Source organism: Schistocerca cancellata, chromosome 4 (genome assembly GCF_023864275.1).
Source record: "Schistocerca cancellata isolate TAMUIC-IGC-003103 chromosome 4, iqSchCanc2.1, whole genome shotgun sequence".
Taxonomy (NCBI): Eukaryota; Metazoa; Arthropoda; class Insecta; order Orthoptera; family Acrididae; genus Schistocerca; species Schistocerca cancellata.
This window is the reverse complement of record NC_064629.1, coordinates 422,229,533-422,806,248: the sequence shown is the minus strand read 5'-3', so window position 1 is coordinate 422,806,248 and position 576,716 is coordinate 422,229,533. Positions and strand designations below refer to the sequence as shown.

Sequence of the window (576,716 nt, the reverse complement as noted above, 5' to 3'; positions counted from 1 at the left end):
CAACAGTATTCTAAAAGAGGACAGATAAGCGTAGTTAGGTAGTCTCCTTACTAGGTCTGTTACATTTTCTAAGTGTCCTGCCAATAAAACGCAGTCTTTGGTTAGCCTTCCCCACAACATTTTCTATGTGTTCCTTCCAATTTAAGTTATTCGTAATTGTAATACCTAGGTATTTAGTTGAATTTACGGCTTTTAGATTAGACTGATTTATCGTGTAACCGAAGTTTAACGAGTTCCTTTTAGCACTCATGTGGATGACCTCACCCTTTTCGTTATTTAGGGTCAACTGCCACTTTTCGCACCATTCAGATATCTTTTCTAAATCGTTTTGCATTTTGTTTTGATCTTCTGATGACTTTATTAGTCGATAAACGACAGTGTCATCTGCAAACAACCGAAGACGGCTGCTCATATTGTCTCCAAAATCGTTTATATAGATAAGGAACAGCAAAGGGCTTGGGGAACGACATAAATCACTTCTGTTTTACTTGATGACTTTCCGACAATTAGTACGAACTGTGACCTCTCTGACAGGAAATCACAAATCCAGTCAAGTGAGACGATATTCCATAAGCACGCAATTTCACTACGAGCAGCTTGTGTGGTACAGTGTCAAAAGCCTTCCGGAAATTCATGAATACGGAATCGATCTGAAATCCTTGTCAATAGTACTCAGCACTTCATGTGAATAAAGAGCTAGTTGTGTTTCATAGGAACGATGTTTTCTAAACCCACGTTGACTGTGTGTCAATAGACAGTTTTCTTCGAGGTAATTCATAGTGTTTGAACACAATATATGTTCCAGAATCCTGCTGCATATCGACGTTAACGATATGGGCTTGTAATTTAGTGGATTACTCATACTACCTTTCTTGAATATTGGTGTGACCTGTGCAACTTTCCAGTCTTTGAATACTGATCTTTCGTCGAGCGAACGGTTGTATATGATTGTTAAGTATGGAACTAATGCATCAGCATACTCCGTAAGGAACCTAATTGGTATAGAGTCTGGACCAGAAGACTTGATTTTATTAAGTGATTTAAATTGTTTCACTACTCCGAGGATATTTACTTCTACTTTACTCATGTTGGCAGCTGTTCTAGATGCGAATTCTGGAATATTTACTTCGTCTCCTTTTGTAAAGGCATTTCGGAAGGCTGTGTTTAGTAACTCTGCTTTGGCGGCACTGTCTTCGATAGTATCTCCATTGCTATCGCGCAGAGAAGGCATTGATTGTTTCTTGCCGTTAACATACTTCACATATGACCAGAATCTCTTTGGATTTTCTGCCGGGTTTCGAGACAAAGTTTCGTTGTGGAAACTGATATAGGCATCTCGCATTGAAGTCCGCGCTAAACTTCGAGCTTCTGTAAAAGATCGACAATCTAGGATATTTTGCGTCTGTTTAAATTTGGCATGTTTGTTTCCTTGTTTCTGCAACAGTGTTCTAACCCGTTTGGTGTGCCAAAGAGGATCAGCCCCGTCGTTCGTTAATTAATCTCTCAATTGCTGCCGATACTCTTTCTTTTAATGCAAGCCACATCTGGTCTACACTTACATTATTAATTTGGAATGAGTGGAGATTGTCTCTTAGGAAGGCGTCAAGTGAATTTTTATCTGCTTTTTTGAATAGATATATTTTTCGCTTATTTTTGGAGGATTTGGGGATTACAATATTCAATCTCGCTACGTCAAGTCTGTGTTCACTAATCCCTGAATCGGTTTTCATGCTCGTCATTAACTCAGGATTATTTGTTGCTAAGATTTCAAGTGTGTTTTCACAACCGTTTACTATTCGCGTGGGCTCATGAACTAACTGCTCGAAATAATTTTCAGAGAATGCATTTAGCACAATTTCGGATGATATTTTATGCGTACCTCTGGAATTAAACATGTATTTTCGCCAACATATCGGGGGTACATTAAAGTCACCACCAACTATTATCGTATGAATCGGGTATGTGTTGAAAGCAAACTCAAGTTTTCTTTGAACCTTTCAGCAACTGTATCATCTGAATTGGGAGGTCGGTAAAAGGATCCAATTATTATTTTATTCCGGTTACCAATAATAACCTCTGCCCATACTAACTCACAGGAAGTATCTCCTTCAATTTCTCGACAAGATAAACTACTCCTGACAGCTACAAACACGCCACCGCCAACCGTTATTCGCAAAAATTTCGGCTGACCTCATATCCGGCATTATCCAGCTTTCAGTGCCTATTACGATTTGAGCATCAGTGCTTTCTATTAGCGCTTGGAGCTCTGGTACTTTCCCAACACAGCTACGTCAATTTACAACTGTTATACCAATGGTTCTTGTATCTACGTTCTTCCTGTGTTCAGCCTGCACCCTTTGTGACTGAAGCCCTTCTTGTGTTTTCCCGAGACCCTCTAACCTAAAAAACCGCGCAGTCCACGCCACACAGCCCCTGCTACTCGTGTAGCCGCCTCCTGCGTATAGTGGACACCTGACCTATTTAGCAGAACCCGAAACCCAACCACCCTTTGGCTAAAGTCGAGGAATCTGCAACCTACACGGTCGCAGAACCGTCTGAGCCTCTTATTCAGAGCCTCCGCTCGGCTCTGTATCAGAGGTCCGCAAATGGTCAGCTCTGCTTTCATCTTGCATGCAAAACTTTTTTTGATAGAACTGCAGTCAATTTTTCCAGAGTTAAATTCCTGTTGAAAAAATATGTACGAATTATATTCTCTGTCTCTCGCTCTTTCTCAAGAAGAGATATTCATTGTATATACTCACATTTTCAGCTTTTTCTTCTTTGAGAAGGATATAAGCATATGCTCTCCACATCCTGATTGTATCTTTATATGGTAAGAAAACTCCTCTTAGCTAAAGAAGGCATCCATGTTCCACAGTATAGAGAGAATTTAAAGTGGGCACCACTCACAGGATATATGAGAGCACTGATTTAAAAAAGTTCAAACAAAAACAATACTTATTCTTCCAACAATTTTGACAGAAATTATACATTGCTATATGCATTTGTAAATTGACAATTTACGAATTTCAAACTGCGTAGTGCCATACATTCTCTATCTTGTATGTTACACACTACAGCTCGTTGAAAACAGTCCAGGCCAAACAAGGTTTTACTCTTTCCTTTATGTACATAGTATCATTCGTATGATTGTAGGTTTTGAGCGTTGTTAATCAGCCTCTGTACTGAACACCTTTATCATCCCAATTAGGTCTGTGGAAATTGTCTGTGAGCCAATGAGCTGTGCAGTGTGTATTAGCAAGAAATCCTGCAAGTGCTAGGCATGTCCTGTGAGCCATTTGCTACTCACAGAAGGAATAACACCTGCTAAAATTGTTTGCGAATCAAAATGATTTACAGCGAAGGTATTACCCATAGAACGAGTGTGTTTAAGTGGTGTAGGGAACTTAGAGGAGGAAGAACAAATGTTCATGATGAATAGTGGAGTGGAACACCTTCCATTAGGACTGATGAGTCGGTGAAAAAATCGAGGTACCTGTTTGTGAAGACTGGAGTTAGTCAATGGATGAAATTTCTGAGATTTTTCCTCAACTCACCAGAACTCTCATATACGAGACACTCATCAAAACGCTAGGATACCGGGAACCATGTGCAAGATGGTTCCCAAAACAGCTGTTAGAACAACACAAGAAAAATTGAATTTCTTCAACAACTTCAACTGGAATGTGAGGTCTTTCTGAGCTGTATTGTGACTGAAGATGAAACAAGCAGCCTTATCAGGGGAGACAATGCACAACGATATTATGAGATGCAAGATAACACTCAAAAGGGGCGTTCAAAGCAAAAGAAGGGGAATGCTTATGAGAGTACTGAGCAGTAGAGGGGCAACAGGGGTGTCACCCCAAATCCAAGATGGCGGCGATGACGTCACCCAACCCTAAGGAGAGCATCATCCCAAAGTAGGTCACCCCAGACCAGGACGTCACCCCAAAGTACCATTATCCAAGATGGCGGCCATGATGTCACAGACACACCCCAAGATGGCAGCTATGACATCACAGACACACCACCAAGATGGCGGCGATGACGTCGAGCCAAACTAGGTGACCACAGACCAGGACGTCGCCCCAAAGGTCACCCCAGACCGGACGTCAACCCAAAGTTGGTCACCCTAGATGACGTCCGTGATGTCACTGATGACGCAAGTGCCACACCCCCACCACACCCCCCTAGTGGGAAGTTTGATTTTGGTGGGGAAGTGCCATGCCCCTCTCCCCCCACCCCAGAAAAATGGCAGGAAGTTCAAATTCCAACAGGATAATGCATCACACCATGGTTATCTCTACTAACCTAAAAAAATCGCTGGAAGATAGGTCACTTGGGCTACCTCCACTAACCTAAACCCTTCCCTACCCTCCCCTCCCCTCCACCGGAAAATGGCGGGAAGTTCAAGTTCCATCAGAACAATACAGCAAACCTAAGAAAATGGCGCGAAAGAAAGGACACTTGGACTACCTCCACTAACCTAAGTCACCTCATCCTAGGAGCTTATGGGAAGTTTGAATTTTGGTGTATATCTACTACTACTAAGAAAATGCCGGGAAAGAAAGGGCACTTATACTAACGTAACTCACTTCTTCCTAGGAACTGGAGTGGGAAACAGACTTGGACTGAAGTCTTTATTTCATGTAGTACAGCCCTGCAGCGTGTGTGCTCACCACAAGCTCCAGACTCCAAGTGATTTAGTACACAGTACCGGCACCAGAGGGCACTGTCATCCGTGATGTCATCTGATGACGTGACTACCGTTATTCAAGGAGGCAGCATACATTGTGTTCACCATGAGGCCTAGTACATATTGGCACCACCAGAGAGCACTACCGTGGACTTGGAATTAATTTTCCCGTATGCCACATCCACCTGGACTTGGAAGGAAATGGTTAAAGTCTCCACCATGATCCCCAACCGACCGCCATGTCCCCTTACCAACCTATTTTGTCAGGCTAAAACACACTAACATGCACTAAAGTGTACTAACATATACTAACGTGCTCATTGCATGATGTCATCCAAAATGGTGGAGCGAAATGCCAGGAAAACGACTCTGCCTATGATGGCCATAAGTTTTTATTTTGCAAGCAAACCCCACCTGTCCTAGTACACATTACTGCCACCAGAGGGTGCTGTCATCCCTCCTGTGACCTAATCCCAGATGCTGATCTGTAGGGGGAAATGGCTCAGGCTGCGCTGGGCTGTTGGGGAGACTAAGGAATGAGTGCATTTTATTTATTTTGGAACATTTTATTTAGGGATGGGGAATATTTATACTACTGACACAAACCAAGCTTGGGGTCACAATACACAGTCTGCAGACACGCAAACAACTCCTAATTTACCGATATAGTTTCAGTACAGACCTGCAAACTGTTCCTAAATAACGCAGTACACAGACGTGCAGACACGAAATCAACTTGTAAACTGTTCAAATATTGGGAGCCAGGAACATATTTACAGTCTGACACCGATCCATGTACGGGCAATGTCTCCTCTTGACGGCTGTGCTTTGGAACGAATCGCATGATCTATAGTGCACATAATTTTCCACATAAAAAATCTCTCTCAGTTATAGATGTGCTGAATCTATGTGTACCTCATGATAGGAGACACAGTCATCTGCTCTAGTCATGCCACAACATAAACCACACTAACTTTACAATGCAATATATACACATTTTACACGAAATAATCCACAGTAACTTTACAATGCAATGTATATACATTTTACACAAACAGTGCAGTTATCTTTTGTATCTGTACAGCACCTGAAGAAATTATGGTATACCTACACTCACATCAACTATGTGTCACGATGCTCCTCACCCCTGGGGAAGCACCACCCACCTTTTCTTTCTTTCTACAGACGAGACTTTCAGCGGCAATAAACTATTTTACACTGATCGCCATGTTGCAGCGACAACTAAACATCGCAAAATGCCATACATATCGTCAAATACGGAAAGACTCTTACTCAATTACACTGCTCTCCCACTGATGACAATAGCTCGAATACAAGAACACAAGTATTTTCACATGGTTTAAGATAATATTATATCATTTTCGCGGTACTTCGCGATATCAAGCACACAGCCGTAGCCTCCCGGCCGCTCACGCAACATAACGCCAAAGATATAGACTGGATATTATTTCTCTACAAACACGAAACTTTAGCTAGGTGGAGCGTGCTTTAGACCATTGAGTAACTAGAAACAGCCGGCCGCGGTGGCCGTGCGGTTCTAGACGCTCCAGTCCGGAGCCGCGCTGCTGCTACGGTCGCAGGTTCGAATCCTGTCTCTGGCTTGGGTGTGTGTGATGTCCTTAGGTTAGTTAGGTTTAAGTAGTTCTAAGTTCTAGGGGACTGATGACCACAGCAGTTGAGTCCCATAGTGCTCAGAGCCATTTTTTGAACTAGAAACAAGCAGATGAAAAATGATATTTCCACCTGCGAAACCGATCTCGCTGATGTTACAGATTCCAAATCATCGCTATAATTTACAAGTCAAGTAAGGTCTTTCTCATGTCTAGAGAACAGGCAAACGTGTCTTCCACATGCCAGATGCACACACCACAATCGATCTTCTGTCAACTAAATGAAGGCGCGAAATGTGCAGAAGCAGTCAACCAAACAATTTACATGGGAGGGAATAATAGTCCAGCACCAACTCACCCCCATACCCAGTCTTGTCAAATTTCCACTTGATCACGAAAGCCACCCATCTTACGATTGCGGTCTCAATTGAACATCATTCGACAATGCGCGAAGTATAGTAAATGCACCCTGCTGTCGGCAGTGGCTCGGGAAATATAAATATCATTACCTTTCGTATGACTCGATATACTATCACAGTACTCTAAGTCAAATCCATAACCGCCTTATGACTGGACATAGTCATTTCCTTTACACAAACACATACTTTATAAACCTGATGCTCAAACGCGGGCCTATCACACAAACCCCCTACTACTAATTATAATACTTTGTCAATAGCTCATTGCCTACGATATGAAATAATATTGAGACAAAATTAGCCATGGGTGGACATGTCTCATAAGTTTTTTCCTTGCGAGTCCTACCACCGTGTTCTAGAAAGAGAGACGTAATCGAACAGATGTTAGAAAAACTCGATCGCAACAACTACTGTGTGTTACTGTCACAAGCGGTCTTGGTTCTACAGGTGTACACAAGTATCCATGTTAAAAGCTATACACGCTTTACAAATGGAGGAACGACATTAGATCTGAATGAGGTGGTTTTTTCTGGACAAATGCCGTGACGGTGATCGTAGGAATGTTTATTATCAGCCTACGGTGCAACCTCGTGATAATAGTACCGCATTTTGAAAGTAATTCGGCTAAGGAACATGGTATGTGAGCGGTATTTGCGGTTCCCTCACACCGCCTTAGGTAGATAATTCTATAGCATTTCTAGCACATTCTGTCTCGAGACCATATCAGAGGTTCTGTGATATACCCAGTGAGTTATAGGCGATGACTGATTGAGAAGGAACACAAACAGTAGTAGTAGATGATGCACTGATTAAAGTTGTAAGAAAATATACACTAGCTTCTCAGATCTCTACTGTAGGCTACAGTAAAATTACAACCTAGTTGTAGCCAGTCCCTACACATCCTACAGTTGCGCCTATTTCTGTGCTGAGAGCATTTGTGTATGTTGAGAGCAGGAAGGTTAACACGTGATGGAGTAGGTACCACGTTAGGAGTGCTGGGAAGAGTGCATTCGACGTTATTGAGCGTTGTCTTCGTAAACAGTTCCTGTTAGGGCAAGAATTTTCGTGCATACAAACTGAGACATCAGGAAAGCAAGCGTTAACTATTTATGGGACACTATACAATTTCCGCGAGGTCGACTCAGTTCTTGTTTTTTACATAGTCACATGACGTGAGTATAAGATTGAGAACCTTTTATATGGGATTGCGAAGGTCTGTAGCTACTCTGTCATCAACGGTAAAGGCAAGTGCTGTTCGCAGGTGTCACGCATATCTGGTCTGCGCCTTGGAGTTCTGTGACGGTGGCTGTATACCTGAAAATAGATGCAACTTTCACCTGCATTCGGCGGCGGCTCGCGGTTGCACTCCTGCCTGATCACGTCAGTACCTGTATTGGATAGGAATTTCTCAGAAATCAAGTATGAAAGGGATGTCACCGCCTCATGTCTGAGGGAAGCTGTGTGTAATATGACAGCTGACGGCCGCGTCACTTGGCGGGGGTTGTCGATAACCTACTGTCCGCTCTAGTGGACAGGGGGTGGCGCACGGTGCTTGTGCGTGTCTTTGTTGCATTATTTTGCGAGCAGGCCTGTGTGCTGTGCTATGTGTTATTTTAAAAGTTTACGAGTTGATTTCGTGTCTGCACGTCTGTGTACTGCGTTATTTAGGAACAGTTTGCAGGTCTGTACTGAAACTATTTCGGTAAATTATAAGTTGTTTGCATGTCTACAGACTGTGTATTGTGACCCCAAGCACATCAGGGCAAGTGTTTTGTATCAGTATGATAAATATCCTCCATCCCCAAATAAAATGTTCCAAAATAAATAAAATGCACTCCTTCCTTACTCTGCCCAGTAGCCCAGCGCAGCCTGAGTCATTTTCCCCCTAGAGACCAGCATCTGGGATTAGGTCGCAGGACGGATGACAGCACCCTCTGGTGGCAATAATGTGTACTAGGTCAGGTGGGGTTTGCTTGCAAAATAAAACTTATGGCCATCATAGGCAGAGTCGTTTTCCCGCCATTTCGCCCCACCATTTTGGATGACGTCATGCACTATGCACGTTAGTACACGTTAGTGCACTTTAGCACACATTAGTGCATATTTGTACACTTTAGTGCACGTTAGTAGACTTTAGTGTACGTTAGCTTGACAACATGGGTTAGTAAGGGGATGTGGCGATCGGTCCAGGTGAGCGTGGCATTCGCGAAAATTAATTCGAAGTCCACGGTAGTGTTCTCTGGTGGTGTCAATATGTACAAGGCCTCATGGTGAACTCAATGTATGCTGCCATCTTGAATAACGGTAGTCACGTCATCAGATGACGTCACAGATGACAGCGCCCTCTGGTGCCGGTACTGTGTACTAAGTCCCTTGGAGGCTGGAGCTTGTGTTGAGCATACACACTGGACGGCTGTACTGCATGAAATAAACACTTCAATCTGAGTTCCTTTCCCCCCTCCATTTCCTAGGAAGAAGTGAGTTAGGTTAGTTCAAGTGCCCTTTCTTTCCTGCCATTTTCTCAGTAGTGGTAGAGATACACCAAAATTCAAACTTCCCACCAGCTCCTAGGATGAGGTGACTTAGGTTAGTGGAGGTAGTCCAAGTGTCCTTTCTTTCCCGCCATTTTCTTAGGTTTGCTGTATTGTTTTGATGGAACTTGAACTTCCCACCATTTTCCAGGGTAAGGGAGGGGAGGGTAGGGAAGGGGTTAGGTTAGTGGAGGTAGCTCAAGTGACCTATCGTCCTGCGATTTTCTTAGGTTAGTAGAGATAACAGTGGTGTGATGGATTATCCTGTTGGAATTTGAACTTCCCACCACTTTTCTGGGTGGATGGGGGGCTTGGCAGTTTCCTGCCAAAATTCAAACTTCCTGCCAGGGGTGTGTGGCAGGGGGTGTGGCACTTGCATCATCAGTGACATCACGGACTTCCTCTTGGGTGATCCAGATTTCGGTGACGTCCTTCTGTTGGGTGACCTACTTTGGGGCGACGTCCTGGTCTGGGGTCACCTAATTTGGCTCTACGTCATCGCCGCCATCTTGGTGGTGTGTCTGTGATGTCATAATTGCCATCTTGGGTTGTGTCCATGATGTCATGGCCACCATCCTGGATAGCGGTACTTTGCAGTGATGTCCTGGTCTGGGGTGACTTCCTTTGGGGTGATGCTCTCCTTGAGGTTGGGTGACGTTATCGTCTCCATTTTGGATTTGGGGTGATGCCCCTGTTACTCCCCTACTGTGAGCTTGCAGCATGAAACTGTCTATCGTCACACAGCCTTAGCCACCAAGGCACTCTTGCACCCATTTGGTTGCGATGTTTTGAATCCTCCCTCCCCCCTCTATATTCCTCTGACTTGGCGCCATTAGATTATCATCTTTTCAGTTTCCTGAAGGCGCACACGAGACATAAAATTCCATTTTCGTGAGCAGGTGCAGAAAGAGGTTCTGGCATAGAGGAAGGAACTGATGGGAGAGTTTTTTGAGGACAGCATAAAGAAGCTTGTGCCATAGCTCACCATACACACTAAATGGGATGACGATTATGTGGAAAAATAGTCAACAGGTCTATTAACAATGCGAGAGGGAACAGCTTGTTCCATTTCATTATAGCTAGCTTGTTCAGCCGCATTATATTGAATGCTATAGATGTTTGAGATACTTTCATCATTTTTGCCAACTTTAAGAGATGTTATAACTCGATTGAAGAAATGCACTACCGGTTTATTTAATTCATAATCACATAAATGCACTGACTTTACTTCATCGCTCTATGCTGCCTTGGGTTAACTAGCTTTGAGTTTGCATTAAGAGTTCGTCTGCTAGTAGTGGCAAGGCAGAGATGTGGTCACTCTGTAGGTTGGTTAGTGCCAACATAAATCTGAGGTAAAGGCAGCGATGATGCACCAATTTGCCAGGGGTAGTTTGGGTTGGTAACAGGTTCCCCTCCCCTCCAGTTCAGAGTATAACGGCCAGGAAGGTCCGCCATGACATGGTCACTCTGGTGGACGCTGTTGATCTGAGTGGACGGAATCGAGGGCGATCTTCATCTTTGCTACCAAATTCTTTGTGGGATGACGTATAATTTATTATACTTTTATTAATCCGCTCTTTTTGAGGAGGGAAGTAGTTAGCATGTCATTACGACTGTTCATTTCTTGAGAAATTTTACCTTTAAAAATTAGAATTTTCAGTTAGGGTTTCTTTTCCAGAGGTGAGCATGGGTGGGTGGGTAGGGGGGGGGGGCCTCACGTTATCCATTTGTAGTAATGCAATCAGTCAGTGCCTTCAGCACACGCCAGCAGCAGTAGTATCAAAAATCATGTAGTTTCATTTTTAGCAGTAGCATTTTGCAATTTTAAATTTCTTATTGCTGCTAAAGCAACATGGGGCCTCAGCCCACCTAGAACTTAATACGTGGTCGTAACTGCTGATGATAAATTTAGACGATGATGACATGTGAAACCTGCTAGGATATGCATGCGTTATGTGTGAGTTACTTAAGGCTCTAAGAGTGGGATGTAATTTTTTGGCAAATTCATAAATTTTCTTTCTTCAACATAACTTTCTCTGTCTACCTGGGTTTTGGTATGTAGCCATTTTTGATACGCCTTCTTTTTCCTTTTACAGGCAGAAACAAAGCCAAACAGATAATTGCAGCATCCAAGAAGAAATCGTGGGAAGACTTTGGAAACAGGTTGGAGACTATGGGTCAAGCTGCTGGAAAACCATTCTGGAGTGTAATTAGCAGTCTTCGAAAGGGAGGTAAGAAGGAAATGACAAGTATTTTGGACAGGTCAGGAAAACTACTGGTGAATACTGTGGATGCCTTGGGCAGATGGAGGGAATATTTTGAAGAGGTATCTCTTTAATCAGGGTTGTGGGTAAAATCTTCTCAGGTATTGTTGAAAGGAAAGTGCGAGTATTAGTTGAGGACCAATTGGATGAAAATCAGTGTGGGTTTAGGCCTCTTAGAGGTTGTCAGGACCAGATCTTTAGCTTACGGGAAATAATGGAGAAGTGTTATGAGTGGAACAGGGAATTGTATCTATGCCTTATAGATCTGGAAAAGGCATATGACCGGGTTCCTAGGAGGAAGTTATTGTCTGTTCTACAAGATTATGGTATAGGAGGCAAACTTTTGCAAGCAATTAAAGGTCTTTACATGGATAGTCAGGCAGCAGTTAGAGTTGACGGTAATTTGAGTTCATGGTTCAGAGTAGTTTCAGGGGTAAGACAAGGCTGCAACCTGTCTCCACTGCTGTTCATATTATTTATGGATCATATGTTGAAAACAATAGACTGGCTGGGTGAGATTAAGATATGTAAACACAAAATAAGCAGTCTTGCATATGCGGATGACTTAGTTGTGATGGCAGATTCGATTGAAAGTTTGCAAAGTAATATTTCAGAGCTAGATCAGAAATGTAAGGACTATGGTATGAAGATTAGCATCTCCAAAACGAAAGTAATGTCAGTGGGAAAGAAATATAAACGGATTGAGTGCCAAATAGGAGGAACAAAGTTAGAACATGTGGACGGTTTCAAGTACTTAGGATGCATATTCTCACAGGATGGCAGCATAGTGAAAGAACTGGAAGCGAGGTGTAGCAAAGCTAATGCAGTGAGCGCTCAGCTACGATCTACTCTCTTCTGCAAGAAGGAAGTCAGTACCAAGACTAAGTTATCTGTGCACCGTTCAATCTTTCGACCAACTTTGTTGTATGGGAGCGAAAGCTGGGTGGATTCAGGTTACCTTATCAACAAGGTTGAGGTTACGGATATGAAAGTAGCTAGGATGATTGCAGGTACTAGTAGATGGGAACAATGGCAGGAGGGTGTCCACAACGAGGAAATCAAAGAAAAACTGAGAATGAACTCTATAGATGTAGCAGTCAGGGCGAACAGGCTTAGATGGTGGGGTCATGTTACACGCATGGGAGAAGCAAGGTTACCCAAGAGACTCATGGATTCAGCAGTAGAGGGTAGGAGGAGTGGGGGCAGACCGAGGAGAAGGTACCTGGATTCGGTTAAGAATGATTTTGAAGTAATAGGTTTAACATCAGAAGAGGCACCAATGTTAGTACTGAATAGGGGATCATGGAGGAACTGTATAAGGGGGGCTACGCTCCAGACTGAACGCTGAAAGGCATAATCAGTCTTAAATGATGATGATGATGATTCATAAATTTTGTGCATCGATCTTTTGATTAATGACGAGCCCCATTTGCAAGCAGCAACCTAGACATGGCTCCATGTCCTAACGAACTGGTAAATAATAGATTGTACGTGTGAATAATAGTATAGATTGAAAACAAGAATGAACAGTGGGGTGAGTACAAAAAATTAACTGTTGGTGTCGATCACCCACTTGGTGTTGAATTGCACCGCCAGTGAGCTACTAGTTCATTCTTGAACATAGTTGAAGTGAGGATGCTTGTGTGTGCCATAAATTGTTAATTTGTGTGTACCAAATTTTATAAGACGTTTTATTTTTAAGTAAATTTTTCTGTGTATACTAGATATGTTTGTTCTCCCCGTTTTCCCAAAAAGAATCTTTGGTATACTTTTAACTAATGGAACGGTGCTGAGAAGTAATAGAGAGAGTAACCATTGAGGAACCGATGCGGGGTTCATTAATTCATAACGATTCGGTCCAAATAACAACACAGGGCGTGAATTTCAGTCTCTGTCCAAGCAGATAGACTACCAATGCAGCAACATGGATCCCTCCCCTTTCCCAGTGTACAATGTTAAAAACAAGACCAGAGTTTTGATAGTATAAGCACCTTCAGTGTGAAAGAGTGTTGAATAGATTTCTGATGATATGGGTACCTTCACTGATAAATAAAATAGAAATTATTCGTCTTTGCTTTGTTAATTGCAATTGTGAGATCGCTTAAGTACCGAGTAAAAGTAACGGTTATAATATTTGTAATGTTTCTGGGTAAATAATAAAAATGTCATATGACTTTAATTCATGGATCCCATGACTGATCATAACACCCTCATCCTGTGTAGAGAACAATGTTAGTGCCAAATTGAAGTCATGAAAATCTGGTGGGAATGAAAATTAACAAGGATAGAGAATATAGATCATGTTAGAGTGTGGTAATTAATTACTTGCCCTCTTGGTTGTTTGAGCCCTCCCTCGTGTTATCCATTACGAAATCTTAATGTGATAATCATCTAATCAACCTAATACTAACTTCGGGACGGTCCTCTTTCAATGAATCCTTCTGAGCATTGAACCAAGCAGGTAAGCAGTGTGTAGGTGAGGTGCCTTGGCACACATGCAACTGGCATGCTGTAACATAGATTGAGAGAGAGAGAGAGAGAGAGAGAGAGAGAGAGAAAGAGATAACAATGGAGAAGGTAACTATTCATCTGGCGACCCTGTCAGGATTATTTAGCGAGCACTAGGCATCTTTTAGAGCAGCAGACAGAAACATTGCTTCACTAATTGTTGATCTTTACAGGAATTTATTTGTGCATTTATCTGTGTCCATGTTCTTCAGTGTTGTTGTCTATCCATACTCAGCATTGTGCTGCTGTGAAATTTTGTGAGGTAGTTTTTATTTTTGTATTCAATTTATACTAAGGGATTAATTATTGCGGGAAATAATTTGAGAGCAATAGCTGAGTGCATAGTATTCCACAGAGTGTTTTTGCAAGGGTCTAAAATTGGTTAAGTGGCATTAGTGTAAACACTAGGTCGTGGGCGAAAGTTTGTATAAATATGGTGGAAGAAAATTCGGGTGAGATGCGCGAAATGTCTGAGCAGGCAGAAGCCAGCGCGTGTAACCTTGAACCGGCCTCCGAGGGTCATGTTTGCGAGGCAGTGGGGGCAGGTTTCCCGCCCGCCCCGCCGGACAATGAATGGGCCTCCACAGCCAGAACGGGCGTTCCGTTACGTGAGGCCGCGCAAGGGCAGGCTGAGGCAAATGACCACTACTCGGCTGTAGCCAGCGCTGCTACCACTGGAGAAGAGGGTGGGAATCGCAACAGATTGGCTTAGTTTAGCTCTGAGTAAACTAATTGAAAAGAACGATAAACTTAATAAACGTTTTGACGAGCAAAATAAAAGCTTTATTAGCAAAGTACCGCATTTAATACTCGTTTTGACGAGCAAAATACCGCGTTTAATGCAGTGCACGCCAAAATACTTGAAAGTGCAAGAACAATTGCTTCGCAAGAAGTTCGAGGATCAGGAGAAAGCAATCGATGCACGATCTGAAGAAGTTAGCAGCCGAATCGATGCCGTAATCGCGGAAAATCTTGCGACAACTGATGCTATGCAAAGTGAGGTATGCTAAATTCAGAAAAGCGTATCTGACCTTAGTGAATGGATAGAGGTTCGAGTAGCTGCACTTGAACACAACATTTCTGCTAAGGAGAACAGTCACTGACAGAAATCTAATGAAATACATAATAAATGAAATCTATAGTGAACAGACGGAACTGCTGGAAAAAGTTTATCAGCAGGTGGCGCAACAAGAGAATCAAACTGACAAAGTTGCATGTAGGACAGATGATTTAGCTAGAGTAGTCGAGGAAACCACATTGTGCATAGATGCAGAATCCGATCGGACACAGCCAATAGCGATTAGTGACAGCCAAGAGGTGCAATCACTACTATGATTTAAGCAAGCTCAGGAAGACATTACTCATAGGAATCGGGATGATTTTGCAGAACTAATGAAACAGGATAATGTGCAAAGGAACAGTGTGGCCGTTTCACGGAGCGACAGTGAAGTAGACACTGCCGATGAAAGACGCCGTACTGAATCAGAAGAAGTTAGAGACTGACATAAGTAAGGCCGCGCCTACCGCGGGAATATTCTTAAGGATGACATACTTAAGTAACCGCGCCTAACGCGGCCTCTCAATATTTAAGTAGTGGGCTTAACCCACGAAATAGAATAGCAATACAATACTTAAGTACGGTTAGAACCGTTTTTTCTTAATTTTATCTAAACTTAATAAAATTGTAAAACTCGCATTGTATAGAGTCATGGATATTCTTTCTTAAAATTATACTTCGTAAAACTGTAACTAAGAATTACATCTCCTGAGGCATCTGCCCCAGCAGGACATTCCGAACCGATAGACATAAACGAGGAAGAATGTAGGCGGCATTTCGTGTCTGTCTAAGTTACTCGCTCTTTCCAGACTCCAATAACCAACAGCATCCCTCTGATAGGTTTTGACAATTTGAAAATACATTGCCAGCTTCATGGGGAGACACCATGAAAATAGCCTTTGTGTGTAACCACTAGCGAGATGAGGCGAGTGCATGGATACAGATTGCAATTCGAGACTGTGTAACGTACAAAGATTTCTCTCGGGCCTTTCTGAACGGGTTTTGATCGAGAGGCATACAAGATAAAACTAAATATTCTGATGAAAGAAGACTGTCAAAATAGTCCGGAAAGGAACCTTGTCCATTACTTTCGCGAGATGGTTAAAGATAATCAATATTTAGATGCACCATATTCAGATGGTAAATTGATCAGGATATCTTTCGCGAGATTACCACCGAAACTGCATAGTGAAATTACAACAGCAGGTCGAGGTATGCAGCATGTTGTGACGTTCGAGCTACTTTTGTAAGAATTATGGAAAGCGATTGGTCACAATGGACCTAACGAAGTGAGAAGTGACGACCAAGTGCGTCGTCATAATTATGAACGAGGGCTAAGGAACCAAGGAAAAACTTACGTGATGTACCGACATTTTAATAACGGGCGTAGTAGCGGCTTTGCAACGCGAGGTGATCACGGTCATAATCAGTACCAGAGGAATTACTATGGGAACGGAGCGAGATATAATCATCCCTCACCACCGGCTGAGGCAGAAATACGATCAGATTACCCACGTCATAATGCACGAAGTGACGATGATTCCCGAGAAGCAAGATGACTCACAAGTCAGAGTCCAGAGTGCAGTGATCCTGTAAATAGTAGCGTAGTTTTGTATGTAGATTATGGCGAAATGAGAGAGGTATTATTGGAAGAAAACGAAGAAATAGAAGTGTTTAATTACCCATTGTAGGTGTACTTGTAAAAACGTTATCATACCTTGAGTATTAGACTCAGGCAGTCAAGTGACAGTTTTGAGGGAGAATGTTAGCAGTTGTTGTGGAGGAGAAAGAAGGGCGACTTCGCCACTACAGAGAACCAAATTCCGCGGAGCACTATAAGGAAAGTGTGTAGAGGTTAAGCAGCAGAGCCAGATCAATTTCAGATGTAAAAGGTAGATGATACGCGTGTCAAAATTGACAGTCGAAGTCATTTTAGGCTTGGATTTCTTGAGAAAATACCAAGCTACGCTAAATATACACAATGGTTTCGCTACAGTAGTAATTGATGAGGGGGAAGTACACTTGAGTTTTGACGAATCGGTAAATGTTAATGAAGGCGCGATGGCATCCTTTAAATTAACTGTGGAATCCGACCATCAATGGGAATATGGTTATCAAAGGCTGGCTGACTTACAGTGCGAGTTAGCACGAGTGAAAACAGTCAGTGACGAAATTATCGAATGGAGAATAGAATATATCGAAACAGATAGTGTACGTGAAGGGTTCAAGCAGAGTAACAGGAGAGTGTTCTCAGGGCACACAGACACTATCAAAAATTTCACTTATAAGTCAGGTAAAGCCACATAAGCTGTTTTCGCACAGCCATGGATAGTACCACGTGCCAATAGAGAGAAAGTATCTTGGGAGATTGACTCCATGTTAGAACAAGGGGTAATTGAACGTGGTGTAAATTTTTATGATAACCCCATAACATGTGTTCCCAAGAAAGACAGATCAGTGAGACTTGTCCGCAATTTGAGGCAGCTGAATACTATTATCGACATGGAAACCAACCGGCCTGAAACACTTGATGAACTATTGTAAAAGTTCCATGGGGTGACTGTTCTCAGTTCACTGGATTCGAGGACCAGCTACTGGCAGGTGGAGTTCGATGAATCTTGCCGAAAATATACGCCATTCCTTTGGTGTAGGCGTTGTTACGTCTTTTGCAAATTTCCATTCAGCCTTAATGTGTCTTCAGTCGCTTTTATTCGGGCCTTAATGTGTCTTCAGCCACTTCTATTCGGGCATTGAGCACTGTCATTCCAGAATCATTGAGGAGGAAGATAACACTTTATGTCAGCGACATATTGATTGCTGATTGGATGTGGCAAGATCACAACAAAGTCCTGGATAAGGTAATACAAGCATTAGGTAGGCATGGTGTTACAATCAATCTCCAAAAGTCTGAACTCGACAGGGGAGACATAAAATTTCTAGGACATATAGTGACACCAGAAGGTATACACCCCGATCCTGAGAAATTAAATGCAGTTAGAGAATATCCCATGTCAAAGACGAAGAAACAGCTGTGAACCTATTTGGGGTTAATTAATTTTTACAAGATGTTAGTTAAGGTTAAGGAGATTGCCATCCCATGGTTGTGTGCCCTAACCGGAAAGAAGAGTTTGTGGAAATGGGATGAGGTTGCACAAAGAGAGTCTGAAAGTTTGAAGGAGGCATTGTTGTCTGTGCCTCTACTTGTACGCCCAGATATTAGTAAGCCCTTTTGCATGTTTTCAAAGAGTTCCCAGAGCAGTCTGGGAGTGGCGTTGTTCCAAGAACGGGATGAACATGGCGAAAAAGTACCTAAATCAACCGCTTTCGTAAATAGGATGTTTTACAATGCTGGCATTAGCGATAATATGTGGTTTCAATAAATTCTGGTATTATCTGTTTGGATGAGTTACAAAAATATATACGGACCACAAGGCATTACAGTTCCTTATGACAGCTAATTTAACCCATAAGAGATTAATGAGATCGGTCATGCTCCTTCGGGAATTTAAATTTCAGATTATCCGTGTGCCAGGGCCCAAAATGTAGAGGCAGACGCTGTATCCAGAGGTCCCATTGGAGTAATACAGAATGGTGATGCTGAACCCGATGAGAATATTAATGAACTTCTGTATATGCGAGGTGTCGCCTTTGAAAATTTTGTAGGGAATGTCATGACTAAGATAGGAGGCAAACAGGACAAAGATCCCAATTGGCGAATAATTAAACAAAGGCTAAATGATCAAGTGGAGCGGAGACTCCAAAAAGTCTATAAAATAAAAGATGGAATCCTGTTCTACAGAAAACATGCAGATAAAGTAGACTGGGTGGTATGTTTACCAGAAGAAATGGTAAACAGATTGATTTGGTACTACCATCTAAGCTATGGTCACTTGGGAGCCCAAAAGTGCAGTAGGAAATTGGGGGAATTGGTGTACTTTATCAATATAGAGCGGAGAGTAAAAAAGGTGCGTTGTACATGAGCAGTGTGTCAGAAAACAAAGTCCTCTAGTGTCTCGTGTGAGGTTCCACTCTTTCCAATTGTACTGGCCAGGTTAAGGAAATTTTCGCCCACGGATCTGTTTGGATCTGTGCCGTGCACAATAAACGGATATCAATACGTTTTTGCTGCAGAAGAACTAGTGTCCAAGTACGTGACCTTTGTACCCTTAAGGAAAGCTACAGCGAGGTCTGTAGGGACTGCTTTTGTTAAACACTTCCTGAAAGAAATAAGACACATAGAGAAAGTGATTGCTGATAATGGACCACAACACAGGTCTAAACTGTGGCATTCCACATTGAAAAGAAAACGTATTAGGACGCTATTTAGATCCAAATTTAACCCTGCCTCGAACCCGACTGCAAAGGTTATTAAAGAATTGGGTAAACTCTGTCGGATTTACTGCAATCGACATCAAAGGACCTGGAATGCGATTTTGAGTGACTTCCAGGACATCATTAATGAGTTGCCACATGGAAGTACAGGTCTATATCCCATCATGGTTGCTGCATAATCGAGCACCACCTGACAGAATTAGAGAGTTGGTAGATTTCCCTCCAAGAGCCAAGCAAAGGTGTAGTGAATTTGTCAACTTAGTAATTAAAGCAATTCAGAAAGAGTCTCTAAGTTCGCAGAAGAGCCAAAAGGGAAAGGTACACCGATGAATATTGAAAACTGGAGACGAAGTGTTAATTAAAGGTCATCGTTTATCTAAGAAGCACAGATTTGTTGCTAACAAGTTTTTTTAATATGTGTGTCGGGCCATTCCCCGTGAGAAGATTGGTTCACAAAAACGCTGTCGAAGTCGAAACTATTTTCAATTGAAAGTCACGAGGTCTGCACCATATTTCAAACATAAATGTATTCCGACAACGAAAGGACACTTTCTTGCTTGGCAACTTCTACTCACATGGTTAATGTAAGAATCAACAAAGGATTAATTTTGGGTGTTCAGTGGGTGTAGAAAGATAAGTTGAGAGTTAGTGGTTAAATTTTGAGTACTGTTGACATGGGAGATGGACACACTTTGAGGATATCTGAAGTATGTGAATGAAGGAGCGTCTATTGATGAGGATTTGTACTAGTAGCGCCGTAAGTGCTTGAGTATGTATAGTTTTTTTTGCCCTTAGTTACTGCTCAGAAAGGAGGGAGTTAGAGAGGATGGTGATTGCGCCGATAGGAGCGCGGATTAACGGCTCAAGGATCCCAGAGCAGTTAGTGGAGATGAGATGAGAGGTTTTTGTGAGATTGTTAGGGAGTTCCAGGAATAGAGTATGCTTTGTAATATGTTCCATAGAAAGTAAGAGTGTGTGTCAGATGCTGCAAAAACATGGATAAGAGAAGAACCACAGGAGCAAAGTAGAACCGAACAGATGATAAAACACGGTAAAAGGAAAGGTAAAACCCTAGCATTATTCAAAAGTGATCAGGTAACCTAAACTGGTAACATATAAAATTAATTTCTAATGCCCTATAAGTGAGATTTACGGCAGATGTGCTAAGGTGTCCTTGATTATTTGCATGTGGTGTGTGAATCTGTGTGTGCACTCTTTGTTATCAGGTGCATGTAAACTTGTAATAACAGTTGATGCAGGCGACCTCAAGTTGAAAATGACCTTGATGTAACAGTATGACAATAACTGCTAGTGAAGTGACAATAAAATGAAGATATACAATGGATTTCAATGTTAATCAGTATCCTGAGAAGAATATTCAAAGGAGTAGTCTCAGTGCGCGAGTAAAGGTGGAAAATGATGGTAAAGATATCGTCATAATTCAGCTCTTCAGTGTTAGGTTGTGATTGACAGACTTGCATATTCGTGTGCATTTGGATTTGTCATCAAGGGGAATCCTTAGTGGACATTTCCATGTAAAAGATTTGGGAAATTCGAAAGATGCGTTTGCAAGTGTTTAAATCAGTGTAACTGTAAGTCCTAGGAAGAAGGGAGTAATCAGTCTTTGAAGGGTCTAGTGCTTGGAATTATAATTGTTCTAATATAACCTGGTATGGGGCAATTAGTCCATGTGAAGAGAGAAGGTCTAATGGCCTGTAAAGGAAAGGTGTGGTGACAGTTAGTTAAAGGGGGGTTGCTTCTCGATAAGGAACCAATCCTAAATTTTACCTTTACCTGTACCTAATGCATGATATAATCCATGGGAGGATGTCAACAACATGTTTTTCCCTTTTCCAACGTGTTGTGCGTCATCTCTCTGCAACTGGTAGAATAATGTGTTAATGAAATTAGAGGTAAAATAAGCTCCTAAATTTTGTTTTGTGTATGTCCCATTTCTTCTCAATCGATAGGTAATTAGACAGAAAATACACAAAGAAGGGTTATGTATCTCCTATGTTGTCAGGGTGTGATAATTGGAGGGTGTTTAGATGTTTTAGTAGGTTAATCTGTTAGTTTTAGTGTAACGGTTGTAAATTTGACTACTTAATGTAAAAACAAACATGGAGTCGCTGAATTTATGATTTGTAAATAGTGTTAGCCTTAATTTTAGTAAACGTGTTGAAGGTAGTTGCTTTTAAATGTCCAACTGTCAAGTTGCTAAAGATCAACTGGAGCAAGCTACTTAGTACTGCAGTCATTTAATGTAAAGAATACTATACACTCTTAAGAGAATATCATGTTAGGGATATATGTATGACTCCATGAAAAATGAGCAAAAGTGAAGACCGTCTAAGTCACGTTTCTTCATTCGTAAGTCAACCCGAGGATCTAGTAAGAAAAAAAAGGAACTGTTGCCTAGATGTTATACCAATTCTCTCTGTTTGTAACTGTTGTAAGATGCACATGTGTTGGAGTAAGGAAGAAGGAATCACCTCGGGTGCCAGCAAGGCATTGTTTGTACAAGAATTGGCACTGTGAAAGCGGCTGACAAGGCAGCGCAGCCCGCCCAGCTGCCTTCCACCATGGAACACCTGTGTATGGGAAGAGCAGAGTGGGAGTGCCCCACTGCGCCAACTCTGGGGGTCCCCTCCACTGCGAGCTCTGTCAGCTGGTAGCGGTATTCCGCAGCCAGTGGCACTGAACCAGGACGAATGCCAGGATGCAGCTGGCCACACACTAGCAGTGTGTTGGGGTGGGGGGGAGGATATTTCCACAATTTTTCGACTACTTTGACTGTCCTTCAAGACTTTCCACAAGTTTTTTCGAAATTGTTTGCTAATGACTAATCATTTCCCTATCATTTCGTCAAATTTTCAATCAGTTTCCACAATAAATACTAGAAATTTTATGATTTTCATTTTATTTGAAATTGTATCAAAATATGGACACTACATCTACTGCAAATATAAATTTCAAAACAAAAACTTCAAAGTATTTCAAGAAAATAATTTTCAAGCTACAAACTCAATATCATGGTATTCATTACAATCATGTTTTTCTTCTTCCTTTGTAGCCCAGTTTGATTCTTTCATTTTCAAAAGTTGAAAATCCCTTCCACTTAATAGTTTCAAATATCTGTTTGGAAAAATAATTTTAAATACATTATTGAGCTCCATTCAGATTTTTTCGCTATATTTTGTATTAAGGTAATGACAACAAGTAATGTTATATAAAATGTGTGCTTCTAGCTCATTAGTTCTGTTTAACTATTTTGTATACTTCGCACTGTTCAGCTTTTTAAATAGAGACTCTATTTATCATGAAAAAATTATTAATTAGGAAAAGTTAAATTTATCCATTATGGACATACCTAAAATGTTAAATACAACAATATAAATTAATTTTTTATTGTTATAATTTTTCCATTATATTAGGACAGTCTTTCTAAGATGTCAAATCAAATCAGATATGACTCATTCATGAAATGAATTTTAATTTTATAAAAATACTTTTGTTGAGAGAAATAATAAATGAAAAGGGAAACAAGTTCAATGAAATATTTGCAAACCTTATTTTAAACCATCTTGAAATATAGAATGTTTGAGAAGTATAGAACATAATAATACTATTGTTATGATAAAGGTACTTATGGAGATAATGTATATAAATTTGAATTTTTTTGGTTACAATGAAAATATTATAGACTTTTGAGAAGTAATTGGAAAATCTAATTCTCTCTTTTTTAAGACTAAGAAATATAATATTGTCATTATCATATACCAATAAATAATTTACCAATAAATAATTTTCCAAAATCATATAAAAATTTTATATGCCTTTATCTGTCATTTATAAAAGTTTTTCAGTCAATAACCAAATTGTCTGAAAGATAAAATTTTTCTGTTGGTTTAAAAATTCTTACTAAGTATTCTACGTTGAAGATCATATGATAAATTCTTTTTCCATGTATAATTATGTACATAAGTGTTTCAGATGGTATATTATCATTACAGTAAGTACACAATTTCAATGTGGAGTTTTCCATCAATATTTTTTTTACGTGCATTGTTTACGACATACACAGGGAAATTTGTTATAAAATTATATGGATTTATATCGACATCTCATTTTAATTGTGTAGCTCATTTAAAACCATGAAATAACTCATATGCTTTGAGATAATTATCTGGTGGTTTTAAGTTCCACATTTCTGGCAGAAATATTCCATTTATTCCATTTTTCAGATATAACATATTTGGTTTATCATGATCATATAATTATGAATCAGTCAGGTCATAATTTTTACAATTATTTTGAAACACAAAAAACATGTTTTAATGTTATGTTATACCTATCTCATATACATAAAAAGAAATCGGTATCTTACCCTTTTCCAGTATAATTTCTTGTTGTTCAAGGTCATAATGAGGTCCATGTAAAACAATTGGGAAGCAAATTTGCATATACTCAACTATAATTTTAACTTCTTATGGTACTGTATCTTTTATTTTACTCTAGAGACATAATAACTGGGTCATCGAAAAAACATCATTTGAACTCACACATGTAGTAAAAACTACAGTAACATCTCCTTCCCACATAACATCTATATAATCTTTAAAAAATCTTTCAAAAATTTACAGTGGCTATAGTACTTCACTTTTTTATTCTTATTTTACCATTATTAACTATATGTCCTTCCATGTGTATTTTATCAGCAAGAGATAAAGTTAAATGTAATGAAATGGATGAAAAAGAAACAGATGTTTAATTCCAGATTTAATATCACTTCTTTTGTTAATGGTGAGAGAATCAGTAGCTTTGATACATAGTTATCAATAAATTTTTTATTAGATTTTCCATCAAATGTTTTATAATCTGTTCCAACAGCTGTAATAATTTTTAAAACTCATACACAACTGAGCATGATTTTAATGTAGTCGGCCATCACCAATATGAACATTAGTTTCTACACCTTTACCAGGAACATTTAAATTATTTTCACTTTCCTGATGGGCAGGAAAAGAATAAAACTGGTAGCTCTCAATCTTGATCATTTATGAATGTTAAATTTTAATAATTCAATTCTTAAGTAACTGTTATTGAAGCACCATTGAAGTAAATCAAAATATTCCCAATATTTATTTATAAAACCTGAATTTTATTATGAATTGGAAAAATTAAAGAAAAATTTGTTCATAAATTATTGGTGTCCCAAATTCGACTTTAGGATCAAACGAAGCAGTAATATTAGTATCCCAATGAAAGTAATCATAATTTTTTACAAATTTTCCATCATCTAAAATAAAATTTACATTAACTAATTCAAATGGTGTAGTATTTAGAATGTTCTTAGCAACAGTTTTTCATTAGCTGCAGTGATTTCATTGTTAAATCCTAACACTCTTCCACTACCATCCTTTATGTCCCTATACAATTTAACATCACTTTCAGTAATGACTCTATTTAAATTCTCATATGCTTTAATGTGTGTATTTGGTTTCTCTGCATGAATATATTTTTCTACACGTTCTAAAGTATATTAAACAACAGTAAATTCTGTTGTTTCTCCATTACAGTACGGTTTATTGTTTATTGGCATAATATTTGAAATTAACAATTTTGTATACACACCAACTAGGGAATATTTTTGAATGTATTTCTTATAGGTACAGTAAATAATTTCTTGAGAACTGATTAACTACTGCTAGATGTAAATATTCAACTCATTTATTACTAATAAATTATCACTGATTAAATGAAGACATATGGCATCCAAAAATAAGAATCTGAGAGAAGGAATAAAGAAATGAACATGAAATACCTTTACCTAATTCAATTCTGTGTTTGGTAATTGGATCCAGCAGAAATGGGAAAACAACAGTAACGATCAATTATTATATTTTACCTCTAGGATGGTTTAATTGGGATAAAAACAATTATTTATATTTTTATCATAAACGATTAGAGCAACTAAAATACCAAGAATTTTTTAAAATGTGTAAAAAGGTGAACAAATTTGAACTTTTATGGAAATTATTGAAGAAATTATACCACTGGATGAATATGAAGATAATTATCTTTTTTTATTTATCATTTAATTCTTGGAAATTAGGATATAGTTACAGAATATGTTACTAGAAGTCGTCATAAAGGAATAGATTGGTTTATTTATCTCAGAAATATTTAGGTTACTGAAACAATTTGTTAGAATTGAACACATAATTTTTAAACATATCTGGACAAGGCAACAGAAATTTAAATCTTGTTTTAGATGAGCTTGTTAGTGAAGATGATTTTAAAGAAAAATGTAATAACTGTTGAAATGAGGATCAGTTAGGATTTTTTATAACAGATATGACAAGAAAAATTAATGAAGGGGAATAATGAAATAAGATTAAAAATATTTTAACAATACAAATCATAGCTAAATGGACTTAAAATATATTAAAATCTATGCTTATTGTATTTTCCATGAACATAAATTATTTTGAGGGGTCTTTGATTATTTAGAACAGTATGAAAAATTAGAAAAAGTGTGTCGACATTATATAACTTGTTCATGGCCTAATAACGACGCTAACTCAGTGTAAGATACATGTGGTTGATATTTCATTTAATAAATGTACATGTAAAACTCTTTATCACACAAATTTTTGTAAAAAATATGCAAAATGATTTAAATCAATCATATTCATAAAATATTCATTCATTAAATATAAACATTAACATTAAATATAAATATAAATGCTAAATATAAACATAAATGCTAAACATGTTAAACATAAACAGAAATGTTATAAATATATTACTAATGTTTCTCATCATAATTAAATGTTGGCAAAGTGCGATCTAAATTTATTTCATTTGATCCAAAAGTTATTAAACAAGGTAAAAATGTAAAAAGAGTTGAAATATTAAAGGAAGAATTTAAAAACAGAAGAAACTACTGAGCACAGAATACGAGAAATGTAAAAAAGTTCAATCAGTAAATGCCTATTGATATGTGGTAAATATATTTGTAGCTTTCCATAAAACGTGATAGAGTTAAAATAATTATTGGTTACAGAGAATGTGAAGGTTGAAATGGATTAATGAATATTTTAGCTAGCAAAAATATTACTGTAAATTATTAAAATACCAAATTTCATCTATACATTTATCAAAATGAAGACAATATATTACTTGATTCAGGAACTCTTTATTCTGATACGAATCCAAATAAAATATAGTCAAGTAGAGGTGTTAAATCCAATAAGGTGAAAACAGAAATTGTTGAAGTACATCTTCCAAAATTAAGACAATCAAGTAGAGATTACTCAGAAAGTGAAAAAAACGTGTGAATGATCAAAAAATTTACAGAAGAACCTTTTGAATATCTTTGATGAATGATTTTAGAGATTCAATCAACAGATTAGCTGTAATTCATGGCGAAGAAATAGCTGAAAATAGGAATTATCACAATGAAATGTAGGTTTAGCAAAAATTTTAACTAGCAAATTCAATGATTTTATCGCTAATAATCTGTAAGCTACACCTTATTTGATTAGATTCTTGAACAATTTATCTTCTACAGTTAGGAAAAACGAAAAATGTGGAGAAGTATTAATTAACAAATTGCCATTTGAAATACTTTTCCCCAGCATTAATTGTTGCGGTCCAGGATTAGGGAGACAAAATAAAGGTATAAATAAGTTAGACAAAGTATGAAAGAATATAATATTTGATACAGAGATCATAAAGATTCGGAATCTAGACATGAAGCTGATAAGCTGCTTTAAAAATCGCAAAAGAAACACAGTATATTGATGATGCATCATTTGGAGAAATATTAGCTGCAAGTGTAGTTAGACAAATAATGTATGGAAAAAGAAGATTAGGACTATGATTAGAAACTGATGACAATGGTTGCAGATTATAAATTATTTTATTATTTTTAACGTCCATAAATGAATAATTTCATCATTGATTATTCTACATTACCAAGTGGAAAAGCAAAAGCTAAATCAATTCAAATTAAACTCAGTAATGAGCAGTTGTATGGCACTCGTAATTTCTGAATTAATGCTCAAAATAGAGGGAGAAATAAGTAAAATAACTGGTGGAAATCTGTTTATAACGTTTGGTTCAATTTCTAAGAAAGCTGATTGAATAATTAAGCAAAGAGATAGAAGGAATAGGGTTAACAAAACGTGCTATGAATAACCAGACATCACCTATTGGTATTTTTTGTGATCTCTCAAAGGCCTTTGATTGTGTAAATCATGGACTTCTTTTAGATAAGCTAAATCATTATGGCTTGAGTGGGGCAGTGCACAAATGGTTTAATTTGTACTTAACTGGAAGAATGCAGAAAGTTGAGATAAGTGGTTCATGTAATGTTAAAACAACAGCTGATTCCTCAAACTGGGGGGCTATCAAGTACAAGGTCCCACAGTGTTTGGCCTTGGGTCTTTTACTGTTCTTGATATACATTAATGACTTACCATTCCACATTGATGAAGATGCAAAGCTAGTTCTTTTTGCTGATGATACAAGTATAGTAATAACATCCAAAAACCAAGAACTAAGTGATGTAATTGTAAATGATGTTTTTCACAAAATTATTAAGTGGTTCTCAGCAAGCGTACTCTCTTTAAATTTTGATAAAACACAGTATATACAGTTCCGTACAGTAAATGGCACAGCTCCAGTAATAAATATAGACTTTGAACAGAAGTCTGTAGCTAAGGTAGGGTTTTCAAAATTTTTAGGTGTGTCCATTGATGAGAGGTTAAACTCGAAGCAACATATTGATGGTCTGCTGAAACGTCTGAGTTCAACTATGTATGCTATTAGGGTTATTGCAAATTTTGGTGATAAGAATCTCAGTAAATTAGCTTACTATGCCTACTTTCATTCACTGCTTTCGTATGGGATCATATTCTGGGGTAATTCATCGTTGAGTAGTAAAGTAGTCATTGCTCAAAAACGTGTAATCAGAATAATTGCTGGAGCCCACCCACAGTCATCCTGCAGACACCTATTTAAGGATCTAGGGATCCTCACAGTAACCTCACAGTATATATATTCACTTATGAAATTTGTTGTTAATAGTCCAACCCAGTTCAAAAGTAATAGCAGTGTGCATAGCAATAGGAGAAGGGATGATGTTCACTATGCAGGGTTAAATCTGACTTTGGCACAGAAAGGGGTAAATTATGCTGCCACAAAAGTCTTTGGTCACCCACCAAACAGCATCAAAATCCCGACAGATAGTCAACTCACATTTAAAAATAAATTAAAAGAATTTCTAGATGACAACTCCTTCTACTCATTGGCTGAATTTTTAGATATAAATTAAGGAAAAAAAGCAACTTAAACATTAGTGTCATGCAATATTTTGTGTCATGTAATATCCTGTACAGACATCTTTTATTAACCTGACACGTTCCACATCATTATGAAGTGTCGTATTCATGATCTATGGAACAAGTATTAATCTAATTTAATCTAATCTAATCTGAGGCAGTTTTTTTAGCGATTTTATTAGCAGCATTAAGAACTACTGGTTCATTACCTGGCTGAACAGGAGCTATCACTAAATCATTTTATGAAGAGCAAATATTGATGCTGAATTAGAATGACAAAAAAGACAAGAATTAACAATAGAAACGATAGGTAAAGGAATAAGAAAATTCGAAGAAATTATTATGAAATACGATAGAGCATTATTAAACGTAAAAGTAAAAAATGTATTTAAATAATTTATAATTAAGCATTTCCATGGTGTTTTTATAAGCAGTTAACTACCAAATATTACAAATAATTTTGAACCTGAAATAGTTAATTTATATACTTTAATGCCTATGGGTACAAATTGGAATTGTTACTATCAAACATGTAGTACAATGATGGTCATTTATTAGTCTGGTGGCAATATATGAGAACAGCTTAAAATATTTAAGTTAAAATGAATTATATTACACTATTGAAAGAGCAAAAGATTATGATGTAGTTACATGTGGACATCTGTTTTTCTTTGTGCTAAAGCTACTGCAATATAATGATGAGTTTAATGACATTTACTATGTAAAAGATGGACAGTTTTGGCAATTAAATAAACATGCAAACCACTATAAAGGTAAAACTAGGTGAATTAATAAAAATCAACAATGCATTTACAAAGTATTCGATCCAAAAATAAAAAAAAATTGGTACACAGTTTCATTGTGAACTCAGTAATATTTTTTCGGTAACTGAGAGATATATTGATCTTAATGACAGAAGATTACTAGTTGTTAATGATTTAACTGTTAAAAAGGTATAGATAACGAAAGATATTGAGTATATGAATTAATCAGTCTAGTTATAAAAGCTGAATACACAACTATTTTAACACAATTAAATAATTTCATCACTAAAACACATCTTCATCAAAAACTTAATCACCTTCATAATCATAATTGTATTACTATACATAGTGTAATAAAGCTATTAATAATTTAAACAGAGAATTAGAAGTCTGTGCAAAAGATTTGTTAATGTACAAGAAAGATAGATATACAAAAAAGTAATAACCGAATTTTCATTTCTGAGAGGGAAAGGGGAAACAGATGTATAGTTTTAGTATCATTTTACACTGGCAAAATTATTTTTAAAAGTGAAAATATTTACAGAGATTTAACATTAAATAAATCTGACAATGCATTAACGATATATTATGATATATTTCAAGTAAATAGTAATAATGAATCAACAATAGCTCATAAATCAAATTTTCTAACAGTAAGATTAAAATATACAGTTAAAACTGTAACTATAGAAAAAATAGAATTTATTATGGTGTGTATAAATGGACAAATGGCCTTCATTCTCAGTCCTTAAGGACGATAATATTTAGAACAAAAAGACGAAAGTTGTTAAAAAATTTGTAAATGTTCATCAAAATTTTTTTAGTGAATTAAAGCCAAAGAGACGAATTTTTCAAGGGAGGAATGGTATTTCACTTGATTTAGATATAGAAGATACAGAGAGGTAGATACAGAAGAGATGGATTCTGGAAAATTAAAAGGAATTTCCAAAATTTAATAAGGAATACGAATATTTATTTACTGTAATTGACATATTTTAAATTTTTAGGCTATTCCAGTTAAAGACTAAACAGGTAAGATGTTTCAGCAGCTTTTGACAAAAAGGTTAAAAAAGATAATGGAAAACAATTTTATGACAATGATTTTCGAGAAAATATGAAGAAATTTTTCATTAAGCGTTTCTCATCTTTCTCAGAATTAAATCGATCTTTTGTTAAAAAGATCCATTGTTTTGATGTTTTACTAACATTGAAGAAAAATAATCGGAAAAATTGGTCTTCAATGTAATTACAAGTGGATTGATTTAGTTAAAAATTTGGCTGACGAGTGTAATGATACAAAACATTCAGCAATAAAAATGAAACCTAAAGATATAGATAAATTTAATTTTTATGTTACTACATTTCAATTTGATAATTATTAAACAAAATTGAAGGTAGAAGGTAAAGTGAGAGTAAACATATTGAATGGAATTATTGAAAAAGTTGTACTGCAGATTGGTCAAGAGAAATTTTTTAACTTGAAGATGTTATGTTTTGAGATCCTGTTACACACACATTTTAATACACAGAAGGACATTTAAGGAGAAAGCACTGCAAACAAATAAATTTTTGTATGAATACCTTGTAGAAAAAGTTAAGAAAAGAAGGTCAAAAAGTTAATGTTAAGTTGTTAGGATTTGATAATTCATGTAATAATTGGTTAATTAATTATAAAATTACTTTGTAAATATCTTACATATAAATGGGTAGAGTCACAACAAATAATTTTGCCGTCTCACTTGTGTTGTGTGTTCGTTATCCTAATGGTGATGTAAGTATGTTCATAAATTAAATGACTAATAATTGTGTTAGTTATTTATTTAATATACATGGTGATGATGCTTATAAATATCAGAAGTGAGAGACCAGTATAGTATTTACTTTTATTGCCTCTTATTTTTTATTTTATAACTATTACCATATAAAAGATGTTCAAAATCTTTTCTGATTATTTTGTCTTTGTTAGGATTACTCAGTAACATTCTTTTATTGTTTGTTTTATTTCTCCTTTACTGAGACTATCTAACACAATTTTACCAATTATCTTGGCATTAACTTTACATGTAAGGTCTTGAGTGATCATAATTGGTTGTACATATTTTGCTATGTTGGAATATTATCTATAACTTATTTTTTGTTTCATCTCTATTTTGTTCATAATTCTTTAGCATTTAATAATTTTCGTCAGTGACAAAGCAATCTAAATGATGTTGAATGTCATAAAATTTTATGTTTTACAACTTTTTGTCATATTTTGTGGTAACATTTTAAAAAGATTAAATTTTTCTTCTATGACTTATAATTGATGATTTTCAGGTATACACATAATCAAATTTATTATCTGGATGTCCACCAGCATTACAAATAGATAATCTCGATTTAGCTAATTTTTTGGTTGTTCCACCAACTATACAGAAACCATAGTTTTGAAGTAACAATTAGATTATATCGTTCAGTTCTATTTTGGATTTTTTGCAGTTTATCATTTTTAATTTTTAGACTTCAATTTTTTTTCTTCTGATTCTGTAGCGAGTTGTTGTTTTAGCTCTTCTTTCACTTTCGGTTTATTTTGTGATTCGATTGTAAGTTGTTCTTTTAGCTCTTTGTAATTTATATTTATCATATTTTCTTATAGATGGGAAAATAGCTTCTATTACTCATTTTTAAAATTTTTAAGTTTTGTCTTTTTCAGATGATAATATTACACTCAATCGATCTGATACATTAATAAATATAGAGAGGTTTTCATTTCCATTCAATGTGCGCAAATTAAATTTGTCTAAATCTTCTAACACATTTCAGTCATCTTCACCAATTTTTATACACTTTATGAGTTTGACTATATTATAATTCTTGAGTAAAATATTTAGTTTTAAATCATGGACAATTTTTCATCAATAATCATTAACACTTGATTATCATGATATTTAAGCATGTAGTTATGTCTAATAATGACTCCATTTACATATAATTTTTTATTAGAAAACATTTTTCCTTTAATGTCTTGAATTTTTAAATAATTTTTTAATGATAAAATGAACTATGAAAACAACATTCATTTATAAATATATAGAAGATTTTTTATTTCCTTTAAATACCTCCATATTATATGGGTTCAAATTTTGTAAAATAATTTTCATCTAAATCTCTTGATTTATTATCAATCTTATATTTCTAATGTACCTTAATAAAGATACTTTCACTGTTGTTGGTGGTGAAAATAATGTGTGCAGACGATAAGAGTAAAGTAATAAAATATTTGAATAATTTTTACTTCGATATCTCACATAATTTAAACAGTCAAGTGAGTTATAATGTATTCTGAGAGGTATTAATTTTACTTCAGTGAACACTGAACCTTAAAATAATTGGTGAATTACGTGAAAATACTTTAAATTTTATGTATATGTCTTGATGTATTGTAAAAGATTGATTTGAGAGCTATCACACACATATATATAAATGAAGTAAAACATTTTTAAAATGACATTACAAAGGAGCACATGAAGTAGTATTACAAGTAGCATAGGCAGTATTTAATTTATAGCAAAAGGACATTGATATTCAGTTCAGTCACATCATCAGTAATTCTGACATTTTATTTACAAATAAAAGAAGTGCACATAAACATGAAACTGATAAAAATATTAACTGTCCAAGACAATTAGATGGAAAATATGATGTGTTAGCTCATACATTTTTCCAGATATTAATAATAATCCGATAGAAATATGTTTTTACCAAGATCAAATACGGCACTTGGAGACTAATATTCATATACCAAAAACTCAAATAAATCCATTTAAAGTATTACTACATAAAATTGCTCACTCATATGGTTTTCTAAATACAGATGTATTTGGATCAATAATGCATCCATATTATCAAAGTCACCAGAGGTACAGGGATGCTGGAGTGGGGGCTGTGAAGTGAGGCAAGAGGCAGCTGTAAACATTTTGTTTTCATTTGCCTCAGGCAGTACAGGTATCCATCATACCACCCAAGTCGAATTCCACTCATTTAGCAATTTCGTCACTCTGCTTTGCTGAGGATGCAGCCCTGTTGCCAGTGGCCCAGTTATGGCAGCCAGGAAGAGGCATGCTACGCCAGCAGTGAACTCTTTGCTGATGGCTGCTGGCATCAAATGGCACACACACCACAAAGACTCTCTCCCTCTTAGGATGGAAGGAGGATGCTGGTGGTTGGATGTACGCTGCAGCAGCTAGGATGTGATCCCCTTGCCCCTGGGCAGGTCTGGTCATGCTGCTGGAAGGCATGGTGTGGCCCACAGCTGCCTGGGTCCAAGTCCCTTGCAAACTCAGAGGGTCAAAATGTGGCCCACCACAGGCTGGAACTGTGATCCTTCATTGGAAGCTTCATGTGGCCATCCATGTAGCACAGCACCAGCATCCGTTAGAGGTTTGACACTAAAGACACTGTTATTACTTTACTGCTCCCTATTTATACTTGTCATTTGTCATAATTTTACTTAAATTCTATAATATTCATTGCAAATTTCATTAATTTTTTTTCATTTTCTTGGATTCTGCGCCAGAACATACAAACTACATCTACCAATAACTGAAGATTCAGATTCGCTAATAAAAGACTACGTTGATTCAAAGCTGGTAGAACTTAATCAGAGAATAAAGAAGCTTGAAGATGATAACATTAACATTAACAGCATTACTGTTCGACCATTGCCCACCTAAAAAGATATTTAAGTTGTATGATTGCTGTAGCACAACTGATTTAGATGTAGATTCAACATAGAGATGTGGTAACACTTTCATTCAACACACACAGTCTTCTATCCCAGCAAAGACTCTAATGTTAGGTTTCTCCCTTCAATATAGCTGTAATACATCGATCATACACATCTTTTTCATGGAGTTACCAACATTGCTATGCAAAATAAGTATATGTTCTGTCATCAAGTAATGATTTTATTTTGCTATGTGTGAACAGTGAAGTAATATCACCATCATGGGGTACTAGGCCACACCTAAGGAATCAACATCGTGAAAGTATCATCAACATTCTTGCATATATATATATATATATATATATATATATATATATATATATATATGTAGTATGCTGTGGTTCAGTGATTTAACTCATTTTATTTTCATATTTCCAGATGCTGTGGTGGAGTACCTCCTTAAAGAAATGTCAACACAGCAGTTCACCTGCTTAGTGGGTGGTAATGTGCTTGCCTGGATTCGATTACCAGCTGGGTTTGAGATTTTCTCCACTCGTGGACTGGGTGTTCGTGTTGTCCTCATAATTATTTCATGCTCATCACCAGCAGGCAAGTCGCTCAATGTGGCATCGACTTGCACTCGGCAGACGAACTTCACTGAATGGGGCCTCCCAGTCAACGATGCCATACACTCATTTTATTTCATTTTTGTCTCAATGGGAGTATATATCCGTTTTCAACAAGTCCTTCACCCAAAGTCCAAGTGAATGTAAACGTGTTAATCTCGGCATATTCTCTGATCATGAATTCAAGTCAGCATTAATTTTTGAAAATCCATGTTATTGCGTTATGAAAGTAATAGTAATAGCCACTACAGGCTTGTTTACTCACAATACTCATTCAACAACTATAGTGATACTAGATGATCACAAGATCAGTGCTGGTAACTTCCCACAAACAATAAAATCTTTAAACGAAATGGAATCGACTCACATGCAGGAACAGACGGTCAGTAATTTAATGTACAGCAGTTTTGGCATACAACATTCACTTGGCCAGAGACTGAGCTGGTAACCTTACGTTTGTAATTCCTACCAACCATTGTGGACCAATTTATGTGAATTTTTGCGGCAAACTCAGAATCCCATGGAAGAAGATGGAGGCCAATATTTCAAAGTGTGCTGCATGTCACTATGCAGATCTGTGTATGAGTTTACAATATTTGATGTAGGCATGGAATTGCCCTCTTATTTGTGTGCATACATTTCCCAGCTACCTGTAGAAATAAATTAATCATGTGCATGAGATCTATGTTCCTGAAGGAGTTAAACGTAATACAGAGTTCATATTGGATGACGTCATAGTGGAAAATCAGGATCAAATATGCAAATATTTATGTTTTGGACGTCATAGAGATTTTGATATCTTTTATCTGAGCCAGACATATTAAAGGATCTCAAAACAACTGATAAGAGGTAAAGTAACCACTACTCTAACAGGATAATATAAATTTAAAACACATTTACCAGGCAGGTGTAGGAACTGACATGACATTTGACGAATATACTACTTTATATAGAGATTTTTAGGATTATTCACAGCGTAACTTTGTAGGTATCGATGAAATCAAACAGTTGAATGAAGGCCGATACTGCCAGAAGTTCTGGGATGTTTTTATTTTTGAAAGATGATGGCTGGTGTGTGTGTGTGTGTGTGTGTGTGTGTGTGTGTATGTGTGTGCATGACAATGTAGAGAGGAACGCTTATCAGCTGGAATACACGCCATTGCTGATTGAGTAGACTGCTGGAACCTCAAACACGCATCCCCCATGAAGCTGTGGTTCGAATCCTCATCATATTAGTTTTTTATTTTTTAGACATCGCAGTTCTCGTAGTTTCTAAGCAAGATATCATTTTGTTACACGATAATAGCCTATCACATGACAGTGGGATCTATTAAACTGCATGCATGGCGCTATTAAACATGTTGTTGTTGTGGTCTTCAGTCCTGAGACTGGTTTGATGCAGCTCTCCATGCTACTGTATCCTGTGCAAGCTTCTTCATCTCCCAGTACCTACTGCAGCCTACATCCTTCTAAATCTGCTTAGTGTATTCATCTCTTTGTCTCCCTCTACGATTTTTACCCTCAACGCTGCCCTCCAATACTAAATTGGTGATACCTAGATGTCTCAAAACATGTCCTACCAACCGATCCCTTCTTCTAGTCAAGTTGCGCCACAAACTCCTCTTCTCCCCAATTCGATTCAATACCTCCTCATTAGTTATGTGATCTACGCATCTAATCTTCAGCATTCTTCGGTAGCACCACATTTCGAAAGCTTCTATTCTTTTCTTGTTTAAACTATTTATTGTCCATGTTTCACCTCCATACATGGCTACACTCCATACAAATACTTTCAGAAACGACTTCCTGACACTTAAATCTATACTCGATGTTAACAAATTTCTCTTCTTCAGAAACGCTTTGCTTGCCATTCCCAGTCTACATTTTATATCCTCTCTACTTCGACCATCATCAGTTATTTTGCTCCCTAAATAGCAAAACTCATTTACTACTTTAAGTGTCTCATTTCCTAATCTAATTCCCTCAGCATCACCCGACTTAATTCGACTACATTCCATTATCCTCGTTTTGCTTTTGTTGATGTTCATCTTATACCCTCCTTTCAAGACACTGTCCATTCCATTCAACTGCACTTCCAAGTCCTTTGCTGTCTCTCACAGAATTACAATGTCATTGGCGAACCTCAAAGTTTTTATTTCTTCTGCATGGATTTTAATACCTACTCCGAACTTTTCTTTTGTTTCCTTTATTGCTTGCTCAATATACAGATTGAATAACATCGGGGATAGGCTACAGTCCTGTCTCACTCCCTTCCCAACCACTGCTTCCCTTTCATAACCCTCGACTCGTATGACTGCCGTCTGCTTTCTGTACAAATTGTAAATAGCCTTTCGCTCCCTGTATTTTACCTCTGCAGCCTTCAGAATTTGAAAGAGAGTATTCCAATCAACATTGTCAAAAGCTTTCTCTAAGTCTACAAATGCTAGAAACGCAGGTTTGCCTTTCCTTAATCTTTCTTCTAAGATAAGTGGTAGGGTCAGTATTACATATTAAACATACGGTGCACAATTATAAATGGTCCAGTCAAGTTCATGTGGGATGGCTTCCCAGTGGAGTACACAAACAATGAATACATAAATATGCTTTTGGTGCTGGGTTCATCCGATTACCAAGCTGCTGCTGTTGCTGCTGCTTCTCATACATATGCTGCACGGTATCCTCAAAGGCATCATTGGCATAAGAATGTTTTTCGTCACCTGGAGCAATGCTTTTGGGGAACGGGTTATCTTTGTCCACAAGTAAATGACAGAGCTCGTCGAAGGACTAAGAGTACTCTGCCAACAGAGACGACGAATCTCAGAAATGTTTGGGCCCTAACTTATTGTTGGACAAGATGATACACCTCCATATCGTACGTTCCTTTGTAACACTTTGCTGGCACATTCGAAAAAGTTGCTACTTGATGTTCAGCGACAACTGTGGTTTCACCATGCTTGTTCACCGCCCAACTTTGGAATGAACGTGTGTATCTATTTACATGAAACCTTTTCAGAGAAGTGGATTGGTCGTAGGGGTCCAGTGTTCTGGTATCCACATTCCTCGGACCTTAATTCACTAGATTTTTATTTGTGGTGACACTTAAAGGAATTAGTCTTTCGTGTGTGTGTCAGTTTGGCAATGGTGGATGCAGGTGCTTTTCTCAGTGTCCAGAAAAGTATGGTCTAACGAGTTGCAGTCTGTCTGCAAATGCAAGGTGGTTTCTTTGAACATCTATAAAGTAAACGTTGCTCGTATGTGGTTCCATGAATATAAGCTTGGTTGACAAATGTACAGAATAGAATGATTATCCAGAGGGTAATGTACAATCTAGTGTAGCTTGCTTTTTGTGTCTTTTGTACCTAATTTGAGACAGACAATGTTACTGTATCACTATTAATTTCTATTGGCTATATTTGTGACTAGGACGAAACAAAGTGATGGTTTATGTATGTAACAAGTTTATGTTCTGTCTTAATGTTTCAATAAAGGTAACGGTAACAGAAAGAATTACACAAGATAGCATATTGTGGAGGTGTAATCTGGAAGCAATTTCATGCTTCACCAAAAAAAAAAAAAAAAAAACCGCAACTTGAACATCGGGGAGTCTGCATACTCGTTTCCCACTGTATTGCTTCTTCGCTCTGAGGTAATGGAACGGATCTGGCATAGTGCAGAGTTCATGCTACCTGTTATTGGCCACGATGCACGCAGTGACATCATTGCCAGACCCTCATTTTTTAAGTCATATTCCTATTAAACTTACTGGGGATACTAGTTTTTACTAGATACGCTTTTGTCTTCAATTGGGATGAGGCATCTATGTTGGTCACCGAATATGGCATTTTTCTTTATCCTGTATATATAGTGAAACAACAGGGTATTTACCTCATTATTCTTCACCTTATGGACAAGCTCATTAGGTCATCCGACCATAATCAGTCTCAGAGGGGGAGGCAGAACATTCGTCTGTACGCTGACATGAAAATTCAGACGCTCAGTGATAGTATTAAACATCATATTACTAGACTTAAAGCACTCAATAAAAGTGTCAAGGAATGAAATACTTATTCTCATACCATTCTGAGGTTAATCAGCAAATTAACCGCAAGGGTTGATCTAAATGAAAAGAAGACAAGCGAGTTAGCTGCGCAGCTCTATGTAATTGAAAATAAGGCAAATAAAAGAGGATATGAGTTGTATACCACTCCAAAATCTGCTTAGTATACACATCAACATGTTGACAAAACATAAAGTCGCCGAGGGATGCAAGGCTGTCTGAGAGAAACTGTAAGTTAGAACATTTAGAAACAGACCAATCACCCAGAGACACGTTTACACCTGTCACAAAATCTCTCGAATGACTCTCAAAGGCTAAAGAAGAGGATGAAGCATATGACATTGGTAAGTTCATCAAATATTATAGCAACAGTCAGAGAGATAGATCTTACTAAGTAGTCAAGGATAAACCATGTATGCTGGGTACTCAGTCTATAACTTTAACCAAAAATGCAATGCAGCTCAGAGACAGCGAATTCGAAAGAACACCAAGTTTGCTGAACCTAATATTATTAAAAACTGCGAAACTAGACAGCTATGCACCGAAAGATTTTGAAATTTAAGGTAAGATATAACGTGTGTCAGAGGTATATTAGGAAATCAGTGGAATAGGAGCGACATGTACCAACAGCTCAAAATACAATAACATTTTTAGGCATATGTTGGCAGACGTACTTGGCAGTGGCATTAAGAACAAGAAAATTAACAACGGAACATCCCAATACATGTATTATGACGATCCCAAGGAAATAGTTGAATGATTACAGTTGCTCACAGCACTGTCTGCAGCTGGAATATGGTACATTTTAATGAAATCATGTCTATAATTTCTGAGCTTAGAGAAAGACATATCATCGAATAATAATGGAGACAGTTGTTCAAGAACTCCATAAACCAGCGCACAAGACTCTCCCATGTAGGAGGTTATAACGCAAGGTTTCGATGGCTTATGGCAGGTGGATCTTATATATAATAGACGATATTTATGGGAGAGTTAAGGTTTCAACTACATTTTAGTGATCATTGACACATACTCGAAATTTGAGTGGGCTCTATCTGTGAAAAGAAAGATGGGGAAGGCTTTGCGTGTGTGTTTGAGCAACTGCTACAGACGGAAACCAATCACAGTCCACACAATCTACGAACAGATCATGATGATGAGCTCAATAATAAATAGTTCAAGGTGGTAATGGAATGGTATGGGATACATCACTATTCAACTTTCTCTCGGGTCTAACCAGACAATAAAAGGGAAAATTTGGGTGCATATTAACCTTCATGGTTCTTTTAAATGGACTGATATACTCCCACAAATTATCGACATGTACAACCGCTCTTTACATAGGACTATAAAAATATGTCCAATTGAAATACATGACAGTGACCTTCTAAACACTGGTTACAGTCGAATTAAAGTGGTAGTCCACGTAAACAGAAATTCATTGTAGGTGATTTTGTATGTATTTCAAAACACAAGACAGCATTTGAGAAATCATACTACCCAAACTGGTCTGTGCAGATATTTTCACTTTCCAAAATGAAATGCACAAACCTTACAACCTACACCTTAAAGAATAGCGTCTGTAGCGAAATGGGCGATAGCTTTTACACGGAAGAAATACAGAGGAGCAGTGGACTAGACGTCTTCCCTATAGAAAATGTTATAAGGTGGTGAGGAAAAAGGTTCTTGTCAAATGGCTAGGGTCACCTACATCACATACGGTTGATTGGATGGCAGTGATTTGCCATATAAAAAGGCACACAACTCTCAAAAAGCAAAGTAGCATAACATGCACAGTAGGAAGCACATCAGTAGAGATAGTGAAATTTTTGATAAACTGCCAATAGCAATTCGTGTCCCTACATATAACTTCTATGGACCTGTAATAACTAAAGTTGAGAAACAACTCACGTGTGGTGACAAGAGAATTAATCTTTTAGGTGAAGCCGGTAGGCATCACGAAACCACATACAGAACGAATAAGGATCTCACAGAGATTAGTCGCATGAGCCAAGGAAACACATTCAGGAACGGATATCGGTATTGGTAAGCATATCACCACACTTTTAGGAGATAAAGCAATGCATGCAAAAAATAATTGGATATAGGGTTAGATTTCAGTTGAGTTATGAATGCCACTCGGCGTCTACTTAATAATAACATGAATAGGAAGTAGAACCAGAAAGGCACATCAGGGTGCTTAAAAATGTATTCAGTTTGCGAGGTGCCGGGGCTAGCAGTGTATTTAACACTAAATTCTTCTAGAATCTACATATGTAAATGATGCGCTAAGCCCCCCTATTCTAACTCCGACTTTTGCTGTTGCACATGGATTAAAAAGATACGCGAACTGACTGTAATCAACCCTGCAAGTGGAGTAGAAAAGAGTTCGGCACCTGCAATAATTTAATTTGATAAATAAGTTAAATAAAGGAAGGTTTCATTAACGTAGTGAGAATTGATAGGGTTGCTCTACCGATTAACAGAATGAAAGTTCTGTCCAAAATAACAATATGATTTATTAAGACTAAACACAAAATAATAAACAAAAACACATGAAACATTTACAATACATCAAATTGGCTCAAATTGGATACTCAAATAAACGCTGTGAAGGTGAAGTTGTCCCTAAACTAGATTGTGACGTTTATGGCGAAGTGGTATGTGGAGCCAATTCCTTGCAACTCAAATCTTAAGAGAGACACATAGCTAACCTAACATTAATTGCTGCTACGTTAGTGAGAACTCAGACAATGAACACCCAAGATAGAACAAAGTTAGAAAAGACGAACAGGCGCGCTCTGCTGAGCTCTGATTATCGCCTAGCAAAAATGCCTGCTTTGCCGTTGCTGCGGATGTACATTACCAAGCTGTCTTCTTAGCTGCAAGGACACGATCTGGCGTACTGGAAGCGATGGCTGGTTGCTTCGACGTCCCGTCGTGGTGATGATAATGTCGCGAGTATAGCCCGAAACAAATTGTCCTGGACTGGTTGTTCCAGACTAAAGACTTCCTATCAATACAAATGCGCCTCTGAGGGAGACGAAGAAGGCTCGCCACACAATCTCTGACAGTACAGTGATTGATTTTCACAAGCGAAGTCACACAGTAACTCCGATACAGTCAACTTTAGCCAAAACTGCCCAAGACAGACAACATAGGCCGCTTGTACGCAGAACGCTCAATCGCCAACTGTACTCGGAAAGTTACGTTGAAGTCGAAACATCAGCAACTTCGTTAAACAGTTACAATCAAATAAAAGTATATTAGACAGCCAACGGAAGGCAGGCTGTCCAGAGCAGCGAGAGCTCAGTGCTGTAACCTACTCTAACTGAAAGGCGAGAACCGACTACCACCAGAGCACCCGTACAAACCAAACACAGAACATTCCCGTCCCCACGACAGTGGCCGTGGTTAGCCGTTCCAATCAGTAACTCGAAAACCGGCGGAAAATTCCACTCTATTGCCGGAGCACTACCATTCCACCAATGGAGATTCTTGGCGCCAATTTCTGCGCCGATTTTGCTACGTCACGGAGCTATGCCCTGAACAAGCCAATCACAGTTACGATTTTGCAGAAAGCACGGGAATTTGCCCACCAAAACTGCCTGGGTACACAAGTCATTCGCACGCCTCGCTGGTAGCCCGCCAGAAAGTGTTTTCGCAAAGTTTCTGTGAAGTAACGGATCCTCCGAGCATGTCTCCGCCGCTATTCTACAATGTCGGCGTCTGGAAAGCATTCACTCGACTCCCTCACACCCGTCGGCTTACCCTTTCAAGATCAACAGATCCCGCCTGTCACCAGACCACCCGGGTGACGAGAGACGCTGCGCGGAAAGCCCGCGTGTGAAGGAATAGCAACTTTTCACTGCATGCAATTAGAGAGGAAAATCGTAAGATAGAAATATGAGAGGGGGCTCATGCCACCTCTCAAGTTATCATTGGCTGCAGCTAAAATATCCTCAAAAGGAAAAATGTTTGAAACATATAGATTCCTATCACTCCAAACACATCAGGTGGGCTATTCCCATCCTTAATTTCAGCCTTGGCACCACCATAACAGTAAAAAACGCACAACAGTAACTTGACGAGACCAAAAAGCATAATGGATTCATGGACTCTGTGGCTATTGAGAAAGGGATAGATTTAAAACATCACAGGAAGGGGTTGGATAATTCATTAAAAAAAAGACTATTAACTATACTACCCGACAGACCACTTACAAATATCGACGTGCGTAAGTTCGTCAAAAAGCTCTCTAATCCAAGAGTACGAGGAAGTCTAATGAGCTTGGAATTCTAAATTTAGTCACTACGGGAGGACTTGGAACAAACTGGGTGGTGCATGTTACAAGAAGAACCCAAAACAGTATTTATTACTTTGACTCATTTGCCGATTTGCAGTTTCCTTAAAAAATTACTCCGTTACATCAGTAACCATTTATTTTACAATTTTGAACACTACCAAAAGTTCAGTACATATCTTTGTGGACACCTATGTGTCATGTTCATCCTGGCCACTACAAGCGGAATATAAAAACGACAATCTCACAGTTCGTCAGATAAGCTTGAAGAGTGACGTCGTACAGCTTGACTTTAAATGGCCGATTGTCAGTACTAAGTGTGAATTACTGCCCAAAAACTGAACTGGGCAAAGAGGGTTGGAGCACTGCGCTGATAGGCTTAGGAACGTACAACACAGTTCCAAATATCACTGCATCAAACCATAAGCTGCATCTGGGAAGTGGTGAAGTTTTGCAATTACATCAGGGCACACACGACACTGATCATTTAAACAGATTTTTAAAAGAAGCAGTACCAGGTTTCAAATTATGCGTGAACGTCAACCCAATTAAAACTGAAATAAGAATGTCCAAGCAGATAATAGACTTTACAAAGGAAAATTCAATAGGATCGTTAGCAGGTTTGTCAAAGGATCAAATTTCTTCAAAAAGATCCGAAAGAAATTTATGAGCCAGGTCATTCAGTGGATATACTACTGGTTAGCACAATTACAGTTCAATGCAATATTGCTATGAATTCATTTCTCAACGACACACTGATTCATAACATCTATGGTTCCTTCTCTACAGTAGGTGAAGAATATAAAATTTTGGTGGCAATAGACTGTCTTGAGTTGAGGACTGTGGACAGGAGCGGCCGTCTCGCTGATTTTTGTGTTGAAGAGATCGTGATATGTCTTCGTTTGAAACAGCGTGGGTGTATGATACAAAACCAACATGTACAACCGGCAGCACTTCACTGTACAACTGAAACACAATGTGTTAACACCAAAGAACTGTCAATGCCTTAAATCGCTAGGCTCGGAACCACGCAAGAACAATGTGATCACTCAACATAGCTGCTCCATTCGAGTATGATGAATGAATCATTCGTCAAGAATACTCGTTACACAAACCTTTTGCATCATGAACACTCGAGAACAATCATGAGATTCGCAAGGTGATCCTACACCAGGATGCTTTGACCATTCCAGGCAGGACCTTCTTATACTTGGAAGATATTTCGTGAAAAAGGATCAGACTCCCACAATAGCATCTCATCTTACACGTAATGCATTCGCATTCTTGTTTCAGGGAATAAGTTATGAGCTGAGTGGTACAGAAACTGAGCTAAGTAGAAATGTAGGTATCACATCAACCTTAAAAACATACATTTCAGCGTCAAAATTGGAATTGAACGATTAAGAAAATATGGGATGGTTTAGAGATAAATAATCATCAGCAAAAAAGTACAAGTGACTCAGTGCATATATACCTCCCAAACGCTTATGGGATACTTCAAGGAGATGAGGAGGATTCAAATTCATATGAAACAGGAAGTTATATTAGTAAGAAAAGGAACAGATGCTAATACATGTATCCAAGGAGCCAATGGAAACGAGAACAAGATTGTGCTCGAGAAATTAATTTGGAAGGTGCTTTATTTCTCCATACCGACGGAAAACCCTTGAAGCTTTTAAAAATACTGGGATCTGGGATTAAACTGACTTTAAATTTCCGATCATTGGGCCGCGCGGAGTGGCCGCGCGGTTTGAGGCGCAATGTCATAGTGGACAGTGTCACACTGTTCAAAGACACCAGCAGGATAAACGGGGTTAGTCTTACTGAACTTCCACTGTGGCGCATTTCTTTTGGACACTGCTCTGTGTGACAAGTTAATCCAAACTGGTAAGCGGTTACTACAGTACAAATCGCCGACCACATCCCACTGAGGAGTGTGTGCAAGGACTGGTGAGCACACCGAGATGTGGCTTAATGGCCGAGTGCAAGTCGCTCAATCTGACGCCACTTGGCCTGCTTTCGTGCTCTTAATATATCCCAGTTATCCAACTGGGGAAAGAGGATCTACAGTTTAATGTAGAATCCAACTCACGTGTCGTTCCTGGTGACTCTTCACGTCATTCAGAGAGGTGAAGGCTACATTAAAGAAAGACTGAAGATTTCAGTGGTCCAACTGGGATTCGATCCTGCGACCTCTCGGTTTCCAGGTGCGCGCTTTACCATTAGACCACCAGACTTGACACCTAGAGATGAGTAGCAGTGAGCAACCCTGTTGCAGTACTGGATTACCTGCTTTGCCCCTTGTTCAAAAGACATGTACACTGAGGTGATAAAAGTAATGGGATACCTCCTAATATGGCGTCGGACCTCCTTTTGCCCGGTTTAGTGCAGCAGCTCGACATGGCATGGACTCAACAAGTCATTGGAAGACCCCTGCAGAAATATTAAACCATGCTGACTTTATAGTCGTCAATAATTGCGAAAGTGTTGCCGGCGCAGGATTTTGTGCACAAACTGACCTCTGAATTACGTTCCAAAAATGTTCAACTGGATTCATGTCGGCCAATCTGGGTGGCCAAATAATTTGCTCAAGTTGTCCTGAATGTTCCTCAAACCAGTTGCAAGCAATTGTGGTCCACTGACCCAGTGCACTGTCATGCATAAAAAATCCGTCGTTGTTTGGGAACATGAATTCCATGAACTACTCCAAGTAGCCGAACATAACCATTTCCAGTCAATGATGAATTTAGTTGGACCAGAGGACCCAGTCCATTACATGGAAACACAGCCCACACCATTATAGAGCCACCACCAGCTTGTACAGTGCCTTGTTCACAACTTGAGCTTCGTGGGGTCTACGCCACACTCGAACCATACCATCAGCTCTTACCAACTGAAACCGGGGCTCATCTGACCAGGCCACGGTTTTCCAGTCTCTAGGGTCCAACCGATGTGGTCACGAACCATGGAGAGACATTGCAGGCGATGTCGTGCTCTTAGCAAAGGCACTCGCGTCGCTCGTCTGCTGCCATAACTCATTAACATCAAAATTCACAGCACTGTTCTAACGCATACATTAGTCTTAAGTCCCACATTGATTTCTGGGGTTATTTCACGCATTGTTACTTATCTGCTGGCACTGACAACTCTATGCAAACGCCACTGCTCTCGGTTGTTAAGTGAAGGCCGTCAGCCACTGCGTTGTTCGTAGTGAGAGATAATGCCTTAAATTTGGTATTCTCGGTACACTCTTCACACTGTGGATCTCAGGATACTGAATTCCCTAATGATTTCTGAAATGGAACGTCCCATACGTCTAGCTCCTACTACCACTCCACGTTCAATGTCTGTTAATTCCCTTCGAGCGGCCATAATCATGTCGGAAACCTTTTCACATGAATCACCTGAGTACAAATGACAGCTCCGCCAATGGATTGCTCTTTTATACTTTGTGTGCGGGATATTACCGCTATCTGTATAGTTATGTACATATCGTTATCCAATGACTTTTATCACCTCAGAGTATGTGAGGACATTTGGACGTTCTCTGTGGTTTTACCCCTGAGCCAGGTTGAGACGCGTAGCACATTTAGTGCGTTAAAATCTCCATACAGGATTAATGAATGAGCCATCTGCATATTGAGTTCAATGGGAGTCTGATCCAGAACGTCACCACTGAACGTATTATTAATATTTGACTCACATACACTGATGCAATGACCACTTGTAATGTGGTGGTGAGAGGGTGAGGCAAGGAGTAAAATCCAGTGTTAAAAATTGCCACTCTTCCTTCAGCTCTCTCCTCACTAAGGTTGCCTTTCTGAGAAGATTGTAACCAAATAGTACGCGGACGTCAGAGTATTTAAAATGAGTTTTGAGAAACTTACTTTTTGGTCTTCCCTATGATAGAAGTCCCAGTTGCTACACTTCTCTCACTTTTTGAGGAAACTTTCAGATCTAGTTGTGCTGCATGATTATGACGTTCCACTGTAGTGTGGTAGCCGTCTTGGCGGCGGGGTCTTTTGTCTTTCTTTTCGCCAATCGTCCCTCTGAGATGGAGAATGTGTAGCGGTGGGGAGATTACTTTAGGAACTTGGTGGTTCCCTCAGGTCGACATCGACGTCCATATCACTAAACGAACACTCATCGTCATATCTATCAGGCAGGACTAAGGTACCAGACGATTTTGTAGTAGATCTTTCTCGCCTGTTGGTTTTAGTCCCTTGTTAATATTTTGGGGACATTGCTGAGGCTAATTTACCAGAAACATCTATTTGCTTTTCTTTTCCTGCCTGTTGCGAGGGTGTATTATTCTTCTCGAGAATACTAACTGTTTGTCCTGTACCCATACTCGTTGGTTTAGTTAGTGGTGTAGGTTTGCAGCTACATTTACTGGTGCAGATAATTGTGCACTGACCAGCTGTCAATGTCCAGGTGCCTACGTTTGGCTCCAAATTGGATGATTTTAGGAGCAATTAAGGTACTTGCACGGAGCAGCCCATTGAGTGCATTGTAGGTAAGGTTCCAGTATCACTGCTTAAAACATTTATTGATTATTACAACAGCTGTTTCGGAAGATTACATTTTCAAGTACGTCTACGTTGTCCTGATGTATATATAACTTATGGTATGACTGCATCTGGTGAGTGTTCACGTTATATTTCACGTGAAATTCTAAAATATCGATTACACGTCGACTTTTTGCTGTTTTATACAGTGTGACGTAATATTTCGATATAATATTGTAGATATTTCCTACAATTAGATGTTTTATATTTAGATACTATGGTATGTACGTCAAAAATCACAGGAAATATCTACAATATAATATCAAAATCATAAGCCACACTGTGCAAAGCAGCACAAAATCGAAGTGAAGTTGATATTTTAGAGTCTCCAGATGTTATATACAGTATACGTCAGCAGAACGTAGACGTATTTGAAAATGGAAATCTTCCGAGACAACTATCGTAATAATCAGTACTATGTAAATACAATCAATACTACATAAATATAACCAATACTACATAAATATAATCTATGGTGTCAACTGTCAAGAAATTAATGGAACTATCTTCAATATTATTTCAAAATATTACGACACACTGTATAAAAGAAGCACAAAATCGACGTGAAATCCATATTTCAGAATATCACGTGAAATATAACGAGAACAGTCACCAGATCCAGCCACACCAGATCTTATATATACGTCAGGATAAGTAGACGTACTTGAAAATGGAAATCTTCCGAAATAGCTGTCATTATAATTAATAAATGTTTTAAGCAGTGATACTGGAACCTTACGTACAATGACCTTTCAAGACATATATTTCACTGTAGGCCTAGTCATCAAGGAAAAAAGTGAGTACCTTATTCGTGGGCAGCTGACTTGCATGTTCCACACATAGCCTACCCTTCGGACACCACGGTAGTGTGGCCTGAAGCACTGATACTTAAAGCAGAGAATAGGATGAAATATAGATGGCTTAACTTTATAGTGGATAAAGTCTGCTATAACGTATTCAGACGACTTTGGTAGTGTGGGTATAAGCGCAAATAACGACCTTACCTCAGAGTCACTGTGTAACCTGATTCAAAACTACGCCCCTAGGGCAGTCGTATGTGGTACATTTGAGGTCAGGATGTAACATAATAGTCATGTGTCTGCATACACCTCTTGGCCAACTGTGTGACTAAAAATGACGGGAAAATGAAGGTAACCGATTTATTGCGCTAGTTATGGCGCAGACAGTGATATAAATGCAGTACACCCTCCCCTTTCTCTTCCCTTTCTAGGCCAAAAGGATGACTTAAATCAAGTTACCTCTCCTCCTTTATAGCTATTTCAATTGCACGAGTTTCGTCATTTTAAGGCTGTACGCTGCAGTGAAAGGATCAGCAGCAGCACAGTTATCCTACTTAAATTTGGCAGTAAATATTACCATAATTTATGAGGTACAACCTTCTGACATTGCAGTGGGTGACTGGCGTGTAGCTGAACTACTACAATTTAATGATATCATGGCATACTTTAAAAAATGGTGGGAAATATTAACATAATTTATGATGTAACACATTTTGAAATTACAGTGTGTAGCTGAGGAGCAGCTGAACTATTATGGTTTAATGATGTCGTAGCATATTCTGCAAAATGGTGGGAACATTAACATAATCTATGATGTAAAATGTTTTGACACTGCATTGAATGACTGGCGTGCTGCTGAATTACTAAAAATTAATGACATTGCATTTTTTATATACACTCCAATGTATTGGCACCTTCCATTGGTATTTATTTTTGAGTAATTTGTTGTAATTCTATCGATTTTCTCCAAATACCCACATTTCCATTCTATGATACGTAAATATGTGATTTTACATGTTTACCAATTACTACAGTCCACTGTTTTAAGATATTATACCGATATCCTATGTTAAGCAAGTCCTGCAGTTCTAACATAAATACACTCCTGCTACATACCTTCAGCAAACATACTGACTATGGCAACCTCCCTCCATTAACATTTACAGTTTTGGGGCAACTTGGTCGATTTGTCTCCCCTTATTGCAAAGATACACACATAAATACAAAACCGACCAATCACCACATTGTGATATTTAAACAAACTACTCACATGTTCTGTGTTAAATAACTACACCCCATCAACATAAAAAATGATGTGATAGTGAGTTAAATTTGCACTGTGAACAATTAACCCCGCTAGCAAAGGCTGGGAATTCACTTTCTTTAGAACACCATGAAATATGTCAGATTTTATCAATATTCATACACAATTCTGCAGGTAACTGGCTTAGGGCCCACTTCCGCCCCTATCACTTGCTGTCTGCCAGATACCCCTGTGACTCGCATACATATAACAGCTTCCCGTCAGCGAATATATATATATATATATATATATATATATATATATATATATATATATATATATATATATATAGAGAGAGAGAGAGAGAGAGAGAGAGAGAGTGATATCTGGTCACCCACGTAAGAATATGCAGCTGGCATACCTTAACGTGCAGACATCATATGCGGGAGAGAGAGATGAAGGATAGCCACATTTTACACTTTTTAGCACCACGAAACACATCTGACGCTGTGATCAGCTGAGCGCCTACACGATTGAGGTTAGACTGGCATGCTATCAGAAGCAGCCAGAAACTTATGAACACAGAATACAGCCAGGTTTAAAAAAACTTTGTGATGTATTTTTATTACATGTCTCTCTAATTACTCAGAATACTTCCAATAATGAGTAGTTATTAAAAATCATTACATACGCTATGTGATCAAAAGCATCCGGATACCTGGCTGAAAATGACTTACAAGTTCGTGGCGCCCTCCATCGGTAATGATGGAATTCAATATGGTGTTGGCCTTGATGACAGCTTCCACTCTCTCAAGCATATGTTCAATCAGGTGCTGAAGAGTTGTTGTATGTATGTTGTATGTTAATCGGGGACCTAGAAACGATGGAGAGGCTCCATCCCCGCCGCAGCTGCAGTGGACCACAACCCCACGACGACTACCGCAGTCCACTTCACCCCTCGGCCGCCCTACACCGAACCCAGGATTATTGTGCGGTTCGGCCCCCAGTGGACCCCCCAGGCAACGTCTCACCCCAGACGAGTGTAACCCCTATGTTTGCATGGTAGAGTAATGGTGGTGTACGCGTACGTGGAGAACTTGCTAACGCAGCAATCGCCGACATAGTGTAGCTGAGGCGGAATAAGAGGAACCAGCCTGCATTCGCCGAGGCAGATGGAAAACCCCCTAAAAACCATCCACAGACTGTCCGGCTCACTAGACCTCGACACAAGTCCGCCGAACGGATTCGTGCCGAGGACTAGGCGCTCCTTCCAGCTCCGGAAAGCTCGGCTCACTGGGCGGTCTGCTGAAAGGTTTCTTGGGGAATGGTAGCCCATTCTTCACGGAGTGCTGCACTGAGGAGAGGTATCGATGTCGGTCGGTGAGGCCTGGCACGAAGTCGGCGTTCCAAAACATCCCAAAGGTGTTATGCAGGATTCAGGTCAGGACTCTGTGCAGGCCAGTCGATTACAGGGATGTTATTGTTGTGTAATCACTCCGCCACAAGCCGTGCATTATGAACAGGTGTTCGATCGTGTTGAAAGATGCAATCACCATCGCCGAATTGCTCTTCAACAATGGGAAGCCAGATGCTGCTTAAAATATCAATGTAGGCCTGTACTGTGATAATGCCACACAAAACAACAAGGGGTGCAAGCCTCCTCCATGAAAAACACGACCACAGCATAACACCACCGCCTTCGAATTTTACTGTTGGCACGACACACGCTGGTAGATGACGTTCACTTGACATTCGCCATACCCACACCCTGCCATCGGATCGCCACATTGTGTGCCGTGATTCGTCACTCCACACAACGTTTTTCCACTGTTCAATCGTCCAGTGGTTACGCTCTTTACACCAAGCGAGGCGTCGTTTGGCATTTACCGGCGTAGTGTGTGGCTTATGAGCAGCTGCTCGACCATGAAACCCAAGTTTTCTCACCTCCCGCCTAACTGTCATGGTACTTGCAGTGGATTCTGATGCAATTTGGAATTCCTGTGTGACGGTCTGGAGAGATGTCTGCCTATTACACGTTACGACCCTCTTCAACTGTCGGCCGTCTCAGTCAACAGACGAGGTCGGCCTGTACGCTTTTGTGCTGTACGTGTTCTTCCACGTTTCCACTTCACTGTCACATAGGAAACAGTGGACCTAGGGATGTTTAGGAGTGTGGAAATCTCGATTACAGACATATGACACAAGTAGCACCCAATCACCTGACCACGTTCGAAGTTCGTGTGTTCTGCAGAGCGTCCCATTCTATTCTCTCACGATGTCTAATGACTACTGAGGTCGCTGATATGGAGTACCAGGCAGTAGGTGGCAGCACAATGCACCTAATGTTTTTGGGGGTGTCCGGATACTTTTGATCACATAGTGTAGCAGGTGGACAATTGTCCTATCGGTGTACTGTTTTATCGGTGTACTGTTTCTCTGCTATTTTTCTATAGTGTTGAAGTAATTCCAAAGCTACGAAATTGTTGGGTTATTATGATTGCTACATGTCAGCAAAGAACAGCTACAGATGTTCCTCCGTCATTTGAGGTGTAGTTTGTGAAAGAATGTGTAGAACATGCAAGTGTTCTTGTCGTAGATGCTCGAAATGCTTTGAAGTCCATATACATTATTTTCTTGGTGCTCGTTCCGTAAATACTCTTTGACAACAATCTCACTGATTTAAAAATTATCGATTTCCATAGATCTGTAATTTTGTTGCAACCTATTGTTTGGTGTATGGCTGTGCCAATTATACCACAGTGCTCTCACTATGGATTACTTGTCAGTTTTATTTTGTGGCGAAGCGATGCTGTCGGGGTTAGCTCATTTATAAACATGTGTGCCACTGAGTGTGTCTACGAGCCAATGGATTTGTCAGTGAGATTTGTACATACCATCTTCTAGTTTAAATCCTTGTGTTTATAAGCCATGCTGGAGCATGTGGAGTTTTCTTCTGAATGATTCCAGTTATTGTCTTGGTCGTATAATACCTTTCATTACGACTCTTCTCTAATACGTACGTTGCAGTTCACGCAGTTCTTCGCGATATAGCTGCTGCTATCATTCTGTAACCTATATTTTCTGCCGCTATATCCCATGTGGTTTTTAGTAAATCTGACCGACTTGCAGGCAGTTTCAGTGTATTTATTATATTTTTCACGTTGAAGGTTGAAAAGTTTGTCTTGCAATCTGTTAAACCTAGGCCGTTTTCTGTAGGTGATTCAGTCAACAGATTGTTAGCTACATGAAACAACATGCCTTTCCAAATGAACCAACCTATGCATTTTTTTATTTGTGCTATCTATTTTATGTCAATGGGCATGACTTGTGTAACATATCACATTTTGGACAGCGTCAGAGTGTTGATGCTTTCAGTTCTTTGAATGATATTAAATGATACTAAATTTTCTTGTGTTGTTCCCTATCAGGACACCTCTTACTTTTTTCTACCATTTCTTCGGAATTGACGTTAATTAGGTCGTGTACGTTTTTTCCTTAGTTTCACACTTCCATTTCACACATTCAGTAAAAGGATGCAGTGCGGGATGTGCGCTTTCATTGAGCCACAAGAGCTGTGGTTTATTATTGTTCATTATTACCCCCACTGGATGGATAATTATTGTGGTAGAATCACAGGTATTGACACAGAATCATCGTGCATCTACATGCAGTCCTGGTATGTATTTGCTGCCCATATGGATTAATGGTTCCAAAGAGATGACAAACAGTAATACTGATAAAGGGCAAACTCGTCTGACAGAACGTTGGACTGGGAATGCTGCTGTAAGATGTACGTTTAGTTGCACTTTGGAAACCATTTGGTACTGAATTGGTAGCAGTAAATCAATTGTTGCTAGTGGAAATCTGAAATGCTGTAATGCACTACTTAGGTACTGATGGTGACGTTATCGAGTGCTTCCTCTAAATCGATGTTCAGTGGCCCTAATGTTTGTGCCTGACGCTACCATAAGAGAAATGCTGCTTCTATTAAGGAACAAATTCCATCTACACTCCTGGAAATTGAAATAAGAACACCGTGAATTCATTGTCCCAGGAAGGGGAAACTTTATTGACACATTCCTGGGGTCAGATACATCACATGATCACACTGACAGAACCACAGGCACATAGACACAGGCAACAGAGCATGCACAATGTCGGCACTAGTACAGTGTATATCCACCTTTCGCAGCAATGCAGGCTGCTATTCACCCATGGAGACGATCGTAGAGATGCTGGATGTAGTCCTGTGGAACGGCTTGCCATGCCATTTCCACCTGGCGCCTCAGTTGGACCAGCGTTCGTGCTGGACGTGCAGACCGCGTGAGACGACGCTTCATCCAGTCCCAAACATGCTCAATAGGGGACAGATCCGGAGATCTTGCTGGCCAGGGTAGTTGACTTACACCTTCTAGAGCACGTTGGGTGGCACGGGATACATGCGGACGTGCATTGTCCTGTTGGAACAGCAAGTTCCCTTGCCGGTCTAGGAATGGTAGAACGATGGGTTCGATGACGGTTTGGATGTACCATGCACTATTCAGTGTCCCCTCGACGATCACCAGTGGTGTACGGCCAGTGTAGGAGATCGCTCCCCACACCATGATGCCGGGTGTTGGCCCTGTGTGCCTCGGTCGTATGCAGTCCTGATTGTGGCGCTCACCTGCACGGCGCCAAACACGCATACGACCATCATTGGCACCAAGGCAGAAGCGACTCTCATCGCTGAAGACGACACGTCTCCATTCGTCCCTCCATTCACGCCTGTCGCGACACCACTGGAGGCGGGCTGCACGATGTTGGGGCGTGAGCGGAAGACGGCCTAACGGTGTGCGGGACCGTAGCCCAGCTTCATGGAGACGGTTGCGAATGGTCCTCGCCGATACCCCAGGAGCAACAGTGTCCCTAATTTGCTGGGAAGTGGCGGTGCGGTCCCCTACGGCACTGCGTAGGATCCTACGGTCTTGGCGTGCATCCGTGCGTCGCTGCGGTCCGGTCCCAGGTCGACGGGCACGTGCACCTTCCGCCGACCACTGGCGACAACATCGATGTACTGTGGAGACCTCACGCCCCACGTGTTGAGCAATTCGGCGGTACGTCCACTCGGCCTCCCGCATGCCCACTATACGCCCTCGCTCAAAGTCCGTCAACTGCACATACGGTTCACGTCCACGCTGTCGCGGCATGCTACCAGTGTTAAAGACTGCGATGGAGCTCCGTATGCCACGGCAAACTGGCTGACACTGACGGCGGCGGTGCACAAATGCTGCGCAGCTAGCGCCATTCGACGGCCAACACCGCGGTTCCTGGTGTGTCCGCTGTGCCGTGCGTGTGATCATTGCTTGTACAGCCCTCTCGCAGTGTCCGGAGCAAGTATGGTGGGTCTGACACACCGGTGTCAATGTGTTCTTTTTTCCATTTCCAGGAGTGTATTATGCTTTTGTTGGGTACGCTACAAAACTGTTCTGGCCTGAGAATATTTGTAAGAGTTTGTTTTAATCTTTCCGCTCTTACACGAGATGTGATATTCGAATCTGTGTACAACAGCCTTATCTGTCTGAAATCAATTATTACCTGTTCTTTCTTTTTTATTGGGAATGAATACGATTATTTCCGGTTCTTTTTCCTCGAGTGTAAGCGTCCACAACATTGTTTCTACCTCGTTACTTCCTTGATGACTAGCCAGAAAACTGATAGGGGATATTGTCTACTCCTGAGCTCCTGTAGTATGGCATGGTTTTTATTATGTCTTATATTTCCGCTTCAGATATTGGTTCTATAAACGTAGTAATACTTTTGTGTGATATACCTACGTAGAATTTTGTAATAACTGTGGTGTTCTATACCATCAGAAGGTCACGCTCCATGAAGCTCCATAACTGCGAGAAACCGACACCTGCTCTCTCTCTCTCTCTCTCTCTCTCTCTCTCTCTCTCTCTCTCTCTCACACACACACACACACACACAGCAACAAACCGCAATTTCCCCGTTTTCGGTCTAATTCACGATGTAATCATACAAGCTGCCAACTGTCAACGGATGTCAGTACGATCGTGTTCTACACAGAAGGTGGCACTCCGGTCAATGGACAACCACACCAACGATGACCTCAGGGCACCTATCAAACGAGGTAGTGTTTGCCGGGTAGTCCCTCATCCATAATTATTGTGTACACAGCCACAGACGGGGCAGTATGGCACAGAGAAGACGCCTACCAGACTCTCTGCGGTGAAGGGCCACAGGAAGAATGGAAGCAGGACAGTCGCAAACTGGTATGGCCCGATGACTTAATGTGAATCGTTCTGTTGTTTCTCGGATGTGGCGACAATTTATAGAGACTGAAACTGTATCCTGAAGACCAGTGCATGGCCAATCATTTGTAACATCAGAAAGAAAGGACCGGTATTTGGCTGTACTGTCTTAGTACTGCACGGCAACTGGCATCTCACCCCACAGTATCCACTGGCCGTGTTCAAAAATGGTTCAAATGGCTCTGAGTACTATGGGACTTAACATCTGAGGTCATCAGTCCCCTAGGACTACTTAAACCTAACTAACCTAAGGACATCACACACATCCATGCCCGAGGCAGGATTCGAACCTGCGACCGTAGCAGTCGCGCGGTTCCGGACTGGACGTGATGTATTGAGGCAAACGGTGTACAGAAGGATTCGGCAAAGTGGCTTTTATTGTCGGAGACCTGCTGTTTGTGTATCTCTGAAGCTAATTCACAGAAGGGAACCTCTAGAGTGCAGTCGTGAGCATGTAACTAGGACGGTCGAAGAGTGAGCCAATGTTCTTTTCACAGATGAGTCCATATTTGGTGTGGATAGTGAATCTCGACGTCTTAACATCTGGAGGGAACGTGGAGCTCGATATCAGGACCCAAACACTGTGGAAAGAGACCGATATCTAGGAGGATCCATAATGGAGTGGGCAGGGATTATGTTAACCACACGAACATCACTTCACGAAATTATACGGATGAAGTGGCAAGGATTAACTGCTGTCAGGTATTGTGACGAGATCTTGGGACCTCATGTGCGGTTGCTGCAAAGGTGCTGTGGGCACTGACTTCGTACTGATGGACGATAATGCTAGGCCTCATAGAGCATGGGTGGTTCATGTTCTCCTGGAAATGGAAAATATTGTACCCATGGCGTGACTTGCTCACTCACCCAGTTTGAATCCCATGGAGCATGTCTGGTATGCACAGGGACATGCGTTGCATCTACATCTACATGATTACTCTGCAATTCACATTTAAGTGCTTGGCAAAGGGTTCATCGAACCACAGTCATACTATCTCTCTATCATTCCACTCCCGAACAGCGCGCTGGAAAAACGAACACTTAAACCTTTCTGTTCGAGCTCTCTTATTTTATTTTGATGATCATTCCTACCTATGTAGGTGGGCTCAACAAAATATTTTCGCATTCGGAAGAGAAAGTTGATGACTGAAATTTCGTAAATAGATCTCGCCGCGACGAAAAACGTCTTTGCTTTAATGACTTCCATCCCAACTCGCGTATCATATCTGCCACACTCTCTCCCCTATTACGTGATAATACAAAACGAGCTGCCCTTTTTTGCACCCTTTCGACGTCCTCCGTCAATCCCACCTGGTAAGGATCCCACACTGCGGAGCAATATTCTAACAGAGGACGAACGAGTGTAGTGTAAGCTGTCTCTTTAGTGGACTTGTTGCATCTTCTAAGTATCCTGCCAATGAAACGAAACCTTTGGCTCGCCTTCCCCACAATATTATCTATGTGGTCTTTCCAACTGAAGTTGTTCGTAATTTTAACACCCAGGTACTTAGTTGAATTGACAGCCTTGAGAATTGTACTATTTATCGAGTAATCGAATTCCAACGGATTTCTTTTGGAACTCATGTCGATCACCTCACACTTTTCGTTATTTAGCGTCAACTGCCACCTGCCACACCATACAGCAATCTTTTCTAAATCGCTTTGAAACTGATACTCGTCTTCGGATGACCTTACTAGACGGTAAATTACAGCATCATCTGCGAATAACCTAAGAGAACTGCTCAGATTGTCACCCAGGTCATTTATATAGATCAGGAACAGCAGAGGTCCCAGGACGTTTCCCTGGGCAACACCTGATATAACTTCAGTTTTACTCGATGATTTGCCGTCTATTACTACGAATGGCGGCCTTCCTGACAGGAAATCACGAATCCAGTCGCACAACTGAGACGATACCCCATAAGCCCGCAGCTTGCTTAGAAGTCGCTTGTGAGGAACGGTGTAAAAAGCTTTCCGGAAATCTAGAAATACGGAATCAACTTGAGATCCCCTGTCAATAGCGGCCATTACTTCGTGCGAATAAAGAGCTAGCTGCGTTGCACAAGAACGATGTTTTCTGAAACCGTGCTGATTACGTATCAATAGATCGTTCTCTTCGAGGTGATTCATAATGTTTGAATACAGTATATGCTCCAAAACCCTACTGCAAACCGACGTCAATGATATAGGTCTATAGTTAGATGGATTACTCCTACTACCCTTCTTAAACACTGGTGCGACCTGCGCAATTTTCCAATCTGTAGGTACAGATATATCGGTGAGCGAGGGGTTGTATATGAATATGATTGCTAAGTAGGGAGCTATTGTATCAGCGTAATCTGAAAGGAACCTAATCGGTATACAATCTGGGCCTGAAGACTTGCCCGTATCAAGCGATTTGAGTTGCTTCGCAACCCCTAAGGTATCTACTTCTAAGAAACTCATGCTAGCAGCTGTTCGTGTTTCAAATTCTGGAATATTCCATTCGTCTTCCCTGGTGAAGGAATTTCGGAAAACTGCGTTCAATAACTCTGCTTTAGCGGCACAGTCGTCGGTAACAGTACCATCGACACTGCGCAACGAAGGTATTGACTGCGTCTTGCCGCTTGTGTACTTTACATACGACCAGATTTTCTTCGGATTTTCTACCAAATTTCGAGACAATGTTTCGTTATGGAACCTATTAAAGGCATCTCGCATTGAAGTGCCAAATTTCGCGCGTCTGTAAATTTTAGCCAATCTTCGGGATTTCGCGTTCTTCTGAACTTCGCATGCTTTCTCCGTTGCCTCTGCAACAGCGTTCGGACCTGTTTTGTGTACCATCGGGGATCAGTTCCATCTCTTACCAATTTGAGATATGAATCTCTCAATTGGTGTTGCTACTATATCTTTGAATTTGAGCCACATCTCGTCTTCATTTGCATAGTCAGTTCGGAAGGAATGGAGATTGTCTCTTAGGAAGGCTTCTAGTGACACTTTATCCGCTTTTTTAAATAAAATTATGTTGCGTTTGTTTCTGGTGGATTTGGAAGAAACGGTATTGAGCCTAGCTACAACGACCTTGTTATCACTAATCCCTGTATCAGTCATGATGCTCTCTATTAGCTCTGGATTGTTTGTGGCTAAGAGGTCAAATGTGTTTTCGCAACCATTTACAATTCGCGTGGGTTCGTGGACTAACTGCTCGTAATAATTTTCGGAGAAAGCATTTAGGACAATCTCGGAAGATGTTTTCTGCCTACCACCGGTTTTGAACAAGTATTTTTGCCAACATATCGAGGGAAGGTTGAAGTCCCCACCAACTATAACCGTATGAGTGGGGTGTTTTTTTTTTACGAGACTCAAATTTTCTCTGAACTCTTCAGCAACTATATCATCGGAGTCTGGGGGTCAGTAGAAGGAGCCAATTATTAACTTAGTTCGGCTGTTAAGTATAACCTCCACCCATACCAATTCGCACGGAGTATCTACTTCGACTTCACTACAAGATAAACCGCTACTGACAGACACAAACACTCCACCACCAATTCTGCCTAATCTACCTTTCCTGAACACCGTCTGAGACTTCGTAAAAATTTCTGCAGAACTTATTTCAGGCTTTAGCCAGCTTTCTGTACCTATAACGATTTCAGCGTCTGTGCTTTCTATTGGCGCTTGAAACTCAGGGACTTTCCCAGCACAACTACAACAATTTACAACTACAATTCCGACTGTTCCTTGATCCAAACACGTCCTGTATTTGCCATGCACCCTTTGAGATTGCAGCCCACCCCGTACTTTCCCAAGTCCTTCTAACCTAATAAACCGCCCAGTCCACGCCACACAGCCTCCGCTACCCGTGTAGCCGCCAGCTGAGTGTAGTGAACTCCTGACCTATTCAGCGGAACCCGAAACCCCACCACCCTATGGTGCAAGTCAAGGAATCTGCAGCCAACATGGTCGCAAAACCGTCTGAGCCTCTGATTCAGACCCTCCACATACAGAGGCAACGAGGACAGGGACAGCTGAGTCGGCAGGGACGCAGACCACCGAGTCAACTGCAGCATCCTGATGATGTCGCAACTCTGCTGGCGTACAAGGCCGGCTCGAAACAGCATTGCATTGCAAGGGCCGCTGGGGTGCTTCCTTAGCATTGCAGGGCCCTGTGATGCAGACCGAGGTGTACGAGGGCTCTGTGGTTGGAAACAATAAATCTTTTGGAAAGTTCTCGCCGAGTTTTAATACGGCACATTCTACCTCCTTATACCACCCACTAGAAGATTGAAGACATCATTCACAGTGTGCCCCATCGTTGTCATGCTTTTAGTGCTGTGAGAGATGGTCACACCCTATACTGAGCACATTAACCAGTTGTCAGAATGCATGTGGAAATTCGTTAAGTTGGAAAAAAAACTAAGAACATTTTTGTCTACCGTTATAAATGTAGCAGTTGTTTACGTTCTGTATTCTTTACATTGCTTCTACTTTACTATCACCTGTTTATACTGTTTTGTGTCAAAATAAATGCAACCTTGCAAAATTAACGTTTGTTGCTTTAATGTTGGATACCAGTATATACATGCAGGGTGAGTCTAGGACGTGTAGGGTGAGTAAGTTGAGGATATCTTTGAGGGTGAAGTTTGTAGCTCTCACTGAATTTTGTTGGCATTCTCCGTAAATGAGAATCATATCGACTTGTTCTTCGAAGGAATACATCATTCACATTCGCTTGATTCGAAAATACTTGTCTCACTGTTCCTATTAGTGTTGTATTGCGAAACTGTTGATTGGTGTTTAAATGTCAATGGCACGTTAGATGGATACGCTGTATTCGGCGAATGTTTACTATTTGCACGATATACGAGAGAGAATTGTCATAGCATGTGCTTCGATAAGTGCCGATGTTATAAGGAATACCACTCAGTCCATAACAAGAAGATTGCAGCACCGCATTGATACCAATGCTCATCACTTCGAACACCTTCTGAAAATGGACGTTCATACCGCCTTTGTGACCTTCGTTGACCTTCAAAGCCCTTATTGTTACACATCATTGGATTCGTCTCGATAGCCGCTATCAGAAAATAAGTACCAAACTATAGATCCATTAAAAAAAACGAAGTTCAATTCATATCTCTGACGCGACCCCACCTATCAACAAAAAACCAACGTCATATTATGTCCTCCGTTGTCCCATGCAACATTTGTCCCACAAACTATAATACTTACGGAGTTATTCTAGGTGGCAATAGGTAGTGACTCACCCTATATATATTCGCAGACGTGTTTCCCAATAAAAACCCCCTTCCCGCACCGTGCAAGACCTGAAAGCAGCCTTGAGAAAAGAGTGAGACAATATCCCGCAAGGACTGCTTAATAGTTTGGTAACCAGCATGAATAACATATGCAAACTATGCATTAGTGCCCGAAGATGGCACGATTACTCATCGTCCGGTATACACCTTTGTGTATGAAGTCTGACTTGTGTCAAACATGAACGTTATTTATGTCTGTTATTCTGCTTAGATCCAGGGAGTACGAAGACCACTTCATAATTTCAATATTTCCACTTTCCAGTGTGTCTGATACCCCAGAAGTACTGTGTAGGCGGGCAATTGTCGTCTATAAACAGAAAATGGGGGCTTACCGCGCCCTAGACAGACGGACATGTTCCAGAATAACCTCCCTGCAATACCGCTCTGCTGTAACGGTACCTCGTCCAAAAATATGCAACGTTGTTCGGCCATTGTTCGTAATGCTTGCCCACAGCACTACGCCTAGTCCATAACAATGGCGTTCATTAACATTCTGCGGCGTGTAATGTTTCCCTCTCTTTCCACACTAACTGGTGGTCAGAATGGGGTAGCCGCATGGTCTTGGCGCCTTGTCACGGTCTGCGCGGCTGTGTGTGTTGTCATTAGCCTAAGTTAGGTTTAAGCTAGATTACGTAGTGCGTAGGCTTAGGGACCGATAACCTCAGCAGTTTGGTCCCATAAGGCTTTACCACAAATTTACAAAATTTCAGAATCACATGTCACAATGCAGCGGGATTCGTCGGAGACCATCACTCTGGACCACTGCTGCTGACCTTAACCAACATGCTCTCTACAACAGCGAACTCTTTCTCGACGATGGCGAGGTTGAAGTGGGATGCATGTAACAGGCTTAAGAGCATACAAACCAGCCTGATTTAAAAGAAGTAAAATGGTTCTGACAAAGACACGTGTACTGGTAGCCGGCACAAGGTCTGCAGCGATCTCCCTAGGTGTGAGATGTCTTCTTTTTCGCCACTAGGGTTGCGTGTCGATCCATTTGCGATGTGGTGGCCGCCTATGGGAACCAGCATGCTTTCGCATAGCATTTCCACCTTCAGCGGACGTTTTAAGTGCGAGATGATATTTTTGAAGACACCTATTACTGTGGCCACAGTAATGTCGCTTTGACTGGCTTCGAGCCGTCCAACTGCGCGTACACAATCGTAAACAATCAAATTACGTCTTGCGGATATGTCACCGTACCACACGGAATGTCATACTAATTAGTTCCACAACCACCTTCGTCAAACACCATACTGCACGAACTGTCCAATTCATATAGACCATTCGTGCACAGACTTCGTTGCAGTTTACATGTCCCGCCCCCTACATTTCCTTTTATTGTCATTGGTCGGGTGTTGCGTAACGCTTGTCACTTATTCCTTTCCAAGTGTCTGTTGTTCCTTAGCAATTGTCAAGCAGTGTATACAAGCTTTGATAGCAATAGGTGATCAGTATACCGAACATTATTTCCACTTCTGACATACATACTGTATGGTGAAAATTTGTGGCAGATTAAAACCGGATTCCAGATCGGGACTCGAGCCCGCGACTTTTGCCTTTCACAGGCAAGTGCTCTACAGACTGAGTTAACCAATACGCCTCCTGATCCGTCCTCACAGCTTCCGCCAGTACCTCGTCTCCTGTCTTCCAATCTTCACCGAAGTTCTGAGAAACTTGAGCGGTTAGTGTGGAGACATGGCTTAACCATATAGTGGGGAATGTTTTCAGAACGAATTTTTCACCTTGCAACGGAGTGTGCGCTGGTGTGAAACTTCCTGGCAGATTAAAACTGTGTGCCGGACCGAGACTCAAACTCTGGACCTCTGCCTTCACGGGCAAGTGCTCTGTAGGCTATGCTACTCAAGTACGACTCCCAACCAGTATCTTTTCAGTACATACGAAGCTTTAACAGCTGTAGTTCTATAGTATTGTTTGTTGTCAACATATGGGAAGCAACAAATGGATTTCATAGTTGTTACGTGGTCATGTATGCAGAGTTTTTAAACACCAGTAAACATAAAGCTGTATTTAAGACAGATAATGTTAACACACCACATCCACCGCAATCCATGTGTGTTTTAGTGTGTCTATGTGAAATTAAACGGACACCTTACGGAATAATTCCCAGTCAAACGTTGCCTTTTATCAATGAGCTCTTTACAACTATTAATCCCCACGGTCAGCAACCGCATACCAGAACTACACCACGGTTCTCCGTCAATACTTACAGTGATGCTGTCATCATAATACTTATGGAACCCCAAGAAATCGTGAAAATCTTGGCCATAATGGACGTTTGCAAGGAAGCAGCGAGGTTCAGCTGTGAACAATGATAAAAGGCATCTCTTGTGGCTCAATGAAAGCGCAAATCACACAGTATATCTCTTAGTGTTAAGATACATATGTGTGTGTGGCCGGATGTCTCTCTCTCTCACTCTCTCTCTCTCCAGGAAACTGTGGTTCCCAGACCAGAAGCTGTTATGATATACTTATACAAGGCATAGAGGTCTCTGGAGAACAGCGCTTGGTCGTGGCCATACTTCCTCTGGACGGATGTTGTTAACGATATATGTGAGGCATCGGCAGTGGTAGTATGCCTTAAGCCGGTTATCCGCAGAGTCACGTGTAGCTATGGAGATGATTACATGTGTATCTCCTCTTCATATTATTTAGTTTGTTTCAAATAAAATTTATTCCCATCCTACGCCTGTGGTGTCAACTGTCAGCTGTTTACAGTGTAGGTTTAGCGATGATGTGTGCGCGTGTGTGTGTGTGTGTGAGTGTGTGTGTGTGTGTGTGAGTGTGTGTGTGTGTGTGTGTGTGTGTATTCAGATTTTCTGTCGTTATTTACAAGTCTACTATGGGCAGTCTTATAGTGACGTCATTATTTTTAACATTTAAAATCATGTACTTACATGGATCTTAGAATGGGAGTATTGCTATTTGGAGAAAACCGGTATGTTAGAACAAATTATCACAAAATTGTAAATAGCAGCTGGAGGTGCTCATATGTCGGTGTGCTTACAGAAAATATCATGACGTCATTAACTGGCAATCACACTCTGTAATTTCAAAAGTATTTTACATCACAAATTATGTTAGTATTTCAGGTAATTTTGTAGATTCTGTTATGACATCATTAAATTACAGTAATTCAATCGGACTCCAGTGATACACTGCAATGTCAAAAGTCTTACATCAAAAATTATGTTAATATTTACCGCCATTTTTCAGAATATGACACATGTTATTAAATTACAGTAATTCAACCATACCCCTGTCACACACTGCAATGTTAGAGAGTCTTATCTCATAAACTATGATCACATTTGCCGCTATTTTTAATTTGGATAATTCTGTTGCTGATAATCCTTTTACTACAGTGTGCAGATCTCGAATAACGAAACTCATGCAATTGGAATAGTAATTATGGAGGAGGGGGCACATGATTTAAGTCATCATATTGGCCTGGAGAGAGAAAGAGGGAAGGGGAGAGTAAGCTTCGTTTAGATCATTATCTGTGCCAGAACCTGTACAGTGACTGGGTAACTTTAATTTTCTCGCTATTTGTAGTCACACAATTACCAAGAGAGGTGGATGGATATGTGAGATGTATCAGGCTACTTACTGACCTTGAATGTGTCGCACAGTTTGCGCAAGAGGCGTGGGCGAGATACCAGGTTACACAGTGACATAGAGATAAGATCATTATCTGCGTTCGTACCTGCACTTATATACTACTTTTGGTAAGTAGAGTGTAAGAATCTGCGGAAGAAACACAGCCCTTAGGTGTAGTGCATGGGGACAGTCTACTGGGTCTGTATTTTGAGTACAACTGTTGTGATGTAAATAGTATTTCAGGCAGTGGGTGAATGGAAGAGGGAGTGATCGTGGTGGAAGGGAGTGTCAGTTCGGAGGAACGGTCTACTCACGATCCCACAGTTACAAAGCCGAAACCACAGGTCGTCACCAAGAAAAATCAGACTACATCCGTTCAGCAATCCTAGGACAACAGGCATGGCAGTCCTTGTACCAGTTTTTGATAGAGGGCATATTACAATACATAAAAGCTGCTTGGTACCACTGGTCCACATATTTGTGTAGTACATGGTTGCATTAACTCTGAAGTCACAGAATAGCTTGAGGAGTTCTGTATTTAGAGCAACTGAAGACAATGACCGAATGAATAGCAAAATGAATAAACAGATGAGTAGAAATGAACTGTGCTGGTTTACATGAAGTGTATGCGCAACTGCGAATACGTCCGAAGGAAATTGCATCGTAATTCGGTGTGACACAGACACTGCAATATCGTGTTGCATGTAGTGGTTTAACTCACTTAAACAGAGTTTGCAGGATGAAGCATCCAACCTGTCTGAGAAACAGAAAGCTTACAATAAATGTGTGTTACTAGTTTTATCTTAGGCAGTGAGGCACGGACTTTTAATTCGAAAATCAGTAACTACTGAGATTGGTCAGCGAGGGATGGAGAGACGCATATTGGGAATAAATAGGAGAGATAGAAAAGAAATGGATCAGGGAACAGACTGGAGTGGAAGACATAATTATTAAATAACGGGAATTAAATTCAGATGGACGGGACATGCCCGGTGAATGGATGGCCACTGAGATTTTCTGCTGCATCTCAGCAGATAAGGGAAGACTAACACGACGACACAGCAGATTGTACGTAGATTACTTTAGAAAGCGTGCAGGAGCTGAATGAATCCATGCCGCTGAAACCAATAATACACGAAAAAAATGCAGGAGACATTCAGCCAGCAGTGGATATTAACTGGTTGGTTATGGTGATGATAATATTATGTTGTACATCTGTATAGAGCAAAGTGTCTTAAAGGTCTGAACAATACAACAGCGGAGCGGAATCACAGTATAGAAGATACAAAACGTAAGGGTGGGAAATGAGGAAAACTGTATCAGTGGTAGTCAGTTGGGTCGACAGAGCAGATGTCTGTTGGTTGTCCATTGGAACAAAGGGAAAGGTTCAGCTAGAATAGGACAATGCATTAAATATGAATGTGGGAAACTCTACAAAATATCGAACTGCATGTACGCAAGAAGAAGAGGCCGTGGACGATAATAATGGTGATGTAATGCTTGTTGAAGTTTTTAAGTGACTAATGGTTGTTAAATGTACACATATTGAACATATGATTTGTCACATTGTATTTTCATAAGATTTGTGTACATACAAAATTTAATGACTGCATTAGTAACATCTTAAAGTCATCTATAATTAAAAGAAAACTCTCCTTTTTATGTTTAGTGCATTCCCGAAAGCAATTATGGGTGTAGGAAAATAGACTTCCAGCTGTATACTGGCTCCTGAAATTTCACTGCGAGTTGCTCAAGAGACGATATTTAAACTTTTCCAATTAAAGCCTCGTTTGTGGTTGCTACAGGCAGCATCAGAAGTTCCTAAGCGGCAGTATTCTATGCAGTGAATGGGGGGAGCTGCAGTGTACCGGCTTCGCTATGACCCACGTTATCTCAGAATCACAAGGCCTCTGTTTCAGAGGACCGTAGCTATCTATGGCCAGTGACGCGTCAGAATTTTTAAAGCGTATGCTTTATAACCTACCCAATGTACTATCCTAATCAAATGTGTGCGTTATAATTATTGTCGAATACATTTTGCTCTCATTGGAACACTGCAGTCGCACGAACGATCTACATCTACGTGATCACTCTGCTATTCACAGTAAAGTGCCTGGCAGAGGGTTCAATGAACCACCTTCAAGCTGTCTCTCTACTGTTCCACTCTCTAACGACGTGCAGGAAAAACGAACACTTAAATTTTTCTGTGCGAGCCCTGATTTCTCTTATTTTATAGTGATGATTATTTCTCCCTATGTAGGTGGGTGCCAACAGAATGTTTTTGCAACCGGAGGAGAAAACTGGTGATTGAAATTTCGTGAGAAGATCCCGTCGCAACGAAAAACGCCTTTGTTTTAATAATTTCCACTTCAATTAACGTAACATGCCTGCGGCACTATCTCCCCAATTTTGCGATAATACGAAACGAGGTGCCCTTCTTTGAACTTTTTCGATGTCATCCGGATCCCACAACGCACAGCAATACTCCAGAATAGGGCGGACAAATGTCTCTTTAGTAGACCTGTTGCACCTTCTAGGTGTTCTGCCAATGAATCGCAATCTTTGGTTTGCTCTATCCACAACATTATCTATGTGATCGTTCCAATTTAGGTTATTTGTAATTGTAATCCCTAAATATTTAGTTGAATTTACAGCCTTCAGATTCGTGTGACTTATCGTGTAATCTAAATTTAGCGGATTTCGTTTAGTGCTCATGTGAATAAATGCACGCATTCCTTTACTCAGGGCCAACTGCCACTTTTCGCACCATACAGATATCTTATCTAAATCAATTTGCAATCTGTTTTGGTCGTCTGTAACTTTACAAGACGGTAAAACAATCTAAGAGAGCTACTCAGATTATCTCCTATGTCGTTAATATAGATCAGGAACAATAGAGGGCCTGTAACACTTCCTTGGGGAATGCCGGATATTACATCTGTTTTACTCGATGACTTTCCGTCTGTTACTACGAACTGTGACCTTTCTGGCAGGAAATTACGAATCCAGTAGCACAACTAAGTCGATGTTCCATAGTCACGCAGTTTGGTTAGAAGACGTTTGTGAGGAACGATGTCGAAAGCCTTCTGAAAATCTAAACATATGGAATCAATTTGGCTTCCCCTGTCCATAGCACTTATTACTTCACGAGTAAAAGAGTTAGTTGTGTTTCACAATAACGATATTTTCTGAATCCGTGCTGACTGTGTGCCAATAAATCGTTTTCTTCGAGGTAATTCATAATGTTCGAACACAGTATATGTTCCAAAACCCTACTGCAAATCGGCTTTAGTGATATGGGCGTGTAGCTCAGCGGAATACTCCTATTTCCCTTTTTGGGTATTGGTGTGACCTGACCAATTTTCCAGTCTTTAGATACGGATTTTTCCGTGAGCGAGCGGTTGTATACAATTCCTAAATATGGAGTTGACTGTATCAGCATACTCTGAAAGGAACCTGGCTGGTATACAATCTGGACCGGAGGCCTTACCTTTATTAAGTCATTTAAGCTGCTTTGCTATACTGAGGATATCTGCTTCTATGTTTCTCATTTCGCAGTTGTTCTTGATTGGAATCCAGGAATATTTACTTCGTCTTCTTTGGTGAAGGAGTTTCGGGAAACCGTGTTTAATAACTCCGCTTTAGTGGCACTGTCATCAGTGACTTCATCCTTGTTACCGCGCAGTGAAGGTATTGATTGCGTCTTGCCACTGGTGTTCTTTGTGTATGACCAGAATCTCTTTGGAGTTTCTGCCAGATTCCGAGTCAGAGTTTCGTTGTGGAAATTATTATTAAAAGCATCTCGTATTGAAGCACACACTATACTTCGAACTTCTGCAAAACTCTGCCAATCTTGGTAATTTTGCGTTCTTTTAAATTTGGCATGCTTTTTTCTTTGGTTCTGCAACAGCGATCTGACCTGTTTTGTGTACCATGGGGGATCAGTACCGTCACTTATTAATTTATGTGGTATATATCTCTCAATTGCCACCGATACTATCTCCTTGAAATCGTTCCGCAGGTTTTCTACGCTTACATGATCAGATCGGAAGGAGTGAAGACTGTCTCTTAAAAAGGCGTTAAGAGCATTTTTATCAGCTTTTTTTTAAATAGATGTACTTTGCGTTTCTTTTTGATGGTTGTGGGTGTCACGGTATTCAGCCTAGCAGCAACTGCCTAGTGGTCGCTAATCCCTGTGTTCGTCATGATACTCCCTACTGTCCAGGATTATTTGTTGCTAAGAGGTCAAGCATTCTTTCGCAACCATTTACGCTTCGAGTGGGCCCATGAGCTAAGTGTTCAAAATGATTTTATGAGAAAGCATTCAGTACAATTTGGGATAGCGTTTTATGCCTGCCGCCGGCTTTAAACGTATAATTTTTCCAGCATATCGAGGGAAGATTGAAGTCACCACCGGCTATTATTGTATAAGTGGGGTACCTATTTGAAATGAGACTCAAGGTTTCTTTGAAATGTTCTGCAAATATATCTTCTGAGTCAGGGGGTCGGTAAAACGGTCCAATTAATAGTTTAGTCCAATTGTCAAGTATAACCTCTACCAATACTATTTCGCGGTAACTATCTACTTCTATTTCACTACACGGTAAACTACTTCTGACAGCAATTAATACTCCACCAGCAGCTGTATTTAATCTATCCTGTCTGAACACTGTTAGGTCGTTAGAAAAAATTTCGGCTGAACTTATTTACGGCTTTAGCCAGCTTTCAGTACCTATAACTATTCGAGTTTCAGTGCTTTAGAGCCTGGAGCTCTGGTTCTTTTCCAGCACAGCTATTACAATTTACAACTACAATACCGATAGTTTGTACAACTACCTTACTGTGTTTTACCTGCCCGTTTTTAGGCGGACGCCCTTTCTGTGGTTCCCTGAGAGTCTCTAACCTAAAAAAAACCGCAGACCCTTACACACAGCCCCCACTACCCGTTTAGCCGCTTCCTGTGTATCGTGGATTACTGACCTATTTAGCGGAACCCGGAAACCCATCACCCGATGGCGCAAGTCATGGAATCTACAGCCTACGCGGTCACAGAACCGCTTGAGCGCCTGATTCAGACCCTCCACTCGGCTCTGCACCAAAGGAGCACAGTGCATCGCGCTGCAGATGGTGAGCTCCGTCTTAATCTCGCAAGACAGGCAGTCTTTACCATTTCTGCTAACCGCCCGAAACCAGAGAGAATATCCCCCGATTCGAAGCGACACACGTCATTGGTACCGACCTGCAGTTGACTGCACCCTGTACTCTTCTTGGCATCCGGAAGCACCCTTTCCACATCTGGAATGACTCCTCCCGGTATACACACGGAGTGTACACTGGCTTCCTTTCCCTCCTTGGCAGCCATCTTCCTAAGGGGACCCATTCGCGCCTAACGTTGGAGCTCCCACCTACCAGCACACCCAACCTCTGTGAATGCCCAGACCTTGCGGGCTGAGAAGCTTCCTCTGCAACATGGTGGACGACTGCATCCGGCTTAGAGACTTCGTCAGCCACAGATAACGCCCGAAACCTGTTCGACAAACGAACCGGGGAGGCCCTACGATCGATCCCTTGGAAAGTCTTTCGCTGCCTGCCAGTCATCCGGCACATGTACAACACACTGCACACATGTTTGCCTGATTGCATTCAACGTTCTGGAGTTACATCGGTTATTAATGTGCCACCATTTCATATTTACAAAGGCTGATCTTGCGCTTACATTAACCTGCGATCCTGCAATGTTAATCACTTAAACATGTTACCTAGAGAAATGTATTCCCGAAATTTCATTACATTAATTATTTTTTGGTTATGCGATTTTCTTTCCGTCAGTGTAGCTTAAGACGGTCGAAGTAAAAAGGATATAAAATGTTGATTTGCAATAGCAAGAAATGCATATCTGAAAAAAAGAAATTTGTTAACACTGAATAGTAATTTAAATGTTGGGAATTCTTTTCTAAAGGTGTTTGCGTGGAGTGCGGCCTTCTACGAAAGTGAATGGTTCAAATGGCTCTGAGCACTATGGGACTTAAACATCTGAGGTCATCAGTCCTCTAGAACTTAGAACTACTTATACCTAACTAACCTAAGGACATCACACATATCCATGCTCGAGGCAGGATTCGAACCTTCGACCGTAGCGGTCACGCGGTTCCTGACTGAAGCGCCTGGAACTGCTCGGCCACAGCGGCCGGCTCTACGAATGTGAGACGTGCACGATAAACCATTCAGACAAGCAGAGATGAGATGCTACCGGAGAATGCTGAAGATTAGACAGGCGGATAGGATTACTGAGGAGAAGGTACTAGTCCGAATTGAGGAAAAAAAGAAGTTTATAGCACAGCTTTTTTTATGGGAAAGGATCATTTGAAAGGCACGAAGGAATCTCTAATTTGGTAATCGAGGGAACTGTAGGGGGTAAACGTCGTAGAGGGAGGCTACAGTAAGGAGGTTCAAACAGGTGTAGGTTGCAGAAGTTATGCGAAGATGAAGGGGCTAGAATGGAGATCTGCATCAAATCAGACTTTGGATAGAAGACCTTAAAAGAAACAACAACGGCCAACATTAGTTTTTGTGCTTTGTAGTCAGTTTCATTATTTTAAAATGACTCCATTGCAGTATACGTTTATTTGGAAACCTACATGGTTTCTGTAGTACCGTACGAAAATACATTCGACGGTACAATGCAGCGTTCTTTGGTTTGTTCTGCGAGGAGACCAAGTGGATACTATAGCACATTAAATATTAGTCCTCTTCATTACAACATAGATAAGAAGAATCACTTAACTTCGTACAGTCCATTTCCACAGGAAAGTGATCAGTATTTTCAGCTGTCTCTGAGCATTAACGTATCACATGCTACAGACAAAATACAAATCTCTCTCTCTAATTACAATAACTTTACGTTATATACAATAACTTTACTGGTTTGGAGTAGAGTGGAAGGTCTAAACCAGAGGCTCAGACGACTGCGCGACGGTATCGGACGCGAATTTCTCGACTTCCGCTAGAATTGTAGGGTTCCCCTTAATAGATCAGGCGTGCACTACACGCAGGAAGCGGCTACGGGGGTAGCGTAGTAAGTGTGGGCGTAAGTGAGCGTGCAAATGGGGCCTATTTAAGTTAGAGAACCCCTCCCTTGGGATCAAAGACGATTTGCCTGTTAAATCAGCCACAGTGACCTCAGAGAATCTTGGTCTTCGCAGATCAAAGATAGAATAGATTATTATCATTTAAGTAATCTGCAGGAGCATTCAAGGAAAGGTCCCAGAATTAGTATCGCTTACTGAAGGTTATAATGCACAGATAGTATTAGGAACAGAAAGCTGGTTGAAAACAGACGCCAATGACAACGAAATCCTAGGTTCAGATTGGAATGTTTATCGTAAGGATAGGTTAGTCGCCAATGGTGATGGCGTGTTTATTGCAGTAAAAAATTCGATAAAATCTAGCGAGGCTATCACGGATTCCGAATGTGAATTAATCTGGGTGAAACTGGGTATCAAAGAACGGTCAAAAATGGTAATCGGTTGCTTTTATAGACCACCTGGGTCAGGATCTGTAGTTGTAGAGCACTTCAGACAGAACTTACAGAATATCATTAGTAATTTTCCTGATCATGACGTTGTAATAGGGGGTGACTTCAACTTACGAGGTACAGATTGGATGTCTTATGCCACCAAAACTGGTGCCAGAGACAGGGATTCGTGTGGCATTGTTCTGGATGTCTTGTCCGAAAATTATCTTGAGCAGATAGTTAGAGAACCAACTCGTAAGGGTAACGTCTTAGACCTCCTGGTAACAAACAGACCTGAACTTATCGAATCAATTAACGTAGAGGAAGGTATCAGTGATCATAAGGCTGTGACAGCATCTATGGCGACGGGTCCTACCAGGCAGGAAGATATATTTGCTCAGCAAGGGTCACAGGATACAAATTTCAGAATATCTCAGCAGTTAGCATCAAATATTCAGCTATGAGGACGAAGATGTGGAGCACAAACGGAAAAAATTAAAAGGCATCGTTCAATATGCCCTAGACAAGTATTTTCCGAGCAAGGGTTTAAGGGATGGGAAAGATCCACCATGGTTTAATACCCGTGTTGGAAAAGCACTATGTAAACAAAGAGCACTTCATCTCAGATTCAAGAGAAGTAAAAACCTAGCTGAACGATTCGAAAATGAGCGTAAGGAGACCAATGAGAGAAGCTCAAAAAATGGCTCTGAGCACTATGGGACTTAACACCTATGATCATCAGTCCCCTAGAACTTAGAACTACTTAAACCTAACTAACCTAAGGACACCACACAACACCCAGTCATCACGAGGCAGAGAAAATCCCTGACCCCGCCGGGAATCGAACCCGGGAACCCTGGCACGGGAAGCGAGAACGCTCCCACAAAACCACGAGCTGCGGACAACGAGAGAAGCGTCCAATGATTTTGAAAGTAAGACGTTGTCAACCGATCTGAGTAAAAACTCTTTGAGATTTTGGAGGTATGTAAAATCAGTAAGTGGGTCAAAATCATCTATTCATTCTCTCAGCGATCACACCGGGACCGAAACAGAGATAACATAGAGAAGGCCGAAATACTGAATTGGGTCTTTCGAAGTTGTTTCACCGCGGAAGTTCGTAACACTGCCCCTTCTTTCAATCATCGTACGAACGTCGAAATGACAGATATTGAGATAACCGATCGCGGAACTGAAAAGCAGCTACAGTCGCTTAGTAATGGAAAGGCGTCAGGACCAGATGAGATACCTGTAAGATTCTATAAAGATTATACGAAAGAACTTGATCCCCTTCTAGCAGTTATTTATCGTAAATCGCTTCAGCAACGAAAGGTACATAACATCTGGAAAAAAGCGCAGGTCATTCCCTCTTTTAAGAAAGGCCGTTAAGACAGATTCACACAGTTATAGACCTATATCGTTGACGTCAATCTGTTATAGAATTATGTAACATGTTTTATGCTCAAGAATTATGACGTTTTTGGAAAACGAACGTCTCCTCTATAAAAATCAACATGGATTCCGCAAACAGAGATCCTGCGAAACTCAGATCGCTCTGTTTCTCATCCATGAGACCCACAGCGCAGTGGACAACGGCGTTCAGGTCTATCCCGTGTTCCTTGATTTCACTAAGGCATTTGACACCGTCCCGCATTGCCATTTAATGAAAAAAATACCAGATCACTGAGTATCAGAGCAGACTTGCCATTGGATTCAAGACTTTCTTGCAGACAGAACTCAACACGTCTCTCTTAACGGAACTAAATCGACAGATGTAAAGGTAATATCCGGAGTACTACAGGTAAGTGTGATAGGACCGTTTCTGTTTACAATATATAGCCTATAAATGATCTAATAGAAAGCGTCGGATACTCTTTAAGGCTTTTCGCAGATGACGCAAGTATTGGGACACGGCCGGCACCATTCCAAAACACCGAATGTATCCGGTACGTGTTGCCTCTCTAGTCGTTATTACCGTAGCGGGTTGCGACATAGAGAGAGTCCTTTCCTAAGCATCGTTAGTAGACAGCAACAAGGTCGCACGCAGTGTATCCGGCAAGTGTTGACTCTCTAGTCGTTATTACCGGCGCGGGGTTGTGACATAGACAGAGAAACCCTTTCTGGAACTCGAACCCTGCTCCTCCTGGGTGGAAAGGCCAAGTGCTCCCACCTAACACAATTAAACCACCAGACACACATGGAATTGATGGGAAATTAAAAATGCCGGAGCCCTTTCTGGGACTCGAACCCTGGTGCTCCTGGACGGAATGCTCAAGTGCACCCCCAACACATGAAACCTGTCTAGATGCGGGAGAGGAAGGTTAGGTTAGTGTACTTTATTTATTTTGGTCGAGAAACTGACGCAAAGATCGATCCTAATTGCGTAATTAATCACAAAGATAGGTCCTAATTACACAACTATATGCAAAGCACTACAGAAGGACGGCATAAAATCGCAATACGCCGCGGAAACTGACGATACCATACAACTGGTGTTATCCTGCCAAGAAAAAAATTCGCAGAACCACTCGAAACCGGCGACAGAAACATCGAAACTCTACCTTACACCTACAAGCTGCCAGAGTCGATATTAGCTAACTTTGGGACGGGTGTATTTCCTGCTTTTCATGTATGCGTGTTTCTACTGCATTACAGAGAAGTTATTATCAGAGTTTTTTTTTCTTTGTATACGTCTACGGCATTGCATGTTTCGAATTCTTTAAGTTCAATGGGCCCCACGTACAATTAATCTTAAATAGAGTGATGGTAGAACTGCTGTCTGGACGCTTCCATATGAGGTCTACTTTTTTCGTATTTGGTCTTCGTGGTCCTTATGCGCAATTAATGTTAGCTGCAGTAGAGTCGTTTGGTAGTTACCTTGAAATGAGGGTCTCTAAATTTAGTGTTTACAGTTCCTAGGAAAGAACACCGTCCTCCAAGGACTTCTGTTTGAGTTCTGAAAGCAGCTCCATGGCACTTACAGGTAACAAACCTAGAAGCCATTCGCCGAAATTCTTCAACACGACCTGGAACGGATCAATCCCACCAGTGAAGTAAGCAGGACGATAGTAATACTTCACCTGAAAGTTACTGGTTTATTATTCCTACTCATCAGCATTAACTTGCATTTTTTCCGCATTTAAGGCTAGCGACCATTCATCACACCAAATGGAAATTTTGTCTAAATCGTCTTGTGTCCTCCTACAGTCACTCAGCTTTGATGACTTATCGTAGACCGCTGCATCGTCGGCAGACTATTGACCCGCCAAATCATTTAAGTATAAAGAGAACAGCAGCTATCCAATTGCACTGGGCTGCATATTGGATATAGCCACTCTCTTATCTCTGAGCCTGTTAAATATGCTCGTGCCTTCGTTAACGGGCTGCGATGGGAGATCGTGTCATATACCTTCCTGAAATCTAGAATATGTAATCCACCTGTTACCTTCCTTTATAGTTCTAGATATATCATGTGAAATAAAGGCATGCCGAGTTTTGAACGAATGATGCTTTCTAAAATCAGGCTGATTCATCAACATAAACAGCTTAGCCTCAAGAATGTTTATTATATTCGAACTGAGAATACGTACAAAGATTCGGGAGCAGTCCGAAGTTAGGGATATTGGTCTGCAATTTTGCGGTCTGTTCCTTCATCTTTCTTGTATACTGGAGTGACCCGCGCTTTCTTTCTTTCCTTTATACCATTCGTTTCGATCTTCGTGTTGGACGAGAAAGAAAGAGAGAGGGAGAGAGAGAGAGAGAGGCGGGGTGATGGACCAATTCCCTGGAGTACTCCTTCTAAAATCTAACAGGAATGCCATCCGGACCAGATGATTTGTCTGTTTTTCAAATCTTGACGGTACTTCCTTATGTCAGTTACACATCTTCCATACGGGGGTCCGTCCGAAGGTCAAGAGACTGCATGTTTGTACGGTTTTCATGCTTGAACGATGTCTTAAACGTGAAATTTTAAACTTAGGTTCGGCTTTTGCTATCTTCAACTGCCGCACCAGACTGGTCAACAAGGAACTGATTGGAATCCTTAGACTCGCTTACCGATTTTACACACGGCCTGAAAGTTCTCGGCTCCCTGCCAAATCTTTTGCGAAGTTGTGACGGTGGCAGTTACGTGCTTCACGCATTAATATTTCGGCAGCCGGCTAATGGCTTACGAGGCCTCGATTCAATCTATTAAACGTGCTTGTGTATAAGGTGTTTGAATTATTTTTCATCTCAAGAGTTATTAGCGACACATCTATTAGATTGTGCATGCATGGACCCGGTACGTGTTGTTATGCCCACTGAGGAAAATAACTTCATTAAATTTAAAAATGCTCACCACGAGCAGCGTTGTCCTTTTGTTGTGTACGCCGATTTTGATGCTTGCTGGCTCCTATTACTCGTTGTGAAGGGAACCCCTTAGCCTCACACACAACTTTCACACAAAAACACTTACCTTATGCGACTGCGTTCCAAGTTGTATGCGCATATGATTGTAAACTTAATAGCTATCAGTCTTATGTAGGGGGCGATCCGGCGGTTTGGCTTCTCACTGAGCTTGGAAAACTTTCATGGCAAGTTCACAAGCTCTACAGCATCAATATTCCCATGACCAAATCAAAGGAAAATTATGACTTGTATGAAAAGGCTGTTAATTGTCATATTTGCGGGCTGGCCTTAGATAGAAAAGCTGAGACTCCTCGTAGAGACCATTGTCATCTTACGGTTAAGTTCCGCGGTGCATCCCACAAAGCATGCAACTTGAAGAAACAATCCGAAGTGACGCGGTAATAGAGGACAAACATTATCCGCCACAGGAACGTAGGTGGAATCAGGGTAATAATAACTGGAAACCAACCAATAAAAATGGAAGGGATCAACCAGTGCAGAACTGGAGAGCGAGTGAAGACCGCAATCCAGAACCTACACAAATAATCAAAATACGTCCGGCGAACCCTGGCCGTACGCAAACTGCGCAAAACAGACAAGAATGACTAGGGCGGCACACTCGGCAGCGGAAGAACGCGGCCGGGAACAAAGTAGTGTATAATTAGATTAGATTTTTGTGATTTGTTGGCGATGTTTATTTGTATTAGTATAGGCACTGTTTTATTTGTGTTTTGTGATTATTTGTTTTATGTTGTGTGTATTTATTTTCCTATATTTAGAAGTATTAGATTAATTATAGAAGGGGTTATCTTATGTAGATAACTTCCTATACAAAATTTTATGGCAAGGCTATTGGACAGGAGAGCTTTCAGGATAAAATCTGGCTCTGTGGTGGATGGATTTGGGCTGTGTTGAGCGTGTTGTGATGTGGTAGGTGGATATTGCGTCCCACCGAATGTGTTGCGTTTCTTGAGACGAGTGCAGGGTATGACGTCCGATGCGATAGTGTTCAGGACCCACCCGTTGCGTTATCGGCGTATGGTGATTGTGGGTGTTTCGGGTGATAATTATGAGGTGGTCTGTCCGACGCAGTAGTGTTCGAGACGCACCTGTTATCTCAATTGTGTTGATAGTGTGAGTGCGGTGATCAAAACGACTATCCGGTGGCCAGTCAATCGAAATTAGGCGATAGGGACGCATCAAACATGGATAATTCGTAATCGGTGCGATGAGGATGTTGTGTGAAAAGACGAGTTTTGAGCCGTCATAGAAAGACGTAAATCAGGTAGCTAATCGCACGCAATAGCGTGATCGACAGAGCTTATTGATGATTTGGGCCGTAGGAGTGTTGTAGAGACGTATTAGCGACGCTAGCCGAGTCTACGCTTAACTATTTGAGTAAAGCAGAGACGCTAAAACAACACGCCAGTCAGTTTAAAGGATGATAATGAAGGTCACCACAAAAGATAGATGCTCTCAAGTCCAGCCATGAACCTTGACCACTATCACTGATTTTTACTTGTTGTAGCGTGTAAAACTAACTCTTGTTTTGTTCAACAGATAAGCATGACGTTGAATTGAGCCTGCCGTTACAGACAGAAGCAGACTAGGAGCGGAAGACCAATGCCATAATCAGTCAAACTAGCGTCGTCTTCAGAATTAGACTAACTGTTCTAAAACATATTAATCTTTAACACCATCAGTGGTTGAATTCGTTGTGTGGTGAGCAGATCGAGCGTCTTCATCACACAAGTTGCTGAGTGGGACGGAGAGCACGTAAGAATGGCGTCATCAGCTGAGCTGTATGGGAGCCAAACGAAATCAAATTGAATGATGGATGAGTCTGCGAAACGTAATCCGAGTGGTCCTATACTTTCGGTTCCTCTGAGAAGGTAAATATGCGGTTAATTTCTTCCTTGATTACAACACCGAACAGTTGGTGAAGAGAGTCTTATTGCACTCCAAGTAATAGTATTACAGGGAGGGAGATATTGCTGCTGTCATGGAGATCAGCCAGTGGCATCAAAGTTATAGTGTAAATTGAGGATATATGGATAGGTACGAGGCTGGACATTACTGAAATAGACTGAACAAGGCTGTTGGCAGTTTAAGTACAATACATTCTATCTCTGTATTGACATCTTTGGCCGCAACAGTGACAGTGTATCATTTACTCACTGTGGATGCTATGATGAATTTAGCAACTGTAGAGGCAACACACTGCGTATTTCTAAAGCATCAAACACACATGCACCTCTGTAGTATACTCTGTTGTAAGGGACTCGTCTTGTAGAAGATGGTGGATACTAGGAGAGAGTTTATATACGAGGATTGGAAATTTAACAGTGGAAAAACTATTTACTTACAGCTCGTACAAAATAAATATGTCTTTCAAAGTTTTATTGACCTTCAAAGTAGTCTCCAGCATAGTGTATAACCCTTGCCAGTGATGCTCTTAGCAGTGTCACATGTGTCGACAGTTCGAGTGGCGCGGTCTGTTAATCGATGAGTTGCAGCAGTCGTCAAGCAAATGCCGTGAAGTGTTTCCTTCAGTCAGAAATCGAGTTGAACTCACGAGGACTTACGTCAGGGGACCGCAGTAGGTGGTACAGCACTCAGCAGTCCCATCAGTCAAACAAATCAGTAACAGTTTGCACTCTACGTGCTTGAGCATTGTTCTGCAAAATGATGGTCAGGTCCCGCAGAAAGTGTCATCACTTCTGTCTCTAAGCTGCTCGTAGGTTGTGTTCCAAAATATGTAGTGCTTTTAGTCGATATTTATTATTTCACAGAGAAATATTACATCATCGTCATCGTCATCATTATCATCTTTTCCATACCCCTCCTCCGGAAGTAAGTACCATCTTGGCAGTGATGGTAGTGGTGACGGCGATGCGGAGCTATCGGGGATAGCTTCTGAAACTAAAATCGATAAATAAATAAATAACATCAAAACAAAATGAAATTAATTTTGTGCATCACATAGACAAAGAATCAGTTATGCACCGAATTTTCTGTGTATTAGCATACCCTGTCATAGATACCTGGCTATTTCGAGTCAGACAGTATCGCCTTTGTAATGAATCGCTTTTGTAATGAACCTCGCTTGTAGTTACCGGTACTCATAACTGCGACGAGCACTAAACAATACTACTTGTAAGCCGTATATTTAGGAATGAAGTACCATCGACATTAATGGAAAACGAAGATGACGTATAATTTGACCGATATTTCATGGCTGTAAGCTGTAGGGAATAGAATAATCGAATCAAGCACGTTTAATAGATTGAATCGAGGCCTCGTAAGCCATTAGCCGGCTGCCGAAATATTAATGCGTGAAGCACGTAACTGCCACCGTCACAACTTCGCAAAAGATTTGGCAGGGAGCCGAGAACTTTCAGGCCGTGTGTAAAATCGGTAAGCGAGTCTAAGGATTCCAATCAGTTCCTTGTTGACCAGTCTGGTGCGGCAGTTGAAGATAGCAAAAGCCGAACCTAAGTTTAAAATTTCACGTTTAAGACATCGTTCAAGCATGAAAACCGTACAAACATGCAGTCTCTTGACCTTCGGACGGACCCCCGTATGGAAGATGTGTAACTGACATAAGGAAGTACCGTCAAGATTTGAAAAACAGACAAATCATCTGGTCCGGATGGCATTCCTGTTAGATTTTAGAAGGAGTACTCCAGGGAATTGGTCCATCACCCCGCCTCTCTCTCTCTCTCCCTCTCTCTTTCTTTCTCGTCCAACACGAAGATCGAAACGAATGGTATAAAGGAAGGAAAGAAAGCGCGGGTCACTCCAGTATACAAGAAAGATGAAGGAACAGACCGCAAAATTACAGACCAATATCCCTAACTTCGGACTGCTCCCGAATCTTTGTACGTATTCTCAGTTCGAATATAATAAACATTCTTGAGGCTAAGCTGTTTATGTTGATGAATCAGCCTGATTTTAGAAAGCATCATTCGTTCAAAACTCGGCATGCCTTTATTTCACATGATATATCTAGAACTATAAAGGAAGGTAACAGGTGGATTACATATTCTAGATTTCAGGAAGGTATATGACACGATCTCCCATCGCAGCCCGTTAACGAAGGCACGAGCATATTTAACAGGCTCAGAGATAAGAGAGTGGCTATATCCAATATGCAGCCCAGTGCAATTGGATAGCTGCTGTTCTCTTTATACTTAAATGATTTGGCGGGTCAATAGTCTGCCGACGATGCAGCGGTCTACGATAAGTCATCAAAGCTGAGTGACTGTAGGAGGACACAAGACGATTTAGACAAAATTTCCATTTGGTGTGATGAATGGTCGCTAGCCTTAAATGCGGAAAAAATGCAAGTTAATGCTGATGAGTAGGAATAATAAACCAGTAACTTTCAGGTGAAGTATTACTATCGTCCTGCTTACTTCACTGGTGGGATTGATCCGTTCCAGGTCATGTTGAAGAATTTCGGCGAATGGCTTCTAGATTTGTTACCTGTAAGTGCCATGGAGCTGCTTTCAGAACTCAAACAGAAGTCCTTGGAGGACGGTGTTCTTTCCTAGGAACTGTAAACACTAAATTTAGAGACCCTCATTTCAAGGTAACTACCAAACGACTCTACTGCAGCTAACATTAATTGCGCATAAGGACCACGAAGACCAAATACGAAAACAGTAGATCTCATATGGAAGCGTCCAGACAGCAGTTCTACCATCACTCTATTTAAGATTAATTGTACGTGGGGCCCATTGAACTTAAAGAATTCGAAACATGCAATGCCGTAGACGTATACAAAGAAAAAAAAACTCTGATAATAACTTCTCTGTAATGCAGTAGAAACACGCATACATGAAAAGCAGGAAATACACCCGTCCCAAAGTTAGCTAATATCGACTCTGGCAGCTTGTAGGTGTAGGGTAGAGTTTCGATGTTTCTGTCGCTGGTTTCGAGTGGTTCTGCGAATTTTTTTCTTGGCAGGATAACACCAGTTGTATGGTATCGTCAGTTTCCGCGGCGTATTGCGATTTTATGCCGTCCTTCTGTAGTGCTTTGCATATAGATGTGTAATTAGGACCTATCTTTGTGATTAATTACGCAATTAGGATCGATCTTTGCGTCAGTTTCTCGACCAAAATAAATAAAGTACACTAACCTAACCTTCCTCTCCCGCATCTAGACAGGTTTCATGTGTTGGGGGTGCACTTGAGCATTCCGTCCAGGAGCACCAGGGTTCGAGTCCCAGAAAGGGCTCCGGCATTTTTAATTTCCCATCAATTCCATGTGTGTCTGGTGGTTTAATTGTGTTAGGTGGGAGCACTTGGCCTTTCCACCCAGGAGGAGCAGGGTTCGAGTTCCAGAAAGGGTTTCTCTGTCTATGTCACAACCCCGCGCCGGTAATAACGACTAGAGAGTCAACACTTGCCGGATACACTGCGTGCGACCTTGTTGCTGTCTACTAACGATGCTTAGGAAAGGACTCTCTCTATGTCGCAACCCGCTACGGTAATAACGACTAGAGAGGCAACACGTACCGGATACATTCGGTATTTTGGAATGGTGCCGGCCGTGTCCCAATACTGACGCAGTTGTCTATACCAAAGTAGAACGCCAGAAGATAGTAAGAATTTGCAGAACGACCTGCAGAGAATTGATGATTGGTGAAGACTCTGGCAGTTGATTCTGAACGTAAATAAATGTAACATATTGCGTTTACATAGGAAAAGAAATCCACTACTGTACAGCTACACTATTGATGACAAACAGCTGGAGACAGCGTTTGCCGTAAAATATCTGGGCATAACTATCCAGAGTGACCTGAAGTGAAATGACCACATAAAACAGATAGTGGGAAAAGCAGACACCAGACTCAGATTCATCGGAAGAATCTTAAGGAAATGTAACTCATCCACAAAAGAAGTGGCTTGTTCGCCCGATTCTTGAGTATTGTTTATCTATCTGGGACCTCTATCAGATAGGAGTGACAGAGGAGATAGAGAAGATTCAATGAAGAGTGGCGCGTGTCGTCACGGGATCGTTTAGCTGGCGAGAGAGCGTTATGGAGATGCGTAACAAACTCCACTGGCAGACGTTACAAGAGAGGCGTTGAGCAACACGGAGAGATTTACTATTGAAATCTCGGGACAGTACTTCTCAGAAGGAGTCAGACAACATATTACTTCCCCCTACATACATCTCGCGTATTGACCACGAGGAGAAAATTCGAGAAATTAGAGCCAATACAGAGGCTTTCTGACAATCATTCTTCCCACGTACTATTCGCGAATGGAACAGGTTGGAGGGATCAGATAGTGGTACCGAAAGTACCTTCTGTCACACACCATTAGGTGGCTTGCGGAGTATGACGTAGATGTAGATGTAGCTGTATTTGAGTCAGCCTAATACATTGATCACACAGCTGGCCTACTAGAAGATGATGTTGAGGCTTTAGTCGATGATCGTGGACTGGGGTGAGCGGTACTGCGCGCGTTTGTAAGTATAAGCGCCGATATGGCGGAGTAACGGAACGTTTCTGGGCGTTGATACACCAGTGTCGTTCATTCCTTGATGTGGCTTTCAGCGGCTATCTTTTCTTGTAGTTATGTTGCGAGGTACCAACCTTGCCGTGGCACCTCGCTCTTCGGACGACACCATCGTTTCGATCTACAAAATTGTAGAAATGTTTACACTTACACATCAAGCAGAATTAAATCGCGTAAGACGGGCAAATCAATCAACAGAAAACGGTTTCGAACAAACTAAAACCAAATTACATTTCTCCCCCTCCGATAAATGAATTTTTGGGACCAAATAATCGTTAACGAAGTAAACTCGAGCTCCCTTCGTGGTTTTTAGGGAAGATGCACCTCTGTCGGATGAGAGCATGTAACTAATTAATGCGAGAATTCCAAAATGAACTACATTTTTGGAGGATAGTAAAGAGAATGAAACGATTAATTTATTTGCGGCCATTGTCAAGTGAATTAGAGATAATATTCTCGCAAACAAAGTTGACACTCGGTGTGGTGGCTGATGGGAGCGACTGTAAATGGGAAATACCTTTACGGTAGATCCCATCAGTCACCGCGCTACACACACACACACACACACACACACACAGAGAGAGAGAGAGAGAGAGAGAACTAAGGGGAGGGTGGGAGGGAGAGAGACAGTGTTTGTAGTCACAGCGAACTGAATATTTCTGTGATTCACGGGAATGGGACATATGCAGATTAGTTGCGATTAGTTACATAAAGACTCTGTGTTCATACGATGTCAGGTCGAAGTTAAAATTCGAGACGATCACCATCTTCTTCGTCAGGAGTTGTCCGCTGCGAGGAATCTAACCTAACCCAACCTAACCTAATATAACGTAACCTAACGTAACTGCCCTGCTTTTGGACCCTCGAAGCATGGGAAAAGGTAACATGGACTGACGAGTCTTGGCACACTTTACTACACGTGGAAAATGGGGTACCAGAACGTCGAAAACTACACTGCTGACCGTTTAAGTTGCGACACAATGAAGGTACCATGCTACAAATGTTATATTGGCATGAAACGTACTACATGGCTAGACATGCAATTGAATAGCATTTCAACGCAACTGTACGAAGTAGGTAGGAATAACACTCTATACCTTCTGCATTTTTTTTTTTGTGTCATCAGTATTCTGACTGTTTTGATGTGGCCCTTCACGAATTGCTCACCTTTGTCAACCTCTTCATCTCAAGAGTAGCACTTATGTACAACGACCTCTGATATTTGTTTGATATATTCCAGTCTTCGTCTTCTCCTACAGTTTTGCTCTGTAGATCTTCCTCTAGTACCACTGAAGTTCTTTCACAATGTCTTAACGCACCTCCTATCATCCAGTCTTGTCTTCTTGTTAACGTTTTCCACATGTGTCTCTCTTTGGTGTTTTATTTTATCAGTCCATTTAATACCACATCTCAAGCGCTTTCATTCTCTTCTACCTTCTGTGCATAGAATATTTCATAATTAATATCGAAAACGGACACTGGTGAAAAGACACGATAATACGAGTACAAATAAAAACGTTCCAGTAAACATCGGTCCACAGACGAACGGTTTGTGAGATGATTACAAATGTGTGGTTACGTGCTGCCAGTGACTTCAGTATACTGTCTACATCTGCATCTAAATCTACATACATATCCCACAAGCCACCATACGATGTGTGGTCAAGGGTATCTCGTACCACTACTAGACATGTATGTCCTTTCTTGATCCACTAGCCACTAGAGCGAGGGAAGAACGACTGCCAATGTGTTTCTCTATGAGACCCAATTTCTCTTCTCTTATTTACGTATGATCCTTATGTGAAATGTACATTGGCGGCAGTAGAATCATTCTGCAGTCAACTTCAGATGCCGGTTCTCTAAATGTTATCAACAGGGTTTCGCGGAAATAACGACGTCTTTCCTTCAGGGACCCCAATTTGAGTTAGCAAAGCACGACTGCAATACACACGTGTTGATGGAACCTACCGGTAGCAAATCTAGCAGCCTGCATCTGAACTGCTTTGCTATCTTCGTTTAACCCTTTCGTGAGTCGTGGGAAACATGCTTCCCACTACAATGAACTCGCTCCTAATCCTGTGGGATTCACAGTTCCCACCTCTGTACGGTGTTACCACCTAGTGAACAGTATAGGGTACTACTTTCAATCGGAAGTTCCCGCCGTTTTTGCTGTACCTTAGGTTAGTTTGGTTTAAGTAGTTCTAAGTTCTATGGGACTGATGACCTCAGATGTTAAGTCCCATAGTGCTGAGAGCCATTTGAACCATTTTTGAACTCCCGCCAATATGTGAAGAGATTAACAAACACACACTTGAATTAAAAACAACAGGACATCTGGGGAAAACGGCATCATTGTGGAATTACTAAAGAACCTTTAACCAAAGTCACTACTAGAGCTTACGCAAATAATCTCTACCATCTGGCAAACAGAATTATCTTCCTGACGACTGGAAATGTGCACTTATCCATTCATTGAACAAGGAAGGAGATAGGGCGAATGTGAACAATTACAAAGGAATCTCCCTGCTACAAGTCACTTACAAAATTTTTCAGCATCCTTACTCCAGAGAACACAAGAACAGCTAGAACACAAAATTGCTGAATACCAGGCAGGCTTCTGTCCCAGTCGTTCATGCGCAGAACAAATCCTCAATCTGAAAACAATTCTAAAATACAAGGCCATCAGGAATGCACCAGCACCAATCATTTGCACCTTCATAATTTCTAGAAAACATACTATTCTGTTGACTGACAATACTTGTTCGAAGAGATTTCTAGAAAACATACTATTCTGTTGACTCACAATACTTGTTCGAAGTTTAGAAGAACAGGGAATGGACAAAAACACTACGATTTATAAAACAGACATTAGCTGACACAACATCGAAAGTTACAGTCATGGGTGAAATCTTTGCTCCCTTCATGATCAAAACTGGAGTGCGACAAGGTGACGGACTATCGTCACTATTATCCAACCTAGTCCTGGACAGAGTAATGAGGGAATGGGAAAAAACCTGAAAACTCAAGGACACGGGAGACCAAGTGTCTAGGAAGGGACAAAATGGAAATATCTAACCTAGCATTCACAGACGGCCGGGACATACTATCAGACAACGAAGCAACAGCAACCAAACAAGTAGAGGTACTAAAAGTATGCGCAGAAAAAGTTGGGCTGCAAATCTATTTCGAGGAGTGTGAATTTTCCTGCTCAAAATTAAACATAACAAAAATAGACACAAAATGAGGCAAAATAAACAGAGTTGCACACTTCAAGTATCTAGGTGAAATCCTTGAACCTACAGGAGGAGAAAAGATCGCACAGAAGACTCGACTACAGAAAATGAAGAGAGCGCTCGGCAAGACAAAGCATGTATAAAATAAAAAATGCATGTCCATTCACACTAAAGTCAGACGCTACAACACAGCAATCAAGCCTGAAGTACGGTATGCAAGCGAGACGCTAACACTCCATACGAAAAGTAACATGGAAAGCAGACTGTAGGAAAACAGGAAAATCATGAGGAAAATTCTCGGTCCAAAGCTGACAGAAAAGGGATACAGATCACACTATAGGAAAACTACAGAGAAGATGTCAAACATAGCAACAGATGTCAGAAAAAGGAGGTTGAAGTTCTACGGGCACATCATCAGGCTATCACCAAAATGACTCATCAAGAGAATTGTAATATACATTCAAGGGATCAAATCAACAATACCATGTATCAGACAAGCCAAAGTGGACCTAGAAGCAGCAAAAATCGATCCAATAGAAACTGAAGACAGAAATGTATACGGGGACAAGATACACACGTGGAATGTGAGGTCAGAGATTGAAGTCCCAAAGTAACCAGGGACAAAGTGAACTGAAGATAGGAAGAGTATCCTTAGCGAAAAAATAAGAGAATCGTGGAAGATCAGAAAGAATGCTCAAATGAGACAGAATACTTTACATGATCCTACAGCGTCTTGACACAAATAACAAAAATAATAATATATACAGGGTCGTCCATTGATCGTGACCAGGCCAAATATCTCACGAAATAAGCATGAAACGAAAAAACTACAAAGAACGAAACTTGTCTAGATTGAAGGGGGAAGCCAGATGGCGCTATGGTTGGCCGGCTAGATGGCGCTGCCATAGGTCAAACGGATATAAACTGCATTTTTAGAAATAGGAACCACCATTTTTTATTACATATTCGTGTAGTACGTAAAGAAGTATGAATATTTTAGTTGGGCCACTTTTTTCACTTTGTGACAGATCGCACTGTAATAGTCACAAACATATGGCTCACAATTTTAGACGAACAGTTGGCAACAGGTAAGTTTTTTAAATTAACATACAGAACGTAGGTACGTTTGAACATTTTATTTCGGTTGTTCCAATGCGATACATGTACCTTTGTGAACTTATCATTTCGGAGAACGCATGCTGTTGCAGCGTGTTATCTGTAAATACCACATTAATGCAATAAATGCTGAAAATGATATCCGACAACCTCAATGCATTTGGCAATACGTGTAACGACATTCCTCTCAAAAGCGAGTAGTTCGCCTTCCGTAATGTTCACACATGCATTGACAATGCGCTGACGCATGTTGTCAGGCGTTGTCGGTGGATCAAGATAGCAAATATCCTTCAACTTTCCCCACAGAAAGAAATCCGGAGACGTCAGATTCGGTGAACCTGCAGGCTTCGACGACCAATCCACCTGTCATGAAATATGCTATCCAATACTACTTCAACCGTACGCGAGCTATGTGCTGGACATCCATCATGTTGGAAGTACATCGCCATTCTGTCATGCAGTGAAACATCTTGAAGTAACTTCGGTAGAACATTATGTAGGAAATCGGCATACATTGCACCATTTAGATTGCCATCGATAAAATGGGGGCCAATTATCCTTCCTCTCATAATGCCGCACCATACATTAACCCACCAAGGTCGCTGATGTTCCACTTGTCGCAGCCATCGTGGATTTTCCGTTGCCCAATAGTGCATATTATGCCGGTTTACGTTACCGCTGTTGGTGAATGACGCATCGTCGCTAAATAGAATGCGTGCAAAAAATAGTCATCGTCCCGTAATTTCTCTTGTGCCTAGTGGCAGAACTGCACATGACGTTCAAAGTCGTCGCCATGCAATTCCTGGTGCATAGAAATATGGTATGGGTGCAACACCGACGTTTTTGAGATTCCTGATTCTCGCGTAATTTGTCTGCTACTGATGTGCGGATTAGCCGCGACAGCAGCTAAAACACCTACTTGGGCATCATCATTTGTCGCAGGTCGTGGTTGACGTTTCACATGTGGCTGAACACTTCCTGTTTCCTTAAATAACGTAATTATCCGGCGAACAGTCCGGACACGTGGATGATGTCGTCCACGATACCGAGCAGCATACATAGCACACGCCCGCTGGGCATTTTGATCACAATAGCAATGCATCAACACGATTGCTAAACGGTCCATTTTAACACGTGCAATGTATCACGAAGCAAATACCGTCCGCACTGGTGGAATGTTTCGTGATACCACGTACGTACACGTTTGTGACTATTACAGCGCCATCTATCACAAAGCGATAAAAGTGGTCCAACTAAAACATTCATATTTCTTTACGTACTACACGAATATGTAATAAAAATGGGTGTTCCTATTTTTAAAAAAACGCAGTTGATATCCGTTTGACCTATGGCAGTGCTATTTAGCGGGCCAACCATAGCGTTATTCTGGCTTCCCCCTTCAATCTAGACGAGTTTCGTTCTTTGTAGTTTTTTAGTTTTATGCTTATTTCGTGAGATATTTGGCCTGGTCACTATCAATGGACCATATATATATATATATATATATATATATATATATATATATATATATATAAACTGTTTCTGTTATTGGCATACCAGTCATGAAATACATAGCAATTATTGAAAAGCAAATTGACAGAAGAGCAATAGGACTGCAACAACCCAGTAGTAAAAATGAACTGTAACACGAAATCAAATCAGCATTCTAATTTTTATACATGAGAAAGAAAATCACTAAATTACAGTTCACAGATGTTGAAATGGAACTGCTCAGCACAGGTCTCAAATACACTCCTGGAAATGGAAAAAAGAACACATTGACACCGGTGTATCAGACCCACCATACTTGCTCCGGACACTGCGAGAGGGCTGTACAAGCAATGATCACACGCACGGCACAGCGGACACACCTGGAACCGCGGTGTTGGCCGTCGAATGGCGCTAGCTGCGCAGCATTTGTGCACCGCCGCCGTCAGTGTCAGCCAGTTTGCCGTGGCATACGGAGCTCCATCGCAGTCTTTAACACTGGTAGCATGCCGCGACAGCGTGGACGTGAACCGTATGTGCAGTTGACGGACTTTGAGCGAGGGCGTATAGTGGGCATGCGGGAGGCCGGGTGGACGTACCGCCGAATTGCTCAACACGTGGGGCGTGAGGTCTCCACAGTACATCGATGTTGTCGCCAGTGGTCGGCGGAAGGTGCACGTGCCCGTCGACCTGGGACCGGACCGCAGCGACGCACGGATGCACGCCAAGACCGTAGGATCCTACGCAGTGCCGTAGGGGACCGCACCGCCACTTCCCAGCAAATTAGGGACACTGTTGCTCCTGGGGTATCGGCGAGGACCATTCGCAACCGTCTCCATGAAGCTGGGCTACGGTCCCGCACACCGTTAGGCCGTCTTCCGCTCACGCCCCAACATCGTGCAGCCCGCCTCCAGTGGTGTCGCGACAGGCGTGAATGGAGGGACGAATGGAGACGTGTCGTCTTCAGCGATGAGAGTCGCTTCTGCCTTGGTGCCAATGATGGTCGTATGCGTGTTTGGCGCCGTGCAGGTGAGCGCCACAATCAGGACTGCATACGACTGAGGCACACAGGGCCAACACCCGGCATCATGGTGTGGGGAGCGATCTCCTACACTGGCCGTACACCACTGGTGATCGTCGAGGGGACACTGAATAGTGCACGGTACATCCAAACCGTCATCGAACCCATCGTTCTACCATTCCTAGACCGGTAAGGGAACTTGCTGTTCCAACAGGACAATGCACGTCCGCATGTATCCCGTGCCACCCAACGTGCTCTAGAAGGTGTAAGTCAACTACCCTGGCCAGCAAGATCTCCGGATCTGTCCCCCATTGAGCATGTTTGGGACTGAATGAAGCGTCGTCTCACACGGTCTGCACGTCCAGCACGAACGCTGGTCCAACTGGGGCGCCAGGTGGAAATGGCATGGCAAGCCGTTCCACAGGACTACATCCAGCATCTCTACGATCGTCTCTATGGGAGAATAGCAGCCTGCATTGCTGCGAAAGGTGGATATACACTGTACTAGTGCCGACATTGTGCATGCTCTGTTGCCTGTGTCTATGTGCCTGTGGTTCTGTCAGTGCGATCATGTGATGTATCTGACCCCAGGAATGTGTCAATAAAGTTTCCCCTTCCTGGGACAATGAATTCACGGTGTTCTTATTTCAATTTCCAGGAGTGTATAATATAGAACTTCAATTATATAATAATACCATAAAACAACTAAGATAGCAATTGAGACAACAAAGTTATCAATGTGAGAACAGTTTGAACTCACAGTAAAGATAGCAAAACTTACAGAAACAGAAATAAAAAATTGAAAATACTTCAGTAGAAAAACATGCAATGAACATAATACTCTCAAATAACAGATAATCATCGAATAAGACATAATCCTACAATAGTAAAAACAAATATTGGCAGCAGTCTAGTGAGACTCTACTAAGAGACTTTACCCAATAGTCAAACAAACAAACAGTAAAGAAATATAATTCAGTCCTCAAAGACCAAGAAATAGAATCATGCATTGTTGTGAATTCCTGCATCCCATCCCTAAATCCGAAATCGATTACAGTCCACCCAGTGACGAATTATAGCAGCAGCTCAGCGTATTTTCGAAGTAAGAAGCTGAACAATCTGATAATCAAGTTATATACAGTTACATGTAGTTTGTGTAACCTGGCTCAGTTTCAATGAAAATGAAATAATCAAGAAGTTTCAAGTAAATATCATGAAAATGAATGATACTATGGCAAAAAACACGTTTTCGCATGTTTTTCCCAAAATATTACAAAACCACAATGAAAATTTCATCAGCAGAGGTCATCAAATAAAAATAGATTTTTAAAAAAATTTCATCACATTTTCATCATTTTTCAGAATATTTTCATAGTTATATCCAATATTTTACAATTTTTCAGATTTTTTCATCACTTTTTTGAGAATGTTTTTAATGATTTAATTTCCCCATTATTTCATCAAATTTTATTCCACTTCCTATGATATTTACTTGAAATATCATAATTGCCTTCATTTTCTTGGAAACTGAGACTGAATTTACAAACTATATATACTGGATATAAATATATAGCTCCATACAATAGACACTGTGAACTCGTATTCTACTAATATGACTGACACAAGTGAATGGGTATCTGTTTTCAAGTGCCATTGCTGACAGATGCAGATTCTTCATGAAGCTACCAATTAATCTAACATATCCTGCTATCTACTGAAAGTTTTAGGTACTTCTAGAATAACAGAGACTTTTATTTTTTTCCATGAAGAAGTTTATTCCAGTATTAAAGGGTTAAAATATGGAAAACATCAAAAATATTTCAAGCATAAAATCTAGATATAAAAGTTTTAAACTATGTCCTCATTTTCACCTCCTTTTTTTCTCGAAAATGTGAATAAGAAATAGAAAAAACAGTAAAAGAAATAATAATTCTTTTCCTTTCTCTCTCTCTCGTATATGTCTGTAACAGTTTCATATTAAGATATATTTTTTAACATCAATGGGTTATTTCAAAGTTTTGGAAAAATTAGAAAATTTTAATATTAAATATGTTTTAAAAGGAACATCAAAGATGGTACTTGATAAATCTATGAAAATGTTAATTATCAAACACACACTCTATATGAGAATTAAGATAAGAGATTTTCTCAAATTTTAGTAGTGTTACGAGTTTAAAAGACGATTATGATGGTTGTAAATATAGCATAGGAGGCAAAGTACAAAAAATGATCTATATATTAATGGAAAACATAAATATATCAAATTCAAATTTTATAAAAATGAATATCATATTGAACGTAATTTTTTTAGAAATCCTCTCAGCTAATTCCTGCCCCCATGAACCATGGACCTTGCCATTGGTGGGGAGGCTTGTGTGCCTCAGCGATACAGATGGCTGTACCGTAGGTACAGCCACAATGGAGGGGTATCTGTTGACAGGGGCAACAGTCTGGATGATTGACTGATCTGAACTTGCAACGCTAACCAAAACGGCCTTGCTGTGCTGGTACTGCAAACGGCTGAAAGCAAGGGGAAACTACAGCCGTAATTTTTCCCAAGGGCATGCAGCTTCACTATATGGTTAAATGATGATGGCATCCTCTTGGGTAAAATATTCTGGAGGTAAAATAGTCCCCCATTCAGATTTCCGGGTGGGGACTACTCAAGAGGATGTCGTTGTCAGGAGAAAGAAAACTGGCGTTCTATGGATTGGAGCACGGAATGTCAGATCTCTTAATTGGGCAGGTAGGTTAGAAAATTTAAAAAGGGAAATGGATAGGTTAAAGTTAGATACAGTGGGAATTAGTGGAGTTCGGTGGCAGGAGGAACAAGACTTTTGGTCAGGTGAATACTGGGTTATAAATACAAAATCAAATAGGGGTAATGCAGGAGTAGGTTTAATAATGAATAAAAAAATAGGAGTGCGGGTAAGCTACTACAAACAGCATAGTGAATGCATTATTGTGGCCAAGATAGGCACGAAGCCCATGTCTACTACAGTAGTATAAGTTTATAAGCCAACTAGCTCAGCAGATGACGAAGAAATTGATGAAATGTATGATGAGATAAAAGAAATTATTCAGATAGTGAAGGGAGACGAAAATTTTGTAGTCATGGGTGACTGGAATTCGAGAGTAGGAAAAGGGAGAGAAGGAAACATAGTGGGTGAATATGGATTGGGGGAGAGAAATAAAAGAGGAAGCTATCTGGTAGAATTTTGCACAGAGCATAACTTAATCATAGCTAACACTTGGTTCAAGAATCATAAAGGAAGGTTGTATACATGGAAGAATCCTGGAGATACTAGAAGGTATCAGATAGATTATATAATGGTAAGACAGAGATTTAGAAACCAGATTTTAAATTGTAACACATTTCCAGGGGCAGATGTGGACTCTGACCACAATCTATTGGTTATGAACTGTAGATTAAAACTGAAGAAACTGCAAAAAGGTGGGAATTTAAGGAGATGGGACCTGGATAAACTGACTAAACTAGAGGTTGTACAGAGTTTCAGGGAGAGCATAAGGCAACAATTGACAGGAATAGGGGAAAGAAATACAGTAGAAGAGGAATGGGTAGCTCTGAGGGATGAAGTAGGGAAGGCAGCAGAGAATCAAGTAGGTAAAAAGACGAGGGCTAGTAGAAATCCTTGGGTAACAGAAGAAATATTGAATTTAATTGATGAAAAGAGAAAATATAAAAACGCAGTAAATGATAAGGCAAAAAGGAGTACAAACATCTCAAAAATGAGATCGACAGGAAGTGCAAAATGGCTAAGCAGGCATGGCTAGAGGACATGTAAGTATGTAGAGGCTTATCTCACTAGGGGTAAGATTGATACTGCCTACAGGAAAATTAAAGAGACCTTTGGAGAAAAAAGATCCACTTGTATGAATATCAAGAGTTCATATGGAAACCCAGTTCTAAGCAAAGAAGGGAAAGCAGAACGGTGGAAGGAGTATAAGGAGGGTCTATACAAGGGCGATGTACTTGAGGACAATATTATGGAAATGGACGGGGATGTAGATGAAGATGAAATAGGAGATACGACACTGCGTGAAGAGTTTGACAGAGTACTGAAAGATCTGTGTCGAAACAAGGCCCCAGGAGTAGACAACATTCCATTGGAACTACTGACGGCCTTGGGAGAGCCAGTCCTGACAAAACTCTACCATCTGATGAGCAAGATGTATGAGACAGGCGAAATACCCTCAGACTTCAAGAAAAATATAATAATTCCAATCCCAAAGAAAGCAGGTGTTGACAGATGTGAAAATTACCGAACTATCAGTTTAATAAGTCACGGCTGCAAAATAATAACGCGAATTCTTTACAGACGAATGGAAAAACTGGTAGAAGCCAACCTCAGGAAGACCATTATGGATTCCATAGAAATATAGGAACACGGGAGGCAATACTCACCCTATGACTTATCATAGAAAACAGATGAAGAAAAGGCAAACCTACATCTCTAGCATTTGTAGACTTAGAGAACGCTTTTGACAATGTTGATTGGAATACTCTCTTTCAAATTACGAAGGTGGCAGGGGTAAAATACAGGGAGCGAAAGGCTATTTACAATTTGTACAGAAACCGGATGGCAGTTATAAGAGTCAAGGGGCATGAAAGGGAAGCAGCATTTGGGAAGGGAGTGAGAGAGGGTTGTAGCCTTTCCCCAATGTTATTCAATCTGTATATTGAGCAAGCAGTAAAGGAAACAAAAGAAAAATTCGGAGTAGGTATTAAAGTCCATGGAGAAGAAATATAAACTTTGAGGTTCGCCGATGACATTGTAATTCTGTCAGAGACAGCAAAGGACTTGGAAGAGCAGTTGAACGGAATGGACAGTGTCTTGAAAGGAGGATATAACATGTACATCAACAAAAGCAAAACGAGGATAATGGAATGTAGTCGAATTAAGTCGGGTGATGCTGAGGGAATTAGATTAGGAAATGAGACACTTAAAGTAGTAAAGGTGTTTTGCTGTTTGGGGAGCAATATAAGTGAAGATGGTCGATGTAGAGAGGATATAAAATGTAGACTGGCAATGGCAAGCAAAGCGTTTCTGAAGAAGAGAAATTTGTTAACATCGAGTGTAGATTTAAGTGTCAGGAAGTCGTTTCTGAAAGTATTTGTATGGAGTGTAGCCATGTATGGAAGTGAAACATGGACGATAAATAGTTTGGACAAGAAGAGAATAGAAGCTACCGAAATGTGGTGCTACAGAAGAATGCTGAAGATGAGATGGGTAGATCACGAAACTAATGAAGAGTTATTGAATAGAATTGGGGAGAAGAGGAATTTGTGGCACAACTTGACAAGAAGAAGGGACCGGTTGGTAGGACATGTTCTGAGGCATCAAGGGATCACAAATTTAGCATTGGAGGGCAGCATGGAGGGTAAAAATCGTAGGGGGAGACCAAGAGATGAATACACTAAGCAGATTCAGAAGGATGTAAGTTGCAGTAAGTACTGGGAGATGAAGAAGCTTGCACAGGATACAGTAGTATGGAGAGCTGCATCAAACCAGTCTCAGGACTGAAGACAACAGCAACAACAACTCAACTAATTATTTAATACAAACCATTTGGAACTGTATCTGTTTTATTTTTCAAAAGATAACTTTTATCATCATGAGAACTTAATGTATTCTTATTATCCTCAACAGAATAAGTAATGTGTTGACTGCTGTGTTTTAAATTCATAGTTCTATGTTGTTCAATACTTTTTAGACGAACAATCTTTACAGCCTTCTAAGGTTATTTTATTTTTTAGAACATATTTCTTAACTATTTTAGATTTTTCTGCAGAATATCAGCAAATTCATAAGCTTATTATTTTTTATCTTTTACTTAATTACTTACTTGAGGAATGCTGTAAATATTATATTTTGGCTAATCACTGGTATCAAATTTTTCAAGTATCTTCTTCATATCTTCATAAACATCTTCAGTTGGGTATTGCAAAACCAGCTGTCAGTATCTTGTGACAAAGCTCAATTTTTTCTCCATATTTTACTTTCATAGATCTATAGTGAAAATTGTACATACGTTCTTCAGATAAATCGATTATGCTCACTGCAATATAAGCTGATCTGTCAAATGTGACTTCAGTGTTATTCATGTGAATTGCAGCAAGATCTTGACTTTGATAGTTGTCAGTTTTCACACATATTTGCATCTGAATCTAATTTTATATGCAAACTCTTTTTGTATTTTTCATGGTTTTTCCAAATACTGAGTTATTCATGAGCTTGAAAATACCTTTTCAAAATATCTGCTGCTTAAGTTCACATTTTGTATTCAAATCGATATATTTGTAGCCAATTAGATTATTTAAATTTTAATCTCTATGTATTTTTGTTATCTTCACTACTTGAGATAAACCTATGTAACACTTCTATAGTGAACTAAATAATTATTTTTGTAATTCAGAGAGGGCAATAACTTTTATTAGTACCAGATACAATTTTGTTTCTAGGAGATAATCCTAAAACATTGTTTGTAAGAAATTTTTTGGATATTCTGTATCTACTTCATATATATATATATATGTATAACATCAATTTTCATCACATCAGTATCTAAAATATTTGTCTATTCAGAATTTCTATGTGGTAAATATTGACTCATAGCCCAGCCATATAAATTATTCACATCTAAGTGTGTTAAATAATTTGATTACTTATGTGGATCTTTCAAATATTTATTATGTGCTTTGACATATCTCTTATATCATGGAGGCATACTGCCTATAATAACTTTTTCCTTCATTAATATGGAGTATGTAAAGGAGCATTTGTGATGTGGCCACATGGAATAGAGGCATTTCCTGTAATGCCAATGTGAAGAATCTTATATTGGGCAGACATGCGAAACCATGCAAGAACGTTGCACTGAACACCATCGTCATACACCCCTGGGGAAACCTGAAAAATAAGTGGTAGCAGAAAATTGTCTGGAACAGTGCATCACATTCTTTGTGAAATGACTGAAATTTTATCCCCAGCGACATCTATCTAGGACTGTGTTGTTGATGAGGCCATAATATCTGTATGGTGGATAATCATATCAATAGGGATACAGATTTTCAATTAAGCATTGCAAGGAATTCAGCACTGGTTGCCATGAAATCAAAATAGGATGAAGAAGAACTTCCAGTGCATGTCTCAATGCAACACACTAGTAGATTCATTTTGTGTGTTCTGGACCACTGAGAGAACATTCTGTATTTTATAAGTAAAATAACTGATTTTAAAAAATTCAATATATTTAATTAACTTAACTGATTTTATAACATCAACTATTTTTTACAATAACACAATGAAACACAATAAACAACTGATTTCTACGTTTATTATTTAATAAACAACGTGATTCTAACACAATAACATGTATTAGTTAAAAAAGTAAATTATTTTTAAAAAATTACACTCTGAAGATAAGTAAATTAATTAAAATATATACATTTACAAAGCACATTAATTTAAAAAAACACATTTATTTGTTAAGAAAGTACATTATTTTAAATAATTTCATTGTGAACATAAATAAATAAAATGTATTAGTTAAGAAAAATAAGTTTTTTTAAAAAATCACATTGTGAACATATGTAAATTTCTTAAAATATATTAGTTAAGAAAAGTAAACTATAAAAATTTTACAACCTGATTGTAAGATAATAAAATGTATTAGTTAAAACAAATGTACATTATTTTAAACATTTTACATTGTGAATTCTAACTCATGAAATTTATTATTGTATTTCAATTTCATTTGTCCTTCTTTAATAATTTCAAATCAAAATCATCAATTTATTTAGAAAATCTATTTGGTAAAATAACTTTAAAATCATAATTGAGTTCTAGACAAAGTTGTTCCCCATATCTAATATTTAAATATTCACAGTTTGAAATGTTATATGAAACATTTATCTGTAGCTGATTTCCTTTTTAATTTCTGTAGAAATACTTAAATTGTTGAACTTCTTGATTGAAGTAGTTTCCATTTACATAGAAAATTTTTTTGTTAGTTATACAAATATAAATTTGTAGTTTTTATTCAACATATTTTTAAATAATTGTAATTTTGAACTTATAGCTAAATGAATCATTGAAAATTATTCCTTTTTTATATTTTATAAATCTAATAAATATTATATCTTATAAATGGAGCAACTAAAAGAAATGCAAAGTAAACTAAAAGATTCTTATGAACTAATTTAGCATTCTGAACAAATGCATTGATCGTCTTATTTGTTTAAGTAATGAAAATAATAATCAATTTGTCAAAACAAGCTGCATTCATATTTTTCGTAAAGAATGTATTGATGAATGGTGAAAGGAAAAAATTGTCCACTTTGTATAACTATTGTTAAAAATAAAGCACCAAAATCAGTTAAAATAATTTGTATTTTTTATTTATTTGATGCATTTGATGAAACAGCATATTATGATGAAGCAGCATATTATGCTGCTGATTAAGAATATATTTAAATTGCAAAAATTATAAAAATAAAAAATTCCTTTTTCGATAAATAAGTTTTTTTATATATAAGTGGATCAAGTTCAATAAGATCCTTATGAGAAATGTAATTTTGTAACTATTGTAATACAGAGAAATCAATTGATAATTTTGCTTTACAGAAATAAACGAAACATCGTTAAACAATGTATAAATATCAAGTAAAAATTACAATAAAAAACGTATTCCTTGTGTATGTGTATAAAGAGTTAATAAATATCAATTTACGGAACATTTACGACGAAATCCAACTGAAGAACATTCAAAAATATTAATAACTATGAATAATGAAGAAAAATCTACATCTTCAATGAATAATGAAGAAGTTTTAACGGAAGAAACATTTACATCTACAAAGAATGTAAAAATTGTCAAGAGATTAAAGATTTAAATAATTTTTATATAAATCCTTATGCAAAGGTAAACATAATAATAAAAGTCAGAAGTGTACTTCAGAATGTATTAAGAAATTACAAACCTTTAACTTATTGTTTATTGTTTATTAAACAATAATACTTTTTGGTTAGTTAAACAAATCATTAAAAGTAATTTTTTAAAACTAATTTATTGTTAAACTAAATAGTAAATAGTTCTCTTCTAAAGTAATTGTATAAAAACGAATAGATTGTTAAACTAAATAGTAAACTAAATTATTGTGAAATTAAATAGTAAAGTAATTCTTTTAAAAATTTATTGTTTAAAAACTAATTCATTGTTAAACTAAATTGTAAACTAATTAACTTTTAAAAAGTGATCCTAATGCATCTATTAAATAACTATTATTTTGTTAAAATAATTTTCTTACAAATGTAATGAACTTTTTTGTAATAAATGAAAAAGCAAAATGGAAACATCCATTGCTTATGAACTACATCCATTTAAAATTACTACTGTTCATGAATTTTGTAAAGTAAATAATTTATGAGGATACTCAAATTTACTTGAAGCTGATTTAATTAAATTTATTATTAGAAATCTTCCATTTATTATTAAATATCATACAAATATTGATAGCAATTATTCACATGAAGTAAGTGAAAATCATACAAACAATGTTAGAAATTATACACCTGAAGTAAGTCAAAATCATTTTTAGAATTTATAAATCTGAAGTAAGCGATAAATTTTGGAAACAGTTGCATCTAGATAAATTCTACAGAAATTGTACACCTGAATTAAGTGAAAATTGTACAAATATTGTTAATAATTATGCACCTAAAGTAAGTGAAAATCAGACAAATATTTTTAAAAATTATACACCTGAAGTAAGTGAAAATCATACAAATATTGTTCGAAACTATGTACCTGGACTAAGTAATTATCTTCTGAAAAAGTTAACATATTATAATACTGATGATGTTTTTCTAACTATAGAAGATAAACCAGACAATTGCCATTTTCTAGAAAATATTTGTATGACCAAAAGCACAATATACAAATTCAATTACAGGTTACTTAGTTGAAATGGCAATTGCTACAGATTTCAAACTATAAATTTTGAAAATAGAATGGATATATGTGATCCTAATCATTTCTTAATGGCAGTAAAAAAAACATTTTTTAAATTGTTGAAGACTATTTGAAACTACAAATGGTTTAAATATAAATATTGATTTACATTGTGTATGTTATCTATAAACAAATTAAGTAAATGAGAAAGTACAAGAATGTGGCCAACAAACAAGAAAATATACTATTATGACAAAAAAAATTTTAGTAGAAAATTTAAACTAGGTCAAACAAATATTTAGGTAAAAATATCTAATTTTCAAGCACAAGGAACAGAATGGTCATTAAATAGAATTGTTGGTTTAGAACTAGCATTTAACAAATGTTCCACAGTGAGGATCGTCTTATATTAATTTACCTAAAAAAATAAATAACAAGAAAGCTTGTATAAATGTAAAAAATAAAGATGAAAAATGTTTTTGGTGTTCTATAAAAGCAGCTTTCTTTCCCAAAGATGAACATTCTGAAAGAGTATCAAAATACATAAATGTTGGTCTTGATCTTGATAAAAAACTTAAAAATATTGAGTTTCCCTTATCATCAAATTCCAAAACTTAAAAATATGATTAGTGTATCTATTAATGTTTATTCATTTGAAGATAAAGGAAAATATCAAGTGTATCAATAAAAAAGTAAAAAATTTGAAAAGGAAAAACATATAAATCTACTTCATTTCAAGGAAGTTAATAATTCGCACTATTGTTATATAAAAATTTTATCTAGACTTGTATGAAATCAAATCACCATATATACTGAAGTAAAATTTATTTGTGATTTATGTTTACTACATTTCATTAATACAGAAAAATTAGATAATCATACACGAAATAGCTTAACTAAAAACTATTAAATGTTGAAATGCGAATTACAAGAACATATGTATATGTGAAAAATTATCTATCTACAAAAAAAAATTCCATTTGCTATTTATGCTCATTTTGAAAGTTTACTTTTAAATATGTACAATTGTGAATTAAATCCCAAAACACCAAACACAACGAAATATAAGACATGAAGTAAGTCGATTTTGTTAGTACATAAAATACATATGTGGAAATTATAAGGGTCCTGTTGTTTATAGAGGAACAAATTGTCATAAAAAATTATTGGAAGAATAAAACATGAAGTTGAAGAAATTGGAAAAAATTATTCTGAAATTGAGGAATGAAACCACTTACATTTGATGAAAACAAAAAATATAATAATTCTAAATTTTGTACATTGTGTAAATATGTTTATACAAAAGGTAATATAAAAGTTTGTTATTATGATCATCTAACTGAAAAATATATTTCACGATTGTATTGTAATTTAAAACTTGAATAACATGATTTCGTACCTTATTTATATACATTATTTATTTGGTTATGGATTCTCATTACTTTGTAAATATATTGGTTATGATAATAAAGAAATAGAATTAATACCAAACAATTAAGATAAGTACTTTAGATTTAGTAAATGTACAAAATAAATTAACGAAGATATTTGTTGATACATTTTCATTTATGGCTTCTTCACTTGATAAAATATCAACAAATTTATAGAATATTCAATTAAAAAAAAGTATTTTTCTCGAGAATTATTTAATGTAGTTATTAGAAAATGTGTTTGTCTATATGATTATATGGATTCTTGGAAAAAATTTGGAGAAACACAATTACCAACGAAAGTAAAAATTTACTGTAAATTAAATGCTTGTAACATAACTGATGAAGATGTTGAACATGCAAAATTTGTTTGGGAAAAATTCAGTATAAAAAATCTTGGTGAATATCATAATTTGTATCTTAAAACTAATGTAATATTGTCAGCTGATAAATCAGAAAATTTTAGTGAAATATGTATACAACCTAGTAAACTAAATCCCTCTTGGGATGTAACTTTAAATATTCATGTCTAGGAATGAAAATGACAAAATTACATAGATTTAAAATTTAAAAAATCTCATTAGTTAAAGAAATATATAGATTTAACAAACAATTAAGAACCAAAGCTACAAATCATTTTCAAAAAGATTTCAAAAAATTATCAATTGATATGTATTTTGTAAAACAATGAATAAAAAGAAACATAAAAGATAAAAAATAATTTCAAATAGTCAGGTATGAGATGAAAATGAAGCAAAACCAAATTTGAAATGTGGAACTGTATTTAATGAAAATCCTGCTCCTATTCATGTGTATAATACTAAACTTACTTTTGATAAACCTATTTAAGTTGGATTAAGTACACTTGATTTATCTAGAGATATTAATGTATGATTTTCAGTATTGAATCATGAAACCAAAATATGGAGAAAATAGTGAATTTTGTTATCGAGAATCAGATAAATTACAATGGGAAAACTGAATATTAATTCAATTATTGATTACTTTGATATAAGTGATTATCCAACAGATAATTTATGTGATATTCCACAAATAAACAAGAAAATTATAGGTAAAATGAAAAATGAATGCAATGGAAAATTGATTTAAGAATTTAATTGTTTAAGAAAAAAATGTATGCTTATAAAGTTGGAAACAATATTGAAAAATATCTAAAGAATTTAAGAAATTTGTTGTGAAAAATAAAATAAGCCTAGAAGAATACAAAGGTTGTTTGATTAACAATGTAGAACAAAAAAAATTAATTTTTTAGAAAGTGGGAAACATGAAATAAATACAATTCATGCAAACAAAAAAAGCACTAAGTCCTCGTGAGAATATAAGATATATATTGGAAAATAAAGTAGATACCTTACCATAAGTTCATTATAAGTTATTGAAAATGTATAAATATATATATATATATTTAATAAAATTATTTCTACATAAAACTTCTTCTATATAAAATTAATAAAAGTATCTTATACATAAAGTTTTTCTATAATAATCGAAACCTTATACAATGATCATATAATAAACAAAGATTTATGTATCTACAAACTACAAACATTGTATAAAATTAATTAATGAAATAATAAAATAAATAAGGTAGAATTAAAATAAAAAAGATGACGATATGAAAGTAAAAGATGATTTTGTGAAAAAAATCGGAAAAGTTTTTTGCACTTCGTTTTTGTTAAAATAATTGTTGAACTGTGTTAACATGCTTCTGTGGTCTTGTTTTGTTTCATATTCTTTCTTTAAGTACTGTTTGTCATTTTCTTCCTTTGCATTAATTTGCTCATTTTCATTAGGAAGTCTTCTATTTTTAAAACCAATGTAGCAACAAGTAATATTTAAATAGTATTAATTTCTTTTTGAAATTATTTTATTACATTAGTTAACTTTTTACCTATTGATGGTTGAACTTGTTTAATAATATTTTCAATGTTTTCTTAATTGAATGTATGTTTATCAAGTACATGTTCATTTTGATTTGTTAGAATTATCTTATTTCCAAAAATTTCCATTTATTAAATCTCAAATAACAATAAAATTTTAATTCTCATATAGCAATTTTAAAAACAAATAAACATAAATGATCACATATTACATTATCAAATTTTGCATTCTTTTTGTATTGAGGTATAGTGGTTTTTCCCTAAATAGTTAACTAATTGATTTGGTATATTACCACCAAATGAATCTGAAAGAAATTATTTATCATTATTTTTGTAATAAAAAATCCAATGAGTAACAGGATTATCAGAAGTTTTGCTTTACGTAATTCAATTTTGAATGGTTTATTTACTAATTGAAAAATTATGTATTCACCACAAAAGTGTTTAAGTTTTAATTACTTTGTAAGTTTTTCTATGTCAAAATTACTTAATGCATTAGGATATTTATCAAGTAACTGTTAAAAATTTCTGTGTTCTTTATTCCATTACTAATATTTTTCCATTTCTAAGTAATGTCTGTTTTGTTCTTCTAATTCTTAATTTTATTTTTCTTTTTGTTTAACACTGCATTTGCAATTGCTGCGGATTTTCCAGCTAATGAACCAGTTGTTGCTAAAGATAGAAATGCAGCTAATGACAATGGTAAAAAATCCTCCTTCATATTCGTCAATCCTTTACCCTCTTTCGTATTTGTTAAATATTCAATAATTTTTTACTTACCAGAAATTGCTACTGTGGCAAGTAAATTTCGAACACTTTCTTTTCTCTTTTCCTTTTTTGCACATTTATTAAAATTGGTTCAATTGCTTTTAGTTGTTCATTATTTAACTTTTATTTAATTGATTTTGGTTTAGTTTTACCTTTAGGTAGAGAGTATAAGCAATTGTAAAGTTAGTCATTTACATAGTTAAAAATATAATACAGATTTTTATATATAGTTTAAAATTTATAAAGATTCATCATATACTATTTAAAAGTTTATTAAGATTATTTTAAATAGTGGAAAATTTTATAAAGATTTTTTTATGTAGTTAAAAATTAATAAACATTATGATATGGAATAAAAATTTATTAAAATTTTTATATAGTTTAGAAAAATATAAAGATTTCATTATAGATTAAAAATGTATAAAGATTTTATAATCCTCATCCATTTTTACATCATCATTAATTCCCATACTTAATTTTCGTTTTCAATGTGTTACTCCTCTAACAGCTGTTGCTTCAACTTTTTCACCAAATGAAGCATCATTTGCACACATAGTTCAATTTGCAGATAACTGAAGTTCCTTATCAGCTATATGTTTTTCCTAAATTTTTATTATCTCTGTTAGCAATATCATGTATTGTACAAGCTTCTTGTAATGCCTTTACACCTTTATCACTTTTAGCTAATCTTTCTTCTAATTCTGTACATGGACCACAAAATTTACAACCTGGAAGATGCATTCCAAATTGTAATTTCTTAATTAAAGTGTTTACTAAATATTTTCAATAATTATCACTTTTCGAAAATGTATACGCTAATTATTTAAAAATGTAATTAAATATAGAATATGTTATGGATTATCAATTATAAAATCACTAAATTTATTTGTTAACATTTACGTAATTTATCTTTTTAATTATGATAATTATTTCCAGCTAGTTGTTCACCATGAATTACTGTTACTCTATCAATTAATTGTCTAACATTATTCAACCAAACATATTCAATTGATTTAATTGAATATTTTTTAACTTAATGTTTACCTATTTTTGGTTTCTTGGGAGAACTAATTTCTAAATCATCTATAGTAGTCTTTCTTAAGTTCGGCAAAAATCATCAGCAGTTGGTTTTAATTTATTTATATTTATTACCTCTACTTGACCTTATTTTTTGATTATTATTGGAATATAATGCTCCTGCATTTAATAATTTATATTCATAATTTTAAAAATCTTCACCATTAAACTTTTCATTTAAATGTTCTTTAGTAATTTGTTTTTCAGTTAACAGTCTCATTAATCAATTTGTACCTCTATATGTTCTTTTACCAATTGTCAATTTATCACCATTGAATTCCACAGGTGAATTACAAACACATTTAAACATACCAACTGGTTTATCTTTTCTTTGATTTATATACTTTAACATTCTTTCAGTGACATTTATCTTTCATTTATCTTTTCACTTACATTTTCTTCTTGGTATTTATTTAATACAACCTTTAAAACTTCGTTCTTCTTCTTCAATGCTATCAATAACAGGTTGATCTTCCATTTTATATTACTTATATTCTGTTCTTGGTTACGTTTTTAGAAGATTCAATTGTTCTTTAAGTTCCTCGAAGTTCTCTCTATATTTTTAGCTTGTTTAATAACGTTTCATCATAGTTTGCAAATATTTATTAATGAACAAATAACATGAACTATGTTTATTTTTGTTATATTTAAGTTTAATAGTTATGTTTATGTCTAAGTTTGATGTTAAAGTTCAAGTTAATATTTTTGTTTACTGTTAAGTTTATGTTAATGTTCATTGTTCAATACTTTTGTTAAATGTATATGTTATTAAGAAACGTTTTGTTTTATTTCTAGACTTATCTTCATTTGGTTGTCTAGACATACCTATTGTTAAAAAACTAAAATCATTTCTCCAACATTTACTACACAACTTTTTAAAATTACCAAACTCTAATTCTAAAATATATTGGTGATAGTTGATTGTTGGCTTCATCCAAATCATGCATAATTATACATAAATTTTAGTATTATTGGTTATGATGGCCCAGATTATCCAAACTTATGATGAAAGTCAAAGAAAAAATGAATTGATAACCATGTTACTAAATTGTTTGAGTTTGTAACAATAAAAAACAAACATGAAAATATGTTAAAAAAATCAAATACTTCTATTTGTTTTTATGAATTTGAAACAGAAGACGTTGCAGGATTGTCTGGAAAAAGCTATTTTATACTAGATACAACAAATTACTACTACTCTACAGAATTTGATACGTCATATTTTGATTTTGTTATATTTCAGACAAATCGTAGGTATAATCAATTTAGTGATTCATTATTATTTGATCATATTTAACCAAATATAAATAACATTAAATATGTGGAATTTTTTTCCACTAAATAATTTTCTAAATCATATGATGCATTGCCTGATTTTCAAAGAAATACTTTACTAAAATCAGATATTGATATTTATGCATTTAATTTTATAACTAATTATCCAATTTATATAATCATAATGATATATAGAAAAAAATGTTATAACTACACAAAGAACAAATATCAAACTTTGTGCAACTTTTAATGAGAAAATAAAAATGATACTCTGGCTTGTATAATCATGTATAATAAAAAGAAATTTACATATAATGCACATTATAGATTATTTACTGAAAATCTTCAATTCATATTTGCTCCTATATAAGTGAATGAGAAACTAAATAAATTTATAAAATTGTCAACTTCATTGATATACACATTTCTGAAACGTTTTAAGAAAGATGGACAAAATAAAAACTGAAAATTTTAATATAATTTACTCTCATCAACTAATACATTTTATTTATTTACTTACTTTCACAATATCAAATATTTAACATAATTTACTTTTGTTAACTAAAACATTTTATTTATTTACTTTCCTTCTCAATGTAAAATGTTTAAAGTAGTTTACTTTAGAGTATTTTAAGAATCAGAAAGCTTTAACTTTATTATTTATTAAAAATAATACTTTTTGATTATATAAATAGATCATTAAAAGTAATTCTTTAAAACTAATTCATTACTAAACTAAATAATAAACTTATTCTCTTAAAAATTAATTTTTTGAAAACTAGTTGATCGTTAAACTAAATAGTAAACTAATTCTTTTGGTAAACTAATGTCTAAAAACTAAATGACTGTTAAACTAAATTGTAAACTAATTCTATTAAAAGCTATTTGTTTAAAAGCTAATTGATTGTTAAAGTAAAAAGTAAACCAATTGAGTACTGAATAATAATCCTTATCCATCTATTAAATGACTATCATATGTTGAAAATAAATTTTTTACAAATCTAATGAATTTTTATATAAATAAAAGAGGAAAATGGAAACATACATTGCTTAAGAGATACATTAATTTAAAGTTGCTACTCTTCATGATTTTTGTAAAGTAAATAATTTACAGGGATATTGAATTATCTTGTAGCTACTTTAACTACTTTTATTATTAGAAATCGTCCAATTATCATTAGAAATCATACAAAAATTGTTAGAAATTATACACCAAAAGTATGTGAAAATCTTAAAAATTTTATTTAGAAATAATACTCTCAAAGTAAGTGAAAGTCATAAATAATTTTTAGAAATTATTTACAGGAAGTAAGTGAAAATCATAGAAATATTGTTAGAAATTACACGTCTGAAGTAAGTGATAATTTTTTGAAACATTTGTATCTAGATACATTGTACAGAAATTATACATGTGAAGTAAGTGAACATCTTACAAATATTGTTAAAAATTATACATCTGAATAAAGTGAAAATCATACATATAATGATAAAAACTATACACTTGCAGTAAGTAAAAATCACACAAATATTGTTAGAAAATATATATCTTGAGTAATTAAAAATCCGTGGAAAAAGTTACCATATTATAATATTTATGATGTTTTCTAACTAAAGAAGATAAACCGAAATATTCCATTTTCTGCAAATATATTTGTAAAACCAAAACCACGAGACAGAAATACAATTAAATATTAGTTGAAAAAGCATTTGCTAACAGATAACATATCATAAATTTTGAAAATAATATTGATAGATTTGAGCCTAATTATTTCGTAACTTTATTAAAAACAAAAAATTTTTAAACTGTTAAAGGCTATTTGAAAGTACATCATGGGTTAAAGATAAATATTAATATATATTGAGAATATGACTACAAACAATTGAAATAAGTGAAAAAGGTCAGGAACTTGGACAACAAGCACAATACTATACTATTATGTCAGAAAAAGTATTTAGTAAAAAAGATATATTTTAGAAAAAATTTCTAATTGACAAGCACAAGGAACAGGGTGGATATAAAATAGAATTGTTGGTTTACAACTAGCATTTAACAAATATGTTCCACTAAGGGGATCAGCTTATATTGTTTTCTGTAAAGTAAAAGAAACAAGATAGCTTGTATTAATGTAAAAAATAATGTTGAAAATATTTTCTATGGTCCCTAAAAGCAGCTTTGTTACCTGTAGAAGAAAACATTCCGAAAGAATATCAAAATATAATAACTGACCTTGTTAAAAACTTGAATGTACTGAATTTTCTGTATTAGTTGATTTAATTCAAAAATTGAAAATTTGGTTAATGTGTCTATTAATGTTTATGCATTTGATAATAATGAAAAATATCTAGTGTATCAATAAAAACTTACAAAACGTTAAAAGGAAAAATTATAAAACTACTTTATTTCAAGAAAGTTAATAATTCACAATATTGTTATATAAAAATTTATCTAGACATGTATCAAATCAAATCACCAATCATACTAAAGTAAAATTTATTTGTGATTTATGTTTATAACATTTCAAATGTATAAAAAAATTAGATAATCATACAATAAATTGTTTAACTAAAAAAATTAAAAGTTGAAATGGCAAATAAAAGAACATGTGTATATTTTAAAAATTATCAAGATGCACAAAAAGTTCCATTTCATATTTATGCTGATTCTGAAAGTTTACTATTAATGATAATTACTAACCATATTCAGGAACTCAATATACAATGATATATGAAAAACATGTACTAAGTGGATTTTAGTATTACAGAAAATAGATTTATTGAAATTATGAACACCCTTTTGTTTATAGCGGATCAAATTAACATAAAAATTCATCGACAGTATAATACAAGAAGTTGAAGAAATTGGAAAAATTTCTTCCGAAATTGAAGAAATAAAACCACTTACATTTTATGAAAACAAAATATATGAAAATTCTAAACTTTGTACATAGTGCAAATATTATTAAACACAAACTAATAGAATACTATGTCATCATATTCATCTAACTAGAAAATATATTGGTCCTTTGTATTGTAATTGTACCTATTTATTTACATAATTTATCTGCTTATGATGATCGTCTTTTTGTAAAATAAGTCGTTTATGATAATAAAGTAATAGAAGTAATACCAATCTATGCAGATAAATACATTAGATTTAGTAAATGTAGAAAATCAATTAAAAATGACATCGTTGTTATATTTACATTGATGGCTTTTTCACTTGATTAACTTTCAAGAAATATAAAGAAAAATTAATTAAAATATTTAACAAGAATTTTTTGGCAAAATTATTTAATGTCATTATTAGAAAAGGTATTTATCCATATTATTATATGTATTCTTGGAAAAAATTGTAAGATACACATTTTCTAACAAAAGAAAAATTATAGAGTCAATTAAATGATTGTAATATAAGTAATGAAGATTATGTACCTGCAAAATTACTTTGGGAAAAATTCAATATAAGAAATCTTGGTGAATATAATGATTTGTATCTAAAAACTGATGTATTTGAAAATTTAAGAAAATCATGTATTCAATCATATAATCTAGATCCTTCTTGGTATTTTATAACACCGGGTTTATTTTGGGCTGCAATGTTAAAAATTACTTAACATGAACTTGAAGTATTATATGATAATGCTATGCTTTTAATGTTTGAAAAAGGAATAAGAGAAGGAATTTCACAATGTTTTATAAGATATCTAAAGGCAATGAATAAATTTTTAATCTTGATGCAAATAAATTATATATTTATGTTAGAACCAATGTATACAATATGGTAATTTCAGTGGGATGATCCAGATAATTTATTTGTCCAAATATAAACTGTGTTAAAAACAACTGGGATAATGGTTATATATTTGACATAGATTTCGTATATCCAAAAATTACATAATTTACTTAGGTATTTGCCATAAGCCCCAGAATAAAAACTTGTTCCAGGTACAACTTTATGAAAGTTCTTTAGAAAAATTACATAATTATTTAGCACATTATAGAAATCTTAAACAATATTTATCTCTACTAATGCAGCTTGCTAAATACATCAAGTTTTAAAATTTAAACAAACTAATTAGTTAAAGACAGATATATATCTAAACACACAGTTAGAACTAAAGCTGCAAATGTTTTTGAGAAGGTATTAAATATTATTGAATAATTCTGTATTTGGTAAAAAAAATTGGAGAATATATTAAACAGTTAAGATTTAAAATTATTTTCATATGGTAAAGTATGTGATAAACTGTTGTAAACAAAACTTTAAATGTAAAACTATATTTAATGAAAATTTTGCTGCTATTCACGAGTATTATATTAATATATTATTTGATAAACCTATTTTTGTTGTGTTAAGTATACTTGATTTATTATTATGATGATTTTTAATATCGCGTTATGAAACCAAATATGGAGAAAATATTGAATTATGTTATTAAGATCCAGATTGTCACATTTACATTTTTGAAAATGAAGACTTTCTGGAGATATAAATCAGTTATTGTTTAGTATGATATAAGTGATTATGCAACAGAAAACTAATATAATATTCCACAACATAAACAAGAAAATTGTTGGTAAAATGAAAGTTGAATGTAATTAAAATTAATTTAAGATTTTGTTGGTTTAAGAGAAAAAAATGTATGCTTATAAAGTTATAGACAATATAGAAATATTATTAAAGAAATTTGAAATGTGTTGTTAGAAACAACATATGTTTAGTAGATTACAAAGATTTTTTGTTTCACAATATGGAACAATACAGAAAAATTAATTTAAATATAAGTGAATTAACATGAAATAAATACAAATCAAGTTAACAAAAAAGCGCAAAGTCCTTATGATAATAATAGATATGTATTGGAAAATAAAATAAATAAATAGCTTTATGGTCATTAAAAGTTATTAGAAATGTAACTATCAAATTATTTGTATATAAAATTAATAAAAGTTTTTCATATAAGAAATTTTTCTATTATAATAAAAGCTGTTTACACATTTTATATAATAACCAAAGATTTTGAATACGAAAGCTACAGACATTGAATAAAAAACAATGAAATAATTGAAATAAAAGACGACTGAATTTAAACGAAGGATGAGAGAAATTAAGTAAAAGACGAAGGAATTAAAGTAAAATTGGAAATAATAAAATTTTACGATGTTCAATTTGAAAATCTATGGGTTATATTTTATGCTTATTTAAAATCCAATTGATTGTTAATATTAATAATAAACTTCTTTAAAACTAATTGTTTGAAAATTAATTGATTTGTAAACTAAGTAGAAAAGTAATTCTCTTAAAAAACTAATTGTTTTAAAAACTAATTGACTATTTCTTCATTAAATTTTGTAAGTCTTTGTAATTACCTGTTTGTAAATTATTTGACTTTGTAATTATAATTTTTTTTGAATATGAACATCTATATTTTTAGCTTTTATATCTGTAATAGTAACAGCAATTTCAAATTTTGAAAAAAAACATCAGTTAATGTTTAAAAAATTTATAACCTTTATTTATTTTTGAGGTTCCTTTTAAATTACCAGAATCCGTTTATCTACATTTGTTTATCATATACTATACCTTTAATATTACTTAACATATTTAAGTACAGAGTCAAATCTGTTTTTGAGAAATAATCTATTAAAGTTCCTTCTACTTCTTTTATGGAAAAATAATTTATGAACTGTGTTTAAATGCTTATGTGTTCTAGTTTTGTAACATATTCTTTTTCTAAGTACTGTTTTTAATTACATCTTTTGCATGAATTGGTATAAGTTTTTTAGTAAATCTTGTATTTTTAAAACCAATATAACATTTATTTATTTTTCAAATTGAATTAAATACTTTTGGAAATTGTTTAATGCATTAGTTATACTTAAATCTATTGATGATTGGAGTTGTCTAATAGTATTTTCAATTTTTTCTAAATTAAATGTAGGTGTGTTAGGTACTTGATCATTTCGATTAATTAGACGTATCTTCTACCCAAAAACATCAATTTATTAAATTTAAAATATCATTAAAATTATAATTTTCACATAGCAATTTTAAAATGAATAAACATAAATGACCACATATTACTTCATCAAGATTTTGTATTATCTTTCTGTAATGTAGTATAGTACTTTTTATTTTTACTAAATAGTTAACTAATTGTTGTAGTATATTACCACCAAATGAATAAAAACAAATAGTTTATTAATATTTTTATAATAGCAAACCCAATGAGTAACATTTTTATTGGATGTATCTATATTTACAATACCTCATTCAATTTTCAATGGTTGATTTACTTATTCATGAATCATGTATACACCACGAAAACTTTTAATTTAAAATTGTTGAGTAATTTTTTCTTTATCAAAATTACTTAATGCATTAGGATTATGATCAATAACTTTTTGAAATCTTTTTGTTTTTGTTTTTGCATTACCTACTTTTTTCCTTTTTCTAAGTTGTGTTTTTTTGTTCTTCTTATTCTTTATGATTTTTCTTTTTGTTTAGCAGTGCAATTTCATTTGCTGCAGATGTTCCAACTAATTAACCAATTGTTGCCAAATATGGTAATACAGCTTATAATAATGCTAAAAATTCACCTTCATGTCGTGTATTGCTTTACCATTTAGTTTATGTTAACTTTTCAATATTTTTTTCAATACAGGAAAAGGTAATGTCACAAGTAAATTTATACAAACATTCTTTTCTTTTTTCTTTTTTTGAACATCTATGAAAATGGTTCAGTTGCATTTAGTTGTTCATTATTTAACTTTAATTTAAGTGACTTTGGTTTAGTTTTCTCAGAGGGTAGCGAAATATAATCAATTGTAAAATTATTCATGTATCTAGTTAAAAATATAGTAAAGTTTTTATATAGTTTAAAATTTAAAATAGATTTTTTATATAGGTAAAAATTTACAAAGTTTTTTTATAGCTAAAAAGTTAATAAAATTTATTTGTACAGTTTAAAACTTTATAAACATTGTTTACATATTTTACATTTTATAAAGATTTTTATAATCCCCAACGATTTTCAACATTTATTCCCACACCTAAATTTCATTTTCCCTACATTATTCATCTAACAGCTGTTGCCGCAGCTTTTTCATCAAATGATGCTTAATTTGCATACATTCTTTCTTTTGCAGCTAAATGATGTTCTTTATCAGCTATATGTATTTTTTAAAATCTTTATTATCTATGTAAGGAATATAATGCTTTTTACAAGCTTCATGTAATGGATTTATATCTTGATTACCATTAGCTAAACTTCTTCTAATTTTGTATGTGAGATATTATGGAGATCAGTTTGTACAAAACTTGGAGAAGTTTTAGTTATTAAGTAAAATAATCACATCAAGGACCTAGATAATTCCAGTTAAGTGATCATGAACATATATCACCTTGTTTTGTAGTGAGTAGTGATTTCTATGTAATGAATATATTTTTGACGTAGCACATATTGATTGCTCTTCCGATGATAATGGTTTCATTGCTTCAATTTCTGAATATTTCAACTTACTTTTATGCATTTTTTATACTTTTTGTAAGATTTCATTCCTTGAAGTCTAATTGAATTTTTATAATATCCACTCATGTATCTAATGTAATAAAAAAACCACATGGTCTGTTTTTGATATATCATTGTATATGGTTTATCCAGACCAGGCTGAGAGTTTTCCACCTATAAAAGCAAACTTTCAAAACTAGAACAAATAACAAAAGGACATTTTATTGTATGTTGAGAATTTTTAAACCTTATAAATGAATGTATATCTAGCTATTCCATATTTCATTGTTTTCTTACTGAATATCTTCAAACATGACTATCGAATTTTAATCTATGGTTTAAAAGCATTAAATACATAACACAAAGAAATTTTACTTCTGGATGTCAAGCTAACTGAGTTGAAAATAATTCTTAGACATTTTTATCTAACAATAATGTGAGCTATTTTGATCTTTAAAATATAATATGATTAATCTGTTTGCATGTAGTAATCTTTAAATTATATAATTCATATTTTTCAGGAAAGGAATAAACATTAATAGATACAATATTTTTACTCCCAACTTTAGAAATACCTTCAAGTCTAATGAAAATTTAAATTTGTCAAGTTACTGTCCAATATCCACGATTTATATATTTTTTAACTTCCATCACACTTTTATCAGCAGCATATAATTCAGATTTGATGATAGGAAACATTTTTGGAATTTATTTTGAACATCAACAGAATGATTTTTATTTTTTCTGGTAATACGATGTAAGATGAACCACTAAATGGAGTATGTTTACTAACTGCTAATTGTAATCCAGTAACTCAATTGAGAGTCGAACCAAATCCTTGAGCTGGAAAGTCAGACATTTTTGAAATAATCTTTTTCCATTTTTTAACATTTAACCAAATCTCTCTCATTGAGTATTGTATGATTATGAGTTCGAAATTTAAACTTAATTTCTTCAGAACCTGACTATTTCATTGCATAATCACAGAAGAAAGATAACATTTACTTTCAATCCATTTACTAATATTAAGCTTTCTTTCACCATTTTCATAATTGTTTGTTTTGATGCATTCAAAAAGAAATTTCTATCAACAAAAAACTAAGATTTTTTATTTAAAAGTGTGGTTTGTAATTTATTTTCAAATGCTTTTTAGACAGATAATGATCAAAAGGTTTTTTAAATTTTGTTTCTAGAATCAATTAACTGAAAATGTTAATATTTCTCACTACTGGTTGGTTTATTTATTTTAAAAACTTTCATCATCATTTGGAATTTCAAAATAAGTTAACATTATCTTTCATTAAAAACAAATAATGTACTATCTCTAGTACTTTTTTCTTTTACCACAATTATGAAGATAATATTCTGTACACTGTCTCTATTTTTTCCATTTATAAGAGAAAATTTTATTCGGTAAAAGAGAAAAAAGAGAGATAAGTTTGAATAAAAATTTATTAAAAAATAATTGAATATAAACAGAAATTTAGTTAACTGTGTTAAAGATTAAAATAATATTAGTGTTAAGCTTTTTAAATAACGTCCTAAGTTATTTTTAATAATGTTCAAGATTATTTTTTTTGATCAGAAATCTTAATTGTCTATACAAAAATATAATAATAGATAAATAAAAACTTAGAGTTCAGAAATTATTCAGAATTGTTAATAATTAATTGATTATAAGATAAAAACTAATTAAACTGATATTAAGATAAAGATAAATTGAGAGTTATAACTTTTATCTTTTGGATTTCAGTTATTTTTGATTGGTTTCGAGTTGATTTGCTTATCATCAGAGTCCTTAGTAATTTATAAGAAAGAAATTTATTAGAGAAAACTTAAAATGAAAATTAAGAAATTATTAAGGAATATTTAAAATTAATTAAGTATAAAATAAAAATATACTTTAGTGAGTCGAAGCTAATAATAAATTTAGAACTAACATTCCTGAATATATTATAAATTCAGTTTTAGCTGTGATGACATAGATTTTTATCTCGAGATTTCTTAATTATTTATGAAACAATCATTAAAAAATAAAAAAGAGAATTATTAAAGTATTGAGAATAATGAAACATTAATTGATTGTGAAATACAAATAAATTTATTGGAGCTGAAAGTAAATATTAATTTAGGATAAAGTGTTTTAAATTATTTTTAATATGGTTGAAAACAATTTTTATTAGCAGATTTCATATTTTTGGCATATTCTGGAGGAAAGTTCTTCACTTACCTAAATGATAATTTGCAGGCACATTTTGTTAAAAAGAATTTAAATCTTTAGTTCCTTGAAATTTGATAGATATTTGACACACAGTCTGTTATTCATTATCATCATCATTTTTCATCTATTATCGAGTTTTAGTACGTTCATCACTCATGTTGCAATTTAAACGATTAATGCAATAACATGCAGTGAATATTTTTCACAAAAACATAGAATTTGTTTATTATTCTGTTTTATAATACTAATTAAACTTTTTATGTATTGTCCTATAACCCTCTTTTATGTATTTCTGTAAGTAAAATCGTGAGCTCACTAATCAGTTTCGTACATTTTGCTGTTCTTAGATTTAATCCCATTCATTTAGTAGAAAATTTATAAGATAAAAATTATATAGTAGTAAATGTTGTGGTTTCTGTTTGTATTTTTAATACTTTTATTACCCCTTGACTGAATTGAGGTGACTTAATGCAGTCTACAATGAACACCGATAAATCAGTTATACCAGCTATTACTACCTTTGTAGTAAATTCATTTTACTTATAGAATGTATTTTCTTTAAAAAATAGAACAGAGCATAATTATATTTGAATACAGAGTTAATTCCTGCAAGTAATCCAGAAATTTAGTTGCTTAAAACTGAATGTACTTTCTATTTACAACTACTTTGTTTCGATTTGGCATGGAAAAGTCATTAGAAAACGATACTATTGTACCAGAATGTGAGTTGATTACATCATGAAATACAGAATTCTGGTTTAGTCCTGTATAAGGCAATGGTTTTGGATAACCTGAGATTAACTGTAATGTATGTAAATCCATCATATATATCATGTTATTGACATAAAAAATAACCTTTGCACTTGGTCTCTAATACACAGTATATAAAGTTCAAAAATTTTGTGTTACAAATATTAACCAACAAGTTATAAGGTGTAGTTTAAAGGTTTTTTTCATCATCAAGAATCCACATCTAATATGATTAATTTTATATGAAATTCGGCTAACAAATAATAAGCTGTCCATGTTCTTAACATAATGATTCAAGTGATTGAACTGTTGTAAATGATGCAACTAGTGACGTTTTTGGTATAGATGATACTGTTTGTATTTCTACTGTATACGTAATGAGTGACCACTTCCATGCAGTAATACTTCATATAGATGCATCTGATTTTAGATGTATTATTATCAATGCCCAAGTACAGTATGTCATCTTGATCCATATATGTTTCTGCTGGATATTATTAATATTTGGAAAAATGTGTGATCTAACATATTACGTTTTCCAGCTAATGGCAATACTTTTATGTTTGATAATTATAGTCTTTTATTTGTAATTAAAATGTTTAAGTTATTGCTATCATATTCGAACTGATAAGTTTTATGACAAATTGAATGCTGCTCCTGATACATGTAACATTTTTTTATTTATTCCTTTGTTATTCCATTTTACATTGTTTTCTTCCATTGATGTATTCTTGCATTATAACTACCAAATGAATCTTTACTCTCCACATAGGCATATTCAGAAATTTAAATGCCTTCACATAACTCACCATTTATTTCAATATTAAATGTTATCTGAAATAACTGTAATGCTTCTCTACATACATCATCTTTCAATTGACAATTAAAATGATGTATTATATCCAAGTAATAAGTACTTTCTTCCTGTACTCTTATCATGTGTGCTTAATATTTTGACCACCTCTTTTACATATAATTAAAATTAATATGATGTAGCTCAAATATTAAATAAAAATAAAAATTAATAATATTAATGAAAACAATCATGATCATTGGTTTTGCTTTTAAATGGAGTCATTGATGGATGTAGTCAGTAACAAGATTGCATAAAATGATGAAGAAATGTTAGTGGTAATTGATGAAAAAAATAATCCTTGGTCCAAATCTAAAGATGTTGAGAAATATTGAAATATAAAATATTATAAAATCTGTAAACATACTGATAAAGATGAAAAAATATATTGGAGAATTTAAACCCCTCCAATCTGGATGTCTTAAAAGAAAATGAAAAATTATCGATACCTGTATCAAAGAATCTGGCTTTCATTCTCTTATTTTATCTTCAAAATCATAAGAATCACAAAAATTTTAAAAATGGGTAACAAAGATAATTTGAAAATATGGTGAATCAAATCAGATTTGAAGGTAAACCAAAAACAGAAGAAGAGCAAAAACAGCAGTTTGCTGTAGAGATAGATGAAGAAAGGTCTAAGTTTATACATTTAAGACTGATAAACTCAAAAAAGTTTAAAATATAGTTGAATGACTTGATCTACATGCTTACAAATAACTTACTTCAAAAAGATCATTTCTTTAAAGTATGTGGTATACGTAAAAAATAAATAAATCATGATTATCTAGATACACTACTAGTAAATAGACAAATAATAAAGTTCAGCATGCCTATAAAATATATATCAACTATGAGGTGAGCAAAGAATAATTTACATGTGCTTTTGAAACTCTTAGAACAGAAGGTAAAGAAAGAGCTGTACTATATGAAATATGATGAACTAATATGCTTTTTCGATTTCTTTAATGATGATGAAAATAATTTAATGCTACAGCAATTTGAATCACCAATGATGAAACTGTAAATAAGTCATATGACAACCTTCTAACATGAACTGAATGTATTCAATGTGTTATCACTACTCGGCACATTTTAAACTAATGTTAATAATGTGATAATTCACAAAAATGTTTTAAATAATCTCAGTGAACAAGGGATATAACAACTGATATGAAGCTGTTACTCAATAAATCCTGTTTCAGCTTTACCTGGAATAGCCTAAAAATTTGAAGAAAACATCAATTACAATTAATAAATATTTGTATCCTTTATTTGTTTCTAAAATGCCTGTTAAGTTGCCAGGATGCATTTCTACTAAGCCCACTTGCCAAAAACCATTGTGGATCAGGTGAAACAAGATGTCTTCTTTAAAAAGCCTTTCTCAGTGACATATGTAATCTACTAAAATGTTTCTTCATGTGTAATTATAAATATTTGTGACAAATTTACTTTTTTAGTTTTACAAACTTTACACATTCCACCAATTTTCTTCCTTTCGTTTTTTGTCAGTGGTCTTTGAGGATGATGTGTTCCAGTAAATTTTTTGCATTTAAGATACCAAATATGATTGTCCTTAAAGACTAACATGGAATTCACTCATTAATTCATAAAGATTACACTGAACCGAAATAAAATTATTTCTACTTTTACTACTACAGTTACAATTTAATTTTTTAATATTACTGTTCGTCAGTAATATTTATATGGTGTTATTAATTAATAATTATTACTTATTTCATGTAGTTCATCACATACATATAGTTTTGTATAAAAATCATTAAATATTAAATATTTGTAAACATTTTTACCAATGATTGAATTTTTTTCAGGGTAAAGTCATAATAAAAATTATGAAATTGCTTCTCATTTCCTATCGAAAATTGAAATTCAATTGTTTGTTAATCACATATTGTTATTTCAAGTACATCAACTATATCTTTTGCACAGACTTCTAAGTCTCTGTTGAAATTATTAATCAATTCATTAAGCTATAATATAGTGACATAATAATCGTTGTGCTGCTCATTAATTTTTTCATTACATTTTGTTTTAGTAACATTGATATTAAACAGTATTAAAATACTTATGTACTCAGATTTTTTCATTAGATTATGTAATTCATTTTCAAGATGAATTTTGTTAACTACATTTTTTAATATTCTTGGCCATTTACATATGCTTATTGTATACCACTAAAATAAATATAACTTTTAGTAATTGGTAAAATGTTACTGAGTTTACTGTGAAATGTTGTAACATAATTTATTGTCAAATACTTCCTTAATCCTTTTTGAGTTTTTGTAATACTTTTAATTCAATTTTGCGGTCCTATACATATTTATCTTATTAAATTTAAAATGTAAATCTTTTGACATGTTTCTGCCACATGCATCAAAAACAATTTTTGTATTATTCGTTTTGTAGCAACAATTTCAAATATTGCCAATCTTATTTAAAATGTCTCAATTAATTATGTCAATTTCAAAAATTTTGGGTTTACTAGGTATGTTATCAGGTGTAAAAACACCATGACAGTGTTTAATTTTCAGTTGTTAAACTAAATTCTTAGGTCAAAATTTGATAATAAGCCATCATATTTCTAAATCATTTCTTCGAAATTTTTTATTTCTTTACCTTACTTCTCTATTATTAAATTATCCCCTTTTTGTTTTTCTAATTCTGTACAATGTTTTGTTTATTGTGAACAGATTTACCTCTAGCTGCTGCACTGCTAGCTAATGAAGCAACAGCTCTTAATACTGCTAGCAAAATCAGGAAAAATCACCCTCATATTTTTAAACCTGGTCCATTTTCTTTTTTGATAAATATTGAAAATTTTTTCCACAACAGATATACGAAACGATACTTGCAAATTGCCACCAGTGTTTCTTATCTCCTTTTTTTCACCATCAGTCAAATAATCAGCAATGTTGTTTAACTGTTCATCACTGAGTTTAAATTTAAATGCTTTGCATGAGTTTTACCACTCGGTAGCAAGATATAAGTTATTCATTCACACAGATGAAAAATATAATAAAATTTTATAATCCCCATCAATTGTCATCACTTTCAATACCCTTGCCTAATTTTCTTTTTCCACTATTATTCCTCTAACTGTTGTTGCAGTTAATTTTTCTCCAAATTATGAATATTCTGTATAAACTCTTTCTTTTGCAATTTTCATAATTGTTTATCTGCTTCATGTCTAGGTTCTAAATCTTTATGATCTCAATATGAAATATCATATATTTTATATGCTGCAGCTAACAGATTTATAGCTTGATATCCTGTAACTAACCTTTCTTCTAATTTTGTTCCCACACTGCAAAGATTATAGCCACATTGATGCATTTCAAATGGTAATTCATTAGTTAATGTGTTTACTAAACCTTTACCACATCATTCACCCATAAATATTCAAATGTTTTTGTATCGTTTTTAATTAATTCTTTACCTGTTTTCTCATCGTTTGAAGAATCTATACTTGATTGTGACTTATGTGCTGCTAATTTTGGAAAAGAAGTTTCTATAATTTCTGTCATAAAATTACTGAATTTAATATCTCTGCTTGATTTCATTTTATTTAATTTTTATAAAAATATATCTCTCCTGAATCAACCAATGTATTTGGAAATATTGATAAATCAGTAGAAGAAACTTTTGTTTATGTCATGTATAATAATATGTTTTTAGTTCAAAGGTACATCAGTCCATTTGTACCATTGTGTGTTACTTCACCAAATTTTAAATTAGCTCCATCAAATTTTACCTGTAAATTACCATTACATTTATACATATCAACAGGTCTTAATTCTCAACATTCTTTCGCTTATATTTAATTTTAACTCTATTTTTATTCCTTCTCCATATTCATCCAGTTTATATTGTATATCTCATTAACTCAATGTATAATCAAATTGCTTAATTGATGGTAAATCTTCAAATTTCTCCCCGATGCTGATGAGGAACTATTGATTTTACAAGCTCTCTATTTTATTCAATAACTTTCAGATGATTATCGCAGGAAACTTCAGTTCCTTTTTTAACTTGTTTGATTGAATCAATAACATGCTGGTCTTTCTTTTTGTATTTCTCATACCGTGTTCTCGTTTGTTTCAACCATGTTCAAAAAGCTTCTTTTAACGATGTAACTACTATTTCATTTTGTTTATCCCATTTAACAACTTTTTGATCAAATGTTGCTGGTATGTAATGAAAATAGACAAACATTAGTACTTAATATACTATATATTTATTGTTCCTGTTATTTATGCTAATGCTTAACATTTATGTTCATGCTTAACAATTATGATTAAAATTTATGTTGTTGTTGAATGTTTATGATTAATGTTCGAATAAATTTTAACAATAATCATGTAATTGTTTTTATCTCAACACATCGTCTTAAAAATTGAAATTTAATTGTATTTATGGATTTCTAAAAATTGAAATGATAAAATGTTTTAATTTTACAGTTATCGAAATAATGAAAACCATATATTTCTGACCCACATTTAACTTTGTTATTAGAGTATGGACAAATTGTATAATGTTGATCATTTTTTATGTTTCATACTGTTGTAAATAATAAAATTTCTGTATAGCCTTCTTTATGTTCACATAAAATATAATCAGCGTGGTTGATTAATAGGTTTTAAATATATTTTTTAATGTCATTTAAGTAAGATAAAAACTTTAGTCACATTGTTAGTAAAGCCTTAATCTTATTTCGATATTCTCCATCATTACTTTTTCTTGTCATGTCTGTCATAAAAAATCCAAAATGAACCTTATTCCAGTATTTACTACATTTTGTCTTTAAAATCATCAAACTTTAAATCTCCACTAACAAACGTGTGGAAAATATGATTTAAATTAATATCACCCTGTCTAAGTTTATTTAAAAAGTTTGTATCCTCTCTCACTAATTGTTTAGTCATATTGCAATATGTTTGAGGTAAATATAAACTATCTGTCGCTTTATGTACACTTGTAGTAAAATATCTCTGATTAAGACCGGATTTTCAAGAATGAAACCATAAAACCAAGTGAATTATCTTCCCATTCATCCATTGGTACTGAGAGGCAACATGCCTTTTGCATGCGTTTTTTGACCTGTCCCCTCTCATTTTTGCCACCTTTATCATCATTTTCTCTATGGGAGAATGCCGAATAAGTTCGTTCTGGGTAATGCAATAAGTTCTGAGAATTATTATCATCGTAAGTGTGGGTCTCTGTATGTTTTGTTTGCACTGCTTTTAGCCTCCATTTGGGTGGTCTACAACAGAGCCAGGACACCTCTGGGGCCAATGAAGATAGAGGTGGGCTGACTCTCTGGCAGCCTTCCTTTGAATTCTTTGGGCTCCATGTACAATAACAGACAGCCCATCCCTCTGCACTTGCAGCCAGTGTTGCATTCTGGCCTATTGTACACACTGCGAAGTGACTGGGAGCGCTATGGCCCTGCTCTATTGCCATCAGTTTACGATAGTCTAGTGTCACGGTCTAATGTGGGTGATACTACCTGTGAGTAAAGTATTCTGATCTTCCCAGAAATGGACACTTATCAACCTACTGGGTGTGACTCTCTGGCGACAGCAGTTCGTTGAACTTTTAGTCTTATGTGTGTAGTGGAGGAAGAGACTATTTTCCAGCACCAGCATAGATGTAGGAAATAGATTGAGCAGTTCACAACGGCACCCTGTGACATCAGAGAGCCTCATTCTGAAATTTCTGTGACAAGACCACATAGGATCGGTACGTTTTGCTCGCCAGTTTTCCACTGCACCTTGAATCTTACTATTGGCGCATGTTCTCACGTCCTCCACCCATTGAAAATTTTCAAAAGTGGCGAGGATCACAGATTGCTCATTAGTGAGGTTGTAAGATCCATCTGTGGTACCATAAAGGTGCAAGATTTCGTGTTAAGCGATCTTCTCTGTATCTCCTCCTGGAGATACTTTATAGCCAGATAGTAAGTGCACTGTCCCCGTCACCTAGATGGAAGTAATTTGTGTAGGGTTTTTCCTTGTGAACGAAACATACTAGAGGGGTCAGTGGGGCAGATCTTAAGGACCCCACCACCTGTTTGATGTTTGCCAACTTTGTATTGCTGAAGATGTTTGTGGTAAAGTATCTTGTCTGCTACACCATTGTAGGAACCTTGTATAATTTTTTGCACTGAAACCCTCATCACCATGTTTTCTCAGTGTCACCAATACATACCAAAATTTTATATATTATAATTAAGAGTTCTTGTCACCGATCGCAATACTATCAGACAGTCAGGCTGTAGCACTTAATGTGCAGACTCAAGTTTCTGATCAAATCAGTCTTTTCATTGTTTGGGAGCAGGAGCCCCTTTCAAGTACTGGTATGTGGCCAACTTCTTATTGAATATTCCAATCATTGTGCCCTTACTATGAGGATTTTTTGTACTGTATAGTATATTTTCGTGTCATTAGCTCAATAAATCGCTTTGTTGTACATAAACTATTTGTCATCCATAGTCAGTTAACAGCTGCCATTTCCTCCCATACTGATTAATGACTAGTAAGGAAACTAATTACTTCATAATTAAATTAAATTACTGTGTGTGTGGAACTCTTTTTAACTGTCATTTATACTTAGAAATGGGGTTCGAGTGTGCCATCAAACCACATGCAGATTCTTTAGAATTAAAGTGTCCACAAAACACTTCTTAGCTCTGGCACATTGCAGTAAAAGTAACTATCTTCTCTTTAACTTTTTTACGTATTTTCATCACCTGTTTATATTTTGGTTGATCTAAACTTTCGAATACCTTGTAAATAATTGATTGTATCCATTTTTATCCATCCTGGAGCTAACATATAGCTATTGATAATTAATTTTGTTTCTTTCACATCTACTTGGTCCAATCATTATGCATTGAACTGAATTAGGTAGTAGTTTACCATGTTTATTTTTTTCATTTCTTTTCTGAAATTTTAGGCAGCAAACTGTTTTCATTTAAATAGGAATAATTTATTATTAGTAAATGAAAAGATTAACTCAGTTAAGTGGTAACTGATCATATCTTAAGAAATGGTTAAGTAGTATCTCTAACAGACAGTTATAAAGATGTAGGTTTTTATAGTTGGTAGTTATACAACATTTTTAATCCCAAATGTCATATTAAAAATAATAGATTATGTTGTGATGGAGAAAGAATAGAAATTCCTGTTGGTCAATTTAGTTTAAAAGGTTAAGCAGAATTCATTCATACAAAAAATCTAATATAAACATTAAAGCAGACAAGAGTTTGAACAGAGTAGTTACTGGAAGCGATGTTAAATTATACAATGGTAAAAATATGGTACAAGAAGTGTGTTAGGATTTAATAATAAAATTACTCCACACATGAGAAATTATTGCTAATGGCATTCAACAAATTACACCACTTGAATTAATTAATGTTAAGTTAATTTACCTGATGGAATATTTGCAAAAATGATGATTGTTTTCATTGCAAAAGTAATATTATTGATTTGCTTAAGCCTATGTTGAATTTGGTGCACTGATAATGGGTCTGATGATGGGTTATGGACAAAATCACTAGTACTAGTAAAAGTCAGTTAATGCAGGTCACTGTCAAGTTTTTTGAAACATATATTGACTGCTAACAATTGCCTTAATAAAATCTACAAAAATTTGCTCAGCACTGCACAACAGGCAATTCGAGAATATCAACAGTACAAAATGAAATTCGTCGAATATTTAGCAGCAATCAGTTTCATTGAAAAGTGTGTAACTATTGATGTCATTCCTGTTCTCTATGAAATTAAAGTGAAAGTAAGAAGTGAAGTTCAGAAGGTTTAAAGAATACAGTGTAAAACGTGATTACAAGGAGAATTAAAAACAAAGGAAGTAGGGAAGATAATTTGAAAAGAAAGAGTGTACATTGCCCATTGGCTACTAGGGAAAGTTCTAGGTTACATGATCCTTAACTTAATTTTAGAAGTAGAATTGTTAACCTAGAAAGAGACTATTTCTGTGAGACATATAAAAAAATGGAAGCTCTAAGACTACAACAGTGCCCTAGCATTTTTAGTATATCATCTGATTTTCAATTCTTTGAAGAAGTTCTAAATTTAACGAACATTAGCTTTACTGATGAGGAAAAGAGAGTTTATAAAAATGTCTGAAATACAATTTGCATTAAAACCTAATAGGAAAAAAGGAAAACAGTTAATTGCTAGTGCTAAAGTGGCTGTGGACCAAATGAAGGTGTCTATTATGTAAAAGAATTTTGTATCATGTAAAGAAGCTAAATAATAGAACAGCATGTTAGGGTGGATAAAGTAAGGCATACATGTGGTAAATGTGAACATTCCATCGTCAACAGAATTAATGTTGAACTTCTGCAGAACCAAATCATTGTGTTAAAAGCTGATAAAGGCTCCTCTGTGGTTGTCGCATGTAATAAGGAATACATTTACAAAGCCACACAATTTTTTAAGGGAAATAATATTTTCAAATTAAGGGAATTTCTAAAGGATCTCAAGATGTGCATTAATAACTTCCAGTCTTGCTTAATGATTTTCAAAACAATGACTCAATAGTCATGAAACCAAAAGCTCTAGATTTAGATGTCAACCAAAGTTCATAGAAGTAACATACCATCCAGGCCAATTGTGAATTATATAGATAGCACACATTTCTTATTTTGCCAGAAATTAAATCATATAACTAAAAAGATCGAAGTAGTTTGTGGTTCGTTTATGATAAAAAACTGAGATGAGTTAATCAAATTTACTAATAACAGTCATACCCCAGATAAAGTTATATTGTGTCTTCTTAATGTACTAAACTTTTACACTAATGTCCTTGTAAAAGTGTCCATTGAACTCATTAGGAAAAACGTGATTCAACACAAGAAAATGACAGTCCCTGAGATCATTGAGCTAGTAGAAATGCTCTCATTAGAATTATCCAAAAATTATTTTCCTTTTAATGGAGACTACTATAGACAACCTAATGGATTAGCCATAGGGTGCTTTTCAGCTGGCACTCTTGCAAATATATTCTTGGATGACATAGAACATAAAATTTTAAATAATGGTTCTGATATTGTCAAATAAATAATGTATACAAAAGACATGTACACAACACATGAATTCTACTGAAAGGGAACATAAATGACATATACAATTTACATAGTTTCTTCAACAATTTTCATCCATGCATAAAATTCTAAGTAGAATTAGAGGATAATCGCTGTATTAACTTCCTTGGACTTAAAATTTCTAGAAAAGAAGAGAGAGAATTACAGAAAACCAACTACAGCTGACATTATTATACATAAATATTCTTTTCACTCAGTGAGCCAGTGGCATGCATTTTTTGCTCAATGCTGAATAGAGTTGTGAGATTACCTTTAGCTCATGACAATGTCGAAACTGAACTAAATACTCTGACTCAGATTACACTACAGAATGGATCTGGCCCAGAGATAGTTAACAGATTATATAAAAAGAAAATGAAAGCCAGGGATAAGGCAGTTAAACATGAAATTACTTTATTAAAAGATAATGATAAACAGAAAACTAGATATGTAGTACTCCCAAATTATGGAAAGATATCAGAGAAAATAAAACAAAATTTTTTAGAAAAGTAATGTCATAATTTATTTTCAGACTACAGGTAAGATTGGTATAAAAATGCAACATAAAATAATATAGATTCCATATATGACCAATATGGATTGTACAAAATTAACTGTGGGCAATGTGACAGATTTTACATTGGTCAGACTGGGAGAATACTCAAAACCAGTTTCAGAGAACATTCAAATCCGAGTAAAACTTCAGCTCTAGGAACACAGTTAAAAACTCAGAAACATGTATTACGTAATATAAATGTCCATTATAATTATTTGGGCTGTTATGCCGTGGTCGGTTGATGATTTCTGTGTCAATTCCCAATGTTTCGTCTCTGACTGCGGGAGACATCTTCAAGGGGGTCCGTAGCTCGATGGAACGTCCAACACACCCACTGGATCACTACTGGCTGCCGCTAAATTCGGTGTCCGCGCGTGTTTTGAAAAGGTCAGTGCAATTGGCCACTGTCGGTCGCTGTCGATCGCCGTTGCCATCACCCAGTAGTGGACGGGTGGTACATATCTTCTTTAACACAGGCATCCATATACCGTTTAATTTCACGCCCTCCTCCTTTCGATTGAAATTATTAGGGTCTTTAGCGATTTTGATTGCCTCCCTGTAGAGCCTTTCGTAATATCCGCTTGTGGCCGCTAGTACTTGCGTCTCCTTGAAACGAATATTGTGGCTCCCTGGCTGGAAAGCATGTTCCGCAACAGCTGATCGTTCCGTTTCTCCTCTTCTACAATTTCCCTTGTGCTCTTCCAAACGTTTAGAAACAGTTCTTTAAGTAGTACCAACATAAACATCTCCACAGCTGCATGGGATCCTATACACTCCAGCTTTTTCCAATGGTTTGCGAGCGTCCTTGGCAGGTTTAAGGTATTCCTCTATCTTCCTGGTGGGCTTGACGGTAATATTCCACTTCGTCAAGATCTCCCTATTCTTTCCGTTACATATTTAACAAACGGCAGGAAAACCTTAGATTTGGCAGTAGCCTACGTCACTATGATTTCTGCCTCAACGCACGTTTTATTTCGGCGGACGAATATCCGTTCTTCATTAGTGCATTGTGGAGATGTTCCATCTCAGAGTCGAGCAACTCAGGTTTACAAATATTTCTAGCTCTGTCCGCTAACGTCTTGATAACACCCCACTTCTGTTGTGGGTGGTGGTACGAATCCCAGTGCAAATAACGGTCCGTGTGCGTGTGTTTGCGGTATATTGAGTGGCCCTAACTACCATTTTCGTTTCTAAAAACAAGCACATCGAGGAAATGTAATTTGCCGTCTACCTCCTCATCCTCCATTGTAAACTGAATTCTCGAGTTTATACTTTTCAGATGTTCGTGGAACCGGCTTAGTTCCTCCCTGCCATGTCTCCAGAGCCCAAACGTGTCATCCACGTATCGGAACCACACATTTGGCTTTTTGCTGGCAGTACCTAAGGACTGTTCTTCGAATTTCTCCATAAAGAAGTTTGCAATTACGAGACTTAGGGGGCTTCCCATAGCCACGCCATCCGTTTTCTCACAAAACTGTGCATTCCACTTGAAGTATGTGGTCGTCAAATAACACTTAAACAGTTCTGAAATATCGGCAGGAAAAATTCGATCCAGCTGTTCCAATTTTATGTGGGTACCTCTAAAAGAACTGTTTATAAACGTTTGGAGGAGCACAAAGGAAATTGTAGAAGGGGAGAAACGAACGATCAGCTGTTGCGGAGCATGCTTTCCAGCCAGGGAACCACAATATTCGTTTCGAGGAGATGCAAGTACTAGTGGCCACAAGTGGATATTGCGAAAGGCTCTACAGGGAGGCAATCGAAATCGCTAAAGACCCTAATAATTTCAATCGAAAGGAGGAGGGCATGAGATTAAACGGTATATAGATGCCTGTGTTAAAGAAGATGTGTACCACCCGTCCACTACTGGGTGATGGCAACGGCAATCGACGGCGACGGATGGCGGCCAATTGCACTGACCTTTTCAAAACACGTGCGGACACCGAATTTAGCGGCAGTCAGTAGCGAGCCAGTGGGTGTGTTGGACGTTCCATAGAGCTATGGATCCCATTGAAGATGTCTCCCGCAGTTGGATACGAAACGTTGGGAATTGACACAGAATTCATCAATCAACCACGACATAACACCCCAGATAATTATAATGGACATGATATTCCCAGCCGTGAAAGTCTACATTTTAGTAATATAAATGGTTAGATGGTTTTGTTTCATAAGACCAATAAAGACATTGGAATAAATTTGTTGGAGGAGACAAACATTTTTCAATATGATAACAAACTCTGAAAAAATTTGGAACAGATAAACTGCTTTGAAGAATAAGAGCTTCTTAAGTAATTTTATTGAAGTTATGAAAATATTATGCAGTCATTTTCCTTCTGATAAGTAGTGGATGAGTCTGGTTTTAGGGTTTTGTGATAAGAGTTTTCAACTGTCTGTTCTGTTGGATTCTCTTCCACCTTACTGTGTCACAGTGCATGTATAGTAAAAAATGTTGCTAGATTATAGAATTTTATTCCTGCTATTGTTTGGATATTTGTGTAAATATAGTGATGCCTGTTGTAAGTTGAGGTTCTTACACTAACGTGTCAATCGTAAGACAGGTTAACTTGGCAGTTCTACTGTTACAGTGAATAGAAGTCTTCTACTCTCAATTATACCGAGAGCCTGACCTCAGATGTTTACTTATCATGCATATGTATCTATTAAGATGGTGTTTTTACATGAATTTAGTAACTGTCTGTTAATGCACCAAGAAAAGTTTTTCTGATAATTTCTCTGACTGAAATAAGATGTATGATACATAACACAATCATAGTAATTGTATGGTTTATCATCTATTACACTTTCATTCGTGTGTAGGACCAGTTAAGACATTTGAGTGAATTTGTTGGAAGAGCCAGGGCAATATTTTCATATGATAACAAATTGTGAACGACTGTGAGGTCAGTTTCCATCTAGTAATTTGATAGCTGTGTGATACTTGGATTTGTGGTAAGATTTTTGCACTTTCAGTTCTACTGGAGTTTCTCCCATCTTACCTTTACCTAATGTATTAAATTACTCATATATTAATATTCTGTTCCTGTTTTCTATTTTAATAATATATTACTGGACAGCTAAATCCACCTGATTGATTTTTATTCTTAGAGAGAGTTGAAATAGTCCACTTGTATTAATATGCAGAATATGCATAAAATTGGATTGACATTGGTAAAGTTATGCTTCTTACATGAGTGTGTCAACTGACAATTTTTAATATGGTAGAATTTTAATCTTGAAATTTCTGTATTTGCATGCAGCTTCTTCTGTAGAGAACATACTGATGTGACTCAAATGGTTAGTCATCAAGATAGATTTTTACTATGTCAACAAATTTTGAAGATAATCCACATGGCAGATTTTGGTTTTTACAGTGAGTAGTAATAGTTTACTCATATTAAATTTCTGGGTATGAATAACATTGGTTTAGCAAATGGTAAACTATGCACTTTACATGAATGTATCTGCTGTCAGTTTTTAATATGGGAAGAGCCTTATTCTTGAAATTTCTGTATTTAAGTGCTGATTATTTGATAAATAACCTATTCATGTGAGTCAAATGTTTAGTCATTAAGATAGATTTTTACTATTTCAACATCTTTGTAGTAAGTGTGTTTTGTTGATCTTATTACCATGGGTTGAGTGTTACATTCTCAGTCTTTACATAGTGACCTGATCAACTGAGACCTAGATGTATGTCTTTTATTATGTCTTTTTCTGTGTGTTAGGATTATATGACTTTACTAAAAAAATACTATGCAACATGACTGTAGTGGAGATAAGATTGAGCTGCATTTATGTCATCTGTCAAATTTTTTGATTGAATAATATATATATATATATATATATATATTCAGCATAATGAGATCTTTGGGCTGTAATGTAAAGGCACTTTGTATTTGTTGTAGTTGTCTCATATGAATAGGGCGATTGCTGCAATTGTAAATGTTAAGAATGAGTTTTTTATTACGTGTTTCATGTGGAATATAATGTTAAATACTTTGTGTTTCAATATTCATGACAAATGAAATGTTTTCTGATATTTTGCGAAAAGTATGGGAAAAACATGTTTCTTGTCATAGTTTTGGTTATTATCCACGATATTTATTTGACATGTCACGATTTTTTCATTATCTTGGAAACTGAGCCAGAACATACAAACTGCATTTACTTATATATAGGATAGAAATTCACACTAAAACATTTTGATACTAGCCCACATATAAAATTCATGAAAGTGTCACAGGAAGGAAAGTTTCTATAAATATGATATAATAAACCTCTAAAGGAATGTAGCAGTATTATAAACAAAAGCTTTCTACACAAAAAGTGTCTAACAGTGAGGCATATGAAATAATAGAACTACTGAAGCTTTCCCCATCACAAAACTGTTTTGAATTCGAAAATAAAATTTTCAAACAGTCTAATAGAGTAGCAGTGGACAATTGCTTTACAGGCATGACTGCAGATATATTTATTAATATATTACAAGGGAAATTTTTCACTTATAATTGGCCATACAGGTAGAAATTTCGGAATAAAGTTGAAGAATCACAACTGGGATTGTGGAACGAATCTTTCTGCATTTTACATGCACCTCATCATCACCACCACCATCATCATCATCATCATCATCATCATCATCACCATATCCAGGTCCTACAGACCACAAACTGCTTCCATCAACTGCCTGCTCTCCTTTCTGTTTTGTTTTTGTTTCCTCCACGTGTGTTCAATCTGCAGGTCTCCTTCTAATCCGGACTTCACTTGATGATGTAACTAACTTGACAAAACCAGGTTTATTTTTTCGTCTGCAGCGGTGTTTTTTTACTAAACATAAAGGTTTTTTTAGTTGTGGATGTCCGCTGAATAAACTTTTGTGTCCAAGACTGGCTAGTATAGCTAAAAGGAAATTTTTTACATGTACCTCAATTCGAAAAAAATCTGTCACAAAAGTGATTGCCAACACTGAGTCAATGAAATGTGTTTAAGACAAAGGTTCACCTCTAATTTTATAATACATCAGTTTAGTGGAATGGCTTTTCTATCAAATTCTCTGCTACATAATACTATGTTGCTTAGTTTGAGTAATGAAGCATGTGCTCAGCATAAAAAGAAAAATGATGTTAATAGGTGTGAATATTATTATAATGTGTCTGTTACTGACTGAATATCAAACTTAGCTAACATTTCTTTTCATCAGAAGTAACCGATTTTACATGGGAAACTGTTTTACATAAAATCCCCATAACGATTCTTCACAACAGCGACTTGAGTCATTGGTTTCCTATGCAGTATCTATACTTGATGGTCAGCTGTTGACCACAGTCAAATGTAATGAAGTAGCAGTGAACATCAATAAAGTGATTGGGCATGGGAAAAACTCATTGGTTGAAGGATACGTCTTCTGTTCCTCCTGAAAATAGTATTTATTATTGCTAGTAATAAGGAGACCCTCATAGTACATGTGATAAGTCAAAGTCAGCAGTAATTATCTCTGAGGAAGACTTTGTGAACGATGTTCAGAAGTTGTTTGAGAATAATGATACAGAAAAAAAGCAATTTTGATGTTACATCTAAATACCTCAGTCTTGTTAAGGGTACTGTGAAGTCTTTGAAATTGTTTCCTAATCAGTTTGTAAGATGCACTTTAGTGCCCATGAATGCTTGTACCTCCAAATTAAGGGAACTTGTTAAGAGACATAAGTCCGATTTTCCTGTACACTCACTAATTAATGCCAGGGGTAGGCCAAGTTACCTAAATGAGAAACTCATAGTAGAATATTTAACATTAGGAGAATCAACATTAATGGACTACTTAGGAGGACAGCTACAGTATTGGTCAATTTGACTGGTGAAGTTTTCTCTTTGTTTTGAGTTTTACTTCTTAAGTTACTTCAGTACGGTGTCTTTATGTGTCAGTAGTGCATTATGCTTATGGTACAAATAATGTGTTAAACTACAAAATTTCTATAGAAACCATATTTTATCAAATTAGAAAGATCGAAGTAAAGAATACATTGTAAATACGAAATTAATTTAAACTAAACTTAAAAATGCAAATAAACATGTAATTATACAATATCATTTTTATCTGTATGACGTGTACTCAGTCAAAGCTTCAAACAGGTCATAAACATATATTTAGTACAAAAAATGAAGAAAAATGAACACAAATTGCTGTAGCAATAACGAGAATCAGCTACAGTATCGGTCAATTTGACTGGTGAAGTTTTCTCTTTGTTTTGAGTTTTACTTCTTAAGTTACTTCAGTACGGTGTCTTTATGTGTCAGTAGTGCATTATGCTTATGGTACAAATAATGTGTTAAACTACAAAATTTCTATAGAAACCATATTTTATCAAATTAGAAAGATCGAAGTAAAGAATACATTGTAAATACAAAATTAATTTAAACTAAACTTAAAAATGCAAATAAACATGTAATTATACAATATCATTTTTATCTGTATGACGTGTACTCAGTCAAAGCTTCAAACAGGTCATAAACATATATTTAGTACAAAAAATGAAGAAAAATGAACACAAATTGCTGTAGCAATAACGAGAAAATAACATTTTTTCTCTCTGTCTTTGTCAAAACACTTTGCACACACATACCGAACACTTCTTGCACAAATACGAATTTGTAGCAGCGCATGCACCGATTTTTAGTTTTGTTCGAAATTTTGAATCCTACTATGTGGCAGGTCTTCTGTACCACTGCCTTATGTATTTTAGTCGTCGCAATGAATGTATGAACAGGTCCTTTCCTTGATATTGCATACACAGAAGAGAGTTCTTCTGCTAATTTTAAAAGAAACATTCACCAGTTAACTTTTTCTCCTATTGTCTCTGTGTACAGGATCCAGGCATTGATTCCAGAAAGGTCTAGGACGTTGAAAAACACATGCATATGGCATCTGCAGCAACCAAACTTTACAATATACAGACATGATATCTGGTCCAGAATATTACCTCCAAGTTTAGTCGAATTGTACAAGCTGACGATTTCAGGGTATTTCTTCTGTGTCTGTTCGTCCACTGCAACTGATTGGTGTACGTCCCAGAGATGGCAGCACCATACGGCAGATAGAATTTTACCGCCAGCGGCGAGAATGAGAACTGTTTTAAATACTTAAAATGGCGACGTTTTCCTTACTTGAACAGCGTGCAATCATTCGTTTTCTGAATTTGCGTGGTGTGAAACCAATTGAAATTCATCGACAGTTGAAGCAGACATGTGGCGATGGAGTTATGGATGTGTCGAAAGTGCGTTCGTGGGTGCGACAGTTTAATGAAGGCAGAACATCATGTGACAACAAACCGAAACAACCTCGGGCTCGCACAAGCCGGTCTGACGACATGATCGAGAAAGTGGAGAGAATTGTTTTGGGGGATCGCCGAATGACTGTTGAACAGATCGCCTCCAGAGTTGGCATTTCTGTGGGTTCTGTGCACACAATCCTGCATAACGACCTGAAAATGCGAAAAGTGTCATCCAGGTGGGTGCCACGAATGCTGACGGACGAGCACATGGTTGCCCATGTGGCATGTTGCCAAGCAATGTTGACGCGCAACGACAGCATGAATGGGACTTTCTTTTCGTCGGTTGGGACAATGGATGAGACGTGGATGTCATTTTTCAATCCAGAAACAAAGCGCCAGTCAGCTCAATGGAAGCACACAGATTCACCGCCACCAAAAAAATTTCGGGTAACCGCCAGTGCTGAAAAAATGATGGTGTCCATGTTCTGGGACAGCGAGGGCGTAATCCATACCCATTGCGTTCCAAAGGGCACTACGGTAACAGGTGCATCCTACGAAAATGTTTTGAAGAACAAATTCCTTCCTGCACTGCAACGAAAACGTCCGGGAAGGGTTGCGCGTGTGCTGTTTCACCAAGACAACGCACCCGCACATCGAGCTAACGTTACGCAACAGTTTCTTCGTGATAACAACTTTGAACTGATTCCTCATGCTCCCTACTCACCTGACCTGGCTCCTAGTGACTTTTGGCTTTTTCCAACAATGAAAGACACTCTCCGTGGCCGCACATTCACCAGCCGTGCTGCTATTGCCTCCGCGATTTTCCAGTGGTCAAAACAGACTCCTAAAGAAGCCTTCGGCGCTGCCATGGAATCATGGCGTCAGCGTTGTGAAAAATGTGTACGTCTGCAGGGCGATTACGTCGAGAAGTAACGTCAGTTTCATCGATTTCGGGTGAGTAGTTAATTAGAAAAAAAATCGGAGGCCTTAGAACTTGAATGCCCCTCGTATTGTGCTGAACAGAAGAATATGTTTCTTAGTATTCCCCTGGTAGAAAGTAATGGTTGTGTCACCAGATTTGTATAAAATAATATCATACAAGAACCTGGTAGTAGACTTAGCTGATGGACGAGCTTGTCTTCGGGTTTTCTTCAGTGTACCCACCATGGTTGTGTGTCTCCCACTTCAGATGCCCTGCAAGATGTTTGGCTGTGAAGAAATTATCACATGTTACATTTCTTCCTTTCGGAGTGCAAGGTTGCATGAGAGGCGTGACAACATGCTCTGTGGCATGTACGTTAACGGGTCTTTCACTTCGTTTACCCACGTAAGGATCTGCATTCACCATATACTATTTACTACCGGCATCTGCTGCCAGACAGAACTTCAAACCAAATTTGTCCGGTTTATTACTCATATATTGCATACAGCGGCACCGAGCTTTGCGTGGATAGAGCTGCTCGTCTACAGTTATAAATGCACCTGGCTTATAGTTCTGGATACAGTTAGCTACAAATGAATTCCACAGTGGGGTAGCTGCTGCGAAGCCATCGGCCTTGAGTCTCTAGGCACGAGTGTGTTTGTCATCAAATATTAAAAATCGCATGGCTTCTATGAACTTATTTCTTTCCATAGTGTGAGAAAAAAATGCCAGCCCCCACACTTGAGACCACAGAAGTTCCAGGGGGAAATTCTTTCTTGCGTATACTCACTCCACGTGCATACATCATAGCTATGGCAGCTTCAAATTGGGCAATATCAAGTACCCATGTGTCATCCTGAAAACGTTCTCAGGCTCCAATTTCTGTTACGTTTTATATGTTCTATAGAATATTATTGTCTATCAACACTCACCATGCACTCAGGTAACTACCTGCAACTATAAGATTCTTAAAATTAGACATCGGCCCAAGAGTTCCCACCAACACGTTGTGACGCCCTAAGCTTCCAGGTGCATGGGATAGTGTAGTTGTAGTCCACATTGTTCTGTGGGCTACAGTCTCTGAACTTCCAACTTCCGAATGCTGAGATCGATGCAATTTTTTCGTTATTTTCCTCGCATACGAGTAGAATTTTGTATTGCCACTGGAATCGAACGTGTAAGCACTGGGTTATTCGTATGTTTTACGGGTTCTGAATACTCATCTTTCGACTCTGATGATTCGTCTTGTTCTGTCTCGTGGGGCTGATACTCCGTACATTTTTATAATCCTTCCCATCTCTATCATTCAACTTATCACATTCAAAAACATCTTCTCCTTCAGAGTCTTCTGGTTAACTGTTCACGCAAATCGGTAATTCTCCATCCGAACGAAAACACTGACGCAGCATAATAATGAAGAGGAGTGCTAAACTTCTGCAGAGCACAACAGCGTATTGACAGAGATCAGCTACTAAAATATGCCAACTCTTCCACTAAAAAAAAAAAATGTAAAGAAAGAGAGGTAAGAATGACACAGAATAAGCTAAGGGGATGAAGAAATCTATTGTAGCGCTTTTACAGACATGAAACGTAAAAAATATCTCACCGGTCAGAATGACCGGCTGCGATCCTTTAAGCTAAAAATAATTCGTTCAGTTTTTGTAAAAGATGTTTGTTACTTCCAAAATTATAAACCACCAAGGTGCGATAAAAGTCATAAAAATAAGGCCCATAAACTAAAACGTACTCTATTTATTAAATGTTAAACAACGTTCACCCGTCAGATTGACCGGTACAGTTCTTCTAATGCTAAACAAATATTGTAAACATCCTATTTCACTTAGTATTTTTAGTAGAGAGGAACTAATTAGAGGGTTGATGGGTTTGTCTGCCCATCTGGTATGGTTTCACGTTAAGAATATGACTCGAGTATACCCTTTGATGAGGTCGGTAGTATTGTTATGGACAACTTCAGCCAGTACTGTGGGAGGCCAGCAGATGAAATGGATGATGTTTTAAGGCTCCCTGAGTTAGAACTCGGTTTTAATTATCGTAAGTTTGGGGATGATTTCTATGTTCAGGCAGGTGGGCATGCCATGGGTTCGCCCTTGATGTACACGTTGAGCATTACATTTCTGAGTAGTTAGGAATATCTCATTTTTACTGAGTTGACTAGTTTTTCAAAGAAAGTGATTCTGTGGTCACAGTATGTCGACATTTTCCTTGTATATAATAGGCACATTTTTGTATGTATCATAACTGTTTCCTTCACCATCTCAGTGGCCTCAATGAGCATGTACAGTTCACTGTTGTACATAGTGCGAATAACACATTGCCGTTTTTGGACCTTTCGGTCACATTGCAGGATGATTCTTTTACATTCGATATTTGTTGGAGGACTACCACGGCGGACTTAGTGATACATACACTACTGGCCATTAAAATTGCTACACCAAGAAGAAATGTAGATGATAAACGGGTATTCATTGGACAATTATATTATACTAGAATTGACATGTGATTACATTTTAACGCTATTTGGATACATAGATCCTGAGAAATCAGTACCCAGAACAACCACCTCCGGCCGTAATAACGGCATTGATACGCCTGGGAATTGAGTCAAACAGAGCTTGGATGGCGTGTACAGGTACAGCTGCCCATGGAGCTTCAAGACGATACCACAGTTCAGTGACTGGCATATTGTGACGAGCCAGTTGCTCGGCCACCATTGACCAGAAATTTTCAATTGGTGAGAGATCTGGAGAATGTGCTGGCCAGGGCAGCAGTCGAACATTTTCTGTATCCAGAAAGGCCCGTACAGGAACTGCAACGTGCGGTCGTGCATTATCCTGCTGAAATGTAGGGCTTCGCAGGGATCGAATGAAGGGTAAAGCCACGGGTCGTAACACATTTGAAATGTAACGTCCACTGTTCAAATGCCGTCAATGCGAACAATAGGTGACAGAGACGAGTAACCAATGGCACCCTATACCATCACGCCGGGTGATACGCCAGTATGGCGATGACGAATACACGCTTCCAATGTGCGTTCACCGTGATGTCGCCAATCACGGATGCGACCATCACCATCATGATGCTGTAAACAGAACCTCGATTCATCCGAAAAAATGACGTTTTGCCATTCGTGCACCCAGGTTCGTCGTTGAGTACACCATCGCAGGAGCTCCTGTGATGTAGCGTCAAGGGTGACCCCAGCCATAATCTCCGAGCTGATAGTCCATGCTGCTGCAAACGTCGTCGAACTGTTCGTGCAGATGGTTGTTGTCTTGCAAACGTCCCCATCTGTTGACTCAGTGATCGAGACGTGGCTGCACGATCCGTTACAGCCATGCGGATAAGGTGCCTGTGATCTCGACTGCTAGTGATACGAGGCCATTGGGATCCAGTATGGCGTTCCGTATTACCCTCCTGAACCCACCGATTCCATATTCTGTTAACAGTCGTTGGATGTCGACCAACGCGAGCAGCAATGTCTCGATACGATAAACCGCAATCGCGATAGGCTACAATCCGACCTTTATTAAAGTCGGAAACGTGATGGTACGCATTTCTCCTCCTTACACGAGGCATCACAACAACGTTTCACCAGTCACGTCATCTTCGTGGTGTAGCAATTTTAATGGCCAGTAGTATAGTTCGTCCAGTTATCCTTTCCATTAAAAACAAGCTGCTTTTCGTGCTATGCTCTTGAGGTTGCGTAACACCCCACTGTCGGAGGAAGCACTCAACCTGAAATACAGGTTGATCCAGTTTGTAGCATTTTCTAATATATACCACTGTGATTTAATGCAGAATATTAATAGAAGCATTCTTCAGAATATTAAAGGTTCTTCAAATCCACCCTTAGACTAGTAAAAGGGCGTAATTACTTTGCTTCCGTTAGGTAAATGTACCCATAAGACGGTTTCATATCATCGAGTTCTGTACTTTGATAGGATTTTAAGTTGTTTTGGCAAACAGCTTTCGACTCGCAAGATTGTCCCAGCCTGTTTCATTTCCAGGAATAACGGGCAGAGGTTCAGATATAGTGAAAAAATATAGGTTGATACTTTCAAGTCTCCAGGGATTTACAGGTTACAGACTTAAATGTGACGATGGTCTGTACAAATATATCGGCTAGACGGGCAGAAAAATTGAAGTCAGCTTTAGGGAACATTCATGTGGCTTGGGATCTAACTCAGCTTTGGATACCCATTTTTCTGAGACAACTCACTCTGTTAACCTATATTTCATCCAACCTTCCAGTGTTGTAAGGAGAACGTAAGGGAAATATTGTTAATGTTCTAGAAGAACTGGAAATTAACCATACGTTAAGTCAGTCTGCTAGTCATACTCTCAACACCCAAGTTGAACTGAAACATAAATCGGTCTTAGCTAATCTTGCTATCTGAATGGATAGCTTGGACTGTTTACTTGTTGGTGCGTTGCCTCCTTCTTCGTCTCTCCCCGCATATTTGGACCTTCTTACGGTTTGATACTTTATGGGTCCCTCTTCTTTTAATTTTTCAGAGAGTTTTAACAATTTTAATAGTTTCCCATGCTACGCCATATACCTTTTCCAGTAGTATCCAGTTTATTTTTTCTATTGAAAATAATTGACTTTGTAATATCCTGTGCACCCGATTCCTGGTATTTTTCTTACACTCAGAGTCTTCTGCACATGTGCTACCTGTGTACTGGCTTATCATACGTTTGCCGGCCGCGGTGGCTGAGCCGTTCTAGGCGCTTCAGTCTGGAACTGCGCGACCGCTACGGTCGCAGGTTCGAATCTTGCCTCGGGCATGGATGTGTCTGATGTCCTTAGGTTATTTAGGTTTAAGTAGTTCTAAGTTCTAAGGAACTGATGACCTCAGATGTTAAGTCCCATAGTGCTCAGAGCCATTTTAACCATTTTTGTACTTTTAATCGCACCGAGAAGCCATCAGAAGTGATCAAGTTTCCTTGACAACATCTCAAAGAGAAAATTAAAAGAATCCGTACGGAATATACACTAAAGCGTCAAAAAATTGGTATAGGCATGCTTATTCAAATACGGATACATGTAACCAGGCACAATACGGTGCTGCGGTCGGCAACACCTATATAAGACAAAAAGTGTCTGGCGCAGTTGTTAGATCGGTTACTGATACTACAATGCCAGGTTATCAAACATTTAAGTGAGTTTGAACGTGGTGTTATAGTAGGCGCACGAGCGATGGCACACAGCTTCTCCGAGATAGCAATGAAGTGGGGATTTTCCCCTACGACAATTTCACGAGTGCACCGTGAATATCAGGAATGCGGTAAAACATCAGATCTCCGACATCGCTGCGGCCGGAAAAAGATCCTGCAAGAACGGGACCTACGACGACTGAAAAGAATCTTTCAACGTGACAGAAGTGCAACCCTTCCGCAAATAGCTTTAGATTTCAGTGCTGGGCCATCAACAAATGTTAGCGTGCGAACCATTCAACGAAACATCATCGATATGGGCTTTCGGAGCCGAAGCATCACTTGTGTACCCTTGATGACTGCACGACACAAAGCTTTACACCTCGCTTACGCCCGTCAACAACAAGAGGCTCTGTAATGGTGTGAGGTGTGTGCAGTTGAAGTGATATGGGATACCTGACACGTCTAGATACGACTCTGACAGGTGACACGTATGTAAGCACCATTATAAATCCCTTATGTTTCCATATTCACGATGTTTCATCCTGATGATCACTAAGTCCCTGGAACAGAAATTCGCCACCAGCATGAACGAAATTCTATTCTTAGCAGAAACGAATGTTCCTGGGTTTTTAGGTTTCTAACATGAATTAGCTTACCTCTAGTTCTTCCGAGGTCTGATATGCCCCATTTATGTAAACAGGTTTCCTAGACCAGGGCCACGTCCACCTCCTGTATTCCCAGAAGGCGACTAAAGGCGGCAGTTGCCCCTTTACAGTGGTGCAGGTTCACCCGCAACATTTCCAGCCTCCAGATTGCCGCTATTGCCGCTTCTGACCTCCTCAGTCACCATGACATTAACCTACGAGAACGTAAATACAGTTTTAGGTCCAACTCTCACAATCCCTTCAGAGATTTCTCAGCGACTTTTGCCTAATTTAGTCTTAATACTACCGACATATGAGAGGAACGCCATGGAATTGAAAAGCTCCTTTTCCTCTTGATGTTGTGGGTGGACACGTTTCTTCCTCCTTAAAGGTCCCCAATGACGCAGTGAAAGAAGTAAGGCGTGAAACATGTTGTGCACTTACGAGAGTTCCTCCTCAGTATAGTAATATTTCCTCCGTGGAAAGAGCCGAACTACGCAAGCTGCGAGAAGATCATCAAACGGTGACCTTCCAGCAGATATTGGAATCGGCATGCTACTGGTGCCACTCTACGACCGAAAGTTTTGCAGCCAGTCTATGACCAGAAGACTTACAACCTTTTGAGTGAGCGAACGTTCCAGAAGTTTGATAAAGGCCCTACAGGAAGAACAGAAAGAGAAAGTTAACGTTGTTGAATTCCTTTCTTTCCCAATCAGTTGTGGAAAGGTTGAAACCTCATAGGTCTGATGCATCCAGGTCATTATGGTCTTCCAAAGATTCACAAAGAAGGTCTACCAGCACGCGCTTTTGTGAGCAATATCGGCGCAGTCGAAATTTTTAGTTAAGTTTCGATGTCATCTCACTTCCCATTAGGGTATGTGTTATAGATCTGTTGTCACTCATCGGCAGTAAGTTCAAAACCGCTATAACAGAGCTGTCTCATAGTGCCATTTACTCAACTTACTTTTTATTCCACAGTGAATATTTTGAACAAATTTTCGGTGTTGCCATAGGTAGTCTTCTCTCCCTTCTGCACTGATGCTCATAAATTAAGGATAATTACAGAATGTGGTGCCACACAACGTGGCAATACACAAAACTGGCGCTAATAGCATAGGCACAGATCTGTAAGTCCACGGTATTGGCGATACGTTGAGAAAACCGTCCCGAAACACATGTGCTACAAAATGCCACTGTTTCCTGCGCATATACCCCGACATCAATATGGGATATGATCACAATGCACACGTACACAGGCCGCACAACGGGTTGGCATACTCTGGATCAGGTGGTCGAGCAGCTGCTGGGATATAATCTCCCATTCTGGTACCAGTGTCTGTTGGAGCTCCTGAAGAGTCCTAGGGGTGTGAAGATGTGCAGCGATACGTCGACCAAGAGCATCCCAGACGTGCTCGATGGGGTTTAGGTCTGGAGAACAGGCACTCCATTCGTCTGATATCTTCTGTTTCAAGGTACTCCTCCATGATGGCAGCTTGGTGGGGCCGTGTGTTATCATCCATCAGGAGGAAGGTGGGACCCACTGCACCCCTGAAAAGGTGGACATACTGGTGCAAAATGACGCCCCAATACACATGATCTGCTACAGTTCCTCTGTCATAGACATGCAGGGGTGTATGTGTACCAATCATAGTCCCACCTCACACCATCAAATCACGACCTCCAAACAGGTCCCTTTCAAGGACATTAAGGGGTTGGTATCTGGTTCCTGTTTCATGCCAGATGAAAACCCGGCGAGAATCACTATTCAGACTATACCTGGACTCATCCATGAATATAACCTGGGACAACAGTTCCAATGACCATCTACTGTGTTCTTGACACCAGGCTTTATGGGCTCTCCTGTGACCAAGGGTCAGTGGAATGCACCTTGCAGGTCTCCAGGCGAATAAACCATGTCTGTTCAGTCGTCTGCAGACTGTGTGTCTGGAGACAATTGTTCCAGTGGCTTCGGTAAGGTCCTGAGCAAGGCTACCTGCAGTACTCCATGGCCGTCTGCGGGCACTGATGGTGAGATGTCGGTCTTGTTGTGGTGTTGTACACTGTGGACGTCCCGTACTGTAGCGCCTGCACATGTTTCCTGTCTGCTGGAATCGTTGCCATAATCTTGAGATCACACATTGTGGCACACGGAGGGTCCGTGCTACGACCTGCTGTGTTTGACCAGCCTCCAGTCGCACTAGTATTCTACCCCTCATAGCGTCATCAGTGTGTGTTCTTTGAGCCATTTTAAACACACAGCCACCATTAGTACGTCTGAAAACGTCTGCACACTTACACTGCATAGGAGGCTCTACATAGCGATGAGAACATTTGTGTTTTGGAGATGTTTGTTAAAACCAGGACTTAACGATTTTCAGGAAGGGTAACACGTGATGGATGGGGTGCCACATTAGGTCCATCAGGAGGAATGCATTCGGAATTATTTTGGACTATTTTCGTAAACAGCTTCTGTTAGGACAAGAATTTCCATGCAGACAAACTGAGACATCACGAAAGCTCCTACAAAAGCGACCATTAACTACACTCCTGGAAATGGAAAAAAGAACACGTTGACACCGGTGTGTCAGACCCACCATACTTGCTCCGGACACTGCGAGAGGGCTGTACAAGCAATGATCACACGCACGGCACAGCGGACACACCAGGAACCGCGGTGTTGGCCGTCGAATGGCGCTAGCTGCGCAGCATTTGTGCACCGCCGCCGTCAGTGTCAGCCAGTTTGCCGTGGCATACGGAGCTCCATCGCAGTCTTTAACACTGGTAGCATGCCGCGACAGCATGGACGTGAACCGTATGTGCAGTTGACGGACTTTGAGCGAGGGCGTATAGTGGGCATGCGGGAGGCCGGGTGGGCGTACCGCCGAATTGCTCAACACGTGGGGCGTGAGGTCTCCACAGTACATCGATGTTGTCGCCAGTGGTTGGCGGAAGGTGCACGTACCCGTCGACCTGGGACCGGACCGCAGCGACGCACGGATGCACGCCAAGACCGTGGGATCCTACGCACTGCCGTAGGGGACCGCACCGCCACTTCCCAGTAAATTAGGGACACTGTTGCTCCTGGGGTATCGGCGAGGACCATCCGCAACCGTCTCCATAAAGCTGGGCTACGGTCCCGCACACCGTTAGGCCGTCTTCCGCTCACGCCCCAACATCGTGCAGCCCGCCTCCAGTGGTGTCGCGACAGGCGTGAATGGAGGGACGAATGGAGACGTGTCGTCTTCAGCGATGAGAGTCGCTTCTGCCTTGGTGCCAATGATGGTCGTATGCGTGTTTGGCGCCGTGCAGGTGAGCGCCACAATCAGGACTGCATACGACCGAGGCACACAGGGCCAACACCCGGCATCATGGTGCGGGGAGCGATCTCCTACACTGGCCGTACACCACTGGTGATCGTCGAGGGGACAATGAATAGTGCACGGTACATCCAAACCGTCATCGAACCCATCGTTCTACCATTCCTAGACCGGCAAGGGAACTTGCTGTTCCAACAGGACAATGCACGTCCGCATGTATCCCGTGCCACCCAACGTGCTCTAGAAGGTGTAAGTCAACTGCCCTGGCCAGCAAGATCTCCGGATCTGTCCCCCATTGAGCATGTTTGGGACTGGATGAAGCGTCGTCTCACGCGGTCTGCACGTCCAGCACGAGCGCTGGTCCAACTGAGGCGCCAGGTGGAAATGGCATGGCAAGTCGTTCCACAGGACTACATCCAGCATCTCTACGATCGTCTCCATGGGAGAATAGCAGCTTGCATTGCTGCGAAAGGTGGATATACACTGTACTAGTGCCGACATTGTGCATGCTCTGTTGCCTGTGTCTATGTGCCTGTGGTTCTGTCAGTGTGATCATGTGATGTATCTGACCCCAGGAATGTGTCAATAAAGTTTCCCCTTCCTGGGACAATGAAATCACGGTGTTCTTATTTCAATTTTCAGGCGTGTATTTCTGTGACACTTTACAACTTCCGAGAGGTCGACGCGGCTCTTATTTACATAGCCATGTGATGTCAGTATAACACTGAGAACCTTTTCGATGTGCCTGTGATGGTGAGTTGCTACGCTAACATTTTGCAGCGATGAGTCAGCCATGCTGGGCAGGTAAACACGTGCATGGCTAGACTCAGCTAGCATGTCCCATTAGGATTGCTAGGAACAATGCACCCTGTGCTATTCTGGGAAGCATTGGAACAGATTTCTATAGTGCGACCTGTGATGTCAGTATCCACAGGTAGAGAGGTATCATGACAACAATGGTAAAAATGCATGCGCGGCCCAGAGGTGTCTTGTGTATGAGACCAACGTGAGCACACCACCCAGCGTGTGCACCTTGGAGATCTGTAGGGGGGCAGTTCGCTGTTACATCACAGTTGATGATAGTTCGAAAGTGTTTTTTGACGTGCAATGAGTGTTTGTGCACTGCTTTATTTTCGGCTATTTAAGTGTTGTGAATGTGTTTGCATAGCGTTACACATGCATTTTCTTTTGACAATTGACAAGTTGTTTTTGTGTACGTTGCATTATTTTGTGAATAGGTGTACAGGGTGTGCAGTGCATGATTTCGACAGTTAACGGTTAGCAAGCGCGTTTGCAGAGCCTTTTACATGCATTATTTTGACAATTTACGAGTTGTTTGCGTCTCTGCACATCAGTGTACTGCATTATTTCGGTGGTTTACAAGTAGTTTTCAGGTCTGTAGACTATTTAATGCGAGCTCTAGCACGCTAGGGTGAGTGTTTTGTATCTGTGTAGTAAATAAACTACGTGACATCCGTCCCTAAATAAATTGTATGCATTATTTCGACAGTTTATAATTAGTGAGCGTGTCTGCACATCAGTGGACTGCATTATTTCGGTGATTTACGACTAGTTTGTAGGTCTGTAGGCTGTTCAACGCATTATTTCGACAGTTTAAAATTATTAAGCATGTTAGCAGAGCATTATACATGTATTATTTTTACAATTTACAAGTTTTTTGCGTGTCTGTACATCAGTGTACTGCATTATTTCGGTGATTTGCGAGTAGTTTGCAGGTCTGTGGGGCATGTATTGTGACCCCAAGTACGTCAGAGCGAGTGTTTTGTATCAGTGCAAGAAATAAAATACAAGAAATCCATCGCTAAATAAATTATTCCAAAATAAATAAAGTACACTCCTTTTTCTCTCCAGCAGCCCAGAACAGGCTGAGGCCTTTTCCCACCAATTTCCCCATCCCAGACTGCCATCTTGGATTATATCACAGGAGGGACGACAGTGCCTTCTGGTGGCAGTACTGTGTATTAGGTCAGTTAGACTTCAGACCTCATGGTGAACACACTGGACGGAGCTACAGCGTCAAATTGTTTACATAAACAGTGCATGCAAAATAAATACTTACATCCATCCTATCCAGTAGCTCAGCATAGGATGAGACCTTTCCCCACCAATTCCTATGTGGAGGTGATGGTTGGATGACTTATGTTACTGGAGGTAGCCGAAGAGACCTATTTTCCCTGCCATTTTCTTAGGGTAGTGGAGGTAGCCATTTTGTGTTGCATTGTCCTGCTGGAATTTGAACTTCCTGCCAGTTTCTCGGGGTGGGGAGGGGGCAGGGAGGGGGTTAGGATAGTGGAGGTAGCCCAGTTGACCTATTTTGCCATGACATCATTGCGACATTGCCATATCTATCACCGCCATCTCGAATAAATTTGGCAACAATGCAACATGGGGTGGTAAGAACTTTGTCCTACTATTACTAATCAGTGTTACCAACCCTCAAAAAACAAAAGAACTACAGCACATTACGGTCACAGATCATTTAATTGCCTTGTAGCATTGCATTTAGATCAGCGCCAGCCAAGATTTTGGCTCACAAGTCACACTCTGGCACTATTGCCATAGTGCTCAGTCTCGCTGCACACTTCCACCAAATTCCACGCCATGCTGTCTGAGCACGTTCAGGGGAGAGAGCGGGAAATTACGAAAGCAGTCCCTTTAAATGGCAACTAAGCTGCACTGCAAATATCTTGGTTTTATGTTTCACATTTAGCAACAACACATATCACAAACAAAACAAATTTTCAGTATTATAAATTTATTTTTTGCGCCCCGAAGACACAAGTTTTATATGTTACATACTGTTGGCATACGGATAAACGCAGACAGTTTCACAAATTTTCTCACTTAGGTTGCGATGTAATTGTGACTTATTTAATTTAATAATCTAAAAACGGTTTTTCACACAAATCTGTTGATTGAAATATTGCAGCATTTTTGCAATCTCGTTATGGAGACTTGGAAACTCTGCCTGAAGAAATCAACGTAGATCTCCTGGACAGTTTTAAGGTAAAAGGATTTGTCATTAAAAGGGGAGTTACTTTTCTGGTCAACGAATTACATCTACACATACACATGGGCACATTGATCTGAAACGGCAAACGGTCTCGAAAACAGCTCGAAAACAATGTAAGGCTGACAGTGCTATGAAAACGTTTAGGAAAATATCCCTGTAATTCTTTCAAGGCCACAACGAATTCTTCAAACCTCACTTTTTTTTTTAACGGCAGTGAACTTAGGGTACTGAATTGGAGGTCAGGATGTGTCCCACCTATAAGCGATTTTTTAAAAATGCATCACCGTCAAATGAGAAAGAAGTTATTTCTCAGCTTGAAATGCCTTACTGTGGGCAGTGTGGGGTCACGTCCACTTAAAATGCGACCTCTGCAATCCATTATGGATGTTCTAATTTTCGTTCCTGAGCTCATTTTTCCTTCATAAATTCAACAATAGCGACTTTTAAATAAAAAAAATTTCCAAGCACTTCTCCTGACTTAACCAAGTACTTTGCAGCAATATATAAAGTCACCATACTCTTTGTTCATTTCCAACGAAAGCGGTTGCAAGCGACTGTGGAATAGCACGTACGACTTCAGAAATTTTAATACTCGTACCGCCAATTTCTTCATGTGCCACATGACTTCAAATTTAGCACAAAGTGCATCTTGATGCACTGAACAATGAATCCTCTCTGTCGATCCTTGTAACTTGTTGCTGTATCATCGTCGACTAAATTTTTAAATTCTCTCTACGTGGCACTGTAATATCGTTTCAGAGCAAATTTGCAGTCCTATCGCTTATGAAACTTCATAATATATATTGAGAATTGCCAGCCCTCTCTTCTGTCATTCTCATTCATTGTTAAAGCCTTATGATGATAGATCGTTGGACTGCCTGTTTTTTGAGCAAATAGCCATTTTACTTATGAATGTCCTTCGTACCAGGAACAAATAGTGAAAGGGTAAACAGCGCTTACAAGACGATTTTCTTGCACTGAAGAGAGTTGTGCCGTCCGAAGAATACAACACCGCAATACTGAAGGAAATGTCGCGCTGTACCTAGTACTTCCTCGAAGGACAGAGTAAAGCCGAGACGGGCCGAGCTGCAGTCCACACGCGGCCTACATGAATTTTGGCTCCTTTGTGACCGGCCCTGATTTAGATAATGCGTATTAGATTTCAGTAAAATCAGAAAAATGCTGAAATTGGTACAGTTTAAAAGACTTTATCTGACACTAGGTATAAGAAATCATCTTTATCCAAAAGCATAAGCTGGATATCTATAAAATACTGTTTCCTTTTCATCACTGAATGTTCTCGGGCAAAAGCTTATTATCTTCTAAAACAAGCTCTTAGATTTCCCATGAAGCTTTAAGTCAATCGCCTAAGATACTTCTTGCAACTGAGTATTTCCCACTGGCATCCCTGGTTGTGACTTCAAGAAGTCCGACTTTTTGTAGGGTTTCCTTCATGATATTTTCATTCTATTAATGTTCTTATCTCTCCGTCTTTGACTGTTAAAGAAAGAAGTTTGAAAATTTTAAGTTTTGTCTGGTACAGATTGAAATGACTTTGGCCAATACCAACCCAAATGTAGCGCTGTGTGAACGTTACACCGTTGTTATGTGGCCTGGGGTTTGTCACAGCCTACAGTGTAGAGAATAATATGAGTTGTATCTCTAGATATAATAAAAACTTAATGTTGATTACTAGCAAACAAAATACTATATTTCAAAATTCAGTTCGTGCTCAGAAAAATTCGCTAACGAGGAGAACACCGTTAGTACCATAACCCGATTTCCCAGATAGCTTAGCGGGAGTGGAATGAATATAAGCGAACATGTGTCTCGGATTATCCGTAGAAATTAGACCGTCTCTGAGAAAACAACGGTCAAAATGTTCGACGTAATTTAAATACCTTTTAGCGCACGATAATTTCGGCCAAGACCAGCGTAGCGTCCTTTCAATTTTGTGTCCTGCGTTCGAAACCCGATTATTGTTTCTACTTATTCTATTTTTTTTCACTTATCTGCCCGTGTCAGTAGAGGGTCGCTACACGAATGTTGCTTGTCAAGTTAGTGGTCACAAATGCGTTATATTAATTTTAAAATTACAACTGTGTTTCAGGATAAGTGTCTCACATTTATTATATAATATGTGTGCGTATGGTATCTTAGAGGTAACAATCTTTTTAAATTCTCGTATTCTCATATTACATACATATACACTATGTGATCGAAAGTATACGGACACCTGGCAGAAATGACTTACAAGTTCGTGGCGCCCTTCATCGGTAATACTGTAATTCAATATGGTGATGGGCCACCCTTAGCCTTGATGACAGCTTCCACTCTCGCAGCCATACGTTTAATCAGGTGCTGGAAAGTTTCTTGGGGAATGGCAGGCCATTCTTCACGGAGTGCTGCACTCAGAAGAGGTATCGATGTCGGTCGGTGAGGCATGGCACGAAGTCGGTGCTCCAAATCAAATGGTTTAAATGGCTCTGAGCACTATGGGACTTAACATCTGAGGTCATCAGTCCCCTAGAACTTAGAACTACTTAAACCTAACTAACGTAAGGACATCACACACATCCATGCTCGAGGCAGGGTTCGAACCTGCGACCGTAGCGGTCGCGCGGTTCCAGACTGAAGCGGCTAGAACCGTTCGGCTACACTGGCCGGCGCTCCAAATCGTCCCAGAGGTGTTCTATAGGATTCAGGTCACGACTCTGTGTAGCCCAGTCCATTACAGGGATGTTATTATCGTGTAACCGCTCCGTCACAGGCCGTGCATTGCGAACAAGTGCTCGATCGTGTTGAAATATGCAATCGCCATCCCCGAATTGCTCTTCAACAGTGGGAAGCAAGAAGGTGCTTAAAACACCAATGTAGGCCTGTGCTGTGATAGTGCCACACAAAACAACAACGGGTGCAAGCCCTTCCATGAAAAACACGACCACTCCATAACACTATCGCCTCCGAATTTTAATGTTGGTACTACAAACGCTGGCAGATGATGTTTTCCGGGCGTTCGCCATACCCACACCATGCCATCGGATCACCACACTGTATACCGTGATTCGTCACTCCATACAACGTTTTTCCACTGTTCAATCGTCTAATGTTTACACTCCTTACACCAAGCGAGGCGGCGTTTGGAGTTTACTGGCGAGATGTGTGGATTATGAGCAGCCGCTCGACCATGAAATTCAAGTTTTCTTACCTCCCGCCTAACTGTCATAGTACTTGCAGTTGATCCTGATGCAGTCTGGGGTTCCAGTATGTTGGCCTGCATAGATGTCTGCCTGTTACACGTTACGACCCTCTTCAACTGTCGGCAGTCTCTGTCAGTCAACAGACCAGGTCGGCCTGTACGCTTTCGTGCTGTACGAGTCCCAACACGTTTCCACTTCACCATCACATCGGAAACAGTGGACCTAGGGATGTTAACGAGTGTGGAAATCTCCTGTACAGACATATGACACAAGTGACACCCAATGACCTGACCACGTTCTAAGTTCGTGAGTTACGCGGAGCGCCCAATTCTGCTCTCTCAGGATGTATAATGACTACTCAGGTTGCTGTTATGGAGTACCTGGCAATAGGTGGCAGCACAATACACCTAATACGAAAAAGTATGGTTTCGAGGGTGTCCGGATACTTTAGATCACGTAGTGTATCAGTTCTTACATTAATTCAGATATTTTATTGTTATGTTTATTCTACCGGAAGATTTGGTGCATTCCCTTGGGTGATACCGATCGTAGAAACGTTCAAAACATGGAAACTCAGAATACCACGAACATCACGCGAAGGCAGTGGCATTTTTTCGTGTGTATCTCATTCGCGAAAGAAACGTCGTTAACATAGCTGAAGATTTTTACGCATTGGCAATAATTTCGCAGCAGACCACGCATAACGGATCACTTTACCGAAAACTGGCGCTTGCAACAGACTACGAATCAATATAGACTACAGGAATTTGACCGATAACAATTTCAAACAATTTTCTCATTCTTTTATTGTTAATCTTTCTTTCTAAATGCATTCGCCAGACATACAATTAGTAGATGAAGAAGGACGTTGATTCAATTTACATTGGAAAACATTCGTGTGGTAACCTTCTACCGACATGTCTAGATAAATGAAAAACAAAAGCAAAAACAATAATTGGATTTCGAATAAGGCTCGTAAGAGTGTGAAGCCGCGACGCTAGCCACTGCGCCAGAGCTTCAGTAGAACTTCTCTCTTGCTAAAAGGCACATAAAGTGCCTCGAAAACTTTCACCCGCGAGTATCTATGTTATATTAATGAGGAACCCGGAGCTGTGCTAAATATTAAGTAAATTGAAGGTGGATCGAGAAAAAGGAAAGGAAAGGACCTGATGATGATATTAGCTGCATCGGGACTTTATGTGGAATCGGCGGCGACTAGTGAAAATGTGTGCTGGACCGGGACTCGAACGCGGGATCGCCTACTTACTTGACAGTTGCCTTAATCACTGAGTCACCTGGACACAGTGCCTGTCGAAAACATGCAGAATATCTCGGCACGCTCCCTGGCCGACCCACATTTCCACCAAGCGCCACCTATCTGCAGTCCCTGTCCATGCCCTCCATGCTAGCTAGTTTTAGATTCCCATTGGAGGTCGAACGATATTCAGCATCCGCACTGAAGGCTATGGTGCGGATGCACAATATCTTTCGAACTCCAGCGGGAATCTAAAATTAACGAGCATGGTGGGCATGGACAGGGACTGCAGATAGGTGGCGCTTGGTGGGAATGGGGGGCGGTCGGGGAGCTTGCTGAGACAGTCCGTGCATTTATGATGAACGCTGTGTCCAGATAGCGCAGTTGGTAACGCAAACTGCCTAGTAAGCGAGGGATCCTGGATTCGAGTCCTTGTCCACCACACGTTTCCACTCGTCGCTGCTGAAGAAGCCTAACAATAGCGTCCTGTCACAAAGTCCCGATGCACTGCTATCATCAGTTCCTTTCCTTTCTGCCCCTCCACCTTCAATTTGCGAGTATCTATGGATAAGCGGAGACATGTGTTCGTTTATTTTGGCTCCTCTTCCACAGAGTGAAGTTTCTGGGAAAACAGGTTAGACATTTGCCCTGTTCGTCTAACAGGAACATAGAACTCGTTGCCTCTCCGAAATGCAGTGTTTTTTTTTTTTTACCATTCAGGAACGTGTGACTGGTCTTGCTCCATAGCAATTCACACTTCAGTGGCACCACAGGTGCTGTTACTAGTGCCCGACTTTAGCAACAGTTCTTGTCCGTTACAGTCTGCTACCTGACACTGCCCGACCTTACCGTAACGGACGTTGCCTCTCAGGCCAGTGGTCTCGTTTTCTCAATGCGCCTTCGAGTCTGCGGTTGCTAAGACAGTAGGCTGTCAGCCCTTCATCCCCCTCCAGGAGGAGGAGTAGGGGTGGCCCCGGCGCTACTCATGCGCCTGCGAAACTGCCGACGCCGCTGCTGCCAGTCCCTGTTGCCAGTCGCTCGGCAGCGCTGGGCGCGTGCGTTGCAGGGTCTGGCTGCCGGCGGGCCGCAGGTCTACAGACGTTCGCGGGCGGCTGCGCGCTGTCACTCCTCGCCTTAAATGTCCTGTTGCTGCTCACACTTCAGGTACAGTCCGCGGAATTCTACCGTCTCTGCCTCTGGCGACAGTTTTTCACTTTTGGAATGCCTTTTGAACAGTTCTTAAATCATTCACTCACTTCGTTAGCTTGATTCAGAAAGTTAATGTAGATCCTGACGCTAGGTTACATATCAGCACCAACTTCTTTACAGCTGCGAGTAAAATATAATATATGAGATGGATGGGCTACGGGCAAGAGTCAGTCATACTTTCGGGCAAATGAGATGAGACGGAAAAGTGTTAATTTCTGAAAACATTTTAATTTGATGAACTAATGGTTTTGGCATATTGGAAGAACGATGTTTGGAAATATTCTGCATAAGGCCAGAAACGAGCACTGTTTCTTTCGATTAGAATTAAGGTGATGGGCTCGTCGCGTACTGTTCCTACCCATTTCCAGTAAGCAGAAAATTGTGGAACCATTATGGATTAAAGGTGTGACTTACGGCCTTGATAGTTTAGTGTTCGCATATGCTGTCTACTCTACCGGCTTTACTTATTTGTATTTGCCATGTGCTAAATGTAAGTCATGTAAACAGTCACTTGTTGCGTTCTACGCTGTGCGAAACAACTGCAGTGAAATATGCTATGTAAGATGAAAACTTGTTAATTTTTTAATCAAACTAACATGTCTGTAGAAGCCTAACAATAGGGTCTTGTCACTATTTAGTCGGTATTCTACCCTTTTATTTCCTTTATATCTGCTTTGTATTTTTCTTATATTATTCAGCAGTTACATTTCTCATTATCGCTTTCAGTGGCGCTAACGTTCCTAAGAAAATTAGCGAAAAGCATCACATAATAAATGAATAGCGGAAATTGTTAGCAAAACCCGTAACTATCATTTCTCTCGCAACAGCTGACTGTCTTTGTTACAGTAAATGACTGTGAGTGTGTTCTTCGTCAGTTCAGAATTTTGGACAAACAAGGGATGCTGTTTGTGAAACGAGAAAAGAATGAAGGTATACATTTGTTTCTGTTAATGTTTCTACGTTTACAGCAGAACATGCTGCAGAATTGGTTGACAACTTTAAAGACAGGAACGCGTTATCTCTTCGGAGGCCGTTTCTACCGGAGTACCTAATCTGCAACTTTTCTGATGAATGTTACTTTTCTGTATAGCAACAGGCTCAAAATTTATGCTCTACAGAATAGCCGCAATTCACTAATATAGGAACTATTTACATTACAAAATTAAAAATTACAGAAAATACGCTGTGGGTTTCTGGACTGCATAAATCCTTGTCGAACGCGACGGGATGGCTTAGAACTTACGAGACAATCCAAATGCCTTTGGATCACTATTTGCACCGGAGAAAAAACAGACGCGTGTTAAATCTTCAGAGCTACAATATTGTAAAAGCAATTTCAGTACAGTTTTGAAGTATATTCAGCCCGTTGTAGCATCTTTTCAGCTCTGTTAGAGATTCGAAATGCTGAGACTAATAAGAGCTTTGGTGTTACCTGTAATGGAATTCTTATCTCAGTACACTTCCTTTCCTTGGGTTTCTACAATATATTGTATAATTTATTAATTAAAAATGTGTAGCAAAAGTTGCAGGTTTACATGTTACTGTGAATTCCTCTCAAGCTGAGCATGTGAGATCCGTGGGGGCAATAATATGTTGCAAGAGGAGAAGACAGAATTACACTCACGGCAAGGAAAATCATACCGAGTGAGAAGTCGTAACAATGGAAAGCTATCGATGCGAACGAACTGCGTACGCCAGTTAATGTTCGCTTTGGCTCCCGTAAGATGCTCCAGTCAAAAACATCTACCAACATAACGCGTCAGATTATCGCAGGCATTTTGTTAGTAATTGTGTGACTACAACATAAAAAAAATTGTATACGATTCCGGAACAGCATTTACCGACTGCTTTAGACGTTTATAACAAAAAAAAGAATAGAAAAAAGTATTACCTGTAATTAACACGCATCGTAACGTGTAGTTGGTATTAATACTCGTAGTTATTTGTACACAAGAAGAGTATCGTGAATGTAGCATTTATTCCAAGAGAGCTCAGTGCACGCTTTAATTTTTATTTCCCTAGACTCATAGTAAGCTTATAAATTTGGAACACCTCACGTCTCTTGGAAAGTTTGTGGTACCGTACCCATAGTTACAGCATATGTTAGCAGTGGGCGACATTCGACTTAGTGAGACATTTCTTTCCAGTTTCAACAGCAGCTGTTTTTATATTAGCTGCCATACCAGGAACAGCAAATAGTTTTAGATAACCTTCAGAAGGGACTGTTTCTCTCTCGCTATGTATAATAACCTTTCATCTGTTATCAACAGAACCGATAGCAACTAATTTGTTTATAAACTTTGTAACACTGGATAATTTGCTTATTTTCGGAATTATTTCAAGCTTCCTGCGCCTATAAGCACGGTGATTCCGATTTTTTGGTCTTGGTGGTCCAGATTGGAGGTACTTTTTGTTTTTTTCGAGCGTGCTGTCAACGTTTATGGTATTCATATTCTGGTATTTGATAAAGATGCTGTAGAACGACGCTCTCTCCATCTATCGTAGAATCACGCATCCTGTTTACACTGTAAGTGGTTAGCAACACAATTAATATAAATAATTTTGAAACTGCAATTGTAAGTTCAAATAAATACGTTTCCTGAAGTACATGAAATCTCTCTATTAGAAGGCCTGATGAAAATGAATTCCTAAAATTACTAACTAGGAGAAATTAAATCTGTATAATTAAAAACATGATTTTCCCTCGTTTTAGAAAGTCCATATTAATCACATAACTGAATTAGCATGTTACTTGTAGGATCATATGAATTAATCAGTGGCAGATAATTGTTTTTAGTCGCGCTTGACTCTATTATAACGTTGCAAAATCGTGCTGAGTAATATATATAAATGACTGGAATTACGGAGATGGAAACGATCAAATTCCTTTAAGTATCATAAACACCTCGTTGCAAGAAACGTAACTCTACTATAATGAGCTTAATAATTACATGTGAGTACATGTATAATTACATGTGGGTACATGTGTGATGTAAGAATATTATAGGTTTCTTTGGTAATAGTAAGATCTCATTCGTTCATAAGAGAACATTTATAACACGGAACTCAAGTAACAGAAGCAATATATATTCGACACTTATCTTAAACCTTTATTTTCTACTCAATAAATGTTATATCAAAGAACGAAAAAGTCTTGAATAAGTATGATCACCAACTAGATTTTTCAAGACATTATTGATTATTATCAGTGTTAGTCACATCAGCTGCATGTCACTCTATTCATTTTTGATAATGATAGTGAAAACCTTCAGCTACGGAGGCATATAAGCAGTAATTTTCCTCTCGCTTCATTTGCGAGTGGAACAAGACAGTGAATAACTATTAAAAACAGTAATAGTATAAGGTACCCTACGCCATGCGTTGCATGGTGGCTCGCTAAGTATGCTTGCAGACAGATAGCAAAAATAAAGCTCAGTAATACGTATAAATGGGTAGAATTACTGAGATGGAAACGATCAAATTCCTTTATGTAGCATAATTAATAATAATTAATGATTTTTCATAGAAGCAGCGCTAGAGTTGTGTCTTTTTCGTTTATTTATAATTGTTAACGCACGAAAAATTATTCTGCATAACAGCTGTGATTAGTTAGTGGGCAATGCTTTAAAACACGTCAGATCTTGTTATGCACTGCTTTCTTGAATTCTGTGAGAGAACAAAAACGTTTTGACATTGTGCATTGGCAATAAACAATTCTGATGGACTGTAATACATTTTAGAGAATAGGAACTCGGATTAACTCTCTGGATATCGGCTATGATGCCCGCCTGCTTAGCTGGGTGGTAACTAACGTTTAATTTACTTTCAATTCGGATACAGATATACACTCAGAAACTCTAGTGGTATACTAATTTATGTGCGACGTTAAGTCTTTGGACTGATGAAAAGGGAACAAGAGAAAAACGTGGCTGATATCGTAACATAACGGAAAAAACAGCGAGTTAATATAACCATTTGCTTTCATTTTAATGTTTAACATGTCATCACTGCCAAAGTGAACTACGTACGAAACCTATTGCGCTTCATTTAACACCACATGCCATGAGTTTGTGTCTAAGAATCAACTTTCTCTGCAATTCCTTTAAAAGGCAGAAAGTGAGATGGAGAGGCTGCGTTTGAAAAATTCGGGAAAACTGCCGACGAAGCGTAACTTAGCTGAAGTACGAATCATTTAGTCTTTATTAAAGTGACTTGATCAAAGCTAAATAAAGAGCTCAAAATAAAGAGGCCAATACCAACTATAAACAATGTCACTCCTTCTAGTTTTAAAGGAATCGTATAGAAAGTTGTTTATTGGACACAAACTCATGTAAATAATGTGGCAAAAATACTGCACATGAAGTAAAAGCTGTAGACTCCTCTATGAAACAAACTAAGTCAATACACACTAGCATTATGGTTTTTGCTAACATCTATGCATTCTTCAGAGACAACTGTTGAGTAAAAGAAGGACTGTAATACATTTTAGAGAGTAGGAACTCGGATTAACTCTCTGGATATCAACTATGATGTCCGCCTGCTTAGCTGGGTAATAACGTGCTTGCCTCCCATGCACTGGGCCGGGGTTCGATCCCCGGCCGAGTTGGAGATTTTATCCGCTCGTGGACTGGGTGCTGTGTTGTCCTCATCATCATTTCATCCTCATCATCGGCCGAAGGTCGCCCAGTGTGGCGCCGATTGAAATAAGACTTGTACTTGGCGGCCTAACCCGAATGGGATCTCCCGGCCAACAATGCCATACGATCATTTCATTTTATTGGCTATGTTACAAACCTGTATAAAAGGAATCTTGACTTCAAGGTGAGCTACTCGTCCAGCAGATGAATTCTTCTTGTATCGAAGACTGATTGTCAAGTAATCTTGTTTTCTGCTCACGGTTCTAATGTCTCAGGAAGTTTCAATCTCTGATACAGTTTTTAATCTTAGTTATATTAGCCTACTTTTGGTGCCCAGGGCCCTGCCTCTGTTGTTGTCTGTTCCTTTTGATTTTTGTGAGAGGGGAATTGAAACTTTGGAAAGGAGGAGAGATTAAAGATCAACGTCCCATAGATGAAGAGATCATGGTAGGAGGATAAAAAGTTCACCTTCTGTGAAGTAATGAAACTTGAAACTTCATTCAACACACTCTTTCGTCAGCATTGTGAGTCAGCGTACAATGTTTTTCCGCTATGCTTGTAATCAATATAAATCTTCCACAGGTTGCCTCTTGAAACACCAAGCACTTCGGCTACCTTGTTTATGGAAGCACCCACCACACCAGCACCAACAGTAATGCATCCATTATTCATATCCTTCATATTTTTATATATTGTGAATTACAATTTTCAATCCAAATTTTTGAAGTTTCTTTATAAAATGCAACGTTAGACTATATTTTTTATTTTCAGTTAACTTACTTTCGAAATATTGCATCTGTGATCTGAAAATTTGAATCATTATATTTTTATTCAAATTCAGACACTTCATTGTCCAAGAAAAAGGTTATTTGGATTTGTCGAAAGTTGGCTGATCTACACTGTACGTAGGAATTCTTGTCTTTATAGCGCTTCTTCATAATGGTATGTAATCATAAGAGAGGCTGCTAAAATTAACACTATGCCGCCCGGCGACACCACAGTGGTGTCGTGCGCGAAATAGCGGTCAACAACCGGCGACACCACAGTGTGGTCGTGAGCATAGTATCGCGCAGTGGCCGGTCACAGCACTTCAGTATCTTTTGCATTCTGTTGGTGTTTTGTTTAGGTAACAATAAGTTACATACGTCAACAAGTTTTTTGTTTTTATAAGTACTTGTGCCCTTTCATCATGGCGGACGAAAGAGAGAATAGGATTATTTACGATGAATGCGCGGACATCTTGTCCGACGTTCCGGACGACTTGGCCGATTGGGAAGAAGACATTGAATATCAAAAAAATGAAAGTGAAGCAGAATCATAGGAAGATAGTGAAATACGACCAAGAAGAATTCGGCGAACGCTACAGTTGCCAACTGATTTGGCTGAATCAGGCGAAGAACAGTGCACAGTGGTCAGACTTTGATTTACCGAGGACCAATAATAAATTTGAAGGATCCCCGGGTCCAAACATATTTCCCAAAGATACTCAGAGCGTCGAGGATATCGTAAAATTATATACTGGCAATGATGTAATTGAATATATTAGCAACGAAACCAACAAGTACTACAGTCAAAATTGCAATAGAAGGAAACTGGATTAAAAAATGTCAAATTTTTCGACGTTACGGGACCCGAACTTAGAAAATGCTTTGGGCTTGCTATCCTTATGGGAATTGTAAAAAAGTATGGATAGATGGTTTTGGTCAACGAATCCGTTGATAGACACACCGATATTTCGCAAAACGATGTCCTTCAACCGATTCAGACAAATATTATCATTTTTACATGTTCCCGACAGCAATAATAAACCGGATAATGCCGACCGGCTTGTCAAAGTGCAATTCGTAATTGATTATTAATTCAAAAGCTTAAAGAAACCTTTAATCTAAGTCAAAACATCTCAAATTGAAGGAATGATACCGTGGCGTGAACGGTTAAATTTTAAAGTTTACAATCCGTCGAAAATTACGAAATACGGCATACTCATTGGGATACTGTGTGATTCGAGTACGGGATACATTTCCTCATTCAAGATATATTCCGGCGCTGGACAGCCTTTAGCAAAAACAGTGATGGAACTATTGACACCTTCTGATGGAATGTGGCATCAGCTCTGTATGGATGATTATTATAACAGTGTAGAACTTGCAGAGAAGTTACTTGAAAAGAAAATTCGAGTTTGTGGAACGATACGGCAAAATAGAGGATTTCAGGAAAATTAAAGCGCGCAAAAGTCAATGTGTTTGAAGCTTGTCATCAACGGAAAGGTAACAAGCGGCCGGCGACAAGCCAAGTAATCTGAACTAGCGCTGCCGGCGCCAAGCGAATAAATTTGTACGAGACGTGCGGACGGCAAAATGTTAAGTTAGCTATGGACAATGGATTACCCAAATATTCGTCATATTCCTTCTGTTCCTAAGGAACTTCTAAAAGAATTATATCTAAAAATAATTTCCACGCTTTTTTTATCCTCTAGGAATACTGAGATGAATAGTTTACTAATGTACAATTTTTTATAATTAATATCTATGTAGAAATGAGTTAACCTTGTAACTGCTTTTAGAAACTGAAAATGTTTTCTTAAAATTTGACATGATCATAGGAAAAGTTCAGTAACTTTTCTAAATGAACATGAACATACAGGCTTTGGACAATAATATGGAAACACTGCTGGAAATGCATGTTTCAATATAAATGCAGGTGCTAGCCAAGCCTATAGGTTGCGCTGTTGGATTTGAACACAAACAGCACCTTTGCAATGTCCTCAGTGCGTTGCAAGTGTCAGAAGTGTAATCCGTGTTTAGAACACTGTTCTGTGTAGTCGTGCGTACATTACGTCGGAGTTAAGTGAATTCTCAAGTGGGAAAACTATTGGAGCTCGTATCGTGGGCGCTTCTGTAGCAGAAGTGTTTGATGTTTCAAGAGGCGCCGTATGGACGGCTTGTATTGTATACAAGGAAAGTGAGGGAACATCATACCTCAACCTATAGCGCGGACGAAGCTGTTTGTGTTTAATGATCACGACAGGCGGTCATTGAAGAGGATTGTGACGAAAAATAAGAGCAGGGTAATCGCAAAAGTCACTTCCGAACTCAGTGTCGCGCTCACGAACTCTGTCAGCACCAAAACAACACGGAGGGAGTTCCATAAGCAGGGAATTGCAAGACGCCATGGAACTGCAAAACCACACTTTAATGAAGCAAATGTCCGTAACAGGTAAACGTGGCCCCGAACCCATAGCACTTGGACTTCGAAGTAATGCTAGAAAGTCAACTGGTTAGATGAGTCTTGTTTCACACTGTTTCCAACTTTTGCCTGAGTTTATGTTCCAAGAGTTTAACACTGATTGGGCAGCCATATGAAGTTATTCCATGGGCCCCATAGATACACTGCAAGGTCGAATTACTGCCAAGTATTATGTGACCATTTTAGCTGATCGGGTTTGTCCCTCAATGATGATAGTGTGTTCCAAGACGACAGGGCCCTGTTCACACAGCTCGCATCGTCCAGGACTGGTTTTGTGAGCACGAGGATAAATTGTCGCATCTCCTAAAGCCACCACATTCACCAGATCCCAATATTATTAAGCATGTGTGGTCTACTTCGGAGAGAATGGTGTATGATCGCTATCCACCTCCAGCAGCGTTATCTGAACTTGCCATTATTTTGCAGGAAAAATGATAAAATTACCTTGAAAACCATACAGGACCTGTATTTATTCATTCAGAGACGATTGGAAGCTGTTTGTAATGACAACTGTTTGCCTACATTGTATTGCGTATGGTAATGTGTTATGTTTTTGGTACTTCCATATTTTTGTCCAACCCCAATATTTCATATTGCTTTCCTTATAACTGTATTTACTCCTATTCTTATCATTAGAACGGTTATATTGATAATTTATATTAATAAAACACGTAAATTTTTCATACTGTTCTAATTGATTATCCGAGTATTGGGGAAACTTTATTTTGTTCCATATTTATAAATTTAGAAAACCGGCATTTTAAATGTTCCTAGTTTGTTAAATTTCTTTACTCCCTCGGTTTATATAAATTTCCAAAATGTATGTGTTTACATTGTTGTGAGAAGATGATAATTTTCCTCATTTTGAACAAACTCATCTTTATGTATCTGTCTTAAATTACTATAGTACCTCATTCCATCTGAAGATGAATCGGTGTCCTCTAGGCTAGCTTTCAGATCCTGTGAAATGCAGAATTGTGAGAGTGGAGGATAACCGATTAAGCCGTTCGGCAGACCGTAAAATTTAATTTTCAGTGCAGTATAAATATGTTAATCTAAGTCCGCCCCAAGCTTCATTTGGTCCAGCAGTGCAGCATCGCCGGAAAAGCAGCACTAATATCCAATTATGGTTTCGCAGCAAAAATACTCCCAGTCGCTGGAAATTGAAAATTGATCTCATAACATGAGTGAAAGCGAATCCTCTAATTAAGGGATTATGAGAGAACGTACTAACAGTATTCTAATTACTCTGAGGAGAAACAATTCTTTGAAACCAAATGCAAGCTTTGGCTTAAGTTGACATTACTTCATACAGTATGGAGAGAAAAGAGAACAGAGTGACTGTACTGTTAGTCACTCTTTAAATAAGATTATTCTTTCAAAATTGTTATCAATCTCTAAGCATTATTCGTCGGTTGTTTAAAGAGACAATGTCGTGCTATAGAAATAATATTAAAACTACCCAAGAGGAAGAGTTATTAGAGTAAATGGAGTGTGCTCTTGTATTTGCCCGGTTGTTTTAGATACAGGGAAGTGGTACCTACCACTTGTGCATGCCGCTCAATGATTTCGTTTTCCACTGTTAAACCACATGCACTGTTAAAACACTCTTAATGATTAACTTTACCCACCGGCACGCAAGAGAGCGTCTGTGAAACATGGAATGGAAGGAGAGATGTTGACAGCTGGCTTGTGTGATGCTGTCCAGAAGGTGCACCCGTATTCCTCGAGTGAGAGAGAGCACTCACGTTAAGTCAGGAGTCTTATTTCAGTATAAACCTGACATACAACTAAATAAGCTAGACTAATTAGGAATAAAAGGCATAGCTAATGACTGCTTCTGTTAATATCTAGCAGATAGGGTACAAAGAGTAGAAATGACATAAATCTCAAATAACGCTAAATTTTTAGTGGAACACTTATGAGAACCAATCTACACTAATATAGGATTTCCTCAGGCTAGCATATTAGGACCAATATTGTTCCTGACATACATGAATGACTTTCGTAATAGTGTTAGTGCAGGGAAAAATCTTCTTTATTGATGACAGCAATATTATAGTCACTGAGAAAACAACTGAACTCCTTGCAGAGGAATCAAATTAAACCCTCGAAGATGTTTACCATTGGTCAATATGGATTAAAATTACACTGAAAGTAAAGAAAACTAATGTCACGAATTTCAGCTTGAATATGGAAAATACACAGTTAAATTAAATATAGATGATCCCTACGCTGAGTCTACAATAAACTTTAAATTCCGGAGAATCAATACTGATTATCAGCTGAAATGGTGTGAGCACACAAGGCATTTGTAGACAGGTTGTCGTCTGCACTTTATGACCTTGGAGTCCTGCAATCAATGTATAAGAGCCAGTGTCTTTTAGTTACCCACTATGCCTACGTAAACTCAAGTAGAATCATTTTATGGGGATAAATCCACGAAATAACAACGCAGCTTCAAACTACGGATAAGGACAATAGCAATGAAAATCATAAACAGAAAATGGGCTCATTGTAAACATCTATTCGAAATATTGGTGATTTTAACCACACCATGTAAGTACATTTACTAATCACTTATGCACATCAAAAATAACCTCGAGAACCACTCCACAAACTGCCCTATCCATGACCATTGAACAAGACAGAGACTGAAATTACATTTACCAGGAAGGAATAAACACAAAACCCCAAACAGCATTTTCAGTCAAAAAAGAAAACTGTACAATATTTTGCCGAATGAGATTAAAGAGATTAGCAAAACAAATGAATTTAAAAAGAAAGTTAGATAGTACCTGTTAAGGAATACAGTCTTTGGAGTGAAGGGCTGCTTAGATGATATTCAGTAGTTGTTTGGTAAAAAAAACCACAAGTAAATAATTATAATAATAATAATCATAATAAAACATCTGGCATATCTCTAAACAAATTTTCACTATAATGTCCTTCTTTCTCGTTTTTTCTTGAGAGAAATGAAGAAAACAGAACTGCAATTGGAAACAAAATGTGTAGTGGTGCCTTATGAGTATACATTCTAGGTATTCACAAATTTTTAGATTCAGATAAATTTGAGAGTGTGAAACTAATAGTATGTGCTATATAACAGTTGTGCTTATCAAAAATACAACTACAGCCACTGCCAATAATAATAATAATAAAAATTATAATAATAATAATAGTAATAGCAATAGTAAGAACAGTAATAAGATTCATAAATTATCTGATGAAAGAATTGTTTTTGTGGAATTTTGCTGTTTTGTAGATCATAAAGTACAGTTTAGGGTGATAACGAAATAATGTGTAAGCTCTCTCAACTATCCATTTCGGGTTTTTGTGTAAATGAGAGTTTTTGTACTTTTTCCATTTTTTTGAAGAAATGTACAAGATCCCTAACAGATATATTAGTTCGTGAATTTACTTTAGTGCTGGAAATCAGATATTCTTACTCCGCACCCACAAAAAAACTTGTGCTAACTGTACACATCCTCGTTAAATGTTCGCTTGTAGCCACGCTTATTTTATTTCGTCACTCTCTCAGTCAAAGGATTTGTTCTCGGAGACCCTAGTTCCTTTATGGCTAACTTTTCCTCGTAATTTACTTTTCTGTTCCCAGAATGAGATTTTCACTCTGCAGGGAGTGTGAGCTGATGTGAAATTTCCTGACAGATTCAAGTTGTGTGTGGGACCGAGACTCGAACTCGGGACCGTTACCTTTGCAGACAAGTGCTCTACCGACTGAGATACCCAAGCACGATTCAGAATCCGATCTCACAGGTTTACTTTTCTGTTAGCATTTAAAACAGATTCAATATAGTTCAAGTATCCACAGCACACGAAAGCCAATTCCCGCATAGTAAACCACCAACTCCAAAAACTAAATGCCGTTCGTGGAAATGATTAAATTCAAGTAGTAATGTTATCTAACATGGTCACTTGATTAGAATACGACTGAGGCCCTGAGATCCGTAAGGGCCTTAAGCATACCGCTGTCGATCCCACATTTAAATGAAAAACATAAAATCAACAGATTTCAGAAGCATGAATAAATGCTACAAACTTTCAATCGATGGTGACGTGCTTTAGGCCCTTATCATTCTCAGCGCCTCAAATGAATTACTGCATGATAAAATTCAGGAATTAATATAACTCACTCAGAAACCCACAAAATAGATTTACTGTCTGTACAACTTTAACATATATTGACGTCCGATTTAATTTTACGGCAGTATATAGTGAGTGAATTAGCATATCTGAGAAGTGGGCTATCATCTGGCAAGATTTATGCCGAGCAAATGGGGATAAAAGTCTGCCTCAGTGTGCTACCACCCAGTGGAACTAACGTTAACTTCTAGTTGAGGGGCACATCGTGAACCGTGCACGTTGTTTATCAAATCCGTATGTATTTGGCCCATAAGGAAATTACGTCAAGCAAGTTGCACATGCGCAATAGCTCCTTAAAACGTGCACAACTGAAGGTGTGCTCTCAACCCTTATGCAAAGTTTCACAGGGTCTAGAGAAGCACTAGCGCGGTAGATTTAAGCGCCATATCTTTCAAATTGCAGCATCTATGTTACGTTTTAACAGCATTCAAAGAAAAATAACCAACAACTCCACAAGTTGTCGAAAGTTACCGTGCTCACGTGCTCTTGTGCTCTTACACAGCAGCCGCAACTGAAAATGTGTAATACGAGTACATGTACAGTAAGGAAAATACTGACAAAATATGGTTGCAAAATGTGTCAAAAGCCAATTTGTTTGATGTACATTAAAATGTGATGCTCAGACAGCAGTAAAATTCCTCATTTGTTCCTACAGCCTAACAGCGATGAGAGACTTAAAGTATTAATCTTTCTATAGTTGTTGTGCTCTTATGTAATCCTAAGCTTTCTATAAATATATTTGCCATTTATAAGGTGTTTAATTAGCGAAATTTAATAAAAAGCAAGTGAGTAAGTGATGTGATCAGTCAGGTACACTGCGACTGATCTTATTACAAAACACCCCACTGGATTTTGTTTTAAAGAACACTGTTAAATAAACAGCTCCAACATTATAGTGTTTGTCATATCTGACCATGAGATTTAGTGTTCCCATGTCATAGGTGGCTGCTACCACTCCAGATGCTCGCTGCATCCTTTATCTTGGCATCCTTCCAAAACGAATCCTGTCCAGGACCACACTGAGGTTCGAAAAACATGTTTCAACCACCAATAGATGCTTATAAATACTTCTTTATTTGCTGGCAGTTTCGATCTTCAAATCATCTTAACATTCAATTGTCAGTGCAGCGCTGTGTGGTGTTACAGTCATCCAAACAGCCATAACACAATGTCATGTAAGTAGGAGAGCAGCGAGAATACGGGTCCCCCCATTCTACCGCCCGTGCCTGTAGGGCAACTGCATGAGTTGAAGATTGCAGGAAAACGAAAGTCATCAATCCACTATGCCGGTGCTGGAGTAAAAATCAAGGTCACCCTTCCTCACCTCCTCTCCTCTCTTTAAACCAAAAGAAGACATTAAAATGGCGGGAAATCCCTTCCCCATTCTCTCACTAGAGCTCCTTATTGTTGCTGGTTTGTTGTAGTGAAAGGATCATCAGCAGTAGAATAATCCTGCTTAAAAATTACGATAAATATTAATGTAATTTATCACATAAGATACACTCACATTAATGTGACCACCTGTCAAAACCCTGAATAACCACCTTTTATAGTGCAGACCAGTGTGAGCTGTGCAAGAGGTGAGTCAACAAGGTTCTGGTAAGTTCTAACAGGAATGTGGAGCCATTCCAACTGCAGTGTTATGGACAGTTGCACTAGGTTTATCGGTTGAAGATCTGACGGGAGCAGTCTGGTCGAGGTGATCACTCGGATTCTTGCTAGGTTTAAATCTGGGGGATTTGGTGGCCAGGGGAGAATGGCAAGCTTATTTTGGTGCTCATCAAACCGCACAAGTACGCTGCGAGCTGTGTGACATACTGTTTTGTCATGCTCATAGATGCCATCGTGCTGAGGAAAAACAAACTGTGTGTAGGGGTGGACATGGTTCCCAAGGATAGATGCACAAACTTATCCTGGTGCTCTTCGAATCGCACATGAACACTGCAAGCTCTGTAACACACTGTATTGCCATGCTCGTAGATGCCATCGTGCAGAGGAAAACCAAACTGCTTGTAGGGGTGGACACGGTCCACGAGGATAGATGCATATGTGTGTTGATCCATTATGCCTTCCAGAATGATGAGAACACCCAGAGAATACCAAAAACATATTCCCCAAACCGTAACAGTCCTTCCACCAACCTGGACCCTTCCAGCGATTATCGCAGGGTGTTTGATTTCAGTTCAGTGGAGCATTCATCTGGAAAGGCCACCTGTCACCACTCAGTGGAAGTCCAGTTGCGGTATTGGCGTGCAAATTCCAGCCTTCGTCAGTGACGAACAGCAGTCAGGATGGGTGCATGAACCAGGTACCTGCTGCAGAGGCCCATACACAGTGACATTCACTGAACGATTGTTGAGGAGACACTGTTGGTAGCCCGTTGCTTCATCTGGCTGGTCACCTGCAAAACAGTTGAATGTCTGTTTGAGCATATACATCTCCACAACCACCGTTCACCTCTGCCATCTACACTGAAGTACCAAAGAAACTGGTATAGGCATGCGTATTAAAGTACAGAGATATGTAAACAGGCAGAATACGGCACAGCGGTCGGCAACGCCTATATAAGACAACACGTGTCTGGCGCAGTTGTTGGATCGGTTACTGCTCATACAATGCCAGATTATCAAGATTTAAGTGAGTTTGAAAGTGGTGTTATAGTTGGTGCACGGGAGATGGGACACAGAATCTCCGAGGTAGCGGTGAAGTGGGGATTTTCTCGTACGACCGTTTTATCAGGAATCCGGTAAAAAATCTCCAACATCGCTGCGGCCGGAAAAAGATCCTGCAAAAACAGGACCAACGACGACTGAAGAGAATTACTTAACGTGACAGAAGTGCAACCCTTCCTCAAATTGCTACAGATTTCAATGCTGGGGCTTCAACAAGTGTCAGCGTGCGAACCATTCAACGAAACATCATCGATATGGGCTTTCGGAGCCGAAGGTCCACTCGTGTACCCTTGATGACTGCATGACACAAAACTTTACGCCTCGCCTGGGCCCCTAAAAACCGACGTTGGCCAGTTGATCACTGCAAACATGTTGCCTGGTCGGACGAGTCTCGTTTTCAAATTATATCGAGCGCATGGACGTGTACCTCATGAATCCATGGACCGTGTATGTCAGTATGGGACTTTTCAAGGTGGTTGAGGCTCTGCAATGGTGTGCAGCGTGTGCAATTGGAATGATATGGGACCCTGATACGTCTACATACGACTCTGACAGGAGACACGTACTTAAGCATCATGTTTAATCACCTGCATCCATTCATGTCCACGGACTTGGACAATTCCAGCGCGACAATGCGACACTCCACACGTCTAGAATTGTTACAAAGTGGCTCCAGGAAGGCTCTTCTGAGTTTAAGCACTTCCACTGGCCACCAAGTACCCTAGACATGAGCATTATTGAGCATATCTGGGATGTCTTACAACGTGCTGTTCAGGAGATATCTCCACCCCCTCGTACTGTTACGGATTTATGGATAGCCCTGAAGGATTCGTGATGTCAGTTTCCTCCAGCAGTACTTCAGACATTAGTCGAGCCCATGCCACGTCGTGTTGCGGCACTTCTGCGTCCTCGCGAGAGCCCTACATGGTATTAGGCAGGTGTACCAGTTTCTTTGGCTCTTCAGTGTAAAATTCACAAGGGAGACCATTACTCCGTGTTACCTGTGTTTTGGCTTTATTTTTATGCTGTATTTTTATTATGTATTATATTCCTTCTTCGGATCATGGTTCTTAAAACGTAGTAATACTTTCGTGTGATAGATACAGGTACAATTTTGTAACAACTATGCTGTTTTTGTGTCATCAGATGGTTGCGCTACATACGGCCTCTGGAGATGATGTTTTATCCCCTAGCGGCTAACAGAGTCGTACCTGTCTGCAGACAGGATACTTCTTAAATATCTGTGCTTTCATCTTTTTCGTGCCCTTTTTAAGTTTGTAAATGCTTCACTTAGCTGGTAGGTGCCCGTAATCCTTGCATGTGATGAATGTCTCCTCTAGTTTGCTTTCCTACAACTGTAAAATTTTCTTTTTGAAATTTTTAAAAATCGCTTGCTGTGTTATTAACAGACAAGAAAGTACAAATGGATGTCATAGTTGTTAGGGTACACGGAAGTATATTTTGTAAGAATCAGTAAACATAAAGCTATATTTAAGATACCTAAAGTTAGCGCTCCATCTCCATCGCAGTCTGTGTCAGTTTTAGTGTTGTAATGCTTATAAGGGTTGGTTTTGGTAGTTAGCATGTTTACTGGTTGGAGCTTTTTTTTGGGTTGGCGTTTGGAAAAAGAAGAGGAAAAAGTGATCTTGCAGACACTTCAATAGATTCTCTCTAGCTTGGCGGGGGAATCCGAATAACTGTTGGTTGCTAAAGAAACCTGGTGGCATGAGCAATAAGAGCACACATTTTCTTGTACATTCACCCAGAGAATATGGGAAAAAACAGAAAACGGAAAAAATATGTAAAATGTGGAAAAAAGATTGAAAAATCAGGAGAAGAAATGGCAATACAATGTATCTGTATTTATACAGAATGAGTAATCCATATTTTCGGCATAAGCCTTAGGACTGTAATGTAAGTACTGGATATATAGGAGAGGAATGACAGCATACATATGCTTAGGGAAATAAAGTGAATAATCGGAATCTGAGGTAGAAGCTGCAGCACTTTAATGTAACCACTAGATATAGGAGATGGAGGACACTAAATGACTGTGCTAAAGTAGTGGAAAGATGGGACATTCTGGAAACATGATGTCAGGACAAAACTGTTATATTTTCCTACACGAGGGCTATACTGCATCAGCAATAGGCATATAGGAAAAAAACTGACAGGGATGCGTTGGAAGCCATTTGGAGGAAATATAAAACACATATGGCTATGTTATAAAATGTGGAGTTGGGTCGTGTTAAAATGAGTATTTTATTGGATATAGTGTCTGGAACATTGCGTCAGTTTCATGTAGGCAATAATCACCTAATGGGTGTGGATATAAAGCAAGATTTTGCTAGGACTTTTCTTTTAACGAAGTGGAAATGTGTGGCTACCTAACATTAAACCACGGCCTCTATGCACAACAGTAACACTACCAGGGAAGCAGCTATGCTATTCACAATCCACATATGTATTTTAGAGTATATAATGGTTGGCTTTGGCAGTTAGCGTTGTGTGTTGCCGGAAGGTTTTTTTTCCAGGTGGTCATTTGGAAGAGGAACAACAGATCTTGCAGATACTTAGTAGATTCTCTCTGACTTGGTGGGGATTCCGAACACTGTTGGATGCTAAAAAAGCCTTGTAAGGAAAGCAATAAGGGCACTAATATTCTTGAGAAGTTGCGCATAGAAAACGGAAAAATATGAAAAAATATTTAAAAATACGGAAAATAAGTAGATGAGATGATATTTGCCATTTGTAGACTACCTTTTCCCACTACCAGCAAAATCGTAAATTCAACCGATACCTCCCATAAACGTCATTTTTTAGGTGAATGGATGTCAAAATTTTAGTCATGTGCACATCATTTTTTGAGTGTAATTCACCTAAAATATTAGGTGCATGAACGTCATTTTTAGGTGAACGAACATTATAGCCCATATGTTCCTAATAACCAGCAAAAATCGTAAATTCAACTGATACATCGCGTGAACGTCATTTTTGAGGTGAGCGGACGCCGGAATCATAGTCGCGTGAGCATAACTTTTTAGGTCAACGGACTTCAGAATCATAGTCACGTGAGCGTAATTTTTTGGTCAACGGGAGTCAGAAGCATAGTTGAGCGAGCACCATTTTTTAGGTGAACGAATGGAAAAATTTACAGTGAAAATTCTAGATCATGAAATTCGAGGTATGTATTCGCAAGCTTCTTCATCCTGTTGTACTTCATTTTCATCTATTCCCCGCCAACTAGTTTAAGGTCCAAGTCACCGATCATCTTGCAGTATCTGTTCGGTAAAATGATCTTAAACTCGCGATTAAGCTCCATACAATCCTTTTCACCGTATCTAGTATACGCGGTGGGCGTATACAGGACATTCGTCTCCAACTCAGCAAGTGTTTTAATCTCCTTCGAGACACTCGCGTTGTTGAGCTTCTTGAGTACAGCCTCCATTTATGTATAGAAAACTTTGAAGTGTACATATGGACGTCGCAAATTGGCATCACATGCAACTTGTAGTGTTCATATGGCAGCGTATGGACGCAACAAAATTTTTAAAATTTTCAGCAAGGATTCTGTGCTGTGAGTCATAAGTCAGATTCTTATTACCATACATAATCACGTATGTGACTGTATCGCTTGGAACATTTTCGTTCAAGTATGCATATAATTTCATCGATGTTTTTTGAGTGGTTACGACATTCATTTTCTTGGACATGTTGATCACATAGATCAGGTAATTTTGAATAAAGTTGAATGGACTCACGTTCGCATCGTTGTTTAAGTGCGTTAGTCCCTTAAAATCTCTGAACGCATCGTAAGTTTTCAAGAAGCTATTTGGTGGCTCAAGATTCCACAATTCTTGAGGAAAAACTCCATTTCTCCCATTTTTGACATTGATATTCTGCTACTTGACGTGATCGAACAACGAAGAATCAAGTAGCTGATTATTCATTCGGTTGGTTTGGAAAACAACGAAGACAAAGTAGGGCATGTCAAACTCAGAAGAATTGTAGTAGTTAGTGATGTCCAGCTCAAAATTTCGTTTTTCCTGCATCCCGGCAAATTCAGTTGTTTGGAGTTCAAAGAAGGAGATTGGAATTTTTGGGTTTTTGAGTCTTTCGTGTTCCAGTTGAAGCGAAAAGTCAGCCTCATATTTAACGACAGGGACGCGAATTTCCATACTTTTTAAAACAATTTTGCCTTCTTTTGGACGTTAGCCAGGAACATCGGTACCATCGTTATTTTTACTGAACCATCGAAGAAATGTATCTTCAGAATTAGAGTTCCACGTGAAAACTACGGTTATGTCATCTTCAAACAGAATTTCTTTGAAGTCCTTGAACAATCCGCCAAACAGCTGTAGAGGATAAAGAACTTCATTCCGTTTATTCTCGGTTTTTCTGTTGTTGAGGATATGTCCTTCCATGACCAATTCATTCGACAGAGAAGAAGTCAGACGAATAAATGTCGAAGAAGAAATGAAGGGATGCTCGATTCTAGATAGAATATTGTTCCCCTTCTTGATCTTGATCACATCAAACAACTTTAGGACGTAATTGTCGATTAGCTTAATATTCGATTTTCCATCATATGCAGAAAAATCGGTTCCATCTGTATGAATGACGTCAAAAGTCACGTAAAGTTGTGAGCAGTTAGGATGAACCCAACCATCACCAATATTGATGTTAATCTCCGTCTCCTTGTTGGGGAGATTCAAATTATTTTTTGTCTTCTCATTCGCGGGGAATGAGCAGAATTGATAGCTCTCGATGTGAATCACGACACAGTCTACGAACACTTTAACTGACGATGATTTATTTGCGAAACATTTCATTGATCCATTTTTAAAATTATGGAGACACAAGCACCATTGAAGTCGATCAAATGATCATTTTCGTCATTTACGGTAATTTCTATATCCTGAAAGGAGTCAAAAATCGGAACATTTACGGGATGAGGCAGCCCGTGGATAATTGACCCTCCAAAATCTTCATTTGGCTTGAATGAGCCGATGATGTTGGTTTCCCTATGAAAATGATCTGTATGTTTGACAAATATTCCATCAGCAAGATTGAAATTTATGTTGATCAGTTCAAATGGAATAATTCTGGGGACGTCCTTAGCCACAGTTTTTTGATTAGGCTAAATAATTTGGTCGCTAAAGCTGAAGATGTTGCTTATACAGCCGTCTCCGTCCAAAAATAATTTGACGTCACTTTCGATGACGACTCTATTTAAAACTTCATCTGCCTTCATGTGAATATTTGGGTTCTTTGAGCAAATTAATTTCTATAAATTTTTCAATCTGTACCGACCAACAGGAATCTATTTTGTTTCTCCGTCACAGTAGAGTTTATTGTGTTTCAACGTAATGTTTGGCGTAAAAAAAGACGAGTAGAATCCGACCAATGAGGCAGTTTTTAAATTTCTTATTGGGACAGTCAATCGTCTCTTCAGAACAGACGATGTGTCGCTCAGTAGAACCAGACGACTGCAAACACTGTCTTTAGACTGCGACAAGATACACATTTAAGTCGGTAAAAAATCTAAATAAATGAGTCGTAGACAAGACGGCGTTGACGCTCACACAGATTGGGAGCCAAAAGTGGGGATTCCCGAAAAGAAGCTAAAAAACAAGCATGGCGAGCTTTTACCAAATCTATCCGATGTGCCATAATTGGACCGAGCGGATGTGGAAAACCAGCGCTAATGATCGACAACTAAATTTCGGCCCCTGGTTGGCTGAATTGGTAGAAAATCAAACACTTGCATGTATACTCCAAAAGTTTCGACCAGTCGAAATACCGTGAGTTTATAGAAAGATGCAGAAAAATAGAAGACAAGCACACCGGGAAGATTGGCACTTTTATCGAAAACAGTGATGAAATTATTCCATTGAATGCATGCCAAGATGATTCAGTTGTGGTATTCGACGAATTCATTCTCGAAAATCAAGACATAGTCAGAGAATATTTTACGAGAGGAAGGCATAAGGGGATAGATTGTTTTTATTTGACCCAAACACCCCCAAAAATGCCGAAACAGCTCGTGCGGGATAACCTAAATTTTTTGAACATCTTCAGGCAGGACGAGACGAATTTGAGTCACATCTATCATGCATTTGTTGATGGTGATTTGAAGTTCAACGACTTTAAGGAGCTATGCAGTAGATGCTGGAATAGAGACAAATTCGGCTTTGTCACGATCGACATGTCAAGAAAGCCTAATGAAGGCAAATATAAAGAAAGAATTATGGGTTTTTTGAACGTTAAACGTAACTGATGATCGATCAACGCAAGCGTTGAACGATGAACATAAGCGTTAAAGGATGAACGATGAACGTAAGCGTTGAATGATGAGCGTAAGCGTTGAAGGATGAACGTAAGCGTTGAACGGTGAACGATGAACGTTGAACGATGAATGACGAACGTTGAAGGATGAACGATGAAAGTGAGCGCTGAACAATGAAGACACAAAAAGATGTTTAACATTTTTCCCTTAATAAATTTTCGCAATGTACGACCGCTCTAAAAGGAAGAGCATGCTGAAAGTGTACGACCCCGAAATCGTCAAAAAAGCCAGGAAGAATAGGAGACTGAAGGTACAACTAAAGGAAGAGTTAAAAATGTGGAAAAAGCAGCCAAGGACACAGTTCGAAAAATTTGAAAAGGAGAATCAACCAGTCATCGACACGATTGAAAAAGTCAAGGAAGGAATCGAAGGTTTGGGCGATAAAGTATTGAAGGCCATCGAAGAGACTAGATAATTTGCAAAACAGGTGGTCCCCTACAATCGACACTATTCTGAATAATTTAATGATATTCCAACAATCAAGCATTCTGAGGGCGAAGAGAGAGATTACACACTAAGCGAGTCGGAAATAACGAATTTGCTAGAGAAATACGATGATGAACGAAGCAAAATGAAGGGTAAAGACGTCAAAAAATCAGCATAAGTGAAAGAATGCTAGAATTTTGCAACTACAGTGAAGACCACGTATTCGGCTTAAGGCCAGTTGCACCTTCAAGTATGTCGGAAAATTGCCGATAAAGTTCGACGGCGATAAAGTAAAAATCGCTGATAAAGAGTATGATGGGACTGATGGCCTACTGAATCTCTTGACTAAAAAACAGATAACTATGGATTATTTGGGCGACAAGTTTGATTGTATCGATTTTCAGAATTATGCAAGAATTCTATTCGATCCAAACGCAGAATACAGCAAAAGCAACCCCAATAAAATAAAGTCGAGCAAGAGCAACAACTACAATAACTTGATCAAAACGGTCGTTGAGGAATATTTCCTCAGTTTTTCAGAGTCAACTCTCAAAGAGTCATTTGAAACAGTTTGTCGTATTCCGGAGGCAGGCAAAAGTCAAAACATTCCGAAGACTGTCGTTCTTGAAGTTTTAGTTAAAAAATGTAGAGCAAGACCGCTCGAGTATGTCTGGATGAACGATGTTCGACAATTAATCGACAGATTATCAGTCATTCATGGAGAAGAACTAGCAGGGAATAAAAATTTTCACAACGAAAAAGTTGACATAACGCAGATGCTGACGGTCAAATTTAGCGACTTCATTATCAACGATCCTAAGGGGATTCAGTACTTAATCAGATTTTTGAACAATCTTCCACACACATTCTGGACAAGCGAAAAACATGGAAAAGTCCTAGTAAACAGACTAATCAACAAATAACCGTTCGAAATCCATCTTCCAGGCTACTCGTACTGTGGCCCAGGAACTAAATTGGATCAACGACTAGCACTCGGTGATCCATTGGATGAGACGTGCAAACGTCACGACATAGCATACACAGACCACAAAGACTTAGAAAAAAGACACGAGGTAGACAAAGAGCTTCAAGTAGGTGCAAAAGAAAGAATGCGTGCAAGTGATGCTTCATTGGTCGAAAAAATCGCAGCGACAGCAGTTCGAGGGATAATGTATGGTAAACGAAAATTAGGCATGGGGCTGGAAGTTGACAAAAATGGGTGGGGCTTATAAAATTTTTTTCATCGTTTTTTAGTCTTCATAAATGGGCAGCTTTTCGGTTGATTATACTTTGCTTCCGAGGCAAAAGGCAATTAAATTGAGGCTGAAAAATGAACAATTAGCCGCGATCGAACCATTTTTGAGTGATACCCAAAAGAGGAAGAAAGAGAGAAAAAGAGGAGGAAATTTGTTCGTCACGCTATCCATCCCTGTCGTGAAAAAAATCATCGAGTAGCTAACAAAACAGGAGCATGAGGGTGGCTTTCTTCCATTACTTTTAGCAGCTTAACCGATCTTGCAACAATCGGCTCACTTGCTGGTGGATCTGCATCAATCGCAAACGCGGTCATAAACAAGAAAAAAGGCGATAAACAGGTGGAAGAACAAAAAAGACATAATTTGGAAACGGAGAAGAAAGCTGGACGTAGTCCTGCGTTTACTTCCGCAGTGGTGCTGGACTGAAGCAAAAAAAAAAAAAAAAAAAAAAAAAAAAAAAAAAAAAAAAAAAAAAAAAAAATTTAGAAGAGATGATCGAAAAATTTGACAATCCGCTGTCTAATTTTGACATAGACACACTGGTTGAACAGCTAAAAATCATTTTCGAGGTGTTTTTATGATTGATGAACTGCTCGATGAGGTGAAAAATTTTGAATGGCGCATAGTGAACTTAGACCGTTCTGACTATGTCGGCACTCACTGGATTTGCTACTATAAAAACAACGACATAAAATACGTTTTTGACTCATTTGGAGGAATTATCCCTGAGCAACTCGTTAGCTACTTGGGGGAAAATGATCTGTACTACAATAGCGAGAGAATACAAAATTTTGACGAATTTATTTGCGGCCATCTGTGCCTGTTTGTCTTACAACTTTTGTGTGAGGATTAAGAGTTCAATGACACTTTAAACCTGCTACATGGACATTTTGGAGACAGGCTCGTTAAGGACTTTGAGCCGAACATCGATGGAGACTCAATTGAAGAGCTTCAATCAAAAATCAAAGATATTCAGGCGTCAATAGACCCAAAGATAGTCAATCTAACCAGAAAGTGTCGGAAGGAGATGAACAACATTTTTAAGGTGACTAGAGGGTATATCGACTTTAAGGGCAGACGCCTAGCGAATGTAAATGGACCAATAGATGCGAAAGATGTGGTGAATAAGCATTATTTGCAGGATGCGTTGTCTAGTCTTGTTAGAAAGCCCAAATACACGAGTATTCTAACACAGTTGAACAAGTATCCCACGAAAGAAGAGCTAGGAGCTCGTAAGACAGAATTTAACAAGCGAAACGCAATTTTTACGGTACCATTGAAGACCAACTTTAAAAAATTGCACAGCATAAGCACATCCGTTAACTATGTCGTAAAAAAAGTGGCGTGTTAGGGGTGCATGTCGAAAATTTAGCTAAACACCTAGAGTCCAAAATCAATAGCGAGGCGCTAAGTAGGTACTATACGAAGAAGGAACTGAAGAAGGCATTTGCAGAATATTTCTCAAAGGGGGACTTGACTCCATGTTTGAACAACTTGGCCGATCTTGATGAATCGGTGAACATTCTTAAAGAAGTGCAGGATGTTTACGACGGGTTCTTGGCACATCATAACAACGAGCTGGATAAGATGAAGACGCAGGTCAACTCATCAGAAAATACACTCAAAATTTTAGTCTCTGATTTGGATGAAAAAGTTGGTAAAGACCTAGAAACGCTGAAGACGATAGATTCGAGCAATTAATTTTTTCTTCTACGTAAATGGAGAATCACCATCGAACGAATCTCGTTCTTGAGGACGACCACATTTACTGCTTGAAGTGCAAAATTTACACTGACACACTTCATCCACATAGATTGACGACCAAAAATAGACGTCAGACAATCGAAGGTCTTTGGTTAGTCTGCAAAATGAAGAAGAGCAAGTTAAAAAAATTTTGTTGGCGAGGACATCGAAGATGTGCTAAGTCCTGAAGAACGTGTGACAGCTAAAGCAGTCTCCGGACCGCGTTCTATCCGTGAAGAAGTCATTGATGAGCTACATAAGCCAATGAGAAAAATTTTTTGGAAGAAGACGCGTAGTCTCTTTTGGGGATGATGCTCTATGGCAGGCTGACTTAGTCGAAATGGACTCTGGAAGGTTGATGGGAATTTCGAAGATAAACAGAGGATACAAGTATTTATTGATTATCATCGACGTCTTTTCTAAATTTGCCTGGGCCGCCCCAATTAAGGATAAAACAGGCAAGACTGCGGCTGATGCCCTGGAAGAAATTTTCGTCGCTAGGAGGCCAAAAATTTGCAGACAGACAACGGGAAAGAATTCCATAATAAAGATTCTTAAGGGTCTGATTAGGAAATACGGCACCAACCACTATTCAAGCTCACATAATTAAAGGCATCCGTTATTGAGAGATTCAACAGAACACTGAAGGAGAAGATGTGGAAGAACTTTGCTCTTCAAGGAAACTACAGATGGGTTGGGTCAGCCAGAAAGGATGCTTCAGCTGATGTTGACTTGGTCTCCAAATTAGTTGATTAATACAACAACACGAGACATTCAACTATAAAAATGGCTCCAAGAGACGTAGATGAAGAGGCTGAAAAACTCTTGCTGAAGACCGTGTACACGACAAATTTCCAGGATGCTGAGCCCAAATTTAAAATAGGTGATAAAGTGAGAATAAGCAGATTGAAGGGAATTTTTGAGAAGGGCTCCACAGCCAACCGGTCAACGGGAATTTTTGGAATTGCGTCGGTCATCCATTCCAGTCCAATCACATACAAATTGATGGCTCTAGATGGTGAAGAAGTGAGAGGAAATTTTTATGAGATTGAACTGCAGAAGACAAAATTTCCTGAAATTTCCTGACGTGTACCTCGTTGAAAAAATGTTGAGAACGAAGGGGGATAGGGCATACGTTAAGTGGCTAGGCTTCGATAATTCACGCAACAGTTGGGTAGATAGAGACGCAGTCTTCGAACACGTCTGAAGACAACTTTTGCTGCAACAATAAAATATTTTTTTGAATGTATTTTTCTTTAAATAAATGGAGCAGACGCCAACTGAAGTGAGCTTAGGACCGCGTCCAGCGCAGGTCAAGTAAAAAATTTGCAAATATTACAATACTGAGATATCGATTGAAAATTTTTATTCACAAAAGTACGCAAAAGACGGCTATACACCAATGTGCAAGCAATGCTTAAATATGCGTAATGCGCAAAGATACAACGAAAGTAGAATTTCTTGTGCCTGCGGAAAAAACGTCGCTAAATACTACTATAAAGTGCATTTGCGTCGAATTCCGAGCGAAGAACATCCAAAAATACTGCTATCGATGGCTGAAGCTGAAGCAGCTGCAGGGCCCCGTCCATCAACAAAAAAATGTAGAATTTGCCAAGAAATAAACGATTTAAGCTGTTTTTATATTCAACCGGTATATAGAGGCAGACACGAGAGCAAATGTAAAACATGTACTCTTGTATACATGAAGAATAGGAGGGTGGCGCTAGCTGTTGCAGAGCTGCGTCCATCTACAAAAAATGTAGAATTTGTTAAGAAATTAAAGATTTAAGCTGTTTTTATGTTCAACCATCATACAGAGACGGACACGACAGCAGATGTGAAACATGTACTGTTGCATACACGAAGAATGGGAGGGTGGCGTCAGCTGAAGTAGATTGAGGTCGTGCATGTGCAGGATTGAAGTGAGTTCTTCTTCAACGAAGTCCTCGAGGTAGTGTTAATGTCATCGAAGTTCATGTTGTACAACTCTTGCTCTTCTTCAATGCCAATTTTTGCACTGAATTTGCCGAGGTCATATAACTGATCTTTACATTTTCAACCAAGTTGCTCTTTTCTGGTGATCATACAATGTAAGCTTTCATGGCCGGTATTGGCTTCACTTAAAACTTCCGGGCTGATAGGCCGTGGTCGAAGTATAAAACTCTCCCCTGACGTTTCGTCTCCGACTGCGGGAGACATCCTCGGAGGTACAGCGGCGAACTGCGAAGAGAACTTGAGGAAGCGCTGATTATATAGGCAGTACAGAGGGCGCCACTGTCGATCACGGGGCGTCGGCTATGAGATTGTCTCTGGTAATGCCAACATTCTCGACTGAAAGTAATCGATCATCACGCTTGCGGTGCAACGCTGACATCCAAATTTTATCCAGTTTAACACCTTCGGCTTTCCTGTTAAAATTATTACGGTGTGTATCAATCTCGATAGCCTCTCTATACATTCGTGCATAATAATGCGAGGTTTTTGATATGAGGCTCGTCTCGCTGAATTTTATTTCGTGATCACTTTCCTGGTAAACATGTTCCGCTAGTGCCGATTTATCCGTGTGACCGAGGCGGCAATTCCTCTCATGTTCAACAAGACGTGTGATCACACTTCTTTTTGTGGTACCGATATAAACCTGTCCACAACTACAAGGAATTTGATATACCTCCTGTGTAGCCAAAGGGACTCGTGCATCTTTTGGCGATCTTAAATATTCTTTTATTTTCCTGGTGGGCAAATGAGGAGGAATATCACAATGTTGCAAGACATACGCCAAGGCGAACAACAAATATATGAAGGACTATGACGTCAACCAGGTGCCGAATTATCTGATGTACTTGGACGCGAACAACTTATATGGCTACGCCATGAGCCAATATATGCCATATGGCGGATTCAAGTGGGATGATCCAAAAAGCTTTCATTCCGCAAAAATAGGCGGGGTGTCAAACACTTCTCGAGAGGGATACATATTCGAGGTAGATCTTGATTATCCGAAGGAACTGCACGGTTTACACAAAGATTTGCCGCTTACGCCCGAAAATAAGACTGTACCTGGCACTAATGAGAGCAAATTGTTGACTACGTTGAGCGACAAGCAGAAGTATGTGGTACACTACAGAAGTCTCAAGTAGTATCTGACCCTTGAGATGAAGATCACAAAAACACACGAAGTTTTAAAATTTAAGCAGTCTGCATGGCTGAAGAAATATATAGACATGAACACATATGAGGACCAAGGCCACGAACGACTTCGAGAAAGACTTCTGCAAACTGATGAAAAACTCAGTCTTCGGTAAGACAATGGAAAACATACGGAATCGGGTGGACATAAAATTGGTCTCGGACGGAAAAAAGTGTAATAAATTAGTAGTTCAACCAAACTTCAAGGGAAAAACAATATTTCATTAGAATCGTGCAGCCATCCACATGCATAGGACAAAACTCGAGTTTCACAAGCCCATATACAGGGTGTTTCAAAAATGACCGGTATATTTGAAACGGCAATAAAAACTAAACGAGCAGCGATAGAAATACACCGTTTGTTGCAATATTCTTGGGACAACAGTACATTTTCAGGCGGACAAACTTTCGAAATTACAGTAGTTAGAATTTTCAACAACAGATGGCGCTGCAAGTGATGTGAAAGATATAGAAGACAACGCAGTCTGTGGGTGCGCCATTCTGTACGTCGTCTTTCTGCTGTAAGCGTGTGCTGTTCACAACGTGCAAGTGTGCTGTAGACAACATGGTTTATTCCTTAGAACAGAGGATTTTTCTGGTGTTGGAATTCCACCGCCTAGAACACAGTGTTGTTGCAACAAGACGAAGTTTTCAACGGAGGTTTAATGTAACCAAAGGACCGAAAAGCGATACAATAAAGGATCTGTTTGAAAAATTTCAATGGACTGGGAACGTGACGGATGAACGTGGTGGAAAGGTAGGGCGACCGCGTACGGCAACCACAGAGGGCAACACGCAGCTAGTGCAGCAGGTGATCCAACAGCGGCCTCGGGTTTCCGTTCGCCGTGTTGCAGCTGCGGTCCAAATGACGCCAACGTCCACGTATCGTCTCATGCGCCAGAGTTTACACCTCTATCCATACAAAATTCAAACGCGACAACCCCTCAGCGCCGCTACCATTGCTGCACGAGAGACATTCGCTAACGATATAGTGCACAGGATTGATGACGGTGATATGCATGTGGGCAGCATTTGGTTCACTGACGAAGCTTATTTTTACCTGGACGGCTTCGTCAATAAACAGAACTGGCGCATATGGGGAACCGAAAAGCCCCATGTTGCAGTCCCATCGTCCCTGCATCCTCAAAAAGTACTGGTCTGGGCCGCCATTTCTTCCAAAGGAATCATTGGCCCATTTTTCAGATCCGAAACGATTACTGCATCACGCTATCTGGACATTCTTCGTGAATTTGTGGCGGTACAAACTGCCTTAGACGACACGGCGAACACCTCGTGGTTTATGCAAGATGGTGCCCGGCCACATCGCACGGCCGACGTCTTTAATTTCCTGAATGAATATTTCGATGATCGTGTGATTGCTTTGGGCTATCCGAAACATACAGGAGGCGGCGTGGATTGGCCTCCCTATTCGCCAGACATGAACCCTTGTGACTTCTTTCTGTGGGGACACTTGAAAGACCAGGTGTACCGCCAGAATCCAGAAACAATTGAACAGCTGAAGCAGTACATCTCATCTGGATGTGAAGCCATTCCGCCAGACACGTTGTCAAAGGTTTCGGGTAATTTCATTCAGAGACTACGCCATATTATTGCTACGCATGGTGGATATGTGGAAAATATCGTACTATAGAGTTTCCCAGACCGCAGCGCCATCTATTGTTGAAAATTGTAACTACTGTAATTTCGAAAGTTTGTCTGCCTGAAAATGTACTGTTGTCCCAAGCATATTGCAACAAACGGTGTATTTCTATCGCTGCTCGTTTAGTTTTTATTGCCGTTTCAAATATACCGGTCATTTTTGAAACATCCTGTATGTCGGGATGAGCATACTTGATTCATCTAAAGAATTGATGTACGACTTTCACTACAGCACAATGAAACCAAAATACGGACAACATACTGAGCTGTGCTACCAAGACACGGACAGCTACATATACAACATTCAAACTGAAGACTTCTACGAGGACATGAAATCGATGCTTGATTGCTTTGATACGAGCGACTATCCAAAGGACAACATGTACGACATTCCTCAAGTAAACAATAAAGTTGTAGGAAAAATGAAAGATGAGTGCAACGGAAGAATTATGGAAGAATTCTGTGGCCTAATGACGAAGATGTATGCACACAAGGTTGGTGACAAGACGGAGAAGAAGTCGAAGGGAATCAAGAAGTATGCTGTAAAAAATACGGTTAAGTTGGAAGACTATAAAGACTGTCTGTTCAACGGTCGGGAGCAGTACAGAAGAATCAACCTGATTCGAAACGAAAGACACAAAATATACACGGTTGAAATCAACAAGAAGGCGCTGAGCCCGCATGAAAACAAAAGACATATCCTAGAAAATCATGTAGATACGTTGCGATATGGACACTACAGGTTACAAAAGAGAGCTTCTACGAGCCACGAGCTGACGTCATTCTGAGCAAGCCAAATCATCACGTTACGAGTGTGAAGTTCGCGTTGCGATAAACTCAGTCATGACGTGACGCTGTTGGCAGATTACCTAAGAGGCCCACTACAGCGGTTTCCTCGACGCAAGCGAAAGAGGAAATGTGATAAAGATGGCTGGCCGCATGCTGAAAAAATCGATGTTTTGAGTGACAAATTTAAGGTGAATGAGGTGCAAAAACATGGTGAACGAGGGCTGTTTGAACAGTAGAGTAGGGGCTAAATTTTGCATCCATTTACATAAAAAATGGCAAAATTTCGAGGAATCAGTTGGGTTAGTGATCTTGACGGATGGGGGTGGAGGTGGTCGAGAACCGGCAAAATATACCTACTAAAATATGGTTGATGAGCGATTAAAAAAACTTGATGTTAATAACCACATTATAGTCACTTTCCTCTTAGATCACTACCCAGCAGTGGAGACATAAGGCACATACATATGAGCCATAAAGAGGTGTCGAAATTATAGCTCAGCTGGTAAGGTGCTAGATTGTAAAACAAAAAATACTTTACTTTCATTACAATATCACAACAGATGGTAATAGATTCAAATTAATCCATACAGAAATGAGTTACCATTCCTCTAGCAGGCTGGGTTTTAAGGAACGCACACATTTTGTCTACAGTCATCGCCATGAGTCAGATTACCATCTAATACTAATGTTAAGTATTTACGCAATTTTAAGTCATTTGTAATAATTTTAGTTATTTCAGTTTTACTATTTGCATATTAATTTACATGATACTTTGGATACGAGGGACATAGACTATAAGTTGGTGTTTTGGATGTTCTGTGTAGTTTCTCATTACATTAAAGATACTTATTCGCAGAGTATAAAGTCACATCCTCGAAGGCAGCCAAAGATGCAGTCTGAGTGAAAACCGTCCCCTATATCATATCAGTGTGCGGTAGCTAGGACTGCCACTGCCTCTGACTCGTCAGAGCCGCAACACTATCTAACAGCCAGCATATTCCTATCCTCATTCCTTTGCTTAGAAGTTACTTCACTGCATTAATTAATCAAACAAATACACTCTTCCTACAAAATGGAACTTCCTGACATTTGAAATAAGTATTCTAATGGTTCGGCTGCTGCGGGCAGTACCATGAAAAATCTAAGTGTTACTAAATTTGGATTGTCTGTTTTCGAGTAAAAAACATTACTATCGCTCTGAAATTTGTCTACTGAGATAATAATAACACACAAAAGTTGGTTGATGGTAAAGTACACCTTGCAGACAATCAGGACAAAGAAAATGTTATAATGATATAAACTACGCTTTGTTCTCTTATAGTTTTAATTATTTGTCTGTAAACTGTGTGAAAGCCTATGTTACACTTCCAATTTCATTGATGTACTGGAATGCTAGGTATTCTTCATAAGCAAATTGCATTTAAGAATCAGTAGGGGACGTAAATGTCATTGAGATTGTAGTTTGTTAATGGGATATTTGTTAATGGTGGGATGCAATACCAAACAGCGATACGCTACTAAACAAAAAGACTGACAGCTGTAAATAACGTAGTTTGTCAGATACCCACTAAAAAGAGGACTGTACTCGCCACATGTATGTTTCGGTAGTATCAACATAAAGGCTTGATATAATCTACACCACAATTGGAATTGATGTGCAAGGTTGTCATGCCATCCCTTATCAGCTTCTCTGACCACCATTCTGTAATCATTTAAGTAAAATGTATACCCCATCCGAAATAATTAGCAGAGTGTACTAGAAATTGAATAAGCAAAATACTCCAAATAGCATAGGTAAAGTTAGAGTTCAGTGCTCGGTACCAGTCATGGATCAGCTGGGAACATTTGTTTCATGAAACGTTTGATTGATGAGAAAACCTCATCAAAGCTGGTATCCAAAAATTGCATGAAAAATGTAACCTTCAGCCTAAACGACGACAGGAGGAAGATCGTTGAGTATTACAGCAAGTGGAAGTAGATAACAGAGAAGATCGAGTAAGTGATTAAAACAAAGAAAAAAGTTAAAAAAACTGTAGAGCTACTGGAAAGTGAACTGGAAGATGAAATCATCACATGCAAGGATTATGGACATGTAACAGAACATACCACCTTACATGTGAACGAAGAAGATGTAAACAGAGTTACTTGGGAAATAACGCGTCTGCACATGGCAACGATTATATTAGCCGAGTGGGTATAAAACGGCCATTTCGAATGGCTCTATGGAGAACAACCGCATGATTATACAAAAAAATTATTACAAGACTGAATGTGTATTAATCAGATGAACTTATCACTACTTTGTCAGAACCAATATCTGAAGAAGAAATATGTTGTTGTTGTGGTCTTCAGTCCAGAGACTGGTTTGATGCAGCTCTCCATGCTGCTCTATCCTGTGCAAGCTTCTTCATCTCCCAGTACCTACTGCAACGTACATCCTTCAGAATCTGTTTAGTATACTCATCCCTTGACCTCTCTCTACGATTTTTACTCTCCGCGCTGCCCTCCAATACTAAATTGGTGATCCCTTTATGCCTCAGAATATGTCCTACCAACCGATCCCTTCTTCTAGTCAAGTCGTGCCACAAATTTCTCTTCTCTCCAATTCTATTCAATACCTCCTCATTAGTTATGTGATCTACCCATCTAATCTTCAGCATTCTTCTGTAGAACAACATTTCGAAAGCTTCTATTCTCTTCTCGTCTAAACTATTTATCGTCCACGTTTCACTTCCATACATGGCTACACTCCATACAAATACTTTCAGAAACAACTTGCTGACACTTAAATCTAAACTCGATGTAACAAATTTCTCTTCTTCAGAAACGCTTTCCTTACCTCTCTACTTCGACCATCATCAGTTGTTTTGCTCTCCAAATAGCAAAACTCATTTACTACTTTAAGTGTCTCATTTCCTTATCTAATTCCGGCAGCATCACCGGATTTAATTCGATTGCATTCCGTTATCCTCGTTTTACTTTTGTCGAAGTTCATCTTATATCCTCCTTTCAAGACATTGTCCATTTCGTTCAACTGCTCTTCCAGGCCCTTTGCTGTCTCTGACAGAATTACAATGTCATCGGCGAACCTCAAAGTTTATATTTCTTCTCCATGGATTTGAATACCTACTCCGTATTTTTCTTTTGTTTCCTTTACTGCTTGCTCAATATACAGATTGAATAACATCGGGGATAGGCTACAACCCTGTCTCACTCCCTTCCCAACCACTTCTTCCCTTTCATGCCCCTCGACACTTATAACTGCTATCTGGTTTCTGTACAAATTGTAAATAGCCTTTCGCTCCCAGTATTTTACCTCTGCCACCTTCAGAATTTGAAAGAGGGTATTCTACTCAACATTGTCAAAAGCTTTCTCTAAGTCTACAAATGCTAGAAACGTAGGTTTGCCTTTCCTTAATCTATTTTCTAAGATAAGTCGTAGGGGCAGTATTGCCTCACGTGTTCCAACATTTCTGCGGAATCCAAACTGATCTTTCCCGAGGTCGGCTTCTACCAGTTTTTCCATTCGTCTGTAAAGAATTCGTGTTAGTATTTTGCAGCCGTGGCTTATTAAACTGATAGGTCGGTAATTTTCACTTTTGTCGACACCTGATTTCTTTGGGATTGGAATTATTACATTCTTCTTGAAGTGTGAGGGTATTTCGCCTGTCTCATACATGTTGCTCACTAAATGGTAGAGTTTTGTTAGGCCTGGCTCTTCCAAGGCTATCATTAGTTCTAATGGGATGTTGTCTACTCCCGGGGCCTTGTTTCGACTAAGATCTTTCAGTGCTCTGTCAAACTCTTCACGCAGTATCATATTTACCATTTCATCTTCATCTACATTCTCTTCCATTTCTATAATATTGTCCTCGAGAACATCGCCCTTGTATAGACCCTCTATATACTCCTTCCACCTTTCTGGTTTCCCTTCTTTGCTTAGAACTGGGTTTCCATCTGAGCTCTTGATACTCATACATGTGGTTCTCTTTTCTCCAAAGGTCTCTTTAATTTTCCTGTAGGCAGTATCTATATTACCCTTAGTGATATGTGCCTCTACATCCTTACATTTGTCCTCTAGCCATCCCTGCTTAGCCAAGTTGCACTTCCTGTCGATCTCATTTTTGAGACGTTGATATTCCTTTTTGCCTTCTTCATTTACTGCATTTTTGTATTTTTTCCTTTCATCAATTAAATTCAATATCTCTTCTGTTACCTAAGGATTTCTATTAGCCCTCGTCTTTTTACCTACTTGATCCTCTGCTACCTTCACTATTTCCTCTCTCAAAGCTACCAATTCTTCTTCTACTGTATTTCTTTTCCACATTATTGTCAATCGTCCCCTAATGCCCTCCCTGATTGTGGTCGGAGTCCAAATCTGCCCCTGGAAATGTCTTACAATCTAAAACCTGGTTCCTGAATCTCTGTCTTACCATTATATAATCTATCCGATATCTTGCAGTATCTCCGTGCTTTTTCCATGTATACAGCCTTCTTTTATGATTCTTGAACCAAGTGTTTGCTATGATTAAGTTATGCTCGGTGCAAAATTCTACCAAGCGGCTTCCTCTTTCATTCCTTACTCCCATTCCATATTCACCTACTACGTTTCCTACTATTCCTTTTCCTACTGTCGAGTTCCAGTCACCCATGACTATTAAATTTTTGTCTCCCTTCACTATCTGAATAATTTCTTTTATCTCATCATACATTTCATCAATCTCTTTGTCATCTGCAGAGCTAGTTGGCATATAAACTTTTACTATTGTGGTAGGTGTGGGCTTCGTATCTATCTTGGCCAGAATAATGCGTTCACTGTGAAGAAATATAACAATAAAGAAATCATCTCAACACACAGGAGCCCCGGAGTAGACGGCATCCGCTATTAACTTTATAAAACTTTCTCACTTTCTCACATGCTCAGTGCCATGTAAACTGTATGTTTATAAACGATCTAATTCTCACAGTATCGTGTCACCTAAAAATAAAGCTGACGAGTCATCCATACCGCTAGCACTGTTGTAAGATTGACACACACACACATACACTGTAAACAGTAGGTTACTGCAAAATTACCGACCTGTGGAAATGGATAATGTTTAAATCAATGAGTGTTAATGAAATGAGCATCAAGAAATTAATGTATATAGACGTCAAATTGTTTCCAGCATCTAAGACAAGAATACTTGCATAGTTGATGTATTTGCCTTCAACGAGAGAGGAGAATCTATAGTGCTTCTCCGCTGTCATGCAAAAATCGTAGGAACCCACAAATTTCGTAGTTGTGGAATGAGTTTTAGGAAAATAACGAAGGAGTAGTGCACTGGCGGACGACTGCCCTCTTGTGGTGTGATGATTTTAATAATGGCCAATTACTGGCATTATTCTCGGAATTTGGAGAGAAATGTAATAAAAAATCTATCAGAGCGGTTAACATGACATGCATTCTCCTCTGCTGCTGGCCACTCCGACAGTATAAGGCGTGCTGGCCCCTTCGCAGTTGTAGGCAGGCCTGTTATCATGGCAGTTAGCCATCTCAGCTAACAAAGAGAACGAGTATTCTCCATCTCGCTTCATCTCATCTATCAGTTGTGTGTGCGATGGCAGACTGTTGCTGGCAGCCAAGGCGCGTGATTTCCATGAGTTAAGGCATGCCGGCTACGGACAATTGGATTTCTCTCTCTTTGTCTCTTTCTATCTCTCCAGCAAACTGCGATCCCCTGACCGATGTACAGGGGTGCCCGGCAGAGAATAAGCAGCCACACTAGTACATACCCCAGTGCAGCGGCGATGGCACTAGGCTCTCAAACGCCAATCTGCAGTGTCACACATGACCACGGGAGACCATAACACAGTCAGCTGTGTGTACTGTCGGCTAGCTGGATGGTGGTAAGTCGGACCTTATGTCACCAGTGACTAACCCAGGACCTCTGCAGACGACGAAATGCTAGGAGCTGGCAGGTGCGAAGTGGCTCTACCAGAGTGGACCCTATTCGAGCATTAGGCTAGCTGGTGCTAGCAGGCCCATGACTACATCTCGTAAGTGATGTGGTCAGAGAAGGCAGTCAGCAGGTGCTGATGCAGTATCAGTGCTGTGGCTAGAGTCAAAATCAGGACCGCAGTGAAGACACTCCCCGACGCCTTCGGATATCACGTCAGAAGACCAGACTGACGTCAGCACAGGAAAGTTCCCATTCAGGCGGACGAGAGACGCGTCCCCAGTGGAAATACCGGTGCAAGTGATCTTCGGCTGAGCTGCCCTCACTTGATGTCATGTTCACCTGCCCCAAGCATTGCATGTGTAGCAGGCCTGTCTGTCACAAGGTGGCTAGCGGCCTGCAGGACACTGAAGTAGCAGTACTCCAGCGCCTGACAATGGATATTCGTAACTGACACTCCACATGATGCCTGCTCGAGCCAATGCTGCAACAATACCTATAAACGAAATATTTGAATAAAATACATTTTACTGTGTTACCTACCATCCGTAGTAAAATAAATGAAACAGTCAATAATAAAATGTGCTAACAATGCGAATCCTCACGTACTCTTATAATTTGTTCCCACCTTCTCAGGTGGAGACACTTGGGATACTAGAACAGCTGATTTGTTTTTACAGGTAGATGCAAAGCTTATACAATATAGTATGCAGAAGCCCTCCATACATCGATATTCACACTAAGATTCTGGCAACTAGTATCTTTAAGATTTTCCTCATAGATAAAAACTGTACAATCATATGTGATCTGTAGCGAGTTGGAGTCCAATACCACTACAGAGGGGTGGAAGAGCCGTTCTACTAGTTGTCAGGAGGCGGTTGGCTCTCCCGTCTGGACATTGTGGGTTCAGTTGGTTGGCGAGGACTACGGGAGCCATTTGGAGGAGTAAGGTGGCTGTAGCAACATAGATGGCGAACACGTACACTTTTTATTGTTATAGCAAGCTTGAATTACTACAGGTATGCACCCCTATTATGTGAACAGCCAGGAATCGATCCAGGTCGTCCATCTTTCACGGCATGGTGGGGCATCGATCTCACCGCTCTTGGTGAAGAAGTGTTCTGAAGACGGTAGTAGTAGCTCCTTAACTCACCACAGCCTCAGCGCGGAGCGACTTTGCACTGTAAAGCATTCCACAGCGCCTGTGGGTCAGACGCTGATGCAGCCGACTGGTGTTGTTACGCTGCTAGTACGTCGGCCAATTACAGGATGCCTGGGCGGTGGTGGCTGGCAACCAGATGCAGTGGCACATCCGATCTTGGATGGCGATGCTGTGGCTCAATGCTGGATCTATGTATTGCCACATACGACCCGTTTTTCGGCTATGAGCCCATCTAACTAGACCTGCGTCTTTACGCTCTTCTCCTCTTCGAAGAATTTGGTGTAATAAACTCTCCTTTTTGTAGCACATCGGTTTAGTTAATTCTTCACATTTAATTGCAGGTAGTTCTGTTTAGTCTTTGGCTCACTACATCTATAAAAGTCTATCTGCAATCCTTAAACAGCCAAAACAGATACAATTAAAATCTTTCCACAGTTCACGAGATTTCAGTCACTCGCTGCCCCTGAAAACAAGCACTCTCCGAGCTAAAGTGTGTTAGACATACGTTACCATCCTTACACCACGCACGATTAAATTATATTTACTGGTTCACTCGCTTCTTCTCGCAGCACACTCCAAACTGTCTTAGTGAGGAGTCCATCGCTCAATTACAGCCTGTATCTTTGACTTGTCCATTTTGATGTGTTGTCCTCAGCGACTCTATTCCTAGCCTAAGAAATGTACCACTCATCTTCATTAACATAGCCATCACATCCTTCACGTGACACATAATCCCAGTAGCCTATCACGAAATATCACTGCACAGTGAAAAATAAGCACACAAGTTCAGAATGAAGAGCTTAATCGGAACAATTTACAAAAAGGAAGAAATCCATGATAGAGACACTACAGTTGCATTCCTGATCATAATGTTTGAACTGTCGCTTGGACTATAAACTTTACCGCTCGTCCCTAGCAACCCAAGGAGCATATCATGCTTCCTGATACTTGCAATACCACCGATGTATTTACGTAACCACAGGCAGTTTACCAGCTACACCCTGTACCCCTTAATACAATCCTATAACACTCCGTAATACTTTCTTACTCATAATCCCTGATACGATCTGCTATTATGCCATACACTGGTTTAGACAATTATCTTAGGTGGATTTTCTACTATGATGCCCACTGAAATCGAGGTACTTGGAGGGGTATCATGATGACGTCACTTCCAATAACTCATCTTGCATCCATGGTATCTTAGCGCCTTGCTACGCTGCTTAGAGCCAGCTTCACATGATTTTAAGACAAAAAGCCCAAAGCGTAAGATACTCTTACAACACCGATCTACTTTTTATTTCGTTAGCGCTACTACCTCAATAAAAAGTAGGACATGAAGAAGGAGTGCGGTGCAGAAACAACAAGGGAGAGGTAATCTCCACACATGATTCAGGCAGACTGTAGACGACATATCTACTGGCGTAGACCTTTCGAGAAATCTTACATGATTCCCGCATGAACTCTATTAACAACAAACTATGCCTTCAATCGCTTACATTGACATAAACACCCCTGGCATACACGGCCTTCCTTGTCTCAGCCGTCATACTCAGCAATAGACACTGTATGATTCAGTGCATGGGGCTACATGATCCAGCGGGTTGCACAGTGTACACACAACTTGTGTCATTGGTTCATCCCTTCGGACCTTCCCTGGTACCCATAACAGAGTCCGCTGACGTAATGAAAAATAGGACAATTGTAAGAGGAAACCTTCAATCAACAATAGATATGAGGCCGGCAGGGGTTCTAGGCGCTACAGTCTGGAACCGCGCGATCGCTACGTTCGCAGGTTCGAATCCTGCCTCAGGCATGGATGTGTGTGATGTCCTTAGGTTAGTTAGGTATTTCTAAGTTCTAGGGGACTGATGACCTCAGAAGTTGAGTCCCATAGTGCTCAGAGCCATTTGAACCATTTTAATAGATATGAGGACCCCATGAGTGGTTATAAATTGCACATGCTGCTACATACATGTGTCGCTCTATGTTGCACTAATGCTGAACGGTTAATACAGTCTCCATCTCACTTCTGACACCAGAACGTAGTGGTGGGGATGCAATGGTCGCGACGGAGGTGTCGAAGAGCCAATCGTCTAGTTTTCAGGATGCCGTTTGGCCCTCTTACTGGGAGTTGTGAGTTTGGTGGGTTGGTGAGTGCTATGGAAGTTTGTCAGAGAAGTAAGGTGGCTACAGCAAGATGACAGCATTCATGTAAACTCTTTATTGCTCCAACAAAACTGAACTACTACAGGTATGCGACCCTGGTATACTGAGCAACTTGTCGTTGATCAATGGCGTCCATGTTCCACCATGTTGTCACACATTCGCCTCACAGCCTTTGGTGGCGAGCAGTGTCATGAAAACGGCAGAAGCTGCTTCACTCAGCACAGCCTGAGAATGGGACGACCATGCATAGTAAAGCATTTAACAACGGCGGCGTGTAAGATGCTGACAGCACCGACTGATGTCGTTTCACTGCTAACGAGGCAGCCAAGTACAGGACCCATTAGCCAGTGGTGGCTGGAGCTGGCGGGCACCCAGTGACATGGCTGAGCTTGGCCACAGGAAAAGCTTGCTGGTGCTTGCACAAGAGTGAGACGACAGAGACTACGGGACATGTATCCTGGACCTGCGTCTTGCTGACAGTGGCAAAACGTGAGACAGTGGAGTAGCCTGACAGTGGAAACCAACATGATGTTACGCTGAAAAATGATGTTAACGGCAAATGCAAATGCAAAATTTTCTTGAAGTTTTCTCCAGCCAGTGCCAACCAAGTTAAACCAGGCCATTGCACCATGTAACAGTGAGAATGAGAGACAGGAAGCTGATATTCGAAATGATATGGCGCAACCTGAAAGCTACTGCTTCACTTCACTCGAGTGAGAAGTCTGAATCGTTAGAGCAGCAACATGACATCACTGAGGAAGGATCATAACGTCGTTCGAACAGCGCACCACGATGCCTCAAGAACAAGTAGGTGTTCTGTAAAAACGCCTATCAGCCTGCTGACATGGCGGAAAAGCATCAAGCTGAAATCCTGAAAGCAACTTTCGTGACACTGAAGTGTGGCAAAGAGCGCTGATAATCTGGGAAAACTAGGACAAATGCAGGCATCCTCAGTCAGACATAATGTCATTGCCTCAGGCAGACAGTAATAAATACTCACGCTTCCATGGTCATATCCTATTCAGTTACAGTAAGCAAAAGAAACACTGAACTTGACGGAAGATACACTGACCATTAAATGCAGAGCACTATACATTTTCACTAAAACTGGAAAAGGACGTTCCACGGGACATTAGATTGTATGGGAAAGGAAGGGTGAGTATGGGGGGGGGGGGGGATGGAGAGTGGCAGTGATGAGGAATGAGTACTGGTAAGAGGTGGTGATGAGACAAGGGTAGCTGTGGGGGACAGGGATAGAGGGATAGCTGGTACTGGAATCTATAGATTTGAGAGTAAAAGGGGGGTGAGGGGCGAAAGGGAAGGGGAAGAGATGAGGTGTGGTATGAGGAGAGGAGGAGGAGGGAATCCTTGGGGGATTGGAGAGGGTAGGGTGGATGGGTATATGTCGTGGTGGAGCTCATGGTCCAGGATAGGGAGATGGTGAAAATTTATTTGGGAGAGGATGTGGAGGATATGCAGGCATAGGTTTGGTGGGACGTCTAGGTAGAGGTGCGGCAGCTCACTAGGATCAGAAAGGAGAGAGGACACATAGGCTTGTAGGAGTCAAGTTTACAGATTGTGTAGGTTATTGTGAGGTGTTCAATGTGAGTGAGGAGAGATGGGAAGTTAATGAGTTGGTAAAGGATTCTTGTGGGTGAGGGTAAGTGGCTGTGGAAATCGAGGTGGAGAGCATGGCGTTTGAGGATATGGAGGGATTTAAAGAACTTTGGAGGGGCAGAGATCCATACAACACATTTGCATAGTAAAGGACGGGGTGGATCAGGTATTTGTAAGTGTGAAGGATAGTGGAAGGGTGTAGTCCCCATGTTCTGTTGGACAGTACTGTTTAGTGTATTGTGGGCTTTCTTTTGGCTGGTTAGTAGGTGAGGTTACCACATTAGTTGTCAATCAAAGGTTTGTCCAAGGTATTTTAGTATGTTAGTTAGCTGGATGGGATGGTCGCAAATGAAGATGTAGAAGTCATGGAGACAGAAGGTGTCAGTGATGCACCTATAATTATTGCCTGGGTTTTGGAGGGGTTAATCTTAAGGAGCCATTGGTTACACCAAGAGTTATAGTGATTGAGGTGGATTTCGAGGGATCGTTGGGATCTCTTAAGCATACGATAGACGGCGGGAAATGCGGTGTCAGGTGAATTGGAGGAACTGGTTTGGGCATATTAGGAGTGTAGAAGACAGGGGGTAGAGAAGAGAACCTAGGGCACTCCGGCAGTGGGGTGGAAGGTATGGGAATTAGTGTTGTTAACAACATAGAATGGGTAGCTGGAGAGGAAGGATGAAATAAGGTGGGCACAGTTGATGGGGAGTGCATAAGTCTGTAGTTTGAAAAGGAGCCTGGAATGCCATATGCAGCTGTATGATTTCTCTGGATCAAGTGAGGCCAAGACAGTTGATTTACAGTTGTTGAGCTGATAGGATAGGATGTGGATGAGGTTCAGGGACAGAGGCCACACTGTGTAATAGGAAGCAGATGATGATGGTGCATGCATATGGCGGTGGATGCAACAGGAGAGGATGGAATCAAATACATTGCTAAACACCGAGATGAGACAAGTGGAGCAGTATGAGGAGGTATTGGGGGTAGGAGGGAGGGGGGCTATTTGGTTTCAGGAAAAGCAGGATTCTGGAGGTTTTCCACAGGTCAGGATTGTAGCCGGTGCTATATAGTGTTGCAAGGGTGATGAGAAGGGAGATAGGGCATTCTCTGAGGTGGCGATAGGTAATATGGCTGTGATCAGGGGATGTGTTACATTTTATGTGAAGCACTTGTTTTTGTCCTGTGCTTTGATTGGGGTGTTTAATTCTGTTTCTGGTATGTTGTTCAAGTAACAGAAGCTGTGGGACAGGGGTGAGACTGTAATATCCATATGTTCATAGACAGTAGAGAACTGGAAGTAGTCAAAGTGAGGGTCGTCAGGGATAGAGAAGATGTCAGAGAGATAGGATGCAAAGTGACTGGCGTTGCTCATATCATCAGTTAAGGGAAGGTTGTTGTGAAGGATTGGGTAGTGAGGGAGGGGATGAGTGCCACTGGAATGCTTTCCATTATCTGGAAGAGTTAATTGGGAGCGTAACATAAGGCTACAGCATGGGGCATATCATTGGGTTACTGGGAGGTTAGGGGGCGGTTTCCCATCTGGCTACCTATGGATTCCCAGTAGGCATTTCAGTTGGTATGGGAGAAGTCATGGACCACTTTTGGACAGAGACTGGGCTGGTGTGCATGTGGACAGGGTAGTGCATAGGATAAGGCGAGCAGGGCAGGTAGATGGTCACTTCCAGATGGATCAAGGACTTCTGCATTGAGACGTCCGAGGAGGTTCAGAGATACTAGGATGACATCTGGGGTGGTGTTGCTTTCAGGACAGGTGTGCAGTGGGATGGGGACAATGTCACCCTGGAGGGAGTTGGTAAACTGACGCCACTGCTGGAGTTGTGTGGTGGATCCTATATGGATGTTGAGGTCAGCAGCAATAATATAGGTGGAAAAAGTAGGGTGGATGTGGGTGAGGAAATCATTGGGGGGAAACAGATAGAGTTTTGAAGAGGAGGCTAAGGATATGGTGTTCAGAGAAATTACTGAATATGTGTTGTGGCTGAACAGGTATGTTCCTGTGATGGCCAATTGCTAGTCCACAACTGGCCCAGGGAGGGGGTTATCTGTGTGGTGTAGGATATAGGGAGAGGTATGTTGGTGTGTTGTGGTGGGAGGAATGTTTCATTGAGTATGAGGGTATCCATGTTGTGTTGGGACAGGCTGTGCATAAAATGTGGCTTGTTGGTGAGTAGGGAGTGGATATTGGTATATAGGATGCTGTAGTCTGTTGCGCCATTATGTGATTCTAGGAAGTGGGTTGGGGGAAGGGGGTAAGGGTGGAGAGGTTTATACGAGGTTGTCGAGCTGGGTGAAGATGAAATGACTTGGTTTCCTGAGTATATGGCTTGGGTGTTAAGGTGTAATAGTGATCGGGCAGGGAGGGAAATTTGCTGAAGGGTGTGTGCTCATTAGAAGGGGTAGATATTTTGGAGCATGATGATAAAGAAATGGGTGATGTTTTCAATAGTGGGAGGCAGGCAGAGAGAGTTGTTGGGGTAGATCTGACAGTCAATAGGACGGACAGGCACAGTTAATTCTGGTTTGATGGGTGGGCGTTGACGTTGCACTTGGCAGAGAGAGACATTAGAGGTGCTGCATGTGTGGAGGGAGCCTCTGCTGGGACATTGCTTAAGGAAGCAGGATCGCTTACAGTCAGGGCAAGTGGGAGGAGTCTTACTATCAGCAGTAATGTGGTCTTTTTACAGGGTATGGCGCTTAAACCTAGACAAATAAAACTCTTATTTAAATCAAATTTATTAAAACAAAATACAAATGAAAATAAAAATCCTTTTACATATAAGTAGTGGTATCTTTTAAGAGTACCATTACTCGATCTAACCCCCTGCAGCCGCAATGACCGCCTCCAATCTTGTCCTGAAGCGATCGCACGCACTCTTTAACATGTACTGTCAATATTCACGAATGCTGCTGCGATAGCGGTCCATAGAGATGCGACATTAGGGTGCCACATCTTACTGGTAACTCTTTTGACTCCAAATCTATTAGTTGAGGAGGCTGAAATCCAGGCTATTTGAGAGCCAGAACTCCTTTGACCACAATGTGTCAACGTTATCCAAGACCCAGCTTTGGATTAAATAGCTCCTACGAGCTGGTGCACTGTCCTATTGAAAGATATATTGTCTCACTGAAGTAGATATATTTTGTAGATTCTGGCTCAGTAACTCAATTTACTCTAAATACTGTATTTTATAAATAACACAACTGATTTTAAAAAATCAGAAAAAACAGTATATTTAATTAACTAAACCGATTGTCTATTGTTAGCTAAATACCTACTTTTTAACAATAATACAACTAATTTCTAATTTCATTTACTTCATTTACAACACGATTTGTAAAATAATAACATGTATTATTTAACAGAAATATGTTAGTGTTAAAAATTTTAAACTGTGAAGGTAAGTAAATTAATTAAAATGAATTAGTTAACAAAAAGTACATTAATTTAAAAAATCACATTGTGAAAGTAAGTAAATTATTTAAAATGTATTAGTTAACAAAGTATATTATTACAAAAATCACATGGTGAATGTAAGTAAATTAATTAAAATGAATTAGTTAACGAAGTATATTAATTTTTAACAAAATGTGAATATAAGTAAATAATTAAAATGAGTTAGTTACCATAAAGTACATTAATTTAAAAATTTTATATTGTGGACTCTATATCATGAGATTCATTATTTCTATTTTTAAGTTTCTTCATTCCTTTATATTTTAATTTCCTTTGTACTTTTTTAATTATTCCAAAATCAAAATCATTAATTAATTTAGAATATCTATTTGGCAAAACAACTTTAAAGTCATTATTGATTATTAAACTTGAAAATATTGATTTTCCTGTAATAGTTCCACAAATAGGAAATATAATTAATGTATCTATTAACTTCTGATGATGATGAAAAAATCAAGTGTATCCATTAAAATTACAAAATCTAAAAAGCAAAAACATATAAATCTACTTTATTTCAATGAGATAATAATTCACAACATTGTTACATAAAAATATATCTAGGCTTGTATCAAGTCAAATCACCAAACTTGAAACAGTAAAATTTATTTGTGATTTATGTTTACTATATTTTAATAATAGAGAAAAATTACATACTCATACACCAAATTGTTTAACTAAAAAAAGCATTAAAAGTTGAAATGCCAAGTGAAGGAGAATATCTTTGCTTTAAAAATTATGAATATACACAAACGTTCCATTTGTTATTTACACTCATTTTTAAAGTTTACTTTTAAAAATGGACAATTGTAGACCACATCCAGAAAAAATCATATACAATGAAATTTCAAAAACATTAATCAAGTGGATTTTGTTATTATATAAAACGTATATACATATGGAAATTATAAAAGTCCTGTTGTTCATAGAGGACCAAATTGTCATAAAAATTTATTTAATATAAAAACAAGAAATGGAAGAAATTGGAAAAATTTATTTTGAAGTTAAAGAAATGAAACCACTTACAATTGAAGAAAAAAAATAGATAATAATTAACAATTTTGTGCATTGTACATCATCTAACTGGAAAATTTATTGCTCCATTATGCAATATTTGTAATTTAAAACTAAAACAATTTGATTTTGTACCTATTTATTTACATAATTGACGTGGATATGATTTTCATCTTTTTGTAAAACAACTTGGTTATGGCAATAAAGATATAGAACTAATACCAAATAATGAGAATAAATATATTAGTTTTGGTAAATATACAAAAAATTAAAAAATGAGATTTGTTGACCCATTTAGATTTATGGCTTCATTACTTGATAAACTTTCATCATATGCAAAGATAAATCTACTAGAAATATGAAAAAGTATTTTTCATCAGAATTATTTAATTTAGGAATTAGAAAAGGTGTTTAACCATATGATTTGATGGATTGTTGGAAAAAATTTGATGAAACACACTTACCAACAAAAGAAAAATTTAAAATAAATTAAATAATTGTGATCTAACTGATGAATATTATATTCATGCAAAATTAGTTTGGGAAAAATTCTATAAAAAATCTTGGTGAATATCATGATTTGTATCTTAAGACTGATGTACTATTATTAAGTGATGTTTTTGAAAATATAGAAAACCTTGTATAAAAACATGTAATATAGATCCTTCATTGGTACTGTACAGTACCAGGTTTACCTTGGGATGCAATGTTAAAAATTACTGATCAAAAACTTAAATTATAAAATGATTATGATATGCTTTTAATGGCTGAAATAGGAATAAGAGGAGGAATATCACAATGGTGTGAAAGATATGTAAAAGCAAATAATAAATATATAAAAGATTTTAGTAATAAAGAAATATCAAATTACATAACATATCTAGATACAAATAATTAATATGGTTTGCTATGAACCAATATTTACCATATGGTGGGTTTAAAAGGGATGAGCCAAAAAATTTTAATTGTACAAAAATAAATGAATTTCCACACAATTGTGAAAATGGTTATATAATTGAAGTAGATTTAGAATATTCAAATAATTTAAATGATTTGATTAACCTTTTGTTCCAGGTAGAAATGAAAGTAAATTAATAACTACTTTAGATAAAAAATATAATTATATAATACATTATAAAAATCTTAAACTATTTTTATCTTTAGGAATGCAACTTACAAAAATACATAAAATTTAAAAATTTAAACAATATAATTGGTTAAAGAAATATATAGATTTAAACACACAGTTAAGATCTAAAACTCCAAATGATATTGAAAAAGATTTCTATAAATTAATGAACAATTCTGTATTAGGAAAAACAATGGAGAATATAAGAAATAGACATGATATAAAATTTGTTTCAAATAAGAAAGTATGCGATAAACTTGTATCTACACAAAACATTATATGTAGAACAATATTTAATGAAAATCTTTCTGCTATTCATATGTATAAATCTAAATTCACATTTGATAAACCTATTTTTGTTGGATTAAGTATACTTGATTTATAGAAAGAATTAATGTATGGTTTTCACTACAGAGTTATGAAACCCAATTATACAGAAAATATTGAACTATGTTATCACCATACAGATAGTTGTATTTATAATATTAAAATTGAAGATTTCTATGAAGGTATAAAATCAATAATTGATTATTTTGATTAAAGTGATTATCCAACAGATAAAGTATATAATATTCCAAAAAAAGAATTATTGGAAAAATGAAAGATGAATGTAGTGAAAAAGTAATTGAAGAATTATGTGGTTTAAGAGCAAAAATGTATGCTTATAAAGTTGGTGTCAAAATAGAGAAAAAATCTAAGGGAATTAACAAATGTGTTGTTCAAAACAAAATAACTTTAGAAGATTAAAAAGATTGTTTGTTTAACTATATAGAACAATATAAAAAATTGTTTTAATTAAAAGTGGAAGCATGAAATATATGCAATTCAAGTAAACAAAAAAGCACTGTCATCATGATAATAAAAGCTTTGTATTGGAAAATAAAACAGATACATTGCCATATGGTCAGTACAAGGTATGAAAAATGTAATATAATTATTTCTATATAAAATTAATAAATTATATATATATATATATATATATATATATATATATATATATATATTCTTTTCCTATATAAATGGAAACTTTTTACAAAAATGAAATAAATTCTTATTAAGATCAAATAAAACTCAAAGATTTTTGTATATAGAAAAACTACAAACATTGAATAAAATAAAGACTGAAATAAATAAATTAAAAGATGATAGAATTAAAATAAAAGGTGAAAGTATTAAAGTAAAACATGAAAGAATTAAATTAAAAGAAGAAACAACTAAATCAAAATATGTTCATATTCAAAATTTGATTAAAATAGTCTATACTTATTTAAAAACTAATTGATTGTCAAACAAAATAGTAAAATAATTCTTTTAAAAACTAATTGATTGTTAAACTAATTCTTTTAAAAACTAATGGTTTAAAAAGTAATTGTTTATTAAATAAATGGTAAATTAATTTTTTTAAACTAACTGTTTAAAAAACTAATTTATTGTTAAACCTAATAGTAAACTAATTCATTATAATATAAATATCAGCTGAAGCAGACTTTAGTCTGTGACTACTTTACTGTTATTTATCCAACTGGTATGGGAATTATCAAAACCTATCCATTTAACATAAACTTTATTACCTATCCTTCTTAAAACATTTTGAACTAAGAATATATCTGGATATTTTGTTTTCTGTATTTCTTGTTCATAAAAATGTCCTTTTATATATCTTTTAATTTACATGTAATTGAATTAGAATAAATAAAATCTTCAATTTGAAATTTTTCTGTTGACCAATTAGCTGTATAGCCTTTTTCAAAAAGAACTAATTCTAACTTTCTCACATTTTTTAAATTATGGTTAGTTAAAATGTTACTTATTTTTAAATTTTTTTCTCTTCTATTGTTTCATTTTAATTGTAGAATGTTTTGTATTATTGTATTCATCAATTGCATTTTTAATTAAATGTAACCACTTATAATTTCTTTGCTAAGAAATTTTTTTCCACATTTTTCTTTAAATGTTATGATAAATTTTTCAACAACAGATGCTTTTAATTTAGAAAAAGTTGAATAATGATTAATGTTATATTTCTTCATTAAATGTTTCATTCTTTGATTAAATTTCTGTAACATTTTCTGTGTGTAAATTATTTGGCTTTCTAACTATTAAAAGTTTTTGGAGGGCATCAACTATATTTTTAGGTATTTTATCTTTAATAGGAGCAGTAAATGCATATATTAAAGAAACATCAATTATTGTTAATAAATATTTATAGTCTTTTTTTATTTTTGAAGTTCCTTTGAAATTACCTGAATTCATTTCAACTAGATCAGCTGGCCATTAATCATCTATATTTAAAGAAACAACATTTCCTGTTTTAAATTTCTTTCTAATTGGATTATGTAGTTCATTAATTAAATTTTCACAGATATTTTTAAATAAATGTTCACCATCTGTAAAATTTTTTAAATGAATTTGCTTTTATAACTTTTGAAAATTGTACAAATACCGTCAATTCTTTGTCTTCTATTTTTAGTTATTATTCTATGTCAGTTATGTGTTTCAGTAAATGGTTTACACTTTAAACAAAAATTTGATCATCTGTAAGAACCAAATGTGAACTATGATTTTCCATTTATATGTAAAAAATTTATATAGTTAAAAATGTGTAAAGATAAAAAATTTAAGGGTATACGGAATGAGTTTTTCGATGAAAAAATCGATTTTTGGGTAAATTCATTTTCGAAAAATTTAGACTCTCCCGTTTAATACCATGTATAAAATATTTGGATGACGTGAATAGAACTATTTTAAATAATGTTTTAAAATAATTTCGACACACGTTGTTCCGCACCTTGTATATGAGACGTGAAATATACCTGGTATAGACAGCCTTGCCAGAGATATAATTGAGCACAAGAGAGTTAGCTTTTCTGTTGCCTACACTGCTAGACAGTTGACAATAGATTCTACACTATTTAAATTGTTTTCTTTGTGAGTACATCCATGTCATTACTGTGAAAGTCGTATGTGGAGAAGTCATTGAGTTTTCTTTCCTTCAACATGCCAAGACCTAGTCTGAAGGTATTTAGAAAGCGTGTACATTGGCGCAAGAAAGTAAAGCGTACTAAAAATTCGTCTGATTCATCTTCATCAGTATCTGATGTGCCAGTAGCGACTAACCTCATCACTGGTAGTGATACATTGAGTGATGCTGCTGCCGCTACACCGGAAAGTGCTTCAAGATGAAACCTAGCTGGAACTGAAGAAGAATACAAGAAACTAAATGCTGGGACTACAAAATATGAGGTAATTAACGTCTCTTTATTATCAGAAGTTTTGGAGAACAATGTGTGCTGCAAACAATGTGGAAAATGTGGCGTTTCATTGAAAACAAAATTACATGTAGGACTTGCTTGTGAATTAGAGTTGATGTGCAGTTATTGCAAACACAGTGTTACTTTCTTCAATTCCTCACATGTTACTGCAGATACAGGTAAACCATACGATATAAACATTAGACTAGTTTATGGATTATCGTGTATAGGAAAGGGCAGGGCTGCAGGTGCCATGTTGTGTGGTGTGATGAACCTCTCTCCTCCACCTTCAAAATTTAACAAACACATAATTGCAATAGGCTCTGCTGTAGAAGATGTGGCACAGGAAAACATGAAAGATGCTGTTGAGGAAGCAGTTGTTGAAAATAATTATAGCAGAGACTTGTCCATAGCTTTTGATGGAAGCTGGCAGAAGAGAGGCCACACATCTCTTAATGGTGTAGTAACAGCTACAAGTGTGGGCACTGGTAAAGTAGTTGATGTGGCAATACTTTCCAGGCATTGCAGATGCAAGGAGAAAATGAAAACTAAACGTGAAGAGGAGTGCATGGCAAATTACTATAGGTCAAGTGGTGGTATGGGAGTTGCTGGTGTAAGAAGTATTTATCAACGCTCAGTAAAATGGTACAACGTTAGCTACATAAATTATCTTGGAGATGGTGACTCAAAGGCTTTCAAAGAAATTGAGGAACTGAGACCCTATGGTAACGATGTGAAAATTTCCAAACTGGAGTGTGTTGTCCATGTTCAGAAAAGGATGGGATCAAGACTTCGACAGCTCAAGGCTAGCATGAAAGGCAAGACATTGAGCAATGGAAAAACTTTAGATGGGAAAAATAGACTGACAGATGCTACAATAGATCATATTCAGAAGTGCTATGGTCTAGCAATAAGACAGAATACAGCAGATGGAGAATTAATGAGAAGAGCAGTCTGGGCTCTGTTTTTTCATACAGCTTCAAACAATGAGAATCCCCAACATGGGCTATGTCCAAAAGGAGACAATAAATGGTGCAAGTACAACAGAGGCAAGGTAACTAAGAAACAATACAATCACCCTCATCACCTGCCACCTGCCATAATGGATGAAATAAAACCAATATTCCGAGACCTCTTAGATATTAGTCTACTAAAGAAATGTCTTCATGGCCGGACTCAAAATCCAAATGAGTGTGTGAACCATGTGATATGGAATAGACTACCTAAAACTGTGTTTGTGGGTATAAACACACTTCACTTTGGTGTTTATGATGCTGTTTCATCATTCAATCAGGGCAATATAACAAAGTGCAATGTTCTGCAGAAATTGGGGCTCTGTGTAGGACTACGAACTGTCGCAGCTATGCTTTGTTTGGACAAGGAACGGCTCAGGCCTTCAGATAATGCCATAAAAGTATATTCAAAGATGGCTAGACAGCATAGCAGAGCCATCAAGAGGAAGCTATTGGACGATTCTGATGATACAAGCTATGAAGCAGGCTTGTACTGAAGTAAAAACTTTGAAGCTAATTTCCCATAACTTTAGTTTTTTTGTGTATAAGGTACATTTTCTCAGGGCTTATTTATAGTAGAAAGATGAAATTTTCTGTAGTTGTTCCTTAAGACCTTCTAATATATATAAATTAAAAGAGATGTGGAATTATTTTGTATTAATGGATGTAAATTTTAAAAAACTATATATTATTTTTTCAAATTTAATAACTCAGCATAAAAGCAGAACTTATCTCTGTGTTCTGTGAAAAAATCAAGAGTATCGTCTAAATAACAAAAGAGAAAATGTTCCTAACTTTTAGCTCAATTTAACATTGTAAGCATAGGTCGTTCCGTATACCCTTAATAAAATTAAAATTCATCTAATGATTTCGATAATTCTAGAAACTCACCTACGTATTTGTCTAAGCTTTTATTAATTTGTGATTCTAATGATTTAACGTAACTTTCTACTGAATCAATTTTAATGCAATAAGGAGACTATTTTCAATATTTTGTTTATTTCTTTATTATAATGTGCCATAATACTATCCATAACACCATTTCTTTGCTTTAAATATGAAAGATTCTTGTTATAAACTTCTTTATTAACATAGGTATTAAATTTTGTTAAAATACTTGTGTATTCTAGTTGTGTAACATATTCTTTTTCTAAGTATTGTTTGTTAACTACATATTTTGCATCAATTTGATCATTTATATTAGCAAGTCTTCTGTTTTTAAAACCAATATAAGCTTTAGTTATTTTAAAAATAGCATTAAAATCTTTTTAAACTGTTTAATTGCATTAGTTATCTTTGGATCTATTGATGATTTTAGTTGCTTAATAATATTTTCAAATTTTTCCATTTTTTGAATTTTTTCTAAATTGAATGTAGGTGTATTGAGTACTTGTTCAGTTTGTTTAGTTACATGTATCTTATTTCCAAAAATGTCCATTTATTAAATCTAAAATATTATTAAAATTATAATTCTCACATAGCAACTTTAAAGCAAATTAATGTAGGTGACCACATATTACTTCATCAAAATTTGTATTCTTTCTGTATTGTATTATAGTTTATTATTTCATAGATATTTAACTAATTATTTTGGAATATTACCGAGGGATTATACTTGGCCTCAATATGGTAAACATATGATCTTGGGCACCTAAATAATTGAACTGTTTCAGTTGGCGAAAACCCAGCGTGAAGACATTCGATAATCGTGGCTCTAGACACTGAACTCGCATTCGGGAGGACGACGGTTCAATCCCGCGTCCGGCCATCTGTGATTTCCCTAAATCGCCCCAGGCAAATGCCGTGATGGTTCCTTTCAAAGGGCACGGCCGACTTCCTTCCCTGTCCTTCCCTAATCCGATGAGACTGATGACCTCGCTGCCTGGTCTCCTTCCCCGAAACAACCAACCAACCAATCGTGGCTCTTCGTTTGTACTCTGCATTTGTCAGTAACATCTCTTCCATTTTGAGGTTCTGGCTGTTTACGAGATGCCCATGGCTCTCAAGAATGCCAATCGTAAGCTTCAGCAGAACTGCGAAGAAGCGGGAAAGTCGCATTGAAATTTGTCCGGATTAAATCCCTTCACCCTATATAAGAAGCATTTTTGACATATTTAGGATTAGGAGGGGGAATTCGTGGGATTCGACTTTGTGATGGTGGTTGTATGTGAGAAATTCGTTTTTTCTAGCAGGCAACATCAATGAAACCTATTGAAAGAAGCAAAACAATGTCATTAAGTTTTTAATATGCAAAGCAAAATCAATAAATCTGTATGTTTTAGCCAAGCACATTCAAGGTTAGTTTGTGTTTGTTAATATAAGATTGAGGCGCTTAATTCTAATCACTGACGTAAAGTTCCGAAAATACATCTACCACTGAGTTGAAAAAGTTAACGGCGCAATCTATTGGCTCTTTGGTTTACTGCAAAATTAAAAGTGCCATCTATTTGTTCTTCAGTGTACTACGTGTATCGATTAAAAATACGAACTACTTAGCTGAGCAGACGATTTTATATAAGACCTGAAATCTTGGTATCTTTTTTTTCCTGTAATCCGATTTTGATGAATAAAGTTTAAACGTTAGTCCAAGCTACGCTCAAGTTACTTGTGAAAATGCTATGAAGATTCGTCTAGCAGTTTTGGAGACTAGCGTATTCAAACAGGACAGGCAAATAGACACGCACAAAGTTTTTAAGTTTTATTTTTAGTGTAGATATAGATACATAGATAGATATACGAGGGGAATTCAATAAGTAATATAACACATTTTTATTATCGGCCAGTTTCGATTGAAAAACTTTGGCATTATTGTGGGTCATCTTGGAATATTCCCAGTTCAGCCCCTACAGTTTCATGAAGTTCCGATAGGTGGCGGCGCTATACATAGCCTTCAAAACGGCATCTGTTAATATAGGTGCATTCCAAGCGAAGAGCTGTCATTGAGCTTCTTTTGGCGGAAAACCAGAGCATCACAGATATTCACAGGCGCATGCAGACTGCCGACAGAAACCTGGAAGTGAACAAAAGCACGAAGAGTCGTTGGCCAAAGCATCTGTCATAATCGCAAAAACGCCAGGTACACCTGTCCGATCTCCCGCGCTCCGGTCGGCAGCACACTGCTGTGTCACCTCCAGTGTTGGAACGTGGGGAGACTCTCATTCGAGTTGATCGACGGATTACAATCAAACTCCTCGCTATACAACTAGACGTAGCTGTTGGTAATCCTGACACACTTGTCCACCAGTTGGGGAACACAAATGAGTGTGCCAACTGAATTCCTCGCCACATAACAGAAGACCAAAGGAGCAACGAAGGACCAACTGTGCGGAATTGCTTGGGCGTTACGAGGCAGATCGTGACAACTTTTTGTCGAACAGCGTCTCAGGGATGAAACATGGGTTTGTAATTCGATCCAGAACAAAACGGCCATCCTCCCAAAGCCAGCCTGTGTGGCCGAGCGGTTCTAGGCGCTTCAGTCATGAACCGCACTACCGCTACTGTCGCAGGTTCGAATCCTGCCTCGGGCATGGATGTGTGTGATGTCCTTAGGTTAGTTAGGTTTAAGTAGTTCTAAGTTCTAGGGGACTGCTGACCTCATATGTTGAGTCCCATAGTGCTCAGAGCCATTTGAACCATTTAGAACCATCTCCTCCAAAGAAATTGTTGAAAGCCGTAACATCAGCTGTCACAGTCATATCGGCGGTCTTATGGGACTCTGAACGGCTGAAACGTCCCCTTAAAACAAATTATACATATGAAACGTCCACTTAGAACAATTTATACAAGCCTGTGCTTAACCTGACACACAATATTATTTAGCGCAACGCAATCTGACTATCAAAAATCCCTGCAAAAGAATGGCCCTGACAAACATTAAACTATACCTTTCACAAATCACTTACCTCACAAAAATCTTCGCTGCTCGAACTACTGCAATACAGCGAGTGCCACTACTGCCAGCTAAATAAAAGATTCAAACTACTGAAGGCACTAACTACTGATAGGGATAGTTAGCAAATGAAAGATATTAATAGAGAACAAACAATGTATTTACCTTAATATTCATAATTGACATTCAGTCTTACAGATTATCAAAACTCCGCCATCTCTCTCCCCACGTCCACCACTGCTGGCGGCTCACCTCCAACTGCCCAACGCTATCTGCTGTTCACATCCAGCTATAGCAGTTCATGACAACAATGGCAGGCAACAATGCAAACTAGCCACATACTGCACACAGCACAGCCAGTGATTTTCATACAGAGAGCGCTACGTAACGTTGCCAATAAGAAAACGTAAACATCAAACTTACATAAAGAAAACATAAACAGCCTACTTACACGGCTTATTGTGGTTGATGTGTTCCCTTGTGATGCAACGATCAACTCTGAAGTGTCTTCTACTACCCCCAGGAAACTGAAGAAACGTCTTCAGCGCGTTCGTCGCCACAATAAATGCAAACGGACTTCTTCTCAGTGACAACTGTAACGTGATAATACCCTGTAGCATTACTTCTCCTCAACAGTAGCTGTCGATACCTGTATTATTTTTCGAATTTTGGACAGGTCAGTATTATCGCAACTGCTTTTCTGAAAACTTCCATTAAATTTTTGCACAGTATGATATATTTCAAGCTAAAATTTATGAAAAGGAATTACTTTATTTTTGATGTTGTAATCGATAAGTACTAGTTTTGAATGTACAGCTAAAATTATTTTTGTAGAAACATTTGAAATTACTAATTATTTGGCACACATAAAATTTCTATTATTAATTACGGAATCTAGTACTGTTTACGATGTTTATTTCTGGATTCATTTATGAAATAATAATCGAAACTAATAGAAATTCATTTGTCAAGAAAAACTGTATAGCCGGCGTTTGTGGCCGAGGGGTTCTAGGCGCTTCAGTCCGGAACCGCGCTGCTCCTACGGCCGCAGGTTCGAATCCTGCCTCGGGCACGGATGTGTGTGCTGTCCTTAGGTTAGTTAGGTTTCAGTAGTTCTAAGTCTAGGGGTCTGATGACCTCAGATGTTAGGTCCCATAGTGCTCAGAGCCATTTGAACCATTTTTGAAAAACTGTATACAGTTTGGAATATTGTTATTTCCGCTAAGTGAGTCACTTGTAAGCATGCCTGTGATGAGTCGGACGTATTTTTCTACTTTGTGCAAACATTGTAATTTCGGCTTTATTAATGTGAAAAATCAAAAGACTGTATGTCGTACTAAAATGTGACAAAATATATTAGTGTAACAACAAAAATTCTGCAACGACAATCTTGAAATTCATTTAGATCAGTTCAACCATGAGGACCTAAAATGTGAGAAATTCAGCTTCAAGAATCAGACCCCTAGACAAGAACTGGAGTCAACTCTACGTTAAAAGATAAGTAAATTAGAAAGTTTATTGTAATCTTCTCTCCTCTCAAATCATCATAAAGAACTAATGTGGACAATAGCTGCAAGTAGAAAGGAGCTAGATTACACAACGCAATGTGTCACACAAGTCTGTGCACCCGAGAGGTGCTCACAAACGTTCACTGGACTGTTCTTCCTCATCCAGCCTACAGCCCGGATCCCGCACCTTCCGACTTCCATCTGTTTGGCCCAACGAAGGATGCACTCTGCAGGAAGCAGTACGTGGACGATGGGGAGGTTATTGATGCAACAAGACGTTGGCTCCGACGTCAACAAGTAGTGGTACCATGTGGGCATATAGCTCCTCCCAGTAAGGTGGCGTAAGACCGCCGCGCTAAACGAAGATTCTGTTGAAAAATAGGGTTTTGTAACCAAAAGTGTGGGGAATAATATGATGTATTGGAATCCTGAATAAAACCAACCTGCTTTCATAAAACAAAATGTATTTTATTACTTACAGAATAAGGTACAACTAACTGTGTGTATTTTATAAAAAGTACCCAAATGAAAAAGAGGCAGATGGGAGGAAAACAAGTAAACTGTTTATTGTTTCAAAAGTAATCGCCAGAACTGTTAATATATTTACTCCACAGTGAGAGAAGACGGTCGGTGCCTTCATGCTTGCGGTTTCCTACGGAATCATGATTCTACCTAGGCATGCACCTTTTCGTCCGAAGCAAATCAATGGCCTTGTATGTCTATCTTCAGGGCTCAAAAGATAGGAAATCCCATAGGGTAGAGATTGGGACGTATGAAGGATGTGTAAGGGCTTCGCAACGAAATTTTTGCAGCTTGATAGAAGCAACTGTAGCAACATGTGTGTGGGCATTATCTTGCAACAGAACGATGCCGTCCGTCAACATTCCCTGGCGTTTGGACTTAATGGCGCTCTTCAGTTTTTGAAAAGTGTCCACGTACGTTAACTGTGGCGCCATCTTCCAGAAAGTCAACGATGAGCGAGCCCTTGCGATTAAAGGATACGGTTATCATCACTTTCCCGGAGCTGGCGTGAACGGATTTGGACGGTTTTCAGTGAGGGTGAATCCATATGATTCCATTGTTAGCTCTGACGCATACTCTCCGGCCAAAAAATAAAATAACACTGTGTTTCATCTCCCGTGACAATATGGGATAGGAGACGATATGCTTCATCATGATACCGTTCTGGATGCTGCAGTGAATTCGACATTCTGTTCAACTTCCGCTTCTCCGTTATGCTCAGGGAAACCCACTGCTCACAGAATTTCGGTAAGTTTAAATGCTTTGTGATGATGACGTGAGCGGTACCATGACTGATGACCAACATGAGCCGAATGTCTTCCACGGTCTGCTGTTGGTCATTTCTGACGACAGCATCCACCGCAGTAATGACAGGAACGTTCACACTGTTTCCCCCGCAGTCTCGACAGAGAGCACTTCAGTAAACACACCTACATGCGTTACCAATGTCCTCACTATGCTTGTTATATGTTGATTAAGCGCATATCTACGGGAAGTCTCTTGCAAAAGCAATACACTTGCTCTACTCTGAAATCAAAAAGAACAGAAGGACCGTTGTGACAAGAAAAGTAATAACTTAAATCATTTGTTTAGAACATAGGTTAGCAAGTTACATGTGTCATAATTCATCTAAACGAGGTTTTGTCTAAGTGATATGGAACGAGTCAGTTTACAGGATATGTATACACGTTGAATTTTATCATTCACGAACATATTAGTTTTTAGCTCTGCTCATGGAACTCCACATAGAATTTTTTTATACGCTATCATTTAATAAAGTATATATATATATATATATATATATATATATATATATATATATATATATATATATATATATATATATATATATATATATATATATATATATATAATTTAGTAAATGATAGCGTATAAAAAAATTCTATGTCTAGTTCCATGAGCAGTGTAGTCCACTTCACGGCTTGTTATGATCGAACAGAAAACATAAGGTATTTAATTATGTGATGTGTTTGTGGAAAGACTGTTAGATGCAGAGAAAAAACAATTAACACACTGAGGTGGGTACATATTAAGATACCAATTACCACAATACCTGTACCAATAACTATAACACTATATATATATATATATATATATATATATATATATATATATATATATAAAATGAACATATTTTTGAAAAACCGTTTTTTTAACTTTTGACGTCCTACGAGGGGGATGGGAGACACCACTCTCAAATTTTTCCCCTGTTCAGAAATATCGTACATCCGGGGCTGTTGATTTCCCTCTGTTTCTTTAGGAAGCAAATGTACACCAACAATTTGCATCAATTTTATTTTATTCTCTTGATTTATTTCTATAAAATCGATTGTTATTTACATTTTAACACTTTCTCAAAGAACTGGGTGAAAGGGCATATGTCATCTGATCTGTTTTTTTCTGAACTGTGAGTCTTAATTTCGAAAGAAACACTGAATATTAATTTGATGACATAACACTGGTAGTTTTCGGTGTTTATGCATACACAGTAAAGTCATCTGAATCCACTGTTGCCATTTAATATTTGGTTGGTCCTCCATGTACCTTAATCACCGCTTTGCATCGCGTAGGCGTTCAGAGAAGTAACTTTTCAATGTATTCCTCACTCAGTTCATGAACACAAACACACACACACACACACACACACACACACACACAAGTGTCTCCAATACTTCCTGTCCATCTCGTTTTTCGACAGCATTTCCCATAACCATATAACAGTTCTCAGTAAGACTGAGATAGGGGAGATTTCCAAGCCATTCTAACGTTTGCACTCCTTTTTGTCTAAGAAATTCTATTTACTTCAAATTTTCATAGGAATTACCTTCAAATCTCTGTGGCAAGGAGCAGTATCATACTGGAAAAAGGCAATTGGAAACATCTCCACGTTGGTCTCTTATTGTGGTCATAAGCTTCCTTTCAATAATGCTGACGTCTACATTTGCATTGACTGTGCCATTTAGGAAGTCCAGATAACCTACTCCGTGGGGAGAAATGGACCCCCAGACCATCTCTCTTGCTGTACGTTTCACTGTTTGTGCAATACATGAAGGCAAAATTCACTTACTCTGCGACGAACGAACACTTTGTCATTGCAGCGAAGCAGATTAAATTTAAACTCACCGGAAAAGATTACTGCGTTCCACATCTCCGGCGTCCATGTCACATGTGCTTTTCTCATTTTAGCCTCTGTTGTCGCATTGGTTTTTTTCAATATAAGCTTCTTTCTAGGTCGATGGGCAGCGAGTCCAGCTTCCATCAGTTTAACAGGTCTGCTGGTTACTGAGACATCACAAATTTCTTCCCAGCCTCGCTGCAGTTCAGTTGATGACAGACGGCGATCCATGGGACTAGGTCCTTTCAATATCCTATCGTGTTTGATAGTAGACGCCCTTTATTTATCTCTTCCTTTCTCACGATCAACGTTCCCTTTCTTCCTGTATTTTTCAGTGACCTCGAAGTTGCAGACTGATTAAGACCTATCTTGGAGGATATCTCTCTTGTGCTGAGACCAACTGACGTCTGAGCAAGTATAGCAGCTTTCTTCTTTGGCGTTAATTTTACTAACTCGCCCATCTTTCTACTTCAATGTCTCAACACAAAATGTCTGTATGAACTGTTTCCTTGTAGATGACAACAATAGCAACAAGGACTTGCAAATTGTTGGAAAAATGAGATAGGGCGCGAAACAATAAAGGCAAGAATATGTAACCGACGGTTTAACAACAAAGGACTGGTATAAACTGAAGCAAATAGCCGCCAAAGACAAAAAGATGAAGTAATAATTGGTGATGCAATAAACAATGCCACGACTGTATATGTACAGCAAGAACAGTACTTAACTATTGGACAGAGATTGCAGCTACTTATACAAACTTAGCATATTCCAGAATATAGAAACATAAGATGTTTCAAGAACATTCGAGAAATTTATAGATACAAAATAACAAAAAAAATGGTGGTGGTTCGGTTCGTACAGGAGACTCGCAGCACGCCAACCAGTGACTGTAATCACTATGACACACTACATCCAGGAGAGCTTACGGCATTGCTCCGTCTCCTGAAAAAACAGCAGTTCGATGTTTCAGAAGTCCTCGTTGGAGCCGGCTACAGTACCCTGGATATAAATCTTGTCAATGGCCCTCTGTATGGCGGCGATGGAGGATCCTCCCTTTCGTGTTGTTATATCCTCTTCACTATGATGATCATCGAATGTAGCACTTTCCATTGACGCTTCGCGATCTTCGAGTGGGTCTTCAGCTTCCTTGAAGCTGCCGTCCTCGATCTGCGCCTCTTGACTGTAGTAGAGCTTCATAAGACGACATGGACGACATCTATGCGCTTTTGTTTTCTTGATGAACGGTCAAAACCCTCGACTTCATATGTGACGTCCGAATTGTGGCTGCAATAAAATTTACTTTCAAACTGGTATACTAGAGAGGCAAGGTCATGGTGATTTTCCAAAGTGGCGATAGAGACCACATTCGGGAGTCGTTTTCACCTCTCTCGTCCGACTCTTTTTCTGCTGCGTTTCCTCGTTGCGCTGGCACCATTTGTTATGACCTCCTTTACCAGAAGAGCTTGGTGCATGTCTTCTGCGACTCCTTTCATCAAGCGTGAGATTTTGTCGGATTCTGTCATATTAGGATTCACAGCGTGGCATACAGCCAAAACATTTTGAAAATAGGGCTGTATCGTTGCCCCACGACGTTGGGTCCTGTTATTCAGTTGTTCTTCCACTAACCGGACTTGCTGCTAACTGTCGCCAAACGTTTTCTTGAGTTAGACGTGGAGTTTCTCCAAGCTATCGAGCTTTTCTTCATTGAAATTTTATTACTAATACCTGCTTCAGAACAGCATACTCATTGATATACTTCCTCTGCAGTATTTTTGTAATCTGAGTCCGCCCCCGGTAGCTGAGTGGTCAGTACGACAGACTGTCAATCCTAAGGGCGCGGGTTCGATTCCCGGCTGGGTCGGAGATTTTCTCCGCTCAGGGACTGGGTGCTGTGTTGTCCTAATCATCATCATTTTATCCCCATCGACACGCAAGTCGCCTAAGTGGCATCAAATCGAAAGACTTGCACCAGACGAACGGGCTACCCGACGGGAGGCCCTAGCCACACGCCATTATTATTATTATTATATAATCTGAGACATTCTCGCAATTAAATTATTCTCAATAAAATTACCGTGTATTCTATTTATAATCCCAGGTAGCTTTTCCTAAATGTTCGGTCTTTAAATTTTTGAAGCAAACATAGGCACGCTTTTGTCTACTTGAGTGTGGTAGTGCATTTTATTGCGGGAATTCACGTGGCGGCATGGGACACAAGATTTCCGCACAGCAGACACAGAGAGTCGGTATCAGCACTGGTTGACGTCGAGCTGGTGCAGTCGGAACCTCGTTCAACAGCCTACATCTATGTCTTAGGCCTCTCATCAACACTTATGACCAAAATCTTGAACTAAGTGTGAAGCAGAAATGTTCAGCCACAAGTGTCAAACAGTCCTGTCACCACATGAGTGTTAAGCAGAAGTTGTATCCATCGCTGTGTTGGGCCGCACGTTGTGAAGATAATTAATTCAATAATATTTATTAATCACAAAACTCATAGCTCTTCTCTGTGGCAAGTAAAACGATTAGGTATATATGTTGCAGGAACGTAAATAATGCACTGTACATTATGTTGTGGTATTCAGTTCGAAGACTCCGAGTGCTGTTGGCTAATCAGAGTGCACTTAGCCCTTGGGAGGCTAATTGAGGAACTACTTGATGAGAAGTAGCGGCACCGGTCACGAAAATTGACAACTGCCGGGAGGGAGATGTACTGACCATATGCCCCTCCGTATCCACATCCGGTGAGGCCTAAGGTCTGAGGTTCACACGGCGGCCGGTCGATACCGTTGGGCCTTCGAGGCCTGTTCAGACGATGTCCGTTTGTTTGTTCTGTGCTACAAATGTGCGAAAGGGACGAAAACGCCAGGTCGCCACTAAAATTGCGATACCCACTGCGACAATGCGTATATCCGGCTAATAAGTGGCACAAGCTTTGTAGAGCACAGCTCTAGACATTTCTTGAACAACCGAAATTTTCAAAATAAACTGTTATGAGTGATAACAGCACAATGCCGAGCTTTAATGACTATTTCACCCATCACAATATAGTTAGATGTGTGGTGAAATATTAGAACATTGACTGAAAGATTGAACTATTGTATTGAAATGAAATGTTAACTTTGAGTAGAGATATTTAAGTTCATTGATGCTACATGATATTAAAATTCAGTTTCAAAGTATCATATTTTCGCTTTACGAACTAGTTTGGTAGTGTTCCGTATTAGAAAGTCATCAGTCACTTCACACCTCTGTATTAGCTGCACAAGAATTTACATTGTTTTCAAAACTTGTAATGTTACTGTTGTGCATGCTTAATAGCAACTTAGTGTGCATGAATGTGTGTGTGTGTGTGTGTGTGTGTGTGTGTGTGTGTGTGTGTGTGTGTGTGTGAATGATTTTCTGTAGATATATCAAGTTATTCGTTACTAAATGCTCCTGTGTTACGTGTGCTTGAATTTTTTTCTTGTAACTCGACAGTGTCTGTCCGAATAGTCTACGATCAATGTTATTTACGAGGAAGGGCGCTACATAGTAAAAATCGGCGGCCGCGTTACTGTAGGTCTGTTGGGGGTGCTGTTGTCCAGTATAAAAGAATGTCTCTGCCACGGGGCAACTGGAGTGCGCTCCGAGAAGCACTAAATAACTTATCCCAGAACTGTTTCTCTGTCTTCTCTCACAGTTCTCATAAATTCCTCATTTGATTGCACATTAGCCAGAGCTATTTAAATGTTGATAATGTGTATTTCTACCATAGTGTTGTGCGAAATTGTACAGATTGAGGGTATTTATGAGGTGATATTGTATAGTATTCAATTTGAGGGTGACTATTTTTTTCAAGACGCAAGCTGCAACAATTTTACAGCACTTAAAGTAGAGTAGAAACTGATAAATGTCTCGGAGGTTTTCAAATCTTACATTTCGGTTGGCGTGGTAAGACTGCAGCTTACCCAGGTTCTCTGAAAAAGTGTGATTTAAGGATTGATGGTGACAACATAAAATGTATCTTGTATTCGACTGACCAATTTTTTGTGGTAAACAGCAGTCAAGGTTGGCGATTCACCTTTCATTTCTCACTCGTATTTGCTTAAAAAATAATTCGCCTCTAAATGTGCCTCTAGCGACAATCAATTACTCCCTAGGCTCTGCTTATTTGTGTAAATAACTTACTCTGTAGAATCATCAAGTTTACAAAATTTGCCGTTTCATAATAGTCAGTCCCGGTCAACCTCTTTTTCGAAATTTCTTTAGTACAGAGTCTTCACACATTCAAAACTGTAGATATGTCAATTCTGAACATTTGCTTGATACTTTGCTTTCGCTTCTATCCTTTGCTCGAAGTGTAATAGTGGCTGCTGCTGCTGTTGTTGGTATCCCCCATTATGTTTAAACTAACCTTACTGCTTGTTGATAATGACGTCAGTATGTTGTGGACAAGACAGGATCGCTATAAGGGGCATGCACAAAGTGGCAGTGCAGGGAAACAGGTCAATGAGGCGGTGCTTCAGGACTTGCGTAGAAAAGCAACGGAATGTATGTGGTACAGGGAAATTCACATTAATGAACTAACGGTGTGTGATGCGCGATGGGCCCGTACGGAAGGAGGCCATAGGTACAGGAGGTGAAGCATCTCATTGGACAGAGATGCCGCAGGCGAGCATTCATTGTACTTGTAGGGGGGGGGGGGGCTGGACCTGTAGTTTATTGACCTGCAGGGCAGCGATAGTGAACAATTTACCCGCATGAGGAAAATAAGTTCTATTTCTGAACAGAGCCCACTGCGTTTGCACCTTCTGGGAGAGATACTGGCAACCATGGAACACTTTCAGAAGGAACATTTTTTCTCAGGTGTATGCTTTTGAGGTGTGAGAATCGAGTGAATTACATAAGAGGAACGGAAGTGGCTGTTAAATAATTCTATTGGCGAGACAAATAATCTGAACTTGCAAATCGACTGTGAGGGCATGCTCAGGGCATAATTTGCAAACCCCAGAGGAATGGAGAGATCCTCCTAGTGTGGGACACTTTAGCTTCGCCGTTGTCGGAAGGTAACGCGAGACTTGTAGTGAGTGTAATCGAGGACCAACAGCTGAGGCATTTGCTACTAATGTCTGAACTAGTCCTACTAGGCCAGAAACATGCAACAGTTGCTTCCTCCTTTCTCACGAATCACGAACTCCAGCACACTGTCAATGAAGCGCGCTAATGCGTCTGAGTAAAAGTGTGCCTACTGTGTTTCATTTCATTCAAAGTAACAACACCCAGGAGAGGATTATCATTAACAGAATTGGTATATTATTAAAGTACCCGTATTTTCAATCAGTTTACCCCAGTCAAACATAGCGATACTCTGTGAAAATAAAAACAATTATATTATACTTTAACTGCACGTGTACTTTAGTTGCGCGCAATTTTTGACACTATATACAATCTATCTCTATCTTGTTAACTCAGTGTTATAACTTGCGGCGATGTGTCATTGTGGTAAATGTAAATGTATGACTAGGGCCTCCCGTCGCGTAGACCGTTCGCCGGGTGCAAGTCTTTCTATTTGACGCTACTTCGGCGACTCGCCCGTCGATGGGAATGAAATGATGATGATTAGGACAACACAACACCCAGTCCCTGAGCGGAGAAACTCTCCAACCCAGCCGAGAGTCGAACCCAGGCCCTTAGGATTGACATTCTGTCGCGCTGACCACTCAGCTACCGGGGGCGGACGTCATTGTGGCGAAGAGTACCTGTTCTTGAAGGGCAATAAATGGCTCGTGGCTTCTACCTCCAGCTAGAGGACTTTCTGGTGCATATTGATTACAGCAAACTACACTCTAAAGGGTAGTATTTTATAGTCTGAGGATAGTAATCAGACTACCTAATAGCCTGCCTTCAATTTTAGACGACAGGAAGACAAGTGTTGTACAATGGTTAAATATTAATAAAGATATTAAGTCATGCTCACATATACTATTCATTGGCTAGACTGGTTTCGACAATGATGTCATTCACAATGGCCCATATTACTTAACCGATGGCTGTATCAGTATGTTGTAGGAGAATGCATCTCTTCTGTGATATTTTTCCTGTTTTGTTAGAAAAAAGCTTTTACTGTGTATGTAGAGTGGCTGATTTCTATTCCCTTCATACTTTGTGTGGTTGCTTTTTGTAAGTGATTAATCTGCCCCAGTTTTTGATTTTCTGATTTAATCTTTGTGGTTTAACTTTAATACCTTTTAATTAAACTATAGACTATTAATAATTTTTAATTTTGTGTTAATCTTTGTAGTTTATCTTTAATACCTTTTAATTAAACTATAGACTATTAATAATTTTTAATTTTGTGTGGTAGTGTATGAGTGTGACAGAAAGTGAAGCAGTTTTGCTCCTGTTCAGTTTATGAAATTTGAACCAAATTCATGCAGATGTGGTAAACGTCGTTGATTAATCGTGCTGATAAGAACAAAACTACGATATTCTTTCACTACCATAGTCATAAACAGATCAGCTTCAATCTTCAACAGCAGTTTCCGTGATGAAGAAACATTGAAGTCCTCATAAACTGTCTGAATTTGTGTATGTCAGAGGCCACCAGAGTAAAATTCATCCGATGGTTACCTGAAGGATAACTTGACAATGATTATTGGTTGTATGCTGCTATAATGAGAACGAGAATGTATTTCATGTGTGGAAAGGCATAAAACCATTTATTGGCATTTTGACGTTCCGGAGTGTCGCAACGTAACCTAGTGTTCTAGACAATTATTTCGACTTGTATCATTCTCATCGTTCTATTATAATAACCAGGAGTAGAGTAATGACAACGAAATATAGTTCATTAATCCTTCTGTGGGCACACCCACGGCTATTAGCTGCAAGATTTGATTACCGTTATGTCACGTATCGTATATAGAGACATTAGTAGATGTCTTCACTTACAATATTTGACCATGAGAGATGCAGCAGTGGTAAGATACAGGGCTCGTACACGGAGGTCGGCAGTTAAGATTTAGATTTTCCGTGATTTCCATAAATCACTTAATGCCAGTGCATCGATGATTCCTTTTGAACGGCACGGGTGGTTTTTTTCCCCATCATTCTCCTATCTGAGCTTATGCTCCCTTTCTAATACCTCGACGTTATTCCCAATCGCTCTTCCTTTCTTTTACTTACAACACTTAGTAGATGTTAACAACAGCTTAGCCACTGCTGAGGTTTTTAATATGAGTATCGTTTTTGCCATATCTTGGCTGCTTCGCGGTTTACGAGTGTCCTTGTAATTCTTTTCTCATTTTTGGTTTTCGTGTTTACTATATTTTCTAATAAAATCGTGATATTTCTTTACAGTCAGTACCGACATTAGACTGTTGTTTATTTACAGTGTAACATTTACCCTTACGCAATCATTATTTCGGCTTCGAAGTGCCATTACCAAGTGTTTTAAGTGTTACAAATTGCCTAAGATGGCATATTTTCGTATTTTAATACTACAGCATGCCATCTTAGGCAATTTATAACAATTAAAACACTTGATAATGGCACACTGAAGCCGAAATTATGATTGTGTAAGCGTAAATGTAACATTGTAAATAAACTACAGTCTAATGGTGGCACTAACTTTAAAGAAATATATTATGACTGTGGGCCCGCATTATGAAAAAAGTTATAAAAAATCGAGATAACTTCACATTTTCCTTATTTTTGTAACGATGTTTCTTAATACTAATCTCGAAAAAATATCTCTCTTTCAATGCATTTGTTTCATGACATTCGATTAAAATGTGCATCAGAAGAAAAAGAAGCTGTTGGATAGATCCCATGAAATAGTTCGTTCTCACTAAGTTGAAGAACTACTAAGAGAATTATCAGAAGAAAAAAATAAAGGAAGAGTACATACGATATACCAGGTTTTCTCATTCTGCACTAATCCCAACATCACGCGACGACACCCACTGACGCTTTTCTTCATACTTGTCGATATTACTGGAGCAAAGCAAAAAACAATTTTCAAATTAAGCACCCCTGATAACGATGACGGAAGATTTACTTATATAAATGTCTTGCGCTTTGATGGAAAAATATTTCAAACATTGATAACTACTTCAAATACTTTCCAAGAAAGGAAGAAGGAAGGAAGAGTAGAGATCATCGTCCCGATGACGATAAGGTTGTTAGAGATGGATTACAAGCTCGAACTGGGAAATTAAGGGAAGGAAATAGGTCGTTCCATTCTCAGAGGAACTATCCCGGCGTTTGCCTTATGTGACTGTTTTTCTTTAAATCTTTATTCAAATCATTATAATTATACAAGTTAACCTACTACCTAAGTACATTAGTAGGTCCTATTTCTAACTGTTAACAATTGACAATCTGCAGCTCTTACTTTCTGACACTACAGGTTAATACTACAATGCCTTCATCACTATGGGGAGTGTTCTACTGTTATTTATTATGCATGTATACTACTTTTAATATGTTACTTTGACTACTCTACCTGCAGCGTTACAGGTGTGCCAGTAGAAACAAACTTAATTTTGCTGGCCTTTCCCACTGAGCTAATCCCAGTGGGAGTGCCTCTGGCACTGGGCTAGCCGATGACTTTTTCGCTGCAGTTCTATACTACTCTAACTATCCTATTTTTGATCCTATAACTAATCTATATCTATATCTACTGTTATGATCGGTGCGTTGTCAAGTCCGGTGATAATGTACTGCCCCCCCCTACCTAGTCCTAAACATGGCGGATTCCAGCCGTGAGGCGGCTGGCCAAGTCCGTGTCCCGGCGGAACAGGGAAGGTGTGCGGAGTCTAAGTCTGGTGTTTATTCTTTAATTGTTTCTTAGGTATTCTTTGAGGACTTTACTTGAGATCGCATCTGCTAGTTTATTCAGGACATTAAATGTGTCCTTTTGCCTGAGCAGGTGGTGCGTGTCGTTGTTGGGTAGTTTTTCCCTAAGTTGTTGTGCAACATCGTCGAAGAGGGGGCACTCGTACACCAAATGGTCTGGAGTGCCCTGCACTGCTCCACAGTCACTCGCTGGTGTAGCACGCTTCCCAAACCGACACAGATATGTCGGGTAGGGTCCATGTCCAGTAAGGAAATGCAGCAAGCCTCTAGTTGGTTTGCTGTATGAGAGCTTTAAGCGTTCCTCTATGTTTGGAAGCAGCTCATGTGTTCTACGCCCTGTCTCATCGTTATCCCAAAGATCCAGCCATAATTCAATCCCCCTTCTTTTAATGGTTGGTTTATCTCCTACGTATACCCCCATAATTTATTCCATTTTTTCTCTCCTGTCCTTCTTTATCCAGTACCAGGTGGCCTGTTCCCTTATTTTTATGTCAAGTGGACATAGCCCCATTAGCACTAAAAGTGCCCCTCCCAGAGTTGTTCTGTATGCTCCTACTGAACGTAGGAGCATATTCCGCTGCACTTTTCTTACGGCCATGGTAGACAAGACCCTCGTGAGCCTGTGTGCCCAGACCGCTGACCCGTATCCTACAATAGATGTCAGAACTCTATTATGGTACAATCTGATTAAGTCAGGTGGGAGATGGGATCTTTTATGCCCAATGCCGATTAAATTGTTTAGCACTGTTAGTGATCTATGTGTTACTGTGTCAATATGTAATGCATAGTTCCACCTCTCGTCGACGATTACACATAGGTATAGGGCAAGCCGTTAATTCTGACTGTAGGGTTTCTTAGTAGCTGACCTTTGAGTAATAGGTAAGTGGACTTGTTAGGTGCGATAGTCATTTTTGTTTTGTGACACCATATGGTCAACATAGCTATCGCTCTCTCTACCTTTGGCTCATAAGTCTCCGCGGCTACGGCCGCCGACCAGCAGGAGGACGTCGTCTGCGTAGGCTATGACCTCTAGCGCATCTTCACTGCTCTTTAGATCGTCTAAGAGTGGCTCCATGCTTATGTTCCAAAAGGGAGGCCCCAGGACTGAACCCTGAGGACACCCTTTGGTTACTTTCTTGTTGACTTTGCCGCTAGGGGCCGATAGCCAAACCTCCCTTTCTGCACAATAGCTCCTGAGACATCCATACAGCGGCCCCGGGCACTCCTTCTCCAGCAGGCAGGAGAAGAGTGAAGGCCACCACAGGTTGTCAAAGGCGCCACTGATGTCCACCATGATGCCGACAATGTACTTGTGCGGGGCAGAGTCAAAGACATCCGCAGCCAGGGCGATTGCGTCAGACGCCGACCGCCCCGACCGAAAACCGAATTGTCTGTCACTCATCCTGCACAGGACTCGGTGTGCTGTCAGTGTCTGCTAGCAACCTCTCAAAAAGCTTGCCCAACGGGTCCAATAAACAGATGGGTCTGTAAGATTTGGCTTCCTTGGGGTCTTTATCTGGTCGTTTTTTAATTTAATTATGACCACATTCACCTTTTTCCATATTGAGGGGAATTTCCCGAGCCGTTAACACTCGTTGTATAGCTCAGTGAGAGGTTCCACCAGCTGGGGGCGAGGAACTGTATTACTCCCGCTGTGATGCCGTCAGGGCCAGGAGCTTTGCCTTTTTTAAGAGCCTTGATTTGAGCGCCTACCTCTTCTTCAGAGAAGGGGTAAACCATCCTATTATTTTCATAGACCCGTTGGCTCTCTCTCCTGATTCTCTGTTGTTCGTCAGTCATCTTCCTCTCTATCGCCAGGCAACAGGGCCCGGAGGAGGACCTACGCAGTTTCCTGCCAGGTCTCCGTCATCCGGTCCCCGTCCCTGACGGTAAATAGCACCATGGGTGATTTGATTTTCTCATGTACTAACTTGTATGGGATCCCCAAGGGTCGGTAGCCAATTGGCTATGTACATACTTCTCCCAGCTCCTCATCCTTACAGCCTTGAGCTCCTGTTAAAACTGTTCTCTGGCTTCTCTGTACACTTGCAGCCATAGCTGCTTTTCATGTCAGACGACGTACCGCTGGTAATACCTCCTCGCCCTCCTTACTGCCTGGCGCATTTGCCCCAGTTCGGCCCACCATGGTGAGGGGGAGGCCGCGACGGCCCTCCTCCTGGTTGGCACAGCTCCTTCACCGCCCTGGTTACTGCTTGCGTTAGTTCTTTGGCATATTCTTCCACGTTATCATCACCCTCCAGCAATGCTGGAATGTCGCACTCACTCGCCAAGCGGTCCCAATAGGTTTTGTTACAATTGAGCTGTGTTCCCACCCCATGTTCCAGTGACACTCGCTGTCTCCAATGGCGAATGTTATTACATTATGGTCACTTGTGGTAATTTGGTCCCATACTGTCCAGTGCGATATCTTTGTTACAAGGTTCGGCGTTACAAGAGAAACGTCGATGTTTGTGCCCTGCCCTGCGCCACCAGTGTAGGTAGGAGGGTTCCCCTGTTTGTTAGCGACCATTAATTGTAGTGTCATGATTGTGTCGGCAGCTTTTTCACCTCGGTCGTCCTGATTACCACTGAACCACAGGGTGAGGGGATTTTGCGTTGATATCTACTGTTACAAGAATTCTACGTCCCCGCAACGCCGTGGCTATTTGAACAAGCTTGTCCAAAAATTCATCTATTTGTTTTCCCTACTGAAAGTACATGTTGACAACGTAGAGTACTCCTACTGGAAAATGTAGCTCCACGACGTTGCAGTGGTCATCAGAAAATTGCGCTAGAACTGTGGCTCTCAATGCTTTATTTATGATTACGTGATTTACGGAAATCACGCAAAACTTAATTCTGGGTGCCCAGACAGGCACCTGAAACGCCGCCGTCCAGTTTCTGAGCAATGCACCACCTCGCTCTGTCTTTCCCAAGATACTCCTGCTGACCAGGTGCACGTACGAAGTAGCGAAAAAGCCATAAAAGCATACCATTTGTTGTTTATGTGGCAGACAAAAAACCAACGAAACAAAAAACTACGTACATTTTTTTTTGAATTTTGTGGTGAGTTCCTATGGGATCGGCTGGCTATGAGCACTATGGGACTTAACAACTATGGTCATCTGTCCCCTAAAACTTAGAACTACTTAAACCTAACTAACCTAAGGACAGCACACAACACCCAGCCATCACGAGGCAGAGAATATCCCTGACCCCGCCGGGAATCGAACCCGGGAACCCGGGAGTGGGAAGCGAGAACGCTACCGCACGACCACGAGATGCGGGCATCCTATGGGATCAAACCGCTGAGGTCATCGGTGCCTAGGCTTACACACTACTTAATCTAACTTACACTAACTTACGCTAAGGACCTCCGACGGGTGAGGCCGCGGGAACAGTGGCAAGGCGCCTCAAACCGTGCGGCTACCTATCGCGGCTAAATCTACACTCCTGGAAATGGAAAAAAGAACACATTGACACCGGTGTGCCAGACCCACCATACTTGCTCCGGACACTGCGAGAGGGCTGTACAAGCAATGATCACACGCACGGCACAGCGGACACACCAGGAACCGCGGTGTTGGCCGTCGAATGGCGCAAGCTGCGCAGCATTTGTGCACCGCCGCCGTCCGTGTCAGCCAGTTTGCCGTGGCATACGGAGCTCCATCGCAGTCTTTAACACTGGTAGCATGCCGCGACAGCGTGGACGTGAACCGTATGTGCAGTTGACGGACTTTGAGCGAGGGCGTATAGTGGGCAGGCGGGAGGCCGGGTGGACGTACCGCCGAATTGCTCAACACGTGGGGCGTGAGGTCTCCACAGTACATCGATGTTGTCGCCAGTGGTCGGCGGAAGGTGCACGTGCCCGTCGACCTGGGACCGGACCGCAGCGACGCACGGATGCACGCCAAGACCGTAGGATCCTACGCAGTGCCGTAGGGGACCGCACCGCCATTTCCCAGCAAATTAGGGACACTGTTGCTCCTGGGGTATCGGCGAGGACCATTCGCAACCGTCTCTATGAAGCTGGGCTACGGTCCCGCACACCGTTAGGCCGTCTTCCGCTCACGCCCCAACATCGTGCAGCCCGCCTCCAGTGGTGTCGCGACAGGCGTGAATGGAGGGACGAATGGAGACGTGTCGTCTTCAGCGATGAGAGTCGCTTCTGCCTTGGTGCCAATGATGGTCGTATGCGTGTTTGGCGCCGTGCAGGTGAGCGCCACAATCAGGACTGCATACGACCGAGGCACACAGGGCCAACACCCGGCATCATGGTGTGGGGAGCGATCTCCTACACTGGCCGTACACCACTGGTGATCGTCGAGGGGACACTGAATAGTGCACGGTACATCCAAATCGTCATCGAACCCATCGTTCTACCATTCCTAGACCGGCAAGGGAACTTGCTGTTCCAACAGGACAATGCACGTCCGCATGTATCCCGTGCCACCCAACGTGCTCTAGAAGGTGTAAGTCAACTACCCTGGCCAGCAAGATCTCCGGATCTGTCCCCCATTGAGCATGTTTGGGACTGGATGAAGCGTCGTCTCACGCGGTCTGCACGTCCAGCACGAACGCTGGTCCAACTGAGGCGCCAGGTGGAAATGGCATGGCAAGCCGTTCCACAGGACTACATCCAGCATCTCTACGATCGTCTCCATGGGAGAATAGCAGCCTGCATTGCTGCGAAAGGTGGATATACACTGTACTAGTGCCGACATTGTGCATGCTCTGTTGCCTGTGTCTATGTGCCTGTGGTTCTGTCAGTGTGATCATGTGATGTATCTGACCCCAGGAATGTGTCAATAAAGTTTCCCCTTCCTGGGACAATGAATTCACGGTGTTCTTATTTCAATTTCCAGGATTGTATATGTAATGCAGTAGAGACATATGTCGCCGGCACATGTTTTCAATGTGTAAGCGAGCAGTAGATGGAAAGTAACTGTCTATTATTCATTATCTGCCTCACGTGACACATAAGCGTTATGTTCTCTTCGTTAAATTATGCTTCAGTTTTTATACAAACGTTTTTTTAAGTTAATGCTATGGAAAATCTGGACTGAAAAAAAAAACACTATGGATTAGGAGAGATTGCTCCTCACGACACAGAGAAGCCGTTGAGCGGCGGACAGGCACATTTGAAAGTATAAACTATAGAGTATTATCCAGCATGTCTGTTTGAGTTGCCTCTATGAATGAGTGTGTGTGTGTGTGTGTGTGTGTTTCTTCATCTGATGGACTTCGTCCGAGCTGGAACAATACCCTATAGTCTACTTTTTAATGTTGCGGCGGCGCGGTTCCTTCCGTCCCTTTACGACGAACCTGCACCCACCTGTGTACATTGTCTCAGCAGATCATCAGTAGGGAAGCCGAGCGAAACCTACTGTACTTCGACGTGAACCAGGCTGCAATTAAAGTCACTAATCTACGTTTCGGGAGAAAGTTTTCACACGAAATGAAATGTTGGAAATTTTGTCCTTAATTAATATATTCTGAAACTTAGGTGAACAAGTATCACTGCCAAGCCCGTGCTAGTCTTAACACAGTCACTCACAATCCCTTTCACTCACGTTAGCAAATTTATGGTGTTGCATTTCCCGAAAACGTAATAGCTACAAACATACGGATTGTTTTTGATTGAGAATGCTCACCAAATATTAAGTCTGTCGGTACCTAATGCAGTCACAGCTTTTAGCCACCGAACTGCTCAATACGCCACGCGGAATTTATGTCTTTTCTCGTCTAAAAATCCTTTTAAAAATCCCGAAATTTCTACACACCCATCGGAATAATTATGCCGTCACTTTACAACACTTTTGATGTCTGGGACACTGCTAGATCCGGCAACTTATCATTTCCATCGGAACTACTACTACACACGTCCGAACTGTTTCGTGGATGGCTAGGCTCCGACTCCTCTCTAGAATACTCTAAGTCTTCTCTATCAGCAGAGAAAGGCGCTCGAAGAATATTGCTTTACCATTGGTCAGTTTACTCAACAGCCAATAGCAAAACAGCATTCTCCCGCGTCAGTCCGCGCTTTTCATCAATAACCAATCGCAAAATAATAAACCTAACGACTGCACTTTTTACCGACGTAATTATCTAATATGCTCAAGTTTTGTTTATGCACAAAGTTATTTACTATTGTTATTTATACCTGAATTATCTTTCCCTTTACCATAAACCTACTTTACAAATCTATTCTACAAAAATCCCCTTTGTCCACATCCATACTTCTTCGAAATGCTCCCACACTAAGTCCCACTACATAACTCGTTAAACAATTATCTTCATATTAACCTTAAACCACACTCACGCATCATTCATACTGCTAAAACACATTTATAACATTTTACATACACAAAGAGACATAATAACTCTTTATGAAAATACTAGAACAGTTTATGAAAAACATTCTATTACTTTAGTGCACTCTAGTAGACACAATAGAAACTAAATCACAGACACCTATCCAATACTGTCCTCTATCGGCTGATACATAAACTATGTCCGCGTCCAGTCTCGCGTCACCATCTGTCACTATCCAGCTCTGAGACACATCTCCCACTTAACCGTCTCCAAGGCAGGATCGGTATATGGCGCTACGCCTCAATGTGCCACTTGTCTCTCGGCACCTCCAGCACGTGGTGAGGAGCAACCATACTAATTCGTGTTGTTATTGTTGTTGTAAGATAATAAATTTCTTAATGAAAATGGCGAAACACAGTGCTCAACTTTTTATCCCACAACTTACATATCTGCGAACGAGTGTGGGTTTAATTTCAAGGGGAACAAGGACTGAAACAGTAAGTTTTGTGAAACTAAAAGATAAATCTATTTTAAAATAAAATTATTAAAACCAAAAAGGAAAACGTGCTTGAAAATGCACTTCTTTGTAAATCTGTGAAACAATAATTCAATGATATGTTACGTTCAATACCATGTTGCTTGTATTCACTCTGTTATTCCCATGGAACATGCGGTGCTAAGATTCTTAGCGATTAGCAAAGATATGGAGCAATATTATACTATATATACAGGATGGTCCATTGATCGTGACCGGGCCAAATATCTCACGAAATAAGCGTCAAACGAAAAAACTACAAAGAACGAAACTTGTCTAGCTTGAAGGGGGAAACCAGATAGCGTTATGGTTGGCCCGCTAGATGACGCTGCCATAGGTCAAACGGATATCAACTGCGTTTTTTTAAATAGGAATCCCCCTTTTTTATTACATATTCGTGTAGTACGTAAAGAAATATGAATGTTTTAGTTGGACCACTTTTTTCGCTTTGTGATAGATGGCGCTCTAATAGTCACAAACATATGGCTCACAATTTTACACGAACAGTTGGTAACAGGCAGGTTTTTTAAATTAAAATACAGAACGTAGATACATTTGAACGTTTTATTTCGGTTGTTCCAACGTGATACATGTACCTTCGTGAACTTATCATTTCTGAGAGCGCATGCTGTTACAGCGTGATTACCTGTAAATACCACATTAATGCAATAAATCCTCAAAATGACGCCGTCATCCTCAATGCATTTGGCAACACGTGTAACGACATTCCTCTCAACAGAGAGTCGTTCGCCTTCCGTAATGTTCGCACATGCATTGACAATGCGCTGACGCATGTTGTCAGGCGTTGTCGGTGGATCACGATAGCAAATATCCTTCAACTTTCCCCACAGAAAGAAATCCGGGGACGTCAGATCCGGTGAACGTGCGGGCCAACCACCTGTCGAAATATGCTATTCAATACCGCTTCAACCGCACGCGAGCTATGAGCCGGACATCCATCATGTTGGAAGTACATCGCCATTCTGTCATGCAGTGAAACATCTTGTAGTAACATCGGTAGAACATTATGTAGGAAATCAGCATACTTTGCACCATTTAGATTGCCATCGATAAAATGGGGGCCAATTTTCCTTCCTTCCATAATGCCGCACCAAACATTAACTAGCCAAGGTCGCTGATGTTCCATTTGTCGCAGCCATCGTAGATTTTCCATTGCCCAATAGTGCATATTCTGCCGGTTTACGTTACCGCTGTTGGTGAATGACGCTTCGTCGCTAAATAGAATGCGTGCAAAAAATCTGTCATCATCCCGTAATTTCTCATGTGCCCAGTGGCAGAACTGTACACGACGTTCAAAGTCGTCGCCATGCAATTCCTGGTGCAAAGAAATATGGTACGGGTGCAATCGATGTTGTTGTAGTATTCTCAACACCGACGTTTTTGAGATTCCCGATTCTCGTACAATTTGTCTGCTACTGAAATGCGGATTAGCCGCTACAGCAGCTACTTGGGCATCATCATTTGTTGCAGGTAGTGGTTGGCGTTTCACATGTGGCTGAACACTTCCTGTTTCCTTAAATAACGTAACTATCCGGCGAACGGTCCGGACACTTCGATGATGTCGTCCAGGATACCGAGCAGCATACATAGCACACGCCCGTTGGGCATTTTGATTACAATAGCCATATATCAACACGGTATCGACCTTTTCCGCAATTGGTAAACGGTCCATTTTAAGACGGGTAATGTATCACGCAGCAAATACCGTCCCCATTGGCGAAATGTTACGTGATACCACGTACTTATACGTTTGTGGCTATTACAGTGCCATCTATCACAAAGCGAAAAAAGTGGTCCAGCTAAAACATTCATATTTCTTTACGTACTACACGAATATGTAATAAAAAATGGGGTTTCCCATTTTAAAAAACGCATTTGATATCCGTTTGACCTATGGCAGCGCCATCTAGCGGGCCAGCCATAGCGCCATCTGGTTTCCCCCTTCACGATAGACGAGTTTCGTTCTGTAGTTTTTTCGTTTGATGCTTATTTCGTGAGATATTTGGCCCAGTCACTGTCAATGGACCACCCTGTATACGAGGGTAGTTCAATAAGTAATGCCTCAGATTTTTTTCTCGGAACATATTTATTGTTAAGAGTCAGAATTTGGTGACAATATACATCAACATGTCTTGTCCATGTCCTAGTTTTCCACTTAGTCTCCATCACGTCCTATAGCTGTACGCCAACTTTATGGAGGAGCATGTATTCCTGCTGGTAAAAGCTCTTGTCCTGTAGGCGTAGCCATTGAAACTCTCGTCATCTTCAAAGTGTGTTCCCCGTAGAGAATCTTTAAGTAGCCCAAAGAGATGAAGTCCGAGTGTGCCAGGTGTGGACTGTAGGGTGGATGAGGCAGTGATGTCCAACCCAATTTAGCGATGTGTTCCCGAGTTCTCAGACTTGTGTATGGGCGTGCATTATCGTGTTGGAGCAAGATTTCTTCCGGATTCTTCTCCTATCGAACACGTCAGAAACGGTTCTTGAGTTTATTTGGAGTCTTTAAGTATACCTCTGAATTGATGGCTGACCCTGTTGGCACCACATCCAGCATAACGACGCCATCACAATCCCAGGAGACTGTCACCATGACCTTTCTGGCAGAGGGGGTTGCCTTGAATGTCTTCTTTTGTGGTGAATGAGGATGAGGCCACTCCTTAGACTGCCTTTTTATTTCTTTTTGTGCACGCAAGAATTCAATAACAGGCCGCTCCTTGTAACGTGAGTCGTATGTAGACGGCATTTTGACGCTGTACTACGACTCAGCCATCTGCCAGAACGGCTCGAAACTTCACCAGCGCACAGAACAAACATCGAATGTGAAGCACCAACAAGGCAACAAGGACGTTCATCTATATATATTAATGGCTTTTTATAAAATGTGTGGCATTACTTACTGAACGTCCCTCGTATATTTTCTCTGGGCCTTTGTCCCGCTCCAACGCGGGGTCGGCCGTGTTATTACAGATTTGACAGTGTTAGTTGCAGAGGGTGGCCCGATGCCTTTCCTGCCGCCACCTCAAACCGCCTGGGACGTAAGTAGTGTACCCCAGCTGTCTGTGTCGAGGGTAAGCCATTAAATAGTGTGAACGTTTTCAAATGTCTTTGAGTCGTGTAACTGAGGCGGAACGTGGGGACCAGTCCGGTATTCACCTAGCGGGATGTGGAAAACCGCCTGAGAATCATAGCCGGCCCTCGGTCCGCCAGGCGGATTCGATCTGGGGCCTGCGCGCCTACCTGAGTCCAGGAAGCAGCGCATTAGCGCTCTCGGCTACCCTGGTGGGTGGATGACCCTCGTATACAGTATATACACTTACTCTAGCAGTAGCAGACAGCACGTGCCCAACACGACAGGACGTATCCCTGGTTGGCAGCATCTCGTAAACAGGTAACATGGCACAATGCGATCATAATTTGTGATACATAACGCATTGTTTCGATCTCTGCTGTTCAGTTCTTCGACTGTTAAGCTTCGGCTCTCTTTCTGCTACGGTTGTGTATTGTCATAAGAGAAAAATATAACTGTTTTAAAGGAAAAGTTAATTTTTACTCTGATTTATAAAAAATAAAAGTATTGGGAAAATAGTTACAGATAAAGGAGTTTGGTATATGAACAAAGTTAACTGCTTCTGCGAGTAACTATTTATATCTCTGGTTGAAATTATAAATAGAAATACTGGTTTTTACGGAAATCACGTTTAGCTTGTGGGGAACTAATGGTTCAAAAATTGCTCTAAGCACTATGGGACTTAAACATTTGAGGTCATCAGTCCCCTAGGCTTAGAACTACTTAAACCTAAGTAACCTAAGGACATCGCACATATCCATGCTCGAGGCAGGATTCGTACTTGCGACCGTAGCAGCAGCGCGGTTCTGGACTGAAGCGCCTAGAACCGTTCGGCCACATCGGCCGGCCGTTTTGGGAACTAATGCATTTACAGTTACGAAAGTGTATTTTTATTTGAAAGAATCAAATCTATAAACAAAATATTTTGAAAACTTATATTGATTTCGGCACAGTTTCTTCCGTAGAACTGTTTACGGATGTTTCATAGTTAATATTCACCGATTACGGAACTTTACCTTACAGTGAAAAATTGATTTAAAGAGCTAAATAATAGAAGACTGTACCGTTCTTGTGCTGTTTTTCTTATTGGATACCAGAGATATGCTCGCTTAAGAAATAACCAGTTGATTAATTCTCACGCACGTACGTCAATGAAGGGGGCGGCATATGCTCCACCCGTGCATTGTAACATGCTTATATCCTCATCTGCATTATCCGTAATGTGGTGGAGACTCTGCTACTGAAACCTCTCCCATTTCCCGACGGCGTCCGTCCTGAGATCGTCCAGTGTGAGGAGGAAGGTCCGTGCAATAACAGACTGCAAGTTTCAAACGACCTCAAAAATAATGTGTCTCCTGGTACGGCTTGCCATTCGATTCGATTGATGCCTGCCGCCAGGAGGAGGTTGTTCGCCAGGTTCTTGACGTGTGTTGAAGAATTATCGTCTTGAAAGACGAACCCTTCTCCCAAATATTGTCTGAAAGGCTGAAAAGTAGGTTGCAAGATACTATCTGAGTACTGCCTAGCCCTCAAGTCATCCTCAACAGCGATGAGAGGCTTCCGACATCCGTACGTGATACCGGTCCAAAATGAGATCAACCTACCTCACTGCTAAACCATGATACTGCATCCTGAGACGTGTATTGGCACCTGGCTGCCACCACGCTCTCCAATGACTATGAGTAAGTTTCAGACAAATTTTGCACTTGTCACTGAAGAGAACCTGATGCTACTGATCCATGCTATGTTCCAGTAGTTATCATACCCGATTTTCTATACCATTGCACTGGGAGATTTGTACTGTTCTTCGCAATAGGGGCCAAAATAATCGTGTGGAGATGGTTGCGTAGCGTCTGGGTCAACACACCTCTCCTTGTTGCTTCCTAGAAGGCAGTGCACAGTTTTCTTTTATTATATTAGAGGTTTCTGTGAACCACAATTAGTTGGTAGCTGCCATCAGTTGCTGTTGTTGAACGCGGACGACCACTAGGAGGCAGATCTTCAGTGTTTTGTGTCTCACGATAGCAGCCGATTCTTCGAATGGCGTCCCTGATGTTTCCGCCAATTAGACAAGCAACTTCTGTGATGACAACCGTTCTTGCCGTAAAGTGACGCTGTCCAAGCGGTGAGCACTGTATACGTCTTCGAGATATGTCGACAGACTGATCGCTCACGAGTAGTTGTACAGAACGCTCAATTGAACTGCACTCACAAGGAAACGATCCAATCTGACATATGGAAACCTACCCTGAAATTTTTTATGTAGCAAGAATGGACTGAAAGGTACACAATGTCAAAATTTTAGCTGCTAAGACGCAATGCAAGTATTTAAAAATGTTTAATATTGCCAAATTCATAGCTCGCCAGGCTCTTGGAGAAATGTACACCTCCACCCTAGCTGTAGAAGACAGCGCATGCACCACATGGTAGGCACATATGCTTGGCTGACGGCATATCGGTAATGCCGGCCGCGGTGGTCTAGCGGTTCTGGCGCTGCAGTCCGGAACCGCGGGACTGCTACGGTCGCAGGTTCGAATCCTGCCTCGGGCATGGGTGTGTGTGATGTCCTTAGGTTAGTTAGGTTTAAGTAGTTCTAAGTTCTAGGGGACTTATGACCTAAGGTGTTGAGTCCCATAGTGCTCAGAGCCATTTGGACGGCATATCGGTAAACAGATATCCGGACACAATGTGATCATCGTTTATAAAGCTAATTTCAGTTTCCGTTGATACTTTGTCTGACGCAGTTGTTCCTGTCTAAATTCGTTCGAATTTTGCAACTCATTTAACATCGATAATAATTAGCAGTAGTCTTTGCGGTGTTGCTAAATGTTAACAATAGAGATATAGTTGATATTTTATTTTTATTTATTTGTTTTGTTTGTTTCTTCGTATGTGCTTGCTAATAGCATCTGTCTTTGTGCAGGCAGTAGAGTTTCATAATAATGTGGAATCCAATCCCAACTTTGCAAAGATGAAATATGAAGAACATGATATGCAGTCGAAATTACATACTTCTCTTGAAGACCTACATATGCCTTATTTAGTAGTTAATTTCTTGGACATTCGTTAGAATGATGTCGATGTTTCCATTAGAAAATGCGGTGACATTAGAAGAAGCAGGAAATAGCTCTGACGGTTCCATGATTTGTTGTTCGAACTACTATTGTTCTGCTAATTAAAGTACAGAACAAAAACACAGCACCTTCGTAGCCCAAACATATTCAGTAATTACTTTAAGTGGCAAAGAAAAGGATGCAAATTTTCTGGTTAAACGAAGGAGGGAGATATCATTAAAAGACTATACTATAGAGGAATTAGTAGCTGATGTGAAGATAAAGCTTCTTGCTATGTATCTAGCCAGTCACTCATGTTTTCTGCGAAAACGGAGTGCAAACTGCACTTTATGATTTCGAACAAAAGAAGCTAGAGTCGCTTGTGCAGTTAATGAATGCTACGACACATTCGCAGACAACAATGCCAGTGGTAAGTATCAGTGGTTTACTGTCTTCGCAGCTTTATATCTCTCTACAGGAACGTGAAGGCAAATTAGGACCAAAAATTGTTTAGTGGCAAAAATCTTGTATTCGATGTAGTAAAATCTGGAAAGTGGGAAAGAATAATTTTCATTATTACATCCGAAACGTCTTCTGACCAGTCGCAGAAAAAAATTCACTGCTTTTATTGGACTCTTGGCCTGGACATAATGACACCCCTGTTTTTTGCAGAGTGATGAAAAGATTCAGATTCCTCCTGGAACTAATAGTGTGAATCAGCCGTTCTATAGAGAAGTTTTTTCGACAGTGTAAAGAACTTTTTAAAAAGCTCTTTGTCATTTCAAGTTCATCAGTGGAACAGTATTCTTAAACTTCAGTCGTTTGTGCATTGTCAGTTTGCAGCACTATGTTTTATGAAATAGGCCAAGTATGCCTGGTACGCAGCACCCTATGCAGAACAAGGCCACGACCATTTCTTACTCCATCACATCTCTGTCTAAATAAAACTGATAATTACTGTCACGTGCCAGAATGCTCTCATTTTTCTTTTTTTAGGTGTGCCTGGTGTATGGGAAGTGTTGGTTTTCGTCATCCAATAGAGACTTCGCATTTCTGTAGCGACTGTAGGATTAAACAAAGAACTATTTCACTGGTAGTAAAATACACATTATTAAAATTATCATAAGAACTGTGCTATCGCAATTATTATAACGTATTTAAGGGCAACAGATTAAAGTCCCGATTTATGGAAGTCGTCTGTAATGTCACACACATTGGCCTTGCTTTTCTCTCCCGTGATAGTCATTTTTGTAACAATTACATCTGAAACAGTTTGATTGACGATATGAACTGCAGGTTATTCAAAACTTCATGATTTGAGACATATTTTTGTGTGGTTTAACTGCTTAAAATTCACGTGTGTGCACTTTAGACTTCACGCTACGCAGCGCTACGTTCGCTTGTCACGCCTCCGACTGCTTATTTGCCGATTTGCTCGCTTATCAGGAAGATCTGTAGAAACCGTTACTATAAGCGGTTCGTCGTGCGGCAACAATAAGTAACATGTACACTTAAAAAATAATTGCAGTGCGCCTTAGAAGATAACATATTGATAGTGCATTCCTTTCGGTATATTCTTCCTGTGTGAAAAATTTCAAGTTAGGTATCGACATGTCAGATTGGACCATGCAGCTGTACTTTTAGTACCATTGCACGCAACAACCTGACGGTCATACAGCCGAACGTCTCCTCTCGACCATGCCCTCGATGCAGCTACTAATCGTCTGCTAGACATCATGTGGCCTCTCTCATCTGCTTGAGGCTGGGACACTGTATTAAACCGCCCACCTATACAGGTTGAAAATCACCGCATCTGGCCACTGTGATCAGGACCCATTGGCGGTGGCGGATCTGAACCACGTCATATTGGCATCTACCAAGTACTTGGCCGCACAAGCGATCCTATACAAGAAATTGTTTGCAAGAGGCTATCCCTTCCCCACAAGTGTAACTGCTTTGATTCAGCGGTTCGATATAATGTATTTGCTGACGAACTATTTAAAAGACGGCGGTATCCAGCTTTGACCTCTAAGTTGCTGTAAATCGTATCCTCTCATGGAACCAGCCCAGTTCAAAAACTGGAACATCTGTTTGTAGTGGTAAGTTCCTATGGGACCAAACTGCTGAAGTCATCGGTCCCTAGGCTTACACACTACTTAATCTAACTTAAACTAACTTACGCTATGGACAACACGCACACCCATGCCCGAGGAAGGACTTGAACCTCCGACGGAGGGAGCCGCGCGAACCGTGGGAAGGCGCCCGAGATCACATGGCTGCCCCGTGGGGCGACATCTGTTTGTGTTGTTATTTTGCATTAAGAACTTATCTTAGTAAATGACGCTCTTTCCCAGCTTTCAGTTATAAGTTGCTGTGGATGTATTCTCTGGAACCGCCTCATTTACATACCTAGGACGTAATTTTGTGTTTTTAATTTGTATTACAACTCATCTCTGAACTTTACGACGCTCTTATTGTTGTTGTACTGTGAGAATTGACTAATGTTAACTGGACACTGTTGTAACTGCTGCTGACCGTATGGTGCTCAACCCCTTGCGTTTTTATTTTACATTTAGGACTCACGTTTTCACTCGACTTCTTTTTATTGTGCTACTATGAAAATTGCAATTATGTTAACATGTCACTTTCGTAACTACCGTTAGCTGTATAGTCTTTGCTACCCAAAGCTAAAAACAAACAAATAAATAGAAATGCATGGATGAGTCTACGTAGCGATTTTTTGTGGTCAAAAGAGTTTTGAGAAAGAGTTTTCCAATCAAAAACACACGAACTATGCACATCATCAGGGTGGCGCAGTTACAAAAACCTGAGTATTCATATCACATTTTTATTGATTTAAAACCTCACCACTTCTTTGGAATGTAACATATTTACAATTTTGGTTTGCTTTATCTAAAACAGGTCGTTGCAAAAGATATTGACGACTGATGTTTACTTACAGCATTTTTTTTTACGATTTCCGTTTATATCTGGAACTGCCATCTGCTTGCGCATTTACAGTTTCTTTCTGTCTTGGTGAGTGATGGACTTCGCCTAATGTTATGTTGGTTTGTGGCACATCTCATTTCTTGACGTGAAATATGGCGAAATATAACACCGCTGGTGTTTACTTGCGTTCACCTGGAAAGACTCGTCTCTATGTTTCGTGTATGTTGTATTGCAACGTTTTAGTTTTTGTTTTCGCCATATCTTGGCAACACTACACACACAAAACACAGAGATATGTGTTATTCCAGGTGAAAGTGGACAAACACTAATGCTGCTATATTGTTGTATTCTACATCAAGTAATGTGTTGTGCCGCAAAACGACATATTAGACAGAAAACATCAGTGCGTATTGCAGGAATACTTGGGAAATGTGCAAACAGATGACACTTCCAGATGTAAGCTGAAATGAAGAAGAAAGAGGGAAAGAGCTTTAAGTAAAAATCACTTGTCAAGAGCATTTGTAACGAACTGTTTTAGATCTAGAAATCAAACCAAAATTGTAAATATGTTTCACTCCAGACCAGTGATCACTTTAAATGAATAAAACTAAACGAGTATGGTGGTAGTTACAAAGACAAAACAAGTATAGAGCAACGGCGGTCTCTACGGTCAAACAGGTGAAGAATTAGATGAGAAATTTTCTTAAGGTACTAACTGTGGCATGAAAACCTCAACACATCTACTAGTGAAAACATGAAAGACCCGCCCAGCGAGACGCTAAAATCAGAAATCATTGACAACAACTTTTAATCAGTGCTGCAAATGAGAGTTTAAATTCGTTAAATGATTCTGCTATCCCTTCTTGCTAGAGAAACTTCATAATTACAAATGAGAAACACAAAACTGTCGGTATTCTAGAGTACTAATTCAATTCGTTAGTTGGTTTTTGGCTTACGAGGTCATCATCAAATCTTAACAGACTATCATCATTTAATGTTTATGTTTTTCTCATTTGTTCCCTTTATATTTAATTACTGTTAAACACTTTCTATTATGTTACTACTGCACTGTCAAATATGAGGTTTACAGACTGATCATAATTAAACTTTCGCTATTTGAGTCAGTGTAGACGGAAAACTATTTACCATATCGGTACCCCACTTTATAGGAATGTCATTTAGACTGTCCGCTGCAGCCTTTGCGTTGCCAGTTGGTGTCATGATTTGCCGTTAGGAGCCGGTTCAGGTACGGGGGCGTAGCTTTGAAACACAAGCATCAGCGTGCATTACAGTTGCAGACAGTCAACACGGTGAGTAGAACATCACTCGTAGAGCTGTTTTATCAAAACAACAATAATAGTGCTGATTCTCTTGGCGATTATCGACGCATACGTAGAGGACCTCTTTCCGCACCAGGGATGAAGAACGTGATTCGGAGGTTCTCATTAACTGGTGATTTGGGAATTGCTCCTGGAAGAAGGCGACGGCCAATGGCGAAACCAATTTCTGAAGAAGTTACTGTTGCCATGGCTGAAAATGTTGGACGCAATGTGCGATTTTCAAGCACTGCACGTGCTGCGTCACGACAGTTGAACATTCCAGGATCCACCGTTTGAAAAGTGCTGGGAAAATTGTGAAATGGTATCTCCAATGTAGTTTCAAGCTGTCGTCACACGGAGCAACGTTTGTAACACGGAATGTAAACACTGTACGCAGTTAGCAAATGTAATCCTCTTATAGGGAAATTAAAATGTTTCCTTAAATGCGTTATTCGTTATTTCTCTTCCGCATGTCCTTATAAATATTTCCACAAAGTTTCATTGTCGTACGGTCACTCGGTTGTCATGGAGGACCTCTCAAGTATCGAAAGTTTAATTTTAACCGCCCTGTGCTTTCTGTTTCCACTTCACTCTCGTTTGTGTAATACCTTTTTCACTGTTGTTCACCAGTATTATATACCTTTTGACGACGACAGTCAGCTAGTCTGATGATGACCTTGTAAGATGAAAACCGGTGAACGAAATACTGCGAACATACACAATCGTGTGATTTTTTACGATAATGCAGACGAAATGAATTAAAATTTGTGCTGCAGCTGGGAGTCGAACCCTGGTCTTCTTGCTTGCTACATGGAAATGCTAACCATTACACCACAGCAATACGGTGGTTATTACTGCTGCACATCATTTTTCCCTTATGCATTGTCACTACTGCCAGGGCTCTCCGATATTGGCAAACACTCTAGCATTGGACGTAAGCAGAGGTCCTTGTACCATTGCTGGTGTAATGGCGCCGGCACGGTAGCTAAGCGTGCTCGGTCAGCGGGTTAGCTGGCCTCTCCAACAAAAAAACTGATCGAATGGATCAACGAAGAACGTAAACGGACGTCATAGGACGTCCGCCCCCACCAAATGGAACAAAATATAACGCACAAAATGAGATCAACAAAAAAAAGTGTTAGTATTTCTGTCTAATAAGCAAGACGACCCGGGTTCGAGTCTCGGCTGCAACACAAATTTTAATTCATTTCGCCTGCTTAGACTATTATCGTAGATAATAAAAACAGACTTAAATGTCTCAGGGAAACATTTAATTATAAAATCATGTGCTTTTCATTTTAATAGGTTCTTACGACCATTTTGTTTCCAGGTGGTCCGTGTGATGTTAGTGACCCGTTGACAAGGCATCAGATGTGAGGCGCTAGCTACAATGGATGAATACGACGAGTGGCTGAACTGCTCGTGGAAGGCGGGCTACAAGTCGAACTCGAGCGCGCCGGTCTGCCCGTGGCTGACGCAGTCGCGGCCGTACCAGCTGCACTGGGCGCTCAAACTCGCCTGGAGCCTGCTGTACGGCACTATGCTACTCGTCGCTGCCGCCGGCAATGCCACCGTCATCTGGATCGTGCTCGGTGAGTTGAGTAGCTGAAGTGTTCACTCTAGTTTTCTGGCAATCGTACGACTGAAATGTGTTTGTTACATCTTATACGCAGGTGACTATTAAACTGAACTGTGTGTCGAAATTTACCTGTGCACTGCGTCCTGTGTGCGGTGGAAACTATATTTAATAATTTTTCTGAAATTATATATCGCTCAAGTCACACAGTTAATGCTTTCACTTGTAGCCAGATTGTGGTCTCCCATCGATTTCTTTGGTCCGCCAGTGTGTCTGACTACTATGCGCAGGACCTGGGCTCGATTTCCTGTAATGCCAGGGATTTTCGCTGTCGAGAAAACTGGTACAGGGTCCACTCAGATTTGTGATATCATTTGAGGAGTTACTTGAGTGAGAAGTGGTGTCTCCAAGATCAAGAATGCTGATAAGGATCAGGAGAGAGGTACACTGACTCCACACTCCTCTCTCCCACATCCATTGACACCACCGGCAGAGGCTGACACGGCAGTCGGCCGTCTCAGACTGTCCATCAGGCCAGAACGCGAAGCTTTGCTATTGCATCAATTTCTCTCAATTCAGTATCATTCATCTCACTTAGTTTCTTTTAACTATTTCACGGTGCGAATATTTCAGTTATTTGTTTATATCATCTGACATTGTTCAAGACTTCTTCCAACACTCAAAAACTTCGTTCTCTATGTGCTACTAATTAATGGATGTACTACTCATATGACTCTGAAATCTTCGAACTGCTCAAAATACACATTGTTGACAATTTTTCTTCACAAAATCACGTCCTCGAATATGGAATCACGAAAACGGCTCAAATACTTCTCAGATGTAATTTAAAACCCACTATACCTCAAAATTAAACTTTTTTCCGCGCTTCTGGGCCACTGCCCGACAGTCAGCCTTCACCACTGGCCACCGACTGACTCACTCCGATGTCTCGAAAGCACTCTCAGTCTTCCTAGGATTCTCAGACTAAATTCCAGAACCTTCTACAATATCAGTGATACCACAGCCACTGTAAATTGACCGAAATTTAGATCTTTCTACATCTACATGATTACTCTGCAATTCACAATGAAGTGCCTGGGATAGAGTTCATCGAAACACCTTCAAGCTATTTCTCTACAGTTCCAATCTCGAAAGGTGTGCGCGAAAAACGAGCACTTAAATCAATTGTACGAGCTCTGATTCTTTTTAAAAATTTTGTCATGATGATCATTATTCCCTAAGTAGATGTGCGACAAGGGAATATTTTCGCAGTCGGAGGAGAAAGTTGGTGATCGAAATTTCACGAGAAGATCCTGCCGTAACGGAAAACGGCTTCGTTTTAATGACTGTCATCCCAGTTCACTTATAATGTCCACGGGACTCTCTCCCCTATAGCTAACCTCAGTCCGAGCAGGCCACGGAAGGCCAAACGGTACCGTCCGACCGCCGAACCGCCCGCATCTCGTGGTCGTGCGGTAGCGTTCTCGCTTCCCACGCCCGGGTTCCCGGGTTCGATTCCCGGCGGGGTCAGGGATTTTCTCTGCCTCGTGATGGCTGGGTGTTGTGTGCTGTCCTTAGGTTAGTTAGGTTTAAGTAGTTCTAAGTTCTAGGGGACTGATGACGATAGATGTTAAGTCCCATAGTGCTCAGGGCCATTTGAACCATTTTTTCGACCGCCGAACCATCCTCAGCCGATAGGCATCGCTGGATTGGATATGGAGGGGTATGTGGTCAGTTTACATCTCTTTCGGGAATTGTCAGTTTTCGTGACCTGAGACTTGTTAAGCAAGTAGGTTCTCCATTGGCCTAACAAGGGCTGGGCGCAGCCCACTTGCAAACAACACTCGGCGGACTCGGACGGTCATCCAGTACAAGACTCGGACAGTCACCCAGCCAAGTGCTACCCAAGCACAACATTGCTTAACTTCGGTGATCTGGCGGGAACCGGTGGTCCTACTACGGCAAGGCCGTTGACTCTTTCTCCCCTATTTCTCGATAATACTAAACGAGCTGAACCTTCTTTCACTTTTTTCGATGTCCTCCGTCAGTTCCATCTGATGCGGATCCCGCACCACACAGCATTACTCTAGAAGATTGCGTACAAGCTGGGTGTAGTGTGTCGCTTTAGTACACCTGTTGCACTTTATAAGTGTTCTCCTAATAAATCGCAGTCTTTGGTTTGCTTTACTCACAACATTATCTATGTGATCGTTATTATTTTCGTTATTCGTAATTGTAATCACTAAGTACTTAGTTGAATTTGCAGTCTTTGGATTTGTGTGATTTATCATGTAACCGAAAATTAGCGGATTTCATTTAGTACACATGTGGATGCCTTCACTCTTTTCATTATTTAGAGCCACCTACCACTTTTCTCACCATACTGATATCTTACCTAAATCGTTTTACAAGAGTTTTTGGTCATCTGATGACTTTACAAGACGGCAAATGACATCATCATCTGCAAACAATGTGAGAGGGCTGATCAGATTGTCGGTTATGTATTTCAGGAAGAGCAGAGGGCCTACAACACTTCCTTGGGGAGCACCAGATATTACTTCTGTTTTACTCGATAAATTTCCGTCAGTTACTACGGAATGTGACCTTTCTGACAGGAACTCACGAATCCAGTCGGACAACTAAGGTTATACCCCATAATTACGCAATTTGATCAGAAGACGCTTGTGAGGAACTGTGTCAAAAGCCGTCTGCAAATCTAAAACTACGGAATCAGTTTAATATCCCCTGTCGATACCAATCATTACTTCGTGGGACGGGTTCGATTCCCGGCGGGGTCAGGGATTTTCTCTGCCTCGTGATGATTGGGTGTTGTGTGATGTCCTTAGGTTAGATAGGTTTAAGTAGTTCTAAGTTCTAGGGGACTGATGACCATAGATGTTAAGTCCCATAGTGCTCAGAGCCATTTTTGAACCATTTTTGAACTTTGTGGGAATAAAGAGCTAGGTGTATCTAACAAGAACGATATTTTATGAATCTGTGCTGACCATTTGTCAATAAATCATTTTCTTGAAGTGATTCATAAAGTTCGAACACAGTATATGTTCTAAAACTCTACTGCAAATCGACTTTAGTGATATGCGTCTGTAATTCAGGGGATTATTCCCATTTCCTTTCTTGGGTGTTGGTGTGACTTTGACAAGGGTATCGATACCGACACCCTTAAAAGGACAGGGTGGCCAAAATAATACTGGCCCCAAGTATTTTGCACGTTTAGAGATAAATGAATCTTAACAGAAAATAAAAACGAGCCTGAACACCAAAAATATCGCTCAGGTGGATGACAGTCTGCAGAAAGCTCTGATAAAATCGAAGTTACCTAGTACTGATTCTGACTAGGACTGAATTGAGCTTTGAGTTGTGAGTCGAGCCAAGTGTTCCTGCTGGCGCCGAAACAATGGTGGAGTTATCACATTTAACAGACGTCATGGCAAAACGAGTGGACAGTAGGTAATTACATCGGTTTTGTGTCAAGTGATACGTCGAAACAAGATTGAAAGTGTTATTCGTGTTTGTGCATTCGGGGTGCAACGTAACTAATATACTGTGCCAATCCAAAAGGTTTCGAGACCAGATTAATAACAAAGAGAGAACAGCCGAGGTGGTCGTTTTAATACTTCACATATTCTACATAGTCTTCCACCACTTGAGTACAATGCACAGGACGTTCATAGAATCGTGTGAAACTGAGATAAAAGTTCTTCTTTGGGATTTTATTAAACTCTCGCATTACATTGAATGTCAGTTCGCCGTCAAGGCCTTGACCTTTCCTGTGAATTTCTTCAATTTTGCCGTTTTGTTGGTAGTTCGTATTGGTAACACCAAATCTCGTTACCCTTAATGATTTTTTTCCAGGGTTTTGCATTTCAACCAAGTCGCGGTAGGCGTTCACGTGTTGTTCTTTTTGTTCGGAAATCAAGGTGTGTTGGACAAGCTCTGCACTGTTTTCTCTTCTTCAAAACACTCTGAAGAATGTCTTGAACCCTTAATTTAGAGATGTTGCTCCATTACGATTTGCGACACAACAACGTTGACACACTATGGTTGCACGTCCACTACTTAGCTCTGCCTGCACACAACTGACTAATCGAGTGCACATCTGTTGCTCACAGATGTTAGTTCAAGCTGCCAACGTAGCTACTCCGCTGTAGTCGTTTATGCACCAAGAAGAAAATCAGTCTCGGAAATTTGTGGATGGTCGGTGTATACCGGGTGAAATTTAATGTAGAGAGAAACAGTATGTACCTGACGACCCGTAACAACCGATTGCACCGTGGATATGAATTGAAACGACGAGATTAATGCCAGACTGTGTATTTGTTCTAAAGGGACTTCAATATTGTTCAGTGACTGCTTATAAGAGTCTTTTGCTCTGGAGCACTACGCAGTGTCGACACTGCGGCAGAGAGTTGTTCACAGAATGATACATAATCGCTTTTAATAACTATAACCTTCTACTAAAGCATGGACAGACAGAAACATTAACTATGCTTATTACAACAGTATACCAGTCTGCCTTTATATTGTGGCTCATAACTTTACTTCAGACGTGTGCCCAATTCTAGAGAATATTCGGCAGTGTCACTGCACCATATAACCACAGTGACTGGGAAGAACAGTACGAACGATATTTGTGGGTGAATAGACGTCACATGCCCGAGCTAAGTGAAATTAGCAACTGGTAGTATCATTTTCATCGTGATGATTACCAGATAGACAGGGCAGTATGTCTGAAGGAACTGTGACTACGACGATCTGCAGCTGTATAAAATGAAAAAGAAGTTTATTCGCAGTTGTGAATATGATAGACTTCAGATGCCCAAGTTATTCAGACATGCATGCATGTCATTGCTGTACAACGTGAAACACAGGACACTGCAAAATAGTATTTCATGCCCAGACAGGCCGCGACAATAATAAGTAATTCGCGCGGCTAACCCCCCCCCCCCTCCCCGTCGGAGGTTCGAGTCCCTCTCGGGAAAGTGTGTATGTGTGTTGTCCTTAGCTTAAGTTAATTTAAGTTATATTAAGTAGTGTGTAAGCCTAGGGACCGATGACATCAGCAGTTTGGTCCCATAGGACCTTACCACAAATTTCCAAAATAATAAGTAAGTGCCTCACTGTGCGAGAGTGGCAGCAACTGTGCGAGTGCAGGACGTGGACATAAAGTAACTTACGAGGGTTTGGGTCGGTCCGAGATGCTGCATGGATAGACGAAGTGATTAAAGCGACCGCTCACGTAAAGCACGAAATCCTTGTTCGAGTCCTGGTCCGGCACGAACTTTCATATGTCATCAACAAATTGTGCAGCTGAAGTGTAATCGTATTTGTAACTGTGAATACATTTCTTCTATGATAGTCCGCTTACAGCAGTGTCGATCATAGCGTGCCAAACTGCACGCCAGCATGATGTGCAGGCCATGTGTGGGTACTATTGTCGAATTTATGAAGGAAAAAGAAGTGCAGAACGAAAATTAGAACATACGAAATGAATTGCAGACCTCGCATTTTAATTGGAGTTGACTGCCCAGTGCCCACAATAAGACATTTCAAGGTGAGAAACAAATTGTTTATGATTTGATGCGGCTGCATTTAAAAAGAAAATCACATTTTGGAAGGGACAAATTCTAAGAAAAACGCCATACATTTCCCAAAACCCCTGGCACTAAAGGAACGTGATATATGACGAATTCGTTGTGGCCTTGAAAGAATTACAAAGATATTTTTCCAAACTTTTGAGAACACTGCCCACCTTACATCTGTTTTCGAACTGTTTCCGACAGTGTTTGCCTTTCCAGTTCAAAGCGCCCCTGCACACTTGCAGATGTAACTGACTGATCTGCAACGTAATTCCCGTTTAACAGACATTTTCTTTTACATTAAAACTGTATAAAAGGTCTACGTTGTTTTTCTTGGGAAGAGTGACCACATCTCCTTAATGAGGTTGCAAACATGACAAAATATTTCGGTCAACGTACGTGTGTGAAAGTCCTTTTTCCGATTATGAAATTAAATGAGTCAGGGTTACATAGCAATCTGAGTGTGAAAATCTGTGAAATTGTCTGCATCTGTCCGTATGCCGACTGTTTGCGCCAGATAAGAATTATATCCACCCCTCATGAACCATGGACCTTGCCGTTGGTGGGGAGGCTTGCGTGCCTCAGCGATACAGATGGCCGTACCGTAGGTGCAACCACAACGGAGGGGTATCTGTTGAGAGGCCAGACAAACATGTGGTTCCTGAAGAGGGGCAGCAGCCTTTTCAGTAGTTGCAGGGGCAACAGTCTGGATGATTGACTGATCTGGCCTTGTAACATTAACCAAAATGGCCTTGCTGTGCTGGTACTGCGAACGGCTGAAAGCAAGGGGAAACTACAGCCATAATTTTTCCCGAGGACATGCAGCTCTACTGTATGATTAAATGATGATGGCGTCCTCTTGGGTAAAATATTCCGGAGGTAAAATAGTCCCCCATTCGGATCTCCGGGCGGGGACTACTCAAGAGGACGTCGTTATCAGGAGAAAGAAAACTGGCGCTCTACGGATCGGAGCGTGGAATGTCAGATCACTTAATCGAGCAGGTAGGTTAGAAAATTTAAAAAGGGAGATGGATAGGTTAAAGTTAGATATAGTGAGAATTAGTGAAGTTCGGTGGCAGGAGGAACAAGACTTTTGGTCAGGAGATTACAGGGTTATAAATACAAAATCAAATAGGGGTAATGCAGGAGTAGGTTTTATAATGAATAAAAAAATAGGAGTGCGGGTTAGCTACTACAAACAGCATAGTGAACGCATTATTGTGGCCAAGATAGACACAAAGCCCATGCCTACTACAGTAGTACAAGTTTATATGCCAACTAGCTCTGCAGATGATGAAGAAATAGATGAAATGTATGACGAGATAAAAGAAATTATTCAGGTAGTGAAGGGAGACGAAAATTTAATAGTGATGGGTGACTGGAATTCGTCAGTAGGAAAAGGGAGAGAAGGAAACATAGTAGGTGAATATGGATTGGGGGGAAGGAATGAAAGAGGAAGCCGCCTTGTAGAATTTTGCACAGAGCATAACTTAATCATAGCTAACACTTGGTTCAAGAATCATGAAAGGAGGCTGTATACATGGAAGAAGCCTGGAGATACTGACAGGTTTCAGATAGATTATATAATGGTAAGACAGAGATTTAGGAACCAGGTTTTAAATTGTAAGACATTTCCTGGGGCAGATGTAGATTCTGACCACAATCTATTGGTTATGAACTGCAGACTTAAACTGAAGAAACTGCAAAAAGGTGGGAATTTAAGGAGATGGGACCTGGATAAACTGAAAGAACCAGAGGTTGTAGAGTGTTTCAGGGAGAGCATTAGGGAACAATTGACAGGAATGGGGGAAAAAAATACGGTAGAAGAAGAATGGGTAGCTCTGAGGGATGAAGTGGTGAAGGCAGCAGACGATCAAGTAGGTAAAAAGACGCGGGCTAATAGAAATCCTTGGGTAACAGAAGAAATATTGAATTTAATTGATGAAAGGAGAAAATATAAAAATGCAGTAAATGAAGCAGGCAAAAAGGAATACAAACGTCTCAAAAATGAAATCGACAGAAAGTGCAAAATGGCTAAGCAGGGATGGCTAGAGGACAAATGTAAGGATGTAGAGGCTTGTCTCACTAGGGGTAAGATAGATACTGCCTACAGGAAAATTAAAGAGACCTTTGGAGAGAAGAGAACCACTTGTATGAATATCAAGAGCTCAGATGGCAACCCAGTTCTAAGCAAAGAAGGGAAAGCAGAAAGGTGGAAGAAGTATATAGAGGGTTTATACAAGGGCGATGTACTTGAGGACAATATTATGGAAATGGAAGAGGATGTAGATGAAGATGAAATGGGAGATAAGATACTGCGTGAAGAGTTTGAAAGAGCACTGAAAGACCTGAGTCAAAACAAGGCCCCGGGAGTAGACAACATTCCATTAGAACTACTGATGGCCTCAGGAGAGCCAGTCATGACAAAACTCTACCATCTGGTGAGCACGATGTATGAGACAGGCGAAATACCCTCAGACTTTAAGAAGAATATAATAATTCCAATCCCAAAGAAAGCAGGTGTTGACAGATGTGAAAATTACCGAACTATCAGTTTAATAAGTCACAGCTGCAAAATACTAACGCGAATTCTTTACAGACGAATGGAAAAACTGGTAGAAGCCGACCTCGGGGAAGATCAGTTTGGATTCCGTAGAAATGTTGGAACACGTGAGGCAATACTGACCTTACGACTTATCTTGGAAGAAAGATTAAGAAAAGGCAAACCTACGTTTCTAGCATTTGTAGACTTAGAGAAAGCTTTTGACAATGTTGACTGGAATACTCTCTTTCAAATTCTGAAGGTGGCAGGGGTAAAATACAGGGAGCGAAAGGCTATTTACAATTTGTACAGAAACCAGATGGCAGTTATAAGAGTCGAGGGGCATGAAAGGGAAGCAGTGGTTGGGAAAGGAGTGAGACAGGGTTGTAGCCTCTCCCCGATGTTATTCAATCTGTATATTGAGCAAGCAGTAAAGGAAACAAAAGAAAAATTCGGAGTAGGTATTAAAATTCATGGAGAAGAAGTAAAAACTTTGAGGTTCGCCGATGACATTGTAATTCTGTCAGAGACAGCAAAGGACTTGGAAGAGCAGTTGAACGGAATGAACAGTGTCTTGAAAGGAGGATATAAGATGAACATCAACAAAAGCAAAACGAGGATAATGGAATGTAGTCAAATTAAGTTGGGTGATGCTGAGGGAATTAGATTAGGAAATGAGACACTTAAAGTAGTAAAGGAGTTTTGCTATTTAGGGAGTAAAATAACAGATGGTGGTCGAAGTAGAGAGGATATAAAATGTAGACTGGCAATGGCAAGGAAAGCGTTTCTCAAGAAGAGAAATTTGTTAACATCGAATATAGATTTAGGTGTCAGGAAGTCGTTTCTGAAAGTATTTGTATGGAGTGTAGCCATGTATGGAAGTGAGACATGGACGATAACTAGTTTGGACAAGAAGAGAATAGAAGCTTTCGAAATGTGGTGCTACAGAAGAATGCTGAAGATAAGGTGGGTAGATCACGTAACTAATGAGGAGGTATTGAATAGGATTGGGGAGAAGAGAAGTTTGTGGCACAACTTGACTAGAAGAAGGGATCGGTTGGTAGGACATGTTCTGAGGCATCGAGGGATCACAAATTTAGCATTGGAGGGCAGCGTGGAGGGTAAAAATCGCAGAGGGAGACCAAGAGATCAATACACTAAGCAGATTCAGAAGGATGTAGGTTGCAGTAGGTACTGGGAGATGAAGAAGCTTGCACAGGATAGAGTAGCATGGAGAGCTGCATCAAACCAGTCTCAGGACTGAAGACCACAACAACAACAACAAGAATTATATGATGTCCTCAGTGAAAGTGATGAAGAATTGCAGGACCTATAGAGTGAAATGAGCAATCTAATCAGAACAGCTGTGGATTGGGAGAAAACTGAAGAAAGACTGGAGTAATAAGGAGTAGAGTTTGTGAGCCGGTGTGTGTGCGTGTTGGAGGGGGGGTGACAGGCGAGAGAGGGGGAGGGGGTTATATTTATGAACGTCATCTTCGTTCTAGTCCAATTCAAAATTTAGATTTTCTTTGTTTCATAAGAAATTATGTTTGTTTTGTCTGTAAAATGGCCCAGTTCACAATAAGGTCTCCGTTCCAAATTGATTTAATGTTACTGTTTTCGGGTAGATATCACTTCAGTGACTGTTACACCACATCACTCTAGCCGACGTAGCTAAGGTAGAGCCATCGATGATTGTTCAGATCTTCGCTCAGTTAGTTTAGGGACCCATTGATCCACCGAGCCACACTCCTAACCTAACACGCACCGATATCATCTTACCTTCACGATCTACTGCTGCTTCAAATCCTATTTTTTCATTTGATCAGTCGATCTTTCCTCATTAAAAGTAACACTTTCAGTGTAGGTCTTTCACTACATTACGCAGAATGATTCTTCTGCGCCATCATCTTTATCGATAGCTGGTGTCATAGCGAAACACAATCTGCTACGGATAACCTCCAGATCGGTGCTATTTATTTATGGCTAGCGTTGGTTTGGTCATATCGTGGATTTTTGGGGTTAATTCCTAGTAAGTTTCTAAACTTAATCAGCCTCGTTACCTGTCTCCATTTGCGTAAAATTTGGTACCAGTAAGAACCCATAACCACCCAGGAGAGGCGAGGTGATGAAATAACATTAAGTAACACTTTTCCGATTTCAGTTTTTCATAAACATACATGTGAAAATTTAAATGAACGCCTTCATTACAGTGTTTCGTTCTGACAGATCCGATTAACTTGTCAGCCCCAACACACAGTTAACGCTAACGAGATGCGGAGCCTACAGCTTATGGAACACGATCCATGAAATTTGTATCTGCTTTATAAACTAGACACTTCCGTTCTTCCCGTGGTGTTTCCGCCGGCGTGACATCACGCCTCAAAATAATTTTCGCTTCTCACTGCTAACAATAATCAGCTGTCAGATGAGGAACTGTGTTCCTCAATATCATCCGCGAACAAAGAGATATTATTCCACTGTACAGCTGATGACCTCTGGTTCGTTAGCAGACATTTGCAGCGAAACGAAAGGTGCTATTTGTGGTAGCTGATACATTTTAAATACGGTTTTCTCAGTATGCCGGCGACAGGACAGCCCTAAATGAAACTAATCTCCCATTTACAAAAATAAAATTATCAGAAAAATGAAGATTTTATTTTGTTTTCCGCTCCCTGTACAAAAAGAAGACAGAAGGAAAATTAGCGTAGAACGTCCCGTCAACAACGAAGACACTAGAGATGGGGAACAAGCGGGGATTGAGGAAGACAGAAAGGAAATCAGCTGTGCTCTTTCAAAGGAACCTTCCTGGTATTTGCCTAAAGTGATTTAGAGAAACCATGGAAAACCTAAATCTGGATGGCCAAACCATTATTTTTTTAACAGATTTATCTCGGTTGCAAGATTTTCGGCAGACAGTGGTGTGGAAACAGCTTTATAGATGGCTGAGTGAAAAAAGGCTTTTTTATTGGATTCAGGATGCATTGAAGAGGCTGGTGCAATCTGGTCCGTGTATGTTTCTTTGCGAAAAATATTAAAGGATATTTTATCATCAATTATCGTTAATGTTAAATGCAAGTAGTTTAACTGACGATGATTATTTTCGCGCTCACATGTGAATGTAATTTTTTCGTGCAGTTCATTGAAGATTTTTATCAGATGGTCAGTACCAGTTTCAGGGCCTTTGTAAATAAACAAAATGTCATCAACATATTGGCAATAAAATAAAATACCTAATGTTCAAGCAGTTATACATTTAAACATTTTTTTAATTCTTCTACCAAAATTCAATATGATAATTTCATTAAAGTTGTACAAAAATTTTATAAAATTTTAATCTATATAAATGAATAATTTCAACATCAATAAGTTTGTGCTACCAACATGGAAAACTAAAGCTTAATCAATTACAACTAAAGATAATAATGAACAGTTACATGCTACTGTTAAGAGAAGTAAACAAAAAACGATGGAAATTTGCTCATAACATAAGGTATACCTGTTATGAAAAAATATTGAATATTTAACTGAAAACAAAGAAGGAACAAGTTTAACAAAGCATGAGGGAGGTTTTTTTCACCAATGGCAGGCCAGAAGCTGTAGCTAAATCACTTTATGCTAACTAGAAAAATCCGGCTTATTTTGAAGAACTAGAAGACAGAATTTAGTTATAGAAAATAAAAGTGTAAGAAAAATTCGAAGAAATGATTAAGAAATTGATTGAGAATTAAGTAGTTTTTATATAGGAAATATCGTTACACAAGTGAAAATGAAACACTGTCATGGTGTATTTACAATGACGAATTACCTAATAAAATAAAATTAGAATCTGAAATATTAATTTAGATATTTCAAATAATGTTGGTACACAATGGCTCTATCATTATGAAAATTATGCAGATAAACATGTATTTGATTCATTTCGCAGGAACACACCAAAAAACTAGTTAATTATTTTGGGAAAAATAAGCTATACTACAATTTTGAGAGAATACAAGATTATGAGGAATAAATAAGTGGTCATTTAGGTTATTTGTGTTAAAACTGTCAGATTTTTTATAAATTTCATTATATTTTGAACCTAATTAATGAACATCTTTGGAAATAAGCTAACTATGCAAAATACTGGAAAAATAAAATAGGAAGAATTCGAAAAAATTAAATATGAGATTAAAAAAGGATTGAATCCAAAAATAAAAAAAATAGGTAGATAATTTCACAATGAATTGAGTAACATTTAAAGTATGTCAAAGTTATATTGACTTAAATGACAGAAAATTAATAGATGTAAATGATCCTACCGCAATATTAGATTTAGATCACAAAAGATAAAAAGAAAATGAATTTAATAATCTAGTTACGAAAGCTGAGTATACAAGTATCTTAACACAATTAAATAACTATGTCACTAGAACAGTTCTTAATGACAGATTCGTAATCTTAACAGAGATTTATGGTGATATAATTAAAAATAAGATATATGATAAGTAAATTATTGAGTTATCATTTAAGGAAGGCAGTGAGCAAAAAATGTATAATTTTGAATACGGTTGTACATGGAAAAGATTAGTGTCATCAGTAAAAATATAAAAAAAGGTTTAATAGTTCAAGATTTTGAAATTACATTTTGGTTATATGATAATCTATATGAAATAAGGAATAATAATCAATCAATAATAGTGCATAAGTGAAATCTTCTAACTGCAAGATTGAAAAATGTACTTGAAACTGTACCAGTAGATGTAAAAATAGTTTTAGCTGGTGAAATTTAATCTGTATAAATGGATGATCGAAATTCATTGCCAGTTATTAAGAATGATTGTATCTGGTGTCTTAAATGCAAAAATTACCTGAAACTATCTTCATCAAATAAGAATAATGAAAAATGCCATACAGAGAATTGAAGGAATTTGTACAGTCTGTAAAACAAAAAAGTAAATTTGTTAAACAATTTATAAATGTTCATGAGAAATTATTAATGAATCATTATATAAGCCAGTGAGAAATATTTTTAAAAGGCAGTAAGTTGTTTTATCTAATTTAGACAGTACACAGCAAGCAGATTTAGTAGAATATGTGTTGGACAATCGAAAGAAATATAAAAAGCTAATAAAGAATATAAAGATTTATTAACTGTAACTGATGTATTTTTCAAAATGTGTTTGGACTATACCAGTTACAGATAAAACAGGTAAAAATGTTTCAAAACTTTTGAAGGAAATTTGATTTTAAAAACTCTGATAAATCTTCAAACAGTTATAGAAAAAGAACAGATATTTTTGGGAACTCATAAGGTATATAAAGTTAACCATTACTCAACTTTTTCAGAATTAAAAGCAGCTCTTGTTAAAAGATGTAATAGAACATCAAATGAAAACATATGAAATAAGTTGCTCTTCAATATAATTACAATGGGTTGATTTGACTAAAAGACTGTTTGATGAATATAATAATACAAAAATTTGACAATAGAAGTGAAGCCAAAATATGAGGATACTATTCATTTAAATCTGAATAAAAATCTATTTGATGATTATAAACCAAAGTTATAAAATAGAAGATAAAGTGAGAATAAGATAGTAGAAAGTATATTTGGAGAAAGTTATACTGAAAAGTGTTCAACTGAAATTTTTGAAATTGAAGATATTATACTTTCGTACCCATTTACATACAATATGAAAGATATAAAATTAAATTATTATGAGCAAAAACTACAATAAACAAATTTCCAGATATGTGTCTTGTAGAAATAATTATATTACATTACATTACAGTAAAATGTGTTCCTTAGATCATGAATATGACATTTCGTAATGATGTGGAACATGTCAATTTAACAAAGTCTTCATTACACAGTATAATTTTTTTACAGTTACTACTTCATATCTAGAAAGTCATCTATTGAGTAGAAGGCTTTGTCATTCAGAAATTCCTTTAATTTGTTTTTAAATGCTGTTTGGCTATGTGTCAGACTTTTAATGCTATTTGGCAATTTTTTTTGGCAGCATTATCACCCCTTTCTGCATCAAAGTGACAGCAGTGTATGGAAATAGGTATAGTAGGTTAATTTTCTGATGTTGTTGTTGTCTTTAGTCCTGAGACTGGTTTGATGCAACTCTCCATGCTACTCTATCCTGTGCAAGCTTCTTCATCTCCCAGTACCTACTGAAACTTACATCCTTCTGAATCTACCTAGTGTATTCATCTCTTGGTCTCCCTATCTCATCAGATCACACACCCAGAAATTATTAATGTTCTGCCTTCGAAACAGACTTCTGTTCAAAGCCTATATTTATTAACTGAGTTATGCCACTTACTATACAGAACTGTATACACTGTGTTTTCTCAAAATTTAGTGATTTATTTGCAAAGAACCACTTAATAATTTTCTGAAAGACATCATTTACAAATTCCTCAGGTAGTTCATGTTTGCTGGGTGTGATTAGTACAGTTGTATCGTTATCAAAAAGAAGTAGCTTTACATCTTCATGAATACAGAATGGCAAGTCATTAACATACAGAGTATAGAAAAATTGTGTCAAGAAATTTTAACCCTGGATAGCTAATTCCAGTAGGAACCAAACTTACTAATATTGTGTAGGTCGGCAACACACAATTTTTAAACTATGGGAACTTGGCACCACACGCCTTGATTAGCTGCTGGATTGCCATGTTGCCAGATGCTCTGCACAACACATGTCTGTGAATGCTTTGCCTACCGGAGATCGCGATGTATGCAAGGCGGCCTGCACATTCGGTGGTAGCGCGCCAGCCTTCCACTCTGGGGGCGAATCCGCTGGGGTCCGACACATCCATTGTAGTTTCATGATAAGATGTATGGGGAACAAACCTGTCTACAGCTGACAGTTCGTGTACAGAAAGTCTTTAACAAATTGTGTTGGCGCTGGAAAGGGCCTTTTTTGTAGCTAGGATATTATTTAGTTAAAGCAGGTTCTCGAACTGGCAACCCTCTGACTCGACACAAGCTTGGTAACGTCAAACGGTGTTTTGCCGAACTCTTTCAGATTCCTGGCATTACCCTGATGTGATTGGCGGCATGTTGAACACGATCCCTTTTCCTCTTCGTTTCTAGGTGGTTTGCGTCCAATGGGGGAACTAGAACCTAGAAGAATCCCAACAGGAAATCGTTGGTGGCGTGAGGCCTGGTGATCGCGGATGCCATGTCTTACGATCACCCCTGCCTGTTACCCAGCCGTTGAAGAGCCGTTACCCAGCCCCATCATGCTGCAACCACATATGTAGCCCTAAGGTTAGGGGAACATCTTCCAGCAGGCTGGGCAGTGTTTCTTGCTAAAAGTGAAGATAATTTGCCCTGGTAAGTCAAGGAGGTAGATGGACCAGACCAATCAGATGGTCACACAAAATGCTTGCCAAAATGTTGAGCGAAAATTATTCCTGGTGTCCGTGGACGTATGTGACATGAGGATTTCCCCTTGTCCAGTAATGAACGTTTCGAGTGATGTAATGGCCATCCCAAGGGAGGTGCACTCTTCGGTAAACAACACAATGGTGGAGAAGTCAGGATTTTCTCTAACACGTCGCAGAAATCACTGGCAAAAGTGTAGCCTGTGTTCATAGTCCGCCACAGGATTGTGGTCTTGGACAGGATGGAAACTAATGAATGCTGGTCATCATCTCTCAAAACATCCCAGACTAACCGATGTGTGACCCCCTTGTCATGTCCAACCACTCAAGTACTTGGCATAAGTACTTCCTCGAAGTGCTTGAGAACAATCTCTTCAAGTGAAGCATGCCGTTGTGTTCGAAGTCTTTCAGAATCACCATTATATCCCGCTAAAGATCCTGTTTCACCAAGTCGCGAGTGAACTGCTGTAAACCTTTGCAGGTGTGCGTGGCGCCTTGCTGGGTACCACTCCTCACACAAACGTCGAGCTTAATGCGCATTACCGTCGGCTAGTCCATAAAGAAAAACCATGTCTTGTTGTTCTTCAAACGAATACTGTGCCACCATGCTTCCTGTATGACTAAATCACAGGTGAAGTGTGTGTGCATGTGTGTGTGTGTGTGTGTGTGTGTGTGTGTGTGTGTGTGTGTGTGTTCAGAAGTGAAACTTACACGTGAATGCCTCTGATGTGAGGTGGAGACAAACAGCAAGACCTATTCAATATGTGTGTGTGTATCTTGTTGGGGCAGTTCTGGGGCGAGGAACATTTGTATGTGCGTACAGACAACCACAGATCTGCCCATCAACCGATGAACACCAACAGAGTAATCCCATAGACAATCGAAGCGCGTAAACCTTTGCGGGTGTGGGTGGCACCTTGCTGGGTACCATTCCTCACACAAACGTCGACCTTAATGCGCATTACCGTCGGCTAGTCCATAAACAAAAACCATGTCTTGTTGTTCTTCACACGTATACTGTGCCACCATGCTTCCTGTATGACTAAATCACAGGTGAAGTGTGTGTGTGTTCAGAAGTGAAACTTACACGTGAATGCCTCTGATGTGAGGTGAAGACAAACAACAAGACCTATTCAATATGTGTGTGTATCTTGTTGGGGCAGTTCTGGGGCGAGGAACATTTGTATGTGCGTACAGACAACCACAGATCTGCCCATCAACCGACGAACACCAACAGCGCAATCCCATGGACAATCGGAGCACGTGGCGCCAAGTGTCCGTAGTTTACAAATGGTGCATTGTCGACCTATGGAACATTAGTGATTTTGGTTCCTACTGGCATCAGCTACCCAGGGTTAAAATTTCGTGATGCAATTTTTCTCCACCTTGTATATTAAGAACAGTAAGGGACAAAGAACTGAATCCTGTGGGGCACCAATCTTGATACCTCCCCTATTCGAGGAATCTGCTGATTTCTGCAGAGTGTGTGTGCTGTTAATTTCAACCTTCTGCATCCTTTCAGTTAAATATGAATTAAATCATTTGTGCACTGCTCATACCATAGTACCTAAGCTTACATAGAAAAATTTCATGCTTCATGCAGTCAAAAGCCTTTGGGAGAACACAAAAGATCCCAATTGGTGATGCTCAGTTATTCAGATCATTTAATATTTGATTAGCCAAAGCGTATATAGCACTTTACGTCGAAAAGCCTTTCTGAAAACCAAACTGCAATTTGATTAGCTTTTCATTTTCACAAATATGTGAAGCTACTCTGAAATACATAATTTTTCAACAATTTTGGATAAAGCTATCTGAAGTGGGATTGGGCAGTAGTTGTTGGCATTAGACCTATCCTCTTTCTCATGCAATGGTTCAACAATAGCATATTTCAGGCTATCTTGAAAAATGCCCTGTTTCAGTGAGCTACTACATATGTGGCTTAGAAAACTACTATTCTCCAGGGAACAAGCTTTTAGTACTCTGCTGGAAATGCCATTAATTCCCTGTGAGCTTTTATTATTGACTGAATTTATTATATTGCTGACTTCAGTAGGAGAGGTGGGTTGAATTTCAGTTTTATCAAATCGCATAGGTATTGCCTCTTCCACATACAGCTTTGCATTTTCTAATTGATAGCTGGATTCTAACTTCTCTACAACACTTACAAAATGATTATGAAAAACATTCCCCACTTCTCACTTTTTGTTAACAAACTATCATTCTTCCTGTTCTCTCAGATGAAAAACAGGCTAAATTTTAAAATGGCATCAGGTTTCCTGTTCACCTCATCCAAGTCTAACTGTAGCAAGCTTTCCCTAAAATTTGCCATTGTTAAATCATTAATTGAATACATTATTTTAGAGGACTGTTTTGCATTATTGTATGGGGCTATGTCATCTACCTTAACTAGCTGTGCATCATGATCAGACAGACCATTCTTAACAAGAAAAGTTTTTATTTTATTAAATTTAGCTTGGTTTATGAAAACATGACCTATCAGTATGCTACTTTCCTGTACTTCACGAGTAAGAAAATCCATAACTGACATCATATCGAAAGAACCAAGTAATACTTCTAGTTCAAGTTTTCTATCAGACTCTTTCAGAAAATCTACACTGAAAACCCCACAAACAATATTTCGCTTCCACCTGGCTGACAGATATCACAACAAAGAATCCAAGTTTTTCAAAAGCAGCTGTCAATTTCGCAATGGGGACCTACACACAGCTACAATTATAAAAGTACCATTATTTACTTTAAGCTCACATGCACCAACTTCTATATGTTGCTCTACATACTATATTTTAGTTTGTAAAATTTTCATAATATGAAGAATTTTAACATGTACGGCAACTTCCCTTCTCTCCATAGTGTCTGTACTTACATGTTCTGAAAGGAAGGCATTAAAGCATATGTTAAATGTTTAGAATTTGATAATCCACATAATATTAGGGTAAATAAAGATAAAATTATTTTAGAAAATTTTTGATGGTTAAATGGATAGTCTTTCATAAAAGAAATTTGTACTCTCATTTTTATCTGTTTTTTTTCTTTTGAAGACAATGATGAAGCTGAAGGCAATGTCTATATGTCTACATTTATAAATTATTTAATTGATAATTGCATCAATTACTTATTTAATCTGAATTGTGATAACATATATACTGTTTTTGATTGTTTCCAGTCGCAAATAAAGCAGTCTTCACTGCATCAAAGAAGTCTAATATACAAAATTATTTTTATCCCTATGTACCTTTAGTTAAATTAAATATTTGCTACTTCTTGTTTATTTACAACCATTATCAGATAAGTGTTCAAAATAATTTCTGATTATTTTATTTTAGTTAGGGTAAAATATTTTAATTTGTTTCATTTCTTCTTCATTGAGATTATCTAATACCATTTTAGTAATTATCTTGTTGTTGACTTTAGTTGAAATATTTTGAGATACTTTCAGTGGCTTTATTTTCTGAGGAAATATCAGTTTGCTGTTAATTATTTAATTCTAATTTCATCATGGTTAATTTTAGTGCATTGAACAACAAGTCAATTTCTCTCTCAATAAAAATATCTAAATTTTTTTATCATAAAAATTCATATTATCTAATTCTTAATCATCTTCTATTCTTTGTGATTTAAGAGCTGTTTTAAAAAATTCTTCAATAATACGATAATTAATGAGACATTTTATGTAAAAATATTCAAATTTAGTAGCGTATTTTTTCTAATCAGAATTTTCGCCAGGACTATATGTAGATAATCTTCATTTAATTTATTTTTCCATTGTTCTTCCAACTTCATAAAAATGAATTTTTGTAATAACTGTGTCATAACATATATGATGTTATAGTTCCTCTTATAGATATTTTTGGTTAATCTCACTTAACTTTACATTTTTTCTTCTAGTACTTTTTGGTCTTCAGTTCATATTTCATTTTCTTTGATTTTTAGTTTAAAATAAATTGCTTGTTATTTAATATTTTTTTAAGGCAGCTTTTCAACACTTGCAGATAATCAACTTATTATTTTCTTACTTATTTAAATTGTTTTTTATTAAATCTCATTACTGAACCTTTCAAGTTAATGGTTGTTAAGATGAAAAATTTATCTCAGTTAAATTTATTTGGTTCATACTCTATTCTATATATCTCTATCCGGATCCCACTGCAGCTACTGCTGGGTCTGGGTGCTGACGAGTCCTCTCCATTTGGCTCTGTCCTCCCACCACTCTTCTTCCTCCACTTGCTGCCAGGTCACACCTCTCGTTTTCACAGATATTCTCACTCCTGTTTTCCACTGTGTTCTTGGGCGTCCTCTAGGTCTTTCTCCATCCATCTTTAGTTCTTCCATAATTTTGGGGAGTCTCTCCCCATGCATCTTCTTAACATGCCCATACCATCTTAACTTCTTTTTTTCAATTTCTTCTCACATACTTTCTTGTTTAAGGCCCTATCTAATACCCACTTTCATTACTCTGTCCATTCTTGTTTTTCCGTTAACTGCTCTGAGAAATTTCATTTCCCCTGCTTGCAGTCTACTCTAGTCCCTTTCTGTCATTGTAAATGTTGCTCCTCCATAGGTGACAATAGGGAAGTAATAACTCTTATACGTAAGGAGTTTTCAAAAAATGGTTCAAATGGCTCTGAGCACTATGGGACTGAACTGCTGTGGTCATAAGTCCCCTAGAACTTAGAACTACTTAAACCTAACTAACCTAAGGACAGCACACAACACCCAGCCATCATGAGGCAGAGAAAATCCCTGACCCCGCCGGGAATCGAACCCAGGAACCCGGGCATGGGAAGCGAGAACGCTACCGCACGACCATGAGATGCGGGAGTAAGGAGTTTTGCTATTTCTGAAACTTCCTTTTTCCAAATCAGGTGTTTTATTGTTTGGTAGAAATTGCCTCCCTTCTGTAACTTCCTATTAATTTCGTTGGTTATTCTTCCATCACTAGATACTTCACTCCCTAAATAAGTGAAACTGACTACCACTTTAAGGGGGTCTCCATTCTAAGTAATGTTTCCGTTGATCCCTTTGTCTCTTCTAAATACCATTACTTCACAATAATTTTTACTTGTTTTTAATCCATACCTTTTCATTGTTTCCTTCCACACAAGTTGTAACTGTATTTCTACCTTTTTATCGCCCCATATTACCATATCATCTGCAAAAATCATCTCTTTATCTTTTTCTTTTACTATATCTTTAACTTCCCTACTCATTCCCTCCATCACAACATTAAAAAGTGCAGGAGATAGAATACTTCCTTATTTTAAAGTATTCAGAGTTCCCTAATCGTGTTCTAATTCTACAATTGTGGCCTCTGTACATTGCCTTTATTACATTAATGTGTCCATCTTCTGTATCTATCATCTTCATTTCTTCCCAGAGTCTTTCCCTGTTAACTGAGTCGTATGCCTTTTCTATGTCTATAAAAACCATTATCACCCTTTTGTTATACTCCCAACCTTTTTCCATCAGTTGACAGGTAGAAAATATGAGGTGGATCGTGATTCTTCTGTTCCTATACCCACGCTGTTCGTCACTCAGCTCTTTTCACTTATTCGATTTAGTAAAATTCTTTCAAAAATCGTGGCTGTGTGACTCATAGGGGTTATTACTCTGTAGTATTTACAAAGTCTTCTATTGCCTTTTTTTAAAGACGGGAACAGTGTCTCCTCTTCTCCAATCGTCAGGTATTGTACTATTTCTCCACACAGTTGATAGTACTCTATACAGCCACTACATTCCCACTGGACCTGCTGCTCTTATCATGTTCACTGATACTTCATCAGGTCCTGGGGCTTTCCCCCATTCATCTTCTTCACAGCTAATTCCATTTCTTCCAGTGTAATTTGTTCTAATTCTACTTCCCAACTGCTCTCAATTTGGCATTGTTTGTTGTTTCCTCGTGTACCAGCTCATCAGTGTTTAATAGTTTCTTAGAATGTTCTTTCCAGAGATCTTTTATATTCCCTGGATCTTCAATTGTAGTACTATCCTCTGTTTCCATCTTTAGTGGTACTTTAGAAACCTTCCTTTTATTTTTTGTCATTTTGTAGAACATTTTCTTATTGCTCTTCATATCTTCTTCAAGTATTTTTGTAAACTCTTCCCATGCCTTTTTCTTTGATGTTTCCACTATTTCTTTGCACTTCTTATTTTCCTCTTTATATCTTTTATGGCCCTCATCATTTTTAGTTTTCCACCACTTTCTCTATGCTCCATTTTTTCTTCTAATTGCTTGTACGGTGGTATCATCCTACCAACTTGTTTGTCTACCATATGTTCCACCACATATTTTTTGTGCTGCTTCTTCGACTAAAGTGTCTTTGAATTAACTTCAATTTTTTCCTTTTGGAAATTTTTGTGTGATTAATTCTTTATACTTCCCTACACTTCACTCTTCTTCAGTCTCCAATCCCATATCTTAATCACTTTCTTCTGTTTTCAATTTTACACACACTGATTCATTTTCCATTGTCCCACCAGTATTCTATGGTGCCCATCTGCACTTACACTTGGAATTACCTTCACATTTGTTTCTTCCTCTCCTCATTCCCTATCAACTGGAATATAATCAATTACACTCTTGGTTCTTCCATACCAGTTGTATCTGGTGGTAACATGAATTTTTCTGTTCATAAACCAGCTGCTTGCTATTTTCATTCCATTTCTCTGGCACAAATCCAGGAGTCTTTCCCCTTCTTCATTTCTGCTTCCATATCAAAAACATCCCAACACTTGCTTAAATCCCTTTCATTCTTTGCCTACCTGTGAATTAAAATCTCCCATCACTATATTAGCACTCTCTATATGGTTCTATAACTCATTTTCAAAATTCATCTTCTCTTCTTCGCTACATCCCATTTGAGGTGCTTTAATCTGGATAACTTTTGGTGGTTCTTTTTGGAATCTGAGGTTTAAGATTATGTTCCTGTCTGATATATATCTCTCACTTTCAATACAGCTCTGTACATTCTTATTCACCATCACTGCCACACCATTTCTTCCAAACTTGTTATTCCTACTCCAGTACAGTTTTCCTCCTCCTCTTAAATTCTTCTCACCTTTACCCTTCCACTTCATTTCTCTTAATGCCAAAATATTCAACTTTCTCTCTGTTAGTACATGTGTCATTTCTTGCATTTTTCCATTGAGGGTTAATATGTAAAAGGTGCCAATATTTAGGTTAATTTTTAGTCCATTTGGTTCTATCTTCTTGTACTGATGAATATCATCAGGTCCCCCATCATTCGCATCAGTACTTGAAGAAGCAGTGGCGTCAAATCCTGAGTGGTTCATTCTGAGGCTTGTCTGTGTTTTGAAAGCAATATATGAAGACTTTCCCACTTGCTTGCTAGGCCTAACACAAGAAATGATTTTCTGTTGGGGTTGTCTCCCTTAGCCTTTGGAGTGGTTTCCCTCTTCTTTAATCCCCAGAAAGGGGGGTAGCCTCATCTGCCAGCTATGCCATTCTGAAACATTTCTTCTCCCCCATAACTGCCATTAAGGTCTTCACCTGTAACAATGGGCATGGGTTCTGTGTTATATCTCATGGGATTGGGTCTCTGCCTGAACTCAGCCATTCAATCACTCCGGCTTACTGAGGTATAGGATGCCCACCCCCAGGACATGGACATGCCAGACAGGGATTACCCCAGTGGTGGAATACGGAAGGGGACCCTCCCTCCCTGGAGCTGGATTTATTTTTGTACTAAAATTTTTATGTTATAAATAATAAGGAAAACAGTTGATGAAAAATCAGCTTGAACTGAATTAAAAATAATTTAAAAGTCTTAAGTTATAGTTTATCTTTATATCAAACTTAATTAAATTTACCTTTATCTAATTGTCAATTACCTTATAATAACTTCTGATTTTTAAAAAATTCTATCACTTTTCCTTTTCTATTAATTTATTCTAATAAATTACAACATAAATGAGAGTCCACTGCTGGAAGGCTTTGTGATTATTGAAAAGTATTTACATACTTGGTTATTGTAAGTTAAGAATATGATTTAACTGATTTTACAATTAAATGTCATAATATGAAGATAAATATTTTGACACAATTACGTGGTTTTGAAAACTCAAAATCATGCTGAAACTTTAAAAATCATGAAACTAAACAATCGCAAAAAATATTCCTATTTTGTACATATATATTGTTTAGACAAAAACAAAGCAAAACAATTAACCAATAGCTAGTTCATAAAGCATCTGAAAATGCATTACAAACAATAAAAATAAAGAATTATCTTAATATTATTAATTCAAATTTCTTTTTGAATGCATCAAAAGAAAAAATTATGCAAGTAGTGAAAGAAAATTTATAATTGCGTGATAGAATAAAATAAATTTTAAACTTTCTCATGATTATAAGATGAAATAATCTGATTCTGAAAAAAGGCAATAGCATTTAAATTTCAAATTATAAGATGAATGCCAGAATTTGGAACTCAAGAATCTGGTTGGGGTTTAAATGGTATAACTGGATTACCATTAGCAATTAATAAATATATTCTATTAAGTGGTTCATCTTACATCGATTTTCCAGAAAAAAGAAAAGAAAGCTTGTATAAATGTTAAAAATTATGATCAAAAATGTTTTTGTGCTCAGTAATATCAGCATCATATTCTGTATAAAAAGATTCACAAATTATTAGTAAATATAAAAATTTTTGATTCAATTTCGATGAATAATTGAATATTTTGAAATTCAAATTTTGGTTAACAATATTACAAAAACTGAGACTAAAATTAATATGTTTATTTATGTATGTGCTTTTGATGTTGAATATCAGTTACATCAACTGTAAATAACTAAATGACAACAAGAAAAGTTTACCAATCTGCAATATTTTGTGGATGAAAATAAGTCACATTATTGTTTGATTAAAGGTTTATCTCAATTTGTTTCAAATCAAATTACAAAAATTGAGAATTCAATATTTATTTCTGATATATGTTTACCAAACTCTAATGATAAGGAAAATGTAGATAATAACATTCGAAACTGTTTAGTTCATAAACCATCAAAAGTTGAATTAACAGTTAAATATTCACATGTAATTTTTAAAAATTATCAACATACAATGAAAGTTCCATTTGTTACTTTTGAAAGTTAGCTTTTAAACATGGGTAATTCTCAGCCAGATCCAGAAAAATGTCATGCAATGAAATAGCAAATACATGAACCAAGAGGTTTTTATTGTTACATTTCTTATATCAATGGAACATACAAAAATCCAGTTTTTTATCAAGGCCCAACTTGTCATAAAAGATTTATCAGTTATATGAAAAAGAAGTTGATGAAGTTCTTACTTTATATTCTGAAATCGAAGGAATGAAACCATTAACGTCTGTAGAACAATCTACATTTAGATCTACATCTACAGAGATACTCCACAATGTACCGTACGATATGTGGTGTAGCATACCCTTCTCTTAACTAATCTTTGTGGTCCTTATCCACAATGTAAGTTGGCAGCAGTACAATCGTTCATCCGTCAGCTTCAAAAATCCCGAATCTCTAAATTTTCTGAATAGAGTTTCTCTAAAAGACATCGCCTTCCCTCTGGGCGAGTTCCCTAAGCATATCCATAAACTTACATGGTATTTGAACCTACTGGTAACAAATCTTGCAGGCTGCCTCAGAATTGCTTTGATGTCACCCATCAATCTAATCTGGCTGGGATCCCAAACACTCGAGCAGTACTCATGAATAGGTCGCACCAGTGTCCTATATGTGGTTTCCTTTACAGGTGAACCACTCTTTCATAAAATTCTGCCAATAAACCGAAGTTGACCATTCAGCTTCAGTACCATAGTTCTCATATACTCATTCCACCTCGTATCACTTTGCAAATAAGAAAAAAATAAAAAAGTTCATCATCATGATCATTTAACTAGAAAATCTGTGAATCCATTATGTAATAATTGTAATATGACTAAAACATCCAAGTTTTTTCCAGCCTACTTACATAATTTATCTAGTTTTGATTCTCATTTCTTTGTAAAAGAATTCAGTTATGATGAAAAAGAAATAAATTTAATACCAAATAATGAAGATACATATATTAGTTTTTGTAAAGGTAACAGAAAACTCGAAAATGAGTGTCATTGTTACATTTAAATTTATTGCCTGAAATCTCAATTAAATATCATTAAATTTGAGAAAAGATCAAATGAAAAACATCAGAAAAAATTTTCCAGAAAATCTAGTAAATTTAGTAATTAAAAAATGTGTATATCCATATCATTGTATGTGTAGTTGGTAAAAATTTTTAAAAGCAAATATTCCATCACAACTTAATCTTTTGATAAATGAAATGAATGTGTTATTATCCATCAAATTTATAGACACACAAAATCGGTTTGAGGACTGTTTAATATAAAATGTATTGGTGAATGTCATGCTTTATATCTTATATGATGTTTTATTATTATCTGCTGCTTTTGAAAAGTTTGGAAAAAATGGATAAAAGTGTATGATTTAGATCGATCTTGGTTTTTCACAGCACCTGGTTTCTCTTTTGATTCGATGTTAACAATGACTAAATTTATATTGCAGTTATTAGATGATTATGAACTGATTCTAATGATCAAAAATGAATTAGAGGGAATATATCTCAAAGTTGCAAGAGATATGTTAAAGCAGACAAGAAATACTTGAAAAATTATGAATAAATAAGAAACTAAATTATTTAACATATTTAAATGCAAATAATTTAAATGGCTAGGCTGTGAGTCAATATTTTCCATATGATAATGTGTAATGGAATGATCCACTTTATTTTGATTCTAAAAAAATAGGTAAATTTCAGGTTTAGAGTATGCAAAAAACTTATATGATAAACATACAAATTTACCATTAGCTCTTTAAAATAAAATTGCACTTGCCAGTAAAGAAAACAAATTGTTAACTATGTTGAATGACAAAAGGAATTATGTGTTCACTACAGGAATCTTAATCAATAGTTGTGTCTGTGACTGAAGATGGGAAAAAATATATAAAAATTTAAACAATCTAATTCGTTGAATACAGGAATGAGGAATGAAGATAAAAACGATTTTGATAAAAGTTTCTGAATAACTTAGCATTTGAAAAAATTATGGAAAATATAAGAAAGAGAGTGCATATAAAATTAGTTTCAAGTACAAGAAATTATGAAAAACTTATAGGAAGACTAACATATAATGAAAATTTTGCTGCAATTCACACAAATGAAAGTAAACTAACATTTAATAACTTATTTATATTGGGATAGGCATTCTCAATTTATCTAAAAGATCGATGTATAATTTTCACTACAATTTTATAAAACCAGAATATAGAGAGAATATCGATCTTTGTTTTCAAGATACTGACAGTTATATTTATAATATAGAAACAGAAGATTTATATGAAAATATGAAAAAATTTCTTGATTAATGTAATAGAAGTGGTTATCGTGAAGATAATTATACAGCATTCCACAAATAAACAAAGAAGTATTACAGAAAGTGGAGATGAGTGTGATGGAATAATAATGGAAGATCAAAAATGTGTGCTTCTAAAATTAGTGATTTAATGGAGAGAGAATTGTAAGGAGGTAAGAAATATGTTGTAAAAATAAAATAAACTTACAGGATTATAAGGATTGTTTGTTTAAAAATATAGAATAATCGAAAACAATGAATTTAGTAAGAGGCAGTAAGTATGTAATTTATTCTGTGATTAATAAAAAGACTTAATAAAAAGACATGTGATGAAAAAGGATACATTTTGGAAAGTAAAAAAGATGCATTACCAAATAGAAGTTATAAAACAATTTGACAAAACATACATTTAATATATTTTTATTTTTATAAAATTCACATCTGATATATTCATGTTATCCTTAAAAATACATCAATTGTATGTTCTTTGATTCCTAAGCTACATATCCAACCATCATAATCATCTTTTAAACTCATAATGTCACCAAAATTTAAAAACGTTGTCTCACTGTAATTATCAATATCGAATGTGTTTCCTCTAATTAAATTTTCATAGATTTACCAAATAACATCTTCAATCATTCTTTTAAAATATATTTAATGTTAAAATTTTCTTAGTCTTCCAAATCACTGAAGAGACTGATTTATATTGAAAAATATTATAATTAATCTTTGGAGTAGTAAAAGCATGACAGAAGTGAAAAAATATGTTTTAATGAGTTTTTACACTTTCTAATATACAATTTCAAGAAAAAAGAAGTGAAACTGAGGAAATGAGTTGAAACTTTCATATCAGGTTTTCTTATTCAAACATTTATTGGATGTTTTTGCTTGAAATGTAATGATTTAATGTTTGGAAAATAATAATAGAATATTTGGCTTTAAACAGAATTTCGAAAGAAAAGTTGGTAAAAAAATTGAAAATATACGAAGAACGGTGAAAATATTCGGAAAAATGATGAAATATAATGAAGATTAACAGAAAAGGGATAATTTTATTCATGTGTGCAAAAACAGACATAATGTCTGATGAAATACCACAATCACTGGTTATACAATGTTACTTATAATCCATCTTGATTGCAAAAATTTTTATTCAAACTTTGTGAAAAGTGCACAAGAGATGGCAATGCATATCTATTGATGTAGATGAGCGCTACCTGTGGGTAAGGCGCCTAGTTTACATAGATTGCAGCATTTCAGTTGAAAGTTGAGCACCAACAGGGATGCATTAGACACGTCTGTAGAACAGTAGTGTGAACATCCATAGGTTCTGCACAATCACATTACAAACAAAAGACTTGTCAGCCAAGCAAATTGATCGATGTTCGCTCTGGATTCAAAGTGATGTGATGTTGACGTGGAATCGGTTCCAAAAGACATGTAATGTTGAAGACTTACACCTCACAGGCTACGCACGTTCGATAGGTGCACAGTATATGGATATATGCGACTTTTGAGTCAAACGAAACGTAAGATGAGCACTCCAGAACTGAATTAGGTTTTTGAAGAGGCCAGGGGACGTCAAGTGTCGCATCGTGATGTTAGGAGACGATTGTATTGGGCGAATCTCCCTTTCTGGCGACTGTGGCGAACACTACGTCGTACACCACAGGACCATGGACTCCATTAGAAACGGGCAAGAAATCGTGCAGAATGGACGCTGCACGATTGACATCGGGTGTTGTTTACCAACGAAACTTTTATCTGTTTGTACCATGGTAACCACAGAATAGGTGTTTGGAGGCAGCATGGTAATATCGAACGCCTCCAGCACAGTGTGCCACATGTGCAGCAATGCAGTGGTAGAGTGGTGTTCTCGAGTGGCATTACTTGGGGCCACTGCACTCTTCTTGTGTTTGTTGAGGGCAGTCTCACTGCTCTATGGTACAGGGACTACTTGGACAAGTCTGACTTGATTATTTCATCGATGGTGTACCGCGATGAATTCAAACCTGCATCTGATAAAGGGATGTTACACCACGTATTGATGATGCTCAGGACTGCTGTGGAAAACTCCCCATGGGAAACAGACGATTTTGTCGTTACACAATTATTTTTTTATGATTTGGTGATATGGAAACATTTCAAGTGAATATGCACGCATGTATCAAAGCCAGTTTTATTTTCTTTGCCACGACTTTGGCAACAAAGGAGTGATGGTAAACTTTTATTGGTGTGTGTATTTAAGTTGTACAAATGCAATAATATGTCTAATATCGCGAATGGTGGTCAGGTTGAAAGACACTATGATAACTAACATAGTGGTCAGATGACCAAGCATTTTACTAAGCATACAAGAGAGAGCTCAATTTCTTTTGTTGGAGTAAGGGTGGATTGGTAAGGTGTTTTGGAGGTACTGTGCTGCCACTTCGGACTTACAAATATTTCAGTTCAGTTTAGAACATCAATATTTCGGAACTCTGAATGCTGTTGAACTTAGATCACAGCTTGGTTATCAATGACTGAATATTTTCGAGCCTCACTCAGTTTGTTACTGCTTAAAGACGTGTATGCAGCCATCGAACTTTAAGATTTTACTTGCGGGTTTTCGTGCCTTTTTTTGCTCGGCTCTAAGCATTTAGTCTGTACTAGCCACTGTCTGCGAATGGTCTACAGATCGATATTTAATTTCTATCTTGAATCAGCGTTGTGTTACATTAACAATCGACGTGAGGCCACCAGTCGAAATAATTTGTGTGTGTTCATTTGAATAAATATGTGGTCAAAGCTTAAACGACCCGTTGTAGCCCATTATTTTATATTGTTTATCCTTTAATGTTCAATATCTATTTATGGCTTATTTAATTATTTACCAATGTCTATGCTAAGGAGTGCGGTTAATGATTGATCCATACTTAGGTCTTAAAGCAACAGTGCATGACCGACCCCTCTATGATTAAGCGAGTCAGTCTAAAATCTGAGGTCATGTACTTGCCTCTTGCTGAGTAGGCAGCAACCAATTGGTATGGAGTGGAGCTTAAAAACACTTATTGCTGCAGTAGCCGCAGTGAGGTTCCACAATGTCTGAACACTGCTCCAACATGCTCGGTATGGGTGTTTGGGGCGAATTATGAAAGGCCTGGGGTGAAAATCGGTCTTGTCCTTTTCAAAGGAACCATCACAGAATTTTACTTACGGGATCTATGAAAACAGCGGAAAGGCTGAATGCAGATGCGCGGGCGGGAAATAAACTACCGATCTTACGAAAATGAATCCAGTGTCTCACTACAATGCCACACAGATCACTAACATTTTAAAACCGTAAAAAGAAATGTAGTGAATGTTTTATAGATCTTACGATTATTATGACGAGCAGGAGAAAAGAACCTTATTGATAACTGTAGATAAACTGAAATACACCGACGGAAGAAAAATCACAACACCAAGAAGCAGTTGTGCGACATAAACGAAAGTTTGTAGACGTGTTTCCACTTCTAAAAGATGGTGCCTATTCAGATTTCACGCCAGTCGCATAAAAGTGGCGATATTAGCGCCACTATGAGGATGAAAGTCAGGTTTGCATTAAATACGCGCTGTAACGGTCGTGAGCGTTAGTTGCCTTTGAGATTGGACGTGGTGAGTTAATGTTATTCAAGAATGACTTTAAGGTGACAAAGACGCCATTATCATCACCTCACTGCGTTTGAACGAGGTCGTGTAATAGGGCTACGAGAAGCTGGATGTTCTTTCTGTGATACTGCAGAAAGGCTTGGCAGGAATGTAGCCACTGTGCGACCGGGCTCCGGGTGAGCGCGTAGCACTACCGAGAGGGATGGGTGAAAGGGACGTCCATCGTGTTCGGCGTGGGGCTATGGTGCATTAGACTGCATCTGCAGCAGCTATTTGAGCAGCAGTTCGCACCACAGACACAAAGAAATGTTAAAAATAGGTTACTTGAAGGACAGCTTCGAGCCAGACGCCCTGTAGTGTAGATAATACTGAACCCAAACCACCACCATTTGCGACTTTATTGCTGTCAAGTGAGAGCTCGTTGGAGGGAAGGGTACAAGTCTGTTGTGTTTTCTGATGAAAGCTAGTTCTCCCTCGGTGCCAGTGATGGCCGTGTGTTGGTTAAAAAGGGGCCAGTTGAGGGCCTGTAACTGACCTGTTTGCATGCTAGACACACTGGACCTACACCTGGAGTTATGGTATGGGATGCGATTTCGTATGACGGCAGGAGCACTCGCTTGCTTCTCCGATGCACGCCGATTGCAAATTTGTACGTCAAATTGGTGAATCGACCTGTTGTGCTACCATTCGCGAACAGCATTCCAAGGAATATTTTCCAGAAGGATAACGCTCTCTCTCATACCACTGTTTAAACCCAACATGCTATACAGAATGTTGACATGTTGCCTTGGCCTACTCGATCACCAGATCTGTCTCCAATGGAATACATATGGGAAATTATCAGACGACTCCAGCGGCATCCAAAAACAGCATTAACCAACCCTGTATTGACCGACCAATTGCAATATGCACGGAACTCCAACCCACAAACTGACATCCGACACTTGTACAGCACAGAGTATGAAAGTTTGCATGCTTGTATTTAACAGCCTGGCGGTTACACCTTGTATTAATGTACCGGCATATGACGTTTGCAATAACTTGTCTCGCGCTTACATTAAGCTGTGATCTTACAACATTAAACGCTTAAGTTACCTATAAAAATATATTCCCGAAATTTCATTGCTCTACAATTATTATTTTTTGTGTTGCAATTTTTTCCCATCTGTATATGTAACACTTTATTAATACTGCCAAAAATTATTGCTAATCAGAGTCCTCAAAACGTTTTCTTCGGTTGCTATTGATATTTGTACTTATCTTGGGGTTGTTAATGTAGATGAGGGACTCGGTAACAGCCGATCTGCCAGACCTCCTAAACTTGAATCTAACCAGGGCACTAATGTCGTTGCAGATGCTAAATTTCAGGTCCCCCCTTTCTTCCCTTACAGTATTAATATGTAGTAAAACAAGCACCATAATACTCTCAGCTCTAATACGTTAAGTCTTTCGGCAGTTGTCATTTTATGTCAACACACAAGGACTCAAATGGAAGTGTTACACCATGGAGCATCAGTAATAAATTTATCATAATTCATAGAGATTTTTATCACACGTCTTATGTTAAATGATTACACTGTCATTCCATTCATTGATGATATCCAGCTCGAACATTAATATGATGTGTTACCCTAACGGACACTAATACACTTTTGTATATATTGGGGCATGAAAGTAACCAATTTTCAAAATTTATCTTTGGTACTTTCTTGCCACATCCTGAAAATCATGCTGTGTCAAATCATGAAGAGGCCAACTGGAGGCTGGTATGAAAGTATGCCTCTTTCCACCGCATCTCAGACATGCCCTATGGCTACGAATCAGGGGACTGAGAACGCAGGTCAATGACCCCTACATTCCTCTAGGCGTTTGCGGTGTGAACTGCAGTGTTAGGCTTGGGATTATCCTGCTGGGATATGCTATTTGGTTCTCTGATCATAAAGCGTAAACCAACAGAGTTTAGCGTTGTAGCCACGTACTGGCAAGCATTCAGGCTCCCTTCATCGATTATGAAATCAGTCCTCACACCATGATTCCAGCTGCATGGAATGGAGAGTTATGGGTCTCGAGAACAGTTGCTTCCTGTAAGCTTTCAGTGGGTCTTCTGTGGACATATTGGCGACGATCTGATAGCCACAAACAGAAGTGAGATTCGTTGCTAAATACTACAGAAAGCCACTGAATGTTCCAGTTACCTCTGGATCTATGAAATTAAAGTCTCTGTTGCCTGTGGCACACAACGCATGGCAGTACGAGATCTTAACTCGGCTTCCAGTAATCTGTTCCCGATGGTTCGTGGTGACACTGACCGAATTGTAGCTGTTGTGTTATCAGCCTATTCGTCAGAGCTAGTCAACCAATCGCACGATTTTCTCGTGATGTCCTTTGGAAAGGACCGGCGCTTACCGATTTTTTTTCCCACTACACTGTTGTCCTGAGTCCACCTTGTTACCACTCATTATGCAAAAATTGTACTACCACCAGCTGTCTGTGCGATTTTCTTGTACGACGCTCCCATATCCTTCATGCCAATGATTAGATCTTTCTCAAAGATCGGAAAATGACGATAAACAACGCGCGCTTGTCCTCTGTGCATGCAATCGCTGCCTTAAAAGTTCCAGTTACACCAGACAATAATCGTCACGTACTCATTTCATCCTTCATTTGAAGAGTGGAAATGTCAAATGTTCTAAGTGATTTGGAAATTTGTGGTAAGGTCTTATGGGCCCAAACTGCTAAGGTCATAGGTCCCGAAGCTTACGCACTACTTAATCTTAGACTAACTTACTCTAAGCACAACACACACTCCGACGGGGGGAGCCGCCCAGACCGTGACAAGACACCCGAGACCACGCGGCTTCCCCGCGCGGCAATGTTCTAAGTTCCATGTATCACATTTGTCAGAAGAATGAACGAAACAATGTATTCTCTTTTAGTTCAAAATTTATTTGCATCCAGAAAATTGAGAATGGATTCTGATACCACAGAATAATGCTACTCACCTCATCACAGCATAAAAAATGGAACAAATCAGAAAATAAATAATTTATTAAGAACACTGTAGTTGCCATACCAGGGAACTGACTGATTGTAGGTGCCAATAAGTTAGTTTTTGTTTCACGTGCCATTAATGCTGAGGTAATACGTTTTATTTGTTATAATACAAGCACAGAAATACGACAGTAATATTTTAACTAGTGAACTGTAGTCGGCGAAAACCATTTATCATATCTTTTCAATTTTTTTTGCAAGAGATTAACAATTAAACTCAGGGAAAGTGATTTCAGTGTTGACTTCTGTTTCTTACATAGCTCCAATATTCTTATTAGATGTTGCAAAAATTACTATCGACCTTCCTGTGATAGTAAGGAAGAAATGGCAGCGCCGTCAACAGATCGTTTTGTTTTGCAACCGGTAAACATCGCTGGAATTTCAGATGACGTTCGGTATGGCGTACATTAGTCATAGTCGTTCTCTTTTGAATACATTGACAATTTTCAGTTCTTTCGTTGTAGAGTAAGAATTTTTGAAACCTATTTGATGAATTTGAGGGACTCTGATCATACTGCATTTCGAGATCTTACATGCCAGCGTTGACAGCAAGATTTCAACAGCGTCTTTAAAATCAAAGGCGTCTATTGTATGTATTCGAATTACGTGGGATGAGTTCAACGCTTTAAGTGACTGAATACGTGTCAGTAATTCTTGCAGAACAAACGGCCAAGCTAACCAGTCTTCGTTTCTCCATAATTCTAAAATCTGTGCCATTGCTCAAACAGCTGTGCCTACTCACCGAAACCTGTGTGTTATTTTTTCAAACCATCTCACGTTTACCAGAAGCACCATTAAAATCTAAATGGAAGAGACCTTGACGCATGGAACTTGGAACTCCAGAGTCAAGCACTGGTTGGTGTTGCAGCAACACCCTTCGTCCAGCCCTCGCAACTGGCTGAGAAGCCGTCAGGAGAGCTGCCTATGAAATTATTAGTGACACAGCAGTGCGCAAGACCACAGTCCACTGCACTGCCGATGCCGTGACATACTCCACGTCAGCCGTCGGTCCCATGGAGGCCAAGCAGCTTCAACTAAGTGTAGCAGCGTCATCAGCTAGCCGATGGTCTACGAGATGCTACCAGAGCTGCTGTTTCTGGGCATCGAGCTTGTGCCATCAAGAGAAGACCTCCTCTTGGGCGTCTGTATCTGTCACTCTGTGCACTTCCGAGGGGTCCTGGGTTCGGCGTTTGCGACAGCGCAGCAGCCGGCCGACCCTTAACATACAATGCTGTCTGCTGGACGCCTGACGTCAACTTTGCATCTGCTGCTATCCTACTGAAGCAGCACTCTTGCCTGTGTGTTCGCATTGCCGGAGTCAAGCACGCTTCCATGTGTTATGTAGAGGTAGCAACTGCAGCCTACGAGATGTTTCCATTGCTTGCTTTGCTCCTTTGTCCCGGGATCATAGTTACACACCGAGCACTCGTCCATGGTGATTAGGCAGCTAAGGAATCATTTGGATTGCCTTGATACAGTTGTAGCATTTCCGCTTCGGCCTCTATTCGGATGGCTTTTTAAATGGATGGGAACAATCGCAAGCCCAGAGGAGGCAAACTTTGTCATCATCAAAACATCGTGCATGAAGCAGAAAACTGATCCAAGACTGATCATCTTTTTGCACTTGCACCTCGGTTGTGATACGCCAGTCTTGCAGCAGTAGGACATCCATTTCTCTTGCGATTTCCGGCTCTTGAGAGACAGATAGTGCCACACTTCGTTCTCCGTCTTTCAGACTTATGCGATCTCACTGGAGGCGTCTGTACCACCTAAACATATGGTGGGGCAGTGTTGCCTACACTTCCACCAAATCAGCACTGATTGTTGCGACGTTGTTCCCCTCAAATGCAGAAAACGAGTTACTGCACGATACAGCACTTTATAGATGGGCAAGTCCGTTTTGTTTTGCCTCCTCTTGCAGGGTGCTACGGTACTATGATACTGTGGCGCGAAGTTTCAGTGTTTACTGGACTTGCAGACATATACCTAAAAAACATTAATTACGGAACTTTATTTTTCGAAGTGGTAATTAAAAATCTAAATCCTCCTCATGCGTCTTTAACAAACCACTGTGTAACTTGTCAGAGAGTGCTCCCCATCACACAAAATATTAGGTTTCTTCCTCTTACATTCGCGTGTGGAGTGCATGAAGAATAGGGGAGTACCAATTTTTGTCTGATGTGCTTATGAAAACTAATTATATTAAACGTAAGTTATTCCGATTGTCGAAGGTTTGATCCCACTTCTATGATTGCGTGAAGGTTAAGCTGCTTTAACATAGTGATAAAATTTTCTCGGGCTTCCAGCCGTGTCCAGTGGTTTAAAATCCAGGAACTTTCGACCATTGTCAAGTGGTGACTTTCGAATGATTACTGCTGCCATCCTTATATAGCCGCACTGTCTTCAGTGACGTCACTGGTGCTCGCTCCAGCGCATTATATGCTAATGATTTCATTGCGCGCTTGCCGGGCCTCTTTAACTTTCCGATAGCCGGATTCCAAGCTTTGCTTAACTGCAGGCCGCCGTCTTTATTGAAGGTGTTGTCATAAATTTTTAACTCTATTGTTTCTTTTATAGTACTGTCCCAAAAACTAGCAGCGCGCGTAATAACAGATCTCTCGGCAAACGCAAAACGGCGTCCGTTTTCTAAAGCATGTTCCGCCTTAGCTGATTTCTCAGGATATCGTAGGCGAAAACATCTCTCGTGCTCCACACTGCGCTGTTCAATAGTACGTACAGTCTGTCCGATATAGAACTGTCCACACGCACACAGTATTTTATATATACCTGACGTTCTGAGTCCAACATCGTCTTTCACAGGCCTCATTAACCGTAGAATTTTAGCCGGTGCCCTAAGAAATGTATCGATTTTATGCTCCTTTAGAAGCCGGCTAATCTTTCTTGTTATTTAGTTACAGAACAGCAAGAACGCAAGTTCTTCGTGCCCTCCTCGGAGGTCTTCTGTTATGTCTCTTTCGCTAGATGGCTTGCGAAATCTGGCAGTTGTTGTAGCCGTTTTCTTTGAAGACTTTCCGCAAATGGCTCAGTTCCTTCGAAGGCTTTCAGCATCTGAAACGGCTTCCGCTCGATGCACCAATGTCCTCAGAACAGAACTTTTCTGCGAAGGGTGGTGATAGCTGGTAGCATGCATATATCGGCCTGTGTGGGTGGGTTTCCGATAAACACTGTGGCTGAGACACCCATTTTCTTTCCGGCGGACAAGGACGTCTAGAAAAGGCAAGACATCATCGGTATCTACTTCCATCGTGAATCTGATGTTATCATGGACGCTGCTGATGTGGTTGAAAAATTCTCTCAGCTTTGCATGCCCATGAGGCCAAACAACCAATGTGTCGTCGACGTAACGATGGACTAGGCTTTGCAGTAGCCGTGTCCAGGGCGATTTTCTCAAAGTACTCCATGAAGAGGTTGGCTATCACTGGAGCTAATGGTCTTGCCACCGTGGCTCGTCCGTCTGGTTAAAGTAATCTCGATCATACAAAAAACACGATGATGTCAGAGTGAGCTTAAATATAAGGATGGTAGCAGCAATCATTCGATAGTCACCGCTTGACAATGGCCGAGGAGAACTCGGCCGAAAGCTCGTGGATTTTAAACCACTGGACGCGGCTGGAAGCCCTAGAAAATTTTATCACTATATATCGCCGCAAAACTAAGCATTCGTATATTTTTACATAGCTGGTCTCTACATACAAAAACGCAAGTGAATGCACATGCTCCGAATACGATTTTTCACCACCTGAATATCTATGAAGAGTGGGTGTCTAATAAAGCGGAGGAGGGAATGAAATAGAAAGAAAATTGAAATTGAAAGAAAATCTTCTTCGTGAAATAAAATCGAAGTACTAACTAAAATAAAGTAGTCTATTCAAAATTGCACGTATGTGAAATCAATATCTGCTACTGAGTAACGTTGAATACCGTAATGCTCCACACCATGCAGCTGAAGATGCTAGGATCCTCCTTGGCCATATGTTCACAAACTGGTCATGACGTTGCTTCTCAACGCACTTCGACGGCAGTCCTCTTGAGGTAATCCAGTATGGAGTAAAGTTCCTGCAATCATGCAACCAACGTATGTTTCAGCTGGTCCTTAGCATACTGGGTCGGTTTCATATCAGCGGAGACCACAAGTCATTCAATTAAGTTGATTCCTGCTTCCTGTAGGAAGGTGTTCATGAGGTGGTCACGATATGCTCGTGCGATACCCTCTTAGAAGATAAACCAGCCGCCGAATTTGTGGCTGTAGGTTGAAGAGTGGGTTCGAGGATTTTACGTCTCATATGTGCGTTTGTACCCACGAGCCATAATTTTTAGGTAGAGGGAATCTGCTAGTGCTGTCGTTCGGGTATGACAGGAGAGACAGCGTCTCACGATAACGACTGTATTTTCGAGTGACGTCTCTTGTAGTGCAGGTCGATTCGGCGGGCAACTTCCTGTACTGACAACCCTCCTTGATATAAAGTGACAATGGTCACACAGTCTAAATTAGAAACGATTCATGAACAAATGTTGGTGGACTTAATGGTGTACGTTTTCTTTTACGTCCATTACACACGTCTCTGTATCGTGCGGTAGCGTTCTCGCTTCCCACGCCCGGGTTCCCGGGTTCGATTCCCGGCGGGGTCAGGGATTTTCTCTGCCTCGTGATGGCTGGGTGTTGTGTGCTGTCCTTAGGTTAGTTAGGTTTAAGTAGTTCTAAGTTCTAGGGGACTGATGACCGTAGATGTTAAGTCCCATAGTGCTCAGAGCCATCCTCACACGTCTCTGTTTGTAGCGATTTCCTGTACTGAAATAAGTATTAAGAAAGCGGTTTCTGATCGAGAAAACATAAACTGAACAAATCGTGAGAATGGTGCAAGACTTCATCCGAGTAGTTAATATCTACTATGAAGGTCTGATACCAATTTGAAAGCCTCCTACAGGGTTAATAAACTGAAACTGAGGGGCTGCATTCCGATGGACTTTCGTTATGGGTTTTGGTATGTGAAAACATCTCAAGTCACAATCTTGTTTAGTCAGTGCCAGAGCATCACCGAAGTAATTTAAAAATTCTAGTGAAAAAATTGAGGTCTCCTTTACACGCGACGATCGCTTCAACAACTGAAGTAGTCACATTTCAAACGAAGGACCTACATGAAATTGCTATTGGTGAGATCAAGCAAAATAATTTTCAAGAAAATTTTGTACGGAATAGTTGGTAACCAATTATATGTTTCACGATTTGAATCAGAACCCGGCATACTCGATATTGTTGCACGGTCATTACTGAGAAGGTACCAACCACTTAATGAGGCTCTAAGCGTATCATTTGAGCACCTTTTGTAAATTCGTTGAAACTCACATCCAGTGAAAGATAATTTGTGTACAATTTTTGGTAATGATTCTGCGAATTATACCAGCATCTCTTGTATGAAACTGATGAACTACTCGCTAAAAAGACTATGTGAACTGAATTAAACGCGTTGAAATGAAATGTGGATGACGGAAATTAAATCGTTCAAGGTGCAATGGTATTAAATGATATCAGGAAAAACCGCTCAAGCGTGTGTAACATTCCTTGTCCAGTGTTGATTTTCATACTTCAAACGCACTCTACATACTGTCCAAGATCGTTGCGTGGAACATCGACGCTATACTCGCCTGCTACAGCCTGATAAATCTGCGGTGGCCGAGCACTGTATTCAGACAGGTCACGCTACCGAGGACAAGAACTTCTGATTTTAATATCTGTACTATCCTTTCCTTCTGCTATTCGATTTACAGGGAAGATGTTGAAATACTTTTGACGAGTCATTTAATTAATTGTGATAATAGTTTCAGTTTTGATAAAATGTGGAATCTGGCACTGGCAACAGTTAAAAAAGTAAAGTCGCAAGACTTGTTGGCTGGAAGACCCTGAGGGGCAAATTCAGCCGCCTAATTGGAAAGGTGTTTCTGTCTTTCGCGCCCAGTGGCGTCTTTCCTTCGCGAAGTGTGAGAGTGTTGTGCGTTTAAGGGTGTATGATAAGTGTAGGAGAATGTAATGGGTATATGTAGTGTGATGTTACGCTGTGTTGGATGATGATGAGAGAAAGGAGAGGGTGAAACCCGGTGCCAGCACGTAACCATCTCCTCTGGAATAGTACAAAGAACGTCGTCGAGCTTAACGTCTCCATCCGACCGACTGATCGTCGTCAACAGTGCCACAACTAGCAATGGTTAACTCTCATTGGCAACGATACTGTTCCCCTGTCGACCTGAATTTCTCACACAACATCCTTTACAGAACACGTCATGATAGCATATATCTCTGCCGCCTGTACATGCTTTTAAGAGTGATAATATTGGTAAATTTGAATAAAAAAACTTCATATGGATGGACATATGCCAGGTTCCGAATGGTTTCCGAGATAGAAAGCTTTTAATGTCAGTTTTTCTTGAATAATTCGGTGGTGGTGGTGGTGGTGGTTAGTGTTTAACGTCCCGTCGACAACGAGGTCATTAGAGACGGAGCGCAAGCTCGTGTTCGGGAAGGATTGGGAAGGAAATCGGCCGTGCCCTTTCAAAGGAACCATCCCGGCATTTGCCTGAAACGATTTAGGGAAATCACGGAAAACCTAAATCAGGATGGCCGGAGACGGGATTGAACCGTCGTCCTCCCGAATGCGAGTCCAGTGTGCTAACCACTGCGCCACCTCGCTCGGTTGAATAATTCGAAAACCACGGCCTCTAGAGAAGACGCGTCGCAGTACGAAATTAAACCAAGTTAAATTTCCTACGAAAAAGGTCCTATCCATATGAAGAGAGCGAGGGAATTCTGAAAATCTTGCGCAACACGCATGCGCTGTAGCTTAGGTAGTTACTGTAGGACAATTTGAAGTAGTTTCCTGAATTGACAGACCACAAGTGTCTTGTATCAAACTGTTCATTTAGAATACCTCTGCACTACTGTGCTACTTTGTAAACAATAACAATGTACTGAATAATACCAAAATTTAATAACGATGTACATTAAATGTGTTCTATTTCAGAAACCATTCGGAATATGGCATATATCCATATGAAGTTTCGTGTTCTGAATCACCAATATTATCACCCGTCAAAGCATTTACCTTTCCTCCTGATTCACCCTGTATAATGTGTGCGGGAATGCTTTACAGCCCAAGAAAAGGTTGACGTCCCTTGACTCTCAGTCACTGAAGTGCTAGAAGTTGCTTTTCTAGATTCGAAATCTGATTGTTAAAACCACTCCATCATTGCAAATTAATCTCATCGTCACCACTACATCCGTCGCCAGGTCAACGTCGGGAGGTCAGCTTTTAGCGTGGCACTGAGTTAGAGTCCACACTCTGTTTCCCCTCATTCCACCTAGATGAGACTTGCTGCGTAGTTAATTTAGTTTCAAATACTAATTCAGGGTATGAATAACGACGTGGAAGCAAATACTTATTGTACGACTCTGGATATGTAACTGATTTAATGAGCGAGTGTGAACTTAAATTTTGCATCGGAGGAGTGTGTAAGACCAAACGAACCGAGAGCCAATATGGCCGACTTTACAGTACTCGCTGGGGACGTGTCCATGACGTGGCTTCTGTCTGTAGTTACAATCCGCCTCCTTAGCTGGGTGGTACCGTGCTCGCCTCCCATGCAAGCGGGCCCGGGTTCGATTCCCGGCCGGGTTGGAGATTCGGGAACTGGGTGTTGTGTTGTCCTCATCATCATTTCATCCTCATCACCGGCGCGTAAGTCGCCCAATGTGGCGTCGAATGTAATAAGACTTGCACCTGGCGGCCAAACTTCCCCGCATAGGGACGTCCCGCTCATTTCAATTTTTTTGTCTGTAGTTACAGGTCGGATTCACGTCTGGAAGCTTCCATAACAGTGGCACATTAACACTTCCGTTGGATCCTTAGTTTGTGACGCATTTTTATTATGAGGATACCCCTCCTCTCCAAGAATGGGACCGTCCGTTTGCCCGAATGGAATGAGACGCAAAATAGTGCAAAGCATTTATTTTACAAATGCTCTTTTGAGAGTTGGACAGAAGGGCGCGTGGCAAGATGCATAAATGAACTTCATTAAGCTCTCTAGGTATTTACAGAAAAAATTTACTCAAAATAGTAACTGAGCATCACTTAACAGAGGTTGTAAGTGGGGGCGCCTTCTGGTTTCTGTGAGGAAGGCGTTTCTGCAGCCCACTTGACAGAAGTCTGTGTCGGAGTGATCGATAGAAAAACGACGTGGATGAGACCGGTATAGACACTTTGGACCTAATCCCTAAAAGCTGCCATACAGTTCTGGTGTTCTATCACGATGTACTCCGCCGAGGGCAGCTCCAGAATTCAGCAGCTGAAGTGATGCCATCCCGTTGTGTTAGAGGTGGCTGCGTAGTTCCAAAACTTTCCTCATCTCACAAATAAGACTTTGACGTGCTTGCGCTTCGTGTTTTGCGTATTCTTGACTATGGTACCTAAATAGCTAATGACCGCTGGATCGCGATAAATAACGTTTCTGCTTAAAAAGCTCAATTATTTGGTCAGATATTTCTAGTCGTGAATTAATACGTAAGGCCCGGTTGGCAGTATCAGATTAAAGTGAGCAGTACTTCTAGTTGTCGGTGGAGCACAAGAGGTTCAAAACTCGACGCCAACTTGATAGTTTGTTCTTTATGTACCCGTTTAGCAAGCCACCGTTACCGAGCGAGGTGGCGCAGTCGTTAGCGCGACAGTTCAAACTCGCGTCCGGCCATCCTAATTTAGGTTTTCCGTGATTTCCCTAAATCGCTTCAGGCAAATGCCGAGATCGTTCCTTTGAAAGGGCACCGCTGACATCCTTCCCTAAACCGATGGGACCGATGACCTCGATCTTTCGTCCCCTCCCCCAAATCAACCAACCAGCCAAGCCACGGCACCAGTAAGTGCATTGTGTTTCTTATTAAACTACAAATTTCTGCTGATTGGCCCACCGGTAAAAGCCCTTCCCCAATGAAAGCACTATTTTTCCGTTATACAAATGTGTAAAGGAGAGAGCTCATAGCGTGCTCGTTTTTGCAAACAGCAACACGATAGTAGGAGTTACAGAACATCAGCCATCAAGTCAATGGAGCGATACGCAATATGGATGGAAGTGCATCTAACAGGAGGTTCATTTGTACACTATCTGGTCACCAGAAAAAGAATTAGAATAGGCATCTGACTCACTCGGCCTACCTAACAGGAAGAAGCACAGTATGGGACAAGCTTCTCCTGCCGCGGACGGACGCTGCCTCAGTCGTCAGACCGCACTTCAACGACCTAGCCATCAGAATGAGAAAACAGCCCAAAACCGCGGCTACGACATCAACAGCCGCAATCTGCACTACACCGCCTGCTACCTGGACTACAGCTAACGGATATTTGCTGGACTTCTCCAAAACTCTTCAGCTCCACCCACGGTACCACCGGCTCCACAGACAACAGCAAAATCACCACCACCATATACAGCATCAGCTGGAACATCGTTAGCAGTGCCAACAGCCCCAAAATCGCCAGCAGCGGTATAGGACACAACATCGCCAGCAGTAGCAGCAGCAGAAGTCACATTATCACCAGCAGCAGGCGGAACGCCACCACCAACAACAGCAGCTACAGCGCCCACAACAGCACCTGCTACTAAACATCTCCTTCCACCTTTTATCTCACAACCTCCCTTACACGCCCAATATATACCTATTACAAAAGACAATAACAAGCCCAATACAAGTGAGCGCCAGAGTGAAACTACAAGGTCTCAGTTAACCGTACCAGACTCTGACAACATACAGATCGAAACCACACCAGAATCACAAAACCCAGTATCTTCATTTTCTTTTGATTAAGCAGTTGTGAACGCAGATTCCTAAACCCAAGCAACTCCTCAGGTATACTCAAAGATATATAGCAGCATTGCAAATCCAGCAACTCATTCCCAGGTTAGATACCATCAACATCAAAACCAATGACCCACATTCCCATTCAACCCTACTCAAAATTACCCCCTCTTTTGGAGGATATGTAATTAAAGACGTTGATTTAGAAGACCCCGACGAAGAATTCTAAAGTGAATTGAATACGATGTCACAAATTTATGTCCACAATAAATTACTAATTCGGAATGATAATGTAACTTGATAAACGCGTTTCAAGAATCACTCGACACAATAGACAAACTTACAAAAAGGTGTGACCCTGATTTACTACAGGAAGAATCTTGAAGAAGCATATACAATAACGACACAGTTATACCGATGTCAGCAATGTCTGCAATATACTGACCATCTGTTACAAAAACCCACCTACCTGTCCTCACTGCAAGCAACCCCGTCTTCACAAACAACACCCAAACCTAAAATCCTCACCCACCTGCAACACTTACCAACCGTCACATCAAACTTATTCTCAAAGTGCAAATCTAAACCCCTACCCCAAAAACCTGAGTCCGCTGCTCGTGGTCGTGCGGTAGCGTTCTCGCTTCCCGCGCTCGGGTTCCCGGGTTCGATTCCGGGCGTGGTCAGGGATTTTCTCTCTGCCTCGTGGTGACTGGGTGTTGTGTGATGTCCTTAGGTTAGTTAGGTTTAAGCAGTTCTAAGTTCTAGGGGACTGATGACCATAGATGTTAAGTCCCATAGTGCTCAGAGCCATTTTTGAACCAAAAAGCCGGCCGCGGTGGTCTCGCGGTTCTAGGCGCGCAGTCCGGAACCACGCGACTGCTACGGTCGCAGGTTCGAATCCTGCCTCGGGCATGGATGTGTGTGATGTCCTTAGGTTAGTTAGGTTCAAGTAGTTCTAAGTTCTAGGGTACTGATGACCTCAGATGTTAAGTCCCATAGTGCTCAGAGCCAGTAACCAGCGCTCACGCACACCTGCTGACAATCAACAGTGACGTTAATATATCAGCATCCACAATGACCATGAAATCCACATCCCTGCGCACGTCAGAACTGACACAGACGGCATTATTGATTCCCTTAACCACCTGAGGTGCACCACAGTGAAAGTCCTAGATCCAACTTGTTGTAGTTGGCAGGAGAGCCAACATCGTGTTACTAGAGGAGGCCGAAATGCACGCGTTTTAGCTCACGCAGGCTGGCGTGAGGTCTGGAACGGGACAAGGAAATTAGAATTTAGAAAAACGGACGTAGCTGGTGGAATACTTAACTTTAATCCATTAAAGATGAACGTCGCTCTTGACGGTACATGATTCACAATATCAATAGTAACTGAATATGGCGCCTTGCTAGGTCGTAGCAAATGACGTAGCTGAAGGCTATGCTAAATTATCGTTTCGGCAAATGAGAGTGTATTTTGTCAGTGAACCATCGCTAGCAAAGTCGGTTTTACAACTGGGGCGAGTGCTAGGAAGTCTCTCTATACCTGCCTTGTGGCGGCGCTCGGTCTGCAATGACTGACAGTGGCGACACGAGGGTGCGACGTATACTAACGGACCGCGGCCGATTTAAAGGCTACCACCTAGCAAGTGTGGTGTCTGGCGGTGACACAACATTCCTCCCCCGCAAATCGGAGTACGGTTGTGGCATAAGGCTTCCGCCCGCCGTGGGGAGGACCCCATGTTGACGTATGCGACAAGGTGGGGAGCCTAACAACAGGCGAGGCTGTGCCACCCGCACCCTGCCATTCGGACCGCGGGGAGCTAGGAAACGCCTGAAAACCTGCTCTAGGGTGCACGCCAACATGCGGTGTATGCGCCCGCAGAGAGACAGGAGGAGCCGAAGAGTCGACCTCCATCGGGCCGGGGCACCCGACGGGCGAAGACGACATAGCGTCCAGAGCGGGCAAGAGTTCCATGTCGGAGGACAACTGGTCACGGGAAGCGATCGGCGGCGCGTGACCCAGGGAGGCGCCCGGCGGTTGCAGCGACGCGTCCACTGCGGGCGTCGCCGGCGGGAGAACAGGCGGCGGCGGCGGTGGCGGCGGCGCGTCGCCATGGGGCAAAATGGAAGGCAGCGTCGGTAACACCTGGGGCTGAGGCGAGCCAGTAGGTGGGTCCCCAGAGCGCTGACCGGACGGCACCGTCGCTGAAAGCAGACGGCGAGTGGCAGATCCCGTGCGACGACAGAGGCGCACTGGTTGAGATGCCGGCGCACCTCACCAGAGGCCCCCAAAACCAGATACATAGCGCGTCCGAGGCAGCGAAGAATGCGCCCTTCGAGCCAACGCCGTGAACCTCGGTAGTCGCGGTAGTAGACAACGTCGCCTGGGGCAAAAGCAGGTGTCTGCCGCTGCACAGGAACCTGATGCGACGGATGTAGCAAAGACATCAAGGTCATCGAGGGCGACCGTGGAGCAACTCAGCCGGCGAGCGACCATCTCGGGGCTGAGAGCGATACGAGGACAAAAAGAGCAATAACGCGTCCTCCCGAGAATGCGACTCTTTTAACTTCAACATCTGTGACTTGAAAGTCCTGACCAATCGTTCAGCGGCACCGTTTGACTGTGGCAAAAACGGCGCGGACGTCAGATGTTGAATACCATTGGCCTTGCAGAATGACTGAAATTCTGCGGACATGAATTGTGGGCCATTGTCGGAAACAATAGTCTGTGGAAGACCATCAATGCAAAAGATATCAGATAACGCTTGGATGGTGGCAGATGACGTCGTGGAAGACATCCGGACAACAAAAGGAAAATTACTGAATGAATCCACCACAACCAACCATCGAGCATTCCAGAATGGACCAGCAAAACCGATGTGTAAGCGTTGCCGAGGGGAAGTGGCTTTTGGCCATGCAAAGAATTTCCGCGGTGGTGCTGATTGTTGTTCGGCACACACCATGCAAGAAGAGCACATATTCGTAATCGCGGCATCGATTCCGAACCAAGTACAGTGCTGACGAGCAAGTTGTTTCGTTCTCACTATACCCCAATGTCCTTGGTGGAGAAGCTGTAAGACAGAGGACTGTAACGAACGTGGGACCACGACCCTGGACTGATCATTATCAGAACGCAACAGCAAAACACCACGTCGAACAAAAAGCAAAAAATCGGCGAACCAACGGATCCCCGATCCGTGACTTTGACAAGGGCCATTGCGTAGCAACAAAACGCAGAACGGTAGCAAGGACGGGGTCGGCAGCTGTGGCTGTAGCTACACGACGAAAATCAATCGGAAACGATTCGACCACGTCATCGGTTTCCGAATCAATGAACATGCAAGCATGCTTAGCAGTGGACCGATACGAGATATCGTAGCGGTACTGCGAGAGGAAAATAGACCAGCGAATGAATTTCTGCGTTGTACGTGGAGGTACAGGCTTATTCGGATGAAAAAGCGATGTCAAAGGTTTGTGGTCTGTGATGATGGTAAAGTGACGACCATACAAGAAATCATGAAACATTGTAACACCAAATACGAAAGCCAATGCTTCTTTCTCGATCTGTGAATAATTTCTTTGCGCACACGAGAGCTAGGAAGTCTCTCTAGACCTGCCGTGTGGCGGCGCTCGGTCTGCAATCACTGATAGTGGCGACACGCGGGTCCGACGTATACTAACGGACCGCGGCCGATTTAAAGGCTACCACCTAGCAAGTGTGGTGTCTGGCGGTGACACCACACAACTGAGGGTGATCATCTACCTGTCCTTCTTCCGATATCATACCATCTACCAAACGAGACCAAATTCTCTCGTAATCCTCCACGCTGGCAAATTGAGAGCTATTCCAGCGCCAGCTGCAATTCATGCTATGCCCAAATCAAAATCACATACACCAACCTTCAAAATCCTGACTCTACAACACACAATCGTAAATGCAATTAACAATCATATTTCACTCTGAAATATCTGCTATAACCTCCTAATTCTCTCTCTACATGTTCCTGCTCTCCTCCTAGGATGCCGTCGTCTCTACAGAGAATTCCTTCTTACTCGTAAACGAAACAGGCTGAATATCTTTTGTTCTTTCCAGCTCTATATTACTGTTCTTTTCTTTTAAGCCATATATCCGTGGTATATACCCTTTCCTAAGGAACCTAACTGCATACAACCTTAGTAAACATACAGTCAGGTTCTTCAGAAAAGGATAAATACCCTGGATGTATGGTATTAAAGATAAAAACGGAAATTTAGTTTTGGAAAGAACAAAACAAAAATGGAAATTTGAAAGGAATGCTTTGAGGAGCCTTTAAATTCCGAAGACGGGGAAGTGCAGATATGGAGGAACAACATAAATATCCGAACTTAGAGCCCTTAGTTGCACAGCTGACAGTAAAAGATATAGCAGGCCCAATTAACATACTAAAAAATAGGGAACCTCCAGGGAAAGATGGAATAACAGCTGAAGTACTTAAAAATGGAGGGGAGACAATTCCAAAGCAAATACACAAACTCGTGACCAACGAAGAAAGAATGCCATCTGAGAACACAGAAGCGATGACAGGATCTATCCTTAAAAATGGCAAGAAACAGGAACATAGAAATTATAGAGACATCTCATTAATTAGCACAGCCTATAAATTGTTCTCCAAGATTCTCCAGACTAAGTCAGAACCATATTAAGAGAAGTAACAGATGAGAAACAAGCGGGATTTGTGAAGAATCGATGCATCACTCAGCAGAGATTTGTACTAAAAGAAGCTATATCAAAATACTGGGAATACAATGATACAATGGCGATATTAGTTTATTTTAAGAAAGCCTATGGTAGCAAAAAGAGAGAAAAGTTGTGGGAGAAAATGCAGAAGTTTTCAATACCAAAGATAAATTACAAATCTTGTAAATGTTACACTGGAAGACTCTAAGCGCTACGGTCGCAGGTTCGAATCCTGCCTCGGGCATGGATGTGTGTGAGGTCCTTAGGTCAGTTAGGTTTAAGTAGTTCTAAGTTCTAGGGGACTGATGACCTCTGAAGTTAAGTCCCATAGTGCTCAGAGCCATTTTAACTATTTTTGAAGACTCTAAAGGAATATTGAAAATGGATGTAGAATATTCCATGCCTTTTGACGTAAAACCATGAATCAGGTAAGGAAGTGGAATACTACCACTCCTGTTCAACATAATAGTAAAAGAAGCGCTGGATGCAGCAAGTGAAACAGAAAAGGAAATCAACATAGGAATAAAAATGAATGAGCTGGCCGTTGCAGATCATGTAGCATTTTTCGCCGAAAATCTAGACGACCTGAAAATATTTTGAAGAAGCAAAGGAAGCTGGATTACAGGTAAATGAGGGAAAACAGAATTCATGGGAGTAGAAAGAAATTGCAAGACAGAAAGGCGGGATACTACGCAGATTGATAACCACGCTTTTTTTTAGGAAGCAGAAGTGTTTAAATATCTGTGGGTTGTAATAAAGAACAGAAATGATGAGAAACAAGAAATAGAAGCGAGGACCAAAGCAACATCCCGAGCCTCATATTAACTCAACAAATTAGTCATCTAAAATTTTTTCAAGAGTAACCAAAATAAGGTTATATAAAACTATAATCAGACCAGTATTACTATATGGACGAGAAATATGGAGAATACATAGGCATACAGAAAGAAAGGAAAAGAGTTTTGAAAATAAAGTACTGCAGAAGATATCTGGACCAATTTGTGAGAGAAGGGAATAGAGAATCAGAAAGAACGGAGAGTTCAGGGAGATATACGATGAACCAGATGTGTTGCGGAAGCCAAGGTAAGGAGACTGAAGTGGACCGGTCATATCTGTAAAAGAGAGGAAGAATCAAGATTGAAAGAAGTCTCAGGGAAGAAACCAGAAAGACTAAATCCTTTAGGCAGACTGAAAATAAAATGAAGATACCATGTGGTCAAGGATCTTCATATACCTGGAACAAGGTATCCGAATATAAATTTTGATGTTTCTAGCTCCTCCCTGTTGCGCCTATGATTTTTATGTAAAACGTCCAAATTTTGAAAACTGAAACTTAACACATTATTATTTTAGCATCACTCCTGACATGGTATTAACTTTTCAGATCATTTACTTTACTTTTAAGGTACTGCGCAACATTCGTGACGTCATAGCTAGTTAGATTGAATTAGGCTGGCACAGAATGGAAAGCATATGAATTCTATATGGCGTGAGTAGGCTGCTTCCCTACAAGTTGTAGCGTGTTTATTATTAGCACTAACTGCTGTTAGTGTAACATTGTCAGTTGGTTTAGTATTCTGAAGTTGTCTTTCAAGAATTTTACAGTCTCATATACACATTCACAATATTTGGTCTCAAAAGTAAATGTTAGTACTGTAACTGGCTGTGAGACAATCCATATTCATATGACTTATAGGTTCAGCTACAGTCTTTGTCATTATGTACTTATGTAATTCTGGGTAATAAGTGTTAACACATGTCTGATCAAGTGGCATGAGAGAGCATATTTAAAGGTAGCATTTGGTCAAATAAGAATACATTGTATATACTCATATTTTCCTCGACAAGTCATGGCTTTGGATCTTCCTTTTTTGTATTTATCTGAAGATGAGGAAGGTCCATTCGGCATGTTTTTTTACAGTACTTATCAGGTTTCCGAATTGTTAATGTTTACACAAGCATAACACTGAAAGTGTGCTTCAGTTATTTTCTTCGTTAAAGGCGAACTGTTCATGAAATTCACAGTACATTTCATAAGTTACGTATGTTTGTGCGTCGTTTGATTGTGATCATAGTTTCAGTAACCATGGTTTGTTGATATTAGATTTAGTTTTATCATGCAGCAACAACTACTGAACTTCAGAATCGTTTTGTAATCACAAGTGGTGTTACATTAAATGCTTTGTATATTGTTGGTCTTAATAGACAGTACAAATGCAATGACGATTCTGACACAAATTTGAACTCTGCGGCACCTACATTCAGAGGCAATAACCTTTGACATTTGTCTCCGACCTAGACATGTGCACATATGACGTCATCAATTATCTTGAACGCATGACATCATCAAGATGGAGGTGGGAAATTTGAAAACTGGTGGGGAATTTAAAAATTATAGATATCGGGATATCGGCGAGTGATAGTTTTCAAAAATGTATATTCTTCAAGCAATCACAACACACACACACACACACACACACACACACACACACACTGCCTGTGCGTTTCTCTGCATGCCTCAACTTGACTAAGGAAAGCACACATGCATTTTTGTCGAGTCAGTAATATATGGGAGACTGCGGAAACATTAACTCATGGAGAAAGTACTTTTGCTTGTTGTGACAGGTCTCACATCCAGAAACGTAATATGACACACATGTCACTTTGCAAAGCATGCATGGACACTACAGCTTAAAGTGCAGTTATCGACGAGGAAGAACAATGTTATTACCAAGTAAAAACTCACCTGTTTTCAAAATCAGCCAAACATTATAGTGACTTCTCAAATTAACTATTTTCCACATCTCTGATGCTAGTCAACTACCACAACGTTCCTTCCATGTCTAAAAATCTGTAAAAATACCTCAGAAAGGCAAAAATGTGCAATGTTTACGTCAGATTTGCGCCAAAAACTTGAATGTGAATTCTAATGTTAGTACACCAAGGCTATTTTTATTTCTAAACACATGTGGCCTTCTAAACAGGGAGGTGGACTTCTTATGGAATATGAGAATGAATATAAAACATGCTCTCCATAAAATGATAGAAACCATCATATGCTTACATGATATAATTAACGAATTAGTAAACGAAGATGAGCTTTACTTTAAACACTATTACGAAAAACTTCAAGAAAGCGAAATAAAATCAAGTGCTGCTTTAAGCTGCTGTAGCTTGTCGTCACCAGCAAGCGGTGGCGTTCATATTTCGATCACCGCATGGAGATTGTTTGAAACACGAAAGAGCCACATATTAATTATTTTCCACATCTATAATGCTTTTCAAGTGTCACAATGTTCTTTCCATAGCTAAAATATCAGATAAAAATACGTCAGCAACGCAAAAGATGCAATGGGGACATCAGGCAGCGCTGTGAAATTCTCACATACACACATATCTGTCCAGTTAGCGTCTAAAATATGATTGTGAATTCAAAAGTAAGTACTCCAGTCCTATTTCCATACCTAAATAACACGCTAAACTAGCAGTCACCATTCCAACTTAGGCGTAAAACATCTATATGTTTAAAGTAACCTAACCAGTCTTCTAACTACAGGCAATTCTTGTTAGCTAAAAAAAAAAAAAATGGCTCTGAGCACTATGAGACTTAACTGCTGCGGTCATCAGTCCCCTAGAACTTAGAACTACTTAAACCTAACTAACCTAAGGACATCACAAACATCCATTCCAGAGGCAGGATTCGAACCTGCGACCGTAGCAGTCGCACGGTTCCAGACTGTAGGGCCCAGAACCGCTCGGCCACTTCGGCCGGCTGTTAGCTAAAACACTACGTTAAACAGGCTTGCACACAAACAAACAAATAGGCAGTCTGAATTACTGGAAGAGCGTAATTAATGAAGCCTATAGATGATGTAAGATACATAACATGCTCAAATTAAATATTTATAAATTGTTCTCAAGCACCACTTTAGGAGGGATGAAGATGATGGAACAGTTTATACACTAGAAGAGTATGGTGAACGGTAAAGGATGGACAGCCAACAGCACCCACTCACCCACCCAGTCCTGGGTTGAGATCTAGACGTCCTGACTTAATGTGCCTGTGAAGACATTTTTGTTAACACGTCATCAGTGACATTGAAACCCGGTGGCGTCACAGTGAATTCAATGACCTTGAACAAGAGACATCATCAAGATGGTGGGTAATTTAAATAATTGAAGATAGCGGGCAAAATTTTGCTTCAACAAGAGAAAATGTATCAACTTTCCCCGAAAGTGAGAGAAATACAAATATAACCAATTGTTTGTGGTGACTATTGAAAGTCATCATAGAGCATGGTAAGCAACCTACATGTGTTTTTTGTACTCTGTAAATAATTTTGTCATAGAGTTACTTTCAAGATATCGACTCTGTCCTGTCGCACCACCTTCGTTGGGAATGTTTCATTTCTGTCTTCGTCTTTGGTTGTGATGTGTCTCAGCATAGGAGATTTTCTAGTTCTGTATTACGAAAAAACTATGGAGTTTAAGAGCTACAAGACTATAAACTCGGCAAAACACTTTCTTTCACCCTTTGTTCTCAATATTTTGATCACTCAGTTATATATATATATATATATATATATATATATATATATATATATATATATATATATATATATATATGGAGAAATATATATATATATAGGGAGAAAGTATATATATATATATATATATATATGGTGCCCATAAAATCCATTTACAACTTCAAAATTTTATTACAACGGCAGTTGTTGAAATATTTTCACAAAATTTCTTTTATTGTAATCACTGTTTACTAAATTTTTCAAATAGACTAAAATTTTGTGTTTCAGATACTCTGTTGATGGAAGAAACTGAACTTCTATAAGATGGCAACTGCTCAAGAGAAGGCACAATGTGTGTCCTGGTTTATTGAGACAAAATCGGATGTTCAGACTCAACGAAACTTCAGAACGAAGTATGGAAGAGATCCACCATCGCGCCCTTCAATCCATACATGGCACAAAAAATTCATGGAGACAGTGTTGGATAAAGGGATGAGCGGGCAACCAAGAACATACGAGGAAAACATCGATCGCGTTTTAAACATCTTCACTCGTTCACCTACGAAGTCCATCCGCACTGCTTCCAGACAGTTGCAACTACCACGTTCAACTGTGCATAAGGTCCTCCACAAGAACTTACGGTTTTACGCTTACAAAGTGCAACTGTTACAGACACTTGAGCCAAATGACAAGCCAAAACGGACAGAGTTTGCACTCAACATGCTTGAACGCCTTTCGGAGGATGAAGCATTTCTCAAGCGAGTTTGTTTCAGTGATGGGGCAACTTTTTTATGTCTCTGGGACATTAAACATATACAATGTGAGAATCTGGGGATCTGAACACCCCGATGAGACTAGGGAGCTTCACCGGCATAGTCCAAAAGTGAACGTGTGGTGTGGAATCATGTGCAACCGAATAATTGGTCCATTTTTCTTCAGCGAGTCAACAATTACTACCGATGTTTACCTCGACCTTCTGACGGAATATGTAGCACCACAACTGATTGACTTACAACTAACTATCATTTTCCAGCAAGATGGTGCACCACCTCGTTGTGGACTGCATGTTCGTCGGTTCATCAGTGAAACATTTCCAGGCAGATTGATTGGAAGGGATGGGCCAATTCCTTGACCACCGCGTTCGCCAGATATCACTCCCTTGGACTTTTTTATGGGGGTATGTAAAAGATATCGTCTATCAAACACAGATACAGGACATTGCTGACTTGAAGCAGAGAATTCGTAATGCCATTGCCACCACTGATGACGCTAAGCTACAGCGAAAATGGCAAGAAGTCGAGTACCGTGTTGATGTGCTTGGTGCAACTAATGGTGCCCATATAGAGGTCTATTAAACACTGTCAAAAAGACTTTTATAAACACTGATTACAGTAAAAGAAATGATGATAAAATACAGGGTGATTCAAAAAGAATACCACAACTTTAAAAATGTGTATTTAATGAAAGAAACATAATATAACCTTCTGTTATACATCATTACAAAGAGTATTTAAAAAGGTTTTTATTCACTCAAAAACAAGTTCAGAGATGTTCAATATGGCCCCCTCCAGACACTCGAGCAATATCAACCCGATACTCCAACTCGTTCCACACTCTCTGTAGCATATCAGGCGTAACAGTTTGGATAGCTGCTGTTATTTCTCGTTTCAAATCATCAATGGTGGCTGGGAGAGGTGGCCAAAACACCATATCCTTAACATACCCCCATAAGAAAAAATCGCAGGGGTTAAGATCAGGGCTTCTTGGAGGCCAGTGATGAAGTGCTCTGTCACGGGCTGCCTGGCGGCCGATCCATCGCCTCGGGTAGTTACGGACAGATAAGTGCCAATGTGGTGGCGCTCCATCCTGCTGAAATATGAATTGTTGTGCTTCTTGGTCGAGCTGAGGGAACAGCCAATTCTCTAACATCTCCAGATACTGTAGTCCAGTTACAGTAGAACCTTCGAAGAAAAAGGGACCAAAAACTTTATTGGCTGAAATGGCACAGAAAACGTTCACCTTAGGCGAGTCACGTTCATACTGAGTTGTTTCCCGCGGATTCTCAGTGCCCCATATACAGACATTGTGACGGTTGACTTTCCCGTTAGTGTGGAAAGTTGCTTCATCACTAAACACAATCTTTGAAACGAAAGATTCATCTGTTTCCATTTGAGCAAGGATAAAATCACAGAAATCGATTCTTTTAATCTTATCAGCTGCAGACAGTGCTTGAACCAATTTCAGACGATAAGGTTTCATAACTAACCTTTTTCGTAGGACTCTCCATACAGTTGATTGTGGAATTTGCAGCTCTCTGCTAGCTCTGCGAGTCGATTTTCCTGGGCTGCGAACAAATGCTTGCTGGATGCGTGCTACATTTTCATCACTCGTTCTCGGCCGTCCAGAACTTTTCCCTTTGCACAAACACCCATTCTCTGTAAACTATTTATACCAACGTTTAATACACCACCTATCGGGAGGTTTAACACCATACTTCGTTCGAAATGCACGCTGAACAACTGTCGTCGATTCACTTCTGCCGTACTCAATAACACAAAAAGCTTTCTGTTGAGCGGTCACCATCTTAGCATCAACTGACGCTGACGCCTAGTCAACAGCGCCTCAAGCGAACAAATGTACAACTAAATGAAACTTTATAGCTCCCTTAATTCGCCGACAGATAGTGCTTAGCTCTGCCTTTTGTCGTTGCAGAGTTTTAAATTCCTAAAGTTGTGGTATTCTTTTTGAATCACCCTGTATATCAACAACTGCCATTTTAATAAAATTTTGAAGTTGTAAAGGGACTTTATGGACACCCAGGGTGGTTCATTGATAGTAACTGGGCCAAATATCTCACGAAATAAGCATCAAACGAAAAAAACTACAAAGAACGAAACTCGTATAGCTTGAAGGGGGAAGCCAGATGGCGCCACGGTTGGCCCGCTAGATGGCGCTGCCATAGGTCAAACGGATATCAACTGCGTTTTTTAAAATAGGAACCCCTATTTTTATTACATATTCGTGTAGTACGTAAAGAAATATGAATGTTTTAGTTGGGCCACTTTTTTCGCTTTGAGATAGATGGCGTTGTAATAGTCACAAACGTATGAGTACGTGGTATCACATAACATTCCGCCAGTGCGGACGGTATTTGCTTCGTGATACATTACCCGTGTTAAAATGAACCGTTAACAATTGCGGAAAAGGTCGATATCGTGTTGATTTATGGCTATTGTGATCAAAATGCCCAACGGGCGTGCCGGCCGGGGTGGCCGAGCGGTTCTAGGCGCTACGTCTGGAACCGCGAGACCGCTACGGTCGCAGGTTCGAATCCTGCCTCGGGCATGGATGTATGTGACGTCCTTAGGTTAGTTAGGTTTAAGTAGTTCTAAGTTCTAGGGGACTGATGACCTCAGCAGTTAAGTCCCATACTGCTCAGAGCCATTTGAACCAAGCCCAACGGGCGTGTGCTATGTATGGTATCCTGGACGACATCATCGAAGTGTCCGGACCGTTCGCCGGATAGTTACGTTATTTAAGGAAGCAGGAAGTGTTCAGCCACATGTGAAACGTCAACCACGACCTGCAACAAATGGTGATGCCCAAGTAGGCTGCTGTCGCGGCTAATCCGTACATCAGTAGCAGACAAACTGCGCGAGAATCGGGAATCTCAAAAACGTCGGTGTTGAGAATGCTACATCAACATCGATTACACCCGTACCATATTTCTGTGCACAAGGATTTGCATGGCGACGACTTTGAACGTCGTGTACAGTTCTGCCACTGGGCACAAGAGAAATGCAAAAGTTGCCAGAGACATTCTAAATGCGACCTTTCCAAATAGGTGGATGGGGCGGGGAGGTCCCGTGCTATGGCCAGCACGGTCCCCCGACTTGACGCCATTAGACTTCTTTCTCTGGGGCGCAGTGAGAGACAGAGAGTATCAAGATCCCCCAACGACAGTAGAGGATATGGAACATCGTATTAATGCGGCGTGTGCGGGAATATCTGTAGAAACTCTACAATCTGTGCAACACTCTCGCGTTACCCGTCTGCAAACGTGTACTGATGCAAACGGAGGGCACTACGGACATATATCGACGTGATACAGTTTCATTGGTCAAGATGGGGGTGCATTTTCTATGCTGGATATAATGCACAACAATACAGTTTCTGTGGGCGACAGGACGCTAGTAAATATGTTAAGCAAAGTGAATTCAAATATGTTATCTCTAATTGTAACTCGAATAAACATACATTTACAATTTGAAAAACGTAACTTCACGCTGGACATGTTACTTGTTTATTTTTGTGGATTGTGCACAGCTTCCCATTGTGTGAGCCCCTGACACACGCAGCATGAGGTGCACGCTTGAGTCACAAGACGTGCGCTAGCTGTGCGCTTTATTTATTTCAAGCGTCAGTACTGCTTCGCAATTTCTCGGGATGTAATTGACGTATTGCGATGCAACCAGCGCCATTATTTTTGTGATTTTTCGTGCTATTGATTGCATACGAAATAATAGGGGGTGTCCAAATAAAAATACGCAAGTTTGTGTTGAAAATAGTATTTGTTTAAGTTTTAAAATTTCGGATAGTATATGGTTTCCTAAGCCCCTGCCGTACGTTCACACTGGCGAAAACCGTTTTTGAATATCTATTGTAGTTCCAGAGATATTTGAGGTGGCAGAGATAGGTGAGACACCTTATGTATAGGGTGAGTCACTAATTATCGCCACCTAGAATAACTCAGAAAGTATGACAGTAGCTGAAAAGTTTGCCGAAAAGATAAGGAATACCACTCAGTCCATGATAAGAAGATTGTAGCACTGCACTGATACCAATGGTCATCACTTCGAACAACTTCTGTACATGGACGTTCATGCCATCTTTGTGGCCATCTTTGACGTTCAAAAAGCTTACTGTTAAACATCATTGGATTCGTTTCGATAGCCGCTATCAGAAAATGAGTACCAGACTATAGCATACCATTAAAAAAAAAAACAAAGTTAACCTTAATATCTCTGACGCGACCGCACCTTGCAACAAAAAAACAAGGTCATACTGTGGCCCTCGTTGTCCCATGCAAGTTTTGTACCACACATGTTTCAGCTCTTATCATACTTTCGGAGTTATTCTTGGCGGCAATAATTGGTGACTCACCCTGTATATATATATACAGGGTGAGTCACCTAACGTTACCACTGGATATATTTCGTAAACCACATCAAATACTGACGAATCGATTCCACAGACCGCACGTGAGGAGAGGGGCTAGTATAATTGGTTAATGCAAACCATAAAAAAATGCACGGAAGTATGTTTTTTAACACAAACCTACGTTTTTTAAATGGAACCACGTTAGTTTTTTAGCACATCTGAACATATAAACAAATACGTAATCAGTGCCGTTTGTTGCATTGTAAAATGTTAATTACATCCGGAGATATTGTAACCTAAAGTTGACGCTTGAGTACCACTCCTCCGCTGTTCGATCGTGTGTGTCGGAGAGCACCGAATTACGTAGGGATCCAAAGGGAACGGTGATGGATCTTAGGTACAGAAGAGACTGGAACAGCACATTACGTCCACATGCTAACACCTTTTTATTGGTCTTTTTCACTGACGCACGTACACACGTGGTTTCCGTTTTCAATTACGGAGTGGAATGGAGTGTGTCCCGACATGTCAGGCCAATAGCTGTTCAATGTGGTGGCCATCATTTGCTGCACACAATTGCAATCTCTGGCGTAATGAATGTCGTACACGCCGCAGTACATCTGGTGTAATGTCGCCGCAGGCTGCCACAATACGTTGTTTCATATCTTCTGGGGTTGTAGGCACATCACGGTACACATTCTCCTTTAACGTACCCCACAGAAAGAAGTCCAGAGGTGTAAGATCAGGAGAACGGGTTGACCAATTTATGCGTCCTCCACGTCCTATGAAACGCCCGTCGAACATCCTGTCAAGGGTCAGCCTAGTGTTAATTGCGGAATGTGCAGGTGCACCATCATGCTGATACCACATACGTCGACGTTTCGACGTTTCTAGTGGGACATTTTCGAGCAACGTTGGCAGATCATTCTGTAGAAATGCGATGTATGTTGCAGCTGTTTGGGCCCCTGCGCTGAAGTGAGGACCAATGAGGTGGTCGCCAATGATTCCGCACCATACATTTATAGTCCACGGTCGCTGTCGCTCTACCTGTCTGAGCCAGCGAGGATTGTCCACGGACCAGTAATGCATGTTCCATAGATTCACTGCCCCGTGGTTTGTGAAACCCGCTTCATTCGTAAACAGGTAGAACTGCAACGCATTCTCTGTTAATGCCCATTGACAGAATTGCACTCTGTGATTAAAGTCATCACCATGTAATTGCTGATGTAGCGACACATGAAACGGGTGAAAGCGGTGACGATGCAGTATGCGCATGACACTACTTTGACTCAGTCCACCGGCTCTCGCAGTGTCCCGTGTACTCATGTGTGGCTTCATGGCAACAGCAGCTAACACACCAACTGCGCCCGCTTCTCCTGTGACGTGCCTGTTACGGACCCGTTTGCGTGCTACAACCATACCTGTTGCATATAGTTGGCGGTAGACGTTTTGCAATGTGCGGCACGTTGGATGCTCTCTGCCCGGGTACCGTTCTGCATACACCCTGCAGGCTTCAGCTGCATTTCGTCGACACTCGCCATAGATGAGTATCATCTCCGACTTTTCAGAGTTCGAATACACCATGGTCACAGTTCCTAAAACACTACACTATCACAGACGTCTGGTAACACGGTGTACTACAGTTGGTCTGCGTGCGGAGACGAATGCAGCAAGCGCTACATGCGGACACTGCGACAGCTAGACCAAACTACAACAGTGCACTACAGCCACACTCGTAAACACGGTCGTCATCGTAAACATGTCCCTGCAGATGCTGCTCGCCGACCGTGGCCCGTGTTTGTTACAACACGCAACTGAACGTCGGAGGTTTCAAGCGTCAACTTTAGGTTACAATATCTCCGGATGTAATTAACATTTTACAATGCAACAAACGGCACTGATTACGTATTTGTTTATATGTTCAGATGTGCTAACAAAACTAACGTGGTTCCATTTAAAAAAACGTAGGTTTGTGTTAAAAAACATACTTCCGTGCATTTTGTATGGTTTGTATTAAACAATTACACTAGCCCCTCTCCTCACGATCGGTCTGTGGAATCGGTTCGTCAGTATTTGATGTAGCTTACGAAATATATGCAGCGGTAACGTTAGGTGACTCACCCTATATATATATATATATATATATATATATATATATATATATATATATGTGTGTGTGTGTGTGTGTGTGTGTGTGTGTGTGTGTGTGTGTGGTTTCAAATCGTGTGTTTATATTAGACATTTGCATTATTTAATAGTTAGTTATAGTAAATACCGTTTATAAACTTTTAGGAGGCCCTTGGCTCCAGAGTTACGACTGGTAAGTATTGCAACCAAAGTTGTTATTGTACATAACATTACGTAAGTGACAGCCATTTGCAATAAAAGCAATAAATGCCAATCAGTATCATCGATGGAGTGTATAACATGATGCATTATCTTTGTCCCTCGCAAAATGGTGCTTGAGAACAATCCAGATGTGGAAATATTTAGTATGAAGGTGTACTGTGTCTTAGATCAAGTGCACACCTCGTTAATTACACACTTCCAGTAATTCAGACTGCGTATGGTTTTGTGTGCCCGCCTGCTTAGCGTAGGATACCTCTAACCCCTCCCCCCCCCCCCCCCCCTCTGTATTCAGGCAACACCCTTGGTGGCACCCACTTACCTTCACTGAGAATTTTCAAAATGTACCTACCCATTGACAGCACTCCGATACTAGATGGCTGAGTGCAGGCGCCTAGAATTACTTCACAGGATGTATCTTTACAGGTACATTTTTTTAAAATTCTCAATAAATGTGGGCAGGTGCCACCGATGGTGTTATAGATATGGGGTGTCTTAGGAGAACCTTTTGCAGCTTTATTCACGCATGTGGCAATGTCGTATCCCCGAACCTCCCCCCCCCCCCCCCCCTCTTCCACTGATCAAAGCGTAGGAGGGCTGAAAAAGCATAAGCACACTTTGCTGCTTTGTGTCACGTTCAAATTTCGTCGAATGGCTGTGAATGGTCCCTAGTGACTCTAAAGTATATACAACAGCAAAAATTGCAATCGACTGTGCTCCAAAGGGGTGCCAGCATATTCAATGGGGTTGCAGCCCCACATTGTCCTCAGAGAAGGGTTGAAGCGTCAGAGAATATCAGTAGTGTCAAAGGTTTTCGAGAGCGTCGTCCTATTGCTCCTCACAATACAAACTGTCGTTCCCTACCGCGAAATGTCTGGGAATTAACGCCCCAAGGAAAGAGGCAGTTTCATTGACGCCCTTTATGATACTCTTTGAGGCCTTTTCTGGTCAATTCTGAGTGGCGGTGTGTCTGAAATGTTTTCTTCGGCCATCCATTGGAAAATCGCATGATTCCAACGCTGTGCATCGCGGTTCTGACCTCCATCGCAGAATCGTCAAGAGAAAGGGTGAAATGTGGATTAGAGGTGGTGTGACGATATTTTCTTCAAGTGACACGTCCACGGTGGCGTTTGGAAGAATTTTGGTGAAATTTGGTGCCAATGTGACATCATTAACGCACTTTACACGTCACATGAGCTTCTGAGCTCTGCCGTTTTTGTTTCGCATGTGTCGACACCTTGCTGCTTGAAGCATCGCCGAGTCCGAGGGTGAGGACGCAGGGGACCACGCCTTTGCACCGTTACTGAGGAGTGTTGAAGGCACCTTCGAGACAAATTTTAAACCTATACGTTGCAATGAGAGACAATTACCGGGGTTCGAAAAACTGATGCTCTACTTGTGCTACGCAACTTATCTGAAGACAATGGTAAGCGAAAAATGAATGTTCCGCCCGGTAGATCAATGGGGCACTATCATTTATAGTAAAAATCCAGGAAGTGGATAAAAGAAGAGTGCTCCTTCAAAATACTAGCATTTCTCCCCTTTATTGGCAATATTTCATTCAAGATAGCCATCTCAGTCTAAAGCCATGTTTCTTCTACCATCTAAGACGGAAACTCTTCTAGGAGCAATGAAGGACGATTTGTTATTCCGGAACGTTGGAATTTAAAAAATATCTTGCCGATGTTCTATGACTTCTTCAGACCAGACCACGTGCACCGTGGGAGAACAACCTACAGAACATCAACGCTTCACTCGCCTTTCGTAACCAACCAATTGCTGAACACTGTGTCTCCAACATGAATTCAATGTAGTATAATAAAGCATTAATTTAGGTCATAGTAATACCTTTTTCTGACTCAATCAAGAAAGAAACTATGAATACATGCAAGTTGGAAAAGTTAATGAATCGTTATAGCGGGTACCAATTGCATAATGCGTGGAGCCCCATCATTACCATGATTTGGTGTGAAGACGATAGAATATGCAGATGGCGACGGCGAGAGGCAATCTTGAGGACAGCTAGGTTCCGCAGTTATTCCAGCAACGACAGCATTGACCGCTGAGTGATGTGGTCAGTCTGTCAATGCATACGCGGAATGTTTCTTTTTCCTTTATTGTTATTTCATCCCCCTCGCCCCAAGGTGGGGGGGATGTGGCAGCATGCGCTGAATGCACAAAGCACGCTTTTAAATTTCGGGACGGGGAAAGTCTACGTCTCCTCCAAAATCCTAGAGCGCCTTGCTTCTGTTTATGCCTGCTCCTAGCCACCCATTTCCTTTACCAGCTAATAAAATTTCCACAGCTCCTCCAACATTCAGAACACCTACATCTAAATCTACATTTAAGTTTACATAGGTACTCCACATGCCACCGTACAGTGCGTGGAGGAAGGTACCTCTCCTACATCTCCTGTAAATTTGAGTACCACCACTCAACACTCTCTCCCCATCTTTGAGAACCCTTGCCTATTAATATGCTCCACCTGGCCTCCATCTCCTTGCCCTCTATATCCTTTCCCAGAGTGATATGAATCACGTTCCTCTCCCAGACCACGAATTCATCGCCGAGATTAACCCTTCCATGCAACAAACAGTAAACTACCATCCCAAACAAGACTCCAGCCAACCTACTAATTGACCAGCTGGCATCCTCCTCCTATCCTAACATCCTGCATCTCAACTATCAATTCCCTCTCACAGAGATATTCCTCCTTTTCCATACAATATCCTACCCAATACCTATCATATCCCAAACCGGACCTGTAGTTACCAGGAGGCCAAATCACATCATTCTCTTACGATTTAGGATCTTCATCACATAACCGTCATCTTTTTATATACATCATAAACTGTATTTTAAGCTAAATAATTAACTTATTTTAATCTGGAATGTTTTATAAAATTAATGTCTGAAGGGCGGTGACATGGACGTTGCCAGTCTGCCCCAATCAATAAGGGGGAGGAGGGAATGCAAATATTTTTCAAATAAAGAAAGTCTTTGTCAGCCTTCAATAGCTCACCTGAGTATGACTAGCAGGTGTGCAGTCGAAATATCCTACGGTGAAGATAACAACAACCAGCTGCAAGGCCGCAACCTGTTTCAATGCCGGCCGGTGTGGCCGTGCGGTTCTAGGCACTTCAGTCTGGAACCGCGTGACCGCTACGGTCGCAAGTTCGAATCCTCCCTCGGGCATGGATGTGTGTGATGTCCTTAGGTTAGTTAGGTTTAAGTAGTTCTAAGTTCAAGGGGACTGATGACCATAGATGTTAAGTCCCATAGTGCTCAGAGCCATTTGAACTAACCTGTTTCAATAGCGACTGTAAGTTTGTGAGCAGGCGATGATGATACCATGAGCGAAAAAACAGTATTGGTCGCTGCTGATGGTAGAGGCCCCAGTGCTCCTGGCTATTAGCCAGTAAGACCACTCAGCTGCGCCGCAGACGGCGCCAGTGGTAAAACTGAGTATTATTCGCTTCCATAGCAGTATCAATAATTGTATCGTTCATATCGACATATGATGGGGATACTAAAAACCGGACACTACATCCTCATGCCGGCCGGGGTGGCCGAGCGGTTCTAGGCGCTACAGTCTGGAACCGCGCTACCGCTACGGTCGCAGGTTCGAATCCTGCCTCGGGCATGGGTGTGTGTGATGTCCTTCGGTTAGTTAGGTTTAAGTAATTTTAAGTTCTAAGGGACTGATGACCTCAGAAGTTAAGTCCCATAGTGCTCAGAGCCATTTGAACCATTTACATCCTCAAGCCTAGGCCACAGTCACCCACACAAAACAGGAACGCTTAAGGATACTGCTTTGTGAGAATATGTCAACAAATAATTTTTTTAAATAGGCAAGATTTTCCGCATTAAATTATACACCATACTGAGCCTTTTACCTTTTTTAAGGTCATAAAATAGAATTTAAAAACAGCGTCGGATTACACACGACCTCTTGCAGTGTAAGACAAGAATCCCATTTCGCAATGGAATGTTATCAAATTTATACAAATAAAGAAACTGTTTCTAAAATACTAGACTTACTCTATTGAGCGAAATATCCTCTATTTACAATGTTTAATGGCTTACTCATGTTACAAAAATAGAGACAAGTTTAAGTGCCTCAAAACATTGTGCTAAACTTTGAACTTCTCCATTTGTCCTATCACGTTTTGCTGAGTTCACCTCACGATTATGAATGGGTCCTTTTCCAGACACAAGACTTCCTCATCAGTGCTTTGCGAAGTTATCCACAAAAGGGCACGATTAAACAGAAAATGCCTTGTTTGAAAAATGCTAAAAGCCATCTAGAAATATCAGTTGTCGTAGCTTTTACAGTCGCTTAGATACTTGTCTGTGTGTTGACAGCACACCGGCGCATGCGCACGGTGACCAACTACTTCCTGGTGAATCTAAGCGTGGCCGACCTGCTGATGGCGCTGCTCAACTGCGCCTTCAACTTCGCCTTCATGCTCAACTCTGACTGGCCGTTCGGGGTCGTCTACTGCTCGGTCAACAACTTCGTTGCCAACGTGACCGTCTCCTCCAGCGCCTTCACGCTCGCTGCCATATCTCTCGACAGGTGAAAACATTTCCTGGTTACTGCTATTCTAACTATTAAGAGGGCTTGGAGAGGTTTCGTAAGCATACAGTCCACCAAACAAAAACTGTTCGCACGGAAAATGGCTAAGTCCCATGCCGCTCATTCTCGGCGTTTCTCTGTTTTGTCTGTATGCTTAAATCTATTTACAGAAGTAGCAGACATAATGGAAATGCAGATGCAGCAGAAAAACTCATTAAGATGAAACTGAATGCGAGAGAATAAATGTTTAACGATGAGCTCATAAACTGAGGTCGCGAAGTAAATTTACAAATATGTTGGTAGAAACAAGTTCAGCTATACGCTTCATGGGTCCGAATAAATTCTGTCAGACAATATTTAGTAAAATTCGGTTGGACGTGTATAAATGATCAGAAAGAAGTAATCAGGTACGAAAATGTACCGTCTTTCAATTGACAGGACAAGCGTAGAAAATTGTAATCCAACGGAAATGATGGCTCGCTTCTCCATAACTTCCAATGAAAACAGAACTCAATAATTTCGGTCGTCTGCGGGTATGAAAGTAGCGACACAATCCACCACGTTTCGTCTTACTACAGTGAGTTAATTGGAGAATACGAATGTTTCTGATTTGACATTATTTTTAATTTACCCACGAGATACTATCGTTGCTGAAAGTGATTTTAAATATACAGGATGATTCAAAATACTTATTACGCGCTTCGACGGGGTGTAGTTGGGTCTTAGTAGATGAAGTTTGGATACAGAACCCATGTCCGGAAATGTACCGTTTGTATGTAAAATAATTTTGAGGGTCGGATCACTTCAAAATCTCCCCCTTCACGGTACACACACACAGGAGACAATGAGCTCTGATCTGTGCGTTGTAGGAGCACGTGGCACGGGCAATGTTTCGAGTATATGTCCTCGGGTTCTTTTCTACATTACGAAGGACGTCCTCTTCAAAGTCGAGTGCAGCGCGTCCTTAGAACACCACAACCAATCTTCCTAGTTTCGAGCACACCAATGTCTCGCAGCCATTGCTGTAGTCGGAAGAAGTGTTATGTGATGTCATAATTACAACCGGGGCTGACGACGGACCTCTTCTCAGACTGTGTTCCTACCTTGAAGTGGGAAATTTGAAAGTGATCCGAACTTCAAACTTATTTTATATCCAAACGGTATATTTCAGGACATGGGTTCCTTATCAAAACCTCACCTACTATATCCCTTCTACAACTCCTGGAAGCTTGTAACAGGAAATTTGAATCGCTCTGTCGAGGAAATATGCCTATTATGGGAGAGATCGATAATGTGATACAGCTAGACTCTGACAAAAGTAAGCGCTCATCTCTATTAGGAAGTAACAGAATTAAGTTCTCACAGCGCCTGAGATATAGAGCAGTGGCAATTAGGCCGTACAGATCTGAACATTGTCTAGAATCCTTGATTTTAAAAGTGTCGAATTTCATTTTTTTTTTTTACTTTTTGTGCTTGTAGGGCTTTAATATCTGAAGTTGAGTAGATACTTCAACAATATTCATATGATTACATTTTTGGCAAAATATTCTTTCGTTTTCTATAAAAACTCTTCTTCAAACTCTGCAGTGTTACTATGAGACTAGATGTCCACCGCAAAATGTCTCATTCCTAATATGCGATACTATGGGTATCCTATTAAGCGACGGTATCGCAAATGCTCTCTCACATTAGGATAACTTCAGCTTGCAGTCCTAGTAGCTGGATTCAGACTCAAATTTTTACTAAATGGTTTGACAATTTTGTGTGCTCTTTGAAGTCATCTGATGATTATCCTGCTGCGGTAACACATGATGAGCATCGTGATACATTTGTGTGACAGACTGCGCAAGAGAAAACCATGTCCACATCATCTGTTTATCACCTCATTCCACGCATAAAATGCAGCCTCTCTTGTGGAATTTGTGGAAGCGTTAAAAACGCACTATCCCCAAGAAACACAAACCTAATGGGAAAATAACACAGGTCAAGTAGTTACCTCATTTTAAATTACGCTGTTATTTGGAACTGCCTATTTGAAAGCAGTAAGAATGGAAAATGCTATAAACGGCCCCTGGAAAGCGAGAATTTTCCAGTGTGATCCGCTTATACTTGGAGACAATGACTTTGCAATACACCAGGAGTTTTACATACCAGATGCAAACAAAGGAGTAAATGTGAATCTAAATAGTATCCGACCAGCTCCCAAAATCAGCAAGCAATTTCAGGAGCCACCAGCGCTATTAAAACCTGCGCGTTCTGAATCTGGTTAGTAGCTAACATCGTCCCCATAGAGGGAACGTTTGAAACAATTCAAGGAGAAACTTGTAGCGGTATCGAAGAAGACAGAAGCGAAGGTATTGTTCTTGGAAAAGAAAGAATGATAGAATCGCAGGAAACATAACCTTCGCCGGCCGAAGTGGCCGTGCGGTTCTAGGCGCTGCAGTCTGGAACCGCGAGACCGCTACGGTCGCAGGTTCGAATCCTGCCTCGGGCATGGATATGTGTGATGTCCTTAGGTTAGTTAGGTTTAACTAGTTATAAGTTCTAGGGGACTAATGACCTCAGAAGTTGAGTCCCATAGTGCTCAGAGCCATTTGAACCATAACCTTCTAGTCATTGTTAGTCTCCTACAAATTTAAATGAGGACAATGCTTCAAACGTGCAATCTGAAGAAGAAGACACTGAATGCATTTTATGGAACGGTCGTTAGTCTCAAGACTAACATAGAGCATAGTGCGGGGAATACTATCCTTGAGCTGTCGAAAAAAGTTAACTTTGAAAAACAGCTTTTTATGTCCTGGCTACACTTCTTTTTCACAATAAATGCAAAAAGAAATGTTCGCAGTAAGGAAGAGAATAATATTATTTTAGGGCTGACCTGTTCTTATGATGGTGGATATTAAGAGTTTTCTCTGACTGTCCCTTCTTAGGACACCATTCATATTTCGATTCAGACTGACTTGTTTGTGCTTTTTTTCCAATTTAGGTGTATTAATTGCTAAGTAGCACGAATTCAATAAATAAAGTTTAAGGTACTATGATTTCACGACTTCAAGCACATTTCCAATTCAAAAACATACTTTTATATCAAATAGTGTAATATAAAGTGGAGTAATGTGAGATGAGGAAACTTCACATCAGAGATGAGGCTGGTATGTTGTCCACACACAGCTGGCATCAATTACCTACAGCATCCAACGAGGCATGGAGGAGGTCAGCCTCTGGAAATATGTCTCAACGTCTACGAGACTCTTTCATGGATCCAATATTAGATTCTACAGTTGGTAAGGTATGCGTTGGGCCAATGTTGGCCACTGTATGTTTATGTGACACTTCATTTTGCCCCATAAATTTACAATGTGATTCGAGTCCGGATCTCGAACAGGCCAATCGATCATATCGAAGTTGGCCTGTTGCGGAAGCCATTACTGAACGATTCGGCTCGAGTGAAGTGGTGAGTGGTCCTGCTGAAACTGGATCACTGCATTGGTACAGCTCATTTTCACAACTGGCAACGTAGTATGTTTCATGGTGTGCACATACTCATCCGTGGCGAGATGGTCATAATTCGGTGAAGTACACTATGTGATCAAAAGAACCTGGACACCCCCGAAAACATACTTTTCTCATATTAGTTGCATTGCGCTGGTACCTATTGCCAGGTACTCAATATCATCGACCTCAGTAGTCATTAGACATCGTGAGAGAGCAGAATGGGTCGCTCCTTGGAACTCACGGACTTCGAACGTTGGGCAGGTGATTGGGTGTCACTCATATGCGAGATTTCCACACTCCTAAACATCCGTAGGTTCACTGTTTACGATGTGGTAGTGGAAAGCCGGTCGAAGTGGCCGTGCGGTTCTGGGCCGTGCAGTCTGGAACCGAGCGACCGCTACGGTCGCAGGTTCGAATCCTGCCTCGGGCATGGATGTGTGTGATGTCCTTAGGTTAGTTAGGTTTAATTAGTTCTAAGTTCTAGGCGACTGATGACCTCAAAAGTTAAGTCGCATAGTGCTCAGAGTCATTTGAACCATTTGATAGTGGAAACGTGTAGGGACACGTACAGCACGAAAGCGTACAGGTCGACCTCGTCTGTTGACTGACAGAGACTGCCAACAGTGGAAGAGGGTCGTAATGTGTAATAGGCAGACATCTATCCATACCATCAGACAGGAATTCCAAACTGCATCAGGATCCACTGCAAGCACTGTGACAGTTAGGCGAGAGGTGTGAAAACTTGGATTTCATGGTCGAGCGGATGCTCATAAGCCACACATTACGTCGGTAAATGCCAAACGACGCCTCGCTTGGTGTAAAGAGCGTAAACATTGGACGATTGAACAGTGGAAAAATGTTGTGTGGAGTGAAGACTCACGGCACACAATGTGGCGATCCGATGGCAGGGTGTGCGTATGGCGAATGTGCAGTGAACGTCATCTGCCAGCATGTGTAGTGCCAACAGTAAAACTCGGAGGCGGTGGTGTTATGGTGTGGTCGTGTTTTTCATGGAGAGGGCTTGCACCCCTTGTTATTTTGCGTGGCACTATCACGGCACCGACCTACATTGATGTTTTAAGCACCTTCTTGCTTCCCACTGTTGAAGAGCAGTTCGGGATGGCGATTGCAAAAATGGTTCAAATGGCTGTAAGCACTATGGGACTTAACATACAAGGTCATCAGTCCCCTAGACTTACAACTACTTAAGCCTTATTGACCTAAGGACATCACACACAGCCATGCCCGAGGTAGGATTCGAGCCTGCGACCGTAGCAGCAGCGCGGTTCCGGACAAGCTCCTAGAATCGCTCGGTCACAGCGGCCGGCGCGGCGATTGCATCTTTCAACACGATCGAGCACCTGCTCATAATGCACAGCCTGTGGCGGAGTGGTTACACGACAATAACATCCCTGTAATGGACTGGCCTGCACAGAGTCCTGACCTGAATCCTATAGAACACATTTGGGATGTTTTGGAACGCCAACTTCGTGCCAGGCCTCACCGACCGTCATCGATACCTCTCCTTAGTGCAGCACTTCGTGAAGAATGGACTGCCATTCCCCAAGAAACCTTCCAGCACCTGATTGAACGTATGCCTGCGAGAGTGGCAGCTGTCATCAAAGCTAAGGGTGGACCAACACCATATTGAATTTCAGCATTACTGATGGAGGGCCCCACGAACTTGTAAGTCATTTTCATCCATGTGTCTGGACACTTTTGATCACATAGCGTATACATACTCCATATGATGAAATCCACAACCAGCACTAGACTGTGGTGTGGCCAACACGTGAATGTTGCACCATGTACTGTGGGTCGAAACGTGCTTCCCATAACATGTAGACCATCTCCGGAGCCTCATTCACTGAATTTAATTTTTGGCTCATCTGGGATGATGAAATGGTGCAAGTTACAGTCTACATTCAGTTCAGCGAAGACAAGCCTATTAAGTTTGCGCCTCTATATAACCTCTGTGGACAGCTTCTTGTAAGGAGTTGTAAGTAGTTTCCAAAGTCTCATTCTTGAGTTGGATGGCGTTTAATATCAGGCGTTCCACATATGTGTGAACTAACACATTTTCTTGCTGAGGACACCTTTCCTAAACCTGACCATCGAAGCTGGTCATTTACCCCCGTCTCGCACAACCGCTTTATCCACTTCTGGGAACCGTGTGGTTGGACACCACACCTGGTTGCCGCTTCACACTTACTGAAGCTGTCGCACTGGAAGAGTGTCAGGACGCTACCTTTCGTGACCTGCATATACTGTGACATCCTAGAAGCAAATGAGTATTTGTCTTATACCTCTCTGTTGCATAGTGTGTTATGTTTGGCATCATTCAGCTATATTAGTGTAGCGCTTGTAACACATCACCTAACAATGAACTGTAAATGAAATATGGTATCGAGAGGATGCGAATCCTAATTACTTCAGCTGAATTCCAGCACCTGCCACGCATCTACCATACAACTAGTATTTTTTATTCTACATAGAAATACCTCCACATTTCAAACATTGGTCATGTTATAATACATATATGAAACAACATGTGGTAATTTTATGCAATCACAGAAAGTTAAAAAGGTCCATAGGAAATATCGTTACAATAAGAATGGGACAAGTACAGTGCTAAAAGTGTGTTACATGTGGTCCTGCCGCCTCTACCAGTGCATCTTGTGTTACCACTCCTGCAAGCTGTACGCAGCTGAAGGTACCTAATCTTATCAAAACATGCGAACAGCTTTGATTTGTTGAATGTACGTTTCGAATTAAGAGAGGGTGAAAAGCTGAAACAAACGTTCATTCCGCAGTGGGAAGCACACTAATTGTAAACAGAAATAGAGACTGTATCTTGTGTTGTGAAACACTGTATATAAAGACAGATTCCTCACTCATGTTCTGTCATGTCCTTCAACCTTTTATGCAATCTATTTTTTTTTTCAATTTGCACCAGAGTATTTTGCCCAGTGGCATTTGTATAACTTATGAGCGCCTTCTTCAATGCTATCTACAGTTTTTTTTTACAATTTTCATGATTTTATAAAATACTCATATTTCGAGATTATAAATAAATGTATAATAATTACCATGGTGGATTATTTAAATAATATGCACAATTAAAGAACTGACAGCCTACTATGATCTCAGTAACTAATACTTAACATTCATTATATGTACCAGGCTTGTGCTTAGATGTTACAAGCAATACCCCAAGCACTGTGAATTCATACAGGTAAGAAATGAGGGTTGCTATGATTTTGAGTACATAGTTTTGGCTACACTTGAAGATCATCAGACTATCCACTTTTTAGCGATGAAGGAGGGACGTTTGGAAGGTGTAAGGAATTTAAGCCCACATCATGCAACATTATCAGCACTGGTGGTACCTATATTTAATGTCTAAGTAAGCAACACTAGTGTTGGAATGGGACATGACTAATTGGAACGTCCATATTTAAGTGAACACAGCACCATGGAGTGCCCTCACACTCATAGAGCATGCAATGCGGCACTGTGCCCATGAGTTATCCGGAAGACCAGACTTTTTGTGTGCGCCGGCACCAGCAGTGTGTAGTGCCCGCAAAATGGCATGGCCAATAGATGCACAGTCGGCAGGGGAAGCGTGGAGGGAGCGGCAGTGGTGGGGGGCGCTCAGAGCGCTGTAGGGGAAACGCTGAGCGCTGTAGGGGAGGTACTGCTCTAAACTGAAGCATACACCCACATTTTTTGTAAATATCGTGTGGGCCACTCCACACTCACACGTGCATGGTGACCATTCAAAAAGATCTACTGTCGCTTCTGCTTTCGTTAGTAACTAAATAGAACTCTGCTGAAAATGCAGCGATTTATTTTCGTCTGGCTTGTTAACCAGTTATAACTCTCAGAGAAGCATCATGAGTGGCGAATTTTGAGTAAAACCTACATATTTCTCGGGTTGCCATTTCAAAATTTACTTCTTTTGCCAAAACTCAGCGGAGTTTACACTGTCTCACCTTACTAACATACTGTGCAAAACAATTGCGAGAGAATTCTGAAATAGTGGTTTATTAAGTGAGGAACTAAGGAAAAAAGTGAAGTCAGTAGCGCATGAAGAATCCTCGGTACATAAAAACGTGTACTGGTTTCACATATGTTGTTCCAAAACCCATAGCCTTTCTCCTTTCACCAGCTATCAATGGCCCTTAAAAATAACGTTCTTTCACCGCAAAAGTCTGTAGTTATTGGAATAACATGATAGATAATGAAGTTTTGCATAATAACGACATGATAAAATACTCTCTAGTTTGCAAGCTATCGTTGCCAAAATCTCATTTCGATATCTCAAACGGATTATGAGATATGAGGAACATTGTGGATATTTCACTCTGGTTTTTCCGCTGACGCGGCGTGATCGCAAAGGAGTGTGCTACATCCGATCAGTTTTCTGGAGATTGGTCTAAAGAAAAATTCAATATGTTAGCAAAATTTCATATGCAACAATATATTATGTAATATGCACCAAACGCAAATAATATCGACATCTATTTTTCATTGCACACTTATCTGGATATCGCGCAGTGTCTTAGTCTCACGTAATTATCTCAATAACTATGACCATTAACGAAATGATGGGCATATCGTCATGAACCTGACATATAAAGCTATAAGTGAAGCAAAAAAGAATTTTCCTTAGGTAATAGTTTCTGTAAAATCATTTGAGAAAAATTGCATGGTGCGCCCCTCGGTTCTGTCATCGCTGACTGGCCGAAAGGTGGAAAACACTTGACGGCCTTCTCTTCCGAACAAGCGATTGAGCTTGCCCAGCGCTTTGGACGAAAACTGGTCACTGTGAATCTGCCACCGTATCCTGCATGAGCTATAGGAAACTTCCTGCGTCGCCTGCCGTTGTGGTCGAACAGAGCAGCTTCCTATACTACTAACTGATGCCGATAACATGAGATTACTTGACCTCGGGTCATGCCTTCTGCCTCCACCTATGGCGGGAGCATTATTGACGTGCATCGTCCTACTAACTGCCAGTTTAACTATGAAATTTGTTCGAGTATAGAGCACGTGCTCTTACCGACGTGTAATCTATATTTTGCATACGATACCTGATCAAAACTGTCTGAACAGCTACTAATAATGCGCCAACTATCTTAGAGACCGGAAATACAGCATATCGCTCGTACCAGTCGCTATGTGCCTTTTCTCAGGTGCTTCAACAGATATCTGCAGTTCCGTTTTTGCAATTTCTAGGTGTAATCAGCACAGAGAAATACTTCTCATAACGTCTTTAATGCAACGCCCATTGTCGATGGAAAAAGTCTGTTTGTTTCCTAAAAAAACAGTGATTTTAGGTCGGAACTTTAAGTAGTCATTCGATAGAGGGATCACGAATTAGTTCAGTTCTCTATTCCTTTAATCGACATGTGTTAACAGGAACATTTAAAAAAGGAGAAGAGCCAGTACTCCAACATAACAAAGCCTTTAGCTCACACCAGATGCCTACTCATAGGTATTTTACGATAGCTAATGTTTCCAGAGATAGTGTAAATGTACAGCAGTCTATGTTGAGATCTATTTATGTGCGATAGGTACACTTATTTACGTTCTGGTCAACTGCCAGTTCCTGATCCTCCACAACTTGCGACTTCCTTCTCATAAACAACTGCGAACATCCAGCTCTACATCCAAACAAATACCCTGCAAGCCGCTATACAGTTCATGGTGGCGAGTACATAGTAGCAGTATTATCAGTTTTCCTTCCTATACCACTCTAATGTAGTTATCGATGAAAAGAAGTGATTGCTTCTTAAATCTCTTACGATATTCTTGTGATCTATATGTGAGATATATGACGGTAATGGTATCAGAGTCTTAGTTGAATGCAGTTTCTTTAATTTTACTCAATAGCGTTTCATGGGAAATACACTGTCTTTTTTCGAGCGGGGTATGCCAATGTAATACAATCCTATCAGTGTCATACAGCTTCCGACACTAACTACCCACTGGATCAGTTACACTGATGTCGCTGCTTCGCACATCAGCCATAATGCAAAACTACTGTAAGAGTATGGAAAGATGTACAGATTAACCACAGCATTTTCATTTTTCCACATGTTTTATTCAGGTGTGGAATGAGCCTGATACCGTATTCTGGCCAGAGCACATGGACAGCGCGCATGCATGTAGTGGTGGTTAGTTTAGTATCAAACCTATTACTTTTATATCTTTCCGAATAGCAGTGTTAGAGAGTCTAGGTGATATGAGGATGGGATTTGCAGCATTTTGCCTGCAACACATAGGTCAATATCATAGTTATTCGAACATCCAAAGCTTTTTGCATACAATGCTAGTGTCTATATCGAGAAGAATGGTTTATAACACTTGTACACCAACTTACAATGTGTGATAGAGAGCACATGTGACATTTAACCCATGCCCATGCTCCGTTCATGTGGAAAGAATGACTGTATGTATAAAAACCATGTATTAGCCCCATTTCCTCGTTGTTGGAAGAAGCAGTATATTACCCGCAATAATCACATTCTGTCCAATTTTTCCAACAGTATGACGCTCCGTGATGCACAATGCCTCTCTTGTAGCGACCGACCCTGGAGTCTGTTTAGCATCTCGCTACACTATACGACTGCATGCATGCTGCTCTTCATTGGATTTGTAATTGGCACTTTATTAGTGTTTCTTTTGTGTGCAGTCTCAAGCACATTGGTTATATATCGAAGCGTAACACTATCTTCCTTTTTCATCAGAGCACTTTAGCAAACATCCTCCTAACCTCTAAATGCATACTATGATATTGTGAACACGTTACATAACTTAGCCAGAAATACTGCTTGTTAGAATGAAAAATGCGTAGCATCACCACCATAGAGTTACAAGACAAGAGAGAGACTAGCGTATACCTACCTAATATGATCCTAGTAGCCACAACTAATCATATAACGTAATTTTATCAGAAGTAGTTTTTTCAAAACCACATACTGCGTGAATTACATTTCTCTCAGCCTGGCATCTACTTTTACCATATGTACCCTTTCCACTTCAGGCAGGTTATTTCCGGTTTTTTTACGATAACTACTGTTTCCAACAATAGTGTACTAGAACAGTACTAGATTTCTTCACCTGTATATCATAAATACAGTGTCAACTCAAAGTCTCTCAGCAATTCGCTAAAGTCTACGATGACTACTGTACACTGAGGTCGCAAAAGTCGTGGCGTACCTCCTAATATCGAGTCGTATATTCTTTGACCTGGCGTATTGCAGCAACTCGACGTGTCAAGGACTGAAAAAGTCGTTGGAACTCCGCGCAGAAATATTGAGCTGTGCTGCCTCTGCAGCCGTCCATAATCTCGAAAGTGTTGCTGCTGTAGAATTTTGTGCACAAACTGACCTCTCGAGTAAGTCCCATAAATGTTCTATGAGGTTGATGTCGGGCCATCTGTGTGGCCAAATCATTCGCTGGAACTGAGCAGAACATTTTTCAAACCAATTACGAATAATTATGGCCCGGGGACACCACGCACTGTCATCCACAAAAATTCCATCATTGTTTGGGAACATGAAGTCCATGGATGGCTGCAAATGGTCCCCCAGTAGCCGAACATAACCATTTCCAGTCAATGATCGGTTCGGTTGGACCATCGGATCCAGTCCATTTCACGTAAACACAGCCCACACCATTTTGGAGCCACCAACATCTTGCACAGTGCCTTGGACCCATGGATTCCTGGGGATCTGCGTCACGCTTGGACTCTACCGTCAGCTGTTACAAACTGAAATCTGGACTCATCTGACCAGGACACGGTTTTCTAGTCGTCTACGGTCCAACCGATATGGTCAAGAGCCCAGGCGAGCGCTTCAGGCTATGCGTGCTGTTAGCAAAGGCATTCGCGTTGGTCAGCTGCTGCCATAGACCGTTAGTGAAACAGAATTTGCCGTATTGTCCAAACGAATACGTTCGTCGTACGTCCGATATTGATTTCTGCGGCTATTTCACTCAATGTTGCTTGTCCGTTAGCACTGAAAACTTTATGCAAATGCCGCTGCACTTGGTCGTTAAGTGAAGGCCGTCGGCCATTGCGTTGTCCTTGATGAGAGATAATGCCTATTATTTGGTATTCTCGACACATTGTTCACGCCGTGGATCTCGGAAATTGAATTGCAAAACAGAATGTCCACAGCGTGTATCTGCAACTACCATTCCGCGTTCAACGTCTGTTATATCACGTCGTGCGGCCATAACCACGTCGGAAACCGTTTCACATGAATCACCTGAGTACAAATGACAGCTCCGCCAATCCACTACCCTTTAATATGTTGTGTACGTAATACTACCGCCATCTGTATATGTGCATCTCAGTAGACAGTTGCACCATCTGTGGCCAACCTTTGCATATTATGATTGAAAATACATATTTCCTTTCCCCGTAAACATAACTTCATACATCACATTCAGACAATTGTAAACAAAGCAAGCAAAAATGTCCACAGAATTGCCTGTACCTCAACAGCAAGCTGTAAGCTGCCGCTGCATGCAGTGAGAACCTATCATGATGCCTTTTTCACATCCATCACAGGCTGTGGAGTAAGTGTTTTCTGCACACAGACATTGGTGCATACAGAACAGAAAAACCCTGCGACGTGCAAGGCGGGGTGTGCTCCTCATAGTCACAGGCGCCTTTGGCACTACGCCAATCGATGCTTTGATTGTGCTCCTCGGAATCTACCCAGTATACGACATCACAGTAAAATGTCATAGAGTCTCCTATTGGTTAGGTGAAGGGGACTTATTAATAGAGTCCAATAAATCTCAGATCATAGGGTAACTACCAAGGCCCAGCTATTTAACGGGAGAGTGGACACGTGGCAGAATGACAGGGACAACAGTGAAACGGATGGAAGAGTCTACCAGCTATTCCCATGCATTCGAGAAAGCCAAGTGCATGACTGTGTAAAGCCCAGTCAGGGCATTGTACATTATCTAATGGGACAATGACCATATCCAGTTTATCTATCTGCTTTTATAGCTTACTTTTTCAGTTAATCTTGTTAAAATGAGAAGATGTGGGCATTCTGTGTGCGGTCGCAGGAGGAGCTGGCCATAGTTCACGAACAGCTGAACGTCCTGGAGATGACTGGGTGTTTGTGTTGTCCTCATCATTTCATCATCATTCGTGAAAGTGGTGAGACTGGACTGAGCAAAGGCTGGGAATTTGTACAGGCGCTGATAACTGAGCAGTTGTGCGCCCCTCAAACCAAACCTAACTTCACCATCATCGAACAGCTGAATGCGCTTCAGACTGCGGTCAGTCACTTTCACGCTGCTGCTTAGGGGCTCTGCTGTCGAGGCACCACCTGGTGTACCCGACGCTGTGTATCCGCCCTCACAACAGACTGCGTGAAGAGTGGTAATGCATTTACGTCGTTCGAGGTGGCCGGTCATTGCAGAGACTGGTCGTCTGGCCTCACCCATTCACACCGTGAGTGGGCAGGTGGCCTCTCCTGCAGTAGGTTCCGAGCAGGCACGCGGGGTGGGGGTTTACTAGTTATTGGGAGCTACAGCGTTTGGCGCGTTATGGAGCCCCGTAGGCAGATAGCGTTCAGGACTGGAAAGAAAGCCAATATGCACTCGGTATGTCTGGAGGGAGGCCTCGTATAAGATGTGGAAGCGGTCTTACCCGTGGCTATAGAGCGTGCAGGGTGCAGTAATCTGCAAGTTGTGGCCCATGTCGGCACCAACGACGCCTGTCGCGTGGGTTCTGAAGTCATCCTTAGTTCATGCAGGTGACGGAGGTGGTAAAGGCAGCTGGCCTCCAGCATGGGGTGCAAGCAGAGCTCGCAGTTTGCAGCATTGTTCCTAGAATTGATCAGGGACCTTTGGCGTGGAGGTGAGTGGAGGGTTTCAACCAAAGGATTCGTCGACTCTCTTACGGTCTTGGCTGCAGATTTCTAGACCTGCGTTATCTATTGGGGATTTGTAGGATTCCCTTTGATACATCAGGAGACTACTATACAAAGGAAGCAGCTACACGGGTAGCAAAGTACTTGTGGAGTGCACATGAGGGGGTTTTAGGCTAGGCGGTAGTTTGAGGTACTCTGATAAAGACTGACCAGTCGATACGTAGCAAGAGAAGTCAGAGTAAAGACACGTCGACTGTCAAACTTTTATCTGTAAATTGTCGAAGTATTCGTAAAAAAGTTCCCAAATTTAATGCTCTCCAGGAAATTTCTGACGCTAAAATTATACTCGGGGCCGAGAGCTGGTTGAAACTCTAAGTGGAAGGCTCTGAGGTATTTAGCGAGTCATGGAACGTACATCGGAAAGACAAATTAGAGGCCATAGGAGGGATAGTGTTCATTGCAGTTGACAAAAATATTGTCTCCATTGAGGTCGAAGTTCAGAGTGACAGTGAAGTTGTCTGGTCGTGTATAACAGGTATTGGGGAAATATCGGATGTTTTTGCCAGCCACTCTTCTGCTGTGACAGTTTCAGGGTCATTCAAAGAATGTCTCTGGTCAGTAGCGTGTAAATAACCAAATCATGCATCACTAGATGGAGGTGACTTTAACCAACCGAGTTGATCAGGGTTTGTGATGTCTATGAATTCATTGCAGGGGTACAGACAGACAGTCATGCGAAATACTATTGAACACTGTTTGAAATCAAAACTGTCTTGAGCAGCCATTTCGGCATCCCACAGCAAGGAAATATCTTAGACCTTGTAGCTACAAATAGCGCGGACCTTATCGACAACGTCAGTATAGGAACGGGGATAAGCGATCATAACGTAATTATAGCAACTATGGTTACGAAAGTTAATAAATCAGAGTGTTTATGACAGAAAGAGCAGATAAGCAGTTATTAGCTTCTCACTTAGACAGTGAACTGACATCATTTGGTTCCAGTAAGATGGACGTAGATGAATTATGGACAAAGTTTAAGCAGACCATAAATCACGGTTTCGAGAATTATGTATCTAGTAAGTGGACTAAGGACGGAAAAGATCCGCTATGCCGGCCGGTGTGGCCTTGCGGTTCTAGGCGCTTCAGTCTGGAACCGCGTGACCGCTACGGTCGCAGGTTCGAATCCTGCCTCGGGCATGGATGTGTGTGATGTCCTTAGGTTAGTTAGGTTTAAGTAGTTCTAAGTTCTAGGGGACTGATGACCACATATGTTAAGTCCAATAGTGCTCAGAGCCATTTGAACCATCAATTTGATCCGCTATGGTTTAATAACGAGATTCGAAAAATGCTGAAGAAGCAGAAGCTGTTGCACTCTCGACTCAAAAGGGAACGCGCAAAAGACATCAAGCAAAGGTTAGTACAGATACGAGCGGCTGTGAAAGATCTAAGTGGGTCTAAGGCTTCCGTCCAGTCACTTGTTGATCAGCCTGTAGGACCAGTCTGTGGGAGTAACACCGCTGCATTGTGCTCCTCCAGATCATAGGAAGAATGGGACCTTTCCGCAGTTCACCACCATACTCAGCGTCGATGCTTACCTGAGGTAGAACAAAACTACGATTCATTGTTGAGCACAGTGCGATGCCATTCATCAGCAATCCATGTCTCACGATCACGGCATCACCCAAAACGTATCCATTTGTGTTGTGTTACAGTCAGCGTACACGTGGGACGGAAATTCCGTAGTTGGCTGCCGCTGGTCTGCAGCCAATTGTGCGGGATGACACAGAATGCTGCAGGGAGTCCATTACTTGTTCTCGGATGGCAGATGCAAATGTGAAGTGGTAATGGTGTGCTTGGTACACAACACAGCGAGTGTCCCATGTGGTGGTCAGACATGGTCGACGGGCGTGTTGACGACCAGTATACCCGCTCTCGCGTTCCCATACAGTGCAACATTAGGACACTGTCACATCGGAATGCCCCACAAATCTGGACTCTGCATGATTCGATCAGCTGACCAAATGGAGACCCAAATCGAGGCTCCTTTCAAACAGAGTCAGGTGCTGATAACAAGAGTACATGGTATCTCTGTTTCCTTCACAGCGATCACACACTGTCTGAATATTATGTAACAATACTAAACATGAAGAACACTCTGGTGCTCGTCCTACTTGTCGCAGAGAATTGTACTCTAATCATTTACGTACTTACCGATGGTGTGCACTTGTTATAATGCGGCAGACTAGGACAGTACAGAATACAGTGTACGACTGCATGCATTTTGGAGATTGCGATGCTATCATGCGATCTTTACGTGATGTTATATACATGCAGAAGAATGAATTCTATGATTACTTGCTTACTATATCTATGAAAACGAATTGACTTTAGGAATTAAACCAATAGTTCTCAGTTTTGATTAATTTATAGGCTAAAACCATAAATACGCTAAATCAAATCTAAACACAGAGCGAAAGCATCCTTTGTAGAAATAATATACAAAGAAGTAATAGTAATAATGACAGAGGTAATTGTAATGACACCGAAATTGTGTTGAGACCAAACGTTATGACGTAATTGTGAAGTAATTAACACACATTGTGAAAGAATTGTTATCAGTGTATATTTAATGAAATTTCCTTACGAAAGCCGAGATATTTCAAAGTACTAATTATATCAGAGATCTTGTCATGATCTTTTAAGCAACAGTTTGTAACCAGTTTTTTGAAAGCATATAAATTCCGATTGTAGATTTAATTATTTCCAATTTAAACAGTACGTAAAGTACTCTTGTAATTGTTGGTTGTTATATAAAGTCCAAAGTCAACAGCTATGGTACTTAAGTATATCACCAGTTAGTCATGTGGAAGTATTACATTAGTTTTTGTCCAGTTTTGCGTTAAAATTTTATGAAGCATTCTATTAATGGAGCGTAAACAGCGACCGGTATAAAATGTTAAAATTTAATGAAACGGTCCCTATCGCAAGAAAAGTTTATTTAGGTTGGCCATCAGTTTCTGTCTATAATTTACACCATCTGTCTGCAATACAATAGAAATACATATTCAGAGGGATTTCTGTACAAAGAGATGGTAATATATCTAAAAAGCATCTAAAATAAAAACTAAAATAATAAAAATGTTCGATGTTTTATCCACGATGGTGGCCAGTGGCGGTGGACAGAGCAGTACCCGTAAGAGCACGGGCGCAACTGCTAAATAAGGCAGCGTTGCTCGAGAATATATACTGTAAGTTTCGCCCATCGTATACAGCATTACATCCTTGAGAAGCAAACATGTACCTACGTCAGGTATGCTGCTTCACATGATGTAGTCGAATTTACAAGAAAAATAGATTTAGAAATATATACAAGAATTACGTACGTAAAGGTACACAACAAATCGTAGCACAATTACTTTGAAGTAAAGAAACGAAGTAACGGACATGATTTGATGGTTTTTGTGTGTAGACTGCTCTCCGTGGGCAACTGTATGAACTTGTTGAAAGTAGCCGTAGCAGAGATGGCTGTATTTGATTACCACGGCAAGGGCTTGCCGCTATCGACAGTTACGCTGCAGAGAGGCGCACCACAGACACCGTGGCAGAGGACAGAGCGATGAGGAGGCATCCGCTGCCCGATGGCTTGGAAGTACAGCGTCGTGTTGCAGCTCTGATACACGACAGCAGCTAAGAAACTGGCTGCCACAGTTCGGCCTCCAGTGGTTAGTATAAACCACTGATGTGATCACTGGCATGGATTGTACGCTTCTGCTTATACATAACTTCTGTGTGAAACAACAAGAAAGTAAGGTACTCCAAAAAACGCAAATGTGTCACCACGTTCACTAACGAAAGAAAATCGTTTAAATAGAAGAAGCACGTCTGGTGTACGTAAGATACGTTTCAGTCACACAAATTAGAGAATGAATGACTGTTATAGATAACAGTTTGTCAAACCATGTAGTATTCATATTAAAAATATTAAAATCCTAAAATATTTAGTTAAAAGAGAAAGAATTTGAGTGGTCATTATTGGGTATAGCCATGAATCTATAATACGTACAGCCATAATATTCTTAACTAGGATATATTGTCGAGTAATACTGCCTTATTTAGCAATTTACGTCCATGCTGTTACGGGTATTGCTCCGTCCTCCCCCACCAGCCGCCATCATGGGTATAACATCGTACTATTTACTATTGATGCCAACGGCCTTGCCGCAGTGACCCCAACGGTTCCCGTCAGATCACCGAATTTAAGCGCTGTCGGGCTGGGCTAACACTCGGATGGGTGACCATCCGGTCTGCCGAACGCTGTTGGCAAGCGGGGTGCACTCAGCCCTTCTGAGGCAAACTGAGTAGCTACTTGATTGAGAGGTAGCGGCTCCGGTCTCGTAAACTGACATAATTCCGGGAGGGCGGTGTGCTGACCACATGCCCCTCCATATCCGCATCCAGTGACGCCTGTTGTCTGAGGATGGCACGGCGGCCGATCGGAACCGTTGGGTCTTCCAAGGCCTGTTTTTTTTACTATTGCAGCATGTATTTTAGATGTTTTTCAGCCATATCAGCATATCTTTGTACAGAAATCCCTCTATTTACGTATTTCTATTGTACTGCAGGGATTACGGCCTGAAGATAGTCTAAATTATACCTAAATAAACTTCTCTTACGATGAAGACTCAATTTTAAAATTTTGTGTTAGTCCGGGATGAGATTACGGTGCATGTCTTTGTTAAAATCTATTAGTGAAAGGGTAAGTCTAACGTGTTGACTACATCATTTTAATAATTAGTGTACCGTAAAAACTGTCTTGACATGCCGATTGAATTACCAGGCATGAATCATAATGGATCGATCATTTATTTAATGCACAGTCACATCACCCATTCAACGAGGAACTATTGCAGAAGTTAAGTATTCAATATTATTCTCAGGACGGCGGAACATTATAACGCGGAGGAGACGATCTGGTATGTGCTGAAAACATAAACACTGGTATACTAACTATTTTTTTCAGTTCTAGGTTTATGTCGGAAAATAGAAATACAATTTGGTAAGCAGAACAAAAATAAAATTTTTGTGGAACGATTTGGACAACAATAAGTGCAAGACTGGCCGAGAATGTGATGGACACGACAACAAAATAAAGTGACGAATTAAATGACTACAAATTTATTATGTGGGATGTTGTCATTAGCCGGCCGTTGTGGCCGAGCTGTTCTAGGCGCTTCAGTCTGGAACCGCGCGACCGCTACGGTCGCAAGTTCGAATCCTGCCTCGGGCATGCATGTGTGTGATGTCCTTAGGTAAGTTAGGTTGAAGTAGTTCTAAGTTCTAGGGGACTGATGACCTCAGATGTTAAGTCCCACAGTGCTCAGTAGTACTGTAGAGAAACACAGTGATTAGTTCATATGAAATAAGTTTTTTACGTCGTGAAGTATGTAAACAATATTAGGTACGGAAAATCAGGAAGAAGCGGTTAACAACGAACCAGTTTTAAATGACAATTTAATTTTGAACAGTGATGTAAAACGTGATCAGAGTCGTGAAAAGGGTGAAGTGGATAAGAATATTAAGAATATTAGTATGTTTGCAGTCAGTTCCGAGTTTTTGATCTCAGAGAACGTTAAGGACCCAAATTCGATGTTTCTGAACAGCTACTGATATTGCGAAGGAACCAAAGTAAATAAATGACTGAAATAAAAACTGAATTAAGTCATCGCCATCAATACTTGGGCGGAAGAATCGAGGCTTCGAGAAATGATGTAATTAATTATTTGGGCCATGAACTTGAATTATCAAAAAGTGATTTAAGTGGTAAAATCGGTGTCACAGATATCGAGTTAGAAAACTTTAAATACTGGTGTTCAAGTGTCTAAAATAAGAGAGAATTTGCAAGCATGTAAGTTAGCTGTAGAGTCAGTTGCGCGGATTAGTATAGTGGAAAGTGACTGAATTTTTTAAAAAAAATTACTCATGCAATTGAGAAATATAGCAGAAGATTTGAAATAATGCACAACATAATAAAACAAGAGGATCGTGTATTAAGATTCGAAATAGGTGAAAATGATAACCTCGAATATAACATCAGCAATTTAGAAAGTAAACAGAAAATTACATTTTGGTAATTAATAGTAATAGGGTTGAGGAGGAGAAATTTGTAACTAACAGTGTGGATGCATGTAAGAGAAATGTAGATAATTTTTATAGAAAACGAGCTGAACTGGAAGATATTTTGCTGCTAAGCGTTTCAGTACTGACTGTGGTGGGATGTGGGTCCATGTGCCAATTAAACATTTTCCAGGAGAAATCAATGAGTTGATTTTCTACAACATTTGTCATGATAATTTTGTTAGTGGAATGACTGCTTTGCCTAAGATAAAGTTTTAAAATGTTTTTGGGTGCAGAAGCACTGTCTTGGGCTAACAAATATCCTAATACAAACATTAGTTATTGTGATTTTGAAAGAAGCTTTTTGAATAAATTCTGGTCAAAAGTGAACAAGCTATTTTAAATGGGCTACGTTATAGAGAAAGGAATGATAATATTAAAGAGTTTTGTGCAAAGCAACTGAGACTATCTTAAATAATCCATTTGATGAGCTTACAGAAATAGATGCATTAAAGACGAAATTACCAAGGAAAGTGTAATGGGGTTTGGTTTATTGGCCACATGATTCTACTGAACAGTTTCTGAAACATGTAGATAAACTTGACAGAATACTAGAGAGAAATGATGAGCATAGGTTTAATCAGGCATTGTAGGAATCAGCATGGAGGAGGGGGTGGAATACAGGTAATTATGGAAGGAAGTAATTATAAGGGAGGAGGTGACAGAAGAAAACCACAGTAGACTGACAGGAATATGAGTGAGAATAGAAAACATGAAAATAGGAACAGAATGTGGGAAGGCAATTGCAGACCATTTAACCACAGTAGTTTTAGATTCCTGACATTGTCAGTTTGGGAGAGGTCTGCAATGTGTGATAACTGAAGAAAACTTCATAAGCCAAAATCACTAAAACAGCATTTTATTGCATGACTGGACTCGACAGAGCTATCTATCATCGTCCCATTGTGACCCTTCCGGTTGAGGGTGAGGAAAAATTAAAGAAATCAGGCTAATTATCACAAAAGAAATTGAGAGAGGCGAAATTTTGGATTCTACAGGCAACTAGATAGAGATAAATACAAAATTAATAGATTAAATTTTAACAGGAAATTTTTGGAGGCAATTAACATTAATACATGTGGGGGAGATAAGAAAAAGTTACTCATTATGTAAAGTATAGCCAGATGCAGGAGCATTAATAAATCTTTGCCGTGTATCAAGTAATGAAATTTTAGTGGGAGAGGAGAGAAGTGATGGTAATTTTGATGAATTTCGGTTACATAAGCTAATAATGGAGGATGTAGCAGATATAAAAGAAGAATTTGCTATTCCTTACGTTGAAGCTGGTGAACTTGACAATCTTGCACCTAGGAGGGTGGGGGGAGAGTTATGATAGATAGTAGTAGTAAGAAGACTGGAGAGGATATCTTAGATAATTATTATGAAATCAGTGGTGAAGATGGGACTGTCAATAGTAGTGAGAATAGTGCAGATGTTTGTAAAGTCAGGAGAAAATAGGAAGTGGGATTGACTTTCGTGGGGGATTAGATGGCATGATTTTACGTGCAAGTTAAAAATAAATTATTAGAGGAAGGTATTTATGGGGATACCATGAACACATTCAGAGAGATCAAAACTCTGATAGAGAGGTACATGAAGGTGAAATCTGGCCTGCTGATATCAGTAAAACAGTAAACAGTTGTAACGATGAGAGGGAGTATGAAAAAGTGTAGGTAATGAAATTTTAAAGATAGCTTGGGATCATGAAGATAATGAAACTAGTGATAGTAGGATAATAGATGCACTGAAAAAGGCGTGTGAAAGTTTGTATTCGGAATGGTGGGAAGGAATAAGGAATAATTTAGAGAACTTGCAGCTGAAGATAGAAACATACATAAACAAAGATTAGGTAAAACTATGGGTTTGAGAGCAACTGAAAAAGATCTTTTGTGTAAAGCAGGAAGCAAAGGTGATAAAGATATGCAGGAGCGTCCATACATTCATAATGAAAGTGATAAATTGGAAGGTAACTGTCTGACTGATACAGAAAGTCTAGTATGTGGAGCGTCTGAAAAATGAAGAGATAGAATAAAACAGTCCAGAGTTTTTTGACTTATCAGTAATAGGAATTAAGATTGGAGGTGGATTATGGAAGGTAGTGTAGGATTCTGTTGAACAGATAAAGAATTAACATATACTGAACCAAGAAGAGAAATTTCTTCTCAAACAAAACTGATTAATGTAGGTAGCACAAGTAGTACTAATCAAGTAAGGCGAGTAAAGTGTATGATAGAGGATACCTGATAGAGGAGGTAATTTGTTTGAATGAGAGGGAGTACCTAGAATATTTCCATACTGTAGATGAAACCTCTAAGGAACTCAATAAGAGTGAAAAAGAGGATTTTGTGATGTATTTAATGAGAAACCAGGGAGAGTGAAGAATTACCAATGCAGACTAAAGACCACATGAACCATTTTTATTAAACCCAATGGAATACCTATATGGAAGGTTGGAGAAGGAGAACTACAGAAGATGGAAAGTTGGGGAAATATGTAAAGGAGCTGCAGCGAATACAATAACTCACTCATTGTGATGTGTAAAAGAGAAAGAGGGATAAGACTTGTGTTGGATTCGAGGCACTCAAACAAAATGTTATAGAGAGAAACTGACCACCCAGAAAATATAGACGAATTATTGCATAAATTTAAAGACGTAACTTACATGACTAGTCTGACCTTACCACAGGTTTTCATCAGATATCATGTGCTCCGAATTCCAGAAAATAAACTGCTTTTCTACGAGGCACTGGGTTTAACACTACTGTATTATAACGCTCCTCGTGGTCTCGCGGTAGCGTTGTCGCTTCCCGAGCGTGGGGTCCCGGGTTCGATTCCCGGCGGGGTCAGGGATTTTTCCTGCCTCGAGATGATTGGGTGGTGTTGTGTCGTCTTCATCATCGTCATTCATCCCCATTACGGTTGGAGGAAGGCAACGGCAAACCACCTCCATTAGGACCTTGCCTAGTAAGGCGGTGCGGGCTTCCCGCATCGTTCCCCTACGCTCTGTAAAGAAGCATGGGACTTCATTTCCATTTTTCCATTATAACTTCTGGATTATATATTTTTGTTGCAGAGTTTATATGAGGCTGAGATTTTATTCTGGGGAAATAATTAATTGCAAAGTTATTATAGATGATATTTTAATCACAAAAATTGTTGGAAGAGCATTTGGAGCTATTAAGAGAAGTAGCGAGAAAATTAAGGGAAGCAGAATGTCATCAAAGTTGGAAAAGTGTAAATTTGCTGTGAAACAGTTGAAATTCCTTGGCCACAGCCTCACTGGGGATAAAATTTTGCCTGACGATGATAAGATTTTAGCCAGAGCAAAATTTCCTGTCTCTCAGTAACAAAAGGAGTTACAATAGTTCGTTGGGTTGGTTAATTTGTTTAGAAAATGCATAAGGAATCAAGCACTGAATGCACTTTGTTTGAATAATGATTTAAATAATAATGTATTATGGAAATGGAGTAACGAATGTCAGCATGTTTTGTGATTGCAGAATTTAGCACAGGCCAAATCTGACGTTGCTGTTTTTCAGTATGACAGATAGTAATAATCGCGGAGGGGGAGCTTCCTTATTTCAAGAGAAAGTCGTAGGTGGTAGAATAGAACATTATTCTGTAGCAGTTGCAAGCAGAACATTACAAAACTATGAGAAAGTTATAATGTGACTGAGAAAGAGTTATTGGCTGTACATTGGCTCTTCACCAAGTTTATAAATTATTTATTGGGAGACAAAACGGTTGTATTTTGCAGGAGTGTATGTTGCATCGAAGTAGAATTACAAGGTGGGCACTTACCTTAAAACAATTTAACTGTTCAATAAGATACATAAAAGGGAAGGAAAATCTTACTGCAGATACGTTACCTAGATTTCCGTGGTAGGGAGGTGGGTGAATGCGAAGACAGTTGGAATCAAGGAGAAAAAGGATTCCAGGATTATGTATATGAAAGGAACTAAAAATGAAAAAGGAAGTAGGAGGATTTGTACTGAGGTAAGGAGAAACCAAAACGATGCTAAAAATTGGAAACCTGTAAAAAGTTATTAGAAAGAAGGGAAAAGAAAAAGTGGAAAAATATTGTAAAGTTTTCAAGGGAGTGTTATTTAAGAGAACCTGTCAAGACAGTGATAAACTGAACTTGTATTGGCCAGAATAGTTTACAGATATTCTTATAAAGTATGTATTGGCTGGTTATAATTAAAATGCATCTACTCGCAAAGGTCCAGTGTGGGCTGTAATTATGGTGTGGCAGTAAAACGTGGAAGATATTCATATGGGTTAATGCAGAACAGATATACGCTGGAAAAAAAAAATTGTTCCAATTTTGGCCGCCAGGTGCAAATTCGGCGCTGTGATTGCAAGAAATACGTATAGAAATATTTACATATATTATAAAAAATTAGGAACACGACATGAGTAAAAAAGATCGACCAGGTGAGAAAGGCATAATTTTGATTTTATTAGTAACCAATGCTCCTACTATTTGTTCAGTTTCTTAAGTATGAGCAGCGGAGACGTCGACAAGATGTTGCATTTGTATGTGACCGACAGTTGCTCGCAGCAGTTGTGGTGGAATTTGAGCAATGTGTTCCTGTGTATTGGCCTTCAGATCACGTAGAGAGAGAACGTGTCCCTCGTAAACGTGTTCTTTTAGCTATCCCCAGAGCCAAAAGTCACATGGGTTCAGGTGATCCTGTAGGTCATGCACTTTGAAAACCTCTAGAGATCACACGTTCGTGGAAGGTTGTATTAAGGAGATCTTTCATTGAATGAGCAACATGAGGTTTTGCTCCATCTTGCATGAAAACTGGTTTCCACACAGTTCCGCTCTTCTAAAGCAGGGAGCATATGCTGTTCAGTGTTGTGTCGATAACGTGCAGACGTCACGGTACACCTGACGGGTCCTCTGGGTGTATTCCCTTTATAGAAGAATATACCGTGAATGAAGGTGCTTGTGAATCCACCCCACACAGTTGCATACGGCGAATGTAAAGGTTCTTCGTGCACAACACGTCGTTTAACAGTACCCAAAATTCGGCAGTTCTGTGTATTCACTGCACTCTGTGTAGCAAAATGTGCTTCATAGCCCTATAGGATATTGCCCAGCTACCTGTCATCAACTTCGATTCGTGCCAGAAACTGAAGAGCAAATTCAGAACGTTTCTGCAGATTATGAGGTTTCAGTTGCGACACTTTCTAGATATTTTACGGGTACTAGTGTATAACAGACCGAAAAACTTTCAATGCTGTTGGCCATGGGATGGACAATTTTCGTGACACTGCTCGAGCAATGCTCCATGGTCAGTTACAGCAACAGCAAACTCGTCAATAACTTCCATCAGGATAGGACGCCTTGCTCTACCAGATGCTATACCAAACTCACCCGTATTTTCAAATTTAATTATCAAATTCCTTAAACCATTTAATGAATCGGGCCTCTCCTCAGACTTTTCAGTTGGCGATACTCTGTCAGTGCAGCACTGTAACCGCTACCGTTCACATAGACCAGTTTCACTTACAGTGCATGGTCTCCCTTCTCGATAACCATGCTATTCATCATATTACGTCTTGTTAAATCACAGCGTGGATGCTATACCGACATAAAAACAGTGTACGGCGCCAGACTTACTGGAACTACCTTTTTTTCAGTGTAAATCGGCTCTGCATTAATACATTAGCATACCTATCACGTTTCGCTGCCATATCATAAATACACCCCGCACTAGACCTCTGTGACTATCAACACTTCAATTATAGCAACCCATTATGTAAAAGTTTTGGATACTGTGGACCCTTGAAATGTATCCTAAAGATTCAATAAAATGTATATTTTTACAACTTAACCAGAACAGTCAGAAAAATTTTAGCCTCTTGTAACAGATGGCGGTGTGTAAGCAGATCAGTAACCATTCTAGTAAAGAACACATTATTCCGAAAAAAATAGATGGAATTATTAGGAGCCGACTTCTTTGGGAGTTGCAAGAGAAAAAGGGAGTTACAGTTACATTTATGTTATGGTACACTTAGTTTCTATATTCATAAAATTATACCCTATTAAGAAAGCACTCAGTCAAAGCATAAAACCAGAAATTAAAAATGACTGCTTTGGAAATGTAGGAATCACGGTGACTATTGCTTCTGATAATGGAGCTCAGTTTGTTCCTAAATCATAGAAAAATGTTATGTAGGAGAAAAATATAAAGCACATATTAATAAATCATCCACCAAGCGACCCCACTGAAAGATATATGAGGGAAATTAGAATGTTATGTAGGACTTACTGCAGTAAAGAGCATTCAAATTCGATCGAATCTATAAGAAGTTTGGTTTTCAACATTCGTTGACTGGATTTTCATCTTGTGAAAACATATGTCTTACTGTGCAAGAAAGAGAACAAATAGTAAGGAAAAATATGGAGGGACAGTGAATATTAGGAAGTAGAGACGCCATAGGAGGTTGAAAGTAACATAATTTAAGATATATAACCTTGTTTTTCTGAAGAATAAGAAAAAACGAATAGCAATCAGTGAGCAAATTCAAATGTTCAAAAGTGTGAGAATTCCTAAGGGACAAAACTGCTGACGTCATCGGTCCCTAGACTTACACACTGCTTCAACTAACTTATGCTAAGAACAACTCACAAACCCATGCCCGAGGGAGGCCTCGAACCTCCGGCAGGAGGGGCCGCGCAATCAGTGACATGGCGCCTCTAAACGCGCGGCCACTCTGCGCGGCATTGTTGAAATTAAGAATTTTTATTGGACTACTGCCGATTTGTCATCCAAATACTTATGGGAAAATTTATCCAAAATCAAGACAGTTATGTGGGCTAACAAATATTATACAACTAATGTTAAATGAAATAAGAAATGCTATATGCCTTTGTGGAATCAAAGTATACCTTCAGAGGATGCATCAGTTAGTTAGTTAGATGTTCCGTTGATCAATAGCACGGAAAAACTGTTATGATGGGGAACGTGTCAAATGCACAATAAATGTGCACAGGAAACAAGTTTTTTTCTTTTTTTGTTTACATTATAGCTTTATACCTAAATATTTCTGTTTTCTATCCCATTGCCTTAGATGGCACAAAATGCATATATTATATCTCCAGATTTATTTACTCGTATTCAAGAATTCATCTATGGTATAGAAGGAGTTGTCAAGGAGGTATGATTTCAATTTGTTTTTGAAACTATTACTGTTTTCTGTCAGACACTTTATTTCATCTGGTAATTTATGAAAAAGTTTTATAGCAGCATATTTTACCCCTTTCTGTGACAAAGATAGGTTAAGTAAAGGATAGTGTAGGTCTTTCTTTTTTCTGGTATTGTAATCATGAATGTCGGTGTTGATTTTAAACTGGTCCATGTTGCTAAGAAAAAATTTCATTTCTTAGTAAATGTACTGTGAAGCAGTTGTAAGAATTCCTAACCTTTCAAACAGATGCCTACAAGATGAACGACTATGAACCCTACACATTATTCTGACTACTTTGTTTTGAGCAGTGAATACCTTTTGCCTAAGTGTCGAGTTGCCCCAGAATATTATTCCATTTGACATCAGAGAGTGGAAGTATGCAAAGTATGTTAACTTACTAATTTCTACATCCTCACAGTTGGCAATTATTCTGATTGCAAAAGTTGCTGAACCTAGCCGCTTTAGGAGATCCAAAATATGAATTTTCCAATTAAGATTCTCATCTATACGTACACCCAGAATCGTAGTATGCTCTACCCTGGCTACTGACTTCTTTTGAAGTGTTATGTTTTTTGAAGGAATTATACTTTTTGCAGCAGAAAATTGGATGTAATGTGTTTTTTCAAAGTTGCTAGCAAGCCCATTCGCAGAAAACCAATTAATAACTTTTCCAAAGACCTTATTTGTATCATTTTCTACCGGAATTTCTTTTATTGGATTAATAATTATGCTTGTATCATCTGCAAACAGTGTCAGTTCAGCATCTTGTTTCACATAAGAAGGGAGGTCATTCACATATATCAAGAACAGGAGGGGAGCTATGATCGAATCTTGTGGAACACCTAATGTAATTTCACCCCAGTTAGATGCAGTGGCAAACTCCTTTAAATCACTTGAAGCATATAAAGAGACTCTTTGCTTCCTTTTCTGTAGATATGACTTAAGCCACTCATATGCTGTTCCATTTATACCATAGAATTGTAATTTCTCTAACATAATGTCATGGTTCACACAATCAAATGCTTTGGATAAGTCACAGTATATTCCTACTGGTGACATTTTACTATTTAAAGACTCTATTATATGGACAGTGAAATTGTATATTGCTGTCTCAGTGGAACAGCATTTCTGAAATCCGAACTGTGATTTACTAAGTATCCCATTACCGTTGAGATGGCTAACCACTCTTGAGTACATTACTTTCTCATCTTTACATTACTTTACATCATCTTTAAGCATCAAGTGTGTGACAAACACTATGTTTCTAGTCATGTGGTACTCATTTCACAAATTTCGGTTTCTAGAGCCTCATTATTCTTTGTTCAGTCTTTCATTCTGCTGTACACTGATGAGCCAAAACATTATGGCCACTGTCCACCGCGACGGTGGATGCCGCCTGATGACAATGCGAGCACATGACGCAGTAACACAAGTATGTAAGTAAAGCAGATACGGACGGGGATCACCCTAGCGAAGATATGGGTAGCACATGGGGAAATCCATTGACATGAGCGGTTTCGAAAAAGGGCAGCTTATTATTATGCAGATCCTGCGAACGAGTATCTCTAAAACGACGAGTCTGGACGAATGTTCACGTGCTACTCTCGTGAGAAGCTGCGGAAAGAGGTAGAATTACAGTGAAACTACACTACACGGTAATGGTCGGATGTCCACGACTCGGTGTGGCCGAGCGGTTCTAGGCGCTTCAGTCTGGAACCGAGCGACCGCTATGTTGCAGGTTCGAATCCTGCCCCGGGCATGGATGTGTATGATGTCCTTAGGTTAGTTAGGTTGAAGTAGTTCTAAGTTCTAGGTGACTGATGACCACAGAAGTTAAGTCCCATAGTGCTCAGAGCCATTTGAACTGTTTTTGTCCACGACTCTTCACAAAACATGAGGTTCGACAGCTTGTTTGCTCTTTAAAGCAGGATGGACAGTGATCTGTGGCGTCTCTGCCGAAAGAGCACATATCCGGTACACGCACAAGTGTTTCGGAGCGCAGCGTTCAGCGTACATTGTTAAACATAGAATGGAAAGAGGTATACTACAAATTACTGTGAGAGACAGAACAACAAAGACGTATATCTAGGTACAGGCTGGAATGGAAGACATAATTACGAACGTAATCGAAACGAAACAGAGGCGTCTGGGATATTTAAAGATACTAATGGATGGCAGATAACCAAAATAGTTCTTTTCAGGAGTCCCAATAAAAAGAAAAGACCTAGAAAATGACATAATGAAAGGCGTGCAGATAACGTTAGGAGATACGCAGGAGCAGCAGGAAGACATATACTTGAGAACGTAAAGCATGGAAAAGTCTAGAAGTCTGTAAGTACAGCTGTGGATGCCAAGTAGCTTATGACAACGATGATGACGACGACGACAATGATGATGATGATGATGATGATCATGAGAGTAATGTTTATGTGTAATGATACTGTAGCGGCCCAGGTTAGTCAAGGCTACTACAGGTCAGAGAGCTGAGTGGTGGCGAGGGAGTGGTCGAGTGCTATGCTTGCAGGAGTCAGTAACACATTGGCGCCTGGAATGACACTTTATTGTGTGGATGAATACGAAGAATAATACAGGGTGAGTCACCTAACATTACCGCTGGATATATTTCGTAAACCACATCAAATACTGACGAATCGATTCCACAGACCGAACGTGAGGAGAGGGACTAGTATAATTGGTTAATACAAACCATAAAAAAATGCACGGAAGTATGTTTTTAACACAAACCTACGTTTTTTTAAATGGAATCCCGTTAGTTTTGTTAGCACATCTGAACATATAAACAAATACGTAATCAGTGCCGTTTGTTGCTTGTAAAATGTTAATTACATCCGGAGATATCGTAACCTAAAGTTGACGCTTGAGTACCACTCTTCCGCCGTTCGATCGTGTGTATCGGAGAGCACCGAATTACGTAGGGATCCAAAGGGAACGGTGATGGACCTTAGGTACAGAAGAGACTGGAACAGCACATTACGTCCACATGCTAACACCTTTTTATTGGTCTTTTTCACTGACGCACATGTACATTACCATGAGGGGTGAGTTAAACGTACACACGTGGTTTCCGTTTTCAATTACGAAGTGGAATAGAGTGTCTCCCACTGGAAACGCGTCGACGTATGTGGTATCAGCATGATGGTGCACCTGCACATTCCGCAATTAACACTAGGCTGACCCTTGACAGGATGTTCGACGGGCGTTTCATAGGACGTGGAGGACGCATAAATTGGCCAGCCCGTTCTCCTGATATTACACCTCTGGACTTCTTTCTGTGGGGTACGTTAAAGGAGAATGTGTACCGCGATGTGCCTACAACCTCAGATGATATGAAACAACGTATTGTGGCAGCCTGCGGCGACATTACACCAGATGTACTGCGGCGTGTACGAGATTCATTACGCCAGAGATTGCAATTGTGTGCAGCAAATGATGGCCACCACATTGAACATCTATTGGCCTGACATGTTGGGACACACTCTATTCCACTCCGTAATTGAAAACGGAAACCACGTGTGTACGTGTACCTCATCCCTCATGGTAATGTACATGTGCGTCAGTGAAAAAGACGAATAAAAAGGTGTTAGCATGTGGACGTAATGTGCTGTTCCAGTCTCTTCTGTACCTAAGGTCCATCACCGTTCCCTTTGGATCCCTACGTAATTCGGTGCTCTCCGAGACACACGATCGAACAGCGGAGGAGTGGTACTCAAGCGTCAACTTTAGGTTACAATATCTCCGGATGTAATTAACATTTTACAAGCAACAAACGGCACTGATTACGTATTTGTTTATATGTTCAGATGTGCTATCAAAACTAACGTGGTTCCATTTAAAAAAAACTTAGGTTTGTGTTAAAAAACATACTTCCGTGCATTTTTTTAAGGTTTGTATTAACCAATTACAATAGCCCCTCTCCTCACGTTCGGTCTGTGGAATCGATTCGTCAGTATTTGATGTGGTTTACGAAATATATCCAGCGGTAACGTTAGGTGACTCACCCTGTATATCTGCTCTGTAGCGTCGTGCAGCGTGTGGACCTCAGTGTGCACTGAGGAGAACCACTGATGCGCCTCGTTAGTGAATCGAGATGCTGCTCCGCAGATCAGTGAGTGGCCACCGGCGAGGTGTGCGGGCTGCCGCGAGGAGATGACTAGGCGTTGTCCATTAGGTCGAAGCGATCGACAGCGCGCGACAGCTTCAGACGGCGAACCACCACCGCAGGTATGGTTACGGAAGTGGCCTACGTGGGCCACGTCTGTGGCGCTGCCTGTCCTCTGCTACAACTAGCGGTGTTTGAATTCAAACGTGTTTGAAACTCATCGCTGCAGCCCTCGCGACAGTGAGAGCGATAGCAAGTTTTCTCCTCAAAGCAGTGGAGCGGACGCACAGGCAGCTATGAAATACTTATCATCCGATTTTAAGAAAACTATTTGGCGAAAAAAATTCATTATTCCGCACCCTACAGCTTGATATCTTCGCTCTATAAAGGTCTGAATTAATTTTCGTTATTCGTCATAGTTACTGTGCCGCACGAAACTAAGTACATGGCTGCAGGAATTTTTTAAGAGTTTGCCGAGATAAAATCACTTTGTGTAGACTTTCAGTTTAGTTCATTTTAGGCCATACATGATTGCGTATGCAGTGCAACGAATATATTTAAATTGTATTTAAGGTTGTGAGCGGAATGAAATCTCTGTTCATTCTTGAGATATTGGTTGTTATATCCGCGGACGGGTCACTCGGCACGACCGTATCATTTCCTGCGGTTTGGGAATCAAGTGGTGGTAAAAATCGTCGTATTTCATAAACGGTTTTAATTATCGAAACGACGTCTTTTGGAAATGACAGCACGCAGAAAGGACTATTTTATCGTTTGGTTAAAATTCCATACATTTTTGTCAAACGTGTGAGCAGAGCGAAAACTTGACCCCTACAAAACACCATGAGGTTTTGTCCGAATTTTCACAGCCAAACAAAGAGAGAGAAACAGGGAAACGGAGTATCAAAGTGACCAGCGTGAGGTCCAATTTTGCGTGAAAATATTTAATTGGTTGAAAGTACTCAGGGTAATAAGGGAAAACTTAATTACTGCGTTGAGGAAAAATTGAAATATTTCACGAAAAGCTGCTGCCCAGCTATGTAAATGAAGTGTCAAAAAGTTAATCTTTTCAAGTCCTAGCTATTTTCCACATAAAAAGATACATTAGTGCGATATTTAAATGTCAAAAATGCTTCCTTCGAATCACGCACCTAAGTTACGATTTTCGAGAACAGGAGAAGTTAGGAAAGCAAATGAGGTGTCAATAAGATAGTGCTTTCTGGATAAAACTTGAAAATATAAAATGAAAGAAATCGTTCAAATGTTTTGTGGAATGATTAGCAGAGAAACATTGTACGTGCCTTTGAATGTTTCTCGAAATCATGAACAGAAAATGAGATGTATCGAATGTTTACTTAATATTTTTGATTTCATACTTTTAGACAAATCATTTTACAAAACGTTTGACTTTCTTTTCAAAAATGTTGTATGCTTTCCTTTTACAGATTACATAGAGCAACTGAAACGTTTGGCCTTAACTCTGACTGCTGATGAATTACGTTCGCAACATAAAATATCAGTAAAATTTCATGGCTGTACATTGTATTTTATTAGAAATTTAATATGTGCGATATACTGGGGTAGATGTGTGTACGTTTAAATATCACGTATTTTGGAAAGAACTTAAAAATATACTCAGCGATGCAGTCTAAACAATGTACACAGAACTTAGTATACATAATTGTAGCTGAGTCAGTTAAAATATAAGAAGTAGGAGGGTCCGAACTGAGGTTCCTTTCTCAGCCGCAATGTCTTACCGGGAACACTCCTTTTTTTAAAATTAAAGACGCAATCAGCGGTGGTCTTATATATATATATATATATATATATATATATATATATATATATATATATATATACACTCCTGCAAATGGAAAAAAGAACACATTGACACCGGTGTGTCAGACCCACCATACTTGCTCCGGACACTGCGAGAGGGCTGTACAAGCAATGATCACACGCACGGCACAGCGGACACACCAGGAACCGCGGTGTTGGCCGTCGAATGGCGCTAGCTGCGCAGCATTTGTGCACCGCCGCCGTCAGTGTCAGCCAGTTTGCCGTGGCATACGGAGCTCCATCGCAGTCTTTAACACTGGTAGCATGCCGCGACAGCGTGGACGTGAACCGTATGTGCAGTTGACGGACTTTGAGCGAGGGCGTATAGTGGGCATGCGGGAGGCCGGGTGGACGTACCGCCGAATTGCTCAACACGTGGGGCGTGAGGTCTCCACAGTACATCGATGTTGTCGCCAGTGGTCGGCGGAAGGTGCACGTGCCCGTCGACCTGGGACCGGACCGCAGCGACGCACGGATGCACGCCAAGACCGTAGGATCCTACGCAGTGCCGTAGGGGACCGCACCGCCACATCCCAGCAAATTAGGGACACTGTTGCTCCTGGGGTATCGGCGAGGACCATTCGCAACCGTCTCCATGAAGCTGGGCTACGGTCCCGCACACCGTTAGGCCGTCTTCCGCTCACGCCCCAACATCGTGCAGCCCACCTCCAGTGATGTTGCGACAGGCGTGAATGGAGGGACGAATGGAGACGTGTCGTCTTCAGCGATGAGAGTCGCTTCTGCCTTGGTGCCAATGATGGTCGTATGCGTGTTTGGCGCCGTGCAGGTGAGCGCCACAATCAGGACTGCATACGACCGAGGCACACAGGGCCAACACCCGGCATCATGGTGTGGGGAGCGATCTCCTACACTGGCCGTACACCACTGGTGATCGTCGAGGGGACACTGAATAGTGCACGGTACATCCAAACCGTCATCGAACCCATCGTTCTACCATTCCTAGACCGGCAAGGGAACTTGCTGTTCCAACAGGACAATGCACGTCCGCATGTATCCCGTGCCACCCAACGTGCTCTAGAAGGTGTAAGTCAACTACCCTGGCCAGCAAGATCTCCGGATCTGTCCCCCATTGAGCATGTTTGGGACTGGATGAAGCGTCGTCTCACGCGGTCTGCACGTCCAGCACGAACGCTGGTCCAACTGAGGCGCCAGGTGGAAATGGCATGGCAAGCCGCTCCACAGGACTACATCCAGCATCTCTACGATCGTCTCCATGGGAGAATAGCAGCCTGCATTGCTGCGAAAGGTGGATATACACTGTACTAGTGCCGACATTGTGCATGCTCTGTTGCCTGTGTCTATGTGCCTGTGGTTCTGTCAGTGTGATCATGTGATGTATCTGACCCCAGGAATGTGTCAATAAAGTTTCCCCTTCCTGGGACGATGAATTCACGGTGTTCTTATTTCAATTTCCAGGAGTGTATATGAAATAAAATCGTCATAACTTTTGAGCGGTTTGCCTTGGGACGTTCAAACTGCACGGTTGGAAATGGGACACGATGGGAGTTAGTATGGCTTGATTTAGTGACAAAGCCCTCTTTCATTTGGATGGGTTCGTCAGTAACAAAAACTGGGGCATTAGGGGGACTGAGAATCAGCAATTCGCGATCGAGAAGTCTATTCACCCTCAACAGGTGACGGTGTGGTGTGCAATGCCCCGTCTCGGAATAATCGGTGCGATATTCCTTGATGGCACGGTGAAAACAGAACGATACGTGACGGTTTTGGAGGGTGATTTTATCCTCATTATCCAAAAGACACTGATTTCGACAAGATGTGGTTCATGCAAGACGGAGCTCGACCCCATCGAAGCAAGAGAGCGTTCGATGTTCTGGAGAAGCACATCGGGGACCGCATTCTGGCTCTGGGGTAGACAGAGGTCACTCGCATGGGCCTCGATTGGCCGCCATATTCCCAGGATCTGAACACATGCGACTCCTTTTTGTGGGACTATATTAAAGACAAGGCGCACAGTATCAATGCCAAAACCATTGCTGAGGTGAAAACAGTCATTCTGGATGTCATCAACAGCATCGATGTTCCGACACACCTGTCAGTCACTCAGAATTTCGTTATTCGTCTGCGCCACATCATCACCAATGATGGCAGGCATATCGAACATATCATAACCTAAACCTCAACATCTGTAGTGACGTTTACATGTTGAATAAAGTGTCTGCACGCCGTAGTTTGTAACGAATTTACATTTTTTCCATATAGTTCAATAATTGTCATCCTGCACATACTAGCGTCATCGAATAACTTATCCTCTTTCTGATATAATAGTACATAGGTATATAGTTATGCCCAGGCACCTCAGCATAGTAAAATAATTGAGAACAATCAATATGGTATCAGAAAAAGAAAAATGACCACTTTTGGCATTTTGTGGCATAGCATTACGTCTGACGTTTAGTATAACGGAAATGGAGCGTAAACTTAAATCCGATATGTGCTGTCTCGCTACCGTGCTCTGCCTGAAAACCCACTGTTCATTCCTTTTCGAGCAACGCGACCGCAGAGGGGTAACGGCTGTTATGCGGAAGCTATAATGAAGACCTGTGGTCGTTATTCCAGTTCATCGGCCGCGTGCCGCTGTCGTATCGCGTGTCTGACGGCGTACATGGCACCTATCTTTCTGTTATTTATGAACTCCGGCTGCAGCTTACATCAAGTTCGGGAGGCGCGGAAAGGGACTGCGAAGGAAGAGAATCGACGGATGGAAGACGAGGAACAAATGGAGATATCTAGAGTAGGCATTCCAGATTTAGTTTTTCTGAGGTTTCCCTAAATGGCTTAAGGAAAATGCTGGAAGGTTTCCTTTGAAAAGGATACGACCGATTTTCTTCCACAATGCAAGCTTCTGCTTCTGACTTCGTTATCATCGAGCTGTTAATCTTCCATCAGTAAGAACGAGAGGTGTATTCAGAGTACTGCTAGCCTGCTAGCTATGGAGCGGACTGTAGTGATACACAGTACCTACCTGCTATTGAGGTAGGAAAGATGTCTCATCGAAACGAAAGTAAAGTGCTTGGTGTTGTGTGAAGAAACAGTTAATAAATTCGAATCTGACTGGAGTGTCATGGTTTGGTGTGGTGGATGCTCTATGTGTGTTTCTGATTGTAAATTATAATCTTTCGCCGAACTGTATTGGTTAGCTATTCGGTGACCGAATTCCAACGAACTTAAGAAGATAAAACGTTTATTTGACACCACGAACGGTCTTCAAACCACAGTCAGTAAAATAATAAAACTTACAAAAGGTTACATTACCAGTTTCGACGCACTGAGTCGTCATTTTCAAATGTAATCACAAACCTGGAAAACTGTATTAATAATTGCGACCACACTTTTGTCAAATATTACGAAAAATACAGTAAAACCGGTAAACTGGAGCAAAGGCAGCAGAAACGGGTCACAAGACGTCATGACGATTTCTGGTTGAACAGTCATTTTACACATGTAAGGTAATATGTACTCTTGCATTATGTCCTGCAGTGATGCAACGGCTATTTTGCAAACAAAGGCTCACACGTCGTAATCTTATAACGTTCAACGAGCCCAAAACTAGAACACAGCACGCAATCGCATTGTGTTCTGCTAATGAAATCTTACAAAGACGACTCCCACTTAGGGTTAACACAAGACTAACCTCAAAAGTCTTTCTTTGAATGCCACACAATGAAAGAAGCACACCTTTTAACACCGTATTTCCCGGAGTTGTTGCCAAATAAGCTTCCATAAGTCTTCGAAGCTAACTGGGGGATGAATAGCCCTCTAAATACACTCCTGGAAATTGAAATAAGAACACCGTGAATTCATTGTCCCAGGAAGGGGAAACTTTATTGACACATTCCTGGGGTCAGATACATCACATGATCACACTGACAGAACCACAGGCACATAGACACAGGCAACAGAGCATGCACAATGTCGGCACTAGTACAGTGTATATCCACCTTTCGCTGCAATGCAGGCTGCTATTCTCCCATGGGGACGATCGTAGAGATGCTGGATGTAGTCCTGTGGAACGGCTTGCCATGCCATTTCCACCTGGCGCCTCGGACCAGCGTTCGTGCTGGACGTGCAGACCGCGCGAGACGACGCTTCATCCAGTCCCAAACATGCTCAATGGGGGACAGATCCGGAGATCTTGCTGGCCAGGGTAGTTGACTTACACCTTCTAGAGCACGTTGGGTGGCACGGGATACATGCGGACGTGCATTGTCCTGTTGGAACAGCAAGTTCCCTTGCCGGTCTAGGAATGGTAGAACGATGGGTTCGATGACGGTTTGGATGTACCGTGCACTATTCAGTGTCCCCTCGACGATCACCAGTGGTGTACGGCCAGTGTAGGAGATCGCTCCCCACACCATGATGCCGGGTGTTGGCCCTGTGTGCCTCGGTCGTATGCAGTCCTGATTGTGGCGCTCACCTGCACGGCGCCAAACACGCATACGACCATCATTGGCACCAAGGCAGAAGCGACTCTCATCGCTGAAGACGACACGTCTCCATTCGTCCCTCCATTCACGCCTGTCGCGACACCACTGGGGGCGGGCTGCACGATGTTGGGGCGTGAGCGGAGGACGGCCTAATGGTGTGCGGGACCTTAGCCCAGCTTCATGGAGACGGTTGCGAATGGTCCTCGCCGATACCCCAGGAGCAACAGTGTCCCTAATTTGCTGGGAAGTGGCGGTGCGGTCCCCTACGGCACTGCGTCGGATCCTACGGTCTTGGCGTGCATCCGTGCGTCGCTGCGGTCCGGTCCCAGGTCGACAGGCACGTGCACCTTCCGCCGACCACTGGCGACAACATCGATGTACTGTGGAGACCTCACGCCCCACGTGTTGAGCAATTCGGCGGTACGTCCACCCGGCCTCCCGCATGCCCACTATACGCCCTCGCTCAAAGTCCGTCAACTGCACATACGGTTCACGTCCACGCTGTCGCGGCATGCTACCAGTGTTAAAGACTGCGATGGAGCTCCGTATGCCACGGCAAACTGGCTGACACTGACGGCGGCGGTGCACAAATGCTGCGCAGCTAGCGCCATTCGACGGCCAACACCGCGGTTCCTGGTGTGTCCGCTGTGCCGTGCGTGTGATCATTGCTTGTACAGCCCTCTCGCAGCGTCCGGAGCAAGTATGGTGGGTCTGACACACCGGTGTCAATGTGTTCTTTTTTCCATTTCCAGGAGTGTACATACAATCTTCATAAGGATATTAATGACCATTTATTGTAATTACAGTGTAAATTAAAGTTCAGTTGTATTTTCCACAGTAATTTTACATGAATCATGTAAGGACTAACAGCCTTATAAATCTATGCTCAACACGAGAAAGTCTTGATGCAGCCACGTCCTTCCATTGTATTACATAATGGTTTGGAAAGTGCAGTTCTTACGTGACGTTGAACTGGCGGTATGCACAATATATACCTTTTACGTTCAAACTACTTCTTGCGTGCACGCAGCGTGCTATTTACCTAACCTTCAGAAGTTCACACTTAAGGTATTAGTTTGCTCTGTTGGAGCCATAACCGTTCTCTAACGGATCACCAACAGACGTCCACGTATATTGTGAGACCACTTACACCCAAATTCTGTGTCCCCCTATACTCCATGGAAGCCTTTCCGTGGTTAATCATATACAATGTAGTATAAATATACCAAAAATATTGGCATAATCCCCAATTTAAATCCTCTCGCATATTTTGCTTCACGTAAAAAACATAATGTTCTCACTCTGCAGCAGAATGTGCGCCGAACTGAAACTTCTTGGCAGGTTACAACTGTGTGCAGGACTGGGATTCGAACCTGGTTTCGCGAGTAAGCTTAAGTTGTGAGAGGGGGTCGTGAGTCTTGCTTAGATAGCTGATTAGTAGTTAGAGCACTTGCCCGCGAAAGGCAATGTAACGATTACTGTGGAAATTGCTGTAATTTGCGAATAATGAGAATTTAAGTGTTGTTAACAGCTTTCTTAAGCTATCCTCACAAGGGAAACTCATGTAGATAGATGATTAGACCGAGGAGGCCCTAACTCCTTCGAGATCAGTCGTCAATGAAAACATTGCTCCAAGGAATTCATGGTGCTGTCGGCTGTATCTGTTGTAGCATTGTACAGTTGAAACAAGAGTGCTGTAGCTAATCTTGAAGTACAGAATTTATAACTTGTTGTACCACCTCTATGAAGTAACCTTCACAGCTCTCTGTGACATAAAAGTGTAATGAAGACTCTCTCCCGTGATATCACACATCAAAGACTCATTTTTTGTGCGTGCAGAGGGGACTCGTGCCTTTAGTGTGAATTTTCCGTAGCCCAAACGCGTGAATTTTGGGCATTCGCACGTGTATCAACATGGAACCAAGCCTAGTCAGACCAAGAAAGGATAGTCGAGTTCTCACCAACTGGCGCTACAGATTACATTAATCACATAGAGAAACGTACGTGTTTTCAAAGTGAGTAGACAATATGCAATTTTTCTGGGGTTAAGACTTTCGGTCGAACACTTTTGGCTGCATCTGCCACATTCCCTGACCCTGGAACTTGCAGTACAGCTACTTGATGGTGGACTTACTAGGTGCATTCTTACCATACTCCTCTGTGAAGAAATTCTGAGCCTCTGTGTAACTGGTAAATCTAATCTACCAGTTGCTTATGCTGTTGAGTGTATCCTGTTTCTTCCTCGTTTAAACAAGACTCTTCCATTAGGTTGCGTCATGTTCTGAACACACTGGATCTGCTTAGCTCTAGAATTCTCTTTTTCACATCGAATGTTTGCATTTGCATTTGTCTTAAATGTTGATTTCCTAATAGTGGTCCCTCTACACAATAGACAAGTTAAAAGAATAATTCAGCTTTGAAAGTTATTGATTTATCACTAATAAAGAGCAAAATTCATCTATAATAGTAGAAAGAGTAATCACCCACAAACAACGACAGCTGAAAAAGTAAATTATCTCTGTGTGAGCAATTAATCTGAAAAAGTGCTACTGCAATGATTACAACTGAACGCTGTGAAACAAGCCTAATAACATGATTCAGAAAGCTCAGAGGAGCGTCATCAGAAAAACGTCGAGTGTCATTAGGCGTTAACAATAATGAGGTTGCCTCTCAGTACATCGGGCTTGTTGGTAGATAATGCAGGCAGAATACCGTTCCAGCGTTCGCCATAAACCATGTGATAGGTACAGTTCCGATCACAAGACGGCGCTGCTAAATATATAGCCGACAAATTATCACAAACCTCTGAAGAAAAAAGCACCATTCTTCGTAACAATAGGCCTGAAAGATAAAATTTGCGGAGAATATCAACGAATGGATTTAAGATTACTGGATTTAGATATAAACCTACTGAACCCTTTAACAATTATAGGTTGTTTTCTAACTGGAAGCAATGATGAAATTTGTAAGTTTCGATGATTTCAGCAGGAAAAATTAATCCAATTATTTATGTTGTGGTAATGGACATGAGAAGCTTGCTTTGTTACAAGAATCATCCGAAGCATTTGAAATCTTGCTGTTGAGGAAACCATGAGAAACAGAAGATTTTCTCAAAAAAATTTTTAAATACAGGTTCTACCAGATGACATCTTTCGGTGCATCTTATCAAGTGAGTAGCCCAGATGCAAAAGAAGCTAACTACACGATAAACGAAACTGAGATAATCACGAAAAACTCTCCCTATCCAAACTAGTAAAGTTAAAGACTTCAATTGTTTTCAAAAAATAAATAATCGGCAGCGAGAGCTTCATTTTTGCGTACGCGTTCGTTACAGTGCAGTCAACCTAACTCTGAATAAGAAAAATACCACTTAGAATCGTAACAAACCGAAAAGGAGCATTGAATGTCTAGACTTGTAAGTCTGATAACAGTTCTCGTTTGTCCTGGCACGGCGAGCGCCATGCCTATTGAACTTGGCGGGTTTTGCAAACGTTGGACATTTAGCGGGCTTTGCAACTGAAGACAATGTGCAGTTAGCAGCTTTTACAACCGAACACGATTTTCTACAGACAATTTCAACGGTTTACAGTGGATTTTGCACCATGGAACTTATTCCATCGTGTCGGCGCTGAAAAAAATGTATACGGTAGTATGTTCAACTCAAAATCGACAAAAAATTCATTTAGCAGCTTTTGCCTCTGGACTACTCAAGTGTTTTCGATGATTTTTCTCCACCTTCACTATTAAAAGCCTAATTTACAAAGGAATTCATTTCGTACACACATCTCCTAATCGGCATCAAAGGTATCTCTAAATTTCCACTCCTGGAAATTGAAATAAGAACACCGTGAATTCATTGTACCAGGGAGGGGAAACTTTATTGACACATTCCTGGGGTCAGATACATCACATGATCACACTGACAGAACCACAGGCACATAGACACAGGCAACAGAGCATGCACAATGTCGGCACTAGTACAGTGTATATCCACCTTTCGCAGCAATGCAGGCTGCTATTCTCCCATGGAGACGATCGTAGAGATGCTGGATGTAGTCCTGTGGAGCGGCTTGCCATGCCATTTCCACCTGGCGCCTCAGTTGGACCAGCGTTCGTGCTGGACGTGCAGACCGCGTGAGACGACGCTTCATCCAGTCCCAAACATGCTCAATGGGGGACAGATCCGGAGATCTTGCTGGCCAGGGTAGTTGACTTACACCTTCTAGAGCACGTTGGGTGGCACGGGATACATGCGGACGTGCATTGTCCTGTTGGAACAGCAAGTTCCCTTGCCGGTCTAGGAATGGTAGAACGATGGGTTCGATGACGGTTTGGATGTACCGTGCACTATTCAGTGTCCCCTCGACGATCACCAGTGGTGTACGGCCAGTGTAGGAGATCGCTCCCCACACCATGATGCCGGGTGTTGGCCCTGTGTGCCTCGGTCGTATGCAGTCCTGATTGTGGCGCTCACCTGCACGGCGCCAAACACGCATACGACCATCATTGGCACCAAGGCAGAAGCGACTCTCATCGCTGAAGACGACACGTCTCCATTCGTCCCTCCATTCACGCCTATCGCGACATCACTGGAGGTGGGCTGCACGATGTTGGGGCGTGAGCGGAGGACGGCCTAACGGTGTGCGGGACCGTAGCCCAGCTTCATGGAGACGGTTGCGAATGGTCCTCGCCGATACCCCAGGAGCAACAGTGTCCCTAATTTGCTGGGATGTGGCGGTGCGGTCCCCTACGGCACTGCGTAGGATCCTACGGTCTTGGCGTGCATCCGTGCGTCGCTGCGGTCCGGTCCCAGGTCGACGGGCACGTGCACCTTCCGCCGACCACTGGCGACAACATCGATGTACTGTGGAGACCTCACGCCCCACGTGTTGAGCAATTCGGCGGTACGTCCACCCGGCCTCCCGCATGCCCACTATACGCCCTCGCTCAAAGTCCGTCAACTGCACATACGGTTCACGTCCACGCTGTCGCGGCATGCTACCAGTGTTAAAGACTGCGATGGAGCTCCGTATGCCACGGCAAACTGGCTGACACTGACGGCGGCGGTGCACAAATGCTGCGCAGCTAGCGCCATTCGACGGCCAACACCGCGGTTCCTGGTGTGTCCGCTGTGCCGTGCGTGTGATCATTGCTTGTACAGCCCTCTCGCAGTGTCCGGAGCAAGTATGGTGGGTCTGACACACCGGTGTCAATGTGTTCTTTTTTCCATTTCCAGGAGTGTATTTTGAAATTCTGTTAATGAATTCAGCGAGAATCCTACCTATGAAGGACATGGCAGTTTCGGACATGGACATCTACAGGCGTCTTTTGAAGATTTGGGGAAACAACATCATGATTTAAAACAAGCAGCTCTTAAACAAGTTTATTATAGAAAAACGCCCCGAGATTGAGAGTCAGCGACTTGTTTAAATTAAACTAACCACAGCCGGAAGAGAGCTGAGAGTTACTAAGGACAAAGGGACGAAATTGCTAATGATGAAGTGGTCATTGTAGTTCACCTCATTACACAACTTTTGTGGCCTTCCTGAAGTAGTTATTTGGGAGGGCACAAGATACTTTGATCTAGGTTAAACGTTACAACCACCTAGATCTTTATACAACCATGAGGTGAAACCCCACGAGGGTCGAGATAACGCCGGACCTGTTCTCGGAACAGGCTCATCATCGCACGGAGATTGCATAAAATATGAAAATATTTGTTACTGTTGTCTTCAAGGGTGAGGTCATTGGGGCAGGAAAGTGTTGGATGGACGCTATGAACTGCTAAACTCGAAATTTACCTCACATGCATTGACCTGTCTACATAAACATCTGTGCGCAATACACTGACTGTCTTCTTAGTGCCGAAATACTTAATAGTGATGATGATACTACCTCAATTTGTAATAAAGAACATGATGCTTGCACTTTGTGGTAGCATGTGTTAACGATCGCCCTGCATGAAGGACTGGATGTCACTAAAATTGTCACAGTACTGTAATAAAAAATACTTCAACTCAACCAAAGAAGACTGCTACCCATGGTTAGTTGATTTCGGGGTGGGGACCAAACAGCGAGATCAGCGGTCCCATTGGATTAGGGAAGGATGGCGGAGAAAGTCGGTTGTGCCCTTTCAAAGGAACCATCCCGGCATTTGCCTGCAGCGATTTTGTGAAATCACGGAAAACCTAAATCAGGATGGCCGAACGCGGGTTCGAACTGTCTTTCTCCCGAATGCTAGTCCAGTATGCTAACTATTGCAGCACCTCGCTCGGTTGCTAACCTTTGTACTATAAAGTGCACACATCAGGTCCATAAATTGTTCAGGGAGGAAAACTGAGTATTGTATACAAGTCTGTTCTGTAAATAGTTTTCAATTACTTTACTCCCCAAAAACAAAAAAATCAGACGCATGAGAAAAGGATTACTGTTACGTAAATGGGTATCTGTAACTGCAAAAAATTCAAAGCATGTCGATTTTCCGTCCTTAATCCTATTGCTCATGTTTAGCTGCTTGCTCACCTCATTTTCAGTCCCTTCCATTCACTTCATATATACACGGACCTCAAAATAGGTGCTGTACGATGCTTATAGTAATCAAACTCTGTATTGGCGTTAGTTGTGTTGTACTAGATTGACTTATCCACTACGTACATTACTAACCAGCACGAAGCTCAAACGAAAATTCTTAAAATGGCTCAGATAGCTCTAAGCACTATGGGACTTAACATCTGAGGTCATCAGTGCCCTAGACTTAGAACTACTTAAACCTAACTAACTTAAAGACATCACACACATCCATGCCCGAGGAAGGATTCAAACCTACGACCGCAGCAGCAGCGCGGTTCCGGTCTGAAGCGCCTAGAACCGCTCGGCCATAGCGGCTGGCGAAAATTCTTAATTTGGATGTGTATTTTTATGATTATTCTAAGTTTCGTGAGTTTCAAGATATGAAGATTTCAGGAGTTATATCTTTTGAGGTATTTTCTTGGTCTATGTTAATCAGTATCCTGTGTCTATTGGAAACAAGAAAATATTTTCACGCAAAACTGTTTATAACAAAATATGAGTGTAGTAGGCTAGTGTGTCAGCTACAGATGTACACCGTTGGTTATCACTCTTGCACCGTCATGAAGACGGCAAACAACAAGTGTCGAATTGGCATGTAATCTACTTACTATGTGTTCAGATAAGCAACCGCACGAAGTAGGTAGTTGAAATTCCATCTACAGTCTGTATAGAAGGAAACATTACAATCGCATTTGAATGTTGGTTGTTTATGAGAAGATCGTGTTTACCTCGTGTAAGAAAGAGAGATGTTTACCAACAGAGATCGAAATTCGACAACGGCAGTGTGGTGGTTACTGAGACTGTGGTTTGTCGTTCGGCGATTTTTGGAAAAATTACGTAAGCATCTGGAGAAACGTCGTCAGCTGTGAAGAAATGGATGGATTTAGTATCAGGACAAAGAAACCGGCCATAATGGCTTACCACTGCATAATTTTTTTTGTCTGTACAGTCGTCACGGTCACTGAACATGCACTTCTCATCCGAATTTGCACTGCTTGCTTCTTTTACTTACAATAATTAAAGCTCGAATTAAAAAGAATTTTGTGTGGTCATTAAAAGCCAGTGAGGTGAGGGAAGATATTGCCTTACAGAAACAATGAGTTCGCAGTCTCTCTTTCGATTTTTCGTCTGATGTAATCTGTCAAGTAACCCCGCGGCGGAGACTGAACAAGATGGGTGTCGTGAATGGTCCTGCTGTGCCAACGACCTGCTCTACGACCCCGGGGTTTTACATGCGGCCAGAGTGTGTTACTCTATGAGAAAGACAAGCCATGCCGCATATTTTCAGTGTCATCGGATACCCCTGCTAATGCGGAAGATCAGTACTGCCACATACTTCAATGATGTTGACGCTTCCCGTGGGATAGTCCGTACTTGGAAAACTGGGTCGGTATTGAGGGCGCTGTCGGAGTGGTAAAATAATACATCTGCTACTTGTGGCTAATGCCCTGCAGACGGTGCTAGGCACAGGGTTTTGTCCTGTGCTGATAAATCTCCTCACTCCTAAGCAAAATCCGGCCCTCCAGATTCCTGCTTGAGAAACTGACTGCAACATAAGCACTAATATATTACAATTGTTTTGCACTCCACAGTATTCTACTCAAATGTGGAGTAAAAACTTTTGCATAACCATCACCTTTTGGTGTCCCTTTCTTCTGCTCAAGTTCTTTCTCACAGAGAGTGGGTATTTTAAGCCCTTATTTTGCACTATCTTACTTCAATTCTTTCTTTTTAGTCGATGAGTATCTGTGTCGTTTCACCTCATGGGAGAGAGTGGCTATCAGGGCTGCTTCCTAGCACAGCGATCTTATTTACGTTTATCTACTTCCTGTATCGTATTCTACCTATTCTCTGGTATCTCAATCGGCGATCTGAAAGCCCACCGGAAGGCACGGAACACAACAATGGCCACTAGAAGCACTGCTACATCTGCGTGCACTAGTATCGCCTCCGCAGAGCTCGCCATGCACACTTGCTGGCCACGCACACTTGCTGACCAAGTAGTTTGCACGACCACACTATAAAGCTTGCTGAGCAGTGGTTCCTGTCTTCAGTTGTGTATTCGCTGCGCCCTCGTATCGTTCTCATTACACGCCGTTCTTTGGTATCAGATTACTCTACGTCTTAATTTTTCACTCTAGGATTCCGCTTTTTGGTGGCCTATGTATTTTTCAGCCCTTGTGCGGCGACACATCTACTTGCTGGGGATGAATAACATGAAACGTATTCGCAGTTGTGAATATGGACAACCGTCAGCTGTATAATGGAATGGCAACAATGAAAATTTGTGCCAGACCTGGAATCGAACACGGATTTCCAGCTTATCACGAGCACAGCTGTTGGTGAGATCCAAATTTCTGTATATCGTCAACCACTTGTCTACAACTTGCACTCGTACATTCATGATGTATATTGCTGTACAGGAGAGACATTTTAGTTGAAAGATGCTTGCCCACTGGCAGCGGATAAAAAATGGTTCAAATGGCTCTGAGCAATATGCGACTTAACGTCTGAGGTCATCAGTCGCCTAGAACTTAGAAATAATTAAACCTAACTAACCTAAGGACATCACACACATCCATGCCCGAGGCAGGATTCGAACCTGCGGCCGTAGCGGTCGCTCGGCTCCACACTGTAGCACCCAGAACCGCACGGCCACTCCGGCCGGCTGGCAGCGGATAAATACGATATTGCAATGTCTGTGTAATTGAGAAGTAGGGTGCAATATTCCTTCGGACATGCATGCTGCAGAGCCATGGTGCACAGCTATTACGCCTGTGCTCAGCTTCAGGCCGCTCCACCCCAATCTTTCACCACTGGCCATCTGTTGTTACCCCTGGGACCGTATTTATTTTGACTTTGTGGGCCTCTTTTGGCCCCTATGTAGCTTATTGCGTGGACGCTTACTCTAACTGCTCATATATGGCCAGCATGGTGTGCACCACAACAGACGCCAAAATTAATGCACTCGTTCAGATTCTCGCCATCGAAGGAGCTTCCTTGCACCATCGTGTTGGAGAGTGGACCGTAATTCACGGCGACGTCTTTGGAGCAGTTCTGCTCCTCAAATGGCATCAAACACTTATTTATTCCGCCATTTCACCTCTCCTCCAAGGACGAAGCATATGGTGTAGAATTTTAAAGAAGAAATGTTAAAGTAGTGTGACACAACACTGCTACATCTGCACTACCTGAGGTTCCCAAGCACATACAGAACCACTCCTGTCCATGACGGTAGCCCAACGGAGATCCACCATGGATAGTAGCTGCATACTCTCCTCCATCTTATAGCCTCACAGACCCACGAACCACGGACATGGTATACTGTATGCTACGCATTGGGCACAGCAGTGTGGGCACACTTGCACAGGGCAAAAGACGCGTGGACGCTGGCTACGGTGGTTTCCACCCATGAGCGGCACCTTACGATAGTCACTCCAAGGGTTTTGGGGCTGCATCATTACAGCCAACTCCATCCACGGCTGTTGACTGCACCACTGTTGGTGGCCCCATCGGACATGGAAAGCCCGCCTTTGCTGGCCCGAACACTACACATGTACAACTTGCACCCCAGAACACAGCTGGCGTATCCCAAGGACTCAGAAACTTCGGCCACCGTCGCTCACATCGTCGAATCCCATCATGTTGCTGGAGGCTGCTAGCTCCTCCCACCAGCTGGCGGATTGAAATGCTGGGACACCAACTGTGTTAGCAGTTCCAATTCTCAAGTACTGTCCACGACACTTCTGGGTCTGAGAGCCCATTTCAGGTGGGAGCGGTCTGGTATCCTGGACAATAAATTTGAAAGCCTGTCAGAGGACGTGGAGCTCTATGATGGCTGCTAGACTGCACTGCTACGTCTGCGAGCGCTGGTACCGCCTCTGCTCCACTGGCCGCGCCGCGCGATGCCTTAGAAAGACCATGCAGCCCCCCCCCCCCCCCCGCCCTTGCTAGCCAATTAGTGCCCGCAACCGGACTATGAAGTTAGTCGTGCACTGGTTTTGTCTTATTTGTGTATTCGGTACGCTCTCATATCGTTCTTATTACACACCGTTGTTTTGGAGTCAGAGCCCGCTACGTCTTACTTTGGACTTATTCTACAAGCTGTCTCCGTTGTCTGTTTCCTCTTGTTGTTGTCCTGTTCATAGAAGGCAAACCGACGTTGACAACCTCCGGCCGATCGCTCCAACCCAGAGAGTTCTTTGGTCTTTCCTAACTTTCTGTCGAATCCCGGTCACCAAACGTTCACTTTATAATTTACAACGTACAGTAACTCTACCCAACGACAGGTAGAATACATGTGCTATGAGCGATGCTCTCCATTAACTTATGGGGAACAAAACTGATATACGTGAACTGAAATGTACGTACACTGTTCTATAGGTGGCATGCATGAACTTTGGAGTTTGTACTATGTACAGATGTACCGTACTTACATTTTATATATTAGTAGTTAGGAAAAAATTGTTCTCAACAATAAGAAATCTGAGGTAACCTTGCATTACTTCGGTTTCTGAGCCATCGTGGCAGCAGAATCTGTTCTAACTTTCGTAACCAAATAGCGTTTCCAATTTTTATTAACTCTTTACTAATTCCTCATATTCCAAGAGATTTCTCCACTGACCCCACTTCAGGAGGGCTCCAGTATCAGTGACCCAATTACATGCTCTATATCAACTCCGCCTGTGCTGTCTTTAATCCTATAATTCTCGCAGTTAGACGCGCTGTACCAGCTCCACCTGCGCTGTCCAGTAATTCCGTAATTGTCGGTTTTCTCTGGCTACAGCTCCATCTGTGCCGTATAAAAAAATCCCTTTAATTCCATTACTTCCACATCTTCCTAATACCTGATAGGCTTTCCCACTATGTCACATTCTTCGCTTGGTCGTCTGTTGTTGGTGAATATATCACTATCACGAACATTGCTTCTAGTGGGACTAGGAGCAGTTTAAATGATGACGTCACCCATGACGACCTTTTACATCCGTGTGATACCTCAGCGCTGTCCTTTTTTCTATGGGAGAATCCCATTTGATGGGAAGACAGCAAAATCTAACCAAACAATGCTGTTTCGTCTCCTCATTCTTGTTCTAACTCTTGGCGCTGTACCATTGCTTAAAATTACCTTGCCAAACACAGTACCACCTATTGACTACATCCTGGTGGACACGTTAACCAAGAGTACATATTATGTTGTTGTTGTGGTCTTCAGTCCTGAGACTGGTTTGATGCAGCTCTCCATGCTACTCTATCCTGTGCAAGCTGCTTCATCTCCCAGTACGTACTGCAGCCTTCATCCTTCTAAATCTGCTTAGTGTATTCATCTCTTGGTCTCTCACTACGATTTTTATCCTCCACGCTACCCTCCAATACTTAATTAGTGGTCCCTTGATGCCTCAGAACACGTCCTACCAACCGATCCCTTCCTCTAGTCAAGTTTTGCCACAAACTCCTCTTCTCCCCAACTCTGTTCAATACCTCCTCATTAGTTATGTGATCTACCCATCTAATCTTCAGCATTCTTCTGTAGCACCACATTTCGAAACCTTATATTCTCTTCTTCTCCAAACTATTTATCGTCCGTGTTTCACTTCTATACATGGCTACACTCCATAAAAATACTTTCAGAAACGACTTCCTGACACTTAAATCTATACTTCATGTTCTTCAGAAACGCTTTCCTTGCCATTGCCAGTCTACATTTTATATCCTCTCTACTTCGACTATTATCAGTTATTTTGCTCCCCAAATAGTACAACTCCTTTACTACTTTAATTGTCTCATTTCCTAATCTGATTCCCTCAGCATCACCCCAGTTAACTCGACTACATTCCCTTATCCTCGTTTTGCTTTTGTTAATGTCGATCTTACATACTCCTTTCAAGACACTGTCCATTCCGTTCAACTGCTCTTCGAAGTCCTTTGCTGTCTCTGACAGAATTACAATGTCATCGGAGAACCTTAAAGTTTTTATTTCTTCTCCGTGGATTTTAATTCCTACTCCGAATTTTTCTTTTGTTTCCTTTACTGCTTGCTCAATATACAGATTGAATAACATCGGAGAGAGGCTGCAACCCTATCTCACTCCATTCCCAACCACTGCTTCCCTTTCATGTCCCTCGACTCTTATAACTGCCATCTGGTTCCTGTACAAATTGTAAATAGCCTTTCGCTCTCTGTATTTTACCCCTGCCACCTTCAGAATTTGAAAGAGAGTATTCCACTCAGCATTGTCAAAAGCTTTCTCTAAGTCTACAATTGCTAGAAACGCAGGTTTGCCTTTCCTTAATCTATCTTCTAAGATAAGTCGTAGGGTCAGTATTGCTTCACGTGTTCCAATATTTCTATGGAATCCAAACTGATCTTCCCCGAGGTCGGCTTCTAACAGTTTTTCCATTCGTCTGTAAAGAATTCGTGTTAGTATTTTGCAGCCATGGCTTATTAAACTGACAGTTCGGTAATTTTCACATCTGTCAACACCTTCTTTCTTTGGGATTGGAGTTATTATATTTTTCTTGAAGTCTGAGGGTATTTCGCCTGTCTCACACATCTTGCTCACCAGATGGTAGAGTTTTGTCAGGACTGGCTCTTCCAAGGCTGTCAGTAGTTCTAATGGAATGTTGTCTACTCCAGGGGTCTTGGTTCAAATGGCTCTGAGCACTATGGGACTCAACTGCTGAGGTCATTAGTCCTCTAGAACGTAGAACTAGTTAAACCTAACTAACCTAAGGACATCACACACATCCATTCCCGAGGCAGGATTCGAACCTGCGACCGTAGCAGTCTCGCGGGTCCAGACTGCAGCGCCTAGAATATCACGGCCACTTCGGCCGACCCAGGGGTCTTGTTTCGACTTATTCTAATATACATGAATTATACTTATTGCCTCTAACCTCAAATCCTACGTGATATCTATCCTTAATTATTGATATATGTGGTACGCGTATCATCCTTAATTATCCTAGAACCTTCATTCTACTCTATAAAATTACTATTCAAAGAAAAACCCAACGGCTATTCTGATGCATTACTAAGTTTTCAGAGAACACAAGTTTATCTCAGCTGAGCCAGGTGCACTCTCGACATTGACTGGCAAAGTGCCCTTTTCAGTGGCATAACCACCACACTGTGGTGTGTGTCTCAGTGCACAGAGTGGAGTACCCAGGTAAAATGCACCGAGTGCATGCTACAGGCGTTAACGATTCAACCCTTGGCCTTTTATTGAATACTACAACACTATAATCCTGATATTCTGAGAAAATTCTGGGAAAGGTACATCCCAAGGATGTACGGAATCCCACAAGTAGTTTTAAACTGAAGTGCAAGCTGCTGCTCACAGATGTGGGTGATGTCCACGCTGATTCTTTGCTACTTTGGCTCCGTCTACGCCATTTCGCTTCTGACCTCAGAATGTGGTCGGTCGGGGGTGCAATGATCGCTTCTGGGTGGTTGGAGCGTATTCGTGTTTGTCAGCAGGCGTTCAACTCCCCCCTGGGGTAGCCTGGGTTTGTTTGCTGGTGATGAAGACAGGGGTTCATAGTGGATGACTGCAGCAAAACAGTCGTTGAACGTAACACTTCTTTCTTATTTCATTAGACTCGAACAGCTACATGTGAGCGCACTCGTCCTGGACACAACATATGATGCCCCCACGTCGGTGCAACAAGCATGGCGGTAGTCCCTGCAGCTGATGCACGCTGCTGGAAGGCAGTGTGCTTACATGGCGCACTGGATCCTGAAGTGCTGCCGGCTGGTCATAGCACTCAGCATTGGCTATCAGCAGGCGGCAGCCTATCGACCCCTTACTGCGTGGTGGGCACGTATCCAAATGACGCGATAGACAGTGATGTTGCCGAGGGTACGAACTCTGGACCGTTGGCTGTGGCGTTGCCGCGCGGGGTAGACGAGCGTTCTAGGCATCTTGTCACGGTCCGCACGGCTTCCCCCGTCGGAGGTTCGAGTCCTCCCTCGGGCATGGGTGTGTGTGTCGTCCTTAGCGTAAGTTAGTTTACGTTAGATTAAGTAGTGTGTAAGCTTAGGGACCGATGACCTCAGCAGTTTGGTCCCATAAGACCTTACCACAAATTTCCAAATTTTGCAATTTTGCTGTGGCGTTGCGCCAGGCGGCGTGGGATCCCAGCGGTACAGAGTTGGGTAGACCTCCGTTTGTGCCTCGGACCATTTAGATACCAGCAGAGTGTAGGGGGCCTGATGACGAGGAGATCAGACCGCTTTCGTTGCTTCGCAACCAGGCTGCGACGACGGTAACTGCGTCAGCAACCCGTCGTCAACCTCGCAGTGGTGACTGATTACAAGGTGTGTGTCGTGTATGACCCTGCCGTGACGATGACCTGCTCTACTAGCTGGGCGATTTATACACTGTTAGAGTGGTCTTGTCATTGCTAATGACTAGCACTGCTGCAAATTTTCAGCATCATGAAGGTCTCGTTCTAATATGGAAAACCAATATTGCCGCGTTCTTCAGGCACTCTGACACCTCCTGGAGAACTGTTAGCGTCCGGAAAACTAAATCGGTATTGAAGACGCTGTCTGTATGGTGTAATACTGCATCCCCTATATGCGGTTAACGTCCTGGAGACGGCGTTGGGCTCTGGCTTTGGTCTGCACGGTTACAATTTTGAGGTGTGCGAGATATTCAGATTATCAAATTATTTTTGAGTTTGATAACGGAGGGAAGATATTGACTGTCGAGGCAAATTTCAAAGTGATATTCACTTGGACATAAAGAAGCCATAAAGTAGAGAGATACGTCTGACTTCAAACAGATTTGGAACCAAGCCCATTTGGCAACTATGTAAGTATCAGTACCCTCCATAGTGGAAATTGTTTTCCCGTGGCACATACTAAGGAGTCAAAGCTTCAAATGTTCACTGGGTGAAGAGAATCGTAGAAAAGTGGAGAAACGTAAAATCGTGGAGCTGCAACTAATGTCCAAATGAGACTTAAGATAACTATAGTAACGAAAAGGAAAAAAAAAAACATGAGGGTAACGATTTGCGGGTAGTCACCACATTTGTATTTCCACGTTAGTGATATTCCAGTCAATAGAAAAAAGTATTTTCAGATTCTGCAGTAGTGAATGTGTGCTCTCGAGTTCCATCTCATTTTGTCCTTCAGCATATTTCCACATGACATCTTGGGTTGTCGAGTGTTCTGCCAGATATCAGCGTCGTACTTGCACGATATTTCGGTCACGTAGCTCGTGACCTTCATCAGGTGCGACCTGAGACTGGTGGAGGGGGAAGGCCATAGGCATAAATACTGGACCAGGTCCACTCGAGTAGCAGTCTCAGGTCGCACCTGATGAAGGTCACGAGCTACGTGACCGAAATATCGTGCAAGTACGACGCTGATATCCGGCAGAACACCCGACAACCCAAGATGTCATTAGATCGCCGGGAAAGCCTGAAGAGTTACATATTTCCACATTATGAAACGTTTTTCAATTAAAATACACGAGCGTCCCTTTTAGATTGATCAGTGAATATGCTTTACTAGTATTGTCGGTTAAACAATAACCATTGCTTAGTAGAACTTTAATTTTAAGTAACAAATAAGATTTTTTGAGTATTGTGTGTGTGTGTGTGTGTGTGTGTGTGTGTGTGTGTGTGTGTGTGTGTATTTGATTGGTTGGTGAGTGTTCACTGTAATAATGGCGTGTAAATTTCACAGTTTTAAAGAAAGGGGATTTAATAATACAGACGAAGTGGAGAAGACAATACGTTAGTACTTCTGAAAACACCGGTAACCTTTAATACTCGCCAGAAATCATATTGCAGACTTCTATGTTGTGTTCTAGTTAAGCAATTGCGAATCCAAGAACAGAGGTCAGTGAACATAATTTACTAGTGTAACGAGGTTTTGAGCGTAACTAACTATTTATGCAGAAAATATTCTGGAAATTCAATTACATATCCAAAAAAAGGAGACCAACAAAAAATTTCTATCCTAGTAGTTAGGGCTCCTTGATAACTCTGGCGGTATGCGCGACTAGCAGTCCAGCTAATTACTTATTATAACGATAAAGAGCTCCTTGTCGAGGCCGTGATGGTCACGGGATATCTACTGGTCACCTTCCCATCCTCTGCATTGCGGCTTCATGCGGATGCGGTGTAGAGACTTTCCAGACGGTGGAGACGTTACTACTCGGTCAAGTAGCTCCTCAAATGGCATCACGAGGCTGAGTGCACCTCAGGCCAGTCCTTCCACCAAGGAAAAGTCCTTGGCAGCACCAGGGGTCGAACCCGGTTCCTCCTACTGGCAGCCATCTACGCTGGCCAGTCAGCTACGAAGGAGAGTATAATTATTTATTGACGACTGATAACCCTGGCTAGCTCTTCCCCACAAACACATCCTTACTAGCACATTGTTGATGTATGAGATACAGTGGCTGCTCAGCAGTGGAAAGGCAACTAGCCTGAATGAGATACATGTCAGTTTATACAGAGATTATGAATAGGAAACTACTCTCCTTGTAGCAGTGCGTCATTGGAGGAACGAAGGATAGCCATTGTTTGGAAAAAACGAAGCTCATTATCTGTCGTCGGACAGGTGCTCATAATGATAGACTTACATCCCTAATGTCAGTATGTTGTAGCTTTATGGAATATGTTGGTTCTGGACAACGAATATCTACCCTATGAAAAACAACATGGATTTCAAAAACAGGCATCTTGCGAAATTCAGCTTACTCTCTTCGTCTGTGAGATTCAGAGCAGCGTAAACATTACAGAGTCGTTTAGTAAATGCGTGCGAGTTACGGAGATTCTAAGCAAAACCCAGTAGCAGTCGCTACAATAGAGGCGTTGTGGATCAAGAATAGGTTTTATGCTAAATTCCGAGCGCGTATCTTCCAAAAAAAGTCGGGCAACATATTGCGTCCTCCTACATACATTTCGCGAAATGACCAGTACAAGAAAACCAGAGAAATAAGTTTAAGGTGATGATGCAGATAAGTAAATAATGTCACTATGGTGAAGCCGCAGACGATATGTGACAAACATAGAAGCAGGAAACTTTACGTCTTAGCCACAAAATGTCTTGTAGCCTCTCGGGATCACACTAGATGGAATAATGGTTAGTGCACTAGATCCTAAACTAGTGGTTCGGTATGGTGATATTGTTCCCAAAGGCACTTTATGTTACATAAAGCAACATCGCGCCACCAGACCTCCGAAGACAGAATGCCCTCCTCAAGGAATGCCAAAAATTGCTTAAAATCGCCGAGCTTCCAACGCACTCGGACGTTCCTGCACTCCGAATGAACCGATTAAAATCTAGGCAGCCATCTGTCCAACTGGCAGAATCGCTACAGGCAGCTACTCTCAGTATCAACAAAAAGTGGACAGAAATGTGGAACACTATTGCCCATGAGGAACATCAGACACTCCAAAGACCACCCGGTATGGAACTAACGCAACGTACCTGGAAGACAATTAATCGGATCCACACAGGCCACGGCATCTGTGTTGAAAACCTCTACCGATGGGCAAGGGCTTCATTTTCTCAATGTGACTGTGGAAATGAACACCAGGCGATCGATCACATTTTAACAAGCTGTAGCAGAAGAGCCTCCCATGGGAACTTGGAAGATTTCTTTGAAGTGACAGAGGCAGCCCTTGAATGGATCGACAAATTAGATATTAATCTATAGACTTATTTTTTAAATTATAAATTATGAAATAATATATTTTTTAAAATTTTGTAAAACTATGTAATCCACAATTGCTTGTCGCTGTTCATATGTAATGCCATACGCTAAATAAATAAATATGTTACATAAAATTTTTTTAACTCGAAGTCACTTATACCTGCTTGTGTGACAGCGTTTCTGCTTCATCACTGCTGTATTGTGCTCTGTTGCAGAATACACATTAGCAACGAGATTTGAATAGGATTCAGCGGACTACGCTACATATGCGTAAAATAGATTGTAGCAGTTCCAACATGGTGACTACGACTAACACAAATATTGAGCGACTGTTGAGAGTCGAAGTTCGCTCTGTTTATTACGGAATACATACAATACTTAACTCTCGTTTGGACGAGATCAGATCTCATATACACAATTTGACTAGTACCCCTGTCAACCAAATTTCTAATCCTGTTGATAGACACTTCCATGAAATTCTTCAGAGTCCATTCGCGAAACGATGAAGTAGTGGACGAGAAGCTGTCGTCAGAGACTGGCTGAAGACTGGACTGGCTGAAGACTGTTATCCGCCAGCGCTCGTTTTAACTGGAAGGCTAGGCATCGGCTGCAGAAGCAGACCTGCCGATTGACTCTCCAGTCGACTGTACTTGCTGTGAAGGGCACACAAATAACTGGCGAGCGCAAGGGTACGAGCAACACTCTATTCCCGTCCGTGTGACAGGGATGCAAAGTAGAGCGACAAAGGTGTTGATCGCTATAGGCCAGACGGAAACTACGGTTTTGATAGTACGCCCTCTCGCCGCTTAACGACCGCTGAGCTGGCGACTCAAATGACACAAACTACAGCGCGTAGCCTCTGTGTCCCGCCGGATGCAGCAGTCACTCACCAGTGTATCTACAGCTATCAACAATTTGAAGACAGAGAAGGATGTGGTATAGAATAATGAGAACTGAATTTTTCGGAATCTACATTCGCAGGGTCTTCGACATTTTGTAATAAAGATATGATACATTCTATATGTACGTTAATATTTAAAGTTTCAGAAGAAGATTAATTGTAAACACGAATATCGGAAGGGGAAGGTGTTCATGTATCGAAACTTCATCGCCGTATTATCTCTTTTTCAATCTGGTGCAACAAACACAATGTGTCACAAGTAACTAAAAGTCGAGTGTCGATTGAAGAACCACATGGTGTGCTATCCATTGTAACACTTACTGGGTGTGTATTTAGCTCTCGTCTGGCTATATTATTGTCCTGTAGAATCTTGGGACGTGCCGGAAGTTATGTTGTTGTTGTTGTGGTCTTCAGTCCTGAGACTGGTTTGATGCAGCTCTCCATGCTGCTCTATCCTGTGCAAGCTTCTTCATCTCCCAGTACCTACTGCAACCTACATCCTTCTGAATCTGCTTAGTGTATTCATCTCTTGGTCTCCCCCTACGATTTTTACCCTCCACGCTGCCCTCCAGTATTAAATTGGTGATCCCTTGATGCCTCAGAACATGTCCTACCAACCGATCCCTTCTTCTGGTCAAGTTGTGCCACAAACTTCTCTTCTCCCCAATCCTATTCAATACTTCCTCATTAGTTATGTGATCTACCCATCTAATCTTCAGCATTCTTCTGTAGCACCACATTTCGAAAGCTTCTATTCTCTTCTTGTCCAAACTATTTACCATCCATGTTTCACTTCCATACATGGCTACACTCCATACAAATACTTTCAGAAATGACTTCCTGACACTTAAATCTATACTCGATGTTAACAAATTTCTCTTCTTCAGAAACCCTTTCCTTGCCATTGCCAGTCTACATTTTATATCCTCTCTACTTCGACCATCATCAGTTATTTTGCTCCCCAAATAGCAAAACTCCTTTACTACTTTAAGTGTCTCATTTCCTAATCTAATTCCCTCGGCATCACCCGACTTAATTCGACTACATTCCATTATCCTCGTTTTGCTTTTGTTGATGTTCATCTTATATCCTCCTTTCAAGACACTGTCCATTCCGTTCAACTGCTCTTCCAGGTCCTTTGCTGTCTCTGACAGAATTACAATGTCATCGGCAAACCTCAAGGTTTTTATTTCTTCTCCATGGATTTTAATACCTACTCCGAATTTTTCTTTTGTTTCCTTTACTGCTTGCTCAATATACAGATTGAATAACATCGGGGAGAGGCTACAACCCTGTCTCACTCCCTTCCCAACCACTGCTTCCCTTTCATGTCCCTCGACTCTTATAACTGCCATCTGGTTTCTGTACAAATTGTAAGTAGCCTTTCGCTCCCTGTATTTTACCCCTGCCACCTTTAGAATTTGAAAGAGAGTATTCCAGTCAACATTGTCAAAAGCTTTCTCTAAGTCTACAAATGGTAGAAACGTAGGTTTGCCTTTCCTTAATCTTTCTTCTAAGATAAGTCGTAAGGTCAGTATTGCCTCACGTGTTCCAGTATTTCTACGGAATCCAAACTGATCTTCCCCGAGGTCGGCTTCTACTAGTTTTTCCATTCGTCTGTAAAGAATTCGTGTTAGTATTTTGCAGCTGTGGCTTATTAAACTGATTGTTCGGTAATTTTCGCATCTGTCAACACCTGCTTTCTTTGGGATTGGAATTATTATATTCTTCTTGAAGTCTGAGGGCATTTCGCCTGTTTCATACATCTTGCTCACCAGATGGTAGAGTTTTGTCAGGACTGGCTCTCCCAAGGCCGTCAGTAGTTCCAATGGAATGTTGTCTACTCCGGGGGCCTTGTTTCGACTCTGGTCTTTCAGTGCTCTGTCAAACTCTTCACGCAGTATCGTATCTCCCATTTCATCTTCATCTACATCCTCTTCCATTTCCATAATATTGTCCTCAAGTACATCGCCCTTGTATAGACCCTCTATATACTCTTTCCACCTTTCTGCTTTCCCTTCTTTGCTTAGAACTGGGTTTCCATCTGAGCTCTTGATGTTCATACAAGTGGTTCTCTTATCTCCAAAGGTCTCTTTAATTTTCCTGTAGGCAGTATCTATCTTACCCCTAGTGAGATAAGCCTCTACATCCTTACATTTGTCCTCTAGCCATCCCTGCTTAGCCATTTTGCACTTCCTGTCGATCTCATTTTTGAGACGTTTGTATTCCTTTTTGCCTGCTTCATTAACTGCATTTTTATTTTTTTTCCTTTCATTAATTAAATTCAATATTTCTTCTGTTACCCAAGGATTTCTAAGAGCCCTGGTCTTTTTACCTACTTGATCCTCTGCTGCCTTCACTACTTCATCCCTCAAAGCTACCCATTCTTCTTCTACTGTATTTCTTTCCCTCATTCCTGTCAATTGTTCCCTTATGCTCTCCCTAAAACTCTGTACAACCTCTGGTTCTTTCAGTTTATCCAGGTCCCATCTCCTTAAATTCCCACCTTTTTGCAGTTTCTTCAGTTTTAATCTACAGGTCATAACCAATAGATTGTGGTCAGAGTCCACATCTGCCCCTGGAAATGTCTTACAATTTAAAACCTGGTTCCTAAATCTCTGTCTTAGCATTATATAATCTATCTGATACCTTTTAGTATCTCCAGGGTTCTTCCATGTATACAACCTTCTATCATGATTCTTAAACCAAGTGTTAGCTATAATTAAGTTGTGCTCTGTGCAAAATTCTACCAGGCGGCTTCCTCTTTCATTTCTTAGCCCCAATCCATATTCACCTACTACGTTTCCTTCTCTCCCTTTTCCTACACTCGAATTCCAGTCACCCATGACTATTAAATTTTCGTCTCCCTTCACTATCTGAATAATTTCTTTTATATCATCATACATTTCTTCAATTTCTTCGTCATCTGCAGAGCTAGTTGGCATATAAACTTGTACTACTGTAGTAGGCGTGGGCTTCGTGTCTATCTTGGCCACAATAATGCGTTCACTATGCTGTTTGTAGTAGCTTACCAGCATTCCTATTTTCCTATTCATTATTAAACCTACTCCTGCATTACCCCTATTTGACTTTGTGTTTATAACCCTGTAGTCACCTGACCAGAAGTCTTGTTCCTCCTGCCACCGAACTTCACTAATTCCCAATATATCTAACTTTAACCTATCCATTTCCCTTTTTAAATTTTCTAACCTACCTGCCCGATTAAGGGATCGGACATTCCACGCTCCGATCCGTAGGACGCCAGTTTTCTTTCTTCTGATAACGACATCCTCTTGAGTAGTCCCCGCCCGGAGATCCGAATGGGGGACTATTTTACCTCCGGAATATTTTACCCAAGAGGACGCCATCATCATTTAATCATACAGTAAAGCTGCATGCCCTCGGGAAAAATTACGGCCGTAGTTTCCCCTTGCTTTCAGCCGTTCGCAGTACCAGCACAGCAAGGCCGTTTTGGTTATTGTTACAAGGCCAGATCAGTCAATCATCCAGACTGTTGCCCTTGCAACTACTGAAAAGGCTGCTGTCCCTCTTCAGGAACCACACGTTTGTCTGGCCTCTCAACAGGTACCCCTCCGTTGTGGTTGTACCTACGGTACGGCCATCTGTATCGCTGAGGCACGCAAGCCTCCCCACCAACGGCAAGGTCCATGGTTCATGGGGGGAGCCGGAAGTTATAGCATGTAATATATGTGTTGCAGTCACAAGATATCTAATCAGCACCTGCAGTACCATATGTCAGAGTTGAAGTTGCAACATTTGAGGAATGTTTGTATGTGTGTTGAAGGTACAGAGCGATAGTGTGGTCCATGTAGCTTGTGCATGTATTGTAGGTACAGTCGTGGAGAAAACGAGCGAGACCCCTCGCCTTTTCGTTATGCTGATCCGCACAGCTTTTAAGTCTGCTACACAGCATAACAGGCAAGGCGACGAAGTGCTACCAACATACTATACACAGGCGTGAAATTGAAAAACTATCCGAAATTTGTCAGACTGTTTTTAATCATGTGCAAGACTATATTAATGCTGATTAGTGTGTTAACCACAACACCTAAATATAAGATATAAATGAAAGAAGAAACGCTAATTAGTACGAACTGTACTAATAAAAATGAATTTCAGCTTATCGAGATAACATAACTGTTTTAGTAAGACAAAGTAACCCAGATCATTACGAATTAGCAAAATATTATGCGCATTCGGCCGCGAAATGGTCTGTGTCAACGTTCAGACCAGTCATACTGATTTACCGTTGCTGACCTTCCATGAAAGTGCACAAATTTAGCAGTGCGTGAAGATTCATAACGAAATTCAGTTAAAAATCATTCAGTGCCACACTTAAGTCAATTCAATTACTGACAGAAGCGGAAAAACGTAGGCAGTAACAAGTACGAAATTCTACGAGGATTTCATATCGACATCCACAGGGCGCCGGTACACAGTAAATGTAGCGCTAAAACGTATTGGGGACGCGAGAATTTCTTAAAATTCCTTTACTGACAGTCTATCTGCCTCCATCGAGATTAGAACCGAAAACAAACCAGACCTCCCTTGCAGTAGCAAACACCTTTCACTACGCTAGCAGACAACCCAGGCAAACAACCCTCTATTATTACCCCAGACATGAATAAGCCGGCAATTTCGCAATGAAAATGGCAAAATGATCTACAGTTTCTGTTGCATAGAGCTTTCTGGACTAAAAAACATGTATTATCTGGCTCTATGTCACCGCTTATGTGACAATCATTCGGGATGTTTATCGAAAAAAAAACTGTTATTAGCGAGTAAATATAGTAGAATAATTCTGCACCACCCCAGGAAATAAACGGCGACGTAGCTGCCAAACGTATTCTACAATGTTTAGAATTCTCCTTTAGAGCCGATGTGTTCCGTAAGGTAGCTAGCAATGGGAAAGCTTGCACATCTAAAACGCGGTGTGATTAATAGTGGGATCTGAATTACCACGTGTATAGGCAAATGGATTTTATTTGCGTTCCTGTAAACGTGATTTTGATCGAAAGCGTAGCTACGATTAATATACTGATGTATCGACTGCAACTGGAACATTTCGAATAAAGAGTAGGGGAAATTATTATGCGGCCCTCATCTTCAGTAACTGCGGTAGCTATTTTCGTTGTTAGGATTTCGTCACGTAAATCGGTAAAAATGGAACCTTACTAGTCTCACTTTCTTAACCGTCTATTTTTCTACCCAAGCCTTAAAACCCGTTTACTTCGAGTACTGGTGGACATAAGAAGCGGAAATGTATCGCACTTCCTGCTGTATACGGTCTCCTGGTGGTGTAAAAAAGTGAGCTATGTCAACGCAATCTAAAGATACGGCCGTTTATGTAAAGAAAATTTTCGCGAAAGGTAAAAAAATGGCTCTAAGAACTATGCCACCAAACTGCTTAGGTCATCTGTCCCCTAGACCTAGAACTACTTCAACCTACCTAACCTAACACACATCCATGCCCGGGGAAGGATTCGAGCTGTCGGCGCAAGCAGCCGCGCGGTCCGCGATATGACGACGTTGAGCGCACGGCTAACCCGCGCCGGCAAGCTGTTAATATCATCTGGTGTTGCTAAAAAGTTATTCACTTCTGGTGAATGATTTTCTGCGCAGTCCATTTAAGAAAGAATAACTAAAATATATTTGATGTTACGGAAGAGGAAGGACGCCTAATTCATTTCCCCTTGACTTTATTCATGGTGTTAGATTCGCAATCTGAGCATACGTACTATCCATAATCACACTTTAGCTCCAAGTCATAGTCACAGACATGCGAATACAACACATTGGCTTGTACTTGAGGTATTTCGTTTCCCACGAAGAGGTGGCAGACGATGCTGTGGCGTCTTCGAAGCGCGAGTTTCTCCTGTGCTAGCTATCTCAGCACATCAGCTGAGCGAACTTGCGTAGTATATTGGTAGCACTTCGTCACCTTGCCTATTATGCTGTGTAGCAGACTTTAAAGCTGTGCGGATCAGCATAACGAAAAGGTGAGGGGTCTCGCTCGTTTTGTCCACGACTGTACATAGCAATCATGGTGCCCACGTAATGTGTGTGTGTCTTCAAGATTCATAGCGGTCATGCAGCAGCAATAATGTCAGTGAGTTGGACGTACGTGGGGTTCATGTGGCCCACGTAGTATGGTGTGTGTCTGGGGATGTGTGTGTGTGTGTGTGTGTGTGTGTGTGTGTGTGTGTGTGTGTGTGTGTTGCAGGTATTAAGGTACATGACCTATACAATGTGTGTGTGGATTGCAGGTACATAGTTACTGCATTTCCGAAATGATATGTATGTGTTGCAGGTACATGGCGATCGTGAAGCCGCTGCAGCACCGCATGACGCGGCGGAGGGCCCTGCTGGCGCTACTGGCAGTGTGGATGGCCAGCGCCCTGCTAGCTGCTCCCTGTCTTGTCTTCTCCACCACCAACGTCCGCACGTAAGCCACGCTAACCTCCTTGTTTATATAGAACCATCTGACTTTTTCTGACTAGTATAAAATATCTACATCTACATCTACATGGATACTCTGCAAATCACATTTAAATATGACCAGACCACGAGGTATTCCATACCACATTAATTCATTGTGATCAAGAACGTGCTGTAGAAATGAAACGGGGAATTATTTTTTTACAGACTTGTCTTCGAATAGATTGTAGGCTGTCTTCGTTGTATGTGAAGTATTACTCATGGCAGATAAACATTACAATAATAATAACTTAGAGAAAAGACGTAATAAATAAAGTAGCTTCAATTGAAGCACAAAAAAATATTAGTGGGACTAAGAGAAAAACGCTAAGAATGGGATTACATGGTGAAGTGCTAAAATTTACAGTTCTGTGTCCCTTTGAAATATTGGATTTGACAGTAAATGATAAATGAACAACGGAACTAGCAGAAATAGGAGTAACAGCTGTATCAGTTAAACCTTTATAGGATCAAATTAGAAAGGTTGACAGTTGAAAGTCACTTTGAGTTAATAGTGGCCTAGTGGAAGATGTGAAAAAAGTGGAAGATGTGAAAAAATACCAGTATAAATAGTTCCAAAACCCAGTAAGAATGTCCTCTGACAGACTATCATTAGAAGCATTTAACCTCCAAATATTTCGTAGACTGTCTTCATGGAATGTGAATTATTGCTCACGAAAATTAGACATTATAATAATAAAAATAATAATAAATAAGAAAAAACATCAATGTGTGATCTTAATGTGACTCAATATTGTATTTAATTGGTCATTAAGGTTTATAGATGTGAAGTGGGAATTCAGATATGGTGATGTTTGATTTACTTTATACCGACCAGAAACTTAACAAACTCATGAGATATCCGAGCAGTGCTGAATATCAGTAAGATTAACTGCCAGGTATTGCTTCTGTATTAAACAGTTTACAATAAGAGCTACGTTTTTTGTCAGTCTGTACCGGCTTAAATAACGGTACTACAAAGTTCAGCAGGTGCTCGTTTATTTTGTCTTGAAAAGAGCTTTAATTTTGTATGCATATCACATATACAGCTGTAGTGCTTTGTGTACTTGTTATAATGGCCAATGTTTCGAAGTATTCGATAGCCGGGCATATTCAATTCACGCGCCCACAAAGGAACCAGGCCACGTATTTCCATTGGGACTTGACCATATCCTCACCTGCTATTTTGACAGACGTGTCTGGTGATAAATAACTCTGAACAGACACTTGATAGTTATAGCCGTCCGCAGCCAGAGCAGAGAACCACCTCCTCGCTTCTTACGTTTGGAGACTGAGAAAAACGTGCCAAGTGGCTAACCCCTCCCCTGAGACTGGCGAGTGCGCTCACCTTACATTATAGGTGAGATGTTGAGTTCAATAAGCTTTTAGTTTCAATTTCTCACTGTTTTCTCTAACATACAGTTAAAACGAATTGGGGATAGACCGTCACCTTGACGTTTTTATTTCCAATTTCTCATTGTTTTCTGTAACATACTGGTAAAACGAATTGGGGATAGACCGTCACCTTGACGTACACCTGTTTTTATTTTGAAAGGCTGTAAATTTTACTTTACAGACCGTATCTGTATTTCACGGGTTAGGTTTGCCAATTTAGATTTTACGCCAAATTCTTGAACTATTATACAGGGTGTTACAAAAAGGTACGGCCAAACTTTCAGGAAACATTCCTCACACACAAATAAAGAAAAGATGTTATGTGGACATGTGTCCGGAAACGCTTAATTTCCATGTTAGAGCTCATTTTAGTTTCGTCAGTATGCACTGTACTTCCTCGATTCACCGCCAGTTGGCCCAATTGAAGGAAGGTAATGTTGACTTCGGTGCTTGTGTTGACACGCGACTCATTGCTCTACAGTACTAGCATCAAGCACATCAGTACGTAGCATCAACAGGTTAGTGTTCATCACGAACGTGGTTTTGCAGTCAGTGCAATGTTTACAAATGCGGAGTTGGCAGATGCCCATTTGATGTATGGATTAGCTCGGGGCAATAGCCGTGGCGCGGTAAGTTTGTATCGAGACAGATTTTCAGAACGAAGTTGTCCCGACAGGAAGACGTTCGAAGCAATTGATCGGCGTCTTAGGGAGCACGGAACATTCCAGCCTATGACTCGCAACTGGGGAAGACCTAGAACGACGAGGACACCTGCAATGGACGAGGCAATTCTTCGTGCAGTTGACGATAACCCTAATGTGAGCGTCAGAGAAGTTGCTGCTGTACAACGTAACGTTGATCACGTCACTGTATGGAGAGTGCTACGGGAGAACCAGTTGTTTCCGTACCATGTACAGCGTGTGCAGGCAGTATCAGCAGCTGATTGGCCTCCACAGGTACAGTTCTGCGAATGGTTCATCCAATAATGTGTCAATCCTCATTTCAGTGCAAATGTTCTCTTGACGGTTGAGGCTTCATTCCAACGTGATCAAATTGTAAATTTTCACAATCAACATGTGTGGGCTGACGAGAAAACGCACGCAATAGTGCAATCACGTCATCAACACAGATTTTCTGTGAACGTTTGGGCAGGCATTGTTGGTGATGTCTTCATTGGGCCCCATGTTCTTCCACCTACACTCAATGGAGCACGTTACCATGATTTCATACGGGATACTCTACCTGTGCTGCTAGATCATGTGCCTTTACAAGTACGACACAACATGTGGTTCATGCACGATGGAGCTCCTGTACATTTCAGTCGAAGTGTTCGTACGCTTCTCAACAACAGATTCGGTGACCGATGGGTTGGTAGAGACGGAGCAATTCCATGGCCTCCACGCTCTCCTGATCTCAACCCTCTTGACTTTCATTTATGCGGGCATTTGAATGCTCTTGTCTATGCAACCCCGGTACCAAATATAGAGACTCTTCGTGCTCGTATTGTGGACGGCTGTGATACAATACGCCATTCTCCAGGGCTGCATCAGCGCATGAGGGATTCCATGCGACGGAGGGTGGATGCATGTATCCTCGCTAACGGAGGACATTTTGAACGTTTCTTGTAACAAAGTGTTTGAAGTCAAGCTGGTACGTTCTGTTGCTGTGTGTTTCCATTCCATGATTAATGTTATTTGAAGAGAAGTAATAAAATGAGCTCTAACATGGAAAGTAAGCGTTTCCGGACGCATGTCCACATAACATATTTTCTTTCTTTGTGTGTGAGGAATGTTTCCTGAAAGTTTGGCAGTATCTTTTTGTAAAACCCTGTATTTATAGTTTCTCTGTTAAGAGAATCAAAAGCCTTTCCGAAATCCACAAACATATCTACTTTGTTCTTTGAATTAAGTAACCTGTGGCGAATTACTGACTTGAGATTAAATATTTGTTCCGAGCATGACCTTCCTTTGCTAAAAACACCTCGATAATCACCTACACAATGTGATCAAAAGTATCCGGACATGTCATGGGGAGCACGTTTCGACCCACAGAACATGCTGCAACATTCGCGTGTTGGCCGATTGTGGAAGTCATCACATGGAGTAGGTATACACTATGTGATTAAAAGTATCCAGGCAGATGGTTGAAAATGACTAAAAAGTTCATAGCACCCTCCTTCGGTTGCTGTTGGCCCACCCTTAGCCTTGATGACAGCTTCCACGCTCGCAGGCATACGTTCAATCAGGTGCTGGAAGGTATGGCAACCCATTGTTCACGGAGTGCTGCACTGAGGAGAGGTATCGATGTCGGTCGATGAGGCCTGGCACGAAGTCGACGTTCCAAAACATCCCAAATGTGTTCTAGAGGAGTCACGTGAAGACTCTGTGCAGCCCAGTCCATTACAGGGATGTTATTGTCGTGTAACTACTCCGCCACAGGCGGTGAATTATGAACAGCTGCACGATCATGTTGCTTTTCAACAGTGGGAAGCAAGAAGGTGCTTAAAACATCAATGTAGGCCTATGCTGTGATAGTGCCACCCAAAACAACAACGGGTGCAAGCTCCCTCCATGAAAAACACGAGCACACCATAAAACTACCGCCTTCGAATTTTACCGTTAGCACTACATACGCTGGCAGGTGACGTTCACCGGGCATTCGCCATACACACACCCTGCCATCTGATCGCCACATTGTGTACCGCGATTCGTTACTCCACACAACGTTTTTCCACTGTTCAATCGTCCACTTTTTACCCTTCTTACACTAAGCGAGGCGTCGTTTGGCGTTTACCGGTGTGATGTGTGGCTTCTCACCTCCCGCCTAACTGTCATAGTACTTGCAGTGGATCCTGATGCAGTTTGAAATTCCTGTGTGATGACCTGGATAGATATCCGCCTATTACACATTACGACCCTCTTCAAGTGTCGGCGGTCTCTGTCAATCAACGGACGAGGTCAGCCTGTACGCTTTTGTGCTGTACGTGTCCCTTCATGTTTCCACTTCACTGTCACATCGGAAACAGGTGGACCCAGGGATATCTAGGAGTGTGGAAATGTCGCGTACAGACGTATGACACAAGAGACACCCAATCACAGGACCACGTTCGAAGTCAGCGAGTTTCATGGAGCACCCCATTCTGCTCTCTCACGATGTCTAATGACTACTGAGGTCGCTGATATGGACTACTTGGCAATAGGTGGCAGCACAATGCACCTAATATGAGAAATGTATGTTTTTTGGGGTGTCAAATGGCTCTGAGCACTATGGGACTCAACTTCTGAGGTCATCAGTCCGCTAGAACTTAGAACTACTTAAACATAACCAACCTAAGGACATCACACACATCCATGCCCGAAGCAGGATTCGAATCTGCGACCGTAACGATTGCGCGGTCCCAGACTGTAGCGCCTAGAACTGCTCGGCCACCCCGGCCGGCTTTTCGGGTGTCAGGATACTTTTGATCACATAGTGTAAATGACTGTCTAGTGTGGTGTTTACTCTGCTTAATAAAATCTTGGAAAATACTTTATACGCTACTGACAGTAAAGAGATACCTCTGTAGTTGTTAACATTCTGTTTATTATGTTTTTTGTGAAGTTTATGTATCACGGCAACTTTCCATTCCTCTGGGATTTTTTCTGTTTTCTAGACTTTTTAAAACAGTAAATTAAGCTCCTTGCTTTATTTGGCAAGGATCACTTCAAAAGTTCAGCTGTAATACAATCTTCTCCGGTAGATTTGTTGTTTTTGAGGGTTCTAATTACTTCTTCAATTTCTTCTGTAGGTGGTAGTAAATAGTCTTCCAGATTTTCATTAATAACTGAGTATCCAATTTCTGACTTGGTTCAGGACAATTCAGAAGCTGATGAAAATATCTTGGTAGTAAACCACAATTTTCAGTATTGCTTAACACAATTCTGCCGTTTTCATTTTTGAAACACGCATATGGAGTTTGATATCCCTTTAATTTCTAAATCTACATCTACATCCATACTCCGCAAGCCACATGACAGTGTGTGGCGGAGGGTACCTTGAGTACCTCTATCGGTTCTGAGCGTCTCTCTTGCAGAGTCCCCCACTGGAGTTTATCTATCATCTACGTAACGCTTTCGCGATTACTAAATGATCCTGTGACGAAGCGCGCTACTCTCCGTTGGATCTTCTCTATGTTTTCTATCAACCCTATCTGGTACGGATCCCACACTGGTGAGCATTATTCAAGCAGTGGGCGAACAAGTGTGCAGTAAACTACTTCCTTTGTTTTCGGATTGCATTTCCTTAGGATTCTTCCATTGAATATCAGTCTGGCATCTACTTTACCGACGATCATCTTTATATGATCATTCCATTTTAAATCACTCCTAATGCCTACTCCCAGATAGTTTATGGAATTAACTGCTTGCAGTTGTTGACCTGCTATATTGTAGCTGAATGATAAAGGATCTTTCTTTCTATGTATTCGCAGCACATTACACTTATCTACATTGAGTTTCAGTTGCCATTCCCTGCACCATGCGTCAATTCGTTGCAGATCCTCTTGCATTTCACTACAATTTTCCATTGTTACAACCTCTCAATACACTACAGCATCATCCGCCAAAAGCCTCAGTGAACTTCCAATGTTATCCACAAGGTCATTTATATATACACTCCTGGAAATTGAAATAAGAACACCGTGAATTCATTGTCCCAGGAAGGGGAAACTTTATTGACACATTCCTGGGGTCAGATACATCACATGATCACACTGACAGAACCACAGGCACATAGACACAGGCAACAGAGCATGCACAATGTCGGCACTAGTACAGTGTATATCCACCTTTCGCAGCAATGCAGGCTGCTATTCTCCCATGGAGACGATCGTAGAGATGCTGGATGTAGTCCTGTGGAACGGCTTGCCATGCCATTTCCACCTGGCGCCTCAGTTGGACCAGCGTTCGTGCTGGACGTGCAGACCGCGTGAGACGACGCTTCATCCAGTCCCAAACATGCTCAATGGGGGACAGATCCGGAGATCTTGCTGGCCAGGGTAGTTGACTTACACCTTCTAGAGCACGTTGGGTGGCACGGGATACATGCGGGCGTGCATTATCCTGTTGGAACAGCAAGTTCCCTTGCCGGTCTAGGAATGGTAGAACGATGGGTTCGATGACGGTTTGGATGTACCGTGCACTATTCAGTGTCCCCTCGACGATCACCAGTGGTGTACGGCCAGTGTAGCAGATCGCTCCCCACACCATGATGCCGGGTGTTGGCCCTGTGTGCCTATACGCCCACTATACGCCCTCGCTCAAAGTCCGTCAACTGCACATACGGTTCACGTCCACGCTGTCGCGGCATGCTACCAGTGTTAAAGACTGCGATGGAGCTCCGTATGCCACGGCAAACTGGCTGACACTGACGGCGGCGGTGCACAAATGCTGCGCAGCTAGCGCCATTCGACGGCCAACACCGCGGTTCCTGGTGTGTCCGCTGTGCCGTGCGTGTGATCATTGCTTGTACAGCCCTCTCGCAGTGTCCGGAGCAAGTATGGTGGGTCTGACACACCGGTGTCAATGTGTTCTTTTTTCCATTTCCAGGAGTGTATTGTGAATAGCAACGGTCCTACGACATTCCCCTGCGGCACACCTGAAATCAGTCTAACTTCGGAAGACTTCTTTCCATTGAGAATGACATACTGCATTCTGTTATCTAGGAACTACTCAATCTAATCACTCAATTGGTCTGATAGACCATATGCTCTTACTTTGTCCATTAAACGACTGTGGGGAACTGTATCAAACGCCTTGCTGAAGTCAAGAAACACAGCATCTACCTGGGAACCCGTTTCTACGGCCCTCTGAGTCTCGTGGACGAATAGCGCCAGCTGGGTTTCACACGATCATCTTTTTCGTAACCCATGCTGATTCCTACAGAATAGATTTCTAGTCTCCAGAAATGTCCTTATACTCGAACATAATACGTGTTCCAAAATTCTACAACTGATCGACGTTAGAGCTATAGGTCTATAGTTCTGCACATCTGTTTGACGTCCCGTCTTGAAAACGAGGATGACTTGTGCCCTTTTCGAATCTTTTGGAACGCTACGCTCTTCTAGAGACCTACGAACACCGTTGCAAGAAGGGGGGCAAGTTCCTTTGCGTACTCTGTGCAAACTCGAACTGATATCCCAGCAGGTCCAGCGGCCTTTCCTCTTGTGAGTGATTTTAATTGTTTTTCTATCCATATGTCATCTGTTTCGATATCTACCATTTTGTCATCTGTGCGACAATCTAGAGAAGGAACTACAGTGCAGTCTTCCTCTGTGAAACAGCTTTGGAAAAAGACATTTAGTATTTTGGCCTTTAGTCTGTGATCCTCTGTTTCAGTACCATTTTGATCACAGAGTGTCGGGACATTTTGTTTTGATCCACCTACCGCTTTGACATAAGACCAATATTTCTTAGGATTTTCTGCCAAGTCAGTACATAGAAGTTTACTTTCGAATTCGTTGAACGCCTCTCGCATAGCCCTCCTCACACTACATTTCGCTTCGAGGAATTTTTGTTTGTCTGCAAGGCTTTAGCTATATTTATGTTTGCTGTGAAGTTCCCTTTGTTTCCGTAGCAGTTTTCTAACTCGGTTGTTGTACCACGGCTGAAATCGCCGATGCTGTAACCGCTTAATGGTCGCTGAATCCCTGCTCTGCGTTAACTATTTCAAACAGTTCGGGTCTGTTTGTCAACAGGAAAAGGTCTAACATGTTATCGCCTCGAGTCGGTTCTTTGTTTAACTGTTCAAAGTAGTTTTCAGATAATGCACTGGATTCTTAGTCCCTGCCACCCGTTATAAACGTTTGAATCTCCCAGTCTATATCTGGTAAATTAAAATCTCCACCTAAAACTATAACATGGTCAGGAAATCTACTCGAAACATTATCCACATTTTCCTTCAGGTGTTCTGCCACAACAGCTGTTGAGCCAGGGAGCCTATAGAGACATCCGATTACCATGTTTGAGCCTGCTTTAACCGTGACCTTCACCCAAATTATTTCACATTTCGGATCTCCGTCAATTTCCTTCGATACTATTGCACTTCTTATCGCTATAAACACGCCTCCCCCTTCACTGTCCAACCTGTCTCTGCGGTATACATTCCAATCTGAGTTTAGAATTTCGTTACTGTTTACATCTGGTTTCAGCCAACTTTCCGTCCCTAGTACTATGTGGGCATTGTGACCGTTTATTATCGAGAGCAGTTCTGGGACCTTTCTATGCACGCTCCTGCAGTTTACTATTACCACATTAAGATTGCCATTCCCTGTTGCGTTTTGCCTATACTGCCTTGTCGCGTCTCAGGAGGCGTCATGTCGGGCCTAGGGAGGGAATTCTCTAACCTAAAAAACCCACATGGTTACTCCACACGTACTCCGCTACCCTTGTAGCCGCTTCCTGCGTGTAGTGCACGTCTGACCTATTCAGGGGGACCCTACATTTCTCTACCCGATAGCGGAGGTCGAGAAATTTGCATCCCAGATCTCCGCAGAATCGTCTGAGCCTCTGATTTAAGCCTTCCACTCGGCTCGAAGCCAGAGGACCGCGATCGGTTCTGGGAACGACAGTACAAATAGTTAGCTAGTTAGCTCAGATTCCACCGCGCGAGCGAGGCTTTCCACCTTCACCAACTCCGCCAGCCGCCTGTATGAACTGAGGATGACCTCTGAACCCAGACGGCAAGAGTCATTGGTGCCGACATGAGCAACAATTTGCAGTCGGGTGCACCCAGTGCTCTCTATCGCCACCAGCAGGGCATCCTCCACATCGCGGATGAGACCCCCCGGCAAACAGACAGAGTGAACACTGGCCTTCTAACCCGACCTTTCCGCTATTTCCCTAAGGGGCTCCATCACCCGCCTAACATCGGAGCTCCCAATCGCTAATAAACCCTCCCCCCCTGTGCCTGCTCGGACCTTGCTGAAGGAGCGGCCACATGTGCACTCACATCTGAGCGCGCGATGCCACACGGCCAGCCTCCACATTGACCCTCCGCCTCGTGAGACGCGAACGCCGTTGAACCCACCACTCCCCTTGGGGAGAGGGTGGCTCAACCACGCCCGGTACCCGCCAAGGAGTCTCGACAGCAGGAACCGTGGTGAAGGATGTAAGAACACCTGGGGTGTACCATGCGACGCACCAGACTCCCCACTGCCGCTACACTCCGAGGCAGCAGCCTGAAGACGGCTGACCGCGGCCATCAACACGTTCAGCTGTTCGCGAACAGTGACCAGCTCCTCCTGCGTCCGTACACAGCAGTCACACATTCTATCCATCCTAAGAAATCAACAATTTACTGTAGAGAGTTAAGTATCAACTTTTAACTAGACTGATAATTCACTAAAGGTGGCTGATAACTGACTAAACTGTGGTTGCTAGACACTTCTTGTTGGAAACAATGAACATAAGCACCAACTGTCTCTGGACTGTATTCAAAACAAACACGAAATCTATGGAAAACTATTACTAGTACTCGAAAATTAAAGCCTCCTAAAAGCAAAAACACACGGAAAAAGAAGTGACAAGTAAGAAAAACACAGTTAATACTTAAAGTTACGTAGCTTGCTGCACAGGAGATGGGAAGCAGACATCAGTTACGACGACTTGTTCTTAAAAGTTTGATCAAAGTCACGAGTATTATTTTTTTACAAACTTTTTGTCTATTTCCAAAAGTTTCTCCTTTCTAAGGCTTGTTTGGTATTTCTGATTAACCTGGCTGCTTCCTTTCATTGTTGTCTAAATTAATCATGATTTGCTGTTTTCTTGGAGAATTTCCATTTTTCCCATTTTTTAGCTCTCTCTGCTATGGCTTCTTTGCATACTTCATTCCACCGTATTTTACTTTTATTTTTTATTGATCCAAATGTTTTCTATGCAGTATTATTAATTGCTTTGGATATTTCTTTCCAGTTGCCATTTTAGCCAGTTTAATTTCGTCTTGATAGTTCTTAATTGATTCTTTTGTTATATTAAGTCTGTCTTTATTATTTTTATTAACCTTTGTGACTTTCTTTGTTCTTTATTAGATAGGAGTTTGACTTTAATTTTAGAGAGCTAAAGATCAGAATCAAATTTACCATCTCTTACTACTTTCAGATTCTTAATTTCCATTGCGCTTTTTTGCGCAATAGCCTCATCTGGAATTCTCCTAATATTGGATTGGGAGACATCGACGTTTTAGCTTTTCTTGGTAGTTTCCTATGGAAGGTTGACATTAATTTCAGGTGAGAGCTTTGGCACAAATTGATTAGCCTCATACCATTTACGTTGGTTCTTGTATGAGCTGGGTAGTGTCCTACCACATTTCTAAATTTCTTTTCTCTTCCTGTTTGTGCACTGAAGTCGCCTAATAGTAATGTTGTGTTCATCTTCGGAATTTCAGATATTTCAGTTCCTAAAAGACCCCAGTATTCCTCTGTGTTTTGTGTATCTTTCCTGTTGTCTCCATTTATTGGTTCAAGGCAATTAACAAGTGCGTATATCTTATTTCTGCATGTAACTGATAGAGAAGATACTCTCTCTGAGGTGGATTTAAATTCTATTACATTCCTATTATACTTTTATGAACATAATTTTGATTGCTGGTTTGCCTTTCAAGATACTGTAGTTACAAGTACACTCAAGCGCCAAAGAAATTGGTATGGGCATGCGTTATCAAATGCAGAGATACGTAAACAGGCAGAATACGGCGCTCCGGTCGGCAACGCCTATATAAGACAAGTGTCTGGCGCAATTGTTAGATCTGTTACTGCTGCTAAAATGGGAGATTATCAAGATTTAAGAGAATTTGAACATGGTGTTATAGTCGGTGCACGAGCGATGAGATACTGCATCTTCGAGGTAGCGATTAAGTGGGGATTTTCACGAACGACCATTTCACGAGTGTACCGTGAATATCGGGAATCCAGTAAAACATCAAATCTCCGACATCGCTGCGGCCGGTAAAAGATCCTGCAAGTACGGGGCCAACGATGTCTGAAGAGAATCGTTCAACGTGACAGAAGTGCAACCCTTCCACAAATTGCTGCAGACTTCAATGATGGGCCATCAACAAGTGTCAGCGTGCGAACCATTCAACGAAACATCATCGATATGGGCTTTCGGAGCCGAAGACCCAATCGTGTACGCTTGATCACAGCAAGACACAAAGCTTTACGACTCGCCTGGTCCTGTCAACACCGACATTGGGCTGTTGACGACTGGAAACATGTTGCCTGGTCGGACGCGTCTGGTTTCAAATTGTATCGAGCGGATGGACGTGTACGGGAGTGGAGACAACCTCATGAACCCATGGATCATGCACGTCAGCAGGGGACTGTTGAAGCTGGTGCAGGCTCTGAATTGGTGTGGGGCGTGTGCAGTTGGATAGGTGAAACGTACGTAAGCATCCTATCTGATCGGCTGCATCCATTCATGTCCATTGTGCATTCCGGCGGACTTTGGCAATTTCAGCAGGACAGTGCGTCACCCCACACGTCCAGAATTGCCACAGAGTGGCTCCAAGAGCATTCTTCTGAGATCAAACACTTCCGCTGGCCACCAAACTCCTCAGACATGAACATTATTGAGCGTATCTGGGATGCCTTGCTACATATTGTTCACAAGAGATCTCCATCCCGTTCTACTCTTAAAGATTTGTGGGCAGATCTGCAGGATTCGAGGTGTCAGTTCCCTCGAGCAGTACCTCAGACGTTAGTCGAGTCCATGCCACGTCGTGTTGCGGCACTTCTGAGTGCTGACAGGGCCGCTACGCGATATTAGGCAGGTGTACCATTTTCTTTGGCTCTTCAGTGTATCTACTACATTTTCATCTAGGAACCTTGTTTCATGAACTGCTAATATTTGAATTGTGATCTCCTCTAAAAATATTTCTAGTTCTTTTTGTTTACCAGTCTTGATATGAATGGTTTCATCTTACGCAGAAATGACGTTGTCATTATTCGTCTACTAATTGTATGCCTGGTGATTGAATTAAAGAAAATGAAAACAATAAATTAATGAAAAAACTTATATGAAATTGTTTTCGGTTTTGTTTAGTACATCTGGATTCATAATCAAGTGCCAGTTTTCGGAAAAATTATCCGTTTTGTGTGGAATGCCTTGAAATTATTGCCAATGTGTGAAATCTTCAGCAGTGTTAACGACGTACGCTGTGACAAACCTTCCTTCGCACGATGCTGTACAGATTTCCGTGTTTAAAATGTTTCTGCGATCGATACCATACAAGGAATTCACCAAACCTTCTCTAATATAAACATAAGAATAAACTATTAGAGTTAATAATGAATTATAAGAAAGTGAGGATTTAAAACCTTGTATTAGTATCGCTTACTGAATGTTACAATGCACAGATAGTATTGGGAACAGAAAGCTGGTTGAGGCCAGACGTCAGTGACAACGAAATCCTAGGTTTAGAATGGAATGTTTATCGTAAGGCTAGGTTAGTCGCCAACGATGGCGGCATGTTTATTGCAGTAAAAAATTCGATAAAATCTAGCGAGGTTATCACGGATTCCAAATGTGAATTAATCTGTGTGAAATTGATTATCAAAGAACGGTCAAAAATGGTGATCGGATGCTTTTATAGATCACCTTGATCAAGATCTGTAGTTGTAGAGCGCTTGAGACAGTACTTGCACAATATCATTAGTAATTTTCCTGATCATGCCGTTGTAATAGGGGGTTACTTCAACTTGCCAGGTATAGATTGGGAGTGTTATGCCATCAAAACTGGTGCCAGAGACAGGGAATCACGTGGCATTGTTCTGGATGTCTTGTCCGAAAATTACCTTGAGCAGATGGTTAGAGAACCAACTCGTGAGGGTAACGTCTTAGACCTCTGGCAACATACAGACCTTAACTTATCGAATCAGTTAACGCAGTGACCATAAGGCTGTGACAGCATCTATGACGACGGGTCCTACAAGCAATGTTAGGAAAGGTTGGAAGATATATTTGCTCAGCAACGGTGACAGGATACGAATTTCAGATTATCTCAGCAGTCAGCATCAAATATTCGCTGATGAGGACGAAGATGTGGAGAATAAATGGAAAAAATTCAAAGCCATCATTCAATATGCCCTAGACAGGTATGTTCCGAATAAGGTTTTAAGGGATGGGAAAGATCCACCATGGTTTAATACCCGTGTTAGAAAAGCGCTGCGTAAACAAAGAGCACTTCATCTCAGATGCAAAGAAGTAAAAACCTAGCTGTCAAACAAAAGCTGAACGAAACGAAAATGAGCGTAAGGAGAACAATGAGAGAGCGTTCAATGATTTTGAAAGTAAGACGTTGTCAATCGACCTGAGTAAAAACCTTAAGAGATTTTGGTCGTATGTAAACTCAGTAAGTCCGTCAAAATCGTCTATTCATTCTCTCAGCGACCACACCGGCACCGAAAGGGAAGGTAACAGAGAGAAGGCCGAAATACTAAATTCTGTCTTCCGAAGTTGTTTTACTGCGAAAGATCGTAACACTGTCCCTCTTTTCAATCGTCGTGCTAACGTCGAAATGGCAGATAATTGAGATAACCGATTGCGGAACTGAAAAGCAGCTACAATCACTTAGTAGTGGAAAAGCGTCAGGGTCAGGTGAGATACCGATAAGATTCTATAAAGATTATGCGAAACAACTTGCTCCCCTTCTAGCAGTAATTTATCGTAGGTCGCTTGAGCAACGAATGGTACCTAATGACTGGAAAAAAAACGCAGGTCACTCCCGTTTTTAAGGAAGGCCGTAAGACAGATCCACACAATTATAAACCTATATCGTTGACGTCAGGCTATTGTAGAATTAAGGAACATGGTTTATGTTCAAGAATTATGACGTTCTTGGAAAATGAACAGCTCGTCTGTAAAAATCAACATGGATTCCGCAAACAGAGATACTGCGAAACTCAGCTCGCTCTGTTTCTCCATGAGATTCCAAGCGCAGGGGACAACGGCGCTCCTTGATTTCAGTAAAGCATTTGACACCGTCGCGCATTGCCGTTTAATGAAAAAAAAAAAACGAGCTTACGGAGTATGGGAGCTGATCTGCGTTTGGATTCAAGACTTTCTTGCAGATAGATCTCAACACTTCGCTCTTAACGGTGCTAAATCGACAGATGTAAAGGTAATATCCGGAGTACCACAGGGAAATGTGATAAGACCGTTGCTGTTCACGATATATGTAAATGATCTAGTAGAAAGCGTCGGGTGCTCTTAAGGCTACTCGCAGATGATGCAGTTGTTTATACCAACGTAGCAACGCCATAAGATAGTAAGGGACGGTTCTCAACTAGATGTTTGTAGACTATTGATGAGTGCTCCCATTTTACATGAGTGGTTGGCAATGGAAGAGTAATCAATAACGTTGTTTGTTTGCACCACGACGGTTTCATTGATTTCAAGCATTGGTGCCCTGCTAGTGCAATATCTCGAGGAATGGTTAGCTGATGATTCTTCTTCTTTGTTCCAGCCAGTCAGGTGATTTTCTGGCCTTCTTAGAGCTGCAGGTGGGATATTACTGAGAGCAGGAAACCATAGGGTGTTTGTACTCCAAATACATCCATTAATAATTCTCATTTTCTGATTAAGTTGTACGTCTATGTTCTACAAGCGAGCACTATAAATTCAGGTCGAACAGCAGTACCCTGGCTGACGATCTTAAAACATGAGCATTAGCTACACATGAGATACCAGCAGAATTTTGACGAATGTTGTTTCTCGTTTTGACTTCAGTCCTTACATCTTACAGATACTACCTGGAAGTTAGAGTTCTGTTTAGTTTTATTGCTAAGTAGTTTGATATACTGCACTACGACAGGACTTGGTCTCTGAATCAGACTTCTGGTTTGCAGTTTTCCTATCTGTTGCGTTTAATTACCCTGCACATGAGCACAGGGTAGTGCTAAGAAAGCAACTGTGATAACATGAGGCCGAACTCTCTGAAAAGACCTGTCGCTAAAAGGAATTTCAAGAAGTACGGAAGTTCTAATAACATCTAAATAATCATTATTGTCAGGTTTTGATAACAGATTAGTATTCCACAGAGAATTATGTTTATTTTGCGTCATCGCTAACGTTTGAGGAATTAATACAATAAATATTAAAATTTTTCTAAATTTACAATAAGAGGTACGTTTTTTATCACTCTATCTCTGCTACGCTACTTGTGCTAATTGTGCAACAGGATCTCGAAATATATAACCCAGTTACTTAAGCCAGTTGTTGGTCGCTGTGTATATCATATTAAAAACTCTCAAACAGTTTTGATGTGATCTCTCAGGTCACAAAAGGCCCTGTGAGAGATTCATTGAAGTTATTATAGATTGCTACCCTTCCGAGACTGAAATTGTTCCTCCAGACTTTGACGACCACTTACATCTGGTATAGTGATAAATTTTATGAACTGACTGGCGGAATAGCCATCGGTTTCCTATTGTCACCAGCGGTGGCTAATTTCTTTGTGGAGCACTTCGAAGAACATACGTTAAATTCAGCTCCTGTCCGTCCTGCTTACTTTTTTCATTACGTTTACGAAATCTTTATGATCTGGACTCATGGAATCGAAGGTCTTCACATGTGCAGTGATTATATGAATAGTATGCTCCGTAATATCAAGTTCACCGCTCAGATGCTTAGGGAAAGCGAATTACCAGTTTTAGATATTCTACTTGACCGTAAATTAGATGGGCAGCCAGGGCACCTGTTTACTGGAACCCGACACATACTGGCCATATCTCAGTGAGCAAAGGTTTCACCAGCCAGCCCAAAAGCAGGCAGTTTTAAACACGCTGATAAGTAGAGCTAAAAATAATTGTAAGAAAGAACATCTGGATTCCAGTATTAGATATCTAAGAACAGTATTACGGAAGAAATGGTTCAAATGACTCTGAGCACTAGGGGACTTAACATCTTAGGTCATCAGTCCCCTAGAACTTAGAACTACTTAAACCTAACTAACCTAAGCACATCACACACATCCATGCCCGAGGCAGGATTCGAACCTGCGACCGTAGCAGTCACGCGGTTCCGGATTGAAGCACCTAGAACCGCACGGCCACATGGCCGGCCATTCCGGAAGAACGGCTCTATCGAATGAGATATTAACTTATCCATTTCTCAGAAATACAAACACAAAAATAGTGAGTCCCCACAAGGAGATAAGCCTATAGCAGTCCTCTCTTTCTTCGGTGCTACAACAAGTAAAATTAGCAGAGGCCTGGGGAGACACGGTATTCAATCAATTTTACGACCATCCAAGAAAATTAAAGAGAAAGACAGCTTCAGCCTCGGTGGTTCAGGAATTTATAAAGTATGCAGTGAATGTGGCAGCAGTTACAGAGGTCAGTCAATCCGAACGATTTCAGAAGGCTGCACAGAGCACCGAGGCCATATTACATATTGCAGTGTTGGCAACTCTACTGTTTCCGAACACGGCCTGATGAACGAACATACGATTACGTTTTATGAAAATGGGAATATGAGGGCTATTTGGAAAGTAAGTTCCGATCGACTGCGAAATGAAAACCACCGTGAAAATCAAAAGTGTTTTATTTGCTACAGTAGGCTACACCTTACAGCTACTTCTCTACGTAGTCACTTCTCCGACTTAGACATCTGTCGTAGCGTTGTACCAACTTTCCAATACCTTCGTCATAGAAGGCAGCCGCCTATGTTTACCGTCAGTTCTCTACGTTCGTCTATAATTCGTTGTCTGTGCTAAAATGTTGTCTGTGCGGCTGGTCCCAGCGGAGGTTCGAGTCCTCCCTCGGGCATGGGTGTGTGTGTTTGTCCTTAGGATAATTTAGGTTAAGCAGTGTGTAAGCTTAGGGACTGATGATCTTAGCAGTTAAGTCCCATAAGATTTTACACACATTTCAACATTTCAAAATGTTGTCTTCATAGGCAGCGGTTCATGTGAGCAGATGATGAAACTCATGACGAGCCAATTATGGGCTGTGTTGTGGGTGATCAAACACTTCCCATCTAAAACGTGCAAAAGCATCTTCATTGCCCTTGCAGAATGCAGCCGAGAACTGTCATCGAGAAGAAACGCATGACAGTTATGTTATGTGGGTCGCACGATGTCAGGCGAAATCTCTCACCAGGCCCTCATACTTGGCGGGAGACACTATTTTCTAGGCACCTTTAGGTGTTCAATGTGCTCTTAGAATTGAAAAGAGCAACGTGCCGCGATTGACGGGCATACTAGAGACACTACCCAACACATCTGTGCAAAACTTCATCGCATTTTCACAGTGGTTTCCATTTCGCGACCGACTGGAACTTAACTTTCCGAATAGCCCTTTTATTATCCCATGCATCTACCTACTAGGAAGCAGTTGAGATCAGAATGTGGAACAACAATTGTAATCGGGGTAACGGCTGTACCCTTAATGGTGCATGCAAACGGGCGCTGCATACTGAAACAGAATAAAGAACTAAGCTGAGTCATCCACCATGTAACGAAATCAGCGCCACTACCTATGTCCTTCAGTCATGGACATTAACATAATCTCTGGTAGCATATGGAAGTTCGTTGGCATCATGGCGGCTTCTTGGCCAACTAAAGGAAGTACCAAACGCTCTGTTGATATTTTCTGACGATGATGACAGAGGAAACCGTTGGTAGCTCGACTGAACTCAAATCCAACGTGGAAAGATCTCCGTGAAGCATTTATTCACGAACATTTCCCCGAAAAACTAATTTGTCACACTCTGTGTGATGTCTGCGTATGTGTTGTTCTGCTTCACTTGGCCTTCAGCCGTCTTTTTTTTATTTTAAGATAGAAACATGACTGAAGGCAAGAGACGCAGAACAACATACGCAAACGTAACATACGGTAGTAATGCAAATTTCCACCGTATTTTCAACTGTGAATAAATTACTGTAACTCGTTGCGATATGCATGTAAAAGACGTAACTGGTGCAGCGTTTTATTGACTATCAAAATAATCTGTTATGAGGGACAAAATTTAACTTACATTACTAGGGCGAAGACTTGGTTTAGATTATCAGATGTTTGATACAACACAATATACAGGACGAGTCAAAAAGGAATGATACAATAATTTATTGAGATTACTAACGGAATCGATAGAGGTGTCATTTTGTAGCAAACAGTCTCAAGTTTGATTCACTGAGTCCATCGGTACCCTACTCCGTCACCAGGAGCGCCAACGTAGTGTTAATTTAAAATGCCTACTTTCAGTGGTACGGAGAGTGCTGGCTGTGGGTTTTGGTTTCATAAAACGAACTCTGCAACAACTGTTCGGCATAAATTTCGCACCGAATACCATAAAGAAACTCCAAGCAGGTCTGCAGTTTCCTCTTGGCATAAGAACTTTGTTGAGACAGATTGTTCACTGCGACATGATAAATGACCAGACCGCCAGCGTGTTGATGATTATGTTGAACGGGTGAGGGAGAGCTTCGCACGCAGTCCACAAAAATCAACACGACGTGCGTCTCGTGAGACTGGCATTCCACAAAAGACTGTTTGGCTTGTACTGCATAGACTTTTACACTTGAAACCATATAGATTCACAATGTTACTGCACATCAGAGATGCAGATAAGGTTGCTCGTGAGGAATTCTGTGCGGAAATGTTGCATCGGATAGAGGACGACGAGACATTCCAGAACACAATAACATTCAGCCATAAGTCAATATTTCGTGTCAGTGGTATGGCGAACACCCACAACTGCAGAATATGGGGCAGCGAAAATCCACACGCAATCCTGGAACACGTTCGTGACGGCCCCAAAGTTAAAGTGTTTTGTGCCCTTAGCAAACTGAATGTGTACAGCCCTTTCTCCTTCGTGGAAATAAGTGTCACTGATATGATGTATCTGGATATGCTTGAAAACTTTTTAATTCCGCAGATCGATGAAGATAACCGAGATGGTGTGGTTTATTACGAGCAAGATAGTGCACCACGTCATTACCTCACGGAAGTTTGAGATTTCCTCAATAATTGCTTCCCATCTCGGTGGATTGGCCCTGAAGGGCCAATTGCGTGGCCACCTCGCTCAGCAGACTTGACACCACCGCATTTCTTTCTATGGGGCTTGATTAAAGACCGTATTCACCTACCAAATAACTTAGCTTACCTGAAAAATAGAATCTACGATGCTGTTGCACAAGCTACGCCCGAGTTTCTGCGACGAGTGTGGGAAGATATTGATTACCGGTCGGATACTGCCGTGTGAGAAATAGTTGCCACATAAAACCAAAATGACACTTGACATTTTTATACTAGATGCTGTTTGCTACAAAATGACACATCTACCGATTCTATAAGTTATCTCAATAAATTTCTGTATTATTCCAATGTCCCTTTTGACTCACCATGTATTGCCCAAGATTATTACTACTTTTGTCCGAGCCAGGAATGGATCTTCACTGTGGGCCTAGAAGTCTCCGAATGCTTCACTGAACGCACTGTGCGACGAAAGGCTGTGTGGAGTCGGTGATAGAAATCGTGAGAGCCCTCGCTTCATCGTTATGCTGAACTACACAGCTTTACTGTTTGTTAACACTGCATAACATGCGAGGAGACGAAGTGCTACCAACATATTGTCTACATACGTGAAATTGCAAAAGTATCCGAACATTGTCATAGTGTTGTAGACAGTGTGGGAGACTGTATCGCTGCTGATTTATTTATCTTTTACGTCTATCTGCTGCGCTCAACAAACTAACGAAAAAGCCCTATTTATAATGCACTGTAATATTAAAAATTAATTACAACTGATCATGATAATGTTATGAAAATAAAATAAACTATCCCAAACTGTAACGAATTAGTAGGATAATAAGCACTTTCACCTTCTAAACGGTCTCTCTTCGTTCAGTCCACAGTCATACTAAAGTGGCGTTACCGGACTATCATGAAAGTATGCAAATGCAGCAATAGATACATAACAAAATCCAGTTAATAAATCATTCATTGGCACAATTAACTAAGCATAATTGGCAGACGCAGAAAAAGCAAGCACTAACAAGTGTGCAATTCTGCAAGTTTCCACCATTAGATCAACAGGGTACAGAATCAAGGTAGCGACAGAACTTGTAGGGGAGGAGTTGTCGTGTGATTCATTTGTTGTCCAAATGTTGGCAAAGCGGAGAATTATTCGGAACTTAAATGGCGAAGTAACTTGCAGTTTGTATTGGAACGAGCTTTTTGGAATCGGAAACATAAATTTGCTGCTTCTATGTCATTATTTAAGTGAGAATAATTCAGAATATATCAAGTGAATTTACCGGAAAATTCTGATACACCCCAGGAAGTAAATAGACGGTCATATAGTTGCCAAATGTATTCTATAATGTTGCCAATTTTCCATTACACTAGCGACTGGCTGCCACTGGGGTAGATAACCCTTCGAAGACAGGATATCACCAGCTGCTACTGTATTGCGTGGGAGCAAAAATGACTTCTGTAGATCAATGTGTTTTTTCAAGTTTCTCAAACTATGATTTTAGTCCAAACAGTAGTTACGAGTAATATCCAAATGCATCGACCGCAATTGAAATGTCATAAATAAAGAGAAATGAAAATTGTTTGGGTGGTTATCCTCTTCAGTAGCTGTCATAGGTTTTTTTTCATTTCTTCACATTAAGTGACCAGAAAACTAAAGAACTCATTCACTGGAAGCGATTCCCTTTTTTAATATCACCAGACGCTGTCAACATCTGCGAAAATAACATTCATTTTTATATTAAATACTTGTAAACAGTTTTCTTTGTGAATGATTGCACACGCACCCATGCCCGGGAGGATTCCAACCTCCGACGGGGGGAGCCGCGCGAACCGTGACAAGTCGCCCCTGACCACGCGGCGAGGTCTCCTGAGTGAGCGCACCAAGTTCCCGTTACTTCTGGTAGATAGTCTAGATGCAGGACAGTTTCAACATGTCATCTGTAGGTTACAAGCAACGTGCCGACATTGAATTTCTCACTGTAGAGAAAGAAACTGTGGGGAATATTCACAAACGTTTGTGCGACGTCTATGGGGCATGTGCTGTCAACAGAAGCACAGTTAGTCGCTAAGCACGGAGGATAAGATCTTCAGAAGGGGATTCGGCGGAGCTCATGATTTTCAGCGGTTGGGGACATCACTGCTGTCACATCTTGCAGCTAGCTGATGTCATTCGCGAGGACAGATGCATTCGTGGAAGACATTTTGAGAACGATGAGGAGGTGATTCACACAGTAAAGCACTGGCTCCGCCACCAGGACAAGGATTGATACCGACAGCACATACGTACACGCCCTTGTTTCGCGCTGGAGGAAGGCCATAGAACGGGATGGAGATTACGTGGAAAAATAGGGTGTATAGATAAAACACCATTCTTTCGTGTGTGTAATTCTTCTTATGTTCAATACCGAATTGTTGAAGAAAAAAAGCGATGCATTACTTTCTGGGAAACCCTCGTATTTTAATGAACATGTCGATAACATTTCATCGACAACCAGATCGTATTGAGGAGGGATGTAGATTTCTTTGTTTCAAAATGATAACATTCCCTTACTAAAGATTTGAAACATTTTGTTTGATCCGTATTTATAACGAAATTAGGGACGGACTCAAAAATTACGATGGTTGCCCAGAAAGTAATACACCGCATTTTTTCCTTCAACAATTTTTTATTGAGCATGTCATCTGTAGGCTACAAGCAACGTGCCGTCATTGAATTTCTTACTGCAGAGAAAGGAACTGTGGGGAATATTCACAAACGCTTACACACACGAAAGAGTGGTGTTTCATCTACACACCCTATTTTTCCTCAACAGTAGTTGCCGGCCGAGGTGGCCGAGCGGTTCTAGGCGCTACAGTTTGGAACCGAGCGACCGCTACGGCCGCAGGTTCGAATCCTGCCTCGGGCATGGGTGTGTGTGTTGTCCTTAGGTTGGTTAGATTTAAGTAGTTCTAAGTTCTACGGGACTGATGACCTCAGAAGTTAAGTCCCATAGTGCTCAGAGCCATTGAACAGTAGTTGTCGATATCAGATTTATTTTTCGAATTTTGGACAGATCAGGATTATCTCGGCTGCTTTTCTGAAAACTTTAATATAAGTTTATACACAATATGTTATATTTCAAGCTAAAATTTATTAAAAGGAATTGCTTTATTTTCGATGCTACAGTCGATAAGTACTAGCTCTGAATGTACAGTTAAAATTATTTTTTAGAAACATTTGAAATTACAAATTATTTGGTACACTTAAAATTTCTATTATTTATTACGCAGTCTAGTACTGTTTACTATGTTTATTTCTGGATTGATTTATAAAATAATAACCGAAATTAATGAATATTCACTTGTCAAGAAAATTGTAAACCCTCCTGAATATTGTTATTTCTGCAAAGTAAGCATGCCCCTGATGTGATCGGACGTACTGTTGTATTTTGGGCGAACAATGTAAATTCGGCTTTGCTAATGTGAATATTCAAAAGACTGAATGAAATACTAAAATGTGACAAAATATATTAACGTAACAACAAAAATTCTGCAGCAACCATCTTCAAATATTTAGATCAATTCAACCATGAGGACCTAAAATGCGAGAATTTCAGCTTCAAGAAACAGACCCCTACACAAGAAGAACTGGAGCCAACTCTACACGAAAAGCAACGTAAACTAGAAAGTTTACTGTAATCTTCACTTCTCTCAAATTTTTCGTAAAAGAGTTTGCATATTGTGGACAATAACTGGAATTAGGAAGGAAGAGGGAGATTACAAGGGCATGCATTGCCGTCAATTCGCAAGTTTTACGCACCAGTGTAAGTTGAATTGTTTATTTGTTTGATCGGAGAAGTCTTACTCAATACCCTTTTGATCACAGGAATTGCTACGTTTAGCTATCTACGTAATGGGGGTAATAGTAAACCTGCGTTCCCAGTGCAGTTTAACGGAGTACACAATGTCTTCAGTCGGGAAAGCAGTTGGTCAGCATGTCTCGAACTTTACGGCAAGAAGGGTTGCTCGCACGAAAGTTTTACCGTCGAACTGGCATAAACCACACCAATGTAATTCAGATATTAAACGTGAAATACAAAACTTTGAATGTCCGCCGGGGAGGGTTCGCTCGCCGTCAACAACTCCAGATGATGACCGCTACCAACAAAATATGGCTCGTAGATGCTCCGAGGAGAATGCAGCAGAGCTGAACGGTGCATTTTTGGCAGCAGTTGGGAGGTTTATGCCGACCTAGAAAGAACGCAATCGTTTCCAAAAGATCAATTGGGCATCCAGGTGATCATTATGAACAACAGTACAAACACCTAGTGACGTGGCGCCCGAAGAAAGTGGACAAGAAAACAACTAGGATAGAACTTGGATCATTCGTGTCGTGTTCTCTTCACCAACGAGTGAAAGATTTGTCCTGGTCACTGACGATCGTCGTAGAATAGTGTGGAGATGGCCAAGTACCAATGGACGTCCCATGCTCGTAGTATGCTGGTTCAGGAAGGAGTTGATAAGTCATGCTATGACCGACATAATGTCGTATGTTAGATGCTTCCCATCGTTGTCTAACTAATTTTAAAGCTTTGCAATATCGGGACAGGATCCTTCAACCTATTTTCCAGCCCTACTGTCAACAGATCGGCAATGGGTTCGTCTTTCAAGACGATGATACGTGGGCACACAGTGCTCCTCTCGTGAAGACCTTCCACCTTCCTCCAGGAGGCACGAACACCCAAATGGAATCACTTGCGGAAATGAAATGAGCGTTACTGAGAGAAGTGCGACATTGCAGGAACCCTGTCACGCGCTGGATTGTGTCAGGAGAGCCACCGTCGAAGAGAGGGATGAGATTGAGCAGCAACGTCGCGACCACGTTGTGGATGGCATACCAAAGAGCTCCAAGCATGTTATAATACTCGGCGAGCAGCAACATAGTATTGAATGTCACCCAGAAGCAGATTTTGATTTTACAGGTGTGCTAAGACGTGCAATTTCTAACAGAACGCATATATTTTAGTTATTATTTGATTTTTATCTCACAGCAAAGTTACTTTTTAGTTCACTATCACCTATTCTTTCATTCCCTGTTCTCCCTGAATCTAATCCCAAACACGTTAGCAAATATGCAGCTGGTCGAAAGGTTTTTTGAACACTATATGCACTATAGGATCGAATTCATTAATCGCCTACGTAAAACTCTTTACTGCTTCATTTCTAACTTTGCACGGTAGGAGAGGGCTATTGGCAGAAGTGAAACTGTGAGGGCGGGTCCGAACTGTGCACGGAAATCTCAGTGCGTAAGAGCATCGCGTGAGAAAGGTAAGGTTCCGCATTCGAGCCCCGGTCCGGCATATCTATTAATCTGCCAGAGAGTTTCAGAATGGCGCACACTCCGCTACGCAGTGAGAAACGCACTGTGGGAAATTCACCGCATGTTCCATGCGCGTCGGCCCAGCATGAGGAATTAGGATAGCACATTTTATGCAGCTCACGGACATCAAACAAGATCAGCTGAGTGAGTGCTCTCGTTGCAGAGCGTAGAAACATCACAGAAGGAGGATTATATGGTTCTGAGTATTTTAAGATCACACACTCGCCGAAAATCATCGAAGAACTATTGTAGGGTATGCACTGAAGGTTTCAGCATGAATGAGCAATAGACTAGTCCGCTTTGTTCACAGCGGAGCCAATTCACGGCAAGAAAACGTACTCATTATGGGTAGTCATGCTCAGAAACCGAATTTGCATTCCAATGAATATTTATAGGAAGTGTCTGAGTGGAAGTTTCGTGAGGGGCCATACACAATCACCGCCAAGCCCGCATTCTGTGCAGATTAGGTTCACAGTGTTAAAGAAAGCTTTTGTTGGCCACACGATGGCAGCCCAGATGCAGGCTCTAATACAGATAATCAATAGCTATCAAACCAGTGGTTGCTGCTAAATGCAATAGACGTATGAGAAACGTTGGACAGCAAATTTAGGAATGTGTCTGTCTGCATACATTGAACACCAAGATGTGGTAGCAACCGTTCAGTCTTTGAGAAATGGGTTTGGTCCACAGCAACGTGTAGCGCGGCCGTCAGGTTTAAAACGTAGAACACTTTCCTAGAAAAGAATATTGACCGATGACGATCCAGACATCCAGCGTTGTGTTGCAATCAACAAAATGGAGGCACAAGTTGCACCAGTACTGTACATTAACGTGTGTTGTTTTGAAAAGAAATCGTTCAAAATAATAAATATAATTCGCTTAAGGTGGCAGTGATTTTATCAGTGACTTACGATAAGACATAAAAACACTTCATTTGCATAATACTTGCGTAAAAAATAATATGGCAGCACTACGGAACTGCATTCAGACACATGTACATTACGTTATTATTAAATATGCGCAAAAATAAAAAATGCAAAATTCCTAAGGAAAGTAACAATGAAGATATTTGGTAGTCGTAGTGATGAGAGTGTGGTGGTCTTCAGATTGGAATCGATATCATATCTATTACGTGAAATGGAAGCACTGACTCTTTAAATTAATTTTTGTGCCAATAGTTGTAGCTCAGTAACGAAAAAACAGGCGGCATTTATACCTGAAATTCTTACATATTCTTTTGAAAATTTATATGCAATACTTTCACAACTTTCAACAGGTAAGGTCTCACAACTGAACCACTTAGTTCGACTTGAACTGGATTCACTGAAAACTGCTATCACTTCTAATGGAAGGGTATTTACTTTAATAAAATAATCCTGTTGCTTGTTTGACCGTAACGTGTTCGTTCATTAGAATACACTGTGCGCTAATATGTATTAAACTCTTTTTTTTTACGTAACATTATAGGGGTCGACAACAAAGTCTGAAATGCCAGGAGACTTTGGTAATTTATTCATTTCTAGACCAAATAATATCCACAGAGAGCGAGCTGGGTTAATCGAATGTTACTGGTAGCGCAGTGCAGGTGTTGTCGTCGAAGTTTATACTGGCGCACTGACGGATTACTCTATCGCAGCATTATCAATTACTCCGAAGGTACTGACAATCCATGTACTGTAATAGCTCCGTCTACAAAACTGAGACACTGTTAGCCCTTGGAGCCACTCAATATCGCCACCCCGAGTACAGCGTACCACGTATTTGTCACCGACTGCTGCGACTCCCATATTCTGAGCGACAGATTCAGTATCCTTTGTCCTCGCCAGCAAAGAGCAAAATCTCTCTTAGACATAAATACCAATTTATCGCAACTCAATCAGATTCCAAAGGTCCACTCTTGTTCCTCATTTATGTAAACGATATTCCGTCTAAAATGCAACAAACAGAATTAGTTCTTCTTGCAGATGACGTTAGTATTGTAATCAATCCAAGCATACATACAGAAACAGACGAAATGGTAAACAAAGTTCTTGAAAGTATCATAGACTGTTTTGTGCGCATGGTCTCAATCTCAATTTTAAAAAGACACAGTATCTTCAGTTTGCGCATCTGAGGTGCTACATTAATGATAAGTGTAACACATGGTGAGGAAATAATAAACAGGATACAAACTTCAAAACTCTTAGGTGTCCATATTGATGCGATTTTAAATTGGGAAAAGCATATTTTGGAACTCCTAAAACAACTTAGTTCAGCCACATTTGCAATTGAAATCATTGCACGTATTGGCGAGAGACAAATCAGTAACTTGGCATATTTTTCATATTTTCACACAATAATGTCATATGGAATAGTGTTCCCCGGTAACTTATCTTTAAGGAAAAAAGTCTTCATTGCGCAAAAACGTGCTGTAAGAATAATAAGCGCTACTCACCCACGATCATCATGTAGACTTCCGTTGAAGGAGTTGGGTGTTCTGATTACTGCTTTGCAGTATATTTATTCCTTCATGAAGTTTATTGTAAGTAATCCACTACAGCTGAAAAGGAACAACGACGTACATCATTACAATATCAGAAGGAAAAGTGACTTTCATTACTACACATTAAGATTGTCTGTAGCACATAAAGGTGTCCACAATGCTGCAACAAAAATTTTTGATCACATTCCCAGTGATATAAAATGTCTGACAGACAGTAAAGCTAAATTTGAAAACAAACAGAGAAACATTCTCCTTGACAACCCCTTCTATTCCGTGGAAGAATTTCTATTAATGTAATGTGTATAAATTAGTGGGTAGGAATTACTTACTCACATCTGTATATCTTTTTTTCTTTTTGTAAAAAAAAAAGACTTCGAAATGTTCAGAATGAAACCATATGTACAAATTAATTTGCGATGTGAATGTAAAATGACTCGTTCTACATCATTACAATCTTTCGTACAAAATGATACGTGGAACACGTAACTAACCAGCTAGTTTTCTGTTCACTCTAGACACCCTACTATTTACATTACATGCAAACACTAAAAAAACGGTTCCCATTTTATCACCAAATGTTACTAAACAAACAGAATATTTTGTATGTCATATCTTTGAACACACACCTTTAATTATTCGATTTATGTCCGATTTTTCGTAGCCGAACAAAGATTAAGAAATGGAAAAATGAGGTCTCAAATTGACCAGGATGACGTCTAGCTATGCAAATGTAGATTTGATTACTTGAAAGTAATGTAGTTGATTTATAAAACTTAATTAGAGATTTATGGGAAAACTGAAATATTTTACGAACAGCTGCAACTTGTAAACGACATGTCAGAAAGTTTACCTCTTCAAGGCCTAGACATTTTGCACATAAAAAGTTACACTAGTGTAGAAAATTTGGAATAATTTTAATGTTGAAAAAGTCAAATAAACATCAAATTACAGCATAAATTAAAATTTCTTGGCTGTCCCTTGAACGATGTACTCTTAATAATAATGATAACAGAACACTAATCGATATTTAAATACTCGCATAGTATGTTTCATGTTTACTGAACAAAACCTGATTATAAAAGAAAATTCGGAAAAACGGTGAAATGGTTGGTGAAATGATTCATATAAAAGTAAGAAATAAAACGAATTAGAGAAACATTTGGCGCTCGTCATTCGCTGTACATAATTTCTATCATAATTCAGAAGCGCACCAAATGTATTTCTAATCTATTTCATTTATTGCTTTTAGACAAGTCACTTGACAATACGTTTCAGGACTTTTTTGTCAAAACTTTTCTTGCGCAGATTACATACAGAGGTGTTTAGTTTTACACGCCATTTACGTGCGGCATGTGATTGCTAATTTGATTGAACAACGGTGCATATTGTAAGGCAGTTCGAATAAAGAATACAGTAAGTTAGAAAAGAATATTAATTACTGTACCAGTAATGAGAATTCACCGTGTAGTTACAGCTGACCGATCCATAATGCCATTCTGCATCGTAATCTCTGAAATTAGGTTGTGGAAGATTCGAATCTAAATCCGTAATACTTTCGTCTGACTCTTTTCTTCACCTGTCGCTCTGTGTGGTTGATAGAAGAGCCTATATACTAGCTGCAAGACTGAGAGGAAAGGCTGCTGGACCTGTTGGCATACCAGTTCCATTTTACACAGAGTACGCGAAGGTTCAAATGGTTCAAATGGCTCTGAGCACTATGGGACTCAACATCTGAGGTCATCAGTCCCCTAGAACTTAGAACTACTTAAACCTAACTAACCTAAGGACATCACACACATCCATGCCCGAGGCAGGATTCGAACCTGCGACCGTAGCGGTCACGCGATTCCAAACTGAAGCGCCTAGAAACGCACGGCCACACCGGCCGGCCAGTACGCGAAGGAACTTGTCCCCCTTCTCGCAGCGGTGTACCGTAGGTCTCTAGGAGAGCGTAGCGTTCCAGAGGATTGAAAAAGGGCTCAGGTCATCCCCGTTTTCAAGAAGGGACGTCGAACAGATGTGCAGAACTATAGACCTATATCTCTAACGTCGATCAGTTGTAGAATTTTGGAACACGTATTATGTTCGAGTATAATGACTTTTCTGTAGACTAGAAATCTACTCCGTAGGAATCAGCATGGGTTTCGAAAAAGACGACCGTGTGAAACCCAGCTGGCACTATTCGTCCACGAGTCTCAGAGGGCCATAGAAACCGGTTCCCAGGTAGATGCCGTGCTTTTTGACTTCAGCAAGGCGTTCGATACAGTTCCCCACAGTCGTTTAATGAACAAAGTAAGAGTATATGGGCTATCAGACCAATTGTGTGATTGGATTGAAGACTTCTTAGATAACAGAATGCAGCATGTCATTCTCAATGGGGAGAAGTCTTCCGAAGTAAAAGAAATTTCAGGTGTGCCGCAGGGGAGTGTCGTAGGACCATTGCTATTCACAATATACATAAATGACCTTGTGGATAACATCGGAAGTTCACTGAATCTTTTTGTGGAAGATGTTGTGGTATATCGAGAGGTTGTAACAATGGAAAATTGTACTGAAATGCAGGAGGATCTGCAACGAATTGACGTATGGTGCAGGAAATGGCAATTGAATCTCAATGTAGACAAGTGTAATGTGCTGCGAATACGTAGAAAGAAAGATCCTTTATCATTTAGCTACAATATAGCAGGTCAGCAAGTGGAAGCAGTAATTCCATAAATTATCTGGGAGTAGGCATTAGGAATGATTTAAAATGGAATGATCATAGAAAGTTGATCGTCTGTAAAGCAGATGCCAGACAGAGATTCATTGAAAGAATCTTAGGGAAATTCTATCCGAAAACAAAGGAAGTAGGTTACAGTACACTTGTTCGCCCACTCCTTGAATATTGTTCACCAGTGTGGGATCCGTACCAGATAGGGTTGATAGAAGAGATAGGGAAGATCCAACGGAGAGCAGCGCGCTTCGTTACAGGATCATTTAGTAATCGCGAAAGCGTTACGGAGATGATAGATAAACTCCAGTGGAAGTCTCTGCAAGAGAGACGCTCAGTAGCTCGGTACGGGCTTTTGTTGAAGTTTCGAGAACATACCTTCACCGAGGAGTCAAGCAGTATATTGCTCCCTCCTACGTATATTTTGCGAAGAGACCATGAGGATAAAATTAGAGAGATTAGAGCCCACACGGAGGTCTACCGACAATCTTTCTTTCCACGAACAATACGAGACTGGAATAGAAGAGAGAACCGATAGAGGTACTCAAAGTACCCTCCGCCACACACTGTCAGGTGGCTTGCGGAGTATGGATGTAGATGTAGATGTAGAGAGGGGAAGGGGTGACTGTAGTTATGTGGACGTAGTTTTATTAGAAAACCTCACTGCCGCTCCAAGCGTAGATCTATTGACTGTCATATGTCACTTTCTTCTGGCGATCTGATTCCGTTTCGGTAGGACCTACACTTCAGTGTGCAAAGAAACCTACCGTGAAACGTGGTAGTGTTTGATAGCACAAAGTTTCACTACGGGTGAAAACTGAATTAAGTCCAGGAAGTAACACGAAGATGCACTGAGGATCACATTAATTTAATTTAACTATCTGATATAATGAGACACTAATCACTATACGGAAAATCCGTATATTCAACTGCGAAAGTTCAACGCAAAGAAATACAGATCTTGTGTGATCAGTTTCATTTTCATTCTTAAAAACAGCCAAGGTCGACAAATAGCGACTCAGTTTCCCTGTCGAGTTCCGACACCCACTGAGAATTTCAGTGCGTTGCCCGACAGAGAGAAAGGGGAACTTTCTCTGTGCAGAAACGTCATCTACAGCAGGAAATATCGCAGTAAAAACTACCGCTAGCACCGCAAAGAACGAGATAACGTTTGACAGGGAACAAACACAACAGCCACAAATGCAGAGGTTAAAGCAACATTAACTCTAGATGCATGAGCAATACAATAAACAAGTGGGGACATAACATCGCCCAGTGGCTACACAAACTTCAGATAACAGAACTCTGATGCGATGTGGATTACGCACCGCAAGCAAAAAGCAGCGGCAGCCGAACTGTCGATCACGGCCTTTCATTGCAAGCGACGCTTCGCCACATCGGCAAGCGATTCTTCGGCACAATATGGGTAGCTGCATTGGAAGAGACCTGGCAGCTACAACTTGTAGCCATGACGGCAGTGCCGATTGACAGAGTCTATACACACTAATAACACGGTGATACACGCCAAAGACAAGTGATCAACACAGCGAACATGGCGATGAGCGGCCATGTAGCAGATGTAATACTGGAGGATGACAAGATGATGTGGTCGAACAAGGATCATAGGAACCTAGGCAAATATTTATCTAAACCTTGGCCCACGGAGTTATAAAACCGTAAAGTGATGCGGTACGCCAGCTTTCTGCGTGCCATAGTTTCGTTGTTGAGAATGTGTCTATGGAAGGATGAATGAATAGGCACGGAGGATAACAAGTTACGATCAATAAAATGGAATATAGGACCCTGGTTCACAACCTTCCACCCATTTAGACGCGATGAGGTCTGATTAAGACGCAAATCTTACTTCTCAGAGGTGAAGACTCACAAGTTTCCGACTCTTGTGGCATACAGATAACAGTATACAGGGTGTCCGAGGAGGAATAGCCAGTATCCAGGAATATGACAAGAACGCTCATTTGAAGCAAAAAAACTTCATTTGGACATATGCCCTATTCCGAATAGTTTCCAAAATAGAATACATGTAATGAACATTGGTTTTGGGCTACTGGTGCACTTACCCTAATCCCTGGATTGGCCGTGGTAGTACAATAGAATTAACTGGACACAAAGATCGCCACACCTTACGACATTAGATTTTTTTCTGAGAGTGGATGTAATCTGAGGTATACAAACGAAAGGTGAATACGCGATATGGAATGCTTGGCGGCATCATGGACGCTGTTACCCTCATTACGAGCGTGCAGAGGCACAGAGACAAGCAAGACGTTCTCCAAAGAGTGCTAAAATACATTTAAGTTGATAATGGGATATTTGAACGTTTATTGTGAACTGTACAACAGCTGTAATGTGCTTGTCCGATAATGCATAGAGGTGAATGTGTAAAAATTCGGATTTTTCAATTGATAGTTTGTAAAATGCATCTTATAATGTTTACTAATTGTTGTACATGTATACATGTACAAACCCGATTAAGTCGCATATAGCTCAGAGCCATTTGCAAACCCGACAAAAGGCATGGGATAGCGATATGCACACACACAGATAGCGGTACTATCGCGTACATAAAGTGTAAATGAGCATTGCATTGACAGAGCTGCCATTTGCACTCTGGTGATTCATGTGACGGTAAGGTTTCCGACGTGATTATGGCCGCACGAACTGAATTAACAGCCTCTGAACGCGGGATGGTAGTTGGTGTTACACGCATAGCCTATTCCATTCCATTTCAGAAATCGTTAGGGAATTCGATATTCCGTGATCCACAGTGTCAAGAGTGTGCCGAGAATACCGGATTTCGAGCGTTACCTTTCACCGCGAACAATGCAGTGGCCAACGGCCTACACTTAACGCCCGAGAGCAGTTGCGTTTGCGTAGAGTTGTCAGTGCTAACGGACTAGCAACAATACTTGAAATAACATCAGAAATCACGGTGGGACGTACAACGAACGTATCCGTTACGACGGTGCGGTGAAATTTGGCGTTAATGGGCTGTGGCAGCAAACGTCTGACGAGAGTGACTCTGCTAACAGCACGACATCGCTTGCAGCGAGTCTCCTGGGCTCGCGATCATATTGGTTGGACACTAGACGCGTGGAAGACCGTGACATGGTCAGATGAGTCCAGGTTTCTGTTGGTAAGAGTTGATAGGGAGTTTGAGAGTGGTGCAGACCCCACGAAGCCAGGGGTCTTACTTGACAACAAGGTACTGTGCAAACTGGTGGTGGCTCCATAATACTGTGTGCTGTGTTTAGATGGAGTTGACTGGGTCCTAGTCATGTTCGGCTACCTGGTGACCATCTGCGGCCATTCGTAGATTTCCAGTACCCCAATAACGGAGGAATTTTTATGGATGACAACGCGTCATTTCCCTGGGCTACATTTGTTCGCCATTGGTTTGAAGAGCGTTCTGGACTACTCGAGCATAAGATTTGGCCACACAGATCGTCCTATATGAATCCCTTCAAACATTTAAGGAACATAATCGAGAGGTCAGTTCATGCAAGGGATCCTGCACCGGCATCATCTCCGCAATTACGGACGACTGTAGAGGAAGCATGGCTCAGTATTTTAGCAGGGGACTTCAACGACATGTTGAGACCATACCACGTCGAACTGCTACACTATAGCGGGCAAAAGGAGGTCCGATACGATATCAGGGTGTATTCCATGACTTCTGTCACCTCAGTATACGACCACATGAAGTGTTTTTCTTCAAATGATCGTTCCTGTCATATGTCTGAATAGTGAGCTTTCTTCATGGGACACCTTGTATTTATAACACGTCGAGAAGGTTTACGCCAGTTTATTGGCAGTCCTGCTCCCAGTTTTACGTGTCGACGAGATGAATGTGGTTCGTGTTTTAAAATTTTGTGTTAGTCTGACCTTCCCCCTAAACAGGTGGAAGGGAAATTTTAATGTTTGCGGGGAGGGTGCATGGTTTATAACATTACACCCCAACAAAATAAATGTCATGTCACGGAAAAAGCCACGTATAACACTAATATTCACGGAATTGTACATATAGTATACATCTCCTACATGAGCCTACTTTCCACAACTGTCGCATAATGTTACCCTTTTTCCAGGATTTGACCGTGATGTACAACAAATGGATACGGAAATCAGACTATTAATTTCTTTTCCTATGAGTTTTCTAGCTGTTAGAAAGAAACGCAGTAAAACTGGAATAATACTGAATCTAGGACCTTTCTATAACAAGTTTAATAAGTGGTTTGGTTAATGGATTTACTGTCGCCAGCCTATCTAGGCAGAGAAATGGTTAAGTTTCAAAATAGCAGAAGAAGTAAATTTAGCCTACTTTCCTGCTTTCCGAAACGTAACTTCACAAATAAATATAACTTTTCATGATGTGGTTCTGAGAAAGATACAGGAATATATAGTTTTGACCTTTAAAGGCCACGAATTTTTAATGATCACTATGTGCTAAAAAAATTTGACCATCGGAGACTACTATGTTTGCATTTTGTATAACCAACAAATTAAATACTTAATTATTCTAATAGTGTAATACATACATTTGAATTTATTAAGACACGTTGTTTATAACTTTCGCTTAACAAATGATCTTTAAAAGCCAAAGGTAGAGTTTGGTGACTCTATATTGTCATTCAGTACTTTTATGCAAACCTTCTTCAGTGCTACTGAGCCACATAAGCAATTTTCTTTTTATGGCTCTTTGTACTTTAATGAATTTCATTTATAACTGAAAAAATTTCATCTAGCTTTTATTGAAAACTTAAAACTGCTAAACCTCAGTATTTATGTATGACAAGTTCGTCTTTTCAGCAAAACGTATTTACTCACTTTCACTTTACTTATTACCACAAAGAGAGTAACAATATTAAAATCGTTAAATTTGTGTGAAAACATACACTTCAGTCCTTAAGCTAAATTTCGCTTCAGCGATTCTACTACGTAAACTATACAGTACTTTTACCTGCACTTTAAAAATAAGTCCACAACAAATTATTTTCAGACATTTATTCAAAGATGAAAACTGGTGCTTGTAGATACTGAATAAAGCACTTCAAATGTTTTTATAACAGGTTTACTCGTAATAACCAAACACCAGGAAAGTATACCACGTAGGTGTATGATTAGGAATAAAATAACGGGGTGAATCAAATTTTATGTTTAACACAACAATTATTCCAAAAAAGTTTATTTAAATTAACGGTTCACACTTCTGTAATTCTAATTATACAGTTCGTAGTCTGTTGGTTGTAGTCGTTGGGTGTGGCGGATAGTGATGGCGGCTACACTATCCATGGTATGGCAAACAAGGTTCTTGAAGTATGGACTAATTAAATCTTCTTGGCGTCGTTTTAACGTCCTTAGCATAGCCAAACAACTTGCACCAAAGCCGTAATAACGCAACGTTCCTCATCCGAGGGTATTGTGCAACAGTTTCCAGGCAAGGCATCGCTATTCCGTGCGAGTATTGCCTCTTTCACTGCTGCCTATAGACTGTGTCCTCTCGTTTCCGCTCACTCTACAGGTAGCGAGCAAAAAACCAAAGCCACCTTTTACGCTTCCCACAGTAACTTCCGTACAGTACAAAGACATTCCATCTTTTGCATAATATATATCCTACACATTGTCCCTAAGCGTGAACCATTTTATACAAATGGCAACTTGCACAAATATATAAAGTTACACACACGAACATTTTATTTTGATTAATCCATGACAAAATATTATTTAGTAAATTATATATATTTTACACATTTCTTTACATAAGTTACAAACACACATTAGTAAAGCACTCCAACATCGCATATATCACACTTTCCATATCGTCTTTGCATATCATAGTTATATTATGACAAGCGTTAAAGGCAAAAAATTTTTGTAAATTATTTTACTGATTGAATAAAAATGTTACAGGTTCATATAGTTGTTATGTATGTGACCAGTCAACCAACACATCCGGACTCACTGTTTTGTGCCTTCTCTGCTCTTGCATTGTTATTTTAATAGTACATCTTATGACAGAGACTGTGTTACCAGTCTTCGTGCTTGAACGCTTGAGAGTGAGTGTGTGTGTAAACGCGACTAGGAGCAAGAGACCACAAACGTGATTTTGTTATTCCTTTCCTTTTCCGTTTCAGTTACACTAAGAATTTGGATCAGTAGTGATAGTTTCGAACGTGTACATTCATAGTCGAACCATTACCTGAATGGTCCTGAAATAAGTAATGAAATAACATTTGTACATTTTGAGTAGTTCACAACTGCTAAATTTGGAACTGCGAATACGAACAACCATCATTTGTAAAGGGGGATGACGACAGTGAAAATTTGTGGCGGACCGGGACTCGAACCTGGTTTTCCATCTTTACGCGAGCGGTTGCCTTAAGTGCTTGGGTATCCATACATAACTCACGGCCACACGGAAACTTCCGTATTTCGTCATTCCTGCGTCAGAACATGTTCTCATACAGGGAAGGACATTTTAATTGAAAGTCGCTACCCGGTGTTGGCAGAAAAATACGATATTGTAATGGCTGAACAGTTTATTATTCCTTCGGACATGCGTACAAGGTATTTGTTACTGAATCTTCTCATTTACTGATTCCATGGGAATCAGTGAGGGATAATTGTTTCTGATAATTGTGGGTTTTGCATACAGTTATTATTTTATTTAAATCTTCTAAATCGTATGACCAGTGTAAGTTAACTGACACACTAGGTTGAACGAAATGAGAGAATGGTTTTAGATTCTAGTTGTCTATCAGTTTTATTGTCATTTGAAATTTCAAAGGTCCACAACAGCAGCTGTAGTAGGCCGTGAGGAGTAGTAGCACATCTTATGAACGTTAGCTTGCAAGCGGGTTGTACTGAATACCAAATGAAATGTGAACAAAACGGAGTAGGTGGCTGTGTCAGAGGTGATTGAGAGTCATGTCTAGAATCAGAGTCTGCTATTATTGCAGTATATGGGTTAAATGTGGCCCTCCAGGAAAGGTGGAAATTTTCCAAATGCCAAATGCAGTAGTGGTAGATGGCGAAAGTTAAAGTTATTTGAGGCATGTAGTACCATTCTTAGGCGAAATAATAAAAAGAGAGCCCAAATGTTCAATTCCTCTGCATGTGCTAAGAAGAAGCGTCTCCTTGCGCCGTCCAAGTGCTCCAGGCGAGGTGCGGCGTGCACCAATGAACTATGCGACATAATTACGCCACCGTCGGTGAAGGCAACGTTATTCATCAAATCCAGATTATCTTCTTACATTCCTACACCCGTGAAATTATTTTTTAAAGTATTGCGAGCCTTGCTATGGCCAGTGAAACAAGGTTATAAGACACACTTACTATACAATTACCATAATATGGCCCCTGCAGCAGTTCGACTGTTACTCATCAAACCTCACAGATCAGGCTGCTGGAGCGTAATATAATACGCTACTTGCCATCTCTATTGATGTTGTAATCCGTATTTTCCAAGCTCTTGAGGTGAGTTGTTAGATGAGTTATTATGCAATCCGCATTTCAGTCTGAAGGGTGCTTTTACGCGACTGAATTACGAGGCGAGAGATCGCAGTAGTGACTGAGAAGTAGGGCGGAAGAGAGTTTAATTTTGGCCGCGTCCGTAAGCCACACGTGGTTACTGTGTAGTTCCAAATGGCAAGCACCTCAGGCAGCTCAGTCTTCATTCGCTGGATGTAGGTTTGAAGAACCAAAGGTGAGCACCACCAGTCCTCTGTAATCGTAAGCTCTGGACATGGTTAAGCGACCACCGTTCGGCACGACGGTGGTACGTTGCTTAACAGATGGATCGTGATTATAACATAATCCTCTACACCTAAAAAAATCACTCTGAACGTGCGCTGAGTGGCAGTGTTGCAAATGGCTGTTGCGAAACAGTCGTTAGGTTGTAATCTCTGGGTCTCCTGCCGCACTTCAGTTGTATACGTCTTGTCCATCCTGATTGGGCTCTTAGTTCCATAGTTACCTGTAGGATTTCTACTGAGCATATATGTTTTAATGAGATCACCCCCAGTGCATTGGGTGGACCAGACAAAAAAAAATGGTTCAAATGGTTCTGAGCACTATGGGACTAAAAACATCTGAGGTCATCAGTCCCCTAGAACTTAAAACTACTTAAACATAACTAACATAAGGACATCACACACATCCATGCCCGAGGCAGGATTCGAACCTGCGACCGTAGCAGTCGCGCAGTTCCGGACTGAAGCGCCTAGAACCGCTTGGCCACCGCGGCCGGCAGGACCAGACACTAACATTCAAAACAATGAACGACCTCGCGAGTGTAGGCCACCTGAGCACCCTGCTACAAAGTAATAATCAGTTATTTTAACAGGACAAGTACATGTCAAAATGTTTTTGGGCTGGAATGGTATCTCATTCTGTATGAAAAAAGTTCTAGACTGTATTACAAGTGGCCCAAAATAATTTAAGACAGCCCCTAGCTCACTTATTTGTTACATACTTTAATTCTTAATTTCTTTGCGTGTTTTTGGGTACTTGCATTGTTTAACTCATAAATTTCGGGCGTATTATAGTATTTGAGAGTTGTAGCATCGCGTTTTAGTACCTGAATAGTGTAAATTCGCGTAGTCGTTTGTCTTCTGTTTTTGTTTTGAACGGCCAGTGTCGGATGGTCACAGCCAGTGTGCTCCCTGTCGCCGTTGGATAAGCAGCTGCCAGCAGCAAGTCGTATATTCCTAGCTCACTTATTTGTTACATAGTTTCGTATAGGAGGTGTAATTTCGACTTTTAGTTACTGTAATCGTAAATTCAGGCAGATTGTAGCGCAGTCGTTAGGCATTTGTACAGGTTAGTTCATACATTCTTTGTGTGTTTCCCTTGCGTTATCTAGGCATGGACTCGTGTTTCAGTAACTGTTGTTCGACATCGATTAGTATATACAGGGACTGTGATTGCTGTGTTCGGATGAGGGCTGAGTTGGCATCCCTTCGCTCACAGCTGCAGGCGGCGCTGACTTCGGTCGCGCAGCTTGAGGCTATTGCCAATGGGCACCACTGTGGGGAGCCGGACTTGGGTATCACAGGGATGTCAACCTCGTTCCGTCTGACCCCAGATCGGTCTGCCGCTGTGGTTGCCCCTGTTGTTGCCCGCAGTGGGGCTGAGCCCTCGTCTGTGGTTGAGGAGGTCGTTCCAAGGCGTGGCAGACAGCGAAAGATGTCCCCAGAGGCTGATCAGAAAGCCTCCCTGGTGCGTCTGACAAACAGGTTTCAGGTACTGTCTCTGGATGAGTCAGATGCAGCTGCCTGCCCTGTTTCAGAGGATGATTCTCAGCCTTCAAGGTCCGGGCAATCACAGAGGGTGGGCTTATTGGTAGTTGGGAGCTCCAATGTTAGGCGCGTAATGGGGCCCCTTAGGGATATGGCGGCTAAGGAGGGGAAGAAATCCAGTGTGCATTCCGTGTGCATTCCGGGTGGAGTCATTCCTGATGTGGAAAGGGTCCTTCCGGATGCCATGAAGAGCACAGGGTGCAGCCAGTTGCAGGAGGTGGCACATGTCGGCACTAATGTCGTGTATCGCTTTGGATCTGAGGAAATTCTCTCTGGATTCCAGCGGCTATCTGATTTGGTGAAGGCTGCCGGTCTTGCTTACGAGATGAAGGCAGAGCTCACCATCTGCAGCATCGTTGACAGAACCGACTGCGGACCTTTGGTGCAGAGCCGGGTGGAGGGTCTGAATCAGAGGCTCAGACAGTTTTGCGACCGTATTGGCTGCAGATTCCTTGACTTGCGTCATAGGATGGTGGGGTTTCGGGTTCCGCTGAATAGGTCAGGAGTTCACTACACTCAGCTGGCGGCTACACGGGTAGCGGAGGCTGTGTGGCGTAGACTGGACGGTTTTTTAGGTTAGAAGGCCTCGGGAAAGTACGGGGTGGGCTGCAATCTCAAAGGATGCATGGCAAATACAGGACGTGCTTGGCTCAAGGAACAGTCGGAATTGTAGTTGTAAATTGTTGTAGTTGTGCTGGGAAAGTCCCTGAGCTTCAAGCGCTAATAGAAAGCACAGAATCTGAAATCGTTACAGGTACAGAAAGCTGGCTAAAGCCTGAAATAAGTTCTGCAGAAATTTTTTCGAAGTCTCAGACGGTGTTCAGGAAAGATAGATTAGGCAGAATTGGTGGTGGAGTGTTTGTGTCTGTCAGTAGTGGTTTATCTTGTAGTGAAGTCGAAGTAGATACTCCGTGCGAATTGGTATGGGTGGAGGTTATAAGTTGATAATTGGCTCCTTCTACCGACCCCCAGACTCCGATGATATTGTTGCTGAACAGTTCAGAGAAAATTTGAGTCTCGTAACAAATAAATACCCCACTCATACGGTTATAGTTGGTGGGGACTTCAACCTTCCCTCGATATGTTGGCAAAAATACTTGTTCAAAACCGGCGGTAGGCAGAAAACATCTGCCGAGATTGTCCTAAATGCTTTCTCCGAAAATTATTTCGAGCAGTTAGTCCACGAACCCACGCGAATTGTAAATGTTTGCGAAAACACGCTTGACCTCTTAGCCACAAACAATCCAGAGCTAATAGAGAGCAACATGACTGATACAGGGATTAGTGATCACAAGGTCGTTGTAGCTAGGCTCAATACCGTTTCTTCCAAATCCACCAGAAACAAACGCAAAATAATTTTATTTAAAAAAGCGGATAAAGTGTCACTAGAAGCCTTCCTAAAAGACAATCTCCATTCCTTCCGAACTGACTATGCAAATGTAGACGAGATGTGGCTCAAATTCAAAAATTTAGTAGCAACAGCAATTGAGAGATTCATAGCCCATAAATTGGTAAGAGATGGAACTGATCCCCCATGGTACACAAAACAGGTCCGAACGATGTTGCAGAGGCAACGGAAAAAGCATGCGAAGTTCAGAAGAACGCGAAAGCCCAAAGATTGGCTAAAATTTACAGACGCGCGAAATTTGGCACGGACTTCAATGCGAGATGCCTTTAATAGGTTCCACAACGAAACATTGTCTCGAAATTTGTTAGAAAATCCGAAGAAATTTTGGTCGTATGTAAAGTACACAAGCGGCAAGACGCAGTCAATACCTTCGCTGCGCAGTGCCGATGGTACTGTTACCGACGACTGTGCCGCTAAAGCGGAGTTATTGAACGCAGTTTTCCGAAATTCCTTCACCAGGGAAGACGAATGGAATATTCCAGAATTTGAAACTTGAAAAGCTGCTAGCATGAGTTTCTTAGAAGTAGATACCTTAGGGGTTGCGAAGCAACTCAAATCACTTGATAAGGGCAAGTCTTCAGGTCCAGATTGTATACCGATTAGGTTCATTTCAGATTACGCTGATACAATAGCTCCCTACTTAGCAATTATATACAACCGCTTGCTCACCGATAGATCTTTACCTGCAGATTGGAAAATTGCGCAGGTCGCACCAGTGTTTAAGAAGGGTAGTAGGAGTAATCCATCGAACTACAGACTTATATCATTAACGTCGGTTTGCAGTAGGGTTTTGGAGCATAAACTGTATTCAAACATCATGAATCACCTCGAAGGGAACGATCTATTGATACGTAATCAGCATGGTTTCAGATAACATCGTTCTTGTGCAACGCAGCTAGCTCTTTATTCGCACGAAGTAATGGCCGCTATCGACAGAGGATCTCAAGTTGATTCCGTATTTCTAGATTTCCGGAAAGCTTTTGACATCGTTCCTGACAAGCGACTTCTAATCAAGCTGCGGGCCTATGGGGTATCGTCTCAGTTGTGCGACTGGATTCGTGATTTCCTGTCAGGAAGGTCGCAGTTCTTAGTAATAGACGGCAAATCATCGAGTAAAACTGAAGTGATATCAGGTGTTCCACAGGGAAGCGTCCTGGGACCTCTGCTGTTCCTGATCTATGTAAATAACCTGGGTGACAATCTGAGCAGTTTTCTTAGGTTGTTCGCAGATGCTGCTGTAATTTACCGTCTAGTAAAGTCATCCGAAGACCAGTATCAGCTGCAAAGTGACTTAGAAAAGGTTGCTGTATGGTGTGGCAGGTGGCAGTTGACGCTAAATAACGAAAAATGTGAGGTGATCCACATGAGTTCCAATAGAAATCCGTTGGAATTCGATTACTAGATAAATAGTACAATTCTCAAGGCTGTCAATTCAACTAAGTACCTGGGTGTTAAAATTACGAACAACTTCAGTTGGAAAGACCACATAGATAATATTGTGCGGAAGGCGAGCCAAAGGATGCGTTTCATTGGCAGGACATTTAGAAGATGCAACAAGTCTACTAAAGAGACAGCTTACACTACACTCGTTCGTCCTCTGCGCGGTGTCGGATCCTTACCAGGTAGGATTGACGGAGGACATCGAAAGGGTGCAAAAAAGGGCAGCTCGTTTTGTATTATCACGTAATAGGGGAGAGAGTGTGGCAGATATGATACGCGAGTTGGGATGGATGTCATTAAAGCAAAGACGTTTTTCGTCGCGGCGAGATCTATTTACGAAATTTCAGTCACCAACTTTCTCTTCCGAATGCGAAAATGTTTTGTTGATCCCAACCTACATAGGTAGGAATGATCATAAAAATAAAATAAGAGAAATCAGAGCTCGAAGAGAAAGGTTTAGGTGTTCGTTTTTCCCTCGCGCTGTTCGGGAGTGGAATGGTAGGGAGATAGTATGATTGTGGTTCGATGAACCTTCTGCCAAGCACTTAAATGTGAATTGCAGAGTAATCATGTAGATGTAGATGTAGATGTACTTTGTTAACTGAAACTTCCACGTCTGGAGAAGTAACAGAACTACTGAAATTCGAGAAACTTGGAAATATCCCATTGTAGCTGAACTGTACGAAATTCTAAATTTCAGCATGGGTTGGTGTCATTTAAACAAATGATAAAAGAAGACTTTGTCAAACTACAAACAGAATTGACAGACTGAGGTTTCAGTAACAGGTGGGACACAGTTTTTGCAGCCAGAGAATGAGGCAGTACTTCGCAACCAGCCAAGGAATATGAAGGTAGCCACCTCATGTATCCTTTATTGAAAACTTCTTGCACATGATTTAGGACTGATGAGCCCAGATTGCAAATAAGTATACTTTTGTTACGGCATTACAACTGAAGTGAAGTTCCATATAAGACAGAGTTTGAGTAACAGCTGAAATGATCGTCCATGATCAGATATGAGTAACAGAATAAGAGTCTACAGTGACGTTGGTCCAGTCATATCATGAGCACTAGTAGACGGTCAACGTTCCGCCGATACAGTGTGGCACAGAGTCCTGAGGAGCCCAGGATCGGAGGAAGTGGGAAGCTATAAGAAAGATTTATGGCCACTTAAGCTGGAGTGTCATCCCGGCAGCTGGAGCAGTCTCACGGCGCAGAGCAGTGCAGACTCGGTGGAAAGGTTGTATGGAAGGCCCCGAAGTTGAGCGAAGAGCTGCCTTCTGGAGGTTGAGCCGCCACTTAAGTACACAGCATATGAAGGAATATACGTGTAACCCGCAAATGTAAGATAGTTCCCTCGATTGCAGTACCGCTATTGCTGCTACGGGCATCGCCTATGAGCGATGATGGTTCTCCTGGTGGCGCCTGCTAACATTCAACCCGTCAATAGATGGTTTGCAATCAGTACAGTGTCTATAACATACGATGTACTAGCGAGGCCCGCAAGCAGTCTCAGAAGAAGGAGCTCTGGAGGCCTTGGAACAGACTACCTGCTAGTCGCTGACATTGTGCAGGAAGGAGTAGTGACCAATGCACGACCTCCAACTTAATAATGCAGCTGGGTGTTGCAACAGTGCTGGGGTAACACCCCATGATATAGCTTTCTGCCATATAGTGGCTGACTGTGATGCTACATGCAGTAGCACAATGCGGGGTTTCCACAGCCGAGTATGTGACGGGACCCTACCACCACTTATAGTACTCCCAGCCAGAGGAAGTATAAATGATCCCAGATTAACAGGTTGCAGCATTCCATTGACATCGTGCATTGGCTGGCACAGTCTCCACGTCAGCCATTGGCTGAATGTACGTTTAAGCTATACCAACCTCCTCGAACAGTATCAGCAACTAGGTGAAGCCAATAATTCTTGAGTTATGATGATTCCAGGCCTCGAACTTGATCCGCCGAGGCAAGGTTGCCCAGTGGGAGTCATCATCCGACACAAAATGTCAGCCTCCGAGGCTCCTGCGTTCGCCGTGGAGCCAGCACACTTCACCCCAGTGTCGAGGAGTGCCGTCTAGATAGCGCTTACGTCACCAAGCTGACAAGGCCATGTGGCACTGCCTCAGCATACCATCGAGGACGATGTAGCTACCCACTGTCCACTGATTGGCACCTGGTCCACTACAGTCGAGGTACTGTATGGAAGGCGTCATGGACTCTGTGCTCGATGAACAGCTTCCTGCACACACACACAAGTCTGCAGCCAGAACCAACCAGCCCACAACACGACGTAAGTGAATGACTCCCGCAAAAGAACATCCGCATTCATCTACGTCTACATCTACATACCTACTCCGCAAACCAGCTTATGGTGCGTGGCGGAGGGTAGCGTGTACCACTACTAGTTATTTTCTTTCCTGTTCCACTTGTGAATACAGCGAAGGAAAAACGACTATCTATATGCCTCCATACGAGCCCTCATCTCGCTGATCTTATCTTCTTGGTCCTTACGCCAAATGTGCGTTGGCGGCAGTAGAGTCGTTGTGCAGTCATCCCCAAATGCCGGTTCTCTAAATTTTCTAAACAGTGCTCCTCAAAAAGAACGTCGCTTTCCCTCCAGTAATTCCCATTTGGCTTCCCGAAGTATCCCCGTAATACTTGCGTATTGTTCGAACCTACCCGTAACAAATCTAGCAGCCCACCTCTGAAATTCGTTGATGTCTTCCTTTAATCCGACCTGGTGCGGACCCCAAACACTCGAACAGTACTCATATATGGGTCGCACTTGTGTCCTATATATCGTCTTCTTTACACATGAGCAACACTTTTCTAAAATTCTTCCAATAAACCTAAGTCGTCCATTTGTCTTCTCTACCACAATCCTTACATGCTTATCATTTCATTTTGCTTTGCAACGTTACGCCTAGATATTTAATCCACGTGTCTGTGTCAAGTAACACACAGCTAATGCTGTACTCGGACAATATAAGTTTGTTTTTCGTACTCATCTGCATTAACGAATACTTTTCAAAGATAAATTTATTGGTACTCATCTGCATTAACGAATACTTTTCAGAGATAAATCTATTGGATTCCATCCCTGAAAACTGATTCTATGATGAAGTACGAAGAGCCTGCTCATAACCATGGTCTAGAGCAGCCGACAAAGTGTTGGCAAAGAATTCTCGATGTTTGTCAGATTATTTTAACTTTCAAGTAGTGTTGCCATAAACAAGCCAATAAAGAAATCACATCACAAAATTGAACGTATATGATGGCATAGACCATAAGGCCGAGGAGCTACACTATCGTGTTATGCTCCGCCTTTGGAAATGGTTTAAATTAACAGGATAACACTGCGACCTGCCATTTTTACAGGAGTGGTCTTGTTAACGAATGCCACCATCATTTGGCAGAGTGCCCACACTACTTAGAGCGACACCGTAATCGATGTTCTAATATGTGGGGTTCATCACACCTTCCACAAGTAGCTGATGCACGTAGATTGTTTTCCACGAGTCGCTGGTTCATTGGTGTTTTATTATTCACTCGCGTGAAAATCTGCTGGCAGCACTGGGTGATTGATATTATTCCACACCTGTTGCCAGTTCGCTGTAACTATCCGAACTTGCAGCTTGTGGACCTGTGGTCGTTCGAGTATGGCAGAATAAAGTCGCCAAACCGTTCTCTGCATATCCGTGGCCGTATTGAAAACGCAACTCCTGCCGAGAAAGTACTCTCATAGAAAAGGAATCTGGTACGGAATGCCCAACAAAGCCATCGGGGCCTACCTGGACTGCGGCCGATAGATTTCCAGAAGTACCGCCGTCGATTCATCCGGGCTGATTGCCTGCAAGGTGTTTCTACGGTGGACCAGCAGCTCGGTGCACTTGCATTCGAAGTCGACCAGACAAAGGCTTCCAGGCGACATGTCCAGCACTCAATTCACTGTACTGGCTTTAAAAATCTCGTGTCTTCATACCTGCCAATACACAACTTGCAAGACTGACCCGCCGAGAAGCATTGGTGCAATTGTGGCTTCAGCAATGTACTTGGCCTTGGACAGGATGAAGGTGTCAATTTTTGCTGCAGGTTAAGCCGCCTACTTGCATGGAATCTGTAAACACGCTTTATAGTGACAAGGATTCCATGCCAGGTTCATGCCTGCATATGTTGCGGGCATACAGTGAGATCAAACCCCAATATATATATATATATATATATATATATATATATATATATATAGGGTGTCCCAGCTATCTTGTCCACCCAAAATATCTCTGGAACAATAACAGCTATTGGAAACAGACTTTCACCGGTATCAATGTAGGGCTGGGGCCCATGAATGTACATATTTGGAAACATTCTAAAACGAAACCATATGTGTTTTTAACACAAACTTATGTTTTTTTAAATAGACCTCCTATATTTTTTCTTCAGCAATCCATAGCATGACAAAGCACATACACAATGGCGTTGATTGCATCGCAATATTCCCATTACATCCCGAGATATTAAGACGCGAAGTTGACGCTTGAAACACCCGACATGCGCTGCTAGCGCACGTCCTGAGACTCAGGCGTGAACCCCATGCTGCCCGTAATCGCGATGTGATTGACATGCGTAATCACACTTCCATACTTATCAAGCGGTCCGAAACGAATAATACGGTCTGCTACCATCCTGCATTAACGTCGAACATTCCAGCAGGTATTTATCCCATAGGCTAGGGGTGATGCCGTTCTGTAACATATCTGTGTACCGCAACGTTAGTCACAAAGTTAACTTCGCTTATCGTTAATCCGTTACTAAAATGGTAATGCCGTTCAACGTTAAAACTTAACTTTACTGTAGATCTAGCGCAAGTGACAGTTAATCATTCACTCGTAATAGTAAAATTCATGTTGATGGTTTTAGTGAAACGAGCAAGTGGACTAAAAGTTTTACCGTTGTTTAGGTAAAAATGTTTTGATTTGGGAAGTTCAGGTAGGACATAGAAGATGAATGTAAACATGTTTAACCAATTAGTTTTATTATCACAAATTTATCAATGTTATGTTTATCTAATGCGTTAAATGACAAATTGTTGCAAACAAATGTTTCTTAACATAACTGGGTAAAATGGCCCTTTGTAGAAACTTCCACTGTGATACCAGCACTACATACTAAACATAGCGTTCACATCTCATGCTCAAAGTGATGCCCATTGGCTTGCATACATAGGGTCACTCTGCGGATGAAAGATGCCCTACTTCGTGCTACTGTTTCCTCTTTGATGGCTGTACAAGCATCAATAATGCGTTGCTTCACGTCCTCTGGTGTTGTTGGTTCATGTTGGTAAACAGCATCCTTCACTGCTCCTCAAAGAAAATAATCCAGCGGTGTAAGGTCCGGAGATCGGGCAGGCCACCTAACTGGGACACCTCGTCCAATCCACCTACCAGGTAACTTACGGTTCAGAAGTCGTCGTGCTCGTAAGGCGTTATGTGCAGGGCATCCGTCATGCTGATGCCACATGACCATTCTCCGGTTCAGAGATACGGTGTCCAAGAGAACAGGAAGATTGTGTCGTATAAATCTGGAGTATTGTCTGCCATTTTGGATGCCATTTATATTGAAAGGTCCGATAATGGTATCTCCAATAATCCCACACCAAACTTTAACTTTCCACGGACGTTGATGCTCTACCTGACGGAGCCATTTTGGATTGTCTGCGGACCAGTAATGCATATTCCTCATATTGACAATTCCTTTGTTGGAGAATGATGCCTCGTCGGTAAAGAGAACATCTGCAAAAAAATTTGGATTAGTCAGAAGTGTTTGCTGAGCCCACCGACAAAATGTTACCCTATTGCGGAAGTCATTTCCATGAAGATCCTGGTGTAAATGAACATGGTAAGGATGAAATTTATGACGTTTAAGAATACGCTGTGCACTTGAGTTCGACACACCAACTTCACGTTCAGTTTGACGTGTGCTGATTTGAGGATTCACAGCTATGGTAGCGAGCACAGCAACTTCTGCACGTTCATCTGTGCGTGTTCTAGGACGATGTCGAGGTCTTGGATTTAAGCTTCCCGTTTCACGTAGACGAGATGTGAGACGACCAAACATCCGGCGCGAAGGCGATGGCTTGTCAGGGAATCGTCTTCTGTACAGTCGTTCTGCCTGAACAGCATTTCGTCCACCTACAACAGGGTACAGTACAGGTATGTAGAGTAGGGTAGAAAACAGACATATTAACTTAATAATCATTATGTTCGCTAACAGTACTATCAACAAACAAGCAGTCTCATAACTTTAACTTGTTTCCTGCGCGCCTGTCGTGTTTCACGCCCAGGGTGGTTGGTTGAAGGCAACTTGTCGTCGAAGTCACACCGGTAGTGGCTGCGGACCGGGATCCCTTTCGCCTGTTCACAAAGTATGCAAGTAACCTTGTTTCTAATTTTAATGAGACACAGGCCAAGGTTTGCATCGAGACCTACACGGGCATCGAGTGCATGTGGGAGACATTGTTGATTAAATGCAAACATGGGCTATTTCTAGAAGGATACTTCGCAGCAGTAACCCTGCGCAGCAAATCTACACTATGGCTTTACAAGATCGGTCTACCACTCTAGGGTGGGGCCGTAACTGCCAATTTCTGTGTATACCGTACTGCCGCACAAGATGTACTTCTGCGCGGGGACCGGCCGCAGCAAGATGACTTGTATTCAACTTCCAGAAAAGCGAAGCGGTCACAGAACTAACATCCTGCAGTGTCATTTTACATTCAAAGTCATAGTGGTCACAGCAACACTTTGTAAATCGTCTTTGAGTCAAATGGTTCAAATGGCTCTGAGCACTATGGGACTTAACATCTGTGGTCATCAGTCCCCTAGAACTTAGAACTACTTAAACCTAACTAACCTAAGGACATCACACACATCCACGCCCGAGGCAGGATTCGAACCTAAAACCGTAGCAGTCGCGCGGTTCCGGACTGAGCGCCTAGAACAGCTAGACCACCGCGGCCGGCGTCTTTGAGTCACTTTGAGACGTAGAACCTACTGGCACCACCATTAAAGGAAAGCTACGGCTGGAGAACGCGAAATTTGTTGTGTGACAACGTGGAATATTGCTGCTTCACCCCCTATAGTTTCGCATAAGTGGCTGCGCTACACGTAGTCTTCAAAGTCTGTAAAAATCGTGCACTGTCATTCAGTCTCTTTTGGGGGAAGACTGGAGCATCGCAGATATTCGTAGGCACTTACAGAATGTCTACGGAAACCTGGCAGTGTATGAAAGCACGGCGAGTCGTCGGGTGAGGCGTCTGTCATCCTCGTAAGAAGGTCGCGCAAACCTGTCCGATCTCCCGCGGCACACTGCTGTGACTCGTGCAATGTAAGAAGGTGCGGACACTCTCATTCTAGTTGGTTGACGGATCACAATAAAACACCTCGCTGAACAACTGGACGTGTCTGTTGGTAGTGCTGAGACACGCATCCACCAGTTCCGGTTCTCAAAGATGTGTGCCCGCTACGTTTCTCGCCAACTAACGTAGACCATAAACAGCAATGAAGGACCATTGATTGCGCGTTACGATTCTGCTCGTGACAATTTTTTTCGACCATCGTCACAGGCGTTAAAACAATGATTCATAAGACCGAACCGGAAACAAATCAGTAATTCCTGGAGTGGCGCCACGCTACTTCTCCACCGAAGAAAAAGTTCAAAGCCACACCTTCAGCCAGTAAACTCATGTCCTTCCTCATTGTGCAACGATCAACTCTAAAGTGTATTGTGCTACACTCAGGTAACTGAGAAACGACTTCAACATGTTCGTCGCCACAAAATTGCAAACGAATTTCTCCTTCTCCATGACAAGGCAAGGCTTCACAGACGTCTGCTCGCTTGAGAGGTCATAAAACTTCATTGGACTGTTCTTCGTCATCCATTTTACAGCTCCGATCTCGCACCTTCCGACTTCCATCTATTTGGCCCAACGAAAGGTGCACTCTGCGGGAAGCAGTACGTGGATGCTGGGGATCCAGCAAGACGTTGGGTCCCTCGTCGATGAGTAGAGTGATACCATGCGGGCGTACAGGCCTCCCAGTAAGGTGTCGTAAGGCAGTCGCAAGGCCGTCGCATGGAACGGAGATTATGTTGAAAAACAGCGTTTTGTAGCCAAAAGAGTGGGGAATAATATGGTGTATTGGAATCCTGAATAAAAGCAGCCGGCTTTCAGGAAAAAAGGTGTTGAGTTACTTATTGAAAGCTCCTCGTAGATTTGCGTGAAATGCGTCTAAGTTGTATGAAAATGGCGCCATGTATCCATTAGTCCTTTAGTGGTGATATCCACGAGTGCGGAACCTTTAGTAGGTCTATGATGATAGTCAGCCGAGGCCGTAATACAATTAAAATCGCCGCCGATGACGATTGCCGGCCGGTGTGGCCGAGCGGTTCTAGGCGCTTCAGCCTGGAATCCTGCCTCGGGCATGGATGTGTGTGATGTTCTTAGATTAGTTAGATTTAAGTAGTTCTAAGTTCCAGGGGACTGATGACCTCAGATGTTAAGTCCCACAGTGCTCAGAGCCATTTGAACCATCCGATGACGATTGCGTGGGCCGTGTCAAGAAGGGACAGACCTCTTGTTTAAAACACCGAGCGAGGTGGCGCAGTGGTTAGACACTGGACTCGCATTCGGGAGGACGACGGTTCAATCCCGCGTCCGGCCATCCTGATTTAGGTTTTCCGTGATTTCCCTAAATCGCTCCAGGCAAATGCCGGGATGGTTCCTTTCAAAGGGCACGGCCGACTTCCTTCCCCGTCCTTCCCTAATCCGATGAGACCGATGACCTAGCTGTCTGGTCTCCTTTCCTGAAACAACCAACCAACCATCTTGTTTAAAAAAGCGGATCTGTCACTTTGTTATCGGTGCCATACTGAACGTAAATACTGAGGAATTGCACTCCTCTGATATTACACGCTATAACGCGGACGCTTCGCAAATGTTGAACCTCTGTTGGTGCAAGAGCGTCTTTACAAAGAATTGCGGTGGCACATTTTGTGTCCATTTTAGTATTATAGGTGACATATTCGCCAGTTATATTATCAAAATTCCTGGCAGTCACTTTTTGAAGTAAAATTACTCTAAAATCGCCGTACAATAAAATATCAATAAAATTTGCCATGCTATTTTATGTAGTGCGTAAAGAGCTTTAATGCTGAATGTTGAAATGGGAAACACTTTGAAATAGCTGTTGCTAGTAGTCATTTAAAATTGTGCACTCAATATAAGGTGATAAAGAAATTATTAAATAGTATCGTGCAGCTATTTGCTTCTAGAAGTAAATCCAGCGAAGAAGCAAAACAGGTGCTGAAGTAAAAACCGACTTACAATTACTGCTTCTGAGAAAACACCTATGACACTGTGGTTGGCAAAACTAACAGACATTACAGGGTAAAAAATTCTGTAATCATGTCACAAATTTATTACTATACTGCCACGACAGCCCGGGGCCGTCTGCGTGACGCGCTGAGCGCGCACTACCATGCCCACCACCGTCCCCTGTTGCATCAGTCGAGGTGGTCACTTCCGCCTGACCGCCGCTGGCGGCGGAGCTCCAGAGTATCGTAGCCTGGTGTCTGCGTGTGCGCTGTGGCAGGTGCTCGATACTCTGTTCGTTTCTGCGCTCAGTGGGCGCCGCAGTCTACTCTTTCACCGTGTTTACAAGTTTCTTCAAGGTGTTCGGCTTGTTCCTGGATGCTGGCCAGACCAACAACTCTCTAGTCATGCGGAAAGCACGAAGAGTAACTTTCCGTTTCACTTCCGCTTTCCAATACGGGGGTGTCTGCTCTTTGCCACTATTACCTCTGCTCCTCCTCCTGCGTCATTTTCTATTGTACACAGAAACCTATGCCTGTGGAGCCGGCTGAGGTAAACAGGTCTCCATTTGTTCACTCGGATTACTTTTGAGTTCAACCGGTGCTTCCACTTGGGTGCATAGATCCTGAGAAATCAGTACCCAGAACAACCACCTCTGTCCATAATAACGGCCTTGATACGCCTGGGCATTGAGTCAAACAGAGCTTAGATGGCGTGTACAGGTACAGCTGCCCATGCAGCTTCAACACGATACCACAGTTCATCAAGAGTAGTGACTGGCGTATTGTGACCAGCCATTTGCTCGGCCACCATTGACCAGACGTTTTCAATTGGTGACAGATCTGGAGAATGTGCTGGCCAGGGCAGCAGTCGAACATTTTCTGTATCTAGAAAGGCCCGTACAGGACCTGCAACATGCGGTCGTGCATTGTACTGCTGAAATGCAGGGATTCGCAGGGATCGAATGAAGGGTAGAGCCACGGGTCGTAACACATCTGAAATGCAACGTCCACTGTTCAAAGTGCCGTCAATGCGAACAAGAGGTGACCGAGACGTGTAACCAATGGCACCCCATACCATCACGCCGGGTGATACGCCACTATGGCGATGACGAATACACGCTTCCAATGTACGTTCACCGCGATGTCACCAAACACGGACGCGACCGTCATGATACTGTAAATAGAACCTGGATTCATCCGAAAAAATGACGTTTTGCCATTAGTGCACCCAGGTTCGTCGTAGAGTACACCATCGCAGGCGCTCCTGTCTGTGACGCAGCGTCAAGGGTAATCGCAGCCATGGTCTCCGACCTGATAGTCCATGCTGCTGCAAACGTCGTCGCACTGTCCGTGCAGATAGTTGTTGTCTTGCAAACTTCCTCATCTGTTGACTCAGGGATCGAGACATGGCTGCACGATCCATTACAGCCATGCAGATAAGAGGCCTGTCATCTCGACTGCTAGTGATACGAGGCCGTTGGGATCCAGCACGGCGTTCCGTATTACCCTCCTGAACCCACCGATTCCATATTTTGCTAACAGTCATTGGAACGCGACCAACGCAAGCAGCAATGTCACGATATGACAAACCGCAATCGGGGTAGGCTACAATCCGACCTTTATCAAAGTCGGAAACGTGATGGTACGCATTTCTCCTCCTTACACGAGGCATCACAACAACGTTTCACCAGGTAACGGCCGGCCGGGGTGCTCGAGCGGTTCTAGGCGCTACAGTCTGAAACTGCGCGACCGCTACGGTCGCAGGTTCGAATCCTGCCATGGATGTGTGTGATGTACTTAGGTTAGTTAGGTTTAAGTAGTTCTAAGTTCTAGGGGACTGGTGACCTCAGAAGTTAAGTCCCATAGTGCTCAGAGGCATTTTTGAACCAGGAAACTCTGGTCAATTGCTGCTTGTGTATGAGAAATCGGTTTTAAACTTTACTCACATCAGCACGTTGTAGGTGTCGCCACCGGTGCCAACCATGTATGAATGCTCTGAAAAACTAATCATTTGCATATCACAGGAACGTCTTCATGTCTGTAGCACGTCATCTTCGTGGTGTAGCAATTTTAATGGCCAGTAGTGTACTTAAACCTAACTAACCTAAGGACATCACACACATCCATGCCCGAGGCAGGAATCTAACCTGCGACCGTATCGGTCGCACGGTTCCAGACTGAAGCGCCTAGAACCGCTCGGCCACTGCGGCCAGGCGCTTTATTTTCATATGATTGCGCCGTCTGTCGCCAGCTGGATTCTACGGGTACAGTCCATCCTTAAGTGTTCCATAGAATGACAGATGGATGGTTGACTAAAAGACGTGACCTGAGCCCAACATCCGCCAATGTGGGTGTAAGAGACAATGTTTCTTTTTTATGTCAACGCGGACATTTCTCACGCCACTATTAACTTTATATCGGTAAGCAACGGACTATTTCTCTGCTGTCACTGATAGGACTAGACCATACTGAGTAAGGACACGATCAATCAATTCATTCGGGTATTCTTGTCGACCATCACACTCAGATGACTCAATCTGAACAATGCTCAATTAACTTGTGCCACCGTATTATTTTTAGAAACTGCTGACATATATCATTTCTTCAGAATATGAAAAATAGCGAGTACTGTATAGAGTCCAACTAGATAAGCATTGTGGACAAAAACGCACTGAGCCGTGTTGGTTCTAGTGAATGTCGACATTTTTACTCACAGTATATTGCAATGCGCCACCTAGACCTTGCTGCACGCAGTTCACCTCCGCTCCGCAAGCATCACCCGGCGATGTACAAGCATGGAGCTCCCGCGCCGCTCCGCGCTGTGGGAACTCGCCGTGAATAAAAAAAATGGCTCTGAGCACTATGCGACTTAACTTCTGAGGTCATCAGACGCCTAGAACTTAGAACTACTTAAACCTAACTAACCTAAGGACATCACACACATCCATGCCCTAGGCAGGATTCGAACCTGCGACCAGAGCGGTCACGCGGTTCCAGCCTAGAACCGCTTGGCCACAACGGCCGACGGTATGGAATACACAGAGGTGACATAAGTTGTGGGATAGAAGTAGTCACATATACAAATTGCGGTATTGTCACTTATGTGAGGTATAAGAGAGCAGTGCATTGGCTGAGCTGTTATTTGTACTCAGGTGATTCATGTGAAAAGGTTTCCGACGTGGTTATGGCCTAACGGCGGGAATTAACAGATTTTGAATGCGGAGTGATAGTTGGATCTAGACAAATGGGACATAGCATTTTGGAAATCCTTAGGTAATATTCGGGGATCCACAATGGCAGAAGTGTGCCAAGAATACTAAATTTCTGACGTTACCCATTACCACGGTCAATGCAGTGGCCGATGGCCTTCACTTAACGACCGAGAACATCGGGGTTTGCGTAGAGTTTTCACTGCAAACAGACACTAAACACTGCATGTAATAACGGCAGAAATCAGTGCTGGACGTACCACTAACGTATTCGTTAGGACAGTGCGGCGAAATTTGGCGTTAAAGGCCTACGGCAGCAGACGACCGACGTGAGTGCCTTTGCTAACAACACGACCTCGCCTGTAGCGCGCCCTCTGGGCTCGTCACTATATCGGTTTGACCCTAGACGAATGGAAAACAGCGACCTGAACCGATTAGTCGCGATTTCAGTTGGTAAGAGCTGATGATAATGTTCGAATGTGGTGCAGACCTCACGAAGCCATGGACCCAAGTTGTCAACAAGCACTGTGCAAGCTGGTGGGTGCTTCATGACGGTGTGGTCTGTGTTTTCCTGGAATGGACTGGGTCGTCTGGTCCAACTGAGCCGATCATTGACTGGAAATGGTTATGTTCGTCTACCCGGAGACCCTTTACAGCCATTCATGAACTTCATGTTCCCAAACAGTGATCTAATTATTATGCCACGTCACTCTGCCACAATTTTTCGCGATTGTTTTGACGAACATTCTGGAACATTCAGGTGAATAATTTTTCCACTCAGATAGCCCTATATTAATTCCATAGGACATTTACGGGACATAATTGAGAGGTCAGTTCGTGCACAAAGTCCTGCACCGGCAACACTTTCACAATTACGGACGGCTATAAAGGCAACATGGCTCAATATTTCTACATGGGACTTCCAACGACTTGTTGAGTCTATGACACGTCGTGTTGTTGCACTGCACCGGGCAAAATGAGGTCCGACGCGATATTAGGAGATATCCTATGATTGCTGTCACCTCAGTGTACAAGTTTGCAATATGGAGGTTTGGGTCGGTGCAGGAAGCGTAAACGGATTGCCGAAGTGGATAAAGCGACCACTCGCGCTATGCGGGAAATCCGGGTTCGAGTCTTGGTCCGGCAAAGATTTGCATGTGTCACTAATAACATCACAGCTGATGTCTAATCATGTTTGCGAATACAGTTTGTCTACAGTTAAATACTTCTTACCAAACCAGTATTTCGTATAGCAGTGCCTTTAATCGAAAACAACGTCGTCCCGGGTCCGACTGACAACAGACGAACTCAGTGAGTTACTTTCTCCCAATCGCGGTTATAATTTTCGCTGTCCACATAGATAATTGAAACGGAGCTTGAATGGTCAACTCAGATTCATTCGAAAAACGTATGAGTTTGATAGCCTCCGCATTGTCATACATTATGTTCTGCGATATGACTTTTGTCAAATTTAAAAAAGAAATTCGAAGCATTATAATTGTTGGACTGTAATTCGCTCAGTCCTTAAGGCGTGCTTCTAGGCACACCAGATTTGTCCCAACTCCACAGGTATTTTCGAAATCATTGTGGACACTTCCGCTGTGCGCCGTAGTTGCTGACTTCAGATTAACCATCTCCTTGTGATCAGAGACATTTAGCCAGTTGCTAAGCAGTACTAGCAAAAGGCAAATACAGTGTCTCTTGTCTCAAAAGGTCACAGCAGTCCCAGTCTGAATTTTACCTTGGCTCACACCCCTTCTCACTGTGTAACTGTTACTCACGGGCAGATCGTAAATAATAAGCATAAGTACAGGGTGAGGCGAATAAAAGTGGCCCGGACAACAGAGTTCCAGGTTGCAAAGAAACATAGCAGAGGAAAGGAAATATAGTACTGACCTGACTACAGGAAATGTTGAAAGTGACCACCATTCATCTCTTGGCACCTTTGGTCAAAATGGCTCTGAGCATTATGCGACTTAACTTCTGAGGTCATCAGTCGCCTAGAACTTAGAACTAATTAAACCTAACTTACCTAAGGACATCACACACATCCATTCCCCAGGCAGGATTAGAACCTGCGGCCGTAGCGGTCGCTCGGCTCCAGACTGTAGCGCCTAGAACCGCACTCCCACTCAGGCCGGCACCTTTGGTCCCTGGTCGCAAGTTGCTGAAGACAGATCGAAGCCGGATTGCTAAAATTGCTGCAGTCTGATCCGAAATGTTCTGCTGCAGTTTATGAAGACTATTGGGGTTGTTGCGACACACCTTAGACTTGAGGGCTCCCCACACAAGGTAATCGCACACTGGCAGATCAGGTGACCTGGGTGGCCAGCTGGAGCCGCGACCAGACCGACCTCTGCTAACAACTCTGTCTGTCAGGCGTGAAGATTGTGAATGTGTGTTCCAATGTTCGGCCAGCTGTATGGCCAGTTACTCCACCCTATTGGAAGTGGATGTTTTGAGCCTCCGTCAATGCTGCCACAAAGGGTTCCGAAATGGTGGCAATGTAACACGCCACTCGTCCGGGTTAGTTTTATTTGCCCCACCCTGCATATATTAAGGAACATTAATACAGTGTATTTCAAAGTTTAATATGTCTATGTTCGACCAGGTACCAACAGAATTTTCCATAAACCTAAAACAATTTCCGTTACTGTAGCCGGCCGCTGTGACCGAGCGGTTCTAGGCGCTTCAGTCTGGACCCGCGCGACCGGTACGGTCACAGGTTCGAATCCTGCCTCGGGCGTGGATGTGTGTGATGTCCTTAGGTTAGTTAGGTTTAAGTAGTTCTAAGTTTTAGGGGACTCATGACCTCAGATGTTAAGTCCCATAGTGCTCATAGCCATTTGAACTGTTACTGTAAGTAGAACCTTCATTTCAAATATTAGCACGCTCGGTGGTGGTTTTCATCTGTAAATATTTCAGAAGTTGATTTGGAAAGAATAGGTTCTTAAATTATACAATAATATTATTTTGGTAGCTACAGCAAGGTTAAGATGGCTGAAAAGTGTGCCTAAACCATGAATATTTTATGTATTTGACACATAAGTTTTAAGGATTTCGTTATGCAGCTAGTGAAAGCAGAATTCTTATGTTCTGTAAGCGTTATATACCGCTGGATGTGGCCGTGTGTGTTCCAGGTACGCTGACGGGGAAGAGTCGCGGTCGTGTTACTTGGAGTGGCCAGACGGACACTACCCCGAGTCACTCAGCGACTATGCGTGAGTAATGCTTTCGTGATACGCCAATAACTCTGTCCATGAGAATAGTTTCATAATTCTATGTCGACATATATTTAATTTGAACTGACTTTAATCGTTCATACAGTGTTACTATTTTGCTTCTGAACACCCTCTTTTGTAATCAGTGTATAAAACTGTGAAGCACTGAGTGCTTGGAAGAGCCTTCGAACAGAATGGGCAGTGTGTTGGAAAAAAGGTTATAAAATGAAGACCACTAAAGGTAAATCAAGGGTAATGAAATGTAGTCGAATGAAATCAGGCAATACTGGGGGAATAAGATTAGTTAATTAGACACTACAAATAGTAGATGAGTTCTGCTATCTGGGTAGCAAACTAAATGATGGTGGGCGAAGCAGAGATGATATAAAATGAAAAACTAGCAATAACAAGAAAAGAATTGCTGGAAAGAGGAACTTGTTACCAGTGAATACAAATGTAAATGTTAATAAGCATTTTCTGAGGAATTTGTCTGAAGTGAAACGTGGAAGGAAGCAATATTGGGTTTAACTTCCCGTCGACATCTACATCTACATCTACATTTATACTCCGCAAGCCACCTAACGGTGTGTGGCGGAGGGCACTTTAAATGCCACTGTCATTACCTCCCTTTTCTGTTCCAGTCACGTGTGGTTCGCGGGAAGAACGAATGTCTGAAAGCCTCTGTGCGCGCTCTAATCTCTCTAATTTTACATTCGTGATCTCCTCGGGAGGTATAAGTAGGGGGAAGCAATATATTCGATACCTCATCCAGAAACGCACCCTCTCGAAACCTGGCGAGCAAGCTACACCACGATGCAGAGCGCCTCTCTTGCAGAGTCTGCCACTTGAGTTTGCTAAACATCTCCGTAACGCTATCACGGTTACCAAATTACCCTGTGACGAAACGCGCCGCTCTTCTTTGGATCTTCTCTATCTCCTCCGTCAACCCGATCTGGTACGCATCCCACACTGATGAGCAATACTCAAGTATAGGCCGAACGAGTGTTTTGTAAGCCACCTGCTTTGTTGATGGACTACATTTTCTAAGGACTCACCCAATGAATCTCAACCTGGTACCCGCCTTACCAACAATTAATTTTATATGATCATTCCACTTCAAATCGTTCCGTACGCATACTCCCAGATATTTTACAGAAGTAACTGCTACCAGTGTTTGTTCCGCCATCATATAATCATACAATAAAGGATCCTTCTTTCTATGTATTCGCAATACATTACATTTGTCTATGTTAAGGGTCAGTTGCCACTCCCTGCACCAAGTGTCTATCCGCTGCAGATCTTCCTGCATTTCGCTACAATTTTCTGATGCTGTAACTTCTCTGTATACTACAGCATCATCCGCGAAAAGCCGCATGGAACTTCCGACACTATCTACTAGGTCATTTATATATGTTGTGAAAAGCAATGGTCCCATAACACTCCCCTGTGGCACGCCAGAGGTTACTTTAACGTCTGTAGACGTCTCTCCATTGATAACAACATGCTGTGTTCCGTTTGCTAAAAACTCTTCAATCCATCCACACAGCTGGTCTGATATTCCGTAGGCTCTTACTTTGTTTATCAGGCGACAGTGTGGAACTGTCTTCCGCCTTCCGGAAGTCAAGGAAAATAGCATCTATCTGGGAGTCTGTATCTAATATTTTCTGGGTCTCATGAACAAATGAAGCGAGTTGGGTCTCACACGATCGCTGCTTCCGGAATCCATGCTGATTCCTACAGAGTAGATTCTGGGTTTCCAAAAACGACATGATACTCGAGCAAAAAACATGTTCTAAACTTCTACAACAGATCGACGTCAGAGATATAGGTCTATAGTTTTGCGCATCTGCTCGACGACCCTTCTTGAAGACTGGGACTACCTGTGCTCTTTTCCAATCATTTGGAACCTTCCGTTCCTCTAGAGACTTGCGGTACACGGCTCTTAGAAGGGGGCAAGTTCTTTCGTGTACTCTGTATAGAATCGAACTGGTATCCCGTCAGGTCCACTGGACTTTCCTCTGTTGAGTGATTCCAGTTGCTTTTCTATTCCTTGGACACTTATTTCGATGTCAGCCATTTATTCGTTTGTGCGAGGATTTAGAGAGGGAACTGCAGTGCGGTCTTCCTCTGCGAAACAGCTTTGGAAAAAAGTGTTTAGCATTTCAGCTTTACGCGTGTCATCCTCTGTTTCAATGCCATCATCATCCCGGAGTGACGGAGCACAAGCTGAGATTGTGTCAAGGAACCATCGCGATATTTGCTTGGAACGATTTATGGAAATCACGGAAAACCTAAATCTGGATGGCCGGATGAGGGTTTGAACCATCGTCTTCCCGAATGCGAGTTCCGTGCGCTAGCCACTGCGTCACCTTGTTCGGTGAAGTGAAACGTGCACGATAAACAGTTTCAACGAGAAGAGAATAGATGATTTAGTACTCTCGAGCTACAGAAGAGTGCTGAAGGCTACATGGAATAAGTAATGAGTAGACACTGAATAGAAATGAGCAGAAAGAAAATAATGGCACAATTTGACTAACAAGAAAACGTTACCAAGTCGACCTCATATTTTAAGGAGAAAAAGGCAGGCTTGTAAGGTATGAGCCGCTGCAATCACTCCTGGATGAAAATCTGGGCCATAATACTGATAGCACGTTGTTGTGATATTGTGAAAGTACAGCTTTTAAACTTCGGACACACCAGTTGTTTGTCATCCGTCCGCCTCACTGCATGCCCGAGCGCGAAGCGTACAGCTGAATGACTACAGCGGCCTTCTGTTCGCGGGGTCTTGAATAGTAGGGGATAGATGGGCATATCTACCTAACCTGGTTCGCAGTCTTGTTCAAGAACAGTCATGTTATTCTATGCGAAATATAGTAAGTGATACGAGGATGTAATATGTCAACTTCACGCACATATGCATTCAATATTATTTTAACAATATACTCACATTGATAATCTGCAGCTGTATATACATCTCAAAACAAAACGTAATAAAGCTAAGTAACTGGGAATTTAATCATGCCAATCGCGTTGAAGAATAACACATCTCCTGCAAATGTTCTTCACATTAACAATACCAGCTTTAAAATGAAAAAACTCCACAACAGCGATGTTAATAATTAAATACCATTACACTACTCATTTAAAGACACACGTATTAGTTTCATTCATTTCAATGAATTTATGAAGCGCACCATAAAAATATTCAGAGCAAAGAGATCTCTGGCACCAACTACAGTTTAGAAACGGTAGACTTTGACACAATCAACAAAGTTGGTTACCAATGTCGAAACAATAATTCACAGACCTGTAACTTACTCCGCTGTACAATACGTCGCGTTCGGGAAGCAGGCGGCTGCAGCGAGATGGAGGAAATGGAAAAGAAACGGTAAGCGCTAAAGTTTAAAGGCTGTTCGTTCAGAAGGTCATCATCATCATCATCATCATTTGTATGGCAATTCAGAAGGTCATAACTGCGTAATATCAGAATTATCGCCCAAGTTTTCGCTCGAGATCAATAGCCGGGGCTGATATTTTGGCAAGTGTGCTTTTTGTCCTTGAAATATGAGGTCGAGTTGACGATGTTTCCTTGTAATAGAAAGGGAGGTAGGAAACATAGGCGTCAAGGAATAGTCAGTTTGTTAACTGAGGGAAATATGGAGGGTGCAAATTGTAGAGGGAGTCAAAGTCTTCACCATAGTAAGCAGTTTCAAATGGGTGTAGGTTGCAGTAGTTACACAGAGACGAAGAGCCTTCTCAAGAATAGACTAGCGTGGAGAGCTGCACCAGGCCGCAGCGACAACATTCTCTTAAACAAAAGGTAACTATACTAATTATTCTAAGTCACAAGAGATATAATTCTAGTAGCACTTTTCTTTATGATGTGTCAGTCGCAGTACTGTGCATAGTAAGGGAAACAGGTATAACTGGGTATGAAAGTGAAGCCGTGAACCCTCATATTGGTATTTATAGTTGGTAAAATTGTTTTTTGCCGTTACACCACGAAGACAACCTGCAACTTCAAAACAGCCATTGGGCTTGGAGCTGTCAGATTCGTTTTGTTTAGCAAAACAATTTGTTAGATTTTTGTAGTAGTGTATTTTTGTAGTTGTGTATCTTACTTTGTGATATTTTGTATTCAGTAAGGAAGTTACTAGCTGAAACTAGTAATACAATGAGTAATACTTTTAATGGGTTCTATGAACATTAGCCATGCTAAATGATTCTTCATCTTGTTACTTTTGCAGAAGGAATTTTACGAATAAGGTACAGTTGCGGTAAAACCGGGTAGAAACAATAAAGTAAAACCGGAACTAACTGATATTACCCCATGACTTCGTTACATAGAACTTATAGTATGTGCGATGTAAGGAGTATATGCTTTAACGGTACGCTTCTTGTGTGTACACGTTTTAATAACAACAATTTAATAATTACATTTTAGAATTTACAATTATTTTGTACCAATTTTTAGGTTATTTTGTCACTAATAATTTGATTAATTATTCCTAATTGAAGATGTATATTTTCATTTGAGATGGGACGATTAAGCGCTTTATACGGTCAGGGACTTGAGACGTGGCTTAAAAGCAGCCCAGGAAGAGTGGCAACAAAGTACCAAAGAGCTCAGTTGTGTATTTTGCACCATCAGATGCAACAAAAAGAAAAACGCCAGATTCCCAGAGCCAAAAGAGTCAGTTACTGCTTCTATTGATGTGCAAATACAGTCTTCATTCACCGTATCACCGGAGAGTGTCTCATTACGAGAGACCATTATCAACAGGTGAAAAGAAAAATGCGCCGTGTTCACGGAGTCTCCCTTCAGAAATGAACTTAGTGCAGCTAAGGCATCTTCCCAGCAGGTTCAAAAAATTCTTGAAGGACTCTGGATCTAGAACATAAAAGTCAGAAGAGCCTGGAGATGTGAGGCAAATAGCTCTTCTGAAGATGAGAAGTGAAACGTCTTGTCTTGTTTGCAGAAAATCAGACGAGTGGGTAACGTATTTAAACTGTGAGAAGTGGACCCATGAAGATTGTAAAGGGTGGAAAGAAGATGGCTTGCATGAGTATCGGTGTGCCTGGTGCCTCATACGGAAAATACAGAGTACCTAGCCCAAGGTATTGGGTATATCTGAAAACTGTACAGTGCTGAATTACATTAAATACGATTTAAACCATAATACGTCGTTCGCAGCTTGTTTATATTTCACTGAAATCTGAAGTCCCAACAATGAAAACTGTTACTGTTATCTTGTTTTCTACTTCACTAGCCGATTATACTCCTACTTTACAGAGGGCTACAGTATGAAGTACACAGAATACCGCTATTATGTATGGATGACTAATTGTGCTTCAGCTTAACGATTCAGTACGTCGGAAGAACTAGTGGGTGAAAAATATGTTTGTCTCATATTTGCTTCCTTTCACTCTCCTGTAATTCCACTTTCCGTTGCGACGGGCCTCCAAGGAATCTGAGAGAAATCCGCTGCCAGACGGGGCGTCGCGACTTCTTTGATCTATAGGAGCTTCAGTGCGCCGTACAAAGCTAACGACTAGCCACAGCCTTATCTAGTCTTGGAAGTGGGGGAAGCAGCCCATCATTTACAACCTAACACTGGTGTTGCTATGATATTCCTTATAGCACATCTGTTTGAGACAGAGACGGCAAAAGACTTCCGTATTCATCAACATTTTTGTTCACTGTTTCAATCCTTTATTACAAGACGCAGAATGTTCTATAGTAGTCGTTATAGTTGAGGGAGAGAGGAGAAAAAAATTAATGGAGAGGCACATAACTAAATCGAGAACAGTTTAGTGACAGTTGGAATGTTGTATTTTGTTCCGAAGATTTATTGCGCAAAGACGTAGTCTAATGTTACAACAATTTAGCTACCTACTGCTGAAAAGGCGAATGATACAGAATATACACACGTCAAAAAAGTTTTGCATCACCCCGGCTCCCAGAAATACTGAACCTAGACGTTGAATGTGGATATTGCACACTCCTGGAAATTGAAATAAGAACACCGTGAATTCATTGTCCCAGGAAGGGGAAACTTTATTGACACATTCCTGGGGTCGGATACATCACATGATCACACTGACAGAACCACAGGCACATAGACACAGGCAACAGAGCATGCACAATGTCAGCACTAGTACAGTGTATATCCACCTTTCGCAGCAATGCAGGCTGCTATTCTCCCATGGAGACGATCGTACAGATGCTGGATGTAGTCCTGTGGAACGGCTTGCCATGCCATTTCCACCTGGCGCCTCAGTTGGACCAGCGTTCGTGCTGGACGTGCAGACCGCGTGAGACGACGCTTCATCCAGTCCCAAACATGCTCAATGGGGGACAGATCCGGAGATCTTGCTGGCCAGGGTAGTTGACTTACACCTTCTAGAGCACGTTGGGTGGCACGGGATACATGCGGACGTGCATTGTCCTGTTGGAACAGCAAGTTCCCTTGCCGGTCTAGGAATGGTAGAACGATGGGTTCGATGACGGTTTGGATGTATCGTGCACTATTCAGTGTCCCCTCGACGATCACCAGTGGTGTACGGCCAGTGTAGGAGATCGCTCCCCACACCATGATGCCGGGTGTTGGCCGTGTGTGCCTCGGTCGTATGCAGTCCTGATTGTGGCGCTCACCTGCACGGCGCCAAACACGCATACGACCATCATTGGCACCAAGGCAGAAGCGACTCTCATCGCTGAAGACGACACGTCTCCATTCGTCCCTCCATTCACGCCTGTCGCGACACCACTGGAGGCGGGCTGCACGATGTTGGGGCGTGAGCGGAAGACGGCCTAACGGTGTGCAGGACCGTAGCCCAGCTTCATGGAGACGGTTGCGAATGGTCCTCGCCGATACCCCAGGAGCAACAGTGTCCCTAATTTGCTGGGAAGTGGCGGTGCGGTCCCCTACGGCACTGCGTAGGATCCTACGGTCTTGGCGTGCATTCGTGCGTCGCTGCGGTCCGGTCCCAGGTCGACGGGCACGTGCACCTTCCGCCGACCACTGGCGACAACATCGATGTACTGTGGAGACCTCACGCCCCACGTGTTGAGCAATTCGGCGGTACTTCCACCCGGCCTGCCGCATGCCCACTATACGCCCTCGCTCAAAGTCCGTCAACTGCACATACGGTTCACGTCCACGCTGTCGCGGCATGCTACCAGTGTTAAAGACTGCGATGGAGCTCCGTATGCCACGGCAAACTGGCCGACACTGACGACGGCGGTGCACAAATGCTGCGCAGCTAGCGCCATTCGACGGCCTACACCGCGGTTCCTGGTGTGTCCGCTGTGCCGTGCGTGTGATCATTGCTTGTACAGCCCTCTCGCAGTGTCCGGAGCAAGTATGGTGGGTCTGACACACCGGTGTCAATGTGTTCTTTTTTCCATTTCCAGGAGTGTATAACAGGCACAGTCCCACTGACTGTTCAGAGATGTCACTAAACCCACCCAAAGATATAAACAACCATGCATAGACGGAGGGGGTCCGACAGCCGGTCAGTTCCAGTCATTCCACCAGGAGGGTGGTACACGGCTCGTGTTGTCTGTAGTTCAACCATGCCTAGACGGTCAATACCGCGGTTCGATCGCGTCCGCATTGTTACTTTGTGCCAGGAAGGGCTCTCAACAAGGGAAGTGTCCAGACGTCTCGAAGTGAACCAAAGCGATGTTCGGACTTGGGGCAGATACAGAGAGACAGGAACTGTCGATGACATGCCTCGCTCAGACCCCCCCAAGGGCTACCACTGCAGTGGATGACCGCTACCTACGGATTATGGCTCGGAGGAACTCTGACAGCAACGCCACCATGTTGAACAATGCTTTTCGTCAAGCCACAGGACATCGTGTTACGACTAGAACTGCACAATAAGCTGCATGATGCGCAACTTCACTACCGACGTCCATGGCGAGGTCCATCTTTGCAACCACGATACCATGTAGTGCGGTAAAGATGGGCCCAGCAACATGCCGAATGCACCACTCAGGATTGGCATCACGTTTTCTTCACCGTTGAGTGTCGCATATGCCTTCAAACAGACAATCGTCAGAGACGTGTTTGGAGGCAACTCGGTCAGGCTGAACGCCTTAGACACTCTGTCCAGTGAAACACCCCTGGTTTAATTCCTTTATTTGGTTTTGCGTAATTTATCGTAGCCGCCAAACAGTTAATTATTATGATTATATGACCGTGTGCTTAATGGAAAAAAGGCTATTGGTTTTTCTTTTGGTTTCGGGGGGGTGGGGGGTACTTCAACCGAGTGCGGCTGTTCTGAGATTGAATAGTAGAAATGATAGAAAGTTTGCCTATTATTAAGTATCACAAAGGTTGCGATGTACAAACTGTATTGTATTTCTACGAACACACAAATTCTGAGGCAGTTACTACCTTCGCCTTACACGTCTAATTACGGTTATATCTTTTTATTGGTGGCTGATTTTCAGTGCTTCGTCACACGCAATGCTGATGGTTAACATTCACAACAATCCTCACTGCAATCCGTGGTTGTTGCTGGCCGACGCGGTTGACGCGAAACACGTAATTCGGCACTTGTCACTTTCTGTTTCATATCACTCGCGAATCGGTGTTAGTGAGGGTCAAGCCCACGACGATCAGGGGGACGTGCTCACTCGTCATACTCCGATAAATTTTACTCGACCACCATTCTTGCCCGTCTTTCCCGCACTACTGCTCGCTCGACGCTCTCTCATACTACTCTTCACTCAACACTAGTCTCACTGCCTTCTGCAGCGCTCGACAATCGATTCCTGTCTGCTATCGACCTGGGCGTCGGATAGTAGCATCTATGTTCGTGGGATCATGGATCCCTTACACCAGCGAGTGCAGCAAGGTGGAGGTTCCCTGCTGTTTTGGGGTGGCATTATGTGGGGCCAATGTACGACGCTGTTGGTCATGGAAGGCGCCGTAACAGCTGTACGATACGTGAATGCCATCCTCCGACCGATAGTGCAACCATATCGGCAGCATATTGGCGAGGCATTCGTCATCATGGACGACAATTCGCGTTGCCATCGTGGACATCTTGTGAATAACTTCCTTCAGGATAACGACATCGCTCTACTAGAGTGGCCAGCATGTTCTCCAGACATGAACCCTATCGAACATGCCTAGGATAGATTGAAAAGGGCTGTTTATGGACGACGTGACTCACCAACCACTGTGAGAGATCTACGCCGAATAACCGTTGAGGAGTGAGACAATCTGGACCAATAGTGCCTTGATGAACTTGTGGATAGTATGCCACGACGGATAGAGGCATGCATCAATGCAAGAGGACGTACTACTGAGTATCAGAAGTACCGGTGTGTACAGCAATCTGGACCACTACCTCTGAGGGTCGCGCTTTGTGGTGGTGCAATATGCAATGTGTGGTTTTCATGAGCATTAAAAAGGGCAGAAATGATGTTTATGTTGATCTCTATTCCTACTTTCCGTACAGGTTCCTTAAATCTCGGACCGAGGTGATGCAAAAATTTTTGATGTGTGTAGTACTGGTTGGTAATGTTACTAATTAGGTAATCGAGCCTTGTACAGAATTGGCTGTACTCTTAATCCCAGTTTGTTGTGAATCAGTTAGAGTTCTTTAATGGGAAAGCTGTGAATCTGTTACCTATGTACCAGAGACTGAGCAAGGTCGTCAAGAGAACGTTAATTTTTCATTTAATTCCTTTTTAATTCTTTCCACGTTGGAAACTCTTATTTTATGTTAATGGAAGACAAAAGTATTCCTTATGACGAGATGAAATTGTATTTCCATTTAAGACATATTTGTAATTAGAGCAACGTAGGAGTATTTTCAATTAATTATGACACGTTACATTTAGTCTATGTCACTATGAAGTTCTCATTTTCTCTATTAATTGCGTTTCTAAAGGAAAAAGGATAGCTGTTAGCAAGAAAATGTAATGATATTGCATACCGGAAAATGTTATTTTTGGGAAATACACTCCTGGAAATGGAAAAAAGAACACATTGACACCGGTGTGTCAGACCCACCATACTTGCTCCGGACACTGCGAGAGGGCTGTACAAGCAATGATCACACGCACGGCACAGCGGACACACCAGGAACCGCGGTGTTGGCCGTCGAATGGCGCTAGCTGCGCAGCATTTGTGCACCGCCGCCGTCAGTGTCAGCCAGTTTGCCGTGGCATACGGAGCTCCATCGCAGTCTTTAACACTGGTAGCATGCCGCGACAGCGTGGACGTGAACCGTATGTGCAGTTGACGGACTTTGAGCGAGGGCGTATAGTGGGCATGCGGGAGGCCGGGTGGATGTACCGCCGAATTGCTCAACACGTGGGCCGTGAGGTCTCCACAGTACATCGATGTTGTCGCCAGTGGTCGGCGGAAGGTGCACGTGCCCGTCGACCTGGGACCGGACCGCAGCGACGCACGGATGCACGCCAAGACCGTAGGATCCTACGCAGTGCCGTAGGGGACCGCACCGCCACTTCCCAGCAAATTAGGGACACTGTTGCTCCTGGGGTATCGGCGAGGACCATTCGCAACCGTCTCCATGAAGCTGGGCTACGGTCCCGCACACCGTTAGGCCGTCTTCCGCTCACGCCCCAACATCGTGCAGCCCGCCTCCAGTGGTGTCGCGACAGGCGTGAATGGAGGGACGAATGGAGACGTGTCGTCTTCAGCGATGAGAGTCGCTTCTGCCTTGGTGCCAATGATGGTCGTATGCGTGTTTGGCGCCGTGCAGGTGAGCGCCACAATCAGGACTGCATACGACCGAGGCACACAGGGCCAACACCCGGCATCATGGTGTGGGGAGCGATCTCCTACACTGGCCGTACACCACTGGTGATCGTCGAGGGGACACTGAATAGTGCACGGTACATCCAAACCGTCATCGAACCCATCGTTCTACCATTCGTAGACCGGCAAGGGAACTTTCTGTTCCAACAGGACAATGCACGTCCCCATGTATCCCGTGCCACCCAACGTGCTCTAGAAGGTGTAAGTCAACTACCCTGGCCAGCAAGATCTCCGGATCTGTCCCCCATTAAGCATGTTTGGGACTGGATGAAGCGTCGTCTCACGCGGTCTGCACGTCCAGCACGAACGCTGGTCCAACTGAGGCGCCAGGTGGAAATGGCATGGCAAGCCGTTCCACAGGACTACATCCAGCATCTGTACGATCGTCTCCATGGGAGAATAGCAGCCTGCATTGCTGCGAAAGGTGGATATACACTGTACTAGTGCCGACATTGTGCATGCTCTGTTGCCTGTGTCTATGTGCCTGTGGTTCTGTCAGTGTGATCATGTGATGTATCCGACCCCAGGAATGTGTCAATAAAGTTTCCCCTCCCTGGGACAATGAATTCACGGTGTTCTTATTTCAATTTCCAGGAGTGTATATGGCAGAAGCTGGCTGTTGAATGTGAAAGGTGGGGGCATGGAAAAATAGGTTGGCGCAGAATTTAGCACATTGGACTCGTTTTCAGAAGGATGATGGTTCAGATCACCATCCGGTCATCCACATATCGGATTTGCATGATTTACCTAAATCGTTTAAGGTATAAGCCAGGAAGATTACTTTGAAAAGGCAACCGCCAATTTCCTTCTCCATCCTTTCGTAATGCGAGCTTGTTCAAAATGGTTCAAATGGCTCTGAGCACTATGGGACTTAACTTCTGAGGTCATCAGTCGCCTAGAACTTAGAACTACTTAAACCTAGCTAACCTAAGGACATTACACACATCCATGCCCGTGGCAGGATTCAAACCTGCGACCGAATGCGAGCTTGTCCTCCGTCTCTAAGGACCTAGTTTTTCGACTGACTTTCAGCTCTATGCCTCCTTTTCTTTTTGAGCGCCAGGCAGTAATATTGCTTCTTTTGTTCCTTTGAGTTATGCCTCAAAATACTCATATGTGGAAACCTTCAAAACGCACCTCAAGAAACTAAAAGTATCTTATACATGAAAACATTAGCAAGCAAGGAAGCTATTAGTAACTTAAAATAAAGATGTAGGTTTCGCCCCTTATTTCATCTAATCGTTCGTGAAGTTCCTGCTAGGTGGTACTTTTGTTACCGTACTTTAGCGTCACATTGGTAAACTTAACATGCATTTACTGCAGTGAATAGATGTGTAAATGCCAGAAACAAAGGCGTAGCCTTAACGCTACCAAAAGATTAAAATTTAACGTCGATTAATGACGCATCAAAGCGTAATAGAGGCATACAGGTACAGGGATTAGACAGTGAAGGTTCAACCTCTCTGTTGATTCCCCTTCGATATATGCAGCGGAGCGTCAAAAACATTTCGAAGTTGGTTCTACCTTAGGCTCAACTCACTGAATCCTCTAGAAACTCCCAAGAGTTGTACTCCGTAGAAGCCACGTGCCCGAACCCTTGCTGCATGAAGCTAACCGGAATTTTACAGCGCAGAACTAAGACAAGCTATACCTGTTTGAAAATTATCACCCGATAATAAAACTTCTGAAGACGCTGACTTATGATTTAAATCCGCGTGGATAATATTCGTCATGCTTCACGACAACTTAATTTTTGAAATACGTTATTAAGAAATATATTTTAATCTCTCTTTTTGGGCAGCTCCGTGTCAGAACCGTTAACTACGAGCTGCGCCTGGTGTGAATATTTTGGCAACTGTTCACTGAGTCTGTTAGAAATCACAGGGCCGGCGCTATGGCCGAGCGCTTCTAGGCGCTTCAGTCCGGAACCGCCGGAACCGCGCTGCTGCTACAGTCGCAGGTTAGAATCCTGCCTCAGGCATGGCTGTGCGTTATGTCCTTAGGTTAGTTAGGTTTAAGTAGTTAAGTAGAGGGAACTGATGACCTCAGATGTTAAGTCCCATAGTGCTTTGAGTCATTTGAACCATTTGAAAGCACAGGCTGCACTCATATGATGGTATGCCAAACCTTTAGGTTCAAAATTATAAGGACGGTAGACCATCCTTAACTGAGTGCTTTCCGGTCTACATCTACGTCTACATCTATACTCCGCAGCAACCTTGCGGCGTGTGGTGGAGGGTACTTTGTTAACCAGTGTAATTTTCCCCTTTCCTGTTCCAGTCGCCAATGGTCCGACAGATGAACGATTGCCGGTAAGGTAAGTAGTGGGACAAAGTTCATACCACCCCAGTCCCCATTGTTGCCAGATGTATCCAAGATGGCCGTGATGATGTCATCCAAGATGGTGGCCTGTAGACTTGGCAACAGCTCATGTCGTCATTCAAGATGGCGGCCGTGACGTGAGCTGATGATGCAAGTACTGTTATCAAAGATGGTGGCTTTTGGCGTGAAAGTACAACGGCCCCCTGGCAGGAAGTTTGAATTTTGGCAGGAAATTGAATTATGTGCTTCTACGTGTCACCCGACAGCCCCCCCCCCCTTCCCGAATTTTTGCATGATGGCACGTCATCATCTTGGAAAATGGACGCGAATTTCGAATTTTGGTGGGATTTTGCTCTACCAGCTTACTCCTGTTGCTGAGGCGAGTTAGTATGGTGTTGCCCCCACTAGAAACTGCTCATGATGTCATTCAATTCTAATATAATTTTTTAAATTTGTTGACATTTGTTTAAATTTATTATATACTTGCAGCATTAGCAGCTTAGTGCAGTGTTACCACCTAAAGAGGCTGAGATATGAGTGCTTATTGAGCTGTCGATATGGAAGGAGCATGTGTTCAATTAGCAAGATGTCGGTGCCAGACAGGGGAAGTTTTAATAGCTGTATTAGATGCACTCATTCAGCCAAGGAGTGCATCCACAGCTCACTGCATGAAGATTGGTAGTAAGTATTAATGCCTGAATATGTGAAGAGGAAGGATACCATCCTGCAAACAATGATCATGCAGTTCAGTCAATAGGAGCACAGCATCATGATGATCTCATGTGTTTTTCTCAGCTACACGTGTGCCCCTGCCTCCTCATCCTCACGGTGGTCTGGAGGGAGAAAATTGGTGGGAAAAGGAATCAGCCTGTTCTGGGCTGCTGGAGAGAGGAAGGACTGTACTTTATTTGTTTTTGGAACAATTTATTTAGGGACGGATTTCACCTAGATTATTTATTACGCTGATACAAAACACTGACTCTGACATGGCACAGCATCACAGGTCACAATATACAGTTTACAGACCTGGAAACTACTCGAAAATAATGCAGAACACTGATGAGTAGAGACGCAAACAACTAGTAAATTACCGAAATAATCCAGTACACGGCATACAAATGTGCAAACTACTCGTAGATCACCGAAATAATGCATGTGTAACGCTATTCAAACACACTCACAACGCTTAAACACCCGAAAATAATGCAGTGAACAAACACTCAGTGCACCTACAAAACGCAACATATCAGCAACTCGAACCCTGATTCTACTGAATGGAAACCCCCCTAACACATGGTAGCTGTCCAGATGCAGGAGAGGAAGGTTAGGTTAGTGTACTTTATTTATTTTGGTCTGGGAAATGATGCATATATCGATCCTAATTACATAGTAAATCACAAAGATCGATCCTAATTACACAGCTATATGCATACCACTGCACAACGACGGCTAAAATTGCAATACAACTCAAAAACTAATTGTACCATACAATTCATCTTATCCTGCTGGGAAAAAAATTTCGCAATACCACTCGAAACTGACCCAAATATCGATCCTAATTACGTAGTGAATCACAAAGATCAGGCCTAATTACACAACTATATGCATGGTGCTACACAAGGACAGCAAAAAAGCGCAATACGACACAAAAACTGATGATACCATACAACTGGTGTTATCCTGCTGGGAAAAAAATTTTCAATACCAATCGAAACCAGTGACAGAAACACACAATCTCTATCCTACACCTACAAGCTAGAGGGAAAAGGCTGGGGTGTAAGGTACTATTTTTATTCATCTTGGTGGGAAATATGTTCAACTGAGTGGTTGCTGGTGTTGGACAGACAGAGTTCGATGCAGACAACTACTAAAATTTACCCTACAGCTCAGTGTAAGGTACAGTGAAGCGACTCTAACAGCCTCTCCTGTACAAATGTCAACCTCACCTACCCGAGTTGCAGCTAAGGATTGCTGCACGGTACACCCTGTTATTGCTAACGAGGCTCTGACGACCGAGTGTTTCCCGGGATAAGGAAACGCCCCCTATCAAGTGCCAACGGTCTCAAAGAGAGCGGATGAGCGGATAGAGGCAGGGCACTCTCTTGTCCTTGGAGTGAGAAATTGCTCCTAAAGGCGGAAGAACTTCACAGTCAACGGCATAGGATGGAGAAGGCAACGGGAAACCACTCCATTAAAGATCACTCAAGATATCCCAAGAATCAGTAGCGCACCATGCCAGAATCTTCTGTTAAACATAAATCCGGAGTAATAGTCCCCCAATCGGATCTCCGGGTGGGGACAATGGAAGGTCAGGCAAAGTTGAAGAATACACTAAAAATAGCAACATGGAATGTAAGAACACTCCTCCAATGCGGGAAATTAGAGAACCTCAAACTAGAGATGGACAGAATGGGAACAGACATAATAGGAATATCTGAGATGCGATGGCCTGAACCAGGAGACTTCAGATCAGGAAATTATCGTATCATTCATACAGGTACTAACCAAGGAACAACTGGAATCGGTGGAGTTGGAATAATTCTAAAAGGAAAACTCGGGAATCTAGTCACAGGATATGTGCAATTTAACTCTAGGATAATACTAGTCAAAATTGGAACCAAACCAAAGAACACGGTAATAGTACAAGTCTATATGCCGACATCGGCAGAAGAAGACGATGTAATAGAAACAGTGTATGAAGACATCAACAAAGTTATAAATTATGTTAAAGGTGAAGAGAACTTAATTATAATGGGAGATTGGAATGCTAGTGTTGGAGAAGAGGAAGTTGACGGAATTGTAGGGAAATATGGTCTAGGAGATAGAAACGAAAGAGGAAGCCGGCTAATTGAATTTTGTGCCAAAAACAAGTTGGTCATAGCGAACTCCCTTTTCAACCACCATAAAAGAAGAAGGTACACGTGGAAAGCCCCAGGAGATACTAGAAGACACCAAATCGACTATATATTAGTAAAATCGCGTTTTAAAAACCAAATCAAGGACTGCAGAAGCTACCCGTCTGCGGATATTAATAGTGATCACAACCTTGTAATGATGAAATGCTTACTCAAACTCAAGCGATTAGAGAGAAAAACGAACAAAGTATGGAACAGAGATAACCTAAAGTCTGAAGAACTAGTGATCCCTTATGCACGGAAAACTGATGAGATGGCATCAAACATTATTCCCGGGAGTACTAACGAGGAGTGGAAACAAATCAAAGAAGGCATACATAAAGCAGCAGAAGAATTTATTGGGAAAGCCAAACCTGTAAACAGGAAAGAGTGGATAACACCTGAAATAATTTGTCTAATGGAAGAAAGAAGACTATACAAAAATGCCTTTGACGAGCAAAGCGAAAACAAATATAGACAGCTTAGAAACCAAATAAACAGAGAATCTAGGAAAGCAAAAGAAAATTACCTCAACAGCATTTGTAAAGAGGTGGAGGAAAACATGGTTAAAGGAAAAACTGACTTGGCCTACAGAACAATAAAACAAAACTTTGCTAAACGGAAAGTAAAATCTTCAGGAACTATAAAGAACAAAGAGGGCAAGGTACTATTTGGATATGACACGCTGAAGAGATGGCAAGAATACATTGAAGAGCTATATCAAGGAGACCCTCTAACAGATAATATGATAGAATTAAGCGAAGAAGTAGAGAAAGAAGAACTAGGGGACACAATTCTGAAAGATGAATTTGAAAAAGCACTAAAAGAACTACCAGATAAGAAAGCGGCAGGTGTTGATGATATACCTTCTGAACTAATTAAGAAATCAGGAGACAAAATGAAAGCTACATTACTGCAACTCATACAGAAAATATACAAAACAGGTGAAGTTCCTGAAGACTATCAGAAATGCATCATATTCCCCATACCTAAGAAAGCATCTACTATGGACTGTGAAAACCATCGAACACTCAGTCTTCTTTCACACGCATCAAAAATTCTAATAAGAATAATTTTGAAAAGAGTTGAAAACCAATTGAATAGCACTCTAAGTGAAGACCAATTCGGTTTTAGAAGCGGTGTAGGGACGAGGGAAGCAATCTTATCTTTAAGACTAATAATTGAGAAACAAATTTCCAAAAACAAACAAGTATTTATAGCCTTCGTAGACCTCGAAAAGGCATTTGACAATGTTGTATGGCCAGAAATGTTTAGAATTCTGAAGAAGGCTGGTCTGAAATATAATGATAGAAGGATAATCTTTAAAATATACCAAAATGAAACAGCCTTAGTTAAGAAGGAAAACAAAGAAGAAACAGCAAGAATAAGGAAAGGAGTGAGACAGGGATGCCCACTATCTCCAGTAATTTTCAACGCATATATCCAAGAAGCAATAGACAAAATAAGAGAGAATATTGAAGTAGGAATAAAACTTAACGGAATGAAAATAGATATGTTGCGATATGCAGATGATATCGCCATAATTACAGAAAGGAAAGAAGATTTAGAAGCCGCACTCAATGAAATGGAAAACACCTTAAAAGAACAGTATGGAATGAAAATAAATAAGAAAAAGACTAAAGTGATGGTGAGTGGCGCCCTGAACTACAATGAACCCATACGAATAACAATAAAGGGAGAGAAACTAGGGCAGGTTACAGAATTTAACTACTTAGGTAGCAAAATAACAGCAGATGGAAGGAGCAAAAGTGACATTAAAAACAGAATACAACTTGCCAAAATAGCATTCAATGGAAAAAGAAACTTACTGACGAGTAGAAATGTTAGTTTAGACGTAAGAAAGAGAGTCATGAAAACCTATGTGTGGAGTACAGCCCTTTACGGATGTGAAACTTGGACTTGTGGAAAAGAAGAAAAGAGAAGATTAGAGGCATTCGAAATGTGGTGCTACCGGAGAATGGAAAAAATCAGCTGGCGAGACAAGGCTACAAACGAAGATGTCCTCAGAAGAGTGAAAGAAAACAGATCTCTTTGGCGAAATATACAGAAAAGAAGAATAACCTTCATAGGTCACATTTTACGGCATAACAATTTCATTAAGAGAATATTAGAAGGAATCATTGAAGGAAGAACTCGCCGAGGACGACCTAGATTAACCTACATTCAACAAGTAATAAATGACATCGGGTGCCAGACCTATGCAGATATGAAGAAGAAAGTTGACAAAAGAACGGAATGGCGTGCTGCTGCCAACCAACCTGTGGGTTGATAACCGAAGAAGAAGCTCAGATAACCGAAGCCCACACACGCTATCACAACTCATGGAAAAAATGCGTCACAGCTCTAATTACAAGTCGAAATTGTCATGAAAATTCAGCACTCGTATTGAACACATCATAATGCAGCACATGTACTGGGGAAAATCGTCGTCCTAGAAGACTACAGAAGAGGAGGTAGTTGAACATGCGTTCTCCTCGATGTACAATCACAAAATGTCGAAAATCTCTTCACCTACGGGTTGGATGGACCGAGGAGGGAGGTACTCCACCACCAGGCTCGCGATTCGTGATGGCCACTGTCCGCCTTAATACGAAGGTCCTTCGCCAAAACAAAAGCAGGTATATTTAACTAAACAATAGGAGATAAAAGGACGGCTTTCCCAAGTGCATCTTGGTCGTCTAAAGCATAGTGAAACAACCGCCCTTAATGGTTAGGGGGCGCAGCTGTGGTGACGAGCTGTCACAGACTACACAGGTCCCCAACACCCCCAACAGGCCTCTCGTTCTGGGATGGGAAACACTTCTGTTTAATGTCATGTAGAACACTCTAGCTGGGAGCGAGGGGGAGTCGCGGTCTCGTACAGAAGTCGTCCGCCGTTCTCCGCTGGACTACTTAACATCAACTCGACTCCTATAATAAAGCAACTATTAAAAAAACGAAAAAAGCATACACAACGTTAATAAATGTCCTTTTTCCATGAAGATAGATAAAGTCCATTTTCATTTAATTATATGAGCAAAATCGGTATAGGTTTTTACGTTCGACTGCACTCGCATCTCATTATTTTGTCACGTCCAGCGAAGGGTACCGCCACCCATCACAAACAATCAGCACAGATATAACCACCCTGTGTACACTCAGGAAGGAAGACTTCGACTACTTTGATGCGAAAACTACCAATCGCCGCAGAATGTCCTCTTTATGTCGAAATTAAATTGATCGTGGAGTCAATTTGCATGGCGAGTAATTTTTGTTTTTGTTTTTTCTGTAGTCGGATTACACCCACCAGGAAGGTCAAATAGGAATCCGTGGAGGGAACACGATGTTATTTTCAAAAATGGCTCAAATGGCTCTGAGCACTATGGGACTTAACATCTGAGGTCATCAGTCCCCTAGAACTTAGATCTACTTAAACCTAACTAACCTAAGGACATCACACACATCCATGCCCGAGGCAGGATTCGAACCTGCGACCGTAGACGTCACGCGGTTCCAGACTGAAGCGCCTAGAACCACACGGCCACACCGGCCGGCGATGTTATTTTCGACAGAACACTATTGAGAAATGACATCTGAAGCTGACCGCAGAGGGATTCTGCAGCCCGCAACATACATTTGGAGTAAGGACCGTGCTATTAAAAACTTGATCGTCTCAACTACGTTACTGTCACCATACATAACAAGCGGTCTTCAGTCTACAGGTACACACATGAGGTGCTGATAGTGTTACGCTTTCTGGTAGAAATGTTGTCCGTGATTAGGAATCAAGTCATCCATTCAACCACTTACTTGCGTTGGATCCTGTAGAGTCATCTTTTAATGATTACAGCCGCTGGTGAATCATATTCGTGGCACTCTCATATCTCGAAATGAGTCACATTTTTCGAAACTATCTGCTAAGGATCCCATACGACAGAAACTCCAGCACTGTTATTTAGACAGTCCCTCTGCATCTTGTAACTGCTCCTAAGTCTCTGCCCCGCCCTCCCTGCAGCTTAGTCCATGTGATCGTCCCAATTTAAGTCTGACCGGTACGGAATTCAGAGAGCGCTATATCTAAGACCTTCTGCATCCTGTAGGGAACAGGAGCTGAGTTAATGCGACTGGAGCCCATTTTGACCACTCGGTGGAAATGGGAACAGGGTGTCATATCTCAGCCAGCCGTGTACAGTTTAGCGCCAAACGGAGCTTTCCCCTACAACACGAGGTAGTAGGAGAGATAGTACGAGTAGTTAAGGTGGTGTTTCTTGTTGTGAAAATTAGGAAGACTACACATCATACGTAGCATAGAGGAATGACGTAGATTTTGCGACACGTCTTCAACCTACATACAGCTAGTCTGAAGCAGATCTGTGTCTCTCAGTGAGCATTCATGTCTATCACCAAAACATATGTGGCGATCTTATTAAATATACAGGTATTGATTCATTGAAGCAGGTGGTTCGTGATCGAAGTCGCTTCGACAGACCGATGTAAAGTTTGATCACCTTTACTGTAAGATGACCATATCCAACAGACTATCAATCATGCTCCTTCATAAGCAGTTTAATACACGCCCAATCAGCGCACACCTCCATACACTTTGTCTTATTTTTCTACTATGAATTAGAGACCAGTGCCAACTGATGCTAAACCTACATTAACACGTTACGTTCCTCCGGATCTGATAGAGAACTGAACGTCGCATGGCATAAAGTATACAGCTACCACACCACAGGCTGGTAGAAATAAAACGCAGGCGCAATGTTTCTCATTGAAAACAATGGGAAAGACATCGCAACGGTTCCAACTGCTATGAGCTATACAGTTAATCTCATCTTCGCATCTAAAGGGTAGCGGATGATTCGGTGTCCGTTTCGAAGAGCATTGGTCCTTCATTTTGCAGTCATGTACATGATTAATGTTCTGGTGTTGACCATCACCTGAAGGTGCTGTTCACAACATGTGTGAGGTAGCACAAATAAAAAAGGCGAAACAATAAAAGAAAGAGAGACATGTGTGGGGTATCGCAGTATATTGAAATATGACAAGTCTGTAGCAATGAGAAATGCTTCCAAACAACTGTTTTAAGGTGATGACCTCTACACTTACCCCATGGTCCACAACGAGAAGTAGCAGATATCCAAGGTTCCCTCCATCTCAACAGAGTGGTGTCAGTCAATCATTATGCGGTAATCAACAGCGGACCGAGTGGACGGTCTGGATTGGAAAGGCGCCATTGATATTGAGCGATGAGCTGTAATACACACCACAGTTGATAGCGAGATCAATTTTAGCAATTTTACCCAGAAGTCAGAGAGAGCAATAACCACCACATTCTGCAACCTGTGTAGAAACAGAGTGAGCTGAGTTAATGCTATAGGAGCGTGTTTTGAGCATTCAGTGGAAGTGGGAACATGTTGTTGTCCCTCAGGATCCATTCACAACTATCACCCAAACATTCTATCATCGTTATTCTGTACCATCCAGCAGAGGAAAATTACCAACCATAAAATCTCCGTTAGTTTCTTCCGATAGATTTTTACATCATCTCTCTCTTCCGATATATCTAAAGCGAATACTGTGGACGTGCCGGCATCGAGCATATGCGGCGATCTTATTAAATATACAAGTATTTATCCACTGGAACAAGTGGTCAGTCATCGACGTGGCTTGCACAGACAGGTGCAAAGTTTCATCACCTGTACTGAACGAGAACCTTCTCCCACACGTTATCAGTTACAGGAGAGGGACCCTGTTTCGTTGTTTGATACACCGCTTTTTCTGCTGTAACACACTTTGTACACTACCATACATTATTTTTCCCGCCACGACTCTGACGTCTGTGTCAGATTCTAAACTGACATTAACATGTTTGGTCCATTGACTCCCCCAGGAAATTAGACATCGCACGGTGTAAATCACATTATGTGGTAATCAACAGCGTACCTGGACTGTTGGGATGGTAAAGACACCGTCGATGTATTGAAATAATAAGCATCATAGTTGATAGTGCGAACAATTTTAGCAATTTTATCATAATTTCAACACTGACCAATGACTCAGCAGCTTTCTTACCAAATTCTGTGTCATCGCTAAACAGCCCCTCCACTACGTTTCGAGTAGCAACGCGAATGTAAGTAGGTGACTGTGCAGTATGTTCATTCATTGTTAATTCTCGAACATATACACCAAAGAATACCAGACAGCGACCTACATATATCTAGCAATTCCATCATAGTGCGTAAATTATGATCTTTCTCTATGTGGTTGTGAGTTATAGGGCATTCTCGCATGCTTGGGGTATAGTTAGAGACCGAACGATCTCCTCACATTGCCTTTGACCAAGGCTCCCTGCAGCTGACCACAAGTAGAACGCTACATTCCGCATTTCGTGTAGGAACAGTGCAAACCGAGGCTGTAACTACTGTCCCGCACCCATCCAAGAGCAGTAGATTTCTCCAGATGCGCGAACGTCGAAGAGGTTAGCACCCCTTATCGGTGTAATGTAGATATGAAACCGTTGTGATGATATAACAGACGGTTAAGAACAAGAAAGGGTGGTTTTTATGCATGATGGAGCTCCAGGCGGACGGAGTTTGTAGCGTTTTACGTAAATCAACTGCGCTAGCAGTTCTAAAGTATTGTTCTAGTGTCTGGGGTCATTACGAAGAAAGTATTGGTAAGAGAGAACATAAACACAGGCACTCCTAAGGCTACAATGTTCTGCACTTAAAACACGCTATAATGTTAGATCGTTGCGGTTTTCGACCTATTAGTCATATGGATGCAACACTGTTACTATCCCAAGGTAAGAAATATATTTCTAGCGCATGACGTACATTCTCCTTGCAGGTTTCTCTACGGTAAACTATGATGATAAACTGTAAAATGAAAAACTACTTCCTTAAAACATAGATTTCTTGTGATACACGTACAATATACTGGTAGCTTGCCAGAGGTGTATAGTCCCTATTATTCACATCCGATGACGGTTCAGAAATTATACTATGCTCGTATCAGTCCTATATAAAATGATCTTTAGTAACGGAGAATGCTTCTTACATTAAAAGAGACAAACGCATAGCAGCGGTGTTTGACATGTGAAATTACACGTCATGCCGCTACTAACTTCGTAAACAGACATCTATCAAGCAGAAGTATACGTGGTGATTGTAGTACCTCACAAACACTTGTCGCTAACTTAGAATCACCGTAGTTATGAAACTGAAGACTCGATTTTATACCCAAGATGCGGCATGGGGATGGAGTGCCTCGCATAAATCTTCGTTCGTCTAGAGGAATGTGTCGAAATAGGATGAAAGTCCTCTGATGGCCGAGAGGTTTGCTGTTAACGGTCGCAAGTAGACAGTGCTCTAAGTCATATACAGAACTCGCCGTTATATGCGAGTCGAATGCAGGTTGTCACACAACTGATGCATCTCGACAAAACAACGGAAAAAATGGTCAAATTACCTACAGCGACTTGTCCCTCTCTCTCTAGAATGCATCATCAGTCTATCATTAAATCCTACCTCGTTACTACTCCATCTCAACCTATCACTCCATCCACCCTTCATCATCCTTTAACACATATGCAAGTAAGTTTAGAGGCAGATGGTTCTCTTTGTTCCAGGATAGCACCGAAGACAGCAGTTAACTCGCGCGTGTCACTATTACCTCAATAGACATACAGTAAAATGTAGACTCGACAAAAAATAAAAGATTGTATCCCCAGTTCGACATCACTTATCGTTCCGTGATCCAAAATTGCTTGTAAATGTAGTATAGCTGCCAACACCTAGCGCAAATGCATTATTTTTCTGGTCGGAAGGTAGCGTTGTTCATTCTGAGGCAGACGGATAGTCTGACACGCCCAATGTCATCTGCAACCCTCGAAATGTTTTCCTTAGTACAGAGCTGTGGCAGAAGACGCTAAATTTGCGTTCTTTTCCTTGTTGTGCAGGCAGTAGCTGTGGGAGACAAAAAAAAAAAGAGTTAAGAGCTCGCGAGGAGAGGCTCCTTTCATGTCGGAAGCCCCGCAGCTTGTCAGGAGGCAGCCGTTGTGAATGCCGCCGGGTTGGCAAGCTGCTATCTGCTGGGAGGGGGGTGGAGTTGGCCGCACGGAAGCGACCGAGGTGATCCACGAAGCGCACCGCGGAGCGTCTCAATGACTTCGCGATCGCGATATACAAAGTTAAACAAGAGAATCCATAACCTACGAAACGTATATTACGTCCTTCTCAGAGCAATATTCTCAGATTTCGCGTCCTCTGATTTTTTTTTCGATTTGTAACACGTATTGTGCATGTGTCGCGGATGGTTCCCAGGTCTCACAGTAGACCCGAGTTATCGTTAGAGTGTGGATCCGCTGAGCATTATGTTGGGATTCGGATACACAATACATTACATCTGGGATAGGGATCGAAGGTCGACCGATCACTCGTTACATACGGACATGTGCTCTGTGTTCGAAGTTGAATCCACCAGCGGGAAGAGCACGTCATGGGAACCTTTTGCGACACATGTACAGACATAGATAAAACAGACCAAACGTGCTGCACCTGTAGAATATGCGGTTGGAAGTGACTGGTTGCATTCGAGTACAGTGCTGTACTACGCCGCCCGACCAGAAAAATAATGCAATTGCGCTAGGTGTTGGCAGCTGTACTACATTTACAAGCAATTTTGGAACACGGAACGATAAGAGATGTCGTGATCGCATGGAAAGAAGTGCATAAATTCGATAAAATGACGGAAAGTATGTGAAATTGAGGGAGTTCTAGCATGTCTTCTGATTGGTGTAGAACAATTCTTGTACGTGGGAAAGAGTATACGGCAGCAAGAGGAATGCGGGAAAATGGCGAGATGGAAGCACCGGGAACCGACAATCCACTCGGTACACTATTGACTACCTCATAATGGTTGACTGATACCACCCCGTTGAAATGGAGGGGACCTTAACGGAACACTGGATGTCTGCTACTTGTCGTTGTGGAACATGAGATTAAATGTAGAGTTCATCACCTTAATACAGTTGTTTGGAAGCATTCCTCATTGTTACAGACTCGTCCTATTTCCGTATGCTGCGATACCCCGCACATGTCTTTCTTTTACTTTTTTTCACCAATAAGACGACAATACCTTTTTTTATTTGTGCTACCTCACACTATTGTGAACAGCACCTTCCGGTGATGGTCAACACGGGAACAGTAATTATATACATGACTGCAAAATGAAGGAACAATGCTTTTCGAAACAGAGCACCGAGACATCCGCTACCCTGCGAGGTGGCGGGGCTAGCACTGTGTTCAGCACTAAATTCAGGTACGAGAATTTGCATATGGAAATGATGCTCTAAGCCCCCCCCCCCTCTTTCCTAGCTCCAACTTTTGCTGTTTCATATGGATTAAAAAAGAAACGCGAACTGATTGTAAGCGACCCTGCAATTGGAGTAGAGAAGAGTTAGACACCTGCAATAATTTAATTTGATAAAAATTAATTTGACAGTGGAAAGCTTAATTAATGTCATGATAGATGAAAGGATTGCTCTACCTAACTACAGAATGAAAGTTATGTTCATTATAACAATTGGACATCAACAAAAGCAAAACGAGGATAATGGAATGTAGTCGAATTAAGTCGGGTGATGCTGAGGGTATTAGATTAGGAAATGAGACACTTAAAGTAGTAAAGGAGTTTTGCTATTTGGGGAGCAAAATAACTGATGATGGACGAAGTAGAGAGGCTATAAAATGTAGACTGGCAATGGCAAGGAAAGCGTTTCTGAAGAAGAGAAATTTGTTAACATCGAGTATAGATTTAAGTGTCAGGAAGTCATTTCTGAAAGTATTTGTATGGAGTGTAGCCATGTATGGAAGTGAAACATGGACGGTAAATAGTTTGGACAAGAAGAGAATAGAAGCTTTTGAAATGTGGTGCTACAGAAGAATGCTGAAGATTAGATGGGTAGATCACATAACTAATGGTGAAGTATTGAATAGGATTGGGGAGAAGAGAAGTTTGTGGCACAACTTGACCAGAAGAAGGGATCGGTTGGTAGGACATGTTCTGAGGCATCAAGGGATCACCAATTTAGTATTGGAGGGCAGTGTGGAGGGTAAAAATCATAGGGGGAGACCAAGAGATGAATACACTAAGCAGATTCAGAAGGATGTAGGTTGCAGTAGGTACTGGGAGATGAAGAAGCTTGCACAGGATAGAGTAGCATGGAGAGCTGCATCAAACCAGTCTCAGGACTGAAGACCACAACAACAAACAACAACAATTGGATTTATTCTGACTAAATTCAAAATAAAGAACACTTGAAACATTTACAATACGTCAATTTGATACACAGATAATTGCTGTGTAGGTGAAGTTGTCCATTAAGTAGCTTGTATTCATGACCAAGTGGTATGTGGAGCCAATTACTTGTAACTCAAATCTTAAGAAAAACACTCAGCAAACCCGGCATTGATTGCTCTGCAACAGTAGTGAGAACTCAGACAATGAAAACCCAAGACAGGACCAAGATAGAAAGAACGGAAACAGGCGTGCTCTGATGAGCTCTGATTATCACGTAGCAAAATTTCCTAATCTGCCTGTGCTGCGGACATACATTACCAGGCTGTGTTCTTTACTGCAAGAACACGATCTGGTGTACCGGATGGAATGGCTGGTTGCTTTGACGTCCTGTCATGGTGATGATAATGTTCTGAGTATAGCCCGATACTAATTATCCTGGTTCAAAAATGGCTCTGAGCACAATGGGACTTAATATCTGAGGTCATCAGTCCCCTAGAACTTAGAACTACTTAAACCTAACTAACCTAAGGACATCACACACATCCATGCCCGAGGCAGGATTCGAACCTGCGACTGAAGCGGTCGCGCGGTTCCAGACTGAAGCGGCTAGAACCGCTCGGCCACACTGGCCGGCAATTATCCTGGCCTGGTTGTTCCAGACAATAGACTTCTAGCAGTTCAAATGCGCCTCTGAGGGAGACGAAGAAAGCTTGCCACACAGTCACTGAAGGTATAGTGATTGATTTTAACAAGCGCAGTTACAAAGTAACTCAGATAAAGTCAACTTTAGCCAGACCTGCAAAAGACGGACAACAAAGCCCATTTGTACGCAGAGCGCTCAATTGCCAACTGTTCTCGAAAAGTTTCGTTGAAGTCGAAACTTCAGCAACTTCGTTAAACAGGTGTTAAACAAAAGTATATTAGCCAGCCAACGGAAGGCAGACTGTCAAGAGCAGCTAGTGCTCAGTCTTGTAACCTACTCAGACCGAAAGGCGAGACTAGACTGCCTCACAGAGCACCCGTACCAGCCGAACCCAGTACATTACCACCCCCACCACAGTGGCTGTGGTTAAATGTGCCAATCAGCAACTTGATAACCGGTGGAAAATTCCACTCTATTGCCAAAGCACTTTTACTACACCAATGGAGGTACTTGGCGCCAATTTCTGCACCTATTTTGCTACGTCACGGAGCTTTCTCTGAGCAAGCCAATGATAGGTAATATTTTACAGAAAACGTGGGAATTGCCCGCAAAAACTGCCTGGGAACTCATGTCGTTCCCATGCCTCGCTCGTAGCTCGCCAGATTGTGTATTTACCGAATTTCCGCGAAGAAACGGAATATCTCACCCCAGGCGCTCCCTCAGAACCCATAGCGGGCGTGTCGTTCCGCTCTTTTGAAATGTCGGCGTCAGGGCAGCATCCACCCCATTTAGCCAGTCCCTCACACCAGCTGGCATAACCCTTTCTTGACCAGCAGAACCCTCCTGTCTTTCCGGACCACCCAAGCGACGAGAGACGCCACATGGGAAGGAATAGCAATTCTTCACCAAATGCGATTAGAGAGGAAAACATTCATATCTTCCAAGTTCTCAATCCTAGAATTGTAATAACTACTCTCGGCTATACCTACCCAAATCGATTTACTAAGAATAAGATGATTGCTGTAAACATGAGAGAGGGTAGGCCACTGTGTGAATCGGAAAGGCATGCCACCTATCAACCCTTTCCATGGGAATATGAGATTAACTGAATAGGTCATAGCTGTTGGCATCACTGCCATGCCTTCGATTTTTTTGTCAATGTGGAACATTGCGTCTGTGTTTTATTTTTACCAGCCTGTCGTGTGGTAGCTATATACACTCCTGGAAATTGAAATAAGAACACCGTGAATTCATTGTCCCAGGAAGGGGAAACTTTATTGACACATTCCTGGGGTCAGATACATCACATGATCACACTGACAGAACCACAGGCACATAGACACAGGCATCAGAGCATGCACAATGTCGGCACTAGTACAGTGTATATCCACCTTTCGCAGCAATGCAGGCTGCTATTCTCCCATGGAGACGATCGTACAGATGCTGGATGTAGTCCTGTGGAACGGCTTGCCATGCCATTTCCACCTGGCGCCTCAGTTGGACCAGTGTTCGTGCTGGACGTGCAGACCGCGTGAGACGACGCTTCATCCAGTCCCAAACATGCTCAATGGGGGACAGATCCGGAGATCTTGCTGGCCAGGGTAGTTGACTTACACCTTCTAGAGCACGTTGGGTGGCACGGGATACATGCGGACGTGCATTGTCCTGTTGGAACAGCAAGTTCCCTTGCCGGTCTAGGAATGGTAGAACGATGGGTTCGATGACGGTTTGGATGTACCGTGCACTATTCAGTGTCCCCTCGACGATCACCAGTGGTGTACGGCCAGTGTAGGAGATCGCTCCCCACACCATGATGCCGGGTGTTGGCCGTGTGTGCCTCGGTCGTATGCAGTCCTGATTGTGGCGCTCACCTGCACGGCGCCAAACACGCATACGACCATCATTGGCACCAAGGCAGAAGCGACTCTCATCGCTGAAGACGACACGTCTCCATTCGTCCCTCCATTCACGCCTGTCGCGACACCACTGGAGGCGGGCTGCACGATGTTGGGGCGTGAGCGGAAGACGGCCTAACGGTGTGCGGGACCGTAGCCCAGCTTCATGGAGACGGTTGCGAATGGTCCTCGCCGATACCCCAGGGGCAACAGTGTCCCTAATTTGCTGGGAAGTGGCGGTGCGGTCCCCTACGGCACTGCGTAGGATCCTACGGTCTTGGCGTGCATCCGTGCGTCGCTGCGGTCCGGTCCCAGGTCGACGGGCACGTGCACCTTCCGCCGACCACTGGCGACAACATCGATGTACTGTGGAGACCTCACGCCCCATGTGTTGAGCAATTCGGCGGTACGTCCACCCGGCCTCCCGCATGCCCACTATACGTCCTCGCTCAAAGTCCGTCAACTGCACATACGGTTCACGTCCACGCTGTCGCGGCATGCTACCAGTGTTAAAGACTGCGATGGAGCTCCGTATGCCACGGCAAACTGGCTGACACTGACGGCGGCGGTGCACAAATGATGCGCAGCTAGCGCCATTCGACGGCCAACACCGCGGTTCCTGGTGTGTCCGCTGTGCCGTGCGTGTGATCATTGCTTGTACAGCCCTCTCGCAGTGTCCGGAGCAAGTATGGTGGGTCTGACACACCGGTGTCAATGTGTTCTTTTTTCCATTTCCAGGAGTGTAGTTTATGGCATGCAACATTCAGTTTTCTATGAGATCCAGATGATTGAAACGTGCCAATGGCGGTTTAGCAGCAGCTGACTTGGGTCTCTAAGTCATGGTAGAATAAAAGAAAGAAACAAAGTGTATGAAGCTGTACACTGATTTGGCGTGTTACAACCGAAAAAAAACAATGTGTTGAACTGCTTATGAAGGAGCAATACAGGAACCCTCTAGTGTGACTAATAGTCACACTAGTCACACTAGTCCTCCTACAGTACAGGTGATGAAACTTTACATCGGTCTGTGGAAGCGACTTCGATCACAAACCACCTGCTCCAGGGAATTGTATACTTAATAAGATCGCCACATATGTTTCGGTAATAGACACGAATGCTCACTGAGAGACTCAGATCTCCTTCGGACTAGCTGTATGTAGTTTGGAGATGTGTCGCAAAATCTTCGTCCTTCCTCCATGCCAAGTATGATGTGCAGTCTTCCTAATTTTCACAAGAAACACCACGGTAACTGTTCGTACTATCTCTCCTACTACCTCGTGTTGCAGGGGAAAGCTTCGTTTGGCGCTCGTCTTACACGCTGTAAACGGCTGGCTGAGATATGACAGAATGTTCACATTTCCACCGAATGCTCTAAACGCGCACCTGTCGCATTAACTCAGCTCGTCCTGTATCCCTACAGGATGCATAAGGTCTTAGATATAGCGCTGTCTGAATTCCGTACCGGTCAGGCTTAAATTGGGACAATCACATGAACTAAGCTGCAGGGAGAGTGGGACAGAGACTTAGGAGGAGTTACAAGATGACGAGGATCTGTCTAAAAACAGAGCTGGAATTTCTGTCGTATAGGATCATTAGCAGACAGGTTCAAAAAATGTGACTCATTTCGAGACATGAGAGTGCCATGAATATGATTCACCAGTGGCTGTAATCATTAAAAGATGACTCTACAGGCTCCAACGCAAGTAAGTGGTTGAAAGGATAGACTTAATTTCCAAATCACAGACAGCATTTCTACCAGAAAGCGTAACACTGTCAGCGGCTCATGTGTGTGTACCTGTAGACTGAAGACCACTTGTTATGAATGGTGACGGTACCGTAGTTGCGAATATCATGCTTTTAATATAACGGTCCTGATGTGAAATATATGTTGTGGGCTGTAGAATCCCTGTACAGTCAGCTTCAGATGTTATTTCTCAATAGTGTTCCGTTGAAATGAACATCGTGTCCCTCCACGGATTCTCATTTGACCTTCCTGGTGAGTGTAATCGCCAGCCGGTGTGGCCGAGCGGTTCTAGGCGCTTCAGTCTGGAACCGCGAGACCGCTACGGTCGCAGGTTCGAATCCTGTCTCGAGCATGGATGTGTGTGATGTCCTTAGGTTGGTTAGGCTTAAGTAGTTCTAAGTTCTAGGGGACTGATGACCTCAGAATTTAAGTCTCATAGTGCTCAGAGCCATTTTTTTGAGTGTAATCCGACTACAGGAAAAATCAGAACCTAAAATTACTCGCCATGCAAAGTACTCTCATGATAAATTTAATTTCGAAATAACGAGTACATTCTGCGGTGATCGGTAGTTTTAGTATCAAAATAGTCGAAGTCATTTTTTCCTGAGTGTACACAGGGTGGGTATGTCTCTGCTGATCATTTGTGATCGGTGGCGGTACACTTCGCTGGACGTCACAAAATAATGAGATGTGAGTGCAGTCGAACGTGAAAACCTATACCGATTTTGCTCATAAAACTGAATGAAAATTGACTTTATCTATTTTCATGGACAGAGGACATTTATTATAGTCGTGAATGTTTTTTTCCGTTTTTTTTAATAGTTTGTTTATTATACGAGTGGAGTTGATGTTAAATAGTCCAGCGCAGAACGGCGGGCGACTTCTTTGCGAGACCGCGGCTCCCACTCGCTCCCAGCTAGTGTGTCTTCCATGACGTTAAACAAAAGTATTTTCCACCCCAGAACGCGACGCCTGTTGGAGGCATCGAGGACCCGTCTAGTCTGCGACAGATCGTCACCACAGCTACGCCCCCTAACCATTAGGGGCGGCTGTGTCACTATGCTTGAGACAACCAAGATGCATTTGGGAAGGCCGTCCTTTTACCTCCTATTGTTTAGTTAACTATACCTCCTTTTGTGTTGGCGGAGGACCATCCTATCAAGGCAGCCAGCGACCACCACATGTCGCTAGTCTGCTGGTGGCGTAGCTCGCTCCCTCGGTCCATCCACCCTGTTGGTGGAGAGAGGGCCTCGATTTTCGGAAGTTTGTGATTGTACATCGAGGAGAACGCAAGTTCAACTATTGCCTCCTCTGTAGTCTTTTAGGATGACGATTTCCCCCAGTACATGTGCTGAATTGTGACCCGTTCAACACGAGTGCTGGTTCTTCATGACAATTTCTATGTGTAATTAGAACCATGCCGCATTTTTTCAATGAGCTGTGATAGCGTGTCTTGGATTCGGTTATCTGGGCTGTAGGGTGATTTGTAGTAGGTGTCTCTAGCGAATTCCGACGTCAAATAATGATAGATGCTGTATGCTAGCAGGTAATACACTTTTTAAAACTCCTCTCTGTCCAACACCAGCATCTAGTCAGCTGAACGTATTTCCCATCATAAAGAATAAAGATAGTACCTTACGCCCCAGCCTTTTTCACCCTAGCTTGTAGGTGTAGGTTAGAGTTTGACTGTTTCTGTCGCTGGTTTCGAGTGGTATTGCGAAGTTTTTTCCCAGCAAGATAACACCAGTTGTATGGTATCGTCAGTTTATGCAGCGTATTGCAATTTTTTCCGTCCTTGTCTAGCGCTATACACATAGTTGCGTAATTAGGCCCGATCTTCCATGTGTTAGGGGGTGCACTTAGGCTTTCCACCCAGTACAATCAGGGTTCGAGTCACTGATATGATGCGTTTTTTACGTGCATTGAGTGTTTATGCATTGCATTATTTTCGTTTGTTTAAGCGTTGTGAGCGTGTTTGCATAGCGTTACACATGCGATATTTCAGTGATCTACGAGTTGTTTGCACATTTGTATGCCGTGTACTGGATTATTTCGGTAATTTACGAGTTGTTAGCGTCTGCTCGTCAATGTACTGCATTATTTATGGGTAGTTTCCAGGTCTGTAAACTGTATATTGTGACCTCAAGCACGTCAGTGTGTGCGTTTTGTACCAGTGTAATAAATAAACTGGGTTACATCTGTCCCTAAAAATATTGTTCCAAAAATAAATAAAATACACTCTTTCCACTCTCCAGCAGCCCAGAACAGGCTGACTCTTTTTCCCGCCAGTTTTCCCCTCCAGACCGGAGGAAGGATGAGGAGGCTGGGGCACACATGCAGCTGAGAAATACACTTGTCGTCATCATGATGCTGTGCTCCTATTGACTGAACTGCACGATCACGTGACCTATCGCGGTGTCCTCTTGCGATGAACTGGCCAACTAGCTCTGTTCTTTGGTCTGCTGGATCAGCGGCTGTTGTCCCTTTTGTGTTGGGAGGTTGTACGTAGGTTTTAGAAATGACAGACAGCTCCAGTAGAGACATATGTTTCGATGCATTGTGTAATGCACCTTTAATGCATCTCAACGCAAAACGTTTATTTGCAGGACCGTACTCTTCCCCTTCATATGTTCAAGCATTAATGCTCACTTCCACTCTTCATGCAGTGAGCTGTAGATGCAGTCCTCGGTTGAATGAGTGTATGTTGTTGTTGTTGTTGTGGTCTTCAGTCCTGAGACTGGTCTGATGCAGCTCTCCATGCATGTAATACAGCTATTAAAACTCCCCCCATCTGGCACCAACATCTTGCTAATTGAACACATGCTCCTTCCACACCGACATCTCTAGAAGCACTGATATCGCAACCTCTTGTGGTGGTGACACCACACTAAGCCACTAATGCTGTAGGTAGATAATAAATTTAAAAAACTTCACCAATTTCAACAAATCTAAACAAATTTAAATAAATTATATTCGTACTGAATGACATCATGAGCAGTTTCTAGTGGGGACAATATTAACTCCCCTCATCGGTAGGAGTAAGCTCTTAGTGCAAAATTCCCACCAAAATTCGAAATTCACACCCATTTTCCAAGAGGATGAGGCGCCATCATGCAAAAATTCGGAAACGGGGTAGGAGAGTTAGTGGGTGACCTGTAGAAGCACATAATTCTGTTTCCCGCCAAAATTCAAACTTTCTGCCAGGGGGGCGTGGCACTTTCACGCCATAAGCCACTATCTTTTATCAGCTGATGTCACGGCCGCCATCTTTTATAACGTCATGGGCTGTTGCCAAGTCTACAGACCGCCATCTGGGATGATATCATCGCCGCCATCATGGATGCATCTGGCAACAGTGGAGAGTGGGGTGGTACGAACTTTCTCCCATTACTAAGGTTCCGTGCAAGTTTGAATCTAATTTTATCTTCACAGTCTTTCTGCGATATATACGTTGAGGGAAGCAGCACATTTGTTGACTACCCTAGGGAGGTACGCTCTTGGAACTTCAAGGTACGCTCTCGGAACTTCAACAGTGAACCACCCAGCGATGCAGAACGCCTGTCGTGCAGCATATGCCACTGGAGCTAGCTGATCATATCCGTGACACTTTCGTCCTCACTAAATGAACCTGTAACGAATCACGCTGCTCTTGTTTGAATCTTCTCGATTTTCTCTATCAATCCTATCTGGTATTGGAACAAATGGTTGAATGAATAAGTGACTGTTTCAGATAGAACGAAGACTTGAATGAGCAAGAGGTTTGGGGAAATCCTTGCAAACTGCGTATGTCTCGTAACAGACGGTTGTCTAACTGGTTGGTGTTGGTAGCGCTATCGCGAAAACCAATACACAGTCGTCTGTCATGTGTCCACCGTGGAGTCTGTCACTGTTTAAAATTCATGAAATGAATATTAATCATTATGACAATTTACAATATTTATTTAATGTATTGTGCTGCAAGGTGTAATTCACGAAAAGCCAAAAAAAATTGTACAGAGACGGGTTTCGCATAGTTGTCATCCTGTCTGGAAGAAACTTATTGCCGTGAACTTACGAGAACGGGGACGTTCAATGCAAGAAGAGGTGGCTAAGGTTCTCTTCAAAGCATTTTTCACTGAATTCGAGGAGATGGTGGTGGATTATATTGGAAAAGATTCGTCAATAAGTGCCCGCCAACTTTCCCGTGAAATACGCACTTGAAGAATACGATGTAGGGAGTACTAAGGAAGTAAGTACACCACTATCACAAATAATGTGTGCAAATAGTGAGGCCAAACAATTCTGAACTCATGACTCAATTCTGTCAACGGCCTATCCAGCGGAGCACTACAATGTCGAACTTTCTACAGCTTTGATTGTTCATGCGTGAGGGCTTTCTTAACAGCAGCTGCAATGGCCAGTCTTTATTTGTTATATGAGATAAATAATCCAGAAATGGAAAGACGCATAGGCACTTGGTGTAAGTATTGTCGAAACCACGTACCTACCTACATTATTCTTTGCAGACGACTGAAAGTGGAGAAGATTTACTGAACTCTGTGTAGGAACTTGCAACTATAATCACAAGGTAAAATTTGAAAATTTCGGGAACAGAAACGAAGTAGCGGGTATAACTGGAAAGATCTTTATGAATAAAATTTCAATTAATATAAACATAATACTATAGGTAACAAATATTATTTGTGTTTTAGCCATATTTCTAATTCTACAAGCCACACTGACGTAGAGAATACTATAATAAAATAAGTAGGATATTAGTGGGAAAATTTGTTAAGCAAATGAGGAAAAAAGTACAATTCAGAAGAGACAATACGATTGAAAACCATATATTCTATACGAGGCTGAACGATGGTCCTGCCATCAAAAAGATAAAGGCCGAACAACAACGCACAGATGAGACTCTTACGTTCCTTGAGTGGCGTAATTTCGAGGGAACAAGTGAGAAGTCAGGATATAAGGAGACAATGACACGTAGAGGAAATAGTACATGACGTGCAAACGTACCAAGGTAAATGACACCAGAATTTTATTAGGATACCGGAAACTTGGTTGTCACGAACAGTTTTTCATTAGTAACATCAAAGACCCCGCTCGAGGGCTGGGTGTTGTGTTGCGTCTTCTTTCGTATCGTCGTTATTGACATTCCAGTATTGAGATGAGTGTATGGGCATGTACCGAAAGTCAGTAAACTGGAAAAATAAAATAAAATAAAAAGAGGATTAGATCGAGATTTCATGGAAGATCACCAGTCACATGGAGGTTTACCTATGGGGGCCCTTGACGCCACTGGTGTGTGAAGCTCCAGCACTAACTGAATAGGAACTGACTGGTTGGGTTCTAGGAGCCTGTCTCATTATACAACAGAAAACGCATTAAACATTCTTGGACTTCTTGCTGCATCAGTTCAGGGTAAAACATCGAGCTTTCAACGATTACCTCCATCGTATTTGTCAGGAGTAAATGACTGTCAAAACTGCTCCTGTGGTGGCCTTATATAGCCCAAAAACGGATTCTGATTGGTTGGCAATTACGTTATACTGTCGCAGATGGTGTCAACGTCTGCGCTGGAGGTGCCACCGTTCCCACCGTAGCGTAAACATTGCGGTGAATATCTCTGGCTCTTGTCTGCATCGAGAGCTCGATCCCATGCACCGCTAACATTATATACACTGTCAGTGTTGAAGACTTTCTCACACATTCTTATTTCTACAGACTCTTTAAAAATAAAATCCCAATATGTAGGAACCTTGGACGAAACTTTTGTTTCGTCAAACAGTACTTTATGTTTGTTTGTGAGGCTGTCCTGAGCTACTGCAGATTTCTCCAGTTCTCGATTTTTAATATGTCGTTGATGTTCTGCCCAACAGTCGGAAACAATGAGGATGGATTGACTGACGTAATTGCCTCTGCACTCACAAGGGATGTTGTAAATCCCAGAGATCCTGAAGCCGAGACTGTCCTTAATAGGGCGTGGCATCTCCTTTATCTTCTTAGGAGGGCGGAAAATAGAATTGATACCTCGTTTTCCCAGGACTCTGTCTATTTTGCCGTATGTAGTGCCGCAGAAGGAAAGGAATGCAATAGGCGGCTTATTATGTAAATGTTCAAAAATTTCACGTTTCCTTTTTTTGGAAACCAGTGATTTCATATCACATGACCCATAGCCGCTCTTTCGGAACACACAATTCAAATGATTACTTTCGGAATCCAAGTGGTCCTCTGCAGAAACAGGTTTTGCTCTGTCTATCAGTGTATGTAAAGGTGCTCTCTTCTGGACTGGACTGTGAAAACTCCGGGCGCTAAGATATAAATCCGTGTGCGTCGGCTTGCGGTACACTGAGTGGCCGAAACGTCCATCCGATTTTCTTTGTAGAAAAACCTCTAAAATGGGAGCCTTCCTTCTTTCTCTGTCTCGATTATGAATTGCATGTTTGGGCGCATACTGTTCATATGTGCATAGAAGTGCTCAAGAGCTTCTATGCTGTGTGGCGAGACCATAAAACTGTCGTTAGCAAACGGTAAATTGAAGATGGACTTCATATCACTTAACCCATAGCCGATGGGACATGCATTAAATTTGGCTATGAAGTCAGCGTTCTCCAAGAAAAAAAAACGTGAAAATGTTGAACATTCACATGGTGAACCACTGGTTGCATTCCTTCCCTTCTGCGGCACTACATACAGCAAAATAGGTAGAATCCTTGAAAGACGAGGTATCAGATCTATTTTCCGCCCTCCTAAGAAGTTAAAGGAGACGCTACGTCCTTTTAAGGACAGTCTCGGCTTCAGGATATCTGGGATTTACAACATCCCTTGTGAGTGTGGAAGCAATTACATTGGTCAGCCCATCCGCACCGTTTCCGACCGTTATGCAGAACATCAATGACATGTTAAAAATCGAGAACTGGAGAAATCTGCAGTTGCTGAGGGTAGCCTCACAAACAAACATAAAACACTGTGTGACGAAACGAAAGTTTCGTCCCAAGGTCCTACATATTGGGATTCCGTAATTAAAGAGGCTGTAAAAATAATAATGTGTGAGAAAATCTTCAACCGTGACAATGTATATAATGATAGCGATTCATGGAATCGAGCTCTAGATACAGACAAAAGCCAGAGGTATTCACCGCAATATTTACGCTACTGCGGGAGCGGTGGCACCACCAGCGCAGACGTTGACACCTTCTGCGACACCATGACGTAATTGCTGACCAATCAGAATCCGTTTTTGGGGTATGTAAGGCCACCACAGGAGCAGGTTTGACAGTCATTTGTTCCTGACGAAGACGATGGAGGTAATCGTTGAAATCTCAATGTTTTACCCTGAACTGACGTGGCAAGAAGTCCGAGAATGTTTTATACAACACTCCCGTCGCGAAAGGCATCGTTCTCAGACAACAGGCATGTTTGGGACAGTGTAGCAAAATTTTATTTGGCGTTTAATTGTGCACTGAGGAAAATGATCATCTTTTTTAGTAGTTTATGTGTGCTTGAGCTGTTACTGTGAGGTGTAAGTTGTTTATATCAACAAAACCCATTCGTTTCTGGCCATTAGTTCCTCTTCCCAAGGTACTCAGTTTAAAATATTCCACTACCTGTATAACTTTGACTATGAAGGTTTATTGCACCCTGTACAAATAAGCCAACGGCCGTGCTCCACTGGTAACACAGGTTTTCGTCAGATCACCGAATTTAAGCGCTGTCGGACTTGGTAAGCACTTGGGTGGGTGACTGCCTTGTTCTGTCGAGAGGCGTTGGCTGGTGAGTGCATTGAGCCCTTGTGACACTAACTGCGAAGCTACTTGATTGAGAAGTTGCATCTCCGGCCGCGAAAACTGACAACGGCCGTGAGAGTGGTGTGCTGACCACTTGCCCCTCCATATCCGCATCCTGTGACGCCTTTGGGACGAGGATGATATGGCAGTCGGTCGGTACCGCTGGCTCTTTAAAGCCCGTTTGGACTGAGTTTGAGTACAAATAAGGCAGCAGAGCTGATTGGCGCAGGTACCGTCATATATTCCTCAGTCCTTCTTGAAGCAAATTTTTACAATATATTCTGAGCAAAACCATGATGACCTATTTACAATTAAATCACACAGATTCATGTAAACCAGTGCAAATACCAGTAATTTCGGTCAAGCGAAGCTTTACTCGCGCTTTTTACTCATTATATTCCTGATTGCAAATTACAAAGATACAGTTTTCTCGACGTTCTAAAACTTTCAGTTCTGTACTACAATTAACGCAAATATGTTGAATGTGTAATCAGGTGACTGAACTGAAAATTTCTTTACTGGAAGATGCAACACGACACAGGACGGAGAGACAAGTACAGACGCTAAAGCAATATCGACTGTGCCTAGAGAACTGGATAAGGACAACTTAGCCTATATTTCATGTTTTTTATTAATAACTTGGCGGATAGTATCATTTGCAATTCTAGACTCTTTGTTAATGGTGCTGCTATATATGTGGATGTTTTAAACGATTAAATTTCAATAGTAACTAGTTACATCTCGAAAAAATATCAGCCCGAGGAAAACACTTAATACAGAAAAAATTGTTTCTGCGTCCTCCACTAAAATACACAACACAATTAAAGAGTCGCAACAACGGTCAATCATGTCATAGAAATAACTGAGAGAATGAAACACATAAGCTCAGTTTTATGCAAGACAGACGACTTTTGTCTCATTGTTGGGCCACTAGGGGACTACAGTGTATATTTATTGGATACTGTTTATTACACACTGGTATGGATAGTGCGGAATCCACAACAGGTTAGACTAACATAGGATATGAAAAGCTTAAAATAAAGAGTGGTGAGAGTCTTCACAGGTCTATGGTCTGGCGAGAGAATGTAATTGATATTCCGGGAGACAGCAGAAGAAAAACGCCGCATATAACTCGAAGGCCTGCTTAGAAAATGACACGTATCAGCTTTCAGAATGGGAAATATAAATATTTTTCAGATTCTAACATATCACTCAAGTAGCAACCGCGATGATAAAAGTAAACTAATAAAACTAATAACAGCTTCGTCAGAGACATATAAATAGCCATTCTTAATACAAGTCCGCCAGGAGAGTAACGGGAAGAATCTTATTGTTTGGTGCAATAAAAAGAAACCTTTGTCATAACGTCTATAGTAATCCACAGGAAATAGATGTATGTACTTTAAATCGTTTCTGATAGGTACTATAGATAGTCCTCCTGGAAGTTTTTTTTGTTGAATTTCAAGGCATGCAGTGTCACTGACATAACGATCGAATGGTATGTAGAAGCAGTGTCCTGACACCTATACTATCCAACATGTTTACTAACGACCAGCGTTCTTCACCTAATGTAAATAGATGTATATATGTCTGACAATACGGTCTGTAACTGACATTCTTGTTTCTCGAGTAGGTGATCAGGCAACATGGACAGACAGCGGAAGATGTGTGAGAAAGACTATTGGACCTGGGCCTCTGGTGCCAGCAAAACATCTCACATACTAATTCCCAAGCGTTCTACAGTATTTTTCCTGGTCTTGTAGTTACTTCCGTTTGGGCAGTTTAGATTCTTCATCTCACAAACTGAAATATTTGTTAGGAACTTGTGTTGCTGTTGCGTAACGTCTTGTTTTCGCACGCTAAAAGAAACACACACTCGTCTCTAAAAGCATTCATAAGCAGTGTGTAGTTCGGCGGTATCTGCAAACGTCTTCTGTCCTACCGACTGATAAATATTGTCAGTTCCAACTGACTGATGCCTCCATTGTGCAAATACAGAGGGTGGACAAAAATATGGAAACACAAAAAACACAACATGTTACCGGGCCTAACACTGTGTAGGAAACAGTTGGCATTCAAAACAACTGCCAGTCGTCTCGAAATGGATAAATACAGGCCCTGTACCGTTTTCAACGAATCTCATATCGTTCTCCTACAAAATAGTGGCAAGTTGAAGTAACGCTGATGGAAGTGGATAGCAATCATGCACCACTCTCTCCAAAGTACACCACAAAGATACAAAAATACAGAGTCTGGTGAATGTAATGGCCACGGGAGATGTGACAATTCACGCTCGTGCTCACAAAACCAGTCCTGAACGATGCGAGCTGGGTGAACAGAGGCCCAGCCTTCTTGAAGCACAGCATCACCATTTGGCGACAAACACTGTATCATGCGATGTACCTGATCAGCCAAAATGGTCACGTATATCTTGGCAGTAAACTGACCTTGCATAGTAATGATGGGGCGGATGGAATGCAGCGATAGGCTGCCAAAATCAAAGCCCCTCCATATTACACTCCTAAACTCAGCCAGAATTTGGAAACGGTGTGAAACAAGACTCATACGATTCTTCCATTGCTCTGTGTCCGGTTTTTACGGCTTCAGTACCACGTTTTCCTGTTACAGGAATTTGCATCATTGATGATTGATTTTGGAATTCCAGCTCACCCTCCAAATTCCTTGGCTAAGAACTACCCATTTTGTTGATGCCGACAGGGTTCACGTGTGCGATATACTCGTACAGTGCTGCAGTGACTTTTGCTGGTGTCATCCTCTTATTTTTCGTCATAATCCTCTTCAATGTCCGTGCGTCACGATCACTCAACACACGCTTTCGTCCGCGTTGTGACTTACGGGATAGTGTTTTTCCGCTTACCCTTTATGAGATCTAAATCTTTGATATGGTGCTTGTTGAAACGCCGGCCGGTGTGGCCGTGCGGTTAAAGGCGCTTCAGTCTGGAACCGCGTGACCACTACGGTCGCAGGTTCGAATCCTGTCTCGGGCATGGATGTGTGTGATGTCCTTAGGTTAGTTAGGTTTAATTAGTTCTAAGTTCTAGGCGACTGATGACCTCAGAAGTTAAGTCGCATAGTGCTCAGAGCCATTTGAACCATTAGAGCTTGTTGAAACACCAAACACTTCGGATGCCTCGGTTACGGAAGCACCTACATATGAGCGCCAACAAATGATCCAAGATCGCATTTACTTAGTTTCGACACGATGCACTCAAAACTACGCAAACACTGTTCTGAACACGACTGACACTTGCACCGCATTGAGGACACTGCACAGCTGCCGTTCTTGGTCAAATATAACAGCACAACGTGTAGGCATGGCTACCGTCTGCATGTATGTTCAAGCATACATTTCTCGCATGGTTTCTATATTTTCGTCCAACGCCTGTATCTATAACTCTGCAGGCCAATACAAAAACACGTTCTCCGATATGGACATTCAGTGGTGTTTGGTGGGTCTACTAGAACTTAACTGTCCTCCCAGTCCTTCCGCTTTCCCTGTCAGTGTTTCCAGGCGACTTGGAGTCACACTGTAAAGGTCAATTGCACACTCCCTGGTGCGGCATACAGCCTATATAGCCACACCTCGAAGACATGCATTTCTAATTTTCATCTGAAGAATAAGGAGGCAGTAGGGAGCCTCAGCTATTACAGTCTGTCAGATGATAGAATCATGTCGAAACTATTTGTAGAACAAGGAATGATCCAACACCAAAAAGTTTTTTTCACGAAGAGGTGGTGGCCACCGTAATGAAGATTTTGTAAAGATGAGTTCTGTGACTGTGCGGAAATTCAGAATTTGGAATGCTTACGTAAGTGGAAGTATTACCTCTTTGAACTGAATAACATCTAATGCAGTGTCACAATAACTCCATTGATGAAACCCATTATTGCGCTTAACACGTATTTACCACTTCATTGTAGCTACAGGGTGTTTCAAAAATGACCGATATATTTGAAACGGCAATAAAAACTAAACAAGCAGCGATAGAAATACACCGTTTGTTGGAATATGCTTGGGACAACAGTACATTTTCAGGCGGACAAACTTTCGAAATTACAGTAGTTACAATTTTCAACAACAGATGGCGCTGCAAGTGATGTGAAAGATATAGAAGACAACGCAGTCTGTGGGTGCGCCATTCTGTACGTCGTCTTTCTGCTGTAAGCGTGTGCTGTTCACAACGTGCAAGTGTGCTGTGGACAACATGGTTTATTCCTTAGAACAGAGGATTTTTCTGGTGTTGGAATTCCACCGCCTAGAACACAGTGTTGTTGCAACAAGACGAAGTTTTCAACGGAGGTTTAATGTAACCAAAGGACCGAAAAGCGATACAATAAAGGATCTGTTTGAAAAATTTCAACGGACTGGGAACGTGACGGATGAACGTGCTGGAATGGTAGGGCGACCGTGTACGTCAACCACAGAGGGCAACGCGCAGCTAGTGCAGCAGGTGATCCAACAGCGGCCTCGGGTTTCCGTTCGCCGTGTTGCAGCTGCGGTCCAAATGACGCCAACGTCCACGTATCGTCTCATGCGCCAGAGTTTACACCTCTATCCATACAAAATTCAAACGCGGCAAACCCTCAGCGCCGCTACCATTGCTGCACGAGAGACATTCGCTAACGATATAGTGCACAGGATTGATGACGGCGATATGCATGTGGGCAGCATTTGGTTTACTGACGAAGCTTATTTTTACCTGGACGGCTTCGTCAATAAACAGAACTGGCGCATATGGGGAACCGAAAAGCCCCATGTTGCAGTCCCATCGTCCCTGCATCCTCAAAAAGTACTGGTCTGGGCCGCCATTTCTTCCAAAGGAATCATTGGCCCATTTTTCAGATCCGAAACGATTACTGCATCACGCTATCTGGACATTCTTCGTGAATTTGTGGCGGTACAAACTGCCTTAGACGACACTGCGAACACCTCGTGGTTTATGCAAGATGGTGCCCGGCCACATCGCACGGCCGACGTCTTTAATTTGCTGAATGAATATTTCGATGATCGTGTGATTGCTTTGGGCTATCTGAAACATACAGGAGGCGGCGTGGATTGGCCTCCCTATTCGCCAGACATGAACCCCTGTGACTTCTTTCTGTGGGGACACTTGAAAGACCAGGAGTACCGCCAGAATCCAGAAACAATTGAACAGCTGAAGCAGTACATCTCATCTGCATGTGAAGCCATTCCGCCAGACACGTTGTCAAAGGTTTCAGGTAATTTCGTTCAGAGACTACGCCATATTATTGCTACGCATGGTGGATATGTGGAAAATATCGTACTATGGAGTTTCCCAGACCGCAGCGCCATCTGTTGTTGACAATTGTAACTACTGTAATTTCGAAAGTTTGTCTGCCTGAAAATGTACTGTTGTCCCAAGCATATTGCAACAAACGGTGTATTTCTATCGCTGCTCGTTTAATTTGTATTGCCGTTTTAAATATACCGGTCATTTTTGAAACACCCTGTATAATACGATTTTTAAGATTCCGTTATTATGTATCTTCAGTTTCTGTAATTGTATTGATTTATACTCTGCATAGCTTGGTACATTTTTGTATTACCTGTACATAAGTCGCTTTTGATTCGAATAAAGAAAGAAATTATGAATTAAGCTGGAGGGAGATTGGGGAGGAAGGTCCGACAATATGTGAAATTTTCTTCCATCGGCAACTGTTCTATCGCTCTACCAGCTTGCTGCCGTAAATGAACCAAAATAAAGAAAATGTTCCCAAAATTTCTTTTTGATTTTAATTTATTAGGTGTAAATTTTTGCTATAAAATTTCAGAAACAGCTGTAAAGTACGCCTCATTATACACTGATTATTACCTGCTACACTCACCTGCACAGGATCTGATTACTATTGTAGATCACGTACACTCTAATGTACGAGTTACGCGCAGCGAGAAGTTAACTTTTAGTCAGTATCTCTTTGCGGTCGCTTTTCACACTTCTGTGCGTTTCAGTTCGCTATGCTCGTCACAAAATAAGCAACGTTGTTACTGAATTGCTCGGATGAGTTTACGCGAGCCTCGAGTTAAGCTCATTAGCGACAAAAGTGGAACAAAAAGCGGAACTCTGAATTCCGTACTGGTCATTCGGTCCGGCAGAAAAAGCTAAATGCAACGATTAGGTCTTCAAACACGATATTGCACTGAATTCAGACGTGCGCTTGTAGCTTCGGTCCGGCAGAGGAAGCTAAATGCAACAATTAGGTCTTCAAACACGATATTACACTGAATTCAGACGTGCGCTTGTAGCGCGTGTGCGTCGTGCGGCGTGGAACTTGCAGAGTAACGATATTTAGTGGGCCGTAATATTCCTGATTGGAATATTGCTATTAGAATTTTTGGTCACCTGGGATGCGAAAGCTGTAATAACAGTGTTGTGTTTATTTAAAACTCAACGTACTAATTTCACTGCTGTTGCAACAGTTTTAACTGCAGAGGTTATACTTAATTTTTTTTAAGTTACTCGACTTCAGTTGGTAAAGACTGAAATAAGTAGATACTTACACCATTCCCTCCACTGTAATGAGCCGGCCGCGGTGGCCGTGCGGTTCTAGGCGCTGCAGTCCGGAACCACGGGACTGCTACGGTCGCAGGTTCGAATCCTGCCTCGGGCATGGATGTGTGTGATGTCCTTAGGTTAGTTAGGTTTAAGTAGTTCTAAGTCTAGGGGACTGATGACCTAAGATGTTAATTCCCATAGTGCTCAGAACCATTTGAACCATCCACTGTAATGTTATTATAAAATAGATTTGATGTGAAATGTACTAATATTATTACGTATAGAGAAGTCTGTGAGTACAGAGAGGATAAGGCAGATAATTCTCTCTCATTCACGTAAATTGTAGTAGCTTTAACAATCGGCCCCAGTCCAAGTTTTACATGCACTTGTGTTATCCATGTGGTTACTAAATAGGTGATAGCTTTCATTAGGTTCTTTAACAACTCTCTTTCAGATGAAAATAAACGGTAATAGTTCGAAAAGAATAATGTCTGATTTCACTGAGGAAACCAAGGTAAGCAACGCCGTACAGTAATGAAATTCTTTAAGGAAACCATGCCTTCATAATAAGATGTACTACTGTCATTCGTTCATATTTTAGTGACACACCTTCTAACTTTATTCTAGATGAGAAATCGTAATAGCACTATAAGAACACTGATGCGTCGCTCATAAAGCCACGCAGGAATAGCACGTTATACATAATCACACGCACAACAAACAAGGAAATATACACTGAAGCACCAAAGAAACTGGTATAGGCATGCGTATTCAATTACATCTACATCTACGTGATTACTCTGCTATTCACAATAAGGTGCCTGGCAGAGGGTTCAATGAACCACCTTCAAGCTGTCTCTACCGTTCCACTCTCGAACGGCACGCGGGAAAAACGAGCACTTAATTTTTTCTGTGCGAGCCCTGATTTCTTTTATTTTATCATGATCATCATTTCTCCCTATGTAGGTGGGTGCCAACAGAATGTTTTCGCAATATGAGGAGAAAACTGGTGATTGAAATTTCATGAGAAGATCCCGTCGCAACGAAAAACGCCTTTGTTATAATGATTGCCACTCCTATTCACGTATCATGTCTGTGACACTATCTCCCCTATTTCGTTATAATACAAAACGAGCTGCCCTTCATTGTACTTTTTCGATGCCATCCGTCAATCCCACCTGATGCGGATGCCACACTGCACAGCAATACTCCAGAACAGGGCGGACAAACGTGGTGCAAGCAGTCTCTTTAGTAGACCTGTGGCACCTTCTAAGTGTTATGCCAATGAATCGCCGTCTTTGGTTTGCTCTACCCACAATATTATCTATGTGATCGTTCCAATTTAGGTTATTTGTAATTGTAATCCCTAAGTATTTAGTTGAATTTACAGCATTCAGATTTGTGTGACTTATCGCGTAATCGAAATTTAGCTGATTTCTTTTAGTACTCACGTGAATAACTTCACACTTTCCCTTATTCAGGGTCAACTGCCACTATTCGCACCATACAGTTATCTTATCTAAATCATATTGCAAGTCGTTTTGATCATCTGATGACTTTACAAGACGGTAAATGACTGCATCATGTGCAAACAATCTAAGGCGGCTACTCAGATTGTGATATGTAAACAGGCAGAATTAGGTGCTGCGATCGGCAACGCTTATATAAGACAACAAGTATCTGACGCAGTTGTCAGATCCGTGATTGTTGCTACAACGGCAGGTTATCAAGATTTAAGTGAGTTTGAACGTGGTGTTATAGTTGGCGCACGAGCGATGGGACACAGCATCTCCGAGGTAGCGATGAAGTAGGGATTTTCCCGTACCATTTCCCGAAGTATACCGTGAATATCACGAATCCCATAAAACATCAGATCTCTGATATCCCTGCGGCCGGAGGAAGATCCTGAAAGAATGTGAACAATAACAACTGAAGAGAATCGTTCGACGTGACAGCAGTGCAACCCCTCCGCAAAAAATGGTTCAAATGGCTCTGAGCACTATGGGACTTAACTTCTAAGTTCATCAGTCCCCTAGAACTTAGAACGACTTAAACCTAACTAACCTAAGGACATCACACACATCCATGCCCGAGGCAGGATTCGAACCTGCGACCGTAGCGGTCGCGCGGTTCCAGACTGTAGCGCCTAGAACCGCTCGGCCACTCAGGCCGGCACCCTTCCGCAGATTGCTGCAGATTTCAGTGCTGGACCAACAACAAGTGTCAGCGTAAGAACCATTCAACGAAACATCATCGATATGGGCTTTCGGAGCCGAAGGCATACTCGTGTAGCCTTGATGATTGCACGACACAAAGCTTTACTCCTCGCCTGGACCCGTCAACAACCGACATTGGACTGTTGACGACTCGAAACATGTTGCCTGGTCGGATGAGTCTCGTTTCAAATTATATCGATCAGATGGACGTGTACGGGTATGGAGACAACCTCATGAATCCATGGACCCTGCATGTCAGCAGCGGACTGTTCACGCTGGTGGAGGCTCTGTAATGGTATGGGGAGTGTGCAGATGGAGTGATATGGAACCCCTGGCAGCCTAGATACGACTCTGACAGGTGACACGTACATATGCATCCTGTCTGATCACCTGCATCCATTCATGTCCATTGTGCATTCCGACGGATTTGCGCAATTCAAGCAGGACAATTCGGCACCCCACACGTCCAGAATTGCTACAGAGTGGCTCCTGGGACACTCTTCTGAGTTTAAACACTTCCACTGGCCACCAAACTACTCCCCAGACATGAACATTATTGAGCATATCTGGGATGCAACGTGCTGTTCTGAAGAGATCTCCGGTCTCTCGTATTCTTACGGATTTATGGACAGCCCTGCAGGATTCATAGTGTCAATTCCCTCCAGCACTATTTCAGAGATTAGTCGAGTACATGGCACGTCGTGTTGGGCACTTCTGCGTGCTGGCGCGGACTCTACACTATATTAGGCAGGTGTACAAGTTTCTTTGGTTCTTCAGTGTAGTTTCATGATCATAATCTCAAAAGTTCAATGAATGATTTTGGTATAGACAGGAAATGTTATTTCCTCTTAGAAACATTAAAGCTGCTGAAACAAAATTGTTAGTAATCAAAAGTTCAACACCAGGTAGGGCAGCAAATAAAGAAATTTCATTTAATGTGCTTGCAGAATATGAAAATCTTTGGAGTAAACTCAAGAAGAGACTATCTTCCTGATTACAGGTACAATGGAACTGCTGCACTATGAGGGGAAAGATGGGGTGGGGGGTGTGGGTACCTCTCTCTGATGGCCTTCTAACCTCGGGAAAGATCCCTGTTACTCATTCTGGCAGCAAGATGCGTGGACTTAGGGTCATCCTCGAGGAATCCCGCCTCCACCTGGGATAGAACATAGGATCATCAGGACCGGAGACTAGTGCTCTACCCGACAGCTTACCACAGCCGCCTTATTGGGCTTGTACATGATTGAATTTTTAAGTGTTGAGGGGTGTGCAGGGTGTAAAATTCTATACACAGAGTTGCCACTTCTGATATCAACAACAGCTAACCTGGTTGGACATCGAATAAAATTGCGGATGGTTGGTGGAGGTGGATACGTCGTTCCACACTGCTTAATGTCTGTGCCAGAATTCATCAATCGTAGTGGCTGGCGAGTGGTGGGCTGCCAGTCTCTCATCAACCTATGATCAGATATTCTGAACAATTGAGCGGCCTGGAGAACCTACTGGACAGTGCAACAACTGAACGCCATCTGTATCGAGGTAGGTCAGGACAGCATGAGGAAAATACAGTATTGCGTTATCTGTTTGAAAGACAGCGCTATGGAGACTTTGGAGGTAGCCATAGATATTGGCCTTAATGCATCAGAAATGTAAAGCCTGCTGTGAAAAGTACCATCTGTACGAATCAAAGGTTATCGTGGGTACCCAATGGTACCGATACCATCACGCCTCGCACTGGGTCCGTATTGTGAAGACAAATGCAATCAGACGTTCATTCTCCTCGGGGTTTTCACGTGCGTATATATCTGTCGTGATGCAGGACACAGAACAAGTACTCAATAAAAGGCGATGTGATTCTGTATCCAGTATTGTCATTGGACTCACCACTATCGGTGCACCTCTGTCTGTTATCGAGACATGGGAAACTGTCTTGCTGATAGCCCATGATGTGCCAGACATCGTGGCACTTGCTGTGTGGATACTTGCCTTAATGAAAATAAGCCCTTTTTATGATTCAAGGTACGTGACGCGACAGAGTGAAAACGTTATGTCTGTCTTCCTGGCTCTAGTCACGTGGGCGGATAGAGATCCTGCATGGCGTTGAGTATGGCCCTCCAAATCCATAGACTCCATATTCGCATAACAGTCGAGGGATCCCGACCAGCAGTAATATCGAGAAAAATAAACCCCAGTCTCGATAGGCCACGATCCTGCTGCTGTCGAATTGCGGCAATTGCTGGCACAGGCTTCTCCTTCTTACACGAAGCATAACACCATCTGTCACAAATAGCTAATATTCAAATACGATATCTCTACGAGAAACACGCTACACAATCTTTCCTTATATACAGAATGTACATAATTTGCTAGCACCACGTTATCCTCATGCTGCATTCTCAGTGTCGGAATTTCATTAACTAGCACTGTGATTATAGTTCTGTATTTTCTTGTAACTTGCTTTGGGATTACTCACATTTAATGAATAAAAAATTACTTTACAGCTTTGACAATCATTTTCTGTCAATTTATTTACTAATATTGTCGGAACTTTGACACTAAGGATGATACCTGAGGATGAGGACAAGGCAGTATGCCTTAGATGATGCAGTTCATCGCGCTTGTCGAACAGGGAGCAACAAATCCCGTCTCCAGTAAAATGTAGTAAAGGACAATGGTTGTCCGAGGAGCGGGTACTCAATAATTGCAGTGCTGAATGGGACTATCTTACAGTAGTTAGACGATGCGCTCAGCCTGATGTTGTCGTTCATATAGTCCAAGGAGAGTCTTGCCGTATTTGGCTGAGATATAGCATCGTTTGGGACCGGGTTTCAGATTTTCACTCCTGAGCCACATACAAATATGCGCAATGGAGGCAATTCTGTTTCCTTCTCATGCCACTGACACAATAATATCGTCCACCCAAGAATTTTCCATCAGTTTGCTAGCACCACGTTATCCTCTCCCTCCTCTGTCTGAGTGTTAACGTCTCATGAGGAACTCCTTGAGTTCGAGGTCGTAACAGGCTATTGACGTTTACGGCATTCGACGCCCCATATATTGTCTACCATGTAACCACAATACTGGTTGCTGATGGCAGCGTGGGGCGGGTCTGGAGGTATCCAATGGTGAGCACAGCATGAGGCTACGGGACGTAGTTGAACTGCTTAGACGACGAGTAACTTACAACAGTGGTACAACGCAAGTAGAACTGATACAAAACAGAGCAATGGCAACGATAAACAAAGTAAACATTGAATTATATCTACAACAACAGTTGCCGAAGTTGACATGTCGTCGGAAAGGATTCCGAGGAATTTCGTAGGGTGAGAAAGAAGTAGCAGATGAAATATTAGCGTTTCAGCAAGATGAGTCAGTAGGATGGGTGGTGTCGTATACGCTCGACACTGCGAACAACGTGCATGAGGTGTACGTGATTAACAAGTGAAAGTGATCCTGAAGCAGGTGACACGTCGTGTAGTTCATCAGCCTTGTCGGACAGGGAGCCACAGATCCCGTCTCCAGTAAAACATAGTAAAGGACAATCGTTGTCCAAGGAGCGGATACTAAACATAATTACGTACGTGGAAGATCATCCGCAGCATAGTAAAAAAACAATTATGAACGAATTTAGAAGAAGTCCGCTGCAATATTACCGTGTAGTGCTTAAGAAAAACTACGAATATTCAAGTGTTGGAAAAGGAGCACTGTTTACAAAAGCTGGTATTTGTGCGTTTCAAGGATGCTCGATAAAATTTACAGGATGCGCGTGTTAGTGACCTACTACGTTATGCACATCAGATTGCGCGCGACGTAGATTATAGTGGTTTCAAAGGTAGCAGTAGATGGTTGCATAACTTCAATAGTGCTACAGAGCTGGAAGACGCAAGATAACGAAATTTCAAACAAAGCGTGGCGGCGGCGCGGTTCCTTCCGTCCCTTTACGACGAACCTGCACCTACCTGTGAATATTGTCTCAGCAGATCATCAGTAGGGAAGCCGAGCGAAACCTACTGTACTTCGACGTGAACCAGGCTGCAATTAAAGTCACTATCTACGTTTCGGGAGAAAGTTTTCACACGAAATGAAAGGTTGGAAATTTTGTCCTTAATTAATATATTCTGAAACTTAGGTGTACAAGTATCACTGCCAAGCCCGTGCTAGTCTCAACACGCTCACAATCCCTTTCACTCAAGTTAGCAAGTTTATGGTGTTGCATTTCCCGAAAATTCAATAGCTACAAAAATATGGATTTTTTTTATTAAGAATGCGCACCAAATATTAAGTCTGTCGGTTCCTAATGCAGTCACAGTTTTTAGACACCGACCTGCTTAATACGCCACGCGGAATTTATGTCTTTCCTCGTCACAAAATTCACTAAAAATTCCGAAATTTCTACAAACCCATCGGAATAATTATGCCATCACTTTACAACACTTTTGATGTATGAAACACTGCTAGATCCGACAACTTATCATTTCCATCGGAACTACTACTACACACGTCCGAACTGTTTCATGGCTAGGCTCCGACTCCTCTCTACAATACTCTAAGTCTTCTCTACCAGCAGAGAAGGCGCGCGAAGAATACTGCTTTACCATTGGTCAGTTTACTCAACAGCCAACATTCTCCCGCGTCAGTCCACGCTTTTCATCAATAACCAATCGCAAAATAGTAAACCTAACGACTGCACTTTTTACCGACGTAATTATCTAATATGCTGAAGTTTTGTTTATGCATAAAGTTATTTACTATTGTTATTTATTCCTGAATTAACTTTCTCTTTACCATAAACTTACTTTACAAATCTATTCTACAAAAATCGCCTTTGTCCACATCCTTACTTCTTCGAAATGTTCCCACACTAAATCCCACTACGTAACTCGTTAAACAATTATCTTCATATTAACCTTAAACCACACTCACGCATCATTCATACTGCTAAAACACATTTATAATATTTTACAGACACAAAAAGACATAATAACACTTTATGAAAATTCTAGAACAGTTTATGAAAAACATCTTTAGTGCACTCTAGTGGGCACAATCGAAACTAAATCACAGTCCCCTATCCAATACTGTCCACTATCGGCTGATGCATAAACTACGTGCGTGTCCAGTCTCGCGTCACCATCTGTCACTATCCAGCTCTGAGACACCTCTACCACTTAACCGCCTCCAAGGCAGGATCGGTGTCCTGCGCTACGCCTCAGCGTCAACTTGACAATGCACAGCAGATTGCGGAATCGGCCCAAAATTTCGCAGATGAGATAAACAAACTTATCCCAACGTTTGGTAAAGAATTTGTTTTCAACTCTGACTACTTGGGATTTGGAGAGGAAATTAATTTGAAAACAGCCTTGGAAATTAGAGGTACCAAGAGAGTTGGCTCAACTTACATGAGTGCCTCAACGCATTCATATACAACTATACCGACTGTTTATTTGTGTGGTAGATTGGCTGGAAAGGTATTTATTGTGCTGCAAGAAGTTGGAGGTGCTCTGTCCCCTAAGATTCTTTCTTGTGTGCGTGATCTTGCAAGGGTAGTGGGGAATATTTACGTCACTGCAAGTAAGAGTGGGAAAACGGGCGTAAGAGAACTACAACTATGGTATGAGCACTGATTTTGACCAATAGCTTCTTAAAATAACTTACTTTTGCTTGATTCCTGGTTTACGTATAAAATCATGTTCCATTAGAGGAAACTACCCTCCTGAAAAGTGTGTGACATCGCAGTTCGTACCATCTGGAACCAGTGGATAAATGGAGCCTCTGGACGTTTGTTTTTTCCGTGCCTGTAAAACATATTAGAGCACTGTCTGCAGCTACGCTACGCCAGTTTCACAATAAGCTCCACGACAGACTGTTTCGCATTCGGTTGCGTGCCATCGCATTCCATCAGTTCTCATCATCCTGTTATATGATTCTATATGCATTCTTGAAGAGTGGATACCTAGCTGAACATCCTACACAGTTTGTAATTTGCAAGGAGTTCGTGTTATATCTTGATGGTGCGAACCACTGTGATCACTGTGGAGCATCATTTTTCATTCAGTGTTGATGGTCCAAGTTAATGATTTGTTTTGAACATTTCTTGAATGTTGAGGATATCCATTTTGTGAAGTGTAATACGTACTTCACATAGAAGGTAGATCTCCGCATCTCCCAGACTGTTCTCCTCCTGATGCACATGGTGAGTCATTACCAGCTAATACTTTTCCTCTCATGATTAACAACACAGCCCTTTCAAATGAACATTACTTAAGACTGAACTTTCAACCTAGCACACAAGGGGTTCCTTGTCAGCGATTCCTGCCTGACGGAGTGAGCGTTGGCTTGGCATGCTCACACTCCTTGCTTCCACATTTTCCTTTTGGTGCCTTTGCGCATGTCCACTGCAGAGGACTTCCACATTGCTTCTTCCTACCTATCGTTACGTTCCTTCTGCTATAGATTGACACGGATAAGTTACTTTAATTTCGTATTACAAAAGTTTAGTAATATATTCACATAACACTTAACGATCATTTCTTAAATCTCAATTACGTAGTCACATACAAATTTCAATTGCGTAAAGAAACACTGAAAACGTCCTCTATAATTCTAAATGTAGTGTACATGTGGCACAATATGTTAGTGTTATGAAGTTAACCACCAATGATTCCCTTTAATAACTGCATATTACGAGAGCACGGCCAGTGATCAACAAATTCGCAGCGTGTTTAATTCAGCCACAAAGTAATTTATTTTTCTGTCGGCGGGGAGACAGCTAAATGCGGATTTAGCCTGCTGTTAAAAGCACTATATGGAATATTCTCGCGTGCGTTGCAACGTTGTTCCTTTATTTGGATTTATCTATGCTGTCATAAATGTAATTCGGCAGGTAAAGCTTTTTTTCATTTTATCTGTATGTTTTGATGTGACAATGGATTGTTAAGTACTTCCAACGAAATTTATTATATCGTCAAATGGGACTGTTTTATTTTGTTATTTCAAGCATATCATTTCCTATGAGTGATATGATTTGCATTGCCGCGGGCCTGCGACATGTCAACATCATGATTATGACCATCACATGATCGTACTCATCAACCATTTGCCTTCCGTTACTGACTAAAGACACCCTTCAGACTTCTGCAAGCCTTGGCTTACATGCCCCCTGCATCCAAATAGCTCCTGCAGATTTTCGAATGTTGTCTCCGCAGCTTCCAATAGGATGTCATCTCGGTCTTATTATTACACTATGTGATGAAAAGTATCCGGACACCTGGCTGAAAATGACTTACAAGTTCGTGGCGCCCTCCATCGGTAATGCTGGAATTCAGTATGGTGCTGGCCCACCGCTAGCCTTGATGACAGATTGCACTCTCGCAGGCATACGTTCAATCATGTACTGGAAGGTTTCTTGGGGAATGGCAGCCCATTTTTCAGGGAGTGCTGCACTGAGGAGAGGTACTGATGTCGTTCGGTGAGGCCTGGCACGAAGTCGGCCTTCCAAAATATCCCAAAGGTGTTCTATAGCATTCAGGTCAGGACTCTGTGCAGGACAGTCCATTACAGGGATGTTACTGTCATGTAACCACTCCGCTACAGGCCGTGCATTATGAACAGGTGCTCGATCGTGTTGAAGGATGGAATCGCCATCCCCGAATTTCTTTTCAACAGAGGGAAGCTACAAGGTGCTTAAAACATCATTGTAGACCTGTATTGTGATAGTGCCACGGTAAACAACAAGGGGTGAAAGACCCCTCCATGAAAAACACGACCACACCATAACACGACCACCCCCGAATTTCAGTGTTGGCACAACATACGCTGGCAGACGACGTTCGGCGGGCATTCGCCATACCCACACCATGGCATCGGATCGCCACATTGTGTACCGTGATTCGTCATTCCATATAACGTTTTTTTACTGTTCAATCGTCCAATTTTTATGATCCTTGCATAAAGCAAGGCGTCGTTTGGCATTTACCGGTGTGATGCGTGGCTTATGAGCAGCTGCTCGACCATGAAATTCAAGTTTTCTCGCTTCCTGTGTGATGCTCTGGATAGATGTCTGCCTATTACACATTACGACCCTCTTCAACTGTCGGCGGTCTGTGTCAGTCAGCAGACGGGGTCAGCCTGTATGCTTTTGTGCTGTACGTTTCCACTTCACTATCACATCGGTAACAGTGGACCTAGGGATGTTTAGGAGTGTGGAAATCTCGCATACACACGTACGATACAGGTGACACCCAATTACCCGAACACGTTCGATGTCTGTGAGTTCCGCGGAGCGCCCCATTGTGCTGTCTCACTATGTCTAATGACTACTGCGGTCGCCGATATGGAGTACCTGGCAGTAGGTGGCAGCACAGTGCACCTAATATGAAAAACATGTTTTTGTGGGTGTCCGGATACTTTTGATCATATAGTGTAGCTCTTGGAATCTAGCAAAGTACTTCTTTGCTCGATTTATCATGCATTCACTTCGCTGTTACTTTTTCCTACGTATATTCCATTTGTATTACAGTCATAATTCTGTATTTCACTCCAGATTACACTTCGACGCATATACACTGATGATGATGCAAAACTATATGACCACAGGCCACCGCGAGATTGAATGTCGCCTGGAGACAGAATATATATGCTGGGCAAAGACGAATACGGAATGCGGACAATACGGGCCATAGATTTGTAAATTCACTGACATGAGACACGAAGGGCTTATCTTTATACCACGGCGCTTGGGAACGAGCGTATAGGAAACGGCGAAGATGGTCGGCTGTTCGCATGCTACTATCATGAGCATCTATGGAAAGTGGTTGATGGACGGTGAGACCACAAACTGGCGACAAGGTTTTGGAACTTGGAGGTAGGAGGCTTGCCTTTTCCGTAAAGCGGGATAGACGGCAGTCTGGCAGATCAGGCGAAGCGCGATAGACGGCAGTCTGGAAGATCTGGCGACAGAGTACAATGCTGGTGTACGCACAGGTGTTTAGGAGTAAACCGCTCAGCGTGCATTGTTGAACACGGGGCTCCGCAACAGACGACCCCTACGTGTTCCACGTGGATCTAACAATTGTAGTAGATACGCTCTTCGTCCGCAAACCACTGGCCCGTAATTTGAGGGAATTTCGTGAGCTTTGCGTAGACATCTTGCGTCACACTCATGCAGAAGCCTACCAAGGACTTACCAAATCCATGCCACGTAGAATCGATGCTGTTCAGCTTTCCAGAGGTAGCTCAACACGCTATTAATCAGGCAGACGTAATGTTTTGGCTCATCACTGTATTTCGATGTAGATAATAATTCCTGCATGTTTCAGAGGAGCTGCGAGGTCAGCATTAAGCTGTAAACTGGTTCGACGTCATATAGCACATATAAAACGTGATTTGTGGCTGTGGTGTTGCCAGTTATCACGATATTGTAGCTCTTTTTATGGACTGATCGTCATAACCAAGTGAAAAATCACGGAAACAGAAATAACCCAGTAAAATATGAAGATATTAAGTCGAAAGTGAAGTTGTCGTTACCAGAGTGCTTCTGAAAAAAAAAGACCGCATGTAAACTAGTACTGGTGCAAACTGCTTGCTAGCATAGAAAAGCATTGTTTAGGCCTTGGGATGGCAACTGGCGCTGTAAGACTGATATCCAATTTGGTCGAATGACAATTGGGCTTGATCCATGGGTTTCAGGATGCCATGTGAGGAAAGTGGGAGTTGAGTGTCACATCATATGACAGAGCTCCGATGGATGATACAGATATACGGGTTGGTCAGAAACAGTCTGAAAAGCTTATAAGAATGTTGCAGGATAGGTTGTGCTGTAAAATAACGGTTGAGAAAAAATTCGATACGTTAGGCCGATTCAGAGTTAATTAGCATTGAAGTTCGCCAATTAGGCTGTTGCGCGCAAATTCAAGCGGCCCCCAGAGGCGATGTTGCCAAATGTGTTCTTCTTTTGGTCTCCTAAAAGCGAACAAGAGAGCTATACAAAAATTGTACATGGGACTGTAATAAGAACTTAACCTAATCCAAAGTCTGAGCAGTTTCGTGTGCTGTTATCTACACCATGTGAACAACTCACACGAATTGTATCTGGCGGGCTGCTTCAATTTGTTCGTGCAAAGGCATGATTGGCTCACTACAAAGCTAATTAACTCAGAAACGACCTAACGTATCGAGTTTCTTTCTTAACAATTATTTCTCAGCCCAATATACTCTGCAACACCCTCATAAGCTTTTCAGTTTGTTCTTCACCACATTGAGTGATATTAGCTACTGTAATAATGAGAGTGCTGGCACATCCAACCAGTGCTGCTTTTTGCAACCACTGAAAGGTGACATAATCATAGACAGTACTTAGAAAGAGTTACGAAAGCTGGGTGAAAGGGCATACTGTGGGTACCCCTAGTTATCAGGAAAGATTATCATGTCTGAATGTTAACGTTCGAAATTTAGCGAGTTTGCCTGAATACGTGAGTCGTACATACGCTGCACTAAAAAGCATATGTTTTATATTTCCCACCATCAGTGTGTTTCCATCCTCTGTTCAGCCCGAAAATTGCACCATACGTCCTTGACACGTTGGTGTATGACTAGCATAAATGAGGTGACAACCTTCACCGAAAAATCAGGAGGAGGCTAAAATAACCGTATAAGTCATTATAAATGGGACTATTTTCTATCACCAAGGAGCAGAAAACCTCATGTTGTACTATGAATGATATCTGAACTACATAAGAGTTCATTTATAACAATAAAGATGTAAGAAAACTCTTCTGTTATTTCCGTTCGTCTATCTACATCAAAATCTACATCCATGCTGTCTACTGAAGATGGTGCTTGTTATCGTACCAGTTATTAGAACTTCTTCCCGTTGCATTCACGTGTGGCGCGTGGCGAAGAATGGTTGCTTAAACGCCTCTGTGTGCTCTGTTATTAGTCTAATTTTGTCCTCGCGATGCCTATGGGGGAGATACGTAGCGGGTTGTAGTATATTCATAAATTGTTCACTTATAGCTCGTTCTCGAAACTTTCTAAATAGGCTTTGTCAGAGTAGAATGTGTCTATACACAAGCAACTGCCAGCTCAGTTAATTCAGCCACTATCCAGTGGGTCAAAGAAGCCTGTGACCACTCGTGCTGCCCTTTTTTATATGTTGGTCGTGCTTTGTACAGGCGCCATACGCTTGAGCAATATTTTACGATGGATCGCAGGAGTGTTTTTCAAGCAGTCTCTGCCAATGACCCAGAGTATGCTACCTGCGTTATCTACAAATGAGCCTGTGTAATAGGTCTACTTCATATCTCTAAAACCTGTCAAACCCAGCTATTTCTACGAATTGACTGATTCGAGCTGTGTCTCATTGATAATGTAATCGTAGTATACTAAGATTTTTCGTTTTGTAAACTAAAGTATATTACATATAAAGGAAGTATCACCCCTTCGAAACCTTATCGTGATCCAACTGAATATTTGTGTAAATTTTTTCAGCCAATATGTCGTTATAGATAACCGTATCTTCTGCAAGAAATCAAACATTATTATGCTGACGAAAAAAAGTCGCGACACCAAGAAGGAGGTGTGCGACGTAAACGAAAGTTGGTAAGCATATTTCTACATGTGAAAGATATTGTATGTTCAAATTTCGCTCTAGTTGCATTAAGAGTGGCCCTATTAGCGCCACTATGAGGATGCAAATGAAGCTTGCTTTAAATACACGTAACGGTCGTGAGCGTTAGTTACCTTCTAGACTGGACGTGGTTAGCTGATGTTAGTCAAGAGTGTCTTTAAGGCTACAGAGACGCCACAATCAGCTCGTCAGTGAGTTTGAACGAGGTCGTGTGAAAGGGCTACGAGAAGCTGGCTGTTCCTTCTGCGACACTGCCGGAAGACTTGGCAGGAATGTAGCCACGGTACATGATTACGGGCAGCGGTGGCCACGAGAATGCACTGTCGCAAGAAGACTGGGCTCCGGACCGCGACGTGGCACTACCGAGAGGGAAGACCATCGTGTTCAGCGTAAGGCTCTGGCACATCGTACTGCATCTGCAGTAGCAATTTGAGCGACGGTTGGCACCACGGTGACACGACTAACTGTTATAACTCTGTTATTACAAGGACAGTTCCGAACCAGATGCCATGTAGCGTGCGTTCAACTGACCCCAAACCACCGCCATTTGCGACTTAAGTATTGTCAAGCGAGTGCTCATTGGAGGGCAGGGTGGAGGTCTGTCGTGTTTACCGATGGAAGCTGGTTCTGTCTCGATGGCAGTGATGCTGGTTAGAAGGAGGCCAGTTGAGGCCTGAAACCAACCTGTCTACAATATAGACGCACTGGACCTACATCTGAAGTTATGGTCTGGGTTGGGATTTCGTATGGCAGCAAGAGCACTCTCGTGGTTATCCCATGCACTCTGTCTGCAAATTTGAGCGTCAGTCTTGTGATTCGACCTGTTATACTGCCATTCATGATCATCATCCCAGGAGGTGTTTTCCAACAGGCAACGCTCGCCCAGATACCGCTGCTGTAATCCAACATGCTTACAGAGTGTCGACATGTTGCTTTGGTCTGCTCAGCCACCAGATGTGCCTCCAATCGAGCACATACAGGGCGTAATTGAACATCTTCAGTGTCAGCTACAACCAGCATTAACCGTCCCTGTATTGGTCGGCCAAGTGCAACAGGCCATACCATAAACTGACATCCGGTACCTCCATAACACAATGTATGCTTGCATTCAACGTTCTGAAGGTTACACCGATTATTAATATAGCAGCATTTCATATTTACAATGGCGTATTTCGAGCTTACTTTAACCTGTAATCTTGTAATATTACTCATTTAAATATATTACTTAGATTAATTACGGAAGTTTAGTTACTCTACATTAATTATTTTTTGACGTTGCGATTTTTTCCTTCAGTGTATTAATATTGCTTGCCAGACCATTATACACAATATGAAGAGCAAGGATCCCAACACACTTCCCTGAGGCACATATGAAGTTACTTCTTCATTTAGCGATGACTTTCTATCCAAGATAACACGCTGCATCCTTCCAAACAACGTATTTTCAATCCCGTCACAAATTTGCCCGATACCCCACATAATTTACATCTACATCTACATCTACATCCATACTCCGCAAGCCACCTGACGGTGTGTGGCGGAGGGTACCTTCAGTACCTCTATCGGTTCTCCCTTCTATTCCAGTCTCGTATTGTTCGTGGAAAGAAGGATTGTCGGTATGCCTCTGTGTGGGCTCTAACCTCTATCGTGCTGTCGATAATAAACGTAGGTGTGGTATTGATCCGAATGCTGTTTGGAAGTCAATAAATACTGCATTTACCTGACTGCTTTGATCCACGGTATATTCGGTATAGAATCTGACAGGGTTTCCACCAGCCTTGGTGTCTCTTAAATTTTAGCGTTTATAGCTGTTTTGCAACACCACTGACAGTAATATCTATATCACTCATCTTTTCTGCGGTTCGAGAATTAAATTGGGACAACTGTCGTGGATTTTCCTTTGGGGGGGGGGGGACAATCGAAAACAGAGTTCAGCATTTCTGCTTTAGCTTTGTTATCCTTAGTGTCAGTTCCAGCCTCGTCCGCGAGCATCTGGGAATAATTTCGGTGCCACTAACAGCCTTTGCGTATTACTTGAATTTCAATGTGTTTTGCGAAAGATTTTTCGATAACATTCTGCTACATTTCCTTTGAAGTCTTCATGCATTGCCCTATTGATAGACAAACTCTTTTCACTCAGCATCTCCCCAGGACTACTATGCTTTATTTTATACTAATTATGCCGTGTGCTCTGTTTCTTTGGAAGTTTCTTTACAGTGACTCTATAACGTGGAGTATCCATCCCATCGTGAATTGTTCTACTAGGTACAAATCTATATCAAGTGCATGGTCAACTGTTCTTTTATACTTGAGCTACAGTTATTCCACGCACACCTGTTCAGAATTAAATGTTTCAGTTTCCTCACTGGGATATGACACTTCTGCTTATAATTAAGCTTTCGCTACTTGAGAGGGCACGAAGAACAAGTGGTCGTATTACTAAGAAACTTTGCGGAAACATTTTTAAGGACATGTGGAAGAGAAATAATGATTAAACCATTAAAGGACACACGTTTTAGTTTCCATATGAGAGAGTTACAGGTACTAGTTACGTACCATGTTTACGTATCAGGTTACAAACGTTGTTCATTGGGATGACCATCAGTGTCGTCGTAACTGCCGTCTGCTTCACGTCTGCTGTGCAGCGGGCTGCCTTGGTTTGGGTATTAACTGTGTTTTTCTTGTCGCTTCTTCTTCCGTGTGTGTTTGCTTTTGGGAGGCTTTGTTTTTCGAGTGCTCTTGGTGGTGTTCCATAGATTTCGTGTTTGTTTTGAATACAGTAAGAGAGAGTTCCTGTAGTCAACCATCGTGCCAGTAGTGCTAGAGTTTGTTTTCAATACAGTCCAGAGACAGGTAGTGCTATTTTCATTGTTTTCTACAAGAAGTGGCTAGCAACCACAGTTTAGTGAACAAGCAGCCGCCTTTAGTGAATTAGCAGTCTAGTTAAAGGTTGATTAACTCTCTTCAGTCAATTGTTTCCTTAGGATGGATAGGATGTGTGGCTGCTGTGTACGGACGCAGGAGGAGCTGGCCACTGTTCGCGAACAGCTGAGCGTGTTGATGGCCGCGGTCAGCCGTCTTCAGGCTGCTGCCTCGGAGTGTAGCGGCAGTGGGGAGTCTGGTGCGTCGCAAGGTACACCCCAAGTGTTACATGCTTCACCCACTGTCCCTGCTGTCGAGACATCTTCGCGGGTACCGGGCGCGGTTGGGCCACCCTCTCCCCTAGGGGAGTGGCGGGTTCAGCGGCGTTCACGGCGCACGAGGCGGAAGGTCAATGTGGAGGCTGGCCGTGTGGCATCGCCCGCTCTGCCTGTGAGGGGACATGTGGCTGCTCCTTCAGCAAGGTCCGAGCAGGCACACGGGGGGAGGGGTTTATTAGTTATTGGGAGCTCCAACGTTAGGCGGGTGATGGAGCCCCTTAGGGAAATAGCGAGAAGGTCGGAGAAGAAGGCCAGTGTTCACTCTGTCTGCTTGCCGGGGGGTCTCATCCGAGATGTGGAGGAGGCCCTACCGGAGGCGATAGAGAGCACTGGGTGCACCCGACTGCAAATTGTTGCTCATGTCGGCACCAATGACTCCTGCCGTCTGGGTTCAGAGGTCATCCTCAGTTCGTACAGGCGGTTGGCGGAATTGGTGAAGGCGGAAAGCCTCGCTCGCGGGGTGGAATCAGAGCTAACTATTTGTAGTATCGTTCCCAGAACCGATCGCGGTCCTCTGGTTTGGAGCCGAGTTGAAGGCTTAAACCAGAGGCTCAGACGATTCTGCGGAGATCTGGGGCGCAAATTTCTCGACCTCCGCTATCGGGTGGAGAAATGTAGGGTCCCCCTGAATAGGTCAGGCGTGCACTACACGCCGGAAGCGGCTACAAGGGTAGCAGAGTACGTGTGGAGTGCACATGGGGGTTTTTTAGGTTAGAGAATCCCCTCCCTAGGCCCGACAAGACGCCTCCTGAGACGCGGCAAGATAGGAGTAGGCAAAATGCAAAAGGGAATAACAATATTAATGTGCTAATAGTAAACTGCAGGAGCGTCTATAGAAAGGTCCCAGAACTGCTCTCATTAATAAACGATCACAACGCCCATATAGTACTAGGGACAGAAAGTTGGCTGAAACCAGACGTAAACAGTAACGAAATCCTAAACTCAGATTGGAATGTATACCGCAGAGACAGGCTGAACAGTGAAGGGGGAGGCGTGTTTATAGCGGTAAGAAGTGCAATAGTATCGAAGGAAATTGACGGAGATCCGAAATGTGAAATGATTTGGGTGAAGGTCGCGGTTAAAGCAGGTAATTGGATGTCTCTATAGGCCCCCTGGCTCAGCAGCTGTTGTGGCTGAGCACCTGAAGGATAATTTGGAAAATATTTCGAGTAGATTTCCTCACCATGTTATAGTTCTGGGTGGAGATTTTAATTTGCCGGATATAGACTGGGAGACTCAGACGTTCATAACGGGTGGCAGAGACAAAGAATCCAGTGAAATTTTTTAAAGTGCTTTATCTGAAAACTACCTTGAGCAGTTAAACAGAGAACCGACTCGTGGCGATAACATATTAGACCTTCTGGTGACAAACAGACCCGAACTATTTGAAAACGTTAACGCAGAACAGGGAATCAGTGATCATAAAGCGGTTACGGCATCGATGATTTCAGCCGTAAATAGGAATATTAAAAAGGGTAGGAAGATTTTTCTGTTTAGAAAAAGTGACAAAAAGCAGATTTCAGAGTACCTGTTGGCTCAACACAAAAGTTTTGTCTCAAGTACTGATAGTGTTGAGGATCAGTGGACAAAGTTCAAAACCATCGTACAATATGCGTTAGATGAGTATGTGCCAAGCAAGATCGTAAGAGATGGAAAAGAGCCACCGTGGTTCAACAACCGAGTTAGAAAACTGCTGCGGAAGCAAAGGGAACTTCACAGCAAACATAAACATAGCCAAAGCCTTGCAGACAAACAAAAATTACGCGAAGCGAAATGTAGTGTGAAGAGAGCTATGCGAGAGGCGTTCAATGAATTCGAAAGTAAAGTTCTATGTACTGACTTGGCAAAAAATCCTAAGAAATTTTGGTCTTATGTCAAAGCGGTAGGTGGATCAAAACAAAATGTCCAGACACTCTGTGACCAAAATGGTACTGAAACAGAGGATGACAGACTAAAGGCCGAAATACTAAATGTCTTTTTCCAAAGTTGTTTCACAGAGGAAGATAGCACTGTAGTTCCTTCTCTAGATTGTCGCACAGATGACAAAATGGTAGATATCGAAATAGACGACAGAGGGATAGAGAAACAATTAAAATCGCTCAAAAGAGGAAAGGCCTCTGGACCTGATGGGATACCAGTTCAATTTTACACAGAGTACGCGAAGGAACTTGCCCCCCTTCTTGCAGCGGTGTACCGTAGGTCTCTAGAAGAGCGTAGCGTTCCAAAGGATTGGAAAAGGGCACAGGTCATCCCCGTTTTCAAGAAGGGACGTCGAACAGATGTGCAGAACTATAGACCTATATCTCTAACGTCGATCAGTTGTAGAATTTTGGAACACGTATTGTGTTCGAGTATAATGACTTTTCTGAAGACTAGAAATCTACTCTGTAGGAATCAGCATGGGTTTCGAAAAAGACGGTCATGTGAAACCCAGCTCGCGCTATTCGTCCACGAGACTCAGAGGGCCATAGACACGGGTTCACAGGTAGATGCCGTGTTTCTTGACTTCCGCAAGGCGTTCGATACAGTTCCCCACAGTCGTTTATTGAACAAAGTAAGAGCATATGGACTATCAGACCAATTGTGTGATTGGATTGAGGAGTTCCTAGATAACAGGACGCAGCATGTTATTCTCAATGGAGAGAAGTCTTCCGAAGTAAGAGTAATTTCAGGTGTGCCGCAGGGGAGTGTCATAGGACCGTTGCTATTCACAATATACATAAATGACCTTGTGGATGACATCGGAAGTTCACTGAGGCTTTTTGCAGATGATGCTGTGGTGTATCGAGAGGTTGTAACAATGGAAAATTGTACTGAAATGCAGGAGGATCTGCAGCGAATTGACGCATGGTGCAGGGAATGGCAACTGAATCACAATGTAGACAAGTGTAATGTGCTGCGAATACACAGAAAGATAGATCCTTTATCATTTAGCTACAAAATAGCAGGTCAGCAACTGGAAGCAGTTAATACCATAAATTATCTGGGAGTACGCATTAGGAGTGATTTAAAATGGAATGATCATATAATGTTGATTGTCGGTAAAGCAGATGCCAGACTGAGATTCATTGGAAGAATCCTAAGGAAATGCAATCCGAAAACAAAGGAAGTAGGTTACAGTACGCTTGTTCGCCCACTGCTTGAATACTGCTCAGCAGTGTGGGATCCGTACCAGATAGGGTTGATACAAGACATAGAGAAGATCCAACGGAGAGCAGCACGCTTCGTTACGGGATCATTTAGTAATCGCGAAAGCGTTACGGAGATGATAGATAAACTCCAGTGGAAGACTCTGCAGGAGAGACGCTCAGTAGCTCGGTACGGGCTTTTGTCAAAGTTTCGAGAACATACCTTCACCGAAGAGTCAAGCAGTATATTGCTCCCTCCTACGTATATCTCGCGAAGAGACCATGAGGATAAAATCAGAGAGATTAGAGCCCACACAGAGGCATACCGACAATCCTTCTTTCCACGAACAATACGAGACTGGAATAGAAGGGAGAACCGATAGAGGTACTGAAGGTACCCTCCGCCACACACCGTCAGGTGGCTTGCGGAGTATGGATGTAGATGTAGATGTAGATGTACATCTATGAGAGCCTAGAATCGCACAAGAGCTACTGCTGTCCAAACCACCTCAGATGGGAAGCTGGCTACCTCCCTCGCTATTCTCATGTTCAACCTCCAACGGGTGTTAGTGTCCCGTAGATAAACCATGCCCTTCAGGTAACCAAATAGCCAGACATCACAAGGATCCAAACATGGTGATCTTGGTGGCTACGTAGTTTGGATCGACTGACCTGTGATTCGGTTTTCTCCAAGAGTGTTGCAGAATATTCGAATGACCTCACCAGCAATGTGAAGTGGAGCTCCATCGTGCATCCAAACATTTGAGTCCACAGTGAAAGCTTCCGTAGAGCACAGGTCGCACGCTGGAGAAAATCACAGTAAGCTGTGTCAGTCCTGGGATCTTGGGGTCCGAGTTCATCAAAGAAAAATGTACCAATCATGAACTGGGCCATGAAACCACACTACATAGTGTGCGTTCACTAGCAGGGGAACTTCACAAACGTTCGTTGGCAGTAACGATCCCCAAATTCGACAACTGTGAGTGTTCACTGCCCCAGTGTGAGTAAAGTGTGTTTCAGCACTCCACAAAATGTTCAATGGCCACATGTCATCAAATGCAATCCCTGCAAGAAACATCAGAACAAAGTCTACGCTTCCAGGAGCAATCTGCAAATCGCCAGTTAATGCGAACTTCAGAATCGTATTCTTCATCCCCAGTGCGGAAAGAGGACCTCTCCGTATTCCTTCAATGCGTCGATACTCGCAGAGAACGGTAGCGCTATTGTTGTTTTGATAAAACAGCTTTGCGATTAAAGTTCTGCTCGCCTTTTCCAGACCCATGTTGACTGTCTGCAACTGTAATGCACACCGACTCTTGTGTTTCACCCCTACGTCGCCGTAGCAGTACCGGCTAAATCATCACACAGACACTACTAACAACACAAATCATGCAGCCAACAGTCTGAACATCATTCCAATGAAGTTGGCCACCCATATGGTAAATAGTTTTCCGTCTACATTGGGTCAAGCAAGGAAAGTGTAATTATAACCACCCCGTATGTTAATGAACACGTAAATCCTTCTACTTGTTTAACACTGCGGTGACAAAAGTCATGGGGTACTTCCTAATATCGTATCGGACGTCATATTGCCCGGCGTAGTGCAGCATCTCAGCGTGGCATGGAGTCAGTAAGTCGTTGGAAGTTACAAGAACCCCCCACTCGTACTAAACCTCTGGAAATGTTTCAGTTTATCCGGTAAGTCCCGTAGATGGTGGTATAAGGAGCTTACATTATAACTGGCCACTCTTTCCCACCCAAGATTTGCGATAATTAAGCCAGTCTGTCCTTGAACTGACCGCATAGGAATTCTTCCTACCTGTAATGTGGAGAAGTTCTTTTAATTTTATGTCCCTTTGCGAGCCATAACGTCGCATTCTGAAAGTGCAATACTATTGTCTATGTTTCACGTAATGAAGCGGGAAGAAGTGTTTTGTGCAGATAATTTTTACATGAGATGCCATTAAGGTATGTTTATTTGAAAAACACCGTAAAATGAATTTGTTCACACTGATTATAAGCTAACTATGAACGGTTCGAGAGCATGATCTACCAGACGACTAGATCAAAATGCATCCTACTGACAACTGATGACTATGGCGCACACCAGTACAATCGGGATAGTTCGTAAAACATCGTACATCTTAGGTTATGACAAAGTTATTCAGTTATTTATAAATCTCAACGTTTCCTTACATTGTAAAATTACTAAAAGATAGTTTTTATGACCCATAGACTCCTCCTAATGTCTGAGTGGCAAAAGGTAACTTCTGTTAGCTAACATTTATTAATAACAATTACTTGATTCACGCCTGAATAAATGGCTCTGAAAGCGCCAGATGGCCAAACGCCTCTACTAGCCAGGATGGGAACCTACTGCTCGCTCCGTACACCGCACGTACTGCAGCGCTGATATAGTCACTTCATGTATCTGAAATAGCAAAACTGGAAATAAAGTAAAATGCGCTCTTATCTTCGAATAAGAAGTACCTTACAAAGCCCTGCAGAAACAGTGAAATATGCTGGCTCTATAGCCGTCCATAATTGCGAAAGTGTTGCCAGCGCAGGATTTTGTGCAGTAACTGACCTCTCGATTACGTCCCACAAATGTTCGATGGGTTGGGTTGGGCATTATGGGTGGCCAGATCATTCGCTCTAATTGTCTGGAATGTTCTTTCACCAATCATGAACCCTTGTGATCCGATGACATGGCGCATTGTCATCCATAAAAATTCCATCGTTGTTTAGGAACATGAAGTCCATGAATGGCTGCAATTGATCCCCAAGTAGCCAAAATAACGATTTCCAGTCAACACTCTGTTCAATAGGACCGGCCCGCCGGAGTGGCCGTGCGGTTCTAGGCGCTAGTCTGGAGCCGAGCGACCGCTCCGGTCGCAGGTTCGAATCCTGCCTCGGGCATGGATGTGTGTGATGTCCTTAGGTCAGTTAGGTTTAATTAGTTCTAAGTTTTAGGCAACTGATGACCTCAGAAGTTAGGTCGCATAGTGCTCAGTGCCATTTTTTTTTCAATTGGACCAGAGGACCCAGTCAGTTCCATGTAAATACAGCTGACACCATCATGGAGCCACCACCAGTTTCCACAGTGACTTATTGAGACGTTGGATCCATGGTTTAGTGGCGTCTGCGTCGCACTCAGCCCCTATCATCAGCTCTCTACTACCGAAATCGGGACTCATCCGACCAGGCCACAGTCATCTAGGGTCCAACCGTGATGGTCACGAGCCCAGGAGAGACGCAGCAGTTGATGTCGTGTTGTTAGCAAAGGCACTCACGTCAGTCGTCTGCTGCCATAGCCCATTAACGTCCAATTTCGCCGCACTGTCCTAATGGATACATTCGTCATACATCCTACATTCATTTCTGCGATTATTTCACGCAGTGTTGCTTGTCTGTTGGCTCGTATAAGTCTATGCAAAGGCCCGCTGTCGGTCGTTAAGTGAAGGCCGTCGGCCACTATGATGTCCATGGTGAGAGGTAATGTCTGATATTTGGTATTCTTGCAGACTCTTGACACTGTGGATCTCGGAGTCCTGAATCCCCTAACGAGTTCTGTAACTATCCCATTGCTTATTGAATGATTAAACTATCCGTTAATTACAGTATGGTTAGGGAATATACGTACTAGTATATTGAGGTTTTTCTCAATTCCCAACTATATCTGGGGGTGAGACCCAATTATAAGTTTGTGCCCACACTTGATGGTGAGTCTGACCCAAACAATCTCACATGCAGCTTCAATTTCAGTCTCAGTTGATTTGGGTTTCTTGTCTGCTGCGATAAATACACCACCTCCAGATTAGTTGAGATTCCTTATAATGATACCCAAATAAAAACCGATATTTTCGAATAGCATGACTTTCGTCATCACTGCGCAGTTGGCTGTAGCGTGATTCCTGAGTTCCAAAAATGATTTTCTTAAACATGTTTGCATGGCCACAAATTTTCTTCCTAACGAGAATCTATGACTCGCCATGCATTGTGTAGAAGGTAAAAGAACTCATAAGGTCTAAGGCTGACTTACGGGGAGTGTTAGTCTTCGAGTTCCTCTGAAATTAATAGCAAGTGATCCAGCATGGTAGAGGGAAACACTTGCCAAAGCTTCCTCTAGCTTATGGGTTATGAACTCGCGAGGGAGCTCTGGATGGGGCATAATTTGAACGTGTAAGTTGATATTCCTGGTATAGCTCATCACACTCACAGGACCATCCTGAGATGTATCGTTTCCTGTGTCCTCTGGATATCGTTCTCTTTGCTACCTCTTTGACAGTTTTAGTAAATTTGTCATATTTCTTAATTTTCACAAGAATGCAACGATCTCATCGAGTTTGTCAGCCTATTGTTGCCAGTTCGCTTTTTCAAAATTCCAGCGAGTTTTAGCGGTTGAATTTACTAAAGTTATCTGGATGCTATAATTAATGAGAATGGGCCTGTGTTAACTGTGTGGAAAATAGTCTATACTTTTCCTGTTTGCCTATTCATTTCCATTAACTTGACCGGTAGTGATAAAGCATAGGTCTGGTGATGTGTCTTCCTGTCATCTTGCCGATCGGAACGTTCCTTTGTCCTTTGCACTGAAAAAAAAAAACACGGGTTATTCAAGGACAGTCAATCATGTAAGATGTTGCCATTTACATCATTGTCTTTATATCCTCATGCGTGGTGATGGCTATTAAAGTCTCCATCATAGATAACAGGGTCAGTAAAAAGCCTGAATGGGGTTGTGGGTCAGATCATTCTTGGAGGTTTGTAGATGTTAATAATAGTAGTCCCGCATGTAGTCACTGCCAAGATAAAAATGTTGTCTGTACAGTCCTTGGAAACCACTCAGTGATCAGTTATGTCCATCCTATTAGCAGCAACTATTCTGTGCACATGGTGTTCGTCGTGAAGAGTATCTACCAGTCTGTATCCAGTGATTTTTCCTCTGCCTTGGAGATCACTGTCGTCTTTTGTATGTATTTCTTGCAGAGTAATTAAGCCCAAATTGTTCTCACAGCACAGGCGTGAGATATATTCACATTTGCTTTTAGAGATTCCTTCGATATTAAGGTCACAGATCTTCAAGGTTGCTCCCATTGTCAGAGTGTTGCAGCACCGGTTGGTAGGATTAGCCAGTGAATCACTGTTGCCCAGGGGACGCCATAATGTGTAAATGATGTTTAGTATTCTTCGTGGATCCTCCTTCCTTGACCCCCAAACTTTTAATTGAGCATAAATTTGACATCATTTTATAGCCGCTATTTTCCATCAATCCTGAATCAAAGTTAATATTTGATAAAGGGTATTGTAATGATTGCCTTTCAAAAATGTTGGGTAACATGTGTTTTTTGCAAATGCTGAGAGGGAATTTCTTGTTAGTATATCTCTTTTAAAAACATGTCTGAATTAATATTAGCCTGGCACCTTACCACTTCCTACAGCATCTACCACACCACCAGTAGTACTGAAATCCATCAGGCCCACCTAAATTAAATTTATCCTCACCACAGAAGATCACTTATATCATTCTGAAGTCCATGACATGTTTTTCCAACAAACTGTAATCTAGCCTATTTACGTTTGGTTGTTGGAACAGGTGTCTGCAGTCTTTCTGCAGCATTTATTGAATGCATGATGTTTGTTGTGGGACAAAATTTGCCGTACATGTCTGGCAGTTACTGGCAACTGTAAGTCAACAACAAGTTGAAAAGAATAACAGTTTGTAGTCCTTGCTTTCCGCAAAAGTTAAGTTTTAATCTTAATGCGGATTGATGGTGTCAGTTGTGATAGTACCTTTAGTGAAAACGAATCGTTTTTGGGTCCGTTTCTGCACAATTTAGCTCGTTCGATTGTCATCGGTAAGATCTACTTACCAAGTGATCTTCTTCTTCTTCTTTCGTTTCACCCTCTTTGGATTACGCTAGATCAATCATTTCTTTGTGCGTTGCTCTTTTCTTAGGGTCCGGTAGCGTTCTCGCTTCCCACGCCCGGGTTCCCGGGTTCGATTCCCGGCGGGGTCAGGGATTTTCTCTGCCTCGTGATGGCTGGGTGTTGTGTGCTATCCTTAGGTTAGTTAGGTTTAAGTAGTTCTAAGTTCTAGGGGACTTATGACCACAGCAGTTGAGTCCCATAGTGCTCAGAGCCATTTGAACCATTTTTTCTTAGGGTCCAGTATTTCTTCATTCTTTCTGATCTTCTTTTCCTCTCTTTTTACGAGACGAAGGGTTTGGACTTTTGTGTAGATTTGTCTTGGAACTTTATGTTTTCATCTTTAGTAATTACCATAGCTGTTGGATCGATAAGTGTATTTTCTGAAATCTTTAATTCTACTAGGTCTTTCTCAGTTTCTTTAAACCAGTTGGTTTCGTTTTGCGGTTACGGAAAAATTTCAAAGATTTGTTTGGTTAATCTGTTGGAATTCATTCTGAGGAGATGACCATAAAATAATTTATCCTCCTTTTTCGCATAGTATCGGAAAGTTTTTCTATTTTCTTGTAGAGAGTTTCATTTTTGATGTATTTAATCTTATTGTCTTGAAATTTTGGTCTGATGATTTTTTACCAAGTGGTCTATATTAACATATTTTATAGTAAGCCGAGGCCGAGGGTGCGCGTGCCGCAGGAAATTATGGAAGCTGTTGCTGCGAAAAATTAGTGAGAAGTTTGGAGAGAGAATCTGGCACATAACAAGTGTCAATCCAGATATTTTTCCTGAAAATCAGAAACAACGAAATTCAAAAACCAGGCAAATACCCACACAGCCGTGTATTCGGTGCCGAGCAGGAAAAGAAATTTGCAGACTGCACTAAAAATTCTGCCGACCCGTACTATGGGTTCTCCGACAGGAACATTAGGAAGTTAGCCCATCAGCGTAATATACAGAACGGACTCACGTTCCTCAAGATATGATGTGAAAAAGAAATGGCTAGAATGGATTAGCTGAATGCCTTCCTGAAACTGAACAGTGCATCATCATTTCGTCGTACAGAAAAAACTAGCCTCGTCCGAGCAATGAAGTGCAGTATACAAAATATGTGTCCAGTGTCCATACTGTGCAGGCTACAATAAAAAGAAATGTTAGCAGAGAAGAAACAAGTTGGGGGAGATGTAATGGAATAATTATTTTGCCGTTCCCTCCTCAATGATCAAAACGCCTTCAATCAGCTGATGAGAGAGTTTGTGGATTCTTCAGACGTTGCGCGAATTCCGAAAGGGTTTCGTGGATGAAATGTCAGTATGGAAGCTGAATGACAATTTATAATATCCCAGAAATCGTTGTGAATGCCTGCCTAAAGCTGAAAACCAAGGAATAGTCTGTCAGGATGCCTTGCAGGGTGTAGGAAAATTTCTGCTACCAGTCACAATAAAAGGTTAGTTATTTGTCACACGACCGGTTTCGGGCTTGTGCCCATCCTCAGGTGTTTATACATTCATGTACATGTTTATATTGCTGGAAAACACTGTATAAATACAAAAAAATTATTTGCTGGAGACTAAACAGATACAAGTGGGAGAATTGTAAGTGGCAAGGCAGTATTTATCGAAAATATATCTGTACTTACATAAAGATGAAGCATCGTTATTGTAGCTACTGTAACTATAAAAACGATGCTTCATCTTTATGTAAATATATATAGCTTGAAGAAACCCCCACAAGACGCCCGTCTAGAAGGAATGGAAGACGTTCAGTTCTTAACACTCCCGAAACTAGCACTTGTAGAAACAACAAATAAAACGAAGATAACTGCTGACAAATAAGTTCGAAAAATCCAAAGATAAAGAAAGAACTCCTTCAAACTACATCACTTTTGGGTCGGCGAAACTGAGAACGACGAAGATGATGTGAATGCTTCTGTCGTGTGTGCATGGACAATTAGAAAAACAACAGATCATGAGAGGATTTGGTGCAGTGTATAACATGATCGAACTGGGCTCACGTAAGATACACAAATGTAGAATATTATAACTATTTTTCAGATTATAATTTATGTTTACTGCCTGTTCGTCTTACAAATATTAGGATATTACGTTTCTACATATCAATATTATAATATTTATGCGATTACTTTTAGCTTTACAAACAGGTGTTACATTGCAATTAGGAATTGCACCTTTCTGTATGATGTCTTAAAAATTATAGCAGAAAGTATATAATGTCATGAACAATCATGTTATAATTTGTTTTGAAGATGATATACCATAACAAAACTATTATCGGCACCAAATGAATATGTTACAATACTTCAATTGGCACCCATGTGTGTTACACCAAGCGAAATATGTATCACACTGTATAAAATATTATAGAACTGTTAATAATGAATAGATATTCGCAACTACAAAGAAGCAAGGATTTAATTCAATAAATTCCATAATTTTCCTGGAATAAGTGGATTGTAATAAAAAAACTGATTTCGTTACAATTGAGCCCAGAATGCTCTATACGACATGTTGAAAAATTTGGAAATGGGAGACATTTATTTTTCGTGTATACATAACTTGTCATTCATGACATGCACTTAGTAGCTCAATACTACACTGACTTTTTTGAAATTCTGAATGTTGACCGACTGTGCGAAATAACGAAAAAGATTTTCTCCAATTTAGCTGGATGTCCTCAGTATTTACTTCCGGTGAATCTTGTTGACCAGCCCCTGTTCTGAGAGGGTACACACATCAGTTTAAGAATGAACCCAAAATAAGCAACAAAAAACAGTGAACTTTAATTACTTGCCCAATTGAAGTTATATGATCAACTATCGATAAATTAATGTTTCATTAAGTTCAGAGTTCGACTCATTGAATTCGCCTGAAATGCAGGCCCAGTTAGAGCCGAAGAGTAAAAGAGTTATGAAACGTACTCCGTTTAGGATAATGACACCATATACAAGACAAAAGTAGCATAAATGAAGAAAATCGAACAACACTAAAATACGATAATGATGGAATGAAATTACTCCTATTAAAACGTAGAGCTACAAAGAAATCATTAAATTAATTTTGTAGAGCCTGTTCAACTTTGATGAATAGGGATGAGATGTGAGTTTTTTTTTAATGGCCTTCGCATAATGTTTCATCACTGCTCATCACGTAATGCGTGAGGAATACATCTTCACGAAAATAAACACCCGAATGACCAGCTTTACGGTCGGTGTATCTCTGTTGTAGCTGTTTTACAACATCCTCGAGGACAAGACCTACGGCCGAAAGTAAATGAAGGTGAATTCCTGGCCATTAAGAGCTGCTACAGAAAATTAATGTTTCCAGTATTTAATGAGTTCTGTGAGTCTGCAGTGCGCCGTTTCCTCCCTTTTGCAGAATGTTCACGTTTCTCGTGTCTTCTTAATCAAAACTTCCCTTGGAGCTCCCTGAAGCCAGTCGTAGTTGTTGCATGCTTTGTCGCATCACCAGATTGAAAAAAGAGGAACTAACAGTCGGTCAGAACAAAAATGTGTCACGTCTAGTGTGAGAAAATTTCATTTTATGTGCTGACTCGTTGGCGACAGGATGAGAGGTAGCTAAGAAATAATTGAAAATGGAATGACTTCAGATAATTAAGAATAAAGTTCTTCGTTAATGTAGGATATGGTATATATGGTAGACCATACGTAGGTTTAAAAGAGAGTTCAAACTCTCTTCATTTCGCTAAGTATCTCAGTGGGACAACCACTTGCAGAATTAGTGTGATACATAGTTTTAGACATAGCGTTTACGGTTCTACTCTTAATGATTATGAAAAATTACTTTTAAAATCATCCAAACTATCACACTTGAAGTAGCAGTGACGAAATAATACCATAATTTAAATATCAGACAGTTGTCTAAAGTAAAGAGCTTTTACCAGATAAGCAACAAAGCTGAGAATTATGTATGGTTAAGCTCCGCCCACCTTGCCTCATTTGATGTACAAATATATCAAAGCAACCTTATCCAGTACAACCAAAAATTAAAAGAAACCGCTGAGAGAGATTAAAATTTTATTATAACGAAAATTAATAATGAAAAGAACTACGTACATTGCTTGTTCGTATTGCGTAAATAAAGTTGTGTGACATGTTATTTAATCACCATGGCTATGGCAGTCAATAATAATTGTAGGAAAGATGAATATTGTGAGTAACCACTGTGTATCGCTGAATGCCAGTCAGTTGGCGGTGTTTACAGCAACTACCAAAGAGCAAAATGACTGAGACAAAGTCGTTCGATGTTGAGAATCTTCCTAGCTACGCACATTGAACCAACAGTGGCTTAAAACTAATACAGGTGTAGGCAGTGTCATAAAATGACTTAAAAATTAGATCTTCAGACTATCATTTATAGTAAGTTACCATAGAGATAAGCGTTCAAAAGAAAAGTAGAATCTAGAAATGAAAATGTATTTGCTGCACTTGATCTGCTTCTATATTTCAGTCGCCAACTTTCTCCTACGAACGCTAAAATAGTTTATCGACTGCCATCGCAAAAAAAAAAAAAAAAAAAAAAAAAAGAGAGAGAGAGAGAGAGAGAGAGAGAGAGAGAGAGAGAGAAGCTCGGACGGAAAGATTTAGGTGTTCATTTTGCCCATATGCTATTCGAGAGCGGAACGGCAGAGAAGTAGTCCGAAAATGGATCTTTGTGCCCACTGTAAAAAACTTAGGTGTGAGTTGCAGAGTAATCATGTACACTATCTAATCCAAAGTATTCGAATGCCTCTCAGTGAACAGTAATGTGGTGTGTGTCCACGTTTCGCCTTTATGATGGCTTGAAATCTGATGGGGACACTTTAAATGAGGTATCTGAATGCCTGTGGAGGAATGGCAGCTTATTCTTCCTCAAGGACCGAAACCAGAGAAGAGAGTGATGTAGGATGAGGACTGGAGTGAAGTCGACGTTCTAATTCAACTCAAACGTGTTTCGTTGCGTTCTGGTCGGCACTCAGGGCAAGCCAGGGCATTTCTAGAATTTCATTGTCCACTAGCCATTTCCTCACATATCATGATTTACAACAGGGTGCATTGTCATGCTGATACAAACCATCATCGTATCCGAACTGCTCCGCTACTGTTGTAAACTGTTGTCCTCTACTGTTCTAAAATGTGTTCTTATCCATCTGCAGTTAACAGGAGAACAACGCCCTAATAACAGCCTCCATTCTGTAGCACTGCTCCTATCGTACTTCTCAGCTGACAATTCACACGATGACAGGTAACGTTTTCCAGGCACCCGCCAAACCCAAACCCTTACATCGGTTTCCCCAGCGTATAGCGGGATTAATCACTTCAAATCACTCGTTTTCAGTCATCCACTGTCCAGTGGCGTCGCTCGTTAACCACCTCATATGTCACTTGGCACTGGCTGGCTAATGAGGAGCTGCTCGATAATTGTACTACATTCTTTTTAAAATCCTACGCACGATTATTGTGCTAGTTGGACTGCTGGTAATACTTTAGGACTGAGGATTGACTGTATCCGCTGATGAGTTTTTTTACAACCACCCTCAGCAGAACCCGACAGTCTCTGTCCATCAGTACATGAAGTATGGCTAATCTTGGTTTGGCTGCGGTCCTTCCTTCGCGCTTCCAATTAACAGTCCACTTCGTTACCTTTAGAAGGGCAGAAATCTCCCTGATGGATTTGCTACTCAGTTGACATCCAATGACTAGTCCACGTTCGAAGTCACTGACCCCTCCTGACAGAGCCGCGCTGTTGTTACTACTTCTCTCCTGACAATAAAAATACTGCCCGTCTCCTTTTATACTGGCGGGTTCGCGCCTCGTAACATTTAGTGATCAAGTCTACATTATATAGGAGTGTGCGGATATTTTTGATCGAATAGTGCAGATGTAGACGCAGATCAAACCAATTAGAAGTTGATATGTAACACGTGCTTGGCAGAGATCTGGCATCATATCAAGAAGTATAAAGTACTGTACCTCAGACTAACACTGTTGCTTTTGCCTACGACGTGTTGTCATATTCAGTACGAGGCACAGTTGTCTCTAAGGGAGAAACCTAACGGCGTCCCAGCCCTGATTATGCAAATGGAAGCGGGGTGGGCCGCGAACCTGAGGCCAGTCCCTCGTAAACAAAAGAGAGATGCGGGTGTGCGTGCTGCCGCAGCCGCTGCTTGGTCGGCAGCCCAGGGTGGGGATTAGCAACTTTGGGCGCAGCGCCACCTGCTCCCTCCTGCCTCACCTGTTAGGAGCCTCTCCCGCTGTATTCTGCTCACCGCTACAGTGTCGACATACTACTGCAAAGCTACCAGTAACAATGTGACTACATTCACACGCTAATACAATCGACGTTCGTTTCGTGCCGCTTTATAAGCTTTTGCTTACTGAATTTTAGTTGCAATAATACCAGTTTGGCTTTATGTCGCACTTCTTAAATTTTTTTCTTGAGATACACTCTCAGTTTTCTTCTATTCCGTATAAAAATGTCCTGTGTGATATTTGGATTCAGGAGGACAACGGGGGAAAGGTACCCTGGGTCTTCGTAACGACTAAATTCAGAAAAAAGTTAAACATCAGCTTCGCAAAGCATTACATGTACATGATAAAGTAATTGATTACCTAAGATAGGTAGATTCTTTACTTCATTTATCTCAAATGTATGGCTTCTCATTTCAGAACTTCAAGAGAGGAAGAAAGTGGGCACAGTAACCTGGACCAACCCAGCAGTCTTTCACTTTTGAGGGAACAGTGCAGTCGTAGGAAGTACAATGTCTTCCGTTCGTTTACGGGAGATAATATATGGACGCTGGCCCACTTTGCATTAAATACGGTATTGAACGTGGCGATACCACTGGATTCAAGTACAACAGCTAGTGCGGGTTGCCTACATGTCACAGTCCAAGATAGCAGGAAGCCCCACCCCGTTATCAATGACGTCATCATGATCATGTGGCAAGGCATGCCACAATCTCTCCCCTTCCCTCCCCCCTCCCCCACTCCAGTCAATCTCAATGCAGTTTTATAATAAGACAGACAGTCGCTTGAACTGCGCAAAAATGGCACAAAGTTCAAAGATATGCAGTATTTCCGAAAAACTTACGTAAGTCTCACTTGAATTGGTCTAATGTTCAAAAATATTTGCGCAAAATGACTATCATCAAAGATAGTAACCCCTGACGTGTTGAAATTGCTCGAAAACACACACACACACACACACACACACACACACAATGCACGCACACATACATGTGCTTATCTTTGTACTTCATCTCTCTCTGCCTTTAACTGTCAAATACTGTGCTGCATGCACATGGGATTACTGTTACAAAGTTTCGGGTGATCTTATGAAAGCTTTATTTCCTCTTCCACATACATACACACACACACACAAACTGCATAACGTTCCACCTTTGTACATACTGTTCTGCCTTGCCATTAATTTCATTTTACACGTGTGTACAGAATATTTCAACATCAATTTCATCATCACCTCTCTGGTTATAACAATTGTAAATTTCCTATCTCTCTCTCTTTCCACCTCTGATAATCACTGTACCCCTTACACATGTTCAACCACTTGCAGGACAGACTAGAGACAGAGAGAGAGAGAGAGTGAGAGAGATCATGTTGGAGTGGGGGGGGGAGGGGGAGCTAGAGTGAGAGAAAGAGATAGCTCACCATGTCTCAGCAGTGCAGGTGTCTGATAATGCGCCTAACATGTCCCATGTCTGCTAAGAGAGATGACACACACAAACATCGCTAATGTTATGTCAAATGTCATCTCTCTCTCTCTCACCCACTCACTCTCACACGCACACATGCTTACTTGCGTGCATTAGTTCAGGAGCGATTTGCAAATGATCGAGCTTTCAATATAGAATTGAGAGTCGATACAGGCCGTCCCAGAGGGATGGTCAATATTCAGCATATACAGGAACGATCATTCGAAACAAAAATTCTAGTTAACACGGGCTCTAAAACACGTACCTTGAGGCCTATAAGCACTTCCTGATTTTTCGATACTGCGAAACAAATATCTTCCACTGCAAGCTCTTTGCTTCCATATTTTGGGCGGAGGTAGAATAGACCAAAACAATAATACAATATCTGGTAAGCATGGGCTCTAAATAAATACCTTAAGAGATATGAGCACTTGTTTGTAGAACAGATATGTTCCTCAATAACGAAGATGAACAAGTGCTTACTGCTCTTACGGTAAGCACTTTAGAGCGCATGTTTACAGCACTTTTTTCATGTTTTAATACATATTACCACGTCGAAAAATGCAGAAACCAAAGAGCTTGCAGTAGAAGCGATTTGTTTCATACTATCGAAGATGAACAAGTGCTCATAGCTCTTAAAGTATGCGCTTTAGAGGCCACGTTTATTAGACTTTTTTGTTTCGAATGGTCGTTGCTGTCATATCCCTGAATACTGACCATTACTCCTGGGACACCCTATACGCAATTAAGATATGAATACCAAATCTGTTACGAAGATTGTATTTACATTATACTCATTGGCGTAGTATCTGTGTGTAGTTTTTGAGTTTTGTTCTAATAAACTGTCATTCTGAATTGCATAAAGTGAAGAATCCTAAAATTCTGTTTTGTGCAGAGGTAAAGAAGCCCCGAAGCAAAAAAAATGCTTTAAATAAAACTTTTATTATAAAAAGAGAATAAATTAGTCTAATAGTCTTATTAGTAAATTCGTCAATTTCATTATCGCTCATTATAAAAAAATTACATTTTAGTCTTATTAGTAAATTCGTCAATTTCATTATCGCTCATTATAAAAAAAATTACATTAGTCTAGAAGAAACGTTCTTCCTGATAGCAGAGTGCCTGTGTAATAATTTCGTCAATTCCTACAGCAATTTTATCTTTGTCCAGATCATAATCAACATCGTCATCTTGCATTAAGATCGAAAACTGTGGAGAAAAAACTATCATGGGATAGTGCGTTTTCCAGTCACCGGCTTAATTAAAAAAAAAAACCTGTGATACTTCCGCTGTCACAAAAATACATATAACACCTCTCTTGTAACCCAGAAACTTTGCGAAAACGTTTAGAACACGTTTCTAAGCCTCAGCAGCTGTCCTTTAAGGTGCCATTTAAAGAGAGAGAGTAAAATAAAATTATAACTGTGTTTCCAATCAAAGATTTGTACTGCTTATGCAACTGTGCGAGTTAAATGGTAGGAGGTACGAAGCTGTACACAAATTACTTCAAAAGTTGACGAATTTAATCTGCTTATTTATACATTTAAAGTGGTTTTCACTATGCAGCTGAAGACACTGTAGGCTAGCCTAAGTAAAGGATTAACGAATTGTCATGATTACAAATCATTTAATTCGTAAAATACTCAAGATGGCGTAAATCAGCAAAAGTTCCAGTGGCCGTTGAAGCCAAGGCAACATCCCGCAGTAAGAGAGTTGGTGCCACCCCGGAACCACCATCCTGTGTGTAGGCGGACGGAACTGCCCCTCAGTACATAGTCTAAACAACCATCAGCATGATCGTCTCCAGTTACATTGCCTACAGAAATCTTTTGCTCTCTGAGGAATCATACAGCTGTGCGGCGTCTGAGGTAACAAAACTACTAAGAGGCGCCCTCTTGGTCTCAGTACGTCGTTGTTCAAGGCAGGCATCACTGCGTGACTAGCGTCAGTGCGACAGTTGCTGCCTTTTTCGCGATACATGTATTGGTGTTCACCACCTTGGAAACAACCATGCACATCGTCGTTCATCTTAAATGGTTCAAATGGCTCTGAGCACTATGGGACTTAACATCTATGGCCATCAGTCCCCTAAAACTTAGAACTACTTAAACCTAACTAACCTAAGGACAGCACACAACACCCAGTCATCACGAGGCAGAGAAAATCCCTGACCCCGCCGGGAATCGAACTCGGGAACCCGGGCGTTCATCTTAACCCACGTCGTTCGCGATAGAATGTTCGTGGCACACCCATCCGTGATTAAGATGCAATTTTGCAATTTGCACTGCGAGGAGTTAGGTTCACGGTATCTACAATGCTAGAGCGATAATCTTTGTCGAGCTGCCCCCGTCTACGTGATCACAGTTAATGTTTACTAATGGCTTATTATTTCGTTCTTGATTCTAAATTCTCAAGGTTCTTCTATGATTTTCGGATAAGTGCCTTCTATAGGGACTGAGATAGTGATCATTATTTCTAATTTATTTCTGTGTCTTTTCATTTACATTTAATTTGAACCACAGAAAGCCTGCGGATTGACAATAGTCCAAAACTGTGGTCTGAAAATCCCCAATTTATGTACTGAGACTACCTCACATTTCCGTAATTCGTTAACAGGTTTAATTGCAATTGTCCGTCTGTTACTGGTCTGTAGTTTTTCGCTGTTTTCTACGTTAATTTATTTATGTACCTCGGCAGTTGAATTCCCTGCAGTAAGAGAAAAGAGCCAATGCCTCCATGGTCCAGAGAGCAGAGGATTATCAGACGAGGTCAATTTAATCTGATGGTAGGAGAAGCAGTGACTGTCAGAACTCCTTTATCTCTTGCGATTAGCTTTCACCGTCTATATTCCATCTCCTCCTCCTCCTCCTGCCCATCCTCCTCTCTCTCTCTCTCTCTCTCGATACCTGTAAAAAAGAAAAAAAAGAGGTAATGCATTTTCCTACAGGAAAGAGAAGGCAGATGCTCTTGGAATGTGGCATTCCAAACGAATAGCGATTAGTTAGGTTCGTCAAGTAACTAAATAAAGTGTTCAGCGGTGGCTTGTTGATGAAAGAGCAGGAATATAAATTTGATAATGGAAATAAGTGTGGATTGTAAAAAATTATAGATGGAGATCGAGGCTTGAATACAGTAAGCGGACATAAAGGGACTAAGGTTCCCGTAATCGTACTAGGATGATGACACGTGTGCCGGATGGACTAGCATGGAAAGCAGCGTCTTTAGTTGTTAGTAACGAAATCTAAGAAGAATAGTTAAACAGTTATGAACATCACTATAGCGATTTACTCATAGTGATTATCTTTTCTACCTGCCATCCAACACCAGTATGGGAAAAGTTCTTGTTCAGATTGCTGCATCTGCACAGTTGCACACTCTTTTCAGTCACAACAGTGTATTTCCTCCTCATTTAGGGAGAAATGAATATTGAAAGGCTAAATTCGCCGGTAGGATTTTATTATAAATTGCCGTAATACACAATTGAATTTCTTACTGTGCTTGCTGCAAGCTCAGAGTTTGTAATCTACATTTATACTAATTAGTTCTTGGAGAGGGTTATAAGGGGAAAACCACTTTCCATAAAAATAGCTTCTACAATTTTATTGTGAGATCAGTAACTAAAATTCTTCATAACATTGCACAACCTGAATAGGCTCTGAGAAATCAGGAAACAGTAAATTTGCTAATGGAATGAGGCCAAGGCTTCAAAATACCAAGCAGGTATAAATGGACGAAGTTTCTGGTAACTATACAGAGATGACTAGACCTATACTGAATAAACTAGCATGGAAAGCAACGGCTATGGTGTTAATAATGGCACCCAAGAAGAAATATTTAAACAGTTATCAACATCACTCTGTCGGTTTGCTGATAGTGGTCTTATGCTGGTAAAAGAGGTAGCTAATAAAGACAATCAGACATCTACAAAAAGATAATACATTAAAAAGTTTATTTACACTAGTACAATTAATAACTGAGACATACATAACTTTCTATAGCTGTAGATTCATCTATGGTGCTGAGTTATATACAATGGAACATTACGTTCATGAGCGAAGCAAACAGTCTTGGATGCTGATACGCTTAGATAAATCTCTGAATATTAGTAATGCTTGGTAGCATGATACTATGTCGATGAATTGTCCTCAGTGCAGTCAGGGGCGGCTGAAGGCCCAAGCGGCACAAGCCGCCTCTTGGGCCGCCAAGTTGAGAGCGGCACCAGAGACGCCATCACTGTGAGATTTCCATACAGGGCGCATCGCAATTAGTAGCGGCCGCTTGGGGCGCAAAGTGAGAGGAGCCACCCAAGTACAACTTTTATATATAGTTCATATCACAGTTAACAGCGAAAACTTACACGGGTGAAAGTGAACGAGAGAAAAACGGAAGGGAAGAGGACGCCAAATAATAAATTACTTCTGTGGAAAAAAGTTTTCGAACAGACTCTGAATGCAGTCTTCCGTGCTAATGATGATAAGTCTATAGATGCAATGAATCTGGGACGAAATTCTGAATTGTGACCGCTTAAGGAAATGTGGTGGTTATTCAGGGTCGACGCAGTGAGGTAATGTCAAGTCTGCGCCCTCTGGTGGAGACCGCGAGCCATGGAAGAGCGAGATCGTCCATAGGTGCGCTGGCAGGAGACTTAAAAGTGCCGTATCTCGCTTAGCTGTGAGCGCAGTCGACGATGGTGTCATCGATATCGCAAAAGGTTCTGGTGTCAATTGTAGTAATACACTAATCTGTTGGATAACTTACTACAGTTGCCACAAATCTTGAGAAAATACTTGTAACATACGTTTACACCAGTTAGTACGTGGAGAAGCTAAGAAGAAGAATCTCACCTTCCATATAAATAATTTCTACTATTTTATTGTAAGGCTAGTCATTTAAACAAGACATAATGCTCTGGAGAGCTATATCAAACCAGTCTTCATACTGTAAACATCAACAGTAGTTATAATTAACTGTGAACGTTTTTATAAACTTCAGTAATAATAATTACTGCTCTACGCCCCACGTTCGATACTGATCTATATTTCCCTGTTAATGAGTTAGTGTTTCATTCATTGTTTTGACTTGAAAATATTGGGATTTGTTGTGTACTTCTCCGCACGCAACGGCACGAAAAAGTTTCAAAGGGCTCTAAGTACTACGGGGCTTAACATCTGAGGTCATCAGTCCCCTAGACTTAGAACTACTTAAACTTAACTAATCTAAGGACATCACTCACATCCATGCCCGAGGCAGCATTCGAACCTTCGACCGTAGCAGCAGCGCGGTTCTTGACTGAAGTGCCTAGAACCACTCGTCCACAGCGGCCGGCCGCAACGGTAAGAAGTGGTGGGCTACAGAGTGATACAGCAGGTGTCGTCGTAGGGAGGCTGGACAGGAGCAGGAATGATAAGCGAACACGTAAATACAACAAACAGAAGTTCTAATTATCTTGTAGCTTTCTTTAAGTGTTGCGAAGGAACTTTACAAAAGAAGAAACAGCAGTAAAGTGCAGCTGTTACAAGAGGTAAATTAACGAGGATCGTGCAGTGTGAGGCTCCCGCTACTAACACACGAGCGAACAGTCGAAGGATGACTAAGACTGAAGACTGTCGAAGAATGCGACTGAGACTGTGCCGTGTAGACAGAACTTGGCTGTGTAGCTGCCGCTGGCCATCCTACACAGCGGCGGCGGAGGGTGTTCGCAGTAGGACCCGCCGAGGGCGTGATTCAGTGGACCCGCATCATTAGATCCGCTGTCCGTAGCTGAGTGGTCAGTGCGACGGAGTATCAATCCTAAGGGCCCGGGTTCAATTCCCGGCTGGGTCGGAGATTTTCTCCGCTCAGGGACTGGGTGTTGTGTTGTCCTACTCATCATCATTTCATCCCCATCGGCGCGCAAGTCGCCGAAGTAGCGTCAAGCCAAAAGACATGCACCCGGCGAACGGTCTGCCCGACGGGAGGCCCTAGTCACACGACACGACGACGATTCGATTCGCTTGGTATCGGTGTGACTGTTATCGGCGTCTGTCGGAAACATGCTTTTCCGTTGCCAATTGTGAGACGCTGGTGAGGGTGGTATCGATGTTTCATACCACAGATCCGCTTATGGGACATGAAAAACTGTTCACACCCTCATAACCTACTTTTAGTGGCACCTGATGACCATCGCTTGAACTGTCTCTCCTCGCGTCCTCGACTTTCGTCAATGCGTTGTCATCGCTCACATCTTTCGCCTCCATCATTATTTTTATTGGTTCTTTGCTGTCGGGAAGATTTGGATTAGATGTATTATTCGCTTTCTTGGCTCACTAATGTTCCTTTCTTTTTCACACCAATATTCCAGATATCATGTGCCATACGCTCACCTATGTAACAGAACATCTGGAAAAGTTCTGTCGCGGTAAAGTCGAATCCATCTAATCTGTCCGCTAAATTCTTACGAAATTTTATTAATTACAAAAATGACAAGTATGAGTTGACAGTGTCACTAACTGTTACTTGCAGCAATGGTGTACAGTATCAAACTTTTAACGTCTGGAGACCATAGTCCTACTTGCTGGCTGTTGCTTGCAAATCGGGTGCACGTCCACCTGTTTCTGTGCCGGGGCGGACCGTAGCTCGTCTGTGCATATGCAGTCACAAAAAACGCCGTTTGTGAAAAACGCTTTTCTGAACACTGCTAACGTTTTTTTTAGTCAGTAGAGTATTAGCGTTTGTTCTGCACTGTAAAAAACAGTTTACTGGCTGTATCCTAAATACTTTCAACTAACATTGACCATGTGGAACTTAACTAGAATTTACTTCACTGTCAGGGCAAAGAAAACAAAACTATCACTGACGTTTTTACCATAGCATGATGAGGATAAGGGATTCGATTTATAACTTTGGAACATATTCAAATAAAACTTCACCTGCAGTTCCTACCAGCGTTGTGTTCTTCATAACTTAGTTTATCCTGAACACACCAGCATTTAGTTTGAAGACTTTAAGAGAACTGGTATTACCTTACCGTATACCAATCACCCTGTAAAGAATATTATTCTACCAAGATTTCGGTCGCCAACTCTGAAGGAGAAAATCTACTTTAATGTTTCAGAAATGATTTTGGTTTTACTGAAATAAAGTTAATTATCTTTCCTAATAGACTTCTATTTGGAGATAAGATGGATGCAAACTGTGAAATTACTATGTAGCACAACGGCTACCATTTTAAATTACATAAATATTGAAGTTAATTACTTAAAAATGTAACATTACTTTGAAGTAAAATCAGATATCGGCAAGTTAGCAAAGCGATCACTATATTTAAATGAACCAATAATAGTTGGAATATAATTATCTAGAGCATTCGATCAACAATCGTTGTCGCAAAATTTTAACTCAGATACGATGTTATAAATCGTATGAATTTACATAGAAACTTTTTCTATGAAATTCATGACTAGCAGCAGTGTTCAGTAAGTGACCATCGGAGAAAGAATTTACGAAGTTTTTTCAACATCTAATATTATTCAAAAATGATACAATAATAACTGACTGTAATATTCTTGCATAGCTCTAAGCACAATCAAAGTTAGGAAAACGTTCTTGCCTTAAATGTTGAAGGTGTAGTAGCGCAATCTCAAAGTTTTGCTTGCTGGCAATTTCTTAAGCTCGTCACGTATCACAGCTGACGGAAAAATACATTTCGAACCGCGTTTCCAGCAGATATCAGTGTTCTTGAAGTGGCCATGGCTCAGAATTCCATCTAGTTTATGACCAGAAAATCTTGAATTTTGCGACCCACAATTTTAAGAGACTACTGAGCACCACAAATACCACCAAATACACCAAATCTCATTATCTCACTTCCTTTAACACACTATTTGCTCTATTAATTTCATCTCCCCGGACATAACACAGTTCCAGATCCGCACACGCTAGTAATATCTCTTCATCTCCCGCCTTTTCGACGCCTGCGTGCCACTCAGCGCTCCAAGATGATCCGAACAATCCAATGTCAAACCCATAATGGATCTCCGCCTTGCGTACATCTCGTTCCAAAATGTTAATACTGATCATTGACCCTAAGAATATTACACTCATATTTACTTCACTGAAAATTCAGACAATCATATAACGATGATTAACAAATTGTTATTTATGCGCTTTCATTCAGGTGGTATTAGAGAATTGAAAGTTGCTTTTAAAGACGATATTTCTATATCGAATATTGCGTTCACAGAAAGAAATTAAACTTTTTTACAAATTTTAAGCTCAATATAAACACTTATGTTTCATGATGATGAGGCAGATGTGGGAATATTGCACATGATATTCTGATGTACGGCCACACATATGAGATGAAATTTAATAACGTGGCAGAGTGGACAGAGAGAGAGAGTGACAGAGAAAATTTACTGTGGTACGTGAATCACAGAGATGGTGGTGATAATGAGGTAGACATGGAAATATTGTACATAATTTTTGACGTTGTACGTGAGCCGTGTCTGCTCGTTCTGTGTTTTTGCATCTTTGCCTACTGGCCCGATCCGTCTCTGTCTAGCCGCCGGGTGGCACTGCGGTTGGCTGTTAGTTGACTCTTTGGTTGCAGTTACTTGCAGCTGGTTGTTGACCGCATGGGCAGGCAGTCGGTCGCAGTCTGGAAGAGAGACAGACAAGATGCACATATGAAGTGCGGTGAGGTGTTCACGGAGCTTAAGGACACACGATTCTCTAAGCGGCCGGCGGTCGGTACAGTTGTGTTGGTCAGCAATACTTTGTCCTAATGTCGACGGTGCCGGTAACCTGGATTAAGGAGGTATCGTTGCTGATGTGGGTGTTGGAGTGCTGCCCATTTTCTGGTGGCGTGTGTTCTGCCCTTTGGGGTTAAGGAACTCGTTACTTGATTGACACATGTGCTCCCGTGTTGGAGTTGCTCGCGCTACGCTGTATTGCCTGTGGTTCTCCATAACTCTGTCTCAAGTGTTAAATTTACCTTTTGGTGCCTCTCTTTGAAATTATGTGAATGCCATATTCGATATGTTTTAAAATTTCTTATAATTGCAACTTGTTCAGTGTCTATTTACCCTGTCATTCGAACCTGAAATTGATTGTGACACATGTTCTAGGCATCCACGCGTATTAGTGACCACTGAGATCGAAATTGAGTCTTATTTGTACTAGAAGTCATTGCTTCACTGACTGATTTAACGGCTGAAAAACTGCCTACGTCCGTTTTAAGCAAATGCTAGTGGCCCAGTAAATCTTGGCTCATTTGGATACTTAAGTTCCGTAACTCTGATGAGATTTTGCCCCTTTCATGAAAATTAATGTTTGTTTTAAATATAGTGACTGTTGTTGTTGTTTGAGTGTCAGCCCTCTATATTTGCCTGTTACCTTTTAACTCACTTAAGTTAATTCCTTTGAGTTGCCTGTGATTTCTTGCTTATTACATTGACTTGTTGTTATATTTTATTGTAAGATTAGCTGGTAGGGGCTTGGGGTCACGCTCACATTGAGTTTCTTGTCTTGGTCTGAGCGCTTTCATATGTTCTATGATTATTATGCATGAATTATCTATTAGCTTGTTTGCTTTCGGCTTTCCGAGTTGTTCGTAATTTCAAAGAGAGGCGCCAAAAGTTAAATTTAACACTTGAGACAGAGTGATGGAGAACCATAGGCAATCCAGCGTAGCGAGAGCAACTTCAGCATGGGAGCGCATTTGTCAGTCAAGTAACGAGTACCTTACCTACCGGTTCATGAGGCGTAGCCTGTCTGCGTCGGCTGTGTATTTGTGCGCGGACGGCGCGCCGCTTCCCGTCTCACAGTAGCCTCTGAGCGGCGCGCTGTCTTGCTGTGGTTCAAAATGGTTCAAATGGCTCTGAGCACTATGGGTCTTAACTGCTGAGGTCATCAGTCCCCTAGAACTTAGAACTACTAACCTAAGAACATCGCACACATCCACGCCCGAGGCAGGATTCGAACCTGCGACCGTAGCGGTCGCGCGGTTCCAGATCGTAGCGCCTAGAACCGCTCGGTCACTCCGGCCGGCTCTTGCTATGGCATCCCTCATAAGCTGAGTTTCTATCCCGTAGCAATCTGGCGTTAATTTAACCGGAATTACGCGTTATTCTAAACCAACTTATTCAGACCAGACCCACCGTACCTACCCCTTCCTGGTTTTCCTTATTCGAAGTTCGGTTTTAACGTAAAAGTTTTAATATTGGGTTACGCTCAATTTGTTAAATGATATTTTATTATTTTTCCACAGCAGTATCTTGATTATGCCCAAGAGGTTTGATCAAATATTGGATATTTGTGTTGAGAATTGTTTCTGTGCTCGTTGCATAAAATACTAGTATTTAACCATACTCAGTTTATCAAATACCAGACTTGTGTAATTTTATTTTACTACACTTCTTGTAAGTTATATTTATGTTTGTTAATGTCAAGCACCCTGTTTAGCTAGCCAGATGTTGGAATGGTAATCTTTAACATATCTGCTGTCATTGTTTGCCCAGCGCTAGGCGTTTGGTTAAGTTATACTTGATTGTACTACTTGTTTGTTAGTCCTTCCTTAATTGGTGTATTTTATTCATTTAAATTAAATAATTAATTATTAGTTAATTGAAGATATTTTGGAGCAACTGCCTGAATCATTTTTATTTTATTAGTGATTTGGTATCTGTGCAATAAAAGATTTTTGGAGTTTTGTGAAGTAACAAATGACTTGTGATAAATGGCCTGCATCTTACCCATGCCCGTTTAGTTGTTTCCTTAACCTGGGGCGTCCAGTGACGTTTCAGTATGCACACGTATATGAGATGAAATTTAATGATGTGGCAGTACGCTATAGGCAGTGGTGGAAATTTTTGCAGTGTGTGTGTGTGTGTGTGTGTGTGTGTGTGTGCGCGTGTGTGTGTGCTGGTTGGTTGGTTTAAAAGAGGGAGGAAGGGACCAAACTGCTAGGTCATCGGTCCCTTGTTCCGAATAAAACAATGCCACAAGGGTGATAAAAAAACAAGCAAGACTGATAACGCAAAATGGAGAGAAGGAAAAACCACACGAACGACGGAAGGGTAACAAACACTTAAATGGAAAAGAGGGGAGAAAAAACCACAGAAACTGAAAAAACAATTTGGAGAGATTAAAACGACAAAACAGGTTACCATGGCTGACTGACCATGAGAATAAAAAGGAGAAGCCAGCCACTCTGCACCACATTAAAACCTCCATCCTAAAAACACTATGGTGGAGGACACGGGGACACAGGACATGCGCTAAAATTTAGATCAAATGATAAAACCCACCATCACGAATAAAACGTAAGACTAAATCAGCCGATGAGGCGTTATCAGCTGAAATTAGAGGCAACGACTCCCGTAACCGAAGATTTCGTCGAAGGGCAGTCAAAGTGGGAAGTGCACCAGAATATGGGCCACTGTCAACTGGGCGCCGCACCGACACTGGGGCGGGTCCTCACGGCGCAGGAGGTAGCCGTGGGTCGCCCAAGCGTGGCCAATGCGGAGCCGGCAGAGAACCACAGAGTCCCTGCGAGAGGCCCGCATGTAGGACTGCCACACATTCGTAGTCTCCTTAATGGCACGCAGTTTGTTGTGCTTACTGAGATTATGCCATTCCGTCTCCCAAAGCCGAAAAACCTGGCGGCGTAAAAACGAACGCAGGTCAGTTATTGGAATGGGGTTTTCGTGTAGCCTGTTTGGCCAGCCTGTCAGCAAATTCTTTGCCTGAGATTCCGACGTGTCCTGGTGTCCACACAAACACCACTGAACGACCGGACCGTCACAGGGCATAGATGGACTAGTGGATGGTCGCTACTAAAGGATGACAAGGGTAGCACTGGTCGGTAGCTTGTAGGCTGCTCAGTGAGTCAGTATACAGATGAAACGACTCCCCAGGACATGAACGGATGTGTTCAAGAGCATGAGATATAGCCACCAGTTCTACAGTGAAACACTGCAGCCATTGGGCAAGGAATGTTGTTCAATGTGTCATCCATGTACATACGCGAAGCCGACGTGATCAGCAGTAATCTACCCGTCGATGTAAAACCACTTCATGGCCTCGGTACATGTCAAGAATCGAGATGAAGTGATAGCGGAGAACCACGGGGTGAACTGAGTCCTTTGGGCCATGTGAAAGGTCCAGGCGAAGCCGCGGCCTAGGTGTATACCATGGAAGTGGACGTGATTGGACCTCGAGTATAGGTGGTAAATGCAAGGACTCCAGTTCAGATAGAAGGGATCGGACGCGAACTGCAGTTGTAAGCCCTGACCTGGGCCGCCGATGCGGGAGATGAACCACCGTGGGTGACAAAAGGAGACGGATGCGCAGGAGAACTACGAACGTGTGCAACGTAACTGGCGATCAGTTGTGCACGCCTGACCTGCAATGGAGGGACTCCAGCCTCCGCAAGGATGCTGGTCACCGGACTCGTCCTAAAAGTTCCCGGCGGTAGTGGAACGCCACAGTGGTGCACTGGGTCGAGTAAACGCAACGATGAGGGCGCCGCCGAACCATAAACCAGACTCCCATAGTCAAGGCGGTATTGAACAAGGGCTCTGTGTAGCTGCAGCAGCGTAGAGCGATCTGCACCCCAGTTGGTGTTGCTCAGGCAGCGGAGGGCACTGAGGTACTGCCAGAACTTCGGCTTAAGCTGACGAGGGTGACGATGCCAAGTCAATCGGGCGTCGAAAACCAGTCCTAAAAATCGATACGTCTCCACTACAGTGAGGGGATCGTCAGTGAGGTAAAGTTCAGGTTCCGGATGAACGACACGACGCCGACAGAAGTGCAAAACACACGACTTTGCGACCGAAAACTGAAAGCCGTGGACTAGAGCTCGTGACTGCGCCTTGTGGATGACTCCCGGCAGGCGCCGCTCAGAAATACCAGAACTGGTGGAGCAGTAAAATTATGCAGAAGCCGTCTGCATACAGAGAGGGTGAGACGGACGGCCCTACAGCTGCTGCTAGACCGTTAATGGCCACTAAAAATAGATATAAACTCAATACAGAGCCCCGCGGGACCCCATTCTCCTGGATATGGGGGATACTATGGGAGGCACCAACTTGGACAGTACGAAGCGACAGGAAATTCTGGATAAAAATCGGGAGCAGGCCACGGATACCACACTCGTATAATGTGTCAAGGATATAATGTCGCCAGGTGGTGTCATACGCTTTTCGTAAATAAAAAAACGGCAACAAGGTATTGGCGTCTGGAAAAGGCTGTTCGGATGGCAGACTCGAGGGACACAAGATTATCAGTGGTAGAGCGACAGAGGCGGAAGCCGCCCTGGCACGGAGCCAGTAGGCCACGTGACTCCAGGACCCAACCCGACCGCCGACGCACCATACCTTCCAGCAGCTTACAAAGAACGTTGGTGAGGCTGATGGGCCGATAGCTATCCACATCAAGCGTGTTTTTGCCTGGTTTGAGCACTGGTATGAAGGTGCTCTCCCGCCAGTGCGACGGAAAGACGCCATCACGCCAGATCCGGTTGAAGATCACGAGATGTCCCTTGTAGTAAGACGAGAGATGTTTAATCATCTGACTGTGGATTCGATCGGGCCCAGGAGCTGTGTCAGGGCAATGTTCATGGGCACTGAGGAGCTCCCACTCTGTAAATGGGGCGTTATAGGGTTCACTGTGGCGTGTAGTGAACGAGAGGACTTTCTCTTCCATCCGCCGTTTGAGAGTACGAAAGGCTGGGGGTAATTCTCCGACGCAGAGGCGCGAGCATAATGCTCAGCAAAGTGCTCGGCAATCGCGTTTGCGTCGTGCGGCGGGGCGGAGTCGGTCGGTCGTTCTTTCGTTCTCCTTACTCTCTCTCAGTCACTTTCATTGAACAGTTCAGCTACCTCTATATTTCTTCTTTCCGACGTCCCTTCACTCTGCAGTCGTAGATACACGCTAGGCAGTGTGAAGCAGCGTTGATAAAACAACTATCTTGTACCTACCACACAGAGGCCGCGTAACACAAGTTGCAAATCAGTTCCTGTAAGTTCATTTTCACAAATTTCGGGCGGTAGGAGAATGCAGTTTAATGGCAGTACGCAATTGAAAATTCTATGAATGTCTTTTTATTCCTAAGGAAGCATATGAAATGGCTATCAAGTCCGTATTTAATAATGGAAAGGATCTTTCATTCCAAGTTCACTGTTTATCCAACATATTTCACACGTAAAAGCAGCCAGAATTCGAGCAACTCCGACCCGATTAATTTTGCGATCTAACAGTCACTGACCCACCTCTATTAGCGAGTTGAACATTCGGTCGTTTCAGTGGTGTTCTATGTTAGAAGTGCTCACCAAAGTATTCCATAAAGAACACGGAATATGCCGCGCGGAAATGTCTCTACGACCAAAAGATCACACGCTTATAAAACTTCAACTAATTTATTCAGAAACATCAAACTTTCCTCAAAATGTTCTTAACTTAAGCCGCCTTAGTCACGACACGTTTTAAACGCAATGAACTCACTAGTTCTTCATTTTACAGGTTATTTTCACGAAGACATCTAACATGGTGTTACTTGGGAGCAGGTTAGCGAGCGACTCTCTCGATGCTCCTCTCTTCTCTGGCTATCTAACTATCAGCACGCGGGAACCGCTTAATTCTGATTGGTTATTGATCTGAATGACCAATCAGAATGATCCTTCCAGATCATTCTCGCGGCAAAACTTGCCTTAGCCAACCACTAATCAGATAGTCATTCACGTCATTAAAATTACAATTTCGAATACATTGTTTAATAAAATAGAACTAAATGCAAAATATTCTTTAAATTAATTTAGAAACTTTTTCCGCTCCAGACTTTTATTCAGACTGCTCTCTTACAAAAGCAAGCACACATCGACATGCGTCATCAGTATAGTGGTTGCAACATAATTTTCCCAAGGTTCAATTTTATGAGGCTTTACATAAAATGACATTAAGTTTTAATGTATGTCCCACATACACTCTCTCATTTATTCCCTTGTATTCACACAACAAAATTACAAGCAAATAATAATTTTGAGCAATTTTTTACACTATGAAATGCAACATTACTAAAGTTTTGAAAAGAAAAATTCTAATAAATTGCTTTTATGAACTGTTAATTTTGTAATGACTCCTGTTGATAAGGAAAGTCATTTGGTTATTGTTCCTAATTGAGTTTTAAAACATAAGTATCGCTCTTAGGACATTTTGGTAATCTTCATAATCTTCTGAACTATAATAGATAAACATCTGAAATTTTGACGACCTCCTTTCCTTAATAACAAAAGATTGTGTATCAAGTTTGAACAAAATCGGATAATAATTACTATGGTTTATTTAGATTCGTAGGGGGTATGAATTTGCGAACCGACTGATTGTTACTTGAGACCGTTCTCACGGCTGGTAACGTCAGCTGCTCTGTGAGTCAGAGCGAAGAAAAACCATAGCCATCTTGGAGCCACCGTCCTACACGGCTGCGTGCTTTACTGCATCGAATGTTATTTCGTAATAACTTGCTACGTTACAGTCGGTAGAACACGCCATTTATGTTAACACCAAGAACACCTGTTAGGGTCTGGTACCCAAAAACTCGTTTGATCTTTGCCCAAACTTGAAAAGGTGACGTATGACACCCAGTGGTCGACACGTACCTCTTCCAACACTCCTGTTTCCACCTTTTGATAAGCTGGCGAACGCGAGCACGGAGCTGTTTAAAGGCTATGAGGTGCTCCAGGGAAGGGTGCCGCTTATGCCGCTGTAGAGCTCGCCGACGCTCCTTAATTGCCTCGGCGACTTCCGGCGACCACTAAGGGACTGTCTTTCGCTGGGGCACCCTAAAGAACGAGGGATCGCGTTTTCCGTCGCAGAAAAGATCGTTGTAGTTACCTGCTCAACCGCCACATCGATGTTTCCATGTGGGGGAGATTCAACGGTGACAGCAGAGGTGAAGGCTTCCCAGTCTGCCTAGTTTAAAGTCCATCTGGGCAGACGTCCATGGGCCTGACGCCGGGGCAGTGACAGGAAGTTGGGGAAGTGGTCACTACCACACAGTGGATAGATGGAGAAGGCCAGGACTGCAAACCCAGAGATCAATGACCTAATATGTGCCATGTTCCACACTGAAATGTATGGCGGCCCTAGTATTTAAGAGGCAAAGGTGGAGTTGTGACAGTAAATTTTCGACATCTCTGCCTTTTACAGTACGAACTGTGCCACTCCACAAGGGGTTATGAGCGTTAAAATCTCCCAAAAGTAGTAAAGGTTCAGGGAGTTGATCAATCAGTGCAGCCAATGCGTTCAGCGGTACTGCACCATCTGGAGGAAGATATACGTTGCAGACAGTTATTTCTTGCGTCGTCCTTATCATGACAGCCACAGTTTCAAGAGGAGTTTAAAGGGGCACAGGTTCACTGCATACTGAGTTCAGGACATAGACGCAAACTCCACCTGACACTCTATTATAGTTGCTACGGTTCCTGTAATATCACTTATAGCCATGGAGGGCAGGGGATCACATTGCCGGGAACCAGGTTTCCTGGAGGGCAATGCAGAAAGCAGGTGTAAAGCTTAACAGTTGCCATAGCTCAGCCAGGTGGCGGAAAAAAACCGCCGCAATCCCTCAGGAGGATGACGTTATCGTGAGGCTGGGAAGGCATGAAGTGCACAAAGGACGCAAGTTATGCCTCAAGGTCACTTGCTGCCTCCAACGAAGTATTTGTAGCCATTTATGTGGTGCATGAGGCATCAGTGAGATCCAGGTCCGCAGGGGAAGCTAAGATCTCCACTGCATCCTCAGGTGCAGAATTGATAGGGAGTGGTGGTGTTGAGGCCACCAGAGGGTCCTGTTTCTTGGCAGACTTCTTCTTAGTTTGCTTGCTCTCTCACTTCTCTTTAGGGGCTTGCTGGGAAGATTTCTCTGAAGCAGCTTCAGGCATGGAGGAAGACTGTGAAGCTCTCCGTCCAGCAGCTGTAGGCTTCTTGAGCCACTGGCGAGTGTCTGCCGTGGCATTATTGAAGACCTTGGGAGAGAGGGCTCCAAAAAACCCCTTCCGCATGAGAGGAGCTGGAGGAGGCTGTTGCTTCCCCAGCAGGGGGGAGGAGACCTGTGTCTCCTGCGTTTGGGGGGGGGGGGGGGGGGGGCGCTTGCTCCCAAAGTAGGTGCTTTGGGAGCAACGGACGAAGATTTCCCCCTACCACCAAGGGGGCAGACGTATTGTGGTGGCCCAGAGGGCCCACTGTTCGTGACACATAGTGAGGAACCACTGGCACTTGGGATGGCGATAGTGATGTAGTTGCAGCGTATGTCGACGTCAACCGAATGGGGTGTAATCCTTCGAATTTACGTTTAGCCTCTGTGTAAGTCAACCGGTTCAGGGTCTTGTACTCCATGATTTTCCGCTCCTTTTGGAGTACTGGGCAGTCTGGCGAGCAGGGGGAGTAGTGCTCTCCACGGTTGATGCAAATGGGAGGTGGCCCACATGGAGTATCTGGGTACAGTCTCGACATGCGGCGCTGGAATTGTAGCGGGGAGACATGTGCCCGAACTTCCAGCACTTAAAGCATCGCACAGGGGGAGGGACGTATAGTTTAACGTCACAGCGTTAAACCATCACCTTGACCTTTTCGGGCAATGAATCACCCTCAAAGGCCAAGATGAAGGCACCGGTAGCAACCATATTGTCTTTGGGTCCCCCTGTGAACGCACCGGATGAAATGAGCACCCCGCCGTTCTAAGTTAGCGCAGAGCCCGTCGTCAACTTCAGGAGGAGGTCACGATGTAAAATAATCCTCTGAACCATGTAGAGGCTTCTATGGGGAGTGACGGAAACAGGAATATCACCCAGCTTGTCACAGGCGAGTAACGCTCGGGATTGGGCTGGGGATGCTGTCTGGGTCAAGACTGCGCCGTTTCGCATCTTTTACAGCGCTGTCGCTTCTCCAAACTTATGCTCAAGGTGTTCAACGAAAAATTGAGGCTTCGTAGGTAGAAAAGAGTCGCCATCGGTTCTGCTACAGACTAAAAACCGAGGCGTATATGGCTTTCTCCGTTTTGTAGCTCTACGTTCGTCCCATGGTGTAGCGAGAGAGGGAAACGATTGAGGGTCATACCTGTCGGCATTGTATTATATCTTGCTCTTCTTAGAGACTGCTGGATATTGGATGCAGAGAAATCCATTATTGTCATGGGGGCGAAAGAAGACAAGAGACAACGGAAGAAGATGACATACCCCGAAAAGTGTCCTCGCCCAAATAGTTGAATTCAGGTGGAGATGCAAAGCCACGACAAGAGATTCAGGAGATCGAATCTAAGGGCACTCGTGCACCACGTAAGGCATCCTTCCCCATATGGCCCGCAGTTCTGTAGAATTTTGAAAGTGGCATGTCAAACCATAGAATGGGACCTGAACTGATAGGGCCGAGAAGTGTGACTCCTTTTAGTCCCCTCTTACGAAAGGCAGAAATACATCGGGCCTATTCTAACCCCAGACCAGCAGGGGTAGCCGGCTGGAGTGGCCGAGCGGTTCTAGGCGCTACACTCTGGAACCGGGCGACCGCTACGGTCGCAGGTTCGAATCCTGCCTCGGGCATGGAAGTGTGTGATGTCCTTAGGTTAGTTAGGTTGAAGTAGTTCTAAGTTCTAGGGGACTGATGACCTCAGAAGTTAAGTCCCATAGTGCTCAGAGCCATTTGAACCAGCAGGGGGACATGTGTGTGTGTGTGTGTGTGTGTGTGTGTGTGTGTGTGTGTGTGTGTGTGTGTGCGTGAATGTCTCATTTTAATACTACACTGAGACTCACTGAGGAAGGGGTGGGGGAAGGGGGAGGGAGGTGAAGGGGTGGAGACATATCTTGCCGCATGATGATGACTATTGAGAAGAAGGCTGGGATTTCTGTCTTATTTGACTGACACATTATTTCCCTTGTATGTAATCAACCTGCGCTAAAACCTGGTTCTAGAAACTTCCTAAGACGGCTTTCATGTGACAGAATACGTCCATCTTCCAGTATCTGCTAGTTCAGTTCTTACACCAGTATGTGACATTGTTACATGTGTCGAAAAATTGTGTGACCATTCACAGTGCCCTTCTGCGTATGCATTCAGTAGCCCCTGTCAGTCCTATATCGTACGAGTCCCACACACTTGAGCAATATTCTGTGATGCGTCGCAAGAGTGTTTTGGCTTCCTTGTAAACTGATTGCGTTTCCCTTGTATTCTACCAATGAATGGCAGTATGCCACCTGCAATGCCTAGAACTTAAACTACACTCCTGGAAATTGAAATAAGAACATCGTGAATTCATTGTCCCAGGAAGGGGAAACTTTATTGACACATTCCTGGGGTCAGATACATCACATGATCACACTGACAGAACCACAGGCACATAGACACAGGCAGCAGAGCATGCACAATGTCGGCACTAGTACAGTGTATATCCACCTTCCGCAGCAATGCAGGCTGCTATTCTCCCATGGAGACGATCGTAGAGATGCTGGATGTAGTCCTGTGGAACGGCTTGCCATGCCATTTCCACCTGGCGCCTCAGTTGGACCAGCGTTCGTGCTGGACGTGCAGACCGCGTGAGACGACGCTCCATCCAGTCCCAAACATGCTCAATGGGGGACAGATCCGGAGATCTTGCTGGCCAGGGTAGTTGACTTACACCTTCTAGAGCACGTTGGGTGGCACGGGATACATGCGGACGTGCATTGTCCTGTTGGAACAGCAAGTTCCCTTGCCGGTCTTGGAATGGTAGAACGATGGGTTCGATGACGGTTTGGATGTACCGTGCACTATTCAGTGTCCCTCGACGATCACCAGCGGTGTACGGCCAGTGTAGGAGATCGCTCCCCACACCATGATGCCGGGTGTTGGCCCTGTGTGCCTCGGTCGTATGCAGTCCTGATTGTGGCGCTCACCTGCACGGCGCCAAACACGCATACGACCATCATTGGCACCAAGGCAGAAGCGACTCTCATCGCTGAAGACGACACGTCTCCATTCGTCCCTTAATTCACGCCTGTCGCGACACCACTGGAGGCGGGCTGCACGATTTTGGGGCGTGAGCGGAAGACGGCCTAACGGTGTGCGGGACCGTAGCCCAGCTTCATGGAGACGGTTGCGAATGGTCCTCGCCGATACCCCAGGAGCAACAGTGTCCCTAATTTGCTGGGAAGTGGCGGTGCGGTCCCCTACGGCACTGCGTAGGATCCTACGGTCTTGGCGTGCATCCGTGCGTCGCTGCGGTCCGGTCCCAGGTCGACGGGCACGTGCACCTTCCGCCGACCACTGGCGACAACATCGATGTACTGTGGAGACCTCACACCCCACGTGTTGAGCAATTCGGCGGTACGTCCACCCGGCCTCCCGCATGCCCACTATACGCCCTCGCTCAAAGTCCGTCAACTGCACATACGGTTCACGTCCACGCTGTCGCGGCATGCTACCAGTGTTAAAGACTGCGATGGAGCTCCGTATGCCACGGCAAACTGGCTGACACTGACGGCGGCGGTGCACAAATGCTCCGCAGCTAGCGCCATTCGACGGCCAACACCGCGGTTCCTGGTGTGTCCGCTGTGCCGTGCGTGTGATCATTGCTTGTACAGCCCTCTCGCAGTGTCCGGAGCAAGTATGGTGGGTCTGACACACCGGTGTCAATGTGTTCTTTTTTCCATTTCCAGGAGTGTATGTGATCGTTCCTTTTCATATCCCTACAAACTGTTACACCCAGATATTTATATGAGTTAACCGATTCCAATTGAAAATCATTGATATCATAGTCGTACGATACTAGGTTTTCTTCGTTTTGTGAAGTACATAGTTTTACATTTCAGAAAATTTAAATCAAACTCCCGAACTTTGCACTCACAATGCCATTATCTCCTCCGCTCTTTCTATAACACAATCGTTGTCTATTATCTTCCAGTACTTATTATTTTTGCACCTCTTTGCCACTGCCACTGTTTTCTTCACTCACAGCATAAAAAAGCGTGAAAATGTTTGTATCACAAAAATGTTGGGAAAATTTTCGAAGGTGCTGAGGCAGGTCGAATGAGTCTTTTAAATAAACAGGAACATATTCGCATTTTTTGTTCTCCGTTAGAAGCCTTTTTCCGCTGGTTGCCTCCTTTTTCCAGCTGCAGCAGGACATGTAACTCAAATGAAAAGAACTGTATTGGTCAGTCAAATTGAGGTTATTCACTTGTGTGAAACTGAAATAACGAAAAACTAATTTTACACCTCAGACTGGATTTTACGGGCAAAAAAATATTTTGCATGTGCTTCATTACTACAATATGAGCTTCCCAGATGATACCGGAGAGCCGGCCGCTGGTGGTTCGTATCCTGCCTCGGGCATGGATGTGTGTGATGTCCTTAGGTTAGTTCGGTTTAAGTGGTTCTAAGTTCTAGGGGACTGATGACCCCAGATGTTAAGTCCCATAGTGCTCAGAGTCATTTTTGATACCGGAGACGTCTTACATAATATTTCTCCATTCTACGTCACTATATAAACTACGTTTTCGCCTCACACCGGATTTTACGTTCGTATTTTACATGCGCAAGTAGGGTAATATTGAACCTATCTCGGAAACGGGTAAAGGTATGAAGAAAATTTTCAAGGTTTTTTGAGATTGGGACCTTAGAAATAAATCGTAAAAATTATAGCCATTTGTTTTGCATAGCCGTCTCAACCGCGGCTCGGTTTTGGTACTCAAGAAACAAGTTTTTTGCGTGTTTCTCCATAACGGAAAAGATTTTCGAATACTAGGAGATGTCTCTTCTACGTAAGTGCCTAAAGAATATGCTGTTAAAATTTTGAGCAGTTTGGTGCGGTTATTTATTATTTAGATTTCACCTCATACCGGATTTTTCGTGTACAAGAACGGTAATTTTGAAACTCTGTATCTCAGAAACAGATAAAGATATGAAGAAAATGTTGAAGGTGATTTCAGATTGGGACCTTAGAAATAAATCATAAAAATTATAGCCATTTCTTTTGCATAGCCGTCTCATCCGCGGCTGGGTTTTGGTGATCAAGAAACAAGTTTTTTGGGTGTTTCTCGATAACGGAAAGGTTTTCGAATACTAGGAGGTGGCTCTATTATATAAATGCCTAAAGAATATACTGTTAAAATTTTGAGCAGTTTGGTGCGGTTATTTATTGTTTATATTTCACCTCATACCGGATTTTTCGTGTACAAGTACGGTAATTTTGAAACACTGTACCTCAGAAATGGATAAAGATATGAAGAAAATGTTCAAGGTTTTTTGAGATCGGGATCTTAGGAACATAGGGTAAAAATTTCAGCCATTTGCAATGCGTAGCCATCTTGGAGTTCTCGACTGGGTTTCGGTCTGCTGGTGACGGCAAACATACAGGAAAAACCCCTTTTTGAAGGGTTTCCGAGGAACCGCCCATGAACTAACTGTTCCTTCGTTAGTCCCATTAAGCCCACCGTAGACCACGTCAAATGCAAAAAGTACCAACCGATTTGCTCTATTTGCATAAGCGGGGAAGTGTGTGATATTCATATAGGGTGACAATTCTTGAACTATATGAAATAAAATCGTCATAACTATTGAATGGTTTGCGTTAGGACCTTCAAACTGCACGGTTGGCAGCAGGGCATGATGGGAATTAGTATGCTCACGCATGGTTTGGATGGATTCGTCAATAAGCAAAATTGGCGCATTTGGGAGACTGAGAATCCGCATTTCGCGATCGAGAAGTGTCTTCACTCTCAACGAGTGATAGTGTGGTGTGCAATGTCCCGTCACGGAATAATCTGTGCGATATTCCTTGCTGGCACGGTGACTACCGAGCTGTACGTGAAAGTTTTGAAAGATGATGTCATCCCTATTATCCTAAGTGACCATGATTTCGACAAAATATGGTTCATACAAGACGGAGCTCGACTCCATCGAAGCAGGAGAGTGGTTGATATCCTGGAGGAGCACTTTGGGGTACCCAAAGGCCAATGGCATAGGCCTCGATTGGCTGCCATTCTCAGAATCTGAACACATGCGACTCTTTTTTGTGGGGCTATATTAAAGACAGGGAGCACAGCAATAACCGCAAAACCATTGCTGAGCTGAAAAAAGTCATTCAGGAGGTCATCGAAAGCATCGATGTCCCGACACTTCAGCGGTTCGCGCAGAATTTCGCTATTCGCTTGTGCCACATCATCGCCAGTGATGGCAGGCATATAGAACATGTCATAACCTGATTCTGAAATCAGTAGTGACGTTTACATGTTGAATAAAGTGTGTGCAGACTGTAGTTTGTAACTAATTTACGTTTTTTCAATGTAGTTCAATAAATTGTCACTCTGCACTTTGACCATGTACTATAGGATAATGACATAAAGTCGATCCTTTGTTGGAGATACAAATGGTCCCTTGCCCAAGGAGTATCCAAAACACTTGGCTTTTCCTTTTTATAACCAACAGAAACTGAGATATGAGCACTGGAAATTCCCGTCTGTCACATGAATACTGATTATCCGCAAGGTCTTTAACACACAACTTGGACAGGAAGGGTGATAAAACACTTCCCTTGCCACAGTTGAACTTACTTCTACGTCTGTCGATGACTCTGCATCCACGTAACTTGCTGTGTCCTCTCTACCAAATAATCCTCCATCTAGTCACAAATTTCTGTTGATACTCTATACGATCGTACTTCTTTTAATAAGCATTGACGGTCGCATTCCCCTTATCAGCAGGCAGTACCAATATACTCTACTAAGGGGAATGCGACCGTCGTAATGAAGACCGAAGATTATGAGCGAAAGATCCGAGACCTATTAGATCCGACGACGTACCGAAAACTAAGCGCAGATACGACGCAGCGTATCACTCGGAATACGAATCGATTAATCAAGGCGTCTTCTGTGCCGGCGGACATACAGAGAAACGTGCGCAACACGGAAGCCCTGCTACCTCGGCTGTATGGATTACCCAAGATCCATATGAACAACGTTCCACTGAGACCGATCGTTAGCGCTCCTGGCTCACCAACGTATAAACTGGCAAAACACTTGGCCTCTCTGCTCCAGCCACACGTGGGGAAGACCGACATATACATTAAGGACTCAGGACATTTCATTGAGAAGCTGAAGAAGCTGAAACTTGCACCAAACGACATCCTGGTCAGCTTTGATGTTGTTTCGCTATTTACGAAAGTGCCACTCAGTGACGCTCTGGAGCACATCGGTTCCATGTTCCCGCAAGACATCAAAAAGCTCTTCCATGCATGTCTCACCACGAGCTATTTCACGTGGAATGGCGATTTCTACGAACAGCTGGAAGGCGTCGCCATGGGTAGTCCTCTCAGTCCAGTGGTGGCCAACTTCTTCATGGAACAATTCGAAGCACAGGCACTGAACTCGGCGACTTGCAAACCTAAGGTGTGGTACAGGTACGTCGATGATACTTTAGTGGTGTGGAGCCACGGTGAAGAACAGCTCGGTGACTTCCTAAGACACTTGAACAGCCTCCTTGCCAACATAACATTTACCATGGAAGTAGAAAAGGACAAGAAACTGCCATTTCTAGATGTGCTGGTCACAAGGGAAGGCGAAAACCTGGGACACAGCGTGTATCGAAAACCGACACACACGGACCGATACCTTCACAAACTGTCAAACCACCACCCGAGCCAGAAAAGAGGCATGATTAGTACGCTCGTAACGAGAGCAGGACGAATATGTGAGCCGCAACACCTCAAACGAGAAATGCAACACCTGGAAACTGTTCTGAGGAGCAATGGGTACTGCACAAATTACATTAGAAGTGTAACAGAGCCAAACACTCGGCGAAGTAAGGAACCAGAAAAAGAAATGTCGGGTACGGCCTTTCTGCCATACATTCCCAGAGTGACGGACAGAATCGGCCGTATATTGCGCAAACATGGCGTAAAGACGATTTTCAAACCGACAAGGAAGATCAAAGAGTGTCTTAGATCGGCGAAGGAGAAAAGAGACCCACTTGCAATGTCGGGAATATACCGTATACCATGCACATGCGGCAAAGTTTATGTGGGAATGACTGGACGATCAATAAACACCAGGATCAAAGAGCATAAGCGACATTGCAGGTTGGGGCAGGTGGAGAAATCGGCCGTGGCAGAGAACGCACTGAATGAGACCGACCGCGTAATAAAATTCGCCGACACGGAAGTTCTGGCTGTAGAGAAGCACTATCACACGCGCTTGTTCAGAGAAGCTGTAGAAATACAAAAAAAAAGCGAACAGTTTCAACAAGAAAGAGGAAAGCCTTAAAGTAAACGGGTCCTGGCTTCCCGTACTGCAGCTAACGACCGTCGCAGGTAGCAAGAGGAGAACCGCACCGGAAATGACCGCGGAGATGCCCTCGGACGTTGGCGCGCCAGGTACATATAGTCTGCGGCCGCGAGCTCGGCTCCAGTTCACCACCGGCAATGGAGGGTGAAGCTTTGACAATGCCAGCCACTCGTGCTGGCGAAACGTCAGAAATATCATTAGATGAACGTCGGCCGAAGAACCCGAGACAGAAGCCAATAGGCAGTTTGTCAACAAGTGGCCACGAAAGCCTTAACAATTTTGTAATGAATGTGAGTTGTGTTTCACATGATCTATGTTTTCGAAATCTATGATTGTACTCACGGAGAAATCGTACTGTTCAACATACCTGATTAGGTTTGAGCTCAGAATACGTTCTGAGATTCTACAATAAATAGATGTAAAGGACGCTAGATGATAATGTGTATCACATCTACTACCCTTGTTGATGATGGGAGTGACTTGTGGTTTCTTCCAACAACTTTACATAGCTTTTTGTGTGAAGGATCTACGGTAGACTATAGTTAAAAGAACGGCTAACGAAGTCGCTAATTTGGTATAGAATCTGATAGGGATTCCTTAAGGGCCTGGAGTTTATCCAGTTTTAACGATTTCAGTTGCTTCTTAGCGCTGGTAGGACTAATGTTTATTTCACTCACCTTTCCAGTGGTATGACGATTTTCAGAAATACTCCTGAGTTTTCGTGTGTAAAGGTACATTTAAAAACGAAATTAGGCATTTCTGCTTTTGCTTTGCTACCCTCAATTTAAAATCTTTAACTGGACACTTAACTTTGGTACTAGTAAAAGCCTTTACATACGACCAGAATTTCTTTGTATTTTGTGGAAACAAATGCTATGGTAGTCATTGGAAATTTCACGTAATGCGCTATTGACAGCTAAACGTGTTTCATTCAACATCCATTTACTGTACAGCTCTCTGATTTATTTTACATGAATTATGCAGTTGTCTCTTTCTTTATATTGGCTGTTATGTCATGGAGGCACCCTTCAATCATACACTGTACTACAGGGTACGTATCTATCTACAGCACGGTCAACTATTTTTAGTTAGTCAGGAGCACAGTGACGGCTGTGGAGGTGTGGAAGGGCGGTTCCTCTGGTGATCATGACGGCGATGGCTCTCCCACCTGGTCATTGTGGGTTCATGGATGATTTTTGAGAGGGGGTCATGGCATGGGTACAGACGGTAAACATAAACAGTTCTTTATTAATTCATTCAACTTGGATAGTATTTCTGGTGTTGTGTCGTGTCAGCCTGTGACATTGCCACTTGTAACAGCAGGCTATGTAGCTCGCAAAGCAGAGTCAGCTCACAAAGCCGAGAAGGCAGCGTGCTGAGGTGGCATTATAGGCATGCTGAGCTGAGTCGACAGCGGGGGCCAGGAAATATGCCGCTCCATAATGGACACGAGGCAGGGCAGTAGCGTCTTCTCACTTTCGACAGTTCACGGTGCTGCCCCTATTCTGTGTACCGAAGCCGAAGCCTGGGGAGAAGTGTCATGCGGCTGACACACTCCAATGATGGCGAGCTAAGAATATGGTCTTTTGATCACGTTCCAGCGTCGGCGGTAATATAACTACGATGAAAAGTTCAAGGCTATAGCTGACACCTGCTTTGTGCTGCTGCGCTGCCCAGCTAGTCGACAATGATAGTTGGCCTGGGAGAGGTTTAAATACCGCTGCTTCCAACTGACTTTCCGGAAATGACTGCACTTTATCGCCATGGAAAGGTCTGGAAGAGGATCGGTGATTGATGTCAGTCTGTTATCAGGCGGCAGTGGACCGAGCTGCAGAAATGCAGAAACTTGCTGGAGGCTGGCAAATGTCTCGGGTCATTGGCACACTGAAGCGGCGGCGCGGAAACGGGGGCTTCTGCTTAGGTTCTGTATTGGCAGGGACGTTGTCTGGCCCAGATCAGTGCCTGGGTAGCAGTACTCTGACCATGGGTCTGGCAGTGTTTATTCCATTACAATAACTTCTACCTATGAAAAATTCTGTCCCCGAATTTCTTGAAAACTGTCTGCAACTTTAGCCCTGTCATTTCACATTGTGGTAAGGAAATGGGAATCAGGAGAGCACTCTAAATCACTCACTATGTGCATGCTAAAATTCGCATCTCCAACATTCTCGTATTACTTACATCCCATTGCTCTAATATGTCGAATAAAAGTATCGTACGAGGCCTGTCTAAAAAGAATTCGACCTTTGGCCGGAAAAAAAATATTTCGAATACCTGACGGGGTTGGGACCCTAATCCCCTTCAAAGTAGGCCCCTTGTGCTTGTACACACTTAGCCCACCGATCCTTCCGCTACTGGAAACACCTCTGGAGGTCTTCTTTTGGAATGCTGTTCAGCTCCGTCGTCGTGTTCCGCATTACCTCTCCTCTACACTCAAAACGAGATCCTTTCAGTGGCGTCTTCAATTTTGGAAACAACCAGAAGTTGCAAGGAGCCATGTCTGGAGAGTAGGGATGTTGGTGAACGGCGGTAGGCCATGTTTGGCCAAGATATTTTGGATCAAGTGGGATGAATGTGCGGGGGTGTTGTCGTGATGCAGTTACCAGTTTTTCACCGTCCACATGCCTGGTCATTTGCGCCGAACTGCGTCACGGAGTCGACAGAGAACATCTTGATAGTACTCCTTTGTCACTGTTTGTCCTTCTGGTGCGTATTCATGATGCACAATTCCACGGACATCGAAGAAGACAGTCAGCATCACCTTGGCTTTGCTTCGCACCTGCAGTACTTTCTTCGACCTTGGAGACTCGGGATGCTTCCATTGCGACGACTCTCTTTTTGTTTCTGGGTCTTACCCGTACACCCATAACTCATCTTCAGTTATCACAATGTTCCGAAACCCAGATTCAGTGTTGGTGGAGTCCAGAAGGTCCTGTGCAACTTCAAAACGGATGTCTTTTTGTTCCGGCTACAACAACTTCGGCACGAATTTCGCAGCCACTTGGTGCATGTTAAAATCATCAGGCAAAACTGCATATGCAGAATCTTTACTCACCCCAACCTCTTGGGCAATCTCGCGCACGGTCAAGCGACGGTCTGCCATCTCCAAATTTTGCACCCTCTCAACAACAGTTGCACTCCGGGCACTTTGTGGCCTGCCAGAGCGCTGGTCACTCTCCGCTAATGTACGGCCATTTTTGAATCTGTTGAACCACTCCTTAATTGGTGTTACACGCATCGCATCTTCTCCAAACACCTGCTGAATCTTACGAATTGTTTCGCTTTGAGAATCACCAAGCTTTTGACAAAATTTGATGCTGTATCTTTGCTCAACACGTTCAGTCATCTTGAGAGAATCTGTAATCCGAGGAACACGTTGTGTAGCACCTCACTCAGCGACTGACAGGCAGCGACTGACGCGCTGGAAGGCGGGGACAAAATTCACGCATGCACATAAAGGTCTCTTCCATTACGGTGTACAGTGGCGCCGCGCTATCGTCTCTATTTTGCGTGGGAGAATCAAAGGTCAGATACTTTTTAGACAGATCTCGTATATAACGTTAAGTCGTGCTCTACATTTACAGAAACAATATTACATACTCTCTGGTGCTAACATTAGAAAACCAGGTCTCCGTGGCCTGTACACTTCTCTTTTTGTTAATCTTTGTGTATACTGTCCTGTTACTTTATCACTATGACCTAGCTAGTAATGAAAACTATCTGCAGAAGGAAAGAAGTCCTTGGGAGAATTACTAATGTCGAATTCTCAGTCTTACTGACTGGCAAGAACACTATGGACTCCATGAACACAATTCACTACGTCTTCCTAACACACACTTCATCCTCACAATATATCAATAGACGCACTTAATGCTTAATCATTGTATTCCACACTACACTTCATAATGAACCATATTTGATATTTGAACTCACAGCTGCCTCTCATTCGAAGAGAATTCAGTTATTCTACTGGTTCTATTTTACTGAGTTCTCTGATAGCAAGGAATTACTTCTTGGGTCAAAGTCACATTTCAGCTTCCCTCCTGTGCGCGTAATACACATTTGGAAAACGTTACAAAACTATCTTTAGAACCTGAATCGTTCTCTCATAATGTCAGATATCTGCAGACATCATTATCAGACTAACTGCTATCATGTGCACTGTATGCTGGTCCACATGGAGCACTTTAACTGATGTCGTCTCGTCTAACGATCATCCTGCATCCGTGTGGTGCCTCAGAATATTATTGCTTTGGGTCAGTCACATATAATGCAAGGACAGGAAATCTGAATCACCCGTCTGTTCCAGCTCCTAGACCATGCTCTACTTGGTAAGTGCTGAGCTATCACTGTCTACAACTACCTTATTATTTACTTTACAACTTGAAATTAAATCACGTTCACTACCAGACTATCCTAGTTCCTAATACACACTTTACTAATTATTCAAATTACCAATGTGTCCTACTAGACTAAACACGTTAAATCGCATATTTTATACAACACAAGTCTAATCTAAAAGCTCCTCTAATCTGTTACCTGAACCTCAATATTTACAATACTCACTCTGATTTACAAACTTCATATTTACTGGTATTTTGGTCTGTTCCTAAGTTCTCTCTGCACTTACAGTTTCCCTCGTCAAATCCAGGTGCACTCTCAGCACTGGCTTGCATAATGCCCTTTCCGTCAGTATATCCAACAAGTTACATCATAAGGTTTAGTGCAAAGTGGCCTCTACACTACACTACACTACACCTAGGTTAGAAATCGGCAATGTAAACAAGAAGACTGCAAGCATACAAGAGACATATGATGCGAAGATACCAGAACACAAAAACCTCACTAGCGAAAATAAAGTCTCCGATGCTTTTCCCGTCTGTGGCTGTCCTAGTTCAATCTCTACTTATATTCTACTGTCATCTTCGTCTCCAAAGCGATCCAGTGTTGATACCAAAACGTAGCGCTATAGCGTGATGCCCCATGTTAGGCGCCAAAATACAGTGGGTTGGAGATGAAATTGCGGTGGAGCGGGTTATAACTTCTCATCACTTCTTGCTGCCGTCCCTTTCACTCTGTGCTGGTAGATACTCAGCCGATAAAATGTAGCGCTGAAAAAACGCTGACTAAATACCTGCCAAACAAAGGGCGCAAAATTCGAGCTTGGAGGCAGAATTTGTAGGTTCGGGATACTAAATAATTTGCTAGAAAATGTTCATAGTTCAACTAATTAGGCTTTATTGCACCAAAAACAAGACGTAAATGGCTATCACTTCCGTATTTACTGTAAAAACTATATTGGTGCAAGTTGGTTACTGTTTTAACTACAAAGATTCACACATAATTAGCCGGAAGTTCACCCGTTCGACCTGAACGATTTTAACGTTCCATACAATCACTGACCCACAACTATGCGCGAGTTACCACATCAAGTTGTTCAGTGGGCTTCTTAGAAAGAAGTTCTCGCCATAATATCTGGTGATGTTCAAGAAACACTCCACGTGGCGTTTGTAGTACAACAAGAAAGTTCACACGCAAATGACTTCCAAACAAAACCACTTAAAATGGCTATACTTTCATTAAAATGTTAAATACTGTACTCGTTTTATAATTGAAAAGCGGAAACCAACAAAATGTAACACTGCCTTCATCATGGCACAAATCTGTATAACGCAGTTTAACACTGATGTATACCGCAAGAAGTTTCCTGAGCGACTCCTACCGACACCGAACTGTATCACAAATACTACAGTACAATGATTTAGGCAGCCAATTAGAACAGCTCCAACCCTCAAATACTCGTAGTAATTCCTAAGTTATCCAACGGACTCACAGAAAGCAATTTATAAAATACATCATTTATTTACGAAACCAAATTTAATTTTAATGAAACAAAGTGTGACTTATGAAGTACTAATTGATTTAACACCTAACATCTCTTGTGGCTGCTTGTATACAAAGGACACACGTTACATACGTCACACGATTACTGACTGCACAAGAATTTTCCCACGCATAAATTTTACATAATTCTTGATAAACTAAAACAGTCACACTTTACGTATGCCCTACACACACTCTCTCACCTCCTCCACAACACTCACACAACAAAGTATAATTAAATAATAAATTTGGAAGTAGTTACTATTAAGTCAGCAAGCTACTGTAATGAAAACAAAGAAAAGTCTAGAAAAAACACTTCTATGAATTGAATCTTTTTAGTTAGAGTTTCAACTGATATTATAAAGGAAGACTTTATAATCCCTAGAGCAGTTTTATGACAGCAGAAAAGTTATTATGCGTTTCAGAAGCTAATTTATATCCAGAAAAGTATTGAAGGTATTGAACTGTGATTTTTACATTATAGTTGTATTGTTAATACAGATCTGTATATGGCATATGAAAAAGATGGAATGAAAATTAATATTATTTCTTTAGATGCATTGGGAATGTGCGTAACGAGATCTCAGGCACGCTACGATTTTACGTTGGGCCAAAATTTTCTCGGGTTCTCGGCAAAACCTATTGCTAAGGTATGACGGTAAGACAATAGCAGTTGTAAGCTACACGCATCTTTTTTTTTTTTTAGTTCTCTTTTGCACCGCAGTCACATCAGCATTAGCTTCCTCAGCATTTTCCGAATTTCGTTGTTAAATCACAATGGGTCTTCAATGGGTCTTTTGCATCCTTAATCCACTTACTCGCCACATACCTCTCTAGCGTATGATTTACGATCCGTTTAAACTTTGGCCATAATTTCTCTACTTCCATAGTACTGGAACTAAATGATGTCAATTCATAGTCTAGGTGCGATACTAACAACTGCCTATCTGCTCTTTCTAGAAGAAATACCCCCATAGTCTTCTTGATTGATTTATCAACTTTGGTAACCAAAGTCACTTTGATGACATGATGGTCATTAATCCCTTTCTCTATACTGACGCCGTCGATTAGGTCAAGTCTGTTTGTAGCTACTAAGTCATATTTCCATTGTGTGTCGGCTGTCGAACTAGCTGCTGCAGACACTTTTCGGAAAACGTGTTCCAAAGAACTTCGCAAGATTGTCAGCCTGTTCCCCCTGCAATAATTCATAGACGTCCCAATCTATAGGCGGTAGATTAAAGTCACTTGCAACTAATATTGCGTGATGTGATTATCTGAACACTAATACCCGTAGACTTTCTTACAATGACTGTAAAACCGTCATAGAATCGGACGGCCGGAAAAAAACATCCAACAATTAACTTGATTTCACCTAGACCTGGAATATGTGACCAGATGACTTCCGTCACTCAAATTCGACCAGAGTACTTTTTTAACTGCAATGAACACGTGTCTAATCTGTCTTTTCGATATACTTTCCATAAATCGCTAAATATCTTAGAACTTTCTGCTTAGGGTTTCATCCAGCTCTCGGTCCCAAACATAATTTGAGCTCGAGACGTTGACGAGTCGTCTGACAAGTCTTCATCAACCTATTGCCTAGCCTAAAAAATGCCATATGTATTCACAAGTACAGTTATTTGAGCAGCTGCTTCCTTTGTGTAGTGCATCCCTTACCTATCAAGGGGAGTCATACAATGCCCCACCCGATAACACAGGTCCAGAAAGCTGCAGCCAAGACCGTCACAGTTGACGAAGCCTCTGCCTGAGGTCAGGACATAAATTCTTTGTGAATTTCATTTTGTGTACCCAGTTGGACAGCAAATATGCCTCGCAGGCAGACGCGTGAGCAATGTACGCAGAGTCAGCATTTGAAAGAAGACGCGTAGTTGGGTTCACAGAAGCCCGTTTGAGTAATCGGCGAATCGCTCGGCATATGAATGGGAGCGATGCTAGCATTCGATGATGTTGGCAGCACTTTATGAACCATGGCCGAACACAGCGTCAAGAAGGAAGCTGTCGACCTAGAGAGATGAAAGAACTTGAGGACTGAGCAATAGTCAGAAGGCTCTCAGAGATCTGGATTCATCGTTATCATCGATCCTCATCGATCGGACGTGCAACTGGTACTTCAGTGGCGAAGGAGACCATTAATAGGCGGCACACAGAAAAGGGGCTAAGCTGACGGCGTCCCTTGCACTGAGTACCGTTGACCTCTGTATATCAACAAGTAAGTATGCAGTGTTATCGGGCACATTCTGCCTGGAATTTCATTGATTGGAGTAGAATTGTTTCCAGCGATGAGTCCCGCTTCGTAAAGAGCCCCAGTCTGTCTGAAGAGGTCTGGAGAGATCCCGGACAGCAGTAAGATACCAACCTGACCGTCGTTCGCCATACGACAGACAACGAAGAGTGACGGTCTGGGGTGCCATTTAATTTCATGGCAGGACGCTTACAGCAGAGCAGCGTCCTTCAGCACAGCGATTATCGACGATATTCTACACCCTGTTTTGTTGTCCTTCGTGACAAGCCATCCTGTGCTTACATTTCAGCAAGGTAATGTCCGTCCGCACACGGCAAGAGTTTCTACTTCTTGTTTTCGTACTTGGCAACCCCTACCTTGGCCAGCAAGGTCACCAGGTCTCTCCCTAACTGAGAAAGTTTAGAGCGTTATGGCTCGGGGTCTCCAACCAGCTAGGGGTTTAGAAAATCTAACGCGCCAATTGAACAGTATGTGGCACGATATCCCTGAGGAGGACATCAAACAACTCTACTAATCAGTGACAAGCCGAATAACTGCTTGCATAATGGCCAGAAGTAGACCAACGCATTACTGGCTTGCTCAATTTGTGAAGGCCTTTCTCTTGAATAAATCATCCAATTTTTCTGAAACTGTAATCATTTGTTTGTTTGTACACGTACATCATAGCTACCGATTTCCATCCCTTTCGGATAATACCTCCGTGGTGTGTCTTTTTTTTTATTTTTCTCACAATGTATTTGTTGTGGTTGGGAGGAGAGCCAACACCGTGTTACTAGAGGAGGCCGAAATGCACGCGTATTAGCTCACGCAGGCTGGCGTGAGGTCTGGAACAGGACAAGGAAATTAGAATTTAGAAAAACGGACGTAGCTGGTGGAATACTTAACTTTAATCCATTAATGATGAACGTCGGTCTTGACGGTACATGATTCACAATATCAATAGTAACTGATAATGGCGCCTTGCTAGGTCGTAGCAAATGACGTAGCTGAAGGCTAGGCTGAACTATCGTCTCAGTAAATGAGAACGTAAGTAGGCAGTGAACCACCGCTAGCAAAGTCGGCTGTACAACTGGGGCGAGTGCTAGGAAGTCTCTCTAGACCTGCCGTGAGGCGGCGCTCGGTCTGCAATCACTGATAGTGGCGACACGCGGGTCCGACGTATAATACCGGACCGCGGCCGATTTAAAGGCTACCACCTAGCAAGTGTGGTGTCTGGCGGTGACACCACAGTATTTAATATTACATGTGCACTGGGAACATTTTCTGGCGTTCTTCTTCTTCTTCGTCTTCTTCGTCTTTCACTTTCGACCGCTTTACCAATCTAATTACTTACAGAATCAGTAATGTCGTTCTCATCTGTGGCCTCAGTTAATCGGTTCTGCGTTGTAAATGATTATGAGGTCTTGAATGAGCAATTTGTATGATACTCATGTTTGTGAACCGTTCATGGTTCGCCAGAACAAATTGTTGCTGCTTCGACGTTGGTAGCGCTTTTACGGTATGCCATGTGCCAGATGACAAACTTAGAATAAGGTCTGCACGTCTACAGATTCTGGTTATAGGTTGCGATAGCGTGTGGCGGTGGCAGCGGCTTCAGCTAGGGTATCCTGGTCTCACTGACCGGGGACTCAAGTTCGACTGACTGATTCCTGCAAATAATCAATACTGAGACGATGTCAATTCAACAACAGACTAGCAGAGCACTATCTGTATACGAGACATTAAAGGTCACAGTTTTTCAAACCGACACTACCTCAACAAATGGGTCCCAACTTTTGTTTCCTTTTTACGGGTCGACTACCGTAATTTATCAGCACTGAGAAGACCAAATTTTCAAGAATTCGTGACTTCTGGTTGTATAATTATACATAGTTATAAATTCATTTTAAGTTAAGTAACAACGATGCTGCCTTTAAAAATAGAGAAGACGTTGCTATTACTATCACTGTTACTACTGCTAACACTAACATCATCACCATGGATATTACTACGATTACACCCTAAACGTTTCTTAATGACTGACGTTGGTATGTAGTATGCATTACGTCTGAATACTGAACGGTTGTTAGTCAAATAGTCATAAAAGAACACTCAGGAAACGTATCCTAGTGGAAAAAGTCACAGCTCTCTCTAGTCAATAAACAGATTTATAATCAAACCAGACGAACAAGTGCAATGCTCGTTACCTTCACTGAATAATATATGAATGATCGGTGAGTTTGGTGACTGCGCAACGGTAACCCCGTCACAGTGAGAACAACAAGTTTAGATGTGCACCAGGTTACATTTCATTTATTATTAGTGGGTCGTCTAACCGTAGAAACGTTGAAGAACAATTTAATGCATCTATGAATCTGAGTCACGACTGACATTAACAAATATTTATTTGCTCTAATGAATGATATAAATCACAACAAAATTACCAGAGAATGAGGTTCCCTAAACTTAAATCAAATAACAAAATGACGCTAACACTATGGGGAAGTGCTAAAAAGTATGAGAATTGCGTGGAGAAAGCGAGACAAAATCTGCTTATTTGGGAAGCTCGCGAAATCAAAGTTAACGATACAACAAGAAATCACAAATTACAAGCAAACCAAGCAACAGACGTTGCATTGAAACCAAGCAAGTAATGAACTGCTTAGAATATTGCTGAGGCTACCGCGACTGCGAAACTCACATTTCCCCAAGAACAGCTCGAGTGCGCCGGCCAGCACCATATGGGAGCCCGTAGAGAAAATGCCTAGCATGGCGGCACGGAGCTGAATATCCCAGAAGTCAGTTCAGCTGGTTCACCTTTTGAAAAATTCCGTATGGAGGAAACGACTCATTGCTGATGCCATTGTGATGCAGAGCATATAGCTTATTTCATGAAAAAACAGGGGAATGCAGTAGAAAGTTCCCATTGTTCACAGAAAAGATGCACATTAACAAGCAAAAGGTTGGTACTGGGCTGTAATAGTTTCTTCTCGATTGCTTAACTTCTTCGTGCCAAGCACTGTGGTTGAGTGAAAGCAACCGTTTTTCTCACTCTGGCCCTGTGGCAACTCGACATTTGATGTTCGTGCAGAAAAGGAAGAAATGTCAAACTCAATTATTGTCTCGGAGCGGCAGCGGCTGGATGGCACTCCCTGTCCTCAGCTAGGTCAAGCGCCGGCTCTGCTCACAAAAGCCTGAATCAGGCCCCAGCTTCACTTCTGTGAAAGCCGTCCCTCCCCTTGAGGAGGTTTGCCTCTGCTAATGAGATTCACTGACTGTTTTCTGTCTAGAACCGGATCCTGAGGCCACACCGACAGTGCACCTTCCCAGCAGGAAAAATGTTAAGGCCTTCCTCCCAAGCCAGCTTATCCAGTGCTTTCAACCAAATAACCACCAAGTAGTGGTAGAAAATGATACGGTATCACTTCCCGATATGTGACAGTAATGTCACATTCAACATAGGCTATGTCTACCTCTTCTATAATTATTTCTACAATTATTATGATGCATAACCACAGAAAACTGTATATCTGTTTAACAGTTTTTTTTTGCATCAGAGATTCCTCGTAGTTACTCAGTGCTATACTCTGTGCCCAGTCTGTCGATTCACTGCCTGCTCTGTCTGTATTGCAGACGACGTTGTAAAGGACTCTGAATTCTTCACCAGTATCAATTTCAATAGCCTCGTTGTCTCCACACTTTTTTCTAAATCCCCTGGCTGCTGGGGATAATTCTCTGGTCCTAGGGCATATTGCTATATCCAACATCGATCGTCGCCTCATGACGACCCACGTCACCCCAGTCTCTTGGTTGCCATTGGTTCTCAGACCTGTACTTCAACGGCGATGCTATTCCATTGGTAAAGAGGTAGTAGGTTGATTGAAATAATGTACCTCTCATCCAGCTTTGAATAATGCATCATCAATATTGTCGAGTATCTGCCAGGTTGTCTCATAGTGCAGAATCTCTCTAGAGTAACGTATTGCCGCCCAGCACTACCCACGTTCACATACAAATGTCATTCCCTGAAAGTGTGTTATGAAAATTCTTCTCATCCTCGGGCATATTCGTTTGTGTCTCTCCTTCTAATTCGGAGTAAATACGTGACATACAAATCATGGCCCTCAGAAAGCAGGTCAGCCCTCTTGACAGCTTCAGGTATTGTAATTCAGGTGTTCATTTGAAGTTTGTGAAGAAGTTAGGTTTGTCTTCATTTCCGGTGTCTTTCCAATGTTCCTGCCATAGGAGTATCTGGATTACTATTTGGTTTCCATCTCTGGTGCCCATTATGGGCTCTTCTGTCTGGAAGGAAAGAAAGGAAGAAGGAGAGAAGAACAGAGCTTAACGTCCCGTCGACAGCGAGGTCATTAGAGACGGAGCGCAAGCTCGGATTACGAAACGATGGGGCAGGAAAATAGGCGGTGCCCTTTTTCAAAGGAACCACCCCGGCATTTGCCTGGAGCGTGCACTGTACCGAAATTGCCCTCTATAACTTCACGTAACTAACCCTGTTGTTAGCAGACACAACCCATTCCCAACAAGAGAAGAAATGGGGGAATTTTTTTTTTAAACAGTCTTACGAATTATGATCTATAATGTCAAGGAACGCAGTGGTATCACTCTCGCTACACACAATTACAAGTTCTATGGAATTTCAGTTGAGCACACAAATTGCAGCTATTTGCGTGGATTGTTATCGATATGGTTTTTAACTACCTTTTTGTTATGTGTTATTATCTTACGGTCAATACCAGTGACTTTTAATAGGTTGTTCCTCCCACATTGACGTCAACACACTAATGAAAAAATGCAATTGCTTGCTGTACACTGTAATACCAAAGATTAAATACCATAAACTGATCGAAATTAATCTGAAACTTTTTGTCTAAACACGTATGTAAGAGGTAGCGCTCTATAGCTGTTTCCATAACAGAAAAAACTTAATTGTTTTAATCGTAACCTTATAGAGTAGCAAAACTCTCTGCCAGCAATACACACGTCAGACCGCTCTTTAATGCAAGTCATATTCACTTACCTTTTGAGCTTTTGGTAAAATCACAGTAAAGGTTGATATATTTTGCTACCCTCTTACTTACGCGTAACACCGTCACCAAAAATCCAAAATGCTTTAAATGTGCGTATTTGGACAGATACAGCCAGCGATCTGTTTTGTTGCTATGGCATCGCACGTCAATAATGTAAACACTGTCTCTGTCTTTACATTAGGAATCTACGTTTGGGAATTAGTCCTTCGTATTTACTGTACTTTTAAATAAATAACTCAATATAACATCCCTTTAAACACAAACTATACTCCTAATTGTTTTATTATGATTTTCTCAGTTAAATGATCTTAAAGTGAAAATTCTTTAGCTGAGGCTGAGAAAGACTTTGGATTACCTGTCTTGCGTTCATTTGTCACTAACGAATCTCTGAATTTGACAGCTCTCTTCTACTGGTTAATATTCCACATTTTAAGATCTCGTTTGTTTCTGTCATAAGGAATGATTTCTCGCAAACAGCAATTATTTAGTAACTTCGGGATAAATAAAGAATGGGGGGCTAGATTTTGACTTTTCAACAAAATATTAGTTTATATCCTTCTCTTTACTAACTACGTACAGAGACAAACGCCAACGAGTGATCGAGTGACAAATAAAACTAAATCCCCACTCTAAACTAAATGAAGTAATAAAAAACAATACCACAAATTTTACCTCAATTGAAAACACAAATTGCAAAATTCTCAGCCCCTTCAGGTGTTAGCTATTACTGATACCACTCACAAAACGACAATGAAAATGTGTTGCTCGTCATTGTTAACTACAGGAATGGTTTCAGAGGAATTCCGCTTAAATATGGTGCCACTAGGGTATTGATCAACACGAAACGATACTATCGCAGCTCTGAGTGAGCCGGCCACGGTGGCCGTGCGGTTCTGGCGCTGCAGTCCGGAACCGCGGGACTGCTACGATCGCAGGTTCGAATCCTGCCTCGGGCATGGGTGTGTTTGATGTCCTTAGGTTAGTTAAGTTTAAGTAGTTCTAAGTTCTAGGGGACTTATGACCTAAGATGTTGAGTCCCATAGTGCTCAGAGCCACAGCTCTGAGTGCGGTGAACTTTATCAAATTTAAAGGGAAATCTTCGTCAAATTTTACAATTAAACACAGCACCCACTTTATAGGCGTGCTACAGATACACCATAGCCGGAAACGCGACTCGAATAGCTTCAATCCCATCACTGAAAACAAACAATACTCTTTCGATTCACGGTTCACGGTCCTCAAAAAGCTCGTAGCCACGTTACAAGTACAAAACTTAAACCCACACTCCGCTAAATGAAGAATGCGACACTGCAATAATTCTTCAAAATAAATCGAGGAGCAAAATAAAATAAAATTATTTCCAGCCCATACCCGTTACTGCAATCTATCTCCAAGATACAGACACTCTCAGTCATATTGTTTAAAATCGTGGAAGCCCTCTACACATACACGTAGCTCCTCTTAAGTGTTTATCACTGCTCCTCGATAGTAACTGCCTTTCCTTGGGTATAAAACCATAGCTGATCCATTTAGCTGACAAATGTACGGCGCCACCATTATATCTTAACAGTTATTAGTGAGCAATACGTAGCCGTCGGTAGTTCTTCTAGAGGCTAGCTGGTGCACGTTGGTGCTGACTGTAGTACTCTGTGGTTACCTTTGGGCTGACGGATGATCTTCGCTGCCACATCCTGAACGTGCTGTACAATGTACTCCACTATCTGCACAAATACACAAAACATACATTACATACAGAAAGTTAGAAATTTTTACATGTTCATTTTCCGTCCCAGCACCAACTATCTAGGGAAATTATTGAAAACATAGATATGGTTGGCCGCACGGGCGTTTGAACCGTCGTCCTCAGTAATACGGGTTCAGTATGCTACCCACTGCACCAGCCTACTCGGTTCTTCCGTCTGGGTCACCTTGTGTGTACTTTCCGTTTCCTTGCAGTTGGGCGACTATTTACGTTTTTAATTAATCTATTTTCATTTATTTATTTAACCTGATCTGATTAGGGACCAGGTTTTCACACAGCCAATACCTTTTTTACATCATAGTTGTCTAAGAAATAACTTTAATATTACAAAGTATATTAAAATGATTTGAGTTCCTATAGTGACAACGTAAGTAATAAAGTTAACACTGGCAATGCTTGTACTAACTGCTGCTGCTGTCATTAATAGTGATGATAATAATAACAATGAAAATAAAACAATAATAATAGCGGCAGATATAAAAAGAGTTTATAGGTGTACAAAGTAAATATTTTATGATGTAACTAGTTTTGTGCAGAAGAATGCTGAAGATTAGATGGGTAGATCACATAACTAATGAGGAGGTATTGAATAGAATTGGAGAGAAGAGAAATTTGTAGTTCAACTTGACTAGAAGAAGGGATCGGTTGGTAGTGCATATTCTGAGACATCAAGGGATCACCAGTTTAGTATTGGAGGGCAGCGTGGAGGGTAAAAGTCGTAGAGGGAGACCAAGAGATGAATACACTAAACAGATTCAGAAGGATGTAGGTTGCAGTAGGTACTGGGAGATGAAGAAGCTTGCACAGGATAGAACAATATGGAGAGCTGCATCAAACCAGTCTCTGGACTGAAGACCACAACAACAACAACACCAACAACACAACTAGTTTTGGGGGAAGGAAATTTAAGGAGACTGCACCAGCTAAGAATACGGGGAAATAAGGAAGATCAGAATGGAAAGAAGGCTGTATAAGAGTTACGAATGCGTACAGGGACAATACCAATCATTATTATTGCTTTGCTAGATGTGACATTAACTGTCTTCTGAAGCTGGAGATGTCATTCAGTTCTCTAATATACTGCAGAGTCGGGTTTCTGCTACTGAGAGCCGGCCACGGTGGTCTAGCGGTTCTAGGCGCTCAGTCCGGAACCGCGCGACTGCTACGGTCGCAGGTTCGAATCCTGCCTCGGGCATGGATGTGTGTGATGTCCTTAGGTTAGTTAGGTTTAAGTAGTTCTAAGTTCTAGGGGACTGATGACCACAGATGTTAAGTCCCATAGTGCTCAGAGCCATTTGAATGATTTTTTTTTGGGAATGGTTGTTTTTGCCATGTTGTTGAATAAGAGCGTTAAGGTCGAGAAGGGATATGGGGGACAGTGTACGTTGACAAGACAGTAGAGAAGACAGAGCGTATGGAAATCTTTGCATGTGTCTGAACGCAGTCAGGATAGCAGTGTGTATGATGTTGAAACGTGATCAAAGCGTCTAACATCACAGCTGCAATGAACACAGGTATTCATAACCAGTTCCAGGCGCCATGAGCTTTCCTGAGAAAGACCTTGCATGATAACACCACTGTAATCAATAATTGGAAGTACAAGTGTTTGTACAATTATTTAGGTCATGAGGGTAGAACTTTTTATATTTTTGTAGGCATTGAGAGATTCTGATGACTTCTTGTACTTTGCAATTACATGCTCAGTACAATTTAGATTTTCATCTATTGTTACTCCTAGACTCTTCGCTGAAGGAGAGAAGTTGATATTTGTCCCATTTAGGGTCAAAGATGGTTCGTGTTAATGATCCTAGAATGACCAACCACTAGCACTTTGGTTTTGTATGGATTGAGAATTGTCCCTATATCCTGCAAACATTTTTATAGTTCATACGGATTATTGTCGATAGCTGGTTTTGGACTTAGATACAAATGGAGGTCATCGGCATAAATCTAATATTGCAGTTGGACAAAACTGATGACTCATCATTGAAATGCAATGAAAAGAGTATAGGACCTAATACTGAACCCTGGAGAACGCTTGATACTACGGAAATGACGCATTGCTAGCGAGACGTCAGCTATGAGCGAAACCATTGCACTGCGCTTGGCGAGAAACATTGGCTGATAAGTTTTGCAAGTAACATGTCAAATTAGACGATTCAAAGGTTTTGCTGGAGTCTATGCACATGACAGTCGCATTTAGTGCATCCATGGCAACCTTCAGATCACCTGTTACCTTTGTTAAGGTAGAAGTTGTGCTACTATGCTCACAGAAACCTAATTGGTCTCCATCTAATAGATTGTTTGTGGTTAGGTAGTTTGTTAGCTGATCGTGGATGTATATTCGAAGCCCTTGGAAAGCGGAGGAAGAATGTAAACAGCTCGGTAATCAGAGGGTACTGTGGCAAGGCCCTTTCTAGGTAGTGGCTTAAATAGTTCTTGTTTACAAGCCTCAGGGCAAACATTTGTGGTTAAAGAGTGGCTGAAGATATCTATTATTGTGGTGCTGTCCCACTCATTTACACACCTGAATTATTTCACACATTAAAGTGGCTGTCCGCGTGTACCAATGCCATCAAGGCCGCGTTTAGAAGCATGTTATATTAGCTGTAGTCTAGGTGTCCACGCCACAAAGCCGCCCACATTTCCAAAATTTAAAATAGTAATAAAAAACATTGGTTTAGTGCTGTAGTGCGCCCCTCCTTACGATCGAAAAAGACAACGTGATTATTTTGTACGAGCTTATTCTGGTGAATTTTCCTGCGTACAGCTCATATAAATTACCTGTGAATACACCAGAATCAATTATGTCAGTTTTCCAATTTATTGAGACTGTGGGGCCCACACAGAAGAAAAGAATCATATGAATTAAGTAAATATTCACGTCTCAGACCCCACAACCCCTCGCATGAAATTCCCAGTGGCGCCAGGTGGCCTTCAGTTTACAAAATTACTAAGAATTTTAGAAGAATATGTAATGGAATTTTGGAAGTCTCAAGTGACATCGATTTCGCAGAAAGCCGTTTTCTTCCATACCTAATGTCGTAAAAATCAGGATGCACAAAATTCTTTACTTCCTGTTATCAGATGCGGATTCTTGACATCTATGAAATACAAAATATCTTAAGATTCACAGCATCTGACAGACTGATTGCTAACTCGTGGCCTCATATCAGTATCAAGCGCGCACTATAGAGGGAAACACTGTATTGAAACTAATGTAGCAATTAGGTTATGAAGATATTATAAAGAACTTCAGTAGTATGAAGTGTAGGTGCTTTCCAGTTAGCCAATAAGATTATCTGAAATTTTCATTTGAGGCTGACAGTTTGGAAAATTATTGTATTAAATATAAGTTGCTCGATATTTACATTCCTTTTGGTACCTTGACCAACATAAGTGTTTAATTGTATTTGAAATATGTGTTTTTATCTAAATATCATTTTTAAGTCTAGATGAATTTCAGATTTTCGTTCATTTTCCATAACTTGTTCACTAATGGAAAAAATCCCAACAGCAAGGAGTTGTTCAACATAAACTAAAGTTGGTGGGCATGTTTCTACAACTGAAAAATGATGTCTATTCAGATTTCGTGCCACTTGCATGAGAGTGGCTGTAGCAGCGCCACTGTGTGGCTGCAAATCAAATTTGCTTTAAATACATCTGTAACGGTCGTGAGCGTTAGTTTCCTTTGAGATTGGACGTGGTGAGTTCATGTTAATCAAGAATGCCTTTAAGGGGACAAAGACGACATTATTATACCTCACTGAGTTTGAATGAGCTCGTATAATAGAGCTACGAGAAACTGGATGTCCTTTCTATGGTATCGCAGAAAGACTTAGCAGGAATGTAGCCACTGTACCTTTTCCCTGGCAGTGGTGGTCACGGGAATGAACGGCCTTAAGAAGACAGTGCTCTGGACGGTCACGTGGCACTACCGAGAGGGAAAACCATCGACTTCGGCGTGTGGCTCTGACACATTGTACTGCATATGCAGCAGCAATTTGAGCCGCAGTTGGCACCACAGTGACACAACGAACTATTACAAATCGGTTACTTCTTGGACAGCTTCGAGCCAGACGCCCTGCAACGTGCATTCCATTACCCCAAACCACCGCCACTTGCAACTGCAGTGGTGTCAGAGGGAGCTCGTTGGAGGGCAGGGTGATCTGTTGTGTTTTCTGATGTTAGCTGGTTCTGCTTCGGTGCCAGTGATGGCCGTGTGTTGATTATAAAGAGACGAGTTGAGGGGCTGCAACCAACTTACTTACATGCCAGACACACCCGACCCACACCTAAAGCTATGGTCTGGGATACAGGGATGCGATTTCATTTGACAGTAGGTGTACTTTCATGGTTATCCCACGCACCCCGACTGCAAAACCGTGCGTCAATCTGGTGATTAGAGCTGTTGTGCTGTCATTCATGAACAGCATTCCAGGGGGTATTTTTCAACACGATAACGATGTCCCACATGCCACTATTGTAACACAAAATGATCTATATCTAAATCTACGTCTGCATCTATATCCACTTGGTTAATCTGCGAATCAAACATTAGTGCCTGTCACAGAGTTCATCGAACCACCTTCTCATTAATTCTCTATTATTCCAATCTAGAAGAGCGTGCGGAAGAAACGAACACTTATATCTTTCCGTGCGGGTTCTGATTTCCTTTATTTTATTATGATGATCATTTCTAACTATGTAGTTCCACGTCAAGAAAATATTTTTACCTTTGGAGGAGAAAGTTGGTGATTGAAGTTTCATGAGAAGATTCCGCCAGAACGAAAAAGCCTTTGTTTGAATGATGTCCTCCCCACATCCTGCATCATAACAGTGATAAACACTCCCCTATTCCGCTATAACACAAAACGTGCTACCTTTCTTTGTACTTTCTCGGCGTATTCAGTTAATCCTATCTGGTAAGGATTCCAATACCGCGCAGCAGTACTCCAAAAAAGGACGGATAAGCACAGTGTAAGAAGTCACTTTAGTAGATCGGTTGCATTTTCCAACTGTTCTTCTTCACCAGAAAATTTTCTATGTGTTCTTTGCAATTTAAGTCGTTCGTTATTGTAATTCCTAGGTATTTAGTTGACTCTACGGCCTTGAGATTTGATTAATTTATCGTGTAATCTAAGTTTAATGGATTCCTTGTAGCATTCATGTGGATGACTTTACGCTTTTCATTATTTATATTGAATTGCCTGTTTTCGCATCACACAGATATCTTATCTAAATCGTTTGCAATTGTTTTTTACCTTCTGATGGCATTAATAGACGATAAACGACAGCATCATCTGCAGACATCTGCAGATCGTCGCCTAAATCGCTTAAATAGATAAGAAACAGCAGAGGGCCTATAACACTACCTTGGGTAACGCCAGAAATCAATTTTTTTTTTACTCGATGATTTTCCGTCAACTACTACGAACTGTGACCTTCCTGACGGGAAATAACGAATCGAGATGAATACCTGAGACAATGTTCCATAAGCAGACAATTTGATTATAAGCCGCTTGTGAGGCACAGTGTAAAAAGTCTCCTGGAAATCTGGAGAGTGCCGACATGTGGCCTTGGCCTGCTTGATCACCAAATCTGCCTCCGATCAAGCACATATGGGACATAACTGGACGAATACTCCAGCGTCATCAACAGACATTAGTAACTGTCCATGTATTGAGCGGCCAAGAGCGGCGGGCATCTGGCACCTGTACAACACAATGCATGCACGTTTCCATGCTTGAATTCAACATTCTGGAGCTTAGACCGGCTATTAGTGTAACAGCATTTCACATTTGCAGTAGCTTATCTTGCGTTTACATTAACATGTTCATTCACGAAATTTCATTACCCTACATTAATTATTTTTTGGTACTGCGATTCTTTTTCCGTGAATGTACTTGCTCCCAGCGATGTTAACGAATATAGCGAATACTTTAAAATTCCAATTCTTTTACATGTTTGTATCTCTTCAATTCATTAAGTGAGAACCGAGCGAGGTGGCGCAGTGGTTAGCACACTGGACTCGCATTCGGGAGGACGACGGTTCAATCCCGTCTCCGGTCATCCTGATCTAGGTTTTCCGTGATTTCCCTAAATCGCTTCAGGCAAATGCCGGGATGGTTCCTTTGAAAGGGCACGTCTGATTTCCTTCCCCATCCTTCCCTCACCCGAGCTTGCGCGCTCCGTCTCTAACGACCTCGTTGTCGACCGGACGTTAAACACTAATCTCCTCCTCCTCCATTAAGTGAGAAATTGTAAAGCAATATTTCTATAGTTATATAATAAACCTTAAATGCTGCATTATTGACTATTGCTCTATAATGATATTTTTTATATTTATAATGATATGTTTTTAGGATTAGTTATTGTAAAATTGACCCTGGTAGGGCCTCAGTACAGGGTCAGCCTAGAGGTCCACAGATACTAAACACAGGCCTGAACGTCATTGTGAGACAAACCTCTTAGCAAGTTAATTATTCTGGAGACATGCAGTAGTATAGTATTAGGCAGCACTTTATTTTCATCCAGATCAACATAAACCTTATTTGACGCAGATTGACTGCACCTACTTCGTGTTGGCGCAGGTACAACGTGGTGTTCCTGTGCGTGACGTACCTGGTGCCGGTGACGGCGATGGCGGTGTGCTACGGGCTGATGGGCAGGCAACTGTGGGGAGACCGCGCCATCGGCGAGAGCACCGACCGCCAGCAGGAGGCCGTCCGCTCCAAGAGGAAGGTACTCACCTCTACCGCTGTGCTTAAAAATGCCCTTGTTAGCATTTCCTAAGGCGAATACGGTTAAAATTTGAACAAGATAAGCACATCGGACAAAAAATTTCTCATCTCCAGTAGACATCTCGCTAATATAGTGTAACTGCCTCCAGCCTTCATAACGGCCACAAATTTCTCCAGGTTTAACGTACGAGGAGCTTTTGAAAGGTCAGTGCAAAAATAAAAACTACTTACGTGTTTGGTTTAACCCTTTTTTACTTTTCGACATAATCTCCTTTTAGACTTATACACTTCATCCAACGCTATTCTAATTTGTTGATCCCTTCCGAATAATAGGAATTGTCAAAGTCTGCAAAATAGCTATTAGTTTTGCTGCAATCACCTCCTCGTTTAAATAAAATCTTTGTCCCGCCAGCTATTTCTTCAAATTGGCGAACAAACAGTAGTCCGAGGGAGCCAAGACTGGAGAATAGGGGGGATGTGAAACGAGTTGGAATCCTATTTCCATTAATTTTGCGACCAAAACTGCTGAGGTGTGTGCTGGTGCACTGTCGTGATGGAAAATGACTTTTTTGCGTTCCAATCGCCGGCGCTTTTCTTGCAGCTCTGTTTTCAAACGGTCCAATAACGATGAATAATACGCACCTATAATAGTTTTACCCTTTTCCAGATAGTCGATGAGGATTATCCCTTGCGAATCCCAAAAGACAGTCGCCATAACCTTTCCGGCGGAAGGAATGGTCTTCGCATTTTTTTGGTGCAGATCCTCCCTTGGTAACCCCTTGTTTAGATTGTTCTTTCGTCTCAGGACTATAGTAATGTATCCATGTTTCATACACAGTGACGGATCGACGCTTAAAGTCCTGCGAGTTCTTCCTGAACAGCTGAAAACCATCCTTGCAATACTTCACACGATTTCGTTTTTGGTCAAGCGTGAGTAATAGCGGAGCGCATCTTGCGGATAGCTTTCTCATGTCCAATTGTTTGTGCAAAATATTATGTACCCGTTCATTCGAGATGCCCACAGCACTAGCTATTTGAAGCACATTAACTCTTCTGTCATCCATCACCATATCATGGATTTTATCAATGATTTCTGGAGTCGTAACCTCAACAGGGCGTCCAGAACGTTCAGCATCACTTGTACCCTTATGGCCACACCGAAAATTTTGAAACCACTTATAAAATGTTCTAATCGAAGGTGCAGAGTCACCGTAATGTTTATCAAGCTTCTCTTTAGTCTCCCGAGGTGTTTTGCATTTCATAAAGTAATGTTTAATCACCACACGAAATTCTTTTTCGTCCATTATTTGACAATTACTCGACTTCCTTGATTCACACGAATGCCAAACACAAAAAAGACCAATTTGGCTGAAAATTGGTGTGCGTTCTTTACAAAGAACCACGTGTCGGTGGTGCCATCTCTCGGGCATTGCACGGACTTTTCAAACATCCCTCGTATCTAGCTGAAGCACTCACTGATGTTTAAATCCCGTAGCTATTGATCGCGCAACGTATACCCTTTGTTCAAATTAGTCGCAGTAATTTCTACATGATTCGAATAGGGTGATTTAGCGAGCCACTCCAAGCTCGATTTCGTGCCTAAGTGTTTAGCAAACCGATAGTATATACGGGCAGGAGCGTCTACAGTCTACACTGAGGTGTCAAAATTTATGGGACACCTCGTAATGTAGTGCTGGACCTCCTTTTGTCCGGCGTAGTGCAGCAACTCAACGTGGTAAGGAATTAAAAAGTCGTTGGATGCTCCTGGAGAAATGTTGAGGCATGCTGCCTCTACAGCCGTCCATACATGCGAAAGTGTTGCCGATGAAAGATTTTGTGCGCGAACTGATTGCTCCATTATATCCCATAAATGTTCAATGGGATTCATGCCGTGCAATCTGGTTCGCCAATTCATTCGCTCGAATTATCCAGAATGTTCTTCAAACCAATCGCGAACAACTGTGTCCCGGTGACGTGGCGCATTGTCATCCATAACATTTGGGAACATGAAATCCATGAATGGCTGCAAATGGTCTCCGAGTAGCCAAACATCCAGAGGACACTGTCCATTCCATGTAAACACAGCCCACACTACTATGCAACCACCACCAGCTTGCACGGTGCTTTCTTAACAACTTGGGTCCATGGCTTCGTGAATTCTGCACCATACTCGAACACTACGATCAGCTCTTACCAACGGAAATCGGTACTCATCAGACCAGACCACGGTTTTTCAGTCATCTTGGGCACAACCGCTATGGTCATGAGCCCAAGAGAGGTGCTGCAGGCGATGTTGTGTCGTTAGCAAAGGCACTCGAGTCGGTCGCCTGCTGCCATAACCAAAAATGGTTCAAATGGCTCTGAGCACTATGGGACTTAACTTCTGAGGTCATCAGTCCACTAGAACTTAAAACTACTTAAAACTAACTAACCTAAGAACATCACAAACATCCATGACCGAGGGAGGATTCGAACCTGCCGTAACCCATTAACGCTAGATTTCGCCGCAATGTCCTAGAGGATACGTTCGTCGTACCACCCACACCAATTATTGTTGGTTGTTTGATGCAGTCTGTCTTGTCTGGTAACACTGACAGCTCTGTGCAAACGCCGCTACTCTCGCTCGTTAAATGAAGGTTGTGAGCCACTACGTTGTCTGAGCTGAGAGGTTGCACATCAATGTACACTATGTGATGAAAAGTATCTGGACATCTGGCTGAAAATGACTTACAAGTTCGTGGCGCCCTCCATCGGTAATGCTGGACTTCAATATGGTGTTGACCCACCCTTAGCCTTGATGACAGCTTCCGCTCTCGCAGGCATACGTTCAATCAGATGCTGGAAGGTTTCTTGGGGAATGGCAGGCCATTCTTCAAGGAGTGCTGCACTGAAGAGAGGTATGGACGTCGGTCGGTGATGTCTGGCACCAAGTCGGCGTTTCAAAACATCCCAAAGGTGTTCTATAGGATCCAGGTCAGGACTCTGAACAGGCCAGTCCATTACAGGTATGTTACTGTCGGGTAACCACTCCGCCACAGGCCGTGCATTATGAACAGGTGCTCCATCGTGTTGAAAGATGCAGTCGCCATCACCGAATTGCTATTCAACAGAGGGAAGCAAGAAGGTGCTTAAAACATCAATGTAGGCCTGTGCTGCGATAGTGCCACGCAAAACAACAAGGGGTGCAAGCCCCCTCCATAAAAAGCATGACCACACCATAACACCACCACCTCCGAATTTTACTGTTTGGCACTACACACAGTGGCAGATGACGTACACCGGCCCTTCGCCCTACCCACACCCTGCCATCGGATTGCCAGGTTATGTACCGTGATTCGTCATTACGCACAATGTCTTTATACTGTTCAATCGTCCAATATTTACGCTCCTTACACCAAGCGAGGCGTCGTTTGGCATTTACCAGCGTGATGTGTGGCTTAGGAGAAGTCGCTCGACCATGAAATACAAGTTTTCTCACCTCCCGCCTAATATGTCATAGTACTTGACGTGGATCCTGATGCAGTTTGGAATTCCTGTGTGATGGTCTGGACAGATGTCTGCCTGTTATACATTACTACCCTGTTCAGCTGTCAGCGGTCTGTATCAGTCAACAGACGAGGTCAGCCTGTACGCTTTGGTGCTGTACGTGTCCTTTCACGTTTCCACTTCACAATCATATCGGAAACAGTGAACCTAGGGATGTTTAGGAGTGTGGAAATCTTACGAACAGACATATGACACAAATAACACCCAATCACCTGACCACGTTCGAAGCCCGTGAGTTCCGCGGAGCCCCCCATTCTGCTCTCTCACGATGTCTAATGACTACTGAGGTCGCTGATATGGAGTACCTGGCAGTAGGTGGCAGCACAATGCACTTAATATGAAAAACGTATGTTTTTTGGGGTGTCCGGTTACTTTTGATCATATAATGTAGTATTCTGGGCACACTCTTGATGCTGTGGGTGGTGGAATGTTGAATTCCCTAACGATTTCCGAAACAGAATGTTCCACGCATATAGCTCCAACTACCGTTCCACATTCATAGTTTGTTAATTCCCGTCGTGCGGCCATAATCACGTCGGGAACCTATCCAAAGCGATCACCTAAGTACAAAAGCTCCGCCATTGCACTACCCTTTTACGTTGTATACGCGATGCTGCCGCCATTTGTACATCAGGATACCGCTCTCCCATGACATTTGTCACCTCAGTCTATTCATAATAAAGATCTAGGAGAAAGGGAAAAACTTGGTCACTGGGAAGATTGATATATCCATCCTTATTGATGGTACCCTGAATGAATAGGCGCAAGTCATGGTATTCAAAATACCGCCAAAACGCAAGAGAACCAGTTTTGGCCATAGTTACGCCATCCATACATCGCTGCGTGACCAGCTCGGTGGGTCGTGGTGCACTCGTCGCCTTGTATCATTTGAAAAGAAGGGAAATTGTGACATTTCATAGCACGCTACACTCATCCAGTCAGCCGCTGTCCAGTTTCTGTGTTTTATGGCCCACTGAAGAAATGCTGCTTCTGTGCCACTGTGAGAAATGACGTTTCGTGTGGTACCCGATTTCAGTTGTCCACTGCATGCCGTTCCTTCACGTATTCGTTTTGAAACTGGTTGAGATGGACCTGTGTTCACTAACACTTGCAATTCCTGACGAGTTTGAAGCCGATTCTCATTCTCGACGCGTGACATCCATCACTGGCCCCTGCCGTTCGGGAACTTTTATAAGCACCATTTTTACGCTGCGTTACATGGGTGCGTGTCGTATACTGACCTATGTAGACACGTTGTAAAGTCCGAGTTCATACACTAACAAATCGGGTAACTTTATTCGCGTTGTGGTCATGAGCCCGTCCAAACACGATATGTCCTTTCAGATACGTCTCCACGTCGATCCAACCTGCTGCATTAACTCCGTACAGCTGAATAATTCACGCACAGTACACCACGTCAAGACTTACTTCAGCGATGGAGGGTCGCATGACCTCCTGCTACCAATTGTACATCATCTAAAGTACTCCAAAGCGACTAGTCCCATGTTTTATGGGAGTGACTAACATTTTCTCCGGGGAGCTTACAAGTAATGTTAAAGTCCCATCGATCCTCTGCCATTTCCACTCTGATTCACCTTCCAGTGAGGAACATCAGCTTTTCTTATTGAAGCTGCGCTCTTTGCAGCCTCTGAGCTGCAACAGAGTCCTATGAGCACACCTCCGGATCGGACACCATCTCCTGAAGCATTGTTTCTTTCCGCAGGTAGAGAATTCATTCCAGTGCTGCGAGTGTTGTATACAGATATCAGTATATCTCATTTCATATTTAGGGGGCTGATACGATCTTTATTTCAAAAGACAACGAGACGAATATGGCACAGCTTAACAAGCTTTATGACCAGTATGAACAATGTCCTATATTTTCAGGAAGAAGATTCTGAACGCACTCTTGGTGTGGTTGGCTCATCCCAAGCGATGAGACATTCTCTCTTTCCAAAGTCCTTATTTTAGTCTTCGTTCTGTAAGTCTAGTAGTTAGTTTCATATGGAATTTTAGAACAGACGCCACATTTTCAGCTTCCTCTCCATTTTCAGCCCTACTTCCTCTCACAGTAGCACATGAATTTTTATTTTACATCAAGAGCGACATAGCGCATAATGGAATATTTTATACTGTGGTGAAATAGGTTTTCTGCGGGAATCCGTGGCCATTACATGCATCAGGCCCTTGCTCCGAATTTCCGCGTGTCCTTGTGCCTAGTTGATTATCACCTTCTTCCCTAGATGTTGCACTCTACAAATATTTCGTATATGGTGTCGACTGGTTTTTATGACGAGTAGACTCCGTGATACTCTGGAGTCGGAGTATATGTGTTATTCATAATTGGAATATTATACCACCCTCCATGAACCATGGACCTTGCCGCTGGTGCGTTCCGCAGCGATACAGGTAGCCGTACCGTAGGTTCAACCACAACGGAGGGGTATCTGTTAACAGACCAGACAACCATGTGGTTCCTGAAGAGGGCGGCAGACTTTTCGGTAGCTTCAGGGGAAACAGTCTGGATGATTGACTTAGCTGGCCTTGTAATATCAACCAACACGGCCTTGCTGTGTTGGTACTGCGAACGGCTGATAGGAAGAGGAAATTGCAGCCGTAATTTTTCCCGAGGGCATGTAGCTCTATTCTATGGTTAAATGATAATGGCATCCTTTTGGGTAAAAAGTTCCGGAGGTAAAATAGTCCCTCATTCGGTTTACCGGGAGGGGACTACTCAGAAGGACGTCGTTATCAGGAGAAACGAAACTGTCGTCCTACAGGTTGGAGCCTGGAATGTCAAGTCCCTTAATCGAGCCTGTAGGTTAGAAATTTAAAAAGAGAAACGGATAGGTTAAAGTTAGATATAGTGGAACTTAATGAAGTTTGGTGACACGACGAACGGGACCTCTGATCAGGTGAATACACGGTTATAAATAAAAAATCAGGTAGGGATAATGCAGGAGTAGGTTTAATAATGAATAAAAAATATGAACTCTATTAGCTATTATGAACAGCATAGTGAACGCATTATTGTAACCAAGATACACACTAAGCCCACACCCACCACAGTAGTACAAGTTTATATGCCAACTAGCTCCGCAGATGAGGAAGAGACTGAGGAAATGTATAATGAGATAAAAGAAATTATTTAGATAATTAAGGGAGACGAAAATTTAATAATCATGGGGGACTGGAATTGGACAGTAGGAAAAGGAAGAAAAGGAAAAGTAGTAGGTGAATATAGACTTGGGGAAAGGAATGAAAGAGTAAGCCGCCTGCTAGAATTTTGCAAAGAACAGAATGTAATCATAGCTAACACTTGGTTTAAGATCATGAAAGAAGGTTGTATAAGTGTAAGAGACCTAGTGACACCGAGAGGTTTCAGATTGATTATATAATGGTAACACAGAGATTTAGGAACCAGGTTTTAAAATGTAAGACACTTCCAGAGGCAGATGTGGACTCGGACCATAATTTATTGGTAATGAACCGTAGATTAAACTGAAGAACTTGCAAAAAACTAAGAATTTAAGGAGATGAGACCTGGATAAACTGAAAGGACCAGAGTTTGTAGAGAATTTCGGAGGGAGCATTAGGGAAGGATTGACAAGAACAGGAGATATGAACTAGTGGAGACAACACAGCATCAAGTAGGTAAAAAGACGAGGGCTAGAAGGAATCATTGAGTAACGCAAGAGATATTTAACTGAACTGATCAAAGAAAAAAATATAAAAAATGCAGTAAATGAAGCAGGCGAAAAGGAATACAAACCCCTAAAGAACGAGATCGACAAGAAGTGCAGAACGACTAAGCAGGAATGGCTGGAGAGCAAAGTAACGACGTAGATGCATATATCACTAGCGGTGAGATAGAGGCCGCGTACAGAAAAATTAAAGAGACCTTTGGAGAAAAGAGAACCTCCTGTATGAATATCAAGAGCTCAGAGAGAAAACCAGTCCTAAGCAAAGAAGGGAAAGAAGTAAGGTGAAAGGTTTATGTAAAGGGTCTATACAAGCGAGAAGTACTTGAGGTCAATGTTATGGAAATGGAAGAGGATTTAGATTAAGATGATGTAGGAATATGTTACTGCGTGAAGAATTTGACAGAGCACTGAAACACCAAAGCCGAAAGAAGGCCCCATGAGTAGACAATATTCCTTCAGAGCTACTAATAGCCTTGGGAGAGCCAGCCATGACGAAACTTTTTCATCTGGTGAGTGAGAGGTATGAGGCAGGCGAAATACCCTCAGATTCCAAGAAGAAGATAATAATTCAAATTGCAAAGAAAACAGGTGCTGATAGGTGCGAAAATTACCGAACTATTAGTTTAATAAGTCACGGTTGCAAAATACTAACACGAATTCTTTGCAGAAAAACTGGTAGAAGCCGTCCTCGGTGATGATCAATTTGGATTCTGGAGAAATGTAGGAACACGCGTGGTAGTACAGACCCTACGACTTCTCATAGAAGATAGGTTAAGGAAAGGCAAACCTACGTTTATAGCATTTGTAGAGTTAATTTTGACTGGAATACTGTCTTTCAAATTCTAAATATGACAGGGAGCGAAAGTCTATTTACAATTTGTATAGAAGCCAGATAGCAGTTGTAAGAGTCGAGGGGCACGAAAGGGAAGCAGTAGTTCAGAAGGGAGTCAGATAAGGTTGTAGCCTGTCCCCTATGTTATTCAATATGTATATTGAGCAAGCTGTAAAGGAAACAAAAGAAAAATTTGGAGTAGGAATTAATGTCCAGAGAGAAGAAATAAAAACTTTGAGGTTTTCCGATGACATTGTAGTTCTGTCAGAGACAGCAAAGGACTTGGAAGAGCAGTTGAAAGTAATGGACAGTGTCTTGAAAGGAGAATATAAGATGAACATCAACAAAAACAAAACTAGGATAATGGAATGCAGTCGAATTAAATCAGATGATGCTCAGAGAATTAGATTAGGAAATCAGACACTCAAAGTAGTTAATGAGTATTACTATTTGGGAAGCAAAATAATTGATGATGTTCGAAGTAGAGAGGATATAAAATGTAGACTGGCATTGTCATGTAAGGCGTTTCTGGAGAAGAAAGATTTGTTAGGATCTAGTATAGATTTAAATGTCAGGAAGTCTTTTCTGAAAGTATTTGTATGATGTGTAGCAATGTATGAAAGTGAAACTTGGACGACAAACAGTTTGGATAAGAAAAGAATACAGACTCTTGAAATGTGGTGCTACAGATGAATGCTTAAGATTAGATGGGTAGATAACGCAAATAATGAGAAAGTACTGACTAGGAATGAGGAGAAGAGAAATTTGTGGCACAACCTGACTAGAAGAAGGGATCGGTTAGTAGGACACACTCTGAGGCATCAAGGGATCACCAGTTTAGTACTGGAGACAAGCGTAAGGGATAAAACTCGTAGAGAGAGACCAAGAGATGAATACAGTAAGCATATTCAGAAGGATGTAGATTGCAGTAGGTACTCGGAGATGAAGAGGCTTGTGCAGGGTAGAGTAGTATGAAGAGCTGCATCAAAGCAGTCTTTGGACTGAAGACCATAACAACAATAACAAATGGAATATATTTCATGTGCTACAATGGCTTCAAGTTCACATGTATCTTCGCATCACAGTCGTAGATTCATTTGGTTCGATGATCTTCGTAAGACTATCACAGAGCAGCTAAGACTGCCCCTAATTATACCATGCACATGTTGCCTAGCTAGTCCTATAGTTTTTCGTTAAAAACATTTTTTTTTGTTCTTGTACTGTTGAAAGCTGTTTCAGTCTGGCCTAAGCGTCTAGTTGAACTGCCACTTCAGCAGACGTTGTTTGTTCTTCAAAACTACTGACGACGATTGCTTCTCAACGCATCTTCTGTAGTAATCAAAGGAAAACTTTGCAAAGGAGTTACGTGTTTGGGAATGGCTCCCAGCTATTAAGGACATGTCTTTCTTCACTCTTTTGCGGACTTAGAAATGTAGTGAAATCATTTTATATAGGGAGACCACCTCTCGTCCCCGCCAAGACTGACTGACGTCCTTTGCAAACCGTGCTGGGCGAGCCCAGTTGTATCCCGAAGAGGGAATAAAACTAATCTCCTCGTGAAACACCAAATTTTTCCTCTTCTACTTTAGAACATGCTGGGTCAGGATCACTTCGACATCTGAACAATTCATAAGTGCAGGCTAACATATACGTGTGCGATGATAATAAAAGATGTGGTAAAATAATATTTTACAAATCCAATTTGGAATACAGACCCTCGTGTACTTGATTACACACAAGGGGCAGTCCAATGAAAACAAGACAAATGGAAAAAGCAAGCAAACTTCTTACTATTTCAAAAGCAATCGCCATAACTATTATCACATATATGTGACTGCGAGACAAAACGGTCAATATCTTCATGGAAAAATGTTTGCGGTTTCCTACGAACCATGATTGTACACAGGCGTGCACCTTTTCTCCCGAAGCAAATCGGCAGCCACGAATATTCACATATTGCCAAGGTTGTCTAGAGTACACTACAGAATCCCTTAAACATCCACCATACAGTCCCTATTTCTCCCCATGCGTTTTCAATATTTTTGGTTCCCTGAAGAAAGACGTTCGTGGCCGTCGATTGGCTTCGGACGGAGAAGTGCACGCGTAGGCACAATCATGGTCCCGTGGGCAGTCGCAAACATTTTCGCATGAAGTCACTGTCCGTCTTGTCTCACAGTGGGCTAAATGTATTAAATGTTATGGCGATTTATTTGAAACAACAAACAGTTTACTTACTTTTTTCCATATGTCACGTTTTCATTTGCCTGTCCCTTATACAATATAATTGACGGAATTTTAAAATTCAGGGTGAAAACTGGATCCAGACATGGTTAAGAACTGATATTTGGTTCATACCAAATCATAGACTGTCAGCTTTCACGGAAATTCGAAAGGCATTGTCATTAGTGAGCAGTGTACAAATGTTAGTTACTGGGATGATCTGCAGTTAGGTGGAACATCGATAAATGGGAATCAGACAATGATCAGTAAATCTACAACACCGTAAGCTGCCTCCATAATGTTCAACGGTGGCTCACCAGTCTCAGCATGGAGACTGAATACACAGCTAGCCTTGGAGTCACCCGTGGCCAGAGGAAGCCTCTCACGGTCGATTTCGTCAATGATCCTTAAATGTGAAAGTCTTGCTGATCAGTACATCTGGAACGCACTCTAAAAACTATTTCGTACTAAGTACTTACAAAACTGTGTCCGACCCACTCTGGCAGCTCTCAAAGACCTCTCGATAACGCAATTTAATACGTTAAGCATTTTGAGGATCACTGATTCAAAATTTCAGAGTAGGATAATCTATTAAATTTGTTGATGAAAATGAAGCTCAAGAGTGCTCACAGAAATTTTCATACCGAGAATGATGCCCTTCATGTTCAATGCAGGTAATTGCGAGATGTGAACGTAGCAACTATAAAATCTAAAGTAAGTGCTTAGCATCGCTTTCTCCAAAATCTTTCACATCAGAGGCAGCTGACATGTTGCTGTTGAAGTATTGGAAGAGCTGCAAAATCCACGAAAAGGCAGCAGTGTACTGGTCGCCTTATCTCGGATTTACACTAGTGACTTCGACAGCAAATGTGACAACGCTACGTACGCTTCCTTGCTCCCTGCTCAAACTGAACTAAAAGAGGTTTCCCGACTCGATACATGAAATGTCTCCATTGCACGAAGAGTAAAGATGGCAAGACGTCCTGGAACCTATCTTGGTGGAAAGATGAGAGGATGTTATGCATATAAGCTGTATTATAGACCCTCTAAGTATCGAAAATCACTCCTACGCGTAAGTGTTATTTGCATTGTAAAGGTGTTATATATTCATCTCCAGCAACGTCAGGCTATGAGTGATGGGATTGTATCTGCTAAATTCCACCATGGAAACGTCTGTATAGCTGCCTGGAATGAAGAACACACAGACAAGGCAATGGTTCACGAGATCCAATTCCCACACTCACAGAGGTCAATTTTAGTATTTCTTATTTTTGAAACCTTTGTTGTGGCGACAGAATAATGCGTTCGAGCTGGAGGTCATTTCAGAGTGAAGATACACGACTGGGCTAGGTCTCTGTCGTTGTTGTGATTATCTATTCTTCTTCACAACAGTTGCTGGGCATCTCTCACCTTGCTCAGCAATCATTCTAATGATGTGTGTTAATACTGTGGCGTTTATGGAACGATTTATGTGGATGTCAGTTACGTCATGCTTTTTCTTGTACTTCTCAATAGATTGGTGGTATTTTTCCCTTACTACCCGAAAGGCTGTAAAATTATCCACAGATCGTTGGCTCTGTAAGCTAATTGTAGGGTGGCACAACCCTTTTAGACTGAGGATAGTCTCTCTTCGTAGATGGCTTGAAAGTTTGGAATGGATTTATAAGTGTCTTGGGAAACCGTAGTCGAAATGTGAGCACTGCGTCTTTGTGGGTATCTATCTGGGAGTATGTTGGTAATATAGTCCAATCGGGAATTGGCCAATGGAATGAAATTCATCGATCACTACACGCTTAACATTATAAATATGGTTAGAGAACATATTGAGAGATGAATTGTGGATAATGGCCCCATGGCAGTGCTGCAGTACATCCCTTCCTTCGTGTTCGGAAGACATAAGCTTGTAGAATGTACCAGGTGCTTGAAAACTCTATCCCGGGGGCTTCTGATAGCAGGTCATGTGAGTTGAAGTTTCCACAAAGGAGAAACTTTCGGAGAAGCTGTATTGAAAGTTTATTGGGAACCTCACTGTTTTGATATTTATTATGTTGTAGATATGGCAAACATATTGTTACCTCATATGGCACCTGGCATAGATTAGGAAGAGATAGCTGCTTCAGATCCGGCACGATATCTTCATCCGGCTGATGTTTACTAGCAAAACAAATTTTCTTTTTACAGCTTTAGAATTCCGCTTCTCCTGACAATGTGGAAAGTAACAGAGACAGAAGTCTCTAAAATTATAACAAATCGATGCTGAAGTTTAGTTTGTAGTGCACGAGTGAAACAATAAAAATTTCATTGTGGTTTTTACTGAATTTATTAGTTACTTCACTTTGTACACGTCGTGTAGCTGGGAAATTTCTTGGAAGGAAAAGGGAGTAATATCTTTTTATCAGCTTAAGATACACACTAAATGGACTTCAGAGAAGGATAAAACTAAGCATGGGTTAGAGGTTTGTCTTCGCCTGTTATCTGTACTGTCGAAGAATCTACATCTACATCTACATCTACATCTACATACTCCGCAATCCACCATACGGTGCGTGGTGGAGGGTACCTCGTACCAAACTACCATCTTCTCTCCCTGTTCCACTCCCAAACAGGACGAGGGAAAAGTGACTGCCTATATGCCTCTGTACGAGCCCTAATCTCTCTTATCTTATCTTTGTGGTCTTTCCGCGAAATATAAGTTGGCGGCTGTAAAATTCTACTGCAGTCAGCCTCAAATGCTGGTTCTCTAAATTCACGAAAAGAACGCCTCCTTTCATCCAGAGACTCCCACCCGATTTCCTGAAGCGTTTCCGTAACACTCGCGTGATGATCAAACCTACCAGTAACAAATCTAGCAGCCCGCCTCTGAATTGCTTCTATGTCCTCCCTCAATCCGACCTGATAGGGATCCCAAATGCTCGAGCAGTACTCAAGAATAGGTTGTATTAGTGTTTTATAAGCGGTCTCCTTTACAAATGAACCACATCTTCCCAAAATTCTACCAATGAACCGAAGACGGCTATCCGCCTTCCCCACAACTGCCATTACATGCTTGTCCCACTTCATATCGCTCTGCAGTGTTACGCCCAAATATTTAATCGACGTGACTGTGTCAAGTGCTACACTACTAATGGAGTAGTCAAACATTACGGGATTCTTTTTCCTATTCATCTAAAAATGGCTCTGAGCACTATGGGACTTAAATTCTGAGGTCATCAGTCCCCTAGAACTTAGAACTACTTAAACCTAACTAACCTAGGGACATCACACACACCCATGCCCGAGGCAGGATTCGAACCTGCGACCGTAGCGGTCACGCGGTTCCAGGCTGGAGCGCCTAGAACCGCTCGGCCACCACGGCCGGCTCCTATTCATCTGCATTAATTTACGTTTATCTATATTTAGAGTTAGCTGCCATTCTTTATGCCAATCACAAATTCTGTCCAAGTCATCTTGTATCCTCCTACAGTCACTCAACGACGACACCTTGACGTACACCACAGCATCATCAGCAAACAGCCGCACATTGCTATCCACCGTATCCAACAGATCATTTATGTAGATAGGAAACAACAGCGGAGCTACCACACTTCCCTGGGGCACTCCAGATGATACCCTCACCTCCGATGAACACTCACCATAGAGGACAACGTACTGGGTTCTATTACTTAAGAAGTCTTCGAGCCACTCACATATTTGGGAACCAATCCCATATGCTCGTACCTTAGTTAGGAGTCTGCAGTGGGGCACCGAGTCAAACGCTTTCCGGAAGTCGAGGAATATGGAATCCGTTGATACCATTCATCCATGGTTCGCAAAATATCATGTGAAAAAAGGGCGAGTTGCGTTTCGCAGGAGCGATGCTTTCTAAAACCGTGCTGATGCATGGACAGCAACTTCTCTGTCTCAAGGAAACTCATTATATTCGAACTGAGAATATGTTCGAGAATCCTGCAACAAACCGATGTTAAGGATATTGGTCTGTAATTTTGAGGATCCGTTCTTCTACCCTTCTTATATACAGGCGTCACCTGCGCTTTTTTCCAGCCGCTCGGGACTTTACGTTGGGCAAGAGATTCGCGATAAATGCAAGCTAAGTAAGGAGCCAATGCAGTAGAGTGCTCTCTGTAAAACCGAATTGGAATCCCATCAGGACCTGGCGATTTATTTATTTTCAACCCATTCAGCTGCTTCACAACCCCAGGGAAAAAGTCCTTCCACTCACTATAAGTCATCAATAAGACTTGTAGGTCAGGAGTTTGATAATATTGGAAAGGCGACATCGAGCAACGTAAACAGTTGCAGTATTTCAATGGTATGTACTGTAAAGCACTTTAATATACAAGGTTAACAGATAAACATAAAAAATTACCAAAGTCCTCTCTTAGGTGATACTTTCACGGATCGTTTTGAAAAGGTGTTCTTAGGTAAGGAACTTAGTAGTAACAAAATTAAAAATTGGTTTAGGCTTGTAGACAATGTCCGTCTCCGTAGCTGAGTGGTCATTGTGGTTCCAGGGTCAACAAAACAAACAATGAGCGTGAGAGCGAAGTGCGACCACGTGCCCCACCATACCGCATTTAATGACGCCATTAGCTGCGGATGATACGGTGGTCGGTCGGGCCCGATTTGCCCGTCTATGGCCTTATGCTGTTTCTACGAAATGGTAACCACAGACAGCTCTACGCATTTCTGGAACATCGAAATTTGCGGTACAAAAACATACAGAAGTCCATTACCTTCTTGGGGATTATCATAGACACCAGTCAGATACACAGTGTTTCAAAATTTACAGAAAACCTGTAACAACAGACGCTCTAATACCTTTTTGTTCATGACATCCAATAACACACAAACCTGCTACGTTCTATTCCATGGTGCATCAGCTCACTTCCATGTTAATGTCAAAACAAGATTTGCAAACAGAACTAGACACAATGAAATTTATTGTATCTAGGATCAGCTACAGCCCTGAACTAGTTGATAACTTTCTACACAAGAACCAAAGAAGGAAGACCGTGCCCTACACTTATGCCTCCTCTGTGGTAACAGCTGTAACTAAAACCATCTGGTGTATTGTCTCATATTTAGAAAAGTCATCCAAGAAATTATCGAAAACTCTCAAATCCTGCAACTATAAAACTTCATTCGATATAAAAGGCATCACAGCTCATATCTCATTCAACAATAAGGATAAAACGGAATTATTAAGCAATAATGGCGTTCATAAAATAAATTTCGTTGACTGCAACTGGTTGTTTATTCAAATGGTTCAACTGGCTCTGAGCACAATGGGACTTAACATCTGAGGTCATCAGTCCCCATGAACGTAGAACTACGTAAACATATCGAACCTAAGGATATCACACACATCCATGCCCGAGGCAGGAATTGAACCTGCGACCGTAGCAGTCGCGCGCTTCCGGACTGAAGCGCCTAGAACCGCTCGACCACAGCAGCCGGTGGGTTGTTTATTGATCAAGACTCCTCTTTTGCTGAAAATACGCTGAAGGGAGGTCATAGCTACTGAATCAGAACGTAAGCTCTACATACAGGCAACAAAAGGAAAAAAGACCTTTACCTACTACAAGCACTTGAGGCAAATAAGCGTTTGCTCAAAGCTCCCACCTGGTTCTGAATGATGAGTTACTCTGAACACACATCCGTGCTTAAGCTGGACATGACGCAATCAACGAGCCACATATTCACAGACCTCAGTACCAACGATCTCATTCATCTGAACAAACTTGTACCACTTGATATACTTTACTTTGTTTTCCAGTAGTGTCATTAGTATTACATACATGCAACTTGTATATTTTAATATTTTCCATTACAGTTTAATATTCCGTATTTTCTTTATGTATTTTGCTTGTAATGTACATCTTGTAAACTTAAATGTAACATGTTTAGTGCATAATACGAATGATGAGTGCTCTATTTGACATTTGTCTCCTTACGTCATGAGGAAAGATTATATGTGCGTCGATAGTATCTTGGCATCTGATGTTTAATATCCTACGCAATACTGTCACTTATGGACGCTATTCAGTTTTTTCCCGACGATGATACAATAATCCGAAAACTTTTTCTTTTTCTTCTTCTTCTTCTTCTTCTTCTGCTGCTGCTGCTGATACTGCTGCTGACTGGGGTTGCCCCTGTTGGTCTGCCTCATTCCGTGGATGAACTGGACCAACTGCTGTCTCATCTCTTAGGTGGGCGTCCGGGTAGTCGTTTCTCTTGCGGACGTCCATCTTTACAAATTTTAGCTAGTCTTGTGGAGTCCATCCTTTCCACATCATCTTTCCAAGTTCTTTTTCTTGGCTTCATCCATTTGTTTATATTTTGTATTCCACAGTGTTCCGTTATCGACACATTTATTCTTTTGTCCCACATGGTTACTCTTTGGATCTGTCTTAGTACCTTCAGTTCCACTGCTGTTAATTTTTGTTTTATGTTTTTCGGTTTTGTTCTAGTTTCTGCTGCATATATCAAAGCAGGACGACAACCTGTGCAAAATAAAGGAATATTAGTAGAAATGAAAACACAAATTATTATTTTTTCATTAGTTACTAACTAACTAACTGAATTGCTAATTAATTGATATTTAGAAAATGGAAATCTCTCACTTTAGACAGGTATGAGCCGAGCAAAGTTATGAGGGACGTGAAAGAACGGCCTGGGTTCGACAGCCGTGCTAGAAAGCTGCTACGAAAGCAAAGCAAGAAATGCTAAATATTTTCAAAAGTAAGGGGATCTGAACCCCACTCCTCTAGAATACGAGTCCAGTGCTGGAACCACTCCAGCGTCTTGCTCCATGCATGGAAGTGAACGCTTTCCAGGTGGCAGCCAGTGACACGATGACAGAAACAGTACTGCCACCTGCATTTCCAATAACAAGCCGTTTGTTAGGGTTTTTCATACCGAATCGTGTATTCATTGTAGGAACCGAGCCGTAGTATTTAACGAGCAATAGTTATAGCTACTTCTCACTGTCGGCAGATGCCAGTCGTTGTTCGATCAGTGGCACGTGCGGAAAACTGGCGCCTGGTGAGCGGAGACCCCTCGTTATCCAATTTCTTTTTTCGGTTCCCCCGAAAGGATTACAGGTCATGAGGCTGCACGTGTTACTTCATTATACCGGATTCCTACTTCCGCCGTGTTACGGAGCCATTGGAAAGGAAGGAAGGGAGGTTAGAGTTTAACGTCTCTTCAAACATGAAAGTCGTCAGAGGCGGAGGCAAGCTCGATTGGAAGAGGACGGAGAAAGGAATCGGGTGATTCATTCTTCAAGGAATTGTCTTGTCATTAGCCGGAAGGAATTTCCGGAAACCATAGAGTTACGTGATATCGGAACAGTCTTCTTGTAAATATGTGCGGATTATGCCGATAAAAAGTATCTCCAGCTCCACTTGTTGCCACCAATACGTGATTCACCTTTTAATTCGGATGTTCTTAGGGAAAGGACAACTCATCGCTAAGTTTATCCAATATTGTGCGGTGTACTTTAGGAGATGCGTGTAGCAAATAAATTCGTCAAAAGTATCATGCTACTTCCTGTGTGCTTAGCGACATGAAGAAAGCTAGATAAAAGTTTGTGAAAAGATGCTACACCGCCAAGAAAACATATAAGTGATATACAACTCTTATTGTTTCAAAGTGAGAGTGCCATGTAAAATTTTAGAACTACCGAACGGTAAGTGCGCTGTGCTACGAACTTTGAACTAGCATACGACAGACCGCATTGAACGACTCTGTTGCGTTGTCTGGCAAAGAAAAACATTTCATGAGACATTGCTAATACTAGTCGAGAAGGAGCTCGAAAGGCCCAAACAACTAAATCTACATGGCACGATAACTATAAGGGTGTCCCCGAACGGGAAATCATGACGTTGTTGTAAATTAAAGAAATTCTTCGTCGAGTGGAAGACGAACTTGGACTGAGAATATCTGGTGTCATGTGAGCGAAACCAGATAACCAGCATGGTGTCACAGAGGTTCAGTGTAATTGAAAGGCATGCGAAATAGAAAACACTCAGCTATGTGGAAAGTATAAGGAGTAGTCATATAGTTTTAATTATTACGTCGAGGAAATAAAATTACGTATTACTTCGAATTGATAATTAAAACTACATTGCGCAACAAAATTAAAGGACCACTATTCCGAGACCGCGTAATTGTCTCCCACTGCGACGTAGAAGTTTGAAATCTGATTCAAAGGTGCTTACAAACTTCCTCTGTAATAATTCAAATGCATGGAGACCTACAGCATCACCCTCGGGCTCGGCGTCTGTTACACAGCAAAGTGTCGACACATGCGAAAAAAAGGCCAGAGCTCAGAAATTAACGTGATGAGTGAGTGAGTTACTGATGTCACAATGGCACAAAAGTCCACCACAATTCTGTCCAGCGCCACCATGGATGTGTCTCACGATGGGAACTTCGCCACGCCCCCTCTTACCCACATGACCACATATACCCATTCCATTAGCGCCTCTGCGATGGAAGTCAGACGTGCGACGCTCTCCGTTGAAATCACGTTGTTAGTTTCATTTTGGGTTACAGAGGGAAACATTTAAGCCATACCGCCGCTCAGAATCGACACGAAACGGCCTGGTGTGGTTTAAAAGGCGTCAATGAAACCACTCCATTCCTTAGGGTGTTGATTCCTACACATTCCGTAGACGGACCCTTTTGTTTACACATATTTCAATGTCGCATCCATCAGTGATCACGCCACAGGAGAACCCGAAACAAGAAGGCTCAGTAAAGCATAAGCACACTTTGCTGCTTCGGATCTCGTTCAAATTCCGTCGAATCGCTTTTAACAGTACCTAGAGGTTACACCCTGTATACCAGAGCAAACATTGCTGTCGCAGTACACTCCAAAGGGGTTGGATTACGTTCAGTAAGGTTGCAGACTTACTATGTCCTTAGAGTAGGGCTGAATCGTCCGGGTTGTGTGTCGGACGTTGTCAGGAAAGTAATCCTGTTGCCCACTGAACCGCAAATTGTCGTTTCTGACCGCGAAAAGTGTGGAAATTTGTGGTAAGGACTATGGGATCAAACTGCTGAGGTCATCGGTCCCTAGGCTTATGCACTACTTAATCTAACATATGCTAAGGACAACACACACACCCATGCCCGAGGGACGATTGGAAACTCCGGCAAGGGGGGGGGGGGGGCGCGAACCGTTGCAAAACGCCTCAGACCGCTGGGCTATTACGCGCGGCGTTAAAGGTGTGCCAATCAACGCACAAAGGGATGGGGTGGCTTCATTGATGCCCTTTGTGCCACCTCCTCAGGTCTTTTTGTGTCGATTCTGAGTAGCGGTTTGTCTGAAATGTTTTCGACTACCACCCATAAGAAAATCTCGAGATTTCAACGCTGGGTCTCGCGCTTCTGTTCTCCATAGCAGACGGTTGAAAAGAAGGTGTGAAATGTGGGTAAGAGGGCATATGACGACCTTCCCAACATGCGACACTTCCACGATGGCGTTTCCCAGAATTGTTGTGAAATTTGGTGCCAATGTGACATCATTAACCCACGTTAAACCTTACATGAACTTTTGAGCTCTGTCCTTTATTTGCACGTGGTGACACCTTACTGTGAGAACCGTCGCCGAGTCCACGGGTGACGTCGCATGACACTATTACGGAGGAAGGTCGTAGGCACCTTTGAGCTAAATTTCAAACTTGTGCGTCGCAGTGGCTGAGAATGACAGTGTTTCGAAATAGTGATCCTTTAATTGTGTTGCGCAGTGTATATGACCCGCCCCTCACAGATTTCCGAAGGAGCATAAGATCAGCTTTGGAGTCAAGAATGTGCATCTCAATCTTCGTCTTATTGGGCTCTGTCTAAGAAATTATTCACAGATACACTAGTACTTGTATTTTAGTGGGGACATTTGTTATACAGGGTGCCTAACATACTACATACCTTTAAATTAACACATTGATAAACAGTTTCTGTCTCAGGAAAATATGTGAACTCTCTGAAACATAGTAATGTATAGAGTTTTTGTTACAAATGGTTAAAATGGCTCTGAGCACTATGGGACTTAACATCTGTGGTCATCATTCCCCTAGGACTTAGAACTACTTAAACCTAACTAACCTAAGGACATCACACACATCCATGCCCGAGGCAGGATTCGAACCTGCGATCGTAGCAGTTGCGCGGTTCCGGACTGCGCGCCTAGAACCGCTAGACCACCGCGGCCGGCTTTTGTTACAGGATCGTAACCAAACATGGCGAAGCCATAGTTACGCTCTTAGCAAATGAAGTGGATAGTGAAATGCTATTCTAAAACGGAGACTAAGGAATACATTTCGACGACGTTTGATAATAATTGAATGGGGAACACCATCAGCGATTGCAAGAATCCGAGACCATCTTGAGATCAATGGAACGGTTTAACTGTATGATGTGAAGAAGGTATAACAGAACCCGCCGATTTTCCGTATGACCGACCCCTAAATTCTTACGGAACAGATCGTGTGGAATTCAACGTATACATTTTAAGTAATTGTCAGTATACTTTTTAATTACAAAAATAAAAAGTGTAAGCTGATTTATATTAAATATTTTTACTTGCAACTGTGTTTACATACTAAATAGAATGAAACTGTTAACATTAAAAGAAACTACTGTCGAGGTTGCTCGCTGTTGCGTACTAACTGGCCTGTGGCATGACTGCGCTTGTGTGGCTACAAAACCTACCGTTCATAATGCGCGCGCACACAGACACACACACACACACACACACACTGTTTCCCTGTTTCCAGGAACATATACACTTTTGCTCACTCACTTGAATATTGGTTTCATTCTGCACTTCACAACCTCTTTAATTAATGCATTACAGACACTTTTAATTTCTTCTGACCATGTGGAACCTAACTAGGATTTATTGCACGCTGTCTTGCATGTAGGACAACCGCAGCCTAAGCAGACATCTTGAGTGATAAACGCTTGGCTGCTCTTGTAAATAGTATACTTGTGACCGGTTTCATAGTCTAGAAGCCACATCGTCAGGTTAGAAATGGTGAATCATGACATTAAAGTTGCAACGTGGACGGGACCGAACATTTTTTGTTCGTTGGTTGCTTGGTTTGGGGGAGGGGACCAAACAGCGAGGTCATCGATCCCATCGGATTAAGGAAGGATGAGGAAGAAAGTCGGCTGTGCCTTTTCAAAGAAACCATCCCGGCATTTGCCTGAAGCGATTTGGAGAAATCATGGAAAACCTAAATCAGGATGGCCTAACGTGGGTTTAAACCGTCTTCCTCCCGAATGTGAGACCAGTGTGCTAACCACTGAGCCACCTCGCTCGGTACAATTCTTGTTTTTTAATGAATGACGTGACTAGCGCATGGTCAGGTAAGAGGAAAGTAGACGAGGAATGTTCAGTCCTGCCCACTTTGCAACTTTAATGTAATGAGTCACCATATTTACTCTGATGATACGGTTTCTGCGATACGAAACCAATCGATAAAAAGTTATTCACAAGCGCATCCAAGCGGTTATTCAAGATAACTGGAATTTACTTTATTTTTAAGGCAATCAAAAACTATTACTAATTCCTTTCCGAAGCGCGGTGAAGAAATGGTGTTCAGTTTATGATTTTGACACACATATAAACGACACTTCACTTCGCTGCCTAACTGAGTGGTATTTCTTACAACTTAGTTTTATCCTCATCATAGCAATATTTGTTTGAAGAATAGAAGAAAACTGGTGTTCCCTTAGTGCATGGCAACATATCTGTAAAAAAAAAAAAAAATCTATGAAGATTTCTGTTGCTAGCTCTGAAGGAAGCAATTTAACCTTAACGTTTCAGGAATAACGTTACTATTACTGAAATGAAGTTGATCGTCTTTTTTCATATTGATTTTTACTTAGAGACAAGACGGATACAAACTGTGAAATTGTGAGTAATACGGAGAACAATGATATCAGACAACTGGAAGTTGCCTGTTTGGGCGATATTTCTGTATCGACTTCTGCGGTTACAGATAACTTTTTAATTTTTTGTATATATTTGGGCTCATTTCAAACAGTTGCCTTATAAAAGGACACTTCAAAAGAAAGTGAAGATTATACATCACATTATGTATCTAATGTGTATATTTAGTAATGCACTAGCAGGTGTGAGAGATCACAGAGTCGGTTTCTGAGAGATACCGAGTAGCCATAGGGACCGAGTGGTTGACGGCGAAAACACTACACAAATCCGAAAGGAAGTGAAACCAAATAAATATGTTTGGCAACGGTGATGCGTATCTTGATCTCGATGTCTGATTCCGGCGAGGATAGTAAATCCCTCCACCATTTAATAGAGGTGTAGGGACGAAAATGGTTAAACCTATGTTTTTCCCGCCGGGGCAAGGGGGAGTGATATGCTGGTAGCCTGCTAGTGGCTCCAGGAGAATCTCAAATTCCCATGGTTTGCCATCAGCGTAGCGTCCTGTTCGTATCCTGACTGGTCCACTTCTTGCTGCTGATCCTGATGCGACGTTGAGACTATCGGTGATTGCAGTGTTGTAGAAAGTGACTCAGCCTCGGTGTGTCGACCGTCCTGCACCGGTTAGATCGTCAGCTGCCGCCGCTGGTAGCGGTGACATGGGCTCAGATTGTACAAGAAGCCCTGACAGTCTGCGGGAAAAGCCTGAAAACATGGTCGTTGGGAATGGCGAAACTTCAGGTCCCCTGAGTAGAGGATCAAGAAGAGGACGAGCCCAAATATCGCTGGCATCAGTATCAGCATTCCTGGATTTAATAATATCAAGATCAGCTTTCCCACTGGCATCCATGACAGTAACTACAGGAATGCAAAGTAAAGCTGTACATCTCCAGAAACCTGACTGTCTGGCTGGCTGAGAGATATATGCCTAAGGGAGTCAATGAGTGCTGGCTAATTCTGCACACATGTTTTAGATTTTTAATGTATAAAACTTCTTAGGATTTTTGATGGTTTAGCTAATAAGACAAGTAAATAATCTAGTACAAAATCTTTATTAATTTCTGCGTATACATTTACACACAGAAAACGACCCTTTCGTCATGTTTGTTTCTTATAATCTTAGTAAGATCCAGCGTAATTTTTAATTTATAATTGAAATGTGCCTCTGGATCATATACTTTTTCCTCCAGCCAGTAATGTGGCAGTATGTTCATCAGTATTTACCCCTGTGAAGTATCTTTTTAATTGCTTCAACAGTCCATTCTTGAAATCTTCTAGCTGCGAGTATTCACGGATTTTAATTTTCTTTCTTATTTCCTGCATAACACTATTGTTATAAAACTGCACATCTGTCTATGTATTTGCTGCCGGCTATTCTGCTGCTCATTTTTGTGGAATCTCCGTGTAGAAACTTAAATTTACAAATTTTTCGACGAGTGGTCATCTAATGTTGTTATTTCATTGGTTTTTAGCTCTGAAAAGGGTTATTTTGTTGTTAGGTGCATAGCATCTAGTTCACCGGATTTAGATATAATGTAATGATTGCTTTTTAGCAGATCCATGTGGGAATGGATTGCCGGCCGCTGTGGCCGAGCGGTTCAAGGAGCTTCAGTCTGGAACCGCGCTGCTACTACGGTCACAGGTTCGAATCCTACGAATGCTGCCTCGGGCATGGATGTGTGTGATGTCCGTAGGTTATTTAGGTTTAAGTAGTTCTAAGTCTAGGGGACTGATGGCTTCAGATGTTAAGTCCCATGGTGCTTGGAGCCATTTGAGTTTTGGGAATGGATTTTGTAAACAGAAATTTCGTACGTCCTTTAACGTAGTATGCGTGCTCAAATCCATGATTTTCGTCCTGGACTCCAACATATGGCTACTTACAATTGCTGTTTACAGTAAATGCTAATATCTTGTAATTCCCAGTCATAGCCAGAATTGACTCAAATGGCTCTGAGCACTATGGGACTTAACTTCTGAGGTCATCAGTCCTCTAGAGCTACTTAAACCTAACTAACCTAAGGACATCACACATATCCATGCCTGAGGCTGGATTCGAACCTGCGACCGTAGCGGTCACGCGGTTCCAAATTGAAGCGCCTAGAACCGCACAGCCACACCGGCCGGCCATAGCCAGAATTCTCCGTACATTGTGTTTAAGGCTATACGCAAAACTTGTTTGCACGTTGGCAG

At 41.0% G+C, this 576,716-nt stretch overlaps 1 protein-coding gene across 1 annotated transcript; it reads left to right on the top strand.

Moving 5' to 3' along the window:
• The first annotated feature begins 153,677 nt into the window (after positions 1 to 153,677).
• On the top strand, positions 153,678 to 569,094 carry LOC126184231 (tachykinin-like peptides receptor 86C). The gene is made up of 6 exons (XM_049926599.1): positions 153,678 to 153,793; positions 240,716 to 240,977; positions 305,571 to 305,784; positions 368,466 to 368,600; positions 552,116 to 552,266; positions 569,038 to 569,094. The coding sequence occupies exons 2-6, from the start codon at positions 240,776 to 240,778 to the stop codon at positions 569,092 to 569,094; spliced, it is 759 nt and encodes a 252-aa protein (XP_049782556.1). The 5' UTR covers positions 153,678 to 153,793; positions 240,716 to 240,775.
• The last annotated feature ends 7,622 nt before the right edge of the window (positions 569,095 to 576,716 follow it).

Coding starts and splice junctions, on each gene's coding strand:
- LOC126184231 (XM_049926599.1), top strand. CDS start 240,776: ATGGATGAATACGACGAGTGGCTGAACTGCTCGTGGAAGGCGGGCTAC. Junction 305,785..368,465: donor GCTGCCATATCTCTCGACAG/GTGAAAACATTT, acceptor TATGTGTTGCAG/GTACATGGCGATCGTGAAGC. Junction 368,601..552,115: donor TCCACCACCAACGTCCGCAC/GTAAGCCACGCT, acceptor GTGTTGGCGCAG/GTACAACGTGGTGTTCCTGT.